The sequence below is a fragment of the Schistocerca americana genome, chromosome 2, assembly GCF_021461395.2.
Source record: "Schistocerca americana isolate TAMUIC-IGC-003095 chromosome 2, iqSchAmer2.1, whole genome shotgun sequence".
Lineage (NCBI taxonomy): Eukaryota > Metazoa > Arthropoda > Insecta > Orthoptera > Acrididae > Schistocerca > Schistocerca americana.
In genome coordinates this window covers 552,236,124-552,812,839 of record NC_060120.1, presented here as the reverse complement: position 1 = coordinate 552,812,839, position 576,716 = coordinate 552,236,124, and the positions used below count along the sequence as shown (strand labels likewise).

Below are 576,716 nucleotides of genomic sequence, written 5' to 3'. Positions count from 1 at the left end.
TGGACAAGGTGTAACTTTAAATTTCTTTGATGCTCAAGTTGTAGCTTCAACTTCCCCTGTTGATAACAGCTCTGTGGTAACAGAAGGCTGACTCCTAATTGGTGGTGACAGTCAATCCCATGCAATGATCTGACATTGTCTGGATTTGATCTCCAAGGCTAGTCTGAAGAACTCCATTACATATTACGCTTGTGGTTGAGCACTAAACGCTTCTCCCAAAAACTGTCTTAATCATATCCTATGCTAACATGAACTTTAGTTCATGATCTACTCTCAATCTCCATCACTACCTAAAAGCCTGCAGAGTTCTCTGAATTCAGTAATTAAAATTCTCTCTTGTGTTGGAAATGTGAGGGACTTCTCTGCTCACTTTGTCATTAGCACCACTGTTCTCTGTGAAGAATTATGAAAAATGCTAGGAACCTCAATAAAGTCAGCAAAAAAGAAAAAAAAAATCTAATGTCCACATCCATATTCTGACTCTGTTAGGGCCACAACCAGATTAAACTTATGGCCATAACAATGAACAAAATAGGCACATCTAAAATACATATTCAGAAGACTCTGTACACTTGAACAATGACCGCACATAACAGCTGTAGCATCATAGTGCTGAGAAATAACTTTATCTGAATTATCCATAATATCCAGTAAAGTTTCTTTAAGCAATTCTGCTAACATTTTTGCATCATGTTCACCAGGAGTGAAGGATCTCCAAAATCTTTCTAAATGTTTGCCCTCAGACAAAACATATCTGATAACTATCATAAACAGAGACATTGTTGAAATATCAGTTGCCTCCTCTGTGATAACTGATGCAAAATTAGTGGCAGTAATGTCCTTTCTTACTCAGTCACGATAAACCTCCATCTTGCAAGAAAGTACATCACTTTGAATATTTTTATAACTGCTTTTTAAGGCATTAGCCTTCAAAAGGTGTTTGTCAAGTGCAAGATCAAATTCAACAGCGAAATTTGTAAGGAGTCGATGTTTCACTGCATTTGCCAGTCTACTAAGTTCATGAAGTGTATCTGAGATGAACCATGAAGTTTAATACAGTCCACAATTTTAGAGAGTATGTAATGTTTTTTGTGATTCTGATCATTGTGTTCTTCAACTGATTGCCTATAAGCACTGGGCAGTTGTTGTCCAATATCATGTTTCTCCAAAAGGTTGTTCTCTAGCTGTGCAGACAACTCATTCTCATTTATCTTCTGTGATACATGTCTGAGATTGTCAATGTCTCTTAGCATCCAATTCATTTCACATTCTGCATTTTGTTTCACAAACAACAAACACAGAAAACTTTACAATTTGTTTGTGATATCACTGCTCTGCAAACCACTATGAGGTGCATTCAGAGGGTACATCCCACTGTACCAGTTATTAGGGTTTCTTCCTGTTACATTCACATCTGGAGAGCAGGAAGAATGATTGTTTGAATGCCTCTGTGCATGCAGTAATTATTCTAACCTTATCCTCATGATCCCTATGTGAGCGATACATAGGGGGTTGTAGGAGTAATCATTTAAAGGTGGTTCTTGAAACTTTGTTAATAACTTTCTCAGGATAGTTTACACCTATCTTCAAGAGTCTCCTGGTTCAGTTCTTTCAGTAACTCTGTGACACTCTCCCATGGGTTAAACAAACCTGTGACCGTTTGTGCTGCTCTTCTCTGTATATTGTTGTGAATTCGAGAAATTATTTTGTGACCTCACGTGTCATGAAAATTATCAATCAGGTGGCCCCACATTGCGTGCTAAAAATGTTGTGAACTCGAGAGATTCTTTTGTTACATCAGATACCATCGCCCCATGTTGGGTGTGAAAACTGTAGTGAATTCAAGAAATTAAATGAAATCAAACACAAAGGGTACAAAATTAAGGGGTTCCTGTATGAATATAAAAATTGCTTATATGTTCAGAAAATGAAAGAAATGTATTTATTTTCGAGCTGTTTACACAAAACAAAACAAAATTATAAATATCATGGCTGATTTGACTAAGTGTGGACATGACTCAGTTATTAAGGGGAAGGAGGAGAGAATGAATCGACTCACTATTCTTGTTATCGTTCGTTGTATACTGCTGTTGGTGGCAGTCGGTCCAGCGCGGTGCATCTGAGCTGTGCTGCACGGGTTGGCTGTCCTCGATAGCAATTGCGGCTTTGCAGAGGGTCCCAGGTACGATCTCAACATTGTCTACCCATTGTCGATTGCATGGCCTAAGCTGTGCTATCACAGCATCAGAAGATGGATGTTGGCGATGGGTGGAAGAGTGCCCATGTCCTCTCGCTTCCATGGTGTCTCCATGACTCCCCCCTTTTTCCTTCTCCTCCATCTCTCAGCTCAACTCCTCTTAAGACATTATTCCTTTTGGCGTTGTCATTGACAGACAAAATTTACAATGTAGCCCAATGACAGATCACCATTTCATTGCCATGCCTCTATGTGCAGGGTGGAAATTTTCTATCTGGCATGGGCTGGCATGTGCCTCGTGAATTGGCATCTTTCTGATGACTTCACATTCTTAATATGTTTTCCTGCATTCCGAGGCTGTTGGGAGAGCACCTACACAACACTTCTTTATAATCATTCCCTCTGCGTGAGCCCTGGACAGACTTATGTTTGGGCTCCATCTCAAAATCTGCCAGCATCCATCATTTACAAGGAATGTCCTCACTGTCAGGGAAAACATCTTCTTAAGAGTGCTGGTTTCTTTCACACGCTTCCCTGTGCTGATTCCCTGCACTTTTTGCACACTCCTCCCTATGCCTGTGGGGTGCTGGTATTGTCGGCACAGCCCTGTTTTCTAAGGCAGGTAAAATGACTGACACAAGGCCAGAAGAACTCAGATGCTTTCGCACATACATTCTTAGCGTTCCGTCCTAATGGCTGCAGGTGTCCATCAGCTCTCGGTATGCTTCTCATTGTCAGATGGGCTCTTTGTATCATGTCCCTTCTTGAGCGAGGCAAGGATGTCAGCCCAGCTTCCTGCTGTGTGCTTGCAGAACGACTGCACCTGGGGGCTCACCTCAGGGAGTCCGGCCCCTTCCTCCTCCACAGCCACTCATGGTGACTTGGCAAAAGTGGCTGTGGTATTACAATATGTTCAATATCCCATGTTAGTCCTATCTGGTACAGGCCCCATACACTTGAGCAATATTCTAGAACTGGTTGCATGAGTGATTTGCAAGCAATCACCTTTGCAGACTGAGTGCACTTCCCCAGTATTCTACTAATAAACTGAAGTCTACCACCTGTTTTACCCACGACTGAACCTATGTGATTATTCTATTTCATATCCCTACGAAGTGTTACACCCAGGTAATTGTATGAGGTGGCTATCCAGTAAATATCCATTGTGAAAATTTTTGGGATTTCTTTACTTTTTTCTTGACTAACTTTATTTTTGGTGGTAGTCTCACGAGGTCCTTGATATGGAGCATATGTCCAAACAACAATGGAGAGAAATTTTTTACCTAAACCTCTGCACTGGATTATCATGCATACAGACTTTATGCTGTAGACACTGCACACCTGAGAACTCATATCTCCAAACTCACAACTGCATATCGAATCATCCCACATGACAAACAGTAAAATCTAGTCAAAACATTAGTAATGTAAATGCAACAAATAAGACAAAAGTTTGGCCTTTCATTGCTGACTAGACTCTCGTTGCTATAGCTCACAGGTGCCAATGACAAAAAAGTTCATAAAAACAAAGATGATGTGACTTACCAAATGAAAGTGCTGGCAGGTCGACAGACACACAAACAAACACAAACATACACACAAAATTCAAGCTTTCGCAACAAACTGTTGCCTCATCAGGAAAGAGGGAAGGAGAGGGGAAGACGAAAGGAAGTGGGTTTTAAAGGAGAGGGTAAGGAGTCATTCCAATCCCGGGAGCGGAAAGACTTACCTTAGGGGGAAAAAAGGACAGGTATACACTCGCACACACGCACATATCCATCCACACACATATACAGACACAAGCAGACATATTTAAAGACAAAGACAAAGACAAACTCTTTGTCTTTGTCTTTAAAGACAAAGACAAAGACAAACTCTTTGTCTTTAAATATGTCTGCTTGTGTCTGTATATGTGTGGATGGATATGTGTGTGTGTGCGAGTGGTCTGGTAACTGCATGATCTGCCACTGTCACCCTTATAATAGGATGGTCCTGGCAGGCAACTGTACCGCATGCACATCCAGAACATCATTTAAGGGTGTAAGAATATTCATGTGATCACTGATACCAGCATCATTGCACAAACGACATATCACATTCAATCTGTGTGGCAGTACTCTGAAAGGACCATCCTACCAGTTGAAAGTCAACAATCTGACCCATTTGAAACTCACTTAGTTGGCTACAGGAAGCATGAGTGCATTACTGTGTCATAGTTGCCTGATTGCTTCACACATGTGCACCACACTGAGCCTTCTGGCTGTGAGCATTCCCTATTAAAGGGTAGACATAGATGGCAGTTTGATAACTAAGTCACAACAGCATTTGTTAGCAGACGTCTTTGAAAGCATTATCAGTACATCTACTATCCTCCAGGTGGCATATCCCATCACCTGATCAAAATCAATTTCATCTTTCTATAATAAAAATACTCATTGCTATCTGGGAATCAGTGCTAAGGCTGTTGGACCCTCATAGCTACCACAGGAATGCAGATATAGGTGACAACCTCTGTCATGTAAGCTGCTCTGTACGACAGATAGTTTATGAAGGCAGTATCAGTATGTGTTGGTTTGGCTACACATGCAGATGGGCATGCCAGAGCTCAGGGGGAGTAGGAGATGGATAGTGAGAGGCGGGAGGATAAGATGGATAGAAAAAGGGGGAGGGGAGACGGACAGGCAAATAGGTGGCAGAAGGAGATTTCCACAGAGGGGAGGAGAAGATGGAAAGGTAGTGATGTCAAGGAAAAAATGGACAGATAGAGTGATGGTAAGAAGCGACTGACACAGACAGGGGAGAGGAGGAGATGAATATATAGAGGTGGGACAATGAGATAGGCAGAGAGGGAGGGAAGAGGAATAGGAGATGGACACACAGAGTGAGGGCACAAGGAGACTGACAGAGAGTCAATGGGGAAGGGAGGTGCACAGATAGAGGGAAGTTGGGGATGGCCAGAGAGAGAGGGAGAAAGAGGTGGACAGAGAGAGAGATAGGGGGGAGGAAATGGACACAGAAATGGGGAGGGGAACTGGCCTGAGAGAGTGTGGATCAGGAGAATGGCAGATACAGTGGAGAGGATTAGATGGACAGAGAGAGGAGGGAGGAGAAGATGGTTAGAGATAGGGAGAAGAGGAGGTGGATGGAGAGAGGGGAGGAGGAGATGGATAGAGAGGAAGGGGAGGAGATGGACAGAGGAATGAGATGAGACGGCCATAGAGAGGGGGCAGACAAGATGGATGGTGATAGAGGAGGACACAGAGAGTTGGGGAGGAGGACATAGAGATACAGTGGAGAGCAAGACGGATAAAACATGGAGGATGAGGAAAGGAGATGGACAGATATGTGGTACATCTATTAAAAGGACTGTGGATACATACACTGTTGTAACAATGCACCCCACTAGTGGATACTTCATGAGGAAAGTCCACACAGTTGTGAATGCTCTGGACAGATTTCAGCTGTGAAGTAATATCTGCTACAAAATCAAAATCATAGCCATAAACACAGCACCATTTTGTTAATACGTCACTGCAATGACAGTTCCTATTATTTCATTTGTAATTACAGACTAATATAAATAAACTCTCCACATCTCCCGCACAGAGGGACAGGGGATGAAACAGTTGGACAGAGAGAGGGAGAAGAGAAGATGTGTGCAACATAAATGTTGAACGTGTACATTGGCGAAGCTGCAGGGAAAAGGCTAATACATCTATACACATATGTATATTGGCAGACAGATTGGGGAAGGGTGGATCAGCAGAGATAGGGGGAGAAAGAGATGGAGAGAAAGAGAGGGCGAGGAGGAGATGAACAGAGAGAGGATGTGGAGAAGACGGACTGAGTGAATGAGGATGACTGACATATGGAGGGATAGGATGAGACAGACAGATACAGAGGAGGTGGACACTGAGAGGTGGGAATGTGGATATAGATGGAGAGATGGTGGACAGGGAGGTGCCTCATAAATATCAGCATTGTACAGATTATAACCTCCCAGCTGCAATAGGAGTGAAGATATGAGAGAAAACAAGTTTTTTCCAGCCCGTGGTGTACAGGCTGCTCTACACAGCAGGTGCATTGAGTGAGAATAGTGCCGGCCTGCCTTACCACCCTGCTTTGCAGTGCAGCCTATAAATCAGGGGCAAGAAACAGTTTTCCAGCACCAAGCATGTAGGCTACCCTGCGTGGCAGGTATGTTGTGTTGGAGCAGTATAAACCTGCTTTATCAGCATGTTTGTCTTGACAGCCTGTGCATCACAGGCACATAAATGTTTTTGGAGGCTCTGATTTGTAGTTTGACCTGCATGACAGGTGTGTTGTGGGAGTATTATTGGCATGGTTTATTGAACTGTAGTGCAGGGACTACACATGCCAATGAGAATTGCTGGGAACAAGTTGAGGTGGATAGAGGAGGGGATGGACAAGGCAAAAAGAGGTGGAAATGGACAGAGCCAGGTGAAAGTTGTAAAGGGGTAGTGAGCTGGTGGTTAAGGATGCAGAGATGTAAACAGAGAGGGGGGAGGGAGGACGTTATGGTCAAACAGAGGGGTAGGAGGAAGCGGACAAGGAGAGGAGGAGGAGGAGGAGGAGGAGGATGACAAGACAGAGAGAGTGAGGAGGAGGAGATAGATAGAGGCGAGAGTATGAGGTGGATAGACAAAAGGAGGAAGAGGTTGACACAGAGATTGGGAGGAGGAGGTGTGTTCAATATGTATTGAAATCAATGGGGAAAATATAAAGCAGAGTGTATATGTATATGTGTATATGTCTGGGATTGCCTCCCAAATTTGGGCAGACAACAGAAGACTTCACAAGTATCAGTACTGTGAACTTTACAAAGTCCTAGATACAATAGGAGCAGAGGTATGGGCAGAGTATGTTTTTTCAGCCTCTGTCATATAGGCTGCCCTACATGACAGGTGTGTTGTGTGGGAACAGTATCAGGGCAAGAAACAGTTTTCTAGCTCCCAACATGTAAACTGCCCTACATGACAGATGTCTTGTGTTGGAGTACTATCAGCCTGCTTTATTGGTCTGCTTTGTATGGCAGTCTATATATTTCATGGGTAAAAAACAGTTTTCAAGCACTTAATGTACAGGCTGCACTGCTCGACAAGTGTGTTGTGGAAATAGTATCAGCCTGCTTTATTGGCCCCTTCTGCAGAGGGACTACGTGTGCAGACAGGCATGCCTGGGGGTAAGTTGAGATAGATAGAGGAGGAGATGGAGACAGAGAGAGAAGGAGGGGGGAGTCAGTAAAGTATGAATGGGATGTGAGCAGATGGGTAGGGAGAGAGAGGCAGAAGGGGATGTACAGAGATTGATGGGGAGGAGGAAATGGCCAGAGAGAGAGAGTAAGTGGAGAAGATGGACACAGAGATGAGACAGAATGAGAGGCATATAGAGAGAGGGGTGAGGACTAAATGGGCAGACAGAGGGGAGAGAAAAAGATGGACAGTCAGAGGGGGAATGAGAAAATGGGCAGAGATGGGAAGGAGATGACTAGCAGAGAGGGTAAAGAGAAGATTGTCACAAGGTAGGAAGGATGAGATGAGCATAGAGGTGAGAGAAGGAGATGGGCAGGGAGTGGAGTGAGGAGTAGATGGACAGATAAAGTGGCAGCGATGTAATGGGCAGGTTGGGGGAGTAGGAGATGTATGCAATATATGTGTCGAACAAGTACACAAATGAAGCCGTGGGGAAAAAAGTGTAAGTATGTACATCCAGGATCTCTTTGCAAGCCCCTGGAATGCTTTCAGCCAAATTTGGCACACAAACAGCAAACTTCAAGAGTATCAGCTCTGTGGGGATTATAACCTCCTACCTCCAGTAGGAGGTTCTCCCAGCTCCTTTCAGGTAGGCTGCCCTGCATGTGGGGTTGAAGTAGTATGGACTTGCTTCATCCAACTGTTGTGTAGGGACTACATGGGCAAATAGGCATAGAGAGAGAGGACAAGGAGGGACAGAGAGAGAGAGGTGGAAGGAGGAGATGGGTGGGAGGAGAGGGAGATCCGTAGGGAGAGAGGGAAGGAGGCAGGGATAGGGAGAGCAAGAGAAGCAGATGGACAAAGAGATGATGGAGGAGAAAATGGGTGGGGACATTGTGGAAGGAGGATAGTGACAGGGAGAGGGGATAGGAGGAGATGGATAGGTTGAGGTGAGATGGAGGAGTTGGAGGGAGAAGGTGCTGGAGGAGACTGATAAGGACTGATTGGCAGGAGAAGATAGACAGGGTGTTGGGCCAGGATGAGATGGATGAAGATAGGGGATGAAGGAGATGGACAAAGAGAAAGAGGGGGAGGAGGAGGTGAAGAGGTAGAGGGGGAAGGACAAGATGGACAGAGAGAAAAGGGGTAAGGGAAGATGGACAGAGAGCAAAGGGGCAAGAGGAAATGAACTGAGAGAGAGGTGGGGAGGAGAAGTAGATGAACATAAAGGGGAGAGAAGAAGAGATGAACAGAGAGAGGGGGGAGGAGATGATGGGCAGAGAGGAAGGTGTAGGAGGAAGAAATGTATGCAATATACGTGTCAAACACATACATGAGTGAAGCTGCAGGTAAAAGGCTATATACATATGCAAAGCAGCACGTATCTGTGCCCAGGATCTTCTCCTGAACCCTTGGTATGATTTCAGCAAAATCTGGACTCCTATTGACTGCCCCAACCCTATAGGCCACATGCAAGACAGGCATGTTGTGTAGGAATTGTACTGGCCTGCATTATCGGCCTGCTTTGCAGGGAGCCAATGCACTCTGATCAAGAAATAGTTTTCCAGGCTCCAATACGTAGGTTGTCCTGCATGACAGTAACATTATGTTTTAGTAGTATTGCCCTGCCTTAATGACCTGTTTTCCAGGGTGGGAAAAGATTGAGATGGATAGATGAAAGGCAGATCTGAGAGAGAGGGAAGCTCATGATAGATAGGAACAGAGGGAGGGGAGATTGACAAAGAGGGTTGCAGTTGGTGGGCAGAGGTAAGGTAAGAGGGGAACAGTGTGAGGGTGGGGGACTAGTTGGAAACAGGAAGAAGGGCAGGAGAAAACGTATAGGCAAATGGGGGAGGCAGCAGGTAATAGATAGGGTGAGAGGACAGGAAATGGAGACAGGTGGATGTGGTCAGAGACAGCAGGTGGGAAGATGAGATAGATGGAAAGAGGTGGGAGGATGATGTGGATAGAAACAGGTAGAGGAAGTGATGGGCATAGAGAGAGTCGAGAATGGGACAGACAGAGAGAGGGAGAGGAGGAAACAGTGAGAGAGATGTGGAGGAGGGGGAATACAGTTACTACTGTGAAGGTGTAAAGGCATAGAGGTCAGATGCAACAGGAAGATGGGGGAGGAGGAGAGGGACAGAAAGTGTAGGAGGAGGATATAGACAGAGGGAAGAGGAGGATGATATGGTTTGGAGAGAGGGGTTGAGGACAGGGACAAAGAGAATGAGGAGAAGGAGATGGAGAGAGAGAGAGTGGGGAGGAGGATATGGATAGACAGTAGTGGGAGGATGTGTTGGAGAGAGAGACAGGGGAAGGAAGGGGACACAAGGAGTGAGAGGGTGAGAGGGAAAGAGGAAGGGGAAGGAGGCAATATACAAAGAGATGAAGGATATATATACTAAAATCATATCTTCAACTCTTGCTGCATGGGCACTATAAATATGTATGTATGTCCAAGATCTCCTCCCAAACCCTGGATCAATTTCAACCAAATATGGCAAACAAGCATCAAACTTTGTGAGTATCAGCACTGTGGGGTTTTAACATCCTAGCTTGCTCCTACCCCCATGAACCATGGACCTTACCGTTGGTGGAGAGCCTTGCATGCCTCAGCGATACAGATGGCTGTACCGTAGGTGCAACCACAATGGAGGGGCATCTGCTGAGAGGCCAGACAAATGTGTGGTTCCTGAAGAGGGGCAGTAGCCTTTTCAGTAGTTGCAGGGGCAGCAGTTTGGATGATTGACTGATCTGGCCTTGTAACACTAACCAAAATGGCCTTGCTGTGCTGGTACTGTCAACGGCTGAAAGCAAGGGGAAACTACAGCCGTAATTTTTCCCAAGGGCATGCAGCTTTACTGTATGGTTAAATGATGATGGCATGCTCCTGGGTAAAATATTCCGGAGGTAAAATAGTCTCCCATTCGGATCTCCGGGCAGGGACTACTCAAGAGGACGTCGTTATCAGGAGAAAGAAAACTGGCATTCTATGGATCAGAGTGTGGAATGTCAGATCCCTTAATCGGGCAGGTGGGTTAGAAATTTTAAAAAGGGAAATGGATAGGTTGAAGTTAGATATAGTGGGAATTAGTGAAGTTCGGTGGCAGGAGGAACAAGACTTTTGGTCAGGTGAATACAGGGTTATAAATACAAAATCAAATAGGAGTAATGCAGGAGTAGGTTTAATAATGAATTAAAAAATAGGAGTGCGGGTAAGCTACTACCAACAGCATAGTGAACGCATTATTGTGGCCAAGACAGACACAAAGCCCACGCCTACTACAGTAGTACAAGTATATATTCCAACTACCTCTGCAGATGATGAAGAAATTGATGAAATGTATGATGAGATAAAAGAAATTATTCAGGTAGTGAAGGGTGACGTAAATTTCAGTCATGGGTGATTGGAATTCGAGAGTAGGAAAAGGTAGAGAAGGAAACATAGTGGGTAAATATGGATTGGGGGAGAGAAATGAAAGAGGAAGCCGTCTCGTAGAATTTTGCGCAGAGCAAAACTTAATGATAGCTAACACTTGGTTCAAGAATCATAAAAGAAGGTTGTATACATGGAAGAATCCTGGAGATACTAGAAGGTATCAGATAGATTGTATAATGGTAAGACAGAGATTTAGGAACCAGATTTTAAATTGTAAGACATTTCCAGGGGCAGATGTGGTCTCTGACCACAATCTATTGATTATGAACTGTAGATTAAAACTGAAGAAACTGCAAAAAGGTGTGAATTTAAGGAAATGGGACTTGGATAAACTGACTAAACCAGGGGTCGTACAGAGGTTCAGGGAGAGCATAAGGGAACAATTGACAGGAATGGGGGAAAGAAATACAGTAGAAGAAGAATGAGTAGCTCTGAGGGATGAAGTAGTGAAGGCAGCAGAGGATCAAGTAGGTAAAAAGATGAGGGCTAGTAGAAATCCTTGGGTAACAGAAGAAATATTGAATTTAATTGATGAAAGGAGAAAATATAAAAACGCAGTAAATGAAGCAGGCAAAAGGGAATACAAACATCTCAGAAATGAGATCGACAGGAAGTGCAAAATGGCTAAGCAGGGATGGCTAGAGGACAAATGTAAGGATGTAGAGGCTTATCTCACTAGGGGTAAGATAGATACTGCCTACAGGAAAATTAAAGAGACCTTTGGAGAAAAGAGAACCACTTGTATGAATATCAAGAGCTCAGATGGAAACCCAGTTCTAAGCAAAGAAGGGAAAGCAGAAAGGTGGAAGGAGTATATAGAGGGTCTATACAAGGGCAATGTACTGGAGGACAATATTATGGAAATGGAAGAGGATGTAGATGAAGATGAAATGGGAGATACGATACTGCGTGAAGAGTCTGACACAGCACTGAAAGACCTGAGTCAAAGCAAGGCCCCGGGAGTAAACAACATTCCATTGGAACTACTGATGGCCTTGGGAGAGCCCGTCCTGACAAAACTCTACCATCTGGTGAGCAAGATGTATAAGACAGGTGAAATACCCTCAGACTTCAAGAGGGATATAATAATTCCAATCCCAAAGAAAGCAGGTGTTGACAGATGTGAAAATTACTGAACTATCAGTTTAATAAGTCAAAGCTGCAAAATGCTAATGCGAATTCTTTACAGACAAATGGAAAAACTGGTAGAAGCCAACCTCGGCAAAGATCAGTTTGGATTCCACAGAAATGTTCAAACAAGTAAGGCAATACTGACCCTACGACTTATCTTAGAAAATAGATTAAGGAAAGGCAAACCTACATTTCTAGCATTTGTAGAGTTAGAGAAAGCTCTTGACAATGTTGACTGGAATGCTCTCTTTCAAATTATGAAGGTGGCAGGGGTAAAATACAGGGAGCGAAAGGCTATTTACAATTTGTACAGAAACCAAATGGTAGTTATAAGAGTCGAGGGGCATGAAAGGGAAGCAGCAGTTGGGAAGGGAGTGAGACAGGGTTGTAGCCTGACCCCGATGTTATTCAATCTGTATATTGAGCAAGCAGTAAAGGAAACAAAAGAAAAATTCTGAGTAGGTATTAAAGTCCATGGAGAAGAAATAAAAATGTTGAGGTTCACCGATGACATAGTAAGTCTGTCAGAGACAGCAAAGGACTTGGAAGAGCAGCTGAACGGAATGGACAGTGTCTTGAAGGGAGGATATAAGATGAACATCAACAAAAGCAAAACGAGGATAATTGAATGTAGTCAAATTAAGTCGGGGATGCTGAGGGAATTAGATTAGGAAATGAGACACTTAAAGTAGTAAAGGGGTTTTGCTATTTGGGGAGCAAAATAACTGATGATGGTCGAAGTAGAGAGGATATAAAATGTAGACTGGCAATGGCAAGGAAAGCGTTTCTGAAGAAGAGAAATTTGTTAACATCGAGTATAGATTTAAATATTAGGAAGTCGTTTCTGAAAGTATTTGTATGGAGTGTAGCCATGTATGGAAGTGAAATGTGGATGATAAATAGTTTGGACAAGAAGAGAATAGAAGCTTTTGAAATGTGGTGCTACAGAAGAATGCTGAAGATTAGATGGGTAGATCACATAACTAATGATGAGGTATTGAATAGAATTGGGGAGAAGAGGAGTTTGTGGCACAACTTGACAAGAAGGAGGGATCGGTTGGTATGACATGTTCTGAGGCATCAAGGGATCACAAATTTAGCATTGGAGGGCAGCATGGAGGGTAAAAATCATAGAGGGAGACCAAGAGATGAATACACTAAGCAGATTCAGAAGGATGTAGGTTGCAGTAAGTACTGGGAGATGAAGAAGCTTGCACAGGATAGAGTAGCATGGAGAGCTGCATCAAACCAGTCTCAGGACTGAAGACAACAACAACAACAACAACAGCTTGAAAAATGCAAGAAATATGGGCAAACACTTGTTACTACAGCCCCTGCCATATAAGCTACCCTACATGATGGGAATTCTGTGTGGAAATAGTATTTGTCCACCTTATTGATCTACTTTGCAGGGCAGCCTACATATCATAGGTAAGAAACAGGTTTGACCCCCCTGACATATTGGTTGCCCAGCGCGACAGGCATGTTGTGGGAGTAGTGTCTGTCTGCTTTGTCGACCTGTTTTACAGGGGTAACACCTGCAGATGCAGATGGCTGGAGATAGGTTGATATGAAGAGAGGAGGGGATGAGCAGAGGGTGGGAGCAGAAGGAGAAAGATAGGGAGCAAGGGACAGGAGGGGGCGGACTTTGAGACGGGGATAGGATGAGATGATGGAGAGATGCAGACAGGGGGACTGATAGACGGGGGAGGAGATTGATAGGGAGAGGGGGCAGTAGGGAGGGACAGATAGAGAGGGAAAGGGGATGGATAAGGAGAGGGGTCAGGAGGTGATGGATAGGGAGAGTTAGCAGGCTGAGATGAATGGGTTGAGGAGGGCAGGAGTAGGTGAGAGCAGAGGGGATAGGAGGAGATGGACGGAGAGAGAGGGGAAGGAGATGGATGTTTCTGCCATATCTCTATTCCTATTGAAGCTAGAGGGTTATAAACTCCCCAATGGTGATACTTGTAAAGTTTGCTGTTTGTGTGCCAAATTTGATCAAAATCAATCCAGGGGTTTGAGAGGAGGTTCCAGATATACTTACATCTCCTGTTCGTTCACCTGTTTCTGTCCATCTCATCCACCCCTCTCTCTTTGTCCATCTCATCCTCCACCTTCCACTCTGTCTTCACTTTCTCCCAGCCCCCTCTCTTCCCACTCCTCCCCTCCTGTCACCCCTTTTCCTATCCATCCCGTCGCAGCCTCTCTCTCTCTGTCTCCTCTTCTATCCATATCGAACTTCCCCAGCCATGCCCATCCACACATGTAGCCCCTGCAAAACAGGTCGATAAAACAGGCTGGTACTACTTCCACAACAGGTCTCTCATGCAGCACAGCCTATATGACAAGGGCTTGGAAACCCTATTTTCCCTTGACGTGCAGTCTGCCATGCATAGTAGGCTGACACTACTCCAACACAGCAAGCCTCTTATGCCGGGCAGCCCACAAGTTGGGGCTGGAAAACTATTTTATACAGGTTGTACATAATTAAAGCTCCAGTTTCAAATGCTGTAGAAAGAGAACCACTCCACAGAATGATATTGAATTTGAACAGCATATTATTGACTCAGGGGAAAAGTTTTGGAACAAAAAAATTTAACCAAAATTTTATCAATAGACGATGCTGTAAGCCTTTTAAGATACATGAGATTGGTTACAAATGACAGATGAATTGCAATATGGTGGCTGTAGTTTGAATTGCACTTTACACCATCTTTACTGAGCAACATGTATGACAGCACAAGTTTGGCAATTAACATTTGTGGTTCAATTAGCTGGGGAGGCCCATACACCATGGCAAGGTCGTCCCACATTGGATGGGAAGAATCAGTTTTTAATCGTCCTGAGGCCAAAAATTGTATAAAAAGCATAATGACATCTGTTTCTAATTATCTTGAGACTGGCACAAGACATGTTCAGTATGCTGTCCACCATTTTCTGTCACAAGTTGAAATTCAGAAACAGTATGTTCCACAACAGATGGAGTGTCTCAGAGGTCATGTTCAGAAGGCTTGCTTTCAGTTCAGCTATGTTTGCAATAAGAGTACTGGACAGAGCATCTTTCAAGTAACCCCACAGTGAGAAATCACAGCCGCCCGCTGTGGCCAAGCAGTTCTAGGTGCTTCAGTCTGGCATTGCATGACCACTATGATCGCAGGTTCGAATCCTGCCTTGGGCATGGATGTGTGTGATGACAAACGGCTCTGAGCACTATGGGAGTTAACTGCTGTGGTCATCAGTCCCCTAGAACCTAGAACTACTTAAACCTATCTAACCTAAGGACATCACACACATCCATGCCCGAGGCAGGATTGGAACCTATGACCGTAGCGGTCGCGCAGTTCCAGACTGTAGCGCCTAGAACCGCTCGGCCACTCCAGTCGGCTGTGTGATGTCCTTAGGTTAGTTAGGTTTAAGTAGTTCTAACTTCTAGGGGACTGATGACCTCTGATATTAAGTCCCATAGTGCTCATAGCCATTTGAACCATTTTTTTGAGAAATCACATGGCTTAAGATCGAATGATCTGGACAGCCATGCTGCATGGGAATGATAGCTGGTAATTTTAGCATTTCTGTAGTATCTCTGCTGCAGCCACTCCACTAGCTGTGCAATGAGCAGAGGAGTGCCATATTGTGTGAAAATGGTCCTACTGACACATGTACACTGTTCAAGGGGTGGAACGATGTTGGTGCTCAAAAGACTCTCATAGCATTTACCAGTGAAGTAGAGCTAACAAGACCTGCAGGACTCATCTCCTAGAAAAAATGTGGCCCTACGATAAGCCACAGCATCAACTCGCTGCACAGTCACCTTTGCAGAATGAAATGTTACTGGTTGAAGTGTGAGCGGATTTTCCATTGCCCATAATTTGCAACTCTGCATAGTGACATTTCATTGGAGATGGAAATGGGTTTTGTCTGGCCACAGAACGTTCCATGGTTGTTGACTGTCCACTTCCATGAGAGCATGACATTCCAAAGTGAATGTTTGCTTTGCTTGCAGGTCAGCAGGAAGCAAGTCTCGAACATGGGTGATTTTTGTATGGAGAGCAATGCAGGATGTTACCTAGGATTTTATGCACTGTGCTCACAGGTATGTCCAGTATTCAGGCAATTCCCCATGCTCTGCATGTTTGCACACTACCGCTCAACCCCACCTGTAATGCTGTGGCCACATTTTTGACAGATGTCAGATCAACTGCATTCCTCCCTCTGCCACAGCATACTTCAAAAGAACCTGTATTTCTAAATTTTGTAATCATTTTGTACAGACCCTTAGCATACATTGGATCAATGGTTCTCTTCATACCCTTGAGTGTCCGGAACTTCTCCTTTTAAAGCACTTTGAAACTAGAACTTTAGTTATGGTTACCCTGTACGCACATACATACTGTTTTATATACAGGGTTGTCAAATTGTTTGGAATGCTTTTAAGGGTGTTGCAGGGGAGGCTGTGTTGAGAAATAATTGTCAAGAAAAAGTTAGATACATTGCACTTATTGGAGTTATTTAACACTGACATTAGCTAGCCACATCATCCTGCAAGCAAATTCAAGCAGCTTGCTGCACTCAGTATCGCCAAATGTATCCTGCATTTGGTTTCCCCAACCAAACAAATGTAGACTTTGGTCACTAAGGTTAAATGTATCACTTCCTAAAAAGGCACACTTCAACTGGTAATGAGCATCTGAACAAGTGGTAACTCAAAGAGCCATAGATGTCTGTGCATTACTGCATTTTAGCGCATGCAAGTTGCATGTGACAACCTGATAGACTAACTTCATGCTAAATATCATGGAAATGATGCAAAGTATCATGTTATTTCTCAGAACAACCTCATCTGCAATACCCTAACAAGTTTTCACACTGTTTCTGATGACCTCGTATATACTAACCTTTTCCCTGAATCTTCCTCTGAATATGCATTTAAATCATATGTTTCACAAACCTTCAGTTCCCCCTCACCCCCTCCTCTCTTTTCCCGCCTCATCCTACTTCCATCTCTCTGTCCATCTCATCTTCCCATCTCTATCTGTCTATCTCCTCCTCCCCATTCTCTCATTGCTTCATACACTCCTGCCCTCTCTCTTTGTCCATCTGTCCTGCTCCCTCTCTCCGACTGGTTCTTCCTTCCCCTAACTCCATCCATATCCTCCTCTCCTTCCCTATGTTCATCTCCTCCTCCCCTCTCTATATTTTCCACTGGCCCACTACCCCACTACAACTTCCACCTGCCTGCTACATCTTCCCCTCCTCCTCCCTTTCTCTGTACTTCTTCTCCTCTCCCTGCTCTGTCCATACCCTCCTGGCCTCCTCTCTCTACCCATCACCTCCTGCTCTCTCTCTCCTTGTCCCTCCCCTCCTGCCCCCTTCTCTCACTGTCCATCTGTCGTCTGTCCATCTTAGCCTTCCCACTACCTTACCTACACACATGTGCCCCCTGCAAAAGGGGACAATAAAGCAGGTTGATACTACTCTCGTAACATGCTTGTCATGCAAGACAGCCTACATGATGAGGTCTGTAAAAACCTTTTTTGTCCCTCAGGTGTAGGCTGCCCTGAAAAGCAGGCCAATGAGATGAGCCAGTGCTATTTTCACACTACATACCTGTTGTGCTGAGCATTCTGTACGGGAGAGGCTCAAAAATTCGTTTCTGCCCATGTCTCTGCCCCTATTGGACTATGGGGTTAGAATGCTGATCCTTATGATGTTTGCTGTTTTTGTCCCAAATTTGGCTCATATCAATCCAGGGGTTTGGGTGGAGATCCCAGAAATGTGTACATTCATAGCCCCTGCTTTTTATGTACTCTAATTACTGTGGCTTCACCAGCATACATCTTCAACAAAGATATTGCACACATCTTCTTCTTCCCCTCTCCTGGTCCACCTACTCCTTGGCCCTTCTTGCCCATCTCCTGATCCCCAACTCTCAGACCACATCCACCCCAACATCTGTCAATACCCTACTTGCCCCTCTGTTCATTTCCTTCTTTCACCTCTCTGCCAATCTCCGCCTCAGCTCCTTTCTAGCCATCTCCTCCTCTCCCTCATCTCTCTCCACCTCTTCTCCCCCTCCTGCTGCCCATTTCTTCCTCACCAACTCTGCTCATCTCCTCCTGCCAAATTTCTATGACATTCCTCCTTCCCTTTCATTCTGCTCATCTCCTCTTGCCTCACCTCTCTGACCATTTCTCCCTATTCCCACCCTACTCTCTACTTCTCTCCCTGTTCATCTCCTCCAGCTGCCTTTCCCCTGCTGTCCTTCTCTCCCTATTCATCTTCTTTACCACATTCTCTGTTCCTCCCCTCCCTCCCTCTGATCTTCACCACATATACACTCTGAACATTTCCTCCTTACTTCTGTGTCCACAAACTTCTTCCCATCTCTCTGCCCATCATTTCCTTTTCCGTCACTTTCTGTCCATCACTTCCTCCCTCTCCCCCTATCCAACTTCCTCCTTCCATCTCTGTCTCTTTGTTGATGTCCTCTTTCCTTTCTCTCTCTCTTCACATCCCCCCCCTGCCCCCTCACTTTGGTCATTCCCTCCTCTCTCCATCTTGACCTTCCCCAGCCATATCCACCCACAATTGTAGACCCTGCAAGAAAGGTTGATAAATCAGTCTGATACTACTCCAACACAACATGCAGCCTACATGTCAGGAGATGCAAAATTATTTCCTGCACCTGGTGTGTAGGCTTCCCTGAGAAGCATGTCGACAAGACATGCCAATACTATTGCCACACAACACACCCATTGTGCATGGCAACCTATATGTCAGGGGCTGAAAAAAGGCACATGCCTGTATCTCTGTAAATGTTTGAGCTAGAGCGTTATAAATCACACAGTGCTATGCACATTCCATACTTCTCATCTTTCTTTCCACATCTTTCTCACCCCTCTCTCTCTGTTCATTTCCTTCTGCCTCCATGCCTCTTTCCATTGCCTCCCACCCCACCTCCTATCTTTCTTTTCCTGTCCCCCTATCCCCTATCCCTATCCACTCCTCCCCAGTTCTCGTTATTCATCTCCTCCAGTCTTTTTCTGTATCAATCTCTTCCTTCCCGTCTATCTGCATACTACTGGTCCTGCCACCCTCTCACTGTTCCTCTCCTCCCTGCCCTATGACCTTCACCTGCAACCCTCTCAGACCATATCCTCCTCCCTCTCTTTCTGTCTATACCTTTCTCCCCAATTCTCCCTGCCCCTCTCCTCCTTCCTATTTCTTTCTGTCCATCTCCTCTTCCCGCCTCACCCTGTCCATCTCCTATTCCCTGCTCTATACCTTTTTCTATATCCTCAACCCACTCTCTCACTAACCATTCCCACCTTCCTCCATCTCTCTGTCCATCCACATGAGGGGCTGGGAAAACAAGTATTTTGTCCCTGACATGTGAGCTTCCCTGCATAGCAGAGCGATAAGGTAAGTCAGTACTGTTCTCACACATTGCACCTGTCATGCAGGGCAGCCTATATGGCAGATGCTTAAACAACATGCATGTCTGTATCCTCATATACATGAAAGCTAGAGCATTATATACCCCCTATGTTGGTGCTGTGGGGGCAAGGGGTTTGTGTCTCAAATTTGGCTCGCTTTGGACCAGGAGCCTGGGATAAGTTCCTACACATACATACCTACACACACACAGCTTTATATTCAAGAAGCAGCAAAATGATCTGACAGTTTTCATTGCCACACAGTTGAGCGAGTAGGTGGTGGTGGTGGTGGTTGGGGGGAGGGGGGGTAGGGGTAGTGGGTATAGGCACATTTCAGACACTACATGTGGACATTTTTAGCAACCATGGAGCAGTGGCCAGTTGAGCATCGCGCATTTGTTGTCGAGGCATTTTTTAAAAGTAACAATTCCTGTATTGCTGTGCTGCAGCGATTCTGTAGGCAGTTTAATTTAGGTCCATGAGGAAAAGTTCTGACACGCAACACAATTATGCTGTGGGTGAGTAGCTTCAGAGCTACCGGTTCAGCATTGAAATGAAATTCGACAGGCCGTCCAAGGTCAGCCCAGATGCCAGAGCATATAGACAGAATAAGAGAAGCTGTGTAAGCCAGTCCTTGGTGGCTGACATGTCAACAAGCTGCTGCTTTGTATATGTCTGACCACTCGGTAAGATGAATTTTGTGCTTCAGTCTGCACATCCATCCATACAAAATGGCTAATGTTCAGCAGTTAAAGCCCAATTATAATGCAATGCAAAAAGCATTTTCAGAACAATTGACTGATTTGATTACAGCTGAAAAAATTTCATGATGAGTGACGAGGTGCATTTTCATCTGGATGGTTATGTAAACAAACAGAACTTTCGTTATTGGTCAGCTACAAATCCTGAAGAACTGCATGAACATCCTTTGCATAGTCCTAAGGTCATTGTGTGGTGTGGTGTAACAAAAACTTGTCATTGGGCCATACTTCTTTGAAGAGGGGTGGTCAAACTGTTATGGTCAATTCACATTATCCGTTGATGTTACAAAACTTCCTGATCCCTCAATTTCAGAGAAACGCTTAGTGCACAGTAGAATGTGGTTCCAGGAGGATGGGGCAACTGCCCACACAGCCAATGAGGTAATAGACATTTTGAAAAGTAAGTTTCGTGGCCGAGTAACCTCGTGTTTCAGAGATATTGCATGGCCAGCATGCTCTCCTGATCTAAGCGTTTGTGATTTTTTCTTGTGGGATTTCTTGAAATCAAGAGTATACACAAACAAGCCCCACACAATGGGCGAACTTAAGGTGGCCATAACTCAAGAAATCGCCAACCTGCCTCTGCAATGTTAGGGAAGGAATTCGAAGTTTTGGTGTGAGACTGGAAAAGTGCTTCATCACAGAAGGGTACCATTTGAAGGACGTCATCTTCAAGTCTTAAACTGATGAAATCCGTTGTTCCAATGTTATTTTCTTTAATTTACATTAACACCATTCTATAATAACCAATAAAACATATTTAACACTCTTAACATTTGTGTTATTTGTACTTAAAAACCGTCAAATCTTTTTGCCACTCCCTGTACATACTAGCAGAAAACCCTGGCATTGTCCAGGTATTTATTTATAGCTGTACATCTATGTCCATACCGCACAGCATTAGGCTTTATGCTTAACGTTTATGACATCATATCTCCTGAACTATGTGTTACACAATGACACAATTTTGTAGGCATATTAAGTGACATAAGTGGTGACTACCTGCAAAATGTACTGCAAAATGTAGTAGCAATGAAGTAATAAATGTAATGTCATGTACAATGCAGCAGTTCTTCATGCATCTCAGTATTTATGACGTCATTTTCATCCATACCCTCACCCCTTTGATAGGTAGGTGTTTCTCATCCCAACAGCTTTTGTTGCCTGACAGTAAGGTAAATAAGTACAAAGTTCAGTTGAAATCGGTCCAGTGGTTTAGGAGAAGAAGTGGAGCATACATACAAATGCAAGCACATACATTCGTTTTTGTACTGTGTATGGATATAGAGCATACTTTTCCCTGCAGCTTTGCTAGCATACACATTCGACACTCATATTGCACACATCTCCTTCCCCCTCTATCTCTGTCTACCTCCCACCTCTATCTATCCATCGCCTCTGCCTTTCAACCTCTGTTTCTCCATCTGCCCTCCCCCTTTCTTTGTCAATGTCCCTTGCTCCATCTGTTTGACTGTTCTGATCATATCTTCCTCCCTCACTCCATATCCTCCTCCCTCCACTGCCTGCCCATCACTTCCTCACCTCCCTATCTGTCCATCTCACCCTCCCAATTCTCTCTGTTCATCCTCTCCCCTCTTTCTCTCCATCTCCTCCATCATCTTCCACTGTCTATCTCGTCCTCTTCTCTCTCTGTCCATCTCCTCTCTCTCTTTGTTCATCTGATCCTTCACTCCCTCTATGTCTCTACAACCCTTCCTGCCCCCTCTCTCCCTACCCATCCCCTTCTGCCCCTTCTCTTCCTATCCACCCCCTCCTGTGCCCCTCTTTCTCTATCTCCTCTTCTGTCCATCTCAACCTTCCCCAAAGCAAACCTATCTGCACATGCAGCCCCTGCAAAGGAGGCCAATACAGCAGGCTGCTATAACTCCTACAACACACCTCTCGTGCAGCACAGTCTATATTGAAAATCCTTTTTTCCCCTTGTGGTATAGGCTGCCATGCAAAGCAGGTTGATCAAAGCAGGCCAATACTACTCCAACACAGCATGCCTGTTGCGCTGGTCAGCCTACACATTGGAGGTAGGAAAACCGTTTCTTTTTCCTGTTGTGTAGACTGTTCTGCACAGCAGATCGATATTCTCTCACACAGCACACTTGTCATGAAGGGCAGCATATACAGCATGGGCTAAAAAAACCACACATCGCTGTAGCTCCACAAATAGTAAAAAGATTATGAGCACCTTATGTTGGTTCTCACCAGTCAACTAGTTTGTGTGTAAAATGTGGACTGTTCCAGTCCAGGTGTTCTTACACATACATACACATCCTCAACTTTATACATTTCGATCGATGTACCAGCCTTTCCCAATGGCTTCACCTGTATGCAAGTTTGACACATATTGCACACATCTCCTCCTTCCCCCATTCTTGTTCCATCTCCTCCTCCCTCACTCTTCTCATCTCCTCCAACCCCTCTCTCTCACCATCTCTTTCTTCTCCATCTCTCTGTCAATGCCTTTCTCCTCCCTCTGTCAATCTCCTCTTAGACCCCCCCCCCCCCCTCTCTGACCCATCTATACCTAATTCCCCTCTGCCCCATGTCCTCCTCAAACCCTCTCTGAAAAACACCTTCTCCCCCCTCTCTGTACCCATCCCTTCCTGCCCTCTTCCCTCTGTCTATCTCAACCTTCCTCCTCTCTCCCTGTCCATCTCCTCTTCCCTCCCTTCACTGTCTGTCTACTGCTCCACCCCAATCACTCACTATCCATCTCCTCTAACTTCTATCTGTCCAGATCCCTCCCCTCTCTCTGTACAACCTATATTATAGGGGCTGCGAACCCATTGCATGCAACTAATGTATAGCCTGCACAGCAAAGCAGGAAGGTAGGTCAGGCTGATCCTATTGCCACACCTGTTGTGTAGGGCACCCTATATAGCAGGGGCTGGACAAACACGTTCTTGCCCATATATTTGCTCATATTGGATCTAGAAGCTTATAAACCCCACAGTGCTGATACTTACAAGACCTGCTGTTTCTGTTCCAAATTTGGTTGTAATTGATCCACGGGTTTGGCAGGAGATCCCAGACATACACTCTGTTTTATACATATAGAGAGGAGAAATAAATAAATAAAGATATAAACTAGCTTGATACCTGCAGCTTTGCCTACATGTGCATTTGTTACATATAATGAGCACCTCTCTTTCCCTCCCCCTCATCTTGGTCCACATCCTCCTCTGACCATACCTGTCTCTCCTCTTCCTGTCCATACACCTCTCTCCTTTCTCCATCTACCACTTTCTCACCCCATTTCTGTTCATTTCATCCTCACTCACCTCTCTGTCCATCTCTCCCTCCCTATCTCTCTACCCATCTACTTCTCCTGCCTCTCTATCTGCCCATCTCCCCCTCCATCCTCTCTCTCTCTCTCTCCACAATCTCTTGCCCCACCTTTCCATCTTCTCCTGCTCCACTCCCCATATCCATCTCCTCCTCCACATTCTTCCTACTCACCTTCTTCTTCCTGCCTCTCTGTTCCTATCTCCTTCCCCTTGTCTCTATTGATTTCCCCCTCTTGCCATCTATATCCTCCCTACCTACCTGTTCTCCTCCTGCCCCTGCTTTCTGACCATCCCCTGTTACCCTCTTCTCTTTGGCCAACTCTTTCAGCCCCCCTCTCTGTTCACCCCCTCCGGCCCTCTCTCTGCCTATCATCTCATTCTCCTCTCCTCTCTGTCCATTCCATCCTGTATTCATCCCCAACCTTACCCTAATAGAGCAATAGGTTACTACTCCAACACAACGTGTCTGTCATACACGTATGGCACTAGAAAAAACACGTTTATGCCACATCTTCGCTGTCATTAGAGCCAGGAGGTTATAAACACCAGAGGGCTGATACTCTCGAAACTTCTGTTTGTGTGCTAAATTTGGCTGAAATAGGTCAGAGGTTTGGGAGAACACACTGGGCATACATACTTACACTCTGCTTTATGGACATAGATTAGACTTTTCTTGGTAGCCTGACCCACATACACATTCTATACTTAAATTGGATGCAACTCATCAATACACTCACTCAGTCCACTTCTTTCCCTCCCTGGCTCTCTATGCCGGAGATGTTGAGTTTATTTAGTCCAATCTGTAATTATAAATGAATGTAATTTGAACTGTCTTTACAGCACCATATCCTCTGCCTCCTCCCTCCTGTCTCATCTCCTCATCCACTGTCTCTCCATCTATGTCCACATCTCCACAGCTCTGTGTCCATATCCCCTCTATTGGTCCATCTCATCCTCCATCTCTCTACGACTATCCATCCTCATCCCTCTTGGTCCATTCCTTTACCTTCTCTCTCTTTCCATCTCCTCCTCCCCCTCTCTTTCTCTCCACCTCTTCCTCCCCCAGCTCTAATCATTCCCCTTTCTCCACTCTGTCTGCCAGTATCCTCCTACCCAGTCTCTCAGGCCAACTTCCCCTTCTCCATCCCCCAGCCCATCTCCTTGTCTTGTCTGTCTCTCTCTCCCTCTTATACTACCCTCCAACTATCTATCCTGCCACTCTGTCTATCTTCTCCTGCTCCCTCTCTCTGTCCACCTCATCCTCTGACTGTTATCTGTGCACCTCCTTTCCCACCTCTCTCTGTCTCTGCGTCTCCTCCTGCCCCTCCCTCTGTGTCCAAGTCCTATACCTACCTCTCCATCTGTCCATCTCCTCCTCCCCTATTTCTTTGTCTGTCTCCCCCCCCCCCCCCCCACATTCTCTACCCATCTCATCCATCCCCTCTCACTAACCATCTCCTACTCCCCCCCCCCCCCCTCTCTACAGTCAGACATGCCCAAATTTGGTTGAAACTGATCTAGTGTTTTAGGAGGAGATATTGGTCATACACACATACATATATCCACTTTTTTATGTATATACTAGCTTCTTCCTGCGGCTCTGTCAATTATGCGTTCGTCACTCTGTCCACCTCTGTGCAGGAGTTGTAGAGAGTTTATTTATTCCAGTATGTAATTGTAAAGTAAATAATGGTAACTCTCTTTGCAGTGACATATCAACAAAATGGTGCTGTGTTTAAGGCTATTATTTTGATTTTTTTCGTTGATAGGGCTTCGCAGGTGAAAACCATCTGAAGCATTTCTAACTACATCGACTTTCCTCACACTGTGGAAGTATTGTCGCAACAGTGTATGTATCGATGGTTCATTTAATACCTATACCAGATATCTATATCATTTTCCTTCTTTTCCCTGTCTCTTCCCATCTCCATCTCCATTGTCCCTCTGTCCGATTCCTCTTCCTCAATTTTCTGTGTACATCTCCCCTATCTCTGTCCATCTGATCTGCTCCCTCTCAATGAGCATCTCACCTCACCCCTCTCTGTCCATTTACTCCCCTTTCTTTGTGCCGATCTCCTCCTCCGTCTCTTAATCCACCTCATCCACACTCTGACAGTCCTCTCTCCATCTAATCCTCCTCACTATATACCCCAATCTCTCAGGTCAGCTTCCTTTCACCCTCTCTCAGTTCATTTCCTCTAACCCCAATCTCTGACAATCCTATCCTTGCCCTCTATCTGTCCACCGTCTCCTCCCTCTCACTCACTGTCTGTCTCTTCCTCCCATCTCTATCTATTCATCTCCTTCTCCATCCTCCCTCTCTGCCCATCTTCTCCAAACTCTCTCTGTATCTCCAGTTCCTCCTTCCTTCTCTATCAGTCCACCTCTTCTCATCTGTCTGTGCCAGTCTCTTCTCACCTCCTGCACATCTCATCCTTCCCCCTTTCTCTGTTCCCATCTCCTCCTCCCCCTCTCTCTACATTCATCTCCTACTCCCACCTCTCTGTCTGTCCATCTTCCCATTCTCCTTTCTCTCCACCTCATCCTCCCACCTCTGACTACCCATCTCCTGCTCCCCCTCTGCTCAGTTGTGCCCATCTGCAGGTGTAGCCATTGCAATGCATGCAGATACTACCCACACAAAATCCTGTCATGCAGAGAAGCCTAGATAACAGCAGTTGGAAGCCCTTTTTCAGCCACATCTCTGCTCCTGTGGGAGCTATGAGGTTCTAATTCCCCACAGTGCTGATTCCCAGATAGCAAGCGGTATGTGTCAAGGGTGCCCATGTGCAAGGAGATGAACTAGATCTGTTGTACTTTTATTATTTTGGAATATGTATAGTGATTTGCATGTAGCTGTAAAAAAAGGTAATTTTCTGACACTGTTAAAAACCTGTGTAATACTGACTTTTAATCACTTTCTTGAAAAAATACACATGGTAACACTATATGTGGGTGGAGGGAGCGGTCCCCTTGCCCCGGAGCATGGGCGCCCTTGGTATGTGTATCGAACTGAGCCAGTGGTTTAGGAGGAGATGCTGGACACGTACACACAGACATACGCTGGGTGTCCAGCGAAGCAGTCCCAAATTTCAAAATAAAAAATCTCGCAAACTAAGATTGCAGTGGTATGTTGCAAGGCACCATCATCTCACTGAAGTCCTTGAAGAGTGATTAACAAGGTTGATGGTGGTCTGTTCGAATGAAGTGTTTGTCTGCCGTCATTTTCAGCACTTTTCACATAATTGCTGTGTTTGGTTGTATTACAGTGATGCACATTAAAGCGGTTTTCTACGCTAACTTCACACGGTTTACAAAATAATATTTCCGCGTCAGTGCTGAACTTCTCTCCAAAACCATGAAGAAAACCTCGCAACTTCTTGCTGGTGGAGGTCTCTATTTTCGTTGTGTTGAACCTGATTGAGACTATATTCATACTGAATACAGTGGCCCCATGACGCCGGAAGCCACATTTGTTGACTTCGAGAGCGTTTTGTCGACTCCGCGCAACAATGTATTGCGTCAACAAACCGACTAATGTGTTACGCTGCTTATCTGCCACAGTCCTGATAAATAAAGCTTTGTAGTAATGTTGTGCTTGCTTGTGACACTATCACCTGAAACATTGTCGTGTTTGTAGTCTAGTGTCCTAAAAAAATACGATAAAGATGTGCATTTTTATGTGCGTCTATTAAACAGCATTTCCGTCGTCGAAAAGAGTAGTTTTAAATATTGAAGCACTGCTTATGTCATTAATCTATAAACATAGTTATTTTAATGGAAGCTAAGCTTAACTGACTAATACCGGTATTTCATCAGAAAAAATCTTGAGGATGTAATAAACATAAAAGATACGGCACTGGTGGAGAACTAAGTTCTAGGATGAACAAAGTAGGTTCAAAACATAGATACAATGTTCACTGTTCCATGTAAATGTAAATGCAGTATTCCTTCCACGATGGATTTTTTGTTTCTGACTTTTTTCTTTTTTTTTGTAACGAAAACCAAATAAACTTACCGCGAGGCTTCCAAGATTGTTGGAAGCAATCCAATGACGCTATCACAGTCTGGTCCTTAAGAAATGCTTCTATCAAATCATTTTTCCGATACGTTTGAAATGGCTGATTGAAGCAGTAGGTCTGAAATCTGAGATTGTCTTTCATTGACCTGCAGAAATACGAGAGAAATGTAATGGTTTGTATCAAAAACAATTAATGTCCAACCTCGCATTTACCAACCATTTCATTAACAGTTCGGCTACGTCTTTCTTTTTAAAAGTATTGAACTCTCGGTTCGGCACGTATATGAAAGTGTAAGTATCCTCCATGATTCTTAGGAGAATCTGATGCCTAGCAACGAAATATTAGCCGGCTCTTTCGTTCTGTTGGGTATTTTAGTTTTGGTCTGGCCAAAGCTGTACTACTGATGAGAGAACGTATACATTTGTACCTTCAGTATGGTAATTTAATGAGTTATAGCACGAATACTCCTATTCACTATATATGCTTGTAATTCGCTAAGAGTAGTATGATAAGTTTTTAATATCCTTGACGCCAGAGATCACCGATCGCAGCTGACCGGCTTGATCGAAGGAAGCGGTTTGTGTGTAAACAACAGCTGTATTGTGTTGTTGACGTACGTCTGTGACACGTTTATGAACTTTAACCTGAGACAACCATGTCCCCATCAATACGCCAGCGTAATCATGCCCATAGTCGCAAGGATATTAAAAAAATAAGTGGACGAAAATCATCAGGACATTCCAGGTCTTTGAGTAAACGAACTTCTTACACTGTAAAACTTATGAATGAAAGTCGTGAAATTGAACTTTTGTGTTTTAGGCGAGAAGAATATAATCCTGCGCCAAGTCCGTCTGATATGGGTATTGTGTATCCAAGTGGCGAAACCGCATTTAAGGCACTACTTTCTGCACGATTTTGTGCAGCAATTTGGAGCCACATTTCTGACTGCGACGAAACATACAACTACTGGGAACCAGTGAGTGATAAACTGTTTCAAGATGCTAAGAATTTGCGTACAGCAAAGCCATGATTTACGCACGAGTTACCGTTTTAGGTACCGGTAATACAAGGCAGCCAGCCAAGTCATTCGAAGTAGTAGTATTTGTAGTAGTAAATAGTAGTAGTTGTTGCTGTTGCACTGACAGTTCCCTGATATTACTTTACGTCCACCGATTTGGTAATAACTTCGTTGCCATTTTTGAAATACGTTTTATCAGTTCTTTATTCTTTGCAGTTCGTTCCTTTAATTACTGTGTTTTCGTGACGATGGACAATTTCCCAAACTGTAGTACAACCAGAGTTTCCGGGTGGTTCAGTTGTGTGGTAAATAATTTCCAGGCAACAAACCGTAGGCGTATAGTTTGTCATAATATTGACACCGTCTGTCTTGCCATGTTTCCAACTCCTTTTTCAAACACTTTTAATTGGTTTCCTATATCTTGCATGGTCTTTTACTTATATTATATTGATCAACAGCATGTGAAAAGTATTCTAATAAACATACTCTCAGACAAACAACATTGACACTCACTTTGGAGGATTAGTAATGGAAGACTGATTGTTGTCCTCTGCTGAAAATACGGTATGTAATTCTTTTTTAATTGTTTTAGAAATAAAGATTAATGTGAAAATAGTCATAATTGTAGTGAAACAAAGCTGTCAGCTTAATTTCTTGAGAAATGGTGTGTGATTTTCACAAGGTAATTATCTATACACTGAAAGCAATTAGTTCTTCCAAACCATAACGGAAACATGAATTTAATTATTGCAAGAGATGCTCCAGGACCAAACACAAACCTCAGTTCAAATCATAAAACTTACAGATATAACATTATTTGTTGACTAAAACTATAAACCCTTACAGCAGTGATGACTATTATAATCGTTCATAGTTTCTGTTATCAAGTGGTACTAGGACCTATTTTCTAATAGATGGCTCAACAGGCCAGTTAACTGCTAGAGCATATTTAAAGACCTGAAAGCCTCATACCAACCATTTTATGAAAGTGTTGAAACTGCAATTTCTGATAAATTTGATAGATATGCTAGAATAGTATAGCTTTTGACAGTAGTAATTATTGCCCCCAAACATTATGAACTATGAATAATTGATCATGTAGAAACTTCCTGGAAGATTCATCCTGGAAATTGATTATGCTGGGTACAAACTCAACTGACAAGCTATGTTTTTCAGTATGAATGTTACTGCATTTCATTTTGTGATATGACGTTTCAGTCAGTAAGCATTGCCTGCAAATCTAAAGGATTGAGGTTTGATCCGAAGATGTTATTATTTGTTTTGGATTAATTTCATTTCAACCTTGGACAAGTTTTTTGCTAGTTAAAAAAATACATAACAACATTTTCCAAGTTCTGTTTTAACTGTGGCTGACACTAATTGATAATATAAGGTAGTTTGTCTGGGATATGGACCAAGTACTGTAGACCTAACATACTGATGGAGTAGCCAGTGTAAATATTAACTGCTTCAGCCTCATTGCATCATCTGTCTTCGTACATGGTGATAACTTGTTCTATGTCCAAATATTCCAGTCATTCCCATCAGAACTTTTCCTCTGCAATAAAAACAGGTAAAAAGCAAAGAATCAAACATTCTGGGTGATGAATTATTTTTTTTTTATTCTCATTAGCAAATTTACATCACCAAATGTTCTGGAGGTCTTGTCAGTATTCATAAAGACATGGAGAACTTTTCTTTTGTGGTTTGCGAACATATCTCTAGCAAAGCTCTTCCCTTCTGCACCACTGCAACTGAATTCCTATGAAGAAACAATCTGAATTGTATTATTTTATTATCTTCAAGGGCTTTGAGTGCACTTTATCATAGCCTGAAGTGAAAAATATCATTCACAAGACTCTTCTTTTAAGACTGCATCACTCACCTTCAAAGTCATTACCATTACCGCACCCATTTTATAGCCTTGTAGCTCCCTTCCAAACACCACCCTCTTGCCCTCACTTGGTACTGTTTGTGCATTCATTCACCTGCCACACCTCCTCAACATTTCCATGTGCTACGGAACCATAGGGTTTAACCTCCTCCCTCAGCTTTTCTGCTTTTGATCATCCTTACATTTTTAAATCGGCATCAGCTTTTTGTTTGCACGCCTGTACCTATGTAAAACCTCTTTTTCTGAAGAAGAGAAACTTTACTATGTGGAGGTCAAATGGAGTTGGGCTGCTCATGTACGCTGCATATGGCATGGTAAGTCATTGTATGCAACCCTCTAGATGAAATGTATTACTAATCTCACTGCCAAATGACAATATTTAACTAAGTTCACCACCTGCGCGTGATCAATATGAGAACTGTCATATTCATCACAAGCTCTGAGATTTGAAAGCACTCAGGACTGGACTGAGGCTTCTGTGAGCAGAATTCTGTCTAGGTTTAGCAGTGGTCACATATCTTGCCAAATTCTTCATGTAATTCGTGTACTGGCAGGCTAGTGAACCAAGGGTGCTGATGTCAGAGGACCAATTACCATCTATGAGTTCCCAGAATGCTGGTATTCTACTCCAGGTGAAAGAATATTGGGAGTACTGGACTGAGAAAACAGGAAACTAGGCCAGTGGCTGCAGGTTGTGGGACACGCCCATCTTCCTCTACACCTGCAAGCAGGTGTACACAATTTGCCTATATAGAAAGTGACATGGACTTAAAGAATCCAATTTTTATTTGTGGCCATAAATTACTGATAATGAAGGAATCTCAGCCAAAATGGCAAGATATATTTCAAAATAAAATGATCATGCCATGGCAGTCATTACCATCACTGCACCAATATGCACACATTCCAATACAGAGTTATACAACCTATACAAAGAGTTACAGAAACTAATTAGATGTCAATAAATCCCTCTAAAAGATGATATTAGGGAATTTCAGTGTGGAAATAAGAGAAAAGACAAAGAATGTTTTTTATTCGGAAACTTTGTACATAGTAGCAGAAATCACATGTTAATAGATTTTGCCAAGAAGAAATATGCTTGTTGTCAACACATTCTTCTAGAAATAAATAAACAGAATAGTGTTTTGGAATTGACTGAGTCTGACTAAAACTGAATTTATCTGTTTTAGCAAACAATAAAGAAATTGTACAGGTGTGTTGGACAGAAAACACTTAAGAATGGGAACTGATCATAGACTCTCAAGATGTAGAGTGAAGTTAGATGTAAATCTGAGAAGAAACAGACTCATTAAGTAGGAGATAAGAACTGAAAATTATGTGGATAAGATTTAAGAATAGGGAGATATGCCGGAATAAATTACACTGCAAGTTCGGTATCTGGATCCCAGATGCAGACAGAAGTGCCAATGATTTAATAAATGAACATATTCAAACTGCAAAAGGTTCTACTGGCACAAAGAAGTTAAAAGGAAAGGAAATATCATTTGGAATAAAGAAATTATTGCACAGTAGGTGCAAGTTACAAGCAAGCAATAAGAGGAACATAATTCTTGGAAGTAATGAAATTCTGGAAGTAATGCCAGATTAGGTGTGTAAAGTCAGTTTAGCTGTGCAAAAAGACAAAAGACAAATTGATGATGATGTTCCAATAAAAATAATTAAAACTAGAAGAAAAGTAATCCAAAATTAATGTCCCAAATTATTTACAGAATTCTGCAGGGGAAGACAGTTCTGCAGAACTGGAACCATGCTGGAATTATTCTCCTTTTCAAGAAAATCAGGAGACATTAACAAAATCTGTTATAATGGTCTTCAGAAACATGGCTCTGATTCAACCTAGTATCCTCATTAGTATCATCATAATCTGTTAATCATCACTATTGGATTAAGGCCATCGCTAGACTTTTACATGCCTTATGGTCTCCAGCTATGCGCATTCAAATTATTCTCATCATATCTAATAATGTCATCTACCTATTTTTCAATATGTTGTCGCCATGATCTTCTTTTTATTTCTCGGAATCCAGTAAAGAGTTTCTACGGTTCATCTGCCAAACATTTACTTAGCTAAATGCCCTGCCCATTTAATTACAGTCATAATTACTACTTCAACTCCAGTCTATTCCTCTCATCAGTTTGCTTGTTTTCATTTGTATGTTAGTAATTTCGAATATGCATTCTATTATTCACGTAGAAGCCCTAATTTTTTAAATACTGATTTCATATTTAAAGCTCCTGTTGCACTACCATAAAACAAAATGAGTAATACGCATTGATATGAAACTTTTCTTTTGAGGTACACCAGAAGCTTAGTTTTGTAAGCTACATCTTACTTGGTTTATCAGAAGCACAAAAGGCAATTTCAGTTCTAGTCTTTCTCTTGCTGTCCGTCCATTCAACTACCCTAAATATGAAAAAATATTTTTCCGGTACTATTTTCTTTTCAGTATGTCGGTTATACATTGATTCAATCTTATTGTTTTAGAAATTTTGGATCACTTTCAATCTTATTCATTTAAGTTTTCCCACTTGTAGCTAAAGTTTTTCTGCGTTATGGGCAAGTAGCACAATGTCATCAGCAAAATGAGAGTGGTTCAGGTATGCCCCATTTGGTCATTGTTTCCCCATTTTAGGAATCTAAAAATTTCATCTAGGAGTTCTGACATTACTTTTGGTGATATGGGATCTCCTTGAAAGAGTTCTCTTTCAATTTTGAGTTTCTCACTATCATGATGAAGTTTAATGAGACTTTACCATTGATACATGTATCCTTCAATACATTAACATTCTGAAGAATATATTTGCCACATCTTCAGTATATTAACATATAGTTTGTATAAGTGCCAGACTACAAATCAAAAGCTCAGTGGTTTAAATCTTACTGTAGTCGATACTAAATTTTGTTCTGTAATTATTTTTATTATCTCTGAAAATGATCTGTGGAATCTGAAAAATTCCAAGTTGCACCATGCATCAGTCTATATTAAACTGTAAGTCCTATCCCTATTACTGACTGGGTAAATCAGTTTAAAGGTCAGAGGAAATCCAGCCCTGAGGAGCTGCTTGAGCATTGTAGCATTTTCAATTCCCTGCACAGAGTCATTTTTTATAACCACCCTCCACAATGCTTGATGGTTACTATCTGTCAGTGCATGAGGTCTGTGTGGTCTTGAGTTAGCTGTGGTTGTTCCTTTGTGTTTCCACTTCACAATCGCATCACCAGCAGTCAACTTTGTGTGTGTGTGTGTGTGTGTGTGTGTGTGTGTGTGTGTGTGTGAGAGAGAGAGAGAGAGAGAGAGAGAGAGATCATGATCAGTTAGGTCAAATCCAAGCGTGCAAAATTTTGTCGCTGATAATTTTTTTCTTTTTCAGAGCCACTACCTCCTATTTGGGAAAGGATTTCAAACCTGGGAGTATAGTCCGAACTATGCTCTCCGCTCATACATGTATCTTCTCCTCCATGTGGTACCTGCATGGCTGTACCATCGTTTACTGCAGCCAAATAGGCTCTTGATCTTTTACTTCACAAGATGCCTTTTGGGACTCTTGTGTGCCTTTTGTGAAGTTTACTTTTACAAGTAAGATATTTTTGTATGTTGGTGAATATAGAAGTATTAATAATGATAACATTGCTGAAATAGGCAATTCAGGTTGCAGTTTATTTGTTTGATTTATGAATAACAGCAGGCAAATACAGTAGGTATGTACAATGTAGCTTTGTATGTTAAATTGTAGATTTCAATTTTGTGATTATATTTAAAAAGCTGAAATTAAAGAGAAGATGAATGAAAATCTCAGAAATGGCTGAGCAGAGAATAGGTTGTTAAGAAAATATGTGATAAGTGGTGCTAGATGTTTCTGAAGAATAGGCAATATATACAACATGTGAAACGAATAGATAATGCTCACAAAAAAAATGGGTAAAAATCAGAATGCTAGCTGTTGGTCATCTGTTGTTGGAAATAGGTAGCCATTTTAATGTTTGGGAGCTCAGACTCCTGTCCTCTCCTCATTAAACATGTGTGTGTATTCAAATGCCTTTACATATTGCAATACATGCTCCATACATGTGAACTTAGAAGTTGTTACCAGAGTCAATGATTTTCTAGACTTCGCCACACCCTCAAGGAATCAATTTATTGCAGAAGTTTGACTTCGTACACAAGAAAACCAGCAGATTGAAAATAAGGAGCTATCATGATGAACAATTAATCAGCACAAGTATGATTTGCAGGGAAGAATAATGGATTCAAGTTGCACATTCCCTCAGTGATGTGAATGAACTCCTTGTATCTGAATTCAACTATGCAGTGGTTGATTGTTGTAACTAAACTGGAAAGACCCTATCTTTCTAACTGAAATCAAACGACACTGTGGCGTTGGAATACCATTATAAAAATGATAAACTCCCACCTAATGAGCTGGTGCCGCACAATATACTCACCAGCCTCTTGTCGTGTCGATGGACATGAAAATGTGGGTCAGCGTGAGATCTGCGCTAGCCCAGAATCAGTGGATCATGATGCCCCAGTGCAGAACACCAGAATGATCACCCTCTTAGCAATTGAGCACATGACATTGCCTCTAAGATGACCAATCCCAGAGTTCCTGATCATGTGTCCATACAAACACTTCCCTGTTCCCACTACACAAAGCAAACACTAGACAGGCAAAATGTTATTTATGTCTGTCCAATGGTGTGAAACTGCCATGTTAAATAATTTCCCACTATGTAATACTCTTAGGTGACAGAAGTCAGGGAATATGCCCTAATATCGCGTCGGACCTCATTTTGCTCAGCATAGTGCTGCATGCTATCTATTCTTTGCAAACCTCTTCATCGCTGAGTAACTATTGCAACCTACATCCTTCTGAATCTGCTTACTGTATTCATCTCTTGGTCTCCCTCAATGATTTGTATTCCCCACGTTTCCCTCCAGTACTAAATTGGTGATCCCTTGATGCCTCAGAATGTGTCTTACCAACCGATCCCTTCTTCTAGTCAGATTGTATGACAAATTCCATTTATCCACAATTCTATTCAATACCTCCTCATTAGTTACGTGATCCACCCATCTAATCTTCAGCATTCTTCTATAGAGCTTCTGTTCTCTTCTTGCCTAGACTGTTTATCATCCATGTTTCACTTCCATACATGACTACACTTCATACAAATATTTTCAGAAAAGACTTCCCGAACTTAAATCTGTACTCGATGTTAACAAATTTCTCTTCTTCAGAAACACTTTTCTTGCCACTGCCAGTCTACATTTTATATCCTCTCTACTTCAAACATCATCAGTTTAACTTGCTTCCCAGCTAGGAAAACCCATCTACTACTTTAAGTGTCTCATTTCCTAATCTAATTCTCTCAGCATCACCTGATTTAATTCGACTACATTCCATTATCCTCGTTTTGCTGTTGTTGATGTTCAACTTATATCCTCCTTTCAAGACACTGTTCCTTCAGTTTAACTGCTCTTCCAAGTCCTTTGCTGTATCTGATAGAATTACAATGTCATCAGGAAACCTCAAAGTTTTTATTCCTTCTCCCTGGACTTTAAATCTTACTCCAAACTTTTCTTTTGTTTCATTTACTGCTTGCCCATAATACAGATTGAATAACATCACGGATAGGCAACAACCCTGTCTCATTCCCTTCACAATCACTGCTTCCCTTTCATGCCCTTTGATTCTTTATAACTGCCATCTGGTTTCTGTACCAATTGTGAATAGGCATTCACTCTCTATATTTGACCCCTGCTATCTATAGAATTTGAAAGAGATTATTCCAGACAGCATTGTCAAAAGCTTTCTCTAAGTCCACAAATGCTGTAAACATAGGCTTGCCTTTCCTTAACCTATCTTCTATGAGAAGTCACAAGGAAAGTATTGCCTCGCATGTTCCCACGTTCTTTGGAATCCAGACTTATCTTCCTCAAGGTCTTCTTCTACCAGTTTTTCCATCGTTCTGTAAAGAACTCATGTTAGAAAACGCGACTTTAATTTTAATACCTGTTAACACCTGCTTTCTTTGGAACTGTATTTATTATATTCTTCTTGAAGTATGAGGGTGCTTCACCTGTCTCATACATCTTGCTCACCGGGTGGAAGAGTTTTGTCATGGCTGGCTCTCCCAAGGCTATCAATATTTCTAATGAAATGTTGTCTTCTCTAGGGGCCTTGTTTTGGGTTAGGTCTTTCAGTACTTTGTCAAGTTCTTTACGCAGTATCACATCTCCCATTTCACCTTCATCTATGTTCTCTTCCATTTCCATAATATGGCCCTCAAGTACATCTCCCTTATATAGACCCTCTGTATACTCCTTCCACCTTTCTTCTTTCCCTTCTTTGCTTAGGACTGATTTTCCATCTGAGCTCTTGATATTCATACAGGTGGTTTTCTTTTATCCAAAGGTCTCTTTAATTTTCCTATAGGCGGCATCAATCTTTCCACTAGTGATACATGCTTCTAAATCCTTACATTTGTCCTGTAGCCATTCCTGCTCACCCATTTTGCGCTTCCTGTGAACCTCATTTTTTAGATGTTTGTATTCCCTTTCACCTGCTTCATTCACTGCATTTGTATCTTTTCTCCTTTTATCAGTTAAACTCCATATATCTTGTGTTACCCAAAGATTTCTACAAGCCCTCATCTTTTTACCTTCTTTATCCCCTGCCGTCTGTACTATTTCATCTTTCAAAGCTACCCATTCTTCTTCTACTGTATTCCTTTCCCGTGATCTTGTAGTCATTCCCAAATGCTCCCTCTGAAACTCTCTACAACCTCTAGTTCTACTGGTTTATCCAGGTCCCATCTCCTTAAATTTCTGCCTTTTTACAATTTCTTCAGTTTTAATGTACTGCAGGGGTGGGCAATTGTTTTGGCTTGGGGGCCACATTATAGACACAGAGGTTAGCGGAGGGCCGCACCTTATAAACTTTTCACTTGTAATGCCATATATATATAAATAGTGTGTGTGTGTGTGTGTGTGTGTGTGTGTGTGTGTGTGTGTGTGTGTGTGTGTGTGCGCGCGCGCGCGCGCGTGCATGCAGTATTCCCAAAATTTTTATGAAAATGCAAGTTTTCTCTATTTCTGATCACATATCACGCAACGAGTTGCAATTTCGTGTGTAGCAGTGAAAGCGTTAAAATGCATTGATTAGTTAGCTTTACATTTCATAATATGTATCATAAAAATCATTAGATATAAATGAAAGAGTGAGAAGCAAAGGGGTATAAGTATACTTCTTATAATTTTGGTAAGACTAAAGTCACTTGTACCTCTTTCCTTCTGACATCCTCAAATAAGATATTTGTGTTCAATTTCATTTATTTTGCTAATTTAGTATCATCTCCAAGTACATTAAATTTTAAAACAAGTTTAACGGGACAAATGCATCCTATCACAATTTTTTTTAAAATCAGGAGTCAGACTGCTAGTTGATATTCTCATCACAATCTGCAAATTACTGTCTGTTAAACAAGTTCGGTGTTTGCTCTTGTTGATTTTCAAGCAAGAAAAACTTTGTTCATAAATATACGTTGATCCAAATTTGGAGAACATTTTGCCTGCAAATTTCTTGTTACATGGAAATCTTTCAGCTGACAAAGATTTATAAAAGTCAACTAAAATTACAGCACTAAACATTTCTTTCACTGCATGATCTGCCTGCATGTCAATCAGTTCAAGTTGCAGCCCCTGTGATGCAGTGTCAATATCAGCAGTGATGGGATACGATAAAACATTAAATTGAGGATCAATTTTCTTAAAATCCTGAAATCTTGTAGTAAACTCAGCCTCTAAACTCTGCAGATAATCCCTAATCTTAGCTGAAACACTTCCAGGTGCTTTCTGTTTCCCTAGTAAAGGGAAATGACAAAATTTGCCTTCATTTGCTTGCCTTGCAAACAGACCTAGTTTTGTTTTAAATGCTTCGACATATGTCCACATTGCATGAGCAAACAACCCCTTTCCCTGCAATGTCACATTCAGCTCATTCAGTTTTTCAAAAATATCAGCTGCAAACATCATCTCATATCTCCACTCTTCACATCCTATTTTTGCAACAAAATCATGAGATATCTCCTTAGTGTCCAGAAATAAAATATTTTCGTCCTGTAATGCCCAGAATTTTTTAATACTTTGCCCAAGCTCAACCACCTCACACTGTTATGGTAAATTACATCTTCATGTTCTGCCCCCACCTCAAGAAGAGATTTGAACTGTCTGTGATGGGGTGCCCTTGCTCTGATTGTGTTCACAACACCAACAACAGGATCTACCACATGCTTTAAGTCTAGTGCAGTCTTGCAGAGGCTTTCCTGATGTAAAATACAATGAAAATCCAAAATATCGCTGTCTGTGTCTTCGGCTTGGAACTTGTTTTTTAAAAGTTTCACCATACCTATATTTTTCTCAGAGAAAGCTCTGGCCCCATCTGTTGTAATGATTACCATTTTGTTCCAGGATAAGCCACTTGTTTCCACACAGTTAACAACACATTCTAACAAGTCCTTACCAGTGGTTCTATCTTTCATGGATACTATACCAAGTAATTCCTCGGTGATGACGAAATGTTCATTAATTCCACGGATAAAGATGAGTACTTGTGCAGTATCTTCAATATCTGTCTTTCATCCATTGCCAGTGAAAACCCCATCCGAAAAAGGTTTGTTTCATTTAACAAGGTTATAGGCGACCATGAAACTTGCATCTGTAGCACTATTTTTGAAGCGGTGTTTGCTTCGTAAATAACGCTTGTTGCTTCTTCAAGTGTTTCATGAACTCCGCTGCTTTTATTTTTCGTTCTTCATCTGAAAGTTTGCAGCCAAAGTCACTGTGTTTTGTTTTGTGATGTCATTTCAGATTGTACTGCTTGAATATGGCAACTGTATCATGGCATAGTAAGCATGCGGCTTTATTTCCTGTATCAATAAAGAAATATTTGGTCGTCCAGTTTTCATTAAACAGACGGCACTTATCACTGAACTTACGCTTCTTCTTAGGAGTCATGATTGCACTGAAGTAAAAAAAAAATTACATTGTACTGCTACACAGACAAAACACAAGTAAACCACCCAAAAAAGAAGAAATTGCTCTGAACGTCGTACTGTTCACTCGGCGCAGGGGAAATACAGCGCTCCCATCAGCCACTGCGTGGAGCATAAATTTGCGCTAGTAGCAGGATGCACAGTGCTTTTTTCCGTGCCCGTGTTGGCTGATGGTAGTGCTCCCATAATCCACCGTACCCACATGCAGCTAGGTTCGTTGCGTGACTGTAGAGACATCTGTCGGTAGTACGCACTACCAAGTAGCGCAGACGCTCGTGGATTTTGTTAGTCGCGCGGGGAAGGGAAATTTTGTTTTTCCTATGATTTTTGTAAATGTCTTGGCGGGCCACATAAAACCCCTCCGCGGGCCACATGGGGCCTGCGGGCCGCTATTTGCCCACCCCTGATCTACTGTTCATAACCAATAAATTGTGGTCAGAGACCACATCTGCCACTGGAAATGTCTTACAATTTAAAACCTGGTTCCTAAATCTCTGTCTTACCATTCTATAATATATCTGAAACCTTCCAGTGTCTCCAGGCCTCTTTCACATATACAACCTTCTCTCATGATACTTAAACCAAGTGTTGGCTATGATTAAGTTGTGCTCTGTGCAAAATTCTACCAGGCAGCTTCCTCTTTCAAACCATTTCTCCAGTCCATATTCACCTACTATTTTTCCTACTTTTCCTTTTCCAGCTATCAAATTCCAGTCCCCCATGACTATTAAATTTTTGTTTTCCTTTACTATGTGAATAATTTATTTTATCTTATGTTTCTTCAGTCTCTTCATCATCTGCGGAGCTAGTTGGCATATAAACTTGTACTACTGTGGTGGGTGTGGGCTTTGTGTCTGTCTTAGTTACAATAACGCATTCACTATGCTGTTCATAGTAGCTTACCTGAGTACCTACTTTTTTATTCACTATTAGACCTACTCGTGCATTACCCCTATTTGATTTTGTATTTATAACTCTGTATTCACCTGACCAGGAGATCTATTCCTCCTGCCTCTGAATTTCACTAACTCCCGCTATATTTAACTTAAACCTATTTGTTTCCCTTTTAAAATTTTCTAGCCTACCTGGGCAAGTAAGGGATCTGACATTCCACACTTCACATTTACCCAAGAGGATGCCATCATCATTTAACCATGCTGTCAGCCGTACCAGCACAGCAAGTCCTTTTGGGTTGATGTTGCCCCCTGCACATACTGAAAAGGCTGCTGTCCCTCTTCAGGAACCACATGTTTGTGTGGCCTCCCAACAATACCTCTCTGTTGTGGTTGCACCTACAGCATGACTATCTGTGTCATTGAGGCACACAAGCCTCCCCACCAACAGTAAGGTCCAGGGTTAGTTGGGGGGGGGGGGGGGGGGGGGGGCTCCCTCTATAGCTGTCCATAACTGCGGAATCATTACTGGCACAGGATTTCGTGCATGAACTGACCTTTTAGTTAAGTCTGATAAATTTTCAATGGGTGGCCAAATCATTCACTCAAATTGACCAGACTGTTCTTCAAACCAATTGGGAACAATTGTGGTTCAGGCACAGTGAGATGGTGCATCGATAAAAATTCCATCGTCATTTGCAAACATGAAGTCCATGAATGGCTGCAAATAGTCTCCAGATAGCAAAACAAAACCATTTCCAGTCAGTGATCAGTTTAGATGACTGGAGGACCAAGTCCATTTCATTTAAACACAGCCCACACCATTATGGAGCCACCACCAACTTGACAGTACTTTGCTGACAATTTAGATTCATGGCATTGCGGAGTCTGCACCACTCTTGAACCCTACCATCAGCGCTTACCAACTGTAATCAGGACTCATATGAGCAGGTCATGGTTTTCCAGTCCTCTAGGGTCCTTCCGATATGGCCACAAGCCCAATAGAAGTTCTGCAGGTGATGTTGCACTGTTAGCAAAGGCACTTGCATCGGTCATCGGCGACCATAGACCATCAGTGTCTAATTTCACCACACTGTCATAACGGATATGTTTGTCATGTGTCTCACACTGATCTCTGCAGTTACTGCGACGGTGTTGCTTGTCTGTTAGCATTGTCAGTGCGTCGCACATGCTACTGCTCTCAGTCATTAAGTGATGAATGCCGGCCCCTGTATTGTCTATGTTGAGAGTTAATGCCTGAAATTTGGTATTCCCAACACACTTTTGAAATTATGGATCTCCAAATACTGAATTTCATAACGATTTCCGAAATGGAATGTCCCATGCCTCAAGTTCCAACTACCATTCCATGTTCAAAGTCTGTTTATTCCCATTATATGGTCATAATCACATTGGAAACCTTTTCATATGAATCATTTGAGCACAAATGACAGCTCTGCCATTGCACTGCCCTTTCATACCTTGTGAATGTGGTACTACTGCCATCTGTGTGTGTCCGTATCACTATTCCATGACTTTTATCATCTCCGTGTATGTCAAGTAGAGGGCCAATAAGGTCTCAAAGTTTGTTGCAGAAATTCCCACCTGATGTCAAGAGTTGATAGACAAATCAGAACATTGTTTATACAACTCAGAATTTCCAACGTGCCAAGCAAACAAAATGGGAGCTCCACCAGGTCCTGTTACCACAGCAGCAAGCCACGTCTCTTCAAGAATAGTAAGGACTCTCCAGATGTTATCAGGTGGTGAGCCAGCCCTCAAGATTCAAAACCTGTAGCCAGGCACCAGACAGTACCATATGCCATAACAACAAACATCCTGTCCTCCTTTGAGTGACACGAGAGTCCCACAACCCTCGCTCGAGTGGTTGTGCCACCCGTGTAAGAGACTTAATTCTCTGAGTGGCAAGCGGAGTGCATCTTTATTCCCGGTGCTGTGTGCCTCAGCTGAAGCGACAAAACACTCGTTCGACCTATACTTGAGTATTGCTCATCAGTGTGGGATCCGTACCAGGTCGGGTTGACGGAGGAGATAGAGAAGATCCAAAGAAGAGCGGCGCGTTTCGTCACTGGGTTATGTGGTAACCGTGATAGCGTTACGGAGATGTTTAATAAACTCAAGTGGCAGACTCTGCAAGAGAGGCGCTCTGCATCGCGGTGTAGCTTGCTCGCCAGATTTCGAGAGGGTGCGTTTCTGGATGAGGTATCGAATATATTGCTTCCCCCTACTTATACTTCCCGAGGAGATCACGAATGTAAAATTAGAGAGATTAGAGCGCGCACGGAGGCTTTCAGACAGTCGTTCTTCCCGCGAACCATACGCGACTGGAACAGGAAAGGGAGGTAATGACAGTGGGACGTAAAGTGCCCTCCGCCACACACCGTTGGGTGGCTTGCGGAGTATCAATGTAGATGTAGATGTAGATGTAGATGTAGACGTTAGTTCAGACAGACAACCCCTGCAATTTTTTAACAAATACCTTACTCAGTATCAAGTACAGCAGTCAGAGTTAAATAAAGTGGTGAGAATCATGTGTCCCGCAATTTCCAGTTGTGACAAGGAGCAGATAGTGTTAGTTTATGAACGGAAGAAGGCAAGCCAGATGGCTTGTAACATTTCAGTATGTCTTGTATTTTCCACGTATTAGGCTGTCAGATCTTGTGTAATTGTAAAATGATGCAAATTACTGACAAACAATATTAAAACGTTATGACTACAATTGTGCATGCCAGTTGGTTGTGAAGAGCATATCTTAAGATGAGAATATAATAATATTGTGAGAGGAGTATGACTGAGAAGTTGTGAAAACAATGGCAAATGTCAGATAATGAACAGAAGACCATGAGAATATATAGGAAGAACAGAAAGTGTGTGAAATGTGAGGGGAGGGTCAAATACAGAACAGACCCTATGAATTTTTGATTGTGTCTTCTGTTCTGTGAAGACTTCAGTTTTTTCACTCATTTGTTTGTCCATAGAAATCATTCGGCACAGTTTACACTCTGGCAATATCATTTTACTTCTCTTTCATGGTGCTTTGAAACCCATCCCCGCGTAAATTTTGATTAATAATCAGCATTGGCAGCTGAAGGCTTCTGGCTTGAGAAGTCACCCTCATTCTGCCAAAGGCAGTATCAGATACGGCAGAGGAGTGAACAGAGGCTCAGGGCACTCTCTTGTCCTTGGGGTGGGAAACTGCCCCTAAAGGCGGAAGAATCAGTAATGATGCATGAGGATGCAGAAGGCAATGGAAACCACTGAATTAAAGACATATAATGTATTTCCACAGGACATATGGCCTGTAACTGGTAAAGTCTCATGATGATCTCTCCATTGCCAAAAGAATCAGGAATAGTCCCCCATTCAGATCTCTGGGAGGGGACTGCCAAGGGGGAGGTGACCATGAGAAAAATGTTGAATAATCAATTAAATGATAACATTCCACAAGTCAGGGTGTGGAATCTCAGAAGCTTGAATGTGGTAGAAAATCTGAAAAGGGAAATGCAAAGACTCAATCTAGATATAGTAGGAGACAGTGAAGTGAAATGGAAAGAAGTCAGGGATTTTTGGTCAGATGAGTATAGGTTAATATCAAAAGCAACAGGAAATGATATAACGGGAGAAGGATTCATTATGAATAGAAAGGTAGGACAAAGAGTGTGTTACAGTGAAGAGTTCAGTGATAGGGTTGTTATTGTCAGAATTGACACCAAACGAACACTGACAATGACCTCAGGTATAGATGCTGATGTCACAAGCTGAAGAGATGAAGAAAGTAAATGAGGAGGTTGAAAGGGTAATATGGTACATAAAGGGAGATGAAAATCTAATAGCCATGAGGGTGCAATTGTAGGGGAAGGAGTACAAGAAAAGGTTACTGGAGAATATGAGCTTGGGACAAGGAATGAGAGAGGAGAAGGACTGTTTGAGTTCTGTAATAAATTTCAGCTAGTAATAGCAAATATTCTGTTCAATAATCACAATAGGAGGAGGATACTTGAAAAAGGCTGGGTAATACAGGAAGATTCCAGTTAGATTACATCATGGTCAGGCAGAGATTCCGACATCAGATACTGGATTGTAAGGCATACCCAGGAGCAGATATAGACTCAGATCACACTGCAGTAGTTATAAAGAGCAGGCTGAAGTTCAAAAGATAATCGAGAAGAATCAATACACAAAAAAGTGGGATACAGAGGTACTAAGGGATGACAGGACATGTTTGACGTTCCCTAGGGCTATAGATATGGTAATAAGGAATAGCTCCGTAGGCAGCCCAATTGGAGAGGAATGAACATCTTCAGAAAGGGCAATCACAGAAGTTGGCAAGAAAATTATAGGTACAAAGAAGGTAACTGTGAAGAAACCATGTGTAACAGAAGAAATACTTCTAAAAACAAAGATGATGTGACTTACCGAACGAAAGCGCTGGCAGGTCGATAGACACACAAACAAACACAAACATACACACAAAATTCAAGCTTTCGCAACAAACTGTTGCCTCATCAGGAAAGAGGGAAGGAGAGGGAAAGACGAAAGGATGTGGGTTTTAAGGGAGAGGGTAAGGAGTCATTCCAATCCCGGGAGAGGAAAGACTTACCTTAGGGGGAAAAAAGGATGGGTATACACTCGCACACACACACATATCCATCCACACATATACAGACACAAGCAGACATATTTAAAGACAAAGAGTTTGGGCAGAGATGTCAGTCGAGGCGGAAGTGCAGAGGCAAAGATGATGTTGAATGACAGGTGAGGTATGAGTGGCGGCAACTTGAAATTAGCGGAGATTGAGGCCTGGTGGGTAACGGGAAGAGAGGATATATTGAAGAGCAAGTTCCCATCTCCAGAGTTCAGATAGGTTGGTGTTGGTGGGAAGTATCCAGATAACCCAGACGGTGTAACACTGTGCCAAGATGTGCTGGCCGTGCACCAAGGCATGCTTAGCCACAGGGTTTGATCAATGAAAGAAGGAAGTACAAAAATGTTCAGGGAAGTACAGGAATACAGAAATCAAGTCCCTGGGGAATGAAATAAGTAGAAAGTAAAGTGAAGCTAAGACAAAATGGCTGCATGAAGAATGTGACGAAATCAAAAAAGATATGATTGTTAGAAGGAACGACTCTGCATACTGGAAAGTCAAAACAATCTTCTGTGATATTAGAAGCAATGTAAGAGTGCAATGGGAATTCCACTTTTAAATTCAGGGAAGAGAGTGAATAGGTGGAAAGAGTACATTGAAGGCCTCTATGAGGGGGAAGATTTGTCTAATGTGATAGAAGAAGAAACAGGAGTCTATTTAGAAGAGACAGGGAATCCAGTATTAGAATAATAATTTAAGAGAGCGTTGGAGGACTTAAGATCAAATAAGGCAGAATGGATAAATAACATTCCATCAGAATTTCTAAAATCATTGGGAGGAGCGGCAACAGACCGATTATTCACGTTGGTGTGTGGAATGCATGAGTCTGACGACATACCATCTGACTTTCAGAGAAATATCATCCACACAATTCCAAAGACTGCAAGTGCTGACAAGTGCGAGATTTATTGCCCAATGAGCTTAACAGCTCATGCATACAAGTTGGTGACAAGAATAATATACAGAAGAATGAAAAGAAAATTGAAGATGTGCTAGATGACAATCAGTTATGCTTTAGGAAAGGTGAAGGCACCAGAGAGGCAATTCTGACATTGCGGTTGATAATGGAAGCAAGACTAAAGAAAAATAAAGACACATTCATAGGATTTGTTGACTTGGAAGAAGTGTTCGACAATGTAAAATGGTGGCGGTTGTTCGAAATTCTGAGAAAAATAGGGGAGATGCTGAGTCCCACACAGGCACAACAAAAAGATAGTAACAAATAAATAAGCTTTCAGCCAACATCGAAAATAGAGCCCCCCCCCCCCCCCCCCCCACACACACACACAAAACACAACTCGCACACACATGACTGCAGTCTCTTTCAGCTGAAGCTAGTGTGGCTTCACCTGCCAGAGACTGCAGTCACTTGTGTGTGAGTTGCGTGAGCACGTGTGTGTGTGTGTGTGTGTGTGTGTGTGTGTGTGTGTGTGTGTGGGGAGGGGGGGGGGGGGTTCCCCTTTACTGTTCAATCTGTACATTGAAGAAGCGATGATGATGGAAATAAAAGAAAGATTCAGGAGTGAATTAAAATTCAAGGTGAAAGGATATCAATAATACGATTTGCTGATGACATTGCTGCCCTGAGTGAAAGTGAAGAAGAATTATATGATATGCTGAAGGGAATGAGCAATCTAATGGGCACAGAATTTGGATTGAGAGTAAATCAAAGAAAGGCAAAAGTAATTAGAAGTAGCAGGAATGAGAACAGCAAGAAACTTAACATCAGGATTGATGGTCATGAAGTAGACGAAGTTAAGGAATTCTGATACCTACATAGCAAAATAACTTACGACGGATGGGGCAAAGAGGACATCAAAAGCAGACTGGCACTGGATAAAAGGGCAGTCCTGGCCAAGAGAAGTCTACTACTATCAAACAGAGACCGTAATTTGAGGAAAAAATTTCAGAGAATGTACGTCTGAAGCCCAGCCTTGTATGGTAGTGAAAGATGGACTGTGGCAAAGCCAGAACAGAAGAGAATCAAAGTATTTGAGATGTGGTGCTACAGGAGAATGTTGACAACTATGTGGACTGGTAAGGTAAGGAATACGGAGGTTCTGCACAGATCTGAAGAGGAACGGAATATGTGGAAAACACTGACAATGAGAAGGGGTAGGGTGATAGAACATCTGTTAAGACATCAGGGAATGACTTCCATGGTACTAGAGGGAGCTGTAGAGGGGGAAAAAAACTGTGAGGAAGACACAGATTGGAATACATCAATCAAATAACTGAGGATGTAGGTTGCAAGTGCTACTCTGAGATGAAGAGGTGGGCACAGGAGAGGAATTAGTGGAAAAAAAGCACCCAACTCATGTTCAGTAGTCTCCAACAATACAGTTTAAGGGAAGTGATGTTGAAGTTCACACTAATATCTTCCAATACTCATGACTATCCTTCCCCTGACACCTATCCTCTCTTGCTCTTACTCCCTCCCTCCCCCCTCCCCCTCCCCCCTCTCTCTCCCCTCCTCCCTCCCCCTCTCCCCCTACCCCCCCCCCTCCTCTCTCTCTCTCTCTCTCTCTCTCTCTCTCTCTCTCCCCCCCTCCCCCCCCTCCCTCCACATATTTATTTCCATTAATAATCCAATCACTGCCATTGAGAGCCATCTGTCTCCCTCTCCACCTCCTAGTACTTCCCTGCCCTATTCTTGCCTCCATATTACCACACCTCTTTACCATCCCCACTTTGCAAGGTATTTCAGGAAAGACTATTTTGGATCTGTGTTCTCTAAATAACACACTTCACTTAGATGGAGTTCTGCATCCCCTGTATAAAAAGGTAGACATTGACCTCAATTCTGTATTTATCAGGAGAATGTGAAATATTGAAGCTAAGAGTGAAAATATTAAGTCATTTTAGCTTTCAGGCTACTTTTGATGGGAGGCCAATAGAGAAACATTGGTTTAAAGAGAGAAATGTCATCCCATTAACATTGGAAATGGAGCAGTTGTGAATAAGATGTAATCATACCAGATACTGGCCATCAGTGTGTCAGTAAGGCCAGAGTGAACAAGTTCAATATCAACACAACAATTGTGGGTTTCAAATGTGTGTCATACCCTGCCTCTGTGGGCATGGAGGCACTTATCTTTCTACTTATCTTTCTACTTGTCCCCATTGAGACTGTACGAGTACCATTAGGATCTCAGTTCAGAGAAAGGTGGTGCTATTAGATTCATTTGTTGTGAGAAACAATGTTTTGATCAGAGGTGTCACCATTGAATGTCACAGATTTTAACAACAGATAGATGGGGCATCATGCAGGAAACCACTCTCCAATCCAATTATAGGTGACAGTAACTGGTGAACAGCTATGACATGTTGAATCACCATCTTCTTATACCTTATTTTTGCACCTATACTCAGCACATGTTACTGGGAACGGAGATTAGTGTATCCACAGGAACTCCACTATTGCACCCTTGAAGCATGGGTAAAAGTTATCTAGACTAATGAGCTACAGTAGACAATGGATGACATCAATGGCAGGATATGATATGTTGAAAACTACATGTGGGGTGTTGCCACTCACTTGGCAACATGGTACTGTTTAGGTAGGTAGTGGATGTGTTCTTGTGTGTAGGATACTTACACGAGATGAAATGAGGCCACTGATATGTGTACCAGCAACTCACTGGGAAATGGGCAGGACCTGTTTCCTGATATTATGTGTATCTTTGCTTGTTTACAGCAGCCAACAGGTAATCTACTTTCAGCAAGACAATACATCAACTCCATTTCTCTCTAACTGCATCATAATCGTTCGTGTATCAGTCCACAGTCATGAATGAACTTGTATGTGCTAATCAGGTCATACGACCTCTTTCTAGTGTTTGCTTCTTGGAAACTGTCACGCTAGATATGCGTGATTTGGACAATAGCAAACTCCATGATTTGTGGGCAGAAGTGGAGTTTTCGTAGGTTCGGATGGCTTGGCAACATGCTTGGTGTCTCATGTGAGAACCATGCAGTGATGCACTGTTGCCGTCAATAGGATGATAGAGCTGCTATATGCCACAAGACAAATGACTAATTCAGTTACTCATGTATGTAAATATAGACAATTGTGGTGATATGCTATAGAACAGGCTGTTCAGGTGTGATTGCCAGCCCACATGCTGCTGGGCACCTGTGGGAAAGGGTGGGCTAGCAACTGAGGGGCTGGTAGTGAGAGAGTCTGGCTGTAGTGTGTGTGATTGTAGATGCCCTGGCAGAGATCCAGCTGGCAGGGATGGCCAAGCACCTCTTGCATGTGCAGAACACATGCATTAGGGCTGCCTTACAGGTAGCATATACTAGCTGCATCTGGCTGTGACAAGCTGACAGGGGCCTGTGTATGCTCTTGCTTCATGTGGTAGTGCTGGAACAGCCTGATATAGAACAGGAGAAATCAAAACATATTTCTATTTGAAAACTTTTTCCAACTCATAGTGGGGATGGTACAGCAACCAGTAATTTATGATGAAGAAACAAGCAGTCTTGGTTGCAGGGTTGTAATTGTTATTTATTTATCAGTGACATGTTTCATCTGATTCAGGAATCATCAGATTGGCTGATGTTAGATGGTGTTAGGCACATGGGATATTTTGTATGCTACATATTTCTATTTGAAAACTAACATTATCTAATATCACCCAATCTGAAGATGCTTGAATCAGACGAAATGTGTCATTGGTAAATAAATAATACTTACAACCCTGCAACCAAGACTGTTTCTTCCCCATATTTGTATTTGAAACTTCATGGCAGATTGAAACATTGTGGTGGCCTGGGACTCGAATCCAGAACCTTATCCTTTGTGGGCAATGCTTCACTAACTGAGCTATCAAGGCACAACTCATAACTCGCCACCACAGCTTTAATTTGACCAGTACCCCTCTCCTACTTTCTAAAATTCGTAGAAGTTTTCTTGTGTACCTAATAGTACCAGTACACCTGCAGTGAAGAATGTTGCTGAGAAATGGGAAAGCCATAGTGCAGGGGTTTGTTTCCAGAACAAATCATTCACTCAGCAGCATCATGTGGTCTGTTTTGAAACTGTATGGCAGACTAAAACTTTGTGCTGCCAGAGACTCGAACCCAAAACTATGCCTTTCACAGCTGGTGCTCTGCTAAGTGAGATATACAGGCATGACTCATGACCTGTCCGCTTGGTTTTACTTCTGTCATACCTCTCTCTCTCATATTGCAAAATTTACAGAAGCTCTCCCACAGACCTTGTGTGTCTAGCACTACTGAAAGAAATGTTATTATGGAGAAATGACATAACAACTGTAATGTGTCAGGAAGTTTCAAAAAGATGCAACTCCACTGCACACTGAAAGATTCATTCTGGAAAGATTCCTCTGTGTTGTGACTGAGCCATTTCTCTTGTGAAAGGTAAGGTTTCAGGTTTGAGACCCAGTCTGCAAACAATTTTAATCTGCCAGGAAATTTCAGAACACTTCACACACTGCTTCGGAATCAAAGATTCATTCTGGACTGTCTCTTTTTGATGGTTTTGGGTTTTCTAGGATCTCTCTCTCTCTCTCTCTCTCTCTCTCTCTCTCTCTCTCTCTCTCTTTGTCAGCAAGTGAGACATTGAATGTGAGAGAAACAAGCTATGTTATCAGTTGAAATGTCATGCAAAAAAGATTAAGTCAGTCATGACATGTTGTGAATTATAAACAAAGAAAAGAAAAAAATCAACAGTAAGTGTAAGAATGTACGAGGGGCGTTCAGAAAGTAAGCTCCGATCGGTCGCGAAATGGAAACGACTATGAAAATCCGATAAAGCTTTGCACAGATGTGTTGGGTAGTGTCTCTAGTATAACCCCAGTTAGCATCACATCACTCTTCTCATTTCTGAGCTCGCAGTGAGTGCGTAAAGATGTCTAGAAAATAGTGTCTGCCGCCAAGTACGAGGGCCTGGTGAGAAATTTCGCCTGAAGCTATGCAGCTAACATTACATAACTGTTGTGCTGTTTCTTCTTCAAGACAATTCACAGCCGCATTCTGCAGGGGCAATGAAGATGCTCCTGCATCGTTTTCAAATGGAAATGTGTGATTACCCACAATACAGTCCGCAATTGTCTCCCCCTGAGTTTCATCTCTGGTCACATGAACCGCTATTGAAAAGTTGGTACAACGCTATGACAAAAGTCTAAGTCAGAACGGCGACTACGTAGAGAAGTAGCTGAAAGGTGTAGCTAATTGTTACAAGTAAAACATTTCTGATGTTCACTGTGGTTTCAATTTGGCAATCAATCGGAGCTTACTTTCTGAACAGGCCTCGTATATTAATGGCCAGAAACATGAAGAAACAATAACAGTTGTAACTTTTCCCCAATCAAGCATCTTTTTATATTTTAATTCATAGGAGTTTTGTAACATTTCACACTTATCATTGAGTATACCATTTCGTTAAGGGATAATAAGCCAATATTTAAGAGTGACAAGCTAAAATTTAATTCATGTTTGTGTTTTAGTTGTGGATTTTCCTTTTCAGGAGCGTTTGCCGTGAATTTGGAGTCCAGATTGGTCGTCTTATGTTGGCATTTATGATATTTAGTGCAGGAATGTTTATTTCTAGCACAGCATTCCTGCCCTCTACCTTTTCAATGTGAGTAAAAATTAGAACAAATGTTGCATTTGAACGTATGTAGTGTTTCTCTTAATATACTCAAAACGTGAATGAGTCATCACTGTTTTTATGTGTAGTTCTAATGAAAAGCTTATCCCTTGCTGAAATACATTATGTTATTCATATGCATCTAGATATAGTGTCAATAAAATTGTGAGCAGTTGCCTCATTAATTAATGAAAATGAAATGGAGGTTGGTAGGACATTTGCCAAGTAAACTGATGGAAGAGGAATGAAAATAATTCTCTGCTGGATTCTAAGAGTAAGGAAAGATCAGGACAATGACCTGATAGAAACTGAGTAGATGACATTAAAAGACATGCAAGAACAATATAAATGTGTATAGCTGAAGACAATAATGCACAAAAAAGTCTACAGGAGGCTTTTATGTGGGAATCAGTGTAAATTGGCTGGTGTTGTTGTTGTTGTTGCTGCTGCTGCTGATGATGATGATGACTTACATTTTTAAATAAATACTTGGCTGACATGATTGGTATATCCTGAGATCTACCTGCAGCTCTGAAGTATTAACATACACCATCTATCCAAAATGTTCTGAAACTGGTTTTATTCCTGGTGTATAAGAAACATCAGCACAGTACGATGGTGGCAGCTTGCACAAACTGCTGTAAACCATGGATGTGCATTTGAACAGTCAGACTGTAAGCTTGCAGTGCTAAGTAGTGGACATGTGACTGTACTGTATCAACATTATGTCACAGACCGCAATGGAACAACATCTCTAAATCAATTGTTTAATAAATTCTCCAGAATATTTTGAAGAAGATAAGAGTGTGTACAAAGCTTGTCCCACACAAATTGACTCCTGAAAAAATGTGCAGGCACTTGGATGCCCAATGTGCCCCAATTGGATTGAAACCAAAACAGGGACAATTTTTTTCTAGAAAAAATCATTGTTGATGACAAGACTTTGAGCTATCAGTATGAACATACCACAAAACAAAACAGTGCAGAAATTCATATGAATGGTCAATGCTTCGACAATGTAACTGGCATTCAAAGCAATGTGATACAGGAGTTAAACAATGTGCCAAAAGTGGACTTTTTTGTATGAATGTTCCATGTGTTGCACTTATCTGGGGAGAGCCAATGTAGAACACCTGAAGCTTAAAACCAGCTTCTTATCTTTTTTTCTATTTTTTATTAATCCAGTCTCAAAAGTTTAGATCAACAAGCATTTGTTGTACATTTCATAAGTTCCTAACTGCATGTCAATGCAATAAAGAAGATGGTAGGAGGGTGTACACCTTGTAAAATATCAAAGGTTTGGGTGGAAATAGACATAAGGAATTGACTGTGAGGTTCTCACCACTGTGGAATATGTGAAACATGAGTTTCTCCCAGCATATAAAATGTTCAAACAACTTACAGGACTGTTGCCAGGTGATGTCCTTGACGACCACTGATATTTCGACAGGTGACCACCCTGTCATTTTCATGGCATAAATGCAGCAAGAAAGCTGGAAATATACATAATATATTTGCAAGCCCACACACACACAAAGCTCTGTCCCTCTGTTTTTGTCAAGGGAGAGAGCAGGATTCAATGCAGAATTTAAGCAAAAACCTTAATCTCTATTTCTAAGATCATGTATTAATTTAATCTCAATGCTTTCTTAATAACACTATTCAGGTAGCTGCGAATACATGCCAGAATCTCCAAATTACAGTCCATAGGATGATCAGTGCAAACAATGTTCTGTAGTAACAGATTTACTCAGCTGTTGTAAGTGTATATGATGCTTATGCTCAATATACCAGTTCTTCGCTGCCCTTGATGGCCTGACCAGTATATGACATGCCATGACTGCAAGAAATATGATGGACACATACCTTAATGCAAACCAATGTCATCCTCTATAGATCCTAAAAGGACACATTGTTATTATCAGCACTCAACCTGTCCATGGCTGGTCGATAGTGCAAAGCATATTGACGTGTCTTTTTCACTATAACCATTCTGATGGAAGCTGGCTTTGAGATGGGCTAACTCAACTGACAAACTGTCAGGGTCTCAGATGACATGAGCCCTGTGAAGCAATGTACAAAGCATCCCTTCACACTGAGCGAGTTGGTGACAACTATCCGCCTGTAGAAAAAAGTCAATTTGAGTTGATTTCCTATAAACAGCATGTTCCAATGTACCAACACATCGGGGGATCCATTCTTTCCCAACTCCATCATGATATTAATATTCAGGTTGATTGAATTCAGATGTTCTATACAGCAATTTAAATTCTCACTACCATGCGACCAAACAACAAAAGTATAATCTACATATCTGAAAAAAATATGCAGGTTTCAATGCCACCAACTCCAAGGCACATTCCTCAAAGTCTTCTGTAAACAAACTGTCAATAATGGTGACAACGGGCTTCCCATTGCAACTCCGTCTGTCTTTTCATAGTACTTCTCACTGAATAAAAAGTAGGTGGAAGTAAACACATGTCAAAATAGATTCAGTAATAATTCAATACCGAACCTAATCTCAATTAACCATAATGAATCAGAGAAAGGACTGTGAAGAGAGAGAGAGGAGAGAGAGAGAGAGAGAGAGAGAGAGGGGGGGGGGGGGGAGACCTCATAAAAAATTACTAAAATATCAGTGTTCATTCATTGCAATTCCTGTAATCAACACAATGAATCCACCAGGCTCTTAATGTGATGCTCACACTGATCTACTACCAGTTCTTACAATGGCACCAGTAAACCAGCCGTTACCATGACTAAAAGTACCATTATTAATGATACTTACTGATGGATGTTTGGAAAGCAATATAATCTAGAGGAGACACCTCAGTAAGATTTAAGGCTCTGCAACAAGAAACTTTTCTTCAGGATGTTGTCAATCTTTCTCTTTACACTTTTTGTAGGGTCAGCACTGATCTTGCAATGCCCTGAATCAGACGGTAAACACTGCACCTTTCAAGTGTAAGCCTGCTTGTGCAATAAAACTGCAGCTTTGCCCTTGTTCTGCCTGTTGTAAAAGATGACTAAAAGGAGTCTCTCATGTTTTGGCCTTTATGTGATGGTCCTCTGTAGGTTTTAAGCTCCATTTTTCAAAATTTTCCTGGAGAGCAAGCCAATTGGGGAAGGGCGCCTTACATGGTGCATAGTGTCCATCATGCGCTGAGACAACTTGCGTCCTTTGCCAATGTGGATCTGCACTTCCGCTCATTCTCCAGCTGTTGGGCGAGGTGCATTTTCCTCCATCCTGTGTGCAGTATTGCTATCTGCACTGCCAACGATAATGGACTTCTTAGGTCCTTTGTGCCTGATGTCCAGCATGGTAGCCAGTCTGTTGTGGTGGGGCCTCCATGTACCCTGTTGGTTGTAGCCCCCTGACTACACAGGGATTGCTCTGCTGATGCCTACACCATTAACTCCCCACATATACCAAGGAGTAGATGCCCATCACCCTGGGGCATCGGGACTGCAGGATGGCCTTTGCTGCAGCTGGGTGGCATCAGAGCAGATGACACACCATGAAGTGTAGTACGTCATCTCTTGCTGGTGGTTAAACATGAGCAGTTTCTAAGCGGGACAAGGTCAAACTTCAATGCTAAGAAATGTGACCCCAAATCATCCCCCCCCCCCCCCCCCCCCCCCCCTTCCAGCCACACCATGGGAGGAACACCAGGCTAAGGATGGCAGCGAAGCTTATTCACCCCGGTACTTCATATGTACGAGAGTTGATGGGGAACCTTACTTGTCAATGAAACCTCAGTTTTTCATTGAGCATTTAGAGGACAAGTTTGGGGTGGTGGAGGGCTTGTACAAAATGTGGTCAGGGTCGGTCGTGATCGGAACAGCATCCTCTGCCCAGTCACGGGCACTACTCCTCTGCGACAATCTGGGGGATGTTTGTTTCCATCATGCCACATAAGAGCTTAAATATGGTCCAGGGTATCATATTTCACAGGGATCTTCTTTTGCAGTCTGACGATGAGCTGCATGCCAATTTTAGAGCGACAAGGTGTCCATTTCGTCCGGCGCGTCCACCAGGGTCTGAGGGATAATCAGATTGTCACCGGTGCCTTCATCTTGGCCTTCAAGGGTGACACATTACCTGAGAAGGTCAAGGTGATGGTCTACCACTGTGACGTAAAGTAATATATCCCTCCCCCGATGTGATGCTTCTTCGGCTCCTCTCACCAGGAAGGGATCCCGTGGGTCACTCCCTTCCCAGGTTGCTACCAGTGGCAAAGCTGACAAGCACCAATGGCTGAAGCAACCACAGGTAGGGCTTCACGGTCCTCCTCAGTCCCAGCCAGACAAACAGAAGGAGCAGCAAGATAAACCTAAAAAGAAAGAGACCCCAAAGAAACAAGGCACTGCAGTGGCACCCACACCACCACTACCTACAAGCTCTGTGTCTGAGGATGAGGTGGAGATTCTGGCATCCGCTGATGACCTAGATCTCTCTGGGCCCTCAGATACAATGGATGTTGGTCGCACAGCTACTCATCTGGTGGCAGCAGGTGACCCTGAGGCGTAGACTGCTGCATTGAGTGTTTCATACCTTCCCAGTCTCATGATCACGTAATCCTCCAGTGGAATTGCGGTAGCTTTTTCCACCATCTTGCTGAGCTACGGCAACTGTTAAGCTTTACACCTGCCTTCTGCATTGCCCTCCACGAAACCTGGTTCCCAGCAATGCACACCCCTGCCCTCCGTGGCTACAAGGGATATTACAGGAACCATAGTGACTGTAATAGAGTGTCAGGTGGAGTTTGCATCTATGTCCTGAACTCAGTATATAGTGAACCTGTGCCCCTTCAAACCCTTCTTGAAGCTGTGGCTGTCAGGATAAGGACGACACAGGAAATAACTGTCTGCAGTGTATATCTTCCTGCATGTGGTGCAGTAGGCCATCCATGAACGTATTGGCTGCACTGATTGATCAACTCCCTAAACCTTTCCTACTTTTGGGAGATTTTAATGTGCATACCCTTGTGTGGTGGCGCCATGCTTACTGGCCAAGGTAGGGAGGTCGAAAATTTAATGTTACAACTCAACCTCTGCTTCTTAAATACAGGTGCCTCCACACATTTCATTGTGGCACATGGCACATATTCAACCTTTGATCTCTCGATTTGCAGTCCTGGTCTTCTCCCATTTATCCACAGGAGAGCACATGATGACTTGTGTGGTCTTGCTGTCACTCCCCCGGTGTCATGCCCCCAGATGCCTACCCAGATGGGCTTCAAACAAGCAGACAGGGAAGCCTTCACCTCTGCTGTCACTGCTGAATCTCCCCCACATAGTGCCATCAATGTTGTCGTCGTGCAGGTCACTAAAACTATAATTTTTGTGGCGGAAAATGCAATCCCTTGTTCTTTAGGGTACCCCTGGCAAAAGGCAGTCCCTTCGGGGTTGCCAGAAGTCGCTGAGGCAATTAAAGAGCGTCAACGAGCTCTACAGCCACATAAGTGGCACCCTTCCCTAGAGCACCTAATTGCCTTTAAGCGGCTCCATGCCCGTGTTCACCAGCTTATAAAACAACGGAAACAGAAGTATTGGGAGAGGTACGTGTCAACCATTGGATGCCATACATTATCTTCCCAAGTATGGACGAATATCAGACGTCTTATTGGGTACCAGACCCCAACAGGTGTCCCTGGGATTAACATCAATGGGGTATTATCTACCGATGCAAACACAATTGCTGAGCACTTTGCTGAGCACTATGCTCGAGCCTCTGCGTCGCACCCAGAAACTGTAGATGGAAAAGAAAGTCCTCTCTTTCACTACATACCACAGTGAACCCTATGACACCTCATTTACAGAGTGGGAGTCCTCCACGCCCTTTCACATTGCCCTGACACAGCTCCTGGGTCAGATCGGATCCACAGTCAGATGACTAAACATCTCTCATCTAATTACAAGCGGCACCATCATTCTGGTGCTCAAACCTAGTTAAAAACTGCTTGATGTGGATAGCTACTGGCCCATCAGCCTCACCAACTTTCTTTGCAAGCTGCTGGAACATATGGTGTGTCGGCGGTTGGGTTGGGTCGGGTCCTGAAGTCACGTGGCCTACTGGCTCCATGTCAAGGCGGCTTTCATCAGGGTCACTCTACCACTGATAATCTTGTGTCCCTCAAGTCTGCGTAAAGCATACAACATGACCTGGCGACCTCATATCCTTGCCACATTGTGTGAGGGGGGGGGGGGTTTCTGGGGCCCGCTCCCAATTTTTATCCAAAACATCCTGTTGCTCCATACTTTCCGTGTCCAAGTCGGTGCCTCCCATAGATCCCCCTCCCCCCCCCCCCCCGCCTCCGCCCCCCGTATTCAGGAAAATGGGGTTCTGTGGCACCGTATTGAGTGTCTCTGTATTTTTAGTGGCTATTAGCAGTCTAGCAGCAGCTGTAGGGCCGTTAGTCTCACCATCTCTATATGCGGATGACTTTTGCATTTGTGCTGCACCTCCAGTACTGGTGTTGCTGAGTGGCACCTACAGAGAGCCATTCACAAGGTGCAGTCATGGGCTCTAGCCCACAGCTTCCAGTTTTTAGCCTCAAAGTCGTGTGCCGAGCGTTTCTGTCGGCTATGCACCGTTCATCCAGAACCAGAACTTTACCTTAATGACGATCCACTCACTGTAGTGGAGACATATCCATTCTTAGGACTGATTTTCAATGCCCAATTGACTTGGCTACCTCACCTTCGTCAGCTTAAGTGGAAGTACTGGCAGCACCTCAGTGCCCTCCGCTACCTGAGCAACACCAACTGGGGTGCAGATTGCTCTACACTGCTGCAGCTCTACAGAGCCCTTTTTCAATCCCACATTGACTATGGGAGTCTGGTTTACAGTTTGGCGGCACCATCAGTGTTGCGTTTACTCAACCCAGTGCACCATTGTGGCTTTCGCCTAGCGACGGGAACTTTTAGAACAAGTCGATGACACAGTGTCCTGGTGGAGGCCGGAGTCCCTCCATTGAAGGTTAGGCATGCACAACTGCTTGCCAGTTACGTTGCACATGTTCGTAGTTCTCCTGCGCATCCAAATTACCATCTCCTTTTCCCAACTGCAGAGGTTCATCTCCCGCATCGGCGGCCCATGTCAGGGCTTTCGATTGTGTTTTGCATCCGGTCCCTTCTATCTGAACTGGAGTCCTTCCCATTACCACCTCTCCTCGAGGTCCATTCACGTACACCTCAGTGGTGTACACCTAGGCTGCAGATTCTTCTGGACCTTTTGGATGGCCCTAAGGACTCCGTTAACCCTGCGGCTCTCTGCTATCACTTCCTCTCGATTCTCGACATGTACCAGGGCAATGAAGTGGTTTACACAGATGGCTTGATGGCTGATGATCACGCAGGCTTTGCATGTGTTCATGGAGGACATATTGAGCAGCACCCCTGCCAGATGGCTGCAGTGTTTTCACTGGAGAGCTGGCGCCCATATCTCGTGCTGTTGAGCACATCCGCTCATGCCCTGGTGAGACATTTCTCCTGTGTACTGACTCTTTGAGCAACCTACAAGCTATCGACCAGTGCTGCCCTCGTCATCCTGTGGTAGCGTCTATTCAGGACACGTCGGAATCCCAGGCAACGAACTTGCCAACAGGCTGGCCAAACAGACTATGCGGAAACGGCTTCTCTGCAACTGACCTGCGTTGTGTCTTATGCTGCAGGGTTTTTTTGCCTTTGGGAGACGGAATGGCATAACAGTACCCACAACAAATTGCGTTGCATTAAGGAGACTACAAATGTGTGGAAGTCTTCCATACGGTTCTCTCACAGGGAATCAGTTGTCCTCTGCTGGCTCTGCATTGGCCAAATGTGGCTAACACATGGTTACCTCCTCCGTCACGAGGACCCACCTCAGTGTTGCTGTGGCTCACAAATGACGGTTGTCCACTTCTTGCTGGACTGCCCACTTTTAGCCGCTCTGCGAGGGACTTTTAACTTTCCCAGCACCCTACCTTTGGTGTTGGGCAACAATGCCTCAACAGCAGCTTTAGTTTTACGTTGTATTCATGAGGATGGGTTTTTATCTTTTGATCTAAGTTTTAGCACATGTCCTTTGTCCCTCTGTGTCCCCCACCCTAGTGCTTTTAAGGGGGGAGGTTTTAATGTGTTGCAGAGTGGCTGGCTTCTCCTTTTTATTCTCATGGTCAGCCAGCCACAGTAATCTGCTCTCTTGTTTTGATCTCTTCTACGTGTTTCTTGCATCACTCTGTGGTTTTCTTGTCTGATGTTGTCCATTTTAGTGTTTGTTGCCTTTCTGTCATTCTTCCAGATTTCTTCTTTCTTCCAGCTTTGTTTTCTAAGTCTTGCTTATTTTACTCCCACTCTTGTGGAATTATTTTAATCAGAACGAGGGACTGATGACGTAGCAGATTGGTCCCTCCCCCTCTCTTTTAAACTAACCAACCAACCAACTGACCAACAGGCCATGTGAACAAAGTGAAGCAAATGCTTTTCCTTCAAATTTCAAAGCTTAAGCTTTAGAATTCATGAATAAAATATGAACCAAGAGGGAGAAAGAAGCTTTTCCTTCATCTTGAACTCTGGCTTCAGCATGAGATAAATTGTATGAATAAAGAGAAGCTCTGATTACATTCTGGTAGCTATAGTTTCCAAAATGTGAAGACTGGTCAGTGGTGCACACACATTTGCTAAGTGCAAATATAGCTCAACGAGCAGCATGTATATGCCATGAAAAATGCCACAGACCATGTCAATGTCCACCTGAAGAGGGTTATACAACTCTATATTGTTTCAACAAAGAAAATGTTGAATGGATTGCGATAAAGACCCAGAGGAGAGAAGAGGTGGAGTGCCACCAGCAGAACAATGGATGAAGATTTTCCTTCAGTATGCAACTGGGGGAATTACCCAAACAGCACATACTTTGACCCCACAATCTTCACTATCCCCTGCTACAGAGCCACCTCCAACCCCTTATTCTGTGCCTGCCCTCCTCATCCCTTCACCCACCAGCTGCTCCTCAATAATTTACTTAAGTTTCATTCTCCCACCTATTTATCTACATCCCCACTGTTCTTCTATGTGCTCCCTCTTTCTCTTTACAGCTCTTCTTATCCTCTTGCCTCCCTCATTGCCTAACAAACACTGTCTGTTTCATTGTTAAATGCATATGACATCCTTTGCTGCACTGGAATGACTTTACTGGTGTTACATTTTTATCTCTTTCCCTTGGTGCCTCTCTTCCTTTACACCCCTAGCCCTTTCCCTCCCACTCCTTCATACGTACCTTCCCCTCCCCTCTCCTGTGTTTCTTTCATCCATTCCATTCAACACAACTGCAAATGCATATTAACTGTTTGACACCTCAACTGTACAGGGAATTGTGGTATTCACTCTTACAATTGCTTGTGTTTTTTCCATTATTATGTTACTGCATGACCTCCATGTGTTCTGTTAGTTAGAAGTAGTAAATTTGCTTTTATTTTTCCATCTCTCTATGACACTCCTAAAAAGGATGCAACATGCTAACCACAATATTGTAAAATTGGCTAGAGCCGAATGCATTGAAGTGTTTGAGAGAACAATATTCTTTCCCCAAAACTATATTGTCTTAAAAAATGCTTTTTCAGTGTATTCTGCATAGGTACACCTCATTGCTTAGAAAGAGTAATGAAGATTTTTTTGGTATTTTAGGATTGATTATTCTTCAACTTTTCTCTAATAAAAGTTTATACTTTATTGTTCCTTCTAAAACTTTATAGTAATTACTATCTTATTTTCACTGTAAGTTTCAGCTCAATAAAAGAACAGATGTTTGAGAAAAAGGTATATTAAATAATCAGCTGAAGTGCAAATTCAACCAATCAGTAACCATTAAATCAACCAAATTCAATAACAGTTCTGTGTCAATAGAAGAGGAATGTGATTTAGTGAGGGAAAATTAAGATCATGCAGCCCCTGTAGGCATGGTGAAATCAGAGGAGGAAGAGGCATGAATGACCCAAAAAACATGTTAGCTTAGTGACCAAATATAAGAGTGTGGAGGCAGTGCAAAGAAGCAAAATTGGAAAGTGTATGCAACTTGTAAATAAACTGATAAATAAATAGTCTTAAGAAGAACTGACTCTCTCCACAGGAAGGTTAAATATAGTTGAAGAAATGGGAAGTAAAGATGCAAGTGTGAGTTGCATATAGTTGCCAAGTAGTGATGAGTATATCCCACCAGTGTGCAGTGATATGGAGGTGAAATTGATTAGTCATCTCAGTAGGGGTGGATGATGGGCCTTGAGCCACACCAGTAGAGTCGCCAGGAGCTATATCTAAGATGAGAGAAACCTTTAATTTCTTGGCTGCTTTAAATAAGTATGCTCTACAGCTAGGGAAACCACTTCACATAATGTACATGAAGCACTCTGGTATACACAATTATAGTATTGTGTTGATTACCTTATTGTGGAGTTGTATTTCATTTTGGATACATCTGGGACTATTTGTATATTGCTTATGTTGGATTTTCTGTTCTGGAATTCATCAGCTTGAAACTTCCAGGAGAAGTCGCACATCACTGTATCCCAGATTTTACCATTTGTGAAAATGTTCTGCACCTGTTTGAATTTTACTTTGAGCACCACTTAGTGGATTCATCTGTCATGTACTCAAAGAGCAGTCTCCATCTGGGGCCATTTCAAGGGCTCCTGAACAAACTGCTGGCAAATTTTTCAAGTGTTTACTACTTTTTTTAAAAACTGGCATTCTGCTCTATATCTGATAAACATGCCTTTTGGGTTGTATTTTTACAATTCACTGCCACTTAACATTGCAAGTGTGCCCACAATTTTCTGATGGTGTTTAGAATGACTCTTGCATTGTGTGCTTGTGCATGTTAACTACTTAACTGTGAGTAAAGCTACGAGGGGGCAACAGCTTGTCAATTTACATTCTTTGTTTGATAAGCTCAGGGCTCACAACTGTATAAACAAATTAAAGTCTACTTTTAACTGTGAGTAAAGCTACGAGGGGGCAACAGCTTGTCAATTTACATTCTTTGTTTGATAAGCTCAGGGCTCACAACTGTATAAACAAATTAAAGTCTACTTTCTGGAATCTTTAAGAACTACAAACTCTACCTGGAAAATAAATTATTACAGAAAATGCATACCCAGAATGGTCCTCATTTGCCCCTCACGAAATCTTTCACATAAAAGGATTAAATTTGTATAGCCTAACGCCTATTAGAGAGCATTTGCTACCTTGAAATAATGCATTGAATCTGGAAGAAGTGTTATGTTAGCCGCAGACATGTCAGTGTTTGGCATTGATGACATGCTGTCCCATCTAGACACTGATGGGACAGAACTGTTTATAGGACTTATGCCATAAACTTTATCTTCAGTGGGAAAAGAAAAATTATTCTCTTATCGAGAAAGAAGCCTTGACCATAATGTGTAGGGTAAAAGAGAGTTCCATATATTTCTGTATGGCAGCAATTTCCATTTACTAACTGATCATAGTCTGCCAATCACCATGTTTGGTCCAGAGTTGAAACTCCTTGAGAGAACAGTGGCTTCAGAGTTAGGCATTGTTTCTCAGCAGTTATCATCACAACATACTTCACAGTCTCACCTTATCAGGGCTCCCAGTGGACCACTATTTCAGTAAGTAGAAGACTGCTTACTTTTCGATAAATGGACATGTAATGCATTCTCTTGCCAGGTTTACAGTCACAGCTTATGATGATGTCATGAAGGCTAGATGAGTGGGCCTCCTTCTTCAGAGGTGATGATGTCAGTTCAGCAGGGTTGGCTTTGAGTGTATTGTCAAGTGCTCGGACTCCACTTTGAGAATTTACTTCTCCTTCTGACACCACCTTAATGCCATTGATGGCATCCTGTTGATGGCTATGGGGATGCAGTGTGCAAAATCGTAACATCACCTGGGTGCTGACCCCATATCATCCACCTCCTGCATTGCAGGCAATCAGGAATGAGTTGTATGAAGGTCATGAAAATGTGTCATGTTTACTGGCCGGGGATAGATGTGCAGACTGAATGAGCTGTACAGTTCTGATACACGTATGCAAAATCAGTGTGATCTAGTGCAGGGTTTTTTGCCATGGTTCAAGCCAGTACATCCACGGGAGTGGGTACACTTTGAGTTAATCAGACAATTTAAAGGCACAGTGTGACATCTGGTAGTAGATGCCCTCTCTGATTTTCCTCTTATGGCCAGAGTGACTTCCACAGCTACCGCTGCAACAGTCCGGTCCCTGTCCAATATCTTTGCAATAGAGGACACGCTGTGAACGATAGTGTCCAACAGTGGGACTCACTTTTTGACATCTGAGTTCTGCCAGTTTTGCCAAAAAATGGCATGATGACCTGACCAGTGTCCCTTTTCACCCAGCATCGAACTCTGAATTGGAATGACTGGTCATATATTTTAAAACTCAGATGCAGATGAAGGTCGTGTTAATGGTGTCCTCTGAGGAAGCCCCATCTATACCTCCCCCCCCCTCCCCCCCCCCCTCCCCCCCCGCCCCCCCCCCCCCCCCCCTGTTACCATCATTCAATGGACAGATGACTGATGTAACAGTTCAGGTATCACCTCCTATGTGCGTTTCAGTGGGGATATCTGTGTTACAGCTCTGATCCATCATCAATCTCATTGTATCCCTGCCTAGTGGTAAGAGGATATCCCACCGGCAGGCAGTGAAATGAATGTGGAATCAGTTTGTCACATTCGTAGTGTATGGAGCATAAACATTGAGCCATTCACAGAAGAATCCGCCCCCATGTGAAAGAAATGCATTACTCGAAATTTAAATAGAGTTTTGCGATACATAACTGTGGCAGCAGCCATTATGCCTAATATTTTGGCCTGGCTCTAAGCTGTGCCTTACTCCAAAACTAAATTGTATAAGGGCCATAAACTATGACTATATGATGAGCAGACGTCATTTTTTGGTGATTTATATGTTCTTTGCATTTCAGGTATATGACTATGGTCTCTCTTGGTGCATGGTATCAAAGGAAGTATGAACTAGCCATTTTTGCTACAGCAATCTCCTCATTTATAAGCTGGCCATTTGCAGGGCTGCTAGGGTGAGTATAAAGCACTAACAACAGGGTGTGCTACTTATGTATTAGTATATTGTTGTTGTTTAATACTATTATTGTCATTTTTCTGTTAATGTTCTTACTGTTGCTGCTATTGTTATTATTTCAGAATATGAAGTATGTGTTTATATATGTAATTATTTCCTATAATGAGCTTCAACAAGGGAGAATGGTGATTTGACCAATTTTTCTGTAGTGTTCCCATTGCACTGGACATTGTTTTCCGGCGAAAAGATGTCATCAAATTCATACAGTGGAGTGGAATATCCGTTGCAGTTATTTTGGTAAATATTAATTATGTAACTACTACTTATTCCATTCTCTGTCATTTAAAATCAAACATTTCTACATTGTAAACACTTGCACTTTAATTGCTTTTTCTAGAAGTTGATACACACAAGAGAACTCTTTAGAGCAAATATTTTTTTGGAGGAAGTCAATAGAATGAATTTTTACTTAGACTATTAGTTTTAGGAGTCTCTAATGATACCTTGTAACTAGTGATTGAGCCTGACCAGATGTTTGACTGTAAAGAAAGCATGTTCAAAATCTTTATGGGAGCACTAGACTAGTGCCAGTTTCTTTCCGCATGCAGATTGTTTGATCTACACAGATTTTTATGTTTACCTTTAACAAATTTTTATGTTGTTCACAAACTGCAACATCTTCAAAACTTTTCGCACTAATTATGCCCATAGAAGCATGGTATTTTCTGAATGTACTTTTGACCAGAAAGCAACTCTGTTAGCTGAAGTCAGAGGTCTTTGCTAATCGTGCCTTTTGACTTCTTGTCACTGGTATTTCCATAGAAACTGTCATCCTGTAACAAATATTTCCTTAGAAGTCCCATACCAATATTCATAGATTTTGCTTTACAAATGTTTTAATATACTCGTAACAAAATATTATAACAAAAATTTTTGTTCCCTATTTCACCCCCTTAGTGATTGAATTTCCAAAAAATAATGAAAAACATATTTTTTCCCCCTTAATTGAGAAGCCAAATGCAAATTTTCAGAGATTTGGTTTTAGAAATGCTTTCATAATGAAATATTTGCATAAAAACTTCCTTTCTATGTTTTGCCCCTTTAGGGATTGAATTTCCAGAAATACTGGAACAAGTGTTTATTCTTCTTCTTCTTCTTCTTCTTCTTCTGCTTTTACGGCCTCATTGGACCACTTCAGTCAATCATTTCTGGTCCTCTTCTTTGGTATTTTCCCCTTCCGAGTGGCCCAGTATCTCTTCATTCGTTCCGATGCTTTTCGTCGTTGCTTATCTGTAAATACCCTTTTCATTGTATGTCGTTTGTCAATTTTTGGTTTAAATCTTATTTCTGTGTCCCTCAACTTCTTTAAATTTGGCGTTTTGTTCTGCAAATCATCCAGAGTTATTTCCAGTTCTTCCATATCCTCTCTTATTTCCTTAAGCCATCCTCCTTGTTGTTTCAAATTCCAGAGTTTCTCAATAATTTTCCTTGATGATCTGGTTTCTGGTGTCCTCAATAATTTTCCTTGATGATCTGGTTTCTGGTGTCCTCAGAATGTGACCACAAAAAGAGATCCTTTTCTTTCGTATAGTATCAGTGATGGGCTCCAGTTCTCTGTATACCACTTCATTTGGAACTATCCGCCATTGCCCAGCTTTTTGATATTTCTTATTTATGCATGTTCTAGCAATTCTTCTCTCTACTTTTAAAATTTTGTCAATTCTGTTTTTCTGGGTGACTTTAAAAAGAGTTTCACTTCCGTATGTAACCTCTGGTTGAACCACCGTCTTGTAATGTTTTAATTTTGTTTTAATTGATAGACATTTTTTATTGTACGTAGACCATGTTAGTTTTTGAGCTTTTATCATTTTATTAGTTCTTGCTCACCATGCAGGTTTCTCGTCCAATTTATGTGTTATAATTTCACCCAGGTATTTAAATTGTTTCACTATTTTAATTTCCCTTTTGTTCACTGTGATGTGATCTATTACAAGTGGATCCGTTACCATTATTTCAGTCTTTTCAAATGATATCTGGAGTCCTAATTTTTGTGCTATATTTTGTAAGCTTGTTATTTGTTTCGTGGCTTCCTGAATATTATTAGCTAGTAATGCTAGGTCATCAGCAAATCCCAAGCAATTTAGATTTATTTTATCTTTCTTAGTTCCAATTTTACTATTCATAGGATTTTCCTTGTACCATTCTCTCATTACATATTCAAGAGCACAATTGAATAGCAATGGTGATAAACAATCTCCCCGTCTCAACCCTGTTTTAATCGTAAATGGTTCAGATATTTCTCCTCTAAATTTTACTTTGGATTTGGTGTTTGTTAAGGTTAACTGTATCATTTTTATTAATTTAGGATGAAGTCCAAAATTCCTTAATATTTTCATCATTGAAGATCTATGGATGCAATCATACGCCTTTTTGAAATCTACAAAGGTTATGACTAGTTGTTTTTGCCTTCTTTTGTAGACATCCATAACTAACTTCAAGGTGATTATCTGTTATGGGCAGCTTCTCCAGGATCTAAATCCTCCTTGATATTCTCCCAGTTCCAGTTCTAATTGATCTTTACAGCGGTTATATAGTATTCTTGACATGATCTTATACGTGCAGTCCAAAAGGGAAATTCCTCTATAGTTGTCTGGATTTGATTTTTCTCCTTTCTTATGTAATGGATGTATTATAGCAGTAGTCCAATTTTCTGGTAATTTCTCTTCATTCCAGATTTTTACTATGCATTGGTGTAATGCTATCTTTACTGGTTCTGCTGCATATTTCCAAAGTTCAGCAAACGTTTGATCTTCTCCACTTGCTTTGTAGTTTTTGAGTTCTTTCAAAGCTCTGTAGACCTCATTAATTGTAGGTGGATTTATATTTTATTATTATTATTATTATTCGTTACAGTCAACTTTGGACTACGCTAAGCATCAGTCATTTCTTGTGCTTTTTCTTGCGTTCTTCCCAGTACTTCTTCATTTTTTCTGAGTGGGCTTCTTTACGTTCTTGCGACCAGGTTGTTCCCGTCTTCTTTGATTGCGTTCGGTCTTTGAATCCCTGTATTTTGTTGATGGCATTCCTATATTCCATTCTGTTGTAAACTGTCTCTGGTATAATGTTCATTTCTGCAATGTCTTCTTTTACTTCTTTCAGCCAGTTAATTTGTGTCTTTCTGCTTTCCATGTATTCCAGGATTTTCTTTGCCGTTCTTTCTGGTGCCATTCTTTTGACATGCCCATAGAAACTCAGTCTTCTCTTTTTAAAGGATGTTGTCAGTTTTTCAATTTTCTCGTATAACTCTTTATTGGATCGCAATTTATAATCCTGTCCATCCTTTTTAGGTCCTAAGATCTTTCTCAGTATTTTTCTCTCTTTTATTTCCAATTTCTCCAACAGACGTTTTCTGTTCAGTGGGATGCATTCAATCGCATACAAACTTTCTGGTTTTATTACCGCATTGTAGTGCCTGAGCTTGGCATTGATGGAGATCGACTTTTTATTGTATACATTTCGGCATAGCTGGTATGCCGTTTCCATCTTTATTGCTCTTTCCTGTAGTGAAACATTTGGTAACCCTGTCGGTGTAATCCATTCCCCTAGATACTTAAATTTATTCCATATTTAGTTTGCAATGTCTGTGTTGGGTCTGTTTTGTCCTGTATCATCAGTTCTGTCTTTTCATACGATATTTGTAGACCTGTCTTCTCAGCGATCTCATGCAGCATTTCTATCTGAATCTTTGCTGTTTCGATGTCATCTGCCAATATTGCCATGTCATCAGCAAATGCCAGACATTCAATTTTTGTTTTATTTCTTCCTAACGTTATCCCATTTTTCACTCCAGCTTCTGCCATCTTCTTTCTCCATTCCCTGACCACTTTTTCAAGGACAATGTTAAACAACAGCGGGGAGAGCCCATCCCCTTGTCTAACACCTGTTCCAATTACAAACGGCTGTGACAATCTACCCAAAAACTTCACTTGCGATTTTGTTCCCGTAAGGGTTTCCTGGATTAGACTTCTGCTTTTATCATCAATCCCAAATTCTTCTAATGTGTTAATCAGAGTTGGTCTATCAATAGAATCATATGCTTTTTTGAAGTCTATGAATGTAATTACTAGATTTTTCGATGTGCGTGCGCGAAGTTGTATTATGGAGAGTAGACTGAATATCTGTTCACTGCATGATCTTCCTTTTCTAAACCCAGCCTGATATTCACCCAGTTCTTTCTCTACCTGATTTTCAATCCTGTTTTGTAGTGCCTTGGATAGGATCTTATAGGCCACTGATAACAATGAGATACCTCTGTAGTTATTTGCATTTGTCTTGGCACCCTTCTTATGTAACGGATGAATCAATGCTGTCTTCCATTCCTCCGGAATCTTCTCTGTATTCCAAATCTCTTCAAACAGCGCCTCGAAATTATTTATTAAGTTTTCTCCTGCGTATTTCAGTAGTTCCGCGACTAACGAATCTTTACCAGATGCTTTATTGTTTTTCAATCCTTTCAATATCTCTTTAATTTCTTCTTTATTAGGTGGTTCAGAGTCTGGTAGCTTATTCTTAGGCTTCTCAAATGTCAAGGTTTCATCAGGTCTTTTGCAGCTTAGCAGCGTTTCAAAGTAGTTCGCTAGGTGTTGGCAATTTTGTTCCACGCTGGCGATCAGATTTCCTTTTTCATCTTTGAAGCAGAGTGTCGGTGGTTTATATCTTGTTATTGTAGTTCTGAATGTTTGAAAGAAATTGCGTGTATTATTCTTAGAAAATTCATCTTGTATTTTCTGTATTTGTTGTGTGTCATATTTCCTTCGTTCACTTTTAATGATTTTCGTCGTTTCACGTCTTTGCGTTTTGAACTGCTCCCAGTCAGTTGGCCTTTTGGTTGAGTTGTATTTCTCCCAAGTTCTGGCTCTTTTCTGTAGTGCTTTCTCACAGACCTCATTCCACCAGGGATGCTTTTTCTTTTTGGTTAGTAAAATTGTTTGTTCTGCTGCGTCTCGTATTGAGGTTGCAATTTCTTCCCATTTGTGACTTTTGATTTTATCTGTCTTTTCCTTGTAGTCTTCTAAGACTTGCTGATTGAGCATTAAGTCCTGTACTCTGTATTTGGCTATTTTTGTTTCGTCACTCTTGTGACTTCTTTCTGGTGTTAATTTCATCTTAATTTTGGTCAGATAATGGTCAGAATCAAAGTTGGCCCCTTTCACCACCTGTACATCTTGAATGTCCCTTGAATTATCATAACTTATTGCCACGTGATCAATCTGGAACTCGCCAAGTAATTTGTTCGGTGATTTCCATGTTGTTTGTTTTTTGGGATTCTTCTGGAATTTAGTTGTCATAATGTTCAATTTGAATTTCTCACAAAACTCTACTAATCTCTGGCCATTCATGTTAGTTTTAGTGTGTGCTGTAAACCTCCCTGTGCTTTTTGATAATTCGTTTCTTCCAATTTGTGCATTAAAGTCTCCTAACAGAATTGTAGTGTGTTGCTCAGGGATCTTCCCTATTGTTTCTTCCAGTTCCTCCCAAAATGTCTGCACTTTCTCTGGATTTTGTTGGTTGTCTTTATTTATTGGTGCATGGGCATTTATAAGTGTGTACTTTTTATTTTTATTTCTGAATGTTATCAATGATATTCTTGGTGATTTAGATTTAAATTCTAGTACCTTAGTAGAAAATGAGTTACGTATCACAAATGCTGTGCCATATACCCGAAGACCTTTTGTATTCTTTACTATCTGTGCTGGTTTCCCTTTATAAATCCTGTACTGGTCTGCCTGTACTGTATCCTCATCTGGGTATCTTGTTTCTTGTATAGCCAGAACTTTTAGTTTGTGTTCATCCATTAGTTTTGTCAGTTCTTTTTGTTTACCTGTTCTCAGCATTGAGTTCACGTTCAGTGTTCCTATGAACGTTTGATGTCTGTTCCTATGTTTAGCGTTAGGGATCCTAGGACCCTCCGACTGGTCTGTTGCGCAATGATGCTGGGCCCCCGGATCCGAATGCCCAGCTTCGGCGGTATTACCACCACGGGGAGGAAACTTTCTCATTGCACCTTCCATTTCTGATACTTGGTTAAAGCTGTTGTTTCCAGAGGTATACACCTCCTTCCACTTTATTTTAATTCCTAGCCGAGAAGCTAGATATAAATTTTCTTAGATTCAGTTTTAAAAATGCTTTCATAATGAAATATTTTCATAATACATATCACCCCTATTTCATCCCCTAAAAGGATAAATGTCCAAAAATAGTGAAATGCATTTTTTTTCAAACAGAGTAGCCAAATACAAATTTTCATAGGTTTAGCTTAAAAAATGATTGCATAATGAAATATTTCCATAAAAACTTTCATCCCAAATATCACCCCCAGAGGGGCTGAATTTGCAATAAGCTGTTTTTTATTTGTAACTGTGAAGTCAAGTACCAATTTTCTTAGATGTAGCTTTGAAAACACTTTAGTATTTCTTTAAGAACGAGTTTTCACCCACTACTTCATCCCCATAGGGGTTAAATTTCCAAAATTACTGAGTGTGGCTTCAATAGCCAGAGACTGCGGTCATGTGTGTGTGTGTTCTGTTTGCATTGAGTGTGTGTGTATGTATGATCTATCTTTGGATGAAGGCATTGTTGGCTGAAAGCTTATTTTCTGCCAGTCTTTTTGTTGTGCCAACCTGCGACTCATCATCTCCACTATATGGTAAGAAGCAGCTATCCTTTTCATAATACTGTCAAAAGTACTGAAACATGTATTTCTTTATTTCTGATTGAGAAACCAAAGACCAATTTTCATAGGTCTAGCTTCAAATTGCCTTAATAGTGACATATTTTCAAAACCCTTTTGTCCCCTGTTTCATTCCTTGAGAATGGAATCTCGAAAAATCCGTTCTTAAATGACACTTAACAGTATAAGATTAAGACCCTCTCCATTTATCAAGTTTCTAGCCGTAACGGTTTGGTGCAGGACAATGATGAGTCAGTCAGGACATTATTTTGTACACTATGAAACGAATTGTCATCTCTGTGTCAAGGAAGCCACTTCAAAAATAGTGTACTAGTTATTGCTCTTTAGTTCACAAAAATATAGACCAGATGACTATTAATGCCTTTGAGAGAGAAAAAAAAGATCATCAGTTACCTTTCAATATCTGCCCCGTTTTCTGTCGGCGACCTCTTTGTGTTTTGCCAAACACCTTTATTTTACTGATATTGTCATTGCAATGTCATGAATTATTATTATTATTATTATTATTATTATTATTATTATTATTATTATATTTTCACACTCATTGTTTCCATAGTAAATTTTTTCTCATGTTAATGTTTATATGTAGGGGAACATAAGTATGCATGTATATATTAAACCGGGGACCTAGAAACAACAGAGAGGCTTCATCCCACCCTCAGTGGTTCACAACCCCACAACAGATCACAGCAGTCCACTCATACCACCACCGCCCCACACCGAACTCAGGGTTATTGTGCGGTTCGGCCCCCAGTGGACGCCCCCCCTCTGCTGCATGGGGAACGTCTCTTAGCAGATAAGTTTAACCCAAAATTTTTGCGTGCTAGAATAAATGTGGTGTACGCATACGTGGAAACAGTGTTTGTGCAGCAATTGCCGACATAGTGTAACTGACCCCCCATGAACCATGGACCTTGCCGTTTGTGGGGAGGCTTGCGTGCCTCAGCGATACAGATGGCCGTACCGTAGGTGCAACCACAACGGAGGGGTATCTGTTGAGACGCCAGACAAACATGTGGTTCCTGAAGAGGAGCAGCACCCTTTTCAGTAGTTGCAGGGGCAACAGTCTGGATGATTGACTGATCTGGCCTTGTAACATTAACCAAAACGGCCTTGCTGTGCTGGTACTGCGAATGGCTGAAAGCAAGGGGAAACTACAGCCGTAATTTTTCCCGAGGACATGCAGCTTTACTGTATGATTAAATGATGATGGCGTCCTCTTGGGTAAAATATTCCGGAGGTAAAATAGTCCCCCATTCGGATCTCCGGGCGGGGACTACTCAAGAGGACGTCGTTATCAGGAGAAAGAAAACTGGCGTTCTACAGATCGGAGCGTGGAATGTCAGATCCCTTAATCGGGCAGGTAGGTTAGAAAATTTAAAAAGGGAAATGGATAGGTTAAAGTTAGATATAGTGGGAATTAGTGAAGTTCGGTGGCAGGAGGAACAAGACTTTTGGCCAGGTGATTACAGGGTTATAAATACAAAATCAAATAGGGGTAATGCAGGAGTAGGTTTAATAATGAATAAAAAAATAGGAGTGCGGGTTAGCTACTACAAACAGCATAGTGAACGCATTATTGTGGCCAAGATAGACACAAAGCCCATGCCTACTACAGTAGTACAAGTTTATATGCCAACTAGCTCTGCAGATGATGAAGAAATAGCTGAAATGTATGACGAGATAAAAGAAATTATTCAGGTAGTGAAGGGAGACGAAAATGTAATAGTCATGGGTGACTGGAATTCGTCAGTAGGAAAAGGGAGAGAAGGAAACATAGTAGGTGAATATGGATTGGGGGGAAGGAATGAAAGAGGAAGCCGCCTTGTAGAATTTTGCACAGAGCAAAACTTAATCATAGCTAACACTTGGTTCAAGAATCATAAAAGAAGGTTGTATACCTGGAAGAATCCTGGAGATACTAAAAGGTATCAGATAGATTATATAGTGGTAAGACAGAGATTTAGGAACCAGGTTTTAAGTTGTAAGACATTTCCTGGGGCAGATGTGGATTCTGACCACAATCTATTGGTTATGAACTGCAGATTGAAACTGAAAAACTGCAAAAAGGCGGGAATTTAAGGAGATGGGACCTGGATGAACTGAAAGGACCAGAGGTTGTAGAGAGTTTCAGGGAGAGCATAAGGGAACAATTGACAGGAATGGGGGAAAGAAATACAGGAGAAGAAGAATGGGTAGCTCTGAGGGATGAAGTAGTGAAGGCAGCAGACGATCAAGTAGGTAAAAAGACGAGGGCTAATAGAAATCCTTGGGTAACAGAAGAAATATTGAATTTAATTGATGAAAGGAGAAAATATAAAAATGCAGTAAATGAAGTTGGCAAAAAGGAATACAAACATCTCAAAAATGATATCGACAGGAAGTGCAAAATGGCTAAGCAGGGATGGCTAGAGGACAAATGTAAGGATGTAGAGGCTTGTCTCACTAGGGGTAAGATAGATACTGCCTACAGGAAAATCAAAGAGACCTTTGGAGAGAAGAGAACCGCTTTTATGAACATCAAGAGCCCAGATGGCAACCCAGTTCTAAGCAAAGAAGGGAAGGCAGAAAGGTGGAAGGAGTATATAGAGGGTTTATACAAGGGCGATGTACTTGAGGACAATATTATAGAACTGGAAGAGGATGTAGATGAAGACGAAATGGGAGATAAGATACTGTGTGAAGAGTTTGACAGAGCACTGAAAGACCTGAGTCGAAACAAGGCCCCGGGAGTAGACAACATTCCATTAGAACTACTGATGGCCTCGGGAGAGCCAGTCATGACAAAACTCTACTATCTGGTGAGCACGATGTATGAGACAGGCGAAATATCCTCAGACTTCAAGAAGAATATAATAATTCCAATCCCAAAGAAAGCAGGTGTTGACAGATGTGAATATTACCGAACTATCAGTTTAATAAGTCACAGCTGCAAAATACTAACGCGAATTCTTTACAGACGAATGGAAAAACTGGTGGAAGCGGACTTCGGGGAAGATCAGTTTGGATTCCGTAGAAATGTTGGAACACGTGAGGCAATACTAACCTTGCGACTTATCTTAGAAGAAAGATTAAGAAAAGGCAAACCTACGGTTCTAGCATTTGTGGACTTAGAGAAAGCTTTTGACAATGTCAACTGGAATACTCTCTTTCAAATTCTGAAGGTGGCAGGGGTAAAATACAGGGAGCGAAAGGCTATTTACAATTTGTACAGAAACCAGATGGCAGTTATAAGAGTCGAGGGGCATGAAAGGAAAGCAGTGGTTGGGAATGGAGTTGTTATTCAATCTGTATATTGAGCAAGCAGTAAAGGAAACAAAAGAAAAATTCGGAGTAGGTATTAAAATCCACGGAGAAGAAATAAAAACTTTGAGGTTCACGGATGACATTGTAATTCTATCAGAGACAGCAAAGGACTTGGAAGAGCAGTTGAACGGAATGGACAGTGTCTTGAAAGGAGGATATAAGATGAACATCAACAAAAGCAAAACGAGGATAATGGAATGTAGTCAAATTAAGTCAGGTGATGCTGAGGGAATTAGATTAGGAAATGAGACACTTAAAGTAGTAAAGGAGTTTTGCTATTTAGGGAGCAAAATAACTGATGATGGTCGAAGTAGAGAGGATATAAAATGTAGACTGTCAATGGCAAGGAAAGCGTTTCTCAAGAAGAGAAATTTGTTAACATCGAGTATAGTTTTAAGCGTCAGGAAGTCGTTTCTGAAAGTATTTGTATGGAGTGTAGCCATGTATGGAAGTGAAACATGGACGATAACTAGTTTGGACAAGAAGAGAATAGAAGCTTTCGAAATGTGGTGCTACAGAAGAATGCTGAAGATAAGGTGGGTAGATCACGTAACTAATGAGGAGGTATTGAGTAGGATTGGGGAGAAGAGAAGTTTGTGGCACAACTTGACTAGAAGAAGGGATCGGTTGGTAGGACATGTTTTGAGGCATCAAGGGATCACAAAGTTAGCATTGGAGGGCAGCGTGGAGGGTAAAAATGGTAGAGGGAGACCAAGAGATGAATACACTAAGCAGATTCAGAAGGATGTAGGTTGCAGTAGGTACTGGGAGATGAAGAAGCTTGCGCAGGACAGAGTAGCATGGAGAGCTGCATCAAACCAGTCTCAGGACTGAAGACCACAACAACAACAACAGTGTAACTGAGGCAGGATAAGGAGAACCAGCCCACATTCGTCAAGGTAGATGGAAAACTTCCCTAAAAACCATCCACAGACTGGCCGGCACACCAGACCTCAACACTAATCCGCCAGGTGAATTCGTGCCAGGGATCAGCACACCTGCTCGCTTGGGAAGCAATGCATTAGACTGCGCGGCTAGCCTTGCGGGCAACACAGGTATAATGAACTTACACAAAAACATCATATTTCATATATCCTGCTGTACTACTTCTTCCTCCTCCTCCTCCTCCTCTTATTCTTATTCTTCTTCACCTTTTCTTGTATCTTCTGTTAGGTCGGCTTTGACATTATGGTTTCAAGCTATGTTTGTGGTAGATGGTGGTTGGATGCTCTGCCTGACACCACCACTCGCTCCCTGCACCACACATATTTTCCATCCGTCTATGTCTGTAGTAATCTATGTTGAAGTGTGAGAATGTTTTCTAATTTTTTTTGTAGTGTGTGTCTGAGGTGGTATTTATATAACTAGATGTGTAAAACCATCTAAACATCATGTACAAGCTAGTTCACCAGCTCTCATCGGTAATCTACGAGGGAGATACGATCCAGGGCAGGCTCACCTCCCTGTATCACAGAGGTGGCACTTTAAATGGGCTAAGCTGTCCAGTCGGGTATTTATACTGCTGTAGGAATAAAACCAGTGTCATTTTCAGTATTTGCCACTCCACAGTATAGTTGTGTCTATGTACTAAATCAACCGAAGTGTACACTGGAAATAAAGCTAGGTGTTCAGTGACAAACAAGAGAATTCTTATTAAGTTGAGTAGATTTCATTGCTTCCCCAACTTTTCTGATGAAATTTAATGCAGATCCATTGACTAACTTCCTCATTCTATAAACTGAGCTGGAGCTTGGTGTACCTTGGTTGTCCTCCTCCAATAGTCATTTGGGCTTCAGTGTATTTAAGCACTAATTGGACAATGCCCTAATTTGATATAAATTAATCAAACCTTTATGATTCAAAAACATATTTATCATTTATATTGTACTAGCAAGACCCGTTCGGATAGCCAAGCATGTTAAAGTGCTTGTTTCTGGGATACGGGGAAGTGCGCCGCCCACGGGTTGAATCCACCTCGCAGTTTATTGATCGAAGTCAGTGTGGTGATCAGCCTGCATGTGATGTTTAGATGAATACAGTGCCGTTTCCCACATTCCACCTTAATTAAATGACACACAAATGTTTTGGAAAACAATGTCATATCTGACCACACTCTATATGCTAGACACAGACAGAAGGGGAATATGGGTGGGAGGTGGGGAAGTGGTGACCTGATCATAATAATAGGCTATATACAGCTATCACATTCAGTGAGATAGCAGACATACTGTACTACTCCCAATCCACTGCTGGATGAATGTGTCTCACTTGCCTGGGAAGAGAGGATTCAGTGTACAGTTCATACTACAGGAATTTACAGAAGTATCGTCTGTTAAAATGTGACCTCATATACTTGGAAGACAACGTAAGTAGTTGAATATGGTAATACTTTGATTATGCCAAGACATTGTACCTGTAGCCTACCTGTTGCTGTTTTACTGTTGTATGCTGCTCTTAGTTTTAATACCTTTTGCTCATCCTCCACATAATAAGCACTCATCAACATCATTTACATTTACAGCACATACTAGACATGTGATTAAGGATTTTTTTTTAGAATGGCAAAAGTGATGAAGTTGTTGTTGTTGTTGGTGGTGGTGGAGGGGGGGGGGGGGTTATTCGATTTCATCCAAAATCTTACAGTGGGAGCTTTGCAGTTGGTTGTATGTTTTGTAGCATTGAGAACATATAAAACCAGAGTCACCTCCTCCTGCTCCTTTTTCTCATTTGCAGCTCCTGCACAGGAAGAATGGTTGCCATGATATAGCCCATTTTGTTCTGATTTTCTTGTAATTAACAATAAGTGATATTTATGTTGGAGGAAGAAATACTGTGCAATCGTTTGTTGATTAGACTGATAAGTGCTGAATCATGCAACTATTTTGTAAACAATACCTATCCTTTCCATCAGTTCAACATGGCAAGAACACTAGGCCATCAAAATGTATTCAAAAATATGTCATAATTTTATAAAAGATCTGTGTTGATGTATTAACTCTACATCTACACTTCCTCAGGATTCGTCTAGTGAATCCAAACCTTCTATGTGTATCTCTCACAACTAGATTCATGTCATCATTCCATCATAAATTTCCCTGGGTGGATATTCTTTTATATTTGATGGTTGTGACTGATTTCAGAGAAAGACTAGTATAGGTGGAAGGGAGAAGACGAGGTGACTGTTTGGTTTGAAAGTAGGAACTTTGCTGCTGTAAGAGCTGTAAGAGAGGAGGAGAACTATCTGGGAGATTTTTTTATGACCAAAGTTAGTGGTGCACTTATGGGAGAGGAAAGTGTAAAAGCATTTATTATTGTAGGTATTGAGAAACTTGGTGCTGAAGCAGATTCAACACATTATGAAAGGGGTGCAACTGTTGATGTGGAGATATACTTGCATTTAGTTGGTTTTATAGGGACAGAGGTTTGAGGGAAGATCTCAAGAAAATAGAGGCCATTGTTGAATGTGGTTACAAATTTGAAGACTGTACACACACACACACACACACACACACACACACCAGGTTATATCAGATTTCCACACATTTTGACTGTGATCTGTCAACATTGCTGTTTGAAATGGCTCAGCTGTCTGATAGATGGGGAAGTTGTTGTTGTATTGGCACTGATGGTAAACCAGTACAACTGTTCTCTGGCATACACACTGCATTCCACGTTATCTTGTCAGTGAGTTATTTCTGTATGGTTCCGAACTCATAATAATCACCTCACGAGGTGTTAAATTAGTTACATAAGCAATATAGTTTTGTTTAGGAAGGAAGAAAGATAGATTTGGGTTTAACGTGCTTTCAACAGTGAGATCATAATAGGTGGCACACAGTGTCAGGTGGAAAAGAAAATTAGCCATGTACTCTTCAAAAGGAACCTCCCTGGCACTTGCTATAAGCCATGTAGTGACACCACAGAAAACCTAAGCCTGAATAGCCAGATGAGGATTTGAACTGCCATCCACCTGAATGTCTTACCACTGCACCATCTGCTCTGTTTTTGTATAGCATTTTCTTAAGAAGTTGTTTTGTGAATTTATTTGCATCCCATCCTCAAACTCTATCAGTGCTATGTCCCATTCCTCTTTAAACACCGAGTGAGGTGGCACAGTGGTTAGCACAATGGACTCGCATACAGGAGGACAGCGGTTCAATTCCCAGCCATACTGATTTAGGTTTTCTGTGATTTCCCTAAATCTCTTCAGGCAAATGTCAGGATGGTTCCTTTGAAAGGTCATGGCTGTCTTCCTTACTCGTCCTTCCCTAATCCTATGAGAATAATGCCTCGCTGTTTGGTCTCTTCCACCCAACTCCTCCTCAAACCATTAAACACACATGAAAGATTTTTTGCATTCATCAAATTATTATGTCACATCTATATTTCAGTTATATGATAGTTGATTTAGGACACTTTCAAATTATACTTTTTTTTCCTTCTGTAATGAACCCCATGGATTTACATAGGCTGAATGGTTAACTAAATTGAACGGCTGTGTCTGATGTGATCATATTTCATGAACTTGTGAGACTTGGTGTATGCTTTCTTCACTGCCATACTATTTACACTCCAATCCTTGCATCAGATTTCAAATCTAAATTGGAAATTGTACTGCTTTTTGTTAAGTGCACAACGTGCCACATAGCATCTGGTTTCTTGTTGACAGCTCTTACGTCTGAATGTACATCATTATCCATGGTATTAAAACTGTTAAATAGATTTAATGTCTAGGAGTTCATGATCTGTTTCATTTTCTCGCATCTCAATACACTCTAATTGGGCAATAAAATTCAATCCATAATTGACTACATAAATATTTTTAAATAGTGAAAGATGTTAGTGTTGAAATGTCGGGCAGTACTTCATTTATTATTAATTATAGGCTTTAATCATATAATTTTGTTTTGACCTTTAATTTTTTATGAAATCCAAGTGAAACAATATATTGTTCCTAAAAAAATGAGCCATTGATGACTTGATTCTTTGAAGGAGTATTTAAATTTAATGTATACATTTGTTTCATTATTATCTCAGTGTTAAAGACAGTGAAACATCAAATGCATTTCTTACTGATGGTAAAATAAGTGTGTTGTGGTAAGTGTTATATGAGATGTGATATAATGGAAAATTTATTTACCATACATCTGCTTGTTGCTGTAGACATAACAAAGAGACTATATCATAGCTACTTACAGTCAGTAATAAGATATGGGGTTGTTTTTGAGTGGAGCATTATGTGCCTAGGTAATTCCAGAAAAAAATATGTCATTAGAAATTTGTGTGGTGGAGGGAACCATGTCACCCTTCATTTAAAAATCAGGGGCTTTTAACCGTCCTCTATGTTTACGAGCCCATCATCTTTTAAGACTGTAACTCATAATTATTAAAGGAAGAACATTTTGATCACTCACTTAATAAAAGAAATTAAGATCACTTTATGCTTAGTGTTAACTGATCCAGATTATATGCTCAGGCACCACAATATAAGGGAATGAAAATCTACAACAAATTTAAAAAAACAACAACAACAAAATAGCATCTACATAATATTTTTGCTATAGAACTGACACTGCTCAGTGGGAAGAGTTCATTGAGGATGAACTGTAAATGGGTAATTTAATCAGGATGTCACTTATCATCACCGTTGTGTAAATACTGCTGTACAAAATAAAAATGGGAAAAAGAAGAGAACTGTATTATTCAGTTTAAAATGCTGATTTATCCCATTAATATAATTTTATATTAATTAATTATGTTACTCATTTTTATATAACACCTGTATCCTAATACTCATTTTTATATTACTCCTGTACCCTAATTGCATTATTAGCAAATTTATATTATGATCTGAATAAATTGCAATTCACAATGCTTAATTTTAATACTGATTTTTTGTTTTAAACAGCTTCCAATGGTGAAAACAGACTCTTCATATTTTGGTCGACTTGTTATTGCTCCATACAACATTGTTCACTACAATATATTTACAAATCATGGACCCAATTTGTATGGCACAGAGCCATTTTCATTTTACTTTGTTAATGGGTTCCTGAACTTCAACTTTGTGTTCTTAGCAGCTTTATTCTCTCCTCTTTTTCTGGTGAGTAGAATGTCAAAATGTGATTACTGTTATTTACTTACATATATCACTAGAAACCATGTTGACAGGATGAAACTCGTTGGTTGGATCCTGATATTGTCGGGCAACATCAATAATCAAATGAAAGGAATGAATTTTGTTATATCGTCTGTGTGCTTTAATAGTTTAGTTTCTTGAGTTTCTACATGTAAATTTAATATCTAATAGCCACAGTTCTCGCATTTTCATTTGCGTCGGAAAGTAAACTGATTTTGTGACATATTACAAGTTCCTAATCAGGGGAGAATTATTTAGTTTCACCTGAATGCTTCAGTAGTTACGTTTTTGAATATCTGTGTATTATTAGACACAGTTCCTGCGTTTTCGTCAGGGTCAAGAGTAGAGTTGCGCAGCATGTGCCAATAGTCCGTTTATCTGCATAGATTAGTTTTCCACCGTCTTTAGTATGGACAGGGACTGTGATTGTTATGTGCAGATGCTGCAAGCCGAGTTAGTAACACTTCGCTCTCAGCTTCAGGATGTGATGGCTTTGGTTACACAGCTTGAGGCTGCAATGGATGGGCGCCACTGTTGTGGGCCGGACTTGGGGATCCAACAGATGTCCAGCACGTCTGAGTGCTCCGACCGGTCCTCACCGGTGGCCAACCCAGCTACTACTCGCACTGAGGCTGACCCCTCACCTGTGGTCGAGTGGGGGGTCACCCCGGTGCGAAGCAGGCGGTGAAAGACTTCCCAGGTGGCCACACATAAGGCCTCCCCAGTTTGTCTGACAAACAGGTTCCAGCTGCTGTCTGTGGCTGACACTGTCGCTGAGCCAGATGCTGTCGCCTGTCCTGTTTCAGAGGAAACCACTCAGTCTGCAAGATCCGGGCAATCACAGAGGGTGGGATTATTGGTAGTTGGGAGCTCCAGTGTTAGGCGCGTTATGGGTCCCCTTAGGGACTTGGCTGACAAGAAGGGTAAGAAAACCAATGTACACTCCGTGTGCATACCAGATGGACTCATTCCAGATGTGGAAAGGGTCCTCCTGGAGGCCATGAAGAGCACAGAGTGCAGCCATATGCAGGTGGTTGCTCATGTCAGTACCAATGATGTGTGTCACTTTGGGTCAGAAGAGATTCTCTCTGGTTTTGAGCGGCTAACAGAAGTGGTAAAGGGTGCCAGTCTTGCTTGCAAGATGAAAGCAGAGCTGACCATTTGCAGCATAGTGGACAGGATCAATTGCAGACCTCTGGTACAGAGCCGAGTGGAGAGTCTGAATCAGAGGCTCAGGCGGTTCTGCGACCATGTAGGCTGCAGGGTGGTTGGGTTTCGGGTGCTATTGAATAGGTCAGGTGTCCACTATGTGCAGGAGGCAGCTATATGGGTAGAAGGGGCTGTGTCGCATGGACTGGGTGGTTTTTTAGGTTAGAGGGTCTCGGGGAAAACACAAGAAGGGCTTCAGTCACAAAGGGTGCAGGCTGGACACAGGAAGAACATAAATACAGGAACCATTTGTATAACAATTTAAATTGTTGGAGCTATGATGGGAGAGTACCAGAGCTCCAAGCACTAAAAGAAAGCGCTGATGCTCAAATCGTTATAGGTACTGAAAGCTGACTAAAACCGGATATAAGCTCAGCCAAAATTTTTGCGAAGAACCTAACACTGTTCTGAAAGGACAGGCTAAACATGGTTGGCAGTGGCATGCTTGTTGCTGTTAGAAGTAGTTTAACTTGTTGCGAAATTGAAGTAGATACTTCCTGTGAGTTAGTATGGGCAGAGGTCATTGTTGGCAACCGGAATAAAATAATAATTGGACCCTTTTACTGACCTTCCAGTTCAGATGATACAGTTGCTGAAAGGTTCAAAGAAAACTTGAGTTTGATTTCAATCACGTACCTGACTCATATGATAATAGTTGCTGGTGACTTTAATTTACCCTTGATATGTTGGCAAAAATACATGTTTAATTCCGGAGGTATGCATAAAATATCATCCGAAATTGTGCTAAACGCATTCTCTGAAAATTATTTCGAGCAGTTAGTTCATGAGCCCACGCAAATAGTAAACGGTTGTGAAAACACACTTGACCTCATCAAATAGTCCTGAGTTAATAACGAGAATCAAAACCAATTCAGGGATTAGTGAACACAGGGTTGTCATGGCGAGATTGAATATTTAATCCCAAAATCCTCAAAACATAACGAAAAATATACCCATTGGGGAAAAAAAAAAAAAGGTTAAAATTTCACTTGACGACTTCCTGAGAGACAGTCTCCATTCATTTCAAATTAATAATATAAGTGTAGACCAGATGTGGTTTAGATTCAAAGAAATAGTATCGGCAGCAATTGAGAGATTTATACCAAATGTATTAACAAACAACGGAGCTGATCCTGCTTGGTACACAAAACGGGTTATAACACTGCTGCAGAAACAATGAAACAAACATGCCAAATTTAAACAGATGCAAAATCACCAAGATTGGCGATATTTTACAGAAGTTCGAAATTTAGCACAGACTTCAATGCTAGATGCTTATAACAGTTTCCACAACGAAACTTTGTCTCAAAACCTGGCAGAAAATCCAGAGAGATTCTGATCGTATGTGAAGTATGTTAGTGGCAAGAAACAATCAATGCCTTCTCTGCACAATAGTAATGGAGATACTATCAAAGATAGTGCTGCCAAAGCAGAGTTACTAAACACAGCCTTCCAAAATGCCTTCACAAAAGAATACGAAGTAAATATACCAGAATTCAAATCGAGAACAGCTGCCAACATGAGTAACGTAGGAGTAAATATCCTCGAAGTAGTGAAGCAACTTAAGTCAATTAATAAAAGCTTGTCTTCTGGTCCAGACTGTATACCAATTAGGTTCCTTTCAGAGTATACTGATGCATTAGCTCCATACTTAACAATTATATACAATCATTTGCTTGACGAAAGATCTGTACCCAAAGACTGGAAAGTTGCACAGGTTACACCAATATTCAGAAAGGTAGTAGGAGTGATCCACTAAATTACAGGCCCATATCGTTAACATCAATATGCAGCAGGATTTTGGGACATATATTGTGTTCGAACATTATGAATTACCTCGAAGAAAATGGTCTATTGACACACAGTCAACATGGGTTTAGAAAACATCATTCCTGTGAAACACAACTAGCTCTTTATTCACATGAAGTGTTGAGTGTTATTGACAAGGGATTTCAGATCGATTCCGTATTTCTGGATTTCCGGAAGGCTTTTGACACTGTACCACACAAGAGGCTCGTAGTGAAATGCGTGCTTATGGAATATCATCTCAGTTATATGGTTGGATTTGTGATTTCCTATCAGAGAAGTCACAGTTCGTATTAATGAAAGGAAAGTCATTGAGTGAAACAGAAATGATTTCTGGCATTCCCCAAGGTAGTGTTATAGGCCCTTTGCTGTTCCTTATCTATATAAATGATTTGGGAGACAATCTGAGCAGCCGTCTTCGGTTGTTTGCAGATGACACTGTCATTTATTGACTTATAAAGTCATCAGAAGATCAAAACAAACTGCAAAACGATTTAGAAAAGATATCTGAATGGTGCGAAAAGTGGCAGTTGACCCTAAATGATGAAAAGTGTGAGATCATCCAGATGAGAGCTAAAAGGAACTCCTTAAACTTTGGTCACATGATAAATCAGTCTAATCTAAAAGCCGTAAATTCAACTAAATGCCTAGGTATTACAGCTACAAACAACTTAAACTAGAACAAACACATAGGAAATGTTGTGGGGAAGGCTAACCAAAGACTGCGTTTTATTGGCAGGACATTTAGAAAATGTAACAGACCTACTAAGGAGACTGCCTACACTACACTTGTCTGTTCTCTTTTAGAATACTGCTGCACAGTTTGGGATCCTTACCTGATAGGACTGATGGAGTACATTGAAAAGTTCAAAGAAAGGCAGCATGTTTTGTATTCACATGAAATATGGGAGAGAGTGTCACAGAAATGATACAGGATTTGGGCTGGACATCATCAAAAGAAAGGCGTTTTTTGTTGCAACGGAATCTTCTCACAAAATTCCAATCACCAGCTTTCTTCTCCAAATGCAAAAATATTTTGTTGACACTGATCTACATAGGGAGAAACAATCACCACAATAAAATAAGGGAAATCAGAGCTCGTACGGAAAGATATAGGTGTTCATTCTTTCCATGCGCTATACGAGATTGGAATAATAGAGAATTGTGAAGGTGGTTCAATGAACCCTCTGCCAGGCACTTAAATGTGATTTGCAGAGTATCCATGCAGATGCAGATGTAGATGTAGAAATGCTGAACCTTCACTGTATTGTTGATAGAACAGTTGAAATAAATACATTCGGAACAATATTGAAGGATGCAATTTCAGTAGCTACCCACTAATTGATGGAGACCTTTCTTGTTCCTTGTGTCCTGAAAGTACTTAATTCAGATCATTCTGCAAGAAAACAGTGGCCAGGTGATAGTTTGAAATTCCCTTATGACATCCTGTCATTCTGAGAATTCATGAATTCGATGAAATTATGCCGGTGGTCTCACAAGGAACCCCTTGAGTGCTAGTTCACTAGTTAATTCTTTAGTAAGGCTCATTTGAAAGTGTTGTGTTAACAGTTACTATAGGAAAAATTTTAGCTGCTAATAACACAGCATGTGCATCAGAAGGGTGACAGGAAATGAGTGTCTCGAGGTGCAGAGATCAACCTTCTATGGGATGTATGTATTACACTTTACAAAATGGACATAGTCGACATTCAAGAAATGTTCAAAACAAACCATTAACTTGCACCATGAACACTGAATAAAAATTGGCGTGCCACGGTGATCACAAAGGTTAGCTCCATCAAGAATGAAAGCAAATTCCTTGGGAGTTACAAACCCTCTGGGATGTTCAGCTAGGTATCCACTGTTAAAAAATGCATATATAATCCTATTAGTGTAATGAGGTGATGAGAACTGATTGAATGTAATGCCATGCAACCAAATGCAAAACAGTCTGTCGTGGAGCTTATCGTGAAACTGGCTGTCCTTGAAGGCATAACTGCATTTGGTGTTTTATAGGCACAGAGAAAACAAACATCCGGAGGCTTAATATGTCCAGTGGTTCCAGATGGTATGAGTTGCAATGTCACACATTTTGCAGGAGGGATAGTTTACTCTACAGTAGTATGATATTTTTATGCAGACAAGAAATAAAGCAAAAGCAAGTTGTTTTAATGAGCTATTGGCCAGAAGCAGTGCTGATACCATAGTCGTAGTTCTCTTTTGCCCATTTTTCCACTGTTGCTTGCTGTGACATAAATATTCCCTATTGTCCTTGCAAGATCACTCACTTGGGAAAGAATCATAGTGGGCAAAGTAACTCCAACTATTTGCAGCACAGTAAATAACTTTCCAGCCAATTTACCATTTAGATGAACAGTCAGCATAATTATATACAAATGTGTTAAAGAATTGATGTTAGTTGATCGTGATACAACTCTCATGGTACCTCTAATTTCTAGGGTTCCTTTCATATGTGTTTCCTCTTCAAAACCCAATTGGTCAGAGTTGGAAACAAATTCCTTACTGAATGATGGGATAAGTTTGTTTATCTCATCTACAAATTTTTGGGCCGATTGTGCAGTTTGTTGTGCATTGTCAAGGTGACACTTTATTTGAAATTTCGTTTCTTCCATCTTCCAATTCTGTGGCACTGTTTGCAGTTATGCAAACGTCCACTGCTTCCCTGGAGCCACTGTGCTCGATGTCACATGCAGTTTGATGTGCATAATGTAATAGGTCACTGTCAACATATATGTTGTAAATTGTATCTAGTTTAGTTTATTTATTTGTGATATGCTCCATCACAGTATTTGTAATATTATGTGTATGTATTGAGTGATTGTGTGTGTGTATGTGTGTGTGTGTGTGTGTGTGTGTGTGTGAAGTCTAATGTTTGTGTTACACGATGATGATGATGATGATAGAAGAGAGGGAAGGGAGAGCACCAAGGGGCCCCCAGACTTGACGACCCCATCCAATGGATGGATCATCATTAACAGTGTCACATGCCTTCCTTTCATGAGGCACTGCGGAGGGGTTTGGTATTTAAATCAGAACATTGGCAGTGAAAATTTTATGCACTACACAGTCACATTACTGTGGAGTTATTTGAAATCTTATGAACTTGCTTTTAAGTATGCCATGGATGATCTACCATATACATAATTATGCTGAAAATGATTGTCCTTTACTACATTTCACTATAGATGGGATTTGTGGCTCCCTGTCCGACAAGGCAGATGAATTACATGTCTCAATATTTGTTTTAATATCACTTTCACTTGTTAAGCACATTTCATCACCAGTTGTACTCGTCAAGTACATTGTCCGCACAGTTGAGTGCATATGGCACCACACATTCCACTGACTTAGCTTGCAGAAATGCTAATATTTCATCTGTCACGTACTTCTCACTCTGCAAAATTCCTTGGATTCCTGTCTGACAAAGTGCCAACTTCAGCAATGTTGTAGGTATAATGCAATGTTCGTTTTGTTTGTCATTGCCATTGTTTTATTTTGTATCAACACCTCTAGCACTGTTGTGAGTTACTCATTGACTAAGCAGTTCACCTACGCTCCATAGCCGCATGCTGTGTGCACCATTGAATACCTCCAGTTCGCACCCTGTTGCCATTAACAGCCAATATTGCAGTTGTGTGGTGGACAATATGTGGAGTGTCAAATTCTGTAAACATTATTGGCCTTTTGTGAACTCACAATCAAGGTTCCTTTGTCAATGTAGGCTTCACAAAGATCATTATCATCTTGTGTGTGTTAGAAAATCATTGAGCTTAGCCCATGTCATGAAATAACATTACAGATATTTATGGAATGCCAATGGACCTCCATTGTGTGATAATGTCCAACCATCAATTTGAAAACTTTATTATTGGAACTCATGATCATGTTATATTTTCAAGCCTCCGTACTTTAGTGAGCAAATTTACAAGATCATATAAGGTGCTTTCTTTTGTGCTGAATTTTTAATTAGGCACTTTGAGGGTTTTATGTTTGTACCTCCCACAGAAATTACTGGGTGCTTCACTGAACCACCAGTACCAGTGTATTACATTCTGATACTGTTCTGGTCAGGGTGACTCGTTTGCTTCAGACAGTTCCTTCCAAGGTGTGTAACAAAAATGTGTGCCCAAACTTTCTGGAAACATTCCTCAAACATAGAGAAATAAAATGTGTTATATGAACAGTGACCCAGAAACACTTTATTTCCCTGTTAAAACTCAATTTCTACTTCTCATCATAATCATATTGATGATGGGAAACACACACAAACAACATACCAGGATTACAAGAAATGTTTTCTTACATGAAATGTGCAAAATACCCTCTTGGCTGTGTTTGGTCAGAATGTATAGTAAGTTTTAATTCTTAGGTTCACTGCCAGTGTTGGTTTAATAGAATGAAAATAATGGTGACATGTGACACTCTTCATTACTTGTATTGATATGTTACTACATTCACTGCTTTACTAGCATCGTCCGCCCCGATAGCTGAGTGGTCAGCACGGCGGTCTGTCACGCCAAGGGGCCCGGGTTCGATTCCCGGCTGGGTCGGACATTTTCTCCGCTCAGGGACTGGGTGTTGTGTTGTCCTCATTATCATTTCATCATCATCAGTGGAAGGCAATGACAAACCACCACCGGAATCACTTCCCTAGAAGCTCATGCGATGGACTTCTCTGATGAGGCTTCCCCCATGACAAGACCTGCCGTAAGGCAGAACACAAAGTTTAAGTCTTTTTTTTACTGGCATCCAGCACATAGCATCAACTGTTTACTGTTCATCATGGCTTTGGTTTCCTATGTGTCTCAGCAGATGGTAGTGGCTGTGGCATTCAGCATTTGCATTGGGAGAGATGTCTAGAATGATGGTACACCAACAGGAGAATATTTGAAGCAACTGCTTGTTGTCTTTGGGAGCAAGAGTTGAACTGATTCCTTAGCCTCCACACTCTCTGGACCTAAAACCTCTAGACTTTTATTTGTGGGGGCATTTGGAAACTCTTGTTTATGGAACCTTGGTACAGTATTTACAGAGTCTTCGTGTCCGAATTGTGGAAGGGTGTGAAACAACAGCCAGTTCTCCAGGGATACATCACCACATCAGGGATTCAGTGGAAAAATGGGTTGATGTATGTATTCTTGTTAACAGAGGACATTTTGTACATTTCCCTTTGGAAAGTGTTTCATACTGTGCTGATACATTCTTTTCCTGTGTGCTTCCCGTGATTAATGTGATTGTGAAGAAAATAATGTCCAACGTGGAAATAAAGTGTTTTATACTCATGCGCATATAACGCATTTACTTGCTCTATGTATGTGGAATGTTTCCTGAAAGTTGTGGCCATAACTTTCTGTTGCATACTGAATAGTAACACATTATTCCAGTGCATGTGTTACATCATGGATTGAGTAGTTATGGACCTCTGTGTAACTTTATGGAGATGAAATGTCACCTCTGTCAGATACTTGTGGAACTGACCTGCCATTCAAGCATCTCAAGTTCATATTGTCTGTCTTGCATGACAGTCTTACAAGTTCTTTCTTGTCAATCTAGAAGCAGATAATTGGGTATATCTTAAGTAATTGCTTGCATTTAGAGATATGGTGAACTAATTAACATGTAAGTAATGAAAAGTTCAAGATCAATATATTGTCGAAGTTTTAGATTCTCGGATCTGTTGTATTTTGGCACATGTTCTGTTGCAGATGTTGGATCCATGATAAAGTAAGCATCAGAGGGAAAGGAAAGTTATGACTATTTGTCACTACCTATGGCCTTTCAGGCAGTGTTCAGGTGCTCTAATGTCAATGTGTAAAACATGCAGTCACATTCTCCAAACTGAGAAAACGTGTTTAGTAATAATACCTGTGCCAGCATATTTTCTTTGGGTTTAGCTTGATTAAACCATTGCAGACATTGCCAAGGAATGTTAGAGTGCATGAGCTCAATAACTAAAATGATGCCATTAGAAAATTCTTGCCAATTATTAGCCATATAAAATAAATATGTGACAACTTAAATGATTGACTTCTCAGATTGCTCTAGTTGCCTTCCTCTTTTCCTCTATCTGATTTTTGTTTCCAATTTCACTTTTTTTTTTTTATCTTGAATTTTCATTTCACCTTTTAAAGTGTGTGCCCCCCCCCCCCCCCCCCCCCCTTCCTCTTGGCAGTTTTTGTTTCTTACCCTCTGTCTTTACTTCTTTATGTTACTAACTTGCTGATACTCACTGTAGAGTTTTTTAATCTGCCACATTTTAAAATTTATGTGCTCATCATCACTGCTCCAGTTGCTCATATACGGCAGCTCATAAATGGCTTGCGTTTAAAATGATGTTAATGTTGATCAAATTTTGTCTACGTAGGCAATTATGAGGCAGTCAGGCTGCTCCTGAACAAATGATGCCAGTTATGAAACTGCTTCTTCTTCTGTAGCACTACAGCCTTTGGTGAGCCTTGGCTTAAATTGTTTTCCTCCACACTTCACAGTTTTTTGCATCTCTTTTCCACCCCTGGTCTCACATACTCATGAGCTGCTCTTTTACATCATCAACATTTCTGTTTGTTCTAGGCATCTATTTTCATCTAGTAACATAGAGCACATCTTTAATCATTTTCTTTTGTATTCTTTTTTCTCTGCCATTCTCTCCACATATCCTAGCCATTGTATTAGTTGTGATTTGATAAATTTTACTATATTTGTTCCTTGTATTAATGCCTGTAGCTTGGTGTTATAGCACACCCTGCAGCCTTCTTTCTCCCATATTGGACCATAAATTTTGCATAGTACTTCTTGCTCAAATCTTTAGGCATTTTTGCCATCTTCTGTCAGCGTCAGTACCTCTGACCCATTTATAACCACTGGGTGAACTAGGGAGTCCCATTCTTCTTATAACAAGATTGTTTCTGAAGAGTTGTAGATTTACAAAATAAGCTCTGTTTTCTGCATGCAACTTTTCCCTTATAACTTTCCAGTGCATCAAAGCTCCCAGTAACTGAAAGAGGACACTCCTTTGAAACATTTCCCATTTATGTTTAGACAGATTTTCTTTTTTTTTTAATTTATTCTGAGGCCGATTTTTAAAATTTCTCTTTCCATTGCCACATTTGTTCCGTTAAGTATGTTGCCATTTCTTCTTACCATTGCAGTGTTATCAGTGTATGCACATATCTGGCTAATTTTAACAAATATGGTGCCTGCTTTATTGAATTTATTTGTTATACTGTGCAGAGCTGTATTGAATTACACAGTGGAGAGATTGTCACTTTGCTTCACTCATTTGTTACAAAGTTTTCACTTGGCCTGTTGAATATATCTATTTTTGCTCTTGTCTGTATCATTATCATTCTGATTAGATTTATTAATTTGGCACATAAACCAACTTCTTTCAGCCTTCTGTATTTTTGCTGTCAAAGAATTGTTTGAAAACAGTGAATAGTAAGTGCAGAGCTTTATTATCTCTGTAGAACTTTTCAGCTATTTCTCTGACCACAAATATGTGATCAGTTGTTACTCTGTCTGATTAAGAACTACACTGATATGCATCTTCTGTGAAATTTTGCATCTTTTTGTTTAGCATATTTGTGAAGATCATATAAGCCTTGCTTTTCACATGTTGGTCTGTCTCCTTTGTTATAAATGGGAATTGTTATTCCAGTTCTCCAATTATCTGGCATGGTTTCAGTTGACCATATATATGATATCCGTGTGTGCAGTTCCTTTATTACAGCACTGCCCCCACATCCTGTTAATTCAGACATTGTGCTGTCTTAATTGGGGGCTTGATTGTTTCTCATGTTGTGGACAGCCATAGATACCTCTTGCAGCCTTGGCTTTCCTCCATCATTGCCTACTTCATCTCCGCTCTTTTTTCCTGTTAGGCCCTCTCCTTCTTCCAGGGTGGTATTATGGGTGTTTGAAATATTCTGCACATCTCTCACTATCTGTTCTTCCTCCCTTATCGTCCTCCCATCTTTACTTGAGCATACTTTTGTTTGTGGCTGGAATCTACTCCTTATTTTGCTTACAACATGATAGAATTTTCTCATTTCATTCCATTCTTTTACCTCTTCTAGTTCTTGAAATTTCTTCTTAGTGTGCTTTCTTTTCTTTCTCTTGCACAGTCTGTTAGCACTCTTCCTTAATTTTCTGTATTGTTCCACATTATTTCTGCCTTCTCTTTGTGACAATCTCATTCCTGCCCTACTCATTTCCTCTATTGCTAACCTGCAGTCTTCGTCAAACCATTCCTGGATTCTTCTGCTTCTTCTCACACCTGTTCTTTTTTCTACAAAAATTGTTAATGGCTTGTTAAATCCTGCTCCATCTTTTGCCTACTCCTGCTGGTGGCCCTTTACTACTCAATTTCCTACTTAGTGTTAGTTGGTATTTTTTTATTTCATCAGGAATTTTGAGTTTACCTATATTCTGGTCCATCCTTATTTCTGACCTATTGGTATTTACTAATGATAGTTTATCTCTTAAGACTGAATTTGTCACAAAGTGATCCGAGTCACAATTTGGTCCTCGGGAACTCCATGCATCTGTAATTGAGGTGGAATGGTGGGCATTCATTAAAATATGGTCAATCTGGTTGACTATCCCATTAACTGCAGACTTCCCTGTATGCAGACAAATCTTCTTGTGTGGGAAACAGGTGCTCTTAATTATCATATTATTTCATGTTGTGAATTTGCACAGTAAGGCTCCATTGTTGTTGTTTTTTTTTTTACAATGAATGCTTGCCAGAAACTCCATCTTGATGCTCATTCCTCATTACTTTTGTATTAAAATCTTCTGCTAATATCAAATCATACTTAGGTTCTGCGCAGCATACTTCTTCCACACGTACATAGAACTGGTACTTTATTATACCATTCTTATCCTCCATTGGTGCATGTTCATTTATTGTTGATATGATCCTGAATTTCCCTCTTATTCTAAGTTTGCACATTCCTCCATTTATTGATTCAAATCCTAATAGGCTTTTCCTGGCATTCCTGCCTATTACAAACCCTGTTCCAAATTGGCCCGTTATTTTCTCTGGCCCACTTCATACTGTTTAGTATATGAGTTCATCAACCTGCCCATTTTCTTGCCATATTATTTTCTGTAGTTCTACAATATCACTCTTAAATTTTAAAATTTCATTGGCTGTTTGTTCTGTTTTTCTAGGGTGAAGCATCATCCTCACAATCCATGTTGTTATTGTCACACCAGTTACCTATTTCCATTGCTGGGGTGATGATATGTATTTTCCATCTAGTATCCAAGATGTTTGTTGTTTCTGCAATCGTCTTTTTTTGGAGTATGGGTTTATCGGCCCCATGCCAAATGCCCTACCTGGAAGACCAGGATTTGTATCAGGTTTGTGCCGTTAGGGAAACTGGCTTCACTGCAACTCTAGAACTCTCCCTGCCTTACGTTGTGGGACACACTTTGTCTCACTACTCTGTCAAGACCACTCCAGCATAGGTGGCCTTACCAGAAGCTATGCTACTGCTAGCAGAGGCCTCGACTTCATCAATGCACAGAAACCCTGCCATGCAGCACTGAAGGTGCCTTCAATAATGTGGTGTCCCCTGGGGGGGATCCAGTTATGAATAAATAAAAGAGTAAAAACTATGTCTCACATACCTTTATTTGCTATGTGTTTACCTACCTGTTAAAAAGAGGAATTTGTCGAATATACTTTGGTATATGCTAGAACCTGTTACTAAAGCCAGAGACACATCTTTTCCAAGAAGTATGCTTGATGTTACTTAATCAAATAAGTAATTTGAGCAGTGTCTTGCATTCATGAATTACTATGTATATAAAATACTAACCAAAATCTTGAGTTAGAAGAAGCTATGTATCTTTTCCTCAGTAAAATTTCATTGGAAGGAGGATTTTCAAACTTTTTTTATAAAACAAAACAACATTTCAGGTTTTACAAACAAGTTGCTGATGCAATCTAGTTTTAGCCAACCCTCTAGAGAAGCAGAGTGGTTTTCACATGCCCCTGTGAATATCGATGAACACTATATGATATGACTATGAATTTTTAGTAATATAAGGAGATGATAAAAATAACAAATATGTTTCTTCTCTTGCTTTCAGCTTTTGGTGTCTTGGCTTGTTCCATCAAAGCCACGAAATCCAGGTTGCTTGCCTTTCTGGTTGTCTCTTATGCCCATGTTCTTATGGATGGTTGTGTTCTTTGCACAACCTCACAAGGTTTGTATTATTATTATTATTATTATTATTATTATTATTATTATGGGATACAAAAGTACAGATGACAAATTACAGTGATATTGAATTACAAACATATTCTGGATGATTTTGAACAATGAGTGCAAACTGTGCTTGACTGTTTAGCTTTTTCTTAGATCACACTTATTGACAGTATTTCTGAGAAGAGGCTAAAAAAACGAGCTAATGCACTAGTGCCCCTACAAAAGGTGTCCCATATGATTACAAAAAGGATACTTAATACCATCTGTTGGCTGGTTAGTTGTTCAACAAAAGGGGCAATATTTTTAAGAAAATGAAATTTTCAGTCACCCTCCTTACCACAGTGTCAGAAGACAAGACTTTCAATACAGACATGCAGTTTTCAGTGAGCAATAATATACTTCATAAGATCTGTTGTAAAGATTGTGACTCATAGCACACAGGAAAAATAGGTAGAGATCAGAAATGCTGAGTCACAGACAGGCACAACAGAAATCACACACACACACACACACACACACACACACACACACACACACACACACACACAAAAATCACAAACACAAAAAACACAGCTCACTTTTGTTGTGCCTATCTGCGACTCAGCATTTCTGCTATGTGGTGAGTAACAACTATCCTTTTATTGTAATATTGAATGTAAACAGAGAAGGTCAGCACAAACATCACAGGTTTGTTTGAGTCATGAGAGAATGTCACAGAGATGCTGAACAAACTGATCTGGCAGACACTTGAAAATGCATGCAAACTATCCTGTGAAAGCCTACTTTAGAAATGAATATATTACAACCTCCTACATATATGACTCATGGAATCACGAAGTCAAGATTAAACTTATTATAGCACACACAGAGGTAGTTAAGTAATCATTCTTTCTGCACTTGATATGTGAAAGAATGAAAAAAATTTTTGAAAAAAGGCCTAATGACTGGTACAATGAGAATTGCCCTCTGTTCTGGGTGGCAAAGTATAAATGTAAATGTAGACAACTATAACCTACACAGACCATAATTTCTGTGGACACTGCATGCTATTTAGTTAGTCAGTTATTTGTGTGTTAGTTGATCATAATTGCAACCTCTTGCTATTATCATAAATGTGTCAGTCTATTTTAAAGTTTCCAGTATAAAGAAGCAAAGGTGTCTTCCCTGTGCTAAAAGCCTGTTCTTTGTGCATCACTGTTTACCTTCTTTGGAGGTTTTTTTTTTCCTTTGTTGGTATTATTCATATCTTTTGCTGTGGAACTTGCACGCCCATGCAGTGTTCTTGCCTGAGCAGTTCATGTAACAAGCAGTAACAAGTGTGCAATCCCTGATCCACGAACAGTCTGTTCACATTTCCCACATGTTGCCTCGCTTTTACATGTTAAGAGTAGTGCAGCTGTAATTTTGGCATTCATAATAGTGGATGTCTTTTGGTGCACTTAAAAGATTAAGGACATCAGCTTTGCCCTTTTTGAGCAACACAGGTGAATTAATGTTCTTTTAAGGGTGACTGTTTCCTTCAACTTCCCTTTTATCCTCTTGATTATATATCTCACCTCTACGGCTATTGCAATTTACTGATTTCGACTGACATCACACTATTATGCCAAAATACATCCCCTTTCATGAAATTAAGTATACTATGTTTCTCTCTGACTGCACAATATTCACCCAGCTACTTGCATTTCAGAAGGTACTATCCTTGCGATATGTTGACGTCTCAATTACTTCAGTCTCTGGCTGCTGAGGCAAGACTGTGTGTGACTGTATGCACATTAATATGTGTACCAGTTCAGTTTCTCTAGCAGCTTTGTGACATTTTCTCATGAGTCAAACAGACCTGTGATGTATCTGCTTCCCTTCTCTGTATATATTCAGTATCCCCTGTTAGCCTATTGGGTATGGGTTCAACACACTCAAGGATGAGCTGCACAAGTGTTCTATTAGCAGTCTCCTTTGTAGACTTATTGTAAAGGGTCTTTCATTAAGAGTGAGAGTCCCAGTCTGGCACAGATTTTCAGTCGTCATTCCATTATACAGATGATTGTTGTCCATATTCGTAATTGCGAATACATGTGATGTATTTCATGACGGCTGTAGTCACCACAGTGCCTGTTCCTTTGAACGTGCATGTATATCTGAAGGAACAGTGCATTGTAATTCGGAATAGTAGAGACACTGCAATATCATTCTTATCTGCTGACACTGGGCAAGCAACTTTCAAGTAAAAGTCCCTCCTTTATGGGAATGTGTGTAATGGATGTATGAGAACAGGTTGTAGACACATTGTCGATGACATATGGAAGTTTTGTTCTGGTCATGAGTCATGCTCAGCTAGCCAAATGGTACAGGAAACACTCACAATAAGTGGAAAATCTGGGTTCGAGTCCCAGTCCGGCACAAATTTTCATAGTCGTCATTCCATTATACAGCTGATGGTTGTCAGTATTTGCAAATGTGAATACATTTCATGTATTTCATAATAGCTGTAGTTGCCGCAGTGCTGTTTCTTCAGACACACATGCATGTCCGAAGGTACATTGCTTTGTAATTTGGAATAACATAGGCTCTAAAATATTGTAGTAGTGGCATTACATCTTGATAGCATGACAGGTGTTCACCTCCAAGTATTCCAGGGTTTGTGACTTATCAGCACAGATCTGGGATTTTTATTATTCTGAAAGAAAGAAATCCATGGATGTGAAATCACATGACCATGGCAGTCAGTTCACAGATCCATGTCTTGAAATGATCTGGTCACCATAATTCTCCCTCGGAAAATCAAGCGTAAAACCACCTGTGTGGCATGTTTTAATATCGATGGTCTCAAGTTCTGGCCACAGAAATTCCCGTAACATGGATCTGTAGGGGTTGCTATTGACAGTAATGGTTCTTCCATCATCATCTCGAAAGAAATAAGCTCCACTGACACTGCCGTGCCATAAACCGCACCACACAGTGTGTTTTTCTGAATGGAGTGGCATCTCGTGGATCACTTGTAGGTTCTTCTGACTTCTATACTGACAGTTTTGCATATTGATGGAGCCACTAACACAAAAATGTGCCTCGACTGAGAAGATGATTTTTCCACTGAAATTGGAATCAGCTTCCATCTGCTGTACGGCCCAATCAATGACCTCACGATGCAGTCTGTCATCATTTGGCTTCACTCTTGAGTCAGTACAGCTTTGTATGGATGTAGGCCCAAATCCTTTCACAAGATTTGCCAAATTGATGTCTCTGATACCAGCAGCCACTGAGATTACGTTTGGCTCTTTCTCAGTACTGACTGCTACTGCTGTGATATTGTCCTCACCCTCACTTAGCAGTTAACATTTCTTGTTGATGGTATCTGGTTAAGTAGAATGAAATCCCACATGAACCTAGCCACAGTGAACGGTATACCTCAAGTAAAGAAATGGTGAATGCGACCCAATTCCCTGGTGAACAAACGATGAGCATCCATAACTGAGCTGCCCCTCTGGTAAATTTTTGTAATGACTTCTGTGCATCCAGGAAGCGTGAGTCATTGCACGATGAAACTGCAGTTGTGTTGGATATTTTCACACCCAGAAGCACACAAGCAATTATATTAAAACTGGAAATTTCAATGCTATCCTTTATTTCATTAGTATTCTAGCAATGTACTGAATTCTGCCACCTGTTTTATCTATGTTGTTATTCCATTTCATATCCCTACAGATTGTTGCATCAAAATATTTGTACAAGTTGACTGACTCCAGTTGTGACTATTGATATTGTAGTCACAGTATACAACTTTTTTGTTTTTTGTTTTGTGGAAGGCTTAATTTCCTTTTCTTAGCATTTTAACGTAAGTAATCTTTGCTCCACTTCGAAAACTTACCAAAATCAACACATTATTTTTCACCCTTTGTTTTTTACATTATTTCATTATCGATAACTGATTCACCTGCAAAAGGTCCAATTTTGCAACTAATCTTTATGATACAGTTACTACAATAGTGCACATGTTGAATAAATTTATGATATGCTCACTTTACCTGACCTCTTGAAGTGTGAGATGACATTTTTATGATATTACATGTCCCACTTTCAGGCTTCTGTGACAGTGAAAGATGTTTGTGATGTTTATTAGTAGCTTTTGGGACATCCCACTGTGCTAGATATTATTCAGTGGATGCCATGACAAATGGCTGTTGAACTGGCTTGTGTAGAGGAAACCTTGTCTTGGTCTCGTCTAAGTGCCAATCGGTTTTTCAAAAGGATCTGCCAACCCACATTATATACAACATTATGAGATACAATGTTTTGTAAGAGAAAGTAACAACATAGAAGGTTTAAAGTTCAGGTGTTCATGCCATTTGGGTAACCTGGAAGACAATTAACATCCTTTTCCAGCACTCGTCAGCACACAAGGAGATGAAGTTCTATTAAGAATGCTGCAACATGGTTAGGTTGAACTGACTGGCAGGACCATCTCAGCAAACATCAAGAAGTGCAACTGATAGAAATGTACTAAATGAATCTACTAACATCAGACATCAAAGGGTTACAGACTGCACACACTGATACCATACCATAAATAATAAAATTTGAATTTCATCCTCCCCCCTCTCTCCCCTCCCCTCCCCTCCTCACCTCTCCCCTCCCTTCACCCCCTCCCACCTCCTCCACCCTCTCCCAACTACCCTCTCCCCTTGACCTACTCCTCCTCTCCCCTCTCCTCCACCCTCTCGCCACTACCCTCCCCCCTGACCTCCTCCTCCTCCCCTCCCCCCACCCCCCAATGGCATTCCATATCACAAGGCTCTCTCAATCTTTCCACACAGCTATATCCCCTTCATCCCCCATTTCTTCTCTGCGGGGATTTTAATGCTCATCATGTAGAATCGGGCTCCACTACAACATGCCCATGGAACTGAATGGCTGAAAGTCTCCTGTTAGAGGATCTGTGTTGTGTCCTCTAAAAATTGATAGAAAAATGCTCTTCAGCAGTGTTGCAGGGTTGTTCAGTGCCATCAGTCCCTCAATATGCACTCATTAAAGAAAGTGTCCAGGAATAGGTGGATTGCAGTATGAACATTATTCACTAAGTTGCTGCTGCATCCACTCAGACTTTTCTGGATGATTACAAAGAATTCTCATTTGATTTTGGAGAAAAGAGGGCTGCTCTGCAGTCAAGGACAGATGGGCATCTCTGTGTAGGTTCAAAAGTTGACCAAATACTAAAAAACCTTGCAGCCTTTCAGAGAGTCCAGAGCACATGTTGCTGAATTATAAAAATCTTTTATTGAATGGGACATTATTAGGAAGATTTCAGTTAAAGGTGCCTGATAATATGTCAAGGTGAGATGTGGAATGATACTCTCCAGATGATCTAAGAGGCCTTTCTGTTCTCAACAAGATTGAAAAGTGTGGATTCGTCCTAAATGGATCAGATGTGCACCACACATCAAAGGTTGCTACCTTGGTACTAACTGTGTTTGGGATGCACACAAGGCCAGTCCATATAATGATACCTGTACGAACCAATGTAGTATTAGTTTAAATTCCAAAGAAGTGCCTGCACAGGTGAGAGTATTAAGGTTGTGGAGACCAAGTGCCAAAGCATTCACAACAATGTGCCAGAGTTTGAAGCACTCTTAATAAGCAGTGTAAGTCACATAAAACTAGAAACAGCAAGTTGGCTAAAGCTAAAAATTGAAAACAGTGACTTTTATGGAGTAAATCCAAGTATATATTGAAAGGATAGGGTAGTGGGAAATGGAGGTGGTGTATTTATCACAGTAGACAAGAAACATAAATTCACCAAGATATAAATTGAAGCTGCATGTGAGATTTTTGAGCAAGAGTCAGCATCAAGAGTGGGCGTAAACTAATAATTGTACCACATGGTCTCTCTCTCTCTCTCTCTCTCTCTCTCTCTCTCTCTCTCTCTCTCTCTCTCTCTCTCTCCAGTAACATTTCATTGTCACATTCATTATACTTAGTTCAGGATGGGTTTGTGTTAAATTAATGAACCTATTTTGGTGTGTATTGACATCAAATTAATTTTTATTCAATTACCAGTTCTTTGAACAGAGAACTGGAATTGCATTGGGGAGCGCTTTGTAAAATGTTATTGCCAATCTGTCTGTGGAAGATTTCAAGGAATGTGCCATGGAGTCTGTTGTTGAAATTTGTGTGCTTTTTCATATATATATAGATGATACTTTTGTTCTTTGGCCTCATGTAAATGACATTTTAGAACATCTGAATTCTATCCACATGAATATTCTCATTGCAATGAAAGTGGGAATTGATGGCTGCTTTGATGTGTTGGTTAGGAGGAAGATCTACAGAACATTGGGACATGCTGTGTATAGGAAACCAATGCACACTGATTTGTATCTTCAGGTTGATAGTTGTCACCATCCGGCTCAGGCCATGGGGCCCTTGTCATCTCAGACCCTGAAAGTTTGCCAGCTGAGTTAGCCCACTCTGAGATCACTTTTCACCTGAACAGTTATAGTGAAAGAGAGCTTAGACTCACGTTGCATTTTCAACCTTCTGTGACAAAGTGGAACCAATGTCTGTGTTCTTTTTGTCTTATGCAGGAAGCATTTCCAACAGCCCGAATTCCTAGCAGTTGTGGCATGCCATACATTGGTCAGACCATCAGGGCCATGGAGGACCAGTGTACTGAGCATAAGTATCTACCATGCTTCACAACAGCAGTGCAGATCTGCTATTGATGTTGCCTTGGCACCAGTCATCCTGTGGAATATAACATCACAGAGATTCTGGCATGCACTTCCAACTATTGAAATAGTGTTATTAAGGAAGCAGTTGAGATTAAATTAACAAGTGAAGTTGTTGCTAAAATTCTGCATGGAATCCAGCTCCCTCCTTGTGCTCACCTGTTGGAATTAATATTAACTATCATTAACCTCTGACATTGGTTCTTCATTGGTTGTGTGGTGGTGCTAGTTGTTTACACTGTGTGTGAGAGTGTGTGTTCTCTTTCCACATATGCGCCATATACCAAGGTTTTAAATGTACTTGCAAAGCATTCTCTTATTGCATTTGTGGCTTGAAAATGATGGGGGTGTGTACCTGTCAAAATATCGGTGGTTGATGAAGACTTTACCTGGCTGCATTCCCGTGTGTTGTTTGAACATTTTATATGCCAAGAGAAACTCAGGTTTCACATCATTATCAAAGTACAAAGGGCTTCACATTATTATCAAAGTATAAAAAGCAATTGAAATGAGTTGAGCTTACATAACAGTAGGAGTAGAAATTTTCTTAAAAAACTTAAAATTGATAGCATTGACATTTTTGGGGTAAATTATATCTATATATTCAGCAAACCAAATAGAGATAGTACTGTCATATGTCAGTGACAAGAGCATGAAAAAGAACATTGACTGAAGAATAATTGATCATGCACTAGATACGTAAGTACCTAGTGGAATAGTTTTGATAATAGGGACCCTCTATTATACAGGGTGATTCTGGGGGAATGTCACATAATAACCAAAAAAGTACTATGCGGATGATTTTTGATCGATATGAAACTGGAGTGGATTGAAAACTACACACATCTGTGAATTATTATGAAGACAAGTGAGATTATTATTTACTGAAATGCTGTGTGTGGCGCACTGTGACATCACCCTCGAGCTCGGCTGCGCTTCATCAGCAACGTGTTGGCACTGTTGACCCCTCCTCTAACGGTATTGTGAGGCTGCAATTCCACCGAATGTCATCTGACACCTTTGGAGCGTAGCGTGACCGCAATTTTTGCTCTGGTATACATGGTGGAACCATTAGGTACGCTTGAGAATGATTCGATGACACTAATCCATCATACAAGAGGTGTTAAAAAAAACCACACATTTCAATGCACTTGTTAAAGCATTGCAGGCTGTGTTGCTTCCTGCCACCCTCCCCCTCCCCTCCCCTGCCCCCAATCTCTTGATCACAGTCTCCCGACACTGCACCAGGCAGCCTTGTCTGGCCACCATCTGGTCCCTGCACATGCTGTTAGGCAGCACTGACATTTCTCCCCTCACTTATACCCTTCTATTCCTCCCTCTTCCACACACAGATTGTTGCTTTCATGTGACATGACACCTTTGCATTCTATCCAGAGAGAGCAGTCATATGTGTATGATGTGCATGCTTATGTGAAAGTGTGTGTATGTTTTCTTTTCTGAAGAAGCCTCTGGCCAAAGGCTCATTGTGTAATTGTCTTTTCATTGTTCGTATCTGCAAATCAATGTGTCATCTTTACAGTGAGTAGCAGTCTATCCTTTTCATAATACTGCTGATATTTCAACCTGGATTTTCCATTGTTTGATTTTTCCTGATTTTTGTTTTGATAATAAACTTACGTGTTTGTAATATTTGAGTAGTTTTAAAGCAGTGTCCCTCAAAGAAGTTGTAGGTTCTATCAGAAAGAGGATATGTAATGAAAACATTTGGAGGCTGATGTTTGGATGTTGACATGATTAAATGATATTGACCGTAGTGTTAACTATGATGGAAAACTTCCCTGTTATGCATCCAACTGGCCAGACTCTTTCCCATAGTGGCCATAGTTATGAAAAGTTACTGTGCAGTAGTATTTTCTCGTGACTGACCTTAATATTATTTTACAACTACTATCAATTAAGGAAGACATTTTCTAATAGACAGAAGTAGTTATGATAATTTACTTATAGAACTGATAATGATAGTAAAATATCCCTTACAAAATACATTTTTTTTTTCAGGAGGAACGATTTTTGTTCCCTGTTTATCCACTTATTTGCCTTAATGGAGCAATAACTGTTGATGCACTGCAGAAACTTTGGTTTCGGTTCTTTGTGGAAGATGGAGAAAAGGCATCACATTATCTGAATCACACAGTGCCAATAATGGTGGCAGCAATAGCTGTTTGCTCACTGTTTGGGATTTCAAGGATATTTGCACTATACAATGGTATGTCCATAGGTAGTAATACAGTAACTCATTTACATACTCCTTTACAGTACTAACAGTTTAGTTTGTACATAGTTTTTATTTCTGTAGACTTTCACTTTGTTTGGTTAAATAGTTGTTCTTCCATGTTAGAACACTTCTTGAGCACTACTAAACATAGAGCAATGGACTGAAAATGAAGTTGAAGAAAAATCTACCTAATTACTCAATAGCAGAAGTGTTTTGCTGTTATGCCGATACTATTTCATCAAATTGTAGAAAGTATGGAAAAGAACACTGTGGATGGTGTAATAGAGAGAACATGGTCACCTTTCATCTGTGTAAATAAAAATGTAAATGTTAGTTTGCTGAAAATCTCCAAAAGTTCTTCACTTGTAATATATAAATAAATATGTAATATATAAAGGGGAAAAGTTGTTACAAAAATCTCACTTAGTTCTTGACCTATGTACTTAAAATTTCTAAACAACATATGAATGGTATAGGCTATATATTTTTAATATATGTTAATATATAAATATATATGGAGTACATAAGGGTGAAACATTGTTAACAAAAATCTCAAAAAGTACTTGACTGGTTTATTCAGATTTTTACACATTACTCTAATAAAGCTTTGGGTATATGTATAATGTTGTTAGTAAAAATATCAAAAAGTTCTTGACTGATTTACTTCAGATTTTGAATGATACCCTATTAAACATTCAGACAGACATATACTACCTTCAAATGTTTTTTTTTTATTCCAGTCTTTGATCACAATATAAATTCCTTCGATGATGACCAGTTTCAGTCAGTAATGACCATCTTCAGATCTACAATATAAAAAAATAATATACACTGGGTGGGCAGGCTATCTTTAAAACAATATAGCATTTCATATCACAATATACTCTCATACAAACTGGGAAATGTACAGATAAAACAAGGTAAAGCGTACCTGTTCCACACCATGGCCTAATGTGATGAAGCCATAATGGCATCATAGTATGAAGGCTTTCACGACCGGATGACATATCTTCTGGTAAACCTTCCGGGATGTAAGGTTGTGGTCCATGAAACTCTTCAGCTCCTAACGTTTCGTCCAGAGCTGCGCTGGACATCTTCAGAGGGGTGTTTCTCCTCCGGTGAGTCTTGCCGACTGACGGGTCGGACGTCTGAGAGCGACTTATATATCGTAGAAAGTGGGCGTGACCAGAGTTACACGTGATATGCAGAAATAATCTTTGTCAGAGATAAAACTTAACTATCAATCGTAATCTCGTCACGGGTAAAACTGTCTAGCAATTCTGTAGTGCTACTGTCCAAATATCACTAAGTTTCATGGTATCTTCTTTCCGATTAAAATTATCTCTATGTTTATATATTTCAATTGCTTCTCTACAAAGCCGTGGGTAATAGTTCGTCGTCGTAGATAAAATTTTTGTTTCGGAAAACTTCACTTGATGACTTCCTGACTGAAAAGCGTGTTCTGCTACAGCCGATTTATCTGTTTTTCCTAATCGGCAAAGACTTCTGTGTTCTTTTAATCACATATTTACGCTTCTTTTTGTTGTTCCAATATAAACTTTACCACATGTACACGGAATTTTATATACGCTACTGGCTGATAGAGGAGCGCGTTTATCTTTTACAGACCGGAGAACATGACAAATTTTCTTCGTTGGTCTAAAAACAGGTCTAATATCATGTTTACTTAAAATCTTTCCAATCTGATCCGTTACTTTCTTTATGACCATGAAACTTAGTGATATTTGGACAGCAGCACTATAGAATTGCTAGACAGTTTTATCCGTGACGAGATTACGATCAATAGTTAAGTTTTATCTCTGACAAAGATTATCTCTGCATATCACATGTAACTCTGGTCATGCCCACTTTCTACGATATATAAGTCACTCTCAGACGTCCGACCCGTCAGTCGGCCAGACTCACCGGAGGAGAAACACCCCTCTGAATATGTCCAGCGCAGCTTGGACGAAACGTTAGGAGCTGAAGAGTTTCATGGACCGTGACCTTACATCCCGGAAGGTTTACCAGAAGACATAATGGCATCATCAAAACATATAAATACACTCAACAAAGCATCGTCACTTAGAACTAAAATAGGATGTAAAATAGGCCGCATCATCCACACAGTCATTTTGCAACTGGCATTACTGTACAAAACCTGCTAAAGTGCAGTAGATATCAGAAATCTGTTTTCCTATATGCTTCATAGATGTCACTATTGTGGGCATAGATGTATTCTTCATTTACATAAGAACCATAATCTGATAAAAAACACATTAGGTAAAATATTTGTACCAGACTTCTAAATTTTGATAACTATTATAGAAACCAATTGTTATAAAATAAAAGACGAATACAGTTAACCGTATAAAATTATTAAAAGAAAAATATATGTAATACACTGTCTATAGCAACCTATAAATTACCTATGAAAGAAAAAATGTCGATATGACTAAATGACTGAAGAAAAGACAGATCAGTGATCAGTGCACTGTATTGGTTCAGCTGCCAAGATGTTACATAGGTGTACAGCGATCGTAAAAACTTAACCATAGAGGGCTTTTCAACATCGTGATATGTCACCCACAGAAAACGTTTATACAATGTTTATACAGAGGGGTCCACAAAATGTTATCCACTGTTTAAAATTCCATAACTGGCAAACTAATTGACAAAGTGTAGTGGTAGTGTAATAGTTTGTAATTCCGACAATCACCACACAAGCGTTGTATTGCGTTGTTTTGTTTTGGCAGATGACAGTCACCAGATAGTCAGTGTTTTGTTCTTAGTTGCACCTAGTAACTCGAGTAAACGTGGCTGGCGCAAGGCTTACAGTCAATGAAAGGAAGTCAGTTTTGAAGTGGTATTTTAAGTACGAAAACATTAATGAGGTTCAACAGCAATGGTGAAATGAGTATCAAACAGAGCCACCGACACGTTTAATGATTCGTCACATTCGAGACAAATTTGAAGCCGAAGGCTGTGTTAAAGATGTACACAAACAATGATCTGAACGACCTGTAACAGTATCAAGTCCAGCTAACTCCCATCGTGTGTTACAACAGTTCACTCGCTCACCACAGAGGTCTGTGAAACAGTGAGCCCATGAAACTGGAGTGAGTCGCTCAAGTGTTCGGTGCCGGCCGCGGTGGTCTCGCAGTTCTAGGCGCGCAGTCTGGAACCGTGCGACTGCTACGGTCGGAGGTTCGAATCCTGCCTCGGGCATGGATGTGTGTTATGTCCTTAGGTTAGTTAGGTTTAAGTAGTTCTAAGTTCTAGGGGACTGATGACCACAGCTGTTACGTCCCATGGTGCTCAGAGCCATTTTCAAGTGTTCGGTGAATTTTGAAGACAGCAAAGTGGAAGTGCTACATCCCACAATCGCTACACGCAATGAACGAGGATGACCCAGATCGTAGAATGGAGTACTGCAACTGGTTTACTAAGATGGTGCACAACGATGAAGAGTTTGCAGAGATGATTGTGTGGTCTGATGAGGCACAGTTCAGACTCAGTGGTACAGTAAATCGCCACAATTGCATCTACTGGGCTGCCGAAAATCCAGACGTCCATGTAGACAAAGCTGTGAATTTGCCAGGAATAAATGTGTGGTGTGGGTTGTCTTATTGGGGCTTGATCGGGCCATTCTTCTTTGACGGCACAGTTACCAGTGAGATGTACCTTCAGAAGCTTCAAACATCCATTTTACATGCAATCCGAGACTTGTATGGAGATGGAAGAATTTACTTTCAACAAGATGGTGCCCCAGCCCACTACCAAAATCGTGTTACAACGTATCTCAATGAAAATCTACCTGGACTTTTACCTGTGGGGAACACTAAAGGACGTCATTTATCGATAAAAGCCATGCAAATTGGATGAAATTCAAGAATCCATCGTACATTCATGTGCAAATATCCAACTGAACAGGTTGCAGTCAGTAGTTCGTGCTGCAGTTCAGCGGCATCATTTGTGTGTGGATGTTAATGGTGACCATTTCAAACACCTACAGTGATATCTTTGAGTAGGACTGTAAGCTACACTTTCACCAAAAATGAGACAACTCTGTCAGTTAGTTTGCAAGTTATGGACTTTTAAACAGTGGATACAATTTTTTGAACCCCTCTGTATTATCTTTATATAATTTCTTTTAATAGCTTTATATGGTTAACTGTACTCATCTTTTATTTTATCACAATGGGTTTCTATAATAGTTATCAAAATTTAAAAGTCTGCTACATGTATTTTACTTAATCTGTTTTCATCAGATTACGGTTTTTACGTAAATGAAGAATACGTCTAAGCCCACAGTAGTGACATCTATGAAGCATATAGGCAAACAGATTTCTGGTAGCTACTGCACTTCAGTAGGTTTTGTACAGTAACACCAGTTGCAAAATGATTTCCCTTTTCAATAAAACTTTTTAGTAGTAAATAATTTGGTATACGATGTTTGGTTTTGAAAAAATTATGAAAGAATTCAAAGTTTTTTCATACTAAGCTCTGATGCCACAGCCAGTTCAATGTTTTGAGAATATTTATTCTTTCAAAGAAAATATCATTTATTTAAGAATCAGTCTTATCTGTATTCATCAATTTATTATTTATAGTAGAGAAATAACTGTATGTCACTATTGACTGGGAGACCTGGAGATGTTGAACAGTGATATAGTTGAAAGTATTTCCTCCTTTGCACAAACTGACATCTTTCCTCTGCAAAATTTGTGCAATGTGCCTCCAGATTACCTTGTTAGTGTGAGTGGTTGAGACAACTAATGCTGTGCTTTTATTTTTGATTGTAGAAATACAGATAAGAAGGGAATAGGTCCCTTACTCACACTAGCAAAGAATCTACCCTACATTAATCAGACATCCCTGTTTATTCAGTAATCATCACAATATTGCTATTGTGCTCAGAAGTAGATTGAGCAGTGATATATAAATCACATGCAAAGTTAAATATTTACAAAGTTAAATATTTATTTTATGCTGGGTTTCACCCCATATGTATTTTGAAAATTGTCACACAGCAGAAATGTGTTATGTCCAGATGTAAAATTTTCTCAAAGTCCTCTCCAATCAGCACCAAGTCAAAGCAAAACAGTCCAGTGCCCTGTGTCACAGTAAAAATGACAAAACGGTAGAAAGCAAACAATGTGAACAGCAGAACAAACCTGTAAGATATTGCCTCACCTCGTGCGAGTGAGAAGCCAGAAGTATAACTTAGCAACATGTCCTGAATGAGGAGAAGACAATGTTTTTTTCTAACAGTGCAGCATGATTTTCCAACAGAGAATAAAAGTTTCACAAGAACACCAATCGGCCTGTTGATCTGGTGGAAAGGCAACAAACTGAAGTCCTGAAAACCATTCTTGCGAGATAGAGGGGTGGTGAAGACTACTGATGAGCCTGGAAAAGTAGGCCATAATCAGTCATCACTGGCTAGGCATAACGTCATTCCCTTCGATGAGCAATAATAAATACTCAGGCTTCTGAGCCTTGACATCTTTACGTCGTAGGAGACCATCTGTGAGGCCAACTCTCTGATTTGCTGTTACCAATTGCCAAGATGACTTCCGCCTTCGAGACTGCTACCCATGTGGTCTGCTGAACTCATTTGCTGTGCACTGTCAACTGATGAGAAGACTTGGAGATTTCTACGTCCTGGTTCCTGAGACAAACTCATGGTGTTTGGCATGCCATCAGACTATGCTGTTGTCCATCTCCATACTGTGCAGAGCTGCTGAGAGGTTACCCCAGCAGACCGATTCAAAGTCTATGAGAGTGCTCTGGTAATAATGTGGTCACTGTCCTGGATACCAATGCCTGCTGTACAAGCTACGCTGGTTGTCAGCACAGCCTGCCGGGTGATATCCTCCGAATCAGTGAGACATCAGCAGCACGTTCTGAGACAGTGCATGCACTGCTGCTGTCCTGAGCACTGCAACAGAGAAGAACTGATTGTAAACTTTAATGTAAAAAGTTCTTTTTCTGTTAATGTTGTATCATTGGCACCCAGCATACTGACTGGCCTGATCCACTGCACTCCACACCCTTTTATCCCAGCAACAGTAGGGGTCTCAGACCAGGCCTCTACAAAATTATGACAATGTTGCTCACCATAGCTATCCTTTTTCTCCATTTACAGTGGTAAGCTAAAACATTGTGACCACTGCTTAATAGCGTGTTGGTTGGACTTCAGAACTTAATTCAGCAGTTATTCTTCATGACATGGATTTGATGAGTTCTTGGTGGATTTCTGGAGATATGTGTCACTAGATATCTATACATAGGCCACACATTTCATGTAACTGTGCCAGAACTTGGTGCCCAATAACATCCCAGATGGGTACCATTGGGGTCAGATCAGGTGAATTTGTTGATCATGACATCAACATGAGTTTTCTGTCATGCTCCTCAAACCACCTTAGCATGATTCTAATATTTTGACATCAACAGTTATCCTGTTGGAAGATGCCACTGCCATCGGCGAAGACAATGACCATGAAGTGATCCAGATAGTCCACAATAATATCGAAGTAGTCCACAGCTGCCATGGCACCTTTGATTGCTACGAAAGATCCCACAGAAGCCCAGGTGAATGTCCCCAATAGCATAATACTGGCCCCACCAGCCTGTGTGTGTCGTGCACCATGTTTCGAGCAGTCATTCGCCTGGATGATGGCATATCTGAACACAGTCAATTATCTGCCATAACAAGAAACATGATTCATCTGAGCAGATGATATATTTCCACTGATGCACAGTCCATCTCAGTGATCCCATTGCAGTTGTAATTGATGTCAGGTGTGGGTTGTCTGCTGCAGAGCCCACAATAGTGTGATAATTTCAGCAAAACATGGATTGAAGGAAAGCTTCTATCCCTTGATCAAAGTCCATATGAGTGCTGAGAGCACAAAGCTTATTGATGGAATGCCTGAAGCAGAAACTTTTTTTTTACATTTAATATCTTGTAAGTTTGTAGGTACTGACAGCTGATGGTGATGGCAGATGATTGCAGTATGGCTATAGCCTTTCGAAATATGTGGTCACAGTGCAATCGGATTGTTGTAACTCAGCATTCGTGGGTGATAAGAGTCGAAAAATATGGTATGGTGACTCGTAAGATGGGAAGAATTTCATAGTTTTTTTCCTTTTTAAATGCAGGATTTCTCAGTAGATCCCAGTCACCCTGTCAACAGATTAGCAAAATTACACCTTTATTGCTCCTGTTTACTTGCTTAGCAATTTCTGTTGCACTTTCCTCCATGTAGTTTTAAGTCTCCATGCTAATACTTTGCCTTCACCTACCAGTAAATTTCCTATCTCGAATGGGGAACTCATTTTCTGACCTTACACAATCTTGTAGGAGGTATGTTCAGTTGACTCTTGGGTTTGACTGTTGTAGGCAGACATAGTGTAGGGCAAATATCCATCCCAATCATTGTGGATTTATTGACTTAGGAAAGCATTTTATTTATGGTTCTGTTTGCGAGTTAAATCCTTCCATTCACTTTAGGTTGAAAAGATATTGTCCTCTAGTTCTTTATTCTAAAACGTTTACAAACTTGATTGAGTAATGAAGATTTATCCTTGGATCTGTTAGTATCTTGTTAGGACTTCCAAAAGATACAACCAAATGCATAATGAATGCTTTTGCCACAATTTTTTTTCTGTTATGTCAGCAGTTGGGTCCAAGAATAGGAAATGTGAGAAGAAAACAGTGATTGATAATGTATATGTATTTTGTTACTGTCTCTGTGAAAATGGTTCTAGGATGTCTAAAGCTACTATTTCATATGGTCTGGGAGTCTCAGGTAGTATTTGCAGTGGAATTTCAGGCTTAGTATGTTGTGTGTGGTGTGCACAAGGAATACAGTTGCAGATATAACCTTCAGTGTCATCCTGTCAACTTTTCCACCATTATTTAGTGTCCACTCATGTGATTGTTATCTGCTTCTCATTTTGGACAGCTATCATGATACTTCATGATTATTCATCACTGAAGCACTTATGGTGTAACCAATTAGTTTCATTGTGGGCTTTTACAATTTATAATATTTTCTTTGGACACAAATTCCAGCAAGCCGCAACTTGTTAGCATTCCTCCTGTTTTTCCTGTACCTCTTCCAGTTCAGCTTCAAGCACAGTGTCCTCTTGCAACACATGGGCTTTTGTAATAGCCCATCGACAGTTTGAAGTTGTTTACTACACTTATGTCGTATCAGTCAGCTACTTGGGTCTTTTAAATTTATTAGCCATAGTAGTAAATTTATAAGCTGTACTAGTGAGTGACTACCGTGAAATGATTGTCATAAAGGTAGCACTCAAAGTACACTTTATACCATAGCTAGCAGCTCCTTCTCAATAGTACTGTTCTTAGTTTCTGCTTTATCGAGCATCACCAATAGGTTTCATGACTTACAATATAATCACATGACACAATGAACAGTTTTTCGCAAGTCCAGATAAGAAATTTTGTCAAAACATCTATAATTTGCTGCTTGTCCATGTCGTATTAAGTGGTCCAATAGAAAGGTAGTTCTTTTTTCAATAATTTAATTAAAGTGATGTTGCACAAATATGTAATAGTGATTTGCAAGACCTAGAAATGATTAAAGGTCCCCTCCTCAGTGTAGGTCTGTTACCAATGGCTTTTGAGAGATGTAGATCAGGTTTAACACCTGCAGAACATGTAATGGAACTTATAATGTGGTCGAGGCATTGCACTTCACATTGCAAATGAGTGACATTCCTTTAGTTTTAAGCTCTGGTTTCCACATTGTGAAACATGACAGTATTCTCCATAGCCATTCTACATGTTCCTCGATTGACCAAGACAAGACACTGATGATATCAAGGTATAACATATAAATAGTAGGGTTCAGTGGCAAGGCTCTAAACCACTAAGAAGTAGCAGGTGCAGTTTTTAGTGTGGAAACTGTTCTAAGGTATTCATACAGCCTGGAAGGAATGACAAATATCATGTTGGGTCTCTTCGGATGGGCTATGGGTATCTGATAGTAATGTGACCTCATATCTAACGTAGTAAAATACTTGCAGTTACCCAAGTGGTAGAGCATTTCATTGACACAGGGCAATGCATAAGTGTCAGGTGTCCTAACTTGATTTCCCATTTGTGTATCAGTGCAGGCAATAATATTTTTCCCCATTGCTACTCTTTTTAGACACCATGACAGTGCTGATGCCCACGAGCTACAGGAAAACTGAATTATTCCTGCATCTAACTGCTGTCGTATGCTACACATGTGAGGGGATTCGGTAAGGCCTCTGAGGTTTCAGGTATGCATCCTCAGTCAGCATTTTGTGCTGTGTCAAGTCCATGGCAGATAAATATTGCCTTTCTTCAAATAACCATGCAGATTTCTCCAACACTGGCTACAAAGGGTTACTGTTCTGCTCCTACAAATGCATTAATTTCTCTCACATTTTATTTTTGGTGGGCAATGTGGTTGCAAGTGCTTCAGTGTTTAGCAACGTATTTTGATTCATCATGGACTGGAGTTACATTTTATTCAGCAATACTGATGATTTAACTCAGTAAAATCAAGATGGGCTGTGGCATGAATCAAAGTTTGTGTTAGGGAGGGCATTGGGCTAGGATAATATGTTCAGCTATGTTAGGCATATAGTGGGAATTAGTGAAGTTCGGTGGCAGGAGGAACAAGACTTCTGGTCAGGTGAATACAGGGTTATAAATACAAAATCAAATAGGGGTAATGCAGGAGCAGGTTTAATAATGAAAGTAAAGGAAACAAAAGAAAAATTTGGAGTATGTATTAAAATCCAGGGAGAAGAAATAAAAACTTTGAGGTTTGCCGATGACACTGTAATTCTGTCAGAGACAGCAAAGGACTTGGAAGAGCAGTTGAATGGAAGGGACAGTGTCTTGAAAGGAGGATATAAGATGAACATCAACAAAAGCAAAACAAGGATAATGGAATGTAGTCGAATTAAGTCGGGTGATGCTGAGGGAATTAGATTAGGAAATGAGACACTTAAAGTAGTAAAGGAGTTTTGCTATTTGGGGAGCAAAATAACTGATGATGGTCGAAGTAGAGAGGATATAAAATGTAGACTGTCAATGGAAAGGAAAGCGTTTCTGAAGAAGAGAAATTTGTTAACATCGAGTATGAATTTAAGTGTCAGGAAGCCGTTTCTGAAAGTATATGTATGGAGTGTAGCCATGTATGGAAGTGAAACATGGGTAATTAATAGTTTGGACAAGAAGAGAATAGAAGCTTTCGAAATGTGGTGCTACAGAAGAATGTTGAAGATTAGGTGGGTAGATCACGTAACTAATGAGGAGGTACTGAATAGGATTGGGGAGAAGAGAAGTTTGTGACACAACTTGACTAGAAGAAGGGATCGATTGGTAGGACATGTCCTGAGGCATCAAGGGATCACAAATTTAGCATTGGAGGGCAGTGTGGAGGGTAAAAATTGTAGAGGGAGACCAAGAGATGAATACACTAAGCAGATTCAGAAGGATGTAGGTTGCAGTAGGTACTGGGAGATGAAGGAGCTTGCACAGGATAGATTAGCATGGAGAGCTGCATCAAACCAATCTCAGGACTGAAAACCACAACAACAACAACAACAAATGTTAGGCACAATGCCAGGGTGGTGTAGTGGATAGCACATCTGCCTGGTAAGCAGGAGACCTGGGTTCAAGTCCCAGCCTTGGCACAAGTTTTAATTAATTACTTCAGCTTCTGTCATTATGGATTGCTTTTTGTGTCTTCTAACACAATGATGTGTCCTCAGTTTTTTTCTGAGACTATATTTCTTCTATCTGAAACTGATCAATGTGTATTGTTTCTGTTGTACACTGGCCACCACTGTTCCACATGGAATTAGTACTTCTTATGTTCCAAAATTATCTTAACATGTGTTAACACTTACTCCTCTGTGAATAATTTCAGCTCAGTAAGTGCCTCTTCTTACATGCACTTGGGAGATTACCAAGAACATTTCTGGTGAGCAGATTTAAGGTTCCAGTATCCCACTACTACAAAAGTTCATGCAAGTGCAGAGGGGCCTCGTCAGGATAAGCATTGTGAGGGCATCCTTTGGGGGGAATGCTAACAACTTGTGCCCTGCCAGAATTTGTGTCCAAAAAGGGCATTTTATTTGTGAAGGCTGACAATGAAACTGATTGGCTCTACTAAAAGAAATTCAGTAATGAATAATCACAGTGTCATGTCAATATTCAAGACTGCCATAGTGGGAAACAGGCAAAAATCATCTGTGTGGGCACTAATTTGTAGGAGGAAAAGTTACAGCATTATTTGGTGTAAATCTTTATGAAAAAAAGAGGCTTTGTAGCTTGTTCAGAATGCAAATAGCCTCGCCCAAGGTTGTGTGTGAAGTCGTTAGCCAGTCATAGTGGTCATAAGATGATTTTAATTTCAGTGTCAGGAAAAAAAAAAAAGGAGTAGGAAAGGAATCACATTGCTGGCTGAAAGTCAGGGCAAGAGAGAGAGAGAGAGAGAGAGAGAAACCAGCGTGGAACTGAAGCTCCATGTGGCGGCTAGCGGTTAACAAGGTATTTCTCTCCCACACTCCCTATTGTCTATCAAGAATGGGTGCGTAGTAGTGCATAGCAGATCACTTTCCACAAGAACAAACAACCTTTGCTGAAGTGACAGTCCTACCCAGCATGTGGGCCACAGTGAATTGTGCTCTAACATACAAGAGAATATTAAAATGAAAAATTATAAATAAAAGAAAAACATTAAATAATGATTGGACTTGTTTGATGATCTACATGATAGTAGTGACATGATTTCTCTCTCATATAAAAACAATAATGTAAATACCTCAAAAACCACTTGTGAAGTCAATGAGCCATCTGCTTGTGATGTGCACTTTCTGCCATATGACCGGTCTATATAGTTTATCGTAGTTACTTGGCATTGAATTTCTTACAGTGATTAATGTTGCAAGTTTCAGTGTGAAGAATATGTCTGATTCAATAATGAATATAGCTAAATGTGATGCAATTGACCTCAGTTTCTGTTTTGTTAAGTCCAGGAGGTGGAGGAGATTCGCTGCATTTAGTATTAGGAAACTAATAAAATAGACATTGAGTTTTAAATAACTACATTATACTCATTAATCTTAGATTATGTGAAATGGTTTCTTGCCTCTCAGGTTTTCTCACTGTGAGTGATTAATAGTGAGCTTCTGAGTGTTCAGCCAAGTTTTTTTTCCATTTTCAATATTTTGACAACTGATCTGGCCATCTTCTTCAGGTGCTGTGAATTTTTCTATTATCTGCACTCACTGGACTGGACTCCAACCAGTCTGTGAGCAGTTATTGGTCTCGTGTTGCTGTTTATAGCTGAGTTCAATTCCCAATGTCCACTGTGCCTGCACTTGGGGTCCGGCACTCAGTTCATTAAAATTTCGCTGACCGTCACATCCACCAGAGTTGGGAAACATGGGGGGAATTTTTGTTTATGGAGTATCAGTGCATGATCTGCAAAACAAAAGAGCATCAAAGGGCGCAGTGGTAATTGGGAATCGAACTCGGCTATAAATAGCAGCATGAGACCGACAATACCTCACAGTCTGGTTGGAGTCCAGGCATTGAATACACATACTAGCAAAACTCATGGCACCCGAAGAAGATGGCCAGGTCGGTCATTGAAATATTGTGCAGAAATGGAAACAACTATGCAGCTAAACACCTGGTAGCTCGCTTTAGTCTTTGCTGAAGTGACAGTCCTACCCAGCATGTGGGCCACAGTGAATTGTGCTCTAACATACAAGAGAATATTAAAATGAAAAATTATAAATAAATTGCAGATTTAATGACAATGGTATACAGGGTGGGGGCATATCATCATTGATGTTGGTTTATTTCCCAGTTAAGGATTTTAAACTTTATGGTAACTTTATTGTTTGATATTTGCCAGAATTATAAAATTTTTGTTGTGGTACCATTACATTTTCCATATATATGTAACCAAAAGGGTGATATCTCACTAAACGTCGAGTGAGTCTGATGTTGTTTAGTATACAAGGGCCTCATCAGTAGAATCATTTTTTCATCACAGGTATGTTTCTTATATTCCTTGTGTAAAATTCTATTATGTGGTTAAAGAACAAGGCTTGCAGATGTTAAAATCTATTCCTGGCCACCCATATTCACATTTACATAGTTTACTTATATCAGATACTGCAATGGTTCCTTTGCAAAGAACATTACCAATATCCTTCCCTGGCTGTTATAACATTACGGTCTGCTTCTGATGACCCCAATTTCAAACCTTAATCTTCCCTCGTTTTTGTTTCATAGGGGTTTTTGTTTTATCATATAGATTGACTTCTTTATGAAATATAGATGGGCAAGTTTGATGCAGTGGTATAAGCAAGTCTCTCCTAATACTTAATACGTATCTTATTACATCTTTAATTTTCTACCTTAGTTGTGGTCACATTCAAGTTAACGGTGACTAGTTTCAAATGCTTAGTATCTGATCAGAAGTATTTGGACATCTCTGTGTAATGTGGGTTTCACCACTAGATGTCACAACAGGCAGATCGCCTTTATAAAAGGAACAGGGAATATTGTTGTGTCAGTAGAGAAGCAATAACAGTCTCAGCTCAGAGACTTAGAATGTGGACTGCTCATTGAATGTCAGCTGAATGACAAATCCATCAGGGACATTGTGTGAAAAGGAAATTGAAGGAACAACCATACTTAAACCAAGACCATGATGACCTCATGTACCAGTGGATAGAGACTGACAGACATTTAAAAAATAATAGCATGTAATCATCATAAGGAATCACTTGTGAGTGCTACCATCAGTTCAGCTAGCACGATGACTGTGCATAATGAATTAAAAAGAATAGAGCACCATGATTGAGTTGCTCCTCATAAGCCGTACATTTCTGTAATGAACGCTAAGCACATTTGAGCTGGTGTAAAGAGTGATGCCACTGGGCAATGGATGAGGTGAATTGCGTGATGTAGATTTATGAATCTCACTATAACCTGTGGAAATCCTATGGTAGGGTTTTGGTTTGGAGAATACCTGGAAAACATTACCTGCCACCATGTGTAATGCAAACAGTGAAGTACAGAGGAGGTGGTGTAAGAGCAGGGGGGTGTTTTTAATAGTTAGGGCGTGGTTCTCCCACTGCGCCCAAGAAAACACAAAGTGCAGAAGGATATGAACACAGAGACAGTGACTGATTGTAGCAGAATGGCAATGCATCCTATCGTAAAGCAGCATATATGTGACAATGGTTTGTGGAAAGCCCACCAGAGTCCTGACCTGAACACAGTGGAACACCTATGGAACAAGTTAGAATGTAAACTTCACTCCAGACCCCAGCATGCGACTTCACTACTTTCTCTGGATTTGGTTCTTAAGGAAGAATGGGCTACCGTTCATATACGACAATCAGGCACTTCATTGAAAGTATCCCCAGCAGAGTTCAAGCTGTTGAGGTCCACCCCATATTAACATCCGCTAATAGGTGACCAGATATTATTAATCAAACATTTTCAATCCAATACCTACATTAAAAGTACTTAATCAGTCAACATGTGAAACACAAACTAGGAAATGATGTAAATAGTTTTCTAGCATCCTGTACATTCAAATCACAATGGTTCAATACAGTGGTAATAACATACCTGCTGTGATTAACAAAATAATTGCATAGTATAACATTTCTAAATTTCAAGCTTTTTATCAGCAGTTTGATTTGAACATTCTATGTCCCTGATGTTACTAACTACTACACACTGATTCATCTGTTAGCAGGATCTGGTCAGGAATATTTAACAGGTGCTATATGCATTCATTATGTATTTTTGCATACTGTCATCTCTGCAAATTTTTCAGTAATATACAGAGTTTAATGTTATGGGAAATGTTGTGAAGAAGCTCTGTTTTGAAAACTAAACCATGCAAAAATGAAGTCATATCAATTATGATATGAGACTGCAGGTAGACTGGACATAAAACTTGAAGCAAATGCAGTCTACATCACACACCATTAGTGCAAAAACAGTTGAAATGATATACCATGTTCTTTTCAACATTGCTTTATTTCTTTCTCCTACATAAATTTCAGAGTTTTCAATAGTTCTAGGTGATTCCAGTCCCATTCACCTCAAATTATTGACACTGTACTGTATAAAAAGCTTATTTGTGTTGAAAATTACTCCTGGAATGTTAAACTATTGTGGTTTACATCATTTTACTCTATTTTAAAAGACTGTGTTGCTTTCAACATTATCTCTTCAGTGAAACTGCACTTGTAACTTGCACTGTCTCACTGTTCTCCAGGTATGAAAATAAGGTGATGAATGGTTGAATATCGTCTTGGCGAGAGTTTTCAGTTTGGGTCATCTGACAATTCTTTGAGACAATTGAGGCAAAGTCTTAAGATCAGAACTCTTGCCTAGAAGATACGAGGATTGTTTTTTAAGTAAGGGCTGTTTTTATTTTTTTTTAAAGATACAAATACTTTTGTAAAAAAACTTTTATTTTCTGATTCTACACACTTTTACTTATTTTTCTACATAGTTGCCTTGTTTATTTAAGCACTTGTCATACCGTACAACTAAGTTTTTAATTCCCTCTTCAAAGAATTCGGCCGCCTGCTCCGACAGCCAAGAGTTCACGGCCGCTTTCACTTCATTGTCGTCATTGAAGCGCTGCCCGCCAAGATGGTGTTTCAGGTACCGGAAAAGGTGAAAATCGCTAGGAGCAAGGTCGGGGCTGTATGGTGCGTGGTTCAAAACTTCCCAGCCAAAAGAATCAATCAAATCCCGAGTCTTTTGAGAGGTGTGAGGCCTAGCGTTATTGTGCAGGAGCAAAACTCCTTTTGTCAGCATGCCGCGCCTTTTGTTTTGAATTGCTCTGCGGAGCTTCTTTAGAGTTGCACAGTAGGCATCTGAGTTGATTGTCGTTCCTCGTGGCATAATGTCCACTAGCAAAACACCGCGCCGGTCCCAGAACACAGTTGCCATAATCTTGCACTTTGACAGTGTCTGTTTGGCTTTGACCTTGATAGGTGAGGTTGTGTGTCGCCATTCCATCGATTGTCACTTGCTTTCGGGAGTGATATGGGATACCCATGTTTCATCTCCAGTGACAATTTGACTCAACATGTCATCCCCTTCTTCCTCCTAACAAATCAAAAAGTCCAATGAAGTGGCAAATCTCTTCCCTTTGTGGTCCTCTGTGAGGAGTCTGGGTACCCACTGAGAACACAGTCTCTTAAAGTTTATGTTTTCAGACACAATTTTGTATAAAACCGATCTTGAAACTTGTGGAAATTCCAAAGAAAGAGTGGAAATTGTGAATCTTCTGTCCTCACGAATCTTTATTTCGACTGCAGCCACCAAATCATCAGTGATCACAGAGGGCCGGCCTGAGCATTCTTCATCACGTTTTGATGGCCATTTTTAAACTCTCTAACCCATTGACACACTTTACCTTCACTCATTGCATTCAAGCCATAAACTTCTGTTAACTGACGATGAATTTCTGCAGTCAAAAAACGTATCACTGACGGTATCTCACACGTGGCGGGCGATTCAATAATCATAAACATTATAAAGTAGCACAGCAATGCGTAAACGTCAGCTACAGAGCTGCAACTTGCATCAGTGTGAACGGGAAGGATGCCGGCAAGTGGCGTGGTGGCTTGTTGCGGCGTCCGCGTGAACTACGGGACTATACGCGCGAACGGCTCTTACTTAAAAAACAACCCTCGTATTCAACTATTCACTATCTTGTTGTCATATATACTGAACAGTGAGACAGTGCAAGTTACAAGTGCAGTTACACAGAGAAGACCGCGTTGTGAGAAACACAATCTTAAATATGGATTAAAATAATGTAAATCACAACAATTTGACATTCCAGGGGTAATTTTTTATATTAAATAAATTTTGTGTGTTAAGATCTCTCTAGCTGAAGCTGATTAACAGAAGTAGAATAACAGCAGTACTGAAAAGTGCAGGAAGCTACATAAACCCCAATATGCGTTATCTAGATATTTTAAAAAAATTCTATTTCAGTTTGTGAATATTTTCTTAAATGCTGATTTTGTATAGGTACAGACAGTAAAAAAGCAATGTTTCCTGTTATTTGATAGAAATAAAAAAACACTGATGATGCAGTCTTTCAGCAATATATATCTGGATAAAAAGAAGAAAAAATTGTGTTTGCTCAAGGCAAAACTGGTGCAAAAGCAAATTTACATGTAAGTAACTGTGGACGCAAGAATTTTCAATCTCAAGATGAATACCTCTGAACCTATGTTACTTATGCTTATAGACTTCTCTGCTGAAAAGAATTTATTGCACATTGAATGTCAATTTTTATGATTATTTCTACCTAAATTATTTTGTAATTATCGTAGTTTTGATGTGAGATACCAGTAGATAAAAATGGTATAGTTATTAAAGTATATTGTATGTTGTTTAATTCCGATAAACAATTAAATAACCAAAGAATGGAGTCCTCATGGCCATTGTCGACCATGTTAAAAATTCTAGGTTATTTGTGCTGTGTCATTCATATAGAATCTTTTTATCCAACATTTCAGCCTTTCTACAGTCAGTTCATTGAAGAAGGCCTCAGCAAGAGGGCCAAAACATCAGTCCCAATAGCCAAGAGTTTGTAACATCACAGTTGTAATTATTTTTGAGAAGTGACATGCTTTCTTTTTGTTTCTAAAACATAGGAGACCCATTATTTTTGAAACCAGCTTCAATAATTTCGTATTCAGTTTTTATCACTTTATTATTTTTGTCAATCTTGTGTACTCCATTCTTTGTTACAGGTTACCACGCGCCCATAGATATTTTCTTGGAGCTGAATAGTCTCAATGCAGAAAAAAGGATTCCTTCTGACACTACCATAAATGTTTGTGTTGGAAAGGAGTGGTATCGTTACCCATCCAGCTTCTTTCTGCCAGACAATAAGTAAGAACTGCCCCCTGTTTTTTTTACAATTTGATGAAAATTATAGTCATTTGTTATAAAAATAACAGAGGGATCAAATCATTCAGGCTCTGCGTTTGTCAAATTATCTGTTATTTGTACAGCAGGGTTAAAAGACTAATAATTTATGCCACATTCAGCAGATTTATGTATCATAAGAGTTATACTAAGATTAATGCAAGGGCTTTCAAACTGTACGACATGGCTCTTAGGGGTGTCACAGCCTTCCAGTGGCAGTTCAGCAGTGCTTTCGTCAAAACAGTTATTTGGTTTATTTGCTTTCTGAATAAAGGAACAACATGTACACTAGCAGTGATATCTAGTGAGCCAGCAAATAATTATTTCTCTATGGCAGCTTGGTAGATGGCAGTTGAATTGCATAATGCGATTCACTTGTTTTTATTCAGTAACACGTAGTTTGAAGGTTAGTTTCATTGAATATATATAATTTTTAAATGTTGTTTATGTTCTGTGGTTTGTGTTTCTCTGTCAGCATGGACAAAGTTTCCAGTGTAAGTGCAAAGCGTGATATTTCAAATGTATCATGCAGTCCTAAAAGAATAGATGAAAATTCAAAGTATGACGACATTTATTTGAACTTTGTTGTTATGTGTACTACTGTTGGAAATGAAGACCCCAAGTGGAAATTTTGAAACATTTAGCGATTTATGGAACATATATCGAAAACACAGCTTGTACATCATAGGAGGAGGTGTGTTTATTGCAGCTGAAAAAATATTGTCTCTACTGATGTCAAATTTGAATGTGACGGTGAAGTTATCTGGTCACATATAACAGTTCTAGGTGAAATGAAGTTAATGACTGAATGTTTTGACTGGCCACCTGATTCCACTGTGAAGTTTTTAGAGTCATTGACAGAGAGCCTACAATCAGTAGTGTGGAAATACTCAGATCATGCCATATTAGTTGGAATTGACTTTAACCTACCAAGTATAGATTAGGACGTCTGCGGATTCATTGCAGGGGGCACAGACAGACCGTGTTGCAAAGTTCTTTTGAACACATTTTCCAAAAAATGTCTTGATCAGCTAGTTCAACAGCCCAAATGCAACAGAAATATTTTATACCTCATAGCTACTAACAGGCATGACCTAATTGACAGCATCAGTATAGAGACAGGGGTTAGTAACCATGATGTCACCTTAGTGACTTAGATTACTAAAATTAATAAATCAATAATAAAGGCTGGGAGAGTATTTCTGCTAGAAAGAGCAGATAGATAGTTGTTGGTATTGCACTTAGACAATGAACCAACATCATTTGCTTGCAGTATGATGGACATAGAGGAATTATGGGCAGAGTGTAAATGGATTATAAATCATTCTCTGGAGAAGTATGTGCCGAGTAAGTGGATTAAGGATGAAAAAGACTACTATTGTTTAACAACGAAATTCGAAAAATCTCTCGATTCAAAAGAGAATGCACAAGTGAGGACAGGTGGAAGTTAATAAAAATTTGTGTGTGTAGGAAGATCAATGTGCGAAGCTTACTACAACTACCACTGTCATACCTTAGCAAAAGGTCTCACCGAGAACCTGAGAAAATTCTGGTTCTACGTAAAATCATTAAATGGTTCTAAGGCTCCTACCCAGTGACTAGTTCGCCATTTTGATGTGGCGGTAGAAGGTTACAAGATAGCAAAAGTAAAGCTGAAACTTTAAATTTCGTAGTTAAGAAAATGTTCATGCAAGAGAATCATACAAATATACCGTTGTTAGACCATCACATAGACTCCTGTATGGAGGACATGGTAATAATCATCCCTGGTGTAGAGAAACAACTGAAAGAGTTCAAAACAAATAACTTTCCAGGTCCATCCCTGATGGAATCCCAGTTCAGTTTTACACAGTGTACTCTATACCATTGGCCCCTTACTTAGTTTGCATTTATTGCAAATTTCTTGCCCAGTGTAAAGTCCCAAGTGACTGGAAAAAAGTGCAGGTGACTCATGCATATAAGAAGGGTAAATAATGGACATGAAAAATTACAAACTAATATTTTTAACATGTTTGCTGCAGAATCCCTTAACATATTCTGTTATGGCATAAAGTCAAGTGCCAGCGTGCCAGTCGGAAATGAGAGAGTAGAGACGGCTGTGAAGAAGACGTCAGCCAATTGCACGCTGACCGACCCCTCGCCAGGACGACAACGCAATGGCAGCAACCTCTATTCGAAGAGGACATAAGTGCCGTGCCAACTGGTTGTGGCCCACTTCTATAGCAGCATCAAGATTAGGCACTTCAAGACCAGCTACTTAGGAATTGCATATACTGAAGAACATGGTTTATTTTGCATGTCACCCTTTGCTTCCAACACATCTGTATTTCTCAGAGTTAAGTATTGTCATTTATTTTCTGTAATAAAAATCATTAATACGATTTGCTTGAATTGTTGTGTAGCGATCCGAGAAAGCAGGTTTCCTAGATTCCCAATACAACATATTCCCAGTTTGAATATAATAAATTTTCTTGAGAAGGAAGAGCCTCTGTCCAAAATCAGCACAGTTTTAGAAAGCATCACTAGTGTGAAACTTAGCTTGCCCTTTTCTCATATGAGATGCTGCAAACCATGGATGAAGGGCGACAGGCAAAGTCTATTGTCCTAGATTTCCATAAAGCATTTGACACGGTGCCATGCTGCCGACTGTTAATGAAGGTACAAGCATACAGATTAGGTTTACTGGTATGTGAGCGGCACGAAGACTTTTTAAGTAATAGAACCCAGTATGTTGTCCTTGACAGTGAGTGTTCATTAGAGATAAGGCTGTCACCTGGATTGCTCTAGAGAAGTTTGATAGGACCACTGTTATTTTCTATATATGTAAATGATCTGGCAGACAGGATAAAGAGCAGTCTGCGGCTGTTCACTGATGATGCTGTGGTGTGGAGGAAAAGGAAAGTGTCGTGGTTGAGTGACTGTAACGGGTACACGATAACTTAGGCAGAAATTCTAATTAGTGTGATGAATGGTGACCAGCTCTAAATCTAGAAAAATTTAAGTTAATTTAGATAAGTAGGAAAAATAACCCATGATGTTTGAGTACAGCATTAGTAGTGTGCTACTGGACACAGTAAAGTTGTTTAAAGATCTAAGCATAACATTGCAAAGCATGTGAGGATTGTAGTAGCAAAGGCAAATCATTGACTTCAGTATATTGAGAGAATTTTAGGAAAGTGTAGTTTATCTGTAAAGGAGACTGCATATAAGGACACTACTGTCACGCATTGTTGTGTACTGTTAGTGTGTTTGGGATCTGCATCCGGTCATATTAAAGGAAGACATCAAAGCAATTCAGAGGCAGGCTGCTAGATTTGTCACCGGTGGATTCAAACAACATGAAGTATTACAGAAATGCTCTGGGAACTCAAATGGGAGTCAGTGGAAGGAAGGCGATGTTGTTTTTGAGGAAGATTTTTCAGAAAATTTAGAGAACTGACATTTGACGCTTACTGCAGAACAGTTCTACTGCTGCCAATTTACAGTTCATACAAGGACTATGAAGGTAATATTAGAGAGATTATGGCTCTTGAGGTGGCATATAGACAGTCAGTTCTCTCTCACTCTTCTTGTGAGTGGAACAGGAAAGGGAAGGAAATGACTGGTAGTCTTTGTGTCTCTGTGAGAAATACCCCAGAAGATTATTCCATATGACGTCGATGAATGTAAGTGCACAAGCAAGTAAAGTTTTAATCATTTTTTCACCAAAAGTAACAATTACATGTAGAACAAATGTTGCTGAATGCAAGCATTTGAGAAGATGTATGAACAATACCATGACTTAGAACTTTCTGATGTATTCCAAATTCTCGTTGTGAAAACTCTGTGTGTACTTGAAAAGACAGACTATAATGTGGTATGTTACATAAATAGTTTGGTTTTTGGTACATTTCTGGAAGATCAGCTATGTAAAAGTAAAAATTTAACACTTGTAATTCTAAACACACTGTAGTTTGATATGTAAGTAGACTATTGTCACATGGGTATTTATGTCACATTTTAATTGCAGCTGGAATTTGCAGTTCCTGAAATCTGAATTTAGAGGCCAGCTGCCAAAACCATACAGCAGTGCTCACAATGCAACATCCATAATACCTGAATTTATGAATGATATGAATAAAGAAGAACCGTCAAGATATGTAAGTAAATATCTTTGTTTACTTGGGGTATCATTTTGGCTAAGATTAAATTTACATTGTACAACTGGTGGCAAGTACAGGCACCTTTACACTCTTATGTCACATCTGCCCCTGAATTAAATTTGACAGTATAATGTAAATGGATAGTAAAAAATCTACTCACCAAGTGGCGGCAGGAGAACACACACACAAAAAAGTTTAACTTTTACAAGATTTCAGAGCCAGTGGTTCTTTCTTCTGGCAGAAGTGGTTAAAGGTGGATGTGGTATTTTATAGAAGGCACATATAATGTTATGCATAGAATGTCTGTAGAAGAAGGCATTTCTGCTAAATACAAATGATGCTGTAAACTAGACCTGTCAGCCTCCTAAATATACAAAATCATCAGCTGCTTATAAAAAAACAATAGATTCTAATCAAGCAAAGCAACAAGCTGACTGGAAGTAGGTGTTATGCTGTGGACCATTTACAGATTATGAACAATATTATAGACCAGACCAGTGAGTATGAATTACAACATTGCCAGGGATTTTGAGTAAATTTTTTTTCTCAGTTTCAACTAAATCTGACTGATGCAGCCTGTGTCAGTATACCAAAGAGTATATTGTCAGTGCTGCAGCTAACATTAGAATTCACCAGGATTGTGGTAAATTGAAATTGGAAAGAGGAGTCTAGCAAGGAGATTGCATATCACCTGGATTGTTATCAGCTGTAACAGAGGTTACTTACGGGCCATTAAAGTGGGAAAACAAGTAAGGAATATTTGTTAATGGAACATGTCTAAATCATTTCAGTTTTACTGATGGCATTGTACAGTTTCCCCTCTACTGTAGATAACTGAACGAAAGAACTTCGTAGAGCAATGTTGCACACCTGTCTAAAAATCAATTACAGTGAGACCAGGACAAAGTGATATAAACAAACTATGAAAAAGATAATAGCACAAATTACTAATAAAGTCATGGAACTGATCTTTTATGCTGAGTGTGGTTGAAGACAATAACTCGGTGGATAGGAAAAGTAATAAACAGAAGTGTAAAAATGCCCTGGAGTGCTTTTGTATCCAAGCTTCTCATGTACCTGTAATTGAAAAGGAAAATTTACTATCTTTTCTGATCTTTCGCATGAAGACATGTAACTTCAGTGCAAAAAAATCATCTAAAACCTGAAGGCTGGTGAGTGGTAACTGGAGAGATGCACCTTGAAGATTATTGGGAGAGACAGGGAAACAAACAAATCGATCAGGGAACAGACTGAGGTGGAAGGCATAATTGTAAACATAAAGGAAATGAGTTATTGATAAGGATGACATGTTGCCAGGTAAATCGATGATAGGTATGCCAAGGAAGTTCTTTTGTGGATCATAGGAGATAATTAAAGACTGTGGCTGTGTCCTAATGGAAGGTGGATAGATGATAATGGAAAACATCCAGAAAGGACATGAATATACATAGCCAAAGGCTGTAATGAATGGAAAACTCTAGAGTAAGTCTTTAACCATCATCTTTTCTTTGGAAGGCATAATGAGGCAATCAGCATCATCGGGTGTTGATTGCCCGATAATGCCTTCCAAAGGAAAGACTTCATATGATGTCTGTAGCTGTATGTGTAACTGGACTGATGATTTCATGAGAAACAAACATGTAATAGAATGGATGAAATCACAGCGGGCTCACTGTTTTTTATGTTTTACCTTAATTGATATGATGAGTTCTACTGTTATTTTTTTTTAAATTACTGTCATAAAGGGCAGGTGGCTCCAAAGCCAAGAAAAAATTGTGCAAGCTCATCATATGGGGCATGAGAAAGTTGTAGATTCTACTACAGGTTAAACAAACTACTGTTGGAACTGTACATGTAGCATAGCAGGCAATATGATCTGGAGTCAAAAATAAAAGCCTGGAAAGCTCTGGCTTATCTCTGACAGAGTTTGTTTTTAAACAATTGTTCAACAAATGTAGTCTGGAATACTGTTCAAGTGATTGGATATATACAGAGGAGGGTGTCAGCCAGACTCTGCTCTGATTCGTTCAACTCATTCGACACTGTTGCAGAGGTCTCGATCACTGTGAATTAGTGGACATTTCAAGAAAACTGCAACCATCTTTCTGAATTTCACGAATAGTTTTCTGTAAGAAATTAAGAAGTCACAATTCATGGATCAAGGTACGTTTTTTTTTTTTTTTTTTTTTTTTTTTTTTTTTTTTTTTTTTTAAAATAGTAGTGAGTTGTTCAATTAGTTAGAATGATAAAAGTTTTTCACAAACACTAGTGATTTTTACTTAATAGCCTTTGTAAGACCATTTCTTTTATTATTTAGCAAACATGTTTTGTAATAAAATGTTTAAAACAATTTATATTTTCAGTTTGACATTGAAAACTGCCATTTCTTATTTGACTTGGATCTGGAAGGACGTGAGACACCAAAAGAATCCAATTATTCACATCAGAAAGATTACTGGATGGTTATCAAGTCAATACCATTTTTGGATGTGGAGAGGTTTGTATAAAGTCGTATTATTAGAGATATTTCGAACTGTTTGTTCCTTGAACAGAGTAATTACTTGCTTTGAGTGCATCTGATCTTCTTTCTTTTTACAAAGGACTTGCAATTTTCACTAGAATTAAGGTAAATGATATGTTCTATGTAGTAAATTCAGATTACTACAATATATTTTTTTTCTTTGGGAGAGCTGTGAGTTGCATTACGAACACTTGTGTACTTGAGAATCGTGCTAATATATTGAGGTACACAGAAAATACTGTTAGAGTTTATGATTTATTTTTTATGGACTGTGTTATTCCATATATTTTAATATTAGGATCAATGTCTTAGTTTAAATCATAGTACATAAATATTACATTGTATTTCTCTGCTATGATGATGGAAAATTCTGGTGGAAAAGAAATAACGGACTGAGTAAAAACAACCATTCACCATGTAGAAGTGCAGACCAATGGATAAGCTGACACACACAAGTTCTTGTAAAATTGTCTCTAGGAGTTTTATCGGCAAGATCTTCTAATTTACATTTAACTCAGAATTCTGTTGTCATTTGGTCACAAGAGTCTTTTCTAAATCTATAAATGTTTATGTTTGGTAGCTTGTGATTAATTGTGGACTACAGTTTGAATATCTGTTCTGAACAAGATTTAGTCTTTTGGGCCATCCTCGACATTCCCATAATAAGCTTCAACAGGATTTTTGCTGAGACTTCATAAGCAACAGGCAAAAGGAATACGCTTCCATAATTGTTGACATTTCTGTATTGCCCTTCTTGTGCTGTGCGTATGTGAGGGCTACATTCCTTACTTCTGGGATGTTTCCAGTCTTCCAAATTTGCTCAAAGTTTATTTCTTGATCTTGTATGATTTTGTAAATTATGTGTGGGACAAACAGCCATTTACAAATAAAAACAAATCCTGACCTTATCATTCATCCCACTGATGATGCCAGGACCACAGTGACTATGTGATGATCTTAAGCAGCTCTCCAACACCTATGTTTACAAATCTTACCACTAGGATGCTTCAGAGCCTCTTCAGAATAATAGGTCCATTCCTAAACTTTTCACCTGAATGTAAACCCCTATAAATCCATCTTTCATCTGCTCCCAAAAGTCCACAAAAACAGTTCCATTGATCACTTGATCATGCCTGGCTACAAGGCTCCTACAGAGACTTCCTCTGCCATTTATGACCAGCATCTCCATGTTGGTGTCTGAAGTTCCATTTTCTGTATACAACACATTAATAACTTCATCATTTACATCTTATAAGTTCCTATCGTATTACCACTAGAATCCTGCCACTGTTGGTGCTGTATCATTGTACGTGAACATCGCCCATGCCTTTGGCATTGCTGTAATGGAAGACACACTTTCCAAGCACTGACCCTACACCACAGCCACCACTTTCTTTAAAATCCTTTTCATGAAGCACAATTGGACCCATAAGTATTTCGTCCTTTGGAAGCGAAATTTACAGGAAAGTGTGCCGATCTGCCTTTTATACTCATACTGACAATATTACAAAAAGGGTAGATTGCTACTAGCTATATAGTGAAGAAGCTGAATTGCAGACAGGCACAACAAAAATACTGCTACTAAGTTAAGTTTTCAGCCAAAAGGCCTTCTTCTACATTAGATGACATTCACATATACATCCACACAAACACGACTCTCACTTGCATGACCACAATGCTCCTACGGAAACTTCCTCAGCCATAGTTGAGTGGTCATATATGTGGGTGTGCATTGCACTTGCATGGATATGTGTTTGTATGTTGTCTAATGCAGAAGAAGGCCTTTTGTTGTGCCTGTCTGCGACTCAGCATCTCCACTATATGGTGAGTAGCAATCTAACTTTTCCATAATACTGTCATTATTCCATCCTGGATTTTCCTTTGATTTTGGTATTCGTGCAGCACTTTCCTATGCATCCTGTTTAAGAGCCATCTGAACTCAATCCCTTAAGTCCTATGTCTTACTCAAACTCACTAATGGAATCTTTATGATATTGACCCGTGGTAAGGACAGCCTTTGCTCTTTTCTCAGTGGACCTAACATCTTCCCAAACCTACTGCATTCAATGGCCTACCTTTCCAGATGTTGATTTCTAGCCTCTAGATGTCCCCATGAAACCTTCTGATCATATAAAATGCATCATCTGCCAGTTGTACTTCATTTGTCTTCTGGCATCCATCTCACATTAAAAATCCTTCACTTACAGCCTAGGCACTGGCAGGTGCCACATCTCCAGTGGGAAGCAAAAGTATTGAAATAAGCCAATTACTTTACCAGACTATATATGGACCGACTGTACCTAGTCGCTCCAGAAATAAATTTCTGTTGCCATTTCTTATTGTGACATGAACAAACCCATTGTACCTGGCACTGATTTGTACTCCTCTCCCCCATGACCTTGAAAAACTCGTTCATATCCTTTGCCAGAGCTTCAGCTACCTCTTGTGCCTTGATATGAGAGATATGCTACACAGAATTCTATGCTCATTCTCAAAGTACTAGTATTCCATCACCCATCCAAACTACGCACTATCTTAGTGGACCCCAGTCCCACCCCTCATCCCAAATTCTATACCTCAAGGGTAATTCCCATGTGAATGATCTATCTGCCTGTGTGCAAGATCTGTAACATCACTCACATACAACCTCCCAATGAACTCCTGTTGCATATATTCAATACCTAATCAAAAGTATGGCCATATATGAAAACAGCTACAGCATGTACCAGCAGTGCTGCAGAACTTTATGTGGGCTTGATATGCTCAACTGTCTAGCCAAATAAATTAATACAAGAAAATTTGACCACTCTGTTTCCGATAATACTAAAACATCAATGACTTTACTGTTGCTTTATTACTCGTGCCATTTGGATTCCCTCCCATCCTATGCCAGTACCTCTTAACTGCACATGTGGAAACTGTTCCACCAACGTGTTTTTTGTTCTTCTGTGTCAGGTTGGCCATAAACTGTGCTAGGCACAATATTACTTTCTTGCTGTCTATCTTTCACCCCATACCTTGCTTACCCAGTTTTGGTCTTTTTACATTATTTAATCTCATTTTGCCTCTACCACTGAAAGACAGACACCTGACTTCCCTCCCTTCCCTTATCTCCCTGCCCTAGGCATTTAATACCCCCACTATCCCTCCTTCCCCTTACTCACCCACCCCTTTCAAATTTGCCTGTTGTTCTTTAGTACCTGGATTACAGCTCCAGTTTTTGTTGCAGAAGGTACTAGATTGTAATAGATCTCTTGAAGTTCCAAATTTTCATTTTACATTTTATTAATTTGTCATCTGAGATACTTAACATGCATTTTACAATTTTCATTATTATTTATCATGAATCTTTCACTTTCACGTTTAAAGCAACTAAATGACACTTGACAATTATTTTGTTCATAAACATCTTATTGGCTTTCAAGAGTTTAGTACAATTTTTTTTCTGTATTACAGCATGTTGTTATTTTTAAATTCTCACATTTATTATTATTATTATTATTATTATTATTCATTTCCCTATTTAACTACTTGTTGTGGTCACTTTTTCCATTTATTCACACTTTTGTTCTTTCTGTTTTACTTATTCATGAATTTCATTTCACCATATTTACTTTCATTTTAATATTGACATATCCATACACTTTATTTGTGTTTTAGTAAACCTTCCCAGTTGCTCTGTTTCAGTAAACCTTCCCAGCTTCCTGGTTTAATTACCTAAATATCTTCTATAAAATGTTTCAACCTATCATTGTTGGTCTGAGAAGTATTTACTATTGATCTGGTTGACCTTTAGACATGGATGGGGGCTTTAAAAGATGTGACCATGCAGAGCCAGATTGACCAAGGATTTTTAACAAGATCAATATGCCTCCAGCTTCTCCTTAACTGTCACTTGCCAGACAAAGTTCCAGAGCTTTGGACCACCATTGGTGTGTCTTTCCACTATTATTATTATTATTATTATTATTATTATTATTATCATTTTCTGATATGACAAGCAGCTTTAATTTCATATCACAATTTGATATCAGCTACTCTCCTGACATAAAAAGCAGTTTATTAGTCTCTGTCACCCATCTCCCAAGAGATGCTATAGTTTTAACTGATTTGATAATGTCCTCCATTTATTTATATTCTGTGGTATCTTTTCATCTCTGCATACCTTCTATACACAGTGTCATAATAATATGTCTAGAATTTGTCTCCCCATGTAAATTTTCCAGTATTAGGTCCTTTAAAAGCTAAATTAACTGTCCCATGCCATAGAAGATGCCCAACTAATCTGTCTCTTCTTTCAATAATTATGTTCTGTACACTCTGTTTCTCACTTTTTATTTCTTGTGCATCCTCATTTCATACCTTAGTTTTAAGATGAACTTGTTCTGTTTACCAGTAACAACAAGTTAATGAAAGTAAATGATATTTGAGCCACTGTGGATGTTAATGCAGTCCAGTAGGCTAGTGGATAGGTAACTGACAGATTAAACCACAGGGCCAGTTTCAGCCATTAGTGAACATTTTTCGCCAACTACTAGAAAATACTTATGACAGCACACACTGTACTGGTGTATGGAAAAATTTAATGAAAAGAAACTTTAAATTTTCCATGATACACCAAAAATATTCAGTTAAAACAATAATAATACCAAAAATAATAATTTCAATTAATTAATGCGCCTTTGGTCTCAAAATATACGCACATTTCTTTTGTTTGTTTGTAAGCTTGTTTAGAGAGGTATAAGAGCTGCAGTATATTTAGCCATTGTGATCAATTATATGTCTTCTTTTCAAATTTTCCCTCAGTGAACATAAATCCTTAATGCACATCTAAGAAAATGTACATTTAGTTTAACTTGAAGCCACATTTATAATTCCTCATGTGGGGAAGCTGTAATATCACTTGGTCTAACTATGCAGAACTGAACATCTTAGCTAACTTAATGTAGGTAGTATCTCAAGCTGAATCAGGTGAATAATGGGCTGCTTTTCATCATATTCTCTCCATTTATAAAGACAAAAACTTCCGTTTTTCAGCAGCTTGATATAGCCACATAATAAAGAAATAGGTTAATTGGAACTGTCCCACGAATGGATTGCCATCCCCAGGCAACACAGCGCTGCTTGTTGTGGGACATTTTTTTCATAAAGCTGTACAGTTATGGAGTCTGCTCCCTAAAAAAATGTGGAACTCAATGTCTTTTCTTAAATGTGATTACACCAAAACATAAGTGCAATTGTGACCAAAAAATTACAGTCTTTCACAACTGTGGTGCCTATTTTTCACCTTGTCGTCATAATAATTTAATACCAAATATTATTCTCCATGAATCCTGGACTTGCCAAGCCAGGGTGGCTTGCATGCCTCAGTGACACGGGTAGCCATACTGTAGGTGCATCCACGACAGAGGGAGATATGTGGAGACCTCAGACTAACATGTGGTTCCTGAAGAGGGGCAGTAGCCTTTGCAATAGTTGCAGGGGTAAATGTGTGTATGATTGACTTATCTGGCCTCGTAACATTAGCCAAAAAGGCCATGGTATGTTGCTATTGGGAACAGCTGAAACCAAGGGGAAACTACTGCTGTTATATTTCCCAAGGACATGCAGCTCAGTGATGATTGCAGTCCCATATGGAAAATGTTCCAGAGTTGAAATAGTCCCCCATTCAGATCTCCAGGTGGGGACTACTCAGGAGGATGTCTCGTCAAGAAAAACAAACCTGGCATTCTACTGGTAGTAGTGTGGAATGTTAGATCCTTTAATTGGGTACGGAGTCCAGAGAATTTAAAAAGGGAAATAGATTGATTGAAATTAGATATAGTGGGAACTAGTGAAGTGCAGTGCCAGGAAGAATAAGTTTTCTGGCCATGTCAGTATGGAGTTATCAACACAAAACCAGATGGTGGTAATATAGGAGTAGGCCTAATAATAAACAAGGAAATAGACATGTGGGTAAGCAATTGTTAACAATGTAGTGAATGTGTTATCATAATCAAGACAGATAAAGCCAATACCTGCCACAATGGTATATGCAATATAGTTCTGCAGATGATAAAGAGATTGAAGAAATGTATGATGAGATAAAGGAAATTATTCTTTGATAGCAGGATGACAAATAGAAAAAAAATAATGGGAGAACATGGACTGGGGGAAAGGAAAGGAAGAGGGAGCTGCCTACTAGAATTTTGCACAGAGAATAATTTAATAATTGCTAACAGCTGGTTTAAGAATTACGAAGGAATATCATGTATGTGGAGGATACCAGGGGACACAAGAAGTTTTAAGATTGATTATACAATGGTAAGACAGAGATTTTGAAACCAGATTTTAAACAGTAAGGCGTTTCCGGGGCAGATGTGGACCCTGACCATATTTTATTGGTTATGAAACACAGATTAAAACTAAATAAATTATAAAATGATAGGAGATTAAGAAGTTGGGACTTTTGGGTAAGTTGCAGGAACCAGAGGTTGTTGAGAGTTTCAGATGGAGCATTAGGCAACTTTGGACTGATAAGGTGGAAAGAAATACAATAGAAGATGAATGAGTAGGTTTGAGAGGTGAAATAGTGAAGGCAGCAGAGGGTCGCATAGGTAACAAGGCCTACTCCTATATTACCACCATCTGGTTTTGTGTTGATAACTCCATACTGATATGACCAGAAAACTTGTTCTCCCTGGCACCGCACTTTACTAATTCCCACTATATCTAATTTCAATCAATCTATTTCCCTTTTTAAATTCTCTGGACTCCGTACCCAATTAAAGGATCTAACACAGTTGATATGGAATTTGACTGATGATAGGAGAAAATATAAAAATGCAGCAAATGAAGTAGATGAAAGGGAACACAGATGTATAAAAAATGAAATTGGCATTAAATTCATAATGGGTAAGCAGGAATTGCTAGATCAGAAATGCAAGGCTGTAGATATATGTGACTAGAGGAAAGATAGATGCAGCTTATAGAGAAATTAAAGAGACATTTGGAGACAAGAGAAGCAGCTATCAATATCAAGGGCTCAGGTGGCTAACAAAAGAAGGTAAAGCTGAAAGGTGAAGGAATATATGGAGGGCCTATATGGGTGAAACAAACTTTAGGACAGTGTTATAAAAAGAGAAGGGGAAGTAAGTAAAGATGATGTAGGAGATATGTTATTGCAAGAAGAATTTGACAAAGCACTAAAAGACCTAAGCAGAAACAAGGCTCCTGGAGTAGACAACATTCTCTCAGAATTGAGAACCTTGGATGAGCCAGCCATGACAGAAATATTCATGTGGTGTGCAAGATATGGAAAAAAAATGGAAATGAAGTACCATGCTTCTTTACAGAGCGTAGGGGAACGATGTGGGAGACCCGCACTGCCTTACTAGGCAAGGTCCTAGTGGAGGTGGTTTGCCATTGCCTTCCTCCGACTGTAATGGGGATGAATGATGATGATGAAGACAACACAACAATACCCAGTCATCTCGAGGTAGGGAAAAATCCCTGAACCCGCCGAGAATCAAACCTGGGACCCCGTGCTCGGGAAGCAAGAATGCTACCGCAAGACCACGAGAAGCGTGCAAGATATATGAGACAGCAAATACCTTAAGACTGATAGAGGAAGATACTAATTCAAATCCCAAAGAAAGCGACTTTAAAAAGTCATGTTATCAAAATATTTATATGAATTGTTTATAGAAGAATGAGAAATGTAGTAGAAGCTGACTTCAGGGAAGATCAGTTTGGGTCTCGAGAAATGGAGGAACATGCAAGGTGACACTTACCTTGCATTTTATTTTAGAAAATAGGCTGAAGAAAGGCAAATCTACATTTGTAGCATTTGTAAATTTCAAGAAAGCTCTTGGCAAAGTTGACTGTACTATACTCTTTGCAATTTTGAAGATAGAGGGATACAGGGAAGTGAAAGGTATTTTCAACTTGTACAAGTGTGAGACGGCAGTCATAAGAGTTGAAGGATATGAAAGGGAAGGAGTAGTTGAGAAGAGGACAAGACAGAGTTGTAGCCTATTCCCCATGTTATTCAATCTGTTCTGGGGGTATGGGGAGGGTATCCAGCAGTTCAGATGCCAAGAAAGCCTCGGTTAGACTTGGGGCCCATCTGGCGATGGCTGAACCCCCTGGCAAACGGCGCTGTCAGGATGATAGCAGAGCAGAGCTGACCTTGTTGCAGAGGCTGGCATGATGACAATTGATGAATGATTAACCTGGCAAGAAAACCAGTATTTATACATGCCAGAGCGGGTTTGTTGTGATTTTCCAGCTGCCTAAGTCACGTATACTGTATAGAGAAGTGCCTCCTGCTTGTGGCAGTCGTCTCCACAGGCAGTCAGTGATGTCTAGTGAATGCCGTGGCACAGTGCTGGATCAGTATATTGCTGCAAGTGACCTGCTTAATAGCATCAAGCCCATCTGTCTAGACTTGTGTCCCTACACTCTTCCCTTCTTTGAATAATTTGACCCCTTGAAATCTCTCTCCTGCTGCACATGGAAGTAGTTAATTCTTTAAAGTTCATTGTGGACACTTCTGATTGGTCTTTGGCTCACAACATCTATGAGGGTCTGTCTGTAACACTTCAACAGCTAAAACAGGTAACCAGATACATTTGGAAACTGTTTATATGGTTGCAGTCGCTGGCTGTCCCAGAGAAGTAGCACTAGTACTGAGAACAATACCAGAGATGCATTATCACACTTACTACACATGCTTAAGTTCCTTTTCATGGTTCACTCATTGCTTCCGGTAGCCGGCTGCAAGCTTTCTCACAGAGGAGTCCATAACTCTGTTTCAGTCTGTTTGGTAACTCTGTCAAAACAACGCCACCTAAACGACAAGGCCTCACAACTCAACTATGATGTTACGCAATCCAGGCGAGGCACTTAGCGTGAACCCTGCCTTTTGCCAAATCGTTGCGCTAACACCATTTTAGAAACGGATAAATATAAGACAGTAAAAGACGTTTAGATGATCAAGCTTGACTATAAATGAAATTACTGTGAGTTGATTTGTTATCTCTGGGAAAAAAGCAGAAGCATTTGACACAGTTTTATTCTCATAACATTCACACAAACAAAATTGTAGAATATACAGCTTACACATCTAAACGATGTTCAACTAATAACAATATACATCCATAACATATTTCAAATATATGGTTTTAAGTAAATTGTAAACAGTGAAAGTGGCACAACCAAAACATTTCATGAAACAGCCCAGCATTACTCTAACAATGAAAGCATTCATTCTACATTACACTTATGGAAACATTGCACAGAGTAGCAGTCCTCATGAATGTAACCTTGTTTTCATTTGCTATGTTTGTTTCACAGACATAATGACTGATGCCACAGCCTCTTAATGGTTATTGTAAGGACAGATGGTAATAATTACTCAAACCATATCACATTTGCATTTCTAGATAGCAAAGTTTCTCCTAAAAACATCTTCAATATTAACAGTGTGGTTCTCAATTATTGTGCTAATGGGCGCAGCACAATATGTAGGGAAGATAATAGATTCAAGTTTTCAAATGGTAGCTCACATCCCACTAACAGATTTCTACACAAAAATAACTTTCACACAAATGGAGAAAGAAAAACAAGACAATCCAATTTCATGACATGTAAAGGAAATACAAACATGACACCCTTGTCCAGTCACAATTAACTTTCAAAGCATGATCAACATAGCACATGGTCAAAGACATGCAAATACTTCTCACCAAACTCTACAAAATGGCAATGTGGCAAAGAATGCTGTGCAGATAATAAGCAACATGATTGAGAGCCATCTTAGAGACAGTAAAGTTGCTATTATTGCATCTTGAATGTGAAACAAGAGTTTGCTACTTTCAGTGAAAAACTACAAGCAGATTGTTGGAGGGATGAAACAGCTTTATTTTTTAATTAATACGGTATGCTGTATAGCAGAAAAAGACCTATCTAAATATTAGGGTGAGTACACACAGCGAGTAACATATTTGGAAAACACACAATGCAGCACAAAAAAGGCACCAGAACTAAGAAAAAGTACGTTAGGAATCCAGGAATTTACTAGTTCAAGTATCAAAATGAAAAGAGGTGCCTATGACTAGCACAGTATAGTCTGTTTGTAAACTCAAGAGCAAGCAGCGCTTTTGGTGGGGGAAGTGGCCTTTCGGAGAAGAACGCTGCCACCGGCCTACAGGGGCACCCAAAATCAGTTTCCCCTTTACCTGTCTAGTGGTGTAGATCGCCGTACAGTGATATACGTCATTTCTGTTGTGGGATCTTAGTTGCCAGCGTGACTCAGTTAACTTTGTATACTCACTGATATACTTCGGTATCCAGAAGTAATGACTCATCGCCCTACATTGCAAGAAAATGTGCAGAACACGAAGAAGAGGAGGTATTTGCTGAGTAACAGGTGTTCGGTTGTCTCTTATGTTGTTACAGTGTGTGTTAAAGAGGCGACACAAAAAGAACTGTTGGCTATTATTAGCAGTCCCAGTCCAAGGGCTGCAATTTATGCAAACATCAACCTCGCCACAACAGGATGCATACCGTATTTACTCGAATCTAAGCTGCACTTTTTTTCCAGTTTTTGTAATCCAAAAACCCGCCTGCGGCTTACAATCGAGTGCAAAGCAAGCGGAAGTTCTGAAAAATGTTGGTAGGTGCCGCCACAACTAACTTCTGCCGTCGAATATATGTAGTGCTGCACAGGCATGCTTTGTAGGCACAAAGGTAAATACTGGCGCCAAAACCTCTGCGTCAGGAAATAAATTTAAAAAAAAAAGGTGGAAGACGAGCTTTTTTTCATCCGCCCCGAGTTTCGACCACTGCATTTTCATACATTATCCAATGAAGTAAATACAAATTCCGTATTGTTCATCTTCGAATGTAGCAGAATTTCAATTTACTACGAAAATCCAACTGGCAAGACTGTTAGGGATGTTTGTCAATATGACCAACTCTACGTTCTGAATTTTTTCCCTACCTGTGAGAAGAGATGGTTGCTAATAGGAACCTGATGAAATGTGAATCACATGCAGTATTCTCTTCACCATAAGAATAATATGAATATAAACATTTTGCCATGTATTCTTTCGTGTTTGCTGCTATCTCATTTAAATCCTGTCTGCCTAATAAACTACGGAACTAGAGTGAGGCAACAGCAAACGCAGAAGAATATACGTATCGTGTCATGTTTATATTCGTATTATTCTTATCCTTAATAGTGCTACAGTCAGAAATGAAGCATGGCAACTGACTAGATTTTTAAATCTAAGATGACTAACTTCTGTGCAGAATTTGATGTACTAAAGAAGCGGCCGCAAAGATTTTCAAACGGAGAAAAATTTTCGCCTAACTCTCGTTCAGAACATGTTCAATCATACGCAGTCTATCATTTGGTTCTTGTTGATCATTATCAAAGAAAGCAGCAGTGTAAGTAACAACAAATAGCAGTCTCTTGCCGTTGTTTCGCTAATGAGACGATTCCTCTCTTCTTTTTTTTTTTTTAGTTGTAAGCGGCAGTAGCGCGCAAAAAAGCAAGCCATACCACGAGTGGCGACAGGCCGTAAACACGCACTATCAGAATGTGACAAACAATGCATGACACAGTACAGTAATGCATTTTCAGCTTAGAGTGACGTAAACACCTATAACAAAGAAAACGGCACTTATCAGATCAAAGCAAAATAAGTAATTGATCCAAATCAGACGAAGCACGTGAAAAAGGAAGGGTACCCTTATAAATACGGACGGAGCGTAGCAATGGCTACCTGGTAAAGCTTAACTGCTAAGCTTACAAATCGAACCAAACTACTGTAGCTGTATCGTCTTTCATTCAACCTAAATTGTGTCTCATATTACAATAAACCAACTTTGTTTCAATTTGGAGGTGCGGCCTAAAACTTTTCTCTCCCCTTGAATTTCGAGTCTCAAATTTCAGGTGTGGCTTAGATTCGGGAAATTTTTTTTTTCTTTTATTTCGAGTCTCATTTTTCAGGTGCGGCTTAGATTCGAGTAAATACGGTAAGTAAGGAACGCGAAAATGAGCCGCATGGTTTACTGGAATTGCCACGAAAGAAAACTAATAATTTTGGAGGAAACCCATTGTTATAGACAGTTGCACAGCCACATGAAACCTTTGATGCTTATGAAACAGCAGCATTTGAATGTATTCTGTAACTAAATCTCTATCTTGGTTACTATTCACCTGATTCTAAGACATATTGCTCCTTCAAAACATGTACACTGATTCTGGACTTCTAAGTAAAAAGCTTGACATACGAGGTGTGTTCACATATTAATTTTTATTTTTTGGTAAGAACTTTATTTATTAATCTGCAGCAATGTTATCCTCTTCAAAGTATTTGCCATTACACACTATACACTTATGCCAGAGCTTTAATCAATTCTCGAAGGCTGACAGCAGAGTAGCTTTGCTGTCTAAGGCGTCTTGTCACAGTTCGCGCAGCTCCCCCCGTCGGAGGTTCGAGTCCTCCTGCGGGCATGTGTGTATGTGTTATCCTTAGCATAAGTTAGTTTAAGCTAGATTCAGTAGTGCGTAAGCCTAGGGACCGATGACCTCAGCAGTTTGGTCCCATAGTCCTTACCATGAATTTCCAAATTATCCAATTCCCAAAACACTTTAGGAACTGTTTCCTTGGGGTAGTTGATAGCTCTCTTAACTGTGCATTTTTAATCTCATCTGTGCTTGTAAAACCACTCACCTTTAAGGCCTGCTTTGTTATCTTTATACCACTTCTATGTCCTTGGTTTACTCATAACAGACTCACCAAAAGCAATCATCATCATCAGTTATCTGCTATATTAGCAGGTCCTTTGCCTCTCCATTTTCTGCGATCCATTGCTTCCTTCTTAAGGCTGCTGTATGTTGTACCATCCATCATGTCATCCAGTATCTGGAATCCTCGCTTTCTTTTCCCTTCTACATAACCTTCTAAAACTGTTTTTATCAGTCCGTCATTCTTTCTTAATATATGCCCAATCCAATTTCTTTTTCTTCTCTTTATTACATCTAGTAACTGCCTTTTCTCTCCCACTCTTCTCAGTACCTCTTCATTTTTTACTCTGTCCATCCAACTTATTCCTTCCATCTTCCGCCATGTCCAGATCTCAAAAGCCTCCAGCCTTTCTCTGTCTTTTGTCCTCATAGTCCATGTTTCAGCGCCATATAGAAGAACACTCCATACAAGACATTTTATGAGTCTCTTTCTGAGTTCTCTGTCCATACCGCTGCAGAAGATTCTCCTTTTCTTATAAAACGCCTCTTTTGCCATTGCTATCCTTGTTTTAATTTCTGTGGTGCACTGCCAGTCGGTGTCTATCCTGCTTCCAAGATACTTAAAATTTTGCACCTGTTCTAGTTTTTCTCCATTCAGCACAATTTTTAGTTCCTTATTTCCTCCTATTGCCAATACTTTTGTTTTATTTGTGTTAATTTTCATTCCATATTTTTTTCCGTTAGTTGCAATGGTGTCCACCAAATCCTGTAATTCTTTTTCCCCTGTGGCTAGAAGGACCATGTCATCAGCAAATCTCAAGCTCCCTACTCTTCTTCCTCCAATTTCTACTCCTTTGTCATCTAATGAGCATTGGTCAATCATATTTTCCAAGTACAGGTTGAAAAGAGTAGGTGATAAACAGCATCCTTGTCTTACTCCTTTCCCTAGTCTGATCCAGTTCGTACTTTCTCCTCTCACTTTAACTGAAACTTTTTGATTAAGGTACAATGAGTTTATAAGTCTTCTGGTTTTCCAGTCCACTCTCTTTTCCCTCATAATAGCCGCCAGCTTGTCCCAAACCACATTGTCAAATGCCTTTTCTAAATCGATGAAGCACATATATAGGTCTCTTCCTTTTTCAATAAACCTTTCTCCTAAGATTTGTAGGAGCCCTATTGCATCTCTGGTGCCCGTATTCCGTCTAAAGCCAAACTGCTCCTCGCCGAGATTCTCCTCTATTACTTTTTCAAGTCTTTTATTAATTATTCTTAACATTACTTTGGCTGCATGTGAAATGAGGCTGATTGTCCTGTGCTCGCTGCATTTCTTGGTTCCTTGTTTTTTCGGCAATGGAATCATTACTGTTGTCAAAAAGTCCTCAGGCCATTCACCACTGTCATATATTTTATTACATAACCTCAATATTTCTCTTATTCCATTGTGGTTCAAGCATTTTAGTATTTCTCCCGGTATTGTATCTGTACCTACTGCTTTGCCATTTTTCATTGGAGCAATAGCAGACTTTACTTCTTCCATTATGATGGTCGGTCCTTTCTCTTCATCACTTACACTGTTGTGTGATTCAAGTTCCAGAGTTTCTGGTTTGCTATTTGTGTCATATAGCTCTTTTATATATTCTTCCCATCTCTGGAGGACATCGTCACGATCTTTATACACTACCTCTTCGTCTTTACTCAAAATTTCCATAGTAGCACTTCCTGCTCTGTTTTGTTCCCATGTCATAGTCTTTACTCTGTTGTATAGTAAGTCGTATCTTCCTTTCCTGTCCAGTTCTTCAATTTCATCACATTCCTCTTTTAGCCATTTTTTCCTAGCCTGCTCTGTTTCTCTTCGCAGTTCGTTATTTAACCTTCGGTATATCTTTCTTGCATCTTCAGTGTTCTTGTTTTTCAATTTTCTTCTCTCCTCCATCTTGGAAATCATTTCTTGTGTGACCCATGGTTTTTTTTTGACCTTTTCCCTTTTACATATCCTATATTTTGCTGTCCTGCTTTATTGATTCCTTCTTTCAGCATATTCCAGTACTCGTTGGCATTATCAGGTGCTTCTTTGTCTCGTAATGTGTTTAGAAAGTCCCGAGGCAGCATTTCTGCAATTTGTTCTTTGTTGGACCTTATCTTCTCTAGATCCCATTTCTTCACCATTGTCGCCTTTTTCAGTTTTTTCATTCTTATTTCTATTTCTGCCATAAGTAAGTTGTGGTCACTATTAATATCTGCACCTGGTAATGTGTGCACCTTCTTGATTCCATTCCTGTATCTTTCTTCTACCAGTATAAAATCGATTTGGTTTCTATATTTATCCCCTGGTGATTTCCAAGTGTAGAGCCTCCTCTTATGGTTCTTGAACCATGTGTTTGCCACTATCAGCTGCCTTTCCCTGCAGAAGTCAATTAACCATTCACCTCTGTCATTTCTCTTTCCAAGACCATGACTGCCTACTATGTTTCCCTCTTTCCCTTCTCCCACAATGGCGTTCCAGTCTCCCATTACTATTTTGCAGCATTTTTTATTTTCGTCCATTATTCTCTCTATTACATTGTACGTTTCCTCTACAATTTGGTCATCATGTTCTGAAGTTGGCATATACACCTGGACAATCAGTAAATCTTTTTGTGCTCCTTTCAGCCTTACACCAATAACCCGGTCATTTGCATAGTCTACATATTCCACACATTTAGCCAATTCCTTTGTCATAATCATTCCTACTCCATTAATTCCTTTTACTTCTCCTCCTGAGTAGTAGAATACATATTCATCTGACTGCAACTCTCCATGTCCATTCCATCTTACTTCAGCAACTCCTACAAGGTCCATATGATTCTTTTCCATCTCTCTTTTAAGGTTTTCTAGTTTTCCTGCTTGTAGCAGAGTTCTGACATTCCAGGTACCAATTCTCGTTTTGATTTTTTGCCTCCTTTCAAGTTGTCCCCCCCGGAGATCCGAATGGGGGACTATTTTACCTCCGGACACTGATTTAACATGAGAGGAAGCCATTTTTTGTGCATAAAATGGAGACTGCATTATGCAGGGAAGATAATCTGCGGTGGTATTCCGTTGCCTTCCGCAGTTCTGGAGGCCGCCCCTAACATGGGATACAGACGCCTTTTGCAGCCGCCCGCTCCGGGTCAGACGCTGCATGAGAAGTATAGGTTGGAAAATGAAAGACCCCTAGCCCTCGAAACCTAATAGCGTCAGGGTCGGAAAAGAACAAGAGCTGGCCGAGGGTGGCCAGATAGGAAAGATAAGAGTGAGGAGCCTGGCATAAGTAAGTGGAAGCAATGCCAGGACTCAGCTCGGGACCCCGTGGTCGCCAGCCACGTATCACTAGGTGTGACTCCCTGAGGTAACCAAAAGCAATATTTAACCATTTCTAAAAATTTCATACACTTTGTTCAATTGTTATAACAAAATTTAATACAGATTCTCTAATCTGTTTTTATACAAAACAAATAACCATTGATGCTATCAAAACACATGTAACATTTTTGACAGCTGACAGCAGAGTAAATACCCAATATGCATAACATTGTTCACATACTTTTCAACCATGTTTACGAAGGAGAAAAAAGTAGTGCAAATCGGACTAATACAACACACAAAATTATAAATTTATGGCTACTTCTTAAACACTCTTTGTGTTGCAAGAATTGTTAAGTTTCAATGCAACCCTTCAAAGAAAACTTTTGGTAGAAACACAAAGTAATAACAAGCCTTAAATTCTACAGTGGTTGCGTTATATGGGGTTCATTTTACAAATAACAAAAGAGGAACATACATTCACATGAACAGGCATTCTGTTTTATGTTTGCAGTAAAATCCTGACTTCCGTTCGTATGTTTATATTATTTACTCCATAATGTTGTGTTTCGGAAGAAGCTATCATATTTTGCATTCCTTATGGTCTGAACCCATTTGCCTAAAAATAAATGCAGCAGCCGGGACGTATCTGTACACGGTGTCACCACAGATTTAAAGCACGTGCCCCTCCAGGGCCAGTACTACGTTTTGAAACAGCCTGTAGAAGTGCCTTGTGATGTAGATGGGTAGGCAGAGTGGAGACTCGCTCGCTCGCTCTTCAGTTTACTGACAGACTATATTTCACAGAAAAGCAGACATGACCTAAGGTCGCAAGTGTGGAACAGCTCATTTCACATTTGCACGGTAAAGTAAATGTAAAATAAAAATCTTCGGCATGTAGCCATATGTACAAATTAATTTGCAATGTGAATTTAAAATGACTCATTCTAAATCATATGGTTTCTCATGCAAAATGATCCATGGAACATGAAACTAACTAACTAAAACTGTAACACTTCACATCAGCAACAAGAGTTATAAGTATGGTGATAACAAGTGTCATCAAAAGCACACACCTCAACCATCCAGCAAGCAGTGGTTGGGAAGGGAGTGAGACAGGATTGTAGCCTATCCCCGATGTTATTCAATCTTTATATTGAGCAAGCAGTAAAGGAAACAAAAGAAAAATCCGGAGTAGAAATTAAAATCTATGGAGAAGAAATAAAAACTTTCGAGGTTTGCCGATGACATTGTAATTCTGTCAGAGACAGCAAAGGACCTTGAAGAGCAGTTGAATGGAATGTACAGTGTCTTGAAAGGAGGATATAAGATGAACATCAACAAAAGCAATACAAGGATAATGGAATGTATTCGAATTAAACCGGGTGATGCTGCAGGAATTAGATTAGGAAATGGAACGCTTAAAGTAGTAAATGAGTTTTGCTGTTTGGGGAGCAAAATAATTGATGATGGTCAAAGTGAGAGGATGTAAAATGTAGACTGTCAATGGCAAAGAAAGAGTTTCTGAAGAAGAGAAATTTGTTAACATCGAGTATAGATTTAAGTGTCAGGAAGTTGTTTCAGAAAGTATTTGTATGGGGTGTAGCCATGTATGAAAGTGAAATGTGGACTATAAATAGTTTGGACAAGAAGAGGGTAGAAGCTTTCGAAATGTGGTGCTACAGAAGAATGCTGAAGATTAGATGGGTAGCTCACATAACTAATGAGTAGGTATTGAATTGGAGAGAAGAGAAATTTGTGGCACAATATGACTAGAAGAAGGGATCGGTTTGTAGGGCTTATTCTGAGGCATCAAGGGATCACCAATTTGGTTTTGGAGGGCAGCGTGGAGGGTAAAAATCATAGAAAGAGACCAAGAGATGAATACACTAAACAGATTCAGAAGGATGTAGGTTGCAGTAGGTACTGGGAGATGAAGAAGCTTGCACAGGATAGAGGAGCATGGAGAGCTGCATCAAACCTGTCTCTGGACTGAAGACAACAACAACAACTACAACAACAACTAAGCAAAATATTAACACTTGTCCAAACAACAGATTTACACTATTCCTGTGCTGAATGTTTGTCACAGACATCTACTGCAAAATCATCATTGGCCATGACACAATCAAGAATTAATTTACATGCTGTTTGCCGTTGGAATTACAGTGTTCATCTGTTAATAGTTTTCACATGAAAGACAAAGACTACATTACTATCAGCATTGGCATTTTCTGTAGATATCGCAAGCCACCTCTATCGAGATCTTTAATTAGTTTGTGCTCAGCACCACATGCCAGCTGCTTATCTATTGTTAAAAACTGAGCACAGTTACCACACTTTGGACCAATAAGTTCCAAATCACATCAACCAACACTTACTTTACAAATACTGATGCTGAGATGCCACAGGCAACATCAATACATTCAGACTGATCACAGCTTTGTAGAGACCTAATTACAATTTTCTTGGTTGAATCACCTTGTAAAGAAAGCTCTAACAAAGTTGATAATCTCAGCTTTTTCACTGCTTCAAATATTTGCTTCATTGACACATAGTATTGGAATCCAGCCATCGATACACTCCAAACCTGGCTTCCAAGGCATCAGTCTGAAATTTTCCAGGCAGCAAATATGACATTTTAAGTTCTGACAGACAAAATGTTCTCAGTTCTAATAATGCGTATGTTATATGCTTGAATGCAGAGTGTGTTTCCTTACTGAGCTTACCACTTGACAAATTCATGGAGCTCCAGTTGTTTAGCTAATTTAGAAATTTACTCCTACCATCATCCTTGTAGCTTGTTAGAGACTTTTGCATTTCCTCTCTACGTCTAATTCCTTTCAGAGAGGACTTAACATTCATGATTTTCCACCATGTGCTTATTACTTTAATAAATTCAGCAGTTCCTTCATAATTTTTAATGTCATTTGTAGGCCCCAACTCCAGTAAACTACACTTGATGCTGTCATTGAAAATTTGACAAAGAAGCTTTACATTTTGTTTTTCTGACGAATAGGATCACAGAGCTTTCATACTTAAACCATCCCAAATTTTAATAATTTGTTCGTTTCAATGGCAAATATGGACCTAATTGTAGAAAATGAAGCTTGCATTCTCACAGATGTGTTTTCAAAGCTGGGGAAGCAAAATGTCAGAAGTTCATCTTTCAGATTCACCCAGTTATTTCTGATGCATTTATAAATGTGTACTGGGTGTATAACATAAAACCAGGTCTGGATTTATCTGAAGGGTGTGGGTAAGCAGTACTAAGTTGTGATGGATTTGCTAAGTTACTAACAGCTTTTCTATTTATTGAATTATTGTCAGAACAAATAGAAATAACCTTGAAACCTAGGTTTTCCAACCCAATCAATACTTTTTTTTTATTACATTGAACAACTGGTCAGCAGTCATTTTATTTACAGGCAAGATGTGGACAACATCTTTAAATGATGAAATTGCACCTTGCACCATAAACACATGAGCAGTTGTTGCAAGAGTAGTGGTATCATATGCCATACCAACTAAATTTCCTCCTTTGTAGTCCATGGCTGGCTTAATGTGTATTTCATCTAACATGAGTGTCACAAAACAATTTTGATCATTCAGGTTTGGTACTTTCTCCCTAATGTAATCTAGAAAGTTTGGACTGTTAGGATCAACATAAATATTTGCACAGATGTTTCTAATAGTATTAGGATAAGGCAGAACAATATTTGCAGTGCTCTGTATGAATTTGTAAGCATGGCTTGAAATTTAAAAAAAAAAAAAGGATAACAAAGAAGCAAATACTAAAACATGGGGGGGGGGGGGACCTATGTCTCTCAGGAGGTGAAAAGCTTAACTAAAACTGGCTTCTTATGAATTCAACGGCAGGTTTAGTTTTCCCATCACATTCTAAGTTATCTAACAACTCAACAATGATGTCTTCAAGATTTTTTCTTCCTTTTTCCATGCTAAACTTTCAACAAATACTTTAATATTGTCTAGATCATGGATATTACTTACAGGTTTTCTAACTTTCTTGGAAGTGATTTCACAACCCTTTACATAAATGATTACACTGAGTTCCTGATTAATAATTATGTACAAAATATGATGTGGTGTTTTTTCATTGTCTACATAAAAAAAACAATGTATAAGAAATCTTTCACTGCTTTTGACCACTTTTCACTACAAGTGACAGAGTCAAGCTTCTGTATCAGTTCTTAAAATGAATTGAAGGAAAACTCTTATTATATACTTCTAGAGATTTAATACTGTCCTCTATGGATGCTCTACATCTACATCTACATCTACATCTACATTGATACTCCGCAAGCCACCCAACGGTGTGTGGCGGAGGGCACTTTACGTGTCACTGTCATTACCTCCCTTTCCTGTTCCAGTCGCGTATGGTTCGCGGGAAGAACGACTGTCTGAAAGCCTCCGTGCGCGCTCTAATCTCTCTAATTTTACATTCGTGATCTCCTCGGGAGGTATAAGTAGGGGGAAGCAATATATTTGATACCTCATCCAGAAACGCACCCTCTCGAAACCTGGCGAGCAAGCTACACCGCGATGCAGAGCGCCTCTCTTGTAGAGTCTGCCACTTGAGTTTGTTAAACATCTCCGTAACGCTATCACGGTTACCAAATAACCCTGTGACGAAACGCGCCGCTCTTCTTTGGATCTTTTCTATCTCCTCCGTCAACCCGATCTGGTACGGATCCCACACTGATGAGCAATACTCAAGTATAGGCCGAACGAGTGCTTTGTAAGCCACCTCCTTTGTTGATGGACTACATTTTCCAAGGACTCTCCCAATGAATCTCAATCTGGTACCCGCCTTACCAACAATTAATTTTATATGATCATTCCACTTCAAATCGTTCCGCACGCATACTCCCAGATATTTTACAGAAGTAACTGCTACCAGTGTTTGTTCCGCTATCATATAATAATGGTTTTTGGCATCACTTTTGAAATATGCGAAGAGCAGTTAGGAAATTTGCTTGGGACTGCATTTTTGTCAGAGTTGTGGCTTGCTTAGTGGTGCGGTTAACATAGCTCCAGTTTTCCAGTCTACTGCTTGTGTTTCCCACAATATATCATCTTCGCAGAAGTGCAATTGGCAGACCTACAAAATGACAAATAATATACTGCACGCATGTTGCTAAAAATTGTACCGATACTCAGACTTCAACTGCAATATACTTTCTTCGATAAGTACGGCTTAAAATAAAAGGTACTCACCACAGAATGCTTGCTAGTAATGAAGTTCTCTCATTTGATTGCAGATAATCACTTCCTTCATGTATTCTCGTCAGCTGGAAATTTAAAAATGTGAACCTTCTTTTTCTCGTCATAATTACCATCACAACCCAAAACACAACACTTATTCACCATGGTGATGATCACTCCTGAACTGCTACAGGCAATATAACTTCAAAGAGCAGAAAAGCAAATGATTTCACAAGGGAACTCAACTCACTAACACTATAGCTTCGAAACAGTTGTTTACATGGCTCCACATAGTGTTTCTGCAGGCATCTAGGTTGTATTGCTACAGGTAGGTGGCACTGGCTGTATACCTGAAGTTGATGACATCACTCGCCTATTGGCAGAGTGTTGTAAGGCCCTGTGATTTAGGTGGTGTTGGTCAAACAGTCTCTTAGGAATAGTGGTGTGGCAATCCTGGAAGCATCTTACATCAGTACTCCTACTAACATTATGAATCTTTGCACCCAACCTTTTCCATATATTATTCTCCTTCACTCTATTCTTAGCCTTACTACATACCACTCTTCTTTGTCAGAGTTATCCCATGCTCCATGTGACACACTCTCTTAATCACTGAGTTGAAAGAAATAAGCACACAAATTCAGAAACAAGAGCTTCACAAAAAGAAAGGAATCCATGATGAAGTCACTGCAGTCACATTTATGGTTATAATGACTGGGGAACTGTCAACTTCACCTACCATCCCTGAGAAACCCATCCAGTGTGTTGCGCTTCAGCCCTGTGGTACCACTGACATATTTATTTAACCACAGGAACTTTATCAGCTACAATCCGTGGCCCTTAATGCAGCTCTGTAATATTCTGTAACTCTCTCTTCGTCATCATCCCCTGATGCCTGATACATTCTCCCATTATGCTATACACTGGTTTAGAAAGCTATCTTAGGTGGATTTTCTGCTATCATGCCCACTAAACTAGAGGGTGTTGGGACAGCATAATGATGATGTCAATGCCTGTGACTCATCTCACATCTGTGGTATCTCAGTGCCTTTCTACACTCTCTTGTGCCAGTGTCGCATGATGTAAAGACAAAAAACCCAAACCGTAGATACTGCTGTGTCACTGTTCTATGTTTCACTTTGTAAGTTTTGTATCATTGTTTACAACTATCTCACTAGAAAATAGAACAAGTAGAAGCAGTGTGGCACAGAAATGGAAAGGAAGAAAGACATTGTGCACATGACTCAGCCACTGTGCGAACATTGAACCGCATGTCTATTAGTGTAGATCGGTGGAGAACTATAAAATCCCTAATTCAAAAATCAATACTATTTACTACAAACAATATCTGCTGTCTACATTTGCCTGGGAACCACGGTCTTCATCTCAACCAAGCACTATCCCTATACTGCCCCTCCTTCCAGCATATTACATTTTGGGGTTTGGAGGATGGGGCCACATGTCTCAGTAAGTTACATTGCTCTCTCATGTTGTTCAGCTCTTATTTGACATAAAGCAGGTGACACCACTTTATGACTCTTCCTGCGCATTGTCTATGAAACTTTCAGTTTCAGAATGCAGCTTATTTCTGGAGTTTGTAGAGCACTGTCAGTTAATGAAGGCATTCAGACAAATACTGATAAATTATTCTCTTATATGTCTCTCTTCCTTCCCCATGAACCATGGACCTTGCCGTTAGTGGGGAGGCTTGCGTGCCTCAGCGATACAGATGGCCGTACCGTAGGTGCAACCACAACGGAGGGGTATCTGTTGAGAGGCCAGACAAACGTGTGGTTCCTGAAGAGGGGCAGCAGCCTTTTCAGTAGTTTCAGGGGCAACAGTCTGGATGATTGACTGACCTGGCCTTGCAACATAAACCAAAACGGCCTTGCTGTGCTGGTACTGCGAACGGCTGAAAGCAAGGGGAAACTACAGCCGTAATTTTTCCCGAGGGCATGCAGCTTTACTGTATGGATAAATGATGATGGCGTCCTCTTGGGTAAAATATTCCGGAGGTAAAATAGTCCCCCATTCGGATCTCTGGGCAGGGACTACTCAAGAGGACGTCGTTATCAGGAAAAAGAAAACTGGCATTCTATGGATCAGAGCGCGGAACGTCAGATCCCTTAACCGGGCAGGTAGATTATAAAATTTAAAAAGGGAAATGGATAGGTTAAAGTTACATATAGTGGGAATTAGCGAAGTTCGGTGGCAGGAGGAACAAGACTTTTGGTCAGGTGAATACAGGGTTATAAATAAAAAATCAAATAGGGGTAATGCAGGAGTAGGATTAATAATGAATAAAAAAATAGGTTTGCGGGTAAGCTACTACAAACAGCATACTGAACGCATTATTTTGGCCAAGATAGACACGAAGCCCACGCCTACTACAGTAGTAGAAGTTTATATGCCAACTAGCTCTGCAGATGATGAAGAAATTGAAGAAATGTATGATGAGATAAAAGAAATTATTCAGGTAGTGAAGGGAGACGAAAATTTAATAGTCATGGGTGACTGGAATTCGAGAGTAGGAAAAGGGAGAGAAGGAAACATAGTAGGTGAATATGGATTGGGGCTAAGAAATGAAAGAGGAAGTCGCCTGGTAGAGTTTTGCACAGAGCATAACTTAATCATAGCTAACACTTGGTTCAAGAATCATGAAAGAAGGTTATATACATGGAAGAATCCTGGAGATACTAGAAGGTATCAGATAGATTATACACTCCTGGAAATGGAAAAAAGAACACATTGACACCGGTGTGTCAGACCCACCATACTTGCTCCGGACACTGCGAGAGGGCTGTACAAGCAATGATCACACGCACGGCACAGCGGACACACCAGGAACCGCGGTGTTGGCCGTCGAATGGCGCTAGCTGCGCAGCATTTGTGCACCGCCGCCGTCAGTGTCAGCCAGTTTGCCGTGGCATACGGAGCTCCATCGCAGTCTATAACACTGGTAGCATGCCGCGACAGCGTGGACGTGAACCGTATGTGCAGTTGACGGACTTTGAGCGAGGGCGTATAGTGGGCATGCGGGAGGCCAGGTGGACGTACCGCCGAATTGCTCAACACGTGGGGCGTGAGGTCTCCACAGTACATCGATGTTGTCGCCAGTGGTCGGCGGAAGGTGCACGTGCCCGTCGACCTGGGACCGGACCGCAGCGACGCACGGATGCACGCCAAGACCGTAGGATCCTACGCAGTGCCGTAGGGGACCGCACCGCCACTTCCCAGCAAATTAGGGACACTGTTGCTCCTGGGGTATCGGCGAGGACCATTCGCAACCGTCTCCATGAAGCTGGGCTACGGTCCTGCACACCGTTAGGCCGTCTTCCGCTCACGCCCCAACATCGTGCAGCCCGCCTCCAGTGGTGTCGCGACAGGCGTGAATGGAGGGACGAATGGAGACGTGTCGTCTTCAGCGATGAGAGTCGCTTCTGCCTTGGTGCCAATGATGGTCGTATGCGTGTTTGGCGCCGTGCAGGTGAGCGCCACAATCAGGACTGCATACGACCGAGGCACACAGGGCCAACACCCGGCATCATGGTGTGGGGAGCGATCTCCTACACTGGCCGTACACCACTGGTGATCGTCGAGGGGACACTGAATAGTGCACGGTACATCCAAACCGTCATCGAACCCATCTTTCTACCATTCCTAGACCGGCAAGGGAACTTGCTGTTCCAACAGGACAATGCACGTCCGCATGTATCCCGCGCCACCCAACGTGCTCTAGAAGGTGTAAGTCAACTACCCTGGCCAGCAAGATCTCCGGATATGTCCCCCATTGAGCATGTTTGGGACTGGATGAAGCGTCGTCTCACGCGGTCTGCACGTCCAGCACGAACGCTGGTCCAACTGAGGCGCCAGGTGGAAATGGCATGGCAAGCCGTTCCACAGCACTACATCCAGCATCTCTACGATCGTCTCCATGGGAGAATAGCAGCCTGCATTGCTGCGAAAGGTGGATATACACTGTACTAGTGCCGACATTGTGCATGCTCTGTTGCCTGTGTCTATGTGCCTGTGGTTCTGTCAGTGTGATCATGTGATGTATCTGACCCCAGGAATGTGTCAATAAAGTTTCCCCTTCCTGGGACAATGAATTCACGGTGTTCTTATTTCAATTTCCAGGAGTGTATAATGGTAAGACAGAGATTTAGGAACCAGGTTTTAAATTGTAAGACATTTCCAGGGGCAGATGTGGACTCTGACCACAATCTATTGGTTATGAACTGTAGATTAAAACTGAAGAAACTGCAAAAAGGTGGGAATTTAAGGAGATGGGACCTGGATAAACTGAAAGAACCAGAGGTTGTACAGAGTTTCAGGGAGACCATAAGGGAACAATGGACAGGAAAGGGGGAAAGAAGTACAGTAGAAGAAGAATGGGTAGCTCTGAGAGATGAAGTAGTGAAGGCAGCAGAGGATCAAGTAGGTAAAAAGACGAGGGCTAGTAGAACTCCTTGGGTAACAGAAGAAATATTGAATTTAATTGATGAAAGGAGAAAATATAAAAATGCACTAAATGAAGCAGGCAAAAAGGAAAACAGACGTCTCAAAAATTAGATAGACAGGAAGTGCAAAATGGCTAAGCAGGGATGGCTAGAGGACAAATGTAAGGATGTAGAGGCTTATCTCACTAGGGGTAAGATAGATACTGCCTACAGGAAAATTAAAGAGACCTTTGGAGAAAAGAGAACCACTCGTATGAATATCAAGAGCTCAGATGGAAACCCAGTTCTAAGCAAAGAAGGGAAAGCAGAAAGGTGGAAGGAGTACATAGAGGGTCTATACAAGGGCAATGTACTTGAGGACAATATTATGGAAATGGAAGAGGATGTATATGAAGATGAAATGGGAGATACGATACTGCGTGAAGAGTTTGACAGAGCACTGAAAGACCTACGTAGAAACAAGGCCCCGGGAGTAGACAACATTCCATTAGAACTACTGACAGCCTTGGGAGAGCCAGTCCTGACAAAACTCTACCATCTGGTGAGCAAGATGTATGAAACAGGCGAAATACCCTCAGACTTCAAGAAGAACATAATAATTCCAATCCCAAAGAAAGCAGGTGTTGACAGATGTGAAAATTACCGAACTATCAGTTTAATAAGTCACAGCTGCAAAATACTAACGCGAATTCTTTATAGACGAATGGAAAAACAGGTGGAAGCCGACCTCAGGGAAGATCAGTTAGGATTCCGTAGAAATGTTGGAACACGTGAGGCAATACTGACCTTACGACTTATCTTAGCAGAAAGATTAAGGAAAGGCAAACCTACATTTCTAGCATTTGTAGACTTAGAGAAAGCCTTTGACAATGTTGACTGGAATCCTCTCTTTCAAATTCTAAAGGTGGCAGGGGTAAAATACAAGGAGCGAAAGGCTATTTACAATTTGTACAGAAACCAGATGGCAGTTATAAGAGTCGAGGGGCATGAAAGGGAGGCAGTGGTTGGGAAGGGAGTGAGACAGGGTTGTAGCCTCTCCCATATGTTATTCAATCTGTATATTGAGCAAGCGGTAAAGGAAACAAAAGAAAAATTCAGAGTAGGTATTAAAATCCATGGAGAAGAAATAAAAACTTTGAGGTTCACGGATGACATTGTAATTCTATCAGAGACAGCAAAGGACTTGGAAGAGCAGTTGAACGGAATGGACAGTGTCTTGAAAGGAGGATATAAGATGATCATCAACAAAAGCAAAACAAGGATAATGGAATGTGGTTGAATTAAGTTGGGTGATGCTGAGGGAATTAGATTAGGAAATGAGACACTTAAAGTAGTAAAGGAGTTTTGCTATTTGGGGAGCAAAATAACTGATGATGGTCGAAGTAGAGAAGATATAAAATGTAGACTGGCAATGGCAAGGAGAGCGTTTCTGAAGAAGAGAAATTTGTTAACATCGAGTATAGATTTAAGTGTCAGGAAGTCGTTTCTGAAAGTATTTGTATGGAGTGTAGCCATGTGTGGAAGTGAAACTTGGACGATAAATAGCTTGGACAAGAAGAGAATAGAAGCTTTCGAAATGTGGTGCTACAGAAGAATGCTGAAGATTAGATGGGTAGATCACATAACTAATGATGAAGTATTGAATAGAATTGGGGAGAAGAGGAGTATGTGGCACAACTTGACAAAAAGAAGGGACCAGTTAGTAGGGCTTATTCTGAGGCATCAAGGGATCACCAATTTGGTTTTGGAGGGCAGCGTGGAGGGTAAAAATCGTAGAGAGAGACCAAGAGATGAATCCACTAAGCAGATTCAGGATGATGTGGGTTGCAGTAAGTACTGGGAGATGAAGAAGCTTGCACAGGATAGGGTAGCATGGAGAGCTGCATCAAACCAGTCTCAGGACTGAAGACCACAGCAACAACAACAATAATGTCTCTCTTCAGAAATCTACAGCTCTGGATTAGAATTAATTACTGTCTTATTATTCTCTCTTTGCTTGGAATAAGTGAGACATATTAGTAACAGTGTTATTTCGCCTCTTTATAATCACAGTACTTTCCGTGTGTTCCAGGTCGCACAGATTTTTCAGAGCTTTCTATATACCTGGGCTGTCAGAGAGGTTTTGTACCTATGCACCTTATAATCTCCTGAGGTCCACAAAATTTGAATTAAGGGAGGAAGAGAATGGAGTTAACAGATAGAACGTGTAATCATACAGTGAAAGAGAGGTTGAACATTATATAAACCTCCATTGATACAGAATACAAGTAAATGACAGGTGAACCCTTTCTATCTACCTTTGTTGTTTTATTTGAGCAACCCATTTGACTTATTTTCAAAAGTTTGTGCAGTGTAATATCAGATAATTTAATGCATTTATTTATATTTCTTAAGGAAATGAACTGACATATAAATTATAAACAATGTATAAATTCCGCAGATGTTTGTAAGCACAGTGCACTAAGAATGTTTGGCATGTATAAGTGCCCACCAATATATATTAAGCAGTGTCTATACTAACATTTCCTAATGAGAGGATTCAAACAAAATAGAAAGAATCACAACTGTAATTTCAGAAGTAAATATGTACCAGTAATTGTCAGAGACTGAGAGAGTGATACCCTCTCGCACAGCTAATGGTTATGTGTTGTCTGAATATTCAGAAGGTAGACCATTAGAGACATCCCACTGTACCCAGATCCCTGTCAGCCAACTGCTTGTATTCCAGTAAGTCTGTAATGACTACACTACAGCAACTTTAAAAATCTCAGTACCAAATTCTGTCTTGAACGATGTCCTTTTCTTTGAGTTCTGAAGCTATAGCATTTTAAGTAATCATACCTTGGCGTGCTGTTACATATGACTAGTTCCAGTGATATTGTGTTGCATTTTTATTGGTCCTTTAGATCTTACATTGTACAGAAAGCACATCAGGATATAGGATAAGTCAGAATAGGTGATGTTATGGTAAGTACTGTGATGATTACATTTAATAGGTACAGTGCTCCACATAATTGGTTTTTGTCTGAGAGAAAATACATAACAGGTATTTAAAGAGAAATATAACAAAGGAATATTTTATCTTCGCAGACAGTATGATTTTAAGTGATTCAAATATAGATTCCAAGATTTACAACTATAAATTTCAAATTCAGTTGTTCACATTATATATACAACAAGTGGATAAATTAAGTTGGACATATGCTTCATGTTGTCTGACATGCCACTGCTTATTATGGCAAGTTATATTCAAAGAACTCTTTATACTGTAAAAGCAGATTTAGTCTAAAATCCCTTAATTCTGTAATGTTCTTTATGTCACACATTGTCTAGTAACACGTATCAGACTGGTTATATGTAACATGGGTTGCCCTGTATTATATGTAAGTTAACTACTGTATTGAGAAAAGCTCAAGAAGTGCAGATAAGAAAAAAAAAAAAAAATTGGTAGAATGGTTCAGTGAGTAGACAATACAGTCCTATAACTTTATCTATAGGACACTGCTGACTGTTGTCAGTTTGAAATCTTTCAGAGATTGCTACTGATATGTAATATATACAATTTAACTAGCAAATCACATTTTCCAGTTGCATATGGGATTTATCTGTTGCTAATTAGAAGGCTAATGTAAATGTGGGCTTCAATGGTGTATGCACAACTACAGTTCTTCTGGTTTATTTTATTTACCAAATATTACTTATGAACATTTAGACAGATGAAGATTATTAATTAACAAGGTGAAATGGAGTCTGGAATTCTCTGTTGTCATTTGTACTCCGACCAGAGCAGAAATAGACTTCTCCGATTACTTCACTAAGGTGAAGTCATTTAACAGCGGTATGGTTAAAAGGGCATAACATAACTGCATAACCCTTGTTTCGTAGAACTCCTGAAGATAGATGATGACTGTGGATATTGTATCACAGACACAGTCCCTGCGCCTGTTCAGAGATGTCACTAAACCCATCCAATGACTAAACAGCCATGCATGAGCAGCACTTATTAGATGTAGGGGGTCCGACAGCTAGTCAGTTCCAGTCATTCCACCAGGAAGGAGATACACAGCTCGTGTTGTCTGTAGGTTAACCATGCCTTGATGGTCATTACCGTGTTTCGATCATGTCCACATTGTTACTTTGTGTCAGGAAGGGCTGTCAACAAGGGAAGTGTCCAGGCATCTTGGGAGTGGACCAAAGCAATGCTGTTCAGGCATGGAGTAGATACAAAGAGAGACAGGAACTGTTGATGACATGCCTCGCTCAGGCCGCCCAAGGACTACTACTGCAGTGGATGACCGCTACCTGCGGATTATGGCTCAGAGTAACCCTGACAGCAACGACACCATGTTGAATAGTGCTTTTCATGGAGCCACAGGATGTCGTGTTATGACTCAAACTGTGAGCAGTAGGCTGCATGATGCACAACTTCATTTCTGACGTCCGTGGTGAGGTCCATCTTTGTAACCACTACACCATGCAACGCACTACAGATTGGCCCAAAAATATGCCGAATGGACCGCCCAGGATTGGCATCATATTCTCTTCACCGATGAGTGTTGCATATGTCTTCAGCCAGACAATCGTCAGGGACGTGTTTGGTGGCATCTCAGTCAGGCTGAACTCCTTAGACACACTGTCCAGTGAGTGCAGCAAGGCAGAGGTTCCCTGCTGTTTTGGGTTGGCATTCTGTGGGGCTGATGTATGCCGCTGGTGGTCATGGAAGACTCTGTAATGGCTGTACAATATGTGAATGCCATCCTCCGACCGATAGTGCAATCATATCGGCAGCATATTGGCGAGGCATTCATCTTCATGGACGACAATTCGTGCCCTCATCGTGCACATGTTTGAATGACTGCCTTCAGTATAACAACATCGCTTGACTAGAGTGGCCAGCATGTTCTCCAGACATGAACCCTAATGAACATGCCTGGGATAAATTTAAAAGGGCTGTTTATGGACGATATGACCCACCAACCACTCTGAGAGATCTACGCAGAATCGCCGTTGAGGAGTGAGGTAATCTGGACCAACAGTGCCTTGATGAACTTGTGGATAGTATGCCATGATGAATACAGGCATGCATCAATGTAGGTGGACGTGCTACTGGGTATTAGAGGTACCGGTGTGTACAGCAATCTGGACGACCATCTCTGAAGGCCTCACTGTATGGTGGTACAACATGCAATGTATGGTTTTCATGAGCAGTAAAAGGGACAGAAATGATGTTTATGTTGATGTCTATTCCAATTTTCTGTACAGGTTCCGGAACTCTCGGAACGGAGGTGATGCAAAACTTTTTTTGATGTGCGTATAATTAAAATGTACTTCCTCATAATTTAGGAAGAAGTTCAGATAGCAATCGAACTCCAAAAAGCTCCAACACTTTTGTCTCGTTGTCTTTTATAATTGAGGGCAGATCATATGGTAAACTTCTTTCCACACTTGTCTGAATATACAATATGACATTATTAGACTGTTTCTTAGCTTAAGGCAAGTGAGACAAACTAATTATCATCCAAGCAACTGGAAGTAGGTATGCTGTGTATCACAGTCCATGGTTTTGTTTTATAATGGTGGCTATGTTATGTGACACTGTTGACGAATATTAAATATGTAGCACTAGCTGTCAATAGTTTTGGCCCTGCATTGTTTGAAAAAGTTGGTACCTGATGTGCCTTGTGGTACTATTATAGTAGTAGTCAGTCAAAATGATGGTCTCCTATGAACCCTCAAGTGATTGATTATTGGTGTATGATAGCATAATTTATTTGGATTTCTGTTACATCCATGATGAGATATGTCAAGTGCAATGCATTCTCCTACTAATTACAAAAAGACCAGAACTATCATCAACTCTGACATTCTCTTCGTAATGTGTTAAGATTATAATTTTATGTACAAGAAATGTCTAATTGAATTTGAATAGCTATGTATAGATTTTTTTCAATGTTCGGCTAGTTGCCTGAGCATTAGCTTTGCCTCAGAGATATCGCAGCATAGCCAGTTGCATAGACTGGAGTGCACTTATATAATTCACACATGTTTTTGGGACAATATAATGCTGTAATTTGTAATATTAGAAGCCAAGATCACTTCATACAACATAGTTTATTTTGTGACCAATTGCGACAGTAACTAGCTGTCATCTTCAGATTCTCATATCTACCATAAATGTAGCTACCCGCCAGTTGATGAGATTGATGTGTAGTTATATACCTGGGGATCTGAAGATGACAGCTATTTACTGTCAAAGTAGCTATGAAATAAACTATTTCAGTGGAAAAAATTATAAAACCTTAGAGTTTTATCTCAAAGCTTCTTTTACATATGACATTGTGGCTTATATGATGCTGCTTGACCCCTGCATCATTTAAATCTTTTCTACATTAGAATAATTACATCAACACTAAAATTGCATTGGTGGAAAGAATCATAACTTCTTTCTGTCTGCAAATATTGGACATGGGATATTGGACCACTCTTTTCTTTTGTTTTTATTCCTCAAAATTTGTACTCTGGGGCGATTTGTAGGTGAAACTTGATAATCCCTCTGTTTCTCAAACTACAATTTCTACTTGAAAAGGATAAAACAAAAATCTGAGCTAGTCTTAATGGCTTAGCCATTTCTCCACCTACAAAAACTAAAATGAAATAAATATAGGAGACTTGTTCCCTTTTCAAGAGTTGCCTTGTAACCTCCATAAAATTCTCCCATTATGTATTTACACAATATTTTCCAGATTATACTCAAATGCACAAGTCAGTGCCTGCAGAACAAAGCACACTCCTCCTCCTACCTTACCACTTATTAACATAAAAAGTCCAGAATATTCAGCATCACCGTGTTCTATGTGCTGGCTCAGGCTTAACTTTCTCTCCAGCAGTCTTACATAGGCCATCAAAACAGACAAAGGAGTGGAGTCGTGACTCTTTACGATAGTTATAATAATAATTGCATTCAAATCTAGTGGCCAGTTTATCACTGAGTGATGCCACTGATATTTGCCTCTGAGGCCTGTAGACCAAAATAGTAGCTTGCACGTGGCTCATTAATTTTTTGTTCATAGTTGTAACTTAATGTCCTCACTTCCAGGTTCATTTTCTACTGACCCATGACTTTATATCTCAGTGGCAAGGTAATATGCATGTATGGAACAGAACACTAAGTCACAGAGTTTTCAATACATGATTTCTGGGCTGCCGCATCGTCTTATTACTTTACGGGGAGTCCTATCAACGAACTGGGTAGAATATTTATCAATGATTTGCCTCCATCTTTTTCTGTAGTGGTAGATTTCCTTCCTCACAACAGCAGCCCATATCACTTCTTTCCTTGAAGGTCTTATTTAATTTGATCCTTCCATCTTTTTCTTGGACATAAAACGGATTTTTGTCCTCACACATTCCTTCGAAAGTACTCATGGGAATATTGGTTAGGCTGCATCCGTTTCATATGACCAAACCACTTCAGGCTCATTGTGCTCAGCCTTTCCTTCATTGTCACTTCCAGTAACCGGTCTCTCCAAGTTAACCAAACACCAAGTGATTTGCATTTCTGGCATTTACTTCCTCCTCAGTGGTGCCATTGAAGACCTTTAGTCCATCATGTCCTATAGTCTGGAGAGCTGTGTTTTAGCCAAAAGACAAGTAAGTGAACTACTAGCTTGTGAAATGAAGGAAAGTTTTGAACTTTGTCTGTTTAGCTGTTAGAGAAACATCCTTATTCCAGACAAGTCTTCATATTAGATTGAAGAATTTTGATTATTTTGTGACTGAGTTCAGAACCTCAATATTGGCATGCCCACTACTTGTCACAACACTACCAAAATATGTGAAATTATTCACTTTCTTGATCTTCTGCCCCAATGAAAATAGATTATGAAGTGCGAGTGCTCAACTCGTTCCCATTGCCTCTAACTTGGTTTTTCTCACAGTTATGCTGAAGTCCACACATCCAATTTCCTCTGTATCTCTGTATAGTCTGAAAATGCAAGAATATTTAGAAATTCTTTTTCCCACTTTGTTCTACATCTACATGGATACTCTACAAATCACACTTATGTGCCTGGCAGAGGGTTCATCGAACCACCTTCACAATAATTCTCTGTTATTCCACTCTCAAACAGCGTGTGGAAAAAATGAACACCTGTCTTTCTGTGCGAGCTCTGATTTCCCTTATTTTATTATGATGAATATTTCTCCCTACGTAGGTCAGCAACAACGAAATATTTTCACTTTTGGAGGAGAAAGTTGTTGATTGACATTTCATGAAAAGATTTTGCAACAACGAAAAATGCCTTTCTGTGAATGATGTCCATCCCAAATGCTATATTATGTCAGTGACACTCATTCCCCTATTTCTCTATAATGCAAAACTTGCTGCTCTTCTGTGAACGTTAATCTTACCTGGACAGGATCCTACACTGTGCAGTGGTACTCCAAAAGAGAAAGGACAAGCATAGTGTAGGTAGCCTCTTTAGTAGATCTGCCGCATCTTCTAAGTGTTTTGCCAATAAAACACTGTCTTTGATTCACCTTCCCACAAAAATTTTCTATGTCTTCATTCCAATTTAAGTTGTTCGTAATTGTAATTCAGAGCTATTTAGTTGAATTTATGGGCTTTAGATTTGACTGATTTATCGTGTAACCAAAGTTTAATGGATTCCTTTTAGCACTCATGAGAATGACCTCACACTTTTCATTATTTAGGGCCAATTGCCAATTTTTGCACTATACAGGTATCTTTTCTGTATTGTCTTGCAATTTTTTTTTATCTTCTAATCATACTTCACTAGATGATAAATGACAGCATCGTCTGCAAATAACCTAAGACGGCTGCTCAGATTGACTCCTAAATCATTCATATTGATAAGAAACAAGAGAGGGCTTATAACCAATACCTTGGGGGAAGACAGAAATCACTTCTGTTGTACTCAGTGACTTTCCATCAATTACCACAAACTGTGACCTCTCTGACAGGAAGTCACAAATCCACTCACATAACTGAGACAATAGTTCGTAAGCAAGCAATTTGACTAAAATGTGCTTGTGAAGTACCGTGTCGAAAGCCTTCAGGAAACCTAGAAATTTGGAATCAATTTGAAATCCCTTGCCAGTAGTCCTCAACACTTCATGTGAGTAAAGAGCTAGTTGCGTTTCACAAGAACGATGTTTTCTAAATCTGTGTTGACTGTGCATAAGTAGACCATTCTCTTCAAGGTAATTCATAATGTTTGAACAAAATATATGTTCCAAAATCCTGCTGCATATTGACATTAATGATATTGGCCTGTAATTTAGTGGATTATTCGTACTGCCTTTCTTGAATATTGGTGTGAACTGTGCAACTTTCCAGTCTTTGGGTATGGATCTTTTGCCGAGAAAGCAGTCATATACTATTGTTAAGTGTGGAGCTATTGATTTAGCATACTCTGAAAGGAAACTAATTGGTATACAGTCTGGACCAGGAGACTTGCTTTTATTAATGATGTAAGTTGCTTCACCTACCTCTAAGTTACTCATGTTCTGGATTCGAATTCTGGAATGTTTACTTCGTCTTATTTGGTGAAGGAATTCTGAAAGGCTATGTTTGGTAACCATGCTTTAGCAGCACTGTCATCGATATTATTTCCATTGCTATCACACAGAGAAAGAATTGATTGCGTCGTGCCACTAGCATATTACCAGAATCTCTTTGGATTTTCTGCCAGGTTTCAAGACACAGTTTCGTTGTGGAAACTATTATAAGTATCTTGCATTGAAGTCCATGCTAACTTTTTAGCTTCTGTAAAAGATGGCCAATCTTGGAGATTTTGAATTTGTTTAAATTTGGCATGCTGTTTTCATTTTTACTGTGACAGTGTTCTGACCTGTTTTGTGTACCAAGGGTGATCAGCTCTGTCCTTGTTGAACTTCATTACGAGATCCGTGAGTGTGATGCAGGGTAATGGGGAAAGGGAACTGTCCTTTTGCATACGTCCCTTTGTTCCAGACCACTTTAATTTTCCAAATCCTCTCTGTACATTGTGTTCATAATTATCATACAGCATCTGAATTTTTGTAGTTGTAAAGTTAGTTATAAGCTTAGGGGTATTTCATTTTTCCAGGCAGTCACATGCCTCATCACACTGAGCTGTGCCTTCTTTAAATCTAAAAACACTATGATCATGCCTTTTTCTTCCTTCCAGTACCTTTCTTTTTGTAATAACTTCAAGTTGAACAAATATATTTCAAGGAAGACGCAATACATGAAAGTCACAGATCAAGTAAACAGAGTAAGACGTGTGTACGCTTTAACAGTCAAATCATAACTGAGTCCGAGTCTAGCGGCCGCTGGCTGGCTGGCCGCTTCGGTGGTGCTGCTGCTGCTGCATGGCTGGCAGACAGCGCTGCATGTAGAGGACGCGCGTAACTGCACGGCAGCACTTTGAAAGATCGGCGAGTCACAACAGTTTTCCCCCCTTTGAAGTTTTTGCACAGGTCTTGATGGAGGTGGCCTGTAGATTGCTAACGGGTCGAGATGACAGGAGACGTGGGGGTCGAATCTCCTGGGGCCCCGTGCACCAATCTGCCCATTGCAGCAAGTCCGGTTGTTATAGCAGGAGACATGGGCGATGTGTCTGCATCCGTAGGAGAAGGAGGTGAGTAGAGTTGCTCCGACAGATGATGGTCATCTGGTTCCTGCATGGGCACGTCTCCTGGTGTTGTCAGTTCTTGTGCTGGCACCGATATGATGATGAGAGGACTGCATTGTGAGTAATGAGAGATTCCAGTATCCCGAGCATCAGGTAGAGCCAAAGGTGGTGTAGCGGCATCTGGAACAGGTGTTGCCAGCACATGGGGCCAAAGCTGGTCCGAATGACGCACTGCAACACCCGTGTCCGTCTGGAACAGTTTGTAGCGACATATCATCTTCTGTCATTGTCTGGTGTGTGTAGTCATTGCCAAGTGAAATTGAGTACGCATTAGTTTTTTATTCTTTGCGCCTTTCTTTCATTCTCTTTGTAATTGTACATATTTACAACTTGCACTCTACTGCTTGTTCTCCGTTAGCCTTCCGAATGTGTTATGGATGATATAACGCTCATGGAAGACATCTTCTCAGGCGTTGGATATGATTGCTTTACTCTTGAATAAATAAAGTTATTGTTCCAAGTTAATAAAGAGTGGATCATTTGTGTGTTCTGACGGCTTGAAGAAGCACACTTAAAGTCAAGCAGCCTAATCTCAGCTGCACCCAGCAGGTTGCTTGAGTTTGTCTTGATCGCTCTTTACTCTCTGTAATTGTTTGTCAAGCCTTTGCCCTCAAAATGCAATGCATTGTGAGGTTCTGCGTAGTTAGTCTGCATTTCAATAGTCACAGAGTTGTATGCTTGACTTGGATTGTTTATTAATACTCATTGCTCTATGGCCTTAAGACTTTTTGTGTTGTGTTCCATCCATTGCTGATGCTGAAAATTAGACAACTGGCTGTACAACATAGTTGCAGATTTGTTTAGAGTTCATATATATATATATAATGTGGTGATAGTTTTATATACTCTTTGGCATCCACAGTCATTATTTGTATTTACAGAAGTTTCTTGTGAATTCTGTGTATTGAGAGAAATAATTGGCAGTTGTTGTGTTCTATCATGAGAAAAGTAGAGCAGATGAATAATATAAGAAACTCTTGCATTGAGAAGACATCTTCAGCAAGATGAAGGAACAGAAAGTTTAAGAAGGGGGTACAAGTCCATATAAAATACCAAGTTCTGCAGCTGCACCAATTTGTTCAGTATGCAAGACTATGATTATAGAATAACAGACATAAACTTCTTGTCTTTGGCTATTAGTCATTTCTGTACATGTAACAATGGTGAGGAACACAACTGTTTGAAACTCCATAATATGGACAAATAATTGATTTAGTGTATACCTTGCAAATTTTGTGTAATTGATGTGGGATGTCATGATGATATATGGTATGAGATGTGTTGGTGTTGGAAAAGAGGAAACTAACTTGTTCTGTCTGGTGATGAAATGCCTGCCTCCCCTCTTAGGTTCGCTGCTTACCAAGGTACATGATGCCATAAGCCCATCTCAAGTTGTGTAAAACTCACTGTAAGCTTACTTGCTGGCTTGCACAATGACTCGCTAGCTGGTTCTGTTGTCTGCTAGCCACCTCTTGGCAGGGAGCTTTCACTCATTTTTCATGACAGTTCCAGTGCTGTTTTTCTTTGCTTACAAGATTCCTTGAATGCTACATGCACTGGCCAGTCTTGTTTGGCTTCTGACATCACAGCCTACAAGGCGGAAACTCTGCTAGAACGCAAGTTTACCCTTGATATGAAACAGAATGTCATGCATGTGGCAGCCAAACTACAATCTCTCTCAAACAATTATAAAAAACTATTTTCTAAAAAATTTGGTGGCTAACATATTAAATTATTCTTGAAACTTGGGAGGATATCGCTATATATCTCCAATCTCGAGAAACTGGGTTGAATACAATCCACTCTGTTCCGATTGTGCATGGCAGCAAAAAAGCAGAATGAAATTTTCATAACAGCCCTAGTATCTCATGAACTGTTTGAGATATCAAAACAAGATTTTCACAAATGATAGCATGCAAAGAGAAGAGTATGTTGCCATATGATTAACATGCAAAACTTCCATATCTACTGCAAAATTCAATCAACTACAGATTTTTTCAATGAAATAATGCACTTTTTAAGGGCCATCAATAGCTGGTGAAACGAGAATTTCTATGGATTTTGCAACAATGTAAATAAAGAAATTACACATATATTTTTCTATCAAGAAGGGGATTTTTCGTGATCTGTTGACTTATCTTGTCCTGAATTGCTAGTTAGTCCTGGATAATCAGAGAAACTACTGCCCCATATCCATGTGGAATTAGGTCATAATACCACTAAAGTCCAACTCGATGAGGAGTTTATTAGGCACTTGGATGGGTTCTGCTAGGACTGGATTTACGGCGAACACTGATGCTTGGTCAGGTTCTGCTGCCCACAGTGTATTGGTGAACACTCACACATCAGCCCACAGTGTTGTTTTCTGGCTCCAGCACATCGCTGCCAAGTGCTTGTGACAGTTGTAGCATGTCCAAAAAAGAAGAGGATACTGATAATGCTCATGGCACACGTTACAGTATGGACAAAACTTAAGCATCAATTGGGGCTAATCTGACACTGAGGGGAACTTTTGTTACTATCAAAGGAATGTGACCTAAATTGAGACACATGGCTAGGCTGTGTTTGTGTACTAATTCCATTGAAATCTACTTGGGAGTAAGAAACATTTCCTTGTGCAGGGCTCACACCCTAAGTCACATGTGGGGGAATAACCGGTCGGTGTGTGGTGAAGAGCTGAGCTATTTGCCAACTGTTTGAAAAAGCATTTTGAGCTGCTGCTGGCACTTCAAATGCTTTGGCAGTATTCGCAAACATAAATTCTAATGCTCGAGGGTCCATGCACACACAGATAGCTGTTGACCTGTTTCATAAAGACTACTACTATTATATAACAAAGCACTTTGGACTACGGGATCTTTCAATACAACATAAATTTACACAGATAGTTTTCCCACCTCTTTCCAGTGTCATCAAACACAGCAAATGGCAGGGGTGGGGCAAAGGTTGTCCCCACATGCGGCATGCTTACTTTTTGGATCAGCTCTGCATTTACATGATTAACTCCTGCATCTGCTCCTGTTTTAGTTGTTGCAATAGCATGTGTACCTGACATTGTTCCTGCTGTGTTATTTGACATAGCCAAAGCTCCCGAAATTGTTGATCCATAATGACAAGCTATTTTGCACACAACTTTTTTGTGACTTTTGTAACACACTACCCAAGTCATTTCCAAGAAAAACAGTAAGTGGCCACAAAGAGCAAGTGGATGACAGCAAACTATACACAAGTCCATGAAGATAAACTGAATGATGTAGGCAATAATTTTCAACAACATGTAAACAAAACTAGTATCAAATAATGTATATCAAATGCTAATAGTCTTATAGACTGAGCAAAACTGTTGTATCTCCTAAATATCACACACAGATTTTTTACAAGTAATGTAATGATGATACCAGTCTAAATTATCCCATTTTTTGTTTCGACAGTCTACCTTGAATTACCTGTTGATCAGTTCAGTAATATGAGTTAGGATAGATTGCTACTCCCCACCTAGAGGAGGCATTGAACAGTAAACAGGAACATTTAAACCACAGGGGTGAGTAGCAATCTTGGTTGGGGTGGGTAATCAGGCTACATAAAAGTTGTGGGATGGGGTGGAATAGTAGGGTAGGCTTAGGGGTAGATGCTGTAGTGCTGCCTGTGGGAGTGTGCAGGAATGTGATGGGGACAAGTGGGTAGAGTTCTAGGTGCAGCATCAAGAGGCTGTGTGAGAGGTGTTACAAGAGAGGACAGAGTTAGGCAAAAGAGAATGACTGAGAAGGAGAATAGAAATGTGTGTGAAACTGTAGAGGGAGTAGGTGAGAGGATACAGGTAGGAAGAGGGCTGGAACTACCAAAGGTGAGATCAGTGGGGAGGGAAGGGGGATAGGTGTTGTGACTAGCTGACCATTCAAAGTGCCGCTGCGCAATTACACGCGTCCTCTACATGCGACGCTGTCTGCCAGCCATGCAGCAGCCGCGCCACCTAAGCGGCCAGCCAGGCAGCGGCCGCTAGACTTGGACTCAGTGTTCATTCGAATGTTACCTTGTTCCCATGTCTTGCTTTGTCAACTCGCTCAGTGACTTATATGCATTGTGTTGTTTTGAAATATATGTGTTCAACTTGACGTTATAACAATTAGCGATGAGGATGGGATTTTTCATTTTCATCGTTGACCCACAGGTTTCCATGGCTACTGTCGAGCAGCTCTTGCAAGGTCTCATTGAACAGCAAACGCTTCTAACATCAGCGATTCGCGATTTCATCGCGGCATCAAATGCGGGGCGTTTCTTGTCATTGTCTATATCTCCTTTCCCTCCTTCCGACAAGAGCGGAAGATTGGTCTGATTACGAAAAATGTCTTCGACAGCACTTCTTGGCATTTCATGTCACGGATGAACAAACATGTAAGTCTCTGTTCCTTTCATGGATTTCACCTCAAATGTATCGGTTGTTGTCGCAATTGGCTCCTTTGAAAGATCCTGCATCTTTGTCCTTTGCTGAAATGTGCTCACTTCTGTCTGTCTATTTTCAAAAGCAAACGCATGTGGTAGCCTCTCATGTTGCCTTTTATCATTGTCAAAAACAACCGCATCAATCCTATCGTGCTTGGGCTGCTGAACCTCGAGGCCTCAGTCGAAAGTGTCAATTTGTTACTGACGTTCACAAAGAATCCTATGCTGATTCCATACTACAGGATGCTATTATCTGGTCGGCACCCGACAAAGAAGTTTGGCAACGTGCCCTTCAGTTGGCAAATCTGACTGTAGATGAAGTCCTATCCATCGCGTAGTCTTTTGGAATTTTTCGCGCCGCTGGGGCGCAAATAGAGGCATGGGGTGACGTCAGGGAAATACAACCCCTGTGCGCTGTTGATGACGCGTGCGGAGAGTCCCCGCCGGCCGATGTGGCCGCAGTACGCTCCCACGTGCAGCCTCGGCCTAACCATAAACAAGCCTCTAAGAAACTGTAGCAAAACCCCCGGCAACTTCCATCATGTCCGCGATGTTTTACGAAACATTCACGGGAGGACTGTCCCCAACGTTGGGCCGTGTGTCACAATTTCAAAAAGAAGGGTCATGTGTCTGCCGTTTGCAAATCCAACCGCATACATGATGTTCATGACTGTGATGCTGATTCTGCTTCTGTGTTGTCTGTCAATTGCACTTCTTCCCTTTCAGGGAAGTTATTCCTTACTGTCCAAATCCTTGGTTGGGATGTTCGCATGCAGGTGGATACCGGTTCTGCTGCCAATATAATTAATTCTCAGACGTATCTTCAGCTGGGTTCTCCACTCCTATCACCTGTCACTCGGCAATTACAGATGTACAATAAACAAAAGATTTCTCTCTTGGGACAATTTAATGCTGAGGTATCTTACAAATCTGTCATTCGCACTGTTCCCATATTTGTGGTCGATCACAGCAACACAGAGAATCTTTTTGGTTTCGATGCCTTTCGCGTTTTTGGGTTCTCCATAGATGACTCTGTCAATGTCGTCTCTGATGCTATTCCTTATGCTCAATTGGATTCCTTGTTGACGACATTTTCGACCCTTTTTTCTCCTGGGTTAGGCCGTGCAAACGATTTTGAAGCTCACGTCGCACTCAAACCCACTGCTCAGCCTAAGTTTTTTCGGGCTCGGCCCATTCATGTGGCCCTTCGTGATCGGGTAAAACGGGAGCTGGATCACCTCACTACTTCAGGGGTCTTGCTTCCTGTCACTTCCAGTGAGTGGTACTCTCCTGTCATCGTTGCTAAGCCCAATGGTGATATTTGTCTCTGTGGCGATTTTAAAGCCACTGTAAATGCGCAATGCCTCATCGACACACACCCTATGCCCCGACCTGAAGAATTGTTCACTAAACTTGCGGGTGGCTACTATTTTTCTAAAATTGACCTGTCAGAAGCTTATCAACAACTTCCTCTCGACGCTGCTTACCAGCAGTTTCTGGTCCTTAACACGCCTTTTGGCCTCTATCAATACCAACGATTGCCATTCGGGGTTGCTACCCTGCTCTCTTTAAGCGATTCTTGGAACAATTATTGCTCCCTGTCCCTGGGTGTATAAATTACATGGACGACATTGTTGTCACTGGCTCCACCACCAAAGAACATCTTCAGAACCTCCGCACACTTTTTCATGTCTTACAGACTGCCAGTCTTAAGTGTAATCTTCAGAAATCACAATTTTTTCAGGTATCTATCACGTACTTGAGGTTTCAACTCTCTCGGGATGGTATTTGTCTGCTTCAGCAAACTGTTGCTGCAATCGATGCTCTTCCTCACCCTACATCTGTTAAGGAACTGCAGGCCTTCTTGGGGAAAATAGCATACTATCACAAGTTTTTACCGTCTGCTGCGTTGGTGGCTCAGCCGTTGCATTGCCTGTTCCATAAAAACATGCCTTTTCACTGGTCCGCGTCATGCGATGCAGCTTTCCAGAAATTGAAGACTATGCTGAAACAGGCCCTGTGCCTGGCTACTTATCGACCTGACCAACATCTTGTGCTTGCCATGGACTCCTCTCAATACGGGGTCGGTGCAGTCCTTGCACACCGTTTTTCGGATGGCTCTGAACAACCCATTGCTTATGCCTCCAAAACGCTCACAGATGCCCAACAGAAGTATTCTCAAATTGAAAAAGAAGCTTTGGCCATTATTTATGCTCTTCATAAGTTTGGTGTTTTTCTCTATGAATCCAAATTTAATCTTGTTACGGATCACAAGCCACTTGTTTCCTTGTTTCATCCATCAACGTCACTTCCCGACAAGGCTGCACACCGCCTCCAGCGTTGTGCTCTTTACTTGTCTCGTTTCAATTATGAGATTCATTTCCGAACGACGGCTCAACATACGAATGCTGATGCACTGTCTCGCCTTCCCATGGGTCCGGATCTGGCATTCGATAGGGACGAACTTTCGTGTTTCCATCTGGATGTTGCCGAGCAGCGGGTTGTGGACGGATTCCCCATCACCGGGGGCCGGCTGGCAGCTGCTACGGGTTCTGATCCTACCCTCTCCCGGGTTTTACGCTGTATTCAGAAGGGTTGGCCAGATCGTCCGTCCACTAAGACTTCTGACCCGTTGCAGAACTACTATGCTTTGCGCTACCGCCTCACGGCTAGGGATGGTGTTATCCTCCTTTCCACCAACAATGCTTTGCCACGTGTTGTGGTACCTGCGTCTTTGCGTGCTTCGGTCTTGTGCCTCCTTCACCAAGGGCACTGGGGTGTGTCTCGCACAAAATCTCTGGCGCGCCGCCATGTGTACTGGCCTGGCATCAACTCTGAAATAGCACACATGGTCGCTGCCTGTGGCGCTTGAGCGTCACAGGCCGCCGCCCCGATGCCATCTTTGTCACCGTGGCCTTCGCCTGAGACACCCTGGGAGCGTATTCATGTTGACTTTGTGGGACCTTTTTTAGGTACTTATTGGCTCCTCGTTATTGACGCCTACTCTAACTTTCCTTTCATTGTCCGTTGCACGTCACCTACCACCGCGGCAACCACAAGTGCTCTCGCCCGCATTATTTCTTTGGGAGGCCTTCCCTCTACTCTTGTTACTGATAATGGTCCACAAATTGCATCATCCGAATTTGCGGATTTTTGTGCTCGTCACGGCGTTATGCATGTCAAACGGTGAGGCTGAACGACTGGTCCGCACATTTAAGGCTCAGATGCGGAAATTTCTGACTTCTTCTGCTGCTGATGATGCGCTTCTCCAGTTTCTGGCTTCTTACCGTTTCACCCCCATGGGCGACCACAACCCGGCTGAGCTCTTACATGGCCGACAGCCCCACACACTACTTCATCTTCTGCAGCCTTCCACCTCACGGCCGCGGGTGCCTTCGCTTGGCCGGTTCACCGCCGACAACCTCGTCTGCGTACGGGGATATGGCAGGTGGCCAAAATGGAGTCCGGGCCGCATCTTACGACACCGTGGGCAACGCCTGTATGAAATCCAGATGGACACGGGTGTTGCAGTGCGTGATTTGGACCAGCTTCGGCCTCGTGTGCCGGCAACGCCTGTTCCGAATGCCGCTACACCACCTTCAGCTCTACCTGATGCTTGGGATCTTGGCATCTCTCATTACTCACAACGCAGCCCTCTCACCGTCGTCTCGGTGCCAGTACAAGAACGGACGCTACCAGGAGACATGCCCATGCAGGAACCGGATGACCGTCATCTGTCGAAGCCAATCTACTCACCTCCTTCTCCTACAGATGCGGACACATTGCCCATGTCTCCTGTTATATCAACTGGACTTGCCGCAACGGGCAGATTAGTGCACGGGGCCCCAGCAGATTCGACCCCTACGTCTCCTGTCATCTCGACCCGTTATCATTGGGGACACTTCCGTCCGTACGGGAAGCCTCCTCCTCAAGACTTTACGGCTAGCCAAACAACACCTATGGACGTTAGCAATCTCCAGGCCACCTCCATCAAGACCAGTGAAAAAATTTCAAAGGGGGGAAAAGTGTTGTGACTAGCCGGCCATTCAAGGTGCCGCCGTGCAATTATGCACGTCCTCTACATGCGGCGCTGTCTGCCAGCCATGCAGCAACCATGCCACCTAAGCAGCCAGCCAGGCGGCGGCTGCTAGACTTGGACTCAGTGTTCATTCGATGTTACCTTGTTCACATGTATTGCTTTGTCATCTTGCTCAGTGACTTATATGTGTCGTGTCGTTTTGAAATATATGTGTTCAACTTGACGTTATAACAAGAGGAGTGTTAAGGAAACAAAGGAAATGTTGTTGGAACTTCTATTGTCTTTAATCAACCAGAAACTGCACAGTTTGTGCAATTTTTATCTACCAGACCATCAGGTAATTCAGATTACTTGTACACTCCTTAGAAATACTAGTATATCTCGTAGAAGAGAGTCAGCAGTATAGTGTTTGAGAAAATGACAGACATTGATGTAAATATCAAATAACTGTCTTTAACCAGTTCCAAATTGATGATGAATGTTTTTGCAGACAGTGAATTCCAGCCCAGACAGATACAAAATTTCTGTCTGTGTGTAATATGAAAGGAAAATTCAGTTGCCTGGTTAACAGCAGAACTGTTGTCACACCACTTCAGTAATTGAATCACATATCAAGTGTGCTAGTGCCATAATTCATCCCAACTGCCAGCTAGCTTCTAATGAAGAGTGTTGCTAACTTTCTGTCACTAAAGGTAATTTGATTATTCTTATTGATAAAATGCATTATCAAAGGTTCGTACAACCTGGTTTATGTGAATGAAAACCACCCACAATAAAGAGAAAAGGTAAACTGTATTGAGAAACTACTTTCATCACTTCAGCATGGAAGGAAGGAAGTTTGTTATCAAACACTGTGATGGGGCTTCAGATGTTGACTTATTTCTCTGAATCTGAGTCAGAAAGCCATTTAAGGGAATGGCATCACACAACTGCACCAAAGATGGATAATTCTAAACTGCGCAATCAACAGGGGAAGGGATGACTAGCATCTTAGGATCAGGAGAGTGTGGTTCTGGTAGTTATTTTTTGGGGAAGGTAAACAGTCAGGTGGGTGTGATACACCAAAACTGTTAATAAATATAAACCATGTCTCCACATATTCCAGCTGTCGAAAATTCCAGTGCTACGATTTTTACCCTCCACGCTGCCCTTCAATACTAAATTGGTGATACCTTGACGCCTCAGAACATGTCCTACCAACTGATCACTTCTTCTAGTCAAGTTGTGCCCTAAATTCCTCTCCTCCCCAATTCTGTTCAGTACCTCCTCATTAGTTACGTGATCTACCCCTCTAATCTTCAGCATTCTTCTGTAGCGCCACATTTTGAAAACTTCTATTCTCATTTTGTCTAAACTATTTATTGTCCGTGTTTTTCTTCCATACGTAGCTACACTCCATACAAATACTTGCAGAAAATACTTCCTGACACTTAAATCTATACTCGATGTTAACAACTTTCTCTTCTTCAGAAACGCTTTCCTTTCCATTGACAGTCTACATTTTATATCCTCTCTACTTTGACCATCATCAGTTATTTTGCTCCCCAAATAGCAAAACTCATTTACTACTTTAAGCATGTCATTTCCTAACCTAATTCCCGCAGCACACCTGATTTAATTCGACTACATTCCATTATCCTCGTTTTGCTTTTGTTGATGTTTATCTTATATCCTCCTTTCAAGACACTGTCCATTCCGTTTAACTGCTCTTCCAGGTTCTTTGCTGTCTCTGGCAGAATTACAATGTCATTGGCAAACCTCAAAGTTTTTATTTCTTCTCCATGAATTTTAATTTCTACTCCAATTTTTAAAAATGTTTGTTTCCTTTACTCAATATACAGATTGAATAACATAGGGGATAGGCTACAACCCTTCCCAATCACTGCTTCCCTTTCATGCCCCTCAACTCTTGTAGCCGCTGTCTGGTTTTTGTACAAATTGTAAACAGCCTTTCGCTCCCTATATTTGACCCCTGCCACCTTCAGAATTTGAAAGAGAGTATCCCAGTCGACATTGTCAAAAGCTTTCTCTAAGACTAGAAATGCTATAAATGTAAGTTTGCCTTTCCTTAATCTATCTTCTAAGATAATTCATAGGGTCAGTATTGCCTCACATGTTCCAACATTTCTACGGAATCCAAACTGATCTTCCCCAAGGTCGGCTTCTACCAGTTTTTCCATTTGTCTGTAAGAATTCGTGTTAGTATTTTGCAGCCATGACTTATTAAATTGATAGTTCAGTAATTTTCGCATGTGTCAACACCTCCTTTACTTGGGATTGGAATTATTATATACTTCTTGAAGTCTCAGGGTATTTCACCTGTCTCATACATCTTGATCACCAGATGGTAGAATTTTGTCATGGCTGACTCTCCCAAGGCTATCAGTAATTTTAATGGAATGTTGTCTATTCCCGGGGCCTTGTAACAAACACATAGCCATCACTGGCACTGAGATGGAACCACCTTTCATCAGAAAACACACTGAAGTTGCAAATGGCAATGGCAATGGGTTGGGTCAGTGCCTGACTTAGAGCTATTCCAGAAGTAACCAATTTGTAACAGTTCATTGTGTCAGTGTGGTGCCAACAGCTTGTTGAAATGTTGCTGCAAATGCAATATGATGTGCCACAGCCATACTGAACACAACGATCTTCCCTCTTGATTGTTCCATGTGCCAATTCAGATACCAATCATCTTATAAACGTACCTTCCTGTGACCACCAGTACCAGCAATCATGCACAGTGGCTAAATTCCTGCCAAGCCTTTCTGCAGTATCATGGGAGGAACATCCAGCTGCTTGTAGTCCTATGACGTGACCTTGTTCAAACTCGGTGAGCTGTCGATACTGCCGTCTTCATAAGTGTAATGGCATTCTTAACTAACATAAACTTAACACATCCAGTCTCAAAGATAACTAATGCTCATGGCAATTACAGCTTATATATAAAGGAAACCTGATTTGCATCCACCAAGTGGACTAGTAGTGCCACTCTTATGTGACTGGTGCAAAATTTGAATAGATATCATCTTCCTGATGTAGAAACACACTCAGCAACTTTTGTTTGTGTCACACAACTCTTCCCTAGTGTTGGGTTTCTTTTTTCTGTCAGTGTACATAAAAAAGCATGACCTGATGTTGGATGCTAATAATTACAAAACATGGGACATGCAGACAAGGAAATATGTTGTTTGAATGGACATGGCCTATAGTTTTTCAGAAAATTCCTGTTACATGTCAGTCAATATGTCTTCTCAGTTTGCAGTTCCATCAGAAGTAAGATGGTGTTCACTCAGCAGAAGGCTCTTTGTATGATGCAATTTGCAAAGAGTGAGTCAATGATTTCAGTCCAGCATGCTTTTTGTTGGTGTTTTGGTATTCATCCACCTGCACCCAAAAACATCTATCATTGGTATTGCCAATTTGAAGAGACATGATGCATGTGCAAAGGTAAGAGCCCAGGTCAACCTTGCACTCATAATGCGGTGGAAAGAATTTGGCAAACGTTTGACCAGAGTCCACGAAAGTCTACTCACCAAGCAAGGAGAAAACTCGAGAAGGTTAAGACATCATTTGGTCCATAAACCATACTGACTATAATTAGTGCAAGCTCTTTGGGTTGGTGTTAAAAGGAAATGGGTTGACTTCTACATTACTCTACTAGAGGACACAGAAGATGATACATTTTTACTATGTCAGTTTTCACTGATGAAGAAATATTTCATATTAGCAGTAAAGTAAATGACATTACATGCACATATGGTGACTCCAGGACCCTAATGACATTACTGAGCATGAAAGAGACTTGTGAAAAAGTGTATTTTTTTTTTTTTAAGGAAAGCACCATGACTGGAATGAGCCATCTTCAAATGCTGTAGAATTGACTTTCTCCAGAACTTCACAAGAACTCTGATGACTTCATTTTCCAACAGGATGGAACACCGTCATACTGGAACACCAACATACATCAGTTTCTCAATGACGCACTGCCTCAACGCTGAGTAGGGTGCACAGGACTTTGAGATGCTGCCCTGCATACTTGGCCTCTAAGATCGCTGACCCTGTGCAATTTTTTCTTGGGGGGGGGGGGGGGGGGGGGGGGAGAGAAAGTGTGTTCATCTCTCCTTTACCTCATGACATAGGAGAACAGAGTAATAGTCACCATAACTCCTGTAAAAGCAGATACATTTTATAAAGTTTATGCCTAATTTAGCTATCGTGTAGATGTAGTTTGTGCTGCTGCTGGACAGAGGGCAGTTGTAATAGCATAGCTAAAACTTCCAGATTTTATGAATATTTTGCAATTAATCTCAAGTTAGTAGTATGTTTTTATCAATAAATAGTTTTGATATCAGGTCATTCTTTTTTAAACACCCTATATTATTAAGTTTCATTTTTAATCTGATTTAAGTCATCTTCACACATTCCATCTTTATTTATTATACTCCTGCAATGCGTTTCTTCTTGCATACAAATAGCGTTTGTTTCCTCACCAACCTCCCTCATTGCATAGTACGAGCTGTCAAATTGTCAGTCATGTATCCTATAAAATATTCTGGTTTTCTAATATAGTTTGTTGGTGATTGGTACCCAATAACCATGCTCAAATAATTTGTGATAGACCTCATATCCTATTGTGTAGTTGTGATGTTGGAAAGAGAACTCATGTCATCTGCCAAAACTTCCAAGGAACTCAGAAAGTTTCTTGTAACTGTTATATTTAACATAACACTTTTACAAGCAAATCAGTTCCTTAATATTCTACATATAGCTCATATACTCAAATCTCTGCTCAGCATCACAGATAGTTTCAAGTAAAATTCTCTCTCGTGACTAACACATCAACCATTAATTTGTTTCTTTTCTTCTTTAGATTTCAGTTCTTACATCATCCTTTACTTTGAAACTAGAAAAGATAGCCAAAACGTAGGCAGCCACCCCCAGCAGGTAGGGACACTCATCTGCCACTTTGCCTTCTCAACACTGTGCATATGCTTCTCTGTATGACCGATGACCTCAGCTGTTTGGTCTCATAATACCTTACCTTCTCTTTACCTCCACTGATGCACAGTTCCCCAGCTTAATAGCTAGATAAATGACGTGATTGGATCTCACAAACATCTTGAGTTGCCCCGAGAGTATACGTGTGGAACATCACATTATCAAAATCAGCTGTTACATCTTACTCCCAAAGTATTTATGATTACTGATTGTTACATTGTCTGATATTTCTAGAGCTACCAATTGTATTCCCATGTTAAGTATTCTGTCTTCTTGATGTTAAACTTCAGTCCTCATTTGCTATATTCTTCTATTAATTTTCTCACCATGTAAGTGATTTCTTCATCAGTTGCAACCACCACCTGGTTATGCAAATAGAGGGGTATATGCACTGTGCTCTTCCAACTGAATTCCCAATCTACTGCATTTATTTTTCCCATTTCCTCAAGGAAATTTGTAAGTATGTTTTGAATAATGTAGTAAATAAACAACATCCATTTCACTCCTTTATTTATTTTAATCAGTTTAGTGATGATAGATCTTACAATTATTCTTCTGTTCATATCTTTATATAAAGGGTGCCCCAGAAATGTTGCAACAAATTCCTAGGGAAGGGAGCACATCGTAAGGATTGAGAATTGCATAGCAACCCATGGCTGCAAATGTCAGGAGTAAGTGGCAGCAGAGATCAAAGTTCAGAAGGGAAACAAGAGAGTGATTCATTAGTAACAGTTATTGGACATAGTGAGTACACACAGTGTACAGCACGAATACAGCTTTAATATTACAACATAACTGTATGCTTGAAATTTACACCATCAGATGCTACGCACACCCGATACCGATGGAGTATTGACTGTCGGATATGCTCAAACACACCTGAAATTTCTTTGATTATAGAAGCTGCGCATATGTTTCTTGCAACCAGATCCATTTCAGACTCCACAGGACTGCAATACATAATGGATTTCATGGCCCCCATTGAAAGAAACCAAGGCTCAATAAATACAGTGTGTGTGGGTGAACCAGAGAACAGGTCCACCATGCCCAGTCCATCAATACATGAATGACCTGTCAAAGACCTATGAACAGTGTCCAAAATTGCACAGATCAAGATCGTGTAAAGTCTGAAATGGATCTCATCACAAGAATTGTCTGACTAGCTGCTACACTCAAAGACACTCCCAGTGTGTCTGGCAGTAAATGCTTTGTGTCAGGCATATATGGCAATTGATGGTGCAAACTTCAAGTATCTGTAGTGACATTAGAACTGTACTCATGTCATACACCATGTGTACTCATTATACCCAATCATTGTTTCAAATGAATAAGTCTTGTTTCCTTTCCAGTCTTTGACCTTTGCCACCACTCACCCTTGGTGTTTGCAACTATGGATTACTATGCAATTCTCAATCCTTATGTGTCACACCTCCCCTAGAAGCTTGACAACATTTATGCGACATCCTGTACATTAAATATACAAAGGATCAATTCTACATGGTTCCAGAGTTCAAACAGGTTGGTTAATGGGACATTGTCCTATGCTTTTTCAAGATCGTGAATACTAGATGTGCTTTCTTATTTCTTTCAGGTATTCTTTTTTCCAACTGGTATAGGGAGAACATTATCAACACGTGATCTGCTTGCTTAAATGCACTCCATTTGTTAATGTCTGTAGTTACTGTTTTCTGAAAATCAAGCCATACTACCTTTCTGTTGAGCTGGTTACACTGATGCCTCTATGATTATTACAATTCTGTTTCCTATTGTGTAAATAGAAATAAAATCCTCTTGTAGCTCTTCACCATTTCTCATAAAATACTTGGTCCATAGGGATGTCTCTCATTTCAGGGTATTTATTATGTTATAATCAGTTATTAAAAATATAAATCCATTGTACAATATTTTCTATTCCATTTTGTGTCACTATCCCAATAATTAGTGTACACGAATAGGAGCAGCACTTCAAAAAGCTACTGAGTGAGATCAAAAATGAGTACAAACAGGCAGTATATTAGTGGACTTATCCATTGCAAGATATATTGATGACATGAGTTCAGAAGGGTTGTGCATTGTTCCTCCAATGGTGGCTACATAACTAACTTTGACATGCATCTCATGTGAAGCAGATTCATTGCTGTGGATGTTTAGTGAAAAGTCTCTGTTGATGCTGAATGCCAAGCATTACGTGTAAAAAAAAACTCATATATTACAAATTTTTGTTGAAAACTAACACTTTAGTAATCAGAGAGAGTGAGTGTAACACCTAATCAAGTAGAAAACCACACTGTTTCAGCTATCATCATGCCTTAATTTGTCATTAAATAATACATAATTGGCTACAAGTGTAAGTGGAACAGTCTTAGTAAACAGCTGTCAACAATAAATGTGCAATCTTTAACAGATATTTCCATTCATATTTCAAGTCGTGTTTGTTTCTCAAATTTTACTTTTTTTTTTTTTTTTTTTTTTTTTTTTTTATATATATATATATTGTCACCTGCTGTAGGTCACCCGTTTCAATTGTAGCAGTCAGTCACATTAGCAGTGTGGGATATGTGTCGCAAAGATTTCAATAATGGAAATTCCTTGATGGTACAATTCGTAAAATACGGTAAAGGCCGCCACTCACCTATAGCAGATTAACGTATGGAGTACAGAAACATGTAACAGAAAGAAAAACGACCTTCACACTAGCTTCCGAGCACTAGCTCTTCTTGTGCAAAAGTACGCAAATGTACACTCCTGTGGCCATGACAAGACTGATTATTCATACATGATTACTGAAAGCAGTAGCCTGAGCAGGGAGATAGGAAAGGACATGAGGAGAGGGTAGGAGGGAAAGAGGCATGTCTTTGGACAGATGACTATAGCTGCACAGCAAGACAAATAGATGGTGGGCAGAGCATAGACGGAGAGGGAACAGATTAGTGGTGGATTAGGCCAACAGGATTGCAAAAGTGCAAGATATGTCGGAGAGCCCATTCCCATCTGCATATTTCATAGGAACTTGTGCTGGAAGGGTGTATCCAAATGGCCTGTGTAATGAAGCAACTATTAAAGTCATTTCTATTACATGTGCAGCATGTTTTGAATCTGGAATGACTCCTAGGGTACAGGACTGGGAGTGGGATTGTAATAAGGATTAACAAGGGTATTCTATACATGGTGCGGGTGCTGGAGCACTAATTTGGGTCATTCTGTTGTGATCAGCCCAGATGGAAGACTTGTCCAACACACTCGCCCACTGCCTCCTACTGCAGTCCATTCACAAGACATTTCTTACCCAACAAGAAGTAGGGCCACATATGAAGGCAGGTGTGTTATATATCATCTATGCTGCAGCTGCTGTACAGCTTTAGATGTGGGCATGACAAGTGACTACATCCATGAATGGCCACTGCCATGCTGTGACTAACCGCAGATCTGACCATCCAGTTTCCAAACTTTCGGTACCTCACATTAAAAATGATTTCAACAGCTGCTTCACTATGCAGACCACATGGATAATCCCTTCCAGCACAAGTTTCTCTGCGCCACACTGATGGGAATTTTCTCGCCAACTTATATTGCGCTCTCACAATCTCCCAACCAAAAACTCCACTAACCTGTTCCCACTGTTTCACCTTATGTTTTCCCTTCTTTCTTGTCCGCACCACTCCTCCTCCACCCAGATCGTGGACTGTCTTCTCCCACCACTCTTCCCTCTCCCTCTCCCTCCGTATGGGCATTCGCTCTTCCCCCCTTTCTCCTTTTTCATCTTCACCTTTATCTCATTCACATTCTCATCCTCATCCTCCCTTTTCCTAACTCTATTTTTGTTCTACCTTCTGTTCTCTTTTTACCGTATTGTGTGGGGGCTGAGTCACCTTTCCAGGGAGCTGCCTCTGACACTATTCCTCACTTGTGTCCTTCCCTGCCGCCATTAGCTCAGGCAATTACTTTCAATAATTATCAGCACCAGTCTCACAGCCACATTTTTGCTAGAAAAAGAACTAGTGCTCAAAAGCTAGTGTGAATGCTGTTCCCTGTTACACATTTCTGTGCTCCGTGCATTGATCTGCTAAAGGTAAGTGATTATTTTACATACAACTCCAGTATTTGCTCTTTTCACTATCTGAAGTGGCAAGGCAACTGTAATTCTCACATTCGCAAACATTAAATCAAATATACTTTCTTCCAGCATCTACTCGGAATTTTCATTGCCAGTTTGTCTAATTGTGACACATTTATGAATATTGTTAGTCTCTTGATAAAATTTAGTGCATGCAAACTTTGTATCCTATTAGTCAGATTTTTCACACACGTTTCCAACTGTTTTTGACACTGCCTGGTAAGTAGAGTATTTAATATCTTTATTTAAAGGATATTTGAAAACCGTTCATTCATTCACCTTATTCCACAGATCCCATCAAGGAGGAGAACATTTGGGGATGCTGAAAGAGTCAACGTATACATTAACAAAAAGATAAGCAAATCAAAGAACCATAATTTGTGTATAGTATCAACTATAAAACTTCACTATACTGCTTAATGCTACAAATGCATATGCCAACTAAACGTAAATAAATTAGAAATAACATTGCTGCCTCCTCAATTATACTGAATAGCCGATACTCATCTCCATTTTGTGGCTTAGACATTTACTTATTACATTGCATTTTTCAAAGAAAATAGGTACTGTCGCTGTATATTCTGACTCCTGTGTACAGTAGATCACACCCTAATCACTCAGTCCCGTAACTAACAAATTTTCACTATTTTTGGATTAAAACAGACCACTCACCAAAAAGCAGAAGCATTGAGTCATCAATAGTCACACACAAAAAGAAAGAAAAAAAAAACTTGCTAGATTTCTGAACATTCCCTTTTTCAGCAGATACATGCAGAAAACACCCTCCTATGCCCTACATGGCACCATATGGAGATAGAGGAGTATGTGCATGAGCAGGCAGCGTATGGGCACTTGATAAAGGATTACTGAGGAATCTAGTAAAGTTTTTCTTTCTTTTTATGTGTACCTATTGGTGACTCAGTGATTGTGCTTTTCGGTGAATGGTGACCTTTAATCCAAAAGTATTTACAATCTACCAGAGCTTACCTACAAAACAATTTTTGGTACTTGAATCTAAATATTCAAATAACCTGCAAAAAGAGTGGGTAATGAGTTACATTTTTAATTATCTTTTGAGTTGTTCGAACAGTCCACGGGTATACTGCTGGTTCATAGTGTCCAACAGGCATAATATTTCGGCAATCAGACATGTCGCCATCGTCAGGTGCGCTGACGAACTGAGCTCCTGAGGGTGGGCGGCCTATTTAAATCCCCTCCCCCTGTGGGCCGCTCTCTTTGCCGTCCGTGCCCACGCGGTCGCGAAGACATGGGCGTCGGAATCTGTCGTAGTGTCAATGTGCTTGCTACGTCTGCCCTGGTTGCCAGTTCGTACTTCTTGCGGAGAGTCTTCTTAATTACATTCAATGCCGGGGCCCAAGCCTTGCTGAGATTGTAGCCGCACCTCGGTTGATAAGATCTTCCCTGGTGCGAATTTCGATAGCCTCCCTTGTAACGCTGTTCCAATATTTAGAGGTCTGAGCCAGGATCTCGGTACACTCATAATCCATCTCATGTTTCTCGGACAAACAGTGCTCTGCTACCACTGACTTATTTGGATGTTTCAGTCGAGTGTGCCTTTGATGTTCTTGGCAATGACCTTCGATGGTGCGTACTGTTTGTCCGAAATAAGTCTTCCCACACTCACAGGGAATTTGGTATATGCCGGGCTTCCTCAAACCGAGGCCATCTTTCACACTTCCCAGTGATGCCCGTGTTTTATTGGGCGGGCAGAAGACTGTTTTAACTCGGTGTTTCTTTAATATACGGCCCATTTTCCCCGATAGTGCGCCATTATACGGAATAAAGGCAGTGGCAACCTCTTCTTCCGTGACATGGTTATTTATTTTTCATGTCCTTAAAACACTGTTCCAATTGTAAATCCAGGCAAACATCTTGGTGTTCGTATATTCCATTCAGTTACCAGTACCAGAGTAGAGTTGTGGAATTACACATTTGTTTGGTTGTTGTAGGTATGTTTAACACTTGTGTTCCACATAGTTGTCTTCAGGAGTCCTTACAGTCAAACATATACTTGCCAAATTGCAACTGCATGGAATCCAATAAGTCACTTGGCTGATGTAGGTTCAGATCATCTTTCATGGACCCTTAAATAGCTCTAACCTAAGAGACAGGTTGGGGAACACACACCATGTTTATTTATGCTCAGCAGCAGAATTTTTCAAACACTGCTACCAAATAATTACTAAAATGTTAATGGACACACTTTTCTTGCAACAATACAAAACCATAAATTCCAGTTCAGGTACCACTGATCTGGATTTGTCCTGACTGAGACAAAGTCCAATACACAATTTACTTACTTTCAAGAAGTAAACACTGTCCAGAGCTAAGTGCATTACTGACATTGATGGGCAGTCATGGCTGTGGCAGCTGCTATACTCATGGACCAGAAACACCCGATGAAGACTGCTGATTCAAGACAAGACTACTGCTACCTTGCTGGGGCATGAGTCAAATAATCATGTGGAATGCACAATACATGGTGCATGGAATTGAGGATTAATGCTGGGAATCTGCTTGATTGCCACAGCCAACCATGCATCTGCTTATTGGCTTCTGGAGTGATGGCATCCCTCTGCCTGACTTGTGCATGTGATGCAGATGTGCAAAAGTATTGTGTGGCCCTTGCTTGCGGCCTCTGTGGATGAGCACTGAAAAACTTGCTGCCCTGGATTTGCCTTGATGTAGGTCAAATCCACACGCTATCTGTGACAGATGGGCACACTACCTTGCAGGGATTGTAGTGTGGAAAACACAACACTATAGTCCGATTTAAAGTAGTTGTCACTTGACAGGCAACGGGCTGCAGGGCTCCCGCCACCAATAAACTAATGGCAGCCGGCACTGTCAGCTGCCATTGCGTTGCTACTTCGCTCTGCTGAGCTGACTAAGGCATTGTGCCAGCCAGTCAGTCCTCAGCGAGCCATTGTAGACGTGAGAGATTTGAGTGACTTGTAGCTTTGCGTGTTTATGATGTCAGATGAAAGCAGTCGCAAGAGAGGGATGCCGAGGCTGCACACTCCTCAGAAACCTCCAAAAAGTTGCGGACATGGTGTCGTTATACGCAATCAGGCATGTGAATACGTGTGTTCCTTAAGGGAGTATTTTGAGAGAGAGAGGGGGTTGCAGGAGGGCCTCTCGTTCCTTTGGATAAGGTGGTGGAGCGAACTGCAGCTGCTCTGCAAGTTAGCGAACAATCAGTAATAAGAATCTGCAAGGAGAAATTCACTAAAGAAGGCTCCAGTGAATCATCTAAATTGGAGACACCTGGGAAAAAGAGGCAACTCGAGAAGAGGGTCACAAAACTTTACTCTTTTCAGGAAGATGCCATTCGTTGTCAAATATACGCATTTTATTCGAGGAAAGAGTATCCAACACTCAAAATCTACATGCTACCCTCACAGCAGTTAACCTGTTTCAGGGTGGTAAATCGTCTTTGTTACGAGTCGTGAAAATGTTAGGATTCCGCTATAAATCCATCTCTGGCAGAAAGTTACTAATGGAACACCAAGATATTGCAGCCTGGCGATGCCACTTTCTTAGAGAATTAGTGGGGACAAATTTTGATAATATCGTTTGGCTTGATGAAACGTGGGTGAATGCAGGACACAATTTTAAAAAAAGGCTGGACAGATGGTACCATCAGCGGTAGTATGGCAGCTCTGATCGGCAGAGGAAAAAGGATAATTGTAGCACATGCTGGAAATTCAAAAGGTTTCATTCCAAATTGTCTGCTGCCATTCAGACCTCCGACTACCACGAAGAGATGAACCACAATACTTTTGTGAAATGGTTTGAAGACTGTGTGCTCCAGAACTTCACAAAAAACTATCATTGTTATGGATAACACTCCTTATCACTCAGTAATACAAGATAAAGCACCCACAAAGGCAACGAGGAAAAACGACATTGTTAGCTGGTTACAGAAACATAAGGTACAGTTGGACAGTAATTTTGTCAAATTATTAGAACATGTATCGCAACACAAGCCAAAGAACCCGATTTACATTGTGGATGAAGTATAAAAAAAAAATACGGGCATGAAGTGCTCAGATTGCCTCCTTACCATTGCCATTTCAAAGCAATAGAGCTGATTTGGGCTCAGGTTAAACGGCATATTGCTGCAGAAAATAAGAAATTCAAATTAACCGAAGTGGAACGCCTTTTGAAAGAAGCAGTTGAAATTGTGACATCTGAAGACTGGCAGAAGGTAGTGAATCACGTGAAAGGAGTAATACAGGATGCATGGAACAATGAAGGTATCTTACAACAAAGTGTCGAAGACTTGATTATATCTGTCAATACGAGCAGCAACACGGATAGTTCCACTGACTCTGACTCTGAATTAAGCGGTGTTTTCGCATTGTCTGATTAGTGTGTAGTGTACTTAGTGCCATTAAATATTGTGTTTGTGAATTTATTTCGATAAATTCTTATTCTTATTGTGAGACTAAGAAATACTGTTTGGCCAGCTCTCGTCATCTCCTTATGGTAAGTTAGACTGAATTTCAATTATATTTCATTTTGTATATACACCAAGATGTTATTCCATGTGTGTAATAGTTTGAGATTTGCAATCTAAAGAAGAAAACTTTTCCGGACGCGAAAATTTCTCACACTTCAATAGTTAATGTAACAACGGCCCTAATTAAAATTAAGAAAAGATATTTGATATGCTTATAGATACCACTAAGACCGATACTATACATAAATTTCAAAATATTTACATAACATTTATAGGAGATACTTGTTTCGAGTTCAGTACTGATAGGGTCGTTTAAAAACGCTTTTCAGAAATTTATATACGGGAAACATAATGCACTACGAAAACTTTTAAGGATTCTTTGCCGAGTGCATTATATTGGTAATGAATGGAAAAAAATATTATGCTGTGACACCAATAGTTTTTCAGTAATGACCTGATAAGTTAGAAGCTGTTTGCAAAATAGAGAATTTAAATGGTTTCAAACAAATTAATGTAACTCTTAGCCTAATTAAAATTAAGAATAGATATTTGACAGATTGAGACATTGTAGAGATATACATCATATGAGGGTTTGAAATTTTTTACTTACTTTTTGTAGAAGATACAGGCTTTAAAACGATTTTCTATTGCCGCGGGTAGCGATGCGCTGAGGCGGCTGCCTCCAGCCAGTGCTTGACGTGACAACGCCGCAACTTCGCAGCACAAACGTCAAGTGAAAACTACTTTAAATCAGACTATAAGATATGGCCAATATTTTTTTGCTGCACTATTTACCTATGGACCACTCTCCTCATTCTCTCAATGCTTCTGAACTTACAGTGGGTCAGGAGTGCAATGCTTGACCTTTCTATAGCTCAATATAGCTTTTATGCCAAAAATTAATGTTAGGTGACCCAGTTCATCTGGCAGGCTTCCAGAGTCAGAGATGTGAGAGCATGCTGAAAAGTAACGCCTCCGAATTTTTATTGTGTTCTCAAGATCAGTTGAAGTATTACATGTCACGTGTATTTCTTGGTCAAATTTCCCCCTTCACTGACAAGTTGCAACTCTCTGCAGCTACAGGTCTTCGAATTGTAATGTGTAACATGGTGGTGTGTAATATAACTAAGGTAGTGTACTGTGAGACCCTTGGAAAACTGAAAGCACTAATTTGAAGAGTTCATCTACACATGGAGCAACTTCTCCTTCAGCATGACAGTAGCAGACCAAGCATGAGGGCTGCGACACCTGCAACAATCTGACACCTTGTGTTCATTCTCATCGATCATCCTCCGTAGGCCTACAGTACTGACTTGGTCCCAACCAATATTCTTCTGTTTCCAAAATTTAAAGAACACCTTTGAGGACTTAACTTTGATAATGATGAAGCAGTGCAAGGAGAATTGAAGTTGTGGTTCACCAAAGTCAAACATCCTACTGTGACTGTATCAACAAACAGGTCTCCCTTCAGGACGAAAGTGTTCGTCACCAGGGTGACTATGTTGGGAAATAAATACATAAAAATGTAGTACGCTAATAAACTTTGTTTTATTTTAAAAGTTTAACTCGGTAAGTTTTCACATAAAAAATTTAGAGGTATTAGGTTTCCACTTATCATTGTGTGAACCCTTGCATCAACAAATGAAGTTACCTTTCATGTTGGATTATATGATGGCAACTGTGAGCATGGAGTACAAATCAGTACAAGTGTGTTTCCTATAAACTGCGTGCTCGAAGTCCCATCACATTGAGGAAAGTGAGGCACCAATGCTTCTCTACCTCCATTGTAGAGTGAATGTTTACATGCTCCAAAAAGATAAACAAATTCACACTACCATGAGACCAGGTAGCCTAACTGTTGTCCATATACCTAACAAAGCAAGAAGGTTTCAAAAACATGGATTCAAGGATTCATCTTTCAAAATCCTCCATAAGAATGTTAATGACAGTGGGGGAAAATGACTCTCCCATAATTTTTTTTTTTTTTTTTTTAGGGCGCAAGAACAACTGGGATCATATGTGCCCACATCAAAACTACAGAACACAAAAACAGAGAGGAGTTACAAATGACTAAATGTCAATCCAAAATGACATGAGAGAAGACAGCTAAAAACAGGGATGTGAAGAAAAGATTACTAAAGACACCATACAGAAATGGAGGTCCAAAAGTAAAACACAGTCAACAGCCTGCGCATTTGCTAAAATGGCCGTTAACTCAGATGGCAAACTCAAGTGGGAACATAAACAGTTAAAAAATGGGACATTCCGTCAGGAAGTGGCTGACAGTCAGAACTTGGGCACTATGTGTGTATCAAAGTGGTGGGGCAAGCTCCACTTATCAAATGACGATGGCTAAAAATTCCGTGCCCAATACACAACTGAGTTAAAATGACTGCCTCCCGATGAGAGGGCTGAGAGGAGGTTGTCCACGCTGCTGTGAGAGGCTTAGCAATCCTGAGCTTATACAATTGAAGGGAGGACAAATGGTGATGCCAAAGGGACACCGCCTCCCAACAGATGGCAACATAGAGATCACTGGAGGGAATATAGGAACTAGTGGGCTAAGGTAAAAGGACTGCAACCTTGGCAGCAGTGTCAGCCTGGTTTCCTGGCAGACCGACATGATCGGAAACCCAATGAAACATCACAGTGGATCCACCAAGAGTGAGCAAGTGACAGTTTTCCTGGACCTGTTGCACTGTAGGCAGTGTACAGCACACAGACTTTGAAGGGCACAGAGAGAGTCTGAGCAGAGGACACAGTTGAAAAGTCAGTGTTGCTGGATGTACTCCATAGCATGATATGGGGCAAAGAGCTCGGCTGTACATACTGAGAAGTGTGCTGGAAGCTGATATCTTAAGATGTGGGCGCCAATGACAACGGCACACCCGACACCATGGTCAGTCCGAGGGCCATCAGTGTACACAAAAGGTACTATCATGAAATTCCATGTGAAGGTCGTGAAACTGAAGGTGATAGAGTAAGGCTGGAGTACTGTCCTTAGGAAATGAATGAAGACCAAGGTTAACACAAGCCATTTCACAAAGCTAAAGTGGTGAAAGGGTCACACCCACTGGGAATGTTGCAGGTAATGTGGAGTTAAGCTGCCAAAGCAAGCACCAAAAGCGGACTCCAGGAGGTAACAGAAGAGGGATGTGCCCCATACTGGCCACCAAAGGAATCATCGAAGAGGGAGGCATTACCATCCTAATGGGTGGTCATGCATGGCAGACCAATGGCATGTGTACCTGCTGAGGAGAAAGTCACAGCAGTAGGACAGTGGTAGTTCAGCAGCTTCAGCATACAGACTCTCAACCGGGCTAGTGTAAAAGGCGCCAATGGCCAAATAGTTGCCATGATGGTGGATAGTGCTGAGACCGCGTAAGAGGGATGGACGTGCAGACCCATAAACAAAGCACCCATAGTTGAGTTTTGAATGGACAAGGGACCGCTACAAACGGAGGAGGGTGGTTCAATCAGCATCCCAGAAAGTAACTTTGAGGACACATAGCATATTGAGGGACCACATACAGATGGCTGCCAGGTAAAACACATGGGAGGAACAAGAGAGTTTTCTATCAAGCATGAGTCCTATGAATTTTGTGGTTTCAATGAACAGAAAGGTGACAGGCACAAAATGTAAAGATGGTGGGAGAAACCATTTGTGACGCCAGAAATTCATAGAGATGGTTTTATCAGTGGAGAAGTGAAAGCCATTGTCGATGCTCCAGGAGTAAAGAGGATCAAGATATCACTGAAGACACCGCTCTGGGAGACTGGTCTGTGGAGAACTGCAATATACGGCAAAATCGTCAACAAAAAGGGAGCCGGAGCTGCCCAGTGGGAGACAGGCCATTATAGGGTTAATGGCTATAGCAAAGAGGATAACACTCAGGATGGAACCCTGAGGCACATTATTTTCCTGGATAAAGACATCCAACAAGGCAGAACCCACATGCACCTTGAAAACTGTCTTTTTAAAAATTCCTGAAGGAAACAGGGCAGGTGGCCACAGAAGCCCCACATGTAAAGAGTACGGAGGATACCAGTTCTCCATCACATGTCATAGGCCTTCTCCAAAAACATGGCGCCACAGTCTGGGATTTCCACAGAAAACCATTCATGACATGGGTGGACAAAGTCAACTGCAGAATGCCATGCTCGAAATCCACATTGTGCGGTCATTAGTAAATTGAGTCATTAGTAAACTGCAAGACTTGAGCCAGGCATGAATCATACATTCCATAAACTTGCAAACGCAGCTGGTGAGACAGATGGGGCGGTGGCTAGAAGGAAGGTTTTTGTCCTTACCGGGTGTAGGTATGGGTATGACAGTGGCTTTATGTCAACATCCAGGAAATTTGCTCTCTGACCAGCTGCTCCTTTCCCACAAGAGAAAGGAGCTGCAACATCTTAATGTGGACAGCATCCGGCCTTGGGGTGGGGGAACGTGATGAACTGAGAGCATGATCTAGCTCCCTCATAATAAAGGCGGCATTGTAGCACTCACGATTCTGAGAAGAGAAGGGTATCGCTTGAGCCTCCTCCACAACTTTCCGATGGAGGAAAGCAGGTTGATAGTGGGAAGAGCTCGAAATTTTCGCAAAATGGCGACCCAAGGTGTTTGAGATAGCAATAGGGTACAATGACATCGTCTGCTACATTCAGGCTGGAAACTGGGGAATGGATCTTGGTCCCAGAGAGCCGTCTGAAGTTGACCCATATGACAAAGGAAGAGGTGGAACTGTTAAAAAAACTAGTGAATGAAATCCAGCTAGCTTTTTTTGCATTCCTGAAGAATGCGATGACACTTTGCGCGCATCTGTTCACAATGAATGCAGATTGCCATTGTAGGATGATGGTTAAAAATGTGGAGAGCACGTCTCCATGCAGGAATTGCGTCATGGCATGCCTCGGTGCACCAATGGACTGGGACATGGCGTGGTAAAGAGGGAGTGTGAGGAATGGAACATTCTGCAGCAGTAAGGATAACGTTTGCGAGATATTCAACCTGATTATCACAACTGGGAAAATCCTGTTCTTTCAAGGTTTGCCCGGGAGGAGTAAAGCTGCCTTAGTAAGCTGCCATTTGGGTGTGCATGCATGAGGGGTAGGAGTCAGCATATGGACAGCACATGGGAAATGGTCGCTTGAGTAGGTGTCGGAAAGAACGGACCACTCTAGATGATGGGCAAGCTGGGCAGTGCAGAAGGATAGGTCCAAATGGGAATAAGTGTGCGAGAAGTCGGAAAGGAATGTGGGTGCTCCAGTGTTAAAGTGGAAGAGGTTGAGTTAACTAAGAAGATCAGCCAAGAAAAGGGGATGATGCACATTTTAGTCACAGAGTAACAGAAATGGGGGAGGTAGCTGCCCAATAAGCTGAAAGAAGTCTGCCCTGGTGACATCAAATGACAGAGAGACATAAATGGTACGAGGGAGAAAATCTGGTGAGGAAGGAAAAGACAAACTATAACAGCTTTAAGATTGGTAATCAGGGAGATGGGTTGACTATGAACGTCATCCCGTATGAGCAGCACAACACCCCCATGAGATGGAATGCTGACCTCAGGGGGAAGGTCAAAACGAACTGGGAAGAAATGCGAAAGCTCCAAGCAGTCACGAGGACGCAGTTTTGTTTCCTGAAGGCAGAGTACAAGGGGACACTGCAATGCTAAAAGCAGCCGTAAATCATCTTTGTGGGACCAAAGGCTGCAAACGTTCCATTGGAGGAGAGTCATGATGAGGAAGAGTTGAAGGGGCATGACCTCGGCAGCTGCCAAGTGACAGCCTGCGAAGAGTCACTACTAAAGGGCACAGAAACAGGAGGATCCTGTTCCACGAGGTCCACAGAATCATCGACTTGCTTGTGCCGTTGATCTGTGGAGCCCAAAGCAGAAAAACGGTTGGTGGTGCACACTGGCGACACGCAGGCGGCCAGGCTAAGGTATCACATGGTGACACCATCAAAGAAGATCTTCGAGTCGGCGAAGGAAAAGACTATTTGCCTTTGGTCAACTTCTTTGAGCCTTTCTGGTTGGCAGAGGACGACTCGGATATTGTTTGGCTGGAGGGACGTAGGAAGTCTTCATGGGAGTACTATCCCTGTCTTCTCCGGCCTACCGGTTGTGTAGCTGGTGGCTTTGCTCTTTGGGGTGAGAGTTTGATGGCTTGTTGCACAGCTGGACAGAGGGATGGCAATACTACCTTGACATTTCATAACTTCATAACATAAGGAGTAATAAGAACTGAACTATGGGTGCCAGATGGAGGAACACAGGGTTTGTGACTAGCCACTAACTTGCGAATGACTGGGTAAGGCACTTTTACCTTTACCCGGATCTCTTGGGACAGCTCGCTCATCATGGCACATGGGACAATCCCAAGAGGAGGTGGCACTGCCACCATTGCAGTTGGTACAGTGGGGGAGGAGGCAGCAACAATCGCCCTTGTGTGCACACCTACCACAGATTACATATCTGGCTGGATGTCGACAAGACATTTTCGCGTGGTTGAAACGATGACATTGGTAGGAGCGCATTGGGTTCGGAATATACGGTCGGACTGTGATAATTTCATAGCCTGCTTTGATCTGGGATGGAAGCACCACTCTATCAAAGGTGAGAAAAAAAGAGTGCGGGCGGGCACTAAGGAGGAATTTACCTTTTTGATCACCCAATGGACTACAGTGACACCCTGATCAGAAGTAAGACTGGATTTTGGCCTCAATCAGACTGTCGAACAGCCTAGTGTAAATAACACCACGGGAAGAATTCAGAGTTTTATGGGCCTCGACATGAACATGGTAGCTGTGGAAAAGTAGTCTCCAAAAGCAAAGTACCATTCCAAGAGCAGGATTTCATAGGGCCGACAATTGCATCAGCACCTTTCTGAATAATAAACAGATTTAGCATGGCAAAGACTAACCATCTTCAGTACGTGAGACCACAAGGAACCGTGGTGCTGTTGGAAGGGTCTTTGAATCGTTAGCCTCATTCCATTTTCTTTTCACAGACGTTGATTGTGAAGATGATTGGCTCATTGTGGCAAAATCCTCCATGATTTAAAGCGTCTCCGATGGCACTCCTTCCAACTGGGGCCCCCTTCACAACGGGGCACACCTGCCTTTAGGTGATTGTTCACACTTCCCAAACACCTGACAGAGGGACTAATCAGCAATTTGGGAAGATTGCAGCTCACACAATCACTTCTCCCTGGGCCTGACCTGTATCAAGGGGTATATAAGAACCCTACCTGTCGACCCAGGGCTGGGAATTGCATTACCCAATCACCCGTTACGCATCAGACGTGTGGGCCAGCCTTTAGCAGCACACAGGGAGAAAGAAGAAAAAGAGGAACATCAAACGCGAAAGTGGAGGAACTAGAGGAGACGGGAAACAAAGAAAGGAACAAAAAACAGTGGCAAGACTGTCCTTACGTTAGCGACAGACAATGTGAAAAATTCCCAATAACACCCCAGACATGTTGCCGAAGGGAGGGGAAAAGAACAGCTAGAGGGTAGACATGCAGCACGGAAAGGAAAAGATGTAGCCAAGCACGAACCAGCCAAAGAGTGGTGAGCCCGGGGGAGGGGGGGGTGCTCAGATCTCTCCCATGGCCCCACACACCAACAGTATGGTAACAGAAAAAACATACTACAGTATTGTAATCATTAAGGTGAAACCCCTGTAGTCGGTGAAAAAAAAAATCTACTGAATTTCTCAACAACGTAAAATGATGCCGGGCTGCGATATATATAGCAACACCACTGTTGCTAACAATAGGAATAATGGAAGGTAAGTCTAACTGTCACCTGTGAGAAAGTGCTGTCCTTCCTAAGAGGATTCTTGGTTTTCGTTTTCAACTTTTTTTTTTTTTTTTTTTTTTTTTTTTTTTTTTTTTTTTGTAGATCAGCATCATACCTGCAATAAACTGGGTCTCTTTATATGCCATGCATCTCATGTACATGGCCTCACTTTTTCAACACCACCTATGCCAGTGAGTCAACATGACTGTGTCAGGGTGGCGTTTGAGGGAATGCAAGGCTGACCCCTCTGACAGGATGTGCTCTAGTCAGAGCTCAGCATGTTTCCTCAGCAGTTTCAAGAGTTAAATTGTGAACTGTTTGCTCAACAGAACTAATAAAAACATTGATGGCCACACACCTGGAACATAGGGCAAAGTTCAAACCTTCCTAGATAAAGCTGCCTCACTTAAAGATTTGTTGGTGAGATTAATCAGCAAACTTTGAGGTGCAGTTTCTTGGCACAACAGGTCACAGAAACCTTCACATTCTGAAGACTGCTGAACAGTAACAAAATAAAATTCTTAGTCACAGTGTACCCAGGTCATGCCTTTTAACCAGTCTAGAAAAAAAAATACTGAAATGGCAAATAAATCAAACCAAGTGATGAAAATCTCGTGAAACAAAATCAGGCTGATGATTCCTTCCATAGACAAAAGCTAAACTAGCTCATTGCTTTATTCGGCGTACTATGATGCACAACATTTGTGATAGGTTGACTATCTGTTAGTCCTAACAGAAACAAAAGAACACTCTCCTACTATGAATCTTGTCATCATTCTGCATGCAATGATACATTTTTCCTCCCTACAGAAATAAGCAAGTGTACTTGTCACTTTTACCACCATAACTAATGTTTGAATAACTTGTGGATGTGTGGCCAAGTAAACTCATCAAAAATTGCTGATGTTCTGAAGAATGAGTCCATGATTTTATAGCCACATTGCGTTTTAGGTATGTGGACAAAAGTTCTGTTGTAGCTAAATAAGCTTTCCCAGTGTACTAATTTATTATGCACATGTCGAGACTGCAACCAGGTTACACAGTCATCTTGACAAAAAATTTGAGTGGTCCATCATCTTCAGGTGAGAAAACTGAAAATGTCAGGATGGTCTTTGACTGGGCTGGCAGACACACACTCCCAAACGATTCATCATTTCTGCTAGCTTTCACCAATGAGTTGCTGCACCTTTACGTTGATTAAGGGGCAGTGGCGACATACACTCCCAAGCACTTCAGTCATCCATGGTCATGACAGTAACACGTTCCAGCAAGATTTGGAAACAGTATTCTCACCTGAAGGTAGCTGACGAGGGACTCCTGAAACATTCTGTCTAGATGACTCTGTGATCTGCCTGCAGGCCCAAAAAGAATATAACACTTTTGTTATCTGGTGTAACAGGGGTCAGGGTGGTAGGTGATATTAGATACCTTACTACAGGTCACAATGGCACTAAGTGTCTATTAGCATGGTGAAAGGTTCATGTCTGCTAAAGTCACAGAAACAGCAAATACATGGATTTATTTATTCCATACAAAAAGTACAGCAGTCATAGAGTTACTGAACAGAAGTTAGCACCGTGAGATGCAGGGTGGTCCTGGTGTGGTGAATACATTTAACTCAGCATGCAGCCTCATGGAACAGCCGGCTTGTGCCGTAGACCCATCGAGCAGACAACAGCTGAAGCAAAGTTATGTCGCCAGTACTCTGGTGGCATGGTGTCACTTCAGATCCCAGGCAGGTGGCTGTCACACATCTATGACAGACACTGCAGAAATCCATCACGTTGGCTGGTGCAGGTGTGCTTCTCAGTGGAAAACTCGCCTGAGCACACAGAGTTGAACCAAGGAGTCCAGTGTATTATGGAGGACCAGTGGTGTGCAGGGGCAAGCCTGCAGTAGAAAAGTGTACAACATACAGCAAGCTGTGGCTCAGCAGCTAATCAGGGCCAAGTGTGAAGCAGGTGGGCACCCTTAAGTTGGTAGAAGTTTGCCACCACATGTCCCAGTGTTGGAAGACACCAGTTCGACTCTCGACGGCATCAGATATAGGCGTAGCCAGTAGCTCCAGCTAGTAAAGGTGCATTTAATAGCAGCAGCAGCAGCTAGACTTTGCATTTCAGGTTTATGACTGGTGAGGGGTATCTCTTGTAGCTGGCTGCAGGCAAAGACAGATACTGCATAGCTGAAATGGGCAGTGTCTACAGAGGTTTGAACTACCACTGTTTTGCCAAGCCATCAATCATCACATAAACCAAGGACATGGCCTGGTGCCAGGCCTAGATGCGTGGTAATGTAGACCACCATTGATACAGTCTGCTTTGGTACTTCTGTTGTGTCAGCGGTGTTGCAGCCTTGGAAGTAATTGTCAAAATTGGTTATGTGGTAACTTCACCCATCGTGAGGCCTAGGCTGTGCTCTTCCTGTCTCAGTGGAGCCCACTTGTAGCTTCTTGCCGAAGTATGCCATAATGGCTTCTGTGTGCTTCATCTCTGTAGCGTTTCGTCCATCAGACGAAGGTGACTTTTTCTGCTAATCCAGCCTTGGGTTTTCAACATTGTCTCACAGCAATGAGAATTTGCACTGTTTTCGATCACCTTAACTACATCCACCCAAACATCTGCTTCATTGTGAAAGTACAAAAGGATGGCTGCATCACTTTTTGCCACTGTGATGGGCAGGAAGGAGGGGTATGGGATGTTGGGACATGTGATTTATAGTAATCCTACTCACACCCATTTGTACCGCAGCGGCAACAATGCTCACTGCCTGGTCTATTGTGAAGGAAAACCTAATGAACTTTAGTGAATAGGGCACACGCTATGTCAGACTTTGAAAACCTGCCAGCAAAACCGGATCAAGTGAATGAGAGAAAGCAAGTGCTACAAGTTCAGAGAGTGAGGAGGTGTCACCAAAGTCAATAAACTTTCTGCTCTACAGTGAAAACATTCCAGTCAAAATTTGTCATGTTTTGAAGAAACATGGTGTTAAGCAAGTTTTCCAACCTCCCTCCAACACCAGGACTCTTAAAATTCACGAAGATAATATTCCCACAAGATGTTTAGCGTTTGTGAGATTTTTTGTGAATTTTCAATCAGCACCTTTCTCCACTGAAAGCTGAAATATTTGTTTTGACTCCCACCTACACAGGGAGAAATTAGTATAATAAAATATGAGGAATCAGAGTTCACACAGAAAGATTTGGGTGTTAATTTTTACCCACAAGCTGTTTGAGAGCAGAATGGCAGAGTAATTATCAGCTAGATAATGTAGTATTGATATTAGCAACAGTGTACAGGTCCCCATTAGGAGACTGGGAGTTCTTCATAAAAATAAATTGACTCCCTATTAAGCTGTCTGTCAGACAAAAAGAAGAAGTTATTAATCTGTGGTGATTTCAACGTAAACTTTCTAAGTAATTCTGATAGAAAAAGTGAACTAGAAGTGTTATTAACAACATATAACTTAGAATCAGTGATCAATTTCCATACACATATAGCTCAGGACAGTAGCACACTAATAGATAATGTATTTATACATAAAGAGGATGTAAAAGAAAAACATGCTTTCCCTGTGGTAAATGGATTGTCAGATCACGATGCACAACTGATTTACTTACAAAACATAACAGGGTGTACAGGTCAGAAACCATTAAGTAAAAGTGTGAGGTCGCTCAACCCAGTATCTATACAGCACTTCAGAGAAAGCTTAAGAAACGTTAATTGGGGAGATGTACATAATGAGCCAAATGCTAATGATAAGTGCAACATATTTCTTGATAAATTTATATCCCTCTTTGAACATTGTTGCCCAAAGAAAATTACTAAGTGTAACACCACACACTTTTTAAAGAAACTACAGGTATTAAAGTGTCTTCAGAAAGAAAAAGACAACTGTATGAGACAGCAAGAGCTAATAAAAATCCATAAGTAGTTGTACACTATAAAAAGTATTCTAACATACTGAGAAAAGTTGTAAGGAAATGAAGAAATATGTATGTTAGAGAAGAAATTAACAACTCTGGCAACAAAATAAAATCAATATGGAATGTTGTTAGAAGGGTGTTTGGACTCTGCTACTCACTCCAGCTGCCATCTAGTGGTAGCTTCAAACTGGGAAACTGGGCAGGTCAGACTGTCCAATATAGTCTGCTCCCTGTCGGAAGAATTTGCAACCTACGTGCGGAAGTGGATCTCCCAGGTCCTTTGTGAACGCAGGTAGGATTAGCCGTTGTAACGGCCGAGCAGGTAGCTGCGAGACCCCATAGCGGACGGGCGTGTATGTCTTCCAGCTAAGCCAGAAGCCGCAGTTGGCGCGCTGCCTGTGCAAGTTGTAATGTTTAATGTAATAAACACTTATACCAGACAACTTTTTCCGTCTAGTTATTGTGAGTGGAAACAAGGGGAGGACAGCAAGCCCTCTCGCACTATACATTCACACTCCAATGTGCCACCACGGGGGGAAGAGCCCGCGCGCACATTTTTTGGTCCTCAGTGCCGGATACAGTGACCACGCAGAATTTACGTTCGCGTGGATTTATTACCGGTATTTGTGAACTTCTAAAAAACCACGTGTGAGCTGCGCACGTTATCGGTTTCGTTGTTGACAGCTATCGAGTGTCTCAAGGTCTGTTTGGGACTTCAACAAAAACAGCCTTAACAAAGGCGATCGGGGACATATTTGAGAACATTTAATGTGTGTCTAATTCAAACGCAAGAGGCACGGAAATGTGTCAGTGCCAGCATCATCGGTGACGTCACCTCCTGCTCCCGCCGAAACTTCGCGCAGTCGGAGACTGCAGCGCCTGCCATGCCAGCTACCAGTGCCCTGAGACACCGCTGCTGTTCCAGTTCGTACTGCCTCGTATTGCCGCTGCAGCCTGGTAAGTGCAACTGTTGGCTTCCTGCTACCATCTTCCTGGTCCTAAAATGGAGCCCTCAGAGAAAACAAAATTAGTCAAGCAGAGAGGTGTAGCAAAGGCCACTCTCGCACGCTTAACGAGCTTTGTGCAGTCTGTAGAAAGTGCCAGCATCGAAATGTTGGAATCAAAATTAAGTCGATTGACTCGGATTCAGACTGATTTTGAGTCATCTCAAACACGGCTGGAAATTGAAGACGAATCAGCAGAGCATAGTAAGGACAGGGCAGAATTCGAGGATTCGTGGGACTTTGTTGAAACCACTATCAAGGGTTCAATGAAGAGGTACACCCAGCTTCCGCAGCCTTTGGGCTCGAATCCATCAGGCAATGTCAGTTCTTTGAAACTACCCACTATTAACTTGCCAAATTTTGAAGGTGACTACCTTAAGTGGTCATCATACAGGGATACATTTTTGAGTCTCATTATGAATAACAATTCAATTGATGACGTTCAAAAACTTCACTACCTTAATTCGTCTTTGCGAGGTGAAGCTAAAGACCTTTTGAAACATATACCTGTCACAGCAGGAAATCTAGCGATAGCCTGGGGACTTGTTACGCAGAAGTATAATAACCCAAAAATAATTGTAGCCAGACATGCTAAGGCTTTGTTGGCCTTGCCTACAGTTGGCCATGGCGCAGCAAGCGATTATAGGCAACTAATTAATCACGTATGCAGCCATTTGAAGGCCTTAGAACCTCTCAAACCTGATGTTCCACTTCATGAAGTTATTCTTTCGGAAGAGATTCTGTCTAATATGTGACCCACGGATCATCATGAGTGGGAGGTAAAGATGTCTGGGTCAACATTCACCACATTAAATCAACTAATAGATTTTTTGGAAACAAAATGTCAGGCCCTTGAGTTGATCAGGTTCAGGGATAACACCTCAAGGGATTTGCAAGGAAATGCCAATAATTTAAATCAAACAAGACGTGAGGAGGGCTTACCTCGCTAATGCTGATGCTGAGGAATCATGTAATTTTTGTAGTGAACCTCATACTATCACTAAATGCAAAGGGTTTCAAGCACTAAATGTCGATGAGCGGCGGGCATATGTGACAAAAAATAAGCTTTGTTTTTTGTGCATCCGCTCTGGTCATTTCTCGACTAAATGCAGGATTTCTCCTTGTAAGACCTGTAAAGGAAGGCACGACATACTGCTCCACAAGCCTGCTGAACCAAGGAATGAGCAGAATAGTGAACCAGGAGGCCACTCCTTGGCCCATCAAGCTATGAACGGGAAGGCAAACATCCATTGTAATGTTTTGTTGGCAACAGCTGTTGTCAACATTAAAGACAGCAGGTTTGCAGAGTTCTGCTAGATCGTGCGAGTCAGCTATCCTTTATATCTAAGGGCATGCCAGAGAAATTAAAACTGAAACGAAGTAAACATTCGTTTCCTGTGAAGGGTATAAACAATGCCTTTGCAGCCTCAGTGTCTTACACTTGTGATGTTGAACTGTCGTCTAGGGTCAACGACTTTCATGTCAGAACCACTTGTGCTATCGTAGATCATGTCACCAGTGACCTACCAGCAAGCAAGATAGACACAAGGTCCTGGATTATCCCATGTAATCTTCCGCTCGCTGATCCAGAATTCAACAAGCCTGCCACAGTAGATTTAATTCTTGGTGCTGAGGTTTTCTTTGACGTTGTTTGTAAGGAAAGGCTGGTGAAACCAAGTCATCCTTCACTGGTCGAAACAAGATTTGGCTGGATTTTGTCTGGAAGGATGCCTTCAGCTGCATGCAATATGCCTCATTCTACAGTGACCTCGTGCTTTGTTAGAGGTGACAATTTAGATGCCAAACTGCAAAGGTTTTGGGAGTCAGAGGAACTGTCTACGAAAACAATGAGTAGGCAGGATAAAATATGTGAGGCTCACTTTCAGCGCCACGGCACGAGATGAAGAAGGGGGATTTGTGGTTCGGCTACCAGTGAAACCAGACTGTAAATCATTAGGCGAATCACGACAACAAGCCTCTCGGAGACTGGTGCATCTTGAGAGGAGGTTTAAAAGGCAACCAAATCTGCAGAAGGAATATGCTGCATTCATGTATGAATATGTATAACTGGGACACATGGAAATCTCTAATTCTCAAGATATTATTGGTCCAAGGTGTTACCTTCCACATCATGCTGTCTTCAAAGAATGCAGCTCCACTACTAAGTTGAGGGTAGTATTTGATGGCTCTGCTGCCACTGCTAATGGAGTATCTCTCAATGATATCTTGATGGTTGGTCCCACTGTCCAGCCAGATTTATTTTCCATTATTATAAAATTTCGCTCCTTTAACGTTGCTCTGTCAGCTGACATAGCAAAAATGTATCGCCAAGTGTCGCTCCATCCTGATGATAGGAACTTCCAGAGAATTCTGTGGCGAGAATCACCGTCTGAACCGATGCAAGAATATAGACTGTGCACACTCACTTATGGAACTGCTCCTGCTGCCTTTCTTGCTACCAGATGTCTTCAACAGTTGGCTTTGGAGAATCAAAACAGGTTTCCAATGGCATTGCAAGCCTTGATGTCTAGCTTTTATGTGGATGATTTCTTAGGTGGCTCAGATACAGAAGCTGAAGCTCAGGAACTTCAAATCCAGCTGACTCAACTACTTGCTTCTGCGGAGTTTTCACTGAGAAAATGGTGTTCCAATAGTCACAAGGTCATGGGAAAAATTCCTGTGCAGGACAGAGAAACGTCTTTACCTTGTCATCTTACTGGTCACAAACCATAAAAACGTTAGGGATATTATGGCACCCTGGCTCCGACACTTTCCAGTGCCATGTACAGCTGGAGAGTCTTCGGCTCTCAAAGGTTACCAAACGCAGTGTCCTGTCTGCAACAGCATCAATCTATGACCCACTGGGGCTTTTAGGTCCAGCAGTCATAAGATGTAAATTGTTCTTGCAGCGCTTGTGGCAACTAAGCCTTGATTGGGATGAAATTCTTCCATCCAACCTCATTGATGAATGGAATGCTGTTTGTGTGAAACTGTCTTCCCTAAATGGTATTTTCATTAACAGGAAGATCATTCCTTGCCCCCAGCATGTTAAATTAGAAATTCATGGGTTTTGTGATGCTTCACAGTTGGCATATGGTGCTTGTGTATACGTCAGAGGTGTTCTTCCCAATAACAATGTGTTGGTCTCATTGGCTGCAGCCAAATCTTGGTTTGCCCCTGTAAAACAACAGTCTTCCATGACTGGAATTATGTGGTGCGCTGCTTCTTGCCCAACTCAGTCACAAGGTGTCCAATGCCTTAGGCATCATAGATAGTGGCGACATTCATTTGTGGACAGACTTCACAATAGTCGTCTGTTGGCTGCAGCGTAGTCCTTGTAACTGGAAAACCTTTGTTGCTAACAGAGTCTTTGAAATCCAGGAACTGCGTTCAGTTGCCAACTGGAGACATGTCAAATCAGAGGATATTATCACATGGTATTAATTCAGCTGCCTTGAGTTCACTTGTTCCGTGGTGGTCTGGCCCGTCATGGCTATCCACTTGCGATCTCGACTGCAACACTTGCACTCCACTTAGTGTAGAAGATGTGCCCGAGAGAAGCCGTACACAAGTATCCTTGGTGTCGGTCATTAATCTTGATGATGAAATGCTGTGTAAATATTCATCATTCAAAAAAACGTACAGTTTTGGCCTATGCACTGAGGTTTGCTAATAACACTAGGCTTCAGAAATCAGACAGGATAGCTGGGCCACTCACTCCACAGGAATGCCACAACGCTATCAAAAGGGCATTTGGCGCAGCTCAACACAGTGAATATGGTAATGAGGTCGCTTTGTTGAAGGCCAGCTCCCCTATTCCACATAATAGCAAATTAAGGGATTTGCACCCATTTGTTGATGCTGAAGGTATTTTATGAGTGGGAGGGAGATTAATGAATGCTGATGTACCATATGATGAGCGCCATCCTATTATCGAACCGCCTAAGCATCATTTGACAAAAATTCTCATTATAGATGAACATGAAAATCTGTTGCACGCTGGGTCACAATTTTTGTTGGCTATGTTGCGTAGGAGGTTTTGGATCCCCAATGGGCGTAACACAGTCAAGGGAGTTATCAGGAAATGTTTAAAATGCTTTAGGCTTAAGTCCAAGACAGCAGTTCAACTCATGGGTCAGCTACCTGCAGCTAGAGTAAACCAATCTCATCCATTCCAGCACTGCGGAGTAGATTATGCAGGCCCTATTGCTGTAAAGCATGGTGGAAGGCGGAGTAAAGTTACCACCAAGGCTTATATTGATTTATTCATTTGCATTGCAACCAAGGCCATCCACTTAGAATTAGTTAGTGACTTGGTAACAAGTTCATTTTTGGCCGCCCTCAGGAAATTCATTGCAACAAGAGGGAAACCTTCTCACATGTGCAGTGACAATGGCACCACATTTGTAGGTGCAGACAATGAGCTTAAACGTTTTCTCTCTAATGATGCTACTGTTGAAGGTGTGGTGAATTTCTCGACCTCAGAAGGAATTAGTTGGAGGTTCACTCCACCTCCGGCCCCTCACTTTGGTGGACTCTGGGAGGCAGGAATCAAATGCATGAAGTCTCATCTCACACGCGTCATCGGCAATGCAGTACTGACATTTGAAGAACTGACTACTGTGTTAATTCAGATAGAAGCATGCTTGAATTCAAGGCCATTGTGTCTTCTCTCTGATGACCTAGATTCTCCTGCTGCTCTCACTCCCGGTCATTTCCTAATCGGACAGCCCCTTTGTGCTCATCCTGAACCCTCTGTCCTTGAGGTTCCCGCCAACAGGTTGCACAGATGGCAACTTGTGCAGCAGTTACATCAGTCCTTTTGGAAGAGGTGGTCCACAGAATACATACATGATCTACAGCAACACAAAAAATGGACATCGGAAGGAGCATGGCAACACCAGATCGGCAATCCTGTGCTGGTCAAGGAGGACAATTTGCCTCCCTTGGTGTGGAGGCTGGGTGTCATTGACCAGCTGTTTCCTGGTCCTGATAAGTGTGTGCGTGTGGTGATGGTAAAAACTGCTAGTGGGCAGATTAAGAGGCCTATAGCAAAATTGTGTCCCCTACCTAAGCAGTGAATCGGTTAAGTGTTCCCCCAGATCTGTGTAGTGCTATATGATACAGGGCCACTGCCAAATTGCCATTTACTGGAATAACCTCATAATACATAAGATCAGCTTGGGAAGCTGTGGATGTTTCTCGTGGACTAACTACTGTTAGTATTGATTTCATGTTTTTATGCAGTACAATATTAATACTTTATTGTTTTGTGTCCTGCATGTTAGTACCCATTATGTTTCACATGCAGCGTGACAGTGGTGTTTTGGTGATGTGGGCATCCCAAATGTTAGTGTATTCATGTTTTTAATGTGCACTGATATTGTGGCTGGTTATATTTTTATTGTTTACTTGTTTTGGTTTTGTTGTTTGTTAAAATTTTGGTATTTGTAAAATTAGAAAACTCATTTTAGAATGGGAGTCTGTTTGTACTCTGCTACTCACTCCAGCTGCCATCTAGTGGCAGCTTCGAACTGGGAAACTGGGCAGGTCAGACTGTCCAATATAGTCTGCTCCCTGTCGGAAGAATTTGCAACCTACGTGCGGAAGTGGATCTCCCAGGTCCTTTGTGCATGCAGGTAGGATTAGCTGTTGTAACGGCCGAGCAGGTAGCTGTGAGACCCCGTAGCGGACGGGCGTGTATGTCTTCCAGCTAAGCCAGGAGCCGCAGTTGGCGCACTGCCTGTGCAAGTTGTAACGTTTAATGTAATAAACACTTATACCAGACAACTTTTTCCGTCTAGTTATTGTGAGTGGAAACAAGGGGAGGACAGCAAGCCCTCTCGCACTATACATTCACACTCCAACATGCCACCACGGGAGGAAGAGCCCGCGCGCACAAAGGGAGACAGGAAAAGTAAACACTGGGGTAGGTAGTATTACTTTTAAAGAGAACGAGACCATCCTAACCATCAGTACACAAGCAGCTAATATATTTAACAACCATTTCTTAAGTGTAGGAGAAAAAATTGGTGAGAACAGTTCAAAAGAAAAAGCTAGTCAGTGCATGGAAGAGTCTGTTTTGAAAAAAAATTAGTTAGATTAAGTTTCACCTAACAACCTCTTGTGAAATAAGTAAAATTATTAAATCTCTGAAAAATAAATGTTCTGTTGGAGTAGATGACATCTCTAATAGAATTTTAAAACATCGTGGAGCAATTACAGCTGATTTTTTGAGTCACGTATGTAATGCATCACTAACTCAGGGTATTTTCCCAGACAGGTTAAAATATGCCATCGTCAAGCCTCTCTACAAAAAGGGGGACACCACAGATGTCAATTATTGGCCAGTATCCTTGCTTACAGCATTCTCAAAAATCTTCAAGAAAGTAATGGACTCAAGAGTGGTTAGCCATCTCAACAGTAATGGGATACTTAGTAAATCACAGTTTGGATTTCAAAAATGCTGTTTCATACAGACAGCAATATACAGTTTCACTGTCCACAAAATAGTCTTTAAATAGTAAAATGTCACAAATAGGATTTTTCTGTGACTTGTCCAAAGCATCTGATTGTGTGAAGCATGACATTATGTAATAGAAATTACAATTCTATGGTATAAATGGAATAGCATATGAGTGGTTTAAGTAATACCTACAGAACAGGAAACAAAAAGTTTCCTTATATGGGCCAAGTGATTTAAATAAGTTTGCCACTTCATCTAACTGAGGTGAAATTACATTTGGTGTCCCACAGGGTTCAATCATGGGTCCCCTTCCGTTCTTGATATATGTGAACGACCTCCTTTCCTATCTGAAACAGGACACTGAACTGACACTATTTGCTGATGATACAAGCATCATTATTAATCCAGTAAAAGAAAGTCCAATTGAAAATGATACAAATACGGTCTTTGGAAGTCATTAATTGGTTTTCTGCAAATGGGCTTGCTCTAAACTTTGAAAAAAACACAGTACATCCAATTTTCTGCTGCAAAAAGTACAGTTCCTTCAATAAATATAACACATCAATAGAAGTCAGTAGCAAGGGTAGAGCATACTAAGCTTTTGGGTGTACATATAGATGAGAATCTTAATTGGGGATCCAAAATATGAATTTTCCACTTTCTCCTGCGTTAGATATTGTTTACTTTCACTTTTCACAACACCGCATATACACATTTAATAAGGCCAGTACACTATTGTTTTCATTAGTGAGTCGATGTGTGTGAGGCTTCTGGTATTATAATCATGAATGTCACTGTTGTTTTTAAACTGGTCCTGTTGGCCACATCATTTAAGTGGCACAAAATGCATATACTATATTTATAGATTTATTTATTCCTATTCAAGAATTCATCTATGGTATAGAAGGAGTTGTCAAGGAGATATGATTTAAATTTATTTTTGAAGCTATTACTGCTGTCTGACACCTTATTTCATCTGATAAATTATAAGATGGCTACATGATGGACCAGTAGCTTCCTTCAGAGGAACAACATTTCACCGGCAATAAATATCAAAAAAGTAAACGACATACATAGTTTTTGAAATTATTGGTTCCTGTTTCAGGGTGGAAAAAGGAATGGGTTGGAAATGAGATGCAGATCAATTAGACGCCAGGTTGAATGTGACCCACCTGCTGTAAGAACAAGGGAAGAAAAATAATAAACAAGAATTACCTATTACACATTCAGTGCGAGCAGGTGTTTATCATATGATTTGTGATAATATCAAAGGAGATAAAGGAACAAAAGGAAGATAGCTGAAAAATTCAGTAGTGCCTTGGACTAAATCACTACAGATAAGAATAATGATCTTACGTCATCAAAAAATATAATAATATAACAACAGAAAGAAACAGCTAACAGAAAAATAACAGAAAAATCAGATGACTCAACTAGTCAAATAAAGTAGCCAGGAAAAGAGGTTGAATCAACAAAATGGACTAGCAGAGGCCAAAAGAAATAATTGTTATTAATGACAGGAGACTTGCAGGTCATCTAGGTAACTCGCAATGAAACGTCACTTAAGACAGCAAGGAAAAATTTCACAATGAAATTAGCTCTCTCTTAAGTAAGGAATACTTAACTCATTGCTCACACTACACAAAAAATGTATACTGTTTTCAATGTTTAAACCATCTGGCAGTACACAACCTTCATTTGTCAAACATAGGGAGAAAAAAAGAAAATTAATTTTGACCAACAATTCCAGGGCAGAGTATCAATGTTGTTAAAATTAATTTGGTGTTAGTTAAATGCAATGTGAAGAAGATGGATAAGACAGTAAAGCATTTGAAAAATTTAAAAAATGTACTGCATTTGAAACTAATTTTGTAAACAAATACAGGTCAAAAATACTACTGAAGGGCAGACAAATAATTGAAACATGCTGCATAGTAATTTTGGAAAAGCATTATCAAATATTTCAGCAAGCATGATAGAGATGCTTCCTTATAAGCTCCCATAAAAGGAGGGAATTGATCTCAATTTTAAACCACAAGTTGCCAGACATGGTGTGTAAACAGATAGCCATAGCAGTACAAAGTTATGTTAACATGAGATTTACTACAACATTGTGTTGGCTGATTGATGAAGCTACGTCAACAACAATAAACATAATAACTATGAGCAGAAGAAAAAAAGATGAAAGCATGATGTGATTTTCCAAATAACATAAGTCACAGACCACTATCGGCAATACAATGAAGAGAAAGTGACAAGAATATGACATTACAAAGATGCAATATAATTACAATTATGATTATCAACAACAAATATGAGACCAAAGTGATTGCAATGAGTAGTTAAAATGAGGACATGATTTGGATGCGACTCTTCTGAAAATTTATGAAAAGATGGATCAAATGTACAAATTTCCTTAGTACTAAAAGAAAACGAGGATGTAAGTATGACCTGCTCAGAGACAAAAGAATTTTAATGCCATAGAGATATGTAAATATTGATGACCTAATTGACAGTAAGAGTGAAATAAGTGCAATTTTGGCAACACTTTGTAAATGTTGTTTCCCAGTATGTAAGATCGGTATTTTTAAATGCAGTTGAAAATAAAAGGCTTCCATTGGACAGTCACAGATTATTAAACTTCAAAATACACCAACAGTAGTACAAGAAAGGAGTGCTGATGAGCACCACATCCGAGTGTGTGTTTTATATTGGCATAGACTGGCTGAAGAAACTCAAATCAACGTAGAATTTTGCTGAAAAAAGTCTATTATGAAAATTGGAGATGGAAAATGAAGTTTATCTATAATCGCCAAGCTTATAAATATAGGTTTGCTTTCGTTCAGCATTTTTAAAGTAAGTTGTAGGGTCAGTATTGCCTTATGTTTTCCTAGATTTCTCCGGAACCAAAATTGGTCTTCCACGAGGTTGGCTATAATAGAGTGTATATGCGGACGAGGAGGAGGGGGAGGGGGGGGGGGGGGGGGGGGGGGAATCCAGGTTTTTCTCAGACAAAGATGCACTGTCTGTGTGTCAAGTCAGTTCTTGCCAGCCAAAATTACAAAAATTTAACTCAAAACTAAGACAACAAAAAATTCCCAGAATTCTAAAAGATTCTGGAGTTCTTCCCAGTTTTCTTTCTCTAGGAACTGAAAAACTGTTTATTTGTTTGAATGGTAAAGGATTTTAGGAAACAAACCCCAGAAAAAAAAATAACATGATTTGGAAAGATCTTTGATGTGCAGCAACACGTATGCTGCATATTTTCATATTACAAAAGTATTAATACAAATTCCAAACACAGCACGTTAGTTTCCGAAGAACTGAAATCTAGATTGCGATTGCTTTTGTCCACCCGTCATAGCTTACATCATGTTATCTCGCCAGCGAATGAAAGCACGTATTTAGAACTTAGGACACATGATGTAGGCAGCCAGTAGCAGCATCACTGTTAAGTGGAGCAAATCCCCTAATAGGAAAAGTTCATGGTTTAAATTAATATATGTGTACTATGGCTACAAGAAAATCTAAGTTTTCACATATAATATTGGCCTTTTTTGTGTGTGTTACCCTTTAAGGTACATCAAATCCAAATGTGCCAGTAAAATTTTAAATGATGACATAAATGTCTTGTCTTCTAGGCCCAAATTTTTCTGGGTGATTTTTTCTGAGTGGCTGGTCATCCAAGTGTTAAATTTTGAATGAGAGTCAAACACTATGATTTAAGAAATTCTTTGCACATTCTCACACTAACATAATGCAGCTTGCATGAAAGAAAATTTACTTTTAAAGTAACACTTCTCAAACCACCATTTGCAATTTTTCCCGTGACCTGTTAGAAAAACAGTTGTGACACAATACTCATTGAAAGTGGTTGTTATGAAGTGTTGCATAGTCTTTATGCTAATGGCTTTGACACATTTTGCTGCTGATGAATGCTTATGTGCACACTATGTCTTGTAAATGATGCATTTTGTTTGTAACATAAGTCTTACATTGGTGGTTCTATCTCGTTCATTTTTTATTGCTGCAGTACTATTGTACAGTAGTGGGCTCAAGTAAAATTCTTTGTTAGAATATCAGTTCTTGCCAGCCAAAATTACAAAAATTTAACTGAAAACTAAGACAACAAAAAATTCCCAGAATTCTAAAAGATTCCTGAGTTCTTCCCAGTTTTCTCCCACATGAAAAAATTCCCAGGTTTTTCTCACATTTCCCAGGAGGTATACACACTGTGTGACCAGTTCTGGAATCTTTTGTGTCAGTATTTTGCAGGCATAACTTATTAAACTGCTGGTTCTGGAGTATTCACACTTGCCAGCATCTTGGAATTATTACATTCTTCTTGAAGTCTGAGGGTAGTTTGTCACCTGGCAGGGAAGGCACTGAATTCTGGACAGGAACAATGAAAACGACTTCTAAAATATTTAGACTTTTGTTTGAAGTCCTCATTCCAAAGTAGAAAAAAAAAAAAAAACACACACACACACACACACACACACACACACACACACACACACACACCACCGCCTCTGGGCGCTGGGACCCAAGTGTCTGATGTGAGCATAAGTCTACACAGTTGGTGGTGGTAGGGGGTAAGGAGGTGGTGGAGGAATAGCAGGGTAAGAGTGGGGGAAGATGCAGTGCTGCCTGTAGGAGAGCACAGGGATGTGGTGAGGACAGGATAGGGCTCAGAAGTGGAAAAGACTAATGGGTGCAATGGTGGGATTGAAGGCTTGTGTAATGCTAGAGTGGGAGCTGGGGAGGGGATAGGTAGGTGGAATCAAGACAGCAAGTATTGTGCTGGGCAGTATGTTCAGCGACTTGAACACAGTTTTGTGGTGGCTATTCATGCGAACAGGCAGCACTTGTTACTTGTTATGCCCATGCAGAAAGCTGTACAGTGACTGCAGCACAGTTGATAGATCATGTGGCTGCTTCCACCAGTTGCCCTGCCTTTGATGGGATAGGAATGCCTGCAACACAGACCTTGCATCTAGGTCTATTACAGGGATATGAGCCATGAGGCAAGGGACTGGAAGCATGGTTGGAACAAGGACAGACAAGAATATTGTGTAGTTCCAGTGGGAGGTGGAATGCAACTGTAAGAGGGGTGTGAAGGATATTTATTTTAAGGCATAACAAAAGGTAGTCCAAACCCTTGCAGAGAATGATGTTTGGTTTGTGGGGCATTCGACTGTGCAGTCATCAGCACCCGTACAAAGTCCCAATTTTTACACAGTCCCATTTTCTTTTCACAATCCAATATAGTCACTCTCACAGATGATGATGACGATGATGATGAAATAATGAGGACAAAAAACACCCAGTCCCTGGGCAGAGAAAATCCCCAACCCGGCTGGGAATCGAATCCGGGACCCCGTGATCCAGAGGCAGCAATGTTAACCCCTAGACCACAAGCTGCAGACCAAGCAGAGAGTGATTCTGTTGCTCCAGTCCTGAGTCATGAGAGGAGTGCTCCTGGTATGTGGGAGGTGGTAGGTGACTGAAGAGAAGGCACAGGTGCTTTGTTCATGGACAAGGCTCTGAAGGGTAATTTCAAGCTGTGAAGACCTCAGTGAGACCTGTGTCATATTTGGAGAGAGACTGCTTGTCATTATAGATGCGATAACCATGGGTGGTTAGGCTGTTTGGAATGCTGTAGAAGGCATTGTTGGTGGCTTGTAGGTCTGATGTGGAAAAAGGTGCTAACGTAGCCACCCTTGAGGTGGATGTCAACATCAAGGAAGGTAGCTTAAGTTGAGAAGGGCCAAGTTAATCAAATGGGGAAGAAGGTATGAAGGTTACACAATCACAAAAGTGTCATGAATGAATCTGAACCCAGTGAAAGGTTTGGGATTCTGGGTGGTTAGGAAGGATTCCTCTAGATCGCGCATGGATAGGTTTGCATAAGATTGTGCCATGGATTTATTTGTAGGTGATTCTTTGAAAAAAGAAGTAACTGTGGATAAGGATACTGTTCATCATGGTGACCAGGAAGGAGATTATAGGTTTGGAGTCATGTAGTGTTTATAGCAGCAGGATCAAGGGCATCGGGGGATGTCAGTACAAAGGAAGGTGGCCTAGACACTGATGAGAAAGGTACCAGGTAGGGAAGGAACCGGACCCGTACAGAGTCTGTGGAGGAAATGGTTAGTTTCTGTTATATAGGCAGGTATGTAATGGGTCATATGCTGTAGATGTTGGCCCACGAGAGCATATTCTTTCTGTCAGGGTGCAGTAACAAGCCACAATGGGGAGTCTTGGGTGATTGGACCTATGGACTTTAGGAAGACGACCTTAGGATGTGAGCAGAGGGACTGGAGGCTTGCTGGATTTCTGGTACGGCACCCACCATGGTAGGGTTTGTAGGTGGACATATCTGACAGAAGGCACAGTCCCTCTGTCAGGTAATACTAGATTTTCATAACAGTTGTGGAACTATTGTTGGCATGTAGGACTATAAAGTCAGGATCAGTTTTTAGGTGGTGGATTGGGGTTCTTCTGGCAGATGTAATGTGTCCACTAGCAAGTAAAGAACCACAAGTAACTTGCAGAAGCTACTTCATGTTATTTGACATGGAAACTCCCCAGTACGTCAACTTCTGCAAGTTAGTGGAAACAGTTTCTTGCATCTTGCTGCAAGTACTTGCTGATCTTGCCAGTTGCTGAAAGTTTTCCTCAAACTTGCACAAATTTTGTGAGTTGAATACAAGTACAGAAATGTCAGTATTGAAAAGATGAATGGCACATAGACAGATCAACCAAAACCAACATAATATGGGAACCCATAAACGTATGTAACTGGTCACTGTAATCCAAAGAAGTGCAACACAAATTATTTTGTTTTACCAGAAGGAGAAGTAGATTGGCTGGACAGAGGTCTTTAAATTTTAACCGATTTCTTAAAATCTTAACACAAATGCATTACACTCGTCATAAATACCAATTGCAAAAATCAAAGAGTAATTAAAAGGCAGTCTCTTGGGGACACAGCTTTCAGTTATTTTTCTATCCCGATTTAAAAAAATTCATTGTCCAATAGACAAGGGATTTTCAAAAATTACATATGACATTGTAAGAAAGTTTTTAATCTGAGCGAAGTCCTCTGATTTTAGTTCATTCAACAGTATTTCTTGATAACTTAAGTATGTATGGCTTTGTATCCACATTTCTTCACCCAAAAAAATTTTTTCCTTCTTAACTTTTTGTTTTTCATCACAATTTTTCTTCAACAACAATAATGCAACAATGGTGGTGACTGTAGTGGAAACACTTCTGCAAATATTTGCAGAAGTAAACTTGCACAAGTTTTTGTTCCAATGTAAACACCTACACAAGTGCTTGCAGAAGATACTTGCTAGTGGACACAAACCTTAATGTTGGTTTTCATGTTGAGGGATTTGGGGAATAATGGGGGGGCACAATTCAAGGTCAAGAAATCCTGGAACGTTAACAGGGTGACTTGGCTGGCGAAGGGGCTGAATCATGCAGGGACCAGTTTGGCGTCAAATCGAAAGACATGCACCCGGTGAACAGTTTACCCTAAGGGCGGCCCTAGTCACACATCTATCTAGTATTGATTTTGGGTTGAGTATGAATGGTAGAACCGGTTGGAAAAAAACGTTTCCATTGTGGGGGATGGCAGAATGTCATTAAGAAGACCAGCATGGTTACATTTGGAAGTGGGGCAAAAGGTAAGGCCTTTGGAAAAGACCGAGTCTTTTGGACTGTCTTCAGGTCTGTGTAGGTTCTCAATCCTGTATAGTAGGGAGTGAGTTTCTGAGAATGTGGTAAATGTAGAAGGTCTGCAAGGCAGAGTTTGGTAGCTATGAGTAGGTGTGGCGCAGACGTGATTGGGGCTCTTGTGGAGGTGGTGGATAGTAGTAGTAGTAGTAGTAGTAGTAGTACAAGGCAACAGTTAGAAGTGAACAGATCATACAGATTTTTGAGATGGCATTGTGCACTGCTGTAGTTCCTCCGAGTGCAAGAGTTTGTCTGGGACATGGGATGCAGGGATTTGGGATTGCAGAACTGAAAAAAGTTATGGAAGAAAATAGGTTGTATTGCAAGGAGTTTTGGACATCAATACCATCAAGGACTGGAGCACCCGAGTCATTCTCCACCAGGGTTTCCAATTACCTCTCATTGCGCCCTACAATAATAATATCTTGCTCACTCCCTCTAACTGTGGTATTCAGCCACTCACTGATCCTAAGCAATATCATTGACCATCCTACTCCACCCCTGCTCCCAACCCCTTGGTTGCTATACCTGCAATAGACAGACATGTTCCATACATCCTCTATCAACTACTCCAGCTCTCTCATGGGAAACTCCATCACCATCAAAGGCATGCAACACGCAAAAGCAACCATGTCATCTGCCAACTAACCTGAAGCTGTCTGTCTGATGATAAAATCCTCGTGCATAGTACCCCCACCTGTAGATTCAAATTGGGGTCTATTTTTCCTTGAGATTATTTTACCCTACAACATGATGTAGCTCTATTGAGTGGTTTAGTGATATGCCATAACCAAATATAACAATTCCAGTTTCCCTTTATTTTCAGCCAATCTGCAGTACTGACATAACAAGGCCATGCTGGTGAAAAGATCAGCCAGATCAGTGACTCAGCCAGCACCCCTGCAACCATTAAAAAGGCTACTGCACCTCTTCAGAAACTGCAGTGTGTGTTAGTGGCATCCTCACCAAAACCAATGCCATTGCACCTGTTGTACAGCGATCTTTAACACCAAAGAATGCAACCGACCCCACCGCACAGATATCTAGTTTGTGGAGGGATGGTGCTTCAAATTTATTAAGAATAAAATAAAAAACTCAAAGAATTGAATTACTGTAAAATTTTATTCTGAACCCTGTGTGTGTGTGTGTGTGTGTGTGTGTGTGTGTGTGTGTGTGTGTGTGCGCTTTCTATTATTATTATTATTATTGTTTTTATGACATCATTGGACCACATTAGTCAATCATTTCCTGGTCCTCTTCTTCAGTAAGCACATTTCATTTTTTCTTAACTGCCTAGTATCTTTTTATTCGTTCTAATCTTTCCTGTCTTTCCTCATCTGTAAATACCCTTTTCATTGTGAATTGTTTGTCTACTTTTGGTTTAAATCTTATTTGCTTGTCTTTCAGTTTCCTGAGATTTTCTGCCTTGTTCTGGAGATCATCCAAGGTTATATCTAGTTCTCCCATATCCTCTCTAATTTCCTTGATCCATCCTACTTGTTGCTCCAGATTCCACAGTTTCTGTACGATTTTTCTTGCTAATCTGGTTTCTGGTATCATTATGTGGCTTTCTATATTAAATAACTTTTACTAATTATTACTTCTCATAATTACAATTTAATATTAACATTATTAATCACACACATTTAACATTCTTAGCCCTGTAATTGCTCTGGACGTGTTAACACGCGCGCCTTTGTAACTGTCCCTAAGTGCTCTGAACGTGTTTACACGTGCCACCAGTGCTACCTGGTACTCTGAACGTGTCTACGCGTTCGGAGTACCAGGTAGAAGGACTGGTGGCGCGTGTAAACACATTCAGAACACACAGGGACAGGTACAAAAGTGCATTCGTTAATAAGTCCAGGGCAGTTAAAGGATTAATTACAGACATTTAGTTTCCAGAAAGCGAACAAAAAAAAAGTTTCTTCATTTTATTTCAACGCCGCTTCCGTCCAACATTCTTGTTAGGTTTTCTGGATCCCTTGTTACTTCGAGGTTTTGCTCCGGATCTGTTCTTTGAACCTTTCCCTTTTTTTGATTGATTGCCCATGTCCCTCATCCTTTTGCCTCCCTTTTTAGGCTTCTGGTTTTTCCTTTCTTCTGAACGCCTAGTAGTGAATTTGCACAAATTATAGTAAATATCACCAAGAACATAGTAGACAACAATAATTAGTCAAAAGACCAAGAAAAACAACTTACTCTTGTTGTTCCTGAAATATTTGTCGGTTGACTGCCTTTTCAATATCAAGTTTTGGCCTTTTCTTAAGAATGCTATCCACCATTTCTAAGTTCATCTTCTTCTCTTGGTCAGGACGTGGTGGTGGAGGCTTCCTCTTTTTACCACTTTGTAATAATGGCCCTAATTTATTAACCTGTTTCTCTTTTGGAAGCTTTGCCTGGAACTTTCCCACTGATGCAGTTGAAGCTTTAGCGACACTAACAGCTGCTCCAAGCTAGAAAATTTCCAAAATAATTTTTAATCATCACTAGCACAACATATCAAGACAGTGATTTTGTGAATATGTTCAAAGAGCACAAATGTGAAATGACCTGGGTGTTCCTACTGAAAGATAAAAAGGGCAGGCAGAGGGCGGAGGGGGAAGAGAGAGGAAGAGAGAGAGAGAGAGAGAGAGAGAGAGAGAGAGAGAGAGAGAGAGAGAGAGAGCATCATTATAGTGCAAGAGCAGTCAAGACGGAATTTTGAGATGGAAAAATAGTGAAACTAAAATGATCTTTGGGTTGCATGTTAGGATATTTCTAAATGTCATTGCTTGCTTCTTCCTCTGTAAAACTAAGCACGTATTTCAATTATCAGCATAATAAGCACTAATTAAATCCAACAATTTGGAACCTCGTCAATGTCTTACCTGTGAAGAACTCAGCGTCTCTGTAGGAGGCAAGCCCACCCTCGGAACTCTGATATTTTTAGAGGCAGCCAGATTCCTTAATCTCTGAAATTCATTCTTTGAAACTCTTTCAACCTTAATTTCAGCCTTTTTGCTAAACTGGTCTTCCATTGGGTCAGCATTTTGCGGTACTTCTAGTACCCAGTCTCGTTCCTTTTCTGCAGCAGCACGCCTGTATCCATACAGAGGTACCCATTTCTAAAAGAAAAAAGCTTTTTTTTTTTACCTGGGAGTGACATTACATGTTACATAAATTGATTAATAAGTTACCTGCAAGAAATTAATAGTTGACAATAAAATAGCTTATGTGGCTCTGACAATGTCCAAAAGTATTTATATGTGACAAATCAGTATTTTACAGCATAATGAAAAATATAAAAATGTACATAAACATTTCTTATCTTGTCCTTCAATATTGGCTAAATTAAAAATGCTGTGGCAATATTCTGAAATAAATTTGTGAAGCAGTTTATTAATTTCTTTACAGTACTGCACAACAGTATTAAGTTGGAAGCAACAAGACAAATGATTAAATGTGCTCATGAGGCGTGCTTGGGTAGCTCAGAAGTAAAGAGCACTAGCCCAGGAAAGGAAAAGGTCCCAAGGTCCGAGAGTTTCATTCTGGAAATGCTGACATTGAAGACATTATATATTAGGGAACTAACATTCACTATCTGCTAAGCTTATTTCTTATTTTGCAGACAAAACTAATGAAACCAAATAATTTGAATCAACTTGTTTGTACAGAATCTAAGGTTTACATATTCGACAATTATACAAACCTTTTTTAAATTGCCGAGGTGAAACATGTTGCAGACACTTCTTCCACTAACAAGAAAGATACATTAGTCCTTAATATCCTATCAATATCACAGCCATTCTTCTGGGTATTCACTGGGGTCAGAGAGGTATTGGAGAGAGGAGATGAATTTATTCTGACACTGTTGAAAGGGTCGCCATGGCATGTCTCAAATGATTTGGGGAAGCTTGGAAAATAAATCTTAATGGTTGGGTACCAATTTGAATCTCACCCTTCCTGAGTATCCATTGCTTTAATTACTAATTTATCCTGCATGCTAATTTTTGCCCAGTTTATCACAGGGTACAGTACTCTCTATAAAGAAAGTTCTTACTATACACAGTATAGGGAGGCCTTTCTCAAAGTTTGGCTGCAGCTGGTGTTAGCAAGCAGGCAAGAGACAGTATTAAAACTTTGTTTCTGGTAAACTGTTGAATAAATAACAATTTTACAGTCTGATATGACAAGTGGTTTCTTGTATGCCACTAGAGGATTTCCTCTGCAGTTGCTAATAGGTGGAAGTCTAAAGAAAGCAACTTCTGAAACATGAAATGCTATCTTGCATTAGTACACTGTTTCTGGAAATATACAGAGTAGCATCAACTGTTATTTACTTACATTAAGATTTTACCATAAACGGTATGAAGATACTATTCCAGGAAATTCACATTCATAATGGGGTCACTTACCTATAAGATGCCTGCATTGAAACTAGGTATTAAGTGTTAAGTTATCACTGTGTATGTATCACTTTCACCCCAATCTGAAACACTGCAGCTTGTTTCCACATTACAGAACAATATATTTTTAATCTGCACAGTGACTGACATTTTTATGCATCAAGTTAATACTAAATAAAATGTTTTAGATAAAAAAACAGCGGCTAAACCAGGTCATGGTCACCAAATTCCAGTTGCAGGTAAGCTATCTAACAGCTTCCAGGGCCAACAATAATTTTATTTCCAGTGTTTCATATCATTATTGACTCAAACTGTGTGTGTGTGTGTGTGTGTGTGTGTGTGTGTGTGTTGAGGCAACATACCTCACGAGACATGATTACCCCCAGAATTTATTCATCCAGTGTTTGAGAATGAGAACACTTAATAATTTTTTAACAAACTTTTCACATGATCTCAGGCCTTTACAAAACTTTCTTAAGGACATGCTTAGCACATTAATTCACTTGTAATCAGATACTGGAAGCTGTTTTATAGATGACTGTTAGATTCTGTAAAGAACTGGAGATTTTCTGGTTTAGCAATTAAATTAGGAACTTTTCTGTTCACAACTACTCTTGCAATACCAGGTACACTGGCGTGTAAACACAGGTACATACTTCTAAACAAAAATTACTCGCAGAAAGTAAATCAATGTTTAAATTTATACTGCAAAGACTTTTAGGCATTATTATATCATTATAATTTTGCTTATGGCACCATTTTCTTTCATAGATGTGACAACTTCAAGATTACCTAACGTTACCTTCACTAGCTGAGGAAATGTAGACTTTGGTAACTCCAAAATGATACCTCCAACATTCTAGAATATGTTTAATAGTGGGCTCATGCAATACAGCAATATCACATTTTACTGTATTAAATTCATCTATCCCCACTTTTTTGAATGTAACGTGTTTACTGTCCACAGATTTCACATCCCTCACACATTATTCACCAATACTTGCACTTGATAATAGTCACATTATGCTAGATTACCTTCACTAGTAGTGGAAATGCATGCTTTGATGTTGTGTTCACAGTTGACTCCCTCATGTTCTACTGAACTGACTCAGATCTCCATGCCACCATCATAGGCAAAAAGAGACACGGTCTGGGGTTGGAGTAAGTGTCTTAAGATGCTTGGTAAACATAAAAAGAGACATTAGTTTCCGAGCACAGTGGAATAACCTTTGGTGTAAGATGAGATGCCATGCTGTCATCAATAAAGACAAATTTACTCTTAACGTGTTTTGTATGGTAGGTAAGATACAAGCTGAAAACCAGTCTTTAAAGGCTTGATGGTTCATTCATAAAAGTTATGTTCTATTAAATCATGGCCCTTTAGAATAGCATGAACTACCTTTAGGAACATTTTCAGTCCAAGTATCCCAGTTAAGCTCATTTTGAAAGACAATATATGTTAGAAGGAAGGTTCGAGAAACTGAACAATGTAACATTAGTGTTGTAGCACTTTTATTATGATTGGTTAACTTCTCCGGATATTTGAAGCACCATTCAGCAGCCCCATTCAGCACAGCAGTTTATTTAATCCTAGGCTTTATTATAACTGATTATATGGATCCTGGGTCATTCTTGAGTGTTTCTTCCAAGTTTACAATGTATTCAGAGATTAAATATTTGTAAACCAAAGCCCTTGACAATTATTTGAATATAATCCCTCTCCAATTATACCTTTATATTGTTTTAGCATGACAGACATCCTGTAGATTGCAGGCAAGTTATTTTTGAAGAGTGGAATAAACACATTTTCTAATCCGGGTAACCTTTTCTAAATAACAACAAATCAAACAGTGAATTAGGATTTCACCACTCTCCACATTTTATTGCTGAATTACTGCTTAGAGCTGTTTGGCCAACAGGTTCTTTTTCAATGTTTCCTATTATGCTTGGTATACAGTGTTCCATGTGGAATACTGTATGTTTCTAATACTTGTAAAACAGTCACCTCATGATTTACTACTTTAGAAAATGCTTGATTAGTGTTAGATTTAGGCTACGTTAAATGTAAGAATTATTTAAAATACTGTATTTGTGAAATTAAAAATTAATAAAACTGTTTGCAAATTAAAATGATTAACTTGTCCAGTGTATGTTGTCAAAGGCACCCCAATTGCTTTGTTATTTTATTATTCAAGTCAGGCACATGGCTGGAAACACCATCTGTGGTAGAACTTCGGCAGACATGAAGACGCTAAAATATATAGGCTTTATACTATTAATTGTTACTTATGTAGAGCAGAAAGTGTCACACAGAGATCTCATTGAGTCCTTCAAAGACTGAAAATACTTCTCCAACCTTGCAGAAACAGATCTTCCGCACCTTGTCTCTACAGTCACCTCCCACCTCCCATGTTCCCACCATCCGGCCACACAGGAGCACTCCCCTCATGACTTGGTACAATCAAAGACTGGAGCATCTGAATTACCTTCTCTGCCAGGGTTTCAACTATCTCTTGCCATGCCCTGAATGAGGACTATCCCACACACTATACCTCCCCACACATCCCAGCATGGTACTCCGCTGCCGAATGAGCCTATGCAATATCCTTGTCCATCCTTAATCCTTCCCTATTGTCAATCCCTTGTTTCGTGGCTCATATCCCTGCAATAGACCTAGATGCAAAACCTATCCCATATATCCTCCCACCCTCACTCACTCCAGTCCGGTCAAATACACCTCTTATCCCATCAAAGGCAAGGCTATCTGTGAAAGCAGGCTTGTGATCCACAAACTAAGATGCCACCACTGTGCTGCTTTCTATGTGGACATGACAACAAGCTGTCTGTCCACATTAATGGCACTGACAAACTGTGACCAAGAGTCAAAAGCTGGAGCTCCCAATTGCTGAAGATGCTGCCCAGCACAACATGCTTCACCTCAACGACTGCTCCAAACTCTAGGCTATCTGGGTGCTTTCTAACACCACCAGCTGTTCTGAATTGCACAGATAGGAACCCTCCCAGAAATATATCCTATGTTCCTATAGCCAGCCTGGCCTTAAACTGAGTCTTGTCCATCACCTACCTATCCCCTTCCGTGCTCCCACTTCGACACTACACAGCCTTCTATTCCACCAATGCACCCACTAGTCTTTTCCCTTCCTCTACTTCTCTCCTTTTCTGCTCTCCATCCTCCCCCACCCCTCAATCCTCCCAACTGCACTATCAACTGTACCCTGCCCCACCACATCCCTACACACTCCCACAAGCAGCACTTCAGCTTCCCCCCCCCCCCCCCCCATCCCCACCCTACTACATTTCCCCCTGCTCACTACAGCCTCCTCATTACCCTCAAGGTTCCACAGACTGCTTCAATCCATCAGTTGCAGTGGCTGTACGTATTTCAGCATCTCAAATTTACACCAGTCTTTTTGTTGTACTTGCCTGTGAATCAGTGTGTCCTATGAATGGCGAGCAGAAATCTATCCTTTTCATAATATTGCCATTATTCCATCCAGGATTTTCTGTTGTTCGATGCACAAAATACAAACAGCTTTGATTTAAATTAAACTTCAAATTACGCAAAATACAACTTACTATTTGCACTGCTAGGAAATATAATAAACATCTCAAAAATGAAGAAAGCCATCTGCAGGTTATCTTTCTCCAAGAAAAATGGCAACTTTCCTTCATGAATTGCATTGTTCTGTGTAGGTGCCAGTTAAGACTATGGAGTTTTTGTGAAGTGTTTCTTTTGTTGTAGGACATCTATTCTTGATACTATTTAACCCTCAAGTAGGTGCACCAATTTTCCTAACACGAGTGGGCACGCAGCGTACTTTGCACACATACAAGGAATCATCGTCTATGTTAGCAAGATAAACATGTACAAGCAAAGTCACAGTTTAATCTTAGTTTAACTAAACAATGATAAAATAAACATATTATATGAACTAAATCACTGTTTAATTAAACAATTGTATCACTCTGTTGCTGCACCCAAGTGCTACCCCACAGCAATGACCCACTCAGACAATTAAATAGCACAGTTGCATCAGATCCCAGCAAACGCTTATTCAGTTACTAATTATTTCATAGACAACTACCTCATTGTGGGATTGTATTGCTAGCTTGGAATCAGAGCCATTTTCTTTGACAGACAGTAAATTTTTTTCACCTAGCTCCCTGTTTATTTTATATTACTGATGCTTAGTTGGATGTATGACAACACAACTTATCACTGTGTTAGCTGAAGTAACAATGAAGGAATAGGTATGGACCCGCAATTGTAGAACAACACTGGAATGGTACAAGACAATGCTATTTGTGGTTGGCACACTTTATACATAAGTGTGCCTGCCTGAGGGTTAATAGTAACACAATGACTACATTTTGCAATTTTAGTTGTTAACTGAATGATTTCATTTATATCTTTAATTTGTTAAGGTATGGCAACCATGAGTTTGGATATTTTTCTTTGATTTGGTGCACCCATAAAATCACACAACTGCTAAAGCTTTTTTCTCCTCCTCCAATATTACCTTTAGGATATCATCCCACTTCTTCTTTGGTGTTTTCTTCTTTTTGATGCCCTTTTCCTTTGCAAATTTCTCCCACACTGTAGGTGCTTTAGGTTTGGGAACTGGGAGCTGCCTAGGAAGAATGTAAGATGGTGCTGGTAATTTTGCTACTACTGCTTCTTCAGTCCTTTCAGTTGGCAACTCCCATATCCTATTCAATAAGAGCTGTGTATTGTCTCTAGCCAGATTCTGCAAGTAGGTTTCTCCCTCATTTCTGAAAATGTAAATACATAAGTGGAGAAATTCTGTGAATTAGAATTAGTGGCTGCTTCAGTGTTGAGAACACTTACTGGAACAATACAACAGTCACTCTCAATATACATTATTAACATGGACAGAAAAAATCTACTCGGCATGTGGTAACTAATATGAAACATATAGAAAGATCTAAACTTAGTGCTTTTGGCTTTTGGAACCGCGAGTTCTTTTACTGGCGAAGAGAGAGAGAGAGAGAGAGAGAGAGAGAGAGAGAGAGAGAGAGAGAGCACTGTACAACATGGTGGAATTTCTTCACATTCCAACTTTATATAGCATGCAGTAGTGCACAATTACTTAAATGCATCTGTGCATGCTGTCATTAATTTAGCCTTGTCTTCAGGGTCACTACAGCAGCAACATGTAAATAGCTGAAGAATATCTCTAAATTATTCACTTAGTAGTAGTTCTTGAAACTCTGTACACAGGTTTTCATGGGACAATGACACCTATTGTTGAGCATGTGCTAATGTGAGTGTTTCAGCAGTTCCAAGACGTTCTCCTATGGTCAAACAAACCTTTGACCACTTGAGCTATCCTTTGTATACTTTCAATATCCCTGTTACTCCTATTTGGTGTGAGTCCCACACACTCAAGCACTATTTCCAAGATGGAATGTACAAGTGATTTGTAAGCAGCCTCCTTTGTAGGCTGACTGCATTTTTCCCATATGCTGCTGGCAAACAGAAGTTGATTTCATTGAGATTTGGTGTTCTGCCTCTTCCGAATACAGGAAGAGGTTGAGTTACAGCATCGAAATACTGTGTTGGAAAGATGTGGACCACTGGCAGAACACTCAATCACAACGAGACAACAATAATTTGCTCGGAAAGTCTAACAAGGGGAGGGAGCAACTTAGATAATTCAGATTGGATTGAGGCTTGGTTTGCTTTTAGTTTACCCAAAGAGAGTTACCCTGTAGCAGTAGTAAAATACTCTGGGTCAGCCAATTCCCACTCTTTATATAATAGTTCAGTGATGCCTGAACTTGTGTAAAAATGACTCGCTGGCAGCATGCTTTATTTTTAAACTGCTGATCCAGGTCCAAACTCAATTTTTTCTTAGAAGGATTTTTAAATAAAATAAATAACCAAAATCCTTAATGATTTTGTTTTATAGATAATGCAAATGTTTGTTGCTTCTAATGAAACGAGTTAAAATTAATACTGTATGTTAAAAGAATTAAATAAAACTTTTACTTCAAGTATAACAAATCATATGATAGGATAAAAATATCTTCTTTATATGACAAATGTTTTACATTCTTATATACAAGAACTTGAATGATGATTATCATAACACACTGGAAACAAGGACTATCCCAACATCTGACACAATTTATAAAAGATGAATTTCTACATGAACAATATTTTTGTAAAATATCTGTTGGAAAACACACTTCATTGACATTCATAAAAATTCCTCATTAATCAGAACATTTCGAAGCATAGCAGGCATACCAAATCATTTCATTAAAAATTGGTGATGACAGTTAAAGATGTACTAGCCTATTTATTTTTTATACCATCTTCACGAGAATTTTGTTTCTCTGTTTTCATTGAGAAGTATAATCATGGTTGCCACAAGTTTCCCCAAGTGAAATTCCCTGATTTCCAGACAAGTTTTAGCATTTTTCCCTGACACATCTTGAGATCTCAAGGGTAAGTTAAGACATAAGTTGACAATCAGCCTTCGTAGCTACGATACAAAACACAATAGTACAAACGAGGGAATATCTAAAAATAGATGGCATTTCCTGACGTGAGCAAAAATGTTAAGTACTAACGCAATATCTTTTGTAAACCATTTTTAGATGGAGAAAGCAAGCCAAATGGTATACGATTTTCATTAACACCACTGATGTTATTTTATTTCAATAATATATGCATTTCCTTGGAGACACAAGACAGATTTAAAATACCTTCACTGATTTCAGAAATAACCTCAGAAAAAAATAGGCTTCTTGAAAGAAGTGTATAAGGTGGGGAAGAATTGAGTAAAGCAAACTGTTGGTGACCACCAATAAAATATTGGCTTTACTCTGTTCACTATTGTCAGTTATTACCCACTGTGTCATACCTATTATTTTACTAGTATTTTCTGATTTTTCTTTCGAGAAATATCTGAGTACATAGCATATAACAATTTGCTTCATATCGCCAATACTTTCTCACATATAAACTACTTCTGAAGTGCCAAAAGGTATGAGAACCAATAAAATGTCTATAAAACTCCACACTGTACAACGTACTTGCGGTGAGACAGTCTCAATTCCTGAAATCCATCATCCGATGCCTCTGGCCCTCTGAGGAGCACCACAGTCCTGGGTCCATGGATAAACCATGAAAATATGCTGCATTACACCACACACAAACTAGATCAGACAGACAGGGCCTGCACATTATTGGGAACCGAACAGCTTCAGATCGGCAGGTCGGATCCATTACCGATACCCACAGAAAGAGCCTGCGCATTTCGCTTGTTGTGAAAATCCACTAATGTGGGCAGCTATTCATGAGCCACAGACATGTTGATGACATGAGACCACAGTGATCAATGCATGCAATAGATAACATGTTCAAATACTTTAAGGGTAAATAACAATGAGGATAGGTAGCACCTCACTGTAAAGATAATTGCTGATTTTCAGCTACTGTTTTTATCCGAAAACAAGAGCACACACACATTCACTACTCACACACATATGACTGCTGTCTCTGGCTGTTGTGTCTATTAGAGAATTAGATCCAAACAAACCACTCCTCACACCTCCCTACCTTTCATCGACAGCTGTTAGACTAGTGGCAAGAAATGGTGGAGGCACTACATCTACATCTATACTCCGCGAGCCACCTTACGGTGTGTGGCGGAGGGTACTTATTGTACCACTATCTGATCCCCCCTTCCCTGTTCCATTCACGAATTGTGCGTGGGAAGAACGACTGCTTGTAAGTCTCCGTATTTGCTCTAATTTCTCGGATCTTTTCATTGTGATCATTACGCGAGATATATGTGGGCGGTAGTAATATGTTGCCCATCTCTTCCCGGAATGTGCTCTCTCGTAATTTCGATAATAAACCTCTCCGTATTGCGTAACGCCTTTCTTGAAGTGTCCGCCACTGGAGCTTGTTCAGCATCTCCGTAACGCTCTCGCGCTGACTAAATGTCCCCATGACGAATCGCGCTGCTTTTCGCTGGATCATGTCTATCTCTTCTATTAATCCAACCCGGTAAGGGTCCCATACTGATGAGCAATACTCAAGAATCGGACGAACAAGCGTTTTGTAAGCTACTTCTTTCGTCGATGAGTCACATTTTCTTAGAATTCTTCCTATGAATCTCAACCTGGCGCCTGCTTTTCCCACTATTTGTTTTATGTGATCATTCCACTTCAGATCGCTCCGGATAGTAACTCCTAAGTATTTTACGGTCGTTACCGCTTCCAATGATTTACCACCTATGGCATAGTCGTACTGGAATGGATTTCTGCCCCTATGTATGCGCATTATATTACATTTATCTACGTTTAGGGAAAGCTGCCAGCTGTCGCACCATGCATTAATCCTCTGCAGGTCCTCCTGGAGTACGTACGAGTCTTCTGATGTTGCTACTTTCTTGTAGACAACCGTGTCATCTGCAAATAGCCTCACGGAGCTACCGATGTTGTCAACTAAGTCATTTATGTATATTGTAAACAATAAAGGTCCTATCACGCTTCCCTGCGGTACTCCCGAAATTACCTCTACATCTGCAGATTTTGAACCGTTAAGAATGACATGTTGTGTTCTTTCTTCTAGGAAATCCTGAATCCAATCACAAACCTGGTCCGATATTCCGTAAGCTCGTATTTTTTTCACTAAACGTAAGTGCGGAACCGTATCAAATGCCTTCCTGAAGTCCAGGAATACGGCATCAATCTGCTCGCCAGTGTCTACGGCACTGTGAATTTCTTGGGCAAATAGGGCGAGCTGAGTTTCACATGATCTCTGTTTGCGGAATCCATGTTGGTTATGATGAAGGAGATTTGTATTATCTAAGAACGTCATAATACGAGAACACAAAACATGTTCCATTATTCTACAACAGATTGACGTAAGCGAAATAGGCCTATAATTATTCGCATCTGATTTAGGACCCTTCTTGAAAATGGGAACGGCCTGCGCTTTCTTCCAGTCGCTAGGTACTTTACGTTCTTCCAGCGATCTACGATAAATTGCTGATAGAAAGGGGGCAAGTTCTTTAGCATAATCACTGTAGAATCTTAAGGGTATCTCGTCTGGTCCAGATGCTTTTCCGCTACTAAGTGATAGCAGTTGTTTTTCAATTCCGATATCGTTTATTTCAATATTTTCCATTTTGGCGTCCGTGCGACGGCTGAAGTCAGGGACCGTGTTACGATTTTCCGCAGTGAAACAGTTTCAGAACACTGAATTCAGTATTTCTGCCTTTCTTCGGTCGTCCTCTGTTTCGGTGCCATCGTGGTCAACGAGTGACTGAATAGGGGATTTAGATCCGCTTACCGATTTTACATATGACCAAAACTTTTTAGGGTTCTTGTTTAGATTGTTTGCCAATGTTTTATGTTCGAATTCGTTGAATGCTTCTCTCATTGCTCTCTTTACGCTCTTTTTCGCTTCGTTCAGCTTTTCCTTATCAGCTATGATTCGACTACTCTTAAACCTATGATGAAGCTTTCTTTGTTTCCGTAGTACCTTTCGTACATGATTGTTATACCACGGTGGATCTTTCCCCTCGCTTTGGACCTTAGTCGGTACGAACTTATCTAAGGCGTACTGGACGATGTTTCTGAATTTTTTCCATTTTTGTTCCACATCCTCTTCCTCAGAAATGAACGTTTGATGGTGGTCACTCAGATATTCTGCGATTTGTGCCCTATCACTCTTGTTAAGCAAATATATTTTCCTTCCTTTCTTGGCATTTCTTATTACACTTGTAGTCATTGATGCAACCACTGACTTATGATCACTGATACCCTCTTCTACATTCACGGAGTCGAAAAGTTCCGGTCTATTTGTTGCTATGAGGTCTAAAACGTTAGCTTCACGAGTTGGTTCTCTAACTATCTGCTCGAAGTAATTCTCGGACAAGGCAGTCAGGATAATGTCACAAGAGTCTCTGTCCCTGGCTCCAGTTCTGATTGTGTGACTATACCATTCTATACCTGGTAGATTGAAGTCTCCCCCTATTACAATAGTATGATCACGAAACTTCTTCACGACGTTCTGCAGGTTCTCTCTGAGGCGCTCAACTACTACGGTTGCTGATGCAGGTGGTCTATAGAAGCATCCGACTATCATATCTGACCCACCTTTGATACTTAACTTAACCCAGATTATCTCACATTCGCATTCGCTAATAACTTCACTGGATATTATTGAATTCTTTACTGCTATAAATACTCCTCCACCATTGGCGTTTATCCTATCCTTGCGGTATATATTCCATTCTGTGTCTAGGATTTCATTACTGTTCACTTCCGGTTTTAACCAACTTTCCGTTCCTAATACTATATGCGCACTATTTCCTTCAATAAGAGATACTAATTCAGGAACCTTGCCCTGGATACTCCTGGATACACTAGGTTCGTTTGAGCAGTTACCAGAAAGCACCAGACAACAGGCTGTAGTGCGCATGCGCAGCTACGATGACGTAGGCAGCCCGTGCTTGGTGCTTGCTCTGCTCATACGCTTTTCGTCGTATTTCTGGTGGGGCATCACATGACCATGTGTAGCCGTGCGGCATGTTGTTGAGAGGACATACTGAATTGTACTTAGAGCAATTGTTTTATCATATCCCACACAGATAAAGGATGCAAATAAGGAAGCAGTTCTTGGCATAATATCATTTCAAAATTAGACTCCACAGCTCGAAGTATCATAAAATTTTGCTAAGGGGTGACTGACAGGTTTTTTTAATTTTTAAATTCGTACTCTGTAATATTGTTATGTAGCATTTCCAACTGGTTTACATCTACACAGCACCGCAAAAAGCTACTAAGATGGAATACAAATTACTTGCAACAAAAAAAAGAGACAGTTTCTTGTGTAGCTTACACCGGAATAAAGGACAATAAATTTCATGACTATTTCAAAATGTGAAAAAATTAACATGGTGGTCTGTGAGGCAAAGAAACTGTACAACTGACAGTTTATATTCTATTCTAGCAATAAATATGAAGCCATGTGGGGAGTTAAAACGAGAAAACATGGTATGCTGCCAGTCTAAAATTTAGCATGGAATGGCATTCTATAAATTTAAGACGTAAACACAAATTAAGAAATAACTTCAGGCCCAGAAGTAGTACTAGACAAGTGCCTTGTGATCGAAAAACACTTTCACAGAAAGCAGATCTATAAAATTCTGCTACAGCTGTCATTATCTTTGAAACAAAATATTTAGTTCAAAACTATTGAGCAAATTTGCCTACTTAGCTTCAAGTCAGTGTTTACGTATGTTTGTACGTATATAGAATTAAGAGATCTTACAGTGTCATAAAAGGAACAGGGCATCAGAGACTACTCCAGCAGCATCGGAATTTCATAAACCATACTAAAATGCTTCATTCCGCTCTAGTTGCACATTTCTATGTCCAGATGGACTCTGAAGTACCTGATATTCAGCGTTTCATGTGGTTCTCGTGATACTAATTTTCTTGGAGGTCCAGTACTGTATTCTCATGTTTGGTTCTTTATTGTGGTATAACGTCATTCGTCCCAGAAGATGAAAATTTGCTCTTTAAACTGAACGAGGCTGAACGTAGCCAACAGCGCGGAATGAAACACTTCGTTTCAACTAAACTAACTGCCTCAGCGGAAAAAAAATTAACTGAAGCAAATTTCTCTATAAAACGGACAGAAATAGCTTCATTAAGACATTAATGGTTGATTGCTAATAACGTGGAAATAATATAACATCAGAAAATTGAAACTACTAACTTATTTTGGTCTTTCGTGGTTATGAGAATGTATATTAATTCACTTGATGGCTCCCAGCCACAGAAATTGTTTTGTTTTCATTTGATGTGGGAGCTGTAAACGAAGACACGCCCACGGGTCACGTGAGGAAGGACCTCCGCACTATAACTCAGCTTGCTCTGCGCATGCGCGGATCTGGCAGCTTGAGCCTGCCAGGAAAATTTCTCCGGGTAGCTTCTGGCTGCTTGCTGCTACTGCTCATACACCAAACAGCCACGCTCCAAGTAGCCAGAAGCGGGAGGAAGGCACTGCTCATACGCGAATTCAGCTCTGCGCACGCGCACGAGCCCGCTGGCAACTGCTCATACGAACCTACTGACTGCAAGCTGATGGGGTGGTAGGAAGGAGAGAAGCAGTAGTAATGACGGAGTAGGGAAGTGGTGCATGTACTCAGTTGCATTACATCTACTGAGACAAATGAGATTTTTCCAGTGTTTAAATTAAACACTGGACATTTTTATATTAATTATGAGTATGGGATGCGCCTGAATTTTGGAGACACAGTTTTTCGAAGAAAAAAGTAGTCTGTAAAAAAAAATGGTACATCTGTAAATTTTTGAGAATATTCATTTACTTCTTGCTGCACATAAGGGTCAAATTTACCAGTTATTTCGTGCAAACAAACAAACTAACAAATACTTTGGGTAGTAATTTCGGACAGAGTTAGAGAATATTGTACACAGACTGGTACTGATATGCTGGAAAGAGGATACATTAAAATATATTACATGGAGGGTGAAAACAAAGAGAAAATTTTGAAGTAATCTGTGATCTTTACCTGTTTGGTTAGTGCTAATAATTAATCTTTATTGACAGTAAGTATCAATTTCAATGTGTTGCTTGAGGCTTTCCCGACGGACATGTTGTATATATGGTTCTCGGGCGAGACGTCGGATGTCATAGTGCAAACTCCACAATATTTCGTCAGCGCAACTGGCCGACATCTTCAGGTGCGACGAATACACTGCTAAGGCAGGACCAGGGCCCCCTATTTATGCCAGTTTTAGACAGGATGTGCGCATGCGTGAAGGCGCCAAATTCGATGGCCAATAGCGACGATATCAGCTAGTAGCTGGAAGGACAGTAACGCCACCAACAGGATGAAGAACCAAATACTTCAGCGCATGCGCGGAGGCTGCCGCCGCTGCCCTGCGCTGCCATCGGCCGCCCCAGCGACCTCTGTCGGAGGTCGCAAGCGCGGAGGCTGCCGCTGTTACTCTGCGCTGCCATCGGCCGCCCCAGCGACCTCTGACGGAAGCCGCAAGCAAAACTGCGCGTCCACGTAGGCGCCTTGATTATTCTCCCGTTGTCAACAGAATATTTATGTTGCTGGCGAATCGTCGTCAGTCTCATGACCAATAGTATTCCTCTCTGCTCGAAGCGACTTCAATATGGCCAGTGCTGGATCCCAAGCTGTACTAAGCTGAAAGCCCGTGTCTCTGTTTACAAGATTCGTCGAGTTACGTATTTCCACTGCTTCCTTAATAACACTGTCCCAGTACGAACTCGTCGATGCGAGGAGTTTTGTATGTTGATAATTCATAGAATGGCCTGTACTGAGACAATGCTCGGCCACTGCAGACTTTTCTGGTTGCTCCAGACGAGTGTAGCGTCGGTGTTCAGTGCATCTCTCTTCTACAGTGCGACAAGTTTGTCCGATGTACGACATGCCGCAGCTACAAGGAATCTCGTAAACACCGGGTTTTCTTAGGCCAAGGCTGTCCTTAGATGAGCCCAAGAGAGCTCTGAGTTTTGCCGGCGGACGAAAAACACATTTAACTTTATGCCTCTTCAATAATCTTCCTATTTTTGAAGAGATACCGCCGATGTATGGCAAGATGACCATTCCCCTTTGTTCTTCGCCTTCTTCCACTTCCTCACGTTGGGTAACCCGCTTCGGTTGTAAGGCACGGCGAATCTCCCGTTCGGAATATCCATTTTGTTGGAAAACGGTGCGCAGATGGAGTAGCTCATTGGATAAGCTGTCTGAGTCTGATATGGCTCGTGCTCTGTGGACCAACGTCCTCAGTACGCCACTTCGTTGCGAAGGATGGTGACAGCTGGTGGCCTGTAAGTATAAGTCCGTGTGTGTTGGTTTACGGTACACTGAGTGACCTAACGTGCCATCTTCTTTTCTCCGTACCAACACGTCCAGGAATGGAAGTTCGCCGTTTTTCTCCATCTCCATCGTGAACTTGATGTTGGGATGAAGCGAGTTAAGATGCTCAAGAAAAACATTCAGTGACGCAATGCCGTGAGGCCAGATAACAAAGGTGTCATCTACATATCGCCAAAAACACGTAGGTTTCAAATCCGACGTCTGGAGTGCTCTCTCCTCGAAGTCTTCCATAAAAAGATTAGCCACAATGGGTGACAGGGGACTACCCATTGCGACGCCGTCAGTCTGTTCAAAGTATTGTCCATTAAATAAAAAGTATGTCGAGGTGAGCACATGTTGGAATAAGTCTAAAAGTTCCCCATCCAGCTTCTCGCTAATGAGCAACAACGATTCCTGCAATGGTACTCGAGTAAAAAGTGAGACTACGTCAAAACTCACGAGTATATCTGATGGTGCGAGTCGTAAGTTCTTGAGCAGACGAATAAAGTCTTGTGAGTTACGGATGTGATGCTCACACTTTCTTACTAAAGGGCTCAATTGCGCTGCCAGATGTTTCGCGAGATTATACGTTGGTGCCCCGATATTACTCACAATAGGCCGCAGTGGCACATTATCCTTGTGAATTTTGGGCAATCCGTATAGCCTGGGAGGTACGGGCGCCTGTGTACGCAGTCTCTTAGCCTCACGGCATTGCGTCACTGAATGTTTTTCTTGAGCATCTTAACTCGCTTCATCCCAACATCAAGTTCACGATGGAGATGGAGAAAAACGGCGAACTTCCATTCCTGGACGTGTTGGTACGGAGAAAAGAAGATGGCACGTTAGGTCACTCAGTGTACCGTAAACCAACACACACACGGACTTATACTTACAGGCCACCAGCTGTCACCAACCTTCGCAACGAAGTGGCGTACTGAGGACGTTGGTCCACAGAGCACGAGCCATATCAGACTCAGACAGCTTATCCAATGAGCTACTCCATCTGCGCACCGTTTTCCAACAAAATGGATATTCCGAACGGGAGATTCGCCGTGCCTTACAACCGAAGCGGGTTACCCAACGTGAGGAAGTGGAAGAAGGCGAAGAACAAAGGGGAATGGTCATCTTGCCATACATCGGCGGTATCTCTTCAAAAATAGGAAGATTATTGAAGAGGCATAAAGTTAAATGTGTTTTTCGTCCGCCGGCAAAACTCAGAGCTCTCTTGGGCTCATCTAAGGACAGCCTTGGCCTAAGAAAACCCGGTGTTTACGAGATTCCTTGTAGCTGCGGCATGTCGTACATCGGACAAACTTGTCGCACTGTAGAAGAGAGATGCACTGAACACCGACGCTACACTCGTCTGGAGCAACCAGAAAAGTCTGCAGTGGCCGAGCATTGTCTCAGTACAGGCCATTCTATGAATTATCAACATACAAAACTCCTCGCATCGACGAGTTCGTACTGGGACAGTGTTATTAAGGAAGCAGTGGAAATACGTAACTCGACGAATCTTGTAAACAGAGACACGGGCTTTCAGCTTAGTACAGCTTGGGATCCAGCACTGGCCATATTGAAGTCGCTTCGAGCAGAGAGGAATACTATTGGTCATGAGACTGACGACGATTCGCCAGCAACATAAATATTCTGTTGACAACGGGAGAATAATCAAGGCGCCTACGTGGACGCGCAGTTTTGCTTGCGGCTTCCGTCAGAGGTCGCTGGGGCGGCCGATGGCAGCGCAGAGTAACAGCGGCAGCCTCCGCGCTTGCGGCCTCCGACAGAGGTCGCTGGGGCGGCCGATGGCAGCGCAGAGCAGCGGCGGCAGCCTCCGCGCGTGCGCCGAAGTATTTGGTTCTTCATCCTGTTGGTGGCGTTACTGTCCTTCCAGCTACTAGCTGATATCGTCGCTATTGGCCATCGAATTTGGCGCCTTCACGCATGCGCACTTCCTGTCTAAAACTGGCATAAATAGGGGGCCCTGGTCCTGCCTTAGCAGTGTATTCGGCGCACCTGAAGATGTCGGCCAGTTGCGCTGACGAAATATTGTGGAGTTTGCACTATGACATCCGACGTCTCGCCCGAGAACCATATATACATCAATTTCAATGTTTGTACTTGAAAAATCTCTGCAGATGCCAAGGCATTTTTTTTTCTTTCTTTCGATGAATCCTATGCTTACATTTGAACTTCTTGATCTGTCTTTCAGAAGCTTTAAATTGAAAATCTGAACTGCCCTGCAAGCCCTACTGCTGCAAATCCCATGTGGTCACTTGTTGATATCTTTCTCTGCCTTCCACATAACAATCATATGTCCAGGAATTGATGATTGCACACTTATCAAACTGATTCCTGCCTGTTTATGTTATTTTCCATTCCCATTTGGATATATATTCCTTCTTTTTCAATTGGCTGCCCCCCCCCTTTTTTTTTTCAATGTTCATAGATCCTATGTAGGATGCACTTTTTCAATGTTTGTAACTTTTGTTTTATAATCCACACAAAGAGATTCTGCATCTTTCCTTTTTTCCACTTTGGTTCATGTTCATCTTCGAAAGGATCCTCAACAAAGTTTCCATTTTGGACGAAAAGTTTTTCACCAGTAACAAATACTTTTTCAGCTAGTGTGTCCATATTTCCTCACCTACCAACATTGCTTCTCGAGAAACTGAAGTTGAAGATTCTACTGCAATCAAGTTATTATCAGTCAGCAAGACTGTGTAATGAACAACCACATCTCTCAACAGTAACTCTGACTTTTCACTGTATAATTAGTCTTGACTAATTTCATCTCCAACTTCAGATACAATGTACATCCACGTTTAACTTATTAACAGACATATTCACTTCAACAATCTTTAACAATATAAAAACTCCGACCTTTGAAGTATTTAGTAAAGAAATGGCATGTGTATTCGAGTTTATTCAGTACAACCAGTTAAAATGGCAACATTCTGTAGCCTGTCAGTACTACTATTTGAATGATTCCCACAGCACCTCAGATATTCTGAAACGTCCGCCTACCAACAACAGATCAAGACTCTAACTCTTCCATGGAATAAACAGGTTTTAAAAAAATCTAATGAACAACTTGCACCTGTTCACATATAATAATGGTATTTAAAGAGAAAACACCTAATAACTTTTTGACGATAAAAGTATTGTATTAACATTTATTTCTCCTCTAAAAAATGGATTTACCATTGCTTAACTTTGTTAAAATATAATATTAAATTTCAACTAGTTTCATTAGGTCTAATTAACAGTTTCCTCATAGATAAAATAAAATTGTTAGTGATTTTATTTACAATTGTTTTGGTTGTTTATTTTATTTAAAAATCATCCTGATTATTACAAAAGAAAAAAAAAGAAAAAGAAAAAAAGATTGGTAGAAACTGGGATTGAGCCCGGATCAGCAGATTAAAAATCGAGCAAGCTGCCAATGAGCCATTTTTATACAAGTTCAGGCATTCATTAAACTAGTATATAAAATACGAGTAAAACTTTGAAACCTTTTTTCTGGGAACTGGCTGGCCAGCGTGTTTTACTACTACTGCAGCATAACGCCCTTTAAGTAAACTACAAGCCAACCAAACTTCATTGCCAATCTGAATTTTCAAGTTGTGCCCACCCCTTAGAGATTACAAACACAAGACCGCCACCTGCCTTGCCTGTGACAGGCTATGTGCATTCAATTTTCACATCATACAACCTGTTTTATGCTGACTGACCGCCTCTTCAGTTTATTATTGAAGGATAGATCCTGATATTGGGATTGTTCACCTGCTTCAAAATGCTGGGTTCCTAGGATAAGTTCCGGGTCAGGTGGATCATGGTGCAACGAGAAAAGTGCATGTCAGTGGACATGAGATCCTCTGTATGGTTCCTTGGACCAAATGCTAAACCAGGGCAATGGACTTCAGAGTTGTCCCAAATGCAAAAGTCCTCTACTTATGCATCAGAAGTAGCCATCACTCCCAAACAGTAGACAAATACTTTGATATTTTTAAGGAATAGTGTGACACTGGGGAGTTGAGTTGATTTCAAGCTTGAACCCTGAACAATCGGTGGGGCAAGAAGTTATGATGGCACTAGGCAGTGTCACATGCTTACTGTAATAAGTTGTCACTAAATGCTAGACATATTGCCATACCTACATTGACCAGGTGGATGGCTGTTGACTGGCCCTCCCAGAAACTTCAATGCTATATGGATAAATAGCCCTGGGATATGAGGACCCAGCTCCAGTGACACAAATTTCAAGCTTTCGCAACCCACGGTTGCTTCATCAGGAAAAAGGGAAGGAGAGGGAAAGACGAAAGGATGTGGGTTCTAAGGGAGAGGGTAAGGAGTCATTCCAGTCCCGGGAGCGGAAAGACTTACCTTAGGGGGGGAAAAGCGACACACACACACACACACACACACACACACACACACAAAAGCAGACATATGTCCCCTCTCAGCACGCAACCGCGAACTATTAAATTTTAACTATCAGTTCCATACCTAAAGCCACATAATAAATTAAACGCCTTACCGCACGACAATCAGCAAACCAATAACACCAATCGACACCGCAATCACATTAAAAAAAATTAATTGGTAACTCGCTGAAACCAATTTCCATTCTTCAATCACAGTTAATACAAATTAATTCAAATAGCTACTAACGACGCTCAAATGAACCCAATACACCACATAACACGCGGACCATACACACACACCACCAACCGCAACAAGACGTCTACAAACATAACAAACTGAAACTGCCGCGCGCGAACCTATTATATTTGTCACAGCAAATCACTTGCACTTAAAAGATACATCCTATTCCAAGCTTGTTTACATATAGTTAAGAAATGTTTGTACTACATTACTTCTAGAGGGAATCGAACACTAACCTTAATTTTTTGATATCGATTTCATTTGTGTCAACTGCCAGGAGCGTACCAATGTCGAATTGTAGTTCTAAATGTTTCTCTACATCTGTGGGCTTGAATTTCTCCGATGCCTTTTTCGCCTTTTGTAATACTTCACTTACAACATCCATGTTCATAACACACGTGCCACCAACCTCATACTTCACGCTTTTGTCAAAGACACTCCTAGTTTGCTACTCTCGCTTCACAGGTATTGTATATCTTGCCTCCCCCACCCACATGTTGCATACGGTATAGTGCATCTCTGGTGTTGATAGTAAGCCAGTCATCTGTGAAAACATTGCGTAATGGGAGTGTTATTGAATTTATTTAATGTAGACAGCGTTGGTAATCATGCTATTTATAATTGGCGGATGGATTAAAGATGAACCTATGCATTATTTTAAGCCGTCGATTTCCGAACGTATAGTATAGATTACTGACAACGTTAACTTCGTTGTATGTCAAAGCATAGTTTCAAATCTATCGTAAGAGGGGCGTCTGCTCGTATAGGAGTATGGAAAATTCGTTTATTTAGTTCTAATATAACATCACCTTTACCAGAGATGGATGAAAAGAGTCACCCGAAAAGTATTAAATTACCTGATACGGTAGAAGTGTTCGGTAATTTGAAGAACGCCAAGAGATTCGCAATTGATATAGGTACTTATCCAGTTTGGTGTTCGCTTTATCTTGTAATTGGTACTGTTAGCTTTTCTTCGCGGAATTCATGATCATTTTATACTCTGCAGGTGGTTCTCTGACTAAAATAGCGTATTATTCGACTGTGCCCCACAGAAGAGTGATATATGAGGTGGAAAGAGATGATGGCACTTCACAGTCCTCTGAGGTATGTGTTCGTCACACAGCGATCTATACAACTTCTTTTGGGATTAATTTTTGTGTAATACGTCATTAGTTTGACCCTCATTTTATCCGACCCTTCTAACTACCTGCAGCATGATCTCCAGCAAGAGCCAAACTTTCCAACTGTTTTTCCCAATACGATTAAAATAAATACTTTTAGACAGTGGTACAACAAACTCTGTAACCCAACCTCTCGCTACGCCTTATGAGTTTGGAAAAAATTTGCCATAGCCATTGTCCATTATCAGTAATAATGATCCTTCGGCGTCTTTACACTGTTAAATAACCCTGTATATTGACCATGAGTTCCCCCTTTCAGTTTTTATACTAATGTGTGAAAACATATGTTGAGTGTTCTATGTCAGTGTAGTATCATTAGGAATTTTCATTCAAGTCATCGAGGGTTGCGGTGTGCCAGTTCTTGATCGTCATCTATTTACAGTGCCGTTGATATCAGTTTGTAATGTTAACATAAGCTGTTCAACAGTATACATTAATTATAACATTTTACATGAATGCAGCTCACAGTATCTAGGAGCATGATGGACATATACGATGTTGGCGTGTGGCAAGTTCCATAACTAATTATACAGACTGTAAAAGCTTTGTAGTTATTTGGTATTAAAAATTTTTCTTTTGTGTAGAAATGATATGTTTCTAAGACATAAGCAACTACTTTGTAAAGTATATTTATATAGTTATACATTTGTTCTCTCTTTCTTTGCATTTATTGTTGCCTTACCTTGATGGAAGTTTAATGGTTTGCCCATGTTGATATTGTTAAAGAAAAGTTAGCACACCTTATAAAATGTAGGTTCTTTATCCTGCCGCAGTTGGCCATGACTCGATTTTATAATGAAACACATTGTGTGTGATGGAAAATTCATTTCATTTATGAGGAAACAAAGAGAGTTTGGGAATGTGAGCTAGGACTCGCTCTCTCTCTCTCTCTCTCTCTCTCTCTCTCTCTCTCTCTCTCTCTCGCACCATATTGTCCACCTCTGTATCTGTATCAAACAAATTAAACCTTCTAAAGAAGTCATGTTTTCTATTTGGTTCATTTACTGTATTGAAATTATGAAATTTTTATAATTTATTGCAGATGTAATATAGTTCCTTTGGCTTTGACTAGTGACACAGGAAACATATGACAAACATTGTAAACAACATGGGCTGCCACCACAGACAGGTCTCTTTGATTTCACTTTCGCTGTCTTTGCCAAATAACAATCAAGCTGTGAAAACGCACTCCAAAAATTGATGTTACAGCAGCCATTAACATTGCATTTCTGGTCAAAGTCATATCTGAAATTTTAATATAGCATTGTGGAGGGAAAAGTGGCTACCAGTTTCTATCTAATCTGTTAAAGAGCTAAGGGGTACTTCAACAATATTATGAAAGTTGCTACTGACCATATAGCGGATATGCTGAGACGCAGGTAGGCACAAGAAAGACTGTCACAAATAAAGCTTTCATCCAGTAAGGGCTTCGTCAGCAATAGACAAAATGTACACACACACAAACATAACTCAACACACGACTGTAGTCTAAGGCAACTGAAAACATACATGTAATATTGTTACATTCCATCCTGGATCTTCCCTTGTTTGATTTTTGTCTAAGGAGTATTTCAGAAATTTTTAAAAAGTGGAGTTGATCTGTGCACACTAATGGGACACACATCAATCTTACACAAGTCAAATCTAATGCTTTTTAACCTACATCCTTTGTACTCTCATAGAAATCGTGGCATAGGCAACCATAAGGTGAAATACACTCTAACAAAGCTAAAGTGGTATAATATAGGTGAAAATGAACTGATCATAAGGCATTGTTGGTGTCGAGTCACCACCTGTGGAAGTTCGGCTGCCGAGTTCTTTTCAGCTGAAGTCATATTAGTTTATTTGCATGTCGGTGATGATGATAATGATATCACAACACACAGTCCCCAAGTGGAGAAAATCTCGGACTTGGCCGGGAATTGAACCTGGGTCTGTTGCATGGCAGTCAGAAACACTGATGACTTGGCTAGGGAGGTGTATATAAGATAGGTATTAGTAAACAATGCAATACTATGCAAATAGTCGGGAGATGTCAGGATGGCATAGATGTGAACTTTAGGAAATGACCAGTGGATGTTGTCACAAAAACCAAAACAGAAACCGACAAACTAACAGTACCTCTTTGGGAATAGAGGTCTCTGGGATGGCTGTTCTTGTTACAGATACTGTCACATATGGAAAACTTACATCCACCACAGGTGTAAAATAGGGGCTTTCCAAGGGGATGCAAATGTAAGTGGAATGACTGAGGTGTGTGTATATTTATATATAAAAAAATCATGGCATCTTTTTGGCTTCCCTGACTTCCAACCAGATGATAACCTTCCAATCGACCCTCCACCTTGGGTAATGCCACAGGTTTGCATCATTGTCAGCAAATCGTTGCAAGCTGTGTATGTTGAACTTGTGGACATTGCTGTGTTGGTACATCATACATAAAATAAATCAGATTCACTAACACGCGTGTCTGGCATATTGACATCATTGTGGAAGCCTTTACATAACAGGAGAAAGCACTAATGATGAAACTGTAACTTTGACATGTGCGTTGGCATGATCAGTATGCCACACAGACTGTAGATAGAATTTATTATTAAATTTTCCTTCTCAGACATCCTCTGGATAATGTATGAGGCCACCTTCAAAGAATATGGTGTGGTTATAATGAAACTTTCGCTTCTTTAGCCAGTGTAGATGGAAAACTGTTTACTGTATGGGTACCCAACTTTGTGCTTCAGGATTTACATTGTTAGTGTCATGACTTGCCATTAGATGCCAGTACCAGTATGGTGCTGTATGGTTGAAACATAAGCATCAGTGTCCATTGCAGCTATAGACAGTCAGCATGAGTCAGGCTGGACAAGATGAGCAGGGCTTTGCTTGTAAAACTGTTATATTGGAACAACAGCAGTTGTACTGCTGCTCTTTGTCAGTATCGACACATTAAAAGAATGCAGAGTGGTCCTCTTTCTGTTCTGAGGTTGAAGAACATGGTTTGGAAGATCAGATTAACTGGCAATTTGAGAATTGCGCTTAGGAGAGGCCAATTGTTCCAAAAATTATTGAAGAAGGTGCTTTTGCCATGGCTGAGATCACTGGATGCAATGTTTAGTCTTCAAGCAGTGCACAAGCTATGTCATGACAGCTGAACATTCTGTGGCCCACCATTGTTTCAGGCAGTGGTAGACCAATCTTCAGTGTTGTTCCAGGCTATCATGGATGCAAATGGTCATCACATTGAGCAACATTCTTTAGTGATAACCATTCATTCATGGATGGCCAGGGCAACATCCAGTTCAAGGGAATATCTTGTGTGTCATGTTAATTGAGTCAGTGGGTCATTTAGACAGATCTGTTGGAATTACCAAAGACTGCAGCACCACATGCTGACTTTGGCCTGTGATACTATCAAGATGGCAGATATATCCACTTATATATGTTGTCGTGACCTTGATGCCACACACGCAAACAAACACGAACAAGTCAAAAAATATTTAATTGCAATAGTAACGTGACACTAACGGGACAAGCATGGGAAAAAAAGGGATTTGGTTGGGGGCAAACTAAATATATGACAAGCCTAATAATGAAGACATATCAAAGCAAATACCAATGCAAATATTAACTAGATGAAAACTTCAGCAGTCAGTGAAACCACAATAACATGAAACTGGAAAAAATGGGTATCGGAAATTTTACTCAACCTATATAGCTCACACGAAATTTGCAGTATCAAGATCCACACATAACTCCAAAAACTGGTACCAGAAATTTCGCTTGATGTACATAGCTCAGACTAACCCGGCGGTACCATCAAACCACTACAAGCAGAACTATTATCAAGAAACCTTAGCAGACCGAAATAAAATCACACTCCATTATATCCAACACCATAAGCTAATAAATATGAAATCAACTATCACCTTAAACCACAAATTCATAAAGTACTCCAAAATTCCATTACCCACTTCTCAAATTAAATTAAGTATGTAGAGAAACACACTCTACACTAAACAACAAAGCATAAAAACATACGTACAACCCGTTCAGCTGACAAATAAATCTATTGAAAGCCATTCCTCTCTAACTGAATCCCCATTAAGCACCACCCACCTCCTAGCCAACATGTGCCCTCAACACAATACATATAAATATAATTGAGAAATACTAACATCATTCATAATTTCAATAATCAAACAAAATGCACTAACACAAACCTAATTTTTGTTGCGAGATCCATACCTATTAACAAACGAAAAACAAAACATGAAAAACTAACAATTCCCAAACTGAAATCAAATCCATAGCCAAAAACTAATGACATTAGAACAACTCAATGACAAGCCTACAAAAACAATCTCCTAAACACCAAGCAATACACAGCACTAAGTCCAATGCCACACTAACATCTCTCTCAAACAGTTTAGAAACACAAACATCCTACACTAGATGCACCACCACTTACTCCAAAATTTCATCTGCAAACTATGTAGTGCCAGAATGACATTGTTGGAATATCTTGACATGAATATTCTTAGCGACAGTGCTGTAATATGAGTTAATATACGTCTTCATGTAACAGTTATAATGACTAAACTGTCAAACATGCTGAAAATAAAGGTTAAAGTTTAGCATCCTGTCAGTATCATGATCCTCAGGAATGAACTAAGGTTTGGTTCAGAGAGGAATCGACTGTGATCTGGTTTAAGGAATCCTTCCAAACTTTTACGTGAATTGCTTTGAGGAAACCACTAAAACCTAAAGTAAGATGGACGTAAGAGTTGAATTCCATTCTTTCCCTGTAAGAATGAGTTATAATGAACTGTGGTTAACTATATCTTGAACCTGAATCTGAGTATTTATGCTGTACATCTGAGTTCTACAGATGCACCCAACATGACTTATGAGTCTCACAGAGAATGCATCTCTCCTAAAGAGTTATCAAGCACTTTTTGTATGATACTTTGGCTGATATTCGTCTTTTCATTTTTGCACTTTTTTGATGGAGTCAGCCCAAATAAATACCACTCATCACAGGTTTTGTATCATGCCCAGTGTTGGTGGAAATCATTGGTTTGTTCATGATTCAAACATTTTTTTTAATGGAATTTTGTGTGCCAGTTCTATAGAGTAGCCCCCGGTTAGTCTACTGTGAGATACTCAATTTAACTGTATGCACTGACAGAGACAGAAAAATGTAAAGAATAACCAGTACTCCAGAAGCAACTGGTTAGGACTGCTGCATGACGGTAGCGGACAGGCAGTGTAGTGTGGGCCAGTAATCGGATGAGAAGTGGCATGTCAGACAAAGAAGTCATGGTGAAGAAGTGTTTACCAATAAGACAAGTGTTAGAGGGTACTATAATTGGTTGTTTTTCTCAATCCTGAAGTATAGTAAAATACATTAGATATTATTATGTAAAGCAGACTGTTCTGACTTTCTCACCCACATGCATTAGAGCCCATGCACGGGCAGCAGTGGTCAGTCAGGCAACTGTGGTGTAGCGTATGCTTTGTACTCCTATGGCCTCGCGATTGCAGGCAGTGGTTCACACGTGCAGAACGTGTACAACAGGGCAACTTGGCAGATAGCCTACACTAGGTGCAACCGCCTGCAGGTGAGCTGATGGACACTGCCCATATCCTTTGTGGCAGCATTGGAACAGCCTAATGGAAACTGAAACATGAGACCATTGTGTGAGAAATATTGAAATTGATACTGTGGTGGACTATTTTAGCCACTGGGACTTGTCCCCAGTCACACTCAAATGAATCCAATAATAACAGACTTCAAAAAGTCAGTAAATATCTGTTAGTCAAATCTTCCTTGCGCACTCATGTACTGGCCTACTTCAGTCTTCTACTGCAGTACAGTGGCACAATACAGTTGCTGCTAAAGTACTGGATATTCTCAGTGTTTTGTTATCTCTGTTAATAACTATCATTAAATTAAATATCACACTAACTTGGGATCACTGTATTGAATGTGCAGAAGAAACTCTACTTTAAAAAACATTTGGTTGGTAACAAGAAACAAATTCGCATTTTCCATTAACAATGGGCATCATGTGAAACATGCGATGAGCAGTTTTTGGGTTGAATTCCTCAACACTGCAAAAATGTGAATGCAATATCTACCAGAAAAAATCCATGTTAATTTTTGTATATTAAAAAGCTTTACTCTTGATTTATAGTAGCAACACCAAAATTAATTTTACCATTGCTTTGAGTATACCAAAATAATTGAAGGGCCATACTTTTATTAATTATTGTAATGTGAATGAAAACATAGACTAGTAATGTTGTTCATTGTAATATATTTCAGCAGAGCTTTGTTTAGTCTTTAAATGGTTCTTGTGGCAATAAGTTAAGTTTGCCTTGGACCCTTCTCTAGAGACTACTTGGATTTATTAGCGGTGGTTTCATTGATGCTAAGTGAGGTTACACAATAAATATATACACTTTTATTGTACACATAAATATGAGTTATACAGTGTATTTTAGCTTTCCGGATAATAGCCTGTAACTGCAATGAATGAGTGAATGAACAAATAAATGTGTATAGCACTTAAAATCTGCAGTCTTCCCACCATGACTATGGTTTGGTGCTTTCGTTCATCTGTGCATTACTATAATCTAAAACTGAAGAGTGAGCAGGCAAGTCCACACTCTTTGCACTCAGCCTCATCGTGGGATTCATCTACAGGCTGTTTCTGAATGCTGTACTGGTCCTTCCACAGAATGCCCTTCAAATGAGTCCCAGCACAGTGCTCAGACATAACTGGGAGTGTTTTATTTTTTACTTATTTGTTAATACTTTATTTCCCCCACTAAATGCGTTAATGACACACAGAATACAATAAGTAACAACAAGAACATAAGAAATGCACACCAACAGAATCTGCATAAATTACAGAACACTCTGCTGCACTGCCAGGCGGGTTATTCCTAGTCCTGCTGTACGGCAGGTAAGGCATTTTCTCGGGAAAGGGTACATCTTCCACCACAAACATTTGCTTCCTGTTCAGTTTACCAACAGACTGCACCAATTTCTTATGCATTAATGAAAATAATCATTTGTTTTGTGTTGCATTGCATCTTACTTCCTTTTGACTTCCATGCTAGTTATGACAGTGTCCTGTTTAAGAGAAATCACATTCCCTTCTGCCTCCCTCCCCTTTCGCCCAAGGTGGTCTGTGTTATTACATTGATCATTCTTTTTTAGACTTATCTTTGCCTCTTATGACTACGTAGCCAGCCAGCTTATGCACTTCCTATTGATGTGATGAGAATTCTATACATGCCAATTTTAACTGTCAACTAGTTAAGGTAAAGGTAAAAATTTATTAAACAGAAGTATATTGATTCCACAATGCAAATGTATCTGTTAAAATGATATTTACTTACTTGCACTTCAAGGCACTAGAAGTACAATTAAAATTATTAATAGCATTGGTTGTGGGTAAAATATTTTCCTCCATGACAGAAATGTACGTAATAGATGGGAAATGCAAAATAAAAGGCTCAGTGAGATTCATTCATTGTGATATGGGGGGAATTATATGTGAAGTACTTGAGTTGCTCCTAAACCTTGACTCGAGCTGCATATGTATGTCAAACATTTGTTTATGCAAGAAGTGAACAGACATGCTTTACAGTTGTTTATATAACTGATTTCTATTCAAGAATTTCATTATTGATGAGGGACCATTTATGCAATTTTTAATGTTATACAAAGTATATGATTTCTCATTATACTCTGTTGAAATAATACAATTTCAGTTGAAAGAGAGACACTTAAAAAACCACTTTAAAAGTTACCCATGTTAAGACAGTGGTTCAGACTTTGTATGTCAAAACTGAGCTTTGAGGAACATTGCCTAGCACACTTGACTCAATTTTTAGTGAGTAGAATGTAAATTCCAATCCCATTATCTAGGTTTAGATTGTCCATCATTTCTGAAACTCACGAAATGTTAATACCAGGATGCTTACTTTGAAAAGGTCATAACCAGTTACACATGTCTTTATGACCCATCTCTAATGACCTTGCCATTGTTGAGATGTTAAAAGGAGAATGTGGTACTTTCCTTTGAAAATCTTTTTTCACTAAGAATGATAAGATTGGAAATATAATACTAATGTGCAAGCAGTTTGGATAAATAATGACATAAGAATGTTATATAGAAGTATACGGAAACTGTGACACGACAGACATTGTCCAAACACAGAATTTCAGTACACTAATACTGAAGGATGTTTGACAGAATCAAAATATGGTAATGGAAAGTCCTGGTAGGATGTAAATAACGCATGAGCAAATGTAACTGTACAGGTGTGTGTGTGTGTGTGTGTGTGTGTGTGTGTGTGTGTGTGTGTGTGTGCACTCTAAAAAGGAGTTGTTGGTAGCAAAGAATCTAACTGCAGACTTCATTTGTTAAGAATTTTGATAGCTCAGTGTTCGAAGGCAGCTGATCACATGCAGTTTGATGAAACTAATTAGAAAAAAATTTAATCCATTACTAAAGTAGTAAAGACATTGAAGTCAAACACATTAAATGAGTTCATCATTTGTGAATACACTACCACTTAGTTTAATACACAAAGGCATTCTCCAGTAATATAAAGATAACTCAAAGTTACCCTTCAGGAAAGAATCATTCACAGTATATTCTTTTGTGTGAGCAACACAGACAGTTCCCAGCAAGAAATGGGGACAATACAGAACTTGCTTTACTGGGGCATTAGATGTATGCGTGAAATACTTCTAGTTCACACATCAAAGGTATTAAACTGGAAAGAAATAAAAATATACAAATTTAATATAATTTGAGAATCGATGAAGGCAGAATTGAAGAAGAGTACAAGAAGTTATTGTAGTTATTATGTAATTCTCAAAACAGGAGGATAGAATATGATTTGTTTTGTTTTCAAAGCGAGTAAGGAGACATTACTCTTTTGTTCATCATGTCTTTTGTAAGGTCAAGGGAAATGACGAAATGATTTCTTCTTATGTAATGCACTTGAGCAGAAATATGGGTTCAAGGACATTTGTTTCTTATAGAATAATTTGCTAATGTAAGCTTGATTCTGAAGTGTGGAGTCATTTTTTGGACCACTTCTATATGGGATTCAAGTATTTTTGAATTGGGGAAGTGTTATGCTCACAAGGAACCATTCACTGGCAAGTAGATTAGATATTACACTAATGGAGGCTGTTAGTGATCAAAGAAATATAAGTTGAAATTGGTGTTCATTTTTCTGCCACAAAACTAAATAGTGCAGTAGGTTATGGCTATAGATAAAGAACTGGACATGTTTCAAAGTTCATCAGTTAGCTTTGTGTCATCCCACAACACGATATTTGGCCAGGTTTCTGGATGTAAACTCAAGTACAAAACTACATTATTGGTTTGCGTGAAATTAGATGATCAGCTTACTCAGGATTCTTTATTAATCATCACCAAGTGAGGTGACACAGTGGTTAGCACATTGGACTTGCATTTGGGAGTACAACTGTTCGAAACCGCATCTGACCATCCTGCTTTAGGTTTACCGTGATTTCTCTATATCGCTTCAGGCAGATGCTGAGAAGGTTTCTTTGCAAGGGCATGACCAATTTCCTCCCCCATCTTTCCCTAATACAAGCTTGTGCTCCATCCCTAATGACCTCATTGGCAACAGGATGTTAAACACTAATCTCCTCTTCCTCCTTATTAGTCATCAGCCAGTTACAGTGAAATAAATTTGATAATCAAACAAGTAACTGATGATAAGGTTATTTTTATAGAAAAATTGTAAAATTTATTGCTGTTTCTTTATCAATATTCTCAAAATTTAATATCAGCAGTGTTTGTTAAGGATCAAGTAGATTACAGATGTTTATTAATACTTTTTTTTGTAGACATGTTATTATCTGTGAGTTTCTGGTAATTGTCTGTCCATGCTGGAGATGTCAAAGTTCATTTTTGCCGGTAGTATTGTGATGGTGTATGTTCTCTCTGTTATCATACTCACCTATGTTGCTTTTCAAATTATGTAACAGTGTGCAGAAATACACTTTTGTGGCAGTCAGTAGCCTCAGTTTGATAAAGTGAAAATGGCAGTGTTCCTTAGAATTCAATTTGCTCATTATTTGGATAACTTTTTTAAAAAATTTCATTGCTTCATTGATACAACTAGAATTCTCCAATATCTGTATGCCATATTATACGTGTGTCTGGAGTAGACCAAGGTACATCATTTTCAAATGCCTATTAGTGACTGCTTATGTTAGTTTCCATGTGGGATAGTATACTTGGACTACTCTCAAGAAGACGGGGCTAATATGTTCCTTGAAGATTACTGCGGAGCCAATACTGTGGAGCCAATATGAAAGCATTATAGTGTTACAGAATTATCTTGTACATCTTAAGGTAATCATATAATTATATCAATATAATAGAGGGAAATATTCCACGTGGGAAAAATTATATATAAAAAGAAAGATGAGGTGACTTACCGAACGAAAGCGCTGGCAGGTTGATAGACACACAAACATACACACAAAATTCAAGCTTTCGCAACAAACTGTTGCCTCATCATGAAAGAGGGAAGGAGAGGGAAAGACGAAAGGAAGTGGGTTTTAAGGGAGAGGGTAAGGAGTCATTCCAATCCCGGGAGCGGAAAGACTTACCTTAGGGGGGAAAAAGGGACAGGTATACACTCGCGCACACACACACACACACACACACACACACACACACACACACACACACACACACACACACATATCCATCCACACATACAGACACAAGCAGACATATTTAAAGACAAAGAGTTTGGGCAGAGATGTCAGTCGAGGCAGAAGTGTAGAGGCAAAGAAGGTGTTGAAAGACAGGTGAGGTATGAGTGGCGGCAACTTGAAATTAGCGGAGATTGAGGCCTGGCGGGTAACGAGAGGAGAGGATATACTGAAGGGCAAGTTCCCATCTCCGGAGTTCGGATAGGTTGGTGTTGGTGCGAAGTATCCAGATAACCCGGACGGTGTAACACTGTGCCAAGATGTGCTGGTTGTGCACCAAGGCATGTTTAGCCAGCAACAAACTGTCCATTCACATGAATGGACACAGGCAGACAGTGTTTGTTGGTAATGAGGATCACCCTGTGGCTAAACATATTTCGTCACAGCGAGACCCACCTCCTCTTCCTCAAAATCACCCTCTCCAAACCTTCCAGGAATTTCTGACTTCCAGCCTTGCATCTCAATCCTTCTTAAAAAACCTTAATCCTACACCCAACATCACCACTGCTGAAGCCCAGGCTATCCGTGATCTGAAGGCTGACCGATCCATCGTCATTCTTCCGGCGGACAAGCGTTCCATGACCGTGGTACTTGATCGTCGGGAGTATGTGGCTGAGGGACTGCGTCAGCTTTCAGACAACACCACATACAAAGTTTGCCAAGGTAACCCCATTCCTGGGTCCAGGCGGAGCTTCAAGGAATCCTCAGAACCTTAGGCCCCCTGCAAAACCTTTCACCTGACTCCATCAACCTCCTGACCCCACCGACACCCCGCACCCCTACCTTCTTCCTAAAATCCACAAACCCAATCATCCCGGCCGCCCCATTGTAGCTGGTTACCAAGCCCCCACAGAACGTATCTCTGCCTACGTAGATCAACACCTTCAACCCATTACATGCAGTCTCCCATCCTTCATCAAAAACACCAACCACTTCCTTGAACGCCTGGAATCCTTACCCAATCTGTTACCCCCGGAAACCATCCTTGTAACCATTGATGCCACTTCCTTATACACAAATATTCCGCACGTCCAGGGCCTCGCTGCGATGGAGCATTTCCTTTCACGCCGATCTCTTGCCACCCTACCTAAAACCTCTTTCCTCATTACCTTAGCCAGCTTCATCCTGACCCACAACTTCTTCACTTTTGAAGGCCAGACATACCAACAATTAAAGGGAACAGCCATGGGTACCAGGATGGCCCCCTCGGACGCCAACCTATTCATGGGTCGCTTAGAGGAAGCCTTCTTGGTTACCCAGGTCTGCCAACCCAAAGTTTGGTACAGATTTATTGATGACATCTTCATGATCGGGACTCACAGTGAAGAAGAACTCCAGAATTTCCTCTCCAACCTCAACTCCTTTGGTTCCATCAGATTCACCTGGTCCTACTCCAAATCCCATGCCACTTTCCTTGACGTTGACCTCCACCTGTCCAATGGCCAACTTCACAAGTCCGTCCACATCAAACCCACCAACAAGCAACAGTACCTCCATTATGACAGCTGCCACCCATTCCACATCAAACGGTCCCTTCCCTACAGCCTAGGTCTTCGTGGCAAACGAATCTGCTCCAGTCTGGAATCCCTGAATCATTACACCAACAACCTGACAACAGCTTTCGCATCCCGCAACTACCCTCCCGACCTGGTACAGAAGCAAATAACCAGAGCCAGTTCCTCATCCCCTCAAACCCAGAATCCCCCACAGAAGAACCACAAAAGTGCCCCACTTGTGACAGGATACTTTCCGGGACTGGACCAGACTCTGAATGTGGCTCTCCAGCAGGGATACGACTTCCTCAAATCCTGCCCTGAAATGAGATCCATCCTTCATGAAATCCTCCCCACTCCGCCAAGAGTGTCTTTCCGCCGTCCACCTAACCTTCGTAACCTCTTAGTTCATCCCTATGAAATCCCCAAACCACCTTCCCTACCCTCTGGCTCCTATCCTTGTAACCGCCCCCGGTGCAAAACCTGTCCCATGCACCCTCCCACCACCACCTACTCCAGTCCTGTAACCCGGAAGGTGTACACGATCAAAGGCAGAGCCACGTGTGAAAGCACCCACGTGATTTACCAACTGACCTGCCTACACTGTGATGCATTCTATGTGGGAATGACCAGCAACAAACTGTCCATTCGCATGAATGGACACAGGCAGACAGTGTTTGTTAGTAATGAGGATCACCCTGTGGCTAAACATGCCTTGGTGCACGGCCAGCACATCTTGGCATAGTGTTACACCGTCCGGATTATCTGGATACTTCCCACTAACACCAACCTGTCAGAACTCCAGAGATGGGAACTTGCCCTTCAGTATATCCTCTCTTCTCGTTATCCTCCAGGCCTCAATCTCCGCTAATTTCAAGTTGCCGCCACTCATACCTCACCTGTCTTTCAACAACTTCTTTGCCTCTACACTTCTGCCTCGACTGACATCTCTGCCCAAACTCTTTGTCTTTAAATATGTTTGCTTGTGTCTGTATGTGTGGATGGATATGTGTGTGTGTGCGAGTGTATACCTGTCCCTTTTTCCCCCTAAGGTAAGTCTTTCCGCTCCCGGGATTGGAATGACTCCTTACCCTCTCCTTTAAAACCCACTTCCTTTCGTCTTTCCCTCTCCTTCCCTCTTTCCTGATGAGGCAACAGTTTGTTGCGAAAGTTTGAATTTTGTGTGTATGTTTGTGTGTGTATCGACCTGCCAGCGTTTTCGTTCGGTAAGTCACCTCATCTTTGTTTTTATATTTAATCATATAATTAATTTCAGTGTGTTACTGAGACTGAAGAGGAGTTCACTCATATTAAAACAAATTCACTCCTAGTTCTAGTTTTTCCATAGTAACATATTGTCATTATTTCATAGTGTGTATTAGGCCTAAGTAGTGTCATCTCATCTTTATAATATGCTGCTTAATTTGGTCCTTCACGGGGAAGAAAATTATTAACTGCAACATTGAAAAGAAATGAACCAAGGACCAAGTCCTGTGGCAATCTGTCTCAAGCTCCTTCAGTAAAGGACATCCATTTTTGACTGATACGGACTTTCACCTGTTGCTAAGATCATCTCATAGTTGTAAAAATGTTTGAGTGATTTTTGATAAATAGTGGTGAGTGCCTTCTGTTCATATTAACTTCAAGAAATAGTGAACTAAATTGTGTGATGTTTCTTTGTTTCACTTATTTTAGTGTTGTACATAGGTTATTTAGCATCTTTTAGTTATTTGCTATATTTAACCATTTTATTTTTTGTCATATTTGTGCATTTGAACACTGGCTTCAGGGTCTCAAGCTTCCGTATGAGAGACTCTGCAACACCCTGAGGTGATTTGGAAGTTAGGGACTGTACAGTTCTCCACCACAGTAATGCAAAATTTGAGGATTAGTGGCTTTAAGCAGTTCCACCATGTCAGGTCAAGCATTAAAATGAAATACTAAAACTTAATACAAGATATTGATGTTGCATGATAACATTTATTTAATAATTCATTGTGAACTGGCTTTTGGCTTTCCAAGCCATCATCAGGTGACTTAATACTAAACAGATGGTCCACAACACCAGTGATAGTTTGTTATTGTACAAAGGTTTCAAAGATATGTGACATTTAATGACTATATATTGATACAAAAACACAAAGCCATGTTTTATACATTCCTGTACTTTTAACCTTTGAGTATAAAGCAACATAAGATCTATTTGTTCAAAGCTGCTTTGGGATTTACATTGTGCTTGTGTTTTTGTATCAATATATAGTTGAAAAATGTCACTTATCTTTGAAAAACAATCTTTTTGCAGCTATGAATGACTACACCAATTTTTAATTGACTGCTTTATAGACATAAAAGAGAGCAAAGGCTAATTTATGTCCACCATCTTTGTTCTCTGTCTTTGCTAAGATTGTATTTTATGTGCTTTTTTAAGTTGTAGAAATTTTAGGCAGATTCATCTCTAACTATTTCAGCAAGAATGCTAGTAACCATGCAATTGAATGCCTGTAACTCACCCTCACCGTCCATTAGCTTGTCCCCTGAGTCATTTCATATCTGTTGGAATAAAGCAAAGAATTTCCTCATTCATTCATTCATTCATCTATCGTGTTCTGTAGGTCTCAGAAAGGAGAACAACCTTCAAGAATGTGGAACAAGTCAAGATATAAATTAACAAAAAGCAAGCAAATCATGAATACTTAATCTGTACACTGCATTAGCATTCAGCAATAATTATACTGATTAATGTGATTTGCGATTATGCCATCAAAACTTGGTGAAGTAAATTAGAAAGAAGCTGCTGCCTCATCAATTATATGAGAATGTGCTATTTGTCTCATTTTAGTAGCTTACTATTACTTCATTACATAGGAATGTTTCAAAGAAAACTAATATCTACATCTTTAAAAACTGAATCATGTTTATGGTATATTGCTATTTGTCATGTAGCTTTAGAACAAACACTTCTGTTTGTCATGTAATTAATATAAATTTTCATTTCTTGAATTTAGATGTTAGTATTTTGTACAAACAAAGGTCATTGAAGTATGTTTTTGATTCTTCTTCCCCCCCCCCCCCCCCCCTACCAACTGATCTACCCATCTAACCTTCAGCATTCTTCTGTAGCACCACATTTCGAAAGCTTCTATTCTCTTCTTGTCCAAACTATTTATCATCCATGTTTCACTTCCATACATGGCTACACTCTATACAAATACTTTCAGAAACGACTTCCTAATACTTAAATCAATACTCGATGTTAACAAATTTCTCTTCTTCAGAAACACTTTCCTTCCCATTGCCAGTCTACATTTTATATCCTCTCTACTTCGACCATCATCTGTTATTTTGCTCCCCAAATAGCAAAACTCCTTTACTACTTTAAGTGTCTCATTTCCTAATCTAATACCCTCAACATCACCCGACTTAATTCACCTACATTCCATTATCCTCGTTTTGTTTTTGTTGATGTTCATCTTATATCCTCCTTTCAAGACACGGTCCATTCCGTTCAGCTGCTCTTCCAGATGCCTTGCTGTCTCTGACAGAATTACAATGTCATCGCCGAACCTCAAAGTTTTTATTTCTTCTCCATGGACTTTAATTCCTACTCCAAATTTTTCTTTTGTTTCCTTTACTGCTTGCTCAATATACAGATTGAATAACATCGGGGATAGGCTACAACCCTGTCTCACTCCCTTCCCAACCACTACTTCCCTTTCATGCCCCTCAACTCTTATAACTGCCATCTGGTTTCTGTACAAATTGTAAATAGCCTTTCGCTCCCTGTATTTTACTCCTGCCACCTTCAGAATTTGAAAGAGAGTATTCCAGTGAACATTGTCAAAATCTTTCTCTAAGTTTACAAATGCTAGAAATGTAGGTTTGCCTTTCCTTAATCTATTTTCTAACATAAGTCGTAGGGTCAGTATTGCTTCACGTGTTCCAACATTTCTATGGAATCCAAACTGATCTCCCCCGAGGTCGGCTTCTACCAGTTTTTCCATTCGTCTGTAAAGAATTTGTGTTAGTACTACATACTACTTACCGTTTGGAAAAAAAATAGTGTGGGGGGATGAGGGGGATAGGATTGGGGATGAGGTTGGGAAAGGATTGGTTACTCGTGACATCTAGGCTGCCCTGCACAATGGATGTATTGTGCAGCTAGTATTCAAATATGTTCCAGGGGATGTACATGCAGATGGGTGTGGTTGTGCAGAGAGAGGGGTAGTGAAAGATGGATAGTTACAAGGGGAAAGAAGGGTGAGATGGACAGAGAAAGGAGGAGGAGCAGAAGGACAGATAGGGATGGGGAGAGGAAGACATTGACAGAGATAGGGGACAGGAGGAGATGGACAGAGAGAAGGGTGAGGAGGAGAGGGACAGAAAGAAGGGGACAGAGGAGGTAGACAGGGAGAATGGGGTAAATGGAAAGAAATAGGAGAAGGAGGAGATGGAGATGAATAGAGCGATAAGGAATGAAGGAGGTAGAAAGAGAGAGGGAGGCAGGAAGTGGACAGAGAGAGAGGGAAGATGGAAAGAAATTGGAAGAGTAGGAGGAGGAGGAGGAGGAGGAGGAGGTGGAGGTAAGAGAGGTTGTGGAGGAGGAGATGTGTACGTAAGCAAAGCTGTGGGTAAAAGGCTAGTATTTATTATTTTTCAAACCAGTTTTTGGCTGTTATGCCATTATCAGGTACAGTGTGCCTGATGGTGGCGGAACAGCCAGAAAGCTAGTTGTAAAACAATAAATATTGTAGAATATTTTTTGTAGTAACACAATTCACTTTTTCCATCGCACTTCACATAGTGTAGACCGGGAACTGTCTGCTAGGCATTCCCGATGTAAACTGACTGGGCACGGCCTGTGCTGCCTGAGTTGTTGTTCCGCCAGCAGAGGGCGCAACCGAATTCTTGCGTGCCCTCTGGTGGACGGGACTTTCCTTGCGGCAACTACTGTCCGTGACGCGCCATGCGGATGTGCGCCTCCCACGATCTTTCTGGTGGCTACTGCACTCCTCCTCCTTCAGGGGGTGAAGTTACTGTGATCCACTGTGTCGGGAGGTGGAGCGTCGTGCAGTAGCCATGACCTCCATGTCCATTGGAAGACTGGAGTCGGGGGGGATCTGCCAACCCTCGAGCCGGAACCTTCAAATACGGTTGGAAGTGACCCCACACGAAGAGGCCCCCGTCGTCCCACCACCGAAGCCCGGGACAGAACGGGCAACAAGCCGTCGAACTGCGGATCCCGGTCCACCTCGGGAGGGGCAAGACCCAGTGGCAGGGACGAGGGGGAAGGCACGACCACAGGTGAACCAGCCTCCTGAGAAACCGGGCCTGCAAGGGGGGCTGGCTCTCGCCGGGGCATCTCTAATGGTGGCGATGCCATTGCTGGAGCTACTGGAGGCCACCCAGGCTGAGAACCATCGCAGTGTGGCGGAGTCACGGTTGGGAGGGGCGGTAGCGTCCCCTGAGAAAACAACACGGGTGCCGGCAATGGGGAAGCCGGTGCCTGAGGGGTTAGAGGGTGGGTGCCCAAATGTGGCTGTAGCTGATTTTGGTGACAACGTACCTCCTGGTCCCCCGCCTGCAAGGTATAGAGCTGGTGGCCATTGCGGTGCAGGACCACCGCCGGTATCCAACGTGGATTGCGACCAAACCCGCGTGCCCAGACAGACATACCCGATGGAAAGCCGGGTACACCGTTTTGCGAAGACTGGTAAGAACCAGGCCGGAGGAGGTGCAGCAGAGTCCTAGGTTGGCGCCCATGGAGGGGCTCTGCGGGGCTGCGTTCTCCCATCGGTGTGGTCCGGTATGCCATCAGGAAAAACGTCAACGCCTCCTCTGCCGGAAATTCGTGCACATACTTTTTCATCTGCGTCTTCCCCATTCAATTGTGGATGAAAGGGGGGGAGAGCAAACGTGCCAAATACCGAAGCGCCTACAAAAATCCTGGAAGGTCTGCGAAATAAACTGAGGTCCATTGTCCGATAGCAGGGTGACTGGCCGACCTTCCACAGAAAAGATTTTTGTGAGTGCCTGGATTGCAACTTCTGAAGTGGTTGAGGAGCAGCGAACCACATATGGGAATCAGGAATAAGCATCAATGACCATGAGCCAAAATCCATCTGCCGTTTCCCTGGCAACTCTAGAACTAGTGATCGGGAAGCCATCAACCGCTTGGCGGGACGCCACATTCAAATGAAAACACACAATCTCCTCCCGATCGAACTTAGGATCCGGGCCCACAGGAAGACAGGAAAGAGCGTCAGCGTTGGCATGCTGTTCGGGAGCGCGAAAATGAATGTCATAATGGTACTTGGAGAGAAACAAGGTCCAGCGCTGCAGTCTGTGGACTGCCCTATCCGGAATTTGAGAGGCAGGTCCAAATAACGATATTAATGGCTTATGGTCAGTGATTAACTGAAACTTCGTGCCATACAAGAAAGGGTGGAACTTGGTAACGGTGTAGACAATGGCCAAAGCCTCTTTTTTTCCACCTGGGAGTAATGAGCCTGCGCAGGACTAAGAGTTTTAGACACAAACGCCAGGGGCTGCTCGGAGCCATCCGCGTTACGATGGGCCAGGACCACCCCCACCCCATACTGCGAAGCACCTGTAGCCAGGACCAACGGCTTATTGGGGTCAAAAGTAGCCAAACAAGGCGCTGATGTGAGGAGGCCCTTCAACGAGGTGAACGCTCACTTGCATGCAGGCAACCAATCAAAAGGAACACCCTTGAGCAGAAGGCGGTACAGGGGGGCGGGCTATGGTGGAAGCCCTGGGAATGAACCGGTGATAATAGGCAATCTTGCCTAGAAAAGCTTGTGCAGAAGGCGGTACAGGGGGCGGGCTATGGTGGAAGCCCAGGGAATGAACTGGTGGTAGTAGGCAATCGTGCCTAAAAAAGCTTGTAACTCCTTCAGCAAAGTGGGCCGCGGAAGGTCAACGATACCTTGGACCAAACTTCATAGTGGCTGGACGCCGTGCCGAGAGATGGTGTTGCCCACATACTCAATGAACGGTTGGAAGAAGTTCGACTTACGCAGGTTGCAATGCAGGCCCACAGAACTGAATTTGAGAAAGAGGGTTCTAAGGTTGTGCAAGTGTTCCTCTGTGCTGTGGCCTGCGACAATTATGTCGTCCAGGTAATTAATACAATGAGGGATTGTTGACGTGACATGCTCAAGATAACGCTGAAATATCGCCAGGGCACTGGATTTTCCGAAGGCCAACCTCTGGTATTGGTAAAGGCCAAACGGGGTGTTGACGACCACCAGCTGTTTGGAGTCCTCATCAAGTGGTATCTGATGGTAAGCCTCCGAAAGATCGATTTTCGAAAAATATTGGCCTCTTGCCACGGTGGAGAACAATTCATCAGAATGAGACAAGGGATAGGTGTCCACCAACAATTGGGAATTAATGGTGGCCTCGAAATTGCCACAAAGACGTAATTTTCCCGAGTGTTTCCTGACAATAACGAGGAGCGAAGCCCACTCACGAGAAGAAATGGGAAGAACGATGCCGATGGCTGTCAGCTGGTCTAGCTCTGCTTTTACCTGTGGGCGGAGAGCCAAGGGGATCTGTCTCGCGCATAGAAAACGCGGGCGAGCCGACGCCTTCAATGTTAAGTGAGCTTCAAAGTCTTAAACACGCCCCAGGCCCTCCTCAAAGATATCCTTAAAGTCAGAGATCAAAGATTCCAATGATTGATAGGGAACGTCTTTGGAGACCAACTGTATGGTGTCTGCGATAGAAAAACCAAAAGCTTGAAAGGCATCCAATCCAAAAAGGTTAGCGGAGCTCGCATCACTGACAACAATAAAAGTAAGAGGCCGAGTGATTGATTTGTAAGTAACGTCGGTAGTGAATTGACCCAGTAGGGGAATGAACTGAACTGTTTGCCATAACCGCGTAGACGCCGGTAAACTGGCGCCAACGGGGGCGACCCAAGGTCGGAGTAAGTTGGTGCATTCAACAAGGAAACTGCCGCGCCCGTATCTGCTTGCAGTTGTAATCGGCACGACCGAACTGACACCTCGATAAAGAGTTTGTGTGACGATGAGTCAGGAGCCTGGCCCGATGAAACTTCCTGAATGTCAACATCCATGTCTTCTGTACCTGCTTCCTTCGATTCTTTTGAGGCTGAGCGGCAAACTTTAGCAATGTGTCCTTTTTTATTACGTTTTCGACAAACGGCCCAACGATAGGGGCACTCTGACCAATCATGATGGATATAGCACGACACACAGGACGGTAACAGGGGCCGGCGGCCGGAACTCTGTTTACGCGCCATGCAGGAGCGGCCGTAACGGCCGGATTTTATCTCTCGCACGTCGTCCACCCCAGACGGAGTGGACGCGACCATGCCGCCCTGAACTGCCGCGACATCGCACCATGCTTCCAACTGTTGACCTGCGGCGTGAGAGACTTCATAAGTTTGAGCAATGGACAGGACTTCCTCCAGGGAAGGGTCTTCCAACTGCAGGGCCCGTTGCCAGACCTCCCTATCAGGGGCCGAACGAACAATGACGTTGCGCACCATAACGTGGGCATACGACTCTCACGACTGCTCCGTGACAAAATGACACTTGTGACTAAGACCGTGCAGGGTAGCGGCCTGCGCCTGGTAAGACCGATGGGGCTGTTTCTTGCATTGATAGAACTTGACCCTAGCTGCCACAACATGCGTGCGGCGGCGATAATATGAAGACAGCAATGAACACAATGCGTCAAAAGACAAGGATGAGGGTTCCTGCAACGGCACTAGCTGCCGCAAAACTTTATACAGCGAGGGAGATATCAAAGACAAGAAAAGAGCACGACATACCTCCGCATCGGCAACATGAAACGCCTGGAAATGCTGCTGAAGACGATGTTCATATGCGTCCCAATCCTCCGCGTCTCGTCATACGGGGAAAGGGAGGAGGGAACGGCGCTGGAGCAGACTGCGTGGAGAGCAACGCCGGAAGCACTTGTTGCATGGTTGCCATGAGCTCCGTCTGCTGCTCAACCAAAACCCGCACTAAATCCTCCATGCCGTGGATAAGCTGCGAAATCGGAACAATGACGCAACATGCGAAAGAACGACCCTACTCGTCGCCAGTTGTGTAGTAACACAATTCACATTTTCCGTCGCACTTCACATAGTGTAGACCAGGAACTGTCTGCTAGGCATGCCCGATGTGAACTGACTGGGCACGGCCCGTGCTGCCTGAGTTGTTGTTCGGCTGGCAGAGGGTGCGGCCAAATTCTCGCGTGCCCTCTGGGGGATGGGACTTTCCGCGCGGCAACTACTGACTGTGACGCGCTGTGCTGATGTGCACCTCCCACGATCTTTCTGGTGGCTACTGCATTTTTCATTGATCATATCTTCATTTTTAACTTGTTATCCAGCTGGACCCTAAGGAATTGTGTGAACTGTGCTTTATTGAGTGTATGACCATTAGTGTTTACTTTTGATGCTGGAAGATCATTACTGATTATTTGAAATGGCATAACATGAGTCTCTGTAGGAAAAAGATCTGAAATGTTATCTATTATCTACCTGATAGCCTTTTCAGATATCGTGTAAGCCAGCATTTCGCAACCTTTCAGTATTCATGGCCCAATTTTCAACAACCATTTTTATGCTGACACTGGCCTGTTATAAGTGCATTATATTAGTGTAAATGTGAATTTTAATTATTTATTGTGTTGGAATGAATTTTGCTTTGCTTTCCATTTAGCGACTTGCTCATTTTTTGGATTTTTTGAATAAACTCATCTTCAAACTCAACTTGGTCACAACCCCCCACCCCTTGTGGTTTCATTAGTCGTAATTATCTCTTCCACCCAGTATGTTCTCTGTTCCATTTGATTGTTTCCCTGTCTTTCCTAGTAATTCCCAACATGCATATTTCCATTGCTCACTGTATTCTTAGTTTTGTAATCATTTCCCCATTAAATTGCAGTCTCACTGACTTACGTGAAAGTTTTCAATACTGACTCCTTGTAAACTTACCATTTCAGTCACATTAGCAGCTCAATTTTTAAAACTCTATTTAGTGTAACAAAAGTGCACAGTTACATCTTTACTCTTCTGTTTTCTTCTTTCGCTGCACATCCTGTCTCTAGCTCCAGTTGATGTAAATACAAAACTCTCATCTGTTGGTTCTATGACCTCATTGTTAATTTGTAACATTAAGCTTTTTATAATTATTCATGGTGTTACACATTAAAATGTAATGATAATGAGCACTGTAGAGTAGCTGTGGTGTCGAATTAAAACTTGTCAGTGAATCACAACCACATGCATTAATCTTGCTCACTCCACGATCCATTGTGACCATAGTCAAAGACGTGACTAAAATGTTGGCCAACATGACTGATGCAGATATTCACTTTGGTTCCTCAGAAGCTCTTGTAATCAGTGGTTAATACAGTATCAGTTCTCCTTATGCTTTGCTCTACAACCCTCAAATGCTGATTAAAAATAATAATGGTTCCGCTAAGGCTGTATGTTATATCAATAAAAAGTTTTACTCACTCCAGATAAACAATTAAGTGAAGTTTTTGTTTGTATGACCATCTTCGGCAGTGATTGTTATGCATCAGTTATCAATGTGTTTTCTGTCGTAGTTTTACTGTAATTTAAGAGCGTCTTTGGTAAGTACGTCTCACTTTTATTTACAGAGCATCTTCAGTAGTTGGTATACTGAAAACATATGTAATATGTTTCAACAATTTGCTGTTTATGGATGAAAAATAGTTTTTTGATATAAATTTGGTGTAAATTTATGTCCCATGTTTTTCCTCTTTTTATGTTTTTTATGAAGCCTCTTTTTCCTGTGTTGTTAGTGGAAGTTGAAGTAAAAAAAAAAAGATGTGGTATTACTTCCACTTTTTGTGATTATTCAACTGTCGTGAAACAGCTTTTTCTGTATTTGAATTTTCGCACTTCACTTCTCACTCGACGAGAAAATCACCACATACATAAAACCATTGCAGAAAAGAAATGACTCATAAATGATTGGTCCACCTAGCAAACAATACACTTTTTAAATTAATAGGACAAGTAGTATATAATTTTATATGTAGACATATGATCCCCCTCCGTGCACTAACCACCAGCTCCCTCCCCCCTCCCCCGGTTTCCAGTAACCACTACCACCCACCATGTTGCTTTCCCCCAAACCACCACTCTTTCGGCCCACTCCACTCCCATCTCTGCTGAACAACTAACTCATCTTCTCTAATGTCCTCCCCCCCCCCCCCCCCCTCACACCAAATGTAAAAAAAAACCACCCCAACAACTATTGACAGTGTTGACAATCCCCAGGACCTGACAAATGAACACACAGAAACACTGTGCTGAATGTAGAACAAAACAAACTACATTTATCCTGAAGTTTTACAAAAGTTAAGTATAAACAACAAAAATGAGGAAAAGCAGATCATAAAAGTTAAAAAATCATGTAAGGTGAAAGTGAAACCGAGGGTGGTTTTTTTTCCCCTCTGACTTCAGTCTGTGAAACTATGAGAAAGCAGTTGACTCCAGAACATGTATAAAAAAGGAAGAACACCATAAGTAAGTTACATGCATAATTTATAAAGGAAAACTGTTTTTAATCTGTAAGTAACATGGATATCATATTTTTTTAGTAACTACTGCGATGCTTTGTAAAGAAAAGTGATGTGCGTCAAGTGAAAACAATCAGTATGGTTAGGACAGGGAAAACTATAAGAAGTGATAAACAAATAAAGCAGATTACTCGAATAGTACATGGCATTATCAAAAAGCATGTCTTCTTTGAATCAGTTTCAGTTCTTTCTAAGGTGATCTAGATATAAAAGTACTTAAACGGAAGGTGGGCCTATGATCTTCGGTAACATCTTGACTGGTTATCAAAATGTCCTGGATCATGGGTTTGAACCCAGCCACAGCCTAAATTTTGCATAGAAATCATCAGCAGTAGTGGCAGAAGACATTTTGTATAAGGAGTCATTCTTTTTCTGCCAACAGCCTTGTCAAAGAATGTGGAGGAGTGGGTGGAGTTTCAGGACAAACTCTTGCCCTTGGGGTGGGAAACTGCTCCTAAAAGGCAGAAGAATCATCAGTGATCATCAGCATGAGGAGGCAGAAGACAATGGAAACACACAATGTATATCCAAATGACATGCACTGTGTAACTGAAAAAAGTGTCATGTTGATCTCTCCATTGACAAAAAATTCTGGATTAGTCCCTCATTTAGATGTTTGAGAGGGGCTGCCAAGGTGGAGATAAAAAGAATGAATAACCAAGACAAGGATAACATACTGAAAGTCAGAGTGTTGAATGTCAGAAGTTTCTGTGTTGTAGGGAAGCTAGAAAATTTGAAAAGAGAAATGCAAAGGCTCTGCCTACATATAATGGGAGTCAGTTACGTTGAAATGGCAAAAATAATTATTTCTGGTCAAATAAATATAAGGTAATATCAACACCAGCAGAAAATGATATAATGGAAATAGGATTTATTATAAACAGGAGAGGAGGGCAGAGAGTGAGTTACTGTGAATAATTCAGTGGTTTAGTGATACGGTTGTTCTCTTCAGAGTCAACAGAAAACCAATGCCAACAACAGCAGTTCAGCTTTACATGCTAGTGTCACAAATCAAAGATTAAGAGATGAAGTATATGAGGGTACTGAATGGGTAATTCAGTATGTAAAATGAGATAATCTAATAATCTTGAGGGATTGGAATGTGGTAGTAGGTGAACATTTGGAAGAGAGCTATGGGAGAATATGAGCCTGGTAGTAGGAATGAGATGATGTGAAAAGCTAATTGAGTTGTGCAGTAAGTTGCAGCTAGTAGTGGTGACTACATTATTCAAAAATCACAAAAGGAGGAATTATGCTTGGAAAAGACCTGGAGATATGAAAAGATTCCAGTTAGATTACATCATGGTCAGAGAGAGAGACTGAAATCAGATATTGGATTGTAAGGTGTGCCCACGAGCAGCCAGTCTTGGATCACACTTTAGTTATTTAGAGTAGGTTGAAGCTTAAGAGACTCATCTGGAAGAACCAGTGTACGAAGATGTGAGATACTGAAGTACTGACGAATGATGAGATGCGTTTGAAGTTTCCTGAAGAAATCTGGTTTAACGGAAGAAATACTTAAAATGATTGATTGAAACAAGGAAGTAAAATAATGTTCAGGGAAATTTAGGAACACACAACTTTACTTAGGAATGAAATTAATAGGAATTGCAAAAAAGTCAGTGGTATGTTAGATGACAATCAGTTTGGCTTTCAGAAAGATACAGGCACCAGAGAGGCAATTCTGATGATGTGATTGATGATGTCGACAAGACTTAAGAAAAATCGAGACAAGTTCATAGGATTATGTCAACCTGGAAACAGCATTTAAAAAAGGAGAAATATTGCAAGATGTATGAAATTCTTAGAAAGGTAGGAGTAACCTATAGCGAAAGATGGATAATTTACAATGTTCAAGAACCATGAGGAAAATGTAAGAATGGAAAACAAAGAACGAAGTGGTCATATTAAAAATAGTGTAAGACAGAGATGTAGACTTTTGCCACTGATGTTCTACCTATGATGGAAATAAAAGAAAAGTTCAGGAGTGGATTAAAATCCATCGTTAAAGGATGTGAATGATAAGATTCACTGGTAACATTTGTATCATCAGTGAAAGTGAAGAAGAATTACAGAATGTGTTGACTGGAATGAATTGTCAAATGAGTACAGAAGATGGCAGAAGAGTTAACCAAAGAGAGGCAAGAGCGATGAGTAGCAGAAATGAGATTAGTGATAAACTTAACATAAAAAATTGGGGACCACAAAGTAGACAAAGTTAAGGAATTCTGCTATGTTCAGTGCAAAGTGACATATGAAGCAAGAACAACACAAATAGCAGATCAGCACAGACAAATGGGGCATCCATGGAAAAGAGATGCTAGCTGGGATCATATGTTGACCTAAATCTGAAGGCTAAGTTTCTAAGAATGTATGTGCAGATCACAGCACTGTATGGTAGTGAATATTGTGGGAATACTGAAAAGTAGAGAACTGAAGCATTTGAGATGTGGTGCTATAAAAGGATGTGGACCGATAAGATAAGGAATGACGAGGTTCTCTACAGAATCAGCAAGGAAAGGAACATATGGAAAACATCATCAACAAGAAGGGGTGGGATGATGGGACATGTGTTAAGGCTTCATTGAATAACTCCTGTGGCACTAGAGGGTGCTTCAGAGGATAAAAACTGTAGGGGAAGACAGAGATTGGAATACATCTAGCAAGTAACTGAGGCTGTAATGTACAAGTGCTCTCTGAGATGAAGAAGTTGACTCAAAAGAGAAATTTGTGGCTGGCCATACTGAACTGGTGAGGAGATTGTTGATCCAAAGGAATTGTGAAGTCCTAGGAAATGGCAAAATGTTGTCCAACCTCTCTTTTTTAGAACTTTACACAGGGAGACACGGACAGTTTCTTCTCATTACTCCTCCATCGATGTTTAAGGCTGCCTCTGTGTTGTAACCCACGTAACACACTTTTTCAGTGCCATCTTTCTAGCATACCATCCACTCGATGCACACACTCACTCCCTCTCCAAATCCCTCCTCCTCCTCCTCCTCCTCCTCCTCCTCCTCCTCCTCCTCCTCCCCCTCTCTTTTTTTCTCTTCCTCCCAGACCCATGATGTAGCTCCCTATCTAATATCACTTCCCATTCCATTCCTCTGTTACTGTAGACAGTTTAATACTGATTGTAAATGTATTATTAATCTCTGTAGAATTTCACACAGTGTTGATAACTTCTTGATTTGGTTTATAATGTTCCAGATCCATCATTCTGAATTATATATTGTGTTCTTTCATGTCCTAATTAGTTTGACTGCTTCTGTAATTCAGTGGTCAATTTTAATGACCACTGTCATTTAAGTCCCAAGTTCAAATTTCAGTAATTTTCTCAGATTATTGTGGGCTGGGAAGATCTAGAGTTGTGTACACTGTTTTATGGCACTTAATGGGAGTTGTTTTGAATGTATAACTAGCTTAAATGAAATGAAATTAAAAAAAGCTAGCACAAGGCTGTGAGCCACAACACTAGCATAATATATATAAACTTTTTATCAATGATTGAACACAGTTATATGATAAGTTGAGATTAGGACTAAATTTGCTTCTAACTGCAAAAATGGTTCTCAGTTCTGCTGACACAATAAAAACGAACTGAAGATCGTTTTGCGCCAGAGGCAAGTTTATTCCTAATCTCAACTAGTGTAACATTTATGTTTAATTTCTTTCATTGGCAAACAATGGGAAATACAGTATGGAATGTAACAGTATTATGAGAAGAAAAGTCGCTACTCATCATATAGCGGAGCGCGCGCGCGCGCGCGCACACACACACACACACACACACACACACACACACACACACACACACACACACACACACAAATGCAACTCACATGCATGATTGCAGTCTCAGGCAACTAAAACCCTAAAAGATTTAATTGTGAGAGTCTTTTTGTGTGCCTATCTGCGACTCAGCATCTCCGGTATAAGGTGAGTAGCAACTTTCCTTCTCATAATATTGTTTCTTTCATTAGCAGTTAAACAAACCTCAGCTCCTTAATTCTTGTCGAAGAAACACTATTATTTTTCATTGCAGTTGCTCCAAACTTAGTTTCTCTAATTCCTTAATGGGATTTCGCCATTTTTTTGTAAGTTGGACTGCTCAGCTCCAGAATTTTAAGCAGTATTGAATTACAATGTATTTGTTTATAAGTTTATTTTATTTTAGATAAGAACACTACCTTTTTTTAATGAATTTGACTTCACATGTAATGTTTTAGTCTCTATCATTAAGACCATGTGATGCTTCGTTTTAACCCCTTTATGCATTAAGTCTTTTTTTCTTTTTGTGAAAATAATTTGTGTATTACACAACTGGCCATTAAATTTGTTACACCAAAAAGAAATGCAGATGATAAACGGGTATTCATTGGACAAATATATTATACTAGAACTGACATGGGATTACATTTTCACGCAATTTGGGTGCATAGATCCTGAGAAATCAGTTCCCAGAACAACCACCTCTGGCCGTAATAACGGCCTTGATACGCCTGGGCATTGAGTCAAACAGAGCTTCGATGGCGTGTACAGGTACAGCTGCCCATGCAGCTTCAACACGATAACACAGTTCATCAAGAGTAGTGACTGGCATATTGTGACGAGCCAGTTGCTCGGCCACCATTGACCAGATGTTTTCAATTGTTGAGAGATCTGGAGAATGTGCTGGCCAGGGCAGCAGTCGAACATTTTCTGTATCCAGAGAGGCCCGTGCAGGACCTGCAACATGCGGTCGTGCATTATCCTGCTGAAATGTAGGGTTTCGCAGGGATCGAATGAAGGGTAGAGCCACGGGTCGTAACACATCTGAAATGTAACGTCCACTGTTCAAAGTGCCATCAAAGCGAACAAGAGGTGACAGAGATGTGTAACTAATGGCACCCCATACCATCACTCAGGGTGATACGCCAGTACGGTGATGATGAATACACGCTTCCAATGTGCATTCACCGTGATGTCGCCAAACATGGATGTGACCATCGTGATGCTGTAAACAGAACCTCGATTCATCTGAAAAAATGACGTTTTGCCATTTGTGCACCCAGGTTCGGCGTTGAGTACACCATCGCAGGTGTTCCTGTCTGTGATGCAGCGTTAAGGGTAACCGCAGCCATGGTCTCGGAGCTGATAGTCCATGCTGCTGCAAACATTGTCGAACTGTTCGTGCAGATGGTTGTTGTCTTGCAAATGTCCCCATAAGTTGACTCAGGGATCGAGACATGGCTGCATAGTCCATTACAGCCATGCGGATAAGATGCCTGTCATCTTGACTGCTACTGATACGAGGCCATTGGGATCCAGCATGACATTCCATATTACCCTCCTGAACCCACCGACTCCATATTCTGCTAACAGTCATTGGATTTCGACAAATGCGAGCAGCAATGTTGCAATACGATAAACCGCAATTGCGATAGGCTACAATCCGACTTTTATCAAAGTCGGAAACGTGATGGTACGCATTTCTCCTCCTTACACGAGGCATCACAACAACGTTTCACCAGGCAACGCCGGTCAACTGTTGTTTCTGTATGAGAAATCAGTTGGAAACTTTCCTCATGTCAGCATGTTGCAGGTGTCACCACCGACGCCAACCTTGTGTGAATGCTCCCAACCTTGTGTGAATGCTCTGAAAAGCTAATCATTTGCATATCACAGCATCTTGTTCCAGTCGGTTAAATTTCGCATCTGTAGCACGTCATCTTTGTGGTGTAGCAACTTTAATAGCCAGTACTGTAGTTTTTGAGGTTAGTAGACCATATTGACAAGCAATTCTGAAAAGAAGTTTTATTTTGCAGAACGTAAGAAATAAATGGTTTGGTACATTCCTGGCATACAATGCATGGAAGGTGAAACATATAACAGTTCATTGTTTCTTTACAAGTACTGTATGGCATGATATAACTCATCCTGTCCAGTGGCACGCAGTCTACATCAGTACCCCACTACACATGCAGTATGAGACATTTTGAAACAGTTTCAGGCCTTATTCATACAAAAATGAGTGAATGTTAAACACTTACCTGTATTGGGAGGTCAACAATGATGCAAATTTCTACAGTTCAAGGGTGGATTGATCCTTTGTTCTTTGTTTGAATTGTAAAGTTCATTTCTGTATGAGTAAGGATAGAACCTGTTTGAAAATGTTACATACTGCATGAGTAAAGAAGTATTGAAGTAGCTTGTGTGCCATTGGACAGCATAAGTAAAGTATTTGTAGTTATGTCGTGTCATGTAGTAGTTCTGTATTAGTAAAAGAAAAAAATTCATGGTAAAAGCACACAGAGATTTTCCTGTTTGGCTCACTGGTATATAGTAAGGAGTTAAGTAGTGCTCGTTGCCTTTTTGAAATTTAGTGTTACAGCTAGTGCTTTATTGATTATGGTTTTCTCTTTGTAGGAGCATCGATTATATGAGGTATCGGAAGGAGCTAGATTGCACTTCATTAAATTTGAAACAAAATACATTGAAAATTGTTTGAATTTTATTGAAGCTAATTTGGTTAATAGCAGAGAAAATATGGTTGGAAAAACCATAAAAGCTACTGGTGGAGGAGCTTATAAGTACACAGAACTTCTTCAACAAAAACTGGGTCTTTCGTAAGTATTTTAACTTTTGTAAAATTTATTGTAAAATAAGCCTTAGATTTTGTACTGCAAACTTTATACTTTTAAAACCAATAAAACTCAGATTTTTTTAAAAAAATTGACTAACTCTGTTGCACTGAAAAACTTCTTGTTAGAGTTGACAAAGAGGATGAGATGAGCTGCTTGATCAAGGGGTGCAATTTCTTACTGAAGAACATTACAGATGAAGCATTTGAATACCACCGGCATGGCAATCCTGAGTACAAGTTTCAAAATGCGGACCCAAATATCTTTCCATATCTCTTGGTTAATATTGGCTCAGGAGTTAGCATCATGAAAGTAAGTCAGGAAAGTAGAAAAGTCCCTTTTTTGTAAAGAAAGATTTCTAAATATATTCTTCTCATTTCACAAAAGTCTAAAAAAATATTAGCCCAATATTCTGTTTTCTTTCCTTATCATACTAGTACTGGCGTTAAGCTATATAAATTTCATTCTTGTATTTGTGCATAGTGTCTGTTTCAAGTCAATAATGGTAATAATGTTTATGTAATTGACTTGAAACCTCAGTTTTGCCAACAATTGTCTGTACTTTCAGTTTTTTTCTTTTGAAATATGCATCTTTCTTACTTTAAAAATAAAACCATTTCATAACTTGGAAAGAGGGAAGTATTATGGCACTGTTGAATGGTGATAACCATTTTAAATGTAATTTAAAAGTGAAGTAAATGGAAAATAAATGACTGTGTTGTTGCCCGAAGCACTGCAGAGAAGCACATGCCAAATTTCGTTTTTTCTATTGTGTGGTTATTATTTGACTCTCTCCATACTGAGACTATCCATGATGTTCGGTATGTATGACAAAAACTTGTACTTAGTTAAAATTTTGTGTTCAGTTGGAGAAAATAAATAAGCAGAATTATCCAAGCAGTAAACATCAGGCATTAATCTCGAGGGATGAAGATAAAGACTATCAACCAGTATAATTCAAAAGTATTGCACAATGTCTGTGTTGAGGGTGGGTGGTGGGGCTGGGGGGTTGAGAAAGGCTCATCATATTTTGTTAACCATGTTAAAAAGATGCTATAAAAGCAAAGAGAGGTTCGTGACAATAGTATGAGGTGTGTTAAAAAAATTACAGGATTTTTTGTTTTTCCAAAAGAATTTTTATTTACTACATTTTATCCCTTTCAGAATAGCCCACTTTGGTTATTTACACTTACACCTGCCCTTTTACTGATACATGAAACATTTTTGAAACTTGATCTTTGATATAGCTTTTAGCTCTCTCAGCGATATGCTTTTAATCTTATCTATGGTTATAAAATAATGCCCCTTTAAGGTTTTCTTTATTTTTGGGAGCTTTGAGTATGGATTCGGACACATCATTATGGTACTGATTTGGACCAAAAATTTACAAATAAGCTGTAAAATGTGAGCAAGTGCATTTTTGTGTTGCAAAAGCAATGGATTGTTTCACTATAAAGTTAGATGATGCATTTTATTTCTCACAAATTGGTGCAATGGAACTCTGTGCTAATTGTTTGACCTTGTGACAAGGACTCATGATATACTATCCCATTAAATTCGAAGAACGCAGCAAGCACAATCTTTGCGTGTGACCACACTTGGGAAGCTTTTTTTGTTTTGGTGATTCACAGTGCTCCCATATAAAAATTCTTTAAATATAATGTAGAGTTGCACTACATCTTTGACTGTTGGTTTGTTTACGTTGTAGTCAAGTCTCGCAGGCTTCAGCAGAAAGCCTGGCACATCTGAGAAACAGGTTTTGGTTGCTCATTGGGCAGCTTTTAACTCGGCAGGAGATCAATCTTGCATTTTATAATAATGAAGTAATGAAAATTTAGACAATGTTTCTGCAACTCCTTTTAACAAAATATGTTTACAAATGTGAAGTATTCTTGTCACTTTTGTAACCTATAGACATCAATTGTGGATGGATTTTTATTTTATTTTTATTTTCAATTTTATTAAATATAATGTAGCAGAATACTGTCACATTAGTGATAACATGTAGCCCTTACGTGCAGCAATTGGGTATGTGAATTTTATTTTATCTTTATTTTATAACACATATGTGTTTTACATGTAACATTGTAAATTATATAAAGATTTTAATTTTAATTTTAGATCTGAAGATGGCCATTTAAAATGATTGGAAACAGTAATCTGAAAAGATAGTCATGATTGTGTCAAAAAATAACACATTTTAAGTATTTTGAAATCACAGTTGCCTCCAAATGATATATAAAATGTCATGCTTTGTGGAATGGTAACTGTCATAAAATATTTAGTAGTTCCCAGAAGTAACTGTATGGAGTGACTTTAAGTGAAACAGAAATATAAAACTAGGCTGCAGGAAAAGCACTTGCCAGTTTGAGATTCTTTGGAGGAAACCCCGATAAATGTAATTCTTCCACAAAAAAGGGTTGTACTAAACACTCATTCAACCAATTAGTGAGTATGACTCACCTTTCTGGAACCCTTAATGGGTAGTATTAATTGAGAAGATCCCAAGAAAAGTAGTGTGTTTTGTCATGGGTTTATATAGCAAACATGGTAGTGATATGGCGATGCTCATCAAATTCAAGTGGCTGACAATACAAGCGAAGCAGTAGACAATATGGGGTGGTTTACTGTTAAAATTCCGAGAATGGATGTTCAAAGAAAAGTAGGAAACATACCATTTCTTCCCACATAAATCTTGTGAAACAAGCATGTTGGAAAATTAGAAAAGTAGAGCTCATATGGGGGTTATCGTCACATTTTATTCCCACACACTATACGCAAATGGAACAGGAATGGGGAGAAGTGATAGTGATACAACACATTTTCTCTCTCTCTCTCTCTCTCTCTCTCTCTCTCTCTCTCTCTCTCTCTCTCTCTCTCTCTCTGAAAGACCAGTCAGAGACAATAAGAGGGGAGAACCTTGGTTTGATGCAGGCTACTTATTGACACCTGTCCTGTTTGTGGCATACTATTATTTTATTAAGACAGCACCAAGATGCTATTGTGAATTACTTAAAATGCGTATTAGGTGCCCCGGCTATGTTGAGCAGCTACTAAAAACACCTGAATTAGCGTAAAAGATGTTTCATCCATGTAGAGATACTGTATATACCACAATGTCAGAAGCAGCACCATTGAGTTGCTCAGTAGCACTGTTAGAAAGAGCTATACTAACACAGCTTACAGTTTTAACTATTTACCTTGACCAGAGAAGCTTTTAAAATTTGATATGCTGATGGCTTCTATGTGAAAAAATTTGATCTAGGTGTGACGTGTGTGCATACTCAATTTGGAATTACCTCTGCAATTTAAATACTGGATCATAGGCCACTGCAGACAAAGGAGAATTAAAAATATTCCTAAGGTGTTTGTCATGAGTGCTATAGTTAAACAATATTCAAAAAATTAGCGTCATAATACTGTTAATAATAATAAAAATTAATAAACATAATGCTCTTGCACGTATAAAATCCATTATTGGCTCAAAATTGTCTCTGTACAGAATTAGTTGTCAGCACAAGAAAAATAAAATTGTAAACCCTGTTTTTCAAAACATATCTGTAGCAGACAAACCATTAGGGCTTTTATTTCACTGGCACCTAATTATTTTGCTTGTGTGAGTTGTTGTTGTTTCCTGTTTTGTGTTAAGATTCATCACTTTTTCTTGGGTCATTATTTGAAAATTTCTTCATGCTTAGATATGGATGCCTTTTATTTTTGGAAAGAACTTTGGCACTGAGCCACATTGTTGTTCACTGAATTAACAAATATGTTTATATTATGCCATTTTTATGAAATTGCATGTGATAATTATTATAAGTCAGTTTCCCGTTGTGTGAGGGGCAGTCAAATGAAAGCCAAAACCCTGTCACAGTGGGACCATAGTATGGTTCCATTCAAAAGTAATCACTCCATGTGTTAACACGTTTATCCCAATGGGAGATGAGACAATCAATTCTTGTTTCATAGACCGCAGCCTGCTGCTGACGGATCCATAACCGTACCCCATCTTGCACTTCCTCATCTGATACAAACCAAAGTCAACGCACGTCTTTCCTCAGGTCATCAGAGTTGTGAAAATCATCCAGTGAAAGGTCAGGGCTGTACTGAGGATGTTGAAGCATTTCCCGCCTGAATCACTGAAGCTTAGCCTTCGTCTTATTGGCAGTGTGGGGACAGGCATTATCATGCAACAGAATGATTCAATGCAGGGTGAGGGCAAATGACAAAGTCAACAATGGAAATTTTCCACATCTCCTCCGCTAAAGAAATCCAAAGCTGCAATCCCGAAATCTCTTTGAACAGTTGATTTGCCGGGAAAATTTTAAATTTTACAAATCCAAAGCTGTTTGCACAAGTTCCAGTAAGGTCATGATGACCTCCTTTTTTGGCTTCCGGGGCCCTGTGCTCATTGAGTTCCTCAAGTGTGGAACTGCAATCAATGCTCAGCACTTTTAAGAAACTTTGCGGGAAGTGTGACATGCCATGAAGTCAAAACACCCAGATATGCTGTGGGAGGGAATCATTCTGTTGCACAATACTGTGTGCCCCCACACAGTCAGTCAGATGAAGGCTATGCTTCAGTGATTTGGTTGGGAAACAATGCAACATCCTCTGTATAGCCTGGATGTTTCAATGTGTCATTTTCACATCCTAGGCAACTTGAAGAAAGACATGCGTGGTCGTCGGTTTCAGTCGGACAAGGAAATTAAGAATGGATGTGGTTGTGGATCTGTCAGTGGCTGACTGCATTCTATGAAACGGGAATTGATGGTCTTATCTCCCAACGGGATAAAAGTCTTAATGCGTGGTAATTACATTTGAATGGAAGCATCCCATGGTCCCACTGTGGCAGGTGTTCAGTTTTAATTTGACTGCCCCTTACAGTTATGCCACAGATGTGAATACTAGAGATGCACCTGACATAAGTGCTCATCAGGACTGTGTGATTGTTCACTTTGTTCACTTATGTTTAAATTACATGGTCCTGATTAGTAACATCTATGCAGCACAGTACTGAACTACTTTTCTGTTGATTATGTGGCTTAGTTCCATTATCCATGGATCATATTCACAGTAAACATTATAGAGTGATTTTACTAAATATGGACAACCTGTAGGAAACAAACCCAGAGTGAATAAGAAGCAGAAACAGTCAAATGGGCATATGGATGGAAGTGCATTTCAAGGGAGATAAACCCACAAGAAGGTTGGGATAAAATATCTTTGACATTATAGGTTTCAGTGATTGAAAACACAAATGAGAACACAACAGGCTAGTAGGAAAGTTCTGTTTGTACTAGTTTTCCAGCTTTACCCAAAAGAGGGCAGTGATCTGGAGGACAGCCGTGTAGTAACCACATTACCTTTACTAGTTCCAAAAACATGCCTACCAGCAGGGTAGGGGGAGGGGGTCATCTGCAAGATGTTCAGATATGCCCCATTTGTGAGGCATTGCAGAAGGATGGCTGGTACCATGAGGTGGTCATCAATATTCCCCACCCACACATTGAGGATGAATCAGTGTACATCTTTTGCTCACTGCCACCATACTATGCGGATTCTCCAAAGCCCACAGAAGGATGTTGTGAAGGTTAGCCATACCACCCCTTCTAAAGGTAGCCTCACCTGTGAATCTGGTGGGTGATAGAAATCAGAGCACTGTGGTAACCTGTGTGATGAACCAGGGAGATAACTGTCACTGTGGAGGCAAGTCCATTGGTAATAAAGCCTGCATGCATTGTAAGTGATATGGATAGTGGCAGTTGTTGTGGAGAATGTTCCACGTGCTCATCTAACTTACTGCATATCACCTGCATGATGCTGACATTGAAGTCACTGGCTAAGATCTTTTATCTCCACTCTCAAGTGGGTCTATGTACACTTCTTCTGTGTGTCAGACACATTATTTCGGTAAGCATTTTATAGCCGAATATTTCACTTTTTTTTTTTTTTTTTTTTTTTTTTTTTTGCTAACGTTAGATTTACTGGTGCAAAGGTGGAAATCATTTGTTACTCTCAAACTGCAGTGCATTGGTAGCAATAATTTTCATGAATGAATAGATGTACTGTTAGACAATGCCTAATATTTCCAATTGTTTAATGCTTCATTTCATTTGGCTCTAAAACTCCTTGAAGAAAGGATCAAATGCATATACACTTATAAGAATAAAATTTTTTCGTCGCTCATCCTCTGTGTGTTCTAGTCAGTTTGGAAAAAGTAAACTATGTGCATGTCAGTTGCTGAAAAAGGACCGTCCCTTCATAATGGTAACATTACAAGTACTACAAAAATTCTACAAACATAAGAGGTGTATAGTATATTTACAGTTGAGGTTAGACTTCAGTAATAGTTGCAATGTCTGCTTCACTGTATATTTGGCAAAAAATTAGATGTGGTGTCATTAGAATTTTCAATTAAAATGGATGTAAAAATGCTACTTATATTGCATTGATTCATACAAGCACTACATGTTTGAAACTTCCTGTAACTGTTGTGAATTTGACCATACAGTATGGAGCAAATGATATTAGTCTTTGAATGTGTGCTACACAACAGCTAACAGACATATTGAGGCTATAGTTATAATTAAAGTTAGGTAGATGTGTTTGTCCTGACCAGATTTCTTGCTCTTTAAGGGCAGATTTTAGTATATATTTGAATTTTTAATGCAGGTGGAGTCTGACAATTCTTATGAGAGGATTGGAGGCACAGCAACTGGAGGAGGAACATTCTGGGGCCTTGGATCTCTCCTAACAAAGGCTAAGGTATATGTTCTTTTTTGTCATTGGTGTTACATAAATTTCCCACTGCTTAAAACTGAAAAATTGCATGTGTATGTGTCAATAATTTCTGTTGTTTTCACTTTATTATTGTACAACTAATACAAGGTAACATGTATGAAACAACATCATATGTGAGATTCTAGAAGGAGATTTGTTTTGAGCTTGTAGTATAAAATCTGGAACACACAGTATACAGTTAGAGACCGTATCAAAGTACCAAGAGAAAATATTATAAATTTCATTGACACTTAGTATCTTAACAATGCATTACAGAAGTAACTAGAGCTGGTAATTGTTGGGATATTTACACTTGTTATGTAGTAGAGAGCGAGGACACACAGTTAATGGTTTCATTGGTTTGCTACAGTTTTGTTCTCATAGTTTAGGGCATAATGCTACTCTCATTGACAACTTGGTATTAGATTCATATACCTTCAGCAGTTTAGATGTAAAACCAAAAATAAATTTCCAAAAATCATCAATTATTGTGGTAAATCATTATGATAATTAATTGTTGCTAATTAAAAATATTGCGTAACTAAATTATAAGTGTTGACTTGGCAAGAAGAACAGTGGGGAAAGATATAGGTGACAGTTTTGTCTCTTCAGAAATGTTTTCATGAAACAGTTAGTGTATAGTGGAGATGCTGAGTCACAGATAGGCACAACAAAAAGACTGTTGCAAAATAAACTTTCGGCCAACAAAGTCTTTTTGAAAAATAGACAACAGACATACACACTCATGCAAACACAACTCACACACACATGACTACAGTCTCTGGCAGCTGAAGCCAGGCTACAAGCAGCAGCAGCAGCAGTGCATGATGGGAGAGACATCTGGGTGGAGGTAAGGAAGAGGCTGGAGCAGAGGGTGGGAGGGATAGCAAGGTAGGGGTGGGGGACAATGAAGTGCAGCTGGGGAGCGTGCAGGGACAAGATGAAGAGAGAGGGCAGGGCAGCTAGGTGCAGTCGGGAGGTTAGATGGAGGGTAGGGGAGAGAGGGGGAGAGTGGGTTAGTGGAAAAGGAAAGAAGTAAAAAGTCTGGGTGAGTTGGTGGAATAGTGCTGGAATGGGAATTTGCTCCAGTCCAGTCACAAATATTAGCTACCCAATCATAGGCAGGCTGCCTGAGAAACTAGTCATGTGATTAACAAGCTTAGCTGAAACGACTATGCTGCATTCTACATGGGCATGACAACCAACAACTTGTCTGTCAGCACGAATGGTCATTGACAAACTGTGCGCAAGAAATAACTGGAACACCCTGTTGGTGAGCACGCCGCCCAACATGACATTCTTAATTTCACTGACTGCATCAAGCTTGTGCCATATGGATCCTTCCCACCAATATCAGCTTTTTTGAATTGCACAGGTGGGAACCCTCACTGCAATGTATCCTACATACCCGTAACCCTCCTGGCCTCAACCTTCTTCAGTCGTTGTCCTCACCCATCTAGTCCTTCTCTGTTCCCATTCCAGCACTACACAGTTCTCTATTCCACCAACACACCCAGTCTTTTTACTTCTCTCCTTTTCCACCTCCTCCCCTCCCCCCCCCCCCCCCCCCCTTTTCCCTCACCCCTCTCACTCCTGCCCTTTGTGTAGCCTCCTGACTGGATCTAGCTGCCCTACCCTCTCTCCATGTTGACCCTGCACACTCTCCAGCAGCACTTCACCCCCCCCCCTCCCCCCTGCCCCAGCATCCTCCTTACCCTCAGCCAGTTGCCTCTCCCATCATACGCTGCTGCTGCTGCTGCTGCTGCTGCTCGTAGTGTGGCTTCTGCTGTCAGAGACTGTGGTCGTGTGGTCGTGTGTGTGTGTGTGTGTGTGTGTGTGTCTTTTGTCTATTTTTGACAAAGACCTTGTTGGCTGTAAGCTTATTTTGTGACAGTCTTTTGTTGTGCCTATCTGCGACTCAGTATCTCCACTATATGACGAGTAGCAACTATCCTTTTCATAATATTTTTTACATTCCATTCTGGATTTTCCATTGTTCAGTTAAGCAGTTAATATAATTTTGTCATTACCTAAAGATACAATGAAAAGAAAAAGGAGCAAAATGTGAGCAACTTAGTGATTTAAAGTATTCACGAAGAAAGATTTCCACTTATCTGAGAAGATATGCTATAATAAAAAAAAACTATCCTGCTAACTGGAAAAAAGTGTTGTGTGTAAATATAGCACACTTAAAACAAAAAGCAAAATTAATTTAGAGCAAACTAAGCAGAAAACAAGTAAAAACAATGGGACATTTGGCCACAGATGCGCCATGGTTTTATATTGATATAATCACTTACCAAATTGAATAAAAAGACTACCAGCAACAAGCATAGTGACTAAATAAAGTAATCAAACCCAGATTAATTTAAGGCAGGATCTGAATTAACCACCAATACATTAATTTCATATGTGTGTTCATTAAAAAGATTACAAAAAATATTAGATCACTGAAAAACATGAATTCTTTTTAGTATAAGGACATTTCATGAAGGGGAGGAGGAGGGGTGGCAGGAGGGGGCATTAAACTCATGCATGGATTTGTTAGAACCTCATTTGAACTTTTATATTCGTAATTACTCAATGACTAAGATACATTTCCAGGATAATTGAGAAATACCGTAGTAATATTGACACATAAAAATGAAGATAAATAAATGATCCCAAATACTGACACACATGACTGCTTCCAGTATTTTTTAAAATTTTGAGAAGATATTTTAAGATACACACACACACACACACACACACACACACACACACACACACACACACACAATGTGTGAGAAGGTACAGGGGAGAGGGGGAGGGATAAAGGTGTAGTACAAACCAGATTTGATGCTAGACCTGCTCCTGCCATGATCGTGTCGTAAATGATCATCCAAAAAGAAGGATTCCCCCCCCGCCCCACCACAACCCCACTGTACCCCACTCCGCCCCACCCTACCCCACCCCATAGCTACGATTGTCATCTGGATGCTCCAGAATTAATCGAGGTGACATGATAATGCACCAGCAGTAGAGATTGCTTGATAAGCAATCTGGAAAATTTCAGGTTATTGTTTCACTGCGACATTCACTTGTTACTCATCTAGCTTAGAAGTTTTAGGAATTGTGAGGTGCCACTGTTATAGATCCAAGACATTGGAGTGCATTATTTAAATTTCACAAAGGAGTGTTCCTGTAGCTGCCTTTCATTCAATAGCCATAATAATTGTAAGACAGATATGTTATTTTTGTGAATTAATTTCATTTTATTGCCTAATTTTCAGGGCTTTGATGAATTATTGGAACTTGCAGAAAAAGGTGATCACCGTAACGTTGACATGTTGGTGCGTGATATATATGGTGGGGATTATAAAATGTTGGGGCTGCCTGCCGACTTAATAGCGTCTTCATTTGGGAAGGCCATGCATGTCAGTAAGGATCGAAATTTAAATGCAGGTAATTTCTAAAAGTTCAGTTTTTCACATTGCTGATATACTGAACTTTGTGTGAGGCATAGTGATAGATGTTTTATTTGATGATTTGTAGTAGCAATTTTTAAACTATATGATTCACTGTGTTGCATTTTTGCTTATTAATGTGTAGATTTTTTTTCTGTTTAATAAAGGAGCAGTTTCATGTGACCTAATGTAAAAAAAGTAATCCATTTTTGAATATATAATGTAATTGGACTGATCAAGAAAATCTCACCAAGCACCAGCAAGGGAATGCACATATAAAAGGAGGTGATTCCTTCTTTTGGCAGAAGGGTTGAAGGGGAAGGAAGAGCAGTGAAGGAAAAGGACTGGCGAGGTTTAGAAAAAGAGATAGAATTCAGAAAATTCATCCAGAGACTTAACTGAAAGAACGAGTTGAGACTGATCGTTGGAGACTGCATCGCATGAGATTTGAAAACGTGAGAGCTTAAAGGTGAAAGATACGGTAATATGCAAGACAGAAATTACTGCTAGAACAGGTGAAAGACTTAAGTGCATTGTGGGTGATAGAGGTGGCAGGGGGACGGCAAAAAATAGCCACGTCAGAAAATGAAAGATGTAGAAAACTAAAATGGAGTGAAGAAAGGAATAGCTACTGTGAAACAATGCTGGGACTAGTGAAATTAACATAAATTAAGGCCAGGTGGGTGGCGAGAACCAAGGACATGTTGTAGCGCTAGTTCCCACCTGTGGACCTCTGAGAAACAGGTGTCTGGGGGAAGAATCCAGATGGAATGTGTGGGTGAAACAAGCACTGAGGTCATGAATGTCATGCTGGAGTGCATGCTCTCCAAGAGGATATTGTGTGTTGCCAGTGTACACTCTCTGCCTATGTCCATCCATCTTAACTGACAGCTTGGTGGTAGTGATGCCGATGTAAAAGGCCAAACAGTGTTTATGTTAACAACTTGTATATGACGTGTAGTTCCACAAGTTGCTCTCCATGTGATAATATATGTTTTGCCATTTACAGGTGGGAGGAGGAGGGTGCATAGGGCAAGTCTTGCATTGGGGACTGTCACAGGGCTGGGAGCCATAGGGTGGGCAGATGGATGCAGTAGGGCCATAGGGTTTGACAAGGATATTGCAGAGATTGGGAGGGTGATGGAAAGCTATTCTAGTTGTGGTGGGCAATTTCAGGACATGATTTTAGGATGTCATGGCCTTCTTGAAATAGCTGATTAATGTATTAAAGACCAATATAATACTGAGTGACAAGTGGTGTACTCCTAAATTGTTTTTTGGATGGGTCAGCAGTACCAGGATTGGATGTGATGGGCCTGGAAGGTGACATTTGACATGTTGTTGCAGTTCGAAGTTGGCTTAGCGGATAAACCATCCAAGGAAGGTTGAGGGGTTGATAACTGCAGGATATTGTAGGAGGAGAGAAGTCTGGTGGAGTGGAAATTGGCAGATGAGGAGTATAGGTCACAGATTATCCAGGTAAGTGCAAGAGATTACTGTATTTGAAACTGTGGAGAGGTTGGTGTAGAGTAGGTTTACATCCAGAAATGGACTTTCAGTGTAAGGCTTTTGCAAAAAAACTCTAAAGGACAAGCAGGTTGCAGGAAACAGAATCTGAGACCTCAGTTTTGTTAGTGCAAAAGCATGTTTTCGAAAATAATGGATGTAATATGTAATGGGATTCATCATGGTAGGAGAGATGGCTTGGAAAATTCAGAAAAAAATGTTTGAAAATTATGGGCGAAAATTTCTCTCCAGAAAAGTGACCTATATATTTGGAGTGGGGGAAAGATATTGGTATGAGAAGTTGGGAACAGAGACAAAATTTTAAAAAGTGGGCAAACAGGAGGAGGCATAACTGCCTCTTTCTGAAAATGTAAAGCACTTTGGCAAGTAAAGTAATGTAGGGGACAGCAGCATTAGTCGATCAGTGTGATTTGATGAGAAACAAACGCACAAACACAAGGTAAGAGGGGGTGGGAGTGAAAATAAAAGTCAATTTTACAATCTGCAAAAGACGATTGGGAGAATGCCGTGCAGTGCTGTGAATCATGAACAAATTGTGTGCAATTATGAATCCCATCACATATTACATCTGTTCTTTTCTAAAACATGCTTTTACACTATTGAAACTAAGGTCCCACATTCTATTCCTTGAAACCTGTATGTTCCCTGGAATTACTGTCAAAGGCCTAGCATTGAAATTCCCTGTTTCTGTATGTAATCCAGCTCAACATCGGCCTCTTTTACAGTCTCAAATACAGCAATTTCTTGCACTTATCCCGCTAATCTGTGACTTTTATGTCTCATCTGCCCATTTACACTTCACCAGACTTCTCTCCTTCTACAAAGTCCTGTAAGTTATCTGCCCCTCATGTTTCTTTGGATGATATCATGTTGCCAGACTTCACTTCAAAAAGCTATCCCACCCTCTCCTAAACTACCTCAACAGTGGTGTTTCCCTTCCTGTTCCTCTGCAGCTCTCTAAACAGCCACCCTATCAGCCACTACTCCTCTCCTACAGACCAAACTTGTCAAACCACCTTAACATCCCCCAGCCTTCACCACTGCCTGCCAAACCAGTAATAAATCATAATCACGAGAACTAGTTACAACAATCTGTTGTTCTCTCTCTCGTCTAAAGCACTCTTCCCTCCTGAATTATCTGTATCATCCAAGGGTCTACTTTCAGCCCTGCTGCTTTGGTGAAGGACCTACTTTCCTTCAAACGTAATGTCAACTGGAAATATCACTTTGTAATTCAATCCCAAAACTGTTCCAGCAGCAAACCTGACATTGAACCCTGCCTTGAACAGTTCCAAGAATGACCCCAACTTTATCCACCACCACCACCACCACCACCACCACCACTACCACCTCAAAATCATCCCTTACAAGCCTTACAAGAATTACTCACATCCAGCATTGCTTTCTCAGGTCCCAACAACATCACTCTAACCTGTCCTCCGCAGAAATCCAGGCTCTTCATTCCCTAAAATCTGATAACCCCATCATTATCCTTCCGGCAGACAAGGTACTTCACTGCCAGGAGTGTCTGCCACCGTAGCTGAGCAGACAGTGCTCCGGCTTGTCATGCTGGGGTCCTGGGTTTGATTCCTGGCTGGATTGGAAATTTTCTACACTCAGGGACTGGATGTTTGTGTCATCTTCATCACCATCATTTCATCCTCATCAATGTGCAAGTCGCCAAAGTAGTGTCATGTCAAAAGACTTGCAACAGGCAATAAAGTCTACCTGCCAGGAGTCCATCACCACACGATATTTCTTTTCACTTCCAGGAGTATGTTAATGAAGATCTACACCAGCTGTCTTGACATCTCTACATACAGCATCTGCCATCAAGATCCCATCCTTGTGATTCAAACTGACGTGCAGCCCCGCCTTAAAACCTCAGGCCCCTCACAATTCATAGAATTTCTTAACCTTCCCAAATCATTCACCTTCTTCCTAAGATCCACAGACCCAATTATCCTGGTCATCTCATAGTTGTTGGCTTCAAAGCACACACCGAACATATGTCTGCCTTAGTTGTTCAACACCCGCAACCCTTAGTACAAATACAACAATTTCCTAGATCATCTGAAATCCATGCCTGTCACACTCCCACCCTTCACCTTGCTTGCCATTATTGATTTCATCTCTCTGTATGCCAACATCCCCCACATATGTGGTCTGTCTGCAGCTGACCATGTCCTCAGTCAGTGCCCATCTGATTCCAAACCTATTCCATCCTACTCCACCATTGAGTGTCAGTCATAAAACAGATCAGAGGTACAGCCATGGGAACCAGGATGGCTGCTTCATATGCCGACCTTTTCATGGATTGCTTGAAGGGTGCTTTCCTGGGATACATAATCCTTCAGTACCTGTTTTATTTTAGATACATTGATTACATCATTACCATATGGACTTACGGTGAAACTAAACTGTTAAAATTTCTGAAATCTCTAAACACATTCTCCCAGTTAAATTTCACATGATCATATTCCAAATCCCGTACCACTTCATTTGATGTTGATCTCATCCTCACCAAAAGCCAGCTACACCCTGCTGTCCACATGAAACGTACTAACAAAAAACAATACTTACATTTTGACAGGAGTCATCCTTTCCATGTCAGACGTTCCCTCTCATACAGCCTTGGCATTTGAAGCAAATGTATTTGTTCAGATACTGGCTCTTTGCAGCAATACACCATCATTCTTACCTCATCCTTTGCTGGATGTAATTACACCACCAGTATACATCAAAAGCAGATTTCCCAGGCCATCACATCCAATCCTGATACTGCAGGTCCCTCCAAAAAAACAACTTGGGAGTACACCACTTGTTACTCAGTATTATCCTGGTTTTGAATACATTAATCAGCTACTTTGACAAGAACATGACTTCCTAAAATCATGCCCTGAAATGAGGTCCATTCTTTCTGAGATTTTGCCCACCACAACTAGAATAGCTTTTTGCCTCCTTCCCAATCTCCTCAATAACTTCGTCAATCCCTATGCTCCTTCTCCCTACCCTACGGCTCCTAGCCCTGTGACCATCTCTGGTGCAAGACTTACCCTATGCACCCTTCTACCACCCCGTATATCAGCCCTGTAACTGGCAAAACATATACTATCAAAGGGAGAGCCACCTGTGGATCTACATGTGTCATATACCAGTTGTCATGTAAACACTTTTCGGCCTTTTACATCGGCATGACTACCACCAAGTTGACAGTTATGGTGAATGGGCATAGACAGAGGGTGTATACTGGCAACACACAATATCCTGTTGCAGAGCATGCTCTACAACATGACAGTCATGGCCTCAGTGACTGTTATATCTGCATGTGCCATCTGGATTCTTTCCCCAGACACCATTTTCTCAGAGCTCTGCCGGTGAGAACTAGCACTTCAACATGTCCTCAGTTCTCGCCACCCACCTGGCCTTAATTTATGTTAATTTCATAGGTCCCAGCATTTTTTCACAGCCACTGCTCCTTTCTTCACCCCATTTTAGTTTTCTACATCTTTCATTCTGATGTGTGTATTTTTTGCCGTCCCCCTGCCACCTTTATCACACACAATGCACTTAGCCTTTCACCCGTTGTAGCAGTAATTTCTGTCTTGCATATTACCTTATCTTCCAGTTTTAAGCTCTCTGGTTTTCAAATCCACCTGGTACAGTCTCCAGTAATCAGTCTTTCCTTCTCATCCCATCTGGTAAGTCTCCCCTGACCCGTGGTTCTGGATGACTTTTCTGAAGTCTAAACTTTTGCTAAACCTCAGCAGTCCTTTTCCTTCACTGCTGTTCCTTCCCCTTCAATGCTTCTGCCATAGGAATGAGCCACTGGTTCTGAAAGCTTGCATACATTATATCCTTCATATGGATGTTCTCTTGCTACCGTTTGGTGAGTTTTTAAAATCAGTCAAGTTACATAATATTTTCTAATGTTAAAAAAAGGTAATTGTTTCAAAAATATTACAAATAGGTTCCTTCAACATTCACATTTTAACTATTAGAGCAGTTACATTTCATTTTGAAATGTATATTCCCTAAGCCTTGCATGAACAGATAGATACACTGTGCAGGGGGTTAAAAAAAATACCTTTCATGTGGTGCAATAGCTAACTGACAACATGTCTCAAAAGCACATGTCATCGGTAATTTGCTGTTACTTTATGATATTAGTTCCTTGTTAACATATTGTTTGAAATTGTTAAATTTTTTTGTGTTACTCCATTCTTAGTGGCTAGTTTGCATTTAACTATTAAGAATGGAACTGTAATTCTGTTGTGGGATATGCACTAGAGTGAATTTCTTAATGGAATAAAACCTTTTGCTGGGTGGTAGTGTGGAATTAGAACCTGAATAAATATAAATGTAGACTTCCAAGACCATTGTCACATTCAATAAATTTTTTCTGGGTTTGTGACAGCATTTCCAGTATATATAAAACTACCAACATTTCGATCCCTGTAGTAAGCTACCTTCTTCAGGGTGTTATTGTTTACTGCTGAATGAGAAAACTTGGTTTCTTATATACCTGCAGACATGGCTGTTATCTAATTCTGATAGAGTGTGAAGGATGAAGGGGAGGGATGTTAGGTCTTTATTAGTGTTTTTATTATTTCTTTTCATTGGTGGAAATCCGACATTTTGATTGGTGCTTGCATTCTCTGCCTAGCAAGCATCAAGCTGCTTTTCCGAAGCAGTAACAGAATAAAAGATGTTCTTCATACAACAAAAGATGCAGTTGACAAACTACATGCTGCTGGAGTTTACAAAATCAGGCGCGAATGTAGATTAGTGTATGTAGGCGAGACGGGGTGACCCATCAGCATACGGATATCTGAACACAAAAGATATACCAGACTAAGACAGAACACCAAGTCAGTGAAGGCAGAACACCAGGATGAGTGTGCTAAACAGGTTGATTTTGATGAAGCACGTGTATGTGCGAAACAGCCTCTTACTTTCAGGAGGAAGATTAGAGAGGCAATAGAAATAACCAAGCGACCCGCCAACATGAACGGAGAAGACGGGTACTGACTTCCGACATCTTAGCTGCCAGTAATAACAGTGTTAAGGGACGACAGCTCACATGAAGTAACACATACAGGTGCACAGGAAACCGTAGTGGCCGCAGGTACACAGAGTACTGGCGTGCCTCGGCCGGTACTAGAAAGCAGGAAAACAATGCCACATCACAGCTGCCGCCTGGTTTTCCATTCGCCGATTTCCCCCAATCCCAAGCAGTAATGCGAACACCAATCAAAATGTCTGGTTTCCACCAGTAAGAAATAATTGAAACACCAATAAAGACTTCTGACATCCCTCCCCTTAATTATTAACAGCCTATGAGAATTAGATAATAGCCGTGTCTGCAGGTGTATAAGAAACAGTTTTCTCATTCAGCATTAAACAAAAAAACCCTGAAGGAGGTCACTTGCAACAGGGACTGAAACATAGGTAGTTTTATATATATTGACAATGTGGTCACAAACCCAGAAAAATTTTACTGAATGAAAGTAGAATCTGGATCTTTGCCTTAATTTGTTGAGACTTCATTATGTAGTTTTCTATTTCTTTCACAGTTTAAAAGTTAAAATATATTATTTTAAAATCCTTTCCCACCAGAATTTTTAGTAATTCCTGTCAGAGAGGAATGTCAGAACAGCATTGTAAAATATCATCTTATGTATCTCAATTGTTACTTGCTACTTTCATGTAATGCTGATATTTGTGTTTATTGTGGGCAGTGTGATGATTTGCCACTGTGTTTTGCTACTGTCTTAGAATATTCTTTTCTTTTCTTTTAATAATATATTGAATTGTAGTTTAAAATGTAGTGAGACCATTATTCACTAGTATTACACCTGCTTCTTGTTGGTGATGGTCTTTACATGCACGCCCGTGCACTCGCGCCCCCCCCCCCCCCCCCCCCCCCCCACACACACACACACACACACACACACGTGCATGAAGGGTGAAAGGTGTGGGGGGAAATGGAAATAAAAGAGAGAAGAGGAGGAAGAGAGGATGAAATTGTTAAGTATGTTAGGAGAATGTTAAAATTGGGGGAATAATATTGCCTCCCATTGAAAAATGCGTATGATGAGCCTTCCTAGAATTGGACATTACTAACAAATAAGATAAAAATAATACAGAAAGTAATGTATTTGTTCTGAAACTGTATTCTAATTAACATTTCTTTGAAAGTATGAATGTTAAAGACATGGACAATATACAGTAGGTTTTTAGGGGGAGAGAGTAGGTGAGCAGTTTATGTTGTTTTTGTTAATTTTTATCTTGCTGTTTGGCTGTATGTTTATTCATCACTCAAACTACTGCACAAATTTTAATACACATTTACATAAATACTTTGCAGTGAATTAGTTATTTTTGATTGGAATGTACCAATGATGATCCTAGAAACCCATCACTGACCTTTGACATCCATGTGCCAGGCCTGCTTCACATAAAGTAGAAATATCTATGGAGTGAGCACTTAGATGCACTGAACATAATTTTGTCACCAATGTACATTGGCTCTAACGGTCACCTGACTGTGGTGCAGTGTTAAGTTAAAATACACACAAGCACTCTGCAGAGTTTAAATTTAATTACATCACCAATACAGACGTATATCTCTAAGAAGTACCACAGACTCTGTACATGTGTTTCATATTCATCTTAACAATTTGCATTCTGTATCTGGAATGAACTTGGCTTAAAGAATTGTCATTCCTTTATTGGAAACCAAAGTATTAATTGTAGACAGTTGTTCTCCATGAGATACGTTCAAGTACTAGTTTCCAATTGTTATTACTTTAAAGCACAGCAGTTTGGAGATCTGATAAATCCAAAGGCAATGATTTAGAGCAGGCTATTCCAGTTTGAGTGGCCACCCAAGGGCAGTTGGGTAGGCCAAGGCAAAGGTAGACCAGGGTTAGTCAAGCAACTGATGAGTGGGCATTTAGGCAGCCAAGCCATAGTATATGCTGTCATACTGCCCTGACCAGGAGCCCACTACCAGGATGTCCAAATGACTCATACGAATGTAGAACATGTGCAATAGGGCCAACTGGTGGGTAATGTACCCTATTTGTGCCTGCCTGTGGCCTAGCTGACAGGCACCCATGGCCATGGTTGCACAATTCCCGTGTGCAGTGCTGGAGTAGCTGTTATGTGTTAGTCTTATCTGCAGTTGAAAATTGCTCATAATGTTTGTACATTATGGCCATATAGTCATATAAATTACTCCTGTGATCTTATCTCTTTATTATACTGTGTCTAGATGTTTTTTCGCTCCATAAAGTGTCTCTTACTAGTATGTCAGCCATAATTAGACGTTTTTGTACTTACATATGAAAAGTAACTTTTCCTCCATTGATGTATTTCTATTTGCATCTATAGCAGTAGTAATTACTCACCATTGCTGTTACTAATAAATAAATGTGTAAAAATAGGGCAGATAGGTGTACATAATGTTTCCAGACTTAGCTCAATATGTAAACAAACAACATTATACTTAAGTCATGTGACAATTTTAGTTTTGTGATGGCTGCATGCACATTACTCTATGCTCACTCCATAAATATTCCTTCTCTATGCTACCTCATAAGAATTCCCACATTGGAGCAGTACTGTGGAATACTAGTGATGTGCCCCCAGCTTCGCACAGGTACCGCTAAGAATTTACGGCTAGATGACCTGTCTCGCATAGTACTAATAAATTATATTCACAAGCCTTCCTCATGAATCAGTTTATGTAGTAGTGAAAGTAACATCAAAATCCTTACAATAGTACCTGAGATTAGCCTTCACATACAAACAGAAAACACAACAGCGGACTTTAATTTATAATATGTATAGAAGTCACACAGGCATATTGAATGCAGTTTCCTTAACAGATACACTGCACTTTCCTAACAGATACACTGCACTTTCCCAGACCATCTTCTGCCAAGTTTTGAATTCAATTTCCATGCAACTACTTTCACACATTCATTCCATGTTGTGTCACTTCCTCATATTACCTCCAGGCATATAGCTTATGTGACAGAATTTTACTACAGATCTTCTAACTACATTTAATTGGGTTTTTCATCTTTGTTAAGGACATGATCATGCAGTTATCTACATCCAAAAGAGAACTAGCATTCAGCAAAAAATGTAATGGTAGTATACATATTGATCTGTATTTACACACCGTAGGCATCATCAGCATCGTATTTGAACAATCTGAGTGTACTAGTGTGCCCATTGAATAAATTATTTTTGTAATAAAAGTAGGTCCTCCATCTTCAGTAGATGTTTACAGGAAGCTCTTTCTTTTAAGGCAAATAATTAAGGTAGCAAAAACTCTCCAGACATTCTCAATTGTGAGTCCACTTGCCCCACTCCCAGCCTGCTGGAACATGGTTGAAAAAAAGTGAGTTTATCACAGAAATACTTCCAGCTCACTTTATGAGTGATGTAAAACACACGTAGTGTACTGCCAGTATTGAAGAAAAGTGTCTAGTTGAAATCGGGCAAATATATGGATTCCTTCATTGTAGTCATTGCTGGATTATTTTGCAAACCGTATAGCAAGTATAGTCATGCTGTGTCCTAAAAACACAAACCTGTGATCTTATCTACTGCATTTCAGTTTTTTTGTTTGAAATGTTCAGTGAAATTCACATTGAAATCGGTATTAAATATGGCTTATGTGTTTTTGTTATCCTGAAAAATGAGCCATTCAAATTAAAGAACACTTTCAGTAACTTCACAATCCAGCAAACAGTCCTGTAAATGAGTTCTAAAAGGGTGGAAAATGAGCCAAGCAACATTTTTACCTTTTGGGACTGAAGCTTTTAACAGTGTGGTAAAACTGTCTACATCTAAATATTCACTGGAATATATTGATATTTCACCATTTCTGGGTAAAGCATATGGAGGGTGTGACTGAGTGCAGATTTGTGTGATACTTCTGTTTAGTTGTTAGTGTTTCATAGTGCTTAATTAATCTGCACAATTTATTTAGAAAGTATTTCTATTTATTTTTGTGTAATTAGTAGATTTGCAGCTCCAGTTGTCACAAAGGTACATTCTTAGCTCATGTGTATTCATCATTATTCTCACTGTTCATCATATCATTTTCATCTCCATCCGACATTGTTGTACTTCTTTCATCCCCTATAGCAACACAGTTTTCAGAGGCAGACTTGGCCCGTAGCTTGCTGTTTACCATCAGTAATGACATCGGCCAGATTGCTTGCCTCTACGCTTTGATGCATGGCCTTAATAAGGTGAGTGGGCAGTTCATTGTCATTAAACATTGCTTCGTGCTTTCACACTCTTTTTACTGATTCTTTTTCTTTTTCAGTTCCTCTTTTGTAGCAGGGCTGATGTGATTGCACAGAGTTGTATATAAACAGTATGCTTTGTGTTGTCTGTTTTGTTCATTCTTACTGGTTGCTTATTTTTATCTGTGTACTAACTGAAATTTCTAGGTAACGTGCAGTTCTTTAAGACTAAAAGTCCCATGTGATGATGCATGTTGTGGTTAATTTTGGAATCGTGTATATTTGGTCTTAGTTTTCTTTAGATAGTATTTAGTTCTCACATGGAGAGAGCCAGTCACAGTTGAAGTTTATTGGTTGGAAATTCATTTAATTTTTCACAATAGCAATGCACCAGAGGCTTAACACAAATTTTAATTAAGAGAATCAAAACACTTTGCCTTCTGAAATATGTGAGTAGTTGCTGGGAATTCTGAATTCATCATTCCATCATTTCCAAAATTATTGCATTCAGGTAAGACAAAAGATATAGGGATATCTACATTATTCACCATACTGCATAACATTTCTCCTATTATTTTACTTACTGGAAAATGACAAAAACTAAAAAAAAAAAAACTAGCAAAACAAAATACTTGTGCCATTGAGAAGTAAAGTAATACTATGTTTGTAGCTTGCTGTAAGCTGTGCACATCTTGTTGGTGCTAAATGGGGAGTAGCTTGGAGAGATCATTTTTAAGTAGGTGATTTTGGATTTGGTGAACCTGAAGTGCCTTGATTATGGGCTCGTCAGCACTGCCAGTTCTCCGTAAATGTAACCTGTGAGCAAACTTCAGCAACAGCAGTTGAATGTGATGCTGGAATATAGTGTGTCACAGAGAGCAAATATCTACATAATGATGGTACCTATTTATATAAAAAGAAAACCTAAATGTCAGGCTGTGCTGTGTTCTGATGGGTTTAGTGGTTGTTGTTCTATAACATTTGTTAGTGGAGTAAGACACTTTTTAGGGGGCAGTCTCTCGGCTACATGCCACGCAATTTTTTATAATGCATGCTCAGATATGGAGAGCTTTGCTTGAATGGCCTTGCCTGCCCCTAGCTGCCTGTGGGAACTCTGCAATTAACCTCCCAATGTTCCCACTGATTGGAGAGAACTGTTGTGTGTTAACATGCATCCAGTGAAGAGAGTTCTGGAATAGAGTCTTGATCAGCTCTCAATTAAAATGTAAGCAAAAATAGTAACAATTACAAGTTATGTCAGTATCAGCGTGTTGATATTGGGCAAGAAGAAAATAGTTTTGGATAAGAAAACTTTTTTACATTCTGAAAGAGTTAGAAGAGGCAGCAAGTACTCATAAAATTGTGACAAGCATATGTAATGACTGAGCAAGCTGGCGCAGTGGTTAGCACACTGGACTCACATTCGGGAGAACAACAGTTGAAACTCACACCCAGCCATCCTGATTTAGGTTTTCTGTGATTTCCCTAAATCAGTTCAGGCAAATGCCAGAGTGGTTTCTTTGAAATGACCAACTTCCTTCCCCATCATTTCCTAATCCGATGTGACCAGTGACCTCACTGTTTGGCCTCCTCCCCCAAATTGACCAACCAACCAACCATATCTAAAGGCATCCTTCTGACTGAGACTGCTGCAGCTCAACAGGCAAAAAATTTGCTAAGAACCAAAATATTGGTGACTATCCCTAGTTGCTAGCAACTACACTCAGAAAGAGAGAATGTGTCAAAGAAAGTCCTCACCTATAAACAGTCTCTATTCTACAGTGAAATATGGAGAACCTTAAATTTGTCATACTAGGAATACAAAATGCATGCCTTTGGAAAACAAGCTTAAACAAACTCCAAAGATTGTGGTGCTCATGTGCTAAGATGACACACTGCTTACAGGAAAGATGACATTGGTGGTAAGAGAGCAAAAGGCACCACAAGTGAAAGATTTCCATTCACCACTGTTCATGTTCTGCAGTTTTAGCATGTGGTTCTTCTTGGTTTTGATAAAGCAAAATGATCTCTCGTGCATAGCTGACCATTGACCATTGGTGTATAGTGATTCATTATGTCCATTGATGTTCTAAAACACATTATTCTACAGTATTAGAGTAATTCTGAGAGCCCTACACTGTGCATGTATGTTTGGTCTTGACTATTTGTATATCATACCCCACTGTAAACATTTCGAGTTTATATATCAATGCATGGACAATTGCTCAAATAGAAAAATTAATTACCATTTTCTGAAGGTGCAACAATGGAACTGATCTACCAACCTTGCAATTTTAGGCAGTTTCATATTGTACTGTTTATCTTTAGGAAAAGAAAATGTTCAGCTGTAACTTCATTGTATAAATGGAATATTCAGTTCAAAAAATAATTAAAATTATAAAGAAGGTCAGAAAGGCTTACTTCTTTAAGAGGCACAACACCCAGTACTTCCTATTGGAACATAGCAGACATTAGTCTCCACCTTGCTTAGTCTTCCTAACCTATGCAAATACTTCTTAAGCCGTATGAAATCCTCGTACCACCATTCCAACACCTCGGGCCTCACTTGCAACCTTTCTCACTGCAAATACTGTCCCAGGCAATTGCTACTACTTATTCCAGCCATGGAAAATTACAGAACATTAATAGCAGGGGAAAATATGTAATTACCTGTGTTATTTGCCAGCTGACACATTCACTGCAAAGATTTCTACCTAGAAATGAAGAATGTTGAACTGGCTGACTGCATGAAAGGACACAGAAGAACCATGCACCATAGTTATATCCAGTTGAACATAACGCAGTATAGTTTGATTACAATGTCCTTAATGTGGGCTCCCTAATTCCTGATCTGCTGAAACCAATAGAAGCTAGTTGACATCAGTACAAAAGTGTTTGGTGTCTGGCCACCGCTGACATTGACGGTTTAAAAATGCAGTACCTGTGTATTCTCTAACTATTCAAAGTGACTGTTATGCTATGCCATTCTGAACCAGCAACCACATGTGTAGTGCCAGTAGTGTGTGATGGAAGCACAGCTTGTTTCTCTCGCACTATCCCTCTCCTTGTGGCAGTCCATGTTCTTGGGCTTCAGTAAGTGGCGCTTGCTTCCTTTCATTGCCCATACCCCACTGAAAATTCAGTCAAGACATTGTGAGCAAACTATACTTGGAACATTTTGGATACTCCCACTCAGTACTAGTTACTCTGGCACCCTCCTGTCTTCTGTCTAATATATTTCAGACCTGCCGCCCCCCCCCCCCCTTCCCTGCCCCTATTGCAGTTTCTTACATGGTAGTTAAAATTTATTTACTTGTCTTCATTTCCCTTATTTCCTTTCTTTCTCTGACCCTCCCTCCCTCTCCCCCTTTCTCTTTTTCTCTCTTTGATTGTATTATTCTTTCCGCTTTTAATTTCCCCTTTCAGTTCATCTTTACTTCTCGCTCTGCCCCTTCTATCATATCCAATCCCCTACTCTTTGTTCTGCTGTTTCCTTGATCTTTGCATTTCCTCTTCATAAACCGAGCAAGGTGGCACAGTGTTTAACACACTGGACACGCATTTGGGAAGACGGCCATTCTGATTTAGATTTTCTGTGATTTTGCTAAATCACTTCAGGTAAATTCCAGGATGGTTCCTTTGAAAGGGCACAGCCGACTTCCTTCCCCATCCTTCCCTAATCTGATGGGACAGACGATCTCGCTGTTGGGCCACTCCCCCTAAATCAACCAACCAAGCAACCTCTTCATAACAAATCCCTTCTTTTTTCAACCTTCCCCAGTCAATCCCTCTCTCTCCTCCTCTAAGAAGAGACAATTAGTTCTAGAAACTAGAAGAATGATTTCCATTTTTTGTGTTCCTGTTAATAGTATGGGGCATTGCACCTCTTAAGATAATTAGTGGTCAGATTTTATATTTCTTTGTAATTGTAACAAGAACAAAGTCAAGTGCATTTGGCAATATTTGAAATGAAATATTGTCCTGGAAAATTATTTCTTTTTTTTTCTCAAAGAAGAAGGAATCATTAATGCTATATCAGTTTTAAATTCGTAATGTGATGCACCGAAAGGTTTATATTGAGAATAAACTCAGGAATTTTTATTATTCTGTTATTTCAAGTGACAGCTTTAATTTTCATTTCTAATTATATCTTCAGTGTGGCTGTAGTTTCTTTGGTTATCTGAGCAACAACCCACATATTGATATGTTGGTAAACTGAAGAGCAAGCGAGCGAGTCCCCACTCTGCCTACCCAGCTACGTCAGAAGGCGCTTCTACAGGCTGTTTCACAATGTAGTACCGGCCCTGCCGCAGGGCGCGCCTTAAATCTGTGGCGATGCCGTGACCAGATATGTCGCGGTGGCATTTATTTTTAGATAAATGCGTTAAGCTCATAAGGAATACAAAAGACAATAGCTTCTTCTGAAACACAACATTATAGAGTAAAAAATATTAACATAAAAACAGAAGTCTGGATTCTAACTGCAAACATAGGATCGAATGCCTGTTCATGTGAAAGTGTGTTCCTGTACTGCTATCCCATAAAGTGCAATCAATCTAAGATTTAAGGCTTGATCTTACTTTGTGTTTCTAGTAAAAGGTAGAAGTTTTCTTTGAAGGGCTGCATTGAACGTAACAATTCTTGCAACATGAAGAGTGTTTAAAAAGTAAAGATAAATTTATAATTTCGCGTGTTGTATTAGTCTGATTCGCACTACTTTTTTGTCACTGTCTTCGAAAACATGTCTGAAAAGTATCTGTATAATGTTATGCGTATTGGGTATTTGATCTATTGTCAGCTCTCAAAAAGGTTACATATGTTTCGGTTGTATCAATGATTATCTGTTTTGTATGCAAATTGATTAAAGAATCTTTGTTACTCATTGTTACAAGAATGGAATAAAGTGTATCAAATTTTTAGGAATGTTGCTTTTGGTGAGTCTGCTGTGGGTATACAAGTGGTATAAAAATTTCAAAGCTGGCCTTAAAGCATGGTGGTTTTACAAACATGGATGAGATTAAAAATATATAGTTGAGAGAGCTATCAACTATCTTGAAGAGAGAGTTCAGAAAGTGTTTCGGGAATTGGAAAAAGCACGGGCATAAATGTATAGTATGTAATGGGGAATATTTTGAAGAGACTAACATTACTGTAGATTAACAAATAAGTTCTCACCAAAAAATAAAAATTAATATGTGAACGCACCTCGTACATCAAACTTTTTACACAGAAGTCCATATTAGTGTACATGTTTCGAAGGAAATTTCACCAGTGTTTAGCATACTTATTGCATATATGTTTTAAGCAATATGTCTTAGAATCAGGTGAATAGTAACTGAGATATAGTGACAGAATACATTCAAAGGTAGCTGTTCCAATAGCATCAAAGATTTTACGTGATTGAATTACATTCCATTAGCGAAAATGTCTTCAATAATCCCATCCTTAACCCAGTACTCACGTTCAATTTTCTCTACATAGAGGCAGTATGCACTCCAGTCATCTTGAGTTATTGTTTCAAAACCTGTAACAATTGAGACAAGTGTTTAGTTTGGGAAAAAAACTGAAACTAAAAAAATTGCTAGATCTTCTTCCACCAACTGCAGTAACTTCGTCGTGCAAATATGAGTTTTGCCCACGCCAGTTCAGTAGGATTTAAGTCAAAGTTGTATGGTGGAAGTCACAGTGTGCCCATGAGCTTCAGGTATTTTATTAATTTTAAATACTTTGTCTTCCGGCTTATGTTGTTTAATTAAATCAAATAATTTTGTTTTTATCGTTGACAAATCAGCTTCAACCTTATTTTTTAATAACCAGGCAATCATTTCTCTTTTATTCAAGGACCTAGTTGGAGCTTTGCTATGCTCCTTCGTGTGATACGAAGCATTATGCGTAACAATAACACAATTTGGTGGTAGATTCGGAATTACTTTAGTCAATATCTAATTTCAAAAATTTTTGTGGTTCATTTGCCCATGGTAGTCCTCTGTGGCACATCCCACTTTATAAATTAACTGCACTCTTTTAATCTAATGCTGACAGCAATAATCCTACTGCTTCCACTAACATTGTCCATAATGGCATCAACACCAGGACCCTGCCAAAATTTTTTATAAGTAATGTTGTTATCCACCCAAGCCTCAGCATTATAAAAGAAATTTCTGCCTACCTCCCTTAATATCCTCACTTGGATCAGGTACTTACATCACCAGTCAATTATATCCGTTCTCTCTGTTGAACCATTCACTGACTTTCAGATATTTCCAGATAAATCTCATTTCACACAGTATCTTGTGTAAAACATCTTTCTGCCAAAGAAAAATGGATTTTTTGTTTTACGGCAGTAAGTAATTTCCATAATGTCAGCACTATTTTTTTATTTATGTAAAAGTCCTCCATCATTTGTCGAATGAGCGATTTTGTGAAACTGTTTATAATGAAAAGGTTTCTTGCCAAAATTATTACTTTTCCTTCATGACAATTCCAGTGAACCATGTGGTTTATTTTCACATTCCTTCCCTATGCGTAATATTGTGTTGAGGCTGACATTTGCATAAATTGGAGCCCTTTGATTGGAACTGGTAATATTAGCCAACAGTCCTTTTTGTGTCACCTCTTTAACACAAACACTGTAATAACATTAGAGGTGATTGAATGCTCGTTACTCCGCAAATACCTTCTCTTCTTCGTATTCTGCCAATTTTCTTAGAATGTATGGAAATTATCCATCACTTCCAGATACCAAAGTCTGTCAGCAAGTATATAAAGTTAACAAACTGCCTATTGGCTTCTGTCTCGGGTTCTTTGGCTGACGTTCATCTAATGATTTTACTGACATTTCGCCAGCACGAGTGGCTGATATTGTCAAATCTTCACCCTCCATTGCCGGTGGTGAACTGGAGCCAAGCTCGCAGCTGCAAACTATAGGTATCTGGCGTGCCAATGTCCGAGGGCTTCTCCTCGGTCATTTCCGGTGCGGTTCTCCTCTTGCTACCTGCAACGGTAGTTTGCTGCAGTATGGAAAGCCAGGATCCATTTACCTTAAGGCTTTCCTCTTTATTGTTGAAACTGTTCGCGTGTTTTTGTATTTCTACAGCTTCTCTGAGCAACAGCGTGTGATAGTGCTTCTCTACAGCCAGAACTTCCGTGTTGGCAAATTTTATTACGTGGTCAGTCTCACTCAGTGTGTGCTCTGCTACGGCTGATTTCTCCACCTGCCCCAACCTGCAATGTCGCTTATGTTTTTGATCCTGGTGTTTGATCTTCCAGTCATTCCAACATAAACTTTTCCGCATGTGCATGGTATACGGTTTATTCCTGACATTCCAAGTGGGTCCCTTTTCTCCTTTGCCAATCTAAGGCACTCTTTGATCTTCCTTGTCGGTTTGCAAATCGTCTTTATGCCGTGTTTGCGCAATATACGGCCGATTCTGTCAGTCACTCAGGGAATGTATGGCAGAAAGGCCGTACCCGACATTTGTTTTTCTGATTCCTTACTTCGCCGAGTGTTTGGCTCCGATACACTTCTAATATAACTTGTGGAATACACATTGCTCCTCAGAACACTTTCCAGGTGTTGCATTTCGCGTCTGAGGTGCTGCATCTCATATATTCATCCTGCTCGCATTACGAGCATATTAATCATGCCTCTTTTCTGGCTCGGGTGGTGGTTTGATAGTTTGGGCAGGTATTGGTCTGCGTGTGTCGGTTTTCGATACACGCTGTGTCCCAGGTTTTCAGCATCCCTTGTGATCAGCACATCTAGAAATGGAGTTTTTTGTTCCTTTTCTACTTCCATGGTAAATTTTATGTTGGCATGGAGGCTGTCCAAGTGTCTTAGGAAGTCACCGAGCTGTTGCTCACCATGGCTCCACACAACAGAAGTATCATCGACGTACCTGTACCACACCTTAGGTTTGCAGGTCGCCAAGTCCAGTGCCTGTGCTTCGAATTGCAAAGTAAGGAATCAGAAGAAAAAAAAAATGTCGGGTGCAGCCTTTCTGTTGTACATTTCCTGAGTGATGGACAGAATTGGCCTTATATTGCACAAACACAACGTATAGACAATTTTCAAACTGACAAGGAAGATCAAAGAGTGCCTTAGATTGGCAAAGGAGAAAAGGGACCCACTTGCAATGGCGGGAATTTATGGTATACCATGCACATGCTGAAAAGTTTATGTCGGAATGACTGGAAGATCAATCAACACCAGGATCAAAGAACATAAGCGACATTGCACATTGGGGCAGGTGGAGAAATCGGCCGTGGCAGAACACACACTGAGTGAGACTGACCAAGTAATAAAATTTGACGATGCGGAAGTTCTGGCTGTAGAGCAGCACTATCACACGCGGTTGTTCAGAGATGCTGTAGAAATACAAAAACACAGAACAGTTTCAACAAGAAAGAGGAAAGCTTAAGGTAAATGGATCGTGGCTTCCCATGCTGCAGTGAACGACCGTCGCAGGTAGCAAGAGGAGAACTGCATCGGAAATGACCGAGGAGAGGCCGTCGGACGTTGGCGCACCAGGTACATATAGTCTGCAGCTGCGAGCTCGGCTCCAGTTCACCGCCGTCAATGGAGGGTGAAGCTGTGACAATGCCAGCCACTCGTGCTGGCGAAACGTCAGTAAAATCATTAGATGAACATCGGCCGAAGAACCCGAGACATAAGCCAATAGGCAGTTTGTCAACAAGTGGCCACGAAAGCCTTAACAATTTTGTATATAAAGTTAACTGAGTGACGCTGGCAACTAAGATCCCACAAATAGAAATGAGGTATATCACTGCAAGCTGATCTACACTGCTAGACAGGTAAAGGGCAACTGATTTTGGGTGTTCCTGTAGGCCATTTGCAGGGTTCTTCCAGGGAAGTCCACTTCCCCCAACAAAAGCACTGCTCGCTCTTGAGTTTACAGACAGACTACACATGTTCTTGTTTTGCACTAAATTATATATCAGAAACAAATGTTTGAAATCTACTACAGTATTACAGAGTTAATACAGGCATTTAATTCTGGTGCACCCTCTGTTTCGCAATGAGAATATGTGTGAATGAAGCATACATCACTGCTCTATTTTTGATAACTTTAAATTGAAAATGTTTGCATTTGTCCATTGAAGTTGAGCTCATGGGTGCCCCTGCCATACTAACATCGTCATTTTGTGTATTTCTGTTGTGAGTTTTCATTTGTGTTTTGCAGTGTGTAACTATTAGGCTGCTCACCAATACACCAAAAACTAGCTAGTGTTCAATATGTGCATACAATAGTAGTAATCTTGCTAATTGGAAAGTTTTCTGGACAAGATGCATGATTAATAAAAGTTATTAAGTGCTTCACTCTGCATATCACTTTGAAAACTTTATTTTAATTTTATTACAGGTGTATTTTGGAGGGTATTTTCTCCGAAACCATCCATTGAGTATGCATACAGTATCATATTCAATTAATTATTGGAGTAAGGGAAAAGTTCAGGCACTCTTTCTTCGCCATGAAGGTTACCTTGGAGCCATTGGTGCATTTCTCAAAGGAGCAGAAGAATATGGTAAATTGTTCAGGCAAAAGAAACACTTGAAAATCCATAAATATTGTAATTATTATCTGATAAAATATATTCAGCATTTATAATACTTTGGTTATATTAATGTTCTTGGGAACTGTATGAAAACTAATTTTTTGTGCAATGTTCCTTACCAAAGTTGATCTAACGGCTGTACAAATTCTTCTTCCATAAGGAAATGGTGAACACAAATTTATTGGATAAAGTTATCATAATTATTCCAGTTTCGGAAACTGACATACAGTTGGGAGAACAGTGTGCTGACCACATGCCTCTCCATATCCGCATCCAGTGACTTCTGTGGACTGAGGATGACACAGCGGCCAGTCGGTACCGTTGAGCCTTCGTGGCCTGTTTGGGAGGAGTTTAGTTTAGTTCTATTGTAATTGTTAAACTTGGTATTTTAAGGACATGGAATCCATGAACCTTCATCCCCTAGTCTGAATACATTTGACATTTTCATCTTCTGTACCACAGAGAGGCTGAACTTTCTTGAAACTCTAATTTCATTTCCATGGACAAAATCCATGTGGTCCTTCTAGAAACCTTGCTTGTCACAGTTCTATCTGATGATGTGATGCCCACCTGCGTACTTTGTAATATGTCAAACCGACAAACAGTAGTACACACAGCGTGACTATCACCATTCATACCCTGTGCAACACACATTCATATACTACCGTGACAACAGTGTATTAGAGGCAAATGAAAGCAAATGGTTCTCAACCAAAAAATCAAATGTAGTGTGAAAATAACTGACTGTGAAAATGAGGATTTATGTTTTCAAAAAGTTTTTGTCTGCGACATAATCTCCTTTAACATTAATATACTTCAACCAGTGGTGTTCCAGTGACATGATTCTGTCTCTCTAGCGTTTCTTTGTAAGTGCTGTAAAATATTCATCTACAACTGAAATCCTTCTTGATTGAATGAAAAATGACTATCAGCAAGGAAGGCTCTGGCTTGTGAGAATAAATGGAAGTCTCTGAGAGCCAAGTCTGGGGAACAAGGTGAATGGTCCAATACTTCATAGCACAGACCCTTCAGTTTTCCCTCTGCCAAGGTACTCTTGTTGAAAGGTGACTTTTTTCCCCATCAGAAAACCAGCTGTATTTAACTTTCTTGCTGATGACATTGTTTTCACCATCTTTGGAGCTGAAGAACCAACTTATGTGCAGTGTTTCAATTGTTATTTTGATTTGTGTGTGTAGTGTTGAAAATTTGATTCATCAGTTATCATTTGCTGACAAATAAACTCACTTTTCTTTATTTCAAAATGTGCCGAACAGTATTCAGAAATTGTCAATCAAATTTATTTTTGATCTACTGTGGACAAGTGCAGCACCCATCTTGTACAAAGCTTTCTCAGATCTTCATGCAAAATTTAGCCAACATGTTCCGTTGAAATCACTACAGTCTAGGCACTTTCACATGCTGATCTTCAAAGACAATATTACCTACTTTTTCAATGATTTCTGGTGTGCTAGCCCTTTTTGGACATTCCGTACCTGGATAATCTTGAAGACTTTCACTGCACACTTAAATTTGACAGCCCATTTCTTCATTGTGCAAAATTAAGGAGAAGGATCACCAAAGATGGCGGCGATTGAGAAGTTTAGTGAATTTGTGCCTCCAGTTATTTCGAATTTTCAAATGTTATCCGGCATCAATAGCAAGAAGATGATCAACAAAAGTGCTTCGCAAAGTTTCAAGTCTAGTGCTACGCAAAAAACCTGCAGTGAAAAATCATCCAAATCAAAATGTAAGTGTGTAACATGTGAAGTCCATCCTGACAAAGCAAAACTAGTTGAAACTATTAATTCGTTGCAAGAAATTGTATGCAGATCCTTGGCAGAAAACAGAATGTTAGCTGATAGACTCAAATGTCTTGAAAATGATCATGGAAAACTAAAAACCGCCGAGCAGGGCGTAAGTGAATTCGACAGAAATAAAGTGTACACAGTAACCGATGATTCCGTCGCCGTTTCAAGTTTTCCAACACATTCTGGGTGTACCGGTAACGCTAACCATAGCGCAATCATTTCGTCGTCTTTAGTAATAAATTCTCCTGCCGTGCTCCAAAAAACGGTAGGCCTATCAACAAAAGATCAAATCGTGCACCATCTGAAAGAAAAACCTGTTATTAAGAAAAATGTGGAACCTACACAACAGAGTCCATGTAAAATAAAGTGTGCAGATATCGTAAATAGTGTTTCTTCTTCAGTAATAGCTCAAAAAAAACAAATTCGATATCCTACTACAAAACGATGGTCATTGTGAAAAACAAACTTCTGCTGCATACAATAAACTTGCTCCCAAGACCGCAAAGTTAACACAGGTTCATAGTTATCAAAAAAGGTTACCGAATGTGCAAAAACAGAATATATCTACACAGCAAAAACACGTTTCAAAACCTTCTAGCCCCAAAACTGTGATGAACAAAAAAATTTGTGTGCTTGGTGACAGTCATGGACGTGGAATTTCAGCACTATTGAAAGATAAATGTAATTTAATGGTAACAGGTTTTGTGAAGCCAGGAGCGCAGTTTTGTGAGGTAAATAAACTAACAAACTCTACTGATGTATCTCACTTAAGTAATTGTGATTTTGTCGTGCTTCTAGGTGGTTCAAACGATATATATAGGAATGAAACAAAAGGGTTTGCAAAAGAAATGAAGGAATGCTTAAACAACCTATTACATACAAATGTACTCGTTGTTAACATTCCTCATCGTTATGATTTGCCTTCCTGGTCCTGTGTCAACCAAGAAATTTGCATTGCAAACAAACTGATTTCAGAAATATGTTCTACATTTCATAACATAGAGATGATTGATACATACAATTTAGGAAGAATATTTCATACCGCTCATGGACTACATTTAAATATGTTAGGAAAAGACCAAATAGTAGAAAAACTCCGAAATCATATCCTGAAGAAATCAGCCCCAAGTATCAAGATCGCCAAACAACCACAAATTACAAAATGGTTTAGGCCAAAAACAGAAGCTTTGATGGAAGCCGAACTGTGTCAACCACTAAAAACCATCTCTACTACTGAAAATTGCGTGCAAGAAGCCACACACAAAAATAAAATCTTGGCCAATTTTTTAGGGTAAGTGCTGTGTCAGAAATACCTTTAGAAAAGAAATTAATCAAACCCTTAACTGAAAAGTCACAAAGTTCATCATTTCTTGTATTACACCATAATGTCCAGTCATTCAGAAATAAGATTCAAATGCTGGAAGTGTTACTTCAGTCTCAAATAAATCCAGATGTAATATGTATTACCGAACACTGGCTGTCTAAAGAAGAAATTCAGTCAACCTCTATTCCAAGGTACTCATTAACAAGCTTCTATTGTAGGAATTTCTCCACACATGGCAGTACTGCTATATTTGTAAAGGACCAGATAAAATTCAGTGAGGTAGGCCTAAATGAACAGATTGCATTATCTGAAGATAAGGAATTTGAGGTTTCTATGGTTAAGCTGCCTGAACTAAACTATATAATTATAAATAAAAACAAAGATGAGGTGATTTACCGAACGAAAGCGCTGGCAGGAGGGGAAGACGAAAGGAAGTGGGTTTTAAGGGAGAGGGTAAGGAGTCATTCCAATCCCGGGAGCGGAAAGACTTACCTTAGGGGGAAAAAAGGACAGGTATACACTCGCACTCACGCACATATCCGTCCACACATACAGACACAAGCAGACATATGTCTTACCCCTAAGGTAAGTCTTTCCGCTCCCGGGATTGGAATGACTCCTTACCCTCTCCCTTAAAACCCACTTCCTTTCGTCTTCCCCTCTCCTTCCCTCTTTCCTGATGAGGCAACAGTTTGTTGCGAAAGCTTGAATTTTGTGTGTATGTTTGTGTTTATTTGTGTGTCTATCGACCTACCAGCGCTTTCGTTCGGTAAGTCACCTCATCTTTGTTTTTATATATAATTTTTCCCACGTGGAATGTTTCCCTCTATTATATATAATTATAAATGTATACAGAGCACCAAGTAGTAATATTCCAAATTTTATGACCAAATTAGAAGTTCTGCTGAATAGTGTCAGCTCATTAAATATGAGAATAATACTTTGTGGCGATTTTAACATTGATTTATCAAAAAACAGTAATGCCAAACTTGATTTCTTAAACATGACCAAATCCTTTAATATGATCACCACAATACACTCTCCAACAAGATCAACAGAGCATACTGATTCAATAATTGATCAAATCTTCATAACTGATACTGGTTACAAATTCACTGGCGAAGTACTGAGCATGGGATACAGTGACCATGATGCTCAGCTACTGAACGTTGACATGGAAAATAGTAAAATCAGCCCCAAAAAAGTATTTCAAAGAAGAAACTTTTCAGATGGCAATATTAGGATTTTTAACTTCCTATTAGCTAAGGAAAATTGGGACAGTGTTTACATGCAAACAACTGTTGGTAATATGTTCTTAAGCTTCCATAACACCTTCCTTTATTACTTTAACCCTGCTGTTCTGTTCACTTTTACTTGACATATATACTGTTCGGGTCAATATGACCCGACATATCAAAATGCTTTAGAAACATAAATTTTGGTACAGTTTTAGCTATCGACATTGTTGTTCTATTCCAGTACCTTGTTAGTAATAATAATAATAATAATAATAATAATAATAATGGTAATAATAATAATAATAACAATGCATACAACTTTATTGAGGGATATTTTTCATTTAAATATGCACATAAATTTGAAACAACAGACAGTTTCCATTACAGGCATTCAACTTAGAAAGCACTACAGTTTTTCCATACTTCTATTCTTATTGTTGACAGTTTAGACGTAAGTATTGACATTTTCTAACAACAGACAGTTGTCATTACAGATATTCATCTTAGAGCACACTACAGTACAGAACACACTACAGTTTTTTTATTACATTCCAACATAGAAAGCACTACAACTTTAGAATCCTCTCTTCTTACTGATTGTAGTTTAGGCACAAGTATTCACATAAATTTGAAACAACAGAATTTTCAATACAATCATCTTATAAAATACTACAGTTCTTTTCTTACTGCTTGCACTGTGGACACAAGTAGGTTACATGTTTCTTGCAAATATGTTTACTACATTTTCCACACACCATGTTTGTTTTATTGTCATTACTTGATGGACAGAACTTACAGCGTGCACGTTTTGTAGATTTTCTTGTTGTTACCGATTCTGACACACCACCCACATCATTCGGGTTTTGGATGCTTGTGACCATTCTCAAAGAATCTTCTGTTCTTGGGAAATGCGTTCTTGATGCAATATGTTCTTTTATCAGTGACTTTCCAAGTTCCTCCAAGAATATTCTCCTTCTAGTCAATTTGCTTGCATTCCAATTAGGGTCAACCGAAATCCACAAAACGTATGCATTATAAGCAGAAACATCAAGAATATTGTAGAAAACTATCATTGGCCACCTATTACTTTTTCGTTTGCATGTATATGTACCTAATAACTGATCAAGCGTGTCTACAGCACCTTTGGTTGAATTATAGTCCAAAATCATTTTTGGCTTCTTATCAGCCCTGTCACTGATTTCCGCATCATGGTGGAGAGTGCTCATAAGTACAACATTCTTGTGTCTCTTAGGAATATAATTAACCACAGTAGTGTCATTTGTGAAGTAAAATGAAGAGCTGTGTACCTCCTTGTTGGTCATTTTGTGTGGAAGCTCCGGCTTATTTTTCCGTATAGTTCCCAACATAGTCAATTTCCTTTTCAGAAGCAGCTGCCCCAAATTGTACGACGTAAAAAAGTTGTCACACGTGATATTCTGACCACGTAACTCAGAAGTGAGATCAGATACCACCCTCATTCCCTGATTTCTTTCTGGTGCCGCTCCACTCACCTTTCCTGTATAAATTTGGGCTTTCAGTACGTATGAAGTTTTGCTGTCACACATGGTCCATATTTTGATCCCATATTTTGCCGGTTTACTTGGGATATACTGCTTGAATGGACAGCGACCTCTAAATGCTACTAACTGCTCGTCAACAGTAACATTTTCTCCTGGATTATACAGTTTAGGAAGGACCTCTACCCACTTCTCCCAAATACTACGAATTGCGGCAAGTTTGTCAGTACGTCGTCTTTCCTCTCTAGTAGATTTCTTGTCAAATCGCAGGACACGTGATATCTTACAGAATGTTTCATGAGACATGGTTGCTCGAAATATGTTTCGCCCAGTATCTTTATCCCACAAACTTTTTGTAGACTCCCCATGAGATCGATATACACCCGCTAGGAGTAAGAGTCCTAAGTATGCATGGAAAACAGAACCATCAATATCTGTCCACTGTTCACCATAAACTCGCTGCCCTTCAATATTTGTCATCTCTATTATTTCATTTTGAAGCGCTGTGTGAAATACTGCTTCAAATGAACATTTTACATCAGATATTCTGCTGACTGCATACCTGGTAACTCCTGGGGTACTCTTGATGATGTTCGAAGCTGGTAGGCGACCATGTTGTGCTGGTGGATGCAACTGCCATTCTATATTCCCATTTTTAGAAAGAAAAGTCTCTACACTATTTTGTATGGGCTGTGGACTGTCGTAACTGTCATCGGAACACTCGCTTTCAGATGCATTGCTGATGTGATCTTCAAACTCAGAAAGTGATCCTTCATCTGGTGAGGCATTTACTATTTCTTCCAACTCACGATCATTCAATGGTCTCATCGCCATGGTGTCACAAGTCAAACTGGGCAGAAACAAAGCATTCCAATTATTGAGAACTGCCAATTATTATTTCCTGGGGAAAGCAACAAACAAGCCCATTGTTGTGAACGCATGGAGCTTTAGGTGATTGTTGAGAGTAAGTTGGAATGATGCAGTCACTATTCCCACACAACACAACAAAAATAATTTTCGCCATTTCCAGATTTTAGAAATAAATACGAGTTACACTAAACATATTTGTGTCGGGTCATTATGACCCGAACATTACATATGCAACTATTACAGTTGAAGCCCAAACTTCTTAAACTTTTTTAAAACCTTTTAAAACACATGCTGCTCATCCATTTTCAGACAAAGTCACAAAGTTTCATAAATATATATTGGTATTTACATAATGTAAAATAACGTTCATATTCGTTTCGGGTCATATAGACCCGAACAGAACAGCAGGGTTAATACAGCATTTCCTTTTGAAACAAAAACTTCAAGCAATCAAAATAGAAAGTCGTGGGTAACAAAAGGAATCAAAATTTCTAGTGAGAGAAACAGATTTCTCCAATATTGCCCCAAAAATACATAGTCACTGAAGAATTTTCTGACTATTGTAATGCCTACTAAAAAAACTTATCTTAGAGTGATTAGACAGGCAAAACTTTTATGGAATGACAATTTTATAAGAAACTCTTCAAACAAAATGAAAGCTATGTGGAAAGTTATTAAAAAAGAAACTTGTAGTTCAACACCTAAAAAGGAAAACATTTCCCTAACACCTAATGACTCTAAGGTCACAGATCCATACACAGTTGTAAACAAGTTCAATGAATATTTCACCTCACTAGCAGAAGATCTCATTCAGGCAAACTGCAAGGTATCGTTCTTCAATTCCACCAATACGTCAAACAGCACTAATGCTACAATGTTTGTTTATGAAACAAACCCTGATGAAATTATGAACATAATAAAATTGTTACGCAATAAAATCTCTAGTGGCTATGATGAAGTACCTGACCTCATATTAAAGGTGTGTGCTCCCCATATAGTAAAGCCATTATCAACCATCTACAACCAATCATTAAAAACTGGCATTTTTCCAGATGCTCTCAAAATAGCTAAAGTCTCACCATTACTAAAGAAAGGTTCCCCTGATTTAGTATCCAATTATAGACCATTATCCATATTAAGCATCTTTTCAAAAATCCTGGAAAAACTTTTTTATGACAGGCTTATAAATTTCATAAAAAACCACGCACCAATCAGCATTCAACAACATGGTTTTAGTAAATCTTTATCCACCCAGACAGCAATTTTTGAACTGTTGGACCACATACTGAAACAAATTGACCAACATAATATAGCTGCAGGTATCTTCTTAGATCTCTCTAAAGCCTTTGACGTACTAGATCATAAAACACTGCTTGCTAAATTGGAAAGAAGAGGAATAAGAGCTGTGGCTCACAACTGGCTATGCTCTTACCTACAAAACTGCAGACAGAAGGTATCACTTCAATACGATATTAATGTACAGAATAAAATAAATAACAGTTTTCCTCTCGGAGGAAAGAACAATAAGATATGGTGTTCCCCAGGGTTCTGTTCTAAGGCCATTACTTTTCCTCATTTACATAGATGATCTTTTTGAATGTATGAGCCCACAAAAAACTATCCTGTTTGCTGATGATACAAGCATAGTGTTGACTGGATCTAGCTCTGAATCCCTTCAGACAATATCTGATAACTCTATGGAAAAACTTTCTGAGTGGTTTAACAAAAATGGCCTAATTGTTAATAGTGGGAAAACTGTATGTATCAACTTCCATCCAATTCCCACATTCAGTCAAAAAACTATCCAAGTAAAATTAAATAACGATGAAATTGAAAATGTAAATGCAACAAAATTTTTGGGTCTATGGGTCCAACAAAATTTAAAATGGGACACACATATAAACAACTTATCAAAGAAACTCTCATCATTGTGCTATGGACTAAGAATACTAAAATCTACTACAAGTAAATCCACACTAATGCAAGCATACCATGCGCAGTTCCACTCATTGCTCCGCTATGGAATCATCTTTTGGGGAAATTCAACTCACAGCACAAGTATATTTAAACTACAAAAAAGAGCACTGAGGATAATCTGTGGCCTCAAAAAGCTGGAATCCTGTAAATGTCAATTTATAAAACTTAATGTTCTAAGCATCCCATCCCTATTCATTCAAGAAACAATCCTATTCACCAGGGAATACCTCTCAAGAACAGGCAAATTAATCCGAAACAATGATATACACGCTCATTATACCAGAGGGCAATCTAATATCCATCAAATTTTTTCAAGGACATCATCATACCAAAAATATATAACTCATCTGGGTGTCGTACTACACAATAAAATTCCAGAACAAATAAAAACTGCTCCAGATCCAATATTTAAAAATAAACTAAAGGCATTTCTGACAAAGCACTGTTTCTATTCAGTACAAGAATTCCTGGAAATGAAAAATTATAAAGTTCCTTTGTAAAATACTGTGATTAGAGTAAAACATTCTGTAGGCAAAATAATAACCTAATTTCTACTATACACAACTATGTTTCAGTTTCACTTCCCAAAATTTTTCAACTCGCTTTTGAATGTACAAGTACACATTCTATTAGTATTAAAACTTAATTGTCTGTGAAATCTCAATGTTAATTTCATGTTTAATGTAGTTTTTAAATGACATTGTCCTTCTGTTGTGTTTCCAGTTGACATTTTCACTATTCTGTAATCTCGGTGATTATTTGTGTAAATTTAAAGTAGCACTACATTGCCTACATGTTTCTTAGTTCCCCATGTAAATTGTTTGTATTCTCTGTATGTGAAGTTACTATATTCATCAACGAACAATTTTGTGTACATTTTTTTAAATGGCAGTCCATTGCCTATTTTTTTTCTCCAAACTACATATTTGTTAAGAAAAATGACTTGTCCTATATCATGTGTACTTTGTACAATATGTGATCCACAGGATAAATAAATAAATAACAAATAACACATTTACGAACCACAAACAAATTTTGGTTAGTGTCAAACTTTCTTTTACAAAAATTTTATGGCTGTATGATACTCATTTTTCTCCATTTCTAAGAATTCAAACACCACACTTCTTTTAGCCAGTTGCCTACAGCCAATTTGCAATTTAACACAAAGCCTGTTGAAAATTGTCACAAGACTTCCATGCACATGACAGGTTTATTGATGGTGAATGCTGAGAACTTCTTGCACCACTGTCATGTATTGACAATCTCAGTACTTATTACATTATTGATCTGATTTGCAAACAGATTTCTTTCTGTCTTGTATTAGCCATCAAAAACAATTGCTACTCTCACATATTAGAAAGAGGAGTATAACTGACCTCACATTATTTACAAAATTTTGATCAGACTCTTTAATCTTCCTCACTCCACTTTCTCACCACACCTACCACTGTCGTGTTCATGTCTTACCATTGGATAAGGGAAAGCTCTCTTTGAAACTGTTCAAATCATATGCAAGGTACCATGCAAGCACAGTTCATTTGTTAATCCTAACGTATATTAATATTTAGTAAAAATAAATTAAAATATAATGGTCATGCAGATAATCCAAAATACTTTGGGGGAAAATCTGTAATTCTACCTGCTGTGTAAAATTCTGCTTGGTAAAAGTATCAGATATTCATCTCCTTTCTCATTTTATCATTTCTCCACTTTTCCCAAATATTGTAATCCACAATAATAGTCGATGTATAGTAGTAGTAGTAGTAGTAGTAGTAGTAGTTATAGGTTATTATATGGACATTTGAAACTGTACAATTTCAAATGTAAGTGGAATAATACTGTTATTGCCTTTTTGATAATAACAAATTGTTTTATCAGTTATGATATTCAGTAACACCATAAAAGTGGAGAACTTACTCTTACTCTCTTCATTATCTGGTTGTTATCTGATCCTCCTTAGGCATCATTTGACTAAACCCCATTAAATTTGCAGTATTTACCTGCTTATAAGATAAGGTCTTTTCCCAAATTTGCCATTTGAAAAATACTGGTTCATCTTATATTTGCAGATTAAATTATTGCTGCTGAGGTAAATTTTTTTACAGTGTTTTATAGGTTAATATAGGGATCCTCTTACATTTATAAATGAAGCTTTGGCTATTGAGCTTTCATACAAATTTATTTGGAAGAGTTCCAAAGGGTAGAGCTTAGCAAACAGTACTTTCATTCGAATAGGCTCAAGATTTCCCAATACGCAGAAGCGCTCGATACAGTATTGATCTTGTTTGACCAATCATGTGACATTTGTCTCGCAAGGCTTGTGCAAAGGATGGATATGTGAGGAACTATGAACTAGGCACTACAACAATCTAATGCTCTGCTACAAAAAATTGACTATTTTGTGAGACACAGGATAAAATAGCATTAAATTCTGTCAACTCACAAACTTTTGTTGTGTCTGAAGAGATTTGCAATAGAAGTTCTCATACATGTATGGATGCCATATACATATTAAGAGAAGAAATTCTCATAATATTGTTACATGCCATCCTGGATTTTCCATTGTTTGATACCATATACATACGTTTATGCTGCCTCTTAAGTAACAGTAACATTCAAAGGTGAAAATCTTGTCCCTCAAACACCATTACAGGATTCTGAACTCAAGTCAGTATTTTATTTGCTTAGAATAAACTAATGATTTACGAAGTGCATTGCAAATGAAAATTCAGTAGCTGTTCATGTGTTAGAGTACTGGGGGAAAAAATGTTACGATCTTTTAATTAGCTTTAGTACAAGGTGGTGACATTCAAATAAAGTGATAAAGGAAATTAATCCAGAATTAAATGTCAAACAAATGGAACAAATCATATTAAACTGACTGCAGTTGCTATCACAAGAATAAATTATAGCAGAAAGACCTGTTGTGGAGCTAGTACCAAGTGGGCACTAGATCGCACGACACACGAAAGTTCGAGAATTGGACTGAATCATTATTTAGATCTCCTATTTATGTATTAGTTGCTGTTATTACAAATTACATTCACCCTAGAAGATACAGCTGTCCATATTTCATTGTTGCTCAAGCACAGCACTATGGGAGGCATGTAGAGGGAACAGTGGCATGAAATAGCTGATAACTACAATGAGTCGGGGGGGGGGGGGGGGGGGGGGGTGCGCAGAATGGCGAGCGGGCAGCAGATTCCATCTTGCTGCCAACTGCTGGAATCTATACTGTGTGATTCTGCTTTTTATTAACATCTTAACATGTTTAAATTGTAATTTGCATGAATCCATTTGCTCTTGGAACCAAATTGACTTTAAATTTGAACAAATAATTCACAGTAGCATACATTTCTGCGGGACATGCTAAAAGTCTAAAGTGGGGCCAATGGCATACTTAGGTATTTCGTGCAGCAGTGTTGCCATGCTCCCCGTGAGGTATGATGCAAACAACTGGGGGTGTTTCAGCTGCTGGTTCTACACAGCCAATGAGAGAGTGGTGGGCAGATGATATGTTTTTGAAGCAAAAGAAATTAACATTTTCACGTCAGTATAGGTGTGAAATCAACCTTATGTTTAAAAATATCACAACATATTCAGGAAAGAAAACAGCCAAATATTTGTTGTTACAAAGATGTAAGTTGCACAGCTGTTCTGTTAAGATGATGACGATTATGATTAGAAATAGGGGTGCCACCGAAGACGGCTAAAAAAGTGAGGCAGTGAAGATTAATGTAAACAATCTGTTTTTGTTTATTTTTCCTTGTGTTATCAAAATGTAAATAAGTAATAAATATTCTAAGCTATTAGAGGTGTACTGGTAACTTTTTAGCCAGATACCTTACGTAAATAAGAGTTCATAATTTCGATTAGTCAGAGTATGTTAAACAATAATTTTTTCTCAAGAAGCCTGTTATGAAAAGGGGGTCATCTTATACTAAGGTAAATACAGTAATATAAAATTATCACTTTTATTTCTGGACCACAGATTATTGCCTACTATTTGATATCAGAAAGATTATAATATTTCACTGCCTGTAAGAGATGTTACAGTTGTTCTTTTTAAAAAAATCCAATGCATTTCATTTCACTGCATTAAAGTGAGAAAATACAATCAGCTTACTAGTTATTTGATAGACTTGATGGTTCTTTTTAGTGCATGTTATGTGATGTCTTAACAGGTCCAATTTATTAGTGTATTTTCTTCATTATTCTGTGTACAAGCATCATAAATACGATTATTCCTGTTTGTACACAACACATAAACAGCAGTGGCATATTTAAAATTCACACTCATATGGAAAGAGCAACTAGAACTCCCTACAGAAATTAGTGACCACCCTTGACATAAGACTTGATCTTTACATGAAAATGCGTATCAACAGGACTCCTAATCTATAATATGTAAAAGATCCAATAGGTGTTTTTACATACAACAGGACCAATAACAGCAAGACCACACACATCAAAAAAAGTTTTGCATCACCTCAGTTCCAAGAGTTCTGGAACCTGTACAGAAAATTGGAATAGAGATAAACATAAACATCATTTCTCCCCTTTTTTTGCTCATGAAAACCACACATTGCATGTTGTATCACCATACAGCGAGAGGTGTTGGGCCAGGTAGCTGTACACACCAGCACCTCTAATACCCAGTAGCATGTCCTCTTGCATTGATGCTTGCCTGTATTCGTTATGGCATACTATACGCAAGGTCATAAAGACACTGTTATTCAAGATAGTCCCACTCCTCAGTGGTGATTCGGCGTAGATCCCTCAGTGGTTGATGGTTCACATCATCGATAAACAGCCCTTTTCGATCTATCCCAGGCATGTTCATTTGGATTCATGTCTGGAGAACATGCTGGCCACTCAAGTCGAGTGATGTCATTATCCTAAGGGAAGCCATTCACAAAATGTTCAGGATGGGGACATGAACTGTCATCCATGAAGACGAATGCCTCGCCAATATGCTGCCGATATGGTTGCACTATCAGTTGAAGGATGGCATTCACGTTTCGTACAGCTGTTATGGCGCCTTCCATGACAACCAGCGGTGTGCATTGGCCCCACATAATGCCACCCCAAAATAGCAGGGAACCTCCACCTTGATGCACTTGCTGGACAGCGAGTTTAAGGCGTTCAGTCTGACCAGGTTGCCTCCAAACACGTCTCCGACAATTGTTTGCTTGAAGGCGTATGCAACACTCATTGGTGAAGAGAATGTGATGCCAATCCTGAGCAGACCATTCAGCATGTTGTTGGGCCCATCTGTACTGCCCTGCATGGTGTCATGTTTGCAAAGATGGACCTCACCATGGACGTTGGGAATAAAGTTGCGCATCATGCAGCCTATTGCACACAGTTTGAGTTGTAACACGACGTCCTATGGCTGCCTGAAAAACATTATTCAACATGATGGCATTGCTGTCAGGGTTCCTCCGAGCCATAATCCCTAGGTAGCGGTCATCCACTGTAGTAGTAGCCCTTGGGCCGCCTGAGCGAGGCATGTCATCGACTGTTCCTGTCTCTCTGTATCTCCTCCATGTCTGAACAACATCGCTTTGGCTCACTGTGAGATGCATGGACACTTCCCTTGTTGCAAGCTGAGATGTTTATATTTTCCCACCTCCGCGTTGCAAATGTTTTGACTTTTGAGTGAAATGCCCAGTTGATGTGCTGTTGTTTTCACGTCAATTCTACCAACAGTGAGAGTTGTTTAGTTCTCGGGGTGTTGTAAAATTCCTGGATTCGTCTCGTCGCTGTGCAGCCTATGAAAAGGATTGCGGAAGACTCCCAAATAAATTCCAAAGTACAGTGCAGTTTTAACACCAATATATTTCCAGGACTCTAGTGTCCGAGCCTGGTGAACTGTACCAGTTACATCACATGTACCCAAAGTTGACATCAAACGACACAGTGTTCACAACAATCAACAAACGAGTGAGCCTACAATACATTTGCTCACAACCCTAGCCAAAAAACGAGTGCCCCAAGGCGCCTATTTATACTTTTGTTAACAGTTACCTACAATGAAAATTACAGTTTTATGTAAAATCACAATTAAAAGTTAAACCGAATATGAGATACACATTGCTAAAAATTTACAATCTCAGTGCTGAACAAGGTGAACCTATTTTCAACTTAGTTATGAGTTAATATAACATTTTCTGACTAATTATGTTACAGGTAACAATTACATTTCTAAATTTGTTTATAACAAATCAACTAGTGCCTGAATTTTAGTGCTAACATATATCGAAGATTCAATTAACATGCTTTACTTATATGTTCTATTTAATTTGCTGTAGTAATTTTATACTGATAGGTTTACTGGTACATGCTGACCATGTGCTACATTTTGTTCGATTAGTTACAGTATTAATTTCACATTTATATTATGTTTCTTACATAAGAACAATGTTAACCAGCAAAGCATCGTTTTCGAATTATATGTATACTGAAGTAGTGGTTATTTTTTGTATGTAATTTGGAAACGGGTCACTTTACAATTGGACAATTAGGACTTGGGTTTATCTTTAATGCTCTCCGAGGGGTTCTGATAGGGCAATGAGATACAGTAATATTTCAGAGCCCTTCCTGGCACAAAGTAACAATGCAGACGCAATTGAACCACAGTATTTACCATCTAGGCATGGTCAAACTATAGACAACGTGAGCCATGTACCTTCTTCCTGGTGGAATGCCTGGAACTGATCGGCTGTCAGACCGCTCCATCTAATAGATGCTGCTCATGCATGGTTGTTTACATCTTTCGGCAGGTTTAATGACATCTCTGAACAGTCAAAGGGACCATGTCTGTGGTACAATATCCACAGTTGACGTCTATCTTCAGGAGTTCTGGGAACTGCGGTGATGCAAAACTTTTTTTTGATGCGTGTAATGTGACACTACAGCTCGTCATCCAGTTGAATAGCTTGGTAATGGGTTTCAGTTTACAAATGGTGTATTGAAAGCAGTGAACTATTTCCAACTGATTTTCCTATGATACATGACACCTGACATTTAGTTTGTGGAGAGTACATTACAAAAAAACACTTTGCATTAACACAATAATTCATCCACAAAAAACCTTCAAAACCAACACATTTATATTCTGTTACTGTCTTTAGAAATGTACAAATATATTTTGAGCCCTTCAGGCTAATAAATTGATTTTTATAAGATGAAATATTAATGTCAAAATAATTTTGTAGATGTTGCAATAATTTTTGTGAATTGAAAATTATGGATTATGTATTATTTCTTTAACTGACATAGTTTGTTGCGCTACTTTGGATACAATATAAATATTATATATTGTTTTAATGAAGTCTGTGTGATAATTCATGTAGAGACAGTTGTTAATTAGTTACCTTGTCCGTAGATCATGTGAATGATTCTTTTATCTAAATGATGCAGTATGAGTCAGTTTACAGGATATGTTCTTGCTATTATATCTATGTCATCCATGTAGGCCAGTATCTGCACTGATATATAGAAGATCGCTCCCCTGTTCAGAAGGTTTGTGTTTTTCATCACGTTTTCCAGGGTGGCGTTAAGGAGAAGACATGCCAACGCATCCCCTTGTCACACTCTGTTTTTAATACTCGATGTATTGGACATCATTCCTATTCTTACACTACCTTGTGTTTCGCTCATTGTCGTTCTCACCAGCCTTACCAACTTGTTTTTAATACAGTTCATTCTGCTAAAGTGTGACATCAGTGGTTGTGTTTTATGTCTATTCTGAGTTAAAACAGCTTGAAGATGGTTTCATTATTGTGGGAAAAGGAATTTTTGGTTATGAAACTACCAAGTTTTCGAAAAGTACAAAGAGATTAATACTTGAGACATAAATAAAGAAAGCACTGTAACCTGCTGGATTGCACTATCATACCAGGCTGACAACTCTTATGCCCACAGATCCATGGCATTTGTGTTACAATCCTTGGATGATGATGATGATGATGATGATGATGATGATGATGATTAACTGTATTAGTGCTGAGTCGACAGAGAGTCTGTTACTATACCTGGAAGGGCAGGTCTCAGCATTGCACGTATCCTTAACTGATGCAGATACACTCAGCTGCTTCAAAATTTAGTGGGAAAGCAACTTACCATGCCCCCATGAAATGTGGAAGGGCAAATATTTGCTTTCATGCTGAAGCCAGTTTGTCTTACATGTACAAAAATAGATTCCAAGCAACTGTTTTTACTCTGTACTTAAGTGTTGATGGATCAGCAGCATATGATCTCAAAAGAGAACTTTGTAGTTATGACGATACTTTCTTCTGATAAACCTTCAATGGTATATAACTACAGAGTTATTTTTCATTTAATTGAGTATATTTAGTAGACTGAAAGTAAAGGTTTCTTTTTTTTTTTTTTTTTTTTACAACATAAATAAGTGATGCCAATAAATATAATGTAAATGGTAAGGTATTTTTATTTTGACCACAACACTGAAAAACAGTGAAATAAAACAAAAATAAAGAACATACAGAATTCAAAAAATAAGCCTTCAAAATTGGCCGCAAAATACAACTAGTTTTTCAGTGGCTACTTATTACATAGGAATTACATCTGATGAATTAAACAAAAGAAAGAAAATTCATAGAGACAAGAGCAGTAATTGATAACAGTTCATAACAGCACTGTATGGCATCTCGGGAGAAATACAAATATTATTATAACCGAGGGGAAAAAGATATTGTTAAAGGTAGAGATTATTAAGAACTGAGAAAAAGTAATGTTGTAGAAGTACAATAATTTGCTCTGAACTGATATTGCTACACAAACTTTTGGTTAAATGAAAGCTTCCATAAGGTACATATTAAGCAGTACATGGACATAGCATTCTCGCTCCGTAATCCAGAACTTAAAAAAGCACTGCTCACAATTTGGTACGCACTATTATTGGAGGAGTACATGGTAAGATGTTTCTGCTGCTAATGATTTCATTTTATAAATAATTTTACTTGTAACTGTATTGTTTGTTCTGTTTATTTCATAGTGATTTTGAGTTTTTTGCTTGTATGAGTAGCACTTGTTAGAGATGCATGGAGCTATGAACATCTACAATATATATTTACTTATTTTTTCTAGAAGCCTTTAATAAACATATTTTGTAGCAGTTGATTACACCCTGCATCTCTAGCAGATACTGAAATATGGAGCACTATGACCGCACAATCAAGAGCACTGTGAAACGAACAGAATATTAAAACAGTACAGCTGTAAGGAATTTTTTTAATACATTTGAGCTATTTATACATTTTTACTCATTATGCTGTTTCTTGTAAGACTTTTGTCTCATTTTCTACTCTTAGATGCAGATAAATACTCATGGCTGGAGAACTATGCAGGGAGCTCTGGCCTCCGAAGTCCTGTACCAACACAAGTATTATCTGCCCATGGTGTCGCAGTTGATCAACTTGAAATTGACAGATGGGAGTCAGCTGTCACCTATTGCCCACTACTGGCAGACCCTGCGGCTTACATACCAGACACTGTTGATTTGACAAAGGATACAGAAGCAAGGTGTGATACTGCTGCTGATTGTTTCATAAATTATTTCTTTATTTTCCTGCTTGCAGAAGTACTGAGGCAGAATCAGATCTCCGTTTTTGTATGCAGATCACTTTTATTTCTTAAATACTTTCTTGCCACATTGAGTTTTCTGTTTGATGTGAGTATGAGTAATTTCTGACGTGGCACATGTGAAAAAATCATATGTGACTTATTTGAATTGGGGGGGGGGGGGGGGGGAATCTGGTTTCTCTCACCTTGTTGAATGCAACCTGTAGGTCGGACGCATGTAGGTCCATTGAACTCGCCATCTCTCCAGCTACTAAATCCACATCCGTACATGACCCAGGCTTGTCATATGTCATCTGGCTTGCCCTCTTTCATATTTTGTGCTCTTTACTGTTCTACCTTTCTTTTTGTTATAGTTGTTGCACTTTACACTCCAGATTCACAGCCTTGGTTCAATTTGATCAGATTTTTGGCCTCTGAGCTTTGACCCTGTTCATGGACATATGGTAAACAGCAGTCTGATAAAAATGTACAGGACACAAGACAACAATTATAATGCCAAACACATCTGCAAGTTAAATTAATGTTCACTCTCAAAAAAATCCCAAATAATCAAGGATGTGACATTGGATATTTGTCATTAGCTCTATTTTATTGGCAATGTTTATAATGCTGTTAGATTTTCTTTATCGGTATACAAGATTTTAGTGTTAAACTGTTAGGTTTATAAACAATGTAGGAAAAGACAGATTGCTAATTACTGTAAAAAAAACATATCAAGTTGCAGACAGACATAATTACAAGACACTTACACAAAGCTTTCAGCCTCAGCCTTCATCAGTGAAAGCGAGACGTACACAAGCAAGCATACTTCATGAACACACAGCATCAAAACAAATCCTGACCTAGTCATCCTACCTGGAGACAAAGGTTCCACCATTGTTGTTATGAATCGCTGTGACTATCTGGCAGAAGGCGTCTGCCAAATATCTGACTCCTCCACATATAAACTCTGCCAGAGTGATCCCATCCCAGAAGTCCAACACAATCTTCAATCCCTGCTTAAAGCCGTAGGCCCTCCCCAGAACATCTCCCCTGAATCCATTTCCTTCTCACCCTTAAAACACCCTGCACAACTACCCTCCACATGCTCCCCAAAATCCACAAACTCAACAATCCTGGAAACTCCATTGTGGCTGGTTATTGTGCCCCTGCTGAAAGAATTTCAGCCCTCATTGACCAACACATCCAACCAATTGCCCATAATCTAACTTCCCACATCAAAGAAAGTAACCACTTTCTTCACTGACACTACCAGTCACTGTTGATCCCATCTCCCTGTACACCAACATTCCTCATGCCCATGGCCTTACCACTATTGAACACTACCTTTTCCAATGTCCTTCAGACTCCAAACCCACTACCTCATTCCTCTTACACCTTACTAACTTTATCCTAACCCACAACTACTTCTCATTTGGAGGGCACAGCTGTGGACACTCGTATGGCACCCTCCTATGCCAACCTTTTTATGGGCTATCTAGAGGAACCTTCCTAACCTCCCAAAATGCTAAATCCCTAATCTAGTTCAGGTTCATCGATGGTATCTCCATCTGCTTCACATGGTTCTCCCCAACCCAGCATGCCACATCCCTAGATGTTGACCACCTCTCTGAAGGCTCTATCTGCACCTCTGTCCACCTTAAGCCTACCGACCATCAACATCACAGTACCTGCATTTTGACAGCTGTCACTCTTTCACACCAAAATATCCCTCCCATATAACCTGACCACCCAGGTACAGTGTACCTTGCTCAGTATGCTGAGGGTCTTACCAAGGCTGTCACAGATACACATTACTCCCCAGACCTAGTCTGCAAACAGATCTCCCTTGTTATTTCCCCTTATACCTCCAATCAATCCACTATGCCCAAGAACCAACCACAAAGGAGTTCCCCCTTCATTATCCAGCCCCCCTCCCTCCCCCCCCCCCCCCCCCCCCCCGATGGCAACAACTGAACCAAATCCTTCACCAAGGCTTTGATAACTGAGAGCAAAGTAGACCATCCTGTGGCACAGCATGTAGCTGAACATAACACAGTTGACTTCAGTGGCTGCTTCACCTGAGCTGTCACGTTCCTTCCCTCCACCACCAGCTTTTCTGAGATGTGCAGATGGGAGTTACCGTTACAACACATTCTCCAATCCTGTAATTATCCCAGCTTCAACCTACCGTAACATACTGTCCTCCACTACCTCCACCCAACAGTTTCCACCCCCTATGTCCTATAATCTCCTCCCCAGTATCATCTCCAATCCTGTTTATTTGCAGCTTTCTACCAACTCATCTGCCCATATTTCCCTGCTCTGCTCCTTTTTCCCCACCTCCCTGCCCCGCAACCTCCTGACACTGTGCCTGTTGGCAGTGTAGTCCCTGAACATTACACTGGACAGTGTTTGTCTCTCTCTCTCTCTCTCTCTCTCTCTCTCTCTCTCTCTCTCTCTCTCTCCACCTGTCCTGTACTGTGCCTTCCCCTAATGATGGATTTGGCGGTCATGTGTTAATGAGGTGTACTTGCTTGTGTGTGTGAACGGTGTGTGTCTCTCATTTCATTTACTGATGAAGGATGTAGCTGAAAGCTTTGTGTAAGTGTTTTTTAATTGTGCCTGTCTGCAACTTGATGTGTCTTCTTTATGGTAAGTAGGGTTTGTCTTTTTCTACGTTGTTGATATTCCTACCTGGAGTTTCCAGTGTTTGAAAATGCTAGGTTAGGTTCTCATTATCAAAATATCATGTAAGAACTATATTGTTGTGCAGGAACTACTGGCTGGAATGTTTTGAAGAATCAATAGATAAATTTGTACTACGTGCTATTGAAAGCCAGCCAGATAGTGACACAGCTAAGGATAGGGCACAAAAGTTCAAGGAAAAATATCTTTCTCGACTTCAATATCTGAAGGAACAGCCCTTGTAAGTATTACAAGTGTAATTGCAACTATGTAGATATAGTAATCTTGTGTGTGTATGTTGACAACTATTTACCTTTCTCCTCTTCTATCTTCCTGCCCCTCCCCCTCCCCTTCCTGAAACAGACACTCTTCAGATGTTTCTTTAATCAGCAAGTAGTCATTTTTAACATATATTGTTTTAAAAAATTAGATCTCATTTTATAATGAAAGCACTATACCTATGTAACGGACTATTTTTCTTTCATTTTTTCCTCTTTTCTTTGTTAAAAAATCCTGTAGAAACTATAGAAAGTATCATTAAGTATTTTTAGGCATTGCCAATGAGGCAGATAGTGTGTCTATTTCCGACAAAAAGGGGAGTGGGTCACTAAATTCATCCCAACAGACATAAGCAACAACTGTAGGCCCAAGGAGTAAGCATGTGTCCATTAGATTTACTGAAACCAACTCGCAATGTATCAGTAAGAGAAACAATTTAGAATGAGATAATGCAGAACAGTTTATAATATGAACTAAATGTTAAACATTTGTGCATAAACACATCTGTAAGGCTTTGTGAAAAAGATGTAATCTATAATTCCTTTTTTACAGACGGGTTAATTGTTACTCTTCCGAAGGCAATCATTACATGCATTGTCAAAAAACGAAGTGATGTAAATCTTCTCTCCCCCACCCCAAACAAGGAAAAATAAGTATCTTAAGGGTTATGGATGTAGGGAAAATCTCAAGCAAATTTATTCTACACTCCAGATCAAGGGAGACTCTCAGATAAAATACGGAGGATAATGCTGGTACCCATTTAATAATTAAATAAATGAGAACTTGAAGGAGGTAGAAAGGGTAGTAGTTAAAGCCCCCTTCACCCTGAAGCAAATGTGCAACAGCAAACTAGAATGCTCTCTGGTGTAAATGCTTGGTGCGTGGTGTTCAATGGTGCGCAGGTTGCATTTCCAATTATTTTGTTGTGATTCGCTGGGTGTCGGCCGTAGAATGAACCAGGAAAGGAAGCTTATGCCGTCTCCGCTTTGGTGCTAGCTTCGATGATAGACATAGTGTACTTACTTTCCTAAATATGCAGATTTTCATGTGCAAACAGTTGTTGGTGTGTCTTGTTGCATTTTTTTGAGGTGATGGTGTGGTTTGACCAATGCATACTTCTGTTGATTGAAGAGTACAGACTCCACAGGTGCTTGTGGGATCCTTAAGATCGACATCAAATAAAATGCTCATGAAATAAAATGATACATAGCAATAAATTGCTGAAGTGCTGGCAGTGTCAACAGAGCAGGTTAAATTGTTTTGTGTAATTTCTAGAAATGGAAATAAATGTCATTAAAATAAACAGATAATGTAGATTAATGTAAAATGAAGATGCATGAAAGACCTGACCATTCTCGTGACTCACATTCCAAATATCTGTCTTAATGTCACAGTTTAGGTACTATTTTATGAAGTGCAAATACAGGAGCCGATTAATGAATATTGTTTTCCCTCCCATAAATATTTTTGCATTACATTACTCATTTGTAATATGTGCTGCTTCTTGGGCTCGGGTAGGCCCGCCAGCCCCAGATTGAATCCGCCCAGTGGATTACTGACGAGGGTCAGTGTGCCGGCCAGCCTGGGTGTGGTTTTTAGGTGGTTTTCCACATACCGCTAGGTGAATACTGGGCTGATCCCCATGTCCTGCCTCAGTTACACGACTCGCAGACATCTGAATATGTTCACACTATTCCATGGATCACACTAGACACAGACAGCTGAGGTACACTAATTCGGAAAAATGGACAAAGTTCTTGGGAATTACAATCCAGGACAGCCTCAAATGGGACATGCATATTGGTTCCTTAGCGTATAAGCTGTCGAAGAATGTGTTTGCTATAAATATGATTAGCAAATATTGTAAGGACATGTGTGTACTAAAAACTGCTTATCATGCCCTATTCTCATCAAACTTAAACTATGCTGTAGAAATATAGGGTGCAACAACTCAAACCAACCTACGTACATTATTAATACTACAGAAAAAAGTTATCAGAATTATTTGTGGTGCCGAACCTCAAGAATCATGTCGGAATCTGTTCCCAAAATTAGGTGTGCTTACCATTATAGGTGTATACATATTGAAAGTTATATTGCTTGTGAAAACAATAAATCCAAATTTAAACTGTGACCTGCACCAGTATGATACAAGGCAAAAGTTCAGATACCATGTAAATAGCCACAGAACAGCTTTATATGAAAAAAATGCACTTCATGCTGGGCTGAAGCTAGCCAATGCCCTACCAAAAAGTCTCACAACCCTTCCTACTAACAAATTAAAAGATCAGCTAAAAAGAATTCTAATGGAAAACCCTTTTTATTCCCTAGACGAGTATTGTATCTGTATGAAAAGTGCTTCATAAGTATGTCAAGCTCATAGTTTTAAGTAACCTACAACTAATATAATGTTGATTAAAAACAATATTTGTAATATCGTGATTGTATACTACCAAATGTAAAACCCATCAAAATGTAAAATTTATTAATACAAACAAATCTTTAGTTTGTATTTATAAACTGACGTATTCAGAAGAATAATCTGTATGATGTCCAGAAACTGTATTATTTCTAGGGATTGTATTTGATTATTCGATGTTGAATAAAATTCTGTCCCAGGAGGTACGGGGTGGCAACAGGAAGGGCATCTGGCCACCCTCTGTCACTAACAATGCCAAAACAGTAGTAACAAGGCTGACACCACATTGAAGTGGGACAAAGGCGCCAGGAAATGATGATTACTCATTCTTAATGTCTGTACCTTCCTCGCATTCACCTTTGTAAAATCCCAAAGTGTTTCACATATGGCAGTAAATATTTAGGGATTTATTTGGGAAATGGATGTTGTTGAAATACAAAATAGATATTTGAGGCTAATGTAACTGTCACCTGTTGCTAAGAATCACAGTGTTAGTGGTAGCTTCTCTCTCGCTGATATGGATCATTGATAATTTGTGTCTTGCTTGGAAATCTTCGGTTCAATTGCAGCTAGGAGAAGGCAAAAATGCTCGATGTACAGGTGAAGTTTTGGAATAAAGCAAGCAATGGTTGCAGCTGCAAATCATGAATCAGAGCCAAACCACCATTTCTTTCACACCTGCATAAAAATTCAGATACCCACATTTTTCTGTATGGCTGTTTTGCTTTCATTATCAGCAGCATGCTTGCTATACAGAAAGACCAAGTTGTGTTTCTTTTCTCAATCACTCTTGACTGAATATAGATTAAGCAACTTTACCACAGGTACATTTTAGAGCCAAAAAACGAAGCACACTGTATGCTTTCTCTTCTGTTTGCTGTAGTATAAATGCTTAGCTACATTTTAGAGCCAAAAAACGAAAGACATTCTACGCTTTCTCTTCCATTTGCTAGAGCGTAAATGCTTATTCGCTGGTACAAGTCAATGATGGCATGTGCAAGTGAATCCTCTGCACGTTGTTTGTGAATGTCCATTTACATGTGTTTGCTTCAGTGTAAAGGGGAATGACACCCAGCGGATCACAAGCGAACAATTGTAAATGTGACCCGCACAGGACTGAACACCATGCACCAAGCATTTACACCAGAGAGAATGCTCATTCGCTGTAGCACATTTGCTTGTGTTTGCTTTGGTTTAAAGGAAGCTAAAGTCATACCTGTGTGGAAATTACTTGCCTACTATCCTCTCTACCAAATAAAGTTCTGACATTTTCATTTACTTGCCCAAAATGAACAATCTGTTTTCCTTCTCGTATTGTCTGTTAAGAGTCCTTTGCTCATGGAACGTAGCAGATATTTCCTATAATTTTCATGTATTCATAATCCTCACCCATTTCTTTCTTTGTTAACGATTGCTACAACTTGATGATCTTGGCTCAGCATGTATCCATCCAAGTGCACTGATTATTAAAACAGTTTTGAGATGATACTAACCTCTTTTTTAGTGCACGATTTGACAGAGGAAAGAAATTGATTTTAATCAGAACAAAAATCGGAAATGATGATCTACATTCTGTTAGGCTGAAGAAAGATAATTTACATGACAATTATTGATAAAGTAGAGGAAACTTTAAAGAGTTATCAGAGGTGTACAGATGAGGGAAAGTATCACATCTTGATCTTGCACAACTTAAAAAAAAATATTACCTGTATGCCTGTAACTGTTTGTTGCACATTTTTGACATGGTTTTCACATCTTCGAAATACCATTTTATCTATGTTATGATGATCTGAAAATAGGTCTTGGCCTAAAACTAGTCATAAAATTTGCAACTTCTGACTGGTTTTTGTTGTACTTAAAAAATTGTGGTGTCAGGTTTTTAAATAATGATCATTCATTACTTTAAAAAAAATTCAGAGCTTCAAAAAATAATTATTGTACTGAACTTTAAAAAACTGGATTTCGCGGAGAAAATTACTCACAAATTTATAAAGATACCCTAATCAATATACACACATGCTGCATGCAAACAGTGTGAAGTAATAATAATAATAATAATAACATATATAGAATACAAAGACACAAATACAGACATTAGACCATTCTTGCATAGACCACCAAATAACCCACAAGTCGAAACAACAATAAAAACTATCAACACGATCATACACAACAAAATAAATGAAAACACAACTATGGAAGAGTTACAACTACTGGTATATATAGGAGCACTCACTACACTAAATATACACACTAGGCAGAGATCAGAACCAACCAACACACAGAAGAAACCCACAAAACCAGCATGGCAACACAGGCTACAGATCAAAATAGAAAAACTGAGAAAAGACATCGGACAGCTAACACAATTTATAAGAAATGAAATCTCGGAAAAAAAACGAAAAAGGTTAGGTAAAATCTCACAACAAGAAGCGACAGAGCTATTAGACGAAAAGAAGCAGAAATTACAAGCATTCGCCAAACGACTCAGAAGATACAAAAAAAGTGAAAATAGAAGGAAACAAAACCAAACATTCAACACAAACCAAAAGAAATTTTACCAGACAATAGATAACACACACATTGAAATAAACAATCCACCAAACATAACAGACATGGAACACTTCTGGAGCAACATATGGTCAAACCCGGTACAACATAACAGGCATGCACGGTGGATACAAGCAGAAACAGACACATACAAGATGATACCACAAATGCCTGAAGTGACAATTTTGCAACATGAAGTCACCCAAGCAATTAATTCTACTCACAATTGGAAAGCCCCTGGAAATGATAAAATAGCAAATTTCTGGTTAAAGAAGTTCACCTCAACACATTCACATCTAACTAAATTATTTAACAGTTACATTGCAGACCCATACACATTCCCTGATACACTTACACATGGAATAACTTATCTGAAACCTAAAGATCAAGCAGACACAGCGAACCCAGCTAAATATCGCCCCATAACATGCCTACCAACAATATACAAAATATTAACTTCAGTCATTAAACAGAAACTAGTGACACATACAACACAGAACAAAATTATAAATGAAGAACAAAAAGGCTGTTGCAAAGGAGCACGAGGATGTAAAGAGCAACTGATAATAGATGCAGAGGTGACAAATCAAGCTAAAACTAAACAAAGGTCGCTACACTACGCATACATTGATTACCAAAAAGCTTTTGATAGTGTACCCCACTCATGGTTACTACAAATATTGGAAATATATAAAGTAGATCCTAAACTGATACAGTTCCTAAACATAGTAATGAAAAACTGGAAAACCACACTTAATATCCAAACAAATTCAAATAATATCACATCACAGCCAATACAGATTAAGCGTGGAATATACCAAGGAGATTCATTAAGTCCTTTCTGGTTCTGCCTTGCTCTGAACCCACTATCCAACATGCTAAATAATACAAATTATGGTTACAATATTACTGGAACATACCCACACAAAATCACACATTTGCTATACATGGATGATCTAAAACTACTGGCAGCAACAAATCAACAACTCAACCAATTACTAAAGATAACAGAAGTATTTAGCAATGATATAAATATGGCTTTTGGAACAGACAAATGTAAGAAAAATAGCATAGTCAAGGGAAAACACACTAAACAAGAAGATTACATATTGGATAACCACAGCGACTGCATAGAAGCGATGGAAAAAACAGATGCCTATAAATATCTAGGATACAGACAAAAAATAGGAATAGATGATAGAAATATTAAGGAAGAGCTAAAAGAAAAATATAGACAAAGACTAACAAAAATACTGAAAACAGAATTGACAGCAAGAAACAAGACAAAAGCTATAAATACCTATGCTATACCAATATTGACCTACTCATTTGGAGTAGTGAAATGGAGTAACACAGACCTAGAAGCACTCAATACACTTACACGATCACAATGCCACAAATATAGAATACATCACATACATTCAGCAACAGAAAGATTCACATTAAGCAGAAAGGAAGGAGGAAGGGGATTTATCGACATAAAAAACCTACATTATGGACAGGTAGACAATTTAAGAAAATTCTTTCTAGAACGAGCAGAAACTAGCAAAATACACAAAGCAATCACCCACATAAATACATCGGCTACACCACTACAATTTCATAACCACCTCTACAACCCTTTAGATCACATAACATCAACAGACACAAAGAAAGTAAATTGGAAAAAGAAAACACTACATGGCAAGCACCCGTATCATCTAACACAGCCACACATCGATCAAGACGCATCCAACACATGGCTAAGAAGAGGCAATATATACAGTGAGACAGAAGGATTCATGATTGCAATACAGGATCAAACAATAAACACCAGATATTACAGCAAGCATATTATTAAAGATCCCAATACCACAACAGATAAATGCAGACTTTGCAAACAACAAATAGAAACAGTAGATCACATCACAAGCGGATGTACAATACTAGCAAATACAGAATACCCCAGAAGACATGACAACGTCGCAAAAATAATACATCAACAGCTTGCCTTACAACATAAACTTTTAAAACAACACGTTCCTACATACAAGTATACACCACAAAATGTACTGGAGAATGATGAATACAAATTATACCGGAACAGAACCATTATAACACATAAAACAACGCCACATAACAAACCTGACATCATACTCACCAATAAAAAGAAGAAATTAACACAACTAATTGAAATATCCATACCCAATACAGCAAATATACAGAAGAAAACAGGAGAAAAAATTGAAAAATACATCCAACTGGCTGAGGAAGTCAAGGACATGTGGCATCAGGATAAAGTTGACATTATACCAATTATACTTTCAACTACAGGAGTCATACCACGCAATATCCACCAGTACATCAATGCAATACAGCTACATCCAAACTTATATATACAACTTCAGAAATCCGTAATTATTGATACATGTTCAATTACCCAAAAGTTCCTAAACACAATGTAACATATACCGTACAGTTAAAAGGAAGTGACGCTTGATCAAGGTCCGCGTCACTTTCATTCCGAATCAGACCTAAGGTCTGAGAAAGGAAAGACAATAATAATAATAATAAAAAACAGGAGAAAAAATTGAAAAATACATCCAACTGGCTGGGGAAGTCAAAGACATGTGGCATCAGGATATAGTTGACATCATACCAATTATACTATCAACTACAGGAGTCATACCACACAATATGCACCAGTACATCAACGCAATACAGCTACATCCAAACGTATATATACAACTACAGAAATCTGTAATTATTGATACATGTTCAATTACCCGAAAGTTCCTAAATGCAATGTAATATATACCATACAGTTAAAAGGAAGTCACGCTTGATCAAGGTCCGCGTCACTTTCCATTTTTAACAAGACATAATGTCTGAGACAGTAAAGAATAATATTAATAATAATAATATTTAAAAGCCACGATTCATATTCAGTAATTGTCATTTACACACTTGGTGTCACAGCCACCATAAATCGATGGTAATACATTTTTTAACTGCCTCATTTCACATCATTTTGATAAAAGAATTGTTCAAATAATCTGTGAAGCAGTAACTAACTAACCAACCGTACTAAAAAGTACAATAGCAGGTAACACTTTGTACACACATGCCCAGATTCAGAATAAAGTACAACCACATATCCCCGAGAGCGAGAAAGAGATTAGATTGTGAATCTGAGCAAATTTGTGTGCACTGTTACCTGTTTTTATCTTTTTGGAGTGTGACATCTTGCCTGATCTTTTAATGCTGAACATATGGAACATATGTGATGTATAAATGTTACATGATGATCACCTGATTCTGTTCACAGTTCATTGAAATGAATATTAATTTTTATTTTTGATGCAGGTTCTTTCCAAAGAAAAAAATTTCTCCCTAAGTATCCAGAGAAAGTTGCAATTCATATGGCATCATAATGCAACCATTATTAATTTTATTTTAAAATGACTCAGTGTTTAAACAACTATCACAGGGAGTGAGAACAAAATGTTGATATCTTCTCATGGCCACAGGATAAATATGGGGCACTTAACAGCGAGGCAGTGAAGTATAGAAAACCTGTCTTTATGTGAAACAGAAACAGAGCAACCATTTTGTTGTTATTCCCAAATTGTAATTGGTGAAAAGTCATTAAATATGATTTATAAACAATATTTACATGAAAGCCTAGAATGGCAGAACGGTTCAAAATTATCCCCATCGTCCTTCTCTCATCAATTTCATATTCATTTGTTTTAGTTATGAAACGACTTTACGTATCCTTTTTTTTTTTCTCTTTACAATAATATATTAATATTTACCAAATATTTACATTTTCTTGGACATTTCATTCAGGAAGCCTAGAATGACAAAAGGGTCAGTTTGACACTGCTATAATTTCTCGTCTGACTATAAGTAGATAAAACAAAAATGAATCAGCAATCATGCAGAGTTTTGCTGTCATTGTTGTGCATTTGCACATGCACATTCCAATCTGCCACAGTTCATATTGTGCCATTCAGACGATATTCTTTATCCATGGAAGATGTCTTTCAACATGTCTCCTCGGTGCGATTTTTCTCTTGAGGGAATGTTACATCTCTTAGAGAATTCCAATGTTGAAACTAAAGTAGACTTAACTGATAAAGATAAGGATTTTATATCATTGATGAGTGAAGATCAAAACCTTGTGAATGATGGGGGATTTGTAGAAGAGGGTTCAGATGCTGATGTATATCAGTCCTTTCCTCATCCATCGAGCAAGCCCATGTGAATGCCTCTAAAAAGATGGTCACCATGTATGGAACTGAGCAGAAGATTGCCAGTTTTTCATCTTCTGGAAGTATGTCGGCTGAGGCTTATCAACAAGTAGACGACTCTCTCATCAGTGCTTTCCATCTTATTTTTTGATGAAGCAGTGCTATGTGTCATGAAGAAATAGAAAGAAACAAATGCCTGAAGAGTACTTAAAAATAAAGACTGTACTGTGTCGCTTCAGGAGCTGAAAAAATTGTTAGCTGTCATATACAATGAGGTTGTCATTTGTACTAAATGTGCATTTGCACATAATTTTATTCGAACTTTTTAGGTCCACTTCCATTGCAGATGTTGTGCCAAGAGACAGATTTCAGGGACTTCTCAGATTTTTCAATTTTGATAAAAAAAAATCAGCCAAGGCTGAATGCCTGCCAGCCAACAAAATTCACTCCTGTATCTGCAATTTGGGGACAGTTCATAGAAAACAATATTCATTCTTACCACCCTGAAGAAAATATAAGCTATAGACAAGCAATTGTTACTGTGGTGTGCGTACTGTAAGACCTTTGGTACACACACCATCAGATTATTTGACTTGTTGCTCTAACGAAGTAGGCGAGTGTCAGCAATATGTCTCGTGGTCTTATTGTGGCGTGTTTATCTTCCGCCATTTGGTCAGGCGATAGAAGTGCCACTTGCACGCTTAGAGTAGCAGATTGACAGTGACCAACTTTAAACAGAACTTGATTAATTTTCACACACATTTATTAAAGTGATAACAAGCATAAAAATAACTTAACTTGGTTCTGGGTGCTATTTACAATTGACAATCTGAAGTTCCTTTGGTCTTGGTACGTTAATCTTATTCTCACATATTTCTGATACTTGACAAAGTGTCTATACATTTCTCTTCATGGCTATGTACAGGAATATGATAATCTTATTAGGCGCAGACTGAAACTTGACTACAGACTAATGCAGACTGACTGATCGGAGGTCTGTACACTCGTTATAATACCTCGAGCGTTTAGATATCACTGCGTGAATGTGATCCGCGAGGAGAAAAGGTTCTATGTTAGCAGCAATCTCATTGGCTGCGTTACATATTAATACGCGGATCGGCAGGAGCAGAATTTGGTCCGTCTCTATGACAGCGCCATCTAGTAGTGCGGAGACGGACGAGTGCTGCACCTGCGCTGTTGTGCTTAGCGGGGCGCGCTCTGTTGGGAAAGTTGTGTACGCGCTGACTGTGCGGAACTATGTACACAACAGTTACCAAGCAAAACAAGATGCAGGTTTATTCAATTTATGCCCAACAAACCTGACAAATTTGCTCTCAAATTCTGAATTGCTTCTGACATAGTGACAAAGTATATATGTAACACTTTCCCATTCCTTGCAAAAGAGGAAACAACATGAAGAGTAGCAACCAAATGGAGAGTACATTATTCTGTGTCTGTTGGAACCATTTCTAAAATGAGGAGGAAACTTATTCACATCTCTTCAACTTGCTAAGGAGCTCAAAGGAAATTAAACTTAATTAGTTGGTATGTTGAACAATATCTGTCATAAATTCCATGATGAGGTAAAGAAGCCAAATGTTGAAATACACTAATCCTGTGCCAGCCTGGCAACACAGACTGCACCATGACTGTATGCCAAGGAAAGAAGAATAAAAATGTCATTCTTCTGAGTGCACTGCATACTGAAGTAGCAATGAGCAAAGAAGGAAAGAAGAAACCTGAAACCATTACATTCTACATTGCAACAAAGTACAGACTGTACGTGGTTGATCAAACGGCCCCTAAATGTACTACTAAGGTTGCATGTAGGAGATGCATGTCCTGTACATCATCTTATACGTGGTGGCAGTAAATTATAACAAACAAGAAAATGGACCGAAAGAAGTTCATACCTCAGCTAGTGAATGAACTACAGGGACCCAAAGAACAGGAAGGAGGACAGACAAAAGAACAGGGTACGGGACAAAATCGTCTAGAAAGTGGAAGAAATACCGAATCAGCCTCTGCAAATGCAAAAGGACCAACAACAACTGTGTAAAGTGCCACAGACCCATATGTAGGAAACAGAAATCATCTGTGTTAGGTGTGTGTACCAGATTCCAGTGACCTTGAGTGAAAAGTGGAACAAAGCCGTGTGTAGAACACACGTGAGTAAAATATGGACCATACGTACAAATTATGTCTAGAAGGTTTGACAAGTAGTTAACATATGAAAGTCTGCAGTTTATGAAACTTGTTAGCATGAACAGTGATAAATTGCTAAGATATTTCTTTGGGTGAAATAAGTAAGTAGTGCTTTAAATACTGTATTAAATAACTCAAAAAAGGTAGGGATTAACATACACTAAAATAAAATACTTCTTTAAGTCAAATATAAAAATATTTTATTTGAGGCCAAAATGACTCCTTTCTGGAATTTTAGGAACTTCGCCGTTCCAGAGTTAAGTTGTTCAGGTAGTAAGAGCAGCAGTGTGACCATGTGCACTTGAAAATAACCAGCATTCAGAATTTGCCAATAATGCGGAATAAAACATTTTGTTTCAAATAAATTGATGGGCTCAGTGTATTTTTCTTCAGATTTATACTTTAGTTTCAGTAACCAATAAGCAAGTACATCTGTTATTAATTGAGGAAACTGGTGTCAGTAGATCTGTTAATCAGCAATTTACATTTTGTTTCTACAAGAAGATTGAATTATTAAAGGGAAAATCTCTCACTTCAGAATAGAAAATTATATCATGTAAGCTGGTTAGGGAATCTTCAGCTGTTACACAAAGATTGAAAAAAAAATTGATCCAAGAGTAAGTCAGAATTGATTTTAAAGTATATGCAAATCCAAAAATGGTTTGGATGCCAAATGGCACAATAACTAATTAATCAACTATCATAGTATTAGTGAACTTTGGAAAATAAGACTTATTTTATGTCACACTTGCTAGTGCTTTATCTATTTCACTAAGTTTAATAGAATATTTAATCTAAAAATGTAACATTCATGTGATGATTTTCTTATCATGTTAAATTTCTATTAATGGTAGACAGTACTTGAAATTTCTGTGTGTACTATTCTTCTCATATATTAAGATTCTTTTTCCATTTAATGTGGTGCTTTAGATAGCTATTACATTTTTCTTTTTGCAGTGCTTATGGGAATTTAACTGTAAGGAGTCTGTTGGATACTATTGAGCATTATATGAAAGAGTTCGATTTTCCTGATCCCTACTTACTTGTAAGTAAACACTACCTTTGGCCTACATGCAGTACATGTTTAGTGCGTAGTACAATAATATAAAAGAAGTTGTTATTGGTACAAATACAGTTTACTCTCTATTATTTGTGTGCAGATCATCTGGTTTGCAGATTTTTATATATATATATAAAAATCTAAAAACACAGATGATGTGACTAACCGGACGAAAGTGCTGGCAGGTCGATAGAAACACATACATACACACAGAATTCTAGCTTTCGCAACCAACGGTTGCTTCGTCAGGAAAGAGGGAAGGAGAGGGAAATACGAAAGGATGTGGGTTTTAAGGGAGACGGTAAGGAGTCATTCCAATCCCGGGAGCGGAAAGACTTGCCTTAGGGGGAAAAAAGGAGAGGTATACACTCACACACACACACACACACACACACACACACACACACACACAAATCCATCCGCACATACACAGACACAAGCAGACATTTGTAAAGGCAAAGAGTTTGGGCAGAGATGTCAGTCAAGGCGGAAGTAAAGAGGCAAAGATGTTGTTGAAAGACAGGTGAGGTATGAGCGGCGGCAACTTGAAATTAGCGGAGGTTGAGGCCTGGCGGATAACGAGAAGAGAGGATATACTGAAGGGCAAGTTCCCATCTCCGGAGTTCTGACAAGTTGGTGTTAGTGGGAAGTATCCAGATAACCCGGACGGCGTAACACTGTGACAAGATGTGCTGGCCGTGCACCAAGGCATGTTTAGCCACAGGGTGATCCTCATTACCAACAAACACTGTCTGCCTGTGTGCATTCATGCGAATGGACAGTTTGTTGCTGGTCATTCCCACATAGAAAGCTTCACAGTGTAGGCAGGTCAGTTGGTAAATCACGTGGGTGCTTTCACACGTGGCTCTGCCTTTGATCGTGTACACCTTCCGGGTTACAGGACTGGAGTAGGTGGTGGTGGGAGGGTGCATTGGACAGGTTTTACACCGGGGGCGGTTACAAGGGTAGGAGACAGAGGGTAAGGAAGGTGGTTTGGGGATTTCATAGGGATGAACTAAGAGGTTACGAAGGTTAGGTGGATGGCGGAAATACACTCTTGGTGGAGTGGGGAGGATTTCATGAAGGATGGATCTCATTTCAGGGCAGGATTTGAGGAAGTCGTATCCCTGCTGGAGAGCCACATTCAGAGTCTGATCCAGTCCCGAAAAGTATCCTGTCACAAGTGGGGCACTTTTGTGGTTCTTCTGTGGGAGGTTCTGGGTTTGAGGGGATGAGGAAGTGGCTCTGGTTATTTGCTTCTGTACCAGGTTGGGAGGGTAGTTGCGGGATGTGAAAGCTGTTTTCAGGTTGCCATTACACCAACAACCTGAAAAAAACTTTCACATCCCGCAACTACCCTCCCGACCTGGTACAGAAGCAAATAACCAGAGCCACTTCCTCATCCCCTCATACCCAGAACCTCCCACAGAAGAACCACAAAAGTGCCCCACTTGTGACAGGATACTTTCCGGGACTGGATCAGACTCTGAATGTGGCTCTCCAGCAGGGATACGACTTCCTCAAATCCTGCCCTGAAATGAGATCCATCCTTCATGAAATCCTCCCCACTCCACCAAGAGTGTATTTCCGCCGTGCATCTAACCTTCGTAACCTCTTAGTTCATCCCTATGAAACCCCAAACCACCTTCCTTACCCTCTGTCTCCTACCCTTGTAACCGCCCCCGGTGTAAAACCTGTCCAATGCACCCTCCCACCACCACCTGCTCCAGTCCTGTAACCCGGAAGGTGTACACGATCAAAGGCAGAGCCACGTGTGAAAGCACCCACGTGATTTACCAACTGACCTGCCTACACTGTGAAGCTTTCTATGTGGGAATGATCAGCAACAAACTGTCCATTCACATGAATGGACACAGGCAGACAGTGTTTGTTGGTAATGAGGATCACCCTGTGGCTAAACATGCCTTGGTGCACGGCCAGCACATCTTGGCATAGTGTTACACCGTCCGGATTATCTGGATACTTCCCACTAACACCAACCTGTCAGAACTCCGGAGATGGGAACTTGCCCTTCAGTATATCCTCTCTTCTCGTTGTCCGCCAGGCCTCAACCTCCGCTAATTTCAAGTTGCCGCCGCTCATACCTCACCTGTCTTTCAACAACATCTTTGCCTCTTTACTTCCGCCTTGACTGACATCTCTGCCCAAACTCTTTGCCTTTACAAATGTCTGCTTGTGTCTGTGTATGTGCGGATGGATGTATGTGTGTGTGTGTGTGTGTGTGTGTGTGTGTGTGTGTGTGTGAGTGTATACCTCTCCTTTCTTTTCCCCCCCTAAGGTAAGTCTTTCCGCTCCCGGTATTGGAATGACTCCTTACCCTCTCCCTTAAAACCCACATCCTTTCATCTTTCCCTCTCCTTCCCTCTTTCCTGAGAAACAACCGTTGGTTGCAAAAGCTAGAATTTTGTGTGTATGTATGTGTCTGTTTGTGTTTCTATCGACCTGCCAGGGCTTTCGTATGGTAAGTCACATCATCTTTGTTTTGTTCTTTAGCATAATGTGGTATATATTTCTCTAGCAAATAGCAGTAAACAGCCCAGTGCATGGCAGTAAATGCCATTTCCAAATGATTGCCATGTGACAGCAGTGTAGTTTTTCCTTTGTTATTGACTGGCCTGTTCCATGTAAGTCAAAAACTCACAGTTTTCCGTTGTTAATGAGCATTTAAGTGTCAACAAAGCAAGTTAATGGAAATTTGTAAAAGAGATGATGAAGAAATGAAAGAAACATGTGTCATTGCTAAAACAAAAATGAGAATTGAAAGATTTGAGAAGGGAAAACTGCTGCAAAGCTAAGTCCTGATTGTGGTATTAGAATGGACACTGTTCGGACATTAAAAAGGATAAGCAGAAAATGCAGGGTTCTGTCAGGAAATATGATTCTAGTTGTAGATCATCTTCATGAAAAAGCATGAAGAGATCTACATTTGATAAATTAGATGCTGCTCTTTTTGCAATGATTTATCCAAAAATGAGCAGAAGTTTACATTAATTTGGGTTAGATATGACTGAATAAACTAAATTTTTTCATGAAGCTCAAGGGTTAAAGGGAGAATTTAATGCCTCATCTGGGTGACTAACCAGATTAAAACATCATCACTGCATTCACAAACTTACTGTGCAAGGAGAGTGGCTTAGTTCAAATGTTGTGGCAGCTGATTCCTTCCTTGAGGAAATCCAGAAATTCGTGGAAGAAGAGAATTTCACTCTAGACCAAATTTGTAATGCAGACAGAAGAGGTCTGTATTGGATATGTTTACCAACCAGAATAATAATAATAATAATAATAATAATAATAATAATAATAATAACAATAATAATAATATCAGAGCGATCAGCCAAAGATATCACAACTAAGGACCTCCCTGTGTATTATTACAAGCAAAAAATAGCATGGATGGATAGTGAAATTTTCAGAAACTGGTTCCACAAACATTGTGTACCACAACTTCGACAGTTCTAGAAAAGAAAGGATTGCCACAGAATACTGTTCTATTGCTTGATAATACCTTTTCACATCATGATTCTCTTGTCTGATGAAGGTCTCATTGTAACTGAGTTTTTACATCTGCATCTAAGTCAGTATTCTGCAATCGACATTATGATGCATTGCGAAAGATACCTTGTACCATTAGTAGTTGTTCCCTTTCCTATTCTACTCACAAATAGAAAGAGAGAAAAATGACTCTGTATGCCTCCATGTGAGCCCTTATTTCTGATATCTTATCTTTGTGATTCTTATATGCAATGTAAGTTGGATGCAACAGGATCGTTCTGCAGTTAGCTTTAAATACTGGTCCTCTAAAAAAACATTGCCTTCCCTCTAGGGATTGTCATTTGAATTCCCGAAGCATCTCCGTAACACTTGTGTGTTGTTCGAAGATACTGGTAACAAATCTAGCAGCCCACCTCTGAATTGCTGTGTCATCTTCCTTTAACCTGACTTGGGACGAATCCCAAATACTCAAGCAGTACTCAAGAATAGGTCGTACTGGTGTCCTACATACGGTCTCCTTTACAGTTGAACCACAGTTCCCTAGAATTCTCATAATAAACCAAAGTCAACCATTCGCCTTTCCTATCAGAATCCTCACATACTCGTTCAATTTCATGTCGCTTTGAAATGTTACACACAAATATTTAAACAACATGGCTGTGTCAATCAGGACACTGCTAATGGTGTATCTGAACATTACAGGTTTGCTTTTCATACTCTGCATTAACTTACATTTTTCTACATTTAGAACTAGCTGGCTTTCATCACACCAACTAGAAATTTTGTCTAAGTCACCTTGTATCCTTCTACAGTCACTCAACTTTGACATATTGCTGTAAACCATAGCACCATCAGCAAACAATCAGATTGCTGTCCATCCTGTCCATTAAATCATTGATCTATATTGATAACAACAATGGTCCTATCACACTTTCTTGGAGAACTCCTGATGATAACAGTGTATCTGATGAATACTCGCCATCAAAGGCAACACAGTTTTTTGTATGACTTAAGAAGTCTTCAAGCCACTCACATATCTGTGAACCTATTCAATATGCTTGTACCTTCAGTGGGGTACTGTGTCAAACACTTCCTGGAAATGTGGACTCTGCCTGTTGCCCTTCACCCAAAGTTTGCAGTATATCATGTGAAAAATGGTCAAGCTCAGTTTCGCATGAGCAATGCTTTCCAAACTCTCCTAACATGACTGCCATTATACAGCCAGTGGACCTAGGTATAATTGCATAGGTAAAATTGTGCTACCAGGTCGGTTTACTAAGAATGCTACTTGATAAGGATGATTTGGTGGCATTCAGGAAGAAGTAGACATTCAAGAAGTCTTACACAAGATTTTTTATGCCTGGCAGGAAGTCAAGCCTCATATACTAGTCAATGATAGAGGAGGATTCCTCAAAATATACAAGAAAGTGATTTTCAAGGTTGCATTGAGGAAGAAATAACAACTCCACAATAATGAATCTGGAAGAGGGTTTACATGGTTTTGGAGATGTGAATGAAGAAAACTTGAATAAGTGGCTGAAGATCAACACATTTGAACCTAGTTTCCAGTACATGAGTGACACTAAAATTGTGACTACTGCTTCACTTCAAAACAAGGACGAGAACAGTTAATATGAAAGTGGGGAAGAAGACAGTGATGTTGTCAGTCATTTGTACAACATTGCAGTATGTGGACTCTCTCATAGATTATACAGGCCAGAAGGGGGTTACAGTACAATGACATCATTGCTGCAAGAAAAGCTTGAAATTCTGTGCAAAAACATGTCAGCTCCACTCAGAAACAGACAAACATCACATGCTACTTTAAAAAATATATGGGTCTACTGTGCATATCCACATAATTTGGAACAACTTTTGAACAAAGAATACATGTAAGTTTTAAAATTTTTCCAGCATAAAGATTATTCCATGAAATTTCAGGATTGCAGCTGGGTAAAGTCAACAAATTGCCATGGTATTTTGGCTGACAACCTGTAGTGGTTCGCCTATTTTGTTTCTTCATTTGTTGTCCCTAGTGTTGACGTACTGGCTGCTGCACTGGCTGAAAAATGGGTTGTGGAAGTGCAACTACTGTCTACGGTAAATGATGTATCTGACAGATGCACAGTTGCATTTCACAGTCTTTTACTTTCACTTTTCACAACCCCTCACCCCCACCCCCAATAATACACAGTTATATATGGCCAGTGTACTATTGTTTGGACTTTCGATAAGCCTTATTACCAATTTTCAGGCGAACATCCACATAGTGCTACAATAGTTTCCTGTTGAACATGTGCGAGCAGCAGAAACCTAACCACAAAGTCCACAGTTCTTGAAGAATAGAAAGGTATATATGGTGCAGACACTGTTACTGTTTTAACACACTGCCTAATTGTGTTACACTTATTTCACAGTTATATTGTTGTTGATCTAACCAATACAGGTTCCTCATCAGAAACTTGGCCATGGACTGACTGTCTCATGACCAAAAATCGGACCCTTATATATCATCACAATATTAGGTGCTGAAACTACATATTGTTCAAAGTTTAATTTACAGAAATTACAATTAAAACTTAACTCATTAAATTAGCTGAATACATCGAAAAATTCGTTCTTTTTAACAGTTTCTCCTACTACAAGGGTTAGGCCGAATTATTTGTTTCAATCATTAAATTAACAAATATCATTACACAAACAATACTTTTGACAAATCTGTTAATTACTTTGGAATTAATTAAGGGCTGGCTGTGCTAACATGTTTTCAAATAGATACTTTAAGATTATTAGCATTTTGTCTTCCAAGTGTTTATAATTAGTATAGAATTTATATTTTTTTATAATTCAACAATAGAACTTAAGTTACAAAACAATTACTGATTTCACCCTATAACAAAAGATACTAACTAGCAATAGTCAACATAAATTAGAACATCAATTACATACATAAAACTAGCACAAAATTAAATCTGATGTTATATTCTTTAAAACTGAGGGCCAACCTTTCTCTTTTATGAAAATGCAGATTATATTCATGTATGTTAATCATAATTAGTTAAAAGTGAAAAACTGAATTTAAGGAGGCAGATGGTAAAACAAGAGGGTAAGCAAAAAATACCCCAGCTTGCTTCATCACAATCCATTCAGCCATCTTCAGGTGAGTGTGTGGCACTGAAGGTTGCTAGTTCACATTCCTAATTTTATACCAAAGATTGACATGGAGATGCATGTGCAAAGGCAAACACTACATGAGCGACCTATGTCAAATTTTGTGCCCTCTTTAAATATTGCTCCAACTGTGGTGTGCAGGGGCATCTGAGATGGTAATACTGCTTGCATTCCCTCTATCAAAAAGTGGGCCCATGGAGTTAAAAACTCAATTGTCATATTGATAATAACTGTTGTTGGATGTGCCATTCTTCATAAAATGTGTTCTTTCTTAAGATATTAAAGAACTCACTGGTTCTCACACCTTATACAGTTGAAATCTGCCATCGTGATTAGTAAGATGTTCAACCAAACTTATTTCCACTAATTCCTTAATAACTGAATCCTCGAAGATCTTGATTTCATGCAGAATAATCCATGAAATGTCCTATGTGGATACTATGCTTGGCTACTGCTGACTTACAGGGTTGTGGAAGGCAAGTGTGGCGATTATGTTCAACACCCCTTTCACACAAAGTGTGTTTAAAACTATCTCAGTTATTCATGCTTTTCGATTATTTGTACATATTCTCCCCCAGATTACCTTGAATAATTGGTAGTGTACTGTAGTTGTAAAGCTGTAGTACTAATTTCGCTCTACCTTAAAATTATTTGGTATTGTTAAGTGTGTTGTCTGTCATGTGCTTTTATTCATTCATTATCATCATAGAGAGAAATTGGCGTGCAAACAGTTACCTGAAAGAAAAGCTATAAAATAAATAAAATTATGGTTTTATGGAATGGAAAAATATAATCCTGCAAAAACTGTGTTAAGGAAAAAAATTACTACTATCTACATAATTAATGATGTATATGATATGTATTTTTTGTATAAAATGAACATTCCATCCACGTATTTGTTAGTTTTTCAGAGAAGTAGGTGGCCTGGCCAGTATTTCCTTTCATAGTTCCCAGTAAATCCGGTAATAACCATCCTTCCTATCAAAAAAACCTTTTTAGCCCTCCTTACTGAGGCTTCTATTGTCTACATTGTTTCTGCTCTTGGCCAAATGGAACTATAATTACATCTAAACGTTTCATGGTCCCACACCCGGTTCAGTCCTAAACTCTTCATTCAAATCTTTCTGTTCCAGAGACCTTCATTCCATCAAAGACATAACCTCCATTTTCACAACTACTGCTCTGTTCTAGTTAAAGATCTCCTCCCATGCCCCTGGAGACTAAACTGGAAATACCACTTCATCATACAGTCACTAGCCACAAACAATAGGCCAAGCATTGAAACCTCCTTGGAAAAGTTCCTTCTCATTTCCTTCAAACCTACACTCTTATTGCATTTCAGGAATTTCTCACTTCCATCAAAGCCACCCAGAAAAATCCACAAAACTTGAAGCTTAGTATGTCGTAATTCTTTGGCAGCTATGATCTGAAAGGAGGCCATTCTTTGCTGTCAACCTCACAGCAGACAAAGATCCACTACAAAGGTACTAGACTGTGGTGAGTGTATGACAGAGGGACTGCACCATCTCTGACATTGATACATACAAAACTGTTTCTCATGATTTGGAGCTGTAGAAAATCCCACACATCCAAGACTCCCCTCACTGTCTTCATAGATCTTCTGACATCAACTGATTGACTTATCCATATACCCCCCCCCCCCCCCCCCCCTCTCTCTCTCTCTCTCTCTCTCTCTCTCTCTCTCTCTCTCTCTCTCTCTCTCTCTCTCTGGCTATCCCCTGGTGTAATGCTTCAAAGCATCCATTGAATGCTCGTAAATTGCAGTAGATTGGCACCTCCCGTGTCAACTGAGGAAGCTTCCATTTTACATAAGACACCAACCATCTCCTGGAGTGCCCCAGATCCATTTCCACTGCCTCTCCCACTATACCCTCATCCCTTCTACACATGGGGTACCAATTATTAAAAATTCACCTCCTGAAACACACGTGAAAGCTACTCAGTAAAATTTTTGCAGTAACCATTGTCATGAAAGGCAGGATGCTCCTATTCCTTGTCAGCCTTTTTATGGGTCACGTGGGAGGGGCATTCCTTAATTCCCAGAAGTGGCATGTTGTCGATTGGTTCATATTCTATACTATATGTGAGATATGAACTCATGGTGCAGAAAAACAGTTCCACAGCTCTACTCAGACTCATTTTCATTGTCAGAATTGCTTTCCCAGATTTTAAGTCACTTTTCTGAAAATTGACATCCATCTTCTTGAGGTCTGTATTTAAACTTCTTTTCACATCAATAGAACCCCTCCCCATCACCTCCTTCCCCCCCCCCTCCCCCCCCAAAAAAATAATAATATAAAGAACCCTCTATAAAGCATTGGTACCTATGCTGTGTGAAATGATTCCAACACCAGATCCCTCAAGACACTTACAGCAATAACTTCTCCCACCCTTTCCTCTCCAAGTAACCCTCTGGTAGCATTCACAAACAAATCTTTTGAGCAGTGGCCTTCACCTCTGCTTCTCACCAATGGATTTCCTACTTTTAAACCGCATTATACCACCGTATTTCATTCGCACATTGTGTTCCAAAATTACCTTCAGGAAGGAGAGATGTTAAATTATACATTAATTGTTGAAGCAGAGTCTATAGGCTTTTCTTTACCCCCAGTTTCATCTAGGAGCAATCTACTAAAATTGCTAATTACTCCAAACATTAGCCATACGTATAACTTCACACAGCACTACCAGCTGTCTATATACTGGTGAAGTTAGAGCGTATGTAACCTGAGCATTGGTGTTAACTGAAATGTCCATTCCAAATGTTCTAATGTATTGTTAAAAGAATAATAATATTATTATTAATAATAATAATAATAATATTTTTTGTTGTTGTTGTTACAGTTGTTATATTGCATTACATTACTTCGCGTGCCTCAGCAGACTGGTGCATGTCTTTCAATTGGACGCCACTTTGGCGATTTTTGTGTCCCTAGTCTATCCCAGTAATTCTACCAGCGAAGGGGAACCTACAATGTAATGTGGAATCTAATCTTGCTGAATCTTCACATCATTGAAAGGTGAAGGCAGATTGGAAAATTCCCATGGTTTGGCCAAGATCAACTCTGTGACCTCCGGATTTTCAGGCATGCTCCTTACCACTAGATTATCAGGCCCCAAAGGAATAGCTAATAATGTAATTTCTTACTTTAGATTTGAATAGTTGGAGATTTTCAATATCCTGCTTGATGCCTAACAGAAACCTGTTAAAAACTTTTGCATCAGGATATAAAATCCATTCTGAATCCAAGACAGAGGATTTTCTTTTTTTTTTTAAGTGTAAAATATCTGTAGGAGTAAATAGGATGTAGGACCCTGAAGAGACAAGACATGCAGCTGTCAGCTTTATATATTATTCTTACTGTGTGCTATTGTAGAATAAACATCTTTTTGAAATTAGCTGCATTGCACCAGAAGTGAAGTGTTGGCAGAACTGAGCTGTTTGCATAAGTTATACACGTACTTTCCACTTTTACCAGACGTTGTTGAAAATTGGTCATTATGTCTTCAGTGATGCTATTTTTAAAACAATATTAGAAATTCCTGGATGGAGTGATCATAAAGTAAGGGAAAGGCAACCACATGTCTACAGCAGAGTGATGGCATCGAGCACAAAAGCGCATAACAGAAAGCAGTGTTTACATTAGCTTTCAGGCAATTACTCTTTTTCTGGCAGTAGCAGATGCACTCACACACAACCAGACAGACACCCAAACACACACTCTTTTGTGTTACATGTTTTTTTGTGCTCCATGCATCAGTCCACTGTAGGTGACTGGTTGCCTTTCCCTTATTTTACATAATAATTGTTTGTAAGTTTCACTAATAGACAGATTTGGTATTTTCTTAACAGCTGTTGCCACAGCAACATTACATAGCATTTGAAGTTTTATTCTTTTATTTGTGTACAGCAAAAACAAGTGGAGAATGAAAGAGCATTAGCACTTTTGCCCCATCATTTAAAATATGTGGACAGTTTGCCATGGGCCGAACGACAAGAAAAGCTTGTGACTGCTGTTCTAGCTGGAAACATGTTTGACTGGGGAGCTAGAGAAGTAGCTGAACTTATGGAAAATTCAGAGTTTGGCTTCAGTGAAGCACTTGGAAAGATCCAAGGTAAGAGCACATTGCAGGTAACATAGCTTTCATACAAAAGGTGCAATAAGGTGTATCGTGCACATTTTTAATACGAGTGAAGTCTTTGACCAAAAGTCCATCAATAAAATCTGACTTGTCACTGCAGAGGAAGGTAGTGATCCAGCAGTGGTTGAAAAGATTTTTATTCTAATATTTGACCACAAATTAGAATAAATAATGAAAAGTTTCAGCTGGTGGTAATTATATTCAGACCCTTTGATCAAAGACACAAACACAAATGTGCCATACAAAATTTTGCTGTGCTGCAATAGTATCGTCAATCAGTATATTACTGTAGCATCAGTCTCTAAAGAAGTACAACATGGTACATGAGCCATCCTAGAGGACAAATACATGTATGATGTCAAATTAGATTTTTGCTGCTGTATTATTCCAGTTGATGGTGCTATTTCAGCAGATTATTTAATGAACGTTTTATCATAACACATTTATACCAGAAAGATCTGAAGATAAATATCACTGACTGGAAAGGAAAGCATTAAACCTCAGAAAAGCAAGTAGTGAATGACTGACTGCTGTGTCGTCCTCAGCAAATGGCATCATTTCGATGTTGTGTATAGGAGTGCTGTATCAGTACACAGCTTTCCTGACCATTGTCAGATTTGCAGATTTTGGAGCCACTACTTCTCATTGAAGTAACTCCTCAGTTGCCATCATGAGGCTGAGTGGATCTTCTTCCAGTGCTGGCAGTAACAGGAATTGAACCTGAATCTGTGGCAGTTAATTGCACTGACCAGTCAGCTGTACAGGTGGACATCACTGACTGTGAATGACCATTTGTTGTAATCTGTCATTAAAGGATGGAATTAAAAACAGAACATACCTTCTGTGCAAGTATGTTGTCCATAGACTGTTTTGCATTGTGTGTTATATGCTATTTACATGAAAACAATGAAAAAATTATAATGAAACCACTTGTATACTATTCAACATACTTTAAAAAATTGGTGTAAATCATGGAAACATGAAAATGGCAAGAAATTGTTTTTCAAGCACATAATTTATAAAACATCAATGGACCATTTTATTAAATGTACTGACCATTAATATGAAACCCTCGTTTTGTAAACAAATTGATATTTCCTACTTTTTTTACCAAAAAATCCAGCGTCATATTTTATTTGTCTGGTTCTCTAGTTCATAAATACTTTCACAAGTTGTGATGTCTACCACATCTGAAGCAGAAATATATTTCTTTTTAATATTCACTTCTGAATTTACATCCACATTGAAAGGCACACAACTGTCATCATCACAATCACTAAAAACCACTGTCACTTCTTGCACTGTCGGTTTGTTGCCGAAAGAAAGTCCCCATCATATTGCCCGCAGATACACATTCAACAGTGATAACATTGTCATGTCTCGACAGTATGGATAATGTTAAAATCAAAGGACTGCACTTTGCTTGTGCAGTTTGGTGGCAAGAATTGTAACTGCTAATTTCATAAACTTGCACTATGTGATCAAAAGTATCCACACACCTGGCTGAAAATGAATGACAAGTTCTTGGTGCCCTCCATCGGTAACTCAGTATGGTGTTGGCCCACCCTTAGCCTTGATGACAGCTTCCACTCTCACAGGCATATGTTCAGTCAGGTGCTGGAAGGTTTCTTGGGGAATGGCAGCACATTCCTCAAGAAGTGCTGCAATTAGGAGAGGTATCGATGTCGGTCGGTGCGGTCTGGCATGAAGTCGGCATTCCCAAACATCATAAATGTGTTCTATAGGATTCAGGTCAGGACTCTGTACAAGCCAGTCCATTGCAGGGATGTTATTGTCATGTAACCACTCCACCACAGGCCGTGCATTATGAACAGGTGCAGTCGCTATCCCCGAATTGCTATTCAACAGTGGCAAGCAAGAAGGTGCTTAAAACATCAATGTAGGCCTGTGCTGTGATAGTGTCGTGCAAAACAACAAGGGGTGCACGCCCCCTCCATGAAAAACACGACCACACCATAACGCCACCGCCTCCAAATTTTACTGTTTGCACTACATGTGCTGCCAGATGACATTCACTGGACATTCGCCATACACAAACCCTGCCATCGAATTGCCATGTTGTGTACCATGAATCATCACTCCACACAACGTTTTTCCACTGTTCAGTCATCCAATGCTTACATTCCTTACACCAAGCGAGGCATTGTTTGGCGGTGACCAGTGTGATACGTGGCTTATGAGCAGCCACTCTTCTTTGAAATCCGGTCTACAGATGAGTTCGGCCTGTATGCTTTTGTGCTGTACATGACCCTTCATGTATCCACTTCACTATCACATCGGAAACAGTGGACCTAGGGATGTTTAGGAGTGTGAAAATCTCGCGTACAGACATATGAAACAAGTGACACCCAATCACCTGACCACGTTCGAAGTCTGTGAGTTCCACAGACTGTCCCAGTGTGCTCTCTCACAATGTCTAATGACTACTGAGGTCACTGATACAGAGTACCTGGCAGTAGGTTGCAGCACAATGTACCTAATATGAAAAACATATGTTTTTAGGGGTGTCCGGATACTTCCAATCACATTGTGTATATTTTCAAGATGTGCAGGGCAACGGTCCATGCTTTGTGACTGGCATTGTGGTTGGTGAACAATGTTTAGACATTATTAAAGAACTGTAGCTCCTTCAGTTTGCCATTGACAGAGGCAAATATTTTCAGACCCATCAGCATTGGTTCCTCATATTATCATTAGATGAACTTTATTGTTCCTCTCCATGGCAGTTTTTACTTACAAAAGGAAGCGTGTTACTTGCAGGAAAACAGAAGAAAAAAGATGGTTTTGATTGATATTAAAGATACTCTTAGCCTCATAATGGTGTTTGTTATTTTAATTTACCATTCCACCATTTGCTAACAGTTTCCGAATTTACACTTCACTTCACATAGTTTTACAGATCCCATTATACCACATTTAAAACTTCCGGTCTACCCATTAGGTGTGGAGAAATCCTTGATGGTGAACATATTGGCCATCTTAAGTGATTTTTCATGTAATATTGCTCTGTGGGACAATGGAAGTAAATTACCTCTGAAACCAGTAATTTATAATTTTTCCAGTTCTGTATATTCCAAATAACTAACTTTTTTGGCATTTGTCACTTTCATTTTCACCTTCCAAAATAGTGTTTTTGCTTTTAACAGTCGGATTCAGCATGGACACAGTTATCTCTAAACTATGTGTTAGCGCAACCCATGTTCTGCAATGAACATCTAATTTTTTGTCTATTGAATGAGGGAGGCTTCCTACATCTTTTTGCAATTTTTTCCATCTTAAAACAGTGACCAAAAACCATGGTTGCACACTTAAAACAGCGCAATAATACATCGACTTACAAAATAGTTACATACAATGCTACATACAATATGTTATTGTTAGGTGAAAGTGGCAGAAGATGAAGAACTAGTTGTATGATTTAGAAGTAGGGAGCTCCACAAAGTTGACCAGATAGTGTTTGTAAACACTGCTTGAGTCAATACTATGCCAGCAGCATTTTACATCATTCATACTTTTTTTATGAATGTTTTTTCAAGAAGTGTGAATTATAATTATGTTAAAACAAAGTCATATGCAATTTAACATAATGAACCTAGGAAATTTGAAGGGACCATTAAAAATTGACAGGAAAGATTAACTCTGGCCCACATTAGATATATGGACATGTTAGTATCTTCCATCTGCATGTCTGGCTGGATTACTAAATAAAGGATTTGAAGTACTAAGTGCAAGGCAGCACGTCAAAAGTAGTGCAAGTGCAATCATCTTCGTGCAGCACTTTGACAAAACTTTAGGCCCCGGCCAAGTCTTGGTGATCCTAACCTACCATTGTGAAGTAATAGCAAAGCTCCAAAATTAATATTAATAAACTATGCTAGTGAAAGAAGTGTAAATCATAGTTTTCGCATACACACAGTGTCAGAGAGGCATTTGTTTGGCAGTAATTGTTTCTTTGTGAACCACTTTGGGTAGCAGCCATACTGCAAATATTGCAGTAACAGCATGTGTCTACCATCTTCTGCTGATGGAAAGGCTTCTCATTGGCAATTCCACAAGGTAACATGGCCTTTTGGTCACAGCCTTCATCAGGAAAAGAGAAACACACACCATTCATACAAACAAGCACATTTCATGCATACGACCGCGAACTCCTGCATCTCGGGCCGGAATGAAGCTGTCATGTCGGGTGCAAGCACCAACCTGTATGGGGTGGGGAAGAGGAAAGGATAGTAGTGTGCGGGTGGGGAGAGAGATGAACGTTCTCTGGTGGAGTGTGCAGGGACTAGAATGTTAAAGTGCAGCATCAGGAGGTTGTTGGCAGGGAGGTGGGAAAGAAAGGAGAGGAGCAAGGAAAGATGGGTGGGTGCATTGGCAGAGGTTGGCAAATATACAGAGTGGGAGATTATGGAGGAGATGATAGGATAGAGGGGATGGAAACTGTTGGGTGGAGGGTGTGGGGACAGTAAGTTACCGTAGGTTGAGGCTGGGATAATTATGGGAGTGGAGAATGCGTTGTAAGAGTAATGCGCATCAGCACAGATCAGAAAAGCTGATGGTGAAGGAAAGGATCCAGATGGCTCGGGTAGTGAAGCAGTCATTGAAAAAGTGTGTTATGTTCAGCTGCTTGTTGTGCCACAGGATGGCCTACTTTACTCTTGGCCACAGTTTGGCAGTGGCCATTCATCCTGGTGGACCGCTGGTTGCTAGTCATACCAATATAAAAAGCTGTGCAATGATTGCAACAGAACAGGTAAATGACATGACTGCTTTCACAGGTGGGCTGACCCCTGATGGGGTAGAATAAACCTGTGGCGGGACTGGAAATGGAAGTGTTGGGTGCGTGGATTGGGAAGGTTTTGCATGTTGGTCTTTCACAGGGATATGATCCTTGGGGCAAGGGGTTGGGTTGGGAGTGCTGTAGGGGTGGACAAGGAGACTGTGGAGGTTGGGTGGGTGACTAAAGACAACTTTAGAAATGGTGGGAAGTAACTCAGGTATTTCTTGGTCCTCCCACATGTCTTAACGGACTGCCCACTGCATCCGGTCCCTCTGTGTCCTATTGGTTCTCAGCGGTACTTCGTGGGGAGCAGATCGGATGACCCTCCTCCATTTGTACTAATCTTTTGGGCGTTTCGATTATGCATCTGCACATCTGTATGTCTTATGCTGTCTCAATACTATCCTTCACTGTGGCATCCGTTTGGCCACTGGCACCTTTTACAGTGGCCCGGCTGAGAGTCTGTAAGCAGAAGCTGCCGAACTACTGCTGTCATACCAATGTGATGTTCTCCTCAGCAGATGCACATGCCATTTGTCTGCCATGCCTGGCCACCAATCCAATGCCTCCTCCTTCGATAACACCTTTGACTGTCAGTATAAGGCATGTACCACTTCTCTGTTATCTCCTGGAGTTCACTTTCAGCTAGTGCTCTGGCAGCTTAACTTCACACCGCTTTCCACTTTCCGGATGGGCCTGAACCCTTCACCACCTTGGCCCTGTGCAGCAACCTGCATCCACCTTGGCCTTCATTCAGTTCCTGAGGACACTACTCCAGACTCGCTTAATCGCCGTAAGTTTCTCGACCTTTGCACAGAATGTTGTGATAGTGCCTCTATGTACGCTGATGGCTCTTGTACTGACCGCGGTGTCAGGTTTGCCTTCGTCATTGCCATCAGTGATTTTCAGTATCGACTTCTGGAACACCGCTAAGTATTTACAGCAGAGCTCTTCGCCCTGTATCAGGCCATGCAGTACATCCAGTGATAAAGGCTTTTCAATTGTGTCATTTGTTCCGACTCTCTCAGTGCCCTTCAGAGCCTCTGTGTGCTGTACACTGTCCATCCCTTAGTGCAACATGTCCAGGAAAGCTTCCACTTTGTCACTCTTGATGGAGCCACTGTGTTGTTTATGTGGGCCCTAGTTCCATCAGTCTGACGGGAAACGAGGCCACTGATGCTGCAGTCAAGGTTGCAGCCCTCCTACCTCACCCCACTAGTTCTTCCATTGCCTCCAACAATCCCTGTGTTGCTGCCTGTCTGTGTTGTCACGCTTGCATCACCGCTGGTCTTCCCTTAATGGGAACAAGCTCACAGGGAATTAAACCTCTCCCAGAGGCTTGGCTGACCACCTCTTGGCCCTCTCACTGTGAGGGGATCATTTTAGCTAAGTTGCGTATTGGACACTTGCTTTACACAAGTGTCTTTTAATTGTTCCTGTATGCAACTTAATGTGTCTTCCTTACAGTAGCTAGCAGCCTGTCTTTTGCTACATTATAGATGTGATTGTAGTTATTTGGATTTGGTTTTACAAAAACAAAATGAAGTTTCGGCAGACAGTCTGTGGTTCCAAGTAATTTGAAATTCCACTTACAGAAAAATCATTCAGATTTTAATGGTAAAGCTTGCCAATTTCTTTGGCAACTAGTTAAATGAATTAAGATTACAACAAACAATCTTTTTTAAGCTTTTGTCAACAGCAAATAAAGGCTTATAGCATCATACAAGGTTTGCATAGAGTTATGAAGTCAACAAAGCCCTAAACAACTGCAGAAAAACTAATTTCACCGTGTGTTTTATATTCAATGAATGTAAAAACTTAGCCAGTAAAAGCAAGGTTTTAAAAAAAAATAAAGGTGTGGTGATATGAGAACCAAATATACATTGTTGTCCTATTGAATGACACTCGTGTGTTAATACATTGTCTTCCTTGTTCAGATAACAGCAGGAAACATCAATGAACCAAATGCTATGTAATTTCTTTGAACAATAAAAATAATCAAGTTTTGACAAATTAATGTAATTAGAGAGAGGGAAAATTGTACTCACCAAGTGGTGACAGGAGAATACACACATGAAAAAAGGTTTTACACATGCCAGTTTCCAGAGCCAGTGACTCCTTATTTTGGCAGGGGGAAGGAAGAGGGGTAAAGGAAAAGCACTTGAGAGGATTAGGAAAAAGGGTTAAAATTCGGAAAAGTCACCCAGAACCATGGGTCAGGGGAGACTTATTGGAGGGGATGAGAAGGAAAGGCTTCTCATCCGATCCGGTAAGTCTTCCTAACTCGGAATTAAAATTAGTTAGGGAGACTCGTGTAAAATGTGGAATTGACCATTAGATTAGCAGCAACAGCAGAATGGGTTGATCGGGGGGAGCCCAGTGGACTTGTCATTAGGTGTCACCTGAGTAACAGATCCATCAAGGACCTTTCAACCCTTCTAAAACTGCCCACGTCGACTGTTGATGGTGTGACTGTGAAGTGGAAAATTCAAACGGACATTCACAGCTAAAACCGGGCCAGGCAGTCCTTGTGTCTGATAGACACAGACTGTTGAGCATTGGGAAGGGTGGATGTAAAAAATTGCATGAAATCAGCAGAAGGAAACAATCATGAGTCTAAAGTGCTACCAGTGGTCCAGCTAGCATAATGATTGTGTGTAGGGATTTAAAAGAATGGGGCACAATTGTTGAGCAGTTTCTCACAATCCACATATTTTTGTAGTCAGTGCGAAATGACACTTGAAATGGTGTAAAGAGTAATGCCATTGGGCAATGGATGACTGGAAACAAGCAGACTGGAGTGATGAATCACACTATAGCTTGTGGCAGTCTCGTGGAAAGATGTGTTTGGCAATTGCCTAGAGAACATTACCTACCACATGTGTAGTTTCAACAGTGAAGTGCAAAGGTTGTGGTGTTGCTGTATAGGGATGTTTTTGGTGCTTATGGCATGGCCAACTAGTTTGCTTAAGAAAACACAAAATGCAGAAGGATATGAACACATTTTACAGCTTTTAGGAATGCTCACAGTAGAGGGACAGTTAGTTTGGAGATGATGATTGTTTGTCACAGCATGACGATGCACAATCATAAATCCACCTGTGTGGCAGTCGTTTGTCGATGATAACATTCTTGAAATAAACTGGCCTGCCCTTGACGTGAACCCAATGGAACACCTTCAGACTGAATTAAAATGTCGCCTTCACTCCAGATCCCAGTGTCCATCATCACTGCTTTCTCTGGTATTGGCTCTTGAGAAGAATGGACTGCCATTCCTCCACAGACATCAGACACCTCATTGAAAGTGTCCCCACCAGGGTTCAAGCCAGCAAAAATGTAAAGAAAGGCCACACCCAACATTAACATCGTCTAATGGGTGTTTGGATACTTTTGAGCAGATAATGTACACTTCAACAGTATTTATTTGATGTGACATACACCTATGACTACTGTGCATTGCTTTATGATGTTACTGGAATTTTTATATTTTAGTTTATGGTGATCACACATTTATTTACTTATTCATTCATATAATATTATTTTTTGACAAGTTTTAAAAGAATTCAAATGTTATGTTGAGAAACACTGTAATTTTCCAGCACGGCCATGGTTGATTGACTGTTTGGACAACTGGCTGGAAAGGCTGAATGGTTCTCCCCACAAGTGTGCAGCCATATTTGTTGATAATAGTGGTATTGATATCATTCTTGGAATATTGCCATTTGCCAGAGAGTTGTTAAGAAGGGGTACGAAGGTATGTACTATATACTTCTTTCTGATAGCATAGAAATCAGAGTAAATTTTGGTTTTTTATTCAGATATCTAAGCACTTTCCAATTCCACTTCATTGTTGCTAAAAATGTATTGGATATTTTTTCCAGACTCTCCCAGATTCCTCTCATGTGCCAACCTATTGATCTCAGAGTAGCACTTGCATCTTATGTCATTAGTTATTTTTTTAGATGTTCTCATATTCCTGTGTCTCTCTTCCCCTACAGTTTTTATCCTGTGATCCTCCTCCAGTACCACAGAAGTTATTCCCTGAGGCCTTAGCACATGTGCTATCATCCTATCCCTTCTTCTTGTCAGTCTTTTCCATATGTTATGTTCTTTGACGATTCTGCAGAGCGCCTTCTCACTACTTACCAGGCCACCTAGTTTTCAGCCCCCCCCCCCCCTCTCTCTCTCCCTCGCTCTCTCTCTCTCTCTCTCTCTCTCTCTCTCTCTCTCTCTCTCTCTCTCTCTCTGGCATACCATCTCAAACACTTTGATTCTCTCTTATCCACTATCTGAGATTCACTACCAAATAATGCTGTGCTCTTAACATACATTTTCAGAAACGTCTTCCTCAAATTAAGGGCATAAGTTTAATAAAGAAAACAGTTACCCTTAACAGAGAATTTAATCATAATTAATATATTCTCCTTCACTATTTACAACAGTCTGCTAATGCTGAGATAACGTTTCAATTCTGCAACTGTAGAAATCACATGCTTTTGAAGTGAAGAACTTGTCAAGCCAAGTTTGGAGTACATTTTCATCCAGAAAGGAAGCTGGGAGGACGGACGCTCACTGGAGAGCAGAAAAGGTGAAAATCTGATGCACAAATCAGGTGAATACGGTTGGTGTGGAATGACTTCCCAATCTAACTTCCGTATAGTGTTATTTCTCAGTCTAGTAGAATGCGGACACACATTATTGTGGAGTAGCATCAGTTCAAGCAGTCTTCCTGGTAGTTGTTCTTGGATTCTGAAAAATGTCTCAATTAATGACAGTAAATGTCAGCAGTAATGGTTTCATCTTGGGGAAGCAATTCATAGTACACTAAACCATCACTGTTCCATCAGATGCATAACATTATTTTTTGTGGATTCGCACAGGTCTTTGTATGGGAAGTTGCTGCTTTGTTTGGGCTCAATAATTCCTTTCTTTTTCATACGTTAATATAAAGACACCATGTCTCGTCACAACAGGATAGGAATGGTTGGTGTTGTTCAAGAGCCAGTTATGCCCAGCAAGCAGAGATGAACATATGACCACTGTTGGTTTTTATGATTTTGGCTTAAACCATGTGGTACCCATACTTCCAATTTTTGAGCTTTCCCCATTGTATGCAAATGTTGCATGATGGTGGAATGAACACAGTTCATTATATTTGCCAGTACGCAAACACAATGACATGGATCATTGTGAATTAATGCATTTAAATGATCTTCAGCAAAGCCCGAACGTCTTCCTGAACATGACGAGGCACTAATGTCAAAACAATTCTCTTTAAAACGAGAAAACAATTTTTTTGCCATTATCTGTGCAATGGCATTATCCCCAAACATGGCGCAAATTTTTCTGACTACTTTCACTGCTGTCACCCCTCTATTGAAGTCAAACAGAAGAATATGTTGGAAATGTTCAGATTTCTCCACTTGGCACTACATTTTCTAGCATCCACAGATCCACTCACTGTCTTCAAATGACATATGACCATATGTAAACTCAGATAGCAACGGTGCACTACAAATAAAAAATGGCAATTGATAAATAAACCCGTAGTAACCGTAATACCCACAAGCAAAACAAAAACGCTACAAACTTAATGCACCAACCTAATATTTTATTGTAGTCGAAAAGTGATGATTTTCGAGAGAGAGAGAGGGGGGGGGGGGGGGCATGCTTTTTTTGAGCAGGTTTTGGCAAGTGTTAACTTTAAAGATTTGCAGAAGCCAGACTATTCAGGACGACAATGGTTGAAACACACATCCGGCTATCCTGATTCAGGTTTTCCACTGTTTTCCTAAATCGCTTCAGGCAGATGCCAGGATGATTCTGTTGAAGTTGCTGTTTGGTCCCCTCCCCCAAATCAACCAACCAATATGAAGGATAGCCTTTTTATTACAGTCATGAGAGTTGGTGTGGTGCAAATCACTCGAGAAAGTTTGGATGGCAGGAACAGAAAATGCCTTATTGAATGAAAAATTTATTCAGTTACCACAGAGGCAATGTTAAAAGACTGGAATGGCTGGAAAGGACATATTCTAACACCATTCAATTTTGGAAAAAGGATTATAATGTACCACTTTGTGAATAGAGTTAGGCTTATGTAAAATGCTGGCTTATGCTTTATTTGGCAAAAGGGAGTTGGAGAATATCATTCTGAGACGAAGAAAAACATTGCAATGAGTGGCTTAGGAGTATTCTCGAAAAATTACCAAAGAGATTTGTGCACATTATAGATCAAGTTCCAAATTGCACAATAATAAATGTACTATCATGAAATGGAGAAAGGATTCTATTGTTGAATTGATGGAAACCAATAATGTAGAGTTTCCATCTAGTGCAACGTCATATGAAGAATTTACTAAAGCAGTCTTACTAGAATACGCATGGCTGCATTTCAGGTCACAAGAGTATCTTTTGGGAAGTGTGGTGCATTGTGAATTCAGTGCCATTGAACTTATTTGGGTCTTTGTCAAGAACAAGACACCAAAAGAGAACAAGAGTTTGAAGATAAATCATGTTTTATATTTACGTCACTTGGGCCTGGAAAGTATTTCCCAAATTTCTGGAGGGCACAGTAGATCTTGTGTTCAAACTTGAGAACATTTGTGTACAAAGAGCTCACAGTCTTGAAATTTCAGAAGAACCATTGTTGATGCAAATAGGAGACTACAATAGCAGTAGCGAGACCTCACCGAGCAGTGAAAGTGATTAAGATCAGTTAAAAAAAAAGAGAGAGAGAAAAAAAAAAAAATCAAACAATGGAAAGTCCAAGTTGGGATATTAACAATATTATGAAAAAGTTAAATTGCTACTCACCATAAAAATGACACAATGAGTTACAGATGGTATGATAAAAAGACTATTATCCATTTGAGTTTTTGATCAAAGGCCTCTTCAGAAAGGAAAACGCACCACATTCACACAAGCAAGCACACATCACACGGGACTCACATTCAGGAGGATAATGGTTCAATCCCGCGTCTGGCCATCCTAGGCTTTCCATGATTTCCCTAAATTGCTCTAGGCAAATGCCAGGATGGTTCCTTTGAAAGGGCACTGCCGACTTCCTTCCCCCTCCTTCCCTAATCCGACGAGACCGATGACCTCACTGTTTGGTCTCTTCCCCCTCCCCTTCCCCCCCCCCCCCCCACTGTGCCCCTCCCCCCCCCCAAACAACCTAACCCACACATCACACAAATTAAATTAATTCATCATTCTTTCCTGCAAACTTTATGCAAACTAATTTACAATAGATTTGATTTTTCATTTATTGAAAGCAGCTTATTATTAGTGTGTTCACCAATAATTTACTACTATTGATCTCTACTTGCAACAATAACTGAATGTGGCAATACTGTATTGTAATGCAAGTACAAAGTTGCCATGTTTTGCTGGTAAATAGGCACTTATCGTGCATTACAACAATGGCAGCATGATAGTATGACAACTACACTCCACCACAGTCTCTCATAGATTGCAGCTACTAACACAGTTGCTTTACAGTCTCTTAACTGATAAACGTGGAAGTATTCATTAGTAATGACAGACAATGTAACCAACAAAAGTTCAAGTTTGACACCCATTTTTTTTTCTCCAGTGCGATACGTATAACAATAAGGTCAATTGAAGTCTTGCATCTGACATTGTAGCAATGAAATGACCAATCAGGAAATAACAAAAATCGTAATGCAAATAGAAAAACATTGTAATGGATGGCAGTGTAAATCTCTTTAACTCTATCTGTCTCTGAAAACCTCGTAATTCCAGTAACCAGTAACTCCGTTAACAAAGAGAGATTTAAAAGTGCATGGACTTCTCTAATCTGTCAATAACTAGGCTTCTAGTATGTAGTTACACATGTAGCAACTTTATCTGTATCTTTTCTTTTTCCAAGAGGCACTGGATGTTATGATAGAGAGAGTTAAAATTTTGTAAGAACTCCATTAATTTCTCTTTTCCATGCTAACATGTATTAAAAGTGTTGTTACCGTATCCCCAAAACTGTATTGGCTTTAAGGCTGGCTGATGTCAGAGCTCTCTCCCCAAATTCCTCCATCATAAGCCCACTCACACTGATTTGTATTTATGGATTTTAAATTGTTAGCATCCATAACAAACAACGTGATTAAGACTTGTGTACAGAGTGCATACTATTTCCAAGGCAGATAGATAGATCATTGAGCTAATCTGCCTACGAACAGCATTCAGGGATCATCCAGCAGATTAAAGACTCTTTCATTCCAAGCTAAAAGAAAGCCTTTGGGAGTAGAGAATAATGGAATGTAAAATCAGTAGCTTTCATTTTGTTTGTTGCCAGTGTTTCATCTAACATAGCAAGAATCCAGAAATTCTGGGCACCATTAAAGTTTTTAGACACTCTGGAATTGTTACAGGGTTATGTGCTACAGTGGAAGGCTGGAGTTAATATATACTTTGCCAGTGTGGTTTGTCTCATGTAGATCAGACAGTCAAACATGCACTGTGAGAAACCTTTTTCTGTGAACACCGATGCTGCACTCATCTTTTGCAACTCACCAGGTCTCATATCGGCAAGTACTACACCTCCACTGCACATTCCATGGAATATGAGAAAATAATAATTGTGTCAACAGGCATGGTCTATATCGATTCATACAGGCAGAGAGAGAGAGAGAGAGAGAGAGAGAGAGAGAGAGAGAGAGAACAAACGAACGAACTGCTTATTTCCATTGTCCCAAAGGTTTCTGTCAGTATTCAATACAGAGTAAGAAACCTTTTTTGACAAAAACAAATCTCTGGCCCACAGTACATATCACTAAGCAATGTTGTCTTGGACAATGTGCCTCTCATCTGATTTTCATCTGGACTGGTTAAAGACATTCTGTTGCTTTCTTTTATTTGAAAGATAATGATTTTCTAAAACTTCCTGGCAGATTAAAACTGTGTGCCGGACCGAGACTCGAATGCGGGACCTTTGCCTTTCACGGGCAAGTGCTCTACCATCTGAGCTACCCAAGCACGACTCACGCCCCGTCTACAAAGCTTTACTTCTGCCAGTACCTCGTCTCCTACCTTCTAAATTTTACAGAAGCTCTCCTGCAAACCTTGCAGAACTAGCACTCCTGAAAGGCAAAGGTCCCGAGTTCAAGTCTCAATCTCGGAGAAAAACTGTTGAAGTTTTTGCAGCATCAAATATTCCAGTTGAAAAGTTCATCACCATTTCCTTTTTTAGCAGTCAGTTAAAGAAGGTTCAAATCCAATGAGCACTATGGGACTTAAATCTGAGGTCATCAGTCCCCTAGAACTTAGAACTACTTAAACCTAACTAACCTAAGGACATAACACACATCCATGTTTGAGGCAGGATTCGAACCTGCGACTGTAGCAGTAGCGCAGTTCCAGACTGAAGCGCCTAGAACTGCTCAGCCCCACCGGCCGGCAGGCAGTCAGTTTCAAAGAGCTCATACTTCATCTTCAGGCATGCAGTATTACAACCTTTTAAATCTGTACATCTAATCATTTACAAAAAAAAAAAAAAAAAAAAAAAAAAAAAAAAAAAACACTTTTACTCAAAGCAGGTCTGAACTTCACCAAAAAGTAATGCAAATGTTGCTAGAAATAGAGGCTATATTTTCAGGTCCTTAGTCATTAATTATTTAAACATCTTTTTATATCTGGTTCTGTTACATGCTGAAATTATCTGGAAGCTTTCACACTGTTCAAAGACATTTAATCAGTTGTGACTTGGTTTTTAATTAATCAATTGTATTCCATCATATTTAGTACTGATTAACTGTAAAAATACCAGAATTTTTTAAATTAACATTAAAAATTTATTTATGAATTAAATTTTCACTCTGAAGCAGCATATACACTGATCTGAAGCTTCCAGGCAGATTAAAACTGTGTGCTGGACCAAGAAACAACTAGCCTTTCATGAGCAAGTGCTCTACCAACTGAACTACTGAAGCACAACTCTCAATCCATCATCATGACGTTACTTCCACCGGTATCTCATCTCCTACCTTCCAAATCTCATAGAAGCTATCCTGCAAAACTTACGGGACTAGCACTCCGTTCAGCTATACCTTCCAGTAATGACTTACATTGTAATACCTCACTTTAGTTCATTATGTTTTTTTATTAGACTTTGTTTTGTTGCAGGACACTGACATGCCTCAATCAGTCCATGTAATAAAGTCTCTTTTAAAGAACACATTTCAAAGGCTTCAGATTATTTCCTTTTTAACTTACACACTGTCTGCTCTTTGATATCATGCTGTAAAACAAAATATGTACTTCACAAGATTTGACCACGCCATTAGAAAAACTGTGCGAGGGTAAATCAATAAAAGAAACTGAATATTCCGTATTTTAGGCATTTACATTAATAAGAACCTGAACTGGAAGTTACATTTTGCAAATCGTAAATGTTTATACTCTGCAACTTCTGCATTACAGATAAAGTCAGGCTTTGAAGATGAAAATGTTGGAAAGTGGACATATTTTTACTATTTTCATTCACTTATGTTTTGTGACATCGTACTCGTAATATATTACCCGGCCAAGCGAAGTGGTTAAGTGGTTACCTGGCTTGGGTGGCAACACTGTTCAGTCTACACCTGTGAAAGGTAGGGGGGGGGGTAGCAATTCCATACATTCTGATGCTCTCAGAAGTGGAACACTTTCACATTTCCACATCTGTGTGCACCACTGGGGGAAGTGTCTGTTAATAATGAGAAAAGAAACAGGGCATACAGTATATCTCACTTTGGCCTCTCGCACTGCTTCATTTGTAGTATCCATAAGACTACCTTCGCCAGTAATATGGCTGTCTTCCATTGCTGTGTCTGTGCTTTTGCAAAATTTTATCACTGGAATAAAGAATCCCTCCTTAACCTTTTCACTGTTTGTCAAGAATGATAATGCTGACTCTTTGTTGAAATCTATTTGGACTGATTGCACTAATTATTCAGTTTCTTTGCCGCCAGAGCGCATCTCCTGCAGTAGTCATCACAAATTTTTCTAATGTGATATCTGGCCTTATAAGTCTTCTAATTTCACAGCAGCAAAGGGAAACTGACCACATGGTCTAGTGGTTAGTGTCTGTGGCTAGTAACGTCCAGGTCCTGACTTCGATTCCTGGAGACCACATTAAATTTTTCTCTGGTGGATAGGTCTGGAGGAGGACCACCACCTTAGCCTTGTAAGGCCATGTGAAAAGTTGTTTGAATATAAAAGTAATGAAATTTATGCACAAGTCATTGGAGTAGCATTAACTGAGAGGCTCGAACCATTTATTTGTTAGCAACAGAAGCATCAGCTGTTAATTTTTTGTGTTGGAGAGAGAGGTGCTTGACATATTGTGACTGTTGAGCTTATTCTTTGCAAGGTTCCAGACCAGTTGTATAGGAGTTAGGACTAGATGACATGGTGGCAGTAGGAAGGGAACCATTTTATAGCAAAATTTTTTCACTGCAACAGATGTGTTCTCTGCACACGGTGCTGAGCACTGTTTACTTGTGGCTGTACTGCTTGGCAAATGCTGCTACCTTTGCTGAGAATTGTTGTTCTTGCTGCTATGAAATACTTATCATCCAAGTTTTAAAAAACTGTTTGGTGAAAAATTTAATTTTGGCACTTCTTACAGTCTGGTACTTTTGCTCAAGAAAGGACTGAATTTATTTTTGTTATTCGAAATGGTTATGGCACGGCTTCAAGTGAGTGAAATTGTAAAGTGTTTGTGGAGGTAAAAATGTGTTGGGTAAACTCCACATATGGTTGATTTTAGTTCTTACATTGCAGTATACAGAACGTAGACAAGAGGTCAAAATTTTATCTAAAACTAGGAGTAGAATGATATCTCATTTCGCCGTCCAGTTACTGATACTCATATCTGATGAACGATCGTGTGACACGCCCATTCCTGTCTCTGCGCATAACGAGTCATGGTCATAAAAACTGTCATATTTCATAAATGGTTCAAGATGTCAAAATGTGGTTGTTTTCCCCAAATGACAGCATGTATGTTGTTGTTGTGGTCTTCAGTCCCGAGACTGGTTTGATGCAGCTCTCCATGCTACTCTATCCTGTGCTAGGTTCTTCATCTCCCAGTACCTACTGCAGCCTACATCCTTCTGAATCTGCTTAGTGTATTCATCTCTTGGTCTCCCTCTACGATTTTTACCCTCCACGCTGCCCTCCAATATTAAATTGATGATCCCTCGATGTCGCAGAACATGTCCTACCAACCGATCCCTTCTTCTAGTCAAGTTGTGCCACAAGCTCCTCTTCTCCCCAATTCTATTAAATACTTCCTCATTAGTTATGTGATCTACCCATCTAATCTTCAGCATTCTTCTGTAGCACCACATTTCAAAAGCTTCTATTCTCTTTTTGTCTAAACTATTTATCGTCCACATTTCACTTCCATGCATGGCTACACTCCATACAAATACTTTCAGAAACGACTTCGTGACATTTAAATCTATACTCGATGTTAACAAATTTTTCTTCTTCAGAAACGCTTTCCTTGCCATTGCCAGTCTACATTTTATATCCTCTCTATTTCGACCATCATCAGTTATTTTGCTCCCCAAATAGCAAAACTCCTTTACTACTTTAAGTGTCTCATTTCCTAATCTAATTCCCTCAGCATCACCCGACTTAATTCGACTACGGCATGTAAAGAGGCACATGTTGTAAGATAAATACTCCAAACTTTTCTATTGGCGGAGATAGGCACAACAAGGCAAGTTAACTTATTCGTGGCACTTTAATTCAGATGCCTTATTTCATTGGAAAAAATCAAATGTGTACCATATTGTCTTTTGACAGTTATGGTCTCTGGTGTGCACATGACAACTCATTCATTCCAGGCACTTTAAAATCAAATCCCATAGATGGAACAGGTAGCGTTTTTTAAAATGTATATAGAGTTTCTTGGCTAGTCTGGAAGTCTAGTTCTGTGTGCAACAAAAGCTGCATAGTTTTTTTTTTCTTTTTCAAAAATAGTATTTCCATGTGTTGCTCATAATATTATCACATCATAACTGGTATCCAGTCCAATTCTGAAAGCAGGGCTGTGAGGGAAGTGTAACCGCTTAGCACTGAAAGCACAATTCTTGCGATCACCAGTGGACAACCAGAACAGAACAGAACAGAATTGAACTCCTGGACAGAGAGTGCAACTGTTTATACAAACACAGACTATTCTGCTACATACAAACATTACAAAAAATTGATAAATATGAAATGACAATTAATTGGGGCTGATCGGCTTTGAACTGGCAGTCCACTGCACATCAGCCAGCAACAATAACTGCTACATAGCACAACTTGCAGCATTGCTCCCACTCCTGGAGAAAAAGGGATCTGCTGTTTCAGAAATTTTCAATGGAACTGATTAAAGCTAGATCCTGTTAGTGGTTCTCCATATGGCACTGCTGCTGGGTCCTTGCTTTCTGGTCATGTTGTCATGTCCCCTTTACTGTGACGAGGATCAGAGATAGCCCCTTTCATCAAAGATTTGTGGCTGTTGGCAGGTCTTTAGTTTCCTTGAACAAAGCGTTCATATTATCAGTCTGCATCGGGACTGTAGTGGTGCTTCATATGGAAGGTGTGGATCATGTCTCTGCATCTTTGTCTTCTCAATGAAGGATCATAATCCTCAAGCTCATATGTGGTGTCTGACAAGTGATGAAGGATACGATATGACCCAAAGCAGCACTTCAGTAGCTTGTCTGATAGTTCTACTTGCTGCACGGGCATAAAAATCCATTCCAAATCTCCTGGACTATACCTCGTGCTTCACATTATATTCTTTGTCTCGTTCCTGGGCATCCAAGGTCTGTATGTGAGCCAACTGCTTGCTTCTTCAGTCCTCTTTATGAGGTGTTTCATATAGTCATATTGTTTCATATTGTCATCCTGAGTATTGTCCTATTGAAATGGGAACAATGTATCCATTTCCATTTTGACTTTGTGACTGTAGCGCAGAAAGAGCAGTGTGACCCTGTAGTGTCTTGCTTTGCTATAGAAGGGGATACGACACCCCCCCCCCCCCCCCCAACAAAAAAAAAAAAAAAAAAAAAAAAAAAAAAAAAAATAAAATAAAAAATAAAAAAAATTTAAAGCTATAAATTTTCAAATTGTTTACAAAACAACCTTACCCCTTCAAAATACTCTCCATTACAACAAATAAATTTGTCCCACTGGTGCTTCCACTGTTAGCTCCTTCCTCTTTTTTTCTGCACTTTTTCAGTGTTGCCAAACCAGTGTCCTTTCATACCCCTTTTCATGTGTGGAAATAAGAAAAAGTGACATGGAACCAGGTCAGGCAAGTAACATGCATGAAGCAGTGGAACCATGCCATTTTTCACCAAAAAGTGTCTAACAGAGATGGCTGTTTATGCGGGTGCATTGTTGTGGTGGAAGAATCAGTCTACTGTCTGCCAGATATTGGGTCTTTTGTGACAAACACTGTTGTCTTATCTTCTTAAAACTTCCAAATAAAAGGTTTTATTTATTGTGAGCACAAACTCTCAAATTTTTTCACTGATTTGGGCAGCTGATGGACGTCCAGAATGGGGTTTGTCATCAGTTGACCTGTTACCATTTTTAAATAGAGCAAACCACTTGTAGCCTTGAGTTTTTCCCTTAGCATCACCTTGCTAAGCTGTTTTCAACATTAAAACAGTTTCAGCACATTTTCACTGAGTAGAAAACAAAATTTCACAGCTGCAGGTTGTTAATTTAAACTTGCCATCATAAAAAACAAAACAACAGCAAAACAGCACTAGCAAAAACAATCACTGCAGATGAACAGAACAAGCCAGGTTGACAACACAGGAGGCACTGAATTGGCAGTGAGTTTGCTGTACATGCCTAGTGGCGGAAATACCTACTACATATACTCCGCCCACAACAGTTTTATTACAGTTTTTTTTTTTTTTTTTTTGGTTTCCCCCTCATATTGTATGTGAATGTCGCAATGGACAGTATCATATCTCAATCTCTTAAACATCAACATACATTGAGAGCATATCTGCCAGTGTCTTATCAAAGCATTCTGTGAGGCCATTCGTCTTAGGGTGCTACGGTCTTGTTATGCTGCTGGTGATGTCACAATGTGAAATTACCTTTAACACTAGTCTCTACTCGAAAACTTTTCCACAATCAGAGATTACCAAACCGGGTACTCCGTGCTGCTTCAAAAGTCCGATCCATTGGAATGGCACTGCTGAAGGGGCATTAGATGCCCCAGAGGTAGCTACAGCATGTGCTTTCATCACTGACATACCTTACAGTGGTTTACATACTGATTAATGGATCAGCAGATACCTGGCCAGTGATACTTGCCTCTAATTCTATCTAGAGTGTTCTTGAATCCTTGGTGACCAGATGTTGGAGCATCATAAACACTTCAGTATAGCTGACCGTAGGTGAACTGGGATGACGAGCAACCATTTCTGCCCCATTGAATCACAGTTCCTCTTACAAAATGTTCTGTTTATTAGCTGGAATTCTCCTTTGGTTGGTTTTTTCCTCCTTCAAGGTTTCTGTGGTTTTTAGCAGTGCTGGACCTTCCCTCTGTTCAGCAGAAATGTCATTTATGCAACGATGGCTGAGATTTCATCCATGCTGGTTTGTTCTACCACAGGATGTGCTCATTGTCCTTGTGTTTGCATTCACTTTTTTATACCATTTTAATGACATTTTCCTGAAGTCTTGGTGCTTATTTCGCCAGTCGACCTGACAGATCAATCAGGACAATGAGCTAGCATAGAGGATGGTGGTCCATCATGTTGGTGAATAGTTCACCAAGTAAATACGGCCTGTACTCCTTGATGAGCCAAACAACTGCAGAGCAGTCTTTCTCTGTTATATAGTGGTTTCTCTCAGGCTTGAAGAGTTCTCTGGAAACATCTTGTACACCATTCAAGGAAAATCTAGCTCTCCTTGCTGTATTTCCTGCAAAATACATGCCTTGGTGCATCTTGTGAATCATGAATAGAACACATTCCAAGAAAACTTCTCACATCATGACTGTTCTAAGGAGTTGGAAAATTTCTGACTGCTCTTATTTTCTCTGAATTTGGATGGTCACCATCAACATTCACTAGATGCCGCAAGATTTTAAATTCTTTGATAGTGAAGAGGCACTTCTTTGGTTTCAGATGTAGGCCTGGAATCTGAACACGCTTCAACATGTTTGTCAGGCAGTGTAAATGTCTTTGAGAAACAACGATGTCATCTATATAGCAAAGACACTTTGTCCATTTAAGGTGTCAAAGCTGATTGTGCATCATACACTCAAAGCTGCTACATATTCCAAATGGCATAACTTTAACCTTATAGAGGCCGTTTGGTGTTATGAAGGCAGTCCTTCCCTAGCCTCAACATCCTCAATTTACCAGTAACCTGTCCACATGTCCATAGTTATGAAGTACTTGTTCTTTCAAGTAGTCTGAGGTGTCGTCAATACACAACAATGAGTAGATGTCTTTCTCAGGTGACTCTGCTGCTGTTGGTGCAATTGACTGGTGGTGGAGATTTGCGTTAAAGATTGGTGCAATTCTTCTGGTGCAATTGACTGGTGGTGGAGATTTGCGTTAAAGATTGGTGCAATTCTTCTTCAACATTCTCTTTTACCTTCTGACACATTGGGTCAACATCCCTAGTTAACTTGGTCCAACAGTTCTGGTTACCATAAAATGCTGTATATCTTCCTTTACAGTCTGGCATATTAGAGAGGCAAGGTATGGCCATCTTCCACAACTGCCATAGCGACCACATTCGGGAGTCAGTTATACCTCCTTTGATTGCCTATTTTCTGTTTCATTTATATGCACCGCTTGAGGAATCCCTCTGTTGTTTACCAGAAGAGCTTGGAAAACATCTTCTGTGACTTCTTTCATCAAGTGTGAGATTCTGTCATCTTCTGTCATATTTGGACTTACAGACTGGCATGGGGCTAAAGCATTCTGTATGTAGGACTGTGTAGCTTCTGTATGACATTGAGCCCTATTCTTCAATTGTTCTTCCAACTGATTATCACCAAACATTTTCTGCAGTTTGGCACAGAATTTATCCCAGCTATTGAGCTTCTCTTCATTGTTCTTGAGCCACTGAAGGATTGTGCTTTCCAAATAAAAGTACACATTTGCTAAATGTGTGATTTCATTTCACCTGTTGTATTTGGCGACTCATTCAAATCCTTTGTCATTTTGCAGTGTCCTGATCAGTGTGTCTGGAAGGAAAACACTGATGGATGTCTGATGTGCAGTTGACTTACTGCTGTTTTAGAATCCATTGGTCTCGTGAATACAGCTGTGAGAATGATGTACCGCATGTATTCCAGTTCCTGTCTATGTAGGCAATGGCTTTTACATTGTCTTATTGTAACCACAATGCTTTAGATGTTTTGAGTCAGTGAAATATAACACTCAGCACGAAAGCATGTTTATTACAGTCACCAATGTACAACCAGAACAGAACTGAACTGCTGGGCAGAGTGCAGCTATTTATACAAACATCAAATATTCCAGAATATAAAAATGTAAGAAATTTTGAGAGCCTTCCAGAAATACTAAATGACAAATAATTGGGGATGGTTGGATTTGAACTGGCGAGCTGCAGCACACCACCAGTGATGCTAACTGCTGTGTCATACTGCATGCTGCACAGCTCATGGCAGTATTGCAGAAATTGCTGTTTAATAACACATCTACCAGTATTGTGAGTGGAAATATGGATTTCATTTATTCTGCTTTGGAGCAGATACCTGAATCCTCCACCACTCGGCTTCCTGCCCCCTGGTCATTATTTGCACACAATTGACTGACCTGGCTTTCACTTTCCAACATTTGCTTGCATATGCTGTGTTTTCTCCGTTGGCACAGTCACACCTCTCTCGTTCCATTTGTCAGTAAAATTAACAAAGTTAACAGCAAGTTTTCACACTTCTCATGAAGGTATTTTCTGTGACTTTTTGCACACGCACTATGAGTTAACAACACACACTACTTTGAATTGGAATGTAACTGCACCTAATTATGTGACAAAGTTAGTTCTCACTGTTTCTGTTGTGGTCTTCAGTCCGAAGACTGATTTGATGCAGCTCTCCATGCTGTTCTATTCTGTGCAAACCTCTTCATCTCAGAGTATCTACTGTAACCTATGTCCTTCAGAATCTGATTATCATATTCATCTCTTGGTCTCCCTCTACAATTTTTACCCTCCTTTGCTTCCCTCCAGTACTAAACTGGGTTCCCCTGATCTCAGAATGTGTCCTACCAATAGATCCCTTCTTCAAGTTATGTTGTCCCACAAATTTCTTTTGTCTCCAATTCTGTTCAGTACCTCCTCATTAGTTATGTGATCTACCCATCTAATCTTCAGCATTCTTCTGTATCACCACATTTCAAAAGCTTCTATTCTCTTCTTGTCCAAACTGTTTATCATCAATGTTTCTCTTCCATGTATGGCTACACTCCGTACAAATACTTTCAGAAAAGACTTCATGACACTTAAATCTATACTAGGTGTTAACAAATTTCTCTCCTTCAGAAACTTTTTTTCTTGCCATTGCCAGTCAACATTTTGTATCCTCCCTGCTTCAACCATCATTGGTTATTTTTCTGCCCAAATAGCAAAACTCATCTACTACTTTAATTATTCCATTTCCTAAGCTAATTCCCTCTGTGTCAATTGATTTAATTCAACTACTTTCCATTGTCCTTATTTTGCTTTTTTGATGTTCATCTTATATCCTCCTTTCAAGATACTGCCCATTCCAGTCAGCTACTCCTCCAAGTCCTTTGCTGCCTCTGACAGAATTACTATTTTATCGGCAAACCTCAATGTTTTTATTTCTTCTTCCTGGTCTTTAATTTCTACTCCCTTCTTCCACCCCCCCTCCCCCCCCCCCCCCCCCCCCCCCACTATGGCCAATTAACATGTTCAACTTGTCAATCAATAACTCACCGTAGAAGAAAAAGTGCTGTTACACAAAAGGATGTAATAATGAATGATAATGTATGGTGGTGTCTCCTGTAGCCAACTCTTTAAGCAATTGGATACACTGACAACAGACTCACAGAGCATTTATTTTCTTATTAAGCTTGTTGTCAACAATCAATCACAGTCCAAAAACAACAATAACATTCATTAATATAATACTAGAATATTTATCAAAAGTCATGTTTAGAGTTTAGTTTAGTTATTTGCATGATCCATCGAACATAACTGTGTCTTTCTATGATGCAGTTATAGTAACACAAACAAACACACACACACACACACACACACACACACACACACACACACACACACAATAAAAATATAAATTACATATTCAGCATTCAGAAATTCTGCTCCAAGCAGAACTTAAACTATCTGTCAGTGCCATAAAAATTATTGACTAGTCCATCAGATGTAAAGAATTTAATATGTAATGAAATTAACTTCATATACAAAGAGTGTGAGGTCATCCACATGAGTGCTAAAAGGAATCCGTTAAACTTCAGTTACACAATAAATCAGCCACATCTAAAGGCCATAAATTCAACTAAATACCTAGGAATTGCAATTATGAACAACATAAATTGAAAGGAACACACAAAAAAATGTTGTTGGGAAGGCTAATCAAAGACTGTGTTTTATTGGCAGTACAGTTAGAAAATGTAACAGATCTACTAAGGAGACTGCCTACACTACACTTGTCCGTCCTCTTTTAGAATACTGCTGCCCGGGGTGGGATCCTTACCAGATAGGACTGATGGAGTACATCAAAAAGTTAAAGAAAGGCAGCATGTTTAGTATTATTGTGAAATGGGATAGAGTCCCACTGAAATGATACAGGATTTGGGCTGGACATCATTAAAAGAAAGGCGTTTTTCATTGCAACTAAATCATCTCATGAAATTCCAATCACCAACTTTCTTCTCCAAATGCAAAAATATTTTGTTGACACTGACCTACACAGGGAGAAACGATCACCACAATAAAATAAGGGAAATCAGAGCTCGTATGGAAAGATATAGGTGTTCATTCTTTCCACGTGATATATGAGATTGGAATAATAAAGAATTGTGAAGATGGTTCAATGAACCCTCTGCCAGGCACTTAAATGTGATTTGCAGAGTATCCATGTAGATGTAGAACTGAAGCTATATCTGCTTGGAGCAGATTTTCTGAATATGTGTGTGTGTGTGTGTGTGTGTGTGTGTGTGTGTGTGTAGAGAGAGAGAGAGAGAGAGAGAGAGAGAGAGAGAGAGAGAGAGAGTGAGTGAGTGAGTGAGTGAGCAGGGGGCAGGGGGACTGAACATAGTTACGTAGAGATCTCTGTAAACAAATTAGCTTACGACAGTCATATAAATGGTCAGAAAATTTCCATATTTTGGCAGAAGTAGTATACTATAGCTGTAAAACTGACTTGTTCCGCATCATAGTAAGCCACAGTTACGTTTGATGGATCATACAAATAACTAAACTAAACTCTAAACATGACTTTTGATAAATCTTTTTGTGATCTCATTTTTTATATGTTTTGATGTTAGCAGATGTGTATTTGTCAGAACTTGCTCTGCAATAATTAGATTTAAAAAGAAGAAAACCTCATCTAAAAAGTGGAAGTAAAAAAGTAGCATTTTTCTTAAAAACACATTGTGTCTGCTAGTTAAAATGTTTGTTTAATACTCATTTATCACTTATAGGATATAGCCAAGATAATTATATACAAATTTAGCAGATTGTCATTAGTACAGCATATGGATGTTTTGTAGAACAACACTGTTAATGTACTAATGTATTTCTTGAGTTGTTTCACAGGATCTGTACTGTGCATGCCTTATGTGCACATAGTCGTGTGTGTGTGTGTGTGTGTGTGTGTGTGTGTGTGTGTGTGTGTGTGTGTGTTCTCATCTTTAAACTGAGTAGATTGGCAGGTAGATAACAGCTTAATTTTTCCACAACAGAGACTGTTAGGTGATTAATGACTGAATGCTTTCCACATACAACCCACTCATCACATTGTTCCAGGCAGCTCATAGTTTTTGCGTTTACTTTTTCAGGTAATTTTGTGTGCTAATTCTATGCCTGCGCTGAATGATGTTACGTATGCAGAACTCCAGGTTGTTCTTAAACAAGCAGCTGCAGTGTGTGAGGTTATTCACTGTGGCATTATAGAGAATTGCTTGACAGTCATGGAGACAGCTCAGGCGGGCCCTTGCCTGGATTTAACGTAAGGAACATCATGCTAAAATTCTTTCTTGTCATTCATATGTCCCCACAAATTTCTTGGTAATTTGCATTTTGAAAATTTTGTATATCTTTTGACAGGTGAACAATTACAGTAGCCAACTTTGTTAAATTTTAGGTATAAATCGCATAGTTGAGATAGACCAGGTTTGATGAACACTATAGTGGCAGCAGCATTAAGTGGTGTACCAGCCAGTTCAGTGGTGACATATTTAGCTACTTGTACACTATCCTAAAACTTTCTTCGAAAATTGTTTAATTGTGTATGTGATCTTTCTTTTTTTTAAAAAGACCCGGAAACGAAATATGTTTCTTCTGCAGAATGGTTTGATGGATTATATTTCATTTCAAACATTCATATGAGAATGCAGATTCCATAAAATATACAGTACTCAAGATTCAAGGAAGAAGTCATACGAGCTGATGTGAGAAGGAATAATTTAGAGAAATGAAAGTTTCTGCACTCCATTTGAACATAAACTGATACAGGTGAAGAAAAGGGTTTTGCATCACATATGTCAATAAAGTAATAGAGATAGGAATGTATTACTAACTCAATAGAGATAAAGCAAGTATATGTCAAGAAGTGAAAGAATAGTGGGGTGTAACAGAGATTAAAGGTGTGTTTAAGACTCTGAATTTGTATTTGAGAGAAGTGAGAGCTAAATTACATTGCAAGCATTCTGAGATTTTACATTGTTTCCCAAACCTCTTGTGGTGAAATCTAGAATCATTCCCTGAACATGCTCACAACTGATTTTCTTCCTTCCCTGTGCTAAATAGCTGGAACTGCATTTTGAATTATCTAGATAGTGACAAGATTTTAAGTTCTAACTGTCTTATTAGAATAAACAATGGTGACCAGAAACAGTCACTGAATTAAAATGTATGCTACAGGACAAGAAATGTATTTTTAAATGATATGCGTGTGATATAGTTTGTGGTGTAGTGATGCTGATATAAGATTTCTGTGACTCAACAAAAGATTTTCGTGTGGATGTTGTGATTTCCTCATATGCTAAATTGTGGCCTGTAAGACCAGTGGGAAAAATGTTTGGTCTGGTAGTAAAAGACTGTGATTTATTGGTTAAAAATACATGACCTTTTTATGCCAGTGTGCTTTTCCAACATACTTTTAATGAGATTTCACCTCTTGTGTGCAATTCTTGAAGGGGTACAAAATACTCACTTGTGGCTGTCAAAGCCACTTTATTGGACACTGGTTTGTCACCCATGAATTTCATTATATTCCGAAAAAGGTAAATTCAGAGGGTGCTAAATCTGTTGATTAGGATGTATCTTCCAAAAATTCATACTACATATCCTCCACGTTTTTCATTGTCAAAGCATCTTTCTTTGTCCTGATGAAAGATGGCCCTTCACCCCTTTTTCTTATTGCAGTATTGGTTACTTTCTAGTATTTTTATCACACATTTGGTCCAGAAGATGTGTATGGTATTTGCCAGTTCGTGCAGGGCCACCATCTTCCATCTATTACCCTTATTGTTTTGGACCCACTCTTCATCCACAGTAACAAATCAACTCACTAAATCATTTCCTTATTTTTAAAACTTTAAACATTTCTGAGAAATGGTGCCACAATAGGCATTTTCTCTGTTTTCATCTTCTGAGACATCCTTCAGGTGAATCATCTTCAAAAGAAGTATGACCATTTCTTTGTTCAGCTATTTGTCTCTTAATCACCAAAAGTGAAGTACCAGACATGTTATAAAACTTCACCTATACTGTAACTTTCACACCTCACGAAAACCAACCAATCTCAACCGGGTATCTGTTTGAGGAATGTAGGTCCCTGGGCAGGGGTATTTGTTAACACCACTATATATTTTGGCTATGCGTCAGCAAAAATGATACAAAGCAACAATGGAGACAAATGGGGCTCTTGGATAACCAGCCAGATTGTAAGAATGGTATGAATTTTTGAAGGTAAGGGAAAAACCTTTAACTTGCGAGTGAGTGATGTACAAAATGGGAGGGACAGCTGTTGTGGTAAAAAATCATTAGTTAGCAACTTTTAGGCATGAACCACACCTCACTTTTAATAGATCTGCCCAGGCAAGGCCCACTCTTGGAGTAACTACATAGAATTTTACCTTCTTATCCCAACAAAATTGTTTAACAGTTTACAAATAGACAATATACTCAAAGGAATGCATGTTCTATCAAGGAATAACTACAAAGAGTTTGGTACCTGGTCCTCTCATTAAAGCTTGCTAAATTGAACACTTCCCATAATACAGACTGAGTTGGTAGGTATAAAACATGAAGAGATTTCATTAGAAAGTCTCTTGATTCTGAATGATCTCAAATATGTTAAGTGACTAAGAAATGGTGCCAATCATATCAAAGCAGCAACAGCTCAACAAGTAACTAACTTAATGAAGTATTCAGGGTACCCTGTTCAAGTTGAGCTGCAGTCAGCTCTTAACTTCACTGAATGTATTGTGATGGTCCACAATAGAATGAGTATAGACACAGCCTAATTTCAGAACTAGTATGTGTCACAAAAATACATGTAGAAGGCTTGCTGGAAAAAATTGTTATCTTTTTCCTACGTTTTATTTTGCCATTTATATCTGAATACCTCGAGAGGCTTTTTTGACAGGAAGTAAGACATGTCTTGAATGTCAGAGATCTAACCATACTACATTGGCTATGAAACATGAGGAAGATGTAATGAAGCAGCCCATGGATAAGCACACCATGTTCATTGTTCGATCATTCATTAATTGTGCAGATACAGTATGAAATAAAGAATAACTAGTTTACTAAAGTGAAAAATTTAGCAAATTACAGTGACAGTGAGTGTATTGTATGCTGAAGTCAAGAAGATATTCAAGACAGAGGTATTATATTTTGTGTTTGCACTCCTGAAACCCCCTGTATGATATTCCTTGCTACAAGCAGAAATTATAAATGCTGCAGCTAACAACTGCAAGTGAAAATGCACTTGTATGGCTGTATTGGGAAAGAAAGTTCATGGTAATTTATACAATGATTCAATGAATCAAATAGGTTAAGCAATCACTGGTTACTGAAAAAGGAATGAAAATAAATAAAGCACATCAGTTAAATATTTACCCCATATGAACAGCTGGGAAGAGCAGTTTCCAAAATTAAATCAAAGGTCAAGAAAGTAGACCCAAAATGGTCTCATCAGAAAATTTAAACAAACTCTGATATAGTTGACAGAGGTATAGACTTATATGTATTAGTAACAGAGCTCACTACTCCCTTTGCTCCACCCTCTCATGTAGCACTTCACCACAGTGGTGAATAAGAAAGTGCAACAAGAGACCCCTATGAAAGATGGCACCCATCTCTAAAAGAATTTGAATCATTGCAGGTCTTGCCCAAAGGAACTAAAGATCATACCTCAGGCAAAACCTGTTTGTATCCTGAACTCTGACTTGCTTTTGCTGAGAATCTACAAACTCTACAGCTTGAACAACTTTAGTGATTTAAGGACAAAAGGTGGACACGCTGTGTTTGTTGGCGACTCTTATCAGTCTTATACAGGTACCGTTAGCGCACAATTAGAATGAATAGGTGTATCAGCGTGTGTCCCATTTGCATTGCAAGCATACTTTTCCATTTATTCACCATCTGCCAAGCATGTTCACAGTCAAGTCTTCGCAGACTACATTAAAAAATATACACCTGACATTTGCACTTTCTTTGAAAGATCAAGGCACACTATGCAATATATTCCTCCTGCACCTACACCCAGAGTAGAGTTATTGGATTTTTCTTTCATCATAAGATTTATCTTTCCTAAATTCATTTAAAATGTCATACAGTAGTCCTGCACTGGAGCTTTTTATGCCATAGAGACCTGCATATGAGCCTTAACCATACATGACTTTTGTCTAGACTGCAGTAACAGATAAATTTTAACACATTTATGGGATACTTTTGTGAAAAGCCACAATCATATACATGCAATGAACTTGTCGATACACCCCAAGGGTGGCTATTTAAAATGAAGAAACTTGTAACAAATGTCTTTGGCAGCCAACCTTAAGAGTGCTTTGTCATATTAGAAGTAACAGAAGCTAAGACTTCTAATCGGTGCTGGAGCAGGTCACTTCTGTGAGCTCTGTGCTATCCAAAAGCCATTTGAGTTGAGAAGCTGTTATTCTGATCATAAATTTCTGAAGCTTGAGCTATATAATTATCTGGTTTATATGGCTGTGCTATGTAGTAATTCTGGGTATTCACAGTGACAAGTGACCATAATAAAATTAGATTTATTAGGAAGTTCACAAACTGTCACTGTCTGAAGATGCACAGCTTTGATTTTTATTGTATAATTGTTAGTTAAAAGTGGTGTTCACACATGGGGTTTTTGTTTTCTTTATGTTGCATGATACAATTTTGATGAGGGGGTTAGTTTCTTTGCTGGTACTCAATCCCATTCATTGTAAGAGGTGTATTGTTATCAGATGAATAATCAATAAAGTATTTATTTAACAAAAAAGATAGATCCAGACTGAAATCAAAGAATAAACAGATTGTTTTCCAATTTTGTAACTAGAATCACATAAAGACAAGGGTTGATAGAATGCAGAACGGGTGAACGTATGTTGTATCCAACTGTAATTAATAAGTTTTGCAGTATTTCAGGTCTAAATCATTCCATTCACTAGGGTAAATCTCAACTTTTTAATGCCAGGCACTCTATGCAGTACAAAATAATAGTATTTCCTGAATACTATTCGCTAGGGACTGCCACATCAGCAGCAACAACAACAATAACAACAACAGTCACTCCACCTCAAGACTTCACCTATCTCAAGTATAACAAATCTCCATCAATCATCAGACAAAATATAGCTCACACACACATACGTAGAGTGGGCTAACAGTTCCACGTGCTTTCTGTTGAGGAAACTATCAAATCCACCATTTTACAAAATCAAACTCATATACCTATATTCTATCAAATAAACTTCAAGATGTACTACATAAGCTAACTCGTTCCTTCAAATTCAATCATCATCACCACCACCACCACCACCACCACTACCACCATCATTTAATTGATGAATCTCCCTAGTGGTTGGAAAAGCACTTCTGAACTAACTTCAAACAGTGAAAAATCGAGGATGGAATGTAACAATATTATGAAAAGGATAGTTGCTACTCACCATGTAGCAGAGATGCTGAGTCACAGATAGGCACAACAAAAGGACTGTCACAAAATCAGCTTTCAGCCAACATGGCCATTGTTGAAAATACACACACACACTTGTGCATTTGTGTGTGCGTGCATGTGCACATGCTTTCGACAAAGGCTGTGTTGGCTGACAGCTCATTTTGTGACTGTCTTTTTGTTGTGCCTATCTGCGACTCGGTATCTCCTCTGTATGGTGAATAGCAACTATATTTTTTCATAATATTGTCTGAACGAACTTCACTACAAAAAGATAACCGGAACCAAATTTCATGGGATGCACCAAAATTCCAAGCTAGTGTTATAGCTCAGAACATGCTAACTGTATTCACTATGTACAAATAGACTTACCATACAAAATAAGTAACACTTAACCAGTGTCTTCCCTACAAGACAATCTGCTTTTGTTCTTGAAAGAAAAGGGTACTGCTCATCTGTTCATGTTAATTGCAACATGAACCATATTTCAAGACAAACATATATAGATTTTGTAGAGATAAAATGACAAAATCAATGTAGGTGATGACTGTTGCAGCTTCATGTAGCAGCCAGACCAAGATGTCCATTTGTGGTCTCTGGAATCAGCTGTATCTTCAGCATTCTCTCTGCATCACTGCCAAAAGAAAAGCTTGATTTCTACTACATATTTTCACTGATTAATTAGACAGCTGTTCAATTACTACTTTACATACAAGGTCTGTTCAAAAAATTCTCGAACTTTGTCCACAAAATTTTTCTACGCTTTTCTTTTACTTATGTGTGCATCGTCTCCTTCAAAATACTCTCCTCCACAATTGATACACTGCCCCAAATGCCATTTCCAGTTCGGGAAGCAGTTTTGGTATGCCTCTTGCTGGATCACGTGAATCGCTGTCTGCAAATTTTCTTGTATCTCATCTCTCATTGCAAATCTTCGTCCTTTCAATGTGGTTTTCAACTTTGGGGGGGGGGGGGGGGGGGGAGGAATAGTCTGCCAGGACTGGAGACTACAGAAGATAAGGCAGTACAGTGATTTCGTTTTTTGTCCAATAGTCACACACCAGCAGGGATGAATATGCTGGTGTGTTGTAACAAAGCAAGAGCCATGATCTGTCTGGCCGCATTTCAGGCCATTTCCTTCTCACATTTTCTCACAGGAGTCCTTACATGTCCCAATAGTACCGTCAATTAACAGTGTGTCCCTGCGGCATGAATTCATAATGAACTAATCCTTCAAAGTCAAAGAAAATTATCAACATGCCTTTGACATTTGACCAGACCTGACGAGCTTCCTTTGGTCTTGAAGAACCTTTCCCGATCCATTGTGGAGATTGAACTTCAGTCTCAACATCATAACTGCAGACCCACATCTCATCACCAGTTACTATTCTCTTAAGGAACATCTCATTCTCATTTGAACAATCCAAAATGTTACATTCTTCTGTAATCTCTCAGTCAGTCAGTCAGTCTGTCTTCAATGGGCATGCACAATTTCATTGACGTTCATAACATGAGCATCATTGGTAGACATCAAAGGGTGTTCTGAACAAGGGTAATCTTTAATTTCCGTCTGGCAATTTTTAAACCATGTGAACCATTCACAGCATTGAATACGGCTTAAGCACTCATCACCTTAGGCTTTGTGCATTGCTTGGTGTTTCTACGTAAAGGTTTGAGTTTAATGTAGGCACGTTGCTCCTCCAACTCTGCCATCTCAAAATTCTCAAACTGTGTGCCACAACGTTCTACTCAGTACGGCACTGAACAATAACTAACAGACATGCAACACTGAAACTTTCGGCAGCTACACATTAAACACAGGCATGTACAGGAATTCCAACTGCATTTCTCTCTAACACGCCATAGGTGTGAAACTGAGAATGTTGTGGAATTTTTTGAACAGTCCTCATATTTCCCTTTAAATTTTTTTTTTTTTTATGTTTCCACTTGTAACGTTGTGATAGGTTGAGGTGACAAATAAACCACACCACCTATATAGCAAAGCTATCTGACACAGTTGCCCATATTATTCTGCAATTCTGTGTATCGACATGTCCTTGGAGACAGAAGTGGGCTTTGTCTGGCCACAGAATGTTCCATGGCCATTTATTGTACACTACCAGGTGAGCAAGTAATTCCAGAGCTAAAATGTGTGTTGCTGGCAGGCAGTTAGAAGCAGCTCCTGAACATGAGTGATTTTCTATGAATAGCAAAGCAGGATGTTTTGTGAGATTTTATGCACCATACTTACCAGCATATCCAATGTGTGGGCAAATTTCCCATGCCCTGCATGTCTGCACACCACCACTCAACCCCTCCTGCAATGCTAAGGCCACATTGACAGTTGTTGGACCAACTGCTTTCCTCTCTCTGTCACACAGCACTACAATCCTTTTGTCCAGATCTTTAGCAGACATTGGATCAACACCATTTTTCATACCCTTGAGTGTCCAGAAGTTCTACAGGACTATGAGTGCACAGTCACCATTCTTGTAAAAGAGCTTTGCCAGCAGCGCTCGGTTCTTCATGTTGGATGTCCTGGATGCAAACTGATGAACAGATGTGTACCATTTATTGGTAAAATTTTCGTTATTATTTTTATTTATTTATGTAGTGTTCCATGGTGTTTCTCCCTATTGTCAGTAATATGTTATTAAAAATTTGACAACATTCAGAGTAGTGATTCTCTTTCTACAGCATTTTGAAACTGGAACTCCTGTAAGTTCAATAAATACAACAGAGACTTTAGCCATCAATAATTTATTAGCCTTCATTATTTACAACAGTGTGCCAATGCCGGTTTAACTCTTCGATTCTGGGACTATAGATGTCTCATTTGTTGACAATAAATGTCAGCAGTGATGATTACATCTCAGGGAAGCAATTAGTAATACACCACTCTGTCACTGTTCCATCAGATGCATAACATCATATTTTGTGGATGCAGACAGGTCTGTGTACGGGGAGCTGGTGTTTGTTTGGGCCCAACCATTCCTTTCTTTTTCTCACATTAACACCATTACTCAGAACCAGTAACGATACAGGATAGGAATGCCCAGTTGATGACAAGCAAGCAAGGATGAACATATGGCCACCTGCTGAATTTTGTGTTCTTGGCTTAGAGCTTGTGGTACCCATACACCTGATTTTTTAACCTTCCCTATTGCATACAGGTGTCGCACAAAGGTTGAATGATTACAGTTGATCACATTTGCCAGTTCTCAAGTACACTGACATGGAGCATTGTGGATTAATGTGTTTAAACAATCTTCCTAAAATCCTGAAGGTCTTCCCGTTCGCAGAAGGTCACTAATGTCAAAACAATCCTCCTTAAAATGAGGAAAGCATTTTCTTGATGTGTTCTGTCCAGTGGGATTACCCACATACATGACAAATGTTTCTGGATGCCTTCACTGCTGTCAGCCCTCTATTGAACTCAAACAGAAGAATATGCTCGACTTGGCACTCCATTTTCTAGGGTCCACAGCTCCACTCATTATCTCTAAATGACAATATGTAAAACTCAGATAGCAACATTGAAATACAAATAATATGTGATAGTCAATAAATAAACCCATAGTAACTTTAATACCAACATGCAAATCAAAAACGCTATGAACTTATGCGCCAACCTAATACAGACATTGGGAGAGAGTGATCAGCTGTACCTGAAAAACATTGTATATCAGTAAATGGACTAAGAATGCCTTTGGTTAATGAAGTATCAAGCACAGATGACAGTAGTTGTATTTCTGTGGCTTAGTTCATAACTTCCTTTCTTCCACCCCCGCTGAAAGTTCTTCTTAAAATTCATCTTAGATTTTTATCTGGCTACTGCACATACAGTATAACCATGCTTTCACATTCCCACTGTTGACAGCATTTTTTATCACTCCCTTCAAATTATCTGTATTCAGCATTTTAATTCCCACCCACTTTTGCTTTATCGTGATTGTAAGTTTCCCACCATTTACATTTAGTAAAACAGCAATGGAGTTAAAACAAAGAGAAACTTAAGTCATTCCACTCCATTCTTAAACGTTCTGGCACTGATACAGCAACCGTTGTAACGTTTTTGAGAGAATTCACTTGTGGTTGCATTAAAGATGGATTTATTAGTTTTTCATTAACCAAATTCGCAGATGAAGAACTAATAAATGCATCTTTATTGCAACCTCAACTGGATTCTCTCTTTAAGAAAAAAATTACACATAACTGTGATATAATGATGCTTGCAAACTGTTGACTTTCATGTACTGTTTGCAAACATTCCCCAGAAAACTTTTTCGATCTCTGGTCTCCCTAGTTTGGAATCTGTAGAAGTCAGGATAAGATGGAACAACCTGTACTGTTAGTGCTTTGTCCTACGTGGCCAACTTAAAAATAACTATACTGTGTGTAGTGTGTCTCATAATTGTGTTATGATCAAAATGATGAGTAGGGCTAAAACTTCAGAATTAGTCCAAACAAAAGAAAAGTTGGCAGTGGTAAACGAGTAATGCCTGCGCCACTTTAAAATAATATTTCAAATACCTTAGAATTGTCACACATATGATGCCTCCTGCAAAAAAAGAGTATGAAAATTGTTGTCATATTACTCCTAACCCTTTTTCGGACAGAATTATTGAGTTGTTATTTTACTTTTATTTATTTATTTATTTATTGTTCCGTGGGACCAAATTAAGGAGAAGTCTCCGTGGTCATGGAATGAGTCAATACATGAAATTATAACACGATATTAGAAACAGATAAAATGAAATATAAAAAAACATATTCAGGTGACAAGTCGTAAGTTTAAATGAAGAAAATCAACAATGTAACACTGGAATTTGCTTAATTTTTTAGCTCTTCCAGGAGCTCCTCGACAGAATAGAAGGAGTGAGCCATGAGGAAACTCTTCAGTTTAGACTTAAAAGAGTTTGGGCTACTGCTAAGATTTTTGAGTTCTTGTGGTAGCTTATTGAAAATGGATGCAGCAGAATACTGCACTCCTTTCTGCACAAGAGTCAAGGAAGTGCATTCTAGATGCAGATTTGATTTCTGACTAGTATTAACTGAGTGAAAGCTGCTAACTCTTGGGAATAGGCTAATATTGCTAACAACAAACGACATTAAAGCAAATATATACTGTGAGGGCAATGTCAGAATTCCCAGATTTTTGAATAGGGGTCGACAAGAGGTTCTTGAACTTACACCACATATAGCTCGAACAGCCCGTTTTTGAGCGAAAAATACCCTTTTTGAATCAGAAGATTTACCCCAAAAAATAATACCATACGACATAAGCGTATGAAAATATGCGAAGTAGACTACTTTTCGTGTTGAAGTGTCACTTATTTCAGATACTGTTCTAATGATAAATAAAGCAGCATTTAGCTTCTGAACAAGATCCTGGACATGGGCTTTCCACAACAGCTTACTATCTATCCGAACGCCTAAGAACTTGAACTGTTCCGTCTCGCTTATAATATGCCTATTCTGTCTGATCAAAATATCGGTTCTTGTTGAATTGTGAGCTAGAAACTGTAAAAACTGAGTCTTACTGTGATTTAGCATCAAATTATTTTCCACAAGCCACGAACTTATTTCATGAACTACATTATTTGTTACTGTTTCAATATTACACACAAGATCCTTCACCATCAAGCTGGTGTCATCAGCAAACAGAAATATTTTTGAATCACCTGTAATACTAGAAGGCATATCATTTATATAAATAAGAAACAGCAGTGGCCCCAGCACCAACCCTTGGGGAACGCCCCACTTAGAAGTGCCCCATTGGGACTGAACATCACTACCACTCTCAATATTGCGGAGAATTACCCTCTGCTTTCTGTTCTTAAAGTAAGAGGCGAACCAATTGTAAGCTACTCCCCTTACTCCATAATGGTCCAACTTCTGCAGTAATATTTTGTGGTCAACACAGTCAAAAGCCTTCGTTAAATCAAAGAAAACACCTAACGTTTGGAACCTTCTATTTAATCCGCCCAAAACCTCACAGAGAAAAGAGAATATAGCATTTTCAGTTGTTAAACCATTTCTAAAACCAAACTGAACATTTGACAGCAAATTATGTGAATTTAAATGCTCCAGTAACCTTGTATATACAACCTTCTCGATAACTTTAGCAAACACCGATGGCATAGAAATACGTCTAAAATTGTCAACATTATCAATGTCTCTCTTTTTATAAAATGGCTTCACTACCGAGTACTTTAATCGGTCAGGAAACCAACCACTCCTAAAGGAAAAGTTACAGATATGGCTGAGAACTGGGCTGACATACATAGAACAGTACTTCAGTATTCTGCTAGATACCCCGTCATATCCATGAGAGTTCTTGGTCTTTAGTGATTTAATTATTAACTCAATCTCCCTCTTGTCAGTATCATGGAGGAGCATTTCAGGTAACAGTCTCGGAAAACTTTTTTCTAAGAGCGCTATATGATTCCCTGTTGGGGCTAGGTTTCTATTTAGTTCACCTGCTATATTCAGAAAGTGATTATTAAATACTGTACATATATATGTGACTTATCAGTAACACGGACATTCCCACTATGCACTGATTCTATATCCTCGACCTGTCTCTGCAGACCAGCAACTTCCTTTACGACTGACCATATGGTTTTAATTTTATCCTGAGACTTAGCTATTCTATCTGCATACCACATACTTTTTGCCTCCCTAATAACATTTTTAAGCACCTTACAATACTGTTTGTAATGGGCTGCTGCATTTAGATTTTGACTGTTTCTAACGTTTTGATATAATTGCCACTTTGTTCTACAAGATATTCTTATCCCTCTAGTCAGCCACCCAGGCTGCCTGTTTGTGCTAGTACCCTGTTTTAAATGTTCTAACGGAAAGCAACTTTCAAAGAGCATGAGAAAAGTCTTGAGAAAAGCATTATAGTTATCGTCTGCTGTATCAGCGCTATAAACATCTTGCCACTCTTGTTCCTTTATAAGGTTTACAAAGGTCTCTACAGCAACTGGATCAGCTTTCCTGAACAGCTGATGACTATATTTAACACGTGTTGCAGAACAAAAATCTTTTAAAGTTAAAATTTGTGCATCATGATCTGAAAGGCCATTCACCTTATTGCTAACAGAATGCCCTTCTAGTAATGAGGAATGAACAGAAATGTTGTCTATGGTTGTTCTACTGTTCCCTTGCACTCTCGTTGGAAAGAATATGGTTTGCATAAGATTATATGAATTAAAGAGGTCTACAGCATCCGCTTCACTTATACAATTAATATTGAAGTCACCACATACAACCAACTTTTTGTATTTCCTATAAAGTGAACCAAGAACCTCCTCTAGCTTTAGCAAAAATGTTGTGAAATCGGAGTCTGGGGATCTATAAATAACAACAGTTAGAAGTTTAGCTCTGTTAAATTTAACCACACCTGCACAACATTCAAACACGTTTTCAGTGCAGCACTTTGAAACATCAATTGACTCAAATGGAATGCCGTTTTTCACATACATGGCTACTCCCCCACGCCGCAAAGAGCTCCTCGAAAAGCTGCCAGCCAACCTGTATCCTGGTAAAGGAAGCCTCTGAATTATCTCCTTATTTAAGAAGTGTTCAGATATACCAATAATTTCAGAGTCAACATCTATAAGCAGTTCACTAACTTTATCTCTAATACCTTGTATATTTTGATGAAATATACTAATTCCCTCATTACTCGGATACCTAAGCTTTGTCAAAAGTGATTCCCTTGTTAGAGAGACTTCCCTTAAGCAGGAATACCTATCAGCTGACTTCAATCTAAAAAAGGTGCAGCTCTAACACCCACTACTAAATGGAAAGTAGGTAATAGTTAATAAAGACACATATGTTAAACATACAAAATTTAAAGGCAGTCCTTAAAGTAAAGAGGGAAGTACTCTATCCACTGTTCTTTGGAGTTAAATGATTAAAAACAACATTTTGAACATATTTCACATTTACTTGAAAAATTTACTCATTTTATTATAGTTATTGTTACAATTATTTGCCATGAAAGTTTCAAAAACATGGATCTCTGCAAAGTGGTATTTGAATATACAAATGACAAGTGCACTTTTCTGCTGCTTTGGCACTACAATGACAGGACCTCTTGTAGGTATCTCCTAAAATAGGTTAATGTTTTCCCACAGCCACAAGACGAACCTCTTCAGGTCCTTTATCCTTTTTATTCCTGAAAAATAGGTTTCTGGTCTCATCCTTTCTGGGATAAGAAGTCAGCAATCAGTTGCCTTACTGGATGGATTCTACATGTGAGCCATACTATAAAACTTTTTAACATGACAATGTAATGGAAATAAAATATTCTTTGCCATCCTATTACAGAGTATATACCAAGAATATATCTTTCTCATAGTTGGTCAAATTTATAGACTCCACCAATTATTTTGTTGTATCTTGCCTCAACTTCAGGACAGTAAATCTCTGTACTATTACTATCCTTATTTTTCCTCTTCACCGCTGTTGTTTCTCTTGGGTCATGAATAGAGGACAGTAAAGTGACTGGATGGTTATCCATCCTCTTTACAGCAGAAGTGACTTCTTTTGTCTCAAACTGGAATACGCTTCTCATCAGTTTTACATTTTCGAGTTGGATATTGTGAAACTGTTGTGCCGAATGAAAATACACTTGGCAGCACAACTGTGGGCTCTTTGGTTTGCTCCGGGAGGAGATATGAAGATTTACTTAGGTTTGCATAATCCATCGGCACAGGAATGCTCTAAATACAAGGTGTACAACTCTGCTTCCACCGTTTTTTCCCCCAACATTTGAGGCTTTAATGAAACAAATTGGCTACACATGTATCATTCAAAGTATTTTCCATCGCTGGCCACTACTTTCTTCCATCTTTCAGGCTGTGTACAAATCCCGCGTCAAAAAAATTTTTCAATTTTTGAAGCGATCCACGAATCAATCCAATTTGTGACTTCTTCATGAGATCGGAAGTGTTGGTCAGCCAGGCCATGTGCCATCGATCTAAACAGGTGACAGTCAAAGGAAGCAATGTCTGGAGAATATGGTGGGTGGGGTAGTACTTCCCATTTTAACGTTTCCGAGTATGTTTTGACCTCTTTTGCAACATGGGGTCGAGTGTTGTCGTGCTGCAAAATCACTTTATCATGCATCTCGGTGTATTGTGGCCATTTCTCTTTTAATACTCTGCTCAAGTGCATTAATTGTGTTTGATAATGAGCACCTGTGATTGTTTCACTTAGTTTTAACACCTCATAGTACACCACACCGAGCTGGTCCCCCGCAAATGCAGAGCATGATCTTGGAGCCGTGAATATTTGGTTTGGCCGTCGATGTGGAAGCATGGCCGGGATATCTCAGTGATTTTTTGCATTTGGGGTTATCATAATGAACCCATTTTTCATCCCCGGTCACAATGCAATGCAGAAATCCCTTCCATTTTTGCCTCTGAAGTAACTGTTTACAAACACACACTGTTCAACACCTCTTGGTTTCAGCTCACACGGGACCCAAATTCCTTCTTTCTCAATTGTGCCCATAGCCTTGAGAGGTTTTGAAATTTGCTGTGTCACTCCCACTAATCATGCCAATTATTCTTGAGTTTGACGTTAGTCTACACTCAGCAATGTCTACAATTCCCTCTTCCACTCCTGTGTTTGTCCACGATGTTAAATTCACCATTCTTGAAGCATTGAAACCACTCACGACACATTCTTTCACTAATAGCATCCTTACCATACGTACTTCAGAGCATTTGATGAGACTCGGCCACTGTTTTCTTCATACTGAAACAAAACAGTAACACCTAGCGCAAAAGATGAGAATTACGCTCATAAACTGACATTTTCAATCAAGAACAACTTTATAATGCAGATACAAATCGACTAATGTTTTAATGAGGTTATGTCGATCGAGGTCCAAGCTAACTGCCGGATGTCTGCGATCCGTTTCTTTCATTTGCTACTTACCATTGTCACTACCTATCGGCAAATGGCAGAAGCAAAGTTGTACACCTCGTATTTACAACTGTCTGTGAATATTAAAGTATGATATGATACAGACAAATTTACAAGACTCTTTATTTGAAGACTAACTGACATAATGTTCAAATTAATGTTTTGCATTCGACATTTAATATAATGGTAGCCTATCTAAGATGATCCTGTCATCTTGATTATTGACTGGCAACTGGGCCAAGCATTCCTCTGCTCAGTTGTAAGTAGACCACTGACTGCAGCAGTGTAGCAAAGCTCTAGGAGACCTTGTATGCCAGTGTTGCTTATTCATTGGTGCATCATGCAGAGACTATACTCTTCTGTAGTTTCGTCATGAGATGCCAACTGTGCTTGGGCACTCTGCTCTTCAGACAACACAACATTCCTCACTTCCAAACCTCCACATTGTTATTATGTATGGCAGAAGCACATGGTGATGGCAGGGAGGAGGACTGAATGTGGACACAGATGGGGAGACAGGGAGTGTAACTGTTAACTGTAGCTGATGGCAGCTCTCTGCATGCACCCCAGTGTGCACATAGTGAGTTACCAGTAACAGCAGTCAAAAAACCAGCCATAAGGTGCATACCCACATCCAGAGATGCATATGCTGTGATTGGTTGAACAGCAAAGTGATCTTCTGGGGTGGTGTGGTGACCTTCCGAGGCTGTTGTGTCCAGGGGCACCGACTTATAAAAAATATTTGGGGGGAGGGGGGGAGGCGTACTGGGGGTCTTGCCCAGGGACATTTTCTAAATTTTAAATGAAGAATAGTGAGTTTTAAAGTTTTTTTGATCAGTTTAGAGTCATATGATCAACATTAGAACCCCGAAAACTGGACTCTCAATAACTCAACACTCTGGGAAACTCAACAAGCCTGACACATTTTTGGCTTTGAAAAAAAGAAACAAAACAAACACGCATGGTATTTTCGCATAAAGCTAATTTAATTTACAGTAACAATCATCCTTATAGACTATTACAGAGCCATGAATATATAGCTCTGAAAAGACTGAAATTATATTCAAATAAATCCTAAACTATCATTAAAAGAATAAAATCTATAATATTGCTGTCACACAGTAATAGCACTTTGATTAATAAGTGAAATAGCTAATTTAAGCTTACTTTGAATGAGGCTCAGGGTTCATTAAATAAAAACAATATCTCAAAGTTAATGCTTTAATACAGCTAATAAAGTTAATACAGTATGCCTAATACTTTCAGTCAAAAAGTATGTAAATAGTGGATTTTAATTGGGTCTTACACCCTAAAAATATTTAAGTATTTGAAAATAACTAATACAGTACTATAGTAATACAGCAATACAGTACTAAACTAGTATTAATATTTCGAAGCTGAAAATTTAACATTATGTATGTATTTAATTCTCTATTTTATAAAGATATTTAATATTGCTCTAGATGCAATTATTAGCACTAGAGTGTCTTTAGAAAGATGCAAATGTCAGGCATCTGACTGGATTACTGAATACAAAGTCGTTGATGACTGGTCGAATATCCAATTCACCCAAAACATCTCGGTGGGCATGAAGAACAGCCAAGTCGTTCAATTGCTCCTGTCCCAAGTTGATCAGAGATATGACTTCAGACATGTAAGGGTGCTAAGTGAACGTTCTGCTGTTGCTCTCGTGATTGGAACTACGTGGAAAGCCCCATCTTTTGTTGGATTCGCTTATGGTGTTTATTAAGTCCTTGGCTAAAGCCATAATATTCCTCATAGACGTAAGATGGCAGAGACTGTCTACAAATGCCAAGTCCAAACTGTGAGCAGTGCAGTGCACATAACATGCTGTTGGTTGTATATCCAAAAGTAACTTTTTTAGTCCTTTGAACTTACCTCTCGTGTTTGAGGCACCATCATACTTACCTCCCATATTCGAGGCACCATCATAGCACTGCCCTGTTAAGTTATCCATTGACAAATCAAGACGAGCAAAAATGTCTTTTAAAATACTAAACAGAGTTTGTGATTCAGTGTTGGGAGGCTCTTATAAGCCAATAAATTCTTTGTTGATGATTAAGGAATCGTCAACAGTACAAATACAAAATGACACTTGTTTGTTAATGGAAGAATCTCTTGTTTCATCAACCATAATAGAAAAATGTTCAGTCTTGTTGACTGAAACCAATACCTTTCTCAACACAGACTTTCATAGTAGATCAATAATCTCGTTTTGAATATTGTGGGATGTCTACTTATACCCGAATGCCCTAACCGATCTTTAAACTCAGGTATGTCATTCTTTCGGAGTTGCATCAATTGAAAAAAATTTGAGTTTACTCCTTTGTGCCCTCTAATTGCTAGTCCTTGTCAGCATAGAAATTGCAAGGTAGTAAAAATTGTCTCAAGAGCTAAACGGCCTTTCTTTATACCACTATCTAACTGTTCATTCAATTGGGAGGCCACACTTCGGTTAGTGATAGAATTTAGTTTCAGAACACCTTCTTTGTGTAAACGTATTTTTATGAAGACAGAATTTTTCCAAAGCCTTTTTACAGTTACAAAACCCTGTGGAAGTAAGTGCCTCATCTTTTTTTTTAAGAAGAAGAAATTGTAATAGATTTTTTTAGCATCTGCCTCTTTGCATGGTTTGCAAAAAACTTTTTCCGTAGGTGCTTCATATTTTAGCCATGTATATTTGATCAACCAAGACTTCTGAAATGATCTTCCCTTATCAGATTGTCTAGGTTTCGTCTGTGAACGGCTCTCATCTGAAGACGACGAAGCGATTGATGACACATTAATTGTTGGAGGTTGACTTGCAGTATCAACAACTTCCAAGCATACCTTTTTGGTAACAAATTTATCCATTGCAAACTTAATTCACAGTACACTAAGAGACTAAAATAAACGAGTGAAATATAGTCATATAAAGTAGTCCACTAGACACTAAAGTCATAACACTAAACACGTCTGCAGCATGCACTGATCGAAACTATCCACACTGAATGACTGCGACAGCAGGGTGGGCTGTATATAGCCGCGTCGTCGTAATGTCTCGAAGTGTCAAGGCGACATGAGGTGAAGGGTTCCAGGTGCTTCTGCTCCAGTCCTTTTGATGTTGCCGTGGCCACAGCACTGCTCGCTGGCGCCAGACACCCAAAGGCTAACGCACCGGGACAAATTCTAAGTGTGCCCATAGTACTGTAACGCTATCATGATTCACACCACTCATTTTCAGTTAACCTGCTTACTACCGTAATAATTATTTGTTTTAACTCTTTACTGGATGTATTTTAAAGGTAACAGTCATCAAACAAAGAAAATAAAAAATTCTAACATAATTTTGTGATTTTACAAAGCATAATATAACCAATAATTTTCTTAAATTATTGGGGGCTCCACCCCTCCCCACCCCCAAAAATGAATTTTTGAGGGGGAATGGGCCCCCTCAGGCCCCATAATGTGGGCAACTGTGGTTGTGTTGACAGACACTGGTTCAGGCCGAGGGTAATGGGCGCCAACATCGGTGACATCAGCGGTGGTGACAGTGGAGGAGTGTCGACCTCCATGGGCACCACAGTGATGGTGCTGGCTGTGACTGGCAGAGAGACTGAAGCGACAGCTGGTGTAGAAACCAGTGACACACTGGGCCTGTGGACAAACATTCTGCAGCAGAGTCACTGACATACTCAGAAGTGCGCTGCAGTGGGTATTGGTGGTGGTGCTGCTGCCCAGCGGAACATTGGATGACGTAAGGAAAATGTCCAGTGGCTTTGGTAATGTCTCTGCGCTCCTAGTGCTGTTCCTTTCCGAAAACTTTGTACAGCACTTTATCATGTGGCTGACACTTTGCCAGACCTGTCAGAACAAATCGTGTCCATGGTGGACGCAAAAGATGCAACATGGAGCAGTGTCTACGACTACGTAACAATTCTGCTGGCTATGTCCTGTCACATAGCAAGAAGCCAAAGGAGAAAAATTTTTAAAGTTTGCACCCATGTGTTCCCAGGAACAGAGTTTCTCCATGTGACTTTTGAACATTCAGGTGAACCATAAAGCTTCACCGTTAGACTGAGGGTGAACAGGTGCAGTTGTCACATAGCGTATGCCATTGGTGGGACAGAACTGTTGGAAATCAGCTGACATGAACTGTAGTCCATTGCCTAAGACAATGACATGTGGAAGATCTTAAAGACAAAAAAGCAGATGACAAAGCTGATACCGTACTTGCCATAGTGGTGGATGTCATGGGGACAAGAGGAAACTTACTGTAAGTGTCTACCACTAATAACCATCACATATTCCAGAACGGACCCACAAAATTGATGCAAATGCATTGCCATGAGCCGGATTGATGCGGCCACTCAGAAAAGCATTGTGGTGGAGCTGACTGATGTTTCTGCACAAACTTTGAAATTAGATAGCATTTACTCAATCTGATTATCCACTCCCTGCCAAGCATAATGATGTCTGGGAGTTGCTTTGTGTGAACTATGCCCCAGTGTCCTTGATGCAATGAAGCTTCCCACTGTAAGAAGTCAGGATCACAACACATGCACTATCATTCTCCATATCCTGATCACGTAGATAGTATGTGATGATGTGAGAAGTAGTGATGCTCCACTGGGTGGGGAATTTCTTTTGAAGTGTGGGGCCATCCATAGTGCTTGTATTGCAAAACAACCTGAAGAGCTGTGTCGTAAGAAGTTACTGTGGCAACATGCCAAAAATCAAGAGGAAAATTTTGAAGACATTCAAAACCTGAGAATTAATTCAAAAACATTCCTCAGGAGAATCAAATGCTGTGATGCTACTGATTGATAATCGACACAAGAAGTCAGCACTTGAATGTTGGGCAGTGGGTTTGTACATCAACTCATTAGACAATATCAGAGTCCTTTGTTGCAATTTTTGTGTTTTAGGAGGGACAGGCCTGGCAGGACTGGACAAGGCTGTCAATAAATAGAACTTTGAACCGTACAAATATTGGTAAAACTTCGTAACACCATAGATAATGGTAACTGCCTCTTTTTCAAACTGACTGTAGTTACACAGCACTTTATTGAGAGATTTTGAAGGCAAATGTAATAGGTCTATCAGAAAAAACCAATTTTATGGGAGAGCACCAGTCTTATCCCACAAGGAGATGCATCTACAGCTAACATGACAGCCTTAGCTGGGTCGAAATGAGGCAGTCATTGACAACTTACCAATGCCTCCTTTAATTGCTGAAATGTGTTTTGGCATTCTTTAGACCACATGAAAGGAACATTTTTCCAGCACAGCCGATTGAGCAGAGCAGCAATTTGTACAGTGCTAGGAATACATTTGATGTAGTAGGTGAGCTTCTGCATGTCTGATTGGAGCTCCTTAATGTTATGATGTGCTGGCAAATCTCAAATTTCAGCCAAGTGTGAGGTAGTATGTTGAATACCCTGGGCATTAATAATGTGACCTAAGTAGTTTAGGCCTTTCTCGAAGGAGGATCGCTTTTCTTTGCTGCACTTTAGGCCTGTCGCAGAAAGAACTTGAAACAAATAGTTTAAATTTGCTAATTGTTCAGCAGACATACAACCCATGACTACAATATTATCCAAATAGTTTGTACGAGAAGAGCTTTTGCTATTAACTGTTTCAGGAACCATTGAAAAATTGTGGGAGCTGAAGCACTTCCAAATGGTAGTCTTTGAAACTGGAACTTAAGCGAGTGTTTATCACAAAGTATTCATATTGCTTGGACTGCTTATTCATTGCTAACAGTAAATATTCCTTACATAAATACAGCTTTGAAAAGTATTTGCTCTGCCCATGTATATCCATCGATTCCTCCAGACATGGAAGTGGAAAAGAGTTCACAGCAGCTTCTGGGTTTACTGTTCCATTAAAATCAGCACACGGGCATAAACCACCTGAAAGCTTCTTGAGAATGACCAAGAGTGATGTCCACAGGCATGCACAAATTGGTTAGATAACCCCATTGCCTTTGTATCTTTGGAGTTCCTGAGCAACTTGCTCATGTATTGTGTGGGGGCAGGCCTTGCATGAAAAAATCATGAATGTGCATTGTATTTCACTGTACTGTGCACTTCAAAATCTTCAGCCCTTCCTAACCTGGGTCAAACAAATGGTTCCTTGTACTTATCCCACAAGTCAGAAGCATTAGTGTGTCACACTGAAACACTTATGTATATAAATAAAAAATGTAAATGCTTGTTTGTTCAAAATTGTATATCCCCATAAGTTCATGACTGATTGCTTTGAAATTTTGACACGACATTGCATGAAGAAGGAGAAGATGGACAGAGAAAGGTTGGTGAGAGGTGATGGACAGAGAGAGAGGGATGGTGGAGAGAGAGAGGGGCACCATTTCGATGATTAGTTTGCAACTGAATCTGTGCCTGTAACTTTGCAAGTTGCTGATTTGCCTGTGCTAGTTGTATGTTATACAATTCATTTCATCTAGTTGTTTCTTCTCCACGAGTTTTACTTCCATCTGACATTTTTCTGTGAGAAGTTTGATTTGCTGTAATGTCATTTCGGCAAGTCTTTTCACTCTTTGCTCCAAAGCCACCTCAGTATCATCCAGCTGTGACTGGAATTCCTGGACCTTCTCATGGACTAATGTTTCTACTTGTTGTTGGTATGAATCATGAAGTTTGACCTTCTCTTGCTTCATTTGTTCCACAACTTCATTCAGTTCACTCTGTCTATCATGAAGATAAGGGGGAGGAGAAGATGGCCAGAAAGAGAGAGAGAGAGAGAGAGAGAGAGAGAGATGGACAAAGAAAGGGGAAGGGGGAGATGGACAGAGACATGGGAGTGGGAGAGAAGGAGAATAGGATGTGTATTCAATTCCCACACATTTTAGGAACATCTGTTTTCTTTTTTCTTTCTTTTCCATTTAAGTAGTCTGAGCCACAGCAAAGTTGTGTGTGTGTGTGTGTGTGTGTGTGTGTGTGTGTGTGTGTGTGTGTGTGTGTGTGTTTTCAGTCAAAAACAGTCAGAGATTTGCGATTAGGAACATTTACAATTTCTATAAATGTAAGTAATAATATAGATGTTAGTATAAAATGCATATGCATGACTAACGCAATATGGTGGCTTAAACTATTATCTGTGAAGATGGTCCTAGATCAAAACCGGTAGAATTTGGGTTTAAAGTAAAAACAGCTGATGGTTCAAATACGCATTTCATATATTACTTAATGGCTGTTGGCATTCATCTTCCAAAAATGTAAATGTTAGTTTTTTCTAAATCTTGACTCTCGGAAATTTTTTGTGGATTGGCTTGAAATTTTGACACAATGTTGCATTCGAATACTCAGATATTTTTATATATGTACTGGAACACCATCTGGTGTGTGTGTGTGTGTGTGTGTGTGTGTGTGTGTGTGTGTGTGTGTGTGTGTGTGTGTGTAAAAGTTCAAACATGTACCGCCAACTACAAAACACTGATTCACTTTTCAAATGACCTTATATAGGACAGAAGCATATCTACAGGAATATCATCCAGACATTTCTGATGTGGTCGACCAAGTCTTCATGGCCTGTTGGCGCTTTCTGATACACCTTTTGTAGTTGGTGGTACTACATTTGAACACGTACTATAATTAGAAAAGTAGTGTTCGCCTCGAGCCACAGCCACAGCGGCGCAATATGTTGGAGGGAGACAATGTTGTGAATGGTGTTTCCAGTTAGAAGTTCTGAAATACTGGCCTGTCATAAAGCGTGGAGGTGGGATCCTACTTGCCATTGGATATTCAAGGAGCGTGTCATAATTATGATTGTATACCCATTTCTATTCCTCTGATTACACCGCCATCTGTGGCAAAATGATGCTTCAGATAAAATGTATATAGATTTTGCTATGGTTTCACATTGAAGATTTCAAAGTTGCCCCCCATCACCTATGCATGGTATGGGGCGGGGAATCAAGTGTGGTATCATTGGATATCCCCATCTGAGACAAACAAATTGGAATTATACATTTTTGATCCGATGTGTGAACACCCTGTATAATATATGCGCCTGATGCCATATTGATCTCCCTGTGCAGATGCACAATCATGTCAGACTACTCATTGGAATACAGTAGAGCTGCGAGCAAAGATTAATAATGATAATGATGGTGATAAGCTGTGTGGTGCTGGAGCAGAAGCAGGGACAAGGATAGATAGGTGGGTTGAGGCTTGGGAAGTTATGGGAACGTAGGATGTATTACAGGGAGAGTTCACAGCTGGGCAGTTCAAGAAAGCTGGTGTTATTAATACACAGTCAGTTGTGAAACAGTCATTGAAAGGGAGCACATTGTGTCAGGCAACATATTCAACAACTGGGTGGTCCAGCTGTCTCTTGGCCACAGTTTGGCTTAGCCATTCGTGAGGACAGACAGCTTGTTAGTTGTGATGCTCACACAGAAAGCTGTACAGTGGTTGCAGCAGCTCAGTTGGCAGATAATGTGGCCACTTCCACAGGTATCCCAGCCTTTGATGGGATAGGAGATACCTGTGACCAGAGTGGAGTACGTGGTAATGAGAGAGAGGATGTATGGGACTTGGATGGATGTGAGCCATTTGGCAAGGACTTGGGAGCTTTCAGGGCATGATGAGAGGTTGTTAAAACCCTGGTGGAAATTGTGGTTCAGTTGCTCCATTCCTGGATTGTGCTGAGTCATGAAGAGAATGCTTGTTTGTGGCCAGACAGTGGGTAAGCGGGTGATGGAATGTGACTGGAGAGACATGTGTGTGAGATCTGTTTCTGTAAAAGGTTGGGAGGGTAATTTTTGTCTATGAAGGTCTCAGTGAGACCCTTGGTGTATCGGGAATGGGACTGCTCATTACTACAGATGTGACAACCACAGGTGGATATGCTGTATGAAAAGGACTTCTTGGTATGGTATGGTGGTTACTGTTGAAGTGGAGGCCGACCTTGAGGAAGGTGGCTAGTTGGGTTGAGGAGGACCAGGTGAAGCAAATGCGGGAGAAGGTGTTAAGGTTGTGGAGGAATGTGGATAGGGTGTCCTCGCCCTTGGTCTAGATCATGAAGATGTCATCGGTGAACCAAAACCAGTGAGAGGTGTGGGATTTTTCATGGTTAGGAAGGATTCCTATAGGTGGCCCGTGATAGGTTGGCATAGGATGCTGCTATGTGGGTGCCCATTGCTGTGTCATGGATTTGTTTGCAGGCAATGCCTTCAAACAAGAACTAATTGCGGGTAAGGATATTGCTGGTCATTGTGACCAGGAAGGAGGTTGTAGGTTTGGACTCAGTTGGGCATTGGGAATGGTGGTGTTCAATAGCAGTGAGGCCAGTGTAGAGGGAAGTGGCATCAATAGAGAATAGCAGGGCATGGTGTGGTAAAGGAACAGGAACTATGGACAGTCATTGGGGGAAACTGGTGGTGCCTTTTATATAGGTGGATAGGTTATGTATGATAGGCTGAAGTTGTTGGTCCACAAGAGCAGAGATTCTCTCAGTGGGAGCATAGTAACTGGCCACAATGTAGCAATCTGCATGGTTAGGTTTATAGACTTTAGGAAACATGTAGGAGGTAGGAATGCAGAGAGTGGTAGGGATGAGGAAAGAGATACTCAGGGGAGAGCTACTGGGATGTGGCTAAGGATCTGAGGAGTGACTGGAGATCCTGCTGGATTTCTGGAATGGGGTCACCTTGACAGAGTTTGTTGGCAGATGAATCTTAAGCCTGATGGATTCCCTCCCCCCCCAGCTAATCCCAGTGGTTCAAAACCACTGTGGTGGAGCTTTTGTCAGCATGTACAGTTATAAGTTCAGGATCAATTTTTAAGTGGTGGATTGTGATTCTTTCTGTGTACGTAAGGAGGATTGCCACAGGTTCTGTAAATCAGAGAATTTCAAACAAATCAGGAATATTGGGCAAAAAAGCACTGGAAAAATCTCAATTTTGTCTCAGTAGATGAAATGGGTTGTTTACTGAGGTGTCGTGCATCGTCGCTGGCTGGGTGCAGCTGAGTTCGTGCACCACTTCCCACCTTCCTCATTCCTACTGCTTCTGCCCTTCCTACCACTCCCCTCAGCTTGCAGTCAGTGCTGCCACCACTTCTTGCCAGTTGCCTAGCAGGGAGGCATGAGGAGTGATAGTTTGGATCTGATTCTCAGAGACTGCAGATGCAGCAACCAGATATGGCAGTAATTTATGTGTAACTTGTGTCTGAGTGATTTTGTGTGAATGTGTATGTGCTCTCATTTTCTGACAAAAGCTGTGGCTGAAAATTTAGTTGTGTGAGAGATTGTTTTTTGTACTTGCCCGTCTGCAGCTCAGCAATCGTCTTTACAGTGAATTGCTATCTGTCTTCATTATTATTGATTCTCAGAGTATTTGAACAAGTTATCTGTTGCATGGATTGATCACCACGGTGACATTTCATTAACACCCTCTCTGCAGCTCGCGAATAACTGGCCACACAACTGGATTTCCAAGACAGGCTAAATCCAAAGGCCATTTCTGTGGGTATTGTAAGGGATTGAGCCTGCTGATCTGAAGCCATTTGGTTCCCACTAATGTGGAGGCCCTGCTCATTGGATCTAGTCTCACTGTCATAATGTAGCAGATTTTCATGGTTTATCCATGGACCCAGGACTGCAGTGCTCCTCAACAGGTCAGAGACCATGGGTGATTGAGTTCAGGAATTATTACTGTCTCACCACAAGCACATTGTACAATGTGGCATTTTATAGACATTTATTTTGTTCTAGTACATTTAGGCAGTTCAGAAGTAGTTAATATGTTAGAAAGTATGGACAATAAGAACAAGAAAATTGTGGCAGTCGCTGGCGGTTTGTACGCTATGTACTCGTATATTTATTGAAAGAAAAGGCACACAATACCTGCAAAATAATAGACATAATGCAGCAGATAATAACCATCAATAAAACACACAGTAGAACCAACATTTTATTGGTGGTCACATACAATGTTGGTTTAAACAGTTGTTCCCTGCCTTATATACTTCTCTCAAGAGGCCTACTTTTTTCTGAGGTTATTTCTAAAATCAGTGAAGGTATTTTAAATCCGTCTTGCGACTCCAAGGAGATACATATTTTTGTCACCAAATGTGTTTAAACTTTTTAATTTACCCTTGACATTTCAAAATTTGTCAGGGAAAAATGCTGAAACTTATTTGTAAATCATAGAAATGTCTGGGAATTTCACTTAGGGAAACTTGTGGCAACCCTTCTAAGGTTTGTTTCCTTGTTGAATGATTTGGGGAATTATGGTGAGCAAGGTTTGAGGTTAAAAAATTGTGAAATGTTAACAGGGGGTGATCTGTGGACAATGAACGTGGATCATAATTGTATGGGGGAGTGAACTGAGTCAGAGAGGGTTCTGTATTGGTTTTGGTTTGAGTCTGATTGATAGGGTTAGTGGCAAAAAGTGTTTCCAATGTGGGGACTCAACTCAAAAACCAGTACTGAACCTTGCCTTACTCAGATCACTCCTCCATCCAAACATGATTTTCCCCAAATCACCCCTGATTTTATAATTTCTTAACATAAAACCTTGCCTCACAATCACTCCCCAAAGTGCTCAACATGGAAACTGACCATACAGCCACAGAAAGAACTGCAATCCACCATGTGAAAATTAATTCTGACCTTGAACTATCAGCTGTCAGATTTGTCTACCTACAAACCCTGTCGTATTGACCCCATTCCAGAAATCCCTCCTCAAATCTCCCCCCCCCCCCCCCCCCCCCTACCCCGGCTGCGAGAATCCTTCCTCCCATGACCAATATCTTCAGGCTATTATACAATTATACAAAACCTACCATCCTATATAAAACACACCAACAATTTGTCCCACTGACTCTCCAGAGTTCCTGTTCCTTTATCACACAATACCCTGATATTCTCCATTGACACCACCTCCCTCAGCACTAACATCCCCAGTGCCCATTGCCTTTCAGCTGCTGAACACGTTCTTTCCCACAGCACAACTGAGTCAAAACCTACAACCTTCTTCCTGATCACAATGACCAACTGTATCCTTACCCCCAATTACTTCTCGCTTGAAGGCATCACCTACAAACAAATCCATGGCACAGTAATGGGCACCCACATAGGAGCATCCTACTCCAGCCTATTGTGGGCCACATAAAGGAATCCTTCCTAATCACCCAAAATCTCAAACCTCTCACTGGTCCTGAGTCATTGATGACATCCTCATGATCTGGACTGAGGGTGAGGACACCCTATCCACATTCCTCCAGAGCCTCAACACCTTCTCCGCCATTCACTTCACCTGGTGCTCCTAACTCAACAAGCCACCTTTCTCCATGTTGATCTCAACCTCAAGGATGGATACATGAGTACCTCCTTCCACATCAATCCTACCAACCACCACTAAAACTCTACTTCAACAGCTGTCATCCATTCCATACCAAGAAGTCTCTTCCATACAGCTTAGACACTCACCACATTTGTAGTGACAGTAGCTCCTCTCCAAATAAACAAAGGATTTCACTGTGCCTTCACAGAGAGAAATTACCTTCTCAACCTTGTATAGAAGCAGATCTCCTTAGCCTTTTCTCCACGTACCCACTGTCTGGCCACAAAAGAGCGCTCCGCCTCGTGATACAGTACCACCCAGGACTGGAGCAGCTGAATCATTTTTTCTGTCAGGGTTTCGACTAACTCTCATCATGTTTTGAAATTAGGATTATCCTATCCACTATCGTTCTCAACCCTCCCACAGTAGTATTCCGACACCTTATGAACCTACACAATAACCTTGTCCATCCCAGCTCCACCCCAGTTCCAAGCCCTTGCCTCTTAGCTCATATTCATGCAATAGAACTAGATTCAAGACCTATCCCATACATCTTCCCATCACCACCTACTCTAGTCCAGTCACACGTATCTTCTACCCAATGAAAGGCAGGACTACCTGTGGCAACACCTACATGAACTATAAATTAAGCAGTAACCACTGTGCTGCTTTCTACGTGGACATGAAAGCCAATGAGCTCTCTGTCTGCAGGAATGGCCACTGGCAAACTGTGGCCAAGAGGTGATCAGATGTCCCGTTTTTAATGGGACTGTCCTCTTTTCCCCCGCAAAATATTCGAGATGCCAAATATCCAATTTTTTCATAATTAGCAATAAGCTTAACTTTCTTTCTTTTTTTAATGTCATAAACATAGTTTTTAGTACTGTCTTGAGTGCTTTGTCTTGAATGCAAAAACGGAATAATGAAGCATTATTTTGGTCACAGGATGAGGAGAGTTGTGAACAGAAGATTTCTGTCATCATGATCAGTGCCAGTGACTTATGCATGAGCTTCGTGATTCGCATAGATTATTTGCTACTGCAGAAATGACAGTCAGCTGCAAAAAGTTTTCATTAATGTTATAGGGATATCAATGTTCAATTGTATTAATAATTACAAGTTAGCTATTCACAGTTAGACGATATAAATTTGTGGTAGATGCAACCAACAGGTTGTCTTTGGACTGGTACTGACAACAATGAGAGGTAGACTGCAGTTTCAACACTGGGTTAGGTAACCTTGCTTTATTGCACTCCACTGTCTGTTGTTTGCTATGTGTGAAACTAACTGATGCCCATTAATATGGAGAAAAGAAAGTGTTCTTTCTCAAAAACTGTGAAAGAAGAGTTCCCTTTCTTGAAGAAACCATGTGTATGGAGGTAGAATGTACATTGTGTCGTTCAGTTTTTCTTCCATTGAACATAGAGGACATGCCGATATAATGCAGTACATAAAGAAAAAGTGGCTTCTGTTGGCAGTCTCTGTGAGAACTTCTAGCAACATAACTTCCTTTGTAAGTATGAAGAAACTACAAATGGAGGAAATAAATGCATTGCTGTGGGAGAAGGGCTGTATGTGTTCCAAACCGAAATTACACAGTCATTCATTCTGTTAAATGGCCTGCATGACTCTTCTCATCAGAGATCTATTTGGGAAGAAATTCACATGTTCAAGGACAAAATGTGAGTCAATTGTAGTGAATGTTTTATCACTATATGCAATGCATGAAGTTACGTCAAAACTGTGTGTCTGTGATGGTTGATGTATCAAATCACAAAAGCTTGAAGCTAGTTCTGATTCTAGCTAGATATTTTATACCTACCAGAGGTGTTCAGTGCAAAGTAATCTGTCTTCAGAACACTGGTGGAGAAACGGTAGAATTATTAGATAGTTAGATTGTAGATATTTTAAGAAAGCAAATTATTGTTGACAAAATCATCAGATTTTGTGCAGATAGCTGTAGCACCAACTTTGGTGGTTACAAGAGAGCAGGAACAAAAAATGTTTATTCCAAACTGAACATTGTCCTCAAGATGAATATTCAAGGCATTGGTTGTGTAGCTCTTTCGGTACATAGTGGAGGTCAAACAAGTGCAGACATTCTTCCCATTGACACGGAAACAATAGTGCATAAAATATTTCAATATTTTCACATTTACACTGTGTGTGTGGAGGAACTGAAATCATTCTGTGAATTCGTTGATACTGAATACAAGCAGGTTCTAGGTAGTATTAAAACTAGGTGGTTATCATTGTTGCCAAGAATTACAGGCATTATTGATATGTATGGACCTTTGAAATCTTATTTTATGTCCCAGGATAGGTGCCCTACATTGCTGAAACAGTTTTTTTGAGAACCCACAGTCACTTCTTTGGCTTTGTTTCACACAAAGGCAATTGAAAATGTTTTGAAATTAAATCCAAATGTAGGAAAGAACCATGATTTCAACTACATAATCTAGTGAAGAGTTAGAGCTGCTTAAAGAAAAAAATCAGTAACAGGAAATTTAGTTAATTTCAAACTTCGGTTATTTCTTCAGTTTTAATTAACTTGCAAAAGTAAGGTATCTTCACTCAGTCGAAATACAAGATGATTACTAATTTATTTTATGGCACTTTTGTGACTTATTTAGAAAAGTGGACTTCTCCATTTCAACCTCTGAAATCATTTCATTGGGCAACATTGAAAAATTCTGTTAACTGGGCTGAACTTTTAAATTGCCTGAAAATTCTTAAGAGAGTAGAGTCAGGTGCAACATTTCCAATAGAAGAAGATGTATTGTGTGATGGTATAGGATGCGTGTAAACATTGGATCCAAGAAATTTGATGAATGAGAAAAAGCAAATTTGGAAACGGATGAGAGATGGTGTGATGTGTTCCATACACTTAAAAGTACAGCTACGTCATGTATAAATGTACACACACTTGTGAGTTTTGCTCTTGCTGTACCAGGCGCAACTCTGTTGTGGAAAGGATGTTTTCAATTCTGAATTCCCTTTGGATTGATGAGAAATACTGTTTTACCAGTGAAACTATTGAATCAATTCTAATAGTTAAGACTCATTATCAAGACCTTACCTACAAGGAATTCTATAACATGCTATTAACCAATTCAAAGCTTTTGAAAGATACTAGAACTTCTGATAAGTACAAAGTTACTGGCAGTGTTCCTGATGCAGTAGCCAAACATTTTACAGATTATTGATGTCTACCTCAGTGTTCATTGGTTAAGAAATCATTCTTTCAATTTCTCAGTATTTTGAATAATCTTATCTTTTTAAGGTATATGCCTTTTTGCGTGTATAAACTTCAGTTATTTATTTTAGTAAAGCGATGCAGTCGTATATGCAGAATATTTTCTGTCTAGTGTCCCATTTCGTCCCTTTTGTTATTCCAATTTTTCACAAATATCTTATTTCTTCACGTACAAAATCTGATCACTCTAAACTGACCAGCCAGTTGCTGAATATGCTGCCCAACTCCACGTGCTTCACTTTAGTAATTGTTTCACAGCATACTGCCAAGGTTGTTCCAGTTACACTGTAGAACTTTCACTGGAAAGTCCTTACACATCATGCACACAGTCCTGAACTCTCCCCATGTGATTTCCACATTTTTGGAGTCCTGAAGAAAGACATTCGGGCCCTTCAAGTTTCTTCAGACAAAGAGGTGCACACTTTGCCACAATCGTGGCTCCATAGGCAATTGCAAACATTTTACTATTAAAACATTGGCCATCTTGTCTCACAGTGGGATAAATGTGTTAAGGTATGGCAGTTACCTTGCAAATAATAAACAGTTTGTGTACTTTTTTCTATTTGTCTCATCCTCATTTGACTGCCCCTTTTATATGTTCAGGTTGTAAAGCTAAATTTTTGATGTAGACATCTAAAATCTTGAATCTATGTATGGACCGGGAAATCAGACAAAAAAAAAAAAAAATTCACCAGAAGAAATAAAAAAAAATCTATAATTCTAATTTTTTTGTCAAAAAATATCAACTAACAATTAGTTCATAATATATAACTTATACATATGTTTAAAAAATAATTTCCAAACCTTTACATTTTCTCACAATATCACACTATTTTTAAGCCCCCCTGAAAAATGTAAATGAGGGACTTTACTGCAGTTCATCACAGAGGGGATATATCAGAATATCGCAAAATTTATTCTATGCTTCTTATTGTGATACACATTAAGTTTCCAACTACTATGACATTACTAAAACACTGTCTTCATTTTTACTGAAGTGACCATGCATAGCAGCAACAGTTTTCGTACATGATGATAATTTGGGTATGCTCTCTAAGTCTTGTTTGATTCGATGCTTCCATTTGAGTCCTCAGTTCACTTGTGTTTATTAAAGGAACACTGAGTGAGTGATCATTCATCAGACAAGTTTAGTGTCTGACATGTGTGATAAGTAGTTGGTGTATGGAAGCAGTAGTTAATACTGAAGTGCACAGGATACCTGTAATCTTAGTGGTCCCTATTCTATATGAATTACCATTTTTGGAATAGCCAGCCAGGACTCTTCTGTGAGGTTAGCTAATGCTCAAATTTGCCATAATTCATAGCACGGTTCATTAAAGATATTAAGTAGTGTCCCTGACATATCAGGTTGGCCGAACACACATGTTGGAATACGATCCTGAAAAATTAATGTTTTAGGTACATGAAGTTGGTTAATTCATGTGTTTGTGAACATATTAGCAATGGGCCATGTCGTCTAAGAATATTTGCCTTGCCTTAGTCAGTGATGACAGAATGTATGGACCTTATTATAATAAGTGGCACATTTCAGGGTGCATATTCAGTTACTGTACTGGAGGAACAGCAACATTGACCACTAAGTTAGGTAGGAGAAGTAAAAGTTGTACTTTTATTTACACATTTCTTGACACGTTTACAGATTTATATGAGTTATACAAATACTTATTTTATGAGAGGTGTCTCTCTTCTGTTAGAAGGCAGGTTTGTTGCAGATCTCCATGCTAATATATCCTGTGCAAGCTTCTTCATCTGCATATAACTACTACAAACTACATCTATTTGAAATTGCTTATTGTATTCATTTCATTGTCTCCCAGTTATTACATACATACTTTCCTCCAATACCAGTGACAATTCCTTGACACCTCAGAATTTGTCCTTTCCTTTTTACCCAATTTGATTTATGACCAATTTATTACTTACCCATCCAATCTTCAGCATTTTTATGTAACATCACATTCCAAAAACTGCTATTTTATTGTTGTCTGAACTGCTTATCATCCACGTTTCAGTTCAATACATGGCTACACTGCAAACAAATACCTTCATAAAAGTATTTCTAACACTTAATTCTACATCCAACATTTAACAGATTCCTCTTTTGCAGAAATATTTTCCTTGGTATAGCCACCCTGATTGTGCATTTTCACTACGTTGAACATCATCAGTTATTTGGCTGCCCAAATAACAAAATTCTACAACTACTTTCGGTGTTGCACTTTTGATTGAAGGGTAAACAAGAAAAGAGACTCAAATTTTATGTCTATCAGTGTGTTAACATTGATGTATGGAAACGAGATGTGGATGAATAAAACAAATTATCAAAACCTAACTACAATCACCTGGAATGAAATTCCCCCGATCAATGAAAGGATACGTCCTAAAAGACAAAAGACACAATGAAGAGATAAGGCAGTAATTAAATAAATGTTTATCAAATGACAGAATATCCCAAAATGAGAAATTGGGAACACCACATTTTTTTGAATGGGTAATAGAATTCCAAAGTTTGCCCTTAGATATCATCCTACTGGAATAAGAGATGACATGCAAACTGAGATTAGAACAGGCTTTGTGTAATCCTGAAAGAGAAAGTAAGCAACAATTGTAGGCAACTCTACAGATACAATATTTGTGTAATTTCCCAGGAAGCAGATCAGATAAAAGGCTTTAGATACATATAGGAAGAGCTACCAGTTTAATTCATCTCGATCAGTAGCATCCAGACCTTGCTTCAAGAAATCAGAAACAGGTGTCACAATAGATAAACTAACACGAGGAAGAAATGCCAAAAAAAAAGGACAGTTTTGCATAGATGGTTGTAAACTAATATTAATACCAACATTAAGCACCTATTGGTAATTATTGGCCATTTTATGTTTTCTTTTAGTATGCCACTTTCTCTGTTAATGTAATCCCCATTGGTAGGCAATACTTCTTGGTATTTGTGAGTGTGAAACAAACAAGTGTTGCTATAGTTAATTTGTCTTGTCTTTCACATAATAATTCCATTTATATATTTGTTAATTGGGCCCTGTTCTCGTCAAATGTGTGTAGTTTACACTGAATCAACTATGTGCAGCTGCAAGGATAATTAAAGATTTGAAAACAAATTTTAATGTGTACTTGTTTCAAAAACCTCACATTAGTTAATCATCAATTAACCTGTTTTTCTTCTTTTACAGTCGCCTCAACCAGCAGCTATCCAAAGCATTAGTAGATAATGGAGTGGATCTAATTGTCATTGAAGGAATGGGACGTTCTGTACACACCAACCTGGAAGCAAAATTCACTTGTGAATGCCTCAAACTTGCCGTAATCAAAAACCGGTGGTTGGCCGCTCGACTTGGAGGAGACATGTATTGTGTCATGTGTAAATATGAGCAACCTCACCAGAGAAGCTAACACATGTGGTTGTGTCAACCTATTTGCTACTTAGTTACTGGAGTTATATTTGGAATTTCACTACCATATTTATGGTATAATTTTCTCAGTATATATGGTCAACATGTGAACTACTTGGTATGTTAAATCATCCACCCTTCCCTTGCCCAGCCCTAAGTCAAGAAAATAACATGGTGAAATGTGGGTTTACTGCTTATGTTCATTTCATTCTGATGCTGTATACAAAACAGAAACAAACATTGCCCTAAATTTTACTATTTTTTCTGTAGCTCTGAATTTTTATTGGTAAGGAGTAGGCTGTTTTAAAGAAATTATTAAAAAATAATTTGCTTACACACAAAATCAACTGTTCAACAATCTCCAGTACAACAGTTTTACGTAACAAAAATATGAAAGTGTTTGCTGTTATTAAAGATATTATAAGTATCTATTACTTGAAGCAGAGCTTGTATTTTCCAAATTTTGTACACAGAAATGTAAAAAAAGACATAATAAAAAGTTATATTTGTTTATATGTAATTTATCTGAACATATAGTTATGTTTTCATGAGCTGTCTCAAGTATGTATTTATAAGGGATCTTTGATAGTTATTTTGACACAAGCTCATAAAAATTACATGCTTGAATATCACTTTTTCAAATACTCACAGAAATCAGTTCCATATATGTTTTATAATTTAACTGAGAAAAACTGAAATCGAACAAGTTTGGGTTTTTCTTTGTCAGCATACTGGGTGGAAAATGGAATGACAGCATGTCACTGAGTATGACTCTCTAAATGTAGTTATCCCACTGAACTACAGATAAACTTAACATGACTTGATTTAGAAATTCCCATATACAGCAGAAATCTGCACTTGTGAGCAGTTGAATTAGACATACTTACTAACCCAGTAGCGGTAACAATATCTTTTGACCCGATGGCTGTAGCGACATATTGTGGCATGCACTCCACAAGACACAAAGTGTTGGTTGTATCGTGATCCCTAATCACTCATTTGGTGCCCACAACTCTTGGAAATAGGGGGAGCTGGGTCCATGGCATGCATGTTTTGATTGAGAGTTACAGAAGCACCCTTATTTCTATGGAGTGATGCTCAAACCATTCTGATACAATCTGAGAGCGATGAAGTGGTGCATATCTTGCTTTCGGTACATGTCACCTACAGCTTGCTGTAGGCTAGACAAACCAATGCAAGTGATCACAAAGTAGCTTCTTTTACCATTTTCCAGTGAAAGATGAAGAGTGTGTCCACTCCAGCTTGAACAGTGCCCTGCGGACCAGCAGAATGCATCACCATATGTAATTTTTGATCGTAAATTGCCATTGGCGTATACTGTGACTCACTGAATGAGGCAGTCTTTTTCCCACCATTTCAGCATTTAATCACTGCACTCTGTGATGAGGAGGCAGTACACAAGTGAGATAGTGATTAGGAGGAGGATGAGGAGTAGTTGCTGTTATTGTTCAACATTGAGTTGGGAAGTGATGTGCTGGACTGTGACCCTTTTGCACACTGTTAGTCCATTATAATCAACATCATCCCATGGCAGTTGACTCCGGGGACTGTGTTTTCCCCTGAATCAAGTTGCTAATGGTACACCCTAACCACAGATACACATGAAATGCCCAGTGTTTGCACAACCACAGAGGTGGAATGTGCTATGTGTAATGTGTCTACAATGTGGCAAATACAATGTGCATCAATATGCATCTTACACCTCCAACTTTCGACTGTCCTGGTGACAGCTCATGAAAATCTGGTACTCCGCAATCATTTGACACACTAGACTGTCCTACTGGTAGTGGAGCAAGGAGAGTTCTGTGCCCAACAAAAGCACTTCCAGTTACTTTCCACATATATTCAAAGTACCAAAGTTGTCATGATCAAATCCATAGCAGTGGTGGTCTGAATACAAATATCGTAGATAATTATGACTTTCTTCTGGGTGTTCTGCTTAGCTAATGTTTCCATTTTATGCAAACAACATTTCCATGAACCAGCGGTTTTCTTCAGATGCTGTGAGTATTGCTGTTATGTGTACTTGTTGCCTGGACAGCAACTAGACTGAAATACTATTGGTCTTATACCACTATCTATAGCTGAGTTTGACTCCCAATGCCCACTACACCCTTTGATGGTCTTTCGTTTTCCAGAGCTCACACTGATATTCCATGAATCACACATTCTTTCCACAGTTTCCAGCTCTGATGGAAGTGATGATTGGTGAGGTCTTAATAAATTGAGTGCCAGAACCCCAGCCTTGATTAAAGTGAAACCTCTATCCCTGTTTATTAGGTTTTCTGGCACCTTAATTTTGACAGACTTGATTATGCTGTCCCACAAACTTGGTTTCTGCACCACAATAATTGTCTCATTGTGTTTCATTTCATGATTATATTCAAAGTAGTAATTAGTGACATGGCATAGAACTGAATCTATTTACAGTGATCAAGTGAATAGTTACCTGCTAAAGTTTATGTGAGAAATGCTTACGTCCAGGTTGCAAGTGCTGTCACTTGTAATTATGAACTGCTGCATCTTGAAATAATATTCAGAGAAACCATGTATTTACATTAATGTGGATTCTTCACCATTGCAGTTGTGTGCTGGATTCTGAAAGTTTCGATAAATTCTCAACTTTTTTCTAAATAATAGAAAGCACTGCTTCTGAGACATGCTTATGTGGCACCTTACGTTACAACTGATGTATATGAGGCAACACATCATATACAATTAGTTCTCATACTTTATATCAGTTCTGTTTGACACTAATGTGTGACAGTTCTGTATGAATCAGACAGCTAACAAAACACTATCTATCGTATGTGACATCAGAACATCTGTACCTGTTTACATGCACAAACAATAATAAAACTTCCAAAACAGTTTGCAGTTTTAAACTACATAACTAATAAGAATACTTTTAACTGTAACAACTATTGTTAGTCGGTTAGCTCAACAATGGGTAGCATCGCTTCACCAAAGTGATATGTTAGTATGTTACGCCAAATATACCCCCTCCCCTCTTAGACACACATTATACTGCCATTGTAAGTATGAAATTCCATTTAAGTTATAAAAACTGAAATAAGAGAAACTTGCTCTTTTAATATTTTCAACTCTTAAACTATGTGAACTGGAAGCTATTCATTCATATCTTCACTAAGTGCTACCTTCACAATTCAACTCTGAATTAAATAAATACATCACAGCCCTAACTTGGTTTATCTATAATCAATTTGAACATTGTCTCAATTCATTTGTATGTGTGGACTAACCACAGTGAGGTCTGATAAATCATTTACACTTCTGGCTTACTTTCTATTTTTACACTTAACAAAGAATTTCTCAGTTAGTTATTCTCAAGTAACATCCAGTATCATCTCCCATCATGAATTTTACACTGCTAACTTGGACTGGAAACTACCTACGTGTTGCAACATCTTTGGCACTCCTTTAGTATCCAGATAAGAGTTTCTGCAGTAGAAACTATTGAAAATGGAAAGTAAGAGGATAGACATGGTATTCCTGGAGGAGCAGAAAGAAATGAAAAGTAAAACTAGGGATGTTAGAACTAAAGAAAGAAAGATGACAGCACACAAAGACAGATACTCTTGTACAAACTCAGCAAATATTGTTAGTATGATCAATTTCAAAGCATACAAATCATCACCAAAAAACTATCATCCAATAAATTAGATATACAAAACACTTATAAAACACTAATTTATATGTGCAAAATAGGCACTTTATATATGTGTACTTGCAAAATGTGCACCCATAATAATTTGTTGGCTGCACACACTAATTATTATGATAAATGTTCAGAAAAGATTTACAATAGTAGTTTTTTGTACCTTATTTATTAATGAAGATCAGTCAATGTTCATGGGATTTCTCAATTCCCCATTAACAGTACACTGCTGTCACATACTGAGAACTTCATTATTGCACTACAGAACCATTGTTTGAGGTAATACATACCATTCATGAACAGCTGCTTGCAATTCTTCGTTTTTGCTGAACCTCTTATCTCGTAGTGCATTCTTTGTTGTTGAATAAGTAAGATGGAGTGAGATCTGGTGAATATGATGGTTGTGGTACAGAGTGAACCCCAGTTATGTCTTTGCATTGCTGAATTGTGGTACTGAAGGAGCACTTCTTGCGACCACTTTTCTGGTCACCTTTACTGAACCCTGCATCTGAGTTTTGTAAGGGTATCGGTGCACCCTGCTGTTGACACAGTCTCAATGTTCCCGGAGACCATGATTCTGACATATGACTAGGACTCACATTCTTGTGTGCAGATTCCTTTCTGCTAGCAAACTCACTGAGCCAGTTGTAAACAGTCTTTTGTGCAAGAATTTCTTGACCATACCCTGTAATTCAACTTTCTGACTATCTCTTGTTTCGACTCCTCCCTCCCACAAAAACCATGTAGCCCATCTTTGTCCACAATAGTCACCTTTCATCTTGTCCATGGCTTTCTCTATTGGCAACAAACAAGTGCTGTCCTTGCACTAGACATACTGGTCACAACTGCCATCTAGTCTGTGTAGTGTACTAGAATCAATTCATCATTTTATAAGAACATGTGCACATAGTTTGAGTGGTAAGATAACGGAATTGTAAATCATTTTTGAATGCCTAGTTTGAGTGGTCTTTGTAAGATAACTGAATTGTAAATCATTTTTTAATGCCCTTTGTATATTTGATTGTATTTCTGAATAGACATTTTTTTCTTCAGCACAGCACAAACTTATTCATTATGTTACTGCCATTTAGCAAGAGGAGTTACAGTTTTAAGAAAAACAGTAACCTTTTGTAGCACTGCATATTATGCTCCCTCACTTATTATTACCTACATTAAGAACAGCACTCAAAACTCAAACACGTGCTTCCTTATTATCCATTTATTAACCCGAACCATTATATTGACTGGAGCATTTTCATTTCAGGTAAGTTCCTCTATTCTGAAGCTTTCAAATCAAGTCTCAAAACTAACAGTATCCTACTTCCATAGAAACTGTAATGCTGTTGCTAAATTTTCGGTGTCACTAAACTGAAGCAACACCATGGCAGCCATGTCTAAGACAAGCATGTGGACACAGAAGCACCTGATATGTAATTCCACAAGCAAGCCTGTTTTATACCTTGAAGCAGCCAGGTTGAGCTGCACAGTCACAGTGACGTCACAGAAAGGCTCTGCAAGGATGGATCAGTATGTGGTATATTTCCACACTTTTCAAACAATGAACTGTTGATGTGCATGTGCCTAAAGCAGTTTTACGACACAACAAACTGCTATAAACACCATCTGATTCTAGCATACTTATGTGCAGTCTAGCAGCATCCTCCACAACATCAGGTCCAAATCAATTTTCCGCATGCTATGGGACAGCCAGCTCCACCAGACTAGCTCGCAGTTCTAAGTCCACCACCATGGACCTAGGCGACAATGGGGAGTGATCCCTCAGGGGCCACAGCAGCACCGAATTGCTGCCATCCCTCAACACCAGGGTGAACTCCTACCCCAGTAGCCATGGTCACCTGTGGGAATTCATTTTGGTTTTTGGTTTTGTTTTGCTTTAGGGTGCAAAAAACAACTGGGGTCATACATGCCCAAGTCAAAACTATAGAACATGAACACAGAGATGAGTTAAACGACTCTACGTCAGTCCCAATTGACATAATAAAAGACAACTAAAAACAGGCATGAAGAAAAAGGGCTAAAAAAGACACTATACAGAAACAGAGGTCCAAAACCAAAAATTAAATGGCCTTCACCATATTGCTTCGGCAGATAAAAAGTAAAATGCAGTTGACAGCCCCCGTGTAATTTGCTAAAACGGCTGATAAATCAGACGGCAAAACCAAGCGGGAATGTGTAAGTGGTTAAAAAAAGGGCATTCCATCAGGAAGTGGCAGACAGTTAAAACTTGGACGCAATGTGTACAAAGTAGTGAGGTAGTGCCATTTAGTAAATGGCGATGGCTACAAAGGCAGAGCCCAATATGCAGCCAAGTTAAAGTAATCTACTCCCGGCAGGAGGGCTGAGAGGAGGTTGTTCGAGTCGCTGGGAGAGGCTTAATAAGCCAAAGCTTATTCCTGTGAAGGGAGGACCATTGGCAATGCCAAAGAGATACCACTTCCTGACAGAGATCATTGGAGGGAATTTAGGTACTCACGGGCTGAGGTATGAGGACTGCAGCCTTGGCAGCAGCCTCGTTTCCTGGCAAACAGACATGACCAGGTACCCGCTGAAACATCACACGGTCTCCACCAAGAGTGAGCAAGTGACAGTTTTCCTGGACCCACTGCACTAAGAGATGGGCAATGTACAGCGCACATAGACTTTTAAGGGCACTGAATGAGTCTGAGCAGAGGACACAATTGAAAAGGCTGTGTTACCGGATGTACTCCATGGCCTGATACAAGGCGAAGAGCTTGGCTGTAAATACTGAGGAGTGTGTCGGAAGACGATGCCAAAAGGCATGGGTGCCAATGACGAATGCACACCTGAACCCACATTCAGTCCAAGAGCCATCAGTGTACAGAATAATACTATTCCAAAGTTCCATGAGAAGGTCGTGAAACTGAAGGTGATAGACCGAGGCTGGAGTAGTGTCCTTAGGAAGCAAATGAAGGCCAAGGTTAACATAGGCCACTTTACGAAGCCATGTTGGTGAAGGGTTCCACACCCACTGGGAAAGTTTCAGGTAGTGTGAAGCTAAGCCACTGTAGCAAGTGCTGAAAGTGGACTCCAGGAGGTAACAGAGAAGAGGGATGAGCCCCATACTGATGAAGCATAGGAGGGTTGACCGTGCATGGCAGACAAACAATGTACATACCTGCTGAGTAGAAAGTCATGGCGGTAGGACAGTGGTAGTTCAGCAGCTTTAGCATAAAGACTCTTATTCAGGCATGAGCCCCAGGAATTTCTTGGTTTCAGCGAACAGAAGGGCAACAGGCCCAAGATGTAGAGATGGCGGGAGAAACCATTTGTGTTTCCAGAAAACAATAGGTGGCAAAATCGTGAACGAAAAGGGAGCCGGAAATGCCCGGTGGGAGACAGGCCATTATAGCGTTAGTGGAAATAGCAGAGAGGACGATGCTCAGGACGGAAACGTGAGGCACACCATTTTCCTGGATAAAGGTGTCCAACAAGGCAGAATCCACACGCACCTTGAAAACTCGGTCTTGTAAAAATGTCTGAAGGAAACAGGGCAGGTGCCCACGGAAGCCCCACGTGTAAGGAGTACGGTGGATACCAGTTCTCCGGCAGGTGTCGTAGGCCTTCTCCAAATCGAAAAACACAGCCACAGTCTGGGAATTCCACAGAAAACCAGTCATGAAATGGGTGGACACAGTAACAAGATGGTCAATACAGAACACTGCGTTCAAAATCCACTCTGTGCATTCATCAAGTAAATTGCGAGACTCTAGCCACCTCACCAGCCGAAGAATGCAACAACACTTTGCACACACCTGTTTATAATGAATGCAGTTCGCCATCATAGGGTGGTGGTTAAAAATGCGGAGAGCATGTCTCCATGCGTGCATTGCGTTGCAGCATGCCTCAGTCCACCAAGGGACTGGGACACGATGTGGTAAAGAGGAAGTGTGGGGACTGGAATGTTCTGCAGCAGTAAGGATAACGTTTGTGAGATATTCTACCTGGTCATCACAGCTGGGGAAATCTTGTTCTTCGAAGGTTGCCAGGGAGGAGTAAAGTTGCCATTTAGGCGTGCACGTGGATGGGGTAGGAGTCAGCAAACGGATAGCACACAGCCTTCAGGAGTGCATGGGGAGGAAGAAGAAAAAAGAGGATCCTCAAATGACGAAGCAGAGGAACGAGAGGAGAAGGGAAACAAAGAAAGGAAAAGGGAGCGAAAAACAAAGGTGAGACTGTTCGTACGTCAGCAACAGAATGCAGAACATTCCCAATAATACTCCAGACATGTTCTCCAAGGGAGGGGAAAAAGACTAGCAAGAGGATGGACATGCAGCACGGAAGGGGAAAAAATGCTGCAAAAGCTGGGTTCCCATGGTAGCCAAGCACGAACCCGCCAGAGAGTGGCGAGCCCGCTGGGGGGTAAGGGGGGGAGGGGGGGGGGAGGAATTCAGTGGATGTATTCATTACAGGCACTGCTTACTTGGGGCTGCATAGTGCTAACTTGGGCACACACTGCTGAGTAAGGTAAACAGTGTCAGCAAAGCAGGACACGGGCATCAGTTGACCTTCACACCACTGTGGCTTTCCGACATCATCAACATCCTCTGTGGACCATGTGCCTGCAGAGGGCATATGTATCCAGGGTCACCACAGCACTCCAAAGTTGTAATCTGAACTGAATAAAATATATTGTGTCTTGCAGCGGAGTTTTCCTAGCCAACCCCTGGCCAGCCCTTCCACCTCCACAACCCGCCACTCCACCACTTCTGCACTGCAGCGGCCCCATTCAGTTCTGCCAGGTTGCTATGAAACGATCAATTACAGAAGACTACTTCCCATATTTTGAGTTAGCTTATTCCTACTTTGTTAAGGATCCATACATGATTTTTGAGATTCCTTATATTCTGTCTCCTCAGTATAATTCTGTGTGTTCCACTCAGTGTGACCCAAGTCCAGTTTTTCTTATTACTGGCACATTGTGCTGCTTAATTCCACATTAGGATTCCAACTGAATGTTATCACATCTTTTCAAATTCTGTATAACTGTAGCTTTCAGCTTTCCTTCTGTTCCCCTCTTTGACATAACAATACTATCACCCAGCATTTGTGTAGTCAGATCTGGATTAAAATTAAAGCACTGAGGTAATGTACAAACTCTCTGCTTTTGTACTAACAATACTTACCCGTATCTTACAACCCCTTCATCCAAATACTCCTAAATGTAAGCATTCTACCAATTGTTTATGCTCAGATTAATTATAAGAGCTTATATGTAAACAGTCATTTTACAGTGACTCTGGTCACAATGAAATATATTTTGTGGCATCTCAAGAAAACATTCTTCACTGTGTAGGAAGCAAATGGAACAGTAAAACTGTAACATTGTTATTTAGCACCTGAGTCTTCAAATTTATCATTGTCGTCTTAAGCCCAAAGACTGGTATAATGCAGCTCTTTATGCTAGTCTATACTGTGAAGATCTTATCATTTCTGCATAAATTCTGCACCCAACAGAACTGGATCTGTTTGCAGTGATTGAGTGAAGGGTTACCCACTGTAGTTTGTGTGAGAAATGTGTATGTCCAAATTGTGAGTGCTGTTACTTAAATTATGAACTGCTGCATCTTGAAATGATGTTCAGACAAATTATATAGTTAGCATTAATGTTGAGTTCTTCACTATTGCACTTGTGTGGAAAGACGGTTATGGGGTCTTTCCATTACAATTGGTGTATATAACGAAAGACTTCACATACCATTAGTGACCATACATTTGATATGATGTTACATCAATCATGTTTGGCATTAATGACTCACAATTCTGTACAAATCTGACAGTAACAAAACATCATGTATTCCTTGATGTCGGCACAAATGTCATAACATTCAAACAGATTGTGATTTTAAACTACATAACTAATGAAACTTCCTGGCAGATTAAAACTGTGTGCCCGACCGAGACTCGAACTCGGGACCTTTGCCTTTCACGGGCAAGTAGGAGACGAGGTACTGGCAGAAGTAAAGCTGTGAGTACCGGGCGTGAGTTGTGCTTCGGTAGCTCAGATGGTAGAGCACTTGCCCGCGAAAGGCAAAGGTCCCGAGTTTGAGTCTCGGTCGGGCACACAGTTTTAATCTGCCAGGAAGTTTCATACCAGCGCACACTCCGCTGCAGAGTGAAAATCTCATTCTGGATACATAACTAATAAAAATAATTTTAACTGTTGTGACCATCATTCATCAGTTACATAGAAGTCAGGTAATAAAACTTTACCGAAGTGATATGCTACACCACACAAGCCTTTTGTAAAAAAAAAAAAGAGGGTTCAAATGGCTCTGAGCACTATGGGACTTAACTGCTGTGGTCATCAGTCCCCTAGAACTTAGAACTACTTAAACCGAACTAACCTAAGGACATCACACACATCCATGCCCGAGGCAGGATTCGAACCTGCGACCATAGCAGTCGCGCGGTTCCAGACTGTAGCACATAGAACCGCACAGCCACTCCGGCCGGCTAAGCCTTTTGTGTCATAAATTTCTTTTCTCCCTGACTTAGTTCAGAACCTCTTCATTAGCTAATCCAAACTATATGTCTGTCATCAGCATTCTACCTTGACGCAACATTACACAATCCTCTGTTCTCTTCTTGTTTTTACTGTTTACTGCAATGTTCCACTTCCACATATGGCTATCCTCTAGAAAAATATATTCAGAAAAAAAAACTTCCAAACAATTTAATGTGTATAAGGTGCTAACATATTTCTCTTTTCACGAACATATTTTATGCCAGAGCCTGTCTGCATTTTACATCCTCTTTACTTATCCCATTGTCAGTTATTTTAGTGCACAGATAGCGAAACTTGTGTACTAGTTTTAGTGTCTCATTTCCTAATTGCTTCCCATCAAGCATTACCTCATGTAATTTGACTAACTCGACTTATGCTCTCCTCAAAACACTGTCCAGTCAGCTCTACTGCTCTTTCAACTCCTATGCTGTCTCTGATAAAATTACATTACTTCTGTAATACTACTTTAATAACTTTCCAAAATTCTCCAGCCCGCATCTCGTGGTCGTGCGGTAGCGTTCTCGCTTCCCACGCCCGGGTTCCCGGGTTCGATTCCCGGCGGGGTCAGGGATTTTCTCTGCCTCGTGATGGCTGGGTGTTGTGTGATGTCCTTAGGTTAGTTAGGTTTAAGTAGTTCTAAGTTCTAGGGGACTGATGACCGAAGATGTTAAGTCCCATAGTGCTCAGAGCCATTTGAACCATTTTTGAACCAAAATTCTCCTTTGTTTCCTTTACAACTTGCTCAATGTACAGATTGAATAGCATAAGGGATAGGCTACAACCTTTTCTCACTACCTATTTTTTTTCAACCTATATCCTTTTTTCTTCAACCTCTGTTCACTGTATTTCATCCCCACATACATCAAAATTTCAAAGACTGCATCCAAGTCTGCAATGTCAAAATCTGTTTTTCCCCCTCCCCCCTAAATGTGCAGATGCTATAAATACAGGGTTTGGCTTTCTTCAGCCTATCTTCTCTGATAAGTTAAAGATAATTACTGCCTTATGTGTTCCCGCATTTCTCTGGAACTCAAATTGCTCTTCCTTAGGTCAACTTACACCAGTCAATGTTAATATTTTGCAGTCACAAACAATTAAACTCATGGTTTGATTATATTCACACCTGCTGGCATCTGCCTTATTCAGAATACCTGACAAAAAAGAAGAAGAAGAAATGTTCCTAATGGTCCTTCCACAGATCACAAGTGGAACAGTCTGCATGGACGTGAGATAGGTTAAAATTGTTTTAATTTATGAGGTAATCACAAATCTGGGGTCTAGAGGAATATTCAGTACTAGTCATTGACTCTGACAAACGATGTTATGTTAGTAGCTGCTGTGACATCATCTTCTAGTGCATATTTTGACAGTTTTGTTGTTAGCAGGCAAAGATGTTGTTGTTGTTGTTGTTGTTGTCTTCAGTCCAGAGACTGGTTTGATGCAGCTCTCCATGCTACTCTATCCTGTGCAAGCTTCTTCATCTCCCAGTACCTACTGCAGCCTACATCCTTCTGAATCTGCGTAGTGTATTCACCTCTTGGTCTTCCTCTACGATTTTTACCCTCCATGCTGCCCTCCAGTACTAAATTTGTGATCCCTTGATGCCTCAGAACATGTCCTACCAACCAATCCCTTCCTCTGGTCAAGTTGTGCCACAAACTCCTCTTCTCCCCAATTCTATTCAATACCTGCTCATTAGTTATGTGATCTACCCATCTAATCTTCAGCATTCTTCTGTAGCACCACATTTCAAAAGCTTCTATTCCCTTCTTGTCCAAACTATTTATCGTCCATGTTTCACTTCCATACATGGCTGCTCTCCATACAAATACTTTCAGAAACGACTTCCTGACACTTAAATCTATACTCGATGTTAACAAATTTCTCTTCTTCAGAAACGCTTTCCTTGCCATTTTATATCCTCTCTAGTTTGACCATCATCAGTTACTTTTCTCCCCAAATAGCAAAACTCCTTTACTACTTTAAGTGTCTCATTTTCCAATCTAATTCCCTCAGCATCACCCGACTTAATTCGACTACATTCCATTATCCTCGTTTTGCTTTTGTTGATGTTCATCTTATACCCTCCTTTCAAGACACAGTCCATTCCGTTCAACTGCTCTTCCAAGTCCTTTGCTGTCTCTGACAGAATTACAATGTCATCGGCGAACTTCAACGTTTTTATTTCTTCTCCATGGACTGTAATACGTACTCCGAATTTTTCTTTTGTTTCCTTTACTGCTTGCTCAATATACAGATTGAATAGCATTGGGGAGAGGCTACAACCCTGTATCACTCCCTTCCCAACCACTGCTTCCCGTTCATGTCCCTCGACTCTTATAACTGCCATCTGCTTTCTGTACAAATTGTAAATAGCCTTTTGCTCCCTGTATTTTACCCTTGCCACCTTCAGAATTTGAAAGAGAGTATTCCAGTCAACATTGTCAAAAGCTTTCTCTAAGTCTCTAAATGCTAGAAACGTAGGTTTGCCTTTCCTTAATCTTTCTTCTAAGATAGGTCGTTGGGTCAGTACTGCCTCACGTGTTCCAACATTTCTACGGAATACAAACTGATCTTCACCGAGGTCGGCTTCTACCAGTTTTTCCATTCGTCTGTAAAGAATTCGCAATAGTATTTTGCAGCTGTGACTTATTAAACTGAAAGTTCGGTAATTTTCACATCTGTCAACACCTGCTTTCTTTGGGATTGGAATTATTATATTCTTCTTGAAGTTTGAGGGAATTTCGCTTGTCTCATAATCTTGCTCATCAGATGGAGGAGTTTTGTCAGGACTGGCTCTCCCAAGGCTGTCAGTCGTTCTAATGGAATGTTGTCTACTCCCGTGGCCTTGTTTCAACTTAGGTCTTTCAGTGTTCTGTCAAACTCTTCACACAGTATTGTATCTCCCATTTCATCTTCATCTACATCCTCTTCCATTTCCATAATATTGTCCTCAAGTACGTTGCCCATGTATAGACCCTCTAAATACTCCTTCCACATTTCTGCTTTCCCTTCTTTGTTTAGAACTGGGTTTCCATCTGAGCTCTTGATATTCATACAAGTGGTTCTCTTTTCTCCAAAGGTCTCTTTAATTTTCCTGTAGGCAGTATCTATCTTACCCCTCGTGAGATAAGCCTCTACATTCTTACATTTATCCTCTGGCCATCCCTGCTTAGCCATTTTGCACTTCCTGTCAATCTAATTTTTGAGACCTTTGTAATCCTTTTTGTATGCTTCATTTACTGCATTTTTGTACTTTCTCCTTTCATCAATTAAATTCAGTATCTCTTCTGTTACCCAAGGATTTCTACTAGCCCTCGTCTTTTTACCTACTTGATCCTCTGCTGCCTTCACCACTCCATCCCTCAGAGCTACCCATTCTTCTTGTACTGTATTTCTTTCCCGCATTCCTGTCAATTATTCCCTTATGTTCTCCCTAAAAATCTGTACAACCTCTGGTTTAGTCAGTTTATCCAGGTCCATCTCCTTGAATTCCCACCTTTTTGCAGTTTCTTCAGTTTTAATCTACAGTTCATAACCAATAGATTGTGGTCAGAGTCCACATCTGCCCCTGGAAATGTCTTACAATTTAAAATCTGGTTCCTAAATCTCTGTCTTACTATTATATAATCTATCTGAAATCTAGTATCTCCAGGGTTCTTCCATGTATACAACCTTCTGTCACGATTTTTGAACCAAGTGTTAGCTATGATTAAGTTATTCTCTGTGCAAAATTCTACCAGGCGGCTTCCTCTTGCATTTCTTAGCCCCAATCCATATTCACCTACTACGTTTCCTTCTCTTCCTTTTCCTACTGTTGAATTCCAGTCACCCATGACTATTAAATTTTTGTCTCCTTTCACTATCTGAATAATTTCTTTTATCTCATCATACATTTCATCAATTTCTTCATCATCTGCAGAGCTAGTTGGCATATAAACTTGTACTACTGTAGTAGGTGTGGGCTTCGTGTCTGTCTTGGCCACAATTATGCATTCACTATGCTGTTTGTAGTAGATTACCCGCACTCCTATTTTTTTAATTCATTATTAAACCTACTCCTGCATTACCCCTATTTGATTTTGTATTTATAACCCTGTATTCACCTGACCAAAAGTCTTGTTCCTCCTGCCACCAAACTTCACTAATTCCCACTATATCTAACTTTAACCTATCCATTTCCATTTTTAAATTTTCTAACCTACCTGCCCGATTAAGGGATCTGACATTCCACGTTCCGATCCATAGAACGGCAGTTTTCTTTCTCCTGATAACGATGTCCTCTTGAGTAGTCCCCGCCCGGAGATCCGAATGGGGGACTATTTTACCTCCAGAATATTTTACCCAAGAGGATGCCATCATCATTTAATCATACAGTAAAGCTGCATGCCCTCGGTATAAATTACGGCTGTAGTTTCCCCTTGCTTTCAGCCGTTCACAGTACCAGCACAGCAAGGCCGTTTTGGTTAGTGTTACGAGGCCAGGTCAGTCAATCATCCAGACTGTTGCCCCTGCAACTACTGAAAAGGCTGCTGCCCCTCTTCAGGAACCACATGTTTGTCTGGCCTCTCAACAGATACCTCTCCATTGTGGTTGCACCGGTACGGCTATCTGTATCATTGAGGCACGCAAGCCTCCCCACCAACGGTAAGGTCCATGGTTCATGGGGGGGAAGATGATGATTGTGAAAGCAAAAACCCTGGTTCTGATCTGTAGCTTAGCCTGTTTGAAAAAATTGCCACTGATATGATGATACAGTCACTACGTTCTTTATGGTTTTTGTCGCATGTTTCCTATGTCAATGATCAAAGCTGACAACTAGTATTGAATATTCCTCTCGCTCCTAAATCTGGTCCTATTTTTATTTCACTAGACACCATCTGATAAAAAATGGTGAAGCACAAAGAAAGGAAGGAAGAAATGAAATTTCAGAATGGATTGAGAGGTTATATGATGTTATTTCAGTGATAACAATATTGAGTCAAATTTACAAGGAAGTTGGCAGTATGAGCTTAGTTATCAGTATAACTTTGGACCCCCTCTGGCCTAGAAGCTTGCACTGATCCAATTGGCAAGGGTGTCATAAAGCCATTGCATCCTCTCCTGAGGTACGATGGCCCACATCTGTTGTAACTGGTACTTGATAAACTGGACACCGGCACTAGGACATAGTTGATGGCCATGATAGTCCCAGACATGTTCTATCAGGGACTGATCTGCAGATCTACATCTACATCTACTTCTACATAGCTCTGCAAATCACACTTATGTGCCTGGCAGAGGGTTCACTGAACCACCTGCACACTAATTCGCTGTTATTCCACTCTCAAATAGCGTGCAGGAAACATAGACACCTATATCTTTGTATGCAAGCTCTGATTTCCCTTATTTTATTATGATGATTATTTCTCCCTATGTAGGTCAGTGTCAACAAAATATTTCTGCATTCAGAGGAGAAAGTTTGTGATTGAAATTTTGTGAGATCCTGCCAAAATGAAAAACGCCTTTGTTTTAATGATGTCCACCCCAAATCCTGTATCATGTCCATGACTCTCTCTCCCCTATTTCTCGGTAATACAAAACACGCTGCCCTTATTTGAACTTTCTTGATATACTCTGTTAATCCTATCTGGTAAGGATCACCACCGTGCATCAGTACTCCAAAAGAGGTCAGACATAGTGTAGGCTGTTTCTTTAGTAGACCTGTTGCATCTTAGCCTAATTGGTGCACAGTCTGGGCCTGAAGCCTTGCTTTTATTAAGTGATTTAAGTTGCTTCACTACTCTGAGGACATCTACTTCTCAGTTACTCATGTTGACAGATGTTCCCTGATTTCAGTTTCGAAATATTTTCTTTGTATTCTCTGGTGAAGGAATTTCGGAAGACTATGTTTAGCACTGTCATCAATAGCATTTCCATTGCTATTGTGCGCAGAAGGCACTGGTTATGTCTTGCTACTAGCATATTTTATATGTGAGCAGAATTTCTTTGGATTTTCTGCCAGGTTTTGAGATCAAGTTTCATTGTGGAAACCATTATAAGTAATTTGCATTGAAGTTTGCAATTAATTGTGAGCTTCTGTAAAAGATCACCAATCTTGGAGCTTTTGTGTTTGTTCAAATTTAGCATGCTTTTTTCATTGTTTCTGCAACAGTCTTCTGAGCTGCTGTGTGTGGCCTGGGAATCAGCTCTGACTTTTGTTAATACTATTTCTTTGAATTCACACCCCATCTGGTTTACACTTACATTGTTAATTTGGAATGAGTGGAGATTGTTTCTCTGCTTTTTTGAATAAATATATTTTTAATTTATTTTTTGGTGGATTTTGGAGTTACAGTATTCAGTCTTGCTACAACAACCCTGTGTTTGCTAATTCATGTATCCATTTATTGCTCGTTATTAGCTTCGGATTATTTGTTGCTAAGAGGTCACATGTGTTTTCACAACTATTTACTATCTAAGTGTGCTCATGAAGTAATTGCTCAAAATAATTTTCAGAGAATGCGTTTAGCAAAATTTCGGGTGATGTTTTATGCGTACCTCCAGACTTAAACATGTATTTTTGCCAATGTTTCAATGGTAAATTGAAGTAACAACCAACCATAATTGTATGAGTTGCATAAATGTTTGAAATTAGATTCAAGTTTTCTTTGAACTTTTCAGCAACTGTGTCATCTGAGTTGGGAGGTCAGTAAAAGGATCCAATTATTATTTTATTCCGGTTGCCCAGAATGACCTCTACCCATACTAACTCACACAAACTATCTACTTCAATTTCACTACAAGATAAACTACTTCAGACAGCAACAAACACGCTACAGCCAACTGTATTTACCCTATCTTTTCTGAACACTGTTACATACTTCACAAAAATTTTGGATGAAGTTATCACTGGCTTTAGCCAGCTTTCAGTTCCTATAATGATTTTAGCATCCGTGCTTTCTATTAGCACTTGGAGCTCTGATACTTTCCCAAGAGGGAACTGTTATAGCAACATTTCTTAGATCTACATTCCCTCTGTGTTCAACCTGCACCATTTGAGATGAAGCCCTTTCTGTGTTTCCCCGAGCCCCTCTAATCTAAAAACTGCTCCTGTAGCTGCCTCCTTTGAGTAATCGGCTCCTGACCTATTTAGTGGATTCCAAAACCTCACTACCCAATGGTGCAAGTCAAGGAATCTGCAGCCTACATGGTCATATAATGACCCTCCACTTGGTTCCATACCAGAGGTCTGAAATCGGTCGTGTCGACTATGCTGTAATTGGTGAGCTCTGCTTTCATCTCGCAAGCATGACTGGCAACCTTTACCATTTCAGATATCTGATCCAAAGTAACACACATCATTTGTACCAATGTGAGCATCACCTGCAATTTGCTGCACCCCGTGCTCATCATGGCATCCAGAAGCACCCGTTACATGTCTGGAATGACTCAACCTGGTATGCACGTAGAGTACACACTGGCTTTCTTCCCCTACTTAGCATCCACGTCCCTAAGAGGTCCCATAATGCATTTGACATTGGAGCTCCCAGCTACAAATAATCCCACCCTCTGTGACTACCCGGATCTTGCAGGCTGAGAGGTTTCCTCTGAAACAGAACAAGCAACTGCATCCAGTAGATGCCTGGAAACTGTTTGTTGGCCTAATTGGGGAGGCTTTATGCTCGGTCCCCTGGGAAGGCTTTCACAGCCTGCCAGTCCCTAAGGGAACCTCCCACTCGACACAGGTGCGGGTCAACCTCAATGCCAGCAGAAATTGGGCTGGTCCGCAGTGCAGACCGATCGGTGGAATTGTGGGTCATGCTGGATGTCTACTGGATCCCCATGGACAGTCTACAACAGTGACGCCCCTCCACTGCGCCTCAAGCTGTGTAACTGAAGCCACCATAGCCTGGAGCTGAGAATGAAGCGTCACCAACACAGCTTGCATCTGCACACAGCAATCAAAGTCCCTGTCCATACTAAAGACAATGGAAAACTACAGTACACAGACAAACAAATGACTATCAACACATTGTGCGAAACTCTGTCTACTGTAGACACTGATGAAAATGCAATAACTTTCAAAGCATGCAGGTGAGACTAGATAATACACGTCTGATTAGGAACTTGTACAATGTCACAAAATCTATTACTTTCCAACACAAACATAATGCGAGAACTGTGTCTAATAAATATTGAATTTACACACAGAAATTTAAAAACTAAACTACCAAAGCACACAGATGAAACTATATAATTCGCTCCTGGTTAGCAACTCGTAAAATGTTACATAATCAGTCACAGGGTTGCCGCAAGTGTCCCTAAGTAAAATTCTCTGATATTTCGCTGATTTACAGACAAGTTTTAGCATTTTTCCCTGACAAATTCTGAGATCTCAAGGGCAAGTAAAGTCACAAGTTGACAAAAAAAAATTTAAGGACTTCTGTATTTCTCCCCTGTGTGAGTAAAAATCTTAAGTAATAACATCACATCTTTTGTAATGAACTGTTTTTAAATTGAGAAAGCAAAGAAAATGGTATATGTGTTTCATTAAGACCACTGTTGTTATTTTATTTCAAAAAACACAAAACACATTTGGTGATAAAAATACACATCCCTTAAAATACTTTCATTGATTTCAGAAATAACCTTAGAAAAAGTAGTCCTTTTGAAAGAAGTGTTTAAGGTGGGGAAGAGTTGTGTAAATAAACACTACAGGTGACCGCCAATAAAATGTTGGTTCTAGCATGTTTGTTACAGTCAGTTATTACCAACTGTTTAGGTCATTATTTTACAGGTATTGTGTGATTTTCCTTTCGAGATGTATATGAGCATATAGCATAGAAACCACCAGCAACTGCCCCAATTTTCTTCTCCTTACCATCCATACTTTCTAATATATAAACTACTTTCAAGGTGCCAAATGTTCTAGAATAAATAAAATGTATATAAAACACCACACTGTACACTGTACTTGTGGTGAGACAGTCACAATTCCTGAACTCAATCACCCATGGTCTCTGGCCTGCTGAGGAGCACCGCAGTCCTCAGTCCATGGATAAACCATGAAAATCCGCTGCATTATGCCACACACAAACAGGCTCAGACTGCAGGTACATAGGTGAGACTAGATCGGTAAGACTAGGTCCAACAGGAAGGGCTTGCACATTAGTGGGAAATGGCGGGCTTCAGATCGGCAGGCCCAGTCCGTTATAGATACCTGCAGAAATGGCCTGCGGTTTTGGCATGTCATGGAAGTGGATGCATTTGGCCAGCTATTCACGTGTCACAGACAGCATGTTGATGAAATGAGACTGCAGTGATCAATCTGTGCAGTAGATAACTTGTTCAAATACTCTAAGAATCAATAACAATGAGGATAGGTAGCAACTTGCTATAAAGATGATTGCTGAGTCACAGACAGGCATGAAGAAAAGACAATCACATTCTCACAACTAAATTTTCAGCCATAGCTTTTGTCAGAAAATCTCTCTCTCTCTCTCTCTCTCTCTCTCACACACACACACACACACACACACACACACACACAAACACACAAAATCACTTGGACACAACTCATGCTCACATGACTGCCATCTCTGACTGCTGTGTCTACAGGCTCTGAGAATCAGATCCAAACCGCTCATTGTGCCTCTCTGCCTCTCATCAGCAGCTGCTAGGCTAGTGGCAAGAAGTAGCGACAGCTTCCCTGACATGTTTAAAATTCCCTGATTTCCAAAACTTTTGGCAACCATCAGTTACTTCACTGTTGCTCAGCTGGTAGTTGCTTCCTATCCTAACGGCCTTGAGCAACCAAACAGTTCATTGACGCATGTCGTGTGGACGAACACCGTCCTGCTGAAAACTAGCACCACTACTAGAGGTAACACATGAAGATGCAGGATGTCTGTGATGTCCTGTTGGACTCTCAAGAATTCTGTCAATCACTACCATCTGTGACCTGAAGTCATACCCATAGCTCCCCACACCATGATGACAAGAATAACATAGCTGTGCTGCTCCAGAACATTAGAAGAATGGGACCTCTCACCAGGTCGCCACCATACTCCCTGACGATGGTCATTTGGGGCAGTGCAGAATTGTGATTCATTACTGAACACAGTGCACCACCAGTCATCAGGTGTCCATGCTTTCCGGTCATGGCATCACACCAAACAGCTGTTTGTGTTGTGGTGTTAAAGGGAGATGCATGTAACAGTAGTTCCCCACTCCAACTGCTTCTAGTCTCCAACCAATGGCACAGTGTGACACAGCATGTTGCAGGGAGCCCATTACATGTTCTTAGATGGTAGGCACAGTTGTGAAGGGGTTATGATGTGCTTGGTGCACAATGCTGCAATCCTCACTTTTGGTAGTCAGACGTGGTTGACCAGAACCGTCATGACAAGTCTGCCTGCCCTCACTTTCCCATGCAGTCCAATGTCAGGCCACTGTCACATCCAAATGCTACATAGATTTTGAAATTTCATGATTCAACCAGCTGCCCGAATAAAGAAACACAATGAGTCTCCTTTCAAATTCAGTCAGGTGCTGATTATGTTATTCTCACATGTGCATATTGCTTCTCCATGTCCTTAACAGTGATCACTGAACATCTGATGATCTACACACCCCTTACATACCCTATTAGGTTGGATAATTACACTCAGCACTAACACACTATGGTGGCTGTTCTTGCCACAGAGCATTTATATATCCACAAGTAGCATGTACGAAGTTACATTGACATCCGACCATGTCTTCTGGGTGCTCAACTCTTTTATCAGGCAGTGTATATCTGCCCTAAAATTTGTTATATGATCAATTTGTCTTGTATCAAGCATTATGATCCTTGCCATTTCATGTTTCAACACAGGCACCAACATTAGTAGCATGCCATGGTACTCTGGATGTAATATTTCTGACAGACTGTTGCAAAATAGTGTTTGGTACATTTGCACACTCCCCACTCATCATCATTGCTTCCAAAGCATCCAAAAAACACTGTTTTCAAGCATATACTTTCTCTTCCAAATACCTTCAAATAAATTTAATGGGATCACGTTTGGACTCCTTGGTGGCCACTTAATATTTCAGCAACATCCAACAATGCTGCCTTAAAAAGTATTCTCAAGCCATTCTCATAGAATCAGTGAAAAGTTATGTTCACCACCCTGCATGACGTGCACATTGTCCACATCATCTCAGTTTGTAACAACAGAATGAATGAAAGTGTGTAGCATGTGCAAATACCTTACTGCAGTGGTTCCCAACAGGTGGTCCGCGAACCCCTAGGGGTCCGCGAGCTATGCCAGAGGGGTCCGCTAGATGCTATTAGAATAAAAAATATATTAAATATATTTCGCATGATAACAGATTTTTTGTTTTGGCTGCTTCCTGCTTGAGCAGAGCTTTAGCAAACACTAACTTCTGCGTCTAGCGTCTTCCTAGAGCCAAGTGACACTAGCGAACTCTAGCACAAAACTAGAATTAGATAGAGGCAGATAGTTAATAACAATGATGGCTAAATTGTAAAAGTTTTAATCTCAATATTTTTTCAATAATGAATATGTCAATGTTTTTTCTAAGTACCAAAAATAGAAAACGTATAAAAAGACTCTTAATTTGGCTTTTTTAGGTACTTCATACTATGATATGATGAGGTACCAATCATGCTCGATGAGGGGTTCCTCGAGAAAATTTTGTTGGGAACCCCTGCCTTACTGCATTCATTGTTTCATGAAGAAAGAGCAGACCAGTTATAGAATCATCATGAATGCCACACCACACTGTCAGTGATAGAAGTATCATTTTTAATTAAAGCTTAATATTTGTTGTTTCCAACCCATGTGGAACATGGCACCATCTGACCATCTTCATTATCCACTGCATCAAACCACATGATAAACTGGATTCCCTGTAATATTGTCTCATGGAATTATTGGGACTTTGCGTAAATGCCTCTTTAATGATAACTATCTTTGGGGCTAACAAACATGCGTGCAGTCTCTCTGTTTCCACATCCAGAATCATGTTTCTCCCTTCTCCTGTCTCCATCAGCTCTGTACCATTGTAGAGATGGAATAGCAGTGAAAGAAAAATAGAAACATAATAGTAGCCCATGCTGTGTAACACACTGAGTTGCATCTGATAAATCTTAGGCTCTTGTAAACTGAGTTTCTGTTTGATGATGTGTGGTTGCAACACTTATTTACATTGACCTCATTACTGCATTGATGGCCACTATAAAATTACTGCGCTCTCCTCTTAAACTGAACTTTATTGGTTGCCAGAAAGTTATTACAAATGCATATTTCTGCATAGAGGATGCCCTCTTTGTCTAAAGAAAGTAAGTGACTCCTGTGACATTCTGAATCTACGAACTGAGTTGCTGATTTGAGAAATATATGTCTTATTTATGCTAATTTCATTAAGGAATAAAATATATTGGGAAGCAGTAATTAGTATGTATCACGCACATATTTTACCAGTGTACCATTTAATTTTGAAACTATCTGCTCCTCTTGTCTCTGACTCTATCTCCTCTTTCACTATACTCTAATTAAAATTGCTTTGTGATTGACAGATTGCAGTGGCAGTAGGAATGTTGACGGTGTGCAGCCAGCCACGCTTCACAAGGCGCTGCACGTACCTCAAACAGGCATCAGAGTAGACATGTGGCAGTTAAGAAAGAACTGTGATTGGATTATGGCTGGCGCATTCAATTCAATTAGCTGACATGTCAATCTCAAAGTAATTTTAAATGGAGTGTATAAATACTGTATGAATCTTTTTTTTTAAGGGGAGTACATTTTTCAGCAAATACTAAAAAGTGTGTCACAATTAAAGTACAAAATATATATGCATGTTGGTAGTTTTGTGTGACTAGTAAGTCAAAATTTGAGATTATATCAACAGATCTCCACCTTAAGTAATTGTTCTATGTTTTATTGAACGGTAAGCTTTAAAGATTTACACCTTTAAAAAAATACAACATAAACAAATAATGTCATAGTTAACAGAAATTTGCTTTGTTTTTTGAACTTCATATGATGAAATTTTAAAGGCATACAAAGTATTAGTAAGTGCTATAGTTTATGTTTCAAATCACAATAATCAGTAATCTAGCACCAATACTGTTATCAACTATATTAAATATTTACATTGTTGTTATTCTTTGGTTAAAAAATTATTTTTGTGTAGAAATCCTTCCGTTGTAGAAGAACGTAAGTTTTGGTTCACATCAGGTCTCAATCTTTACTTTTTTTATTTGGAATGTTTCTAGACTGGTATAGTGGTGGTGCAGGTGTCATTTGAACTAAGACCTATCAGAAAGGTATTGTAAACTAGACCATTTATTGTCGAATACCCCTGTGATGCAACCTTTTCCCTCATGGGAATAGACAAAGTGATAAAAATTATTGATTGAAAATTGAATTCTTTCACTTCTGGGTTTTCTTTTTCTCTTTTCAGCGATAGCATATTTTTTGTAGGGAAAAATCATTGTATTTTCTTAATCGACATGAGTCCATGAGCAAGTGAAGACAGTGAGAAAGTGGCTGATTATTATTTTGGCCTGCACGGTTATCAAAAAAATAAATGGATCATTTTTTATTTTGAGGTATTGGTTTAATAAAATCTAATAAAAAATAACACACCTCATCCAGGAACTTTCTGCCATTTCTGCGGTAAACGTTCAAAGTACTCTTCTTCTCTTTAATGTAATGGATGCAGAATATACTAACAGTAAGCTGTCTTAAATAGAAATGGTCCCAAAGAGGAATCTTTGGTAATATATTCTGCATCTAGTCAATTGTGATGGACATAAAATACTTTTCTTTCTGACCCTCTGCAGACAATTCATGCTTCAATGCTGAATAAAACTTTCTACTCCTGTGTTTTTTTATTAATGGTTCAGCTGTATCTATTCTTTTAGTGACCTTCATCAAGATGGGCAGATTTAACCTAATTTTCTTCACAGGTACACCACACACCGACCTGTAGCCTACCAAATCTGTATCCAAAACCTTATTAAAATCATTCTAGTATGTATAGTATGAAACTGTTCTGAATGTGGGATATTTAGCCCTGAAGAGTTTCCACATTAATTTTTATTGAAAGCTAAATGACTGAGTAGTTCGTTTTTCCTTAGACTAATCCAGTTCACAAATAGGAAAGGTAAAATCTGATTATGAATTTCAGATGGAAGAGATCTACTAACACTTATACCTCTTATCTTTTGGAGTAAATCCAACAATTTTTAGATCTCTGATTTTTCTGACTTGTTTTTCACTTACGGAAAAAAAATTGAAAGAAATCATTCCATGAACACCTTCTTTCAATCAGTTCCTACAAGCATGTGGTAAGAGAAAGTAGCACTTTTCACTACTTTGAGATTAATCTCTGGTCTTCCCTGTTTAACTTCACCTACATCAGTCAAGCCTCATAGATACAAATCTTATACAAATGGCATTCTTATTTGGAAACATAACCAAACAGCTGTTTTCTACCAGATCCACTAAGTATAGCTAAGAAAGAAAGAAGGAAAGAAAGAAAGGGAAAAAAAACAAAAACAAATGATTACTTATTGCTGCAGAAACACAAATAATGCACGCTAGTTCTATGGGAGAGGGAGACATTTTAAACAACTCTGACTAGCACTCAGTAATATCTATATGAATTGGTTTGGCAATAAAGTACGGCTAAATGATTAAAAAGAAAAATGGAATGAAATTATGGAAGAAAGATAGCTTCTCTCCAAGAAAATTCAGGTCTTTTAGCCTCAACAATCTTGCCCATGAGGTTAACATATCTCTCACCTCTGAGTTGGGCTGATTTTACTTTGTTTACTGTATTTAATGAATGCTATCCACGTTTTGTTTTCAGTGATTTGTCCAGGTAATCACTAATACACACACTATCAACTCAATAGTTTTTCATTTGATGTAAACAAACTGTCTGAACAGCAATAAACAAAAGCCAACATATCACAGGTTAGAAAATCAGCAGTAAAGTGAATATGCCTGTTCAGAGACAACTGCAATCACTGGCCTCAGTTTCTCGCTTACTGTGAGGCATTACAAATGCCCTTTTAAAACTAACCGAGGGATCCAACATTCAATGCTCTGGCCCCTAGAACAGCAAATTTGTTTTTTCTGATAACATTTTCCTTAGTAGTTCCTGCCCAGAGAATTGAATGAGAGAATGTTTTATTCATGTGGATACCACCATCACTAAATCATACAACAGAACTGCATGTCCATAGGAAATTTAATGCCTGTACTTTCCCCTCACTTTCAGCACTGTTGCAGTATCAACATTGGTTAATGTTGCAATGCCAGATCAGTCAATTGTCCAGTACGTTGACTTGGTGACTACTGAAGAGGCTGCTGCCCCTCTTTGTGGATCATATATTAGTCAGGCATTTCCACAGATACCCCTGTGATGTGGTTATAGCTGTGGTACAGCTATCTGTACTGTTGAAGCATTAAAGCTGTCCCACCATTGTGAGGTCCATTGTTAATTAAGGATGTGTTGGCATTTTTATTCCTCTTACACCAGCCCACAAAAGATATCAAAAAATCATTTCAAGAGTTTAGTTGATGCAAACACATCTGTTTCTTCACTTCCTTCTGAACAATGCTAATCATAGCAATATTGATCTTGCATGTGTATGCTGTGAGAAAAGTTGTCTCTCCCTCTTGTTTCTGCAATAAGTTTTGTAGCAAAGGTAACTGAACTATCTTGGCTTCACTGTACCAGCTTTACTTTCTGTTTTCATTCATTTTCACTTCTCGTAACATTAATTTTTCAGTAATCTTGCCAGATGTCTCCGAACAAATTACTTTCCAATATCAAATCAGTATTTATTGCCTGATCCTAAGTAATGTATTGTCATTGAAGAAGCAATGCCATGTAACTGCCCCCCTTTTCTTATTGTTGCATCTGCTGTTACCATTAGAGTGAAGATGGTTTTCATTTATTACCAAGAAAATTAAGAATTTCTAATTTATTACAAAGAAAATGAAGCTGAAACAATGAATTGTTTTATGCTGAAAAATTAGTGCTAGCATCTACCAGTTAGTGGTTACTATCATATCCAATGGCAGTTTTGACAGCAGTATATTTTTTACCTTTCTTAGATATAGCCAGCAAAGTTTCTAGATTTAAAATATTTAGAAATCATTTTAAGAAGATTAGGGGCGAGCTGAAGTTTATATATAACTAATGATGTCAGTACCAATAATCACAATAATAATAATCACAACAACAATCATTTTTGTCATTGCATGGACCAGGAAGAGCACTCAATGCAGCATGTCTTTCAACAAGACAAAAAAAGCAGATGTAAAAGTAAAAAGAGATTCAGTACTGTTCACTTACACTGTTGGTGGTAAAGCATGGGAAACAGTAACAAGGGGACCAGTAACAGTAATTAAATATATAGGAGTAACAACCCAGAATGTGTGATATGACAGCATAATAATAGTTGTAGAAAATACAGTTTACAGGCTGAGTGTCATGGGATGACTCCTTGAAAAAATGTAATAATTCCCCTATGAAAGAAGTGGCTTACAAAATACTTGCTCACCAATCTGGGACCCTACCAGGTTAGATTTTGGGATGACTGAATCATAAATGATACGTGTGAGAGCATTACAGAAACGTTCAATGAAGTCCAGTTCCAGACATTACAAGGGAGGTAGTGTGGATCATGGAGAGGGTCTTTTTTGTTGAACTTCAAGAAAATACGTTTCAGAAGTTGAGTTACATATCACATCCTCTCACATACAGATTGCAAACGACCACTTTGAGAAAACGCAGCGTATCTGGAAGCTTACTGAAAGTCATTCATTCCGCACTTCTTGCGGAATATAGATGTAGATAAAGTGACTGAGACAATTGTACACTGAATTTTCTTCTGTGCACATGACAACTATTTACTCCTGTTCTTTCCTCTTGTCCACTCTACATTTACTGGAGAACCTACGATTGAGACTTCTGAACTTTTTGACAGAAATCATTGAAGCTCAGTATAACTGTTATGGGGTCAACGGAAGCATCCAATTCCACCCATCTGCTTTGACCCATGACGTAAGGGTGTTGTGGTGTGTGACGTCATTATGAGTTTACAAATTAAATGTTTTTGTAGATGTCATCTTTTTGTGTTTTTTATATATTTATTGTGTACTGAATGTTTTAATTTACTTAGGGATGTTTGACTTTTGAATTTTTTAGGTGTCGTGGTTTTGGTTTTGTTTTTCGTAGTAGTAGGTAGTGGTTTTTTCGTGTCAATAGTTACGGTTGACCTATACAGGTCAAGGGAAATGTCTGATTCCAATTTTCGTAGTTTTTGCTGTAGGCGTTAGTGTTTTGGTATCGTCAGCTGTGGTTGATCTATATAGGTCAAGGGAAATGTCTGATTCCTGTAGATTTTGTAAAAAAATTTTTTTTGTTCATAATTTTTGTGTTTTGCGATCGTGGCATGTCTTTCTTTTACTGTTATATTTAGCTTGTCCCCTCCCTAAAACCCCCAATTTCCCGCAGCTGCCCCATTAGTTTAATTGTATTTTTGGAGGGAGATGTACATATTTTCGTGTTTGTTGCCGTGTGTATGTAGTGACATCATAGGCGCCATATTGGAGACGCTTAGAATAGCTATTTCCTCCATATTGATGATGTCATGGGTCAAAACAGACAGGTGGAATTGGACACTTTGGTAATCCCCTGTTATGGGATGTAGATAATATAATAGTCTCATTACCACTGTCAGCCACCCACAGGAATGAATATTCTTTCAGTTGAGGAATAATTTCTTCATTGGTAAAATGTTCATCTTGTAAAATACTGTTCATGTCTATGAACTGGACCTATGATGCAAGAAATGCCTCACTGGGTGTGAGTTCTTTTGCATTTACATGGCACTATTTACCATTAGACAAACACCCCAGTGCTGTGGTATTCCATTATTTTGTAGTTACTAAATTATTATTATTATTATTATTTCCAACTGTTGGTGCCCTTGGTCAATACTATCTGACAGAAAATCAACAGTAAAGTCTCCCACAAACAATGATTCTCCAGTTAACAATTCTCCTTACCAAAAATATTGCTAGCTGCTTTACAAACCTTACGATGTTGTTGGTGGCCCATAAATTGTCAGCACTAGAAGCTTGTGTGTTTCCTGATCTGCTATGATGACATAGCATTCAAAGAGCTATTCAACACAATATTCGTTAGCTTGAAAGGCGTAGACTTAGCATTTACAGATACTCCCACATTCTTCACATCAGTTATAAAATAGTATACCTACGTCAACATTCAGCAATTCACTGTGAAGTGGTACTTCCCATTGTGTCAAGTATTACGGGTCTTCCCATTCCATTTGTGTATGGAGTACAAAAAAAAAAAAAATGATTACTTAAATGGTTCTGTGTGTGGTGTAATAAGTGTAACTGACATTACAACCATAAACTGGTTTTAGTGTATAATGCTTTATTGACAGTATGTAGGCAGCTGTAGTATTAACAAACAAATATTAACATTAAAGGAATATTTTTCAATTTAAAGTGCTTATCTTTAAGTGTAACATTTTACGATATTTAGTTATTTTCTTCATTGTAGCAGGTGAGTTCTTTTTCACTGCTCTGTCTGGAGTAGTTAGGCTTATACTGTTCTCCACCCCCTGCATTTTTTGTAATTTGTGTACTACATATGATATAGGTCTGCATAATATGTGGCAGAATACTTGTCAGAATTTTATGTGTTACTATAATGTAGTGGCTAAGTGATAAAGCGTCAGACTACAAATCAAAAGTTTTTGGGTTTGATGCCTGGTTACTCATAGGAGTTTTAGCTGTCATCACTACTTTCACCTCTGGTAATGTTTATTAATGTGAAAAAATCTCCAATTACAGTGTAGTTCGGAATCCACTTTAAACTGGCAGTAACTGACTGGATGAGTCAGTTCAAGGGCAGGAGGAAGGAAAAGGCATACACACTCCAACGGGACCAGTGCTGTCGAGTTCAAAACAATCTTCGGACTGATGACAGCTTTTTATCACTACATAATGCACCTTTTTTGGATTTATTTTGCAGTTTCTGTTGTTATATCAAAATGTGTATTAAATACGAGGGAATACAGATCTTGTGCGACACTACTCATAAATTTGTTGCCACAATATCTATTTCGTCTTAACATTCAATGGCTTTGCTAACTCACAAGTAAGCCTCAACTTAGGTCTCTCACTACGCTAGAGACTATCAGCCATCACAAACAAGATTTCCAAATTGAGAATCGCTTGAGGAGGGGGAGGGGGGGGGGGGCCACACGAATTTAAATGGGCCTGTGATTTGTCCAGCTGCAACTGGTTTACTAGAATATGACTTCTTCCATACAGTTGTAATGTCTAATGAATGCCTAATTCACTAGACCAACTTTTTTTGTGACATAACGTCGGTTACGAATTACAAGTTTCAGAACATTCGGCACTAAAAACTACGCGTAGTGCATCGTACGTGTCCAAAGTTTATAAAATCATCAGAACAGTATTATGTTCTTTTGGAGAGTCACAAAAATCTGGCAGTTTGGATATGTGCTTACCAGCGGTGCCACGAAAGATTAACAAACATACATTCAAAGAATGCATGGGCACAGTTTCACTATGTTTATATTTTACTGTTTTGGTGCGCTTGCAAAATGATATAATCAATAATATTTATGAATTTGCGGACTATACAAAATGATAGGAAACGAGCTTCGTTCCATAAACAGCATAACATCACCGCAAAGTCTATATATAAACCATATCCGCGTGGTTGGTATAACGCACAGTGAGTCAGCTGTTTGTTCCTTCGCCCTAAGGAAAACAAACCTCAGCATAGTGTTAAGATTTAATTTGACATCAATACTACTTAAGAAATATAATTTAAATCTGAGCATGAACGTGTTTGGTAACCAGAATAATGTTTTCGCGAGTGTTTCAGCTGTTATAACACGAGAGTTTTATAATGTCGAAGCGGAGTAATCAACGGTGAGAAATATCTCGATTCCTCTTCTTCGCCAAAAAGTAGCCGAATTTCACAACACAAAGATCTACTGCACTGGGGACAACAAAGGAACTGAAACTTCAGTGCGCAAGTGGTGATATGCTATGAATTTCTAGTCTTCGTTTCAATAACTGGGTCGACATCATGGACACCACTAGCGCAGAGGTACGCACTAACATTAACTGTGTTCACTATTATACTGGAATAATTTTACTGTTGTGTTATACAAAAGTAGATGAGATTAAAGGAGAATAGAAAATGAAATATGCTGTCACAAGCAGCATGTCAGAGTGTTTATCGTCGGGTTTTTAAACATGCCAATGCACTGATATTATTTGTGACAATATTTTTGTTCCCTCGGCTTCGCGGCTCGTTTGAATACGTAAACCAAACATTGTGCCGACTTTGGGCGCTATAGATAGTATAGCTGCCAGTCTGGCGTAGTACACTCGCTGGGCAATTGTTAAAAATATGTGTGTGCGTGTGTGTGTGTGTGTGTGTGTGTGTCCACGAACATAATCCTTCAACGCACACATTATTGTATGACGCGTTTCTATAACTACGCCTCAAATACTTTGAGGTGAAACTGCACTTGCAAATTTCAAGTCTTCGAAAAAATTGCTAGCAACAAAATAATGTAGCGTAATGGATAAGTGCTGACTTGATGGAATTAAGTTTCATTGTAGCAATTCGTATTTTGATAATGTGGATATGGGTGTCCACAGAAATTTCACAAGGGGTGGGGGTGCGGTGAAAGATTGAAATTGACATGTTTTGATAGAAATGAGCTGGACATTTTCGAGACGTGTAATCCCCCAAGAGCTGAATTTTATAGATAAATCAAAAAACTTATTATATTCTAGAGAATTGATAGTTATCCTCTCACTATGTAATAGGTAGATTACTTTGATACTCTAAACCAACAAACATATATCGTAAATGAACTACAAATGCAAGGGTGATTCACTACGTAACTCGTACCCAAACGTAAGTTACTAGCAATTGCTGAAGCCATAGCATTGTGCGATATTGTCTCACTGCGATCAGCCACGTATTACGATATTTGGCTAAACGACAGGTTTGGCGGAATCACAGAAGCGCGTGAGAATTTTGTAATGAATAAAATCTCCATACTCCAGATTCCAGGGCTAGGAGTGCGTATGGACGTGGACATCTATTTACAGTAATGTATCATTTGTTGGACCATCAACACGTGACCTGTTATTATAAACTTTTTCCCAATCTCAGTTCCCTCGACAAGCTGCCCTGTGTGATCTTTGACGCTCCTTGAATCCATTTTTCATCCACTTTTTTCCGCTTGCAGCAAAGTACAGTGGCCGGCCGTTGTGGCCGTGCGGTTTAGGCGTTTCAGTCTGGAAGCGCGTGACCGCTACGGTCGCAGGTTCGAATCCTGCCTCGGGCATGGATGTGTGTGATGTCCTTAGGTTAGTTAGGTTTAAGTTGTTCTAAGCTCTAGGGGACTGATGACCACAGATGTTAAGTCCCATAGTGCTCAGAGCCATTTGAATTTTGAAAGTACAACTTATCACGACAGCAGTGTCTTTATCATCTAACATTCAGAACCACAACAATGTTATGCACTCTTTTATTACAAGACTCCCAAATGCTGGTCCTCTATAAAAGAAAAAAAGAAGAGGAAGTGGAAATACTAAGTATTCCATCTTTTTACAGAAGGTATGAGAAAATTGGATAGAAAGATTTAAATACAACAAACAGCCTGCGTAGCAAAGCCTTAAGAAGCTATTGTTGTTACATTCACCCCTTCTACAGTTTTGACAGGAGGCTCATGTGCAAGATACTTATTGGATATGGCACATATTGGTCTTCAGTAATAACCAATTTCTCTCCAGGAATTACAATGGTAGTTTTCCAGACGTCCGCTCAAGCACGGGCAGTGCTTTAACTCGGTTGTAGACTTTATCTCTGGTTAACTTAAATTGTAATTTCATACACTTTAAAAACAACAACGCAGACTTGACATATGGAACAATCGGGTCTACCGCCGGATGTTTGTGTCGCTCTGGCACAATATTTCGGCCACGTAACTCGTTGCCTTCTTCAGGTGCTACCTGAACCTGCCGTGCTGGAGGATCTGGTCCAACACGGAAGTCTCAGGTAGCACCTGAAGAAGGCAACGAGTTACGTGGCCGAAATATTGTGCCAGAGCGACACAAACATCCGGCAGTAGACCCGATTGTTCCACATGTCAAGATCTCGCCGGGAAAGCCTGAAGAGTTACAACGCAGACTTATTTTCTGGGGATAAACTATAGCGCCCTCCTAGACGGTCGATAATACTATGCAATATTTAAGTTAACAAAAGAGGACGTCGTATATCCTCGTGTGTACGAAGTTTGGAACACTGTCATTGTCCTTCTTGGAGAGAAACTGGTTATTATTGTAGCCCAACATTTTCAGTATTCGATTCGTATCTTGCACATAAGTCTCCTGACAAAACTTCGGATAATAATAATAATAATAATAATGATAATAATTTTATTGTCTTTAAGCCATTACAGCAATAGACAAAGTCATACATATAATACAATACAGTACAGTACATGCTATAGAAGGACAGAATTGTTAAGAACTTTACAGTTTAATATCACAGGTCATGAAATCCTTTACATTGTAGAATGGGTTTACAACTAACCAGTCATAAAGTGTTTGTTTGTATTGTTGCTCTGGTAAATTTTGTATACCTTGTGGAAGTTTGTTAAATAATTTGTGGCCCATAAGTTCATAACTGTTAACTGATTTTGACAGTCTGTGGTAGGGCGTATAGATAGAGCTGTTTGTCCTAGTGCTGTAACAATGTGAGGTGAATGCAAGCAATAGCTTACTATGACTTTGATATGCAGGCTTTTTGTTGTATTTAGGCCTTCGTAACAAATTTTCTCATTTCTTCCGTGAAAAACGAACGTGATTATCATTTCCATTCCCTGAGTATTTGTTTTTATTTAAACAATCATTGGCCAATTTCGAGTATATGGCAGCCATATTCATGCATCTCTCCGCATGAAAATTGAAACTGACTGATAGTGGTGTAAATAAAACACAAATATACAGTCTCAAAAGAAAATGTCACAACTTGGCCACATATTTTAAGGAGAAAAAAGGCACGTTAACAAGATATCAGTCCCAGCAATCGATCCCGCGCGAAAATTTGGGCCATAATTCTGATGTAAGCTGTTATGACCTGAGTATACAGCCTTCATACTTCAAGCACGGGGGTTGTTTGTCAATTGGTCCACCCCACTGCAGCCGTTTAATGCCCGAATGCACAGTACTGTCTGGCGAAGTGGGTATTTAGAGGTTCGTGTTCACAATGCCGGTGAACCAACTTGCGACACAACGACAGTGCTTTGTTCATTGTGTCAAAGTGCGCGGTTTCCAGCCTGTAGCTGATGCCAGAGATATTTGAACACTTTTACGTTGCGATTCGCAAATACGCTATGAATTAATGGACTGAATGAGTGTGTCGTTAAATGAGTAGCGTAGCGCCATTTAATTATTAACATGGCTGTTGTGCGGTATTTTCTTTGGACTAAAAATTGACACTGCTAAAGTGAAGAAGTTGCGTTTTTCTTTAAAGTGATTGGCATGATAAAAACGAAAATCATTAACTCTAAATAATTCTTCAGTTCTTTAGGTTTATTCACACTGCTTTTGAGGCGTCGTATTGAACGTATACGTGGGGGGAACAAGGTTTTAAAACACTTTCGGCAGAAGTTTTTCCCTCGTCTCTAATCTGCCCTAGATTTCAACATTCCGCGAATTGGACTGCGCTGGTTGCCTCTCTCCTGTACAGTAAATTGCTGGGGCTTACGGCGGCTGCAGTGGAGCGCGCGCAAAGTTTAAAGGCTATACATTCAGAAGGTCATAACTGCGTACTATCTTAATTATGAGCCAAGAATCGTTTGTTGGGACTGATATCTTGCAACTGCGCTTTTTCTCCTTAAAATACGAAGTGATGTTGGTGATATTTCCTTGTCAGCGGAAATATGTCGTATTACGAGAAATTTCCGTAAATTATATTCGCAATTAAAGCATGAAACATGCAATTTGAGCAAGTTACACACATTTATTAAAAAAAGACTTAGACGTTTACACACTTGCAATATAGATCTACGGTAACTAATTGATTCCACATTTCTCTTTAAACCTGCTTATAAGTTACTGCAAATTATCAAGTGTAGAATTACTCATATTGGGACCATATGCTTGAAAATGTGACTGGAATTTAGCACTCTTAGTGTTAAGAGGTGAATAAATATAGTGGTCAATGCTGAATATATCGCTAGAAATAAAATGTTCACTTGTTCAAAATTTTTTATATTGACACGTTTTGGGCACATCCCATCTTGAGAATATCACATAAAAAAATCTTCATACGAAGTATAGAGTCACATGCGTCCATCATCATCATCATCATTGTCAACTGATGAAGGTGTCATGGGCGCATGTGACTCTATACCTCGTATGAAGTCTATATTATATGACGTTCTAAAGATGGCGTGCGGCCGAAACTCATCAATATAAATTTTTTTGGGCAAGTGACCAATTTATTTCGAATGACCTATTCAGTACCGACGTAAATCCTCTCAGCTATTGAGCTATGTTGCAAGGTATTTAACTTTTCGCCCCCTTCCCCCCACACCCTTCCTGCCCGCCGGTGGTTCGAGTCCTTCCTCGGGCATGGGTGTGTGTGTTGTTCTTCGCATAAGTGATTTTAAGTAATGTGTAAGTCTAGGGACCGATGACCTAAGCAGTTTGGTTCCTTAGAAATTCACACACATTTGAACATTTTTATTTAACTTTTGCAAAGCAGAAAGATTGTGGTCTGGCGTCTTCAACGATAGAGAAAAGAAGGCGTTGATAGAATAGGCAGTGAGGAGAGGATCCCTTGTTGAAATTAATTGGGTGACACCATATAGCAAAACAGACGAAAGAATAGAGAACCCGTGAAGGGCGCTGCATCAAGCACGTGAGGATGGCCACGGGCACGATTACACTCGTAAAAATACCAGCACGCAGGGGAAAAAAAAAGAACGTCGCTTGTTTCACAACAACATTGAACAGTGTATGAAAAAAGAATAGTTCAAAATACTTATCACGCAATGCAGAATATTTATTATGAGAGCTGTAAATTAAGTTCGCAAATAGTGGTTAGAACACCGTAACAAATTAACATGCTGGGCCATTTGCCATTTGGCAGCACGAGGCTGGCAGCTTGAATCATAGATTTGGTAACGCCTACAGTAATGGTATCTTTTTTATTTGATTCAAACTAACACATACATGTACGTCATTATTCTCCAAGCCACGGTGAAGCGGATAGCAGAGGGCACTTCCCATGCACCAGTTATTAGGGCTTCATCTTGTTCAATTAACGTATGAAACGAGGGACAATGATCGCTTAAATGCTTCTGTGCGCCCCGTGAGCAATTGAACATTCGTGAGAGCTATATGCAACAGACTGTCGAATATTTCTAAATTCATCACTTGAAGTTGGTCCTTGAAACTTACTGGAGATTTTAGTCTGTTTTCAGGTGTTTGACAGCTTACTTCTTTCAGCAATTCCGTGACGCTCTCCCATGAGTCAAACAAACCTGTAATCATTTGCGATGCCTTCCTTTGTATACAGTGGGTTAAAGGCAAAAGGCCCGAGCGACGGATCGCAGCGATACGTTGCCATGGCGTGCGGTCTCTTGGAACTCTCATGCTATCTTGTGAATTGCATGCGAAATACTGGCGGTCTGGCTACCTGGCCGCGACTCATTAGACTAGTTATTAAGCACGGCTGTACAGTTTTGTTTCGTTTCGCTTTGCCCTCATTGAGCAAGAACTTTTAGTTAAAATTTATAGTATTACTGGATCACAAACAACTCTGAGAAGTGGAGTTAAAGCCGGAGTCGCCGTTTACAGTAACGCAGTGATTTCCAATCTCCTGAGGGGTAAAAACTAAACGATTCGTTTCTGTTTTAGTTATTTTCAAAATATCATTACTATTATCATAATTCGGTAAGACTCTAGTATTGATTATATAAGTTATCAATAATTACTTTTCTCAGTGAGACATCTACGTAACAAATGCTAAATATCTGGAGAAAATATCTTCTCCAAGTTGTGCTTACTAACTACGGTAGTCTAGAAATTGCTTCATTACTCGCTTCGAGACACATAAATGAATTAATTGGCAGTACGACATAACAGTAACTACATAAGTTCTACTATAGAGCTCTACACAGTGTTAGTATTATTATTATTAGTAGTAGTATTATTAGTGTGATTAGACACAAAGAATTAACAGCCTGTAGTCGTCCTGTTTCTGCCGTATCAGAAGTACGGGGTGCAGCAATCAAGTGATTTACAGACAATAAGTTTAGTGCACGCATCTGAAACTGTTTGATTTTAAATGGGGCTGCATTGTACAGATCAAGCAAGTGGCGCAATGGAGAGGAGTAATGCAGGGGAAGTATGTTTTTTAACAAGTGCCCACCCTCACTGTGAATAGTTGGCTTTATCTGAGAAGGAGTTGTGGGTAGCACTTGCGATGCACCACGAATTCCTTCGTCATTCACTCTAACACACACAAACTAAATATCATTCATCTTTATTTTAAAAATAAAAGTGTTCGAAGAAAAGTCTTTCATTGCAGTTTAGTTATGTGCTAAAGTTGGTGATAAAGTGGGGGACGGAGGTGGAGAGAGCGGGGTACTAGCTAATTTTACACTCAGGGGTAATGGTCTAAGAAAGGTTGGAAACCACTGCATTAAGAGGTAATGCAAACATGAAAACACTGAGACCCTCCGATTTTGCAGTAATTTGTATTTTGAAGCTTGTACTGTTGTAGTAGAATTGATGGGAAGTTCTTAGTCACGATGGATTGGGCTCCATCTGACGATTTTGAGTTATTTGCGAAACAACTACACACATTATTAAGGTTTTTAACTTCTAAATAAGATGATGTACCGTAACCATAAGTGGACATTTTAATGTATATATATATATTCGGGCAAATCTGTTATACAGCTATACTCACGTTTACAACTATATTGTCATTTCGTATAATGTAACTTTCCCTCATGCAATTTAGTACAAGAGTCGTGGATAGCAGCAGTATTCCTACTAACAACGTTTCTATAGACACATCGAGATTGCAAAACAAATTTTCTAAATGCCCGCAGTTAAACTATAACACTAATAAATGAGAAAGGAATTGTATTAGCACTCTGGAAAGACGAACACAGCTCACTTGGCGTCCGTGAAACATTTGATATATTCTGTTAATTAACCTACAGTTCCCAAGGAGAGCGTTTCAAAACGACTTTAATAAATTGAAATTCCAAGATTTTAAATTTATGTCTTGGAGGGATTTGTGATAAACACGGCAGTTTTTTTCCATAGCAGAATTTTAGATAGAGTGGCGTTTATAATACTGGTTGAAATTGATCGACAAATCGCTCGAGTGGCGGGGTCTCGGGGACGACCGATGGCGACGTTTCGCTGCTGTCCGTCGTTTGTGTGCCGGGTGGGGAGAGGGGGCTTGCACGGAAATGGAAGTCGCACACGGAGAAAAGATTGCTCTTAAATGATGTTCATAATCAAAACAGAAATCGTCTTCTGTGTTGACGTGTTTACCACGTTGACTGCCACGCGATCGCCGGCTGCAGCCAGAAACAAATGACTACCGGCCGAAGCCTCCCGATGTCTGTCAGTTTCTACAGTTTCGTGCCTGCGGAGCTGATATGCTAGCTTATATTTAACAGATTATACTTTCAGTCTTCTGAGTAGACTGATTGCATTTCTCCAGTATTCTACAAATCAACCGACACCTGCCACCTGCTTTACCTACGACTGAGCCTCTGTGATCGTTCCATTTCATATTCTTACAAATTGTTACACTCAGGTGTAGGAATTAACTGACTGATCTGTGACCCATCGATAAAGTAGTTATAGGATACTATGTTTTTTTCGTTTTGTGAAGTGTAAAACTTCGCAGTTCTGAACATTTAATGGATACTGCCAACCTTTGCACTACTTTGAAATCTTGTCAACGTCTCACTGAATGTTTTTGCAGCTTTTTCCTCCCCTACTTCCATTACTGACAACTGCATCACTTGTGAAAAGTCTGAGATTATTGCTGTTATTGTCTGTGAGACCATTGATTTACAATATGAACATCAAAGCTTGCGCCACCTGAAGTTACTATTGTATCTGTCTATAACTCTCGATCCAAGACAACATTCAGTGACGTCCTTACCAAGATGGTCTCAACAATCCAATCGCAAATTTCGCTTGATACTCTATACTATCATACACGGTCCAGTCACATTATGTGACCACTGCCTATGTTCCCCGTCAAAGTACAATAACCATGCACAGACGGCAGGTGGCAGCACGAGCATTGGAGGGTTATAAAGCATGTCGGGGAGACGCGGAAAAGCGTGCAGTCGTTGTAATGCGGAAACGGATCGATTTCCCTGACGTTCAAAACGGGACGATCATTGGATTTCGGGCCAAGGTTGGAAGTATTTTTGAAACGGGTAAGTTTGTGACCGGTTTGCGTGCCTCCATGGTTAAAGTATAAGGGGCATAATTACAGAAACCAGTACCTGTATGTTAGAAGTATTGACCCCAGTTGTTGATACACTTGTCCTACTGTGACACAAGATGGTGAATGGCTGTATCGTAAAATTCCTGGTCCTGACACATTAAGCAGTTCCGCACGTACAGTGGACGTCGTCGTCCAAGGTGAATCGTTTGCCCCTGTGCTGACGTTCTTCTTTGACCAAGATGGCCCCCTTCTGATCCACTTCCTGCAGCACTGGACAACAGTGAATTCCCAGCGTTACTCGCAAACCTTGACGATCCTCCGCCAAGCGATCAAATCAGAACGACCAGGCAATCTCACCCGTGGGGTCATTGTGCTCCACGACAATGCAAAGACTCATACGGCCAGCACAGTGGCGGCACTCCTGCAGAAATTCAAATTTCTCGGCCACCCTCCATACAGCCCAGTCCTCTCTCCCTGTGATTACGCCATTTTTGGTTCCCTTAAAAAGGCTCTGAGGGGCAAATGGTTCACCTCGGACAACGATGTCCAGCTTTACGTGCGGAACTGGTTCACAACGCAGCCCCGGGAATTTTATGAGACAGCCATTCACCGCCTTGTGTCACAGTGGGACAGTCTCAACAGCCAGGGTCAATACTTGTAACATACAGGTACTGGTTTCTGTAATTATGCCTCCGGCTCGTTTCTTTTTGAACGCCCCTTGTATACTGTGCATGCAAAATGATGCTGTCCAAAACTGATGTCAAGGCAAGTGTGGTGCAACACGGGCCATTGATGACAGGGGTGAATGACGGCTACGGAGAAGTATACGAGCGAATAGACGTGCAACTGTAGAGCAACTGACTGCCCAGATGAGCCAAGGGTCTACCAACATTGTCTCCTCAGCGGCTATTCAGCGAACCTTGCTGCGTATGGGCCTCCGCAGCATGCACTTGGTTCATGCTGCCTTGCTGACTGCTATTCATCGGCAATGCAGACTGGAATTTGCACTCCGGGCAGGTGGCTTTCCAGATGAATCACGTTTTGAGCAATATTTCAAAAGTACCGCCCGCATTTGCCAACCGCGCGGCCACCGCCCGTCAGTCTGCACGCTACTCGTTCGTTTCTTTCGCCAGCCGACTCGACTGAATCGAGTTATCGAGTAGCTGTACTTTCCTATGTAGCACGCGCGTCCGCGTCATCGTATGTTATACGTTTCTGTCTCGCACATAGATAACTAACACATAAGTACGTGAAAAATCGCGGCCATTCTAGTAATCTCGATACGTTATTCTGTTTGGCATTAGTTCGAGAAAAGTCGCGAATATTTTACTGTTTTCTTGTACAGAGAACCTTCGATATGCAGAAAGAATAAATTTAAATAAAACTTCCGTAACTTTGCATGTGACTTGATTATTTATTATTATGGTAAAAGTAAAGGTAGTTCAAGATATCTTTAGCGCTCCACCCCCTTTGATGTTTTTCTGTATCCGCCAATGCTCATCCTAGAGTTAGAATGCTGAGGATTCACTTCATGGGACTCTGTCGTTATTAAACATTATTGTGAAAATGTTCCAAGAGGTTCTTTCACTGACGCCTTATTTTGGCAGAGCAAGAAACGTTTCAGATTCATTACTGCTTTTGAGACAACCTTCTTCTTCACTGCTTTCTTACGTAGATGTCTCTTTTACATCATCAGCAGTTGTACCGAACAGTCAATTTTGTTTGGCTCTTCAGAAAAATGTCCGATGTATTGTTCAAGATATGCACAGCAAAAAAAGTTTTGCATCACCCCAGTTCCCAGAACCCCTGATGATAGACATTGACTGTGGATATTGTATCACAGACACAGTCCCTTTTACTGTTCAGAGATGTCACTAAACTAAACCTGCCCAAAGATGTGGACAACCATGCATGAGCAGCATTGAAGGGGGTACAACAGTAGGGGGACAAACTATGTTGTGGCGCATTTTGTTGGCACGGGTTGCCTACAGCAGGGGCAGGTATACACTCAGGGGAAAATGTATTGTTCTCCTTTGATTGACAGGTACTTAACCTATTGTTCTCCTTTGATTGACAGGTAATTAACTTGTTGTTCTGTTAAGTGGTTTTCTATGTCACCCCCATTTCCTTTTGATTGACAGGCACTTATCCTATTGCCCCCCCCCCCCCCCTTGCTGCTACAGGTACACTTTCAGGTCTGAGTTATTGGAATAGTTCCTCTCAACTTACCAATTTGATTGACCACTTAATTAAATTGATCTATTAATTAACATCTCACCCACTGGTAAATCCCCCCCTCTCCTCTCCTCCCACAGAAAATGGCGGGAAGTTCACGTTCCATCAGGACAATGCAACATATCACAGCTACCTTCACTAACCTAAGAAAATGCTGGGAAAAAAGGGCACTTGGGCTACCTCCACTAACCTAAGTCATCCGACCACCTCCTCTTCCTAGGAATTGGCTGGAACAGGACTCAGCCTGTGCTGGATAGGATGGACATAAGTCTTACTTAACCTATTGTTCTGTTAAGTGGTTTTCCATGTCAACCCCATTTCCTTAAACTATTGTACCACCTTTGATGCCAAATTAAGTAATTAGTTATGTCCTCCCACCATTTTCTGGTACATTTTTCGAATTTCACATGCTTTTGATCGCTATTTCTTCTTTGTTACCCACCCCCTTAAACTATTGTTCTGTGTTTTACATAAAAATTGTGCAAATTAATCTAGTGTTCTGCACTTAACCTACTGTTCTGCTACACACACCCCCTTAACTACAGTATAGCTAACACCATGTAGCCGGTCGCGGTGGCCGTGCGGTTCTAGCGCTGCAGTCCGGAACCGCGGGGCTGCTACGGTCGCAGGTTCGAATCCTGCCTCGGGCATGGATGTGTGTGATGTCCTTAGGTTAGTTAGGTTTAAGTTTTTCTAAGTTCTAGGGGACTAATGACCTCAGCAGTTAAGTCCCATAGTGCTCAGAGCCATTTGAACCATTTGAACACCATGTATATAAAAAATTATGCAAATTAATTAAATCCATATTTTTCACATGTATGGGCTAGGTTTTTAATTCACAGCATCCTATTGGTCGGTGAAATCGATGGAATACAGTTTAAACAAAAGATTGCTAGTAAAAAACACAACCCCCCACTCAATGCCTGACACTGCTGCTGCCGTCAGCTGCCAAAGGACACGTAGGCGTCAGTTCGGGTCCCGCAAGGATGAGGCGGTGACATGACACCTGAGAAATTTCTGTCAAAACACGTGTTCAGCTAGATACCGTTGCTGGCACGATGACGCATAGCTGTGGTTCACGTTAAGTGCCGAGATAGATGCTCCAGTGCTTCCCAGAATAGCACAGGGTGCATTCTTCCTAGTGATCGTCACCGAATTTACCTGTCACACTGCTGCTACTGCTGCTGGTGTGGAACACCGTCTCAAATGACATTAGTTTTTGCTGAAGATGAGTGCTATTAAGGAGGTGAAGTTTAAGATGGGAGATAACAAAATATATATAATGGTTGCGTAGGATTATGCCTATCATGCAGCACGAATTGGCTTATGGGAGCAGGAGGCATGTGACCATGTCTGCTTCCAAAGATATATACCAGACATGTCTAAAATTATATCTCCTGTCCTTCAAGAAAACCACAGACATACCATGTGGTTAAAAAACTGTACACCGTCACAGCGGGAGCAGGGTTGAGAAAAAATAACAGAGGTTGTGAGGTAAATACTGATTTATTTCTGATCCAACTTAAAAGTAATTTTACATTTTCATAAGCAGACACTGTGGAGTGAAGGACACCCATAGAATTCCAGGTCTTGAACAGCAGCAAACTTAAAGATATCTTATGAACCCAGTTCTATTTCCACAATATCTTTTTCACCATTAATATCCAGATGCAGTTTGTTGTTAGCCTGAGTGATATCTGGGATGCTGTTGTATGTCTCCAGTCCAATCAATGCAATACTCCATTCACCAATGCTCAAATCAAGTGGCGGCAAGTAATTTGCACGCAGTACAGATGATCGTTCTTTTAACGCCAAAGTGCATCTGAACCTCAACTGATGAAGGAATGTTTAAAGCTCCTCCTTATATAGCATGTTTCTTTTTCTTTGCAAACGTCAAGAGAAACGTGATGCATAGATGTCCACATAGGTGTGTATTAAAGTCCTGATAGCAACGATAATTGTAGAACACACATCTTCTGTGAGTGAAGTATTGTTGTAATTCTTCTGGCGGTTGCAGGTCACCAAATGAGTCGAAATAGTAGGCGGTATCCACACTTTTCATAACATATGATACCCAGTGGATGCGGGTAAATTCACAATGCCACATTCACCGGTTTTCCACATAGTCTTCAGTAATGAATCCCGCATAAACGCACCAGGGAATCTTAGTATGCTGAATTTGTTTCTAACAAACTTAAGAAGATCAGTATTTGTGAGAGGTCGTTCTGGTAGTACAGCTAATGGGCTTTTTAAAAATTTATGATTAGACGAAGCCCTTTCCTGTTCAGTTTCAAGTATAGTCCTTTTCCGATGACTGTGGCTTCCACCATGGGTTTATGTCATCTTGCCTCTTCTAACTGGGCTTGGGAGTTTTGTGCGTTCTTGACCGTTCGAGCGATAGCTACAGCACCACCAGCGAGGGAACCTACCGCCGAGAGCGCGTAGAGGACTGGGATAAGAAATGGAAGAAAACTGCCAGATATCTTTGGTATTGGAAGAACTCGAGGTGCTTTCACCTATCCTCTTTTCTTCTTCCCCGCGTCTTTCTGCTTCATTGCGTTTTTAGCTGCATACATCGCTGTCAGGATACAGTTCTTCAAATAGCTCTGCTTCCCGCCCTTGTCCTGCTTCATTCATAACTCTCTTGAAATTCGTCACTCCTAAACCCAACTTAATTTTTCCTTGCATGGTTTTATCAACAGCAAATGCTGCGATGCGTTGACTTATACCAATATCTTTTCTTCTCCGTATTGCCTTAGCCTTATCAGCTAAAATCCTATCAGCAATGTGACGACTTGATAGATCTTTGTTTGCAGCGTATGCAATTTCATGTATACACGCTTCGTCGAGCAGATTAACCACCTTATCACCTCGTGCCAAGCATTTCTGAAGCTTTGTCCCAGGTCCACAGTAGTTATACCCAGGGATGTGTAATTCCACTGGCAGTTTGTCTAGAATACCACCACCTCCTCTAATGTGTCTCCTAGCATGGATGGTATGCTATGTGGTGGTTGTGAACTATGCGCCCCCATTATATAGCAAATCGTCGGAATCAATCCAACTGTTTTGTGTGGCAGGAAAACCAAGCCATTTGACTAGTGCTTTATTTCCATGACGTCGTATGACTCTCCCCACGAGAAAAACATGCGGTTCTGAGCTTTTCTGCAACTCCTCGGTGTAGAAGCAGCCTGCAATTTCTTCACCTTTACTATCCTTCAATATATAAGTTCTAGTATGCGTCTTTGCACTTTTGAAACTGCAAATGTCTCTGTTGACCAGTTCGGTAAGTATGATTTCTGAAATGCTGTCTTGTGTTTTGAGATACATACCAAATCATCTACATTAAATTTCTGTCATCGTGAATCCAGCATTTTAATGCGATAGTACACCGTATCTAAATTTCTGTCAGCGTGAATCCAGCATTTTAATGCGATAGTACACCGTATCCATGAGTCCATTATCACGAACATCGATTGGTCTCATTTTTATTGTGGTGTGTTTGGTTCGATTATACTGAGCAATTATTTCAGGGAGGATATCTGTCCATTTGTATGAACTTCGAAAGTTAAAATGCATCCACATTCGACATTTTATTGTTCTGTTCAGACGTTCCACGACACTTGCCTGCAGGTGAGTGAATGTTGAGTAGTGATGTATTCCATACTGCTGCATCACGGTCTTGAAATACCTATTGTGAAACTCTTCGCCGTGATCGGTTTGGAGGTTGTCTGGGTATTGATTCGTCGATGTCTGTAGCAAACGCTCAAAAACATCCGCGACATTTCTACCAGTTTTTGTTTTAACAGGTAACTCCCAAGCAAATTTGGAGTATGTATCAATAAGCATTAAAATATATTTGAATCCATTATTGTGACGTCAATATTCCTTCCTATCTACAAGATCAGCTTGCCACAAGTCATCCAAAGTTAATCATAACTTGCTTACGAGGGTATGTCTTGCGTGCTCGTTTGTGCAGTTCACGAACTACTGTCTCCATACTCATTCGATGATACCTCTCTCTCTAAGTTCAGAGGTTATTGAAACAACCTCATTCGAATAAGCTGTATTACATGCAGCAGCTGATGCCATGAGCCATTGGGGTCGTCAGAATATATATACTGCGGGATTCGATTGTTCACTGCTTTATGCTCAATGTAAATACCATCACCGCCGCCGCTGCTGCTGCTGTTGTTGTTGTTGTTGCCATTTTCGCCTTCAAGTATTGGTTTTAGAATGGTTTTATATTTCTTGTTGCCCATGTACATCAGTCATGTGCAGTATTTATCAGTATGCTTCCCTCTCAGTAACTGAATAATTTATAGGTTTTTTGGTAGGTCTTAGGAAAATAAGATTCATTAAGCCAGGTGTTCTCTCAAACCGCCTGTCACCAATCTGTATTGTGTCATCAGTTACAGTTGTAGGATGCGTACGCAACATGTACGGTCTTCCCCTGCTAACGCTGAATGTTCTATCTATCTGACCAGGGTCGTGACGGATAATGTATTCTTCAACGGAAACACCATCGTTATCGTGTGTTTTTGTTTTTGCTGAGAGCTGTCGGAGAGATTTAGTAACCGGCTTAAAGGTCTCTCTTAGTGTTTACTGTTGAACCACATGCCCTAACCTTAGCAACCGAAATTTCTCACGAACTGCTTTCCACGCTTGAATCACTTTCTGCTTCGTTGACATCTTAGTGTATACTAATCAGACATCTCCGCAGCGTTAGACTTTATATATCCACTCATTTTCTTCTTCCTCTTACTATGTACCTGCTCCCCCTTCTCAACAGTAAGGAACTCTACATATATTTTCCCCTCAATAGCCTCGACCTTTTCAATTAAGTCGGCTACTTTCTTACCGAGTCCATTAACTAACTCATTTAACGCATTCACCATTCTCAGAAGAGTCTGGTAATACGTCTCTAGTTCTCTGCGCATACCTCCAACATATGCACAATAGCCTGAATTTTCGCATCCATATACAGGCGAATGTTCTGTCTATGTACACCCATTCTTTCGGGTTGAGAGCTAGACATACGCGCGAATTTGTCCATGGTGCAGTGTACACTGATGTGCTATCCTCTCTTACCGTACTATGTATGCAGAAACTCTTGAAAGTTTCGCCTGTACCTACCCTCACTCAGTTTTCTTATTTTATCAATAATGAGAAACACATACTGTGAATGATTCCAACAATCTGCACATATCTTTACAAAATCGTTGAACGACATGTCCATTTCGACATGTGCCTGGTAGATGTGTTTTAAATTCAGATTGTCTTGTTTGAAGGCTATAATGCGGTTTGCATTATCCCTAACCAACTGTTTCGGGATTCTGGAATATGTTTAGCTATAAAATACATCAGCACCCATATGACGACCGAAACAGAAATATTTTCGAATTTGGCCTTAGTTTTCGACAGCAACATCACCAAATATAAAGACAGTGTTTGGCTTTGCTTTTTCAGGTGGAAGGATATCACCACTTTCGTGAAGTATGTCGTGTATGTAACACCACCTACACCACATAATATCTCCTGCAATAGCTGATACTTGGGTTGGAACAGTGCAACCACTCTAACATTGGAGAAATGTTTTCTGTCAACTATCTGCTTTGAAAGTGGGTCACAATATTTCTCTTGTAGTTGCAACACTTCTCTAGTGGTCGCCACTTTCATGAATGATGATGAAATGATGAGGACAACACAAACACCCAGTCATCCCGAGGCAGGTGAAAATCCTTGACCCTGGCAGGAATCGAAACCGGCACTCCATGCTCAGAGGTGTAGACTCCAGTGGTCTGGAGTCACACTCACACACACACACGCACACACACACACACAATAGCTGTGTCTGCACATTGTAAAGGACTCAGACCCATCCGTTTACATATATATGAGGTGCGACAATAAAGTAGTGAGAATGATTTTCTTTGCAAGATGTGGCAACCCTGCAGGCTTGCATAGGCACAATATCTTTGACCTTTTTCTATAAGCTGCTTCTAGTCCAAGCGGAACATCGATGCAACTGCTCAGTTGTGAGTTGTGCTGTAATAAGTTATACGTGTTTGTATCTCTCGTCACGGAAATGGAACTGCATAATATTGCCCAACGGTATGCCATTTCTTTTTGTGTTAAATTGGGTGAAAACGCTACAACTTATGGTAAGTTTCAGAAGGCTTTTAGGCTTTTGGAGAGGAAGTTATGTCAAGAGCTCAAGTTTTTCATTGGCATAAAATGTTTAGTGAAGGCAGAACGAATATTGAGGATGAAGACTGCAGTGGACGACCATCAACCTCATGGACGGATGTCAACTTGGCCAGGGTGCATGAACTCGTACTATCTGATCGAAGATTATCCGTGAAAATGATTGCAGAACAACTGAACATCAATTGAGAAACGGTTCGTCTAATAATAATTGACGATCTTAGTATGAGAAAGATTTGTGCAAAAATAGTCCTCAAAAATCTCACACCACAACAGCGAGAAACACGGAAAAATGTGGCAGCCGATCTTTTAGAGCAAACGGAAATCACTCCAGAATTGTTGAGTCATGTTATCACTGGTGATGAAAGTTGTTTTTTCAGTACGATCCAGAGACAAAATGCCTAAGTTCGCAATGGTGCTCAAAGGTATCACCCAGACACAAAAAAAAAAAAAAAAAACTCGCATGTCAAAGTCAAAAGTGAAATACATGCTTGTGTGTTTCTTTGATTCCAAGGGAATTGTTCATAAAGAGTGGGTGCCTCCTGGACAAACAATTAACCAATATTACTGCAAAGAAATTTTAGAAAGACTTCGTAAAAGAGTTCTTTGTGTCCATGCCAACATTGCTAATAATTGGATTCTGCATCATGATAATGCGCCATCCCATACTGCTCTGTCAGTACAACAATTTTTAACCTCAAAACAAATTTCAGTACTACCACAGCCAGCTTATTCACCAGATATCGCTCCATGCGACTTTTTTCTATTTCCAAGAGTCAAGACGTCGGTCAAGGGACACCATTTTCAAACAACACAAGATGTCCAAAAAGCTGTGACGAGTGTCTTGGAGGATATTACAGAAGATGAGTTCCAGAAATGTTACCATCAGTGGCAGAAGCGCTGGAAAAAGTGTGTGCAATCGGAAGGGAAATACTTTGAAAGAGACAACACTAAACTTGACTAAAACGGTAAGCAACATTTTTTTTCACATCAGTCTCATTACTTTATTGTCACACCTCGTATATTTCCAACATCAGTTCTAGGCAAGTAAACCGAGAACTTTTTATGCATCAGTGAAATTATCTACTACAGGAATTCACCACAGAAACACTGCACCGAGATTTCTTCATGCAAAAGTACACTACATTACTGGTGAATTATAGAATTTTCACTGTTGATCAACACTATTCTCACTGCTTCTGTAAATTATCAGCATTCTGATCGAGTGAATTAAATGGTTATGGAGCACTCCCCAGTTATAACTAGTTCTCACGGTAAGTAAGAGGGACTGCAGCAGCCCCTAACTACAGATTATCATTCTGCATGTTAGCAACCCAATCGTCCACTTTTCTTTTTATCAATTTCAACACCTGCGTTTGTCTAAATAAGAATCAATTCTGCAAATACTGCTTTTTAAACCCCCTTGCTTTAATTACGTCATTGAACGAGCAGGGAGCAGAACACTGATGGTTCACGTGGACAACACATCGTCTGGTATATATTCAACAGTCATAACCATTTAGTATTATCACTCTCGGTTTGTTGAATAAGGTCTGTCATGCATGTGTTTGATGCACAAACGATTCAGTAGACAGCAGTCAACAACTATGTACCTGCTCGAATATCTTTATACACGTGTTCCTGTTGATGAAGACAAGACTTGTAATCTGCACTGTTGCTGTAGTTTTTCTTTTCCTTTTTTTTAATTACAAAGGGATCCCAGTGATGTAATAAAGGTACAGGACATAAGTTATGCATTCAGGACATACTCCAGCAGTCCAGACACCCTAACCACAGCTAGTCATGTAATTCCAAGGCAGCTCGTCCAGTAGGGATGTAATCGACCTGCAACCCTACCACCTCAAACCAGCTATTCTCTTGTCAACAGCCGCCCCCGCAGCTCAAGCAGTTATCCACATTGTCGTCAGCAGTTCACATCATGGCTCCGAGAATTTGGTGTAAGTCTATCCTTCTCCATAATTATTAACAGCAATTCTGTGTTTTTATTTATTTACATACATGTGTTGTTTGGAAGGCTGTGATTGTGACGCTCCTATTTTCCTTTTTGCGCAGCATCCTCAGAAGAGGAGGGGGCGTATATGTAGGGGGATATTTTCATGTGGTAAGGAAACACAAAATCAACTGCAGACACAATGGCATTTAATGGGGGTATGTGATCAAGTTGCTGTTGCAACTTTAATCATCTGATATAATTTCGGATAAATAATGTGCAGTGGTATAATTTATTTTTCCGTTGCTAACTGCAGGGCAGCTCCCACAGATGGTGGTGGATTGTGAAATGGAATGGGACCCAGTAGGTGAGTACACCACAGTGTTTACCACTGCAGAGAACGAGATTTGGGGTGAAGTAGATTACCTCCTCGACACAATCGAGAGGGAGAAGGAGGAGGAGGAGTTGGAGACGGAGTTGGTTGAATGTGAGTACATAACAGTGTTTAATACCATAGATTTTAATCTTGCCAGCTTTCTGTGAGGATTAAAATACAACTGATCATACAGATGAGCTGAATGTTGATTTCACTGAGAGAGCTGTTTGAATAGTTAGAGTGCCAGAGGTCCTTAAGCCCACTATTTTATTACCTCCGTAGACTTGCACTGTAGCTCATTCTCACACATATCTGATAGCTTGATTCGAGTGCCCCTCTGAATGTGTAATGATTCATTCAATGATACTGAAAAGTTTCTAGAGGTTCGTAATTTAATGAGGAAGTATTACAGGTGAATTCATTCTCAGTGCTATAGCAGATAAGTTAGTAAGTCAACCCTGTGCATAGGAATAAGATGTTATCTGAATTCTAAATGCTCTGAGGAATTGTAACCTATTGAGTGATTAACGATTATTATTTACCCAGTGCTTGCTATATATGGTTTTCTGTCACAAACCTGGGAAGCCAATGTTCTAACTGAGATGTTGAAGCGATGTATGCCCAAAGCGTGTTCATTGCATAGTAAACAGAACCACCTAGACAACTCAATTTTTATGAATTACCAAATATGGAAACAAATTTCTCTGTTAATATTATTTTATGACTGAGAATTACATAATTTATATATAAATATCTAAGGTAGTCTCAGATGCACAGTGAATAAGTAACTGTCATTCTGTCTACGTATTTCATGCATAGTAGTCAATTAAAGCTGCTTTTTTTCCCTTACTACATCTGAATGCGAAATGTCAATAATCCATTGATTTGCGCTATTGTATAGAAGCAGAAATAATCACGTCAACGCAGTGGATGAGCATAAGTTCACCTCTCAGATTAGTGATTCAGTGAGGTGATGGTTCTTTAATCATGTTTGTGAACATTGTCCACTCATACAAACCTACGGAGCTGCTCTATTGCAGTACATGTATTTTCGTGCAATAACATCCGGAGATAACTCCTTTATTCATCCAACATCATCTAGAAGCATGGTTCTGTTTCACAAATGCACTTAAAAATCAAGAAGGAACGTCGTTTTTTGGAATATGGTTGAAACATCTTTGGTTTTTCCCTGAGAACACTATACTGTTAACCTCTAATGCAGATAAACTACAACAGATGATAGAGCAACTTAATAGAGAGAGTAAGTTTGAAATTCATTCATGCTTTGGTTAAGGTAATGTATAAACACACAGAGATAATGACTAGATGATGTGATAAACTGACTGGGTCCAGCTTCTCATGAGGTAAACTGAACAGACTGGGACAGGAGTGAAAAAGCCATAACCAGGGAAATACATTGTAGCTGAGGATTTTTTAATGGGTGCTGTGAGTTAAGAAAATACAGAGGTGGCTCGTTCTACAGCATAATAAGGACTGAGGACCTGTATCACAAACTTAGTATGAGATCACAAGCCTAGAGGGCCGAGCTTCATCTTCTTTCTATCCTTTGGAAATTATATGTGAGTTGCTTTAACTTGGTGTAATAGTCATACGTGTAACATGTGTGATATTGACATGTAGAGGTTGTTATGAGCAGGTTGGTTCAAATGGCTCTGAGCACTATGGGACTTAACATATATGGTCATCAGTCCCCTAGAACTTAGAACTACCTGAACCTAACTAACCTAAGGACATCACACAACACCCAGTCATCACGAAGCAGAGAAAATCCCTGACCCCGCCGGGAATCGAACCCGGGCGTGGGAAGCGAGAACGCTACCGCACGACCACGAGCTGCGGACTGTTATGAACAGGTATCTGCTGTAAAAACGTTACTAAAGCCGAAGGCCGAATTCAGAAGGGGCTACATGCAGAACATGTGAAATGATCAAATTTCTGTGTGATGGAGCTAATTTCAGTTAATTATTATATGGAGGTGGTATACCAGACAGTCCACCGGTCACCAGTGCTGATACCTGACTCACCAAGGTGGCCTCACTCTCACCACCACTGATGTGGTACATGTTGCCACTCGATGATTGCCCCCACTAATGGTCACCAGTACTGGTGATATTAAACTCCACCAGATCAGCCTCACCACCATTGGCACCAAGGCTGAGTATAACATTGTATGATGATGATGATATTAAAATGCACACATCAAAAAAAGTTTTGCATCACCTCTGTTCCGAGAGTTCCGGAACCTGTACAGAAAATTGGAATAGATATCAACATAAACATCGTTTCCGCCCTTTTTATTGCTCATGAAAACCACACATTGCATGCTGTACCACCATACAGCGAGACCTTCAGAGGGCGCTACCTAAGAGCAGCAGAATATACACACATTAAAAAAAAAGTTTTGCTTCACCATGGTTCCGAGAGTTCCGCAACCTGTACAGAAAATTTGAATAGAGATCAACATAAACATCGTTTCTGCCCTTTTTATTGCTCATGAAAAGCACACATTGTATGTTTTATCACCATACAGCGAGACCTTCAGTGGTGGTGGTCCGGATTGCTGTACACACCAGTACCTCTAATATCCAGTAGCACGACCGCTTGCACTGATGCATGCCTCTATTCGTCGTGGCATACTATCCACATGTTCATCAAGGCAATGTTGGTCCAATTTGTCCTACTCCTCTATGGCGATTCGGCGTACATCCCTCAGAGTGGTTGGTGGGTCACGTCTTCCATAAACAACCCTTTTCAATCTGTCCCAGGCATGTTCAATAGGGTTCGTGTCTGGAGAAGACGCTGGCCACTCTAATCGAACGATGTCGTTATCCTGAAGGAAGTCGTTCACAAGATGTGCAAGATGGGGGCGCGAATTGTCGCCCACGAAGACGCATGCCTCGCCAATATGCTGCCGATATCGTTGCACTATCGATCGGAGGATGGCATTCACGTATCATCGTACAGCCGTTACGGCGCCTTCCACGACCACCAGCGGCATACGTCGGCCGCACATAATGTCACCCCAAATAGCAGGGAACTTCCACCTTGCTGCACGCGCTGGACAGTGTGTAGGCCTTCAGCCTGACCGGGTTGCCTCCAAACACATCTCTAACGATTGTCTGGTTGAAGGCATATGTGACACTCATCGGTAAAGAGGAAGTGATGCCAATCCTGAGCAGTCCATTCAGCATGTTGTTAAGCCCATCTGTACCGTGCTGCATGGTGTCATGGTTGCAAAGATGGACCTCGCCACGGACTTCGGGCGTGAAGTTTCGCATCATGCAGCCCACTGTGCTCATTTTGAGTCATAACACGACGTCCTGCAGCTGCAGGAAAAGCATTATTCAACATAAGCTGGCGTTACTGTCAGGGTTCTCCCGAGCCACAATCCGTAGGTAGCGGTCATCCACTGCAGTAGCAGCCCTTGGGCGGCCTGAGCGAGGCATGTCATTGACAGTTCGTGTCTCTCTGTATGTCCTCCATGTACGAAATACATCGCTTTGGTTCACTCCCAGACTCCTGGACACTTCCCTTGTTGAGAGCCCTTCGTGGCACAAAGTAACAATACGGATGCGATCAAACGGCGGTGTTGACCGTCTAGGCATGGTTGAACTACAGACAACATGAGCCGTGTACCTCCTTCCTGGTGGAATGACTGGAACTGATCGGCTGTCGAACCCCCTCCGTCTAATAGGCGCTGCTCATGCATGGTTTTTTTACATCTTTCGCTGCGTTTAGTGACATCTCTGAACAGTCAAAGGGACTGTGTTTTTGATACAATATCCACAGTCAACGTCTATTTTCAGGAATTGTGGGAACCAGGGTGATGCAAAACTTTTTTTGATGTGTGTAGTTTTAGAGATAACGAAAATAAATTGAAAACAAACATTTTTTTTTCTCTTGCACACATAGCATCTTCTGCAGTTCCAGTCACTTATAACATGGTCTGTTGTGTGTGTGTGTGTGTGTGTGTGTGTGTGTGTGTGTGTGTGTGTGCGCGCGCGAAAAGTTACGTGGTCTGTCATAATAAGGCCGGCCGCGGTGGCCGTACGGTTCTAGGCGCTGCAGTCCGGAACCGCGGGACTGCTACGGTCGCAGGTTCGAATCCTGCCTCGGGCATGGATGTGTGTGATGTCCTTAGATTAGTTAGGTTTAAGTAGTTCTAAGTTCTAGGGGACTGATGACCTAAGATGTTAAGTCCCATAGTGCTCAGAGCCATTTGAACCATCTGTCATAATAATGTGTAACGCATCATATTTGTACGAATTTTGCTGGTGTAGAAGATTTTATAATATTCACAGATTCTGCTTCGAAAGACTTGTCTGTCTTTCAGTCTGAAGACATTGGGTGATCTCCAACTCAGGAGATGACGCCATCCGTAGTTTGAGTAAGTTCGCCGCCGATAAAAAAAGATAGTATTTCATTTACACAGGACATATTATTTCAATGTTTTTTTCTATATGAGCCTGATTTTACTTAGCCAAGGACCACTTTCAGAGAGTGGCACTTACACAACGTTTGAAAACATGCTCCTGTTGCCCATTGAGTTCTTCATCTGTGACAGATAGCAGATATGTCGCATTATTCTAGGAGGGGCAGTCTTTCTGAGAAATACGCTTAATGGCTTGCTGGAAGCGTCCTGTTGTTGAGTCTTTTGCCCATCTGTGACTGATTTCTGCAGACTGGGAACAGTGTATCGCTGCTGCCAAGTGGATCTCTTTGTGTACCATCAGCGACAGGATAGAGAAGCCCTGGAAAATCGCTATCTCTACTTAAAGGATGGGGAGAGGGAGGGAGGAGGGGAGGTAGGAGGTGAGATAAAACTTTTTCTCAGCTGGTTGGTTTGTATCCGCAGATCAAGGTGAACTCACTTGCAGCTGCTGCCACTCTCACCTGGGGGGATCTTTTGGGGTTTGTTTTTGTGGTGTTTATGTCATTAAAATGTTGTTTATGAGTGGTGTTTTTTCAAGACAATTTTGATGTTTAATTCGAGCAGTGAAGCATTTCCCATCAGTTGTGGTAGTGTGTGTTGGTCTTCTTACACTTCGGTGATAGATTTCTGCCCTATCCCTTCTTACCATATATCTGTGTACAAGCTCCTCAGCAGTTATACACTTGTGGATCGGTAGGAGGCAATTCTTCTTACACTTCAGTGATAGTTTGCTGTCCTATCCCTTTTTCCCATGTATCTCTGTACAAGTCCCTCTGCAGCTATATCGCTCAGAGTCAGTGGAATAGGACAAAGTTGCCGAGAAATAATGAGAGCACCATTTATTTGAATTTCGAGCACCAGGGCTGCAGTGTGTTTGTCGAGAACAGTGCAATGGAAGCCATCTGTCGGAAACTTCGATGTCAAAGAGCGAGGCACATAGGGTCGGGAAGAAGTGTCATCTGGTGGTGGCGGCGGAGGTGCGAAGTTATCTCCTGCACTGTAGACTGACCGGTCATTTCAAAACAAAATCGCTATCAGCTCAAGCACAGGCAATAGTCTCTATGAGTTGTCTAATGCATCTACAGACCATCCTGCTGCATCACCATTGTTTGCTGAAAAGTATTCCCCATATGCTTGTTTTTTATCACCTCTTTCCATTCCCCGTGTCTATGGACGCAGTTCTCAGCTGTAAGCTTACAGGTAATACAGTTATTAAAACCCTCTCTGTCCATCAATTCACAACTGGGGGCAGGGGCAGCTGTAAGATAGTTCGAGCGCCCTCTGGTGGCGGTATTGTGGACAAAAGCTGTCGATCTTCAAACTTCGAGGCAAGCATTAACACGAATGCAATTAGAAAAAGTGAGGGCTGGGGGTGACAAAGTGTGTGGCAGAGTGTGGAAGCAGCTGTAGAATAATCTTTCCCACCAGTTTGCAAGTGGGGGAGGAGGGGGAAGGACAGAGGAGTGGTGGTGGTGACGTAATGCAATGTTGTCATATCTACAACCCAGGGTGAGGAGGCCCCCCCCCCCCAGGAGAGTCACCAACTTGGATAAATTTAGCAACAATGCGGTCTGGCGTCGCTTTGGCTTCATTCTCATAGTAATCACGAGATTGCTCGTGTTATCATACAAAATTGCACCCACTGTCATAACTCCAGGTGTAGGTCCACTGTTTCTACACTCATGCTCATAAATCAAGGTTTTCGTCTGGCATGATCCAGGAACCAGACCCCAACCCCTTAATGTCCTTGAAAGGGACCTGTATGGAGGTCGTGGTTTGTTGGTGTGGTGTGTGATTATGACTGGTGCACGTACACCCCTGCATGTCTTTGACAGAGGAACTGTAACAGGTCAGCTGTATTGGAACGTCATTTTGCACCAGTATGTCCGCCTTTTCAGGGGTGCAGTGGGTCCCACCTTCCTCCTGATGGATGATAATACACGGCCCCACCAAGCTGCCATCGTGGAGGAGCACCTTGAAACAGAAGATATCAGGCGAATGGAGTGGCCTGCCTGTTCTCCAGACCTAAGCCCCATTGAGCACATCTGGGATGTTCTCGATCAATGTATCGCTGCATGTCTTCAAACCGCTGAAACACTTCAGGAGCTCCGACAGGCACTGGTGCAAGAATGGGAGGCTATACCCCAGCAGCTGCTCGACCACCTGATCCAGAGTATGCCAACACGTTGTGCGGCCTGTGTACGCGTGCATGGTGATCACATCCCATATTGATATCAGGGTACATGCGCAGGAAACAGTGGCGTTTTGAAGCACATGTGTTTCGGGGCGGTTTTCTCAACTTATCACCAATACTGTGGACTTACAGATCTGTTTCGTGTGTGTTCCCCATGTGTCTATGCTATTAACGCCATTTTGTGTAGTGCCACGTTGTGTGGCACCACATTCGACAATTATCCTTAATTTATGAGCATGAGTGTAATATGACGTCAGGTTGGTTGCAGGCCCTCAACTGACCTCCTCCTAACCAACACGCAGCCATTACTGGCACTGAGGCAGAACTGGTTTTTATCAGAAAACACAACAGACCTCCACCCTGCCCTCCAGTCCGCTCTCACTTGACGCCAATAAAGTTGCAAATGGTCATGGTTTGGGGTCAGTGAAATGCACGCTACAGAGCACTTGGGCCAGAGCTGTCCTTGAAGTAACCGATTTTTAACAGTTCATTATGTCACTATTGTATCAACTACTACTCAAATTGCTGCTGCAATTGCAGTATGATGCACCAGAGCCATACACCAAACACGATGGTCTTTCCTCTCGGTACTAGGCGCCCAGTCCGGAACCGCGCGACTGCTACGGTCGCAGGTTCGAATTCTGCCTCGGGCATGGATGTGTGTGATGTCCTTAGGTTAGTTAGGTTTAAGTAGTTCTAAGTTATAGGGGACTGATGACCACAGCTGTTAAGTCCCATAGTGCTCAGACCCATTTGAACCCTTTTTTTTTTTTTTTTTTTTTTTTTTTTTCCTCTCGGTAGTGCCACGTGGCCGATTGGAGCCCAGTCTTCTTGCGACCGTACGTTCTCGTGACCACTGCTGTTAGCAATTATTGGCTACATTTTTGCCAGGTCTTTCTGCAGTATAGCAGAAGGAACATCTAGCTTCTCGTAGCCATATCACACGACCATATTCAAACTCAGTAAGGTGTTGATTATGGCGTCTTTGTCATCTTAAAGGCATATTTGACCAAAATAAACTCACCACGTCCAATCTCAAAGGTAACTAACGTAACAAGACCATTACATCGTGTATTTCAAGCAAACCTGAGATGCATCCTCATAGAGGCGCTACTTGCGTCACTCATTCGCGACTGGCGCGAAACTGGAACAGACATCATCTTACAGATGTAGAAACACCCCTACTGACTTTCGTTTATGCCGCACAGCTCCTCCTCGGTATAGCAAATTTTTCTGTAATTATATGTGGGTAAAGGCAAGATAATGGCATAAACAAGACAAAGAATATTATTAAAATTTCAGTTATAATCTTTTGAAGCTTATCGCATCACAATAAACACATAGGTGCAATGCTATGAAATAATATGAAATGGAACAAACTCGTCAAACCAATAATAGGCAAAGCAAATGGAAGAATTAATGTTGGCAGCATTCTGGGAAACTGCAGGACGTTTGTTAAGAAACCGCATGAAATACACTAGGCGACGTATTATGAAGTATTGTTCCAGTATTAGGAGCCCTTATCAAATATGCATGACAGCTGGCATTAAACGAATTCAGATACATATTACTAAAATCGTTCGTAGGGATTTCAGAAAGTAAGCTACACATCTCCTCCCATGGCAAGGCCAATGGGCAGCAAGAGTACGTATAGTCAGAAGACAGCACAGTTGAGCCTCACATGTTGTTGTCATCAGTCCTGAGACTGGTTTGATGCAGCTCTCCATGCTACTCTATCCTGTGCAAGCTTCTTCATCTCCCAGTACTTACTGCATCCTACATCCTTCTGAATCTGCTTAGTGTATTCATCTCTTGGACTCCCTCTACGATTTTTACCCTCCACGCCTGCCCTCCAATGCTAAATTTGTGATCCCTTGATGCCTCAGAACATGTCCTACCAACCGGTCCCTTCTTCTTGTCAAGTTGTGCCACAAACTCCTCTTCTCCCCAATTCTGTTCAATACCTCCTCATTAGTTATGTGATCTACCCATCTAATCTTCAGCATTCTTCTGTAGCACCACATTTCAAAAGCTTCTATTCTCTTCTTGTCCAAACTATTTATCGTCCATGTTTCACTTCCATACTTGGCTGCTCTCCATAGAAATACTTTCAGAAACGACTTCCTGACACTTAAATCTATACTCGATGTTAACAAATTTCTCTTCTTCAGAAACGCTTTCCTTGCTATTGCCACTCTACATTTTATATCCTCTCTACTTCGACCATCATCAGTTATTTTGCTCCCCAAATAGCAAAACTCCTTTACTACTTTAAGTGTCTCATTTTCCAATCTAATTCCCTCAGCATCACCCGACTTAATTCGACTACATTCCATTATCCTCGTTTTGCTTTTGTTGATGTTCATCTTATACCCTCCTTTCAAGACACAGTCCATTCCGTTCAACTGCTCTTCCAAGTCCTTTGCTGTCTCTGACAGAATTACAATGTCATCGGCGAACTTCAACGTTTTTATTTCTTCTCCATGGACTTTAATACCTACTCCGAATTTTTCTTTTGTTTCCTTTACTGCTTACTCAATATACAGATTGAATAACATCGGGGACAGGCTACAACCCTGTCTCACTCCTTTCCCAACCGCTGCTTCCCTTTCATGCCCCTCGACTCTTATAACAACCATCTGGTTTCTGTACAAATTGTAAATAGCCTTTCGCTCCCTGTATTTTACTCCTGCCACCTTTAGAATCTGAAAGAGAGTATTCCAGTCAACATTGTCAAAAGCTTTCTCTAAGTCCACAAATGCTAGAACTGTAGGTTTGCCTTTCCTTAATCTATTTTCTAAGATAAGTCGTAGGGTCAGTATTGCCTCACGTGTTCCAACATTTCTGCGGAATCCAAACTGATCTTCGCCGAGGTCGGCTTCTACCAGTTTTTCCATTCGTCTGTAAAGAATTCGCGTTAGTATTTTGCAGCTGTGACTTATTAAACTGATAGATAGACATAGCCAGCTTAATTCGTTCCAGAATCTTACTCAAAGTGCAAAAAACTCGTTAACTGAAACAATTTATCCCATATACATTAACGTAAAATGTGATAATGCGTTCCATGTAGCAAGTGTACTGAAAATTTTATCTTATTGCTTCCATGTATTCAAAGAAAATTATACATACAGCGTTATGTACTTTATTATAAATGATACAGAACCAATTATTTTTACTAAGAAGCTGCCTATAGCCATTTGTTTCTGCCAACGATTCAACACTAGGCGAAATTGGACGCAGTATTATCCTCAAATAAATTGCCGCTGCTTTATTGGGGGTGATGATTTTCAGTGTACGATGCAACCGATTAGCATGTTTTCTGCTCTTATTGCGCCGGAAGAATGCCGCTTTGCTGTTGCCGCCTCCTCCTCCTCCTCTTCCTCTCCTCTGAAGAACTCATCTCCACAACTTCCTGCTGTGGAGCACACTGCAACTCCATACGCTCTTCGGTGGTCATTTCTTGTCTGTGATCTCCTACGAGCTCATCGATATCATTGTTATCCACTTACAGTCCCATGCTCTTGGCCGAAGACATAATCTCGTTGACTACAGGCTCCATAGGTACCTACTCAAATGTCGTAGAGTCGCATTCGACAACGCACTGCAGCCAAAGCTTCTTCCATGCAGAAGTGAGGGTTCTCTTTGTAATACCTTCCCACACCTTTTAGATCATCTTGACGCAGGCGGCGATGTTGAAGTGATATTTCCAAAACTCTCTGAGAATGAGATCGAAGCTTCAGTCAACTCAAAGCAATGCTCGGAGAGTGCTCTAGTGTAGAGCTTCTTAAGTTCGAAATAACCTGATGTTTCGTAGGCTGGAGGAACGGAATTGTGTTGGGAAGCAGAAATTGTATCTTGATGAATTGAAATTCTTCAAATAGGTGGTCTTGTAGGCCTTGAGAAAGGTCAGGAGAGTTGTCCATAACAAGGAGTGGCAGATTCATCTCAAGCAAAAATTTTTTCACCGAGGGATCAAACTCTTTATTGAACCAGTCTCAAAAAAGACCACGAGTCACCCAAACCTTGTTGTTGGACCTCCACATCACATTTATGGACTTTACTCTTCTTGAAGGCTCGTGGAGTTTCTGAATGGTAAACAAGAAGCTATTTAATTTTCAAATCGCCGCTTGCGTTGGCACAGAATACCAGTGTGAGACGGTCTTTCATTGGCTTGCGACTGGCAACGCATTCTTCTCTGCTATTATTAAGGCACGCTTCGACATCTCTTCCCAGAATAGACGCGTCTCGTCACAATTACAAAATTTTTGTGACAGAAACCCTCAAAATCTTCGAAAAAAAAACGTTGAAATGTGTGTGAAATCTTATGGGATTTAACTGCTAAGGTCATCATTCCCTAAGCTTACACACTACTTAACCTAAACTATCCTAAGAACAAACACAGACACCCACGCCCGAGGGAGGACTCAAACCTCCGCCGGGATCAGCCGCACAGTCCATGACTGTAGCGCCCTAGACCGCTCGGCTAACCCCGCGCGGCCAGAATCTTCTAGCATCTTGCAAGTTGCTGATGAAGTTCTCTTTTGCCTTTGTGTCGGAGCTGGCGACTGGATACCGGTTCTTTTCTTAAACTTCTCGAATTATCCACGGCTTCCCGCAAACAGTTCAACTGCTGATGCTCCTGGCGTCTTCTTCATGAGTTCGGCGAAAATCATTCTCGCATTCTCACAGATGATGTTATCGTTAATAGTGTCGCCTCTCAATTGCTTTTCATTTATCCATATAAGGAGGAACCTTTTGACATCGTCCAGATTACGAAACTGTTGTTTTGAAACTCTTGTCATTCCCCTTGAAGCATCAGTCTCCCTAATCTTGTCCTAGTTCTTGAGGATAGTGCAAATAATTGATGTAGACCGGTTGTAATGTGCTTGCTAAATCAGCAACGCTCACACCACGTTCGCATTTTTCATTGATTTAACGTTTCATTTCGAAGGTCATTTTCTCTCTCTTATGGCCGTTTTCTTGTGGCCTTATTTTCGGGAACATTTCTACGAAGGTTGTACACAAAATAAACACTATGTGAACACAAGTTTGGAAAAATGCATGATCACAAACTGCATTAAGATGGTAGCAGAAAGAGCGCTAAACCCAGACTGCAGCACGTACTAAAGACATTGTTCATGTGCCGCTGCCGACAGTGAAAGGTGTTCATATTGTTGAACGTTTCTCCCGTTGCACTCGAACGGCTGGTGACCTCACACTAAATCGTCGTCACTCGCTATTCGAAACATTGCTCGTTAAGCGAGTCATTTTTTAGTTTGTTTCGCTTGTTATGAGAATTGCGCGTTAAGGGGAGGGGGGGATGCTCGTTAAGCGAGGTTCCACTGTATATGTTCCGGGTTTTCTGTAAAGACAGTGCGGATAACAGGTTCATCAAAGTGAGCATGTGAAATGGCGCAGTAACCGGAAACGTATCACAATTGAAGTACGCGGGACAGTACGATTCTTCTGCGCAAAACGTCTAAACTGCACCCAGATTTTCCATGAAGTTCTGGCGGCAGGCCTATTGGGGACCAATGTCGCGTCCGGAGCGAGTGAAGTGGTGCCAACAATTTGACCAGGGCCTCGCAGACGTGTGTGATGCTCGTCGGAATGGAATGCCTTCAGCACTGACCACAGAGAATGCGCAGGCAGTCGAGGAACTGATTCGCAGCAAAAGCAGAGTGACTATCGCAGACATTGTTCAACACACGCGCACCTCAATAGGCAAGCTCTTTCCACTCTTAGAGATCGCCTGCAGTATCGAAAACTGTACTCTCGCTGGGTTCCGCGAATGCTGTCACCTGCACATAAACGCGCAAGGTTTACGGCCGTAAAGAGTAACATGCGTGGACAATTAAGCAAAGGCATTGTTCTCCTGCACGATGATGCAACACCACACTTGGCGTGCATAACACATGTTTTGCTCCTATGTTTCCGGTAGGAGGTTTGAAAGCATCCATAGTATAGCTCAGATCGTGCACCATACGATTTGCATCTTTTCGGCAAGCAGAAACAACATCTGAGGGGAAAGAGATTTTCTAGTGACGTCGTTCATACAGCGGTTCTCAAAAAGCTCATTTACCAAGAAGTGGATTTTTATCGTCGATCGACGCGCAAGTCACCGAAGTGGCGTCAAATCGAAAGACTTGCACCCGGCGAACGGTCTACCCGACGGGAGGCCCTAGTCAGACGACATTATTTGTTTACCGTCGAGAAATTGAACCATTCGTGGAATGTTCCGGCCGTTGTTTGCAGAGACTTGGTGACTATGTTGCAAAACAGTGCCATACATCTTTTGGCCTGTCATAATGATGTGTAACATACATTTCGTCGTTATAGCTCATACAAGCGTTTCAGATGCCCAAGGAACTTAAATGAAATCTGCTGGAAGAAAGATGATTTTGTTCTTTCAAAATACAGGATCTGATGGATAATTTAGAACGTGAGATAAATGTTGAAAGCTTGTTTAGTACTCGACTAGGTATACCGAGTCGACTTTATTGATATTATTTTCTGCTTATTTTAACTTTCGGCATAGAAATGTGTCCAAGGTGGGACAATACGTCTGTTTAGCTCTTCTGGGAGATTGCTTAGCATGTGAAACTTCGTGATGATACACATCTAAAGAAAACTGTGTTGTTCACTTCGGTTTGAGAAAGAGTTATTCTAAGCAGTCTGGCGTCCTTCCCAAATGCTGCGGTATTTCGACAGAAGCGCTTGCGTTGTACATTGCTTCACTTATGTTTCAGCGATAAATTGTAGCCACAGTCAGATATTCGAATTGTTTATTCTTATTGCGAAAAAGGCAACGTCAATCGTCGTAAATCCTGCCAGCGTCAGTTTTATTTTTTATTTTTAAGAGACGATGAGTTTCCGTATAGATTGACTGCATGGTCTGGTCATTCTAAAATGCAGATAATCCTGTCAAAATGTGCCGCGTAACTTTTTTGATGTTATTCTGGTCAGATCGATAAGAAACACATTATAAAGGCTGTTTTTTAGCGTTACGAACTTTTTGGTAGTAGAGAGTTTCTTAGTAAAATGTTTTTGCGTATTGTTGTCTTATTATAAGATGGAAGATGTGTGTTGAAAATAACACACTTTGCAGCCTAATCATAATAGTTAATCATCTTCCGATCACAGATTAGGTAAGAGCATCTGCCCGTTCTCTGACGATCCATATCTCTTAAGCTTCTTAGGTGATATTCCATGATGGCGTTCTGGTATTAGATAGCTACTTGCGAGTCTAACGTGAGGCGGACTTCCGCTTCAGACTACGTATTAATGTAGATGCCTTTTATTTGAGACTAACATACTCTAGTAGTTGAGAAGGGATAATAGAAAACTTATTACACATCGACAAAAAAAAATCGCAACACCAAAGAATAATAAATGTAGAGTAATGACATTTTGGGATTACATTTGCCTGGGTAACATATTTAAGTGATTAACATACATTAAAATACAGGGAGCGAAAGGCTATTTACAATTTATACAGAAACCAGATGGCAGTTATAAGAGTCGAGGGGCATGAAAGGGAAGCAGCTGTTGGGAAGGGAGTGAGACAGGGTTGTAGCCTGTCTCCGATGTTATTCAATCTGTATATTGAGCAAGCAGTAAAGGAAACAAAAGAAAAATTCGGAGTAGGTATTAAAGTCCATGGAGAAGAAATAAAAACTTTGAGGTTCGACAATGACATTGTAAATCTGTCAGAGACAGCAAAGGATTTGGAAGAGCAGTTGAACAGAATGGACAGTGTCTTGAAAGGAGGATATAAGATGAACATCAACAAAAGCAAAACGAGGATAATGGAATGTAGTCGAATTAAGTTGGGTGATGCTGAGGGAATTAGATTAGGAAATGAGACACTTAAAGCAGTAAAGGAGTTTTGCTATTTGGGGAGCAAAATAACTGATGATGGTCGAAGTAGAGAGGATATAAAATGTAGAGTGGCAATGGCAAGGAAAGCGTTTCTGAAGAAGAGAAATTTGTTAACATCGAGTATAGATTTAAGTGTCAGGAAGTCATTTCTGAAAGTATTTGTATGGAGTGTAGCCATGTATGGTTAGGTTAGTGTTGTTTAACGTCCCGTCGACAACGAGGTCATTAGAGAGGGAGCGCAAGCTCGGGTTAGGGAAGGATGGGGAAGGATATCGGCCATGCCCTTTCAAAGGAACCATCCCGGCATTTGCCTGAAACGATTTAGGGAAATCACAGAAAACCTAAATCAGGATGGCTGGAGACGGGATTGAACCGTCGTCCTCCCGAATGCGAGTCCAGTGTGCTAACCACTGTGCCACCTCGCTCGGTGTAGCCATGTATGAAAGTGAAACATGGACGATAAATAGTTTGGACAAGAAGAGAATAGAAGCTTTCGAAATGTGGTGCTACAGAAGAATGCTGAAGATTAGATGGGTAGATCACATAACTAACGAGGAGGTACTGAGTAGGATTGGGGAGGAGTTTGTGGCACAACTTGACAAGAAGAAGGGATCGGTAGGTAGGACATGTTCTGAGGCATCAAGGAATCACCACTTTAGTACTGGAGGGCAGCGTGGAGGGTAAAAATCGTAGAGGCAGACCAAGAAATAAATACACTAAGCAGATTCAGAAGGATGTAGGCTGCAGTACGTACTGGGAGATGAAGAAGCTTGCACAGGATATAGTAGTATGGAGAGCTGCATCAAACCAGTCCCAGGACAACTTTCTCGAAAGATTTGTATTCCGGTCCCATCTGTATCCCAAATGTTTTCAGTAGCCATTTCACCGCCATACAATGTTACAGCTAAGTAAACTTGCAGTCCTAGCCATATTTGGGTAAATTGTATATTTGTTCTGAACTGAATCAGTATAGATATTGGTTAGTTCAAGAACGAAATCTATCAATGGATTGCTAAAAAAACTGCCTTGATTCTAATGGTGAATGTACATCCATCGCAGCTCCAATAGTTCCAGGCAAATCATGACAACTATGTTGTGACGTCTTGTTCACACGCCTTGTGGGGAAACAAGTTTTCCTCCATTTAGTCGCTCCATTCCTTCCATTATAAACGCACATAGGCGACGTATCTGATTCAGTTATAGGAGTTGTACTTGAATCAACAGCAGTTGGTGCATCGGTACTGGCAGAAGGCTGAACATCTTACTCTTCACCATCACTTATTTCACTATTTACTGTCACGATGACTGTTTATTTCGACGTCTGGGTCCGCATCAGAATCGTCTACTTCACTCTCATCATCGTATAAAATTCTGTAAATTTCACTATATGAAAGACTTTTTCTTGTCATTTTATATTTTAAACCATTGACAATGATAATTCGGTTTTAAAACATCACAAATAGTTCGCAAAGTAACTCAATGATGGGCCTGTACCAAAATGAAAGTGGAATTGCACTGGCAGAAATTAGTAACGTCAGCAGTTGGGCTGAGTCTGACAGACCTTCACACTTTTTGAAAGACCGCCAAACAATGATTAAACAAAATGAAACCTCATTCACAACATGAGCGCTTTCACTTGGATGTTTCAGGAAGCTAGCAGAGCGCTCAAATCATACCAGCAACCATAAAAATATAAATTCAGGGGAACAAAAACTAGTGGGTCTTACAGACCCAGACCGATCATTTTAGTGTTAAACTGAGGTAAATCAACTGGCTTCCTTGGCCTGATAAAAGTAATTTTCCGGTCTTGTAGTCCTATTGTCAGTATGACAAAAAAATCCTTAGAACAAGTACAATGTTTATTTCTGACTCACCTTATTTGACAGTTGCAGATGCTGATGCACTAGTTCGGAACCACTTCCAGAAAATTCGACCTCCTTAGGCTTGGCCAATATTGCTTGCCCTCCAATTCCAGTTGGTACTTGGCTTGAGCATTTCAGACATCCAGATTGTAGGGGTCGCCAAATCTGGGTTGAAAACCTTTACTGTTTCGTCATGATGGAGGCCAAGGAACCTGTGTGGTATCATCAGATGCAATAAAACAAGATTAAATATTACTTTTTTTTATTTCTCAGGATACATCTTGTCTCCATATCTTCCACAGTGGCTGGTGAATTCGTAAGCTGGAGGGAAATCTGTTGAATCCAGAGGCAGACTTAGGCTGCCAAAGAGCGTTGCATCCGCCCCAATTGCAGGCTAGTGACTTTGAGTGTGCTGGGCTGCCCTCCCATTGGTTCGGAAAGTATTTCCTGTTGCCTGGTCTACTACAGATGAGCACTTCACCACTGTGCGTGTGTTTGGTGCACACCAAGTTCTGGGAGTAGTCTGTCCCTCTCAGATCTCAGCATGTATTGTTCGATCAGATGGACAATGATGTCGGATGCCTTATTGAAAGCTGACCCATGGCCTGCCAGTTCGGTAGGCCGTCTGACCAGAATGATGCTGAGGTTTCAGTGTTGGATGCTGGTTTGTAGTCATACACAGCAGCAAGAGAATGACCAATGCCGGAACAGTCTCACACAAGATGTTACAGTATAATAATCAGAGAGTGGACTGTTAATGACGTGAGTGCTACCGATCCTATTGATTGTCTGACTCAAGGCTAATGGAGTGTGGCTTCAAGGATTTCTTTGCTGTGCGATGTCATTTGTAATGATTGAATTGGTCTTATTCATTATGAGTCGTCAACGGTCTTCAGTTTTGCTGTATTGGCTTAATCAGTTTGTTTCAATGTCGTAAGTGCTTCATGAAACCCCAGATAGGTGCTGTTGTGCCCTACGTTTTGATTCTTACATAATGTTACAAGAGTAACAGAGACAGGTTGGTCTGCATTTGTCTTACACTTTTTCGCTTAGCTTGCTTGCACCCACACATAGCAGTGTTGATGTTGAACTCTCGGTGACTTACTAACAGTGTCGAAATGTTTATGCCTGGTGGCTGGCTCGTGTTGATACTTCCATGTGCTTCAGCAATGCTGGGATGTAGCGACTTAGAAGAAAAATTTTCTCTCTCCCGTTCCCTTAATATCTTGGTCCGTGACAACAGATATTGTGAAAGAAGAGGTAATTATACCATAATGCACTCAAATATGCGTGCATGTCCTTCCACATTTAGTGTGAGAGAAGGAGGCAGAACATTTGTCTGTAAGTTGATGTGAAAATTGAGGCAACTATAAGAAAATTTATATGCTTTATACAGAATCAAGTGTCACACTACAAGAACTGACAAAAATCTCGGGGATCGAAATACCCTTTCTCAGGCCATTTTGAAGTTAATCAGTGAGTTATCTGCAAGGGTTGACAGAACCGAAAATAAGGCCAATGAGAGTATCCTCAAGTCTGTTTAATGTATAACAGCATGTCGACTAAACATAAAGTCGTTGAAGTGCGTGTGGCTATTACGGAGAAATTGTGATTGCTAAGATTGGGGCATTTGGAAAGAGCTAGTCTCTCATAGAAACGTTTAAACATATTACTGAATCTATTAAACGCTCTTCAAAGAACAATTATGATGCAGAAGATGCTATTGGCGAGTTGATAAAGATCTCAGCATAGCAGGATTGATATGACTGGTAAAGCTGTTGCACAAGTGATTGATCAGTTATTCCAGGCGAGAACCAATCGTATCCCAGACAACTTTGAAACTGACTATGACCGTGACTTTCGTAATATGTATATCAAAATGATAGTGAAGCACTACAGAATACTCCACCACTCAAGCATTCCCCTGGCTGAAGGGGAGTATCATGGAATGTTTCAACACAACAGTAAAAACATGATTGAATTTTAGTCTTCGCAGGTCATATAAATGGACTACAGGACTGCAAAGGACACACCAGGAATTTGAAATGGAAAAGTATTGTCATCATGTGCTGTCCTTATGTCTTCCAAAGCATTTGAACTGGCAATAAATGACACAATGACTCTATAAAAACTGTATGCTGTGCACACTATTTTCATGAAGAGGACAATCGACCTGTCAGATAGCCAATACTTGCATCTGCCTGCCTGGAATCGAAGCACATGTTGTACAACTTCAGCAACTTGCTCTGGGGGAGGAGTGACCATCAGCCTTACCTTTATGCTGCGAACATATGAACTGATTCAAAGAGGGCCGCATTCTTTACAAACTAATAATTAACTTTAATGAAGATACACTTATCGATTTTAAAACATAATTCATTCACCAACGTTTCATTATACAGCAATGATTAAGCACTAACTTTTGTGATGTGCTCTTAAGAATATTCATTAGTGCTGTGAGCTTTTCATTTACTTCAGAAAAATATGTAGATTGAATGAACTTGGATTGGGTATAATGATTCACACGCAAGTGGCCTCAAAAACTGAATTCTCTTGGCTCAATCTTTTGATAGAGGTCCACCATCGCTCATAGCATGAAGAGCAATCCAGGAATGAATAAGAAGTCACTAAAACAGCCATTTAATTCTTCAGTGAGGTTAGACATTTTGCATGAATAATACTTCTTTTCTACATGAACTACAGAAAGAGCTTCAGTGATTTTCACAAAACATATGAAATGAGCCGACGTTTTAGTCTCAAAGTCTTTCTGAAACAATTTTAATTTGTTGTGAAAGCTAGACACACACACTGTGCTGAATCACAAATAAGTATTCCACTCGCTTGTAATGATATATTTTCCGTTGTTAAGCGCTGAACAACGTTTGTAATGAAAACCATATCGTACCTAACAATCACTGTGGGTCACCATATTTAGGGACAGATTATCCTTTTTTTCTTTCAGAAACTGTTTGATTGGTTCCATTAATTTGAAAAAAAGGCGTAGAAAACTCCCTACTAATAGGCATCTCACTAAGCAAAACTAAGATTCATCAGGTAGAAGCTTGTCATTGTAAAGTTTTTGTATGAAGGATCTGAACTGTACTCGTATATGTGTTCTGATATTTGAGCAAATGTAGTTGACAGTTATGGTATTAGAACTATCTGACTAATGTGTAGGTATTGCGACTGTTTACCATGTAAATGATATAAAGGCGACAACGGGATGTATAGTTATGTCTGTAATCGATGCAGGGGAGTAGTAAATCTGAACAGTCATGTACGAAGTACTACATTATGTCGATCGTCATAAAGAAATAAATAATTTTTCACACGTAGTACTTGTATCAAAGCACTGTTTATTATATACAGACTTTCCCATTTTAGAGTAAATACAAATGCATACATTATTTCGTAATATATGCATCGTACCGCTTCTCGAGATAAACATCAGACAACAATAGCAAATTATCCTCGACTGTGGTTAGCGACAGTTTTTGGGGCTTCTGTGCCGGGGATGCACATTAGACAGCTGCGCAGCTAGCCAATCAGCGCTCAGTCGGTTTCCGCGTTCCGTATTGTGTAAACTTCCAACATATTTGAGTATTCTTTCATGTTTTACGTGCGCGAGACTACGATTGACTGGTTTGTGTGTGTTCTGTGGATTTTTTCATAATGGCTGAAACACCTAGAAGGCGCCAAGTGTTTTACAAAAAGGCAAGGGACCTTATTTTTGTAAGTGTACTCATTCTGCCAACGTGCGGCAGATTCAGCCAAGCCGGTATGCGAGATTGCCAAAGTTCAGGAAAGCACTGCAGCAGCCTGTGTCGATATTGGTGCACTTTCAGCCGACTTGACAAAGCAGCATTCATTGTGAGCTGAACAGCCAGAGGCCATTAACACTATCGCTGACGATAGTCCCGAGAGATATGTGCCAACTAACTTTGACCGTAATGTCACCAACATACACATATCCTGTTGTTCTGCCGTTCTGTTCTCGGCACTCAGTCCACTTTTATCATTATCATAAACATATCACTTTACTAGGCACATAGTGCTAAAACTGCTCGGTACTCTGGCCGCATCTCAACTCTACTCCTCAATGATTACAGCAGAACAGATTCACAGTAAGGCAATCGTTACAACAGCACTGTTAAATTGGAAAGAGGCTCACTAGGCTGAAGAAAAATCTGCATCGACGCAAATACTCCGCAAGCCATTGTACAGTGTATAGCGGTGTGTACATCCTACCTATATTATCGACATTTTTCCCCATTCCACTCGCGTATTCTCAGAGGGGAAAAATGATTAAAATATGTCGCTGTGCAAGCCCTAATCTCTCTTATCTTAATCTGATGATCCCTAAGCAAGATATACGATGATGGCAGCATACTGGTCACACAGTATTCTCCGAATACATGTTCTCTAAATTTACCCAACAGCATTTCACGAGAACTGTGTCGTCTTTCTTGCAAGGATTCCCAATTAAGTGCCCAGAGCGTTTCCGTTACACTTTCGTGTAGACTAAACCGACATGATACGAATCTAGCAGCATGTCTTTGTTTGCGATTTCGTTTGCAGATGCACTGCATTTTTCCAAAACACTACCAACAAACTCTTCCACTCGCCTTGCCTAATACTCGTTTCACATGATACTCCCATTCATATACACTACTGGCTATTAAAATTGCTACATCACGAAGATGACGTGCTACAGACTCGAAATTTAACCGACGGGAAGAAGATGCTGTGATATGCAAATGATTAGCTTTTCAGAGCATTCACACAAAATGGCGCCGGTGGCGACACCTATAACGTGCTGACATGAGGAAAGTTTCCAACCGATTTCTCATACACAAACAGCAGCTGATCGGCGTTGCCTGGTGAAACATTGTTGTGATGCCTCGTGTAAGGAGGAGAAATGCGTACCATCATGTTTCCGACTTTGATAAAGGTCGGATTGTAGCCTATCGCGATTGCGGTTTATCGTATCGCGACATTGCTGCTCACATTGGTCGAGATCCAATGACTGTTAGCAGGATATGAAATAGTGGGCTCAGGAGGGTAATACGGAACGATGTGCTGGATCCCAACGGCCTCGTATCACTAGCAGTCGAGGCATCTTATCCGCATGGCTGTAACGGATCGTGCAGCCACGTCTTGATCCCAGAGTGAACAGATGGGACGTTTGCAAGACAACAACCATCTGCACGAACAGTTCGACGACGTTTGCAGCAGCATGGACTATCAGCTCGGAGACCATGGCTGCGGTTACCCTCGACGCTGCATCATAGACAGGAGCGCCTGCGATGGTGTACTCAACGACGAACCTGGGTGCACGAATGGCAAAACGTCATTTTTTCGGACGAATCCAGGTTCTGTTTACAGCATCATGATGGTCGCATCCGTGTTTGGCGACTTCGCGGTGAACGCACATTGGAAGCGTGTATACGTCATCTCCATACTGGCGTATCACCCGGCGTGATGGTATGGGGTGCCATTGATTACAGGTCTCGGTCACCTCTTGTTCGCATTGATGGCACTTTGAACAGTGGAGGTTACATTTCAGATGTGTTACGACCCATGGCTCTACCCTTCATTCGATCCCTGCGAAATCCTACATTTCAGCAGGATAATGCACGACCGCATGTTGCAGGTCCTGTACGGGCATTTCTGGATACAGAAAATGCTCGACTGCTGCCCTGGCCAGCACATTCTCCAGATCTCTCACCGGTTGAAAACGTCTGGTCAATGTTGGCCGAGCAACTGGCTCGTCATAATACGCCAGTTACTACTCTTGATGAACTGTGGTATCGTGTTGGATCTGTATGGGCAGCTGTACCTGTACACGCCATCCAAGCTCTGTTTGACTCAATGCACAGGTGTATCAAGGCCGTTATTACGGCCAGAGTTGGTTGTTCATGGTACTGATTTCTCAGGATCTATGCACCCAAATTGCGTGAGAATGTAATCACATGTCAGTTCTAGTATAATATATTTGTCCAATGAATACCCGTTTATCATCTGCATTTCTTCTTGGTGTAGCAATTTTAATGGCCAGTGTGTAGGTTCTTAGCACTACTCTTAAATACGTCAGATTTGACATCCGATAGATGTTCAACATTAACTTGTGCATTAAAAGCCCGTTAATCTGGCACCCAACAGTCTGTAAAATAACCCTGTTTACCTGTGCCCATATGCCATCGGTAGCTGTGCTCTGTCAAAAGTTGGCACTATCAGTCATGTAGATTACATCAGATCTGCTGTTCAAACACTTTGCTTTCACTGAGATGTTTAGTAGGCTACGGTTTATGGTCAGATAGAGTCTCATTTACTATTAACTATGCACAGATAACCAGTTAGCCACATACTACACTCAGTTGATGTCCTGTACTATGGTGGCAATTTTTCGAGTGCAGTAACCTACCACTGAATTGAATCAAAAGTTCACGTGTAGCTAAAAATATATATAATTAACAGAGTTACTCAATATTGTTCTCAAATCACTGCCCTTGAACTCTAACAGTAACGTAATTGTGAAAACGATGCACACAGTAACTAACTATTGGAGATAACACTGTTCATATTCTATTCCTATTATCATAGTGAGCATTATTGAATTGTAGCACCATTTTAGCACAGTCCGTAATACTAATTACATATTCACTGTCCAATCACCCATTTAAAACAGACACTGAATAAATTCTCGGACAGGGAATTTAGATAAAAAAAATACATTTATCACTGATGCTAATGCGTCTGCGGTACATTCCCTTGTTTTTGGTTGACATAGATCTTGTACTTTCCACAACATTCCACAGACTGTCTGAAATCGCTTCTGAGGAACCCGTTTCATAAGATTTTAATAATCAAACTGCAGTTTTCTGTTGTTGTTTGCTGTATTCTCATGACTTACAGTTAAAAATTTGTGCTTCTGAGCAAATGAATAGTAAGGAAAGTTCTTCTAAATGCGGACTTTCAGATACAGCAGCAACCTGTATTCAATTATACAGTCTTATTTGCCAAAATATGGTGTTCCATTTCAATTACAGTGTCTTAGTTAAGAACGTTAATTACTCCAGAACTGAATGAATGCAAAAGTGGCCAACATATACTCGACATCAGTTACATACCGGTACTTCACTTGTATACAACACTAACACCAAGAAGGAGTTGTGCGACATAAACGAAAGTCGGTAGGCGTGTATCTACATCTGGAAGATGATGTCTGTACGCGATTGCTGGCAGCAGCGGTTGTGAGAAATGTACGGTCGCAATGCCGGGCTCCAAACGGCCAAGTGATACCACCGAGAGGGAGGACCACAGTGTTCCGCGTATGGCTCTAGAGGCGTGGCGTACTGCATCTACAGCAGCAATTTGAGCAGCAGTTGGTACCACAGGGCCATAACAAACTGTTACAAATCGGTTACTTCAAGGACAGCTCCGAGCCAACTGCCCTGTAGCGTGCATTTCACAGACCTCAAACTATCAGCATCTGCAACTTTGTTGGTGTCAAGTGCGAGCTCATTGGAGGACAGGGTGGAGATCTGTTGAGTTTTCTGGTGAAAGCCGGTTCTGCCTCGATGCCAGTAATGGTCGTGTGTTGATTAGGAGGTCAGTGGAGGGCCTGAAAAAAAAAGGCTCTGAGCACTATGGGTCTTAACTTCTGAGGTCATCAGTTCCCTAGGACTTGGAACTACTGAAACCTAACTAACCTAAGGACATCACACACATTCATGCCCGAGGCAGGATTCGAACCTGCGACTGTAGCGGTCCCGCGGTTCCAGACTGTAGAGCCTAGAACCGCTCGGCAACTCCGGCCGGCGGGCCTGCAACCAACCTGTCTGTGTGCTAGACGTACTGTAACCTACAACTGGAGTTATGGTCTGGGGTGCATTTCGTATGAGAGCAGGAACACAGTCGTGGTTATCCCACCCGCCCTGACTGTAAATTTGTATGTCAGTCTGGTGATTCGACCTGTTGTGCCGCCATTAATGAAAGGCAAACGCCGCCATTAATGAACAGCAAACAAGGGCGTGTTTTCCAACAGTATAATGCTCGCCCACATACAGCTGTTGCAGCCCAAGATGCTCTACAGAGTGTCGATATGTTGCCTTGGCCTGCCCGATCACGAGATCTGCCTCCAATCGAGCCCATATCTGACATCATTGGACGACAACTCCAGTGTCATCCACAACCAGCGTTAACCGTCCCTGCTTTGACCGACCAACTGTACGACACAATGTATGCACGTCTGTCTACTTGCATTCAACATTCTGGTGGTTACACGAATTATTGATGTACCAGCATTTCACATTTGCGATGAACGGCTTATCTCGCGCCTACATTAACCTGTGATGTTGCGATGTTAACCACTTAAATATGTTACCCAGACAAATGTATTCCCGAAATTTCATTACTCAACATTGATTATTTTTTGATGTTGCGGTTTTTTTCCGTCAGTGTATGTTCACGTAGGAACAATTATACAAAATCTAAGGCTACTGGTGTTGGTAATTAGCACAATTTTCAGGCAAACTAATTATACCAACTGATTCTAATTAACCAATTAAATGTGATGGATAATAAAGGTAACTTGGATAAGCCCTGAATTAATAGTCAAAATTTGTGGTACTGTGCATATGCCGTATAAGTGGTGAGAATAACGTATCAGCTGTGTGGAATCAACCAGCTTTGTTAGAAGTCCGGCACGTTCAACAAGAGGGCATCGCATCATACATGCTGAATATTTCTGACATGTTCTGTAGAATTCGGTCGTGCCCGGGGGTGGTCAAGAATTGCTGGCTGCAGTGGCCGAGCGATTCCAAGCGCTTCAGTCTAGAAACGCGCGACCGCCACGGTCGCAGGTTCGCATCCTGCCTCGGGCATGGGTGTGTGTGAAGTCCTTAGGTTAGTTAGGTTTAAGTAGCTCTAAGTTCTAGGGGACTGATGACCTCAGATGTTAAGTCCCATAGTGCTCAGAGCCATTTGAACCATTTTGGTCAACAATTTCGAGTCGTGTAGAGCCAAAAATTGTTTCAGTCACCTGTCAGACAGCTTCTGTCGCGTACCAACTCTCCACACGGATTAAAAAATAGTGTTTTAAAGTGTAATCACCGTTAGTGCTGTTCTATATCGCAATTACGGTAGTGCTACCTATTGTTGTGGGTACGTTTTCTCAGTCTATCACCTCTCAAAACGAAGTGTGGGTAAAACGTAAACGTGTTACGCTTACAATACAACAAAAGCTTGAGATCATTAAACGGACTGAGAAAGGTGAGAATAGAAATAAGATTATGGAAGAATATAGTAAGATTATGGAAGAATGTGAAGTTTTTTTCTTTTAAAGTCTATGATATTAAACTAAATAAAAGTGCACTTCAAAAGTTTGCCTCACTTTCAATTGCAGTAAAAGACACTGAATATTGAAAAACTAAAAAATCCCAAACTAGATCAGTTGGATGAAATTTTGTACAGGTACTTCTGTGCCGAAAATGCCTTAAGGAAAACTAGTAACTAGGCCTATGATTAAGGAAAAAGGTAAACACTTTCGTGATGAGTTGGGATTACGTGTGTTTCCTTACGGTTGGCTACACCGATTCAAAACTCGTCATGGAATTCGGAAGCTTGACGTAGGTGGGGAGTTACGATCGGCAGATCAAAATGCAGCTGAAGAATACAGTGAAACTTTTCTCGGTTTGGCTAAACATCATAACTGCTAATCAAATCTACACTGCCGATGAAACGCGACTGCCTTGACGTTGTTTACCTAATTAAACTTTGATAGGTAAAGATGTAGTAAAGGTAGCGATGGTATGAATGTCCCCCGTAGGTAATCTGGGTTTCCCAAGTACGTAATAAACATCAAGGCGCATTCTGTTGGTGAATGCATCCGGTGCTACTACTAGTTCGTAGTTTCTCCTGTAGAGCGCCGAGTCAGTACTCAGTAGCTAGTTTTACCAGCCTGCAGCGAGGTCATTTTCTTTTCACCGCTGTCAAAAACTTTGTGAGGTAGGCATTTGTAGCATTATTACTGTAATTATGCCTGTGAAAGTGATCTTTATGATATTTTTGTTCTATTGCACATGTATCAAAGATTATGTTGTAATATTAATGTTGTAATTTATGGTTAAGGTTAAACGAGGATAAGTTTTTTTCATACAATTGGTACTATCAGCCCCCAAAACAAAAGGGGTCCAAATTATAATCACTACAGAGCTTCTGTTCAATTTTATGTTGCAGATGCCCCGTAGGAGGAAACGAAAAAGAAAAGCTTGCGATAAACAAGACATGGTAAGAGTTTTACAGGCGCTATCAGAGAAAACAATGGGCCTAACAAAGGCAGCAAAATCGTCTTCTGTACCTAGACCTATTGAAGAAACATTTAGCCGAAAAATCGGGAGGAAGCCAATTTTGTCTGCTAATACGGAAGACGAACTTGTTAAATATTTAATTGAAATGGAATCTAAATTATATGGCCTTGCAAGAGACGACGTGCAGAGTTTATATTTCCATTTATACAAGAAAAATGGAATCTGACGTTCTTTCAGGAGTGAAGTTGCAGGATGTACATGGTTCAACCAATTCATGAACCACCACAAAAGTGTTCTGTCTGTTCTAAAACCTTCAGCAACTTCACTTTCTCATGCTAATGGTTCACCAAGGAAGCTGTAAACAAATTTTTCAACATTCTGGAGCCTGAGCTTGATGAACATTAAGTATCCACCAGATCGTATTTTCAGTGTGGGTGGAAGAGAGATATCCATCGTACAAAGCAAGGTTCTTCGAGTGATTGGTCTTAGAGGCAAACGGCAGATTAGAGCTTTAAATGCTGCTGAGAGAGTGACTCTCATTATTATTTTGTGTTGTTTGAATGCTGTAGGAACACTTATACCACCACTGATGATTTTCCAAAGCATAAACGTTGTAGAGATTTTAACGGAAGATGTCTTACCCGGTGTCATTGGAATATGCCATCTTTCTGATTTTATTCAAGGAAATCTAATTACAGGCTGGTTTAGAGACGTAATTAAGAAGACTAAGCCCACAGCAAAGATCCTATCCTCCTAATTCTTGGTGTGCATAACACACATCCAAAAAATATTGAGATGGTTGTTATTGCTCGGAATAATCACATTACCGTCATAAGCCTCCCCCCCAGTACAACCCATAAAATGCAACCCTTGGACAAGACATCTATTGGCTCAATGAAATACTAGTACAGTGAAAATATTCGACAATGGATGTGCAATAATGGCAGAAACCTTGGACCATATGGCACTTCGGAACTATTTGACAAGGCTTACCAAATGTGTCAGACTGATAAAATTGCTGCCAATAATTCACAGTGTCAGGAATTTACTCTTAAACTGTCTGGTTTTTGGTGAAGCCAGTTTTTCTTCCTCTGGAGGCAACACATCATAGTTAGATCTCTGAAGTCTCCAAGAACGCTGGAATGCTTTCTCTAAAGGATAAATTGCTATTGAGTCTTCTGAAGATGTGAAATCTAAAAATTCTGTTGGGACCTCAAATAATTCCAACCACAATATTTTGCCATGTTCTTGGGATATAGAAGAAGCTGGTCCCTCCAGACTTCGCACATCAGTGAAACCTAAAGTAGCTCTTTCACCAGGAGACACTTGGCCCATTTCAAACCCCAAACAAAAAGACATACAAAGGCCCTAAGTTTATAAAAGTTGCTTTAATATCATCATCCCCATGTAAAGTGGTGCTATTTAATGCAGAACAGAGGAGAGCAGAGAAAGAATGTAAAAGGAAATTCAAAGAATTTGTGAAAGTGTCATGAAAGAATCTAGGAAGGACCTTGTAAGAGAAAGGAAGTCACCATGCCAAATGGAGAACAAGAAATCAACAGTAATAATAATAATAATAATAATAATAATAATAATAGATTCCCAAGAAGTTTACAAGAGAAAATTGCTTCTTTCACTCAGAGATTTTGATGGCGAGTCATGTTATTCAGACTTAGATTCGGGTGAGTCCAATCCTGAAGCTGCATTTGATGTTAGCAAGCCTATCAGTGATGACACTGCTTGCCTCCGTGTGATGTGATGTATACAGAAGATGGTGTTGGTGAACTGTGGGTGTAGCGTATGCTCTCTGAAATGTCAGCTCATAGTGAGTGTGCCGGTTGTAAGACTTAATTTATGTATGTGATTTGTGTAAATAGATGAAGTGTTTTTCAAAGTATTGAAGCTGTAAGGATCTTGGTAAACACGATTTTTTAAATAAATCTAGGTATGGGGATGATCTCGAAGTAGAATTGTACATTGTACACTCTTATAATTATATTTGATTTAATAAAACTGTCTTTCTTGCAAATTCTGGTTTAATATTTTGAATTTATACCATGTGGCTCAAATTACCAGCAAAATATTTTTCCCAGATTGTGCAGGGCTCCATAAAACAAATTGTATTTTTTTACCCCAACCAACATTCCTCAAAAATTGTTGTATAAATAAGTCAAAGACATGACACAGTATGTGCACAGCAGCTCTTACATAGATAGGAAAGAAATTGTGGCAATATGTATGAAAAATCAAAATTATACCACCTCTTCCTCTACGTGTTGGCTGATTATAGTCCACTTGGTACCAGCAGGTAATGCCGGCGACACCAGTGGACTTGTTGCCAGACGAGATGCTGCTAGAGATCCTATCACGGCTGTCGGTGGACGAGTTACTGGGTGCTGCCTCTCGCGTCTGCTCCCGCTGGGAGCGGCTGTGCCTGGAGGTGGCCGTGTGGCGTCACTCTAGTGGTGGTCTCTGCTACCACGGCACCTCTGACTGGCCGTCCCCTGCAAAGGCGCCCAGGCCCACCATCTGCATACATGCCCGCGATGATGTCGGCCGTGTTCTTGGGGAGGTATTGGTTACCATTACGATTTGTTATTGTAAATGTGTTAAGTGCATACACATCCGCAGAAATTTATCTGAGATGGGGGCAAGATTCTAAAATTGCCAGTTCTTGCTCAGTTGATTTAATGAGGGGGGACAAAAGTTTATTTTACGGACATCCACAGCTTAAAGACTTCATGTTGAGTAAAAAGCTCCTCTGCAGGTGTATTGTTACTTTATTTAAAAAGTGCAACCAGTTTCGTAACATTAGTTACATCATTAAGTGGAGTTATGAATAGAAAGAGCCATGAAAGAATTCCAGGAAGTGACAACCTTGGTTAGAAAGAATGTTAGATCATTGCCATAATTGGCTGAATGCAATTAATCTGACATTTGGTGATGACCAATACTCACAATTACAACATGATACTGGAGTAAAATTAATATTAAACTTTTTCCCCCAATGTCTATAATTTCACTCCATTCCAAACATTGTGTCACAGCCCACAATAGACTGGTGTAGAAGGGGAGCTAATAGCCAGAACCTCAAAAGGAATATAAAAAACGGTTAGGTATGGTGTGAGGGAGGAAACAATTGGGAACAGAAGAAAGGAAAACCAGAGAAAACCATATGACGTTCTACTGGTTACAGTGAGTGGAGTACAGGGCAGCACCATAGCTGGCCGCAGACTAACATGGAAATGTGTGAAGGGCCCCTAGGCATGTGGCACAGTTTTAGAAGAGCTAAGGTGGACTCTTGAATGTGAGAAAGATTCTAGGATTTGGGTCACCACAAGATTACAAATTCAAATACTACAATAAAACATATAAACTGGGCACTATTAGAGGCATAAATGCCTTAGTGTGGGAAACTATTAAAAATGTCAAAACTCTTTGAAAAACTTTGAGGGGAGGGACTCATGAAATATCAGACCATAAAGAGACCCAAGAGGGCGTAATATGGTTCAAATGGCTCTAAGCACTGTGGGACTTAACATCTGAGGTCATCAGTCCCCTAGACTTAGAACTACTTAAACCTAAGTAACCTAAGGATATCACACACATCCATACCCGAGGCAGGATTCGAACCTGCGACTGTAGCAGTTGCGTGGAAGGGCATATTTTTATTTTCCGAGATAATTCTTAGTTACAGTTTTACGAAGTATAAATTTAAGAAAGAATATTCATGACTCTATACAATGCGAGTTTTACAATTTTATTAAGTTTAGATAAAATAAAATTTAGAAAAAACGGTTCTAACCGCACTTAAGTAATTGAGTCTTATTCTAAGTCGTGGGTTAAGCCCACTACTTAAATATTGAGAGAGGCCGCGTTAGGCGCGGTTACTTAAGTATGTCATCCTTAAGAATATTCCCGCGGTAGGCGCGGCCTTACTTATGTCAAACCAGGGGTATGTTGGACCTAATTTAGGAGCTATTTTATTTTATTCGATTCATCTCCATGCCCTGACAGCACACTGCACATGCACGGCTGCCAGCGGCTGGTGTGCCACGCACGCAGGCGGGTCACACACAGCCGGACTCCTCCCCTCTGTCCGCCTTGCGGCAGACGTCACCGGGGTGTCGTGGCAGGAGGGCGTTGCTTCCCACGCTGGCTGGAGACTGCCGGGCAGTAGGCACACGTTTGGCGCCGCCTAGCACCGCGCCAACCTAAGTAACCTAAGGATATCACACACATCCATACCCGAGGCAGGATTCGAACCTGCGACTGTAGCAGTTGCGTGGAAGGGCATAATACATTAAGTAAATGTACAACTAAAATCTCCTCATATCATAGTATTCCGTGCTATGGTAGTATTTCATGTCGCATGGGCAAACAGTTTTTAACATGTAAGATTGTCCCATTATATTTCATTCCCAGGAATAATGGGGAGAGATTCAGACGTAGGGAAAAGAACGAATCGAGGGTGATCCTTTCAAGTCTCCAGGGGTTTACTGAATTGTATGTAATGACTGGCTGAATGAATATTTCATCCAGGTGGGTATATTTAGAGAACATTCGTCTGGCTTGGGTTCTAACTCAGCTTTGGGGTCTCTTTTTTTCTCAGACAGGTAACTCTGTTATGAGACATTTTGTCCAACCTCTCGATGTTGCATAGGGAATGTAAGGGCGATGTGCTTAATGGTCTAGAAGAGATAGAGATTTACCATGCCTAAAAACAGTTTTACTCTCATCACCAAACTTGAATTGAAACATAAAACGACTCTAGTTAATTTTGATCATATCAGTGAATAACCCAGCTCATTTACCTGTCTGTGCATTCCACATTGCCTCATTCTTTATCCCTCCCCCCCCCCCCCCCCCCCCCTTGTTTTTCATCATTGCATCACTGGTTTTTTTTATGATTTGATATTTTATGGGTCCTTCTCCCCTTAGTTTTAACATTTTTAATAGTTTCCCACACTATGCCATTTATGCCCTCTAATAGTATACAGTTTATATGTTCTTTTGTGTCTGACTTTGTAACCTTCTGTTAACCCAATTCATAGTACTTTTTTTACACTCGAGAGTCTGCCATAGCTCTTCTGGACATGCAACACCTGTCTAGTGGCCCAGTGTATATTTCCGTGTTAGTTTGCAGTCAGCTGTGCTGCTGGCCTGTACTCCACTTGTCAGATCCAGTTTTTCCATTTTTCTGTTTTCTTTCGTTCCTCTCATCACACTGTACTTTAAAAGTTTATTTAGATATCATTTTAGATTCTGGCTATCAGCCCCCCTTCTACATGGGTCTGTCATGGTCTCTGACATCATTTTTAGAATGGAGGGAAATTCTAGAGATCAGGAGAGAAAGTTTAATATCAGTTGTACTACAGTATCATGCTGTAATTGTAAGTATGAGTCATTGCCATATTACTTACACTCAGCCGTTTTTGGAAATTTTCTGATATTCTTTTTATCCAAGATTGTCACTTCAGGGTATTATTTCACGGTTTCTTTTTATTCAGGACTTTACCTGATAATGTAACTAAAGGAATAATACAGGTGCAGCAGTGTGTTCTAGTCAACACTGTCAGTTATTCTGATAATGAATGATTCTCTAAAAATGAAATTTGACACGAGCAGCACACAACGTTATCTATCTCAAACAACTGATACGTATCCTGTCATTACTTTTAGGTAGAGTACATTGAAACCAAAATGGTAAGCATATTTTGTTAGCCTATGCTGGTATGCTTTGCCTAGGCATATTCAGTGGTTTCCTGGTGCTAAGCAACATCGCACCAGCTCACTTAAGAAGGCAGCAAGCCCTCACTTGGTTTGCTATGAGAATGCAGAATAATCATTCTCTTTCCATAAAAAATATCAGTCAGTGAGGTTCTGCAATCTGATTATCAAACAGTCTTGAGAACAACCTTGAGATTATTAGCCAATAGCTTCAACCGTCTATCTGAATATTACAGTGATCATGAATACTCGAGTGAGTCTTCTTGTGAGTCACAACCAACTGTCAGAGTCCCGGGCTTCAAACTTTCCTCTTGTATCCTGATGCAAACTGAATCAAATGAGATGTAGGACAGAAAGAATAGCTCCCACTTTCTACAGTTGAGGAGGGCAGTTCTTTCCGATCTGTGAATGCAGCAAAGTTGAGTGGATGGTACCACATATTGAAGAACTACATCATTATATTATCTATTAATCTGTGTGTTCTCCCTTTTGTTTATGTAACTAGCTGTTTATACTTTCCTTCTTTGTAACTCTTAATGTACTTCTTATTATTATGGAGCATCAAATGCTAAATAAACAAATGAAATTAGTACAAGCAAAGTACATACACTGCCCAACAAAAGTTTGGAATACTATCGTAAAATGTAGTCTACAATATTAGAGGTCACTTTGACCTAGGCACTTCATGCATTATCCAATTATAGCCAATGTACTGGATGGTGATTACTACTGGCATGCTTTTTGGCTGTTTCCCAATCATTTAAAAATATCGTGCTGCAGTGGGACACCATGGGCAATCCAGTATCAACAACAGTTTCATTCAGTTCGTATTCGGCACTGCAATAACATGCCACATAGAAGCATACAACACTTGATAGGATCAGGATAGTGCATTTACTTTCAACCGGTCAAACAAAGCAAGATATTGGAAATCAGTTACATGTCAAAGTGGTGTGTCTAGTGTGTGGAGAAAATGCAGAGAGATGGGAAATGTGAACAACAGGCATCATAGTGGTCATCCTTGTATGACAACACCAATGCATGAGCTTTTCCTTCAACTGTCGGCTTGCAGGCACCCTGCATCAACTGTCAGAAATATTGGAAATGACTTCTCCCAGGCAGCAGCGATTCGTATCTTAGACCAAACAGTGCATAGAAGATTGCATCGGGGTGGTCTTCATTCCAGAAGATCGATTAGAAGCTTTGCACCGAACTGACACAATTGGAGGACCAGTGCTCTTGCACATCAGTATTGGACCATTGCAGAATGTTTGCTGATGAGACCAGGATCAGTTTGCAACCAAACACTAGATGTATTTGGATAAATGCTTGAAAACACCAGGAATGCCGATACATTCACTAAGTCCATCCATTTGCAGGTGGAGGTGTAATGTTCTGGGTGGCAATAATGGTGGGACTGCGGATCCCTCTAATTCCAATCTGTAGCAATTTGACTGGTCTCTGATAGCTCCAAGAGGTCCTACGAATGATTTCAAGGCACTACAGATGTGAAGTCAGTGACAACTTCATCCTAGTTGTTGACAATGGAAGACCGCACCATGCTCTACAGTGCGTTTAAAATAAGTTGCGACTTTTGACAGTTCAGTATGGAGTGAGTGGAGGGTAGCATAATTGCCAGTGTGTGCTTGGTGCATCAGCAAGTGATCACAGTATAATGCCAGGCATACTTGGTGCGGAACCTGTCAGGCTCACTTGACTGCATAAACAGTAAGCTGTGCAAGCCGGTCAGGGAAGAGAGGATTAGTATTTAACACCCATTGACAATGATGTCATTAGAGATGGAGCACATGGTCAGATTAGGGAAGGATGGAGAAGGAAAGTGGCAATGCCCTCTTGAAGGAACCAGCCTGGCGTTTGCCTTAAATGATTTAGAGAAAGCACAGAAAACCTAAATCAGGATGGCCGGACATGGGTTTGAACCTTTGTCCTCCCGAATGCAAGTCCAGTGTGCTAACCACAGTGCTGCTTTGCTGCAAGCTGGCAAATCTCCAGTCTTAGTCAAATGATTTTGAAGAAACTATTCAGTAATAATCTCTCATTCTCACGCATCTTATAGTTTAATTCATCAGTTTCATAATGTATGGCCTATCATTTTATTAGTGTCATAGTTATTCTGACATTTTGATAGTAGGTAAACTACTGCAAGAAATTCTTCGTTTGCAATGAAAAATAGGTATCACTATGAATTTGTGTTTGGTGCATGTTAGGTTAAATTTTGCTACGTATTAAATGGAGATGATACATTGAATTATACTTTAAAGTTAGAAGTACATTGCTGTCTGTTTCCCAATCTTGAGAAAATGGAATGTATGTAAAGTGCTCCATGATGAACTTGTATGTCAGTGAAAAGACTACAATGAAAGATTCATAAATTCCTCATATCTCCTAAACAGTTTGAGATATCAAAACAAGATTTTGGCAAATGATACTGTCCAAAGATGACAGTGTTTTGCCACATGTGAAACTTCCATATCTACCACGGTACACAAACTACAGATTTTTTCAGTGATGTAATTTAATTATTGAGGGCCATCAATAGCTGTTGAAACAAGAACTGCTGTGGGTTTTGTAACAATATAAGTGAAGAAGTTAGTTTTTGTATTGTGAATGGGCTGTTCCATAAAGTATTGACCTGACCTGCACTCAGTTGTTAGTTTCATAATACACTATTTCAGGATTCTGTTGCAATTTCAACTGCTTTAGAATATTAGTGAGGTGAATATTTCAAAACTGTTGTGTTTTGACGAAAGAAGCAGAAGTATTCCTCAAAACTTGTTACAGTCCTTCATGAATCAATGTCTCATCAACTACCTTCTTCGTATGGCTGACAACTTAAGCCTAGTCCTTTCGTGTAACCTTTGTGGTGGCTTCTTTTGTCAGCATTTAAACCTAAGTGAGCGTAAGCTGCTTCTTTTTTTTTGTCACTTTATTTTTCGCCTAGGCCCATATACTCTGTCAGATTTAAATGAACATGATATGGAGGAAGCCTGATTAAACTATTACCTTTACAATTAGCCAGTTTGTTGACCTGGTAGTGTGAAGTTTTGACTTGTACGGCACTACAAGTTCCATTAACTTTGAGCTATACATGCTTCAACTTTATCTCAAGGTACATTCCTTTGTACCCAGAGTAAAATGTCCACTTTCCTCGACTGAATTGTTGGAGCTTTATACATCACAACAGAGTGGTGTGGCGTCGTGTCCATTACTATTGTCGAAATCTGTGGAATGTTTTGCAGCAGAATGTTATCTACCTAGCTGGTGAATGTGTTCTTGGATGACACTTTTATTGCAAATTTTGTATTCAGATGTACTGCACGTTTGTTACTAATGCAATGCCAACACAATGTCATGCTCACAATATATGACAACTACAGAACACTTCAGGGACAGAAAATACAACTTTATGATGAGATCTGATGCATCTAATATGGGACACCATGTGGCACTCTTTGTTGAACTTTACCAGCCGAACCGCTGGTGGTGTGGAAGGGAAAGTTGGCTCTTCATTGGTGTTACCTGGGCAATGGCGTCGTGTACCCCACTGGTCAGCCAAACGTGAAAAGTCACAACTACTTGTAAACGCACTATAGTAGTTTCTCAGTGTTTTCAGAGATTCAACATCAATTGACTGCATTGGGCAGTAAAGTCTCCAGACATGAATGCAGTTGAGCATGGGACCTGTTCAACGTGGCCATTGCACAGCATCCGAATCGACCTGACAATCTTCAGGACGCCACGGGAGCTCCCATTGAGGAGTAGAACCTTATACAAAGTGTGCCTCACAGGGTGGAAGTACTGATCTGTGTGTGGGGAGGACATACTCACTACTAAAGACTGATAATCATCATCACGAGATGAAGACTTTCACTGTTTTTGTTTACAAGATATACACTTAGGAGAGAGTCTGCTTTGTTTTTTAATGATTTTTTGTCAATAATAAAAATTGTTCTTGTTTTTGGAGAAAATGGTGTTTATTCTGGTAATAAGGTATTGCCACCATTTTGTTTTAGTGATCTAAATTGCAAACTTCTTATGATTAAATTCAGAGTATTCAGTTTGAAAAAATAAAAAAAAATAAAAAAATCAGGACAATTGAGAAAATCCTTTTCCATATATCTCGTGTGTTTCCTTTGGTGCTTATTAAGTGTATAGATTGAATTACATTGGGATAGGTTACAACGCAATCTCACCCTCTTCTCAGCTAGTCTTTCCTTTCATGTCCTCCGACTCTTATAAATGCAGTCTGGTATCTGTACGTGTTGTGAGTAATCTTTCGTCCCAGTCTTTTATCCTTCTACCTTGAAATTTCCAAAGAGAGTATTCCAGTCAATGTTATCAAAAGTTTTCTCAAAATTCACAAACAGTATGAACTTAGATTTGCCTTTGTTTAACATATTTCCTGAGATAAGTCATAGTGTCAATATTGCCGTATGCGTTCCCAAATTTCTCTGGAACCAAAACTAATCTTTCCCATGTTGACTTTTAATATTCTTCTGTAAATAATTCATATCAGTATTTTGCAGCTATGACGTGCTAGCTGCTGGTTCAGTGGTGTTCGCACGTGACTATCAGCATCTTCCTTCTTTGGAAGTGGAATTATTACATTCTCCTTGAAGTCTGGGGATATTGTGCCCGTTCACATATCTTGCATACAAGGTGGAATAATTTTCTCATGGGTGGCTATCCCAAGAATCTCAGCAATTCTGAGGGGCATTGGTTCCCACTTACACATTGTTCTCACAGTAACATACCTTCCATCTCATCTGCATTGACTCGCTATTCCCTTTCTGTAATACTGTTTTGAAGTTCATTTTCGTTGCACTGCCCTTGTGTATATTTCTTTCACCATCCAGCTTCACCTCCCTTGCTTAGTTGTGGCTAGCTATCAGAGCTCTTAATTTTCTTCCAGAGGTACTGCAATTTTCCTGTAGATAATATGGTTCTACAACTTTACATTTGTCCTCTAGCCGTCCCTGCTTAGCTGTTTCACACTTTCTGTCAGCCTTATTTTTAGAGGCCTATATTCCCTTTTGCCTGCTTCATTTGCCGCATTTAGATATTTTCTCCTTTAGTAAATTAAATTCAGTCTCTTGAATGTTATGCAAGCGTTTCTATGGATTCTTGTCTTTTTGTCTTTTTGATCCTTTGCTGCATTCACTGTTTTCTCTCTCAGAGTAAAAACTTGACTTCTGTTATTGCATGATAAAAACCAACATTGAAAACAATTTTTTTACTGATGTAAATGCCATCTCTTACACCACACCAGTAGCATTTTTCCTGTCTTCATATTGTCCTGTTACTTGAGTGAGGAAAATATGTGCATGAAACAATTTAAGGTTGCAGCACACCAATTTTGCAACACAATGGCAGGACGGATTATACAGCAACGTGTGAGTTTGACTTTTTGTTTTGCAAGTTATCATCATTCTCTGATTTGCTTTTGACATAGTGTGTCTAATTGTTAATGATAACTTATTCCATCTATCTACACATTTTATTACCTCTTTTAGTATTTAACAAAAGTCTATAGTTTCATTGGACTTGGAAATCAGTGTTTGTTTCCATACTCTGTGTGGTGTCACCACCAGACACCACACTTGCTAGGTGGTAGCTTAAATCGGCCGCGGTCCATTTAGTACATGTCGGACCCGCGTGTCGCCACTGTGTGATCGCAGACCGAGCGCCACCACAAGGCAGGTCTCGAGATACGGAATAGCACTTGCCCCAGTTGTACGACGACTTTGCTAGCGACTACACTTACGAAGCCTTTCTCTCATTTGCCGAGAGACAGTTAGAATAGCCTTCAGCTAAGTCCATGGCTACGACCTAGCAAGGCGCCATTAGCCTTACATAGCAAGTGATAGTTTGATAGTTATAGTATGAAATGTCTCATCCGGAATGCTGTATTCACAACAAGGATAAATAAAAGTTAAGTATTCGAGGAGCTGCATACTTTTCTTATTAGCATTCAATACTTATCCTGTTCCAGAATTCACGCCCGTCTGCGTTAGATAGCTTCCATTTCGGCCTCCTCTATCTACAAGGTGTTGGCACATTTACCAACACATCACTCTGCCTGCTGCCTTGCAGAACCATGTCTAACATTTTTTTGACAAGAGACAATGTGGTATTGGGTTGCAAGGCTCACACATCTCTCAAGTCAGTTAACTTGCATGTTGTGTGTAGCCGATCCTCTTCTCTGTGTAATCAGCTATGTTGATCTCCCAAAAGCTTCTTCTCCGAAGACTATAGCTGTTTAAAGGAATTTATTAAACTACTTCTCTATCCTTGAAATAATTTGGTACTCGTAGAATACTTTTCAGTTCAATCACTTTATATTTTCAACTTCCCCAGACAACAACTTCTCCATGCTAACTTAGTCCTTAAACATTAGATTCATTTACACATATTCAAATATCATTGGTTTGATGTTGTTGTTGTTGTTGTTGTTGTTGTTGTCTTCAGTCCTGAGACTTGTTTGATGCAGCTCTCCATGCTACTCTATCCTGTGCAAGCTTCTTCATCTCCCAGTACTTACTGCAACCTACATCCTTCTGAATCTGCTTAGTGTATTCTTCTCTTGGTCTCCCTCTACGATTTTTACCCTCCACACTGCCCTCCAATACTAAATTTGTGATCCCTTGATGCCTCAGAACATGTCCTACCAACCGGTCCCTTCTTCTTGTCAAGTTGTGTCCACAAACTCCTCTTCTCCCCAATTCTATTCAATACCTCCTCATTATTTATGTGATCTACCCATCTAATCTTCAGCATTCTTCTGTAGCACCACATTTCAAAAGCTGCTATTCTCTTCTTGTCCAAACTATTTATCGTCCATGTTTCACTTTCATACATGGCTACACCGAGCGAGGTGGCACAGTGGTTAGCACACTGGACTCGCATTCGGGAGGACAACGGTTCAATCCCGTCTCCAGCCATCCTGATTTAGGTTTTCCGTGATTTCCCTAAATCGTTTCAGGCAAATGCCGGGATGGTTCCTTTGAAAGGGCATGGCCGATATCCTTCCCCATCCTTCCGTAACCCGAGCTTGCGCTCCCTCTCTAATGACCTCGTTGTCGACGGGACGTTAAACAACACTAACCTAACCATACATGGCTACACTCCATACAAATACTTTCAGAAATGACTTCCTGACACTTAAATCTATACTCGATGTTAACAAATTTCTCTTCTTCAGAAACGCTTTCCTTGCCATTGCCACTCTACATTTTATATCTTCTCTACTTCGACCATCATCAGTTATTTTGCTCCCCAAATAGCAAAACTCCTTTACTGCTTTAAGTGTCTCATTTCCTAATCTAATTCCCTCAGCATCACCCGACTTAATTCGACTACATTCCATTATCCTCGTTTTGCTTTTGTTGATGTTCATCTTATATCCTCCTTTCAAGACACTGTTCATTCTGTTCAACTGCTCTTCCAAATCCTTTGCTGTCTCTGACAGATTTACAATGTCATTGTCGAACCTCAACGTTTTTATTTCTTCTCCATGGACTTCAATACCTACTCCAAATTTTTCTTTTGTTTCCTTTACTGCTTGCTCAATATACAGATTGAATAACATCGGGGAGAGCCTACAACCTTGTCTCACTCCCTTCCCAACCGCTGATTCCCTTTCATGCCCCTCGACTCTTATAATAGCCATCTGGTTTCTGTACAAATTGTAAATACCCTTTCGCTCCCTGTATTTTACCCCTGCCACCTTTAGAATCTGAGAGAGAGTATTCCAGTCAACATTGTCAAAAGCTTTCTCTAAGTCTACAAATGCTAGAAATGTAGGTTTGCCTTTCCTTAATCTATTTTCTAAGATAAGTCGTAGGGTCAGTATTGCCTCACGTGTTCCAATATTTCTGCGGAATCCAAACTGATCTTCGCCGAAGTTGGCTTCTACCAGTGTTTCCATTCGTCTGTAAAGAATTCGCGTTAGTATTTTGCAGCTGTGACTTATTAAACTGATAGTTAGGTAATTTTCACATCTGTCAACACCTGCTTTCTTTGGGACTGGAATTATTATATTCTTCTTGAAGTCTGAGGGGTATTTCGCCTGTCTCATACATCTTGCTCACCAGATGGTAGAGTTTTGTCAGGACTGGCTCTCCCAAGGTCGTCAGTAGTTCCAATGGAATGTTGTCTACTCCCGATGCCTTGTTTCGACTCAGGTCTTTCAGTGCTCTGTCAAACTCTTCACGCAGTATCGTATCTCCCATTTCATCTTCATCTACATCCTCTTCTATTTCCATAATATTATCCTCAAGTACATCGCCCTTGTATAGACCCTCTATATACTCCTTCCACCTTTCTGCTTTCCCTTCCTTGCTTAAGCCTGGGTTTCCACCAACACTCTTGATATTCATGCAAGTGGTTCTCTTTCCTCCAAAAGTCTCTTTAATTTTCCTGTAGGCAGTATCTGTCTTACCCCTAGTGAGATAAGCCTCTACATCCTTACATTTGTCCTTTAGCCATCCCTGCTTAGCCATTTTGCACTTCCTGTCGATCTCATTTTTGAGACGTTTGTATTCCTTTTTGCCTGCTTCATTTACTGTGTTTTTATATTTTCTCCTTTCATCAATTAAATTTAATATTTCTTCTGTTACCCAAGGATTTCTACTAGCCCTCGTCTTTTTACCTACTTGATCCTCTGCTGCCTTCACTACTTCATCCCTCAGAGCTACCCATTCCTCTTCTACTGTATTTCTTTCTCCCATTCCTGTCAATTGTTGCCTTATGCTCTCCCTGAAACTCTGTACAAACTCTGGTTTAGTCAGTTTATCCAGGTCCCATCTCCTTAAATTCCCACCGTTTTGCAGTTTCTTAAGTTTTAATCTACAGTTCACAACCAATAGATTGTGGTCAGAGTCCACATCTGCCCCTGGAAATGTCTTACAATTTAAAACCTGGTTCCTAAATCTCTGTCTTACAATTATATAATGTATCTGATATCTTCTAGTGTCTCCAGGATTCTTCCATGTATACAACCTTCTTTTATGATTCTTGAACCAAGTGTTAGCTATGATTAAGTTATGCTCTGTGCAAAATTCTAGCAGACGGCTTCCTCTTTCCTTTCTCTCCCCCAATCCACATTCACCCACTATGTTTCCTTCTCTCCCTTTTCCTACTCTCGAATTCCAGTCACCCATGACTATTAAATTTTCGTCTCCTTTCACTACCTGAATAGTTTCTTTTATCTCATCATACATTTCATCAATTTCTTCATCATCTGCAGAGCTAGTTGGAATATAAACTTGTACTACTGTAGTAGGCATGGCTTCATGTCTATCTTGGCCACAATAATGCGTTCACTATGCTGTTGGTAGTAGCTTACCCGCACCCCTATTTTTTTATTCATTATTAAACCTACCCATGCATTACCCCTATTTGATTTTGTAGTTATAACCCTGTATTCACCTGACCAGAAGTCTTGTTCCTCCTGCCACCGAACTGCACTAATTCCCACTATATCTAACTTCAACCTATCCATTTCCCTTTTTAAATTTTCTAGCCTACCTGCTCGATTAAGGGATCTGACATTCCACGTTCCGATCCGTAGAACGCCAGTTTTCTTTCTCCTGACGACGACGTCCTCTTGAGTAGTCCCCGCCCGGAGATCCGAATGGGGGACTATTTTACCTCCAGAATATTTTACCCAAGAGGACGCCATCATCATTTTACCATACAGTAAAGCTGCATGCCCTCGGGAAAAATTACGGCTGTAGTTTCCCCTTACTTTCAGCCGTTCGCAGTACCAGCACAGCAAGGCCGTTTTGGTTAGTGTTGCAAGGCCAGATCAGTCAATCATCCAGACTGTTGCCCCTCCAACTACTGAAAAGGCTGCTGCCCCTCTTCAGGAACCACACGTTTGTCTGGCCTCTCAACAGATACCCCTCTGTTGTGGTTGCACCTACGGTACGGCCATCTATATCGCTGAGGCATGCAAGCCTCCCCACCAACGGCAAGGTACATGGTTCATGGGGGCAGGATTGGTTTGATAACCAAATAATTTATGAACATCATACAACATTGGCTTCATTCACAGCCAAGACATGAAGTAAGTTAAAAGTCCCTAGTCTCAAGCGAGCCCATTATGTGGATGAACATAGAAATCCGTTTTCAATTGTTCATTACTTTTTTTTTACAATAAACACTAAAGAGCACAGAATACTACATAAACTTTTCTTGTTCTTCTCTAGCTGTACACGGAAACTCTGTGGACCGTACAGCAGATACTTGTCAGCCGCCGTTTGGCTGCCGGGTCCATCTTTTTCTTGTAACTGTTTTTTGACCTGCACATGCAAATAGGCGATGCGCAGTAGGGCGTAGTCGTTTCTCCAACTCACCTCTAAAATGTCGTGTGTTCGAAACGGTGGAAGGCCGAATAGCTCTAGAATTTACTCCGAAATTCTCGACACATATTCTCCCCCCTAAAATGGAACATGTGATATTTTATACAATCATTATGTAAATTTGTATCACATACAGTTCTAACAATATACATTCCAACATAGATCTTTGTACTCATTTAGAATAAATTTTAGCTAATCTTTCATTTATTTTGCTCTCACTCTATTTTGACATCAACCCCGAATATTCCATCATGGTCTGGTAAGTTTTTCTAATAGTTAGGATTCGTTAGGACTCTATCTCAATTTCCAATCGCAAACTCCAGGTGTTCACAATGATTCTTTATTCTAATTCTTTGTACTACTTCTTTAGTACACAATGGTCTTATTATTTATAAACTTCTTGTAGTCTGGAGGAACTCAGGGCAAAATAAGTGTTCCTATTGACACTCATAAAATATAATAATGCTACCAGAATAATTTCTACAAAATTTTATGACTTTTGTCATGATACTGTCCTTTCCCCTCTAGAAGCAGTACCCACACCTCACATACGGGTTGATCCTATGAGTACCCTTTCTCCTCCTGTTTTGGTAGGTGCACTCCCCCCCCCCCCCTTTTTTTTAAATTCCTATTTTCCTATGGTACAGGTCAATCCCCTTCTTGGTGCCCCTGTTCACACAGTATAGGTCTGCCTAGCTGCCCTTTTCATTCAATATATGCTGGGTGTGTCCCCCCTTATCCTTCTTGAGTAGGCCTCATGGTTCATTGCCCTAGTATACATCTTTAAGTGCACTATAACTAAATATTATCTGGTAAAACTAAAACATACTTCATCTTTCATGCTCGCTTTTTCGTACTTCTCTTTTATACCCTAGAGTCCTCCTTTATGTATCAACTTCTATGTTTCCAGCATTTACTTCATGCCTACATACATTGTTCAATATATAAGATGCTTACTTAGGTTATAAGAGTCCTACTATCCTACAAGTCGTCAGAATATTTGTTAGACTGACATTCCTGAATAATTATCACAATTAGTTCCTCCCTGACTTACGCTCATTAGTTATGCTCCTTATCAACATGATAGTTGTTTTCAAGTACCTAGACGATGCAGAACCATCACAATGAACAAACATAAGTGCATATTTCTCTATGTGCGCGTTCTTTCCCCCTACAACACTTGATGGTTCTCACCTCCTTTTAATCTGGACTTTCATTGTTTGCGTCTTCGTGTTATGGCATGTGTATGCGTAAGTGTGTTTGTTTAGCCTGATTCTTTGGCCTGCTTATATGAAATAAGTTGAAGGTTATTGGAAACCACGGAAAATAAGGAGGACTTCAGCAATCGAAGTATATGCATGTGGGAAGAGGAAAAGATAGACCGGTACTCAGAGGAGAAGTAATAAAGGAAAAAGTAGAAATTGTTGCTAAGATTGAAGAAGAGAAAGAAGATAGCCCCAAAGACAGGAAACCCTTCCCACCCCCCTTCCCCAGGATTCCTACTTCGCCGGTACTTGAGTGAGAAGCCAGAGGAGATATGATGTTAAACACCTCCTACAGAACAGATATTCTCACCTTCACCTTTGAAGCCCCGAAGAAAAATCTTAGCAACCCCTATGGAATGGCAAATGGTGAAGAACCAGTCACACCTGTGTGTGAGGGTTGTCTGAAAGGTGTGGTGTGTGTTTAGTGTTAGTCAGGCTTGTACTTACACTACCCACCCCTTCCAAAACTAATACAAACCCTCCCATCCACTTCACATCTCATAAAAGGTATAAAATGTTCTGTAAACAATAGAAAATTATACACTACAATAAAATAGTTGTTTAGTCATTCAGTTTATACTATACTGTTATACACACATAAAATCCTCTATTCAGTTTATGTTGTCTTGACATCAGTCAGTGTAAATAGTACCATCATATTATACTTTCCACTAATATAACATTGTATATTCTAAAGATTACTGTTCATGTGTGATTCTCTTAAGTTGGTCTCAATCTTGTAGTCATATCCGGTTTTGTGCATACTAAAATTATAGGATAGTTTAAGAATTCAAGAATAGATTACAGAATAGTTAAAGATTTGAAGGGAATTCGGTTCAGGAAAAATAGTACAGAAGAAACACCGAAAACAACTAGGGATCCGACAGTCGTCACTCCGCTCGTTAACACAGAATGTTAATGTCCCCGGGAGACAGATGTGACTCTGCTCGGATCCCGTGGATCTGATATTAAGCTTACTTGAGCAAGTGCAAACCAGTGCTTCTCGTTACATTTTGTGTGAAAGTCTCCCGACAGCAAAACAATCACCACTTTACTAGGTAACACAACATCAGGTAAAGTTATTCTGTTTTCTACTCTATCATATACAAGTTTGAATTCTTTCCATAAATTATCTATGCCTCTCTTAGTATCAAACAATGGAAAATCCAGGATGGAATGTAACAATACTAGAGAAGTAAAGTTGCTACTCACCATATAGCGGAGATGCTGAGTCGCAATAGGCACAGTAAAAAAGATTCAAACAATTAAAGCTTTTGGCCATTAAGGACTTTGTCAGCAGTATGTATATATATAAACAAAGACGATGTGACTTACCAAACGAAAGTGCTGGCAGGTCGATAGACACACAAACAAACACATACACACACACAAAATTCAAGCTTTCGCAACAAATGGTTGCTTCTTCAGGAAAGAGGGAAGGAGAGGGAAAGACGAAAGGATGTGGGTTTTAAGGGAGAGGGTAAGGAGTCATTCCAATCCCGGGAGCGGAAAGACTTACCTTAGGGGGAAAAAAGGACGGGTATACACTCGCACACACACACACATCCATCCAGACACAAGCAGACATATTTAAAGACAAAGAGTTTTGGCAGAGATGACAGTCAAGGCGGAAGTGCAGAGGCAAAGATGTTGTTGAATGACAGGTGAGGTATGAGTGGCGGCAACTTGAAATTAGCGGAGATTGAGGCCTGGTGGGTAACGGGAAGAGAGGATATATTGAAGAGCAAGTTCCCATCTCCGGAGTTCGGATAGGTTGGTGTTGGTGGGAAGTTTCCAGATAACCCGGGCGGTATAACATTGTGCCAAGTTGTGCTGGCCGTGCACCAAGGCATGTTTAGCCACAGGGTGATCCTCATTACCAACAAACACTGTCTGCCTGTGTCCATTCATGCGAATGGACAGTTTGTTGCTGGTCATTCCCACATAGAATTCATCACAGTGTAGGCAGGTCAGTTGGTAAATCACGTGGGTGCTTTCACACGTGGCTCTGCCTTTGATCGTGTACACCTTCCGAGTTACAGGACTGGAGTAGGTGGTGGTGGGAGGGTGCATGGGACAGGTTTTACACCGGGGGCGGTTACAAGTATAGGAGCCAGAGGGTAGGGAAGGTGGTTTGGGGATTTCATAGGGATGAACTAACAGGTTACGAAGGTTAGGTGGACGGCGGAAAGACACTCTTGGTGGAGTGGGGAGGATTTCATGAAGGATGGATCTCATTTCAGGGCAGGATTTGAGGAAGTCGTATCCCTGCTGGAGAGCCACATTCAGAGTCTGGTCCAGTCCCGGAAAGTATCCTGTCACAAGTGGGGCACTTTTGTGGTTCTTCTGTGGGAGGTTCTGGGTTTGAGGGGATGAGGAAGTGGCTCTGGTTATTTGCTTCTGTACCAGGTCGGGAGGGTAGTTACGGGATGCGAAAGCTGTTGTCAGGTTGTTGGTGTAATGGTTCAGGGATTCCGGGCTGGAGCAGATTCGTTTGCCACGAAGACCTAGGCTGTAGGGAAGGGACCGTTTGATGTGGAATGGATGGCAGCTGTCATAATGGAGGTACTGTTGCTTGTTGGTGGGTTTGATGTGGACGGACGTGTGAAGCTGGCCATTGGACAGATGGAGGTCAACGTCAAGGAAAGTGGCGCGGGATTTGGAGTAAGACCAAGTGAATCTGAGATATATCCAACGAAAGCGCTGGCAGGTCGATAGACACACAACAAACACAAACATACACACAAAATTCAAGCTTTCGCAACAAACTGTTGCCTCATCAGGAAAGAGGGAAGGAGAGGGAAAGATGAAAGGATGTGGGTTTTAAGGGAGAGGGTAAGGAGTCATTCCAATCCCGGGAGCGGAAAGACTTACCTTAGGGCATTCCAATCCCGGGAGCGGAAAGACTTACCTTAGGGGGGGGGGGGGGAAAAGGACGGGTATACACTCGCACACACACCCATATCCATCCACACATATACAGACACAAGCAGACATATTTAAAGACAAAGAGTTTGGGCAGAGATGTCAGTCGAGGCGGAAGTGCAGAGGCAAAGATGTGCCAGCGCTTTCGTATGGTAAGTCACATCATCTTTGTTTTTACACACAGGGTTATTACAAATGATTGAAGCGATTACACAGCTCAACAATAACTTTATTATTTGAGATCTTTTCACAATGCTTTGCACACACATACAAAAACTCAAAAAGTTTTTTTAGGCATTTACAAATGTTCGATATGTGCGCCTTTGGTGATTCGGCAGACATCAAGCCGATAATCAAGTTCCTCCCACACTCGGCGTAGCATGTCCCCATCAATGAGTTCGAAACGTAAGATTTTCCAAACCGTCGGCTGTGGAACGTTTAGCTCCCTGCTTGCTTTATTCGTCGACTTCTGCGGGCTACGCGTGAAACTTGCCCGCACGCGTTCAACCGTTTCTTCGCTCACTGCAGGCCGACCCGTTGATTTCCCCTTACAGAGGCCCAGAAGCTTTAAACTGTACATACCATCGCCGAATGGAGTTAGCAGTTGGTGGATCTTTGTTGAACTTCGTCCTGAAGTGTCGTTGCACTGTTATGACTGACTGATGTGAGTGCATTTCAAGCACGACATACGCTTTCTTGGCTCCTGTCGCCATTTTGTCTCACTGCGCTCTCGAGCGCTCTGGCGGCAGAAACCTGAAGTGCGGCTTCAGCCGAACAAAACTTTATGAGTTTTTCTACATATCTGTAGTGTGTCGTGACCATATGTCAATGAATGGAGCTACAGTGAATTTATGAAATCGCTTCAATCATTTGTAATAGCCCTGTATATAATAGAGGGAAACATTCCACATGGGAAAAATATGTGTGTATGTTTGTGTTTGTTTGTGTGTCTATCGACCTGCCAGCGCTTTCGTTTGGTACACACGCACGCACACAACTTGCACACACATCTGCAGTCTCAGAGAGCTGAGACCACCAGCTGGTCTCAGCTCTCGGAGACTGCAGACGTGTGTGTGTGTGTGTGTGTGTGTGTGTGTGTGTGTGTGTGTGTGTGTGTGTGAGAGAGAGAGAGAGAGAGAGAGAGAGAGAGAGAAGCTAAATTTGAAGAAACATTGTCGTTCCTCCAGATTACTTATATTTGCTATGTCTGAAGTGGCTAGTTTCTCTTTAACATTTCGTTCCATGTTATCTGCTTGAATGATAATGTCTGCAATTTGCAATTGGACAAAAGGATTTAGATTATCCTGTTTTTCAACACTCTCCTTCAGGGTGTGCAATCTCTGATTTACATCATCAAATTTAACATTGCATATGCTTTGAAATGATCCAAATTTTTCGACAAGTTCTGTTTCTACATTATTACATTTATCTTCAATATCAAATTCTAATTTTTTAGTTAAATCTTGAAGATGCTCATCATGTCTTTGGTTAAATTCAGTAAATAGTTGATTAACGTGAGTATTCAAAGAACTAGTGAGGTCACTCTTTAGATCTAACTTCAGATTTTCTACCTTATTATTTAAAGAGTCAAATTCAGTCTTTAATAAAACTATATTTACTGCTTGACTGTTCAAGGTTTCACTTTGATTACTTAAAATTTCACTCTGATCATCTAATTTTCACTTAGAGTGGCTGGTGATCTTAACTTAGCATCTAATCTAGAATGTGCTGAGACTATCTCTTTTTTTAAAGCAGCAATTTGAGTGTTTACAGCTGCTGAATCTGCTCCCTGGGCTTTAATTAAAATCACTAATTCAGACAAGTGTGGCATTTCCCTAGTCACTTTAATAGCTGTGACTAGTTCTGCTAGTTCCTGTTCTTGATCCATATTCTTTTTACTCTTAGCTCTGGTGATCATTAAAAAAAGTTCACCTCTGAGCATAATAACTATACTAACAGTTTAACCTTCAACAGTTCCCTCAACTTTACCAAATAATTAATGTTTTTCACTCACCCAGCATAGAGTTCTAGCTGCATTGGTGAGCGAAGGTGTAGGCCTGATTGCTATGGCAACTCATAATATCTTCTTCCCATTTCTGTCTTAAAATTCCTGTTTTCTTCCTGTCCTGTCACTTGGATCGCCACGTCCTAACGTTTTTCGGACGACAAGAGACAGTGTGGTACTGGATTGCAAGGCTCACACGACTCTCAAGTCAGTTAACTTGCACATTGTGTGTAGCCAATCCTCTTCTCTGGGTAATCAGCTATGTTGATCTCCCAAAAGCTTCTTCTCCAAAGACTATAGCTGGTTAAAGGAATTTATTAAACTACTTCTCTATCCTTGAAATAATTTGGGTACTCGTAGAATACATTTCAGTTCAATCGCTTTATATTTTCAACTTCCACAGACAACAGCTTCTACAAGCTAACTTAGTCCTTAAACATTAGACGCATTTACATATATTCAGATATCATTGGTTTGATAACCAAATAATTTATGAACATCTTACATGTGTCTTGCTTTGTTCGCAGCCGAGACATGAAGTAAGTTAAAAGTCTCTAGTCTCAAGCGAGTGCAATATGTGAATGAACATAGAAATATGTATTAAGTTGTTCATTAGTCTTTTTACAATAACACAGACACTAAAGAGCACAGAATACTACATAAACTTTTCTTGTTCTTCTCTAGCCGTACACGGAAACACTGTGGACCATACAGCAGGTACTTGTCTGCCGCCATTCGGCCACCAGGTCCATCTTTTTCTCATAACTATTTTTTTACCTCCACATACAAATAGGTGATGCGCAGCAGGGCATATTCGTTTTTCCCACTCACCTCTAAAATATCGGGTGTTCAAAACAGTGGAAGACTGAGTGGTTCTAGAATTTACTCCGAAATTCTCGAAGCACTATACATTGCCCTCTTGAGGTTAAGTATTACTCGTTGTCTCTTTTTGACATTTTAAAGTATCATCTCAGCTTTAACTTCTGTTGTGAAAAATGTTGTATGTTTGTAGTTTTGCTGAACTGTTTAACACTGTTGCTGATTTGTACATCTACCTCTTCATACATATTTGGTAAAACATTGTGAAGTGCTTGCCAGAGTGTACTTAGCATGATAGGATTTCCTCTCAGTCTAATCATATACGGAACATTGGAAGACTTACTGCTTAAACACCTCTGTACGTGCTGTAATCCTAAGTTTGTTTTCACGATTTCTACAGGAGTGTTACACGGGGAAGAAGATCTCTACAATCTTCACTAAATATTGATTTTTAAACCTTTATAAGTGGGCTTCCGTGGGATCATTTGTGCCACTCTTCAAGAATCTACCAGCTAAGGTTATTCAAATTTTTAATGCTCCCCTTTGACTCAGACAAATCTGTGGCCACTGGTACCACCCATCTTTCTATATGTTAAATATTCCCTCTTAGTCCTATTTGATAGGATCCCACAGACTTTAGCAATATTCTAAAATGGGGCACACAAGTGATCTGTTGACAGTGTCCTTTGGAGATTGAGTGCATTTTCCCGCTACCCTGAAAACTGAAATGTGATCATTCCATTGCATATCCATTCAAACTGTTATAACAACATTTTTACATGAATTGACTGATCCAAATTGAGACTCATTGATAGTGTAACTCATAGGAGAATACTTTGCTGTGCTTTGTCAAGTGCATTTAAAGCAAGTTGCCAATCTTTGGAATCTTATCAAGATTTGATATTATTTGTGCAGCTTTCTTCAGACAGTACTTCATTACAGATAACTGCATTATCTGCGATCACTCTGGGGTTACTGCTAATATTGTCTGCTAGATCATTGCTACACAGCAAGAACAGTACAGTTCCCAGTACAGTTCCCTGGGTCACATCTAATGATGTTTCTGCTTCTGGTGACTCTTCATCCAAGATAACTTGCTGCATCCTCCCTACCAAGAAATTATCAGTCATCTCATAAATTTTGTTTGAGTGACCAAATGATCATACTTCTATTAATAAATGCTTTTCAGAAGTCAAGAAATACTACACCTGCATTATTAGCTTGATCCTTGGCTTTCAGGATGCCATGTGAGAAACAAGATGTACAATAAAATATTGGACAAGTAAATTTATATCTACATCTACGTAGATTCTCTGCAAATCACATTTAAGTGTCTGCCAGAGGGTTCATCGAACCAACTTCACAATTCTCTATTATTCCCATATCATATAGCGCGTGGAAAAAATGAACACCTATTTCTTTCCGTGCCAGCTCCGATTTCCCTTATTTTATTATGTTGATTGTTTCTCCCTGCGTAGGTCAGCATCACCAAAATATTTTCGCATTTGGAGTAGAAAGAAGTTGATCCAACTTTCATGAGAAGATTCTGCTGTAACAAAAAACGCCTTTCTTTTAATGATGTCCACCCCAAATCCTGTATCATTTCAGTGACACTCTCTCCCCTATTCCCGATAATACAAAACGTGCTGCCCTTCTTTGAACTTTTTCGATGTACTCCATGAGTGCTATCTGGTAAGGATCCCACACCAACAGCAGTATTCTAAAAGAGGATGGACAAGAGTAGTTTAGGCAGTTCCTTTAGTAGATCTGTTACATTTTCTAAGTGTCCTGCCAATAAAATGCAGTCTTTGGTTAGCCTTCCACATGACATTTTCTATGTGTTCCTTCCAGTTTAAGTTGTTTGTAATTGTAATTCCTAGGTATTTACTTGAATTTACGGCCTTTAGATTTGACTGATTTATCATGTAACCAAAGTTTAACTGATTCCTTGTAGCACTCATGTGGATGACCTCACTATTTTCGTTATTTAGGGTCAATTGCCAATTTTCGCACCATACCGATATCTTTTCTAAATCATTTTGCATATTGTTTTGATCTGCTGATGACTTTAGTAGTCGATAAGTAACAGTGTCATCTGCAAACAACCTAAGATGGCTGCTCAGATTGTCTCCCAAATCGTTTATCTATATAAGGAGTAGCAAAGGGCATATACCACTATCTAGGGGAGTGTGTGATGGAATGAGTAACCTAATGTGAACTGATTTACTACCCTTAATTTTAGTTTCTCTGTCATCCGTGAGTGTCTGTGCACTAAACTTTGGTGCCGAAAACTTCAGTGTGAAAATGTTCCTGTAATGAAATATGAGGCATGGTTATAAAATAGCTGTCTGTTGCTGTAAAACATTTTATTTCAAAAACGTACATATTTAGTCACTGTCACCCTCAATAAGCTCCCCTTGTCTATCACTACAAAACTCCACGCATATTTTCCATTGATGGAAACTGTGCTTGAAGTCTTCCTCTGTGAGCTTCTTGATGTCATGTGCCACTTTTTCTTTCACCACTTCAATAGACTCCGGTCTTGTCCCTTTTAATGCAGATTTGACCCTGGGGAATAGAAATAAGTCATATGGTGCTAGGTCAGGCAATAAGGTGGATGGTTTAACACTGGGATGCTGTACTTCTTTAGAAACCTGACTTGTTCTTCCACAGTTTGGTTCACTTTTTCATATTTTCTCATGGAGCTGAGCAAGAACCTCAAGGTAGTAATGTTAGTTAATGATAAGACCTTCAATAACCCAGTGAAGATACCCTATTCCATGAATATAGGAAAATGAATCTTCATCACTTTGACTCTTGATTAGCTCATTTAAGCATTTTTCAAACTCAGTTAAGTTGGGCTCTTTCTGTCCATGGATTGGCACTTTGTTTCTGGATCATAAGTAAAAAACCTAGATTCATCACATTTTATCACCCTTTTCAAGTAGTTAGAATTATTATCAATGGTATTCAAAGTGTCAGTCCAGACATTTTCACAATCTTCTTTTTGTTCTGTCATGACAATTTTTCGCACCAGTTTTGTACACAATTTTCTCACATTAAATTGGCTATGTAAAATTTGCCATATGTATTCTTTGTCAGTTCCTACAGCTTCACCAATTGGTTGAATAATCAGCTGACAGTCAGATCAATTCAGATTACACACTTTTTCAATATTTGCATCAGTTTTTTATGCTGAAGCTTGTCAGGGGAATGACTCATCTTCAACATCTTGTTGACCATCTTGGAAATGCTTGAACTGCTCAGAAAATCATGTACAAGATAAACAGTCTTCACCATACACTTCTTTTAGTAAAAAGTAGATTGCAGTAACACTTTTTCAAAGTTTCACGTGAAACTGTATGACAATTCATGCTCTATTATTACACTTGTCATTCTTCTGACAGAACAGAATAACAGCTCTTACACAAGCAGAGGCCATACACGTGTGATTTGTCTACAGACACCAGAGATGCTGAATTTGACTGAGAAGGCTTCAGGCTTTATGGTTATTGGTCATTCATCTTTGGTGCATGTGTATCTAATCTGTGACAGCATCAGCCCCATTATTTTATATCTACACCTCATATGTAAAACAGGATTTCATTTATAACATATGTCTGAGAAAGTCCTACTCTTCTCCCTGAATTTTTTTTATTGTGTAGCTGTATGATGATTAGAGTTGTCTGCGCATCATACCCTTTAGGCTCAAAAAACTGGAATTATGTTATTAGTATTTAAAATGTGGCAACAATGAGTTGTAATGGTGATTGGTTTTCACTATGTAGACTTGCATGCATCTGCTTCTACCAGTATACAATTGTTGCATTTATTTATTAGCTTTCCATAAACATTAATGTTCAGAATTTGGTTCAAAATCTGTTGGGTGCTATCTGCTGTCAAAAGTGTTGCAATTTTTTATAGATATTTCTTTTCTCTTTTTCTCCCTCTGTTAATTTCTCTACACATGCAATCTTATAATAGTAGTGAATGCTAGCTATTTATTCATTTTAGGTTTGGCTGCGTCGTGGATGTGTTGCTTTGAGAAGACTTATGCTACACATGTGCAGACTGGGTGATGCAGGGCGTCTTCTTCAAATGACTGCCAAGGCTTTTCCAAGTATACAAGAACTCAGCTTACAAGAATGCACACCACTCAGCATACCTGACTACTGTTTACTTGCTGGCTTTACTGAACTACAGGCCCTCAACTTGTCACGTTGTAAGGTTGGTTGTAAATCATTTTTTTACACACACACATGACTTGAACCACTTGCATTGAAAAATTATTACTATATGTGTTAGAAGTCCACTGTTCCATGTAATTTAACTATATAAATATGTACATTGTTTGTGTTTTGGCTTCTACAAAATGTAATGCAGTGAAGAATTGTCAGTAGAAGAGATATTGATTTACTTGAAGAATCTAGCTTTTAGTGAAGCAATATGGTAATGGTATTGTAAAATGCACTGTCTGTTTTGCTGGGATAGCATCTACAGTATGTTCTGTCATTGGCCAAATTCGACTAAAAATGGGAACAAGCACAGAAATGGTATGATAACTTATTACTGCTAATACTTATTTGAGTGACAAAAACTGGGGAAAATACTCCTATACCTCAGAAACATCAATACATTATCATCTCTCAGGCCCCTTGGTGAAGTCAGTATAATAAATAATCAAGTTAAAATACTTAATAACAAATAACTTTTCCATTTCAGTTTTCAGTTCAGTTCATTGTCTTGTACTTGTTTTTACATGATTCCTAAAAATCAATGTTCAGTCAACATTCCTTGTGGATATGGCATCACAGTAGCTTTATGAATATAGCTTCGCAGTCTCCATGAGCAATATATCACCAATAAGAAAAATGTTTTCATGCGTGAGCAGCTTAAAAGGATTTTGTGTGCTGTTTTTTAAGAAATAAGAAAGTGAGTCACTTTTTACAACATTATGTCCCAAAAAAGAATTTAGTATCTTGAGATGGGTGTAGGGCCTCCAGTATCATCAGTATTTTAAGACTAAAAACTTGCCTAGATCTGTTTTTGGTAATTATAAGAGCAACATGTATAAAAAGATGTATAATTTATGTGTTGTTAATTGAAAAGTGAATCACTATAAACACAAGTCCACAGCTCGTGGACTACGGGGTCTCAGATTCAATCCCTGGCAGGGTCGGGGATTTTCTCCACACGGGGACTGGGTATTTATGTTGTCCTCATCATTTCATCATCATCATTCGGGAAAATGGTGAGACTGGACAGTGTAAAGATTGACAATTTGTTCAGGTCCTGATGATTGTGTCATTGAGCATACCACAAACCAAAAATCGTCATCATACAAGCTCAACATAAATTGTAATTAATGTAATCAGCATGAACAGAATCATCAGTTTTTAAGTAGAAGTTAGAATTTTCTGCAATATTTGGTGGGTGTGTAGTTTGCCTCGAATTTGATCAGGTTTTGCAAAGGAATTATGAGAAAATTGGAAAACAATTTTATTTTGAAGTAGTAGATGTATCTCATAACATTACATTTGGAATAACCAAGTAGGCAAACTGCAACATCTGGGAATGTGAGGCAAGTATTTTAAAAGAAATTATATTATTCTGTGTGAATAGGGCACAAAGAGAGATTTTCATTGCCCAACTTTTCACTCTGTAAATGAGATCATACATATGATACAATGCATAATGGAGGAATATTGTAATTCAACTTCATTTTATGTGTCCTCAATAAAGTACACTGACATGGGAAGCTGTTTTATATACACTTCCTTCTTTCCATAGTTTCTCCTCAGGTACACAAAAACATTAATAATACACAAAGTAGAATAAACCAGAATAAAGTACTGTTTGTCTGAGGATTACGGTCTGTCAGGGCTTATTTGTTACTGGCACTTATGGGTCATGGGAAACAGAGCTATTTACTGAAAACAAATAATGATAACTTTTTGCTGTCTTTCATCCTTCAGGAAGCATGAAAACCTTAACATATTTTATACAAATTATTTTAAAAGTATCTGTTAGTTATAGCCAAATTATTATTTGTCGCAGGGCATGGGTGAAGAGGCTATATGCACAATAGCCAGCAGATGTACGCAGTTAAGGGAGCTCCGACTTGACTGGACAGATGGCTTAAGGGATGATGACGTCAAATTTATTGTACAAAAACTTGGCCACCAGTTACAAGTGCTTACTCTAGGTGGCAGACTTCTGACAAATGAAGGCTACAAAGTTATTGCAGATTGCAAAAGGTTTGTTGATATGTTGGTTTGTATGGCATCTGATTGCAGATAAGAGTGGAAATAATATGCAAAAGGACAGTGGAATGTCACAATTAGAAATATATACAGCAGATTCTTTATAAAGCATATATTACATGTTCAGAAGTTCTGATTATTATCTGTATACTTGTCCATAAATACAGTTTGGAAAGATAGAAATAGAGCCTCACACAGAAAGGGTTTTATTGTGAGCATGTGTTGTGACATTTGGTTGACCTACTGCTTGCCAGTGAAACTTCCTTTTCATTGTAGAGTATGTGTGGTGTTACGTATTGACAAGACAGAGATTTTAGGCTTAATACTACTATTACACACAATTTGTTTAACAGAAAAGGGATTATACATCTTATTTTCCTTTTTGATTCTGAATTGTCCTCTTTAGTAAATCTCTTTTTCCAAACAACAATGCGAAGACAGCTCATTATACGAGAAGTTTGAACACCAGATAGGCAATTTAAGAAGTAGTGATGGTTGTTACTCACATATAAACTTACTGTGCTGTAGTGAAATCACAGCATCAAAGGAAGGGCACAAATGTACATACATGGAGAGATAGATAAATAGGCAGAGAGAGTATGTGTGTGATTTTGTACCAGAAGAATTTATACTAGTTTAATGAAAAAAATAAGAGACATTGCCTATTTTTTTATATAGTTTGCGTCCAGTTGCTGCAGGTTTTGTTGGTGTGCTGTAATATTTGTTACTGACGCATTTTGACATTGGTAACAATAGTGAATGCTTGCTTTATTATTAGCTGTCAAAAAGGCTACATGCACTTGACATTTTTTTACTTGTAGAAAAAAATGGAATACAGAATTTGCACTTAATTTCACTTTAAAAGTGTTATGAATTACAGCACCACATTGATAGTTTTTATGATACTTTTGGTGAATCACCTGTGAGTAAAGTATGAAATTTTAAATGACAAGAGCAGTTCCATAAGGGCTGTTCAGATATTGAATGTATTGCTCTGGATAACTGAGCACACCAACAACTAATAACCACATAAAAGAGTGAAGAAAATTATTATTGCTGAATCATAATCAGATATGTTTCTAATGATGCTGGCATATCATTAATCTCAAGCTAAACATTTTCAGCATCACAATATCTCACTTGAAGTTATTTAGTTAGCTGGTTGCATGTTCCATTGATCAATTACATTGTATGATTTTCCAAAAAGTTTGAGCTACAGAATTCATTTTGCACATCCATCGCTATTTCTAGCAAACTGTACGTAGTACATGTAGTATTCTTATTACTATTTTAACTAAATGCTCTGCCTAAGCATTTTATGGAAAGTCATTGTCACTGCCCATTACAGGAGGTGAATTTGATGTTTGAACTAACCAAAAAGGTGTGATATGTGCACACTGATCTGATGAAACAAATAAATGTATTAATCATTTTCTGACTTGTTGGTATTTAAAATAATCTATCAAATTATACAGCACAATATAAATTATTAATTCGGTATTTAAACTCCAGTTGCTCCTGTTGTTTTCCTGTACTTGTGCCACTTTCATATCTGGTAATGATTCATATATGAATAAAAACTGTGTTATGTATCATGTTAAAATGGACTGCATCAGTAACTGGCTGAAAAAATCAGTGTGCATGATAGAGGAATATGAAATCTGCTCTTACCATGTTGTGACTGTCTTAACAATTAATGATTGTTTTTTTATGTATATCCAACATAGAGTGCTTAGCATGACATAGAAATCTACCTACAAGAATTATGAGTTTTAAACAGTAGTTACACATTGTCACTGAAATATTTGCTTTTATCTTTTATGTCACTTAAATTGTTTCATGAGACATTATATTTGCATCCAAGATTAAGTGATTTGGAGCAGCATGTAGCTAGTTGGCACTTAATGTTAGTCAAATAACCCAAAAAACAATTTCTAATACACAAACATTAGTGGAACAAAATGCAGTTTGTTTGCTTTTCAGCTTTAAACATATAATTACGTTCAACAAAATCATTTTATGTTTAAATGTGGAAGCCTTCCACAAACAATTTTGGGTTCAACTTTGTGTAGGATAGTCATCTAACCTGGCACAATTTCCAACGAAATGGCCTGTGGTCTACACTTGCTGCAGATACACATTGCTTTAGCGTACAGTTTCTATCGGAGTATTATGTTCCACGTGCAACCTGACAGTATGTATCTAGGAGTCTCTATATTCAGTAGATCCATTTCCTTAAAGTCTTGGTGCTGAAAGTTGACTGCTAATGGAAAAAGACACCTCAAAACTGTACCTACAGATTGGAAAATTGTGCAGGTCGCACCAGTGTTTAAGAAGGGTAGTAGGAGTAATCTATCGAACTACAGACCTATATCATTGATGTTGGTTTGCAGTAGGGTTTTGGAGCATATACTGTATTTAAACATTATGAATCACTGCGAAGGGAATGATCTATTGATACGTAATCAGCATGGTTTCAGAAAACATCGTTCTTGTGCTACGCAGCTAGCTCTTTATTCGCACGAAGTAATGGCTGCTATCGACAGGGGATCTCAAGTTGATTCTGTATTTCTAGGTTTCTGGAAAGCTTTTGACACCGTTCCTCACAAGCAACTTCTAATCAAGCTGCGGGCCTATGGGGTATCGTCTCTATTGTGTGACTGGATTCGTGATTTACTGCCAGGAAGGTCGCAGTTCGTAGTAATAGATGGCAAATCATCGAGTAAAACTGAAGTGATATCAGGTGTTCCTCAGGGAAGCGTCCTGGGACCTCCGCTGTTCCTGATCTATATAAATGACCTGGGTGACAATCTGAGCAGTTCTCTTAGGTTGTTCGCAGATGATGCTGTAATTTACAGTCTAGTAAGGTCATCCGAAGACCAGTATCAGTTGCAAAGCGATTTAGAAAAGATTGCTGTATGGTGTGGCAGGTGGCAGTTGACGCTAAATAACGAAAAGTGTGAGTTGATCCACATGAGTTCCAAAAGAAATCCATTGGAATTGGATTACTCGATAAATAGTACAATTCTCAAGGCTGTCGATTCAACTAAGTACCTGGGTGTTAAAATTACGAACAACTTCAGTTGGAAAGACCACGTAGATAATATTGTAGGGAAGGCGAGCCAAAGGTTGCGTTTCATTGGCAGGACACTTAGAAGATGCAACAAGTGCACTAAAGAGACAGCTTACACTACACTCGTTCGTCCTCTGTTAGAATATTGCTGTGCGATGTGGGATCCTTACCAGGTGGGATTGACGGAGGACATTGAAAGGGTGCAAAAAAGGGCAGCTCATTTTGTATTATCACGTAATAGGGGAGAGAGTGTGGCAGATATGATATGCGAGTTGGGATGGAAGTCATTAAAGCAAAGACGTTTTTCGTCGCGACGAGATCTATTTACGAAATTTCAGTCACCAACTTTCTCTTCTGAATGCGAAAATATTTTGTTGAGCCCAACCTACATAGGTAGGAATGATCATCAAAATAAAATACGAGAAATCAGAGCTCGAACAGAAAGGTTTAGGTGTTTGTTTTTCCCGTGCACTGTTTGGGAATGGAATGGTAGAGAGATAGTATGATTGTGGTTCAATGAACCCTCTGCCAAGCACTTAAATGTGAATCTCAGAGTAATCATGTAGATGTAGAAAGATTGTCATTTTGCTGGCTGGTCAAGAAAATTGTGGTATTATGAAATGTTGACAGTATGCCTATCCTAATCAACTTATGTCAACACACATGGAAATAGAAAGCTGCAGAGTGCTGAGAGCCAGACAGTTTGGAGAACTTTATAGTGCCAGTCTCTCTCATTGTAGTGTTCAGCAGCACTTCAGTTTATTGCTATCAACACCATCATCATTTAAGACTGATTATGCCTTTCAGTGTTCAGTCTGGAGCATAGCCCCCCTTATAAATTTCCTCCATGATCCCCTATTCACTGCTAACATTGGTGCCTCTTCTTATGTTAAACCTATTACTTCAAAATCATTCTTAACCGAATCCAGGTACCTTCTCCTTGGTCTGCTCCGTCTCCTCCTACCCTCTACTGCTGAACTCATGAGTCTCTTGGGTAACCTTGCTTCTCCCATGCGCGTAACATGACCCCACCATCTAAGCCTGTTCGCCCTGACTGCTACATCTATAGAGTTCATTCCCAGTTTTTCTTTGATTTCCTCATTGTGGACACCCTCCTGCCATTGTTCCCATCTACTAGTACCTGCAATCATCCTAGCTACTTTCATATCCGTAACCTCAACCTTGTTGATAAGGTAACCTGAATCCACCCAGCTTTCGCTCCCATACAACAAAGTTGGTCGAAAGATTGAACGGTGCACAGATAACTTAGTCTTGGTACTGACTTCCTTCTTGCAGAAGAGAGTAGATCGTAGCTGAGCACTCACTGCATTAGCTTTGCTACACCTCGCTTTCAGTTCTTTCACTATGTTGCCATCCTGTGAGAATATGCATCCTAAGTACTTGAAACCGTCCACCTGTTCTAACTTTGTTCCTCCTATTTGGCACTCAATCCGTTTATATCTCTTTCCCACTGACATTACTTTTGTTTTGGAGATGCTACCCAGCCAGTCTGTTGTTTTCAACATATGATCCATAAATAATATGAACAACAGTGGAGACAGGTTGCAGCCTTGTCTTACCCCTGAAACTACTCTGAACCATTAACTCAATTTACTGTCAACTCTAACTGCTGCCTGACTATCCATGTAAAGACCTTTAATTGCTTGCAAAAGTTTGCCTCCTATTCCATAATCTCATAGAACAGACAATAACTTCCTCCTAGGAACCCGGTCATATGCCTTTTCTAGATCTATAAAGCATAGATACAATTCCCTGTTCCACTCATAACACTTCTCCATTATTTGCCGTAAGCTAAAGATCTGGTTCTGACAACCTCTAAGAGGCCTAAACCCACACTGATTTTCATCCAACTGGTCCTCAACTAGTACTCGCACTTTCCTTTCAACAATACCTGAGGAGATTTTACCCACAACACTGATTAAAGAGATACCTCTGTAGTTGTTACAATCTTTTCTGTTTCCATGTTTAAAGATTTGGTGTGATTACTGCTTTTGTCCAGTCTGATGGAACCTGTCCCGACTCTCAGGCCATTTCAATTATCCTGTGTAGCCATTTAAGACCTGACATTCCACTGTATTTGATGAGTTCCGACTTAATTTCATCCACCCCAGCTGCTTTATTGCACTGCAATCTATTGACCATTTTCTCCACTTCCTCAAATGTGATCCTATTTCCATCATTCCTATCCCATTCTACCTCGAAATCTGAAACATTACTGATCGCATTTTCACCTACATTGAGCAACTCTTCAAAATATTCCCTCCATCTGCCCAAGGCATCCACAGGATTCACCAGCAGTTTTCCTGACCTGTCCAAAATACTTGTCATTTCCTTCTTACCTCCCTTTCGAAGACTGCTAATTACATTCCAGAATGGTTTTCCAGCAGCTTGACCCATAGTCTCCAACCTGTTTCCAAAGTCTTCCCAAGATTTCTTCTTGGACACTGCAATTATCTGTTTGGCTTTGTTTCTTTCTTCAACATAACTTTCTCTGGCTACCTGAGTTCTAGTATGTAGCCATTTTTGATACGCCTTCTTTTTTCTTTTACAGGCTGCCTTGACTGTGTCATTCCACCAAGCTGTTTGCTTCATCCTACTTTTACACACTACTGTTCCAAGACATTCTTTAGCCACTTCTAGTACTGTGTCCCTGTACCTTGTCCATTCCTTTTCCAATGACTGCAATTGACTACATTCAACTAACTGGTACCTTTCTGAGATCACTGTTATGTACTTGTGCCTGATTTCCTTATCCTGAAGTTTCTCCACTCTTATCCTCCTACATATGGACCTGACCTCCTGCACTTTCGGCCTCACAATCCCAATTTCACTGCAGATTAAATAATGATCAGTGTCATCAAAGAATCCCCTGAATAGACGTGTGTCCCTCACAGCCTTCCTGAATGCCCAATCTGTTGTTATATAGTCAATGACAGATCTGGTTCCCCTGCTTTCCCAAGTATACCGGTGAATGTTCTTATGTTTAAAAAAGGAGTTTGTGATAACTAAGCTCATACTGGCACAGAAATCCAAGAGTTGTTTCCCGTTCCTGTTGGCCTCCATATCCTCTCCAAATTTACCCGTAACCTTTTCATACCCTTCTGTTCAATTTCCAATCCTGGCGTTAAAATCACCCATGAGCAGAACACTGTCCTTGTCCTTTACTCTAACAACTACATCACTGAGTGCCTCATAAAAACTATCCATCTTATCTTGATCTGTCCCTTCACAATGCGAATATACTGACACAATCCTAATTTTCTTGCTAGACACTGTCAAAGCTATCCACATCAGTCGTTCGTTTACATACCTTATTGCAACTACACTGGGTTCCGCTTCTTTCCTGATGTAAAGCCCTACACCTCATTGTGCTATTCCTGCTTTGACTCCTGACAGTTAGACCTTGTATTCTCCCACTTCCTCTTCTTTCTCACCCCTTACCCGAATGTCACTAACAGCTAAAACGTCCAGTCCCATCTTACTTGCAGCCTCTGCCATCTCTACCTTCTTCCCAGAGTAGCCCCCATTGATATTAATAGCTCCCCATCTCATTACCCTTTGTTTGCCAAGTATCTTAGGAGTCCCTGGTTTGTCAGTTAGAGGTGGGACTCCGTCACCTCCAAAGGTCCGAGGCATTTTGCTCTGATTGTTGCCAGTATCATATTTAAAGTACCAGGGAAGCAGGTTGCTAGCCTTACTTGCCCCGAGTCCCATTGGGTTTTACCCTTAACGGCTGAGGGACTAACCGGTGGATTTGGTAGTCTTTGCCGTATGAGCACAAAGGTGACCACAACTCAGAATATGTCTGAGATGCCCAGCCTTATTCCAAAGTAACTGGTATCCCGACTTTCGGGACCACTTACTTGGCCACCCATACGTTGCCCGTGGTTCATGAACTAGGACATGACTACTGGAACCCACACCATGAACCATGAACCACTGTACAGTAAAATAGTATTCTGTCACACTATACACCAGCCCTAATGGTGCCTCACATAGGTCCTGTGCATTGCTTCCCTTATCTCATCTGTGGGCCTTTTAAAGATGTCCACCCTCATCTTTACTTTTCCTATATGACTAATTGATAGTTGGAAATATGGCACTGTCTGCATCAGGTGATGCCTGAATATTTTGAGCATTATATGTATCTCTCTCCAATACAGGTTTGACTAGTTATAGTATTGATAAAATGATGTGAAAAATGGAAACAAGAGGCTTCTATGTTTGAAAGATCTGATCAAAGGAATGATGTGATTTGGGCAAGCCTTACTGCTAGTTTGCTTTCAAATTTTTTGTTTACTTCTCTTAAAAGTGATGGCCGTATTGCCAGTAAACTGAAATTTCATGTACTTCATGTGATTATGTTCAACAGATGGCCAGTTTTACTGTTTTGTTGGTATCAACACTACTGGGCTGCAGAGAAAAAGAGTATTCCATCACACTGTACACCAGCCCTATTGATGCATGGTTTTGGTTGTCTTTTTGTCATATGATATTTTTTTTCTTTCTGGGAACTGCGAAGTTGCATGAAGACATGGTAAAAAGGCAAACAGTTATTTCTCGCAAATTGCTCATTGTGTTTGCAACAGTGTTAAAAAGACATTGTCAACTCTGAAGATTTCCAACATTTTGTTTATTACTCTTGCAGTTAATCACACTGAATGGGTCAGAGTACCACGTGTCCTCTTTGTTTGCTTTCAGATTTGCCAAGTTGTGTTGATAATACTTATGACTCTCATGGGATCTGCTATAATGTCACATAATATTAATTTTTTCCTCTAGTATGTAAAACCTATTACTCGTGTCTATTCATAACGTAACTGCCCCTTTCATAAATTTAGGGTGCCTAGCAAGTTTAACTGCACCAACAATTTGCATTATGCTGGAATTGAGCAACAATTTAAGACATTTACAGTCCCAGTTAGGAACGAATCTAACACATAGTCCTATAAGTATTAAGGATTTGGTTCTTATGTGAACAATATTCCGGAAGATCTTATAGGAGGTAGCCCCACCTGGCGTGTCCTGGGGTAATAAAACAAAAAGATGTTAAAGTGCTCCCTGTTTGCTACAGCTGATCTGCTCTTCCATTAGATGCTGACTTTCAGAGCCAAGACTTTAATGACATTGATCAACTAGGAGTAGTGAAAGTGTTACAGTCCCTGCATTAGCGAGCTGTGGTTTTGATGTAACCTGGCACCACTGGACCATACCTTATCAGGTAACACATGGAATATGATCCACTGATAGAAATTGTAGGCCTATGCATTGTTCAGCTGTCAATAGATATTTCATTTGTGAGGTGAAGTGACTGGGATGTGGAGGTCAATGATGTAAGTATGAGCCTATGTCAGTGTTCACTTATACCGATTATATTATTGCTAACAAGATTCACAGTTCTAATAGTATACCTCTAACATGGTCTTTATCCTCAAATATTGTATTCTTTCTTGTTGGAAGCTGTAGAACACAACGTACTTTTGATTTTAATCACTAGTTGGTTTATTTTCCAGATAACCTGAACATGCATTGTTTAGAAATGACGATTCCTGTATACCCATCTCCCCTCTTTTCCATATAAAGCAACCATATATTTAAAAATATGAAAGATCTTTGGCAGCCATATTGCAAGTAGATATTTATCCTCATGACATTCATTCATCATGTTCCGTAGATTTCATCTGGAAAGAGAAGCTTTAGGGATTTGGGAATGAGTCAAGGATAATAGATTCATTTCACACTGTTCTTTTCTGTGTATCCTTTATCTAATGTATCTTGTGTTCAAGGAGGGACCATTAACCAAATTCTTCATGCACATTGTTATGTATAATTTAATTACAGGAACTAAACTGCAATTGTGTTAAAAGCAAATTTTGGTTGAATTATTATCTTCCTTATTTTGATTTTCAGTATTTGCCCATACAAAAGTGGATTGTGAGTTTACCTTTTTCAGTATCACAACAATTTACACCACTCTTTAGACCTAATTTCTAATGTACTGGTATAGAATATTTTCTCAAAAGAACAAAGGTATTGGAGATATTTGAGGTGTATGTAATAAGAACATTAACCCACCATTTACAATAGAGCTCTTCTCATTTGACATGTACAAACCTGTGTTCTTTGCCCACAGGTAACACCAGTGTTTAGCTGGACTTCAGTAGTTTATTTTTTGCCAGTCACTGAACTTGTTCAAGATAAACAATAGCATGGTGACAAAAAGTCAGGTTTGACATTCTTTATTAATGCTGCAGTTTACTGCTTCCTTTTAAGCACATCAAAAAGGTTCTTTGCTTATTCTTGATCCACAAGCGTCAAACCTTGAGCAAGAGAAGTAGTAGTTTTGCTGAGACTGTATGTTATTAGAATGAGCTGTTTTATTCATCACTACTGTCTAATTTCAAACTAGCAGTCAAGTGTAAATGTACATATGGTTATACATGTGCTCTAGCAGATTATACATGTTGTCAGAGTGCTTTGTATGATCCGTGAATAGCATATGTATGAGCATAAGTACATGTTCACATGAAAATGACTGTTAATTTGAAATTAGCCCATAGTAGTGAATAAAAGATCTTCTTCAAATAATATACTGTCTTAGCAGGATCACAACTTAGTGTAATACCAATCTGTGGTAAACACACAGTAAGTATTTGCTTTGTGAATGGATGAAAGTAGTAGTTAATAAATGGTGATGAAATTTGTTTTATTTATTTCTCTGTGATGACTGCTCTGCTTTAACAGCTAGCAAAACTGACACACAAAAAGCATAAAATATGGAGGCAGTCACAATGAAAATTCATCGCTACTTTCTCTTCCTTTTGTGCACCTTTTTTTTTCTTTTTCTTTTTTTTTTTTTTTTTTTGGAACATGGGTTTTTGAGAAAAAATGAACTTCTGTTCACTTTTCCCTTCAATCTTTACCTTTTGTTATTTTTGCCTTTTTTTCCTAAGAAAGGACTCACATTGTTAATGGCATGGATTTACAGTCTTTAATTTGTATATTGGTTCCTCTAGTGTCTGGTAAGTAGGAATTTTTAGTTTTCATTCTTGTCTTTTCTGTTATGATAAAATTCCTTAGCTATCCAGATAACAAAAATAGCTCATTTTAGGATGTAGTTGACAGTATTTGTATCCTGTTAAGATTGCAGGAACTAGGGCTGGCACCATGTCAGGGCCTAGGAGATGCTGGTCTCGCAGAATGTTTGGTACCACTGACAAGTTTGAGTGCTCTGGAACTGGCAGACCCTTCACAGCTTACTCGTAATGGGCTGCTACACTTCCTCAGTTTTTCCACATACTTGGAGAATCTTACTGCTCTTAAACTGGCATGGTGTGAAGCTCTCACTGATGCTGGGTTAGAAATCATTGCAAAAAGGTATGATTTTCTGCTGACACATTATGACTTTTTTTCTCCTCCAGTTCCAGTTAGACTTTTATCTTGCCTCTCCCCTTTCAGTTTTTTCTCCCTCGCATCTTCCATCATATTACTTTTCAGCTATCACTCATCATTTTATCATATATCTTCTGTATCTTCCATCTCATATCCTTTTCCTCTGCATGTTAATGTACACCTTGTCTCCTTTGCCATCAGTTCTTCTTGAATAATCATGTACTGCTGTACTGAGACCTCACTTCCTTCGCTCTACCCTCAATGGTTTCTCTATAGTAATTAAAAGTGATGACGGTCTCTTTGAGTATATCAATTTTTATGGCAAAAGAATTAATGAGAAGACCAGAGTTTCTTTTAGTCTTCAGGCATTATATTTACTGATATTAGATTTCTGTTGAGAGGTGAGTAGTCTTTTCATCATTTCTGTTGTTATTTATTTTGCTGCCTGGATCTTTGCACTGCTATTATCTAGTTAATATTTGTTATATGTATAATCTGTTTCTTTTATTAGCATGTTCATGTTCACATTGTCTTTGATAGGTGCCAACAATATCGGCACTGCAGTAACTTTTATCATTTAAATGAAAATGACTTACAGATACCTCATACTGCGTGAGGCTCCATATGTGAAGTTACTAGGCATCCAGATGGATAATAAAGTGAGGTGGCACTAGCACATAAATAACTTAAGCATGAAGCTCAATTCAGCTTGCTTTGTGCTTAGAAATCTCTCTTGATGTGTTGATTTGCAGATGGCATTGACAGCATATTTTGCATACCACCACTCCCAAGAACCAGCTGCAATGGAAAACTGTCCTCATCATTCAGTATCATCCTGGACTACAACAGTTGAACCATATGCTTCACAAGGATTTTAACTGTTTTATCATTGTGACAGGAAATGAGAAACATCCTAGCTGCAATTTCACTCACTCCTCACAAGGTGGTATTCTACCATCCACCCAGTCTATACAATATCCTGGTACATCTTTTAGTCGCAGCCACTCCCAACTCTGTGCCACATGGGTCATGTCCCTGTGGAAGACCCAGGTGCAAGACATCCTCCCACCACACCCTTATCCAGTCCTGTCACACACTTATCCTACCCATCAGAGGTGATGAGGCCACTCGAGAAAGCAGATATGTCAAATACCAGCTCTGCTGAAAGTTCTACATGGCATTTTATGTGGCCATGGCCACTGGGCAGTTGTCAACTCAAATGAATGGCCACCACCAACTGTGGCCAAGAACAACGTTGACCATTCAGTGCTGGAACACATTGCTGGGTACAACATGCTTGATTTCAATGGCAATGTGTCACATTCCTACATTCTTGATTTCAGTGGTAATGTGTTGCATTCCTATCCCTCCAACATTCCAGATCTATGCACCTGTTGCCCCACTCCCAGCCATCAGCCACCTTTCCCCATCCCACCTGACACAAACCCTCACTCCTGTCAAGCTGCAGAACTCCAGTCCCAGCACAGTGTATTCAGCTGGTACAATGTAGCTTTCCACACATGTGTGTTTTCTTCTGGAAGCTACCAAAGTTTTCAATCCTGTTGGCTTCTCAGTGTCTCTACTATTTAGTGACTTTACTCCTTAATTATCGGGTTGGTGCATAAGTTTGTTGAGGATTTCCACATGTTTAATAAACACAAAAGATAGATAACAGAGACTTTAGTCATAAATAATAATCTCCTTCCCTATTTACAACAGTCTGTCAGAGCTGGGGGTACTTTTCGGTTCCGTGGCTGTAGATATCCTGTACTTTTGAGGCGAAGAACACATTGAGCCATAATTGGAGCACATATTCATCTAGAAAGGAAGTTTTTTGAAGGTTGTTGGATACAGAGTGAAAAAGCTGAAAATCTGAGGGTGCAAGATCATCTGAATAAGACTGCTGTGGAGTGACTTCTCAACCCAACTACTGTCTAATGTTCTTTATCATTCTAGCAGAATGTAGCTGGATGTTATCATAGAGTAGCATCACTTCATGGAGTGTTCCTCATCATTGTTCTTGGAATGAATCTGCAAGGTGCCTTAGTTGTTGACGATAAATGTCAGCAGTGATGGTTATACCTCGAAGAAGCAATTAGTAGTACACCAAACTGTCACTTATCCACCAGATGCATAACATTGTCTTTTGTGGATGTCTGCAGGTGTTTGTAAGGGGAGTTGCTGCTTTGTTTGGGCTCAACCACTCCTTTGTGTTCTTTATGTTAGCATAAAGACACCATTTCTCATCACAAATAACAATAGACGACAGGAATGGTGAGAGTTGTTCATGAGCCAATTGATGACAAGCAAGCAGAATGCACTTATGATTAGTGCTGATTTTTGTGAGTTTAACTTAGAGCATGTGGTACCCACACACCTGATTTTTGAACCTTCCCCATAGCATGCAGAAGTTACACGATGGTGGAATGATCACAGTTCATCACATTTGCCAGTTCTCAAGTACACTGACATGGATCATTGTGGATTAATGTGTTTAAATGATCTTCATCAAACCCCGAAGCTCTTCCTGTATGCGGAGAGTCACTAATGTCAAAACAAGAAAACCATTTTCTTGTCATGCTATGTCCATGGCATTATCTCCATACACTGAGCAAATGTTTCTGGCTGCTTCAGTGTCTGTCACCCCTCTATTGAACTCAGACAGGAGAATATGTCAGAAATCTTCTGATTTCTCCATTGGGCATGCCATTTTGTTTTGTCTACAGCTCCACTCGTTGTCTCCATATGACAAAATGACAGTATGTAAACTTTAATAGCAACAGTGAATTACAAATAAAAAATGGTAATTGACAAAAAGCCTATAGCAACCAGAATACTAGCATGCAAAACAAAAATGCTATGAACTTATTCACCAACGTAAAATTAAAATACACTAAAATACAAAGTAATCCTTTGCTTTCAAGTCACCAGTAATCTTAAAGTGTGGCAATTGATGGACTACAGCCTCCATGCTTAAAAGCCAGAATACTATTTGTTGACAGTTTTCGTATCACTGAAGAATAACAAAAACAGTGAGGAGTGTGGTTATTAGTATGTATCAACAACTTTCCCTGTATAAAAGAAAAGGCCCGAGCTTTGACTTGCACCAGAAAATATGGACTAGTTTTGACAGGACAAAAACAAACCGTGTCAGATGTGAGACTCATTTCATCGATGGGTAAAGGCAGCTTCATTAGACAGTCAGTATGTTACCAGTGGACACAACATACACTCATTAAAGTAGAAAGCCCTTTATGGTTATATCCTGGTTGGTGATCAGACTTCTGTTACCCAAGAAGCAACTGAATATGTACAATTTCTGTTTGTTTGTGACCCATGAGATTAATATACTTTTGTTTTTATATGGACTTACATACTTTGTTTTTGATTATTCGCCATATCTTATATAGGGTAGAAGGATAAAAGCACAAATTTTTTATTTTACTAAAAATTTCATAAAAAACTTGCAGCAATATTATATTAGTTACACATGCAACAGCTAGATATCTTTGTAACAAATGTGCAGAAGTTTGTCATCCAAGTGCTATGAGAGGTGCTATAAAAGTTTTCTTAAAAAATGATTTTGCATACTCTTACTCCCAATTGAGGAAAATAATTTATTATAAATAAATTCATGGAGAAACAAATTAAGAACTTTTTATTTTTCAGTGATTCAAAAAGCAAATATTTTATAATCGGAGAGTAAGGCTGAAGAAATGTTTATCAAGGGAAACACAGTTCTTCATCCAATGAAAAAGTTATCATGAAATGCCCAAAGTGCTGACTTACTTTGGCATTTTAAGACATTTTCTTAAGGCAGCCTTTGAAAACACAGTAGCTTTGGATGCTAGCCATATTGAGCTCCCATTTCAAAAGGCTAAGAGCTTGATGCTAGAGTGGCTCTGTTAATGGCTGTGAAAGTTGATGTTCTCAGTTGGTTTCTGGAAAAAAAATGTCTTGTGGAAGATGTGATTATATTCGAAGAGTGCCTGAAAGGTAGATACGTTTGAAAACATGACCATCCTGTGAAAGAAAAAATATAGAAAAGAAAAATTAAGTTCTCTAATGTGGATGATTAGGCACTTTAGATAAATAAATACCAACAAAGAATGCTAGAATACGTGAGAGGAGACTACACTAGTCCAAGTACAGGTTATGGCATAAAAGTTCACAAATAGTTTCTTGATGGGGTAAAAGTAACTCCTACGAACTTTTACCTTGTTATACCTGTATACTTTTACCCCATTCTGCCATTTTCTTTTTCAGAAGTCTACAGATAACACATACAGCTAAATTCATGAAGATCAAGGTGAATATTGGAATCTGATAGCTGCCAGTCCCAATACTGATATAACAACGAATATAATCAGTTATTGACAATGTAATGTAAACAGATAAATAAAAAATATTTACAAGCTTTCGGAGTTACTTGCTCTGAAAGCATGTAAAAGTTAAACCTTTTTGTGTGTATGTTCTCCTGCTGCTCCTTGGTGAGTAGATTTTTTTTTACATATCCATTTACATTACTGTTCCAATACTGAGTTTATCTAATTCGTAGATAGATTGAGGTTCGCCTAATATTCAATGAAAACTATAGACAAATTTTACATAGAAAACATACAAAAGTGACTTACTGTATTTTCTCCATCCGTAAGTGTCCAAATACGACGATCTTCGAGACCAGAACTGAGGAGATGAAGTGTGCACTGCCTGGTGGGAATATGGTGAACTTCTGCTTTGGGGACCAGAAAACTTGATTTGTACGTTTGCCCTACAAGTACTTTTACCCCCACGTACCCTGTGTGATCATATATGGTTTTCAATGTCACACACTAAATAAATAAATGTTTGAGTTAATACAGTGTGAATGAATGGATTAACAGATTGTTTTCACAGTAATATCTTACTGAAATCTGAACAGTGTCACGATGTACTGTGTAAACAAGAAGATAAGACCAATTACATATCTGATATGATTGGAAATAAATGAGAAAGATGATAGAAATAGTAGTAACTTGATGAAATATGGTGATGTAAACTGAAAGATAAATAAGCATTTTCCATTAAAAAAGCAACCAAGATTGTAGTTAGAACAGGGCAGATAGCAGCAGTAAATCCTTTTTATTTTTATGGTTCTTGATTTTCTGGGGCACAGTCATAAGGAAGCTAATATTTAATTTAGGAAGAAACAGATTTAACAGATTTTTAAGGTGGGCATTGAGTGACTAGTTATGCTATTACGCTCTTTAGTCAAGCCTACTGACACATGGTTTTGCAATATTGTTCTACTTTGAGGTATATGGTTCAAATCTTGGTCCAGAATTAATTTTAATCTCCAGTATTTGGTCAATTTTGGGAAGAGAGGTGGTGGTGTAAAATGCCTCATTGCAGATTTGAAGTCAAGGTCCTAGCTGAATTCCAAACCTCTTCATAAGATCCCAGGCAGTGAGAGCACATGGCCATGTTTATTATTTAGTTATTTAATGGTGGTGGTGGATGGTGACACTACACTTTGCAAACCCCTTGGTGCTATTCAAGATGAGTAGGTTATGTGCTGGTGCTGGATAACACCCTCTCCTTTCTCTCACTATAATCATCATCATCATCGTCAATTATGGAAATGTGACACTATAGTATCAGTACACACATCAGAGTAATATGTCAGTTTCAAATATTTCTTCTGTAAGAAGTTAACAACTTTTCTTTTCTGTAATCATATTTAGTAGTAATTCACAATTTTTAATGTTATCTACTACATGCATATTCTCTGCTATGATTGCAGGTGTGCGGGTCTAAGGAGATTGTCTGTAATACACTGCCCTCATATCTCAGATCGAGGTGTGTCTCGAATAATCGAGCACTGTCATCATATACAGATTATGAGTCTTATCTGGAATGATGGCCTTTCAGGTGTGTATCCTGTTTCAAAAATCAGTGATAAATTTGTGTACTTCATTGAGTATTGTACACACTATGACATACAGTAACTTTTATTATTTGTTGTTGTTGTTGCAATTGTACTGGGCTGTGTTTGAGCAGCCTCAAACCTACAATGGCTATTCATTTACTCTATTATTCACTCATATGAGCTTTAGCATCGTGTAGTACATAATGTATTTGTGTTGAATGGATGCATTGTTAATGATTGTTTTCTGTGTGTAACATAACAACTGCTTTGGACCTTTATGAGACAAAAATTAGGATCTCTTAAACATAACTTGAAACTACATTTGTCAAAGGCCGAAACCAATCTGGAATGTAACTCTTTACTGAAGTATGTAAAATGTTGAAATATGGATCATAACAGACCAAGTTCACCTAACCTAGCAAATCAGATTCATATTCTCATATCATATTGTGGAAAACCATGCTGTGTGGCATACATGTAGTAATAAATGAATTTAGGATTACCACGCTGTAATCTCCTGTGTGCGAACTGCTAACAGCCATTATGTAATAGCTCTTAGTCCAGCATTATGAGTACTGGCAGGTATAGAAAATGGCAGTGCACCATTGAGAAACTTTTGCCTTGATGAATGGAATAGTGTTACGTGGCATATTACTCCAATATTCTAAAAGGTTCTACTAAGCCTTTCTCTGACAACTTCTCTCAGGAAAATTAAGAAAAGATATCAAGGAACAACTAATTGTAGTCAGTGTGTTGGTGCTGAAGAAATTCTGTCTGTGGAGTCGTGAATATTTTATGATTTTCAAGGGCCAAGAGTCTACAGTATCTATTTCAGTTTGGGCAAAATCATTGCTGCTGGAGTTAACTGCAGTGATGAACAATGTGTGGATAACAGGCTTTGTTCTAAATTTTGTAACACCAGTTGGATATAACAGAATGTCGAAAATTTTCCACCAACATATTCATATAAGCAAAAACATGAACAGACATTTTATTCAGAACCATCTTCTTGCGCCAGGGTACAGAAGACATTGTCCTCCGAGAATATTTCTGCTGACTACACGCTACTGTGCAGAAGTACATGTGTGTTATTGAAATATTGACAATGGATAAGACCACTTTGATGCTTCATATTGGTACCTGTGAATAGCACGTTATAAATGAGACAGGCTTGCAGTGCAAGTCAGTTTATCTTGAATAAACGAAAAATCGAGAAAAACTGCTGGGAGTTCAGACGTATCTGTTTGTTTGCATGGAGATCTGTTTGTTATGCAAGACACTGTATGAACTCATTGCTCTCATGCATTATCATGAGTGTAGTAGCCAGTGAGCAAATTTTTGATTATGCTTTGGCCATACTCAGTTAGATGTGAGCAGCTGTTGAGTGATTATTGATCTACAAAGCTTTGCAACACAGTGTCTTTTGGAGTTGGTTTTATGATGAGGAAGCTCCATGCTGTGTGAAAGGGAAGTTTTACTGGGAATATCGGAACAATGAATTAAATGCTTACATCTTGTTACAACGCACAGTGCAAGTATAGTAAAAATGTAATTACATCTTTGTGTCTTTGTTTTGTTCAAGAGAATATCAAAAATTGAAACATGAAATTAATAATTTCAAAAATTCTCCAGTGTGTGACATAAGTTGTTAGCCTGTATCTTTACACAAAACTCAACAAGCATAGTTACTACATTGTGGTTAAACATAGCTATGGGAACGGGATCTATGTCTATCTATTAATGTGCAGTTACTGGCTATGACTGTGGTCCAGTAGTTATGACAAATAAAGCTAAATTCAAAATACTGACAAAAAATAAGGTAATACAGATGCTGACTGCTGATAAACTAAAAGGAAAGGACATATATATTAAAACTGTTGAGCAGCTAGAATTTAAATGAGACAAAAGTGCTGAGTTGTGTTCAATAATGGAATGTGTGACAGAAGAAAATTGGTTGCAAGTGGAATGAGAGGAGGGAGTCACAGATAACACTGTAACTGTGATAAATGGAGGAGAAAAGTTATGGAAAGATAAGGGGGGGGGGGGGGGGGCGGCGAAGAAGAAGAAAAACAGAACAACTTCACAATAATTAAGGAAGGAAACAGACAGTTTAGAAATGAAACACACCACGATAACATATTGAAAGTGTAAATGAGCAAGTAAAACAGAAGATGGGAGAATGTACTGAAGCCTGTGTAAGTTACCTGAAGGGAAAAGTGTAAATATGCGAGAAAATGGGATGGAGGAAGGTACCACAGTCCAAAATTAAGAGATATTCAGAAGGTGCATAAGCTATCAGGATACCACAGTAGTCTTTGCAGCGATATTGTGATATCTGAGAAAAAATATGGCTGGACTTTGTGAGGGAACATCAGCCTCAAAACTTTTTCTGACTGTTAAAAGATGTAAGGAGAGACTTCCAGCCAAGTGTCAGGATGTCTCGCACATCCTCAGTATTGTAGAGCTGCTAAGTTAGTTTCAGTAATCTTGCTGAAAGAGTTCTCTTGAGACTTTTCTCAACAGAGTATTTAAAATTAAAAGTAATATTATAAAGGAAAAGACCTGTTCTGAGCAGCAAAAGCACAGACAAAAGTATTTAAATTAGCTTGACTCCTACGTGACCTGTCAGTCATTTTAGTTCTTACTTTCTTGTACAATATAATGCTTGTAATTAGTTCCATCACTGTTTCTGACACACACCATATTTTCTCAGTAATAAACTACAATATACATATGCTCTGTTTTCTTAACCAGATGTTTTATCTGTTTGGTAATGGCAGTTTAGTGACCACATTATTCCACATGCTAAGAGCAACTGAATCATTTTTCATTATTTTACTTCTTCTTATCAGAATTTTCTATGCAAGGATTATGGATGGGAAATGTTGATATATTTAAAAATATACACAATAAATACAGTGGAGAATAAAAGTAGACTTATAGTTCAAAGAGAAAAAAATCAGACACACACTGCAGTGAAAAAAATTTCTAGCATAACTATGATTATTTATAGACAAGAAATAGTCAGCAAGTGTTTCTTGTTCAATGTATGAAGTAGTTAGGCCGGGTGGTCAGTGAGAAATAGCTGAAGATATGTGAGCACAACCCACTGCAGTGAAGCAAGTTTATGTCATAACTGTTATTACTTGTGGATGGAGAATATCTGGCAAGTGTTTCTTGTTCACTGCATGATTTAGTTAGGCTGGGTGCTCAGTAAGAAATAGCTTAAGGTATGTGAACACCATCCAGTATACTAATTGAGGAGAAAATAACTGCTGAAAATGGGGCCCACATGGTGTGGTCAAACTCTTAGGTCGTCAATACCTTGTAATCCATCAAGGGAAAGGAGGAAACGATAGGAGAGGAAACAATTACCATATGTACAAGGGTTAGTCAATTATTATCTGCAAAGTAGTTAAAAATTTTATTGTGATCAAATAGGAAACTTACAAGAACATCATTTTTCAACATAGTCTCCTTGCGTTTCAACACACTTGGTCCATCGTTGTACAGGCTTCCTGATGCCCTCATAAAAGAAGGTTCTCAGTTGAGCTGCCAGCCTGGAATGCACTGCTTCTTTCACTGCTTTGTCTGAGGCAAATCAACGGCCCCTTAATATCTGTTTGAGTGGACCAAAAAGTGATAGTCAGAAGGTACAAGACCGGGAACTATATGGAAGATGATCCATTACATCAAATTTGGGTTTCTGGAGCGTTTCAGCAGTGTGGGCAGCAGTATGTGGATGGGCATTGTCGTGCAACAACACAACACCTTTTGACAGCAATCCTCGGCATTTGCTTCAAATTGCGGGCTTTAGCCTGGTAGTAAGCATCTCACTGTAACATACACTGTTTATTGTTGTGCCCTTTCTCCATAATGTTCCACTACTGGACCATAAGCATCAGTTTTCTTGCTGATGGTTGGGTCTTGAACTTTTTCTTGCATGGTGAATTTGGATGTTTCCATTCTATACTTTGCCGTTTACTCTCCGGCTTGTAATGATGGATCCATGTTTTGTCACCAGTAATGATCCTGTCTAAGAAGTTGTCCCTTTCATTACCGTAGTGATCCAAATGTTTTTTTACAGATGTCTAAGCACGTTTGTTTATGCAACTGTGTGAGTTATTTTGGGATGCATCTTACACAAATGTTATGACACCCAAGTCTGTTGTGGATGATTTTGTAGGCAGAACTGTTTTTAATTTGCAGGTGATGTGCCACTTTGTCAATAGTTAATCGTCTGTCTAAGAGAATGACTTCACGTGAATGCTCAATGGTTTCTTCATTTGTGGCGGTAAAAGGTCGTCCAGCTCCTTCATCATACGTAACACTTGTGCGACCGTTTCGGAATTTTTCAGTCCATTTGTAGACACTCGGCTATGGCAAAATACTGTTCCTGTACTGTACCGAAAGTATTTGATGAATTTCAGTCCCTGATACGCCTCCTGACCACAAAAACGGAACACTGAACATTGCCCTTCTTTGGTGCAAATAGACAGTGAAGCATCCATGATTAACAGCACAGCAGCGATAACAAAACTAACCTATCAGCTTGAAAACTGCAAAGATATAACAACAAATAAACAAAGCATGTGTCATCAACGTAAAACGACAGTGCTACCAAAATAAACAAAAGTATAACTAAATTGCGGATAATAATTGACTTACCTCATACTCAATTATAAGACGTGGTTTTTCCGCAAATTCGCCATTCGAAAATATGAGATTGTCCTATATTCGCAGATCAAACTATCACTGATGAGGCAATATTTTTATATTGTTTAATAGATTAATGTAGGGGTTGTCTTACATCTATAGATAAAGCTTTGACTATTGAGATTTTGTACAAATTTATTTTGAACAGTCCCGAATGGTAGAGTATATCAAACAATACTTGTTCATATATGATCGAGATTTCCTAATAAAATATTGACCTTGCTTGAATAATCACATGATGTTTGAATCGCAGTACTAGTGCAAGGGACATGCGCGAAACTGTGAACTACCCATCACAAAAATCTGATGCTCTGCTTAAAAACTGACAATTTTGTTAAACATAGGAGGAAATAAAATTTAATTCTATAAACTTACAAACTTTTGTTGTATTCAAATAGGTTTGCAATAAAAATTCTCATACATGTATGGGTATTGTATACATACATTTATGATACTTTTTTAAGCAAAGATAACATTCAAAGGCAAAAATCATATCCTTCAAAAACCATCACTTGATTCACAACTCAGTAGGTTATTTGGTTATGAGAAACTAATGATATGCCAAATGGGTTGCAAATGAGAAATTCAGTTGTTGTACACATATTAGAATAGCAGAGAAAATCATTACCAGCTTTTAATCAGCTGTAGAAAAAAATGATGACAGTGATATAAAACAAGAAGAAAAATTAGTCCAAAAGAAATGTTAGACAAACAAAATGAATCATATTAAACTGACTGTAATTGTTATCACAAGAATAAACAGCAGTGGAAAGATCTGTTGCAGAAACTGTATGAACAGGGTTCACTAGATCGTGGAGCAAAAGTTCTAGAATTGGATTGAATAATGATTGCAACCTTTTATTTCTGTATTAGTTGCTGTTGTTAGATACGACTTGCACCCTATAAGGTATTGCTGTCCATGTTTCACTGTTGCTGAAGCACAGCACTAAGGGAAGTTGGAGGGGGAACAGCGACCTAGGGTGGCTGAGAACTACATGGAGGAGAGTATCGAATAGGCAGAAATTTCATCATGCAGCCAACCAAGGGAATGTATACTGCATACTTTGGCTTTTTATGAACATCTACCATGTTTAAATTGCAGTTTTCCTGAATAGTTTTGCACTTGGAATCAAAGTAGGAGATGCCGAAACTCTAGGTGGGGACCAGTGGCATACTAGTGTGTTTCGCACAGCAAGTTGTCAATGCTTGCTGTGAGGTATGATGGGAACGATTGAGGTTGTGTCAGCTGCTCGTTCTACACAGCCATCGGGTCCCACAGTAACCACAACCACAAAAATCACAACATATTCCAAAGAAACAGATATTTGTGGCAATTGTGATAAGAGTTTTAGAGCTGTTCCTTTAGGATGATGACAGCGGTGATTAAAAATAGTGATACCACAGACGACAGACTCAGTAAACAGAAAAGGTAGTGAAGGTAAAAATTAATGTGATCAATTTCTTTTTGTATATTTTATTTCTCCTCATTCATTTTATCAAAATGTAGACAATCAATAAATGACATAAATTTAGAATAGGTATAAAGTCAACTTTTTAGACAGATCCCTTACATCAGTAAAAGTTTTTAAATTTGATTAGTCAGAATATGTTAAAAATTAATTTTTCCCAAGGAGCCTCTTAAAAAAAATGGGGGTCATCTCGCATTCAGGTTTGTCTTGTACTTGTGTAAAGATGATACTACAATATATAACTTTGTAATGATATGAGTTGTGTTGACTGAAGCCAACCATCTTGTAAATGACATGTGCCACTATGACTGCAAATGAATTGCGATTAATACACCAAAGGTTGGAGAACACATTTGCTAATTTAAAAAATGTTGATGCGGATTATATTGATTAATGTCCAAAACAGCAGTTCTACATCTCCATCTGTACCCTGCAAACCACTTTGAGGTGCATGGCAGAGGGTATGATCCACTGTACTAGTTATTAGGTTTCCCTCCTGTTCCATTCGCGTATGGAGTGCGAGAAAAATGATTCTTTGAATACCTCTGTGCATGTGCAATAATTATTCTAATCGTATCTTCATGATCCTTATGCGAGCAATATGTAAGCAATCATAGTATATTCCATCATTTAAAGCTGGTTCCTGAAACTTTTGTTAATAGACTTTCTTGGATTGTTTACATTTATCTTCGGGAGTCTTCCAGTTCAGTTTCTTCAGTAACTCTGTGACTCTCCCATGGATCAAACAAACCTGTGATAATTCATGTTGCCCTTCTCAGTATACATTCAGTAACCCCTGTTAGTCCTATTTGGTATGGGTATATTCTAGAACTGGTCACACGAGTGATTTGTAAGCAATATCCTTTGTAGACTGATTGCATTTCCCCAGTATTCTACTAATAAATTGAAGTCTGCCACCTGCTTTGTCCACAACTGAGCCTAAGTGAACATTCCATTTCATGTCCCTACAAAGTGAGACACCCAGGTATTTGGATGAATTGGCTCATTTCTGTCAAATGATATTTCACAAAGCCGGCCGGGGTGGCCGAGCGGTTCTAGGGGCTACAGTCTGGAACCGCGCGACCACTACGGTCGCAGGTTCGAATCCTGCCTCGGGCATGGATGTGTGTGGTGTCCTTAGGTTAGCTAGGTTTAAGTAGTTCTAAGTTCTAGGGGACTGATGACCTCAGAAGTTAAGTCCCATAGTGCTCAGAACCATTTGAACCATTTTGATATTTCACAAAACCCAAATAAATTCTTGTCATACGTAAAGGCTGTTAGTGGCACCAAAGGTAGTGGCCAGTCCCTAGTAAATGAAACAGGGACTGATGTTACAGTCATAGGATACTATATTTTTTTTCATTTTGTGCAGTGCACAATTTTACATTTCTGAACATTTAAAGCAAGCTGCCAATCTTTGCACCTCTTTGAAATCTTATTGAGATGTGACTGAATATTTACTCAGCTTTTTTCATATAGTACTTCACTATAGATAACTGCATCATCTGCAAAAAAATCTGAGGTTACTGTTAATATTGTCTGCTAGGTCATTAATATATAGCATTAACAGCAAGGGTCCCAACACACTTCCCTGGGGCACACCTAAAGTTACTTCCATATCTGACAATGAGTCTCTATCCAAAATAATAAGCTGCATCCTCGCTATCAAAAAGTTCTCAATCTAGTCACAAATTTTACTTGATACCCCATATGATTCTACTTTTGACAATAAGTGTAGGTGTGGTACTGAGTCAAATGCTTTTCTGAAATCAAGTAATTCTGCATCTACCTGACTGCTTTGATGATCCAAAGCTTTCAGTATGTCATGTGAGAAAAGTGAGAGTTGTATTTTGCATGCTCAATGTTTTCAGGATCCATGCTGTTTGGCATTGAGGTCATTCGGTTAAAGGTGCCTCATTATGTCTGAGCTCAGAGTATGTTATAAGCTTCTACAACAAATCGATGTCAAGGATAAAGGATGGCAGTTTTGTGGATCACTTATATTACCCTTCTTGTAAATGGGTGTGACCTGTGCTTTTTTCCAAGACCTGGGCACAGTTTTTTGTTCAAGGCATCAACAATAGATTATAGTTAGAAGAGGGGCTAATTCAGCCACAAATTCAGCATAGAATCTGACAATTATTCCTTAGGGTCCTGGAGCTTTGTTCAGTTTTAACAATTTCAGCTGTTTTTCAACACCACTGATCCTAGTACTTATTTCATTTATCTTTTCAATGGTATGAGAATTAAATTTGGGCAGTTCTCCTGGGTTTTCCTTTGTAAAGGAACATTTGAAAATGGAGTTAAGCATTTCAGCTTTCTCTTTGTTACTCTCAATTTCAGTTCCTGTCTCATTCGCTAGGGAGTGGACACTATATTTGGTGCCACTAATAGCCTTTATGTATGACCAGAATTTCTTTGGGTTTTATGAAATATCATTTGACTATATTCTGGTACGGTAGTCAGTGAAGGCATCATGCATTGCTCTCTTGACAGCCAAACACATTTCATATTTGTAGCTGTACACTTTGTTTTACAATTAATTGTAATCCTCCTATTGATATTTCAGGTCGTGATTTTTTGCCGCTCTTGGTCTCCAGTCTACCAAAGCTGCGACGGCTGGATCTGGGGTACTGTGACAGTATTACTCGTGAACACATAGATGAACTTATGTCTCACAGAAAGGGCATTGCAGTTGTGCGGCCCGAAGTGTGGTGCCGTCCACGCAGTAGTCCACATGTTTGCTGTGCCCCTTGGGATCAAGTTGCTTAATTATAGTTTTGCAGACACATGAACTGTTTTGTTCTGATTTCTGGAAATTTCCAAATGATTTGTAAGGAAAAAAAAAAATATTGACATGAAAAATTTATTTATGTAAGTAAATATTACTGTTTCAAACACCATTTATTAAAGTTACCATTTAAGGAACTTATTTATGTAAAACTGTATCCAAAATCCTTTAAGAAATTTAGTGAACTTTACGGGTTGAATCCCAGCAAACACAAAATTTACTAGTGCAGCATGAAAAAATGTGACATACCCTGACATAAAAATAAGTACTGTTTCAAATGCAGAGGATGGAAGCTATAAATGTTTAGTTTTTTGAGTTCACAATTGCTGCATACAAGATTTTCTTGAAAAAACTCTAAAACGAAAGACTAAGGATAACGTTCGTAACCTTGTAGGAATTGAAATGACCAGTTTATGTACTGCAGTAGGTAACCGGTGAGAGAGGTGGGGGGGGGGGGGGGGGCAAAGAAGGTTGATTGTCAATTTTTTTTCTGTTATAGTTAATACTATCTTCAAGTATTTTGCATGCAGATATGGGGTAATGGTTGTTAATTCGAAGCTTGTTCGAGGCAGCTCTCTATTCTTGTCACCCATCAGCATCCTCTACATTTTAGCGTAACTAGTCTTTTGCAACCTATGGCAGCAACACTCTGTCTCCTGTACTCCTGGAGAGGCTTGCCCCTATGTTTTTTCCCCTCTACCATCACGTTAACCATTGTTTTCCACTACAACTTAAGTTGTAATTTGTGCTCTTCCACTTATTATGTTCCTTATTAGACACAGTTTCTCACTGAATGGCATCTTCATTGCTTGCTTGATCAATCGATCTTACTGTCAACAGTCTCAAGGTTTATTTTTTTGGAAGTTAGCAGATGCTTATTTTGGTAGAAACTCCTTTTGCCTTGTGAAATCTTTGCTGTTGCATATTTTTGCATCTCCCTTCTTTATCTACACTGAATCCCCAAAGAAACTGGTATAGGCATGCGTATTCAGATACAGAGATATGTGAACAGGCAGAGTGTGGTGCTGCTGTCAGCAGTGCCTACATACGACAACAAGTGTCTGGTGCAGTTATTAAGACTGGTTACTGCTGCTAAAATGGCAGGTTATCAAGATTTAAGTTGGTTTGAACGTGGTGTTATAGCCGGCGCATGAGCAGTGGAACACAGCATCTCCAAGGTAGCAATGAAGTGGACATTTTCCCGTACGACCATTTCACGAGTGTAAAACATCAAATCTCCAACATTGCTGTGGCTGGAAAAAGATCATGCAAGAACAGGGTCAGTGTTGACTGAAGAGAATCATTCAGCATGACAGAAGTGCAACCCATCTTGCTGCGGATTTCAATGATGGGCCATCAACCATCAACAAGTGTCAGCATGTGAACCATTCAACGGAACATCAATATGGGCTTTCGGGGCCCCACTTGTGTACTGTTTATGACTGCATGACACAAAGCTCTACGCCTCACCTCGGTCCGTCAACACCGACTTGGGCCCATCAACACCGACATCGGACTGTTGATGACTGGAAATGTGTTGCCTGATTGGACAAGTTTCGTTTCCATTTGTATCGAGCAGACGGATGTGTGTGGGTATGGAGAATCCATGAACTCTGCATGTCAGTAGGAGACTGTTCAAGCTGATGGAGGCTCTGTAATGGTGTGGGGAATGTGCCGTTGGAGTGATATGGGACCCCTGATACGTCTAGATACAACTCTGATATGTGACATGTATATAAGCAACCTGTCTGATCACCTGCATCCATTCATGTCCATTGTGCATTCTGACAGACTTGGGCAACTTTTAAAGGGACACCCTCTCTAGCATTACTTTTCCTCATCATAAGTAGTTAATACCAGAACTAATTTTTGAATTTTGGACAGGTCAATATTATCTCAACTGTTTGAAAAGTTTCATATAATTTTATACACAATATGTTATAGAGGGTGAGCACAAAGTCTTGCCCTGATTATAAAAATTTATAACCATTTAACATAAGAAGTTACTTTTGATGCTGTTACATAGGTTAGTGTTACTAGTTGTTGTGACCAATAGATGGCACTAGTGCTCCACAAGACTGACGCGGTCTGTTAGGTCACGTTGGTTGCTGGCGAAATGGTGTCGAAACAGGAGAAAATGCGATGTGTGCCTTGGTTTCATGAAACAAAATCGCCCATCAGCGTTCAGTGTAAATTTCTGGCTCCTTATGGACACAGCCCTCCTGACGTTAAATCAATAAAGTGATGTCATGAAAAGTTTAACGAAACAGACAGTGTTGAAGACCATCCTTGAAGTGGCAGACCTCGTGTGAGTGATGCAACTGTTGATCGTGTTCGGCAATTGTTTCAACAGAGTCCGTCTAAATCAACACATGAACTTCAAATACCGCAAGCAAGTGTGGTGAAGATTCTTCATGAAAAGCTTAGGTTGCATGCTTACAAAGTGCAAATCGTGCAAGCCCTGCAACTGAATGATTTGCTGACTCATGCCGAATTTTCAACTGAGATTGCATTGAGACAGCATTGATGGTGCTGACGATTACTTAAATCGCATATGCTTTACTTATGAATCCACCTTTCTTGTCAGTGGAATAGTAAATAGGCATAACACCCATATATGGGGTTCAGAGTCTCCACATGCCACTGTACAGTTACAGGGAGACATCAAAAAAGTGAATGTTTGGTGGGGCCTCATGCATAACAAGGTTTTTGGGCCATTTTCTTCACGGAAAAATCTATTACCACTAACATTTACTTAGACTTTTGCAACAGTTCATTGTCCCACAGATAGAAGAATATCAACCATGGATAATTTTCCAGCAAAATGGACCTCCCCCCCCTCCACACGCACACACACACACACACACACACACACACACACACACACACACACACACACACCGCGCGCGCACTGGGCTTTGATAGGGGTGATTTCCTGGATGGTTCATGGTTCATTTCCGGATCGGTGGATTGGAAGGAATGGTCCAACAACCTGGCCACTCCACTCTCCAGACATTACGCCCCTTGATTTTTTTTCTGGGGCTATATCAAGGGCAGAGTCTTCGTCACACCAGTTGCTGACATCGATGAACTGAAGACTAGGATACAAGCTGCTGTGGGTACTGTGACAGAACACATGTTAAGAAACACCTGTCTGGAACGGGAATACCACCTCGACATTCCTATATAGCCTATAGCCCTATAGCCCAAGCTCGACATTCTCCGAGCTACCAAGGGAGCACACATTGAGGTTTGCAAAAGTAAGTGGTTATATAGTAACACTAACCCGTGTAATGGCATCAAATGTAAATTATTATGTCAAGCGGTTATTCTGTAAGAAATTGTTATAATCAGGGCAAGACTTTGTGCTCACCCTGTATTTCAAGCTAAAAACTACGAAATTGAATTACTTTATTTTCGTTGTTACAATTGATATGTACTAATTATTATTATTATTATTATTATTATTATTATTATTATTATTATTATTTACAAACATTTGAAGTTACGAAGTATTTGGCACACTTAAAATTTCTGTTATTAATTATGCAATTTGGTATTATTTATTATGTTTATTTCTAGATTCATTTATAAATTAATAGAAAGTCATTTGTCAAGAAAATTTGTAAACCCTTTGGAATATTGTTATTACTGCAGAGTGAGGAGGTAGTGGTAGTTGTGGGCATACCTCTGATGTGATCAGACGTCTTTTTGTATTTTGGAAGAAAAATGTAATTTCGGCTTTGTTAATGTGAAAATTCTAAAGGCAGTGTGATATCGTAAAATGTGAGACAAAAAAATCTGCACAGGCATTCATCAAAATTATTTATGTCAATTGGAATATGAGAACCTAAAATGTGGAAATTTCAGCTTAAAGAATGAGACCCCTGGACATGAAGAACTGGAGCCAACTACGAGAAAAGAAGATAAGTAAAAGGTTTATTGTAAATCTTACACTTGTCATATTTTTTGGAAAAAAAAGAGACATTACCATTGATAGTAGTAGTGACAACAACAAATTTTGTGAGGGGAAGATTAGAAACTCCAGCAGGAAAGTGCAAGGTCCCATACTTCAGAATTGCTACAGAGTGGTTCCAGGACCACTCCTCTGAGATTAAACACTTCTGCTGACCACCGAACTCCCCAGATATGAACAGTATTGAGCATATCTGGGACACCTTGCAATGTGCTGTTCAGAAGAGATCTCCACCCGTCCGTACTCTTACGGATTTATGGAGAACTCTGCAGGCTTAATGTTGTCAGTTCTGCCCAGCAGTACTTCAGACATTAGTTGAGTCCATGCCACGTGTGTTGCGGCACTACTGAGTGCTTGCGAGGGCCTTACACGATGTTAGGTGGGTGTACCAGTTTCTTTTGCTCTTCAGTGTATTACATGTGAGAAATAGCAAACTAATCACCTCTGTCAGAGTCTATAGCCCAAGTTTAAAATTTAGTCATCTAGCATTTCCATCTTGGAGACACGACACACTAAACAGTTAAAATGAAATCACACGCAGAACTAAGTTACAGAATTCACAGACAGGTGGCATCTATGACTTTCCTCCTTCTGGGAACTAATGACTGCAGGGACAGGAAGGGCATCCTTCTGCAAAGTTAAATAAAAAATACAGTTGCCAAATCTTGAATATAGCGGAGCCTGACGAGATGGGATTAATGCTAACTGAAAGAAGAAGAACTGTTTCACAATTTCAAAAAGAACAATCAAATATGCCTGCAGAAACAAAAAGTATCACTGAAAGATATCAAAATAACACCATCGCTAAAGAAATTATAAAATTATAAAAATGTTTCAATGGAGTAATTATTGTGGCAGTCAAGAATCATCTTCTGAGGACAACCTGAAAATGCTCTTTGCAATGCGTCAGACTTGTGTTTTCAGGTAATCTCTTAATTTGAAACTTGAACAACCTATACAAAAAATTTGAACAGTTTGAGAAGTGATGAACAGCTTGCTATAAAACAGGAAACAATGAGCTGTGAATAGGCACACAAACTCAGCTCATTGTCTGAATTTGTGTTCTTCTGAGGAAACACATTTGATCCACAGGCTCACACAGCTCTAGTCAGGTTACATGTATGATCAGATTTATAAAACACAAACTACATTAAAATTAAGAACTCAATAACAGTTATTATTAAGTCATTACTTCACCTGATTTTTTGCAGTTCGCTGAAACACTGTTGATCAAAAGGGCCTGGAGGGAGGACGAACCATATTCATTCTCCAATTTATATGCTATTTAATTACCACAAGAGTAAAATTAAGAGAAATTTGTGTTTATACAAATCAATACCAACAATACTTCTCCTAACCAACCTCAAAAGCTTTTTAGAAAATGATTCTGATATACCATGTAGAACCTACCCTCTGCCACATACAAGACAGTGACCTGTGGAATATAGAAATGTAGGTGCATGTATTATTCTAATTACTGTAATCTTCCTGCTTTTAGATATGAAAGCAATTGCTGAATGTTCTAACTTATCATCTTCCTTCATTATCTCAGAATGAGCAACATATGCTGATTGCATAGACTTTTTATGTTTCAATGTCCAAATGGTTATTGAGTATTTTAAGTTTGATTTCATGATGTAATCAATATTTTCAAACCAAGGTTCTGTCAGTCAAGGTAGCTCATTGTTTCTGTACATGTAACATTTTCAAAATGACTGAACCAAATGCAGTTAACTTTGCTAGCTTTCCCTTTATGCACTTAGTATGAATTGACACAGGTTAATCTAAAATATACTCCCTGTTGCAAGACCGGAGAAAAAGTGTTTGTGGATCATTGCCTCAAGGAGACAAACATATACAAAAATCTTAAGTCTTTCTTATTGAAGAGTATTTCATAATAAGACTCTATAAACAGTTAGGCTTGAGTAAGTGGAAGTAGGTTTTAGCAGTAGTGGCACTGTGGGAAATGCATAAATGAAGATGGTTGCTGATGTGATTCAGTTTGATCAAACAACTCATGGTTCCTTTGAAATTTTTTGAAAAATTATCATTTGTTTAAAAACAACAAAGGAGCTATTAATAAGTCTCCTGTGGCACATATCTTCTAAGAACTGTGCTGGCTCATTTTTTGTCATGTTACTCTCTGCAAGATATAACTAATTTTGTAATTTTCCGTTTATAGTAGTGATGTGGTTGAGCAGAGCCAGTTATTAGTCAAGATACAGGATGATTCTATTATGACGTTACAAACTTTCTTGAAGCACCACAGATGCCACCTCCCACTATATCATCAGCCCCCATATACATGGCCGTAGTGCTGCTGAACATTTCCCCAATCAGTGCCACCTGATTCCAAATCTGTGACGTCCTTCCTGCTCACTTCAATCAGCTTCATACTAAAAAACTACTACTTTAGGCTGATCTGTTAAAATTTTTGGTATCTCTAAATATATTTGCTGATAAAATTTCACATGATCCTATCCCAATTAACATGTTACTTTCCTTGCTGTTGACCTCGTGATCACAGAGGGTCTGCTACATGATTCTGTTCACGTTAAACCTACTAACAAACTACAGTACTTACTCTACAGCAATACTCTATCATTCCCACCTCAGTCTTTACTGGATATACGAGGGTCAGTCAAAAAGTAATGCCTCCTATTTTTTTTTCTACGTTTAATTGTCAGGAAATTTAAATGCAATTACATAGGTTGAAAACCACAACATTGAGGATCATTTTGTCATTTTTCAATGTAATCTCCGCCCATCTCTACAGTTTTGGTCCATCTTTGAACAAGGGCATGTATCCCAGCACGGTAAAAATCACAGCTCTGCTTCCTAAGCCATTGACGCACGGATGTTTTGACGGCCTCCTCATCTTCAAAATGAATCCCACGATGAGCTTCTTTTAGTGGCCCAAACAGATGGAAGTCTGATGGTGCCAGGTCAGGGCTGTATGGGGGATGAAGCAAAACTTCCCATCCAATTTTGACAATCTCGTCAGAGGTGTGACGACTGGTGTGTGGTCTTGCATTGTCATGCAAAAGAAGAACATCTGCCATTGATTTTGTTGGGCGAACTCGCTGAAGACGTGCTTTAAGTTTGTTGAGGGTTGTGACGTATTGAACAGAATTTATTGTGCATCCCTGCTCCAAAAAATCAACCAGAATCACACCCTCTGTATCCCAGAAAACTGTTGCCATAACTTTCCCTGCCGATCGCACAGTTTTGAATTTTTTCTTCCTCGGCGAGCTTGTGTGACGCCACTCCATTGACTGCCTCTTTGATTCGGGTTCAAAAAAATGCACCCATGTTTCGTCCCCGGTCACAATTTTTTTCAGAAACTCATCTCCCTCCAAACGGAAGCGCTGCAAGTGTTGGGAGGCTATTGTTTTCCTTGCCTCTTTATTCTGATCGGTTAACATTCTTGGAACCCACCGTGCACAAACTTTTGAGTACCCCAATTGTTTAATAATCGTGATCACACTGCCTTTACTAAGAGAAATAATGCGACACACTTCATCTGCAGTCACCCGACGGTCACCACGAATGATGTCATCAACTTGCTCCGCTTTTCGTCAGTCAACGGTGTTTGCCCTTCAGCTTCCTTACAACGACGAACCCATCGTCTAACAGTGCTGACATCCACTGTCACAACACCATACACCTTCTTCAGTCTTTCATGAATGCGTATGGGCGTTTCACCTTCTGCATTCAAGAATTCAATCACACAACGCTGTCTCAAACGAACATCGATGTCGGCCATCTTACAAACTTCTGCTGTGCTGCCACCTGTTGACACAGAAAGTTACTACTGCAGTGGATTGCAGAAGAAGGTTTGAGGAATGGCGCCAAATTCAAATTTTTCACTTAACTTAATTTCTTTAAGTAGAAAAAAAATGGGAGGCATTACTTTTTGACCGACCCTCGTAATTACCCTACTAGCCTAGCTCAAAAGCAGATTTCCTGGACCATCACATCCGATCCTGGTACCCCTGATCCCTCCAAAAAACAACTTAGTTGTACACCTCTTGTCTCTCAAAATTATCCAGCTCGTGAATGTATCAATCAGCTACTTTGACAAGACTATGACTTCCTACACTCTTGCCCTCAATTTGAAGTCCATTCTGCCCGACATTTTGTCCATCACGCCTAGAAGAGCTTTTTGTCACCCTCCAGTCTCTGCAATATCCTTGTCAGACCCTATGTTCCTTCTGCACCCACTTCCCTACCGTGTGGCTCCTACCCTGTGACCATCCTTGCTGTAAGACTTGCCCTGTGTGTCCTCCTACCACCACATAAACCAGCCCTGTAACTGGCAGAACGTATACTATCGAAAGGAGAGCCACTTGCGCAACAACATGTTGTGTACCAGCTGTTGTATGAATGCTGTTTGGCCTTTTACATTGGTATGACTAACAACAAGTTATCAATTAGGATGAATGGGCATAGGCAGCGGGTGTATACTGGCAACACATGATATCCTGTTAAAACATGACAGTTTTGATCTGGGTGTCTGTTTCACCACATGAACCATCTGGATTCTTCTCCCAGACACCAGTTTCTCAGAACTCCGTAGGTGGGAACTGGCATTACGTGTCCTTGGTTCTTGCCAGCCACCTGGCCTTAATTTACATTAATTTCCTCTCTCTCTCTCTCTCTCTCTCTCTCTCTCTCTAATATGTACAATACACTAAATTTTCCACTCGATTAACTCATGAACGTTGTTTAGTCAGTAATATTTAAACTCATAAACAATGTTTTCTCAGTAATTCTGTCATGCATATTACCCAATATGTGTCTTGTTTATTATCCTATCTTCTACCTCTAAGCTCGCAGATTCTCAAGTCCAGTGCAGACCTCAGCAATTCCTTCTGATCTCATCTACATAGATTCTCCGCAAGCCGCCACATGGTATGTGGCAGAGGGTACCCTGTACCACTACTGGTTATTTCCTTTCTGTTTCCACTTGCAAATAGAGTGAAGGAGCCCTAACTTCTCATATCGTATCTTCATGGTCCTTATGCACAATGTCTGTTGGCAGCAGGAGAATTGTTTGGCAATCAGCTTCAAATGCTTGTTCTCTAAATTTTCTCAATAGCATTTCTTGAAAAGAATGTTGCCATTCCTCCAGGGATACCCAAGTTGAATTGCTGAAGCATATCCGTAACGCTTACATGTTGTTCAAATCTACCAGTAATAAATCTAGCAGTCCACCTCTGAATTGCTTAGATATCGTCCTCCAATCCCCCCTGCTATGGATCACAAACACTTGTGCAGTGCGCAAGAATAGGTCGCACCAGCGTCCTATATGAGGTCTCCTTTACAGGTGAACCACTCTTTTCTAAATTCTACCATAGTTCTCACATGCTCGTTCCATTTCATATCGGTTTGCAACGTTGTGCCCAGATATTTAAACGACTTGACTGTATCAAACAGGAAACTAGTAATATTACACCCAGACATTATGTGTTTGTTCTTCCTACTTAACTTGCATTCTTCCACATCTAGCACTAGCTGCCATTCATCACACCAACTAGAAATTTTGTCTAGTCATCTTGCGTCTTCCTACAGTCACTAAACTTCCTACAGTCACTAAACTTAATACACACCACAGCATCATCAGAAAGCAACTACAGATTGCCACTCATCCCGTCGCCAAATCATTTATGTGTATAGAGAACAACAGCGGTCCTATCACACTTCCAGGGGCACTCCTGTTGGGGCACAGTGTCAAATTCTTTCCGGAAAACTAGAAATGTGGATCTGCCTATTGCCCTTCATTCATAGTTCTCAGTATATTATGTGAGAAAAGGGCAAGCTGTGTTTCACATGAGTGATGCTTTCGAAATCTGTACTGATTCATGGATATAAGCTTCTCAGTCTCAAGGAAGTTTAATATATTTGAACTGAGAATATGTTCAAGGATTCTGTAGCACACCGAAGTTGGGGATATTGGTCTGGAATTTTTTGGGTCTGTTCTTTTACCCTTCTTATATACTGGAGTTACCTGCTCTTTTGTCCAGTCACCTGGGGCTTTCTGCTAGGCGAGAGATTCACGATCTCATCCGGTGAGGGTTCTGGGTGACTTTTCCAAACTTTCCCCACGCCCTAAACCTCACCAGTCCTTTTCCTTCATACTAGAGATGGGCAAACTTGTTCATCCTTGGGAACTAGTTTACTGGTGACCACTATTTTTTGGGAACCATTTATTATTACTTGTTCATTTGTGCATGGTATATGGTTGTTATGAAAAATTTAAAATTACTAGCATTGGTGGCTCAAGGACAGAAGGCACCAAAAGGGCACACTAGCCTGCCCCCCTGGAGTACAGAGTTTTTATTCATTACAGAATTCTCACACACTTTCAGTAATTTCCGTGATTTTGCAAAACCTCTCGTTTAGCCAATTGTAGTGTTATGTGGCTGATGGCAGTGAAATAATATAAGGTGGTGCACAAAAAACCAGCCCCGAGTACAGACTGCTCGGCAATTACACACAATTTGTTGACTGCTACGAGCAGAATAGATAAACACGTAATAATTAGGCAGTAAAGAAATAACAAATAGGCTAATGCAAACAACTACTTCAAAAAGAAATAGACAATGATTAGTGAGCGACAGTGAGCTGTCTAGTACCTGGGGCATATATTTCGTGCACCACCCTGTACCACAGAAATAATATTGTGGAAATCATCATATTCTCTTTACAAAATATGGGACCAGACACTCAGTTATGGAGCACGGGCTTCATTTGGTTGTAAGTCGGTCTGCCTTCCATAACAATGAACATGCTGTTTTATCTTAGATAAAAAAAGACAGAAAATGGCCACTTCTATGCTGTGCCAACTTCCTTTGCATGTGTAATAACAAAAAAATTTGCCTTTTTATAAGTATGTCTTCTGCTGTTTATCGAAATAATGAAATAAGCTGATATGCCCTTTTGTTACCTGGAAAGATGTATGTATTACATACAACGTAATTTTTATGTAATTTACGTAATTATTAAATACATTTTAATTACTGGTCATGGATGCTGAATAGAATATGAAAAGAACCAGAAGTCCAGTGATGAAGTAAGGTTTGAAATAGATCTAGAATGGGCGTGCACAGTGAACGAAATGATCAACAACGCGATACTGAACTAACTAGGAGCAGTCGGCAAAGGAACTGTGTGCGACGAGTGGCCGCGTGAAGAAGGACGAGTCCGGCCGAGGGAGACTGAGACCGAGACAGATGGGAATGGGACCGAGGCTGGAACGAGACTGGCCGATGTGCTGTTGCAGAAACAAGACCGATCGTTTCCTGTTCCCAGGAACTACAAGTAGAAAGCCACGACCGAAGTGAACTATGAAAGACCGTTCCTTAGAATTCATTCCTCAGTGCTTCGGTACATCGTGGTAAACTGTTCCTTTGGACCCGTTTGTTCGCAAATGACCCATCTTTACTTCATACCTCATCCCTCCCCCTTCTACTACCAAAAGGAGTCACTGGCTCCAAAAGCTGGCAAATGCTTAGTGAGTAGATTTTTATCTATCTAATTACATTATAGATTTTCAGGGATGATGAAAAAGGATAAATGTATCAATTTGAGGTAAGGGACCCTGTTCTGGAAATGACCGAGTTGAAAGATATAAGCAGAACTTGTTCTGATGTTCCTGACAGTATTGGTACTGTTGTTGCTAATATTTTAGGTTAGGCAGCTTTGAGTAGTGGTAGTGTAGATCAAAACAAGAAAAAAACCCATTAAACTAGGACTCTGAAGTGCATACTCTAAGAGCTGTGAGCACTTATTCATCTCTGCTACTGCGAAACACATATCTCTTATTGAACAAGTGGCTATAGCTCTTAAGGTATGCACTCTAGAGCCATTGTTTACTCAAAATTTTTTCTTGTTTTGGTCTGTACTACCTCCTCCAAAAATATGGAAACAAAAGAGCTTCCCCTAAAAGGGATGTGCTCACAGTATTGAAGTGAACAAGTACTTGTAACTGTTCATGTATACGTTTTAGAGCCCATGTTTACTAGACATTTTTTCCTTATTTTGGTCCATAGAATTATCTTTCAAAGTTGCCTATCCAACAATCTTAGCAGCAACAATATTAATGGTACGTGTATTCCACTGTGAGAGGTATCAGAGTGATTTTCACTTACAACTTTTCAGTCAGTTGTTTCCGGAGTAGGATCTCTTATCTCAGATTGATACATTTACCCTTCCCCATCATCCTTTAAAGTTTGTCACATCATCACAGAATGACCCTGTATGTATTAAGCCCAGATCATGTACTGGCTAAATTTATATGTTCGTCCGACTAACTGATGCAGATGACTTCCTGGAGAGTTCTCAGTAAGTCTGCAGGGTTTAATGGCAATTGTGATTGAAGATAAAATCTTTTAAGTTATTAGGCTGCAGCATGTTCCTCTTCAATTTCTTCTTACAGAATTGTTGTGACATCTGTGTCGAGATCTTCATCAGGATCCTCTGATGCTTCATATTAGGTAAACACTGTTAGTTCTTGTACTGCCTGTGTTCAGCTAACAGGAACACTATAAGATCTTGAAGAGTATAAACATGTTCTGGTATTTCCTACAAAAAGTTCAGATACATTAACATTAGGAAAGTGTATGATATGCCCACAATACATGACTGATGATGATGATGATGATGATGATGATGATGATGATTGTGCTTTTATGAGACAAAGCTCTGTGGTCATCAGTCCATTCGACAATGGAACACTCAGCAGGTGTCGTGACAAAGGAAAATCGGTGGTGGTTATACTTTCCAAGAACCAAAATGTAGAAGCAGGTTCAGTGAGCTGGCAGTTAAATACAATGACCAAGTTTCTAAATTGTGTGTGAATTAAAGGACCAAACTGCGGGGCTATCAGGCTTTCATTTGCGAAACAAGCCCAAAAAATGTGATGTCGCTGATCCATATGGTAGTAGTGCAGTGGTAGTCTGTTTGACAGCGTTTGGTTATTTGGTTAGGGGAGGGAAGCATGGCTGGCACTTGCAAACAACCCCCCCCCCCCCCCCCCACACACACACACTCTGACAAAATCAAGACCTCAGTGAGAGGTATCTACAGAATATCAGTGCAAGGAGAGGACTTACCGGGCAACTCCTTTGAGCTGAAACTGTGGAGAGGAGCTTGCCTTCCACCACCCCTACCAGTATAAAGGTAGAGGAACTATAATAATTTAGGATACACTGAAGTGCCAAAGAAACTGGTACAGGCATGTGTAATCAAGTACAGAGATATGTAAACAGGCAGCATATGGCGCTGCAGTCAGCAATGCCTATATGAAACAAAAAGTGTCTGGCGCAGTTGTTAAAAATGGTTACTGCTGCTACAGTGGCAGGCTATCAAGATTTAAGTGAGTTTGAATGTCGTGTTATAGTGGGTGCATGAGTGATGTGACACAGCATTTCTGAGATAGGGATGAAATGGGGATTTTCCCATACGATCATTTCACGAGTGTAGGGTGAATATCAGGAATCCAGTAGAGCAAGAAATCTCTGACATCGCTGCAGCCTAAAAAACATCCTGCAAGAATGGGACCAACAAACGACTGAAGAGAATGGTCAACGTGACAGAAGTGCAACCCTTCCGCACATTTCTGCAGATTTAAATGCTGGACTAGCAACAAGTGTCAGCGTGCAAACCATTCAATGAAACATCATCAATATTGACTTTCGGAGCTGTAGGCCCGCTTGTGAAACCTCGATGACTGCACGACACATGGGCCTCTCAACGACGACATTGAACTGCTGATGATTGGAAACATGTTGCCTGGTCAGACGAGTCTTGTTTCAAATTGTATCGAGCAGTTGGACATTTATGGGTATGGAGAATCCGTGGATCCTGCATGTCAGCAGGGGACTGTTCAAGCTGGTGGAGGCTCTGTTATGCGTGGGGCATGTACAGTTGCAGTTATATGGGACCCTTGATTCGTCTAGATACGACTCTGATGGGTGACATGTATGTAAGCACCCTGTCTGATCACCTGTGGCCAGAGTGGCTTCAGGAACCCTCTTCTGAGTTTAAACACTTCTGCTGGCTACCAAACTCCCCAACATGAGCATTATTGAGCATATCTGGGACACCTTGCAACATGCTTTTCAGAAGAGACCTCCACCCCCTCGTACTCTTACGGATTTATGGACAGCCTTGCAGGATTCATGGTGTCAGTTCCCTCCAGCACTACTTCAGACATTAGTCGAGTCCATACCATGTTGTGCTGTGTCACTTCTGAGTGCTTGCTGGGGGCCTATGCAATATCAGGCAGGTGTACCAGTTTCTTTAGCTCTTCAGTGTAGTAATCACTTCTTCTCATGAAATGCAGGATTTGTTTCATGGCTATTTTGTCAACTGCGTGGTTGAGTTGAAGGTAAGTATCTAATTTCAGTTCCTTAATCATGTTGATCGAAGTGGCAAATTCCACAAGTTTGTTGACCAAAAGTCAAGGGGGTAAAGTATTCACATCAAAGTGAATGTTTTTGTTTTAGTATAAGAACATGGATGCATCTGGTGTGGTGAATGTCTTGTCTGCATAGCATGATGGATTCTTTTCAAGAAACTATTCGAGTGGTTGCAATTACTAAATTTTTTTCCATGAGATAGTAAAAAGCAGTGCTTCTGGACTATTCTTGTGCCTTTCAGGTGGTTTCACGGAGTTAGCATTCAATGGCATACATTCATGTGGCGCAGTCATAGAAGCAGAATTCACCTACCCAGTGATGGCAAGACCATGGGGCCCAATTAGGAAGTGTGCCACCGCTAGTAATGGCAGAGAGGGTGATATTTAAGACTGATCCTTGACGTACTTCATTCTCATGTGCATTTCAATTTCTGAGGGTCACTCTAACCTAGATATGTGAAACTGTAGAAATACAGAGTTGTTTATAAGGATTTGCAGAGGACATTGGAAGCCCCATAAGTTTAGTGTGAAAAGGATGTGGTGACATCGTGTGGTGTTTTATTCTTTTTTATAGATTGAAGAACACGTCAATTCAATGGCAATAGTTTATGAAGGTATCTCTGACTGCAAACTCCAAGCACATTAGGTGGACAGCGGTGGATATAAATTTGCAGAAACTGCGTTGGTATAGGGATTGAAACCTGTAGGGCTCAAGGCACCAGAGAAGACTTCGGTGTAACATCCTTTCTAATAGATTGCATGGTTCTCTTACCTAATTTTGTGTTGTGTGATGGATATTAATGTAATTAAGTAGATGCAAATGCAAACAAAACCCGATAAATATGAAAAAGGCATCATTTTTTCGCACCTTGCTTTGATAAGGTAACAGTGATAACATTGCTACAATATCAGTGTTAATAAAACCATTTCTCAGAGGGAGCAAGCGTAGGCACTAACGATTATTTGTAATAGCTCAATTGTCTGCAACACATACACACACTGGCTACTATAAAACAAGGAAAACTCATCAAACTGGAATAACACAAGCAAACGTAAGAGAACTGGCATGAGAATTAAATACATTGTTAGTACAGTAGAATTGCACGAAAATACCGTACACTAACTTTTAGCACTGCAGCTTGTTTATACCCCCTATGTGCTTAGCAGAAGACAGTGTATTTGGAAGTAGGATGCTAGTGTGACAGAGGTTACAGCTGGGATTCACTGTAAAAGAATGGTTGTAGATAGTCGATGGAAGATCAAACTAATTGAACAGTAGGTGTTCAAATGTTTATATGTTCAATCCTTTGTTATTCAAAGATCATGGAAGCAGTACCTAATCACTGGTTTGACTTGCAGAAGGGTCATTTCATGCCAAGTGGTGTAGAGGTTCCCACATGACCATCACATATTTTGCTGAAATTTTATGTGAACATTCGCACATGTTCCTAGTGAACTTTGGTGAAGTTTTACTATCACTAATTTAATACTGTAAGAGATAGTCATTTGTCTGACCCCATTATGCAGCTGTTGAAAATGCACCCTTGAGGTTAGGGCAATTTTTTCTTGGGACGGGGGAGTCTTTTGTACAACTTTTATTGCTCTCTTAAGCAACGTAATAAAAAAGGGTTTCTTGATCAATCTTCATATGGATAAATTAAAGTGAAGTCAGCAGAAAAAATATACACTTGAAAAAAAGGTGAAGTTTAGCTTTTTTTATTTTCAAAAGTAATTGCAGGATAAACCTGAAACTTTGCACATATTACCAGTACAAGGTTTTAGAATATAAAATTTCATTCTCTTGCTGCATTCCAATGTTTTACAAATTGAGGGAAAAGTTTACAATTTTTGTAAAAATGCAAAAAATGGCTGTTTTTAGCCCACTTGTACAAAAAAGAGTCTTCCACAAACTCTTTTAAACATTTTTCTTAAGAAAGACTGTGTTCTAAACCACCTAAAAAACTAGATTTTCTTTTGGAATGCAAGTGTACGACCCTAAAATATAACAAGGTGAACATGCATTTAAAATACACACATATTTTACTGTTCCTCAGATTAAATCTGATGTATTTTCTTTGTTGTAGAATTATTTAGTACACTCTGGGAAAAGTAATATATAAAGTCCTGATGACCAGGAAGTGAGATCAAGTCCGAACAATTAAAAAAGGTGTGTTTTTTGTGTGTGTGTATGTGTATTTGGACCACTTTTTTCGCTTTGTGGTAGATGATACTGTAATAGTCACAAACATATGGCTTACAGGTAGGTTTTTTAAATTAAAATACAGAATGTAGGTACATTTGAATATTCTATTTTGGTTGTTCCAATGTGATACATGTACCTTTGTGAACTTATCATTTGTGAGAACACATGCTGTTACAGTATGATTACCTGTAAATACCACATTGATGCAATAAATGCTCAAAATGATGTCCGTCAACCTCAATGCATTTGGCAATACTTGTAACAACATTCCTCTCAACAGCGAGTAGTTCGCCTTCCGTAATGTTCGCATATGCATTGACAATGCTCTGACGCGTGTTGTCAGGCGTTGTCGGTGGATCACCATAGCAAATATCCTTCAACTTTCCCCACAGAAAGAAATCCGGGGACGTCAGATCCGGTGAACGTGTGGGCCATGGTATGGTGCTTTGATGACCAATCCACCTGTCATGAAATATGCTATTCAATACCGCTTTAACCGCATGCGAGATATGTGCTGGACATCCATCATGTTTGGAAGTACATCGCCATTCTGTCATGCAGTGAAACATCTTGTAGTAACATCGGTAGAACATTATGTAGGAAATCAGCACACATTGCACCATTTAGATTGCCATCGATAAAATGGGGGCCAATTACCCTTCCTCCCATAATGCCACACCTTACATTAACTCGCCAAGGTCGCTGATGTTCCACTTAAGAGAGACCTTTTCTATCTTTGTCCTCAGATACTCAAAATCTCATGTTTCATTCAAGCTACTTGAATTTTTTACAGGTTTCATTAATCTAATGTCGAGTGTCATGAGGGAAACTATACTGCCAACCAGACAATGTCACAGAGGCAGTGCTGGAATACTGCAATAATGTGCTGTTACGGAGTTTGTCACTCCTTGATGGCCAATAAAATGAACTTGCTGGACGATGTGAATGCTTGCAGCCTGTTGGAGGTATGACCTGTTTTGCTTCTGTGCTGAGAGCATTAATGACATTAAATTTGCTGTCATCAGCTAGGAAATAATTGAACAATAGTGTTACAAGAAGAATGGTTTTAATATGGGTGTACTTTAGCAGGAACTGGAGAAGGTCATCATTTTTGCCAACTGATGAAACAACTATTCAGGTCAGCAGGTTTTTAAATGATAATCATCTTTTCTGGCCAAAAGAGATGTGTTAATATCAGACCTCCAGCCAGGACAATATGCTGTATACATTTATGAATAGCATGGTGGATTGGAAATATCTGTGAGACTTCTGCTGTGGAGCAGAATGCTTTAATAAGCTTTAAGCACCCACATGGCCCAGAAAATTCATGTTATTGGACAGCAAGAATTGACAAATCGTGGGTTCTGTAACAGCACCTTATTGCAGTTATTCCACCACCCTCAGTGACATCATCTGTTTGGCAGTATTTTTCCTCGTGACATTCTACAGTAAATTGATGAAACCTGTAAAAAAACTCAAGTAGCTGGAAGGAAATACAAGCTTAGGATCCTAAAAGAGACCTCTTCTACATTTGTCTTCTGATACTTAAAGAAATGTATCACCCACTGGTGGCCTCTGTTACCCAGTTATGTGGAATGACCTCTCTGGTGGTGGGGATGCTGGTTTTCTCACTTTGAAAGAAAGCAGCAGTAGTTTAACCACCATGGACCATAGCAACACATTTACGCAATTTTTCATCAGTTCATAAAAACTGCAAACTATGCAAACATAGAAGTGCCACACTTTTAAGCTGGAATTAAATTAGCATGCCAGTAGAACTGCACAATAAAACGACAGACTCAGAATTCTCTATAACATGAATCATTTTCAAAAAATGTCTGGCACACTGCTATGAACTTCACCAAAACTTACATAATGTACATCTGCACCTACATCTACTCTCTACAAACCACCGTGAGGTACAAGGTAGATGTTATGTCCATTGTACCAGTTATTAGGATTTCTTCCCATTCTGTTCATATATGGAGCGCAGAAGAGTGATTGTTTGAATGCCTCTGTGCATGCAGTAATTATTCTGCCTTTATCCTCACAATCGCCATGTGAATGATATGTAGGTGACTGTAGTGTATTCCTAGAGCCATCATTTAAAGCCAGTTCTTGAAACTTTTTTAATAGACTTTCTCGGAATAGTTTATCTCTATCTTCAAGAGTCTTTCAGTTCAGCTCCTTCAGTATACATGTGACACTCCCACGCATCAGACAAAACCTGTGACCGTTTGTGCTGCCCTTCTCTGTCTACGTTCAATATCCCCTGTTAGGCCAATTTGGTGTGGTTTTCACTCTTGTGCAGTAGTCTAGAACCAGTTGCATGAGTGATTTGCAAGCAATCTCTTTTGTAAAGTGATTGCACTTCCCCAGTATTCCACCAATAAACCAAAGTCTACCACCTACTTTAGCCATGACTGAGAGTATGTGATCATTCCATTTCATATCCCTACAAAGTGTTAACACCCAGATATTTGTATGAGTTGGCTGATTTCAACAGTGTGATATTACGCATGGCTAACTGGACTTTATAAAAGTTGCCACATGTTGGGTGATGAAAAATCTGACAGTTAACCAGGACAAAATGATGATGTCCTGCTTGAACCACTTAATGTATTTTACAATAACCAGCCATGCTCCCTTGGTAGAGGGAGTGATTAGTGATGAATCTTGCGAATGCTACAACACACAGTACACACGCAAATGGGAAGTTATATTTTCACCTGGTTATTTGCTGTTTTCACTGTTTGAACTAAGTAATACACTACTGTTTCATACGTCTCTCCACTGATTTATACAGGATGTTTCATCACAGAAGTTACAAACTTTCAGGAGGGGTATAGTTCACCTAGATGATGGAAAATCACACAACAATGCATTTTTGAAAATGCTTCCCTGGTATGGTAGTGACGACACAAGACACTAGAAAGGAAGATCACAAACAAGGTGAGAAAACATGTTTATGATGCTCAGAACAGCAGAAACATACGACGACTGTCATCAAAGAAGATGTTTGAAATTATTACTCTGGACCATGATGCAGGCCTCACATCTCTGGCACATGTTCTGGAAAATACTTTGCCTGTCCTGAACTTCCCCAGAAGCTGCCACAATGTATGTAAGAAGTTCCTGTGGACTGTTACTGGGGCTTTGTACACCAGTGACTTGATGTGTCCGCAGAGGAAGTAGTCAAGGCAAATGAGGTCTGGCAGTCTTCCAGGCCAACACACTGGACCACTCTGGCCAAACCAGTGTTGACGACACTGTCATGTAGAGGAAGATGCAAGTGGATGAATGACGAACACTAACTTCACTTAACAAAGGTTTATTCAGAACTTGCACATACAAAAGCATGGAGCAAACTGCCTCCGGCCAGAACACATACAGTATATATACAGCTACAGAACATTCCTGTGTAGTGATTCTTGCCATTTGTGGATACTTCTAGAATGTACTCAAACCGAATGTGGAAATTAAAATGTTAAAGTTCAGGTGAGTTTTGAACTCACGATCCTCCATGCAACTGTCTAGTATCATAACCACTACACTACGGTGACTGTGCTACTCACCTTCTTCTGCAACATTGCTCACTCCTTAAGAAAACAGCGTCTTGGTGTTACGTCATCCTAGTTCAGGAATGAGTCATCGGTCCTGCATACTCCAACTCCCGATGACTGATGTTCGCCCTGGCGGTGATCTTCTTGGAAGTTCCCTTGCAACTATGTTCTTTGTCACTTTTCCGCTTGTTGCCTGTTGCAGGAGCTTCGAATTTACCCTGGGTTTGCAGGATCCTTATAGGGCTTCCTTTGAAGGATGTGGACCATATCTCTGATCTTTTGTCGTCTTGTGTTGGGGTCAAAATCTTCAACATCATAAGTAATATCAGACAACTGTCTTACAACCTTATAAGGTCCAAAGTAGCACCTGAGGAGCTTCTCAGAGATACCAACCTTCTGAACAGGAATGAAGATCCAGGCGAGGTCACCAGGCTGGTAGACAACAGGGTGGTGGCTCACGTCATACATTCAATGATTGTTGAGCCTGGAGCGTGTGGAGTCGAGGTAACTGCTGTGCTTCCTCAGCTCTGGTTAACACCTGGATGATGTAGTCATCGTGCATGTCATCAGGATGTAAAGGAAACACAGTGTCCATCATCGTAGTTGCCTCATGCACATGCACCAGGAGAAATGGTGTAAATCCTGTTGTGTCTTGGTTGGCAGTGTTGTAGGCAAACATCACCAAAGGTAGCACCTCATCCCAGTTGCTCTGCTCAACATTGACAAACATTGATAGCATGTCGGCCAAGGTCTTATTAAGGCATTCAGAAAGCCCGTTAGTTTGCAAATGGTAGGCAGTCATATTGCACCAACTGTTTACCTCTATCACAAGATTCAATTGAAAAACTTACCCTCAATCTGTACCGTGTTTGAATACAATGTCTTCCACGATGAATTTGGCTACCTTGGAAATCGTCCGAGGAGGTCAATCCCAACACGCTGGAAAGGCATTTCGGCTGGTGGAATTGGTATGAGTTGGCCAAGTAGTTTCTGAGGAACTGCCTTTCTCCTTTGACACTCTTGACAGTGCGACACATAGTGACAGACACTCCTAAATAAACACGGCCAGAAAAATCTCTTGAGGATTCTATTGTATGTCTTAAATCCTAAATGTCCAGCTTCAGGTGTGTCATGGAATTTCTGTAGTACATCTAAGTGCATGTGTTTAGGAATCACTGGTAGCCACCTCTTTCCAAACGGATCAAAGTTTTTCTTGCAAATTAATCCATTAACTACCTTAAATTGTCCTTTCACATCCTCTGACTGATTTAAGAGAAGCATAATTTTTGATATCTTGGCGTCCTTCTTCTGCTCAGCAGAGAGATCCTGGAGTGCAGCGAGACAGTCACTATCTTCATCAAGATCTTGATGGTTTTGCATAGGGTTTCTTGAGAGACAGTTGGCATCTTGGTGTTTTCTTCCAGTTCTGTACACTATGGTAACATCATAGTCTTGAAGATGTAGTGCCTACCATGCGAGTCGTCCTGTTGGATCCTTAAGACCTGTCAACCAACAAAGTGAATGATGGTCTGTAACAACTGTGAATGGCCTTCCATAGAGATACTGTCGAAATTTGCACATGGCCCATATCACAGCAAGACATTCTCTTTCTGTAGTTGAGTAGTTTCTCTTGGCTTTTGTAAGTGTCCTGTAAGTATAGGCTGTAACCTTCTCTTTCCCATCCAAAATCTGCACCAGAACAGCTCCGATCCCATATCCACTGGCATCTGTGTGTAGTTCTGTAGGTGCTCTCTCATCATACAGAACAAGTACAGGGTCAGTTGTCAGAGCTTTTTGCAGCACATCGAAAGAAACTTGTTGAACACCACCCCAAATAAATTTAGCATTGGATTTTAACAACTCTTGGTGGGATCTGGCTTTGATACAGAAGTCTTTGATAAAACAACGGTAATAAGAACACAATCCGAGGATGCTTCTCACATCTCTAATACTTTTAAGAATAGGGAATTCCGTTATAGCTCTCACCTTTTCTGGGTCTGGCTGCACACCTTCATTTGACACAAGGTGGCCAAGTATTTTGATTTCTTTTGCTCCAAAGAGACACTTTCTTGGATTAAGTTTCAGTCTGGCTTGTTGGAGACACTTAGAACGGCCCTCAGTCTTTTTATGTGTTGATCAAATGTCTCTGAGAACGCTATAATGTCATCTTAATAACAAAGACACATCATCCACTTCAGGTGCCTTAGAAGATTATCCATTATTCGTTCGAAAGTCGCTGGTGCATTACACAAACCAAACGGCATTCCCTTAAACTCATACAGCCCCTCAGGGGTGATGAATGCAGTTTTCTCATGATCAGCCTCATCTTCTTCGATTTTCCAGTATCCTGAGTACATGTCCATGGTTAAAAAAACTTAGCCCCCTTCAGACAATCTAGTATATTGTCAATTCGTGGAAGAGGGTAGACGTCCTTTTTAGTTATATTTTTAAGCTTCCTGTAATCAACACAAAAGCGCCAACTGCCATCCTTCTTCCTGATGAGAACCACTGGTTATAACCATGGGCTCTGCAAAGGCTGAACGATGTCATTCTTCATCACTCTCTCTGCCTCATTGCGATTTATTCAACATTCTGTTGCTGACACATGGTATGCTCTCTTGCTTATTGGTTGATGGTCTCCAGTGCTAATCTGGTGCTTTTAGAAGATCTTGTCTTGTAGTGGTAGCGCTAATTTCGCCCACAGACTCGGCATGGGAGGTTTCTATGGTGCTCAACTGTTCTGCAATTAATGGCTCAGCATTTGCTATGAACATGCACCTTGGAAGGATCTGCGGTTGTCGGTGACAGTTTACTGTCCACAATTCACTGAATCTGTTCTTAAACAAGACGACGAGGCTGGGATGACCAAGTTATTCTTCAGTGGGCTTCTCTTACATTACACTACAAGATCCATGGGTTGATTCATGGCATGGCCCATGACAGCTAACTTTCTAGCAGTGACACATAGTCTCCAGACACTCGGATGCACATCTTCCTGTCCGCAGTATCTCATCTCGTCTAGCATAATCTTCGAACAACCACAGTCTATAATTGCCTGAGAAGCTTTCAAAAAGTCCCATCCGAGAATGACATCATGACTACACTCTTGTAAGATGATGAATTCTAAGGGCTGTGTATGGCCACTTATACCCACATGAATGACATATCTTCCTGTAGGTTTTACATATTTCTCATCAGCCACCTTCAGCAGAGATGTTTTGCTGTTGACAAATATGGTTTTCTGCAGCTGATAATGGTACTTCTCTGAAATGACTGAATATGATGCTCCAGAGTCCACAAGAGCTTGGGCTGGTTGGCCATCCATGAGGATAGCGATGTAATTTCCTATCATTTTTGTAGTGATCGATGGCAGAGGTTTTTTCTCTTTGACTGGCTCTCCTCCAAGAAAGGTCGCACCCCTTAGTTTTCCAGGTTGTGGTGGCTAGGTGATCAGCTTTAGCTTCTAAATGGTGATGGGGACCTTGATCAGCGTGTTGGGGAGCGTCCTCTCTAGCAGCTAGCTTGCAGCGATGGTGACCTACGTCGTCCTGCACCCACATCTTCTTGTTCAGCTTCGTTGTCCCGGAGTTGGTGTCAGCTAAGATCAGTCTGCTGTCTTATAGCACGGGCGTCATCAAATATCTGCCACCTTTCTCAACAATAGCCTACCACATGTCCCTGTCATTTGTAGTATAAACTTTTTTTTTTCTTTTTTTGTCATCAGTCTACTGACTGATGCGGCCCACCACGAATTCCTTTCCTTTCCTGTGCTAACCTCTTCATCTCAGAGTAGCACTTGCAACCTACGTCCTCAATTATTTGCTTGACGTATTCCAATCTCTGTCTTCCTCTACAGTTTTTGCCCTCTACAGCTCCCTCTAGTACCATGGAAGTCATTCCCTCATGTCTTAGCAGATGTCCTATCATCCTGTCCCTTCTCCTTATCAGTGTTTTCCACATATTCCTTTCCTCTCCGATTCTGCGTAGAACCTCCTCATTCCTTACCTTATCAGTCCACCTAATTTTCAACATTCGTCTATAGCACCACATCTCAAATGCTTCGATGCTTCGATTCTCTTCTGTTCTGGTTTTCCCACAGTCCATGTTTCACTACCATACAATGCTGTACTCCAGACGTACATCCTCAGAAATTTCTTCCTCAAATTAAGGTCGGTATTTGATATTAGTAGACTTCTCGTGGTCAGAAATGCCTTTTTTGCCATGGCGAGTCTGCTTTTGATGTCCTCTTTGCTCCGTCCGTCATTGGTTATTTTACTGCCTAGGTAGCAGAATTCCTTAACTTCATTGACTTCGTGACCATCAATCCTGATGTTAAGTTTCTCGCTGTTCTCATTTCTACTACTTCTCATTACCTTCGTCTTTCTCCAATTTACTCTCAAACCATACTGTGTACTCATTAGACTGTTCATTCCGTTCAGCAGATCATTTAATTCTTCTTCACTTTCACTCAGGATAGCAATGTCATCAGCGAATAGTATCATTGATATCCTTTCACCTTGTATTTTAATTCCACTCCTTAACCTTTCTTTTATTTCCATCATTGCTTCCTCGATGTACAGATTGAAGAGTAGGGGCGAAAGGCTACAGCCTTGTGTTACACCCTTCTTAATACGAGCACTTCGTTCTTGATCGTCCACTCATATTCCCTCTTGGTTGTTGTACATATTATATATGACCTGACTCTCCCTATAGCTTACCCCTACTTTTTTCAGAATATCGAACAGCTTGCACCATTTTATATTGTCGAACGCTTTTTCCTGGTCGACAAATCCTATGAAAGTGTCTTGATTTTTCTTTACCCTTGCTTCCATTATTAGCCGTAACGTCTGAATTGCCTCTCTCGTCCCTTTACTTTTCCTAAAGCCAAACTGATTGTCACCTAGTGCATTCTCAATTTTCTTTTCCATTCTTCTGTATATTATTCTTGTAAGCAGCTTCGATGCATGAGCTGTTAAGCTGATTGTGCGATAATTCTCGCACTTGTCAGCTCTTGCCGTCTTCGGAATTGTGTGGATGATGCTTTTCCGAAAGTCAGATGGTATATCGCCAGACTCATATATTCTACACACCAACGTGAATAGTCGCCAACGTGAATAGTCATTTTGTTGCCACTTCCCCCAATGATTTTAGAAATTCTGATGGAATGTTATTTATCCCTTCTGCCTTATTTGACCGTAAGTCCTCCAAAGCTCTTTTAAATTCCGATTCTAATACTGGATCCCCTATCTCTTCTAAATCGACTCCTGTTTCTTCTTCTATCACATCAGACAAATCTTCACCCTCATAGAGGCTTTCAATGTATTCTTTCCACCTATCTGCTCTCTCCTCTGCATTTAACAGTGGAATTCCTGTTGCACTCTTACTGTTACCACCGTTGCTTTTAATGCCACCAAAGGTTGTTTTGACTTTTCTGTATACTGAGTCTGTCCTTCCGACAATCATATCTTTTTCGATGTCTTCACATTTTTCCTGCAGCCATTTCGTCTTAGCTTCCCTGTACTTCCTATTTATTTCATTCCTCAGTGACTTGTATTTCTGTATTCCTGATTTTCCCGGAACGTGTTTGTACTTCCTCCTTTCATCAATCAACTGAAGTATTTCTTCTGTTACCCATGGTTTCTTCGCAGCTACCTGCTTTGTACCAATGTTTTCCTTCCCAACTTCTGTGATGACCCTTTTTAGAGATGTCAATTCCTCTTCAACTGTACTGCCTACTGCGCTATTCCTTATTGCTGTATCTATAGCGTTAGAGAACTTCAAACGTATCTCGTCATTCCTTAGTACTTCCGTATCCCACTTCTTTGCGTATTGATTCTTCCTGACTAATGTCTTGAACTTCAGCCTACTCTTCATCACTACTATATTGTGATCTGAGTCTATATCTGCTCCTGGGTACGCCTTACTATCCAGTATCTGATTTCGGAATCTCTGTCTGACCATGATGTAATCTAATTGAAATCTTCCCGTTTCTCCCGGCCTTTTCCAAGTATACCTCCTCCTCTTGTGATTCTTGAACAGGGTATTCGCTATTACTAGCTGAAACTTGTTACAGAACTCAATTAGTCTTTCTCCTCTTTCATTCCTTGTCCCAAGCCCATATTCTCCTGTAACCTTTTCTTCTACTCCTTCCCCTACAACTGCATTCCAGTCGCCCATGACTGTTAGATTTTCGTCCCCCTTTACATACTGGTTGCTTATCCTGAGTCCTCCAGACATCAGTCTTCCTTGATGCCCAAACAGGTTTCTCATGCGGCATTGTAGGAGCATAACTTCACCTGGGTCTCGACTTTTTTACCATTTTAAAGGGAAATGAAGGACGAGAGATTGGGTTCAATGTCTGTTCCACTTCCTCCCTTATGACCTCTTGAAGAGTCTCGGTTTTTTGCTCACTGTGCAATCCAAGTGCCTTCTGAACTTCCTCTCGCACTATCTGATGAAGAACACTTGTGAAATCAGTTGCTTCCTCCATCACAGACATCGATACGACATTTGGAAGCCATTCAAACTTCTTGTGTGTAATTCTTTTTTGATGCATTGTCTGGATATACTGGCACCATTTTATGAAGTTGTCTGCTGCTGAAACCTCCTTCAGGAGTAGGGCTTGATACATGTCCTCAGCAACACCCTTCATGAGATGTGCAACCTTATTGTCCTCCATTCTAGGATCCACTATTTTACACAGCTCCAAGACATCTTGAATGTAGGAGGCTGTGGTTACTCCTGGATGGTGTGCCCTGCACTTTAATTTATCTTCAGCGTTGCACTTCTGTCATAGTGTGTCACCGAAATACTTGCGCAGTTCCTCCCGGAATACAATACCCAGCATCTCCACCAGAATAATGTCACGTAGAGGAAGTTGCATGTAGATGAATGACGAACACTAACTTCACTTAACAAAGTTTTGTTCAGCACTTGCACATACAAGAGCATGGAGCGAACTGACTCCGTCCAGAACACATGCAGTATATATACAGCTGCAGAACATTCCAGTATAATGATTCTTGCCATTTGTGGATACTTCTAGAATGTACTCAAACCGAATATAGAAATTAAAATTTTACAATTCAGGGGAGTTTTGAACTCACGACTTTGCATGCAACAGTCTAGTATCATGACCACTACACTACAGCAACTGTGCTAATCACCTTCTTCTGCGGCAATATAGTGCACGCAAGTGGCAACACACATCAAGACTGTAATGCAAGGGGGACGTATCATGCTGAAACTGTTCGGCTGAATGCTTTGCAGCTGTGGCAATACTCACTGAAGAAAGATAAGACAAGTCACATCCGTCACGTGTTGGGGGAATGTAACAATACTGGAGAAGGAAAGTTGCTACTCACCATATAGCGGAGATGCTGAGTCGTGATAGGCACAATAAAAAGATTCACACAATCATAGCTTTCGGTCATGATTATGATTGTGTAAATCTTTTTATTGTGCCTATCACGACTCAGCATCTCCGCTATATGGTGAGTAGCAACTTTCCTCCTCTGATATTGTTACATTCCATCCTGGATTTTCCATTGTTTGACATGTCGGGGGAACACATACAGCCCAACAAGGTGATTCCCGACAATGTTGGCCCATACATTAACTAAAAACTGTCTCTGGCTGCACAGGTTCTTGTAGCATGTGGGTTCTTTTCCAACCACACTTGGGTGTTATGTGGCTTGAAAATTTTCTCCCATATGAAGGTTGCCTCATCGGTGAACATAATGGTGGCTGGGAAACCAGGATGTGTTTTGTGCATCTGTAAAAACTACCATGCAGAGTCCACATGTGGAGCAAAATCATCTTTGTCCAGTAACTGCATACATTGGGTGTGATACAGGTACACAGAATTATCATTCAGAATCCGTCAGATGCTGCTGGGGAAGTCTTGACATGAATGGCAATAGCACATGTACTGGCTCTGGGATTGTTCTGGATCAGCTCCAGCACAGTCTCCTCATTGGCTATCATTGACACTGTTCACTCACATTGTTGTGTTTCCTTGTGGAAGGATCCCCTTTCTGACAATCTCTGGTGCAAGTGTGCAAAGATGGTGTGGCAGTTCTCCTCATTCAGTAACGTTGGACGTATAACTGCTGTGCACCTTGCCCACTGCAATGTGTCCCCCATATGCCAGATGCATATCAGTGAGCACCATGTTTGTGTAATGTGCCTTCCTACTTTCACTCTGTTGGCAGGTGAAATGAAGCTTCACAGTGACCGTGGCCGCAATTTGCTCACACGTACTATGTCACCCGACACATACGTAGACCCTCTACTGCATACACCATCCAAAGCTGTCGCAGCATTTTTGCTGTGCTAAGCATAATAAAAATGTTTTCTCACCTTGTTCGTGTCCTTCCTTCCTTGTGTTTTTTGTCCTCACTACCATGCCAGGAAAGAATTTCTGATGAAACACTGTTATGTGATTTTCCATCATCTAGCTGTACTCTATCTTCGCTGAAAGTTTGTAACTGCTGTGTTGAAACATCCTGTGTGTAACATGAGTGACTGGATTGTTAATTTTCCCAGTGACACATTTTCATGATGACATACTTTGTCCATTGTGCAGGGTGTTTCACCTACAACTTGCACCACAAATATTGTGGAAATGAAAATTGCTATTGATGCGTGGTTTTCACAGAATGGATTGGTGGTCATGGACTCTTATTGTTAGCCAATAAATTGATTGTAATGATAGTTAGCAGGAGTATTTTTTGTGCAAAGATACACTTTTGTAAATGGAACAATGCCCATTGACATGAAAAAACTAAATGTGGTGTTTATTGCAGAATTCTAGTGTGATCCATTTATGAGATGTATTTTGAAGAATTCCCGCACTGACACCGTGGCAATACACACTAAAGAACAACTCAAGAGCACACACTAGTTAAGTGATTTCTGACCAATAACAAGACTATTGACTGTCATAGGTTGTGTTCAAACTGACCACTGGCAGCAGCAATACATGCTTCCAGTCTGGTATGGAATGATTGCTGCACACGTGCTAGCATTTCGGCAGAGATGTCTGAGGAGGCTGCAGTAATACATCATCATTGCTTGTAGGTGGTATGTCCTTGTAGATGGCATCTTTCAGCTTTCCCCACAGAAAAATGTCTTTAGGCATCAAATCCGGAGAACAGACCGTCCAAGACACAAGTCCTCTAAATCCAATCCAGTTATATGGAGACAATTTGTGAACACATGCCACAGGACTTTGTCCACTACATGGTTGTGAGCTGCTGAATTTAGACATTCAGTCTTATTAAAATAAAATTATTTTGTAGCAAAAACACCACATACTTGTACTGGTTACAACAATACCATACCATCAGTTGTTGGATGTTAAGATTCTACCACAAATCCACCTCTCACATATCATTAGAGCTCTGACAGCACAAGCTTAATCTTCTAGCATGGACAGTAGCAGAGTCTATCTGCCCAGCAACATTTTATCAAGTTGATTGTATGGGGGAGGGAAGGGAGGGCGGCATGGGAACAAGACATTCTGAGACAAACATGCAGTAACGTCTGGCACAGTTGTTATCATGATAGAACTCATTAGAAAACTGTGTTCTGGCAGAAAATGTAGTGTTAAATTTTGATATATCACAAGACAGACTCACAAACTGCTTCCAATCAAGAAGGAAAATAAAGAGTTGTGGTCAACACGTGTGTTTTATAATGTTGCTGGCCACACTTCACAGGAGAAGACTTCTCCAAGAAACCAATAATACTATGGTAGGACCAATCAACATGCTAGTATTAAGTGAACTCAAATAGGCCGTTTTTTTGAGAGGCACACGGTACCGTAGAGCGAGAGAGAGAGAGAGAGAGAGAGAGAGAGAGAGAGAGAGAAGAGTGAGAGAGAGTGAGTGAGTGTGTGTGTGTGTGTGTGTGTGTGTTGTGTGTGTGTGTGTGTGTGTGTGTGTGTGTGTGTGTGTGCGTGCGCGCGCCCTTTTTTTTTTTTCTGGGGGGAGGCACAAGGTACCATACTGTGTGTGTGTGCCTGTCTTGGGAAGAGAAGTGAAAACCTAGCTGACAAATAAAAGCTAAACGAAGCAAAAATGAGCATAAGGAGAGTAACGAGAGAATCATTAAATGACTTTGAATGTAAAACTTTATCAACGGAGCCAAGTACACATCCTAAGCGGTTTTGGTCATATGTAAAATCAGTACATGGGTCAAAATCATTTATTCATTCATTCAGAGATCATACTGGCACCAAAATGGAAGATAACAGAGAGAAGGTTGAAATACTGAATTCAGTCTTTATAAAATTGTTTTACCGTGGAAGATCGTAACACAACCTCTCCTTTCAATTTTCATACAAACATCAAAATGGCAGATATTGAGATAACCAATAACAGAATAGAGAAACAATTACAATTGCTTAGTAGTGGAAAGGCATCAGGACCAGGTGAGATACTGTACCTATAAGATTCTACAAAGATTATAAGAAAGAACTTGTCCCCCTTCTAGCAATAATTTGTCATAGATCATTTGAGCAATGAAGCGTACCTAGCAATTGGAAGAATATGCAGGTAATTTCCATTTTTAAGTAGGGCCGTAGGGCAGATGCATCCAATTATAGACCTCTTATTATTAATGCCAATCTGTTATATGGAACATGTTTTATGCTCAAGAATTATGATGTTTTTGGTGAATGAAAATCTCCTCTTTAAATCAACATGGATCCCACAAACAGAGATCCTGTGAAACTCAGCTTGTTCTGTTCCTCCATGAGAATCACAGCACCACAGACAATGGCACTCTGGCTGATGCTGTATTCCTTCACTCCAGGAAGGCATCTGACACTGTCCTGCACTGCCATTTAATGAAAAAAATATGAGCTTATCGTGTACCTGAGCAGACTCGCGACTGGGTTGCAAACTTCCTTGGACACATAACTCAACACATCTCAGTTAACAGAAAAAAATTGACAGATGAATAGGTAATTTCCGGTGTACCTCAAGGAAGTGTGATAGGACCATTACTATTTACAAAATGTATAAATGATTTAATAGAAAGTGTCGGACGCTCTCAAAGGCTGTTTGCAGATGATACATTTGTCTATAACAAAGTAGCAACATCAGAAGACAGTAATGATTTGCAGAATTTATGAATGATGCAGGCCCTGGCAGTTGACCTTGAACGTAAATAAATGATGATGATGATGTTTGGTTTGTGGAGTACTCAACTGTGCTGTTATCAGTCCCCGTACAAATTCCCAACTTTTGCTCAGTCCAATCTCGCCACTTTCATGAATGATGATGAAATGATGAGGACAACACAAACACTCAGTCATCTCGAGGCAGGTGAAAATCCCTGACCCCACGGAGAATCGAACCCGGGACCCCGTGCTCAGGAAGCGAGAACGCGACCACAAACCACAAGCTGTGGACGTAAATAAATGTAACATATTGCACATACATAAGAAAAGAAATCCACTACTGTATAGCTGCACTATTGATAACAAACTGCTAGAAACAGTATCTGTCATAAAATATCAGGAGTAACTATCCAGAGTGACATAAGTGGAATGATCACATAAAACATATAGTAGGAAAAGCATATGCCACACTCAGATTCATAGAAAGAATCTCAAAGAAAAGTAATTCATCCACAAAGGAAGTGGCTTGTTAGGTGCTTGTTCCACCCATTATTCGTATTGTTCCAACCAGTTAGGACTGATAGAAGAATAGAGAAGATCCAAAGAAGACTGGCACATTTCATCATGGGATCGTTTAGTCAGCAGAAGAGCATTACAGAGAAGCTGAACAAACTCCATGTACATACGTTACAAGAGGGGCATTGTGCATCATGAAGAGATTTACTACTGAAATTTCCAGAGAGCACTTTCCAGGAAGAGTCTGACCAGAAACTTTGATTCATGCCTGATAATACCAGCTTTACGTACAGAAAAAATTGTGAAGGGATCATCAATGTCTGGAGAGAAAAAAAAAAAGAAAATCTGTAAGAGAGAGAGAGAAATAAACATTTAGCATTTTTCACACTTCAGGCTTTATTTTCGTTTTAAAGAAAGTTATTGCTGTCATTCTGTATTCCATACAAACACTTTGAGAAATGCAAGAAAGTTCTGCTGGATTTCATTAACCTGGAGAGTCTCAGTGAAATGCATGAAGGGACACTTCGTGCTTCATGTGACAAAACAGCAGATAGTAGTACAGTGGAAAAAATTCAGAGATACTATCAATATCTCGCTTCTACTTGGCATGTACATCAAAGTTACTTCTTTAACACTGCTTGCTTTTATCAAAAACATTCATCTGACATAATAATGAAATTAGCGTCACTTTAATATTATCGAATGTGATGACATTTAGGATAAAACAACTGATTTCATCTTCAATAATTTCAAATCTTATGTTTTAGCTGGTACGTCTGTTATAAAGAATATGACAAACAGCCAAATCCCCTTAGATAGCATATCAAATGTTACTGAAATAAGCAATAAAGATGCTACAATTATCAAACACGAGTATGTATATATTTATTAATTTTAGTAAATGAAATGTAGTTGTGAGAAAGAAAAACTGTATGACTGGCATTGTAGATGAATGAGTTCATATTATTTTGAATAATCAAAACTCTGGTTTTTTATGTACTCGTTAACAACAACAAAGACTTAACTTCTGAGGTCATCAGTCCCCTAGAACTTAGAACTACTTAAACCTAACTAACCTAAGGACATCACACACATCCATGCCCGAGGCAGGATTCGAACCTGCGACCGTAGCGGTCGCGCAGTTCCAGACTGTAGCGTCAACAACAAGACTGGTAATTTTAGTATCTCCCCTAGGGATGCTTTTGGCAACACCTATGTCGATTGAAACTTATAGTGACATATGCATGACTTTCCACAGATTTTGATATGTATATGTTGTTATTATGTAGTTTTACTTACTGCTACAAATTTCAAATCAAGAAATTGACTGCGGGAGAAAAAGCCAGTCCATAAATTAAGCAGATATACGTAAGAAGCGTCAAATCATTAATAGTGTGGTTCTACTGTGATAAAAATGGGAAAAACATTTAACTGCCTGATAAAACAAAATAAGAGTTACATTCAAACATGAATGAATCGTATCTGCTTATGAACCATGAGCAAGAGCACAGGAAGCATATTGCTATTATAGGACACATGACTCACCTTCCTTGATGTACGACCGAGTGCTTCCTCTTGCTACACAGCCACAGATGAACTGGTAACTGTTGAGTTTTGAAGGGCTGTTTAACTGTGAATGCAGCTTCGATGAGCCTTTGAGGGGGGCAGTCAGCCTCACGGTCGACAGGATTAGTGTCGGCACCGAGGTCCTGCGAATTGGCGACAGACAAGACGGAGGTGCGTGTCCGGTCTGGGTTACTTCTGCTCGCCAGCTAACACAAACACCTACCACTACGAAGGTGGGTGGCGATTTTGAAACTTGATGGAAAGCCGACCAGGATGGGGAGGTAGGCAAGTCGTCACTGCCAATGAACTTTAAAATGCTAAATTATTTCTCAGTATGATAACCAGTTAATGCCGAAAGTGTACATGGTGCATTCAGCATGACTTGATCTACGTCGCTCTCATAAGGCCTCGTGCTTCAAAATCCTCACCCCCAAACCTTTGAGCAAGTCGTGATTGGCCTGACCTGGCGAGAGTACAATCAAGCCAAAAGGATCTGTTGTTGTTGTTGTTGTGGTCTTCAGTCCTGAGACTGGTTTGATGCAGCTCTCCATGCTACTCTATCCTGTGCAAGCTTCTTCATCTCTCAGTACCTACTGCAGCCTACATCCTTCTGAATCTGCTTAGTGTATTCATCTCTTGGTCTCCCTCTACGATTTTTACCCTCCACGCTGCCCTCCAGTACTAAATTGGTGATCCCTTGATGCCTCAGAACATGTCCTAACAACCGATCCCTTCTTCTAGTCAAGTTGTGCCACATTCTCCTCTTCTCCCCAACTCTATTCAATACCTCCTCATTAGTTATGTGATCTACCCATCTAATCTTCAGCATTATTCTGTAGCACCACATTTCGAAAGCTTCTATTCTCTTCTTGTCTAACTATTTATCGTCCATGTTTCACTTCCATACATGGCTACACTCCATACAAAAACTTTCAGAAACGACTTCCTGACACTTAAATCAATACTTGATGTTAACAAATTTCTCTTCTTCAGATACGCTTTCCTTGCCATTGCCAGTCTACATTTTATATCCTCTCTATTTCGACCATCATCAGTTATTTTGCTCCCCAAATAGCAAATCTCCTTTACTACTTTAAGTGTCTCATTTCCTAATCTAATTCCCTCAGCATCACCCGACTTAATTCGACTACATTCCATTATCCTCGTTTTGCTTTTGTTGATGTTCATCTTATACGTTTGGGCAAGTTGTAATTGCCCTGACCTGGCGAGAGTACAATTAAGCCGAAAGGATCTATGTTCCTTCAAAACCTCAAATCTGCTAATAAATTGGGGACTCAGCAGAGATAAAAGAATAAGGTAAAAATATTTGATATGGCAATTACCATGGCAAAATTAATGAGACCGGTAATATTATCAACGAATCTTGATTATAGGTGTATGTGATAATTGTTATTAAATAGGTCTAATATGACTTTCTGGGTACTTTGTTAAGTTAATATTTTGCAACTGTTGCCATCAGCTAATATAACAAGTAAATAATATATACTTAACGTGAATATAGAGTATACATTTACTTGCCCAATTAAACAAGAAATATGTCAACTGGATCTAACCACAATCGCGCTTTATGCATCTGCAGGAAGATGAAGATGTCAAAACTGGTTTGCAAGGTTATGTGCTCTCATGCTCTGATAAAAAAGTTCATGGAGTAAGGAGCTTCAGCTAGGGTAATATACCGGGTGATCAAAAAGTCAGTATAAATTTGAAAACTTAATAAACCACGGAATAATGTAGATAGAGAGGTAAAAATTGACACACATGCTTGGAATGACATGGGGTTTTATTAGAACAAAATGTCCGACAGATGGCGCTGTACAGCAAAAGTCAGTGACTACACATGACAATCGTGTATAAAAGGAGCTGTAATGAGAGAGAGAATCAGATGCGCCAGCAGTCGCAGCATGTTGACGTTACCTGAAAAGGCGCTTTTAGTGAAGCTGTATTATCAGAATGGGGAATTCAGCGTTACGATCCTATCGCCATATGGAGTGGATTCGAACGGGTAAAGGTCCGTTGACAAATGCAGCTGTGGCGAGAATGATTTCGAAGTTCGAAGCCACGGGTTGTTTAGACGATAGACCCCGTGGTGGCCGACCGAGCACAAGGCGTAATGCTGCTGAGACAGTTCAGGAAGAAATGGAGACTGTAGCGGGTTCGTCAGCGCTCGTGCAATCGCACGTCACACCGGCATTCCGTACACTACTGTTTGGTTGGCACTTAGGCGTACCCTCCGATGCTATCTGTACAAAATCCATCGGCATCATGAACTGTTACCTGGCGATTTAGTGAAGCGGAGGGCATTTGATGTGTGGGCGTTTCAAAGATGGCGAAAGATGACGATTGGCTGAGTAACGTGTTGTCGACCGACGAAGCTCATTTCACGCTCCGAGGATCTGTAAACGCCCTCAACTGCAGAATTTGGGCTACCGAAAATCCTAGAACTGTCGTGGAAACTCCATTGCACGACGAGAAAGTCACAGTATGGGTGGATTTACCACATCTACCGTTATCGGGCCTTTTTTCTTCAAGGAAATGCGTGATTCTGGTTTTGTAACTGCTACCGTGACGGGTGAGAGGTACGCCGATATGTTACAGAATCGCATCATCCCCAGCCTGGCTGATAAACACCTGCTGGAACGTACGACGTTTATGCAGGATGGCGCTCCACCCCGTATTGCTAGATGCGTGATAGATCTCTTGCGCGCGTCGTTTGGTGATGATCGTGTGCTCAGCCGCCACTTTCGTCATGCGTGGCCTCCCAGGCCCCCAGACCTCAGTCCGTGCGATTATTGGCTTTGGGGTTACCTGAAGTCACAAGTGTATCGTGATCGACCGACATCTCTAGGGATGCTGGAAGACAACATGCGACGCCAATGCCTCACCGTAACTCCGGACATGCTTTACAGTGCTGTTCACAACATTATTCCTCGACTACAGCTATTGTTGAGGAATGATGGTGGACATATTGAGCATTCCTGTAAAGAACATCATCTTTGCTTTGTCCTACTTTGTTATGCTAATTATAGCTATTCTGTCAGATGAAGTGCCATCTGCCGGACATTTTTTGAACTTTTTTTTTTTTTTTTTTTTTTTTTGTTCTAATAAAACCCCATGTCATTCCAAGCATGTGTGCCAATTTGTACCTCTCTATCTACATTATTCCGTGATTTATTCAGTTTTCAAATTTATACTGACTTTTTGATCACCCGGTATATTAGCTGAGCACTGCCAAAAAATCAAGAATAAATTAGTAGTAGTAGTAATATTTTTCAAAAGTTTATCTAAAAAGATAATACCAGCCGCGGCGCACATTTTGTTTCGAGCAGACTGCACATCTATGCCATAGTCTGCGTTTCTTGGACTGGTCACTTGGAGTGACATGAGGAAAGTGCCTCACAGTAAAGCGAAGAGGATTCTCGTCATCAGAGCGTCTTCCTTTACTATCTCTTTTCCGTTCTGTAGCAAATTTTTCCACAATTTCTCATACTAGATTGGCCGCGGCGCAGTGTTATTTTTTCAGAGGGCGGCGCGGCGCTCCGTCGCGTCATCGTCGGCGGCCTTTGGAATTTGCGCCGCCCTTGCTCTTGCGCCTCTGGCGGGGGCCACTCCTGCCAACCCCTACGTACACCCCTGCCTTGTTATATTGGTCATGTACATAAATTATACTACGTTCATCAGAAGAATAAACCTGATGTAAGCAAACACAAACCCAGTATTGCTCAGAGGCCATAGCACACATACTTATGTATTAGGTATGTTATTACTAAGTTACATTAAAAGAACTTTAAGATATTCTAATGTATTAACAGCCATCAACGGTTTTCTTACTCACGCTTCAGCTCTGGAGTTTTTATTTCAAAAATCGTGTACAGTCTCAGTCTCTGCACTGTTGTGCTCTAATTATCGCGCTATTAGTACGCAGTATGAAAATGACCGAGGCTACTTTCTGTTCTGTAGTGAAACACGAGTGTCAACACGGTTAAAAAGTGCCGATATATAGGTTGTTCTTAATGTTTTTCATAAATTTACCGAAAAAATCGGCTGTGAAGTTTTCCGAGGGTCTGTATTTGATACTGGGAGATACGAATACTCATTAGATTTACAGCGGAATGTGTAGCATAGTAGATTGATAACCTAGTGCAGTTCATAGTTCGCTGGTTCAAGTTTCATCTGAGTCACTTTTTTTAGTTCAATTTGAAATACTTACCGGGTGATCAAAAAGTCAGTATAAATTTGAAAACTTAATAAACCACGGTATAATGTAGATAGAGAGGTAAAAATTGACACACATGCTTAGAATGACATGGGGTTTTATTAGAACAAAAAAAAAAAAGTATTACTAGATGCGTGAAAGATCTCTTGCGCGCGTCGTTTGGTGATGATCGTGTGCTCAGCCGCCACTTTCGTCATGCTTGGCCTCCCAGGTCCTCAGACCTCAGTCCGTGCGATTATTGGCTATGGGGTTACCTGAAGTCGCAAGTGTATCGTGATCGACCGACATCTCTAGGGATGCTGAAAGACAACATCCGACGCCAATGCTTTACAGTGCTGTTCACAACATTATTCTTCGACTACAGTTATTGTTGAGGAATGATGGTGGAAATATTGAGCATTTACTGTAAAGAACATCATCTTTGCTTTGTCTTACTTTGTTATGCTAATTATAGCTATTCTGATCAGATGAAGCGCCATCTGTCGGACATTTTTTGAACTTTTTTTTTTTTTTTTTTTTTGTTCTAATAAAACCCCATGTCATTCCAAGCAAGTGTGTCAATTTGTACCTCTCTATCTGCATTATTCCGTGATTTATTCAGTTGTCAAATTTATACTGACTTTTCGATCACCTGGTACATCTCGTAATTTTAAAATTCATCATCATTTTTTAAGAATAATGCATGTCTTCTTGTTTCTAATTACAATTGCACGCGGAAGTCCTGGTTTCATTTCAAATGCAAATTCTTAATAATGGATATTTTATGCAATACTGTTAATAAAGGCTGCTTAAATTAAGAAAACATAACAGTATAATTTTTAGGGCAAAAATGAAAAACCAAATACTTTTTGTTTGGATTATGTCCATTGTTTTACACAACAGATGTAGTCTCACAAGAACCAGAGTGAGAAGTGCCAAAGAAACATAAAAAACGAATCATTTTCACAGCATCGAGCGCACCATACAAATGCTGCATTTTTACATTTGCCACTGTACCTTTACAATATGATCCCAATAGAACTGATCTGGAGCCAAGTTAAGGGATTTGGCCCGAGAAATAACAAACGCGTTAAGCTGCCAGACGTACTGGAACTAGCTAACACACACAGCTTTTTCACATGTCACTGCCGCACGCTGGCAGGATATAGAAAACCACGTCATAAAAGAAGAGGAAAAAATGCGGCGCCTGGGTGGCTTCGTGGATTCTGTTGATCGACTCGTTATCAACGTAGCAGATGGCAGTTCCAGAACTGAAACGTATTTATCTGATTCGGAAAAGAAAGGAGCTCAGAGATTACCAGACGACTAACTGTAATTAATACCATCAGTGGCTTCGTTATTCAACAGTACCGCGAAATCCCCGAAAGCTCGTTCAGAAAAATTACCCTGTTTTTAAGATCGGAATTTTCATCACTTTTATCTATAATTAGAATACTATGTAAGGTGAGAATGAGAGCATTTTATGTTTTCCATCTGGTCGCCTAAGAAGCGTGCGGTAGTGCTGGAGTTTTGCCGAATATTATTTCACTCTCTTTAAATTACATTCGAAGCTACATTGTTTCTTTGCTCGTCTCTTTTTACCTCTGAACTGCAACTGCTCACGTCATTGCAGCTTAGTTGGACCCGCTGGCTGGCGAGTGCTATGCAAGTTTCATGTACCGGTAAATATATTGTCCCGCATTATCGCTCAGTTTACGTGCATGTAACGCAACATAAAAAGTATCTTTATGATCGTACTTGACTGTATTGGACGCCGATTGGCTTCCGCTCCACGTGAACCTAAATCCAATGAGATTATGGAAAACGTGGAGGAATACATAGCATAACGTTTACATCCGGTTTATTCTTATGATGAGCAGAGTATAGTATGCTATGGACCCCCAGTAGACTCTAAAGCAAGGGGTCGGTAAGTTAAGATAACGGCCCCCCCCCCCCCCCCCCCCCTCACTCGCTTCCTCTCGTCCTCCCACAAGTACAGATCTTTCAGAACACTTCGTGTCGACTGTTTTCTGTTTCACATTGCTGCCACCCTCAGCGACCTGTGACACTGTAATTGCCTATCGAAGTGTTACGTTGTCTGTGTGAACGAATTATTAACTGACTGACAATGGTATTTGTACATATATTTAAATGCACTATTGAATACGAGAAACCATCACAAAAAGCTTGATAAATAATTTAAAAGCCGGTTTTCTGCTACTCGCTGTGTTTAATTACAACAAACTTACTCATGAAATGTAATGTTCCTTGCTATAAATAATTACCGCATTAAAAATGACCGCATCTGTAAGGCGCATTCACGAGTCCATATTACTTCCGTGTCAAAATTTATACCATAGCAGCTGATCGGTACGAGTCGCTCCAGCCTTAGCGTTTTCAATACTGGCAGGCAAACGATAAGACTTTTCTTTTTTTTCAGTTCGAAGATTTTGTTGATATAGGAGCAGCACATTTTTTAATATTTCACGAAGCGGTTATCAACAATCTGTCACAGATGCAGTATATATGTTTTAGGGAATAGCTTCAAACTAGTTGGTCCAGTCTCAATGTCTCAAGTCTGTCCTATGAGCCAGCACTGAAATTGCCTAATCCTAACAACAAACATCAAAATGGCAACACATGCTTTAAAATGTTCGCAGATGACTGTCACGATCAACATGTGCCTCTAAGCAAGTCAGAACTAAACTGAATTAATTATCACTTGCTTAGAGACACATGTTGATCGTGACAGTCATCTGCGAGTATTTTTTAAAGCATGTATTGGCATATTGAAGTTTGTTATTAAGATTAGGCACTTTCAGCGCAGCCTCAGTAGGCCATACTTTAGAATGAACCAGCTGGTTCGAAACTAGTGGCCAAACATATGTGCAGTAACTGTGACAGACTGTTAATAAACACGTCATGAAACGATAAAACGTTCCCCCTCTCACATCCTCTAATCCAACGGTGGTCGTGCTACTTACCCCATTGCCCCTTAGGGGTTGGGGTTGTTTCGGGGGAGGAGACCAGACAGCGAGGTCATCGGTCTCATCGGATTAGGGAAGAACGGGTAAGGAAGTCGGCCGTGCCCTTTCAAAGGAACCATCCCGGCATTTGCCTGGAGCGATTTAGGGAAATCACGGAAAACCTAAATCAGGATCACCGGACGCGGGATTGAATCGTTGTCCTCCCGAATGCGAGTCCAGTGTGCTAACCACTGCTCCACCTCGCTCGGTTTGCCCCTTAGGTCACGGCCAAATTCACGAACGTCAATTGAAATTAAGCACATCTTAAAATATTACTGGTCTTTAAGTGCCTTTGTTTGTTACTGAGCAGGAACACTATTAAGTTAGTTGACGTTTTTAGATTGGACTGTTTGCTAGATGCAATTTATCATAAAACAGGGACTGTCGGCCGCACGAATAAGCAGCATGATGACCACTGCTCCAAGTGTCGGCACTAGCAATGTGCAGCCTTTGACGAGCAGCTTTGAAGTCCCATAAGGCAAGTCTTCCGGTCCAGCTGGTATACCAATCACGTTCCTTTCAGAGTATGCAGACACAATAGCGCCTTTCTTAGCAATCATATACAACCGCTCACTTGACGAAAGGTCTGTTCCTAAAGACTGGAAAGTAGCACAGGTCACACAAATATTCAAGAAAGGAAATAGGAGTAACCCATTGAAATACAGACCCAAATCACTGACCTCAATTTGCAGTAGGATTTTGGAGCATATACTGCACTCGAACATTATGAATCACCTTGAAGAAAATGACTTATTGATACATAATCAACACGGATTCAGAAAATATCGTTCTTGTGCAACACAGCTAGCTCTTTTTTCCCATGAAGTAATGAGTGCTGTCGACAAGGGATCTCAGATCGATTCCATATTCCTAGATTTCCAGAAGGCTTTTGATACCGTTCCTCACAAGCGACTATTAATCAAATTGCGTGCGTATGGAGTATCGTCTCAGTTGTGTGATTGGATTCGTGATTTCCTCTCAGAGAGGTCACAGTTCGTAGTGATAGACGGTAAATCATAGAGTGGAACAGAAGTGGCATCTGGTGTTCCGCAAGGTAGTGTCATAGGCCCTCTGCTGTTCCTCATTTACATAAATGACCTAGGTGATAATCTGAGCAGCCCCCTTAGATTGTTTGGTGATGATTTACCGTCTAGCAAAATCATCAAACGATCAATTACAATTACAAAATGATCTAGAGAGAATTTCTGTACGGTGCGAAAAGCAGCAATTGGCACTAAACAAAGAAAAGTGCGAGGTGATCCACATGGCTACTAAAAGAAATTCGATAAATTTTGGGTATACGATAAATCGCACAAATCTAAGGGCTGTCAATTCGACTAAATACCTAGGAATTACAATTACGAGTAACTTAAATTGTAAAGACCACATAGATAATACACTTGTCCGTCCTCTGCTGGAATATTGCTGCGCGGTATGGGATCCTTACCACGTAGGATTGACAGAGGACATCGAAAAAGTGCAAAGAAGGGCAGCTCGTTTCGTGTTATCGAGCAATAGAGGTGAGAGTGTCACTGATATGATACGCGAGTTGGGGTGGCAGTCATTGAAACAAAGGCGGTTTTCTTTGCGGCGAGATCTACTTACGAAATTTCAATCACCAACTTTCTCTTCCAAATGCGAAAATATTTTGTTGACATCCACCTACGT

The 576,716-nt window shown here is 40.1% G+C and overlaps 6 protein-coding genes and 1 non-coding gene across 22 annotated transcripts in view; 5 read left to right on the top strand and 2 right to left on the bottom strand.

The window, feature by feature from the left end:
• The window catches only part of LOC124594866 (cilia- and flagella-associated protein 300-like), a 152,561-nt gene extending 124,690 nt beyond the window's left edge, over positions 1–27,871 (bottom strand). For all 3 annotated transcript variants that reach the window (XM_047133334.1, XM_047133336.1, XM_047133335.1), the window contains exons 1-2: positions 27,721–27,871; positions 27,501–27,649 (exon numbers count right to left, since the gene is read on the bottom strand). In XM_047133334.1, coding sequence (XP_046989290.1) covers positions 27,501–27,649; positions 27,721–27,809 — 238 coding nt within the window. In that variant the 5' untranslated portion in view covers positions 27,810–27,871. The remainder of the gene's footprint in view (positions 1–27,500; positions 27,650–27,720) is intronic.
• Positions 27,872–28,036: 165 nt separating this feature from the next.
• LOC124594865 (alpha-1,2-mannosyltransferase ALG9) lies at positions 28,037–182,348 on the top strand. Of its 4 annotated transcripts, none has more exons than XR_006978161.1 (14): positions 28,038–28,248; positions 28,324–28,480; positions 33,810–34,015; positions 51,545–51,658; positions 64,633–64,743; positions 64,955–65,042; positions 80,711–80,905; positions 94,079–94,195; positions 102,939–103,146; positions 121,003–121,144; positions 125,190–125,319; positions 127,686–127,819; positions 155,661–155,867; positions 182,172–182,348. XR_006978161.1 is itself a non-coding variant. In XM_047133333.1 (13 exons), exons 1-13 carry the CDS (start codon positions 28,160–28,162, stop codon positions 182,236–182,238), a joined length of 1,758 nt encoding a protein of 585 aa, XP_046989289.1. In that variant the 5' UTR covers positions 28,037–28,159; the 3' UTR covers positions 182,239–182,348. The 4 variants fall into 4 exon arrangements, 2 of the variants coding, with proteins under 2 accessions (XP_046989289.1, XP_046989288.1); XR_006978162.1 differs by lacking the exon at positions 182,172–182,348 and adding an exon at positions 176,602–176,797; XM_047133333.1 differs by lacking the exon at positions 155,661–155,867 and having other exon boundaries at positions 28,037–28,248.
• Trnat-ggu lies at positions 113,797–113,868 on the top strand. Its single transcript has one exon. It is a non-coding gene; the product is annotated as a tRNA-Thr (tRNA).
• Positions 182,349–202,989: 20,641 nt separating the features above from the next.
• Positions 202,990–204,177, top strand: LOC124594161. Its single transcript, XM_047132517.1, has one exon. It carries the CDS (start codon positions 202,990–202,992, stop codon positions 204,175–204,177), a length of 1,188 nt encoding a protein of 395 aa, XP_046988473.1.
• Positions 204,178–214,905: 10,728 nt separating this feature from the next.
• LOC124596522 (ribosome biogenesis regulatory protein homolog) lies at positions 214,906–236,740 on the bottom strand. Its single transcript, XM_047135689.1, has 5 exons — positions 236,526–236,740; positions 222,238–222,490; positions 216,179–216,415; positions 215,511–215,764; positions 214,906–215,419 (listed from the first exon to the last, which is right to left on the bottom strand). The coding sequence occupies exons 1-5, from the start codon at positions 236,678–236,680 to the stop codon at positions 215,248–215,250; spliced, it is 1,071 nt and encodes a 356-aa protein (XP_046991645.1). The 5' UTR covers positions 236,681–236,740; the 3' UTR covers positions 214,906–215,247.
• A 78-nt stretch (positions 236,741–236,818) lies between these two features.
• LOC124596521 (4'-phosphopantetheine phosphatase) lies at positions 236,819–403,863 on the top strand. 2 transcript variants are annotated; one of them, XM_047135688.1, is made up of 15 exons: positions 236,819–237,206; positions 237,296–237,393; positions 267,768–267,967; positions 268,111–268,294; positions 274,658–274,750; positions 278,038–278,209; positions 288,922–289,013; positions 298,394–298,556; positions 316,659–316,869; positions 319,685–319,837; positions 332,242–332,329; positions 342,964–343,168; positions 351,593–351,747; positions 369,044–369,213; positions 403,130–403,863. In XM_047135688.1, the coding sequence occupies exons 1-15, from the start codon at positions 237,005–237,007 to the stop codon at positions 403,347–403,349; spliced, it is 2,406 nt and encodes an 801-aa protein (XP_046991644.1). In that variant the 5' UTR covers positions 236,819–237,004; the 3' UTR covers positions 403,350–403,863. The 2 variants fall into 2 exon arrangements, with proteins under 2 accessions (XP_046991644.1, XP_046991643.1); XM_047135687.1 differs by having other exon boundaries at positions 288,907–289,013.
• A 29,537-nt stretch (positions 403,864–433,400) lies between these two features.
• LOC124595606 (F-box/LRR-repeat protein 4-like) lies at positions 433,401–534,555 on the top strand. Of its 10 annotated transcripts, none has more exons than XM_047134418.1 (11): positions 433,403–433,791; positions 452,534–452,603; positions 452,719–452,814; positions 452,913–453,083; positions 479,602–479,652; positions 481,981–482,244; positions 506,816–507,028; positions 508,859–509,058; positions 519,302–519,535; positions 525,333–525,460; positions 534,213–534,555. In XM_047134418.1, exons 5-11 carry the CDS (start codon positions 479,602–479,604, stop codon positions 534,413–534,415), a joined length of 1,293 nt encoding a protein of 430 aa, XP_046990374.1. In that variant the 5' UTR covers positions 433,403–433,791; positions 452,534–452,603; positions 452,719–452,814; positions 452,913–453,083; the 3' UTR covers positions 534,416–534,555. The 10 variants fall into 10 exon arrangements, with proteins under 10 accessions (XP_046990378.1, XP_046990374.1, XP_046990371.1 ...); XM_047134415.1 differs by having other exon boundaries at positions 481,978–482,244; XM_047134417.1 differs by lacking the exons at positions 452,534–452,603; positions 452,719–452,814 and having other exon boundaries at positions 481,978–482,244.
• The last annotated feature ends 42,161 nt before the right edge of the window (positions 534,556–576,716 follow it).

Excerpts from the sequence above, each read along its gene's own strand:
- LOC124594865 (XM_047133332.1), top strand. The coding sequence starts at position 28,160 with ATGTCCCCATCAATACGCCAGCGTAATCATGCCCATAGTCGCAAGGAT. Across the intron at positions 65,043-80,710 it reads TATCCGTTGCAGTTATTTTG|CTTCCAATGGTGAAAACAGA; the intron begins GTAAATATTAAT and ends TGTTTTAAACAG. Across the intron at positions 127,820-155,660 it reads CCATTTTTGGATGTGGAGAG|GTCGCACAGATTTTTCAGAG; the intron begins GTTTGTATAAAG and ends CGTGTGTTCCAG.
- LOC124594161 (XM_047132517.1), top strand. The coding sequence starts at position 202,990 with ATGAATGCTGATGTACCATATGATGAGCGCCATCCTATTATCGAACCG.
- LOC124596522 (XM_047135689.1), bottom strand. The coding sequence starts at position 236,680 with ATGAACATGGATGTTGTAAGTGAAGTATTACAAAAGGCGAAAAAGGCA. Across the intron at positions 222,491-236,525 it reads ATCGATATCAAAAAATTAAG|AAATGAGGGAGAAACCTACT; the intron begins GTTAGTGTTCGA and ends TTACATTTTCAG. Across the intron at positions 216,416-222,237 it reads AGTGGGATGATATCCTAAAG|AAATGGGTACCTCTGTATGG; the intron begins GTAATATTGGAG and ends TTTTTCTTTTAG.
- LOC124596521 (XM_047135687.1), top strand. The coding sequence starts at position 237,005 with ATGTCAAAGCATAGTTTCAAATCTATCGTAAGAGGGGCGTCTGCTCGT. Across the intron at positions 319,838-332,241 it reads TATCTGAAGGAACAGCCCTT|TGCTTATGGGAATTTAACTG; the intron begins GTAAGTATTACA and ends TTCTTTTTGCAG. Across the intron at positions 369,214-403,129 it reads GGCCCTTGCCTGGATTTAAC|TCGCCTCAACCAGCAGCTAT; the intron begins GTAAGGAACATC and ends CTTCTTTTACAG.
- LOC124595606 (XM_047134413.1), top strand. The coding sequence starts at position 433,771 with ATGGACACCACTAGCGCAGAG. Across the intron at positions 479,653-481,977 it reads CTTGCGATAAACAAGACATG|CAGGTAATGCCGGCGACACC; the intron begins GTAAGAGTTTTA and ends ACTTGGTACCAG. Across the intron at positions 482,245-506,815 it reads TCGGCCGTGTTCTTGGGGAG|GTTTGGCTGCGTCGTGGATG; the intron begins GTATTGGTTACC and ends TATTCATTTTAG.